This window comes from Pleurodeles waltl, chromosome 1_1 (genome assembly GCF_031143425.1).
Source record: "Pleurodeles waltl isolate 20211129_DDA chromosome 1_1, aPleWal1.hap1.20221129, whole genome shotgun sequence".
In the NCBI taxonomy this organism is placed as follows: domain Eukaryota; kingdom Metazoa; phylum Chordata; class Amphibia; order Caudata; family Salamandridae; genus Pleurodeles; species Pleurodeles waltl.
Genome location: NC_090436.1, coordinates 440,873,236 through 441,434,043, shown reverse-complemented (window position 1 = coordinate 441,434,043; position 560,808 = coordinate 440,873,236). Strand labels below are relative to the sequence as shown.

At 45.6% G+C, this 560,808-nt stretch overlaps 1 protein-coding gene across 1 annotated transcript; it reads right to left on the bottom strand.

Moving 5' to 3' along the window:
- Positions 1-196,689: 196,689 nt before the first annotated feature.
- Positions 196,690-559,808, bottom strand: FAM151B (family with sequence similarity 151 member B). The gene is made up of 6 exons (XM_069224485.1): positions 559,613-559,808; positions 501,741-501,866; positions 462,148-462,313; positions 371,447-371,664; positions 228,679-228,814; positions 196,690-198,187 (listed from the first exon to the last, which is right to left on the bottom strand). The coding sequence occupies exons 1-6, from the start codon at positions 559,626-559,628 to the stop codon at positions 198,025-198,027; spliced, it is 825 nt and encodes a 274-aa protein (XP_069080586.1). The 5' UTR covers positions 559,629-559,808; the 3' UTR covers positions 196,690-198,024.
- Positions 559,809-560,808: the final 1,000 nt, after the last annotated feature.

Genomic DNA, 560,808 nt, shown 5'->3' with positions numbered 1-560,808 from the left:
TGACCACGTAAACATGTAAACACTGATTAAAAGAAAAGTGAGTGATAATGAGTTATTTTTATTTATTTACAAAGGGGTCAACAAACTATAACTTTGTTATACAAGGTAGCAGCAAGAAAGACTGGTCTAAGACTATTCTGCTTGAGTTTTGATGTTTAGGTATGTCATTAAAATATTGTATCTTCTTCCTCTTCTTCCAGCTAGATTTGTGTGCTTAGATGAAGAGTGCAAGGTTTAGAAGCATGTTTTAGGTCTGACACTAATAATTTTATACACTGTAGCTAATTGGGTAATATTAGAATCCCATTTGATCGTTCGGTAGTGTTTCATTCTTTCACTGGTGAAATGACTGGCTCATAAAGAATATTGGCCTCTTGGCAATATGTACTATCACATTTACCCATGGACATAGAATCAGTAAAACCTTATGATAAGTCAGCCCCCTTTTCTAACAAGTCAGTATTGATAACAGATCACTTACCAAACACCACAGGTTTTAAACATTCAGTGCAATGTGTAGTGAGAGGTATTGCATAAGATCACTCCGTTTCATCTGGTGTGCAAACACGTGTCCCCCTCCAGCGTACATACACTGTGGTAAGCCACCACCAAAGCGCACTTGTGCCTGGAGTTAGTAGGCTGTGGCTTCTCACTGCCAGCTGTTGACCTCTTGCCATTTTCGTTGTTCATAGCCAGAGTGCCAATTATCCAATGCACCCCACGCTCCTCCGCTCCTCTGCCTTATGCACCCCAGGGTGGTTCGGAGCCTGCGTTTTGCGATCTTCAGCAACCTTTGGACTTTCTGCTGAGGGGTGTGTTGCAGCGCTAGCAACACTAGCAGGAGGCTTGGGGGAGTGGCAGGGAAGTGGTTGGGTGCCACAGAATACATTGATATGCTGGTGCTCTGGATTGGCCGAATCGGGGGTGGGGAAACAAGAGTGTGGTGCAGTCTTGGTGTCAGTATTGCTGGTTCCCAGCCATTTCTCTTCCGTATGGCAGCCTCCAGTATGGTTTGCAGCCGCGGGTGTTCCATTGTCAAACTGAACTCTTGCTATCAGTACCAACATCAGTACAGCTCCCGGCTACTACGTACAAGCCAGTTTACCATCAACTATAGTTACTAAAGGAATTATCAAAATATTGAAGGAATTTCACTAGTTGTGGGGTAACGCCCAGTGGATAGGATCTCCAACTGTACCTGCAGCAATGAAAACGCATCAGCAAAAACAGCCAAACAATGATAAATGATAAATCTGTCTCTGTCAACAGCAACAGCACAAAACCGCTATCACGGCCTACAAATGATACAGGAGCTCAGAATCCTCACAAAAGGTTAGCTCAGTCCAACCACGAGGGCCCAGGATCATCAGCTCTCGCAGCGTTATCAGAGTGTAGGCTGGCATCTCTGCAGGTCTCTTGAAACCAAAGTGAACCCGTGGCCCAGAGACCAATTCTAACAAACAGCCTACCACATTTGCACCCTTTAAACAGTGTCATCCGTTGTGGTCTGAATTAAATGGAGGATCATGACAACAAAGGAACTCCATCCTTTCATGTCAGTCACAGTCTGACATACAAGGAAACCCTGTTTCGTTTTAAACAGAAAATGATCAGTACTTAGCTTACTATATCACCAAAGCTCCTTTGCATGAGGGGGGTACAAGATAGAGGGGGTCATTCCGACCCTGGCGGTCCATGACTGCCAGGGCCGGGGACCGCGGAAGCACCGCCAACAGGCTGGCGGTGCTTCCTGGGCCATTCTGACCGCGGCGGTAAAGCCGCGGTCAGAAAAGGGGAACCGGCGGTTTCCCGCCGGTTTTCCCCTGGCCCAGGGAATCCTCCATGGCGGCGCTGCTTGCAGCGCCGCCATGGGGATTCCGACCCCCTTCCCGCCATCCCGTTCCTGGCGGTTTTTACCGCCAGGAACAGGATGGCGGGAACGGGTGTCGTGGGGCCCTTTAACGGGGCCCCATAATGATTTTCAGTGTCTGCATTGCAGACACTGAAAATCGCGACGGATGCCACTGCACCCGTCGCACCCCAGCAACTCCGCCAGCTCCATTCGGAGCCGGCTTCATCGTTGCTGGGTCTTTCCCGCTGGGCCGGCGGGCGGCCTTTTGGCGGTCGCCCGCCGGCCCAGCGGGAAAGCCAGAATGGCCGCCGCGGTCTTTTGACCGCAGTGCGTTCATTTGGCGGTTCCCGCCAGGTGGGCGGCTACCGCCGCCCGCCGCGGTTGGAATGACCGCCAGAGTCTTCATTCCCTTGCTCGAGCCAACTGAAGAAACCCATCAGCTCCAACTCTCAAGACCACATTCAAGTCTTAAATCTCCTCCAAAAAGCCTCTCAGTGCCTCAACCATTGTTTGTAACCCAACTGTAGTTCATAGAGTGCAACATATACTAGATTTAAACATCTCAGCTTTTGGAAGTGATTCAAACTATAGGAAGATGAGTTTGAGGGATTCACATCTGATGCCTCATTTGCCCCCTCAATAGATCCAAAACAAGGTTACTGCTAAGTTAAACCGGTCAATACAGCAATACGTAACCCAGATTTAAGTGAACAAAATGAGCTGGCAAGCTCCTTGGACAAGTCCAACTTACTATTTGAAATAAATGGAATGTCTCAAATGCAGCAAATAAATCATCCTCCCCTCTGAGAGAAGGAAGAGGCTGATCTTCAGCCTTGGTTAACCAAAAACAACTACTAAAAGAGGATAAAGACGCTCCTACAGTACATCCTGTGCTTTCTCCTAGGGGCACAATTAGCTCCACTCTTACAAAAATGATGAAGGCTCTGGAATTTCAATCAGCTATCAGTGAACAGGTTACTCTGCTCAGATCAATGCAAGAACATTTGACTGGTTAGAACTCTCTAATTAAAACCCTAATTGTGGTGGAGGCAAAACTGACAACACTAATAGAAAGTACCTTTAATTTGGCAACTATGGATGACATGATAAGTCTATTTCAACTTCTTCCCACAAAAATATGTTCAAACTTAAAATCAGAACTTGTACTAAATGCTATCCTGAACATGAAAAAATCGGCCAAACGGGGCAGAATCTTTTTTCACTACAAAACTTCCATGATCAAGTTTGCAACAGTATACAATAATATCAGCGTCTCCACAAAGGGTTTACGACCAAATAATACTCCTGAAATTGGCTGAGCTGCACAGGAAGTAAAGAAACAAGGCACAATTACGAGATCAAATGTAGTTCATATTGAAAAAAATGGAAAAAGTTAAATAAAAATGTAGAAGGGAAGAATATTGGGGCATGTAGCACTGTCAAAAGCAATACATCTGGAAAGCAAAAAACGTTTCCAATTTTCACGACTATATCAAAAGCCTACTGTGAGGTTTCTCAGTTGTCATCCAAACCTGCCAATGTTCTACCTATGAACGAAGATGCTCTTCCTAAAACAGTAACATATAGTTCTGATCTTTACAAAGACCAATTTACAGTCAGGTGTTAGCAGAAAAGATATTAACTCCTGACTCACAACCCCCTTCAACAGTATTATCAGAAAAGCATAACACAAGAGAATCATTTCTACAGGATAGATCCCCCCTGAAGGAGCCTTAAACACTTTGGGTCAGTATTGCAAGCTCCACAATCCATCTAAATATGGACATGGCGAAACAATCACAGGGGAATATGGCAGTACAACAGGCCCTGGAAGAACTTCACGGATGGGATTACAAAGTTCAAATTACAGCAAGGATGCAACCCAACTCAGAAAACAGAGCATCTATTTAACTAAGACCCTACACCGCCTGCGATGGATTTATTGTATAGGGTGGCAGATGATTTCTTACTTTTAGTTAATAAGATCTGCACACCTAATTCAGTAGAGAAACACTTACCAGCTAAAAATAATAAATTTTCTTCATGTAAATCTTGAACGAAGGACCAGTCAACATTCCAAATCGTTGCATAGTCTCTGACAAATGATACAGTTCCTAAAACCATCACAGGTAATATGCCTCACTGCATTTTAAACCAAGGCAGTCAAAATCAATGCGCTCATGTTCGAAGAGATAAGTGCAAACCAGAATCAGGCAATCATGCCCTGGTTCTCACTCCTCTATATCAACCAAGGCAGCTCCAGGATGTTCTAATGGGCAGAATCTTTTAAAAATAAGAAGGTTTTTTTCTGAACCTGAGATTAGTGACTAGAGCTCAACCAACATGATCTACAGAGGAGATCATGCACAAAATCTGGGCCAGGAAAGTACAGTTGGAGGAAGTGGGTATCTCACTAACTCAAGTGGACAAAGCAGAAAATTCTCCTATGTTTTCTCAGCCAGAGAAAATGTACTTGTCCAGGAGTAGCCCCATTCTCAAAAGAGCAGATGTAGGAAGCTGGTGTGGTGCATGGTGAGCACCTATGGTGTTATCACTTTATACCAGGTCCAGGTATCCCCTATTGGTGAAGTGTAGGCAGTGTATAGGAAGCCAGGGCTCTCTAGAGGTAGCTGTGGATGAGCAGCCAAGACTTATCTTGGAGACCTGCAAAGCTTATGCAATACCACAATAGTCACGCAGCATTTACACACATAAAAGAACCACACAGTGTTACAAAAATAAAGGTACTATATTATAGTAACACAAATACTAGAATACCGAATAGGCAATCCCAAACTGAAGCTAAGTAAACACACTATTATATACACATTAGCAATCAGTAAAAAGCATAGGCAATAGGCATTGGTAAAAGCAATAGCAAATAGTGAGGGCCCTGGGGGAGGGCCAAACCATATACTAAAAAAGTGGAATGTGAAAGGCAGTCCCCCATCCAAGGAAGTGTAATCAGTAGAAGGGAGCTAGAGAAACTAGGAACCCCAAGAAGTGAGTACCAGAGTGACCCCCTCGACTAGGAGAGCAGAGGTAAGTACCTAGTTTTCCCTAAAACCCACAGGAGGACTTTGGAAATGGATAATGTAAGACCCAACCAAGATTGGAAGGACCCAAGGGTGTATCCTCATAGAAGACAACCTGCAAAGGAAGCGGACCAAGTCCAGTTTGAGTTGGAGTGTTCGGTTATGACAGGAGTCACTACCCACCCTTCTGTGGATGCAGGCCCAGGTCGATGACAGCCAAAGAAGGTCAGCAGTGCAGCACATGAGCAGAAGGGGAGTTTCGGAAGTGATGCATGTGATGTCCCAAATTGGCAGTCGAGATGCAGTTGATTAGTGATGCTAAAAAACCACCAACAAGCCTTGGCAAATGCAAGAGATGGGGAAGAATGTTTGCAAGGCTGAAGAGGACCAGCAAAGTCCAGGGGACTCGACCCAAAGAGGGGAGTTTGTGGTGACACTCAGCAGCTGGGAGGGTCACAAGAAGAGGGGCAACCCACCTGGCAGTAGGCATAGGAGTCGCAGTGAGGCCCACTCAGGACACTTGAAGAAGAATCCCACGTCACTGAAGCAGCAGGCAGGAGTGGACCACTCCAGACCATGACCTGTGATGCAGGATCTACACAGCTCCGGAGCAAAGAAGATCCACGCAGATGGTCGTCATTGCAGTTGGTGCCTGTGGATGCAGGGGAGTGACTCCTTCACTCCAAGGGAAATTCCTTCTTACTTCTTCTGCAGGCTGAAGACTTACTGCCCTCAGAGGATGCACAGGTGCTGGAAGGAGCCAGAGAAACAATGTTGCAGAGTGGAGTTGTCAATGTGTTTGCAGACTGTAAGTTCCAGGAGGGTCCAGTGGCAGTCCAAGTGGCCAGAAGATGAGTAAACAATGCACAGGAGTCCTGCTGGAATCTTGCATGTTGAATCTGAGGACCCACCCAAGAGGGAGACCCTAAATAGCACAGAAAGGGGATTGGTCACCAGCAGGGTGGCCACCTATCAAGAGGGTGCTGTGATGTCACCTACCTGACCTGGCCACTCAAATGCTCCAAGGGGCCTCTGCCCACCTTGGATTCAAGATGGCAGAATCTAGTGGCCACTTGGAAGTGCTCTGGGCATCACCCCCAGGGTGGTGATGGACAGGGGAGTGGTCACTCCCTTTTCCTTCATCCAGTTTTGTACTAGAGTTGGGACTGGGGGTCCCTGGACTGGTGCAAACTGGTTTATGCAAGGAGGGCACTAAATGTGCCCGTCAAAGCATACCAGTGGCTTGGAGAGGATACCCATCCCAATCCATTTAAAACCTATTTCCAAGGGAAAGGGTGTTTCCTCCCTCTCCCACAGGAAATCCTTTGTTCTGCCTTCCTCTGCCTGAGCTGGTCAAGCAGCAGGAGGGCAGAAACCTGTCCGAGGGGTTGCAGCAGCGCAGACTGCCCGGAAACCACAGAAGACTGGTAGGAGTAATGCTGGGGGACCTCAAGGTGCCCCCAGAGTGCATGGAATCATACAACCAATACCGGCAATTGTACTTGAGTTTGATTCTGACATGTTTGATACCAACCATGCCCAGGTTTGGAGTTACCATTATGTAGCTGCACACCTGGGCCCAGTACACGGGTAAAATGGCTTCCACGCACTTTCGAAATCCACTGTAATGGAGCTGGAGTTCGTAGGGGCACCTCTGCTCATGCAGGGGTGCCCTCACACACAGGTACCTGCACAGTGCCCTCTGGGCTAGGATGGCCTACCATAGGGGTGACTTACAGTGACCTGGTGTAGTGACCTGTAGTGAAAGGGTGCATGCACTTTTTCATGCAGGCTGCAATGACAGGCCTGCAGACACATTTTGCAGGGGGTCCCATGAGTGGCACAATGCATGCTGCAGCCCATGGGGAACCCCGGTTGCCCCAATGTCATATGTACTTAAGGGCCATATACTAGGAACTTATATGGGGACACCAGTATGCCAATTGTGGGGTGTGCAAAGTCCTAAGCAACCAAATTTAGCGGGAGAGAGCACAATCACTGGGGTCCTGGTTAGCAGGATCCTAGTGAAAACAGTAAAAAAAAAACAATGACAGCAGGCAAAAAGTGGGGGTGACCATGCCAAAAAGAAGGTACTTTCCTACAGCAGACACAAACACTCAGTGCTCCTAATGTTAGCACTCCTCATACCAACGACCAACAACAACTCTTACACATTTGCTCTTGGAACATTTCTGGTACTGTTTGTCACCTGAAAAATCCGAAATACGGCCTCAATTCTTTTTTAAACAGGTTTGAAGTGATCTGTCTGCAAGAGTCCTGGGAAAACGATCTCTTCATTCTTCCCAATTTATTAACTTTTGAGATAAAGGCCATGAAGGTCAGATTTGGCCGTCCATTAGGTAGTCTACAAACTCTGATTAACAAACAATCCCAGCTTAACTGCATTGAAATCGAGACTAACTCCAATAAAATTTTGGCAATACAGGTGACCAATGTCAAGAAGGAAACATTATACATTATAAATATCTATTTGCCTTTTACGAAGACAGATCTAAAAAAGTCACAATAATTTTGGATTAATTAAAACATCTAAATGAATATGGCAAATATTCGCCGTACGTCTTTACTGGTGACTTTAATGAAGACCTTCTTGAAGCATTTCCGGATTCAAACATTTCCAAAGAAGGGCCGGATAAAGCTTTCTTAATTCCCCTGTTGAAGTGTCAGAGAAAAATACGAGAGTTATTCTTGGAAATTCAAACTGCTGAAAACCTTCATTGTGGAATCCATGCTCCATTGTCTCAATAGACGTTTTCAGAAAGACCAATCCACAAGAAAAACATTTGTCCCATCTAATTCAATTTCTACAATCAATTTAACGATGACTCATCTCTCACAGTTTCACTTGTGTAAAAACTACAAAATTATCACAGCGGGGGAAAGTGACCATAATCCATAGGGAATAACTGTAAAGTATTTGTTTTCTTATTTCCAGTCACTATCATCTATGCCAGCTTCTCCAACGGCCTTAAATAACAAAAAGGTAGTTTGGAATGTAAAACGGTCAAAAAAGGGGGGGGAGAGGGGGTGTCCAATGCATCAAGATGGCAGTCGTATTTTAGAAATGTTAGCCTTTGCTTTCGCCCTTTCTACCCTGCATCCTGGATATAGCAAATCCAGGGTACTCCATGCATGCCAGAGTAGCAATCGGCTGAAAAAACTGAGCAACCGACGGTGCGTGAGGTGCTGATTCCCAGAGGAGTAGGCCGTCCCATGGAATGTCGGCCGCTGCCGAGCGCGACTAAGGAATCGCTCGGCCGGCGAGGGTGTGCAAGATCTGATGAGAACTACCTGAGGTGGGGCAGCGAGGGCCTTTCCGCCCACCGCATGGAGCACCCGGGGGAGCGATATCGGCGCACCACCTGACAGAGAAGCCCTGCCTTCTTAACAGTCTACACTGGAGATGGTGCCCAGCTGGCAAAGGGGGAGGCACCTGAAGTCAGCGACACTTGCGGCACAACATTGCCCAAATAAACAATGTCACAGTCCAGGTCTGAGCCATAAAGGCGAGTGGATGATTCAAGTAAGGGAGAGACGCTACCTACGGACATTAGGTTCAGCATATTATGTGTCAATCACAACCGGCAGAGGGACGAAGAAATCCAAGAGGCTCAAATGAAACATGGGAGGGCTCTCCTTTAAAGACAGTGCAGTCGCCCCGCTCCCCAGGCGGGAGTGACCACAGCTCTTGCGGACTCGACTGCAGCATCCAGCAGGTGAGCCCACACAGACTTAGCTCGAATCCTTCTTCCTGCTGTCACGAACCTCCGAACATTAGGAAGTGTCACAATGGGCAAGGATAAACCAGCCCAGTCTACCTCAGCGCAAAGACGCATGGAACAATTCACCATTGGCTCAGGTTCGAGTTCTACAGAGGACCTGGGGCCAGGTGGAATATCCCTACCTGCAGGAGACTTGGCTACAATTCTCCAGGCTATTCATGCCGCCCAAACAGCGATAGAGACAAAATTTGGGGAGGTCAGAGTTGATGTGGTGCTGGTGTGCCAAGACCTCCGCAACGCAACGGCAAGGATCACGGAGGCTGAATCCAGAAAATCCAGGATGGAAGATGAAGTGAATGCCCTTAAATCTCAAGTATCTCAGCTGCTGGTTCGGAAGTCTGAGTTGCACCGCAGAGCTGAAGACGCTGAAAATCACTCAAGAGGCAATACCATCCAAATAATATGCATACCTGAAAATACAGCAGGCTCATCCATGGCATCCTTTTTGGAAGACTGGTATAAAACCTGGGTGCCACTAAACTGCCTCACACCTTGGTTTGCCATAGGGAGAGCTCACAGGTTAGGCCTCCACCTGGATCACCGCCAAGACCGGCGATACTCCAGTTCTTCAATTACAAAGACAGAGACGCTGTGCTGCAGGAGGCTCATTCTAGGGGACGAGCTGAGCTGTAACGGAGCAAAAGTCCTCGTGTTCCCAGATTACACCAAAGTAGTCCAGCAACAGCACAGGTCCTATGCAGAGGTTAAGCAGAAGTTGAGGATAAAGGAGGTACCTTATCATCTTCTCTTCCCGGCTAGACTTATAGTGGTTCACGACAATAAATCCCTTTTTTTTTAGACTCCCACGGCAGCCTGGACATGGTTAATGGAGGAGATCCTACTGGCCTCCTCTGGCCGCAGCTCCCCACTGGGCCGTAGGGTACCAAACTTGGACAACCAGATAATACGGTCTAAAAATCAACTGTAACGTACGCGTTCTGGGAGGTGCAGAATGCAGCACAGGTCTGTGTCTAGTTCTTCCTCGGCCCTTCCATGGGGTCCACTCTGCCGGTGGTCCACCGGATGTGGCGGATGAATGCATTGCGCAAACCCTATATTCAACAATTGCAGAAAGTTATTTGGGAATACTTTGTTCTTAACAAAGGCTCAGTTTAATCAATGGGTACCCTCTGGGAGGCGAGCAAGGCGGTGGTGCAGGGTATGGCCAAGGGACTCATCTTATTTCAAGAAAATGCTACACATCACCCAATTAGAAACCCGAGCCATCCAGCTGAAAACCAAACAATCTACGCAGCCAAGTAATGAGGTAAACCAGCAGCGTTTGCTTATATGGGAAGAAACACAAGATCACTCTTTGGAAGCTGCTAAACACCTTTTCCGTGCATCTAATGCCTGGGTACATGGGGGATAAAAACAGGTACTGGTTGGTTTTGCACCACCAATCCTCTAGAATCATCCCTGAAATCATTGATGCACAGGGGAGAACGGTTACCAAGCTGCAAGATGTGGCAGATACATTTGCTTCCTATTACAAGGTGTTACATAGGGCCTCACTGACGATTAATTCAGATCATGCTCATCAATTCTTGACGGATGTTCCCCTCCTTGAACTGCCCCAGGAAGAAGCAGACATCCTATATGAACCCATAACAAGGGAGGAAGTAAGCAAGGCAATTTCTTCACTGGGAACCGTATAAACTCCCGGACCAGATGGGTTTCCATCGGAGCACTACAAAGTATTTTGGGATGACCTGGCGCCTCACCTTAATGCCTTATATGATGACGTTGACCAACTAGGCTCCTTTCCAGAGGGAATAGACATGGCCACTATTGTTGTGCTTCCCAAAACTCAGTCACCGTCGCAGTCATGTGTTGATTACAGGCCAATCTCTTTTATTAATAGTGAAATACAAATCTATGCCATGATTCTCACGTCCCACCTTAAGAGAGTCCTGCAACTATTAATCCATCCTGATCAATGTGGATTTATGACTAATCGAAGCACACAGCACTGTGTGTGTCGTCTTCATGTTGCCCTGGCACAGCATCACCAATTGCCCTCTGATTTGGCACTTTTCTTTGTTGATTTTGAGAAGGCCTTCAATACAGTGGACTGGGGTATCTGCACCTGGTTCTGCTGCGTGCTGACATGGGACCCTGATTTCGTTGATTGGTTCACACCTTGTACACTAACCCAATGGCTCAAGTTCAGATTAATGGTATCCTACCTCCTGCTTTTCCTATTTGCCGGGAGATGCATCAGGACTGCCCCTTATCCCCGCTTCTTTTAGCCCTGTCCATTGAGCCTCAAGCACAATTGATCAGAATAGATCCACTGTACAGAGGGTGGAAGTGTGATCCCGCATAATAAGATCGAGTGGCTCTCTACGCCGATTACGTCCTCCTATGTATGACGGAACCCGGAGGTTCTGGCCCACAGAATTTTCATCTTCTGCGTTGCTTTGAGGAGGCGTGGGGGCTACGAATGAACCCAGCCAAGTCAGTACTGGTGCCACTGGTGCCATCAGGGGAGTGCTATGCCTGGCAGGAGGTGGTGCCTATACGTCGGTTGAGTTTCAAATATTTAGGTATCTGGGAGGCCCTCCTCCCAGAGCTGGCATGGTCTCTGAATCCTATTCCCCTGGTATCTCGGGTCAATGCGGACCTAATGCGATGGCAAACATTACCACTAAATGCTTTGGGCCATGTGGCACTGTACAAAGTGATGATACTGCCGCGTTTTTAATATGTGCTTCAGAACTTCCCATTTCCAATCCCACGCTCCTGGTTCCGAGCACTAGATAGAGCAGCAACCTCATTTCTTTGGCGTGGAACTAGACACCAAATTTGCATCACAACACTGTCAGAGTGGGGTGCACAACGTGGGCATGGCCAACCCTTACTTATACTATTTGGCGACACAGCTGTTGGTCATTCATGACTGGTTTAATGGGGGTTGGACTGATCCAGAATTTCAACTTGAATTAACCTTGCTTAGCTTCCCACAAATTTTAGATCTCCTCTATGGCACACCGCTCCCCCACAAATTAGATTCGGTTACTAGAGTGGTTTCCTTGCCTGGCACATGGCCCTACATCATACATGTTGGAAAAACGTCATCACCCAGCAGACCTCCTTGTGGCAGGGCATGTGGCTGAAGGAATCGGCTACCTTTTGCGGGTTCAGGAAATGGGACTGGCTGGGCATTCCACACTTGGGAGATATGTGGGGGTGGGATCGATGCGGTCCTTTCAGGACCTACAGACCACGCATCAACTCTCCGTACACAATTCTATAAATACCTCCAGCTTCGTCATGCCCATAATGTACACCTGTCTCACACTGACACATGACCTGAATATAGTCCATTGGAGGCCAAATTGCTCATGGGGGCTTTCAGGAAAAAAAGTGTGTCCCAAATTTATAAAATGTGAATTAATCATGCTCCGGGCGACCTAGACCATCTCAGAGCTAAATGGGAGGGATGGCTGAGCCCCCTTGAAGAAGCAGACTGGCAGGATGTATTGATGGCGCCATGACTAATAGCCATATCATCTAGACTGCAACTAATACAAATGTATTTTCTGTATGGGCCATACCTCTTTCTTGTCCGGCTGTATCGAGGGGGACTCCGTTCCACTTCCCGCCGTTCTAGGTGCTCAGAGGACTCTGTGGACTTCTTTCACATGGTTTGGAAATACCCCTGTATTGTAAAATACTGGAGAAAGATATTGCATGAGCTTAATGCGGTGATGGGGTGGGGGCAACAGATGTCCCCAGCGATGGTCCTATTAGGTACAATGGAGGGAGCAGAGGAGTCGAGAGCTGACCAAACATTCATGGGAACTGCCCTGAAGGTAGTGAAATGAAACATTGCAGCCAACTGGAATTCCTCCGCTGCAAGGTCCCTCCCAAAGTGGAGGCGTGGGGTCGACCGGTGTGCAAGACAGGAAAAAACGGTTTATGAGGCAAGGGGATGCCCTCACAAATATACAAAGGTATGGGGGAAATGTTTGGGTCTCCTCCCATGAACAATTAGAGATACAGAATATTTGTTGTATAACAATAGCAGGTGATAAGTGAGTTTGGCCCATATTTACACTTTTTGACGCAAAACTGAGCAAACGCAGTTTTGGGTAAAAAAAGTACAGCGCCAGCTTTCGTCATTCCGGAGTGTCAGCCAGGCGCCATATTTATGGAATGCCGCAAGCCGGCGGAAAGGGTGGGCAAGCGTAAAAAAATAATGAAGCTAGTCGGGTGGGGGTGGCGGTATGGGAGAAGAGGGTTTTGCACCAAAAAATGACGTTAGGCTGGTTAGAGGCAACAAAAATGCCTCTAACCAGCCTAGCATCATTTTCTGACGCAAAACCTTAATGGCCAGCACAGGGGACCGGTGTCCACTGGGCATGGCCATTGCACCCTGTGTCATGCAGGGGGCCCCAAGTTGGGCCCACAATGACACTTTCATTTAAAAAATAAAACACTTACGTATACTTACCATACTTACCTGGGATAGGGTCCCCCATCCTCCGGATTCCATCTGGTGTGGGTGGGGATGTCCCTGGGCCTTGAGGAGGGCACATGTGGACCCATTCCATAGTGTTCAACCATGAAAATGGTCCACAGGTCCCCTAACGCCTGGTTTGACCCAGGTGTTAAATAATGTTGCAATTATTGCACCATTATTTAGGCCCTTCTCCCACCTGTGTGTCATTTTAGCACAGGGGGATAAATATGGGGCTATGGGATTAGCACAATTTTTTAGATGGGAACGCCTACCTTGCATCTGATAGCTGCAAGGTAGGTTCACACATCTAAAAAATGGTGCAAACTACAATAAGTTGACGTTAGATGTGTCTAGCATAAAAATATAAATATGGAGTTAAGTTTGAGCTGAATTAGCATAAAAGAAAATGACCCTAATTCAGCAGAAAGCAAGTATAAATATGGGCCCTTGTGTGTTGTACTGAGAATTTCCCAGCTGCCTATACGTTGTTAATTTTATGCTGACGGAAGGTGTGTCTTCCCTGTGTTTTCTTTCCCTTATAAAAGCCAATAAAAATGTGTTTTTAAAAAAAACCTGTCATAAAAGATAGCCTCTCCATTAACAAATCCAATGCTTGGAGAAGCGCTGAATGAACTCAGCAATTCTAATGGAACGAATGGCTTGTGGAAAGAAACTTGTGTTAAAATTACAAAAATCTATTTTCTTTTACATTTTATTTATCCATGGGTAGAAAAAATCCATGCATATAATAAAAAGCTGAAGAAATGTACACATTTATTGATAATTCATTTAACCTTATCCTTTATGATTTTCCAAAATAATGCAAATATAATTCCCAAAGAACCTATCACTGCATTTGCATAGAGATATTAATAGACCAATAACTCACAGGCGTCTCCAGTTTCTTATTGATATAGAAAACTGTACTTAGGGAAAGCTGTAACTCTTCCCCCCTCCCCCAATACCCTGACCTACTAGATCGAATCCCACCAGTTGTGCCAAATCTCCCCAAATTCCTTTAAGGGCTCCCACCCTCTGAGCATACAACTGCTCCGATCGTCTTACCGGAACCATCCTTGCCTGCCACAGGCTAAGTGTTAGAACTTTGGAGGATCTCCATCTATGAAGTATCAATGATTTGGCAATTAATATGGTGATGAAAAATAAATTGCTGCTGGCACAAAGTTAGCTAATTCATTGGTGAGGCCAGACCAAAGAGAATGCCACGCAATTCCGAATCAATCTTGATTTGCAGCTTATCTCTAATGAAGCCAAATATCTCCTGCCAGAACTTCACCCAAGCAGGGCAAATTGCAGAAACATGGGGCCAATGCCCCTTTGTGCCCGCATCTAAAACACGCTGGGGAGATGGAGGGGAACATTCTTTGTAGTTTCGAGGGGTGAAATAGAGCATCCACCTGAAGAAAAAGACAATTCTTTTGAAATTTGCGCCTCAAATTGCTTTCCAAGCCATTTGATTATGACATTGCCAAGTCTACCTATTGAGTCTGGGATCTTTTAAGGCCTGTAAATTAGTCAGATGTACTAGGTCTTACGAGAGGAGACAATACCAGTTCCTTTTACCGGTGAGAGAAGACACAAAATATGCCTGACTGATATCTTCCCTAAAAGAGTTCTGAGGCAGATTGTATCTCCTTAAAAATGACTAATTTGTAAGAAAGAGAATAGCAAATTAGGGGAGACCGCTGTACTTTTGTCGAAAAGTTGCTTTCATGATATCACAGTGTCTGACACCATAAAGCTGCGAAGCCTCATACATCCCTCACTTCATGATAGATGAATTGTCCAGTTGTAGCCCCACTCAAAGACGATCCCAAAGGCGCATTAAAGGATAAGACAAAGGGAGTTGGTATTCCTCCTTAAATTGAGTGAACCTAAAAGTGACAATCCATGGGAGTTTATACCCAGTATGCTTGGGCGGTCTTGGAATTTTTGTGAATGAGGAAAGCTGAGAATCAACCTCACATGGCATCTGATGAAGGTAAAAATAGTCTGATGAATTTGAAGAATCCACTGCACATAACAGCCAATCCAAAATGGCCACCTGGTAATACTTTTTCAGGTTCGGTAAGGCAAGTCCTCCATTTTCGTGTTTCAGTTGGAGTGTCATTAGTTTGGTGCATGCTGCCTTCCCTTGCCTTAAGAAATAATGTAGGGCCACATTGAACTCATTAAAAAAGGTGCAGGGAATTTTAATTATCACATTTGTAAAAATGAAAAAAGGGGAGAATTGTCATTTAACCATGCCCTATTATAGGGAGGGGCAATTGCTGCCACTGTTGCAGCAAAGCGTTACCTTTTCTGAAGGTAGTAATGTCTTTCAGTCTATACAGGTCTGTGAAGTTTTCAGTGATATATATACCTAGATATCTAATTGAACATGTAGCTGAATATTGAGGTTGCATAGTGGCAGGTAGGAACCATGGCAAGCTAATAAAAAGAAGAGCTTCATATTTACTCTGGTTTATTTTGTAACCACATAAGTTGAAAAAATTCTGAATCCTAGACAGCGCATTAGCGATATTTTGCTCTTCTGCCGCTAGATAGAGGATCAGATCACCCAAAAATAATTTCACCTTGGGTGCTCCTTCCATCCGGGACCTTATCTGAACAGCCTGAGTGCGCCCACCAAAGGTTCTATGAATAGCGCAAACAGAACTGGTGACATCAAGCACCCTTGCATTGTGCCACATTGAATAGAAACACGTTCTACCATCTGTGTGTTGATTATGATTTAAACTTGGGCCTTTTGTTAAAGCTTCTCTATTAAGGTGACAAATTTCTGTGGAAAATCAAAATTCAATAAAATTGAAAACAAAACTTGCCATTGTACTAAATCAAAGGCTTTTTCGGCGTCGACCATTATGATCACTGCCTTTATGGGATTTTTTGAATAATAATCGATTGCCTGCACTAGCAAATTACTATTAGATTATATTTGTCTACCCGGCAAAAATCCACATTGATCAGAACAGACCAGTGTGGAAGCTGATGTTGTGAGCCTAGAGGAGATTATTTCCGCAAATATTTTATAATCACTGTTTAGTAAACTTATGGGACAGTAAGAGCTGGGTTTATCTGGGGGTTTATCTTTTTTTTTATCTCACTATTATGGCTTGCGTGAAGGAACTAGGAATCTCGCCTCCTACTAGAATTTCATTGACTAGTGAAGCTAAAAACGTCAGTATTTGGGCTTCAAAAACTTTGCAAACTTTTATGGGCAGACCTTCACAGCCGCCAGCCTTGGCATTAGCTGAGGATCTAATAGCATTCTGAACTTCCATAGATGTAATGGGAGAAAGGATGCTAGTCTGAACCTTGCTAGTTAACGTCGACAAGTGTACGGAACTAAATATTCCTTGATATTGACCAATGAAGGCTTTTTGAGCGAGGTATATGTTCTTGTATAGTGGTCAAGACGTCTGTGCCCACCTGCTGTGATTGAGTGACCATCCCACCATCTGACTCATCATAAATAGTCTTAATAATCTCATTATTTCTTTTTTCCTAATTGACCCCACTAAGAATCACCCTAAATACTTCTTCCTAAAGTTTTGGGAAACAAGTTTCTTGATTTACAATTTCTTTGGATGTAAAAAAATTCCTGAAGTTCCAGCAGGCTCGTAGGACCCCCGAAAACACATATGTTGATTGACCGGAAAGGTGATTGGCTAAAGCCTGATCTAATTCCACCTATAAAGCAGATACTTGATTTCTACTGAACGTATTGGTTCAGACTTGAAAGGTTATTGCTTCCCTTCTAGAAGCCCCCCGCACTGCGAAGCTCAAGGCAGTGCCTATATTCCTTTTGAAAAATGCGTCAATAAGTCAAAAATTACAAAAATCATTAACGATCATTTGACTGCACAAAATTTTAATACAAATTTACAATCTCGAGGAAGACAGTTTTTCAGGCTATTCAACAGTATATCAATTATAAAACAGAAATATAGAAGATTCTTGCAACATCTGCTTACTTTTCCACAAAGTATAGAGAGATCCAGTGTAATTAAGGAGTTAAGGTGATTTACAGGAAGTCTGTAAATGAGAAAAAATGAGGAAGCTACTATAAAGTGGGCTAAATTACATAAAGCAATTGCAACAAATCATTCCAAAAAATGTTGGTATTTAGTGGGAACGGGATCTTCCTCTTACAGACCAGTAATGGATCTTATTTTTCATCAGGTACCAGGGAAACGTTTCTAAAATCCCATTTTGCGAGTCATGACTCTCCACCATGCATTCTAAGTCAATATGTCAATAATGGGGATGGAACTATCAGAAACTCAGCTTGCTCCACTAATAACAAAAAGCAAGACCTCCCCTGCCCCTGGACCCAATGGGATTCCTATTGATGTAATGAACCAACATCCAATGATGAGGAGCAGGATACAGAAGCCCATGTTTGAGCATGTCTTGCAGTCTGGCAAGGTACCACTGTCATGGCAAGGGTCAATAATCCAACCACTTCACAAAAAGGGAAGCCAGAAAAATACTGCAAATTTCTGCCTGATAGCTCTCTTAGATGCCGGCAGCATGATGAGCAGGATGTGCAACTTTAGACAACATAGTTGCATTGGCTCCCCTTATTGAGAAAGTACTAAAGAAAATCACTTTTTGTTTGCTTTGTGGATTACTTCTCGGCATTCGTAAACCGAAATCATCTTTGGTAAAAGCTCCTATCATTGGACATGGATTCCAGTTTGTTGCATCTGATAATAGATCTACACACCAAAACTTGGATTCAAATCAAGTTGTCAACCAAACAGCATGACTCCCTCAAAATCACCATCGACAATGCGCTAAAACAGAGGTGCATACTTGCCCTATCTCTCTTTTCATTATAAATCTCTGACTTGGGCAATTATATTTAAAAAATCTGAATTATTGCTGCCAAAAGAGTGGAATTGTCTAGTCAGTTATCTGGCATATGCAGACGACCTTGCAATCTGCTCACAGACCCCTACTGGATTACAACATCAGTTTACTGCACTTACTGAATATAATCCAAGTCATGTTTTCTCAGCTAACATAAAGAAAACAAAGATAATCTTGTTTGGGAAGGGTCCACAAAAAATTCAAATGGAAGTTAGATAATAATACAGTGGAGCCACTAACTCTAACGGCTACTTGGGCTTTCAGTTTAACAAACATCTGACAGCAGTACATCATTTAAATACACTAAAAATAAAGGCCATTGCCATAATAGAAGCCTTGAGAAGGCTCTCACAAGTTTATGGAGGGCACACTATCAGACCAACCATCTTAGCCTTTAGAGCCAAATTAATTCCTCTTATGAGTTATGCTTCAACAGGTCTAAATGAAAAGAAGATTAATAAGATAGGTCCAACACTCATTGAAAATGTCTGCTCTCTATTAAATTTACAAAGTTCTACTCCACATGCCATGATCAGACTTGAATTAAGTCTTTCATCCTTTGAAGTGGTTCTCTGGATACACACAATCAACAACGTAAGCAATTGTGTCTCTGCAAGTTCAAATTCCCTGCAAGGGTTGATATACCAAGAGCTGACACAGATTTCTGTGACCAACGTGTGTGTCTCTTCAATCAATATTTTTCTCTAGGATCATACTCTACCAGATATACAGGATCTGCTGCAAATGTCATAATCAGCCCATAAGAGAGTTGTTAGAGAAAGTCTTCAGGAGTCCTTTTATCTCACCGATTTATTAAAAGCTTCTCAATACAAAGACTCAAAGCTTATCATGGAATCTTACTTCCAGTCAAAGTAGTACATTAATTCTAATTTAGAGGCACCAACAAAACAGAAATATTTAAGATTTTGTCTACTAAATATTCCTCTGAAAGAGTTTGAAAGCCTCTGGAATTCCACATATAGTACCCCAAATTGTAGACTTTGTAATACTGCAAGGAATCTTTGAACTATAATATCTGTCTTTGTCCCAAGTTGAGTGACCTTCTCAGCAAGTATTTATTCCCTTCCTTCAGGAAGCTATCTTTGCGTACTGCAAAGGAGGCAACTTTAGCTTTTTTCATGATTCAATCACACGCTTTTATAGGGAAGCTAATCAAATGTATGGCTATAATCTATTTGAGACTCAAATTAAAAGATAACAAATAATGGGCTTATAAAGGAAGTTGAACATATTTTATGTACTTTATTGAATGCACTTTAGTAGTTGGAGAAAGCTAGGCTTATTTTATGAATTTTAACTGTTTCTTCTAGCTTCTCTTTTGACAATCTCAAACAGTTTTAGAGGGAAACTATTAAACTTTTATGACATAATGTATGAGAGACTCAAACTAAAAGATATTAAATAATGGGCCTGTAAGGGAAGTTGAATATATTTTATGTACTTTATTGATTGCATTTTAGTAGCTGGGGAGAGGCACTCCTATTTTATGAATATTAATGTAAATCTCAAATTAAAACATTTTAAATAATGGGCCCGTGAGGGAAGATCAATATATTTTATGTACTTTACTGAATGCATTTAAATAGCTGGAGAAAGACAGACTTATTTTAAGAATATGAACTGTTTCTGCTAGAGTGTCTTCTGCTTGTGCTGTCGAAAGTATTGATTTTAACAATATAGATTATGTATTGTATTAGTCCGAATTATGTTCGTGTATTTTGTACCAAACTGTATATTCTACACAACAAAAGAACTTACTTACTTAACTGATAAAACCCTACCAAAAGGGAAACACCCCCTATCAGTGTTAATATGTAAACACTGATAAGCTCCTGCACAACCACAAACCAAAATGGCATTAAAAGAAAGAAAGTGAAAGAGAATGGGTCATTTTTATTTCTTCTGAACAGGCAAACACAATATAACTTTGTTAGACGAGGTAGCAGCAAGAAAGACTGGTCTAAATTATTCTGCTTGAGCTTTGTTGTTCAGGTATGTCACTTTCTTCTTCCTTTTGTTCGGCCCAGATTTGTGTGCTTAGATTAAAAGTCCAAGGTTTAGAAGCATATTTTATAGACTGTAGTGAACTGGGGAATACAAGAAACATATTTGGTCTTCTGGTAGTGCTGATTCTTTCACTGACAGGTGAAATGACTGGCTCATTAGATTCTTGGCCTTGTACTATGTACTATAAAGTTTACCCACAGACACAGAATGGGTATAACCCTATGATAAATCAGCCCCCTTTTCTAACAAGTAATTATTGATAGTAAATCACCTACCAAAACCACAGGTTTTAAACATTCAGTGCAAGGTGTAGTGAGAGCTACCTGTGAAAAAGTGTTGTCACCACGCACAATGGATCGTTGTGAAAATATGACACAAGACTTTCCATATACCAACAAAATTCATAGCTGCAAGGTGTCCCATTGTTATGTGAGAGACCTTCAGTTAATCCTGGCTTTTAATCAACTGCACTTTACTGCTGGGGTTTTTGAGCCCATAGTTACAAATGTTAACAGAACAATTTTAAGTCCTGGAACACAATGTGTTGTCTGTTAAAATGTCAAGTCTGACTTAAAGTGAGACATTTGCCAAAGGACACTTGGAAGCTATGAATGTCCACACAACAGCAGCATCACCTTAATGTAGTCAGACAAAGGCGCATATTTATAGTCTACTTGCGCCGGATTTGCATTATTTTTTACCATTATTTTTTTAACACAAATTCGGTGCAAACCTAACACCGTATATATACTTTGACGCCCGACCCCGCCAAAGCCCGGTTTGCGTAAAAAAATAACAACTGGGTCAGGGTAGGTGTTAAAATGGGGCAAACACACCAGTACTTAAGGAAAACACACGCAAGCAACATCAGAGCTCCAAAAGGAAGACATGGAGGTGCTATTCATCCAGTATGCACGAAGAAGCAGAGCACTGGAGCAACAGCAGCAGCTTCCATCACACCAACAGGGACCCCAAAGGCATCACAGAAGGCAGGAGACGATATTCCGGACCAGGACAACCCTTCAGGGCCTCAGGTAACATGACATCACCCAGAGATACAGACTAAACTGGCAAGCCATACAGCAGCTGCTGCGCCACATTGAGCCACAGTTGGCACCCAGCTTGCAGCCACCCCACATCATTCCACTAGAGACCAAGCTGCTAGCTGTCCTCCACAAGTTGGCAAGTGGCTCTTTTCAAACCACTGGTGCCCTGGTTGCCGGGATCTCACAGCCCTCATTCTCTGCCTTCCTACCAAGGTACTGGATGCCATCATCTCCCTCACACCCCGCCACATCAGCTTCCCCAACACACAGCAGAAGCAGCAGGAGACCAAACAGAGCTTCTACCAAATCAACGGCTTCCCACACGTTCTTGGTGCCATTGCCTGCACACATGTACGGATTGTACCACCTGCTGCAACCGAGCATCTATACCGCAACAGGAAGTAAACACACTCCATCAATGTGCAGGCCATTGTGGATCACCAGCGATTGATCACCAACATCGTGGCAAAGTATCCTGAGAGTGTACATGATTCATTCATCTTCTACCACTGCACCATCAATCAACGCTTCCGGGTTGGAAGATATGTAGATGGCCTACTTGTTGGTAAGTACAGAAACCTTGTCATTTACACACAGCACAGCAACCCTGTAAGACACACAACACATACGCCACTACATTGTATTTATTTGTATTTATTTAGATCGTTTTCTATAGCGCTGGCAAGACCCCAAGGGTATCAGAGCGTTTTACAACAGTATAGATAATAAACACATAATTCAAAGAGAACAGTTATACAGTGGGTTGCACATGGTCAAGAAGATAAAAATCCGGCAGTGGTGGGGTGGTGGGTGAAAGATTCTTTTTGGAGTGGAGGTTGGTTGAGGAGGAATTCACATTGACACGTGGTCAGGAAGACCCTGAGGTTGTGACACTGCTAGTCATGTTTGATATCCTGACCCAATGGGAAACACACCTATGGACAAATGGCAGATGCAAATAACAACAGATGCCACTACAGAGACACAATGGACCAATTTAAAACCACACAGTGACAATGACATGGCCTTAACTGGCAGTACAACTTGGAAGATGAACCTTCCAACATCACATCAATAACACTCAATCACACACCCTTCCAAGCAATACGTACTGTGTAAGGGGTGTGTAATGTGTTTCGCTGCAGGTCAAACACCAGGAGATACATAGCATGATGATAATGACTCTAATGAAAGGGACATGGAATCATTGAGGCTGTACCAACATCTCACATCACTCCTGGGCTGACATTGGCCGCTACCAATAAGGAAGTGGACTGTTCTAAGAACACATGTTGATGTGACAATATTGCAAAGTGCACATTGCTACACATACGGATTGAGACAATTACACATATACACAACAGATGTACAGGCATATGGACCTTCTGACAATTAAACCTTCACCCCAATAACCAAGTTAGCCACCTTACCTGGACCAGGTTCAGTAGTGTAGGTACACGTTTGAACATGAGCCAACTCGGTGAGGGCACAAAAATAGGTTTGCATAGCACTTGTCACACATGGGATATTTGTGCATTGTCAATTGTCAACACTTCAGTGCTGCAAACATATGGAGATGTGTTTTACATTGTCACCTAGCCAAATCAAAGGGCCTCACTGTTGTTTTTCACATGCTATTGCATATGTTGAATTGGATGGGATGTTCAAGTCATATGGTGCAACCGTGTTACCACCACTGTGCAATTGATTCTGTGTGTGGAAGTATCATGTCTCCCCCAATGAAGACACATGGACACCTCATTCACATGTCATAATGCATAGGAGTACACAATGTATTGCAAGTGTACAAAAATACTGCTGATATCCGGTCAATCAGCCAAACACCAGCTTAGATAATGAAACAACCCAATGCTGATGGTACATCCTAGAAGCCTAGGATTCCACACAATAAAACAAACACAGATGAGTCACAGACAACACAAGATAACAACTGCCATGCAAAGTGATAATCATGGTTTCTCTTTCAGCTGATCTGGGGTATGGAATCCAGCCATGGATCATGACCCCATTTAGCAACCCAAGCACAGCATCAGAGCGTGCTTATAATGAGGCACATCGGAGGGCACGCACCATAGTAGAGAGGACTTTTGGCATCCCGAAGTCAAGACTCAGGTGCATTGACATCACCGGAGGCAGCCTCTTATATTCACCGGAAATGGTCTGCAAGATAATTTTGAACAGTGCCATTCTGCACAACATATGTGTAAGGAGGAACATTCCCACAAATTCCTGAAGAGGAGGAAGAGGAGGATGTTGTCCATCAACATGAGGGGGACCATCCAAACACTGCAGCAGGATTGCGTCGGAGACAACATATTGTACCAAACGTCTTTTAACTCTAGTCACCATCAACACTGTTTTACCATATGTTATTAAACACCTCATTTAATCACTAAATCATGGTCTGGGTAATTATTTATGCATCACATGATCCCTAGGAATCACAATCAGAGTTTAGCCTCATGGAGCATTGCAGTAATACAGATAAGGATACTGAACAAGCCACATCACATTTGATGGGTATGAATGTACACCCAACTTCACACACAGTGTACATGACATATATCGTGTCCATTTCACATTTGAAGGGCAATATCAGAGTACCACAGCTATGGCACACATCCATATTGGCAACATTAATTGCAGCATATGGCACACAACTAAGACACCATCAATCATAAGTTAAAAAACTGCTTCATATATGAGGCAGTGGATGTGCTATTGCATTGGTAATAGGTATGTATGACCAGACCCTTTGACAGCAGTAAGTGTGACATCAGCTATCTCTGCAAGGAGCATGTGTGACAAGAAGTCCATGCAAGCTGCAAATGGATAGTGCCCTAGGTATGACAAGCATTGCTCACAAGACATGCCCTGTGCATGCCATCCCAGGTTACAAGTCCTGCCACAGGCATGTATTCAGTCCCTCCCCACCCTTCTCTAGGGGGCCCTATTACTGGACTATTTCTACCCTGATAATCCTTCATCCACACACACCCAGACTCACATTCTGACTCCAGTGTGCTTCCCTCTTTGGTATGGCATGTCATAGTCCTAGTTCATCTGTCTGCATGGACTTCAGGTCCGAAAATGCACTGCCTTGTAGTCTGTAAGACCTGTAATCACCTGTCCATTGCTTCCCATGTGAAAGGTACTGTTGGCCCTTTGAACTTGATTCTCACCTACAGGACTTGTGAGAGACTGAAGCTGCACACGGCTGTGAGCACTTCCATGCAGACCAGCCATTTGAACCTGCAGTGCCATTGCTGCTGCCTGGAACTGCTTAGAAGCTCCCATTTTATGTATATCCTTGTTATGCATTGCCGTATATACCACTTGTGTAACACAGCCCTTGGGTTATTGTGTAACATTGCAGCACACATTCCGTTTTTATTTTCCACAGTGTTGTTCCAGCTTTTCCCAGTCAGAGTCTGTTCACTGTGCATTTGCCTTGTTCATGTTAGTTCCTGACAGAGCGTGCATCCTGTTAGCCTGATTGGTTCCTGTCTTTGTGTTACCATAGAGCAGTGGTTCCCAACCTGTGGGCCGGGGACCCCTGGGGGTCCGCGAAGCCTCCTCAGGGGGTCCGCGGCTGCCTAAAACATTTAATAATATTAGGTCCCAGCTATCAGTAACGACTCCTCAGGGGTCCCCGTGTTCCAATAATGATTCAGTGGGGGTCCCCGGGCTCCGGTATTGATAAAATGGGGGTCCACAGAAGTCAAAAGGTTGGGAACCACTGCCATGGAGGTTCCCTGTGGCTACATTTGTCTCATAGTTGCTTTCCATGCCCTCACTTTCCTCCTGGGTTATTGTGTCTGGTAGGTCTACGATGAATCCACAAATATATTGTATAGTGTAATCAGTTTACTTATTGTATCATGGTCTGGGACATGTATTCAAATAGCCTAATACCGGCCATATCCCTTGTCTGGGTTTCATGTATGCATGAGTGACAACCAGTGACAGTGTACTATGGCTGTGTGCATGGATTGGGTATGGTGCCTCCAGCACAACAAACAACGTATGCTAATGTGCATGAAGGGACCAAACATATTTGTGACCTGATGGTCCACACACAGATTCACATTGGCTGCAACCCAATGATGGTGCTTGTGTGGTGACTAGCTGTGAGATTAATCAGCACAGAGGCACTGATGTTCCCTGTTGCAGTGGGAACAAATGTTGGGATGAAACCTGCCGGGTTCTATTCACTGATCCATTACGTTTGTGAGAACACCAAGGTTGCCCTGTTGGCAGCCTCATAAAACTTCTGCAGTTCCATAGCTGGACTATCCCCATGTGTGTTGTTGATTCCTCTTTGGCTTTCGGTCAATTCTGCTTTGAAGGATACTATGTTAATGCAGGGAATGGCTCCACAGACTCATGACTAGACCTGCATGTAACTGTGACAACATGGAGGCCAATAATGACACAGGGTACACTTGGCCACACACTTGAACTGGACACCTTTGTGCAACTAACCACTGAAAATATGTGAACACATGCAGCTTGGTCTGCTGGTCCTCCACTGCCACACGGGAAACATAGGTCATATATATATATGACTCAAATTGTGGAGTGACATAACATTTTTGGATTGGTTTTGGGACTCTGTGTCACAAACACTGTACCTACATAGCATTTTCAAATGCCTGACTCATGGGTAGTATACAAACAAGTGACCAGGATGTGGTATCCAACATTGCTGTACATGTGATGGCTTACTCATTGCCATTATCAACCGTCCTGTATCTATCCTGTGCATAGCTTGTCATGGGAGATGTTTTGTCCCAAAAGTCAGGGAAGTTCACACAGCATTAGATGCTACGTGTATGACAAACACATATCCTGACTAATTTCGACACTGAATAGCATCTGATGGTTATCCACATTTACACCACATGCATACAAACACATTATTGAAAGCACGTCTTGTGACGTTCACACAGAGGCCCAACAACAATTGAAATTGCCAATTCACGGACATTAACACAGAGGCCATGAATGAATGTATTAAGTTGCGTAGCCTTGCTATCCTCTATGGACGCACAACCTTCTCAAACTGGGTAATACCAATTTTTATTCAAAATGTTTGGGTAGCTGTTGCGTCAGTGAAGAGTGCTCATCCGGTACAACAACATGAGTATTATGATCCACAGTAGTGTGGTCTGCCACATGTGCCCAAACACTGGAACACACAATGCAGGTGCAAACAGCCTATCTCTGTATAGTTACAGCTTTCATGTACTTTAAAATTGAGAGAAATGACACAAACACAATAAAAGACACATACTTTGACGCAAACGCATAAAAAAAGAAGCATATGCGTCACAAATCGCAGCAAATGCGTTGAAAAATGAAGCTCACAGCCATTATACATCCATTGGGCCCGAGCGGTAATTCCTACAGTGTACCCCATGAAATTGGTTACCATTGAAAAATATTTGGAACTATGAATGCGGGGGAATTTTGAAGCATTTGCGTCCAAAAGTTTTTACGCACAGCCTGTAAGCGTCATAAAATTTTCACGCATCATAAGAAAAACACACCGCATTTGAGACAGGAAGTGATGTAATAGGATATCCTGTTTACAGAAATGGTACAGTGGATGTACTTTCACTTTCACTTTGCAGTCTGTGATTTTTCTAGACTGTGTGGCTGTGCTGAGAGTTTTGTCTGTCCAAACTGCTTTTGTCTCCAGTGTGCCATCGTATTTGTCATCTGTTGTTTTAGTAATTGTCTCAGTTGTTGATTGTAAGTGTGTTTTTGTCATATTTGGTGACTCATTTTGTCTTTGTACTGTTGGAAGTGTGTAGTGGGTATTGTTAGTTTGGGAACTGTTGGGCTGTTTGTGGGTTACTTAACTTTCATGTTCCTCCCTCCTTTCCCTGTATTTTCCTCTGTACCCTTTCCTATAAATATTATTTTGGTCATGTTGGGTAGGCCACGTCTGGGGAGAATGGGTGAGGTGGAGCTGGGGGCATTCATTTGGCTGGTGTGCCACTTCCTCCCCCTGATGATTGAAGCTGGTGGAAGGGTGATACAGGGGTATCACATGGAGGCGAGGAGGCACAGGTGGCCCAAGGTGCTGTACCATCTGAGGAGAATTTTCCACACACCCCGCATTGACCACCAACTCAAGCACCGCTGGGCTGACCTTGTTGGCAGAGAGCAAGACCTGCTGGACCACCTGGGTGTGGTGATTGGTGGCCATGTTGGTGAGTACAATTCAGACTAATGTGCACATATAAATGCTCTGTAGTGACAGTATCAGAGTTGTTGATATGCTGCATGCAATGTTTTTGGACATGTGGAATGCAAGTTAAATATACAGTGGCCCTGATTTATACAATATTTGCTACACATTCCCGTCATTTGTTGATGCAACAGTTGCATAAACGTACAAAACACAACTTGATCTTGTAAATTAGTGCTGCTTTGACGTAAATAGATGATGGGAATGCGGCTCAAACATATGTTTCATTCATGGTCTGTGTGTGTACCAAGAAAGAGATGTATTTCACAAGCTAAAGCAAGGAATTAATGTGGTCCTCAATTATTTGGAAAACATGTCTGAATTGTATTCCTCGCCATACGTACAAAGTTCTTCCTAACCTCTGGTAATATCTTAGGCTGATACTTTGACTTGCTTTGTGCCGCAATTAAATTAGAAATGGATGCCAAAGTAATGCACACGGGTTCATATCTACATGCTTGGTGCTACTTTCCATTGCGGTAGCTTAAAACATTAATCTAATGCTACAAATTGAGGAATAAAAAATATCCCTGGCCCTCTGTTCATTGTCCCTGTATGTTTAGCTGGAACCGAGCTGATGCATTTGCCATCTGTGTCACTTTATAGCCATGCAATTCTCATAAGTTATTGGGTCATCATGGGATACCTGAAGTTGGTGATTGCATGGTCACAATTTATTACTTGCATGATGTTGTGCAAGGGATCCCTGATCCATCATACATATAAAGTGCCCAAATACTTTGCTACTTTACGTTTGGTACACCCCTGCTGATCTAGTGCAGCATATGTACAATAGCTAACTTCCCAGTATGAAGGCTATCACAGACCTTGGTGTATGCTAAGACCAGAAGACCAGCATTCCTGTGACTGCTGCCATTCCCAAGGCGCATACAAATTGAAACCTACATCATCAAGATTGCCACAGTAGGACATTTACTAAACCATGTTTCAATAATGGAACAGTGTCAGTTTGTTGTATACCCGCAGATCACCCAACTTGGCTAATGTAAGATGATGAATGTGGCTAACTGTGAATTCCTATACCCGATTTCAGGTGCAATGACTACATCTGTGCCCATGCATTCTGTCACGGATGACCGAAATAGACACTGTCAGCATATATTTCTTTGTTGTATTAATTTAGATAAATTGCCAATACATGTTTAACGTTAGATTATCATCAAGTAACACACAGGATCTCTGCCATTATGGTGTCATAGGGGGCATATCTGGTTCAGGGTACACTGTCAATGTAGCATATGTAACCTACAGACAACACAGGCCCACATGTAATGGACCATAGAAAGCATAATAATTCATGAGCTAAACTCAACTCACATGAGCATCACACAGTAACTGATTGTCCCTCAATGCACAAGGCACAATACCTGAGTGACTGGTATTGCAGTGACCAGGAACGTGGCTTTGCATGTCATAGCAACAGATGAATACATGGAGTACACTCTATAAATAAATCTGCAACCAATTGAGGGATCATGTTTGTCACCACATGATTGTTAGGGCCACTGCATATGTCAATATGTGTGTGTATCACTCACTGGAGTGACAGCTTCAATACATGTTTGCAGTGGTATGTCTGTTGGAGGGTCATCATGTCTGAGGGGCTGGACTATCAGATATAATGTCATACACAGTAATTGTTTCTTCACAGTGTTGTACAGTGCACAGACATTGAGCACATTTCACCCTTCCATGTGTTACAGGTGGACCTGCCCCCTACAAAAGTGGCTCGATTTGCGGACCCAGACATATCCAGTAAGTGTTGATATTTCAGTTCTGTGTTGTGTTTGAAGCTGTTGTGTGATTGACTCCTGTGTGTTGGAGACATAGCAAGGTATGATGTGCTGGAACATGATCTGATGTGTGAGTTGACGGGAGTTTGACTTTTTTTTGCCATATTTGAGTTGCCCAATCAGTGGCTTAGAGTCATCCTTTGGGATTGTAGTGCAGCGCTGTAGGAATTGCCATGTGAAGAGAGTGACATTTGTTGTTACTTTTCTTGTAATGAGGTATTTGGAGGTAGCCATTTTCATGGTTTAGTCAGCAAGTCATAACCTGAATCACACAGAGCAGGGATGCTGAAGTATTACCCACAGACTTGAGCCTGCCTGTTAACTAATGAACATATAGGACTGTATGTTTGACTTCCTAGCAGCATCTAGCTCCACATGTTGTGCTACGTTTATGTGGCACTTGAGTTAAATGTCATAGGTGTGCATGCAGCTCAAGACCAGATGGGTGCTTGCATCTATGTGCTTGTTGAAGGACAGGTATTGATGATATCAAATTATGTTGACAACTATCCCCAATTAGGAACATAAATGTGGATGTGATTGTACAATGTTTGTGTCTATCCTAGTTGGACACCCTCCTTACCTGTGGTGGACTGACTAAACCCATGGACAGCTGTCCAAAGCTTCCTGGCTGTCCTTGATGTTTGAAAGTATGTGTTGCATGTCCATCCCCCCTGAGGCAGAGGCTTAGGGTTATGAAATATGTGTACCTATGTGTGAGAATCCAAGTGTATTACACAGATATGTTATTTAGCAATTCATTTGTTCCAACCTAGGATACACCCTCATGATTAGCAACTGCATACCATCCTAGCAATTCCATTTACAAATCACAGATCTTGTGGCCCTTGATTGTCATCCAGAAGATAGTCATTAGTTGGCCTGTCACATGTGTAGGTCTTGCACCATTTGGTATGTGACTAATGGCAGAACAATGATGCTTAGATCATTTAAGTAGGTACACATCTTTTTGAGCATTTCTGTGCTGTTAGATAGGACATGTGTAGGCTGCGTTGGCATGTACTTCCTGAGGGACACTCTGTGATCCGTACTGTGATTTGGCTTGTTTAAGCTAATTTTGAGTAATTTTTTTAATATCATCAATAGCTGTATTACACAATGATGGAACTAATGTTTGGATTCATCTTTTTTAACAGCAGCCAATATGGATGAAAATCAGATCCGCGAATTCCAGAGGAGGGCGATGCGTTACTGCCACATTCTGAATCATGAGTCTTGGTTCCGCCACATGACACGGTGTTATCGCCATGAGAGAGCCACAGGGGTCTGGAGGGCATTTGCCCAAGGGGGCCATCCCTGTCCACAACAGCCACCACCACCAGCACAACCACTCCATCCCAAGTGGCACCAAGGATGACAGCCACCACTGCAGGTCCCTCTACATCCTCCGCTCCTGGACCACTGACAGCAGCCCCTGCACCTCCCCCTCCAAGCATGGCACCGACAACAGCACAACCCTCCACAACTGGCACACAGACCACCCCTGCTGCAGTCATTGACAATGTTGCTTTTAGGAACATGCAACGTGACATGCAACGGATGTTGCACAAAATGGACAGGCTGCAGCAGGAGGTGTCCCAGATTCACAGGACAGTGTGTGGGATAAATAAGATCGTGCGGAGGGCAAACTTGTGACTTTGAGACCCTCAGCCATGATTCCCTCCCCTCCCTCCTCTTTCCTGGTTCTTATATTTAGTGGGTTTAGGGGGCTTAGTGTTAGGTTAGAATAGGCTGTTAGTTTAGTTAGTATAGGTGGGTTGGGGGATGGAGGGTATGATATTTTTACATGTTTTTTTTTGTGGGTGGGTGGGGGATGATGGGGTTTTTGTGTATTAAAAAATAAAAAAAGACAAAAAAATATATAAAAATATATATATATATATATATATATATATATATAATTGTTTAGGATAAGATAGTATGTGTTTAGGTTAGTATATGTTTTCCTCCATGTGTCCCGTCATATAAGGGGGGGTGGGAGCGTTAAAGTTTAGAGTACTTAGGTAAATGTATAAGTAAGGTTAGCTTAGGGTAGTTAGGGCCAGTTGTGGGTAATGTGTAGTTAGGATAGGTTAGGTTAGTTAAGGTGTTTCCCCTAGTTTTAGTATTCTTTTTTTGCAGTTCAATACATATTTAGGTACTCCTTTACAGTATGTGTCATATGCTTGGGGATCAGGGCCTTGGCGTGGATGAACAGTGTCAATTTAGTATTTGCATTTGTGTTCCATCCTGTCACATTGGCAGCTACACCAAAGCTACTTCTCTATGCATCTGTCATCCATTGCACCCACCACTTAAGGTTACTATGGTTACCAATGTGTTGTTAAGTTTGGATGTATGTTTTCAATCTGTCATACTTTGAGACCAGATTTTGTCTCTGGGACACTGTGGTAAGTCTGCCTGCAGCCTGATGTTCATGTGAACCCTGATAAGGTGAGTGATTGTAAAATCTTATGTAGTACAGAATACATAACTCACACCTATCATTTCTTACATTGCACTGCCAGGTTACTTATTTGTCCGTACACTCGTACACATCCATTCCTACTATATGGTGTGTGTGTGAGATGAAATTTTACAGTAGAATGTCACACACCTAAATATTGTCTAGAAGACAAATTTGAAGACATTGATTTTCTGCTTAGACATCCCTTGAAGCAGACTTATTCTGTCCAACACACCATTATACTGTAAATTGTCTATGTACTTCAGAAATAATCCTCAGGAAGGGCAGATAATGGTACAATCCAGACCCTAGTGCATAGATATCAGCCCACAATCTTTCAAGGCATTTGCATTGACATTCTATGGCCATTGACAAGAGGCAAACATCACTAATCTTCTACACGGTTGATGTGTCACATTACACAGAGACAAAGTGGTTGTGTAAGTGCTATTTATTTTAAAGTGCTGTAGTGCTATATTTACATTGTCCAGGATTGTGAGTCCATTAGTGTGACGCCTTCTATTATGATACTACATAAGTGCAAAAGGTCATGTCATTGGACATGCTGGGTTGTAGTGTCATACAGTGCAGAGGAACATGAATTGCCAATGAGGTAGTGAGAGACAATCACAGACCATAGTATTAAGGTAAACAGTGGGCTGGAGAACAGCGCATGTGAGCTACTGTTGCAAGACTGGCATGTTACGAAGCACAGGACCTAGGATATCAGTGCCCATGTGGCAAGACTTGCGCTACCGGGTAGTCTTACGGGATAAGGTGATCTGTTCCACGTCTTCATCTTCTGATGTGTGTGTCGTCTCCTCTGCCCTTGGTGGTGGCGGGTTTGAAGGGGCAACACACACTTCAGTGTTTGAAGACGTGGAGTCAGAAATCCCAGTAGCTGTCAACTGTGGGGCTATTAAGGGCATTACTGCAGCAAGGAGGAGCTGCTGGTTCTTCAGTATAGCAGCTACATCACTGTGGTAGGCAGCCAGATCGGCCCTGAGTGGGTCAATATTGCATTTATGCACCCAGTGAAAGGTTTGGTGTGTGAGGTGTTGTGGCAACTCCCTTACTGCTGTGCTGATTTCCTTCACACTTTGTTGAAATTCTTGGAAGATAGATATTCGCCCTTGCATGGCTGCTGCCTGTTCTGCAGATGCAAATTAAATACAAATATACAGTGGGGATAGATACAAAACAAAATACCACAGTGAAAACATGAATTAATCACTGGAAAATTATTTCTTTCATCATAACTAAGTCTATTAAATTACGCTTACTGTCTCCAAGTCCCACTCTCAGGACTGTGTACCAAACTAACAAAAAACAATATCACCAAGTGTATTATACAAACATACAACAAGAAAGCTCTTAGCAAATGATAAAATACAAGACAAGAACAATATTGAAAAAACATATATATCATAAAGTTCCTTTTTTCACTGTTGTACTTTAATCTATAAGCTGCTTAGCCGTTCATCGGCGAGCAGTATTGCATTGAGGTAATGTAAGTAGTGTATCGTCCATCAGCAAACCCTGTATAGCTGATGTAAACATCCAATACAGTCCAATTTTTTATCATCCAATTTGTCAAAAATTCAGATATACGTTCCTCTGCAGATGTAGTCGACACGTTTCGGCCTTTATAAATCTGGCCTCGTCAGGACATCGGGAACAGTACCAATATATATACAATATATACAAATTATTGATACACTAATATTAATTATCTTATAATCACAGACCGCCAGGAGTGGACAACACCCCTGTTCACCCTTGAGACCCCAGTGCATATAAATATAAATAAATAGTGATGACTGATCTTAAAAGAGACTACACTAGATGTTCATATCAAGTCTAAAAATTCACTGTTAGACAGTGTTGTAAAGCTCAAATGAGAAAGCAGGAGGAAAACACCCGGAAAAGTGGTTTATTTCAACTCTGGAAACCGGTGTTTCAATTAAATTAGTGCCCATGCATGCTGCCAGAAAAACTAACCTTCTCAAGATCTATTTTATATTTCGTAAATCCCAGCTCAGATTTTAGGAAAAAGACCTCTTGCGAACCACTGGCGGAAATGATCTATAATCAGAAGACATATTAAAGATTTTTCATTATCCAACTAAAAAAAGACTCAAAAACAAGCCAGATCCTACTTCTGGACACTTACCCGATTCAAAAGCCTTTCAGCATAACTAAAAAGCGTGCGCGATGGTACATCAAATTTAAATACGGAAACACTGTCTACAATGCAGCGTCTAACCAATCTGGCAGCAGACAAGAGCCACAAAGGTAAAAGAAGGACTACCGGCCCTTAATAGAGACAAAAGCCACAAGAAATTAACGTGACGGCGATCTTGAAATGTACAATCCACGTTCTATCGACGGCTGAACTCACATGTTGGAATCGAGGAAGGTTGAAATATAATAACCAATTTAATACATGAAAAATGGGCAATCAGCAAAATAAATCAAACATTAAATTCGCATGAAAAAAGATCAACAAATATAAAAGAAAATAAGAAAAGTAAGTGTATTAAACCTCGATTAAAGGCCACATTTCTGTCAGGTCATTTAACCCCTTCCTGGCAGTTCCAAAGTTTTTAATCAAACCTGCTTCCATTCTGTCCAGAACAGAAGCTATCTCTCTTCCTGTTTTTGTTTTATCGGCCACATAAAGTATAGACTAACTGATGTCTTCAGGTCTATGATCTTTTTCAATGTAATGGTCAACCAATGGAACACCATGCACTACACACCTAATTCTAGACATATGTTGTAGGATACGTGTTTTAACTGGCTGTATAGTCTGACCTATATATGTAAAGGAACATGGACATGTAATGCAATAAATAACATTTAGGGGGTGATTCTGACCCCGGCGGTCTTAGACCGCCGGGGCCAGGGTCGGCGGGAGCACCGCCGACAGGCCGGCGGTGCCCCGCAGGGCATTCTGACCGCGGCGGTAAAGCCGCGGTCAGACCGGCAACACTGGCGGGCTCCCGCCAGTGTACCGCTGCCCTGTTGAATCCTCCAAGGCGGCGCAGCTAGCTGCGCCGCCGAGGGGATTCCGACCCCCCCTACCGCCATCCAGTTCCCGGCGGTCCGCCCGCCGGGAACCGGATGGCGGTAGGGGGGGTCGCGGGGCCCCTGGGGGCCCCTGCAGTGCCCATGCCACTCGCATGGGCACTGCACGGGCCCCCGTAAGAGGGCCCCTACAAGTATTTCACTGTCTGCTTGGCAGACAGTGAAATACGCGACGGGTGCAAATGCACCCGTCGCACCTTCCCACTCCGCCGGCTCGATTACGAGCCGGCATCCTCGTGGGAAGGTCGTTTTCCCCTGGGCTGGCGGGCGGCCTTTTGGCGGCCGCCCGCCAGCCCAGGGGAAAACTTGAAATACCCGCCGCGGTCTTTTGACCGCGGCGCGGTATTTTGGGGGCGGAATTCTAGCGGGCGGCCTCTGCCGCCCGCCAGAATCAGAATCACCCCCTTAGTGTATTGCAGTTTGAAAATCGGAGTTGGGGATGAATTTTTCCATTCACTTCTATATACTTGCTCTTCTTCAAATATTTACATGCCAAACAATTATTACATTGGAAGTGGCCAATATTTGGTAGTAATTCTAACAGACCTCGCAAATCCAGTGTTTTCTTTGCATTCGTGGCAAAAGGAGCGTGTACCAAAGCGTCATGGATATTACAGCCTCTTTTAAATGCAAAAAGTTTTTTTTTTATCCTTAGTGGATAGAGGAGTTTCCAATTTTGTTAAATAATCGCTCTAATTCGATTAGCCTTTGGATTATAAGTAAGTACACAGGTCAAAGGACACTCCTTGTTTTTTTGCTTTGGAGTTAACAGATGTTCTCTAGGAGTATACCATGCCCGCTTGCAGGCTCCTTTAACAATTTTCTTCTGATAACCTCTACCTATCAACCTTGATGTCAGAGCCTCAGAATTTTCAAAAAAATCTTCTTTTTTAGAACAGTTCCTGCGAATACATAGGAATGGACCATAGGGCAAGTTCTCTTTAAGGGTACGTGGGTGATTGCTCGAAAAATGCAATAAAGTATTTCTGTTTGTAGATTGTTTATACAAGCTAACAGAAATACACCCATCATTTGACTGAATCCATAAACCCAAAAAATGAATGCGTCTGCAGTCAGAAGGCAACGTGAATTTTAAATCAGGTGTCAAATAATTAATCCAACTATGGAAGGTGGAAAGTAGTTCCAAATTACCTTCCCAGACCATAAGGATATCATTAATATATTGTAACCACACTTTAATATGTTTTTGGAAGGGATTATTTATATCATAAATCAATTTATCTTCAAAGTAGGCCATCACTAGGTTCGCAATTTTGGGAGCAAAATTACACCCCATTGCTACTCCTTTAACTTGTAAGAACATGTCATTGTCAAAGGTGAAAACATTGTTTTTTTAGACACAGCTTGGCCAAATTTAATATAAAGGATGTCGGAACCTTGTGGGGACCAGTTCTCTCATCTAAATAGATCTTCATTATTTCTAATGCCTCATTTTGTGGTATGTTTGTATATAACGCTTCTATATCTAAAGTGACTGGTAGTTGTGTTCCTTCATCAAAGGGACTGCCCTCAAGCTTGTTAATCATATGCATGGAGTCCCGTACATATGCTTTGGTGTTATATACTAGTGGTTTTAGAAAAAAGTCTACATATTGTGCCAGAGGCTCTAGAATGGAACCGCATGATGCAATAATTGGTCTCCCTGGTGGGTTACTTATATCTTTATGGATCTTGGGAAGGATATATAGAAGAGGAGTCTATAGCTGAGTCTGATTAAAAAAATCATACTCTCCTTTACATATCCATCCTACTCTTAATGCTTCATCTGTAATTGCTGTGATGGTAATTTGCAGTCTGGTTATGGGGTCCTCAATGATCAGACGATAATGATCTATATTGCCTAGATGACAGCATGCACTAATGCATCCCCTCAAGGCTGGCTGCCATATTTTGCATCCCCACACGCACCTCCTTGGCCAGCTCCCGCTGTACTCCAACTACAGTCCTCTCAAAGCTGGTGCCAGTGTCGTCAGAGTCCTCAGCTGGGCTGGAGCTGGCAGGTTGTACAATTGGGATGGTGGGTGGGTCTCTATGATGGCTGCTACTTCTGTGCTCCTCCTTGCGACTGAAGGTGGGGTCTGGAGCGTTCCAAGAACATCTTGGAGGGTCTGCTGGCTGATGTTTGTCAACTCGTCATCCATGTCATCAGGGAAGTCCAGGATAGGCATATCCCCGGGGGAGCCTTCGTCCTCTGCAATGACATATTGTACAATTAGTGTGTCTGTGTTGTGGCATATGTATATCTTGGTTCCTGTTCATTGTTACTGTCATCAATATTGGCATTCTCCCAGGCCTATGCCCCACCTGCATGTCACATGTAGTGTGGGCAGTTTGGGGAAATGTCTGCGTCACATCCTCTATGTGTAGGTTCTTCCCAAATTGTATGTTGCCACCTTCTTGTCCTACTCAACCCTCCGTCCACTTCCATTCTCATGGTGTGGCCTTGCAATGGCTGTGGGTGTTCTGATGGCACTTGCACCACACTTAACAATCTGGAACTGACCCAGTCTCAGATAGTTCACATCCAGCTATCTGTTGCTGATACCTAGCATATACTATGTATAGCATTGGCATGGCACAATACGGGTGTCAGCTTTGGTAGTGTGTACTGCTGATGTTGGGCAATGTGTGCTACATTGGATTGTACTGATGGTGCTAGCAGTGTTCCATTTCCTCTTATGACTATGCGGGTGTGTTTCACTAGCTGGAAACATATGTCCTCCCCCTCAATGCTGTTGTCTTAGCAGTATGACAATTGGGATGTTGCATGGTGGCATTGCAGCCATTGAGACCCAGGCACAGGGTAGACCCTGACATGTGCAGCATGTGTATGACATTACATCTGTGTACCTCATAATGTTTATGACAGTGCCTGATGTTGGTAGCGACTATGGACATTAACATTTGACAGGATTAGTACATTATTATTAATTACAGGGGATTGATAACGTTGTCATCCTGAACCCTCTAATTTGGGTGTGTTTGATCCATGGGCACGTAACTGCCATTAGCTACTTGACCTGAACACACAGCAGAGGTGGTAGCGGCAACTGTTGTCAATGTTAAGTTCCACTTACGGATATGGCCTGAGACTGGAAATTGAGGCATAGTTCAAAAAAGCGACAATACCAGCTGTTGTGTGACTGCATGCCAGTTTTACGTTGTACCCTGCCCTCCTAGACTGGCTTTGTTTTTCCAACATCCTCGGCATGGCATCATACCCCCATGCAAAGGTTGTTGGTGTAGTGTTGTGCCCCAGGTTTGCCCAGCACAGTCCGTGCCCCCCTGCCATGCCCCTTTGCCCTTTCCACTACCTGGTTATCATGGCTTACATGCATTGTGTAGTAGGTATGTCCCCCCCCGGTTGCAGTTTACAATTAGGCATTTTAGTTCCCCAGGCCACTTATCCTACATCTGTGTTGTTTCCTGGTAGTCTGCGTTGTCCTGTCATTGAATCCCTGTGATGATCTCCTCAGGGATGAAGGTTGCCACTATTTCCTCCATGTGGTCCAGGGCCTCCTGCGGTGCTGGACTCCCACCTCCAATCTGCAGTGCTGCCTTCCTGTTCCTTGCCATCTTTTCCTTGGTCCTGCGCTTACAGTCATGCCAGCGATTCTTGCACTCTGTGACTGTTGTCTGTACTTCTGCTACACTGTTGATCTTATCGACAATTCGTTGCCAAATTGCCTCTCTCCTCCTAATTGGCAATTTGGAGGTGACAAATAGTTGGTGCTGGTGTTCCGTCACCTCTTTCACCAGTATTTCATGCTCCTCTGCACTTCTTTTCCCTCTCCTGGGTCTTGTGTAGGTCCTCCTGGTTGGTTCCTGGTCGGTCTCTCATAGCTTCTGGAATCCATTTTGGGGCTCCTTTGCACATTTTGCAGTGTCAGCTATTGCGTCAAAAAATGGCGCTTATCCAGTTTGCGATGTCGTAAACCAGATAAAAGTCGTTTGCGCCACGTTAACGTCATTTTTCTTCACAACGTGGCGCATTGGTTTGAGTAAAAAAAATACTCTCACCAGTGGTTTGCACCGCCGTGCGTCAAAGTATAAATTTGATGCCCGGGTGGCACAATGAAATGGCATTAGCTGGCGTTTTTTACGCAAAACTGCGTCGGCGGAGTTTTGCATCAAAAAATATAAATGTGGGCCAAAGAGTGCAGAAAAGTAGTGGCAAGCATGCTTAAAGCATCGTATTTCAGGTGCCAAAGAATTCAGGGCTACAAATTAGTCTGGCGTAGTACAAAAATGGAAAGGTGTCACAAGGTACTATGCTGTTGCAGGACTGACCAGCCCTACACCGTCATAAGATTCAGTAAGGAGTAAGTGAACAACTCCCAACTGTGTTCTGGAATTTGTTCAATAAACACCTGAATATAATAGTTTTACTTTTTAAATCCATTAATAGTCCTGTAAACCAGACAGAGAGCCTGATTTAAAGTTTTGCAGAGGGGTTACTCCATTACAAACTCACAAACGTGATGAATATCCAGTCTGCCGTATTACTATCTCCGTAGGCTATTTTGGGATCATAATACAGCGGACGGGGTATGCATCAGGTCTGTGACAGTTTAGCTCCTCAGCCAAACTCTAAATCAGGCCCAGAGTCCTGATAGATTGAGTGTTAGAGGCTATGGGATGTGTGCGAGGGTAATGAGATGTGAGTGTGAGAGAGAGAGTGCAATACACAGACTTTCTAGGCTCAGTGCTTAATTTGTAAATAAAAACGTGCCAGCGCGCAAAGCCCTTCTCTTAAACATGGGGCTGCTGCAATTAAATGTGTGAGCACAGGATGCTGAGGCGGCGTAATCCAAAAGACATCTCGGGCCTCTTTAATCCATTTACAGCCACTCTCTGCCCCTTCAACTCACTCTTGCAGCTTTCTGCTTTCTCCCTTTGTGACGCATTTTTGTTTTTCTTTTCCTCCGTCTTTCCCGTATGTGCCTTTTGTTCGCAGTAAATGTTTAAGGGAGAAAAATAAGTGCTGGCCCTCAAAAATAAGTGCTGGTGCTCCGCACAATACACAACAAGCACAAATAAAGCACTGTCTGGGCTCAAAATAGTCTAACAAGTCCACTGGACACCCTGCCAATTTGAAGACACTGGATAATCTGCATTACATCTCATTTGAATTTCATACGTACTTTATAACAATCACTGCAAAAAATAACATGTTTTATAAAGATTGAAAAAACACAATTTTTGTCTATTTTGGGGATTAGGTAGCTGAATGAGCACTGATAAGCACTTATTTCAAACGATTTTAAACACTGGAAAAACACAACTAAAATCCCAAAAACAAACACTGAAAACAGGACAGCATACATATTTCTAGCTTCTTGGGTATAGAAAAGAACAGAAAGAGTTTTCAAGATTTAGGAAGCAAGAGATGAACAATGTTAATTTAGCTCTGATATGCCATGATGTAGTGAGAGATTTGGGCGAGGGCATGATCGTGTCCATTCGTTTATCACTCTTTCTGAGGCAGTAGAGTCCAGAGCAAAAGAATAACTTGGGGCGGTCGATTTAGGCCGGCTATGCTAGGGAATTACAGACTTAAATCCTTAAACCATATCCCAAATGCAATAGATTACCGCCCACTGGGAGCATGTAGAAATTATCAAAATGTTTGCAATACTTTTAAATTTTTCATACCTTCAATGGATAGCATTTTCTGCAATTAGCACTGGAAGTCAGGAAGGACATTTCTTCAAAGGTCCTCAACTAAAGCACTGAGGCTTTTCAGTAACACTCCAAATTTTAGCTTTTATTCAGTTTCCATGAACTTTCATTGGCCTTGGTCCAACCACACTGATGTTAATGCTATGAGCTTATTAGCTACCACATTCTGTGCCCAGCATCTACTCCTTGCTTAGTCTCCAGGGCCTAAAACAAAAACAGAACACATTTGCGTTCATGCAGTGACACGCACAATGCCTTTCTTCCCACTTCAGAAGCAAGAATGTGTTTTCCTTCTGAAGCGACTAAAAAATCAACACATTAATGTATTACTGACCCTGCATCTGTTGGCTTGACACTGAGCTTGACACTCAGTGATAGGATATGCAAGGATGTAAGTGCTACACACCTTAAATTATAAGCATTAGGTGGGAAAATATTTTGTACAGTGTTTCTGCCATGGTTAGTTCTTCCTCAAGCCTCTCTAGTGCTAATCAATCGCCTGAATCTCCAAGTCCTGCCCATGATTATAGGATTTATTTTACCTCTCTATTAAGGCTACTATCTCTGGACAAATGTTTACTAGTAAAAGTTGATGAACACCAACAAACTTGTGAGACATTATACATGGAAATGTTTGCAGATATTTTCCCTCTGTCAGAAATGTAATCGTATAGAGAGCAAAGGTAAACAGGGATTGGGGTGAAGAAACCCCCAATATGGAGTGCGATATATGGGCAAAGGTATCCTCACACACGGAGAATTTTGCTTGTGAATAAACAAAAAAGTATCTAACTTTAAAATAATTTTCTATCACATTTAGAAATGTACACAAGTACATTCTTCTTTGCGAAAGTGTATACTAATGTGAGTACTCACGGAAATTGCTGAGGATCTTACAATGTCGAAGCTTCCCAGGAAGAGTCCTGGAATTATATGTAAATTCCTAAAAAGTCGGAAATTTACAGAAAACGTTAATAAAGCTGCATCTTTTCATTGGGCTCCTGTGTGAATCTGACCCTCTGACACCTGATATGAACAATAATTGTGTAATGGAAAAGAGCTCACAGAAAAGTACTACATTAAAGTAGAAATTCCATTCAATATAAAAGGCCCTGCCCTTCAGCTTTATTGACGTTTCTATGGCCCCACTCAAGAGGTAATTACCAGGGAGCTACATGTCAAGCAGGGCTTTCCTTTAGATATTTCACCAGTGAGCACTCCCTTACGCCAATCTGGCTAAAGGACACAATAGTATCTAGGCGAAGCAGAGCTGAGCTTCTCAGAGCATTCCCTCTCTGTTCACGCTGCCACCCCTTTGCCTGAAAATACCTATCAGGTAGACTGCTCCGTTGCCTGCCTAGGTTAGTACGTTTTCAGAAGAGTTCACTTCCCTAGCCCACTTCTGGACACTGCACTGTGCTACAGCAATAATGCTTCTCAACTTCGAGAAGGCCTTTGATTCGATAGACTAGGCTTTCTTGCAGAATGCCCTGTTTAAGCTGGGCATTGGTGCTCAATTCCAATCCTATATCTGCATTTTATATGCCAGACTACAGGCACAAGTACAGGTAAATGGGGTGGTTTCCCCAGATTTCAGATCTGATGAGGCACAAGACAGGGTTGCCCCCCTCTCTCCTTCTCTTTGCCCTGGCGATGGAACCCTTGGCAACTTGCAAACATTGAGACGCCCAAGGCTGGGGAGATGGCTCTCTACACAGACTATGTCCTTCTATTTATGGCCCGTCTGGCAGAGGCTGGACTCTGCCTAACTTCTATTTTGGACACCATTGAGTCCACATTAAAAGTAAACTGGTCTAGATCATTTCTGGCCCCTCCACGAGGAGACAGAGAAGAAGAAACCTGGTACCCTGGCCTCCCCATCAAACGCTTGAGCTTCTGATACCTGGGGATCCAAATGACCTGGTAACCAGACCTGGCCTGGAACCTTAATCTTAGACCCCTAACCTGGGCAGTTCAGGAGGATCTGAATGAAAAGACTACTCAACCAGTTGTGTAAAGTAGACTTATGTAAAAGATGATCTTCCCACGCCTCTTGTACATCCTCCAAAAGGCCCCCTTCTCCATCCCGAATCACTGGTTTAATGCCATCACTGCTAAAGCCCATAAATTTAAATGGGCCAGTAAGCAAAACAGAATCTCCTTTGACAAATGTGTAAGATCCACACTCGATGGAAGACTGGCCACGCTGGAGATCTGTCTCTAATAATGGGCTGCACCTACCTTGGTGGTGAACAACTGGGTGCACGGAGAGGGCTGTCCCGAGGTGGAGTGGAGGACTCACTGATTGGCCTGGACAACCTCAAAGGCATGCTGCATGGGACACTGATACCTTGGGCCATTCTAGAAATGATCAGGGTGGTGTTCCAGCCCTGGAGGGCGGCACTGCACTGGATGGGTTGGGACCGCAGGTTGACACTGGAGACCCCCTCTGGACTGGTAGATGGCTGAACTGGGTGTCACAGATGGAAAGCTTGAAGAGCTGGGGCAGAATAGGAGTGTTGTAACTCTACAATGTGTGAGAAGGCGACCACATGAAATCCTTTCTTACCCTTCAAACTGAATTCTCTCTTCACAAATCCTAATTCTACCGCTACCAACAGCTCAGGCACACCCTAGTGGGCCTCAGCAAGGCCCTTACTGCACCATTGGATTACAAACCCTTAGCAGCAAGAATTCTCTTGGGCCCACTGGTTAGGGGAAGTATTTAGCGGGTTTACAGAACCCTGGTCAACCACTCACCTTGTAGCCTATCAAATCTGAAAGCGCAATGGGATGGCTTGTTGGACCCTCTTGAAGACGCAAATTAGACAGAAGCATGTATGGTACCACGCAGCCTGGCAATAACAGCTTGACCATGCCTCATCCAATTATATTATTTACATTGTACATACTTTGAATCTAGACCTCTGTGGAAAGGTAAAAGACTCTCCTGCACAAAATGCCGGGTTGCCATGGGAGATTTTTTCCATATGATGTGGGGATGTCCCCTTATCCAGCAATCCTTGCCCACCATATTACAAATACTTTCTGAGTTACTGTGTCATCCGGCTAAGGCCTCCCCTAAAGTTGCCTTACTAGGGATACTAAATGATCTGAGAGGCCCCAGGGCAAACTAAGCCTGGTGGGATTGGGAATGCTATTAACAAAAGGAGACATAGGGCCAGATGTACGGCCCAGCAATGTGCGACTCACAATTTGCGACTCATTTGTGAGTTGCAAATTGTGAGTTGCAAAACCATATGTACAACAGTGTACCTCACACTGTTTGCGATTCCCAATGATGTTGCAAATGATCTACCTCATTAATATTCATGAGGCAGGTCACAATCTGTGACCCCATTGGGAATGGCTGAACTCTCCAGGGATGGTGGCCTGCTGGGGAAAGCAGACCACTGACTGCTTTTAAATAAAGCACTTTTTTTTAAATGCAGCCTGTTTTCCTGAAAGGTTGCATTTCAAACCAAAAAAATGTTTTGGTTTTTTTCATTTTTTCAGAGCAGGCAGTGGTCCAAAAATATTTTCTCATCCATTCACAAAGGGAAAGGGGTCCCATGGCAACTCCTTCCTATTTGCGAATGGGTTACTACCAATTCGAAATTGGTGGTAACTGCGATTGTTTTGCGACCGCAATTGCAGTCACAAAACAATCATACATCCCCTTGCGAGTCGCAATTAGGAAGGGACGGTAATTGTGACCAACTTACAAAATAGGGATGGTACATCGTACCTGCCCATTTGGCAGTTCCAAATGGCGATTTTTGCCGTTTGCACCTGCAAAATGCCGTCGTACATCAGGCCCATAGTGAAACATTGGAAGAAATTAGCCCCCCCCACCCAATACTCACCGAGAGAATGCAGTGTGGGCATGGACCAATGTTCAAAGCTGGACGAACCTATTTATATACCAAGTGGATGCTCCAAAAATCATGCCAAGGTATAAAAAAAATAGTGGTTTTGATATTGGCTGGTCAGGGAATGATTAATACGGGGTGGAAGGGAATAACAGTGCAAAGGGATTCACGAGGTCAAATGCAGAGGGATCCCTGTGAGGGCCTTTAATCTGTGCGCGTTACTTGCGTTTTCATTAAAAAAATATATATATTCTTGTAAAAAAATGGTTCCTGACGAGTGGAGAAACATTGGGAAAACATGTTTTTTTCTCTCTGGAGAGAAACAGTGTTCTCAAGGGAGAGAGTCCCTTTACATAAATATATACTATGTACATTAAAAGATGCTGACATGGCTCCATATATGAGTAGTCATTTGGTATTGACACGCCCCTTCCTAATACTGATTTGGTATGTAGTTGCAAATCTAATTTGCGATTCGGTAACAAACGCAAATTGGACTTGTTACATACCAAAATCCATTTTTGCGATCACAAACGGCCTGTTGCGCTATATATATTTGATACATCTGGCCCGTAGTGACTGGAAGAATTCTGGAGTGTTCATATTAGGGGAATATAAGTTGACAAGTAACACACACTGCCCAGCTAGACTTCCAGCTGCCAGTATGTATCTACACCCATCACCAGTAACGCTGGTGTAGGGATGGAAGGGAAGGCTTTTATGAATCAGTGTGCGGACTCTGCATGAGTATGCGCTGTAACTTGAGAAGTATTGGTGTGGGCCCCAGGCGTTAGCGAATGTGTGCATGAGGTCTGGGGGACAAGTGCGTTTCTGCAAAGAAGGCTATCTGGGTACCATGTCTGGTCAGGTATTGTAGTACCTGTTTTACCCTCACAGAGGTTATTAAGGCCACTTATATTCCAAGACAAGAAGGTAATGTCCGCAATAGACTTCCCACTGCCGCGTGTCTCAGTCATCTATTAACGTGTTCAAGTTGCAGTACTGTAGTCTATGGAAATTGCATATTTCCCCTGAAGAATACAAAATACCAAAAACAAAGAACCCAACAGTGACTGTCCCCACTCCTCCCTCCCACCCCTGGCGAGAATATGCCCAGTGAATTCCAAATGTAACAGTTAACCAACAAAAAGACCCCTCAATAATTCCAGTGTGGTGAACACCTTAGGGGGGAGCAACACGTCGGCGGAAATGTCCAGCACAGATAATGGTGAAGAAGGGCCGTATGTTGTAATCAATGGCATAGAACTTAGGGGTGTGGCAACCAAACACAGCCAGGCAGCACCGTATAACAAAGTCATATAAGAGGAGCAGATAAGCCTTGGGTAGGTGACTTTTATCTGTCAAGAACATTAATCTGATGAAAACAGATCCAAGCTGGCAGTAGCCTGAGAGTCTGGAGGAGAGCAGACGGGTGCACTGTGCCTGGGTGAGGATCGGTCCCTAGCAAGTAACTTACAGAATTCTAGAAATGGAACTGCCATGGTAAATTCCAGAAAGTTGGAGATTGTTGTTCCTTGGTACTGGAGTGGGCCCAACTCCCTTGTCAGTTGCAGCGCTGTGTCACGGGCTCTGAAGTTGAAGAGCTGGGTAACTATCAATCGCCGTGTATCAACTGGAGCAGGCTGGGCGGCCAAGAGTTCTATGTACATGTTTCACCACAAAGGTGGGTGTGTAGTTTTGACAACCCAGTAATTCCTAGAGGAGGCATTGTATGAATAGATTGAGGCAGCCTGTGTCTGTGGATTCTGTTATACCCAGAATGAGATGTTGTTTCACCAGCTGCGGGCTTCTAGGTCTTAATTTTTATAGCTATTTTTCGAAGTTGCGATTCCAGCTTCTCTAGTTGCTTTGCTGTGGTTGAGGCTCCGTCTTCTAATCCAGATATGCGTTCCTCGCTGCCATTAAGCCCCATGCCCTGCCAGACCAGTTGTTTCCCTATTCGGACAAGACAGCCAGTCAATGTATCTAACCGTGCATCTATAGCACAGAAGCCCTCTCTGAGTTTGGCCGTGATGGTGTCTATGCCAGTCAACAGTCCAGTGTCAGGACCTCCTGTGCCCTATTCTCCATATTCGTTGCTGTTTCGGGTGCGCCCATCACTTTAGGCTTTTTGAAGGTTAGTCTGCATTGCTTCAGGAGTGCAGTGGATTAGCCCAGCGCCACGATTCTTGAAGCAGGGGTGGGTGTGGCCTGTCGTTACAAATTTTTGTTGCATAAGGCACAGTATATCCAAGGGGCCTGTTGGCGGTGTGTGGCCCGGGACAAATCATCGCAGTAGGAGAGGACATCGGGTGGGATTATCTATATTTCCTGTCGCTGGCTGATGGGAAGCAAGGAGAAGGAGGGCCCTGTGAGGTTTGTCTGCCGGGGTAGTGTAGGTGGCGCACTGCTGCTGGGTTCGCTCTGAGAAGTCTGAGAAGCAAAAAAGGAAGTACCACAAAGTAGAAAGCAAGGGGCGGTATTGCCTCTGAGGTTCCAGCAGGAGGGATTACGGGACGCCAGAGGAAACAGGCCAAGGTGGTGAGCGCCGTAATGGGCCTGCAGAGCCTCAGTGGCTGGTCAAGTGCCCAGGCTGCAGCTGAGGAATAAAAAGACGTTTCCTACCAGTCCATCATTGCAGCAGTGCACAGCGTCCAAAGTGTTATCTCGGAATCGGGGCAATGCAAGGTCGCCTGCATCCCAGTCAGCTGCCCCCACTGCAGATGTGGGCCCAATTTAAAAGTCACTGCTTCTGTGTGGCGTAATAGCATCCCCCATGCCTTGTTCTGCTGCAGGAGCCAGGTCGCCACAGGGGAACGGTCAGCCATTCTGTGAGGGTTGTCCCAATGATCACACCTGTTGCTAAGGGGCCTCCAAGGCTTGTGTTGGCTGTTGAGTGACTCCCTGCTGTCTAGTGCTGTGGTGGCGGTCAGTGCCTAGGAATTTGCCTCATTTTCTGCCTCAGATGTTCAGTGGCTATGAAGGAGCATTGCGGATGCCCAAGGAAGTGTTTTCGATCCACTCACAGAGCTCAGTTTCCCGGAGCTTCAGGACCGTGTGGCTATCTTGGTCACCGGCGTGGCCTCACCCCCCAACAAAATGCAATTATAATAAAATAAAACACATGAAAAATTAGCAGCTGATTTAAAATGTAAGAGTCATAAACACATCATTAAAAGACAACAAGTAAGAAGCAAGCCACCAACCCAAATCTCTGTCATTAAAGTGCAAGCACTTATTGTCATCAAATTTTGCCCATGTTAGCAACTATAAGAAAAACAGAAGCAGCATTTAAATCATGAATAACTAAAGATTTTCAAATGGCTAATAACGTACAAGACACTTTTTATGTGTATACAAAAACCATACTACTAACACCCTTGAAAATGTAATTACTTATCAAATGGTTACATCAAGATCACATTAGATACCAACATCTTGCCTTACCAGCAGTTAAAGTGCAAATACTATTCACTTTTTGGAGACTGCAACTATAGGCCAGTGGATCAAATGCTGGAATTAAGAAAGTCCTACTAATATATGTGCAAAAGGTGCTGTGCAAATTAGCAACACAAGAGTTCCCACTCTTGCACGGACAGTAAATATTGCATCAAGAGCATAATAAGTACAGTAATTTCTCTTCAGAGTAATTAAAGTGCATGTGCTACTCACATTAAAGGCATTGTATGCGCAAAGTAACTTACAATGGCAACAGCAAGTAAGGCAGGTAACATGGCTAAGGGTGGAGACAAAACTGTCAGATCCAGTGTGATACACTAGAGAACTGCCTAAACAATGATTTGATCTGGCCCAATAACTCTGTGGAGCCATGGCGTTCAATATCGTTGAAGAAGTCTTCATGACTTTTAAAAATCTTGCGGCTAATTGACATGATTCCCCTTGCAGGCATTCTTTGACTGATGATCTCTGGTTCAGTTATCTAAAAATAGGTACAAGCCAGTATCGTCTAGAGCAGGAAAGGAAGGAGCATAGAAAGAGGACATGGGAGAGACACTCCATTGTAGCTCGACATCCCCTGCATAAAATATCCTGCCCACCTGTTAGTCGTCCGTATTTAAATGCTTTCAGCAGGATCACACCAAGCTGCAGCCGAAGCAGTTGTATCTTGACGTGACCTCAAGTGGACACGATAAGTATGATAGGAGTGTTAACGGCTGATATAAGTCCACCGTGAGATGAGCGTGCACTGTTGAGCGGATAGCTTGTAGGTCATCTTGAGATGATAATTGCCTGGCTTGTGTCAGTAGTATTTTTGATAGCTTTTCCATTGATAAAGCAACATAGATGAGCTCTTTGGCTGCACGCCGATTCATCACAGCCTGGTAGAAACTGTGCATTTCTGAGGTTCTAACTTGACTAATGCCCCACAGAAGCTGCTTGATGGATCCTGGTTCCATTACTGCTACTTTGGCATGAAGAGAGAGAAAACGTGCATAAAGCACATAATGCCACCTGGTCTATGTTCATTGCTTTATTTTAACATAAGCTGGTTGTATGTTATCTGTTTTAAACATTTTATTAACATCTGCCTAAAAACAACAGTATTGAATAGTCGTTTGGCATATGACAAGGAATACAATAATGGTTGTTTGTAAATTGGCAATACAATCATAAAGAAACAAGCATTGGCAAAAATGTTTTGCAAAACTTTATTGTCGAGGTAAACATGCTAGATCATCATTAATTTAAAAAATAAAAAACTGTAGACAACCAGTCACACAGTATCCACTTGCTAATTGGCTCACTGACGAGGGTGGGGATGTTATGTTTGTGGTAGAGGCACATGATGCTTACAGAACAGAAATGCTTTACTCATGTGTCACCTTTCCTGCACTCAACGCAGATACACATACATTCCATACATATACAATTGCAAAGGTACCTGCTTGGTACAGAGCTTACTAATATTTAGAGTTACTTCTGACTTATCAAGAACATCAGAACTGGTTCGAAGGCGCCCTCCCACATATAATACAACACGTTATATTATGTCCCTTAAGTAATGATGGATCTACATGGCTGCCATTGGCTACATATACATCACATCCCAATGGACAAAATATGCCAGTAGCAGAATTACGTACTTTATACAACAATCTTGTTGATATCTATAGACGTGTAATACAATTTATAATGCAGACATTAAATACCGCCCCAGCAGGAGGTGCTCCAGTTGCACCACAATTGGCTGTTATAGGGACAAATCTGCAAACAGTCCATTCAATATTGGGTAAACTACCCATGAAACTGGAGGAAATTCCGTTTTGGATTGCACAAAGAAAAAATCAGCAGGAAGCAGTCTTTCCCTATATGCTCCCAAGATAAACATAGAATCCTCACAATGTGCCTACCATTTGGAATGGTTCCTTCCACAGATGACTGTGTTATTTGGGGCTCAGTCTTTGCTGCAGTCTATACCACTATGTATGGTACACAGACACTTGTGAATCTTCTGGAAGTGTTGAAACAAATTCAAAACTAACACGGGGCAGCCCCAGCCCTGGACTTGGGGATAAAACTAATGCACAACTTTGAAAGAGTGTCCTCAATTATTTTAAGTAATATTAAAGGGGCAGCAGCAGCTTTGGCAATACACCAGAGGCTCTGGGATGTTCCTCAACAAGATCAGGAACGCAAGCTGCCGAAGATTATTTCCGAAATGTATACCAGTATAGGCCAGGATAGTCTGAGGGCCAGACCAAATTAACCACTATTACAAAGTAATTCCGGAAAGAATAAATTCCAAGCAAAAACAGGGGAGCTCTACAAAATGCTGGGATAAACAAAAATCCAATAAAAATAAAAGAAACCAAAGAGGAGAATCTTCGCATTCTGAGACCTCAGAAAATAGAAGGAATCCTAGAAAACATGAAACTTCTAAAAACTCCTGACAGATATCAGTATACTGATTCATGCCCTCTCGTTCCTTACAGGACTCACCAGTGAAGTGAGACAGGAGGGCAGCCAGACCACCGAAACGAGTATGTGAAACCGAAAAAGGAGTCACAATGCTCTTCGGAGATTTTCATGAAAATGAAGATAAACTTCCACACCAAAAACCCTAATTCAAAAAGAAAAAGGTTGCTGCAATTTTGGCTAAACATGACACACATATTGAGAACATTACTGAAGAACAGGACATGGGCAGTGGCTCTGCTAGACAGCGCGGCAGAGGTCACAATAGTTCGCCAGAATCGTGGAGAACTTCTGGATGTGACAGCAACTAACGACCTTCTTGAACTTGAAACAGCAGACAGGTGTGTCTCCCTACCGACAGGGTTTACAAACTGAGAATTCAAATTGAGGGAGACATTGAGTGCACCATTGAAGTGATCTTCTGGGGGAAAATGAACACTAAGTCATGATTTTTTATTGACAGAAAAAGATTGGCCACCTGAATTTGTCCATACGCTCCCACAAGGGGAAGATGTCATTTTGCCTTCTTTCTCAGTCCTTGTTCCTGACACCGTAAAAGAAGTCTATGCTGCAGATTGGGATTTGGCGCAGGCTCCAGCGCTGTTCCTCAACCATGTGAGGTGGAATAGGGATTTCCTCTACCACGTTATTCCAATACGATCTACTCTACAGAGCCAACGTCAATATCCCATTAAACATGAGGCTAAAGTACCAGTGAAGGAAATCCTCTCATAGCTTGAGTACCGGGGAGTAATTGAACCCTGCATCTCTTCTATGAATAATCCTTTGTTTCCTGTAGCTAAGACAGACTATTCATATACAATAGTCTTAGATGGAGAAGTGTGGCACAATGGTTAGAGCGGCAGACCCTGATGCAGAGATCTGGCCCAGGACCAGGGTTCAATTCCTGCCTCTGTGGGTCTTGGGCTCAATTCCCCTGGACCACATAACTCTTGCCTTGGTGCCTAATCTAATTAATGGGTCCCACTCTGTAACTCTGGGCAATAGCTTGCTTAATCTCCACAACGGCCCTGACAGTGCTTGGATGCCTGGCTTCACCCTGGGGGTTGCCCAGGAGTGGGCGCCTCACAGGGAAAAGCCAGGAGGGGTTCCACAGTGGTATGCGTACAGCGCCTTGAGACCCTAACAGGTGAGTAGTGCTCTATACAAGTGCGAAGTTTACAGAAACGTACATGCACATTTGCCATACAAAACTCACATACACAGCACTAATGAACAACATGGTGCGCAAAAAAATATAAAAGAAAGTTGGGTATATACAATGTTTTTTTATGCCAAAATCTAGCACCTGAAAGCTGGGATCTAAGCGGATTTTCTGTTTTGGGTTACCAACAAATACTTAGCCTTTTACCTCAAGGGTATAAGAACAGTCTAGGATTGTTCTCAGCCCGTCTAACATCAATATTGCATGATTTTGCTCCTGAGGCATTGTCCTATGTAGATGACATCTGTCCGACAGATGATGACCTCAACACACACCTAGCCAGGGTGGGTCACATTGGTTTGGGATTCACCGCACAGGGCTAAAAATTCAATTTCAAGAAAACAATGATTGCTTTTCTTAGTATCCTATTCTTATGGTACGAATTATTTAATAAGGGAAACAGCCTGGCTCCTCAATTTCTAGAGAAATGTGAGCAATCACAACCACCAAATACCATCAAGAAACTGCAGTCACTGCTAGGTTTCTTTAACTTTGGCAGAACATATATTCCGGAATATGTACATCACATAAAGCCACTTTATAATTTAATTCATCCAGACTTCTCAAGCAAACACTGCACACCACACAATACACCAGTTCTTAGAGCATTACAGATTGACATGCGTGAAGCACAATATTTGCACACATGTGACAACAAAACAAATTTGGTTATCAGGGTAATTTCTGGTGCCATCTGGTTCACATATGTCACATTCAATGAAGGTGACAGTGTACCCATAGCATACAAATCACTCCTCTACTCTAATGCGTAATTAACAACGTTTTTGATCAACAGAAAAAATGCTGTCTGCTGTACAAAATGCAATCAAAAAGGGGAGACCAGTAGCCCAAGGGAAGCGCATCAATGCTGTTACCCTGATACTGGCCTTCAAAGCTGTCACAAAAGCAAACATTCCAGACGCAAAAGCATTACACCCACATTGGATACAATGGGCTATCTCTTTGACTGCCACTGATATTGATTATGTTTTTGATCCAAAACATCAGACCCACGAATGTCTTCAGTATGAACTGGAATACCCCATGTCTACCAACCTTTTGCCTCTTGATCAATACAGAATCATCATTTACACTGATGGTTCAACCTAACCAGCTGTAGGTACCAAAAACTCTGCGGCTTGCGCAGCTGTTTATGGAGTGATAAGGGATAGTAAATTCTACCCTCAACAGACCTACATGCAGACCCTAGGGGACTGCACAGCACAACTTGCAGAGCTCAAGGGCTCTAATTTTAGCACTGGAACCCAAGGGTCTTGAACTTTCTACCTTGGTTGTGTGTGATTTCTATTACCTTGTCCAGTCCTTTAAAGACTACCTACACTACAGATGCCTTAATGGATTCACAGACTCCAAGGGAAACACCATAAAACACAATTGTTTGTGGTGGAAGGCACCAGGTCTCAAAGACAAGCTGCTACGGGCCCATGTAATACATACATTGGGTCACCATCGTTTTGGAATACACATTGTAGGAAACTCTTTGGCAGATGAAGTGGCCAAATCTGCAGTAGCTACGGCTTCTGTTGCTGCGATTACTCTTCCCCATACAAGGTTGGATGGTGAAACATTGGCTGCTGTGAAAGCCTCGGCTGACGGCAAGCCCTTACCAGAAGCATATCCTTCAAAATATTCCTACCACTTAAGTGCCCAAAATATTGTCCTTGCAACAATACCAGGGGTGGATGATGGCGTGATCCCCATCCAAGACCACAGATTAGATCTAATCAAAGCAGCGCATGAAGGGATTGCTTCTGCCCATGCTGGTGTAGCAGCTACCATCTCACTTCTTCAGAAACTCTACTGGTGGCCTGGTATATACAAGCAGGCCAAGTAGTATGTCCTTAGTTGTAACATTGCCAACACATGAAGGAGTCCACCATTTAACACCCACCGCGGACACCCCTATTAATTTCCAACAAACCATTGCAGTGTGTGTACCTGGACCATTGCAGTTCCCTACAAACAGATGGTGCAAACAAATACATTCTTGTTGCTGTTGATTCATGCTCCAGATTTGTATGTGTGTGGCCACAATGATCGGCTGATGCTCTAACTGTTATTAAAGATTTGCAAGTCATTATTGGGATATATGCAGTCACAGCATTTTATTCAGACCAAGGCCCTGCCTTTGCCTCCAAGGGATTCAGTGACATCATGGAAACGATGGGTGTTAGGGTTCATTATTCCTCACCTTATCATCCCGAGGGAAATTTGACTGTGGAGCCGAAGAACCAAGACTTAAAGCAATCCCTAACAGCAAGGGTATTAGGTTAAGGTTGTATTTGGCTCAATCACCTTTTTGGAGTCCAGAGAGCACTCAATAATCTGCCCAGAAGCTTTTTGGGAGGACACACTCCCTATGAAGTCCTGTTTGGGATATCTATGTACATCCCTGATCTTGATGGCCCTGGCGATGTGGCAGCAGAAACACCCTTTGACATAAATTAAAGTGTTGCTGTCTTGCAGGAAACACAACCATTCATCAGCATATGCCGCCATCTTGGGAATGAGGTATTTGTCAACCTCCAAAGGGTGGATTTCTAAAGTTGGGGATCTAGTTTGTGAAAAGATACCTGTGAAGAAGGAGTTTGGCCCATCTCACCAAGCACCGGTTCAAGTCCTGGGAATACACAGTACCAGAACAGGTATTCTGCCACAATTGTCTGGTTCTAAAGAAAACAGATTAGTTTCAATTGACAATCCTGCACAGTAGACCACGACAATTCCTGAATAATTCCCATAGCGCTTTCACTACTACTCAGGATATAACTCTTCAAGCACTAAGGCCCGTATTTATACTTTTTTAGCGCCGCATTTGCGCCGCTTTTTGACGCAAAACGGCGCAAACCTACAAAATACAATGGTATTTAGCAAGTTTGCGTCGTTTCTGCGTCAAAAAACGATGCAAATGCGGCGCTAAAAAAGTATAAATACGGGCCTAAGCATCGCTGAAATTACTTCCTTGAGCTTGGGGAGGGCAGAGAATGAACTTTTGTTGATTCCTGTCACCACTTCATCAGCAAGCAATGCCCACAGTCTAAATGTGCAGTTTTCCAATGCCCCACAAATGGATGGAATCGTTTATGATGAACCCCCAAAGGAAACTTCTACCAGGTCTCTTTCACCTGCACCGGGTCTAGGTTTTTACCAGACTGCTTCTGGTTACTTTGCGGACATTGATGACTTTTCTTCAAACTCTTCAGCATCAGCTTCCACACCTGTATAAAAAATACATAAGCTTTTCAACTGGCTTAAACATAATTACTTGGTTCATCCATGGTACTATCTGTGGATACTATTGACATTGCTTTCCTTCCTGCTTTGGATTGATTTTGTAATCGTTTTCTTTCTGCTGATGCATGGACATTATCTTCCTGAACGCTCTGCTGTTGAACTGATGGGTGAGGTTTTAATGCCCTATCTGTCCTCACAAAAAGCCTGAAGAAACTTGTCCCTTGTGAACATTTCAGCCGTTCCAGTTCCTGACGGGATTGTTTCAGATGAAGTACAGTTTGATATCTACGACCCTACAGAAATGATTCAAATTCCATACGTTTTTAAAGTATCACAAAATTATATTATTACAATAAAGGTTGTTTCTGCTGACTGGGATGTAAAAACTGTTGTTTCTATGCTTTCTGAGCTTGAATATTTGTAGGGCGCTGGGTTCTCTTTGAAGTACCCCCCCACACACACCTTTTGCCTGGTTTTTAGGTGCAACTTTGACTGAAATGCACTGGGTTCAGCTAACCAGGTCCCCAGTGCCAGTGCTCCTTTCCTAAAATAAGACACCTAGTCACTTGATCCCCAAGGGACCTGGCCCTTCAACCCCCAATAAGTTCCTAGTAAATGGTACCCCTAGTACCTAGAGCATGGGCACTGAACAGGGTCCCTCAGAGCTGCAGCACAACTTGTGCCACTCTGAGGGATCCGGCATCAACCTTATGCAGACTACCATTGCAGGCTGAGTGACAAGGTGCTCCCAAAATTGAAAATACAACATGGCACACAGCCTGTGTGCCATGCCCCCTAACACTGCATGCAATATATGTAAGTCACCCCTCCAGCAGGCCTTACAGCCATAAGGCAGAGAGCATTATATTACATGTGACTGATCCCTGACCAGTTTAGCTACCACAGACACATTTATGCCCCCACGTGAGAGTCAACACTCTTCAGGGCCTGAGACAAAAGCCCACACTGGGTGGAGGTGTTTTCACCTCACCCAGGCAGGATGGACATTCTAGGGCGGGAAGCTTCATAGGCCTTGCCGCCTTTGCAATGCAATCCAGGAGACTCCAAATGGCAGAGATGACCAACCCCTCCTGCCCTGACCCCACTTTTGGCGGCAGCACTGGTGGGAAAATTAGGCAGATTAGGAGGTGTGCCCACTACATGCCAATCCCACCCCTAAGGTGGACGAGCTGAAGTGGGTCACTTTTTAAATTTCTCCATCTTGCTTGGAAGGAATTAGGCCACTAGGGCTAGGGTTATGCTCACTTCAAAACGGAAATGGTCATAAAAGGTGTGTAGTCACCCTAAAGGTGGGCAGCCCACTGGTTACCACCTGGCACTCCCGGTAACACCCCTAAATTGAAGATTTAGGTGGGACCCCTGAACCCTAGAACGCAGACATCAACAACCTAAGAAGAACCGAACAAAGAAGAGTTGCACCTGCAGACAAGGAAAAGAAGAATCAGTTGACCACGCCGGACTACCTGCTGACCTCAAAGGATCCTGTACAAGAAGGAAACTTGCCAAGCCTTCAATAAAGACAAATCTCCTGTGGGCAATGGGCTTACCATGCAATAAGAAAATCCAAAGAAAAGACTCCAGCTGCTGGACCCCAGGTGGAACCCAGAAACCCAACACAAGAATTGACCACTTTACCCAATGTCCACGGCCCGAGGTGAAGCCAGCCGACTGTGTCAACGCTGGTCCCAGCTGCCCAGAGACCGAGTCCAGTGTGGTCTTACCCTTCTTGAACTCTCCTGAGATGCCTGCAGCCTCCGCATGCAGGCCCCCTCTCCCACAGGCTTGTGGGTGAGAAAATCTGACATCTCTAGCAACCACTGCAGTGCGAGTACTCCCGGATAAGAAAACCCGACGCCTAAAGACACCCCTGCATCCGTTGCCCCTGGGCACAGGAGAAGAGGACCAAAAGTGCACCAACATCTCCTAGTGCCCCAAGCCTTCTACTTACCTGCTTGTTGTCCTTGACTGGCTTCCTAGCCAGAGCCTGCAGCCTGTTTGTCTCGAGGTCCAACTCCCATAGAGAACCATTGGGTACCTGACACCTTACTATACCCGGCCTCCTGAGTGCCACCCGTTGTGACCCGTTGGTGTGGTTCTGATCAGTGCCCAGTACTTACCTTTGCTTCCTGAGATTTGCTTTGGAAGTCATTGTTAACCCTGTGTTTGCTGAACATTGTTTTCCTCCATACGATAACATTGAGAAGAACTCTGAAAACTGCACTGTGTTGTTTTCTGAAACTGTAAAGTATTAATGCTTAAAAGTCTACTCACCTGATTATGAAGTTCTTGGGTTTGAAACATATATAAAGAGAACTGTTCTTTTTCTAACTTGGTCTCAGATTTATTCTTTGAGTGTGTGTCCCATTTATTGCCTCTGTGAGTACAACAAATGCTTAGCACTATCCTCAGATGAGCCTAACTGCTCACCCACATGACCACAAAATAGTGCATTAGTCCTATCTACCTTTGCCTCTGCAATTCCAATTGGGGATCCACTGGACTCTCTGCACAGTGTACTTCATTTTAGTGCACTATATAGAGATTCAGCTTCCTACACTGGTGGAATAATGGTGGGGTCTGCAACTTTGCATTTTCTGATACTACTTGGTTAATAAGTGACGAGTAAATCTAAGAATTGCCTTTAGTTAAATTGCATTTTTTGAATTGGGTATTTTTCCAAATTTTTAAATTTTAGGTCCCTATAGTTTAACAGTACAAGTTTTAAAAACTTAATTTAGTTACGATTGCAACAAACTGTGTTAGGATTTTCTCTCTAGCTCAAAAGGTCCCATCTTTTGTAAAATATGTAGTACCTCAGAGGATAGGGTTGTGGAGCTTGACCGCACCCCTTACGTTAAGCTTTCTCACAAGCAGTTAAGGGCCCTCTGTAAAGGGGTCAAAATAAAAACAGGCTCAAACCCTACCAGTGTAAAGCTCAAGGAGCTACTGGCAGAGTATGAGCAGGCCCATCCTACTGATGGAGCCACTGACCCTATGGATCAGGGCAACTCAGGCAAAGAGAAGGAACTGGACCCTCCACCACTTGAAAGAGTGGAACTTGTACTCCAAGTCTCTAGGACAATCCCCTCTAGCAAGGATGGACCAGGTTCCTCAAGGCCCAGAGAAAGGCTGTCTGAAGAGAAGATTCTTTTAGAGAGACTAGCTAGGAGAATTGCCTTGGAAGACAGGATCCTGGCAATAGAGAAGGAAAAAAAAGAGATGGGTTTAGCACATATGAATGTTGGCAGCAATTTTATAACAAGGGACAGAGTAAAGCACCTTGATTCTAAAATCCCCAAAGGGATTGTCCCCAAATATGAGGAAAGTGCCGATATCACCAAATGGTTTACAGCCGATGAGAGGGCCTGTGTTGCCCAACAACTTGACAAAAAACACTGGGGCACTCTCCTTTGGGAAATGTTCTCAGGAAAATCCAGGGATAGAGTCCTGACACTGAATGATGCAGATGTGTTTTCCTATGAATCCATGAAGGACACCCTGATTGAGGGCTTTGGACTTACCACTGAAGAATACAGAATCAGGTTCAGGGAGACTCACAAAACCCGAAGTCAGTCCTGGGCTAATTTTGTGGACTTTTCAGTGAAAACACTAGGTGGTTGGTTAAAGGGAAGTCAGGTGCAAGATTATGATGGGCATTATATTTTGATTATGAAGGAACAACTATTAAGTAACTATAATTCAGAGAAGTTGCATCAATGCCTAGTGGACCTGGGGCCAGTCTCTCCCCAAGAGCTGGGGAGGAAGGCTGATCACTGAGTTAGAACAAGGGTGTCCAAGACAAGACATGGAGGTGGTGACCACAAGGAAGAGGGCGCTTGGGGTAGAGTGTTTTGTTCACCAAGGTCACGGACAGACTCACAAGTGTACAGTAGGGCCGGTATAGCCAGACACCACAATAGGGACTCTAAGGACCAATGGAGGATAAGACAAAAGAGGCCCTAGGCCGGGGCTTGAACCTGAAAATTCTCTCATGGAATGTTAATGGCCTGGGGGACAAACTCAAGAGAAGGGCGGTGAGAAAATATCTCCATTGACACGATTCAGATGTAATCCTGCTACAAGAAACCCACTGCTTGGTGACAGCTGTGGTTTCATGGGTAGAGGCAGATACAAAGTACTGGCACATGCGGGATTCACAAAAAGCTCCAGGGGGGTAGGAATCCTGATTCGACACTCGTTACAACTGGAGGTCGTTCATACTTGAGAGGATGAATACGGCTGCCAGGCTGCAATCCATGCAATATGTGGTCATTGGGTCATGGTATTTTCCCCCAGATTTACAATCCATGGGTCTGGAACACCCAGGCCTGGCTGACTAACACCGTGGATGCATTGACCATTATTGGTGGGGGCCTTTAATTTGACATTGCAAGGGGATATGGACAGGGTGACATGATTGTGGGACCGAGCGAGATCTGACACAAGACTGGCCAATTTTGTGGAAGCCTGGTTGTCCTGTGGTAGGCAACAAACTTGGATACACGCCAATACTCTCATGCAGCCAAGTCACTGAATGCTATGTCCCGAATTGACCATTTCATAGTGCCCACCTATCAGATGACAGGATACTCTGGTACCACCTTCCTCACCCGGGGCATATCAGACCATTCACCACTGCTCACCAGGGTAAACATGGGTGTCCGAACCGAATGATTGCATGGAAACTTGATGCATGAGAGCTAAAAGATAGGGAGATAAAAACAATGGTGACTAAGGTGACTGCCAGCTATTTCACAGAAAACAGGGAATCTGTCAAATCGGCAACTGACCTCTGGGAGGCATATAAGGCAGTCTTGCGGGTTCAGTTGATTGCATGAAGGGTGGGCCTGAGAAGGGATACAGATGTGGAATGTTGGAAGCTTGAGGAGAAACTACTGCAACTCGAGGCCCATTATGTGGCCGTCCCAAACAGAGACTGAGCTCACAATACTAAAGCGGTCAGGTGGGAATACGAAGACCTAGTGCGAGAGGAGGTGAGAACCCAGCTTCGGGCTACACAGGGTCAGATCTATGAAGCCAGCAAGAAGGCCGGTAAACTCCTAGCATGGTTGGCAAAAAAAAGAAGAGGGGCAGCACTGGGTTAGAGTGATTAAGACAGAAGAGATGGAACTGAGGGAGACACCCCGGGCTATTGCAAGGGAATTTGTGAAATATTTGGCACTGCTTTATCAGAGCAGAGCCACCCATCAACAGGGAGACCTAGAGGCATTTGTAGGTGATCTTCTGGCCCCCTGCCAGAGTGGAGTATAGTATAGTAGCATAGAGTGGGAAAAGTGTAGTAGAGTGGAATATAGTGGAGTGGAGTACACTATAGTGGGGTAGTGTAGAGTGGAGAAAAGTGTCATACAGTGGAGTGGCGTGTCGTAGACTACAGTGGTGTGGAGTGCAGTAGAGTGGAATGGTGTAACATACAGTCGAGTAAAGTGTCATAAACTGGGGTAAGTTTTTGTATAGTAGAGTGCAGTGAGGTGTCATACGGTATCGGAAAGTGATGTAGAATACAGTAGAGTGTCATACAGTCTAGTTGATTTTGTAGAGTAGAGTGGTGTTCAGTACAGTGCTGTAGAGCCTGGTACAGTGGATTGGCATACAGTGTTATAGAGTACAATCGCACTAAGTGGCATGAAGTATAATGCCATACAGTGGAGTAGAGTGGAGTACTGTGTCAGAGTTGAGTGGAGTAAAGTGGGTTGCAGTGACATGCAAAGGGAACAGTAGTGTGTAAAACAGTGGAGCTGCGTGGAGTGAACTGTTGTGTAATAGCATAGAGTGAGGTAAAGGCTTGTACAGTGGAGTAGAGTTGAGTGGACTGGTATAACATAGAGTGAAGTGAAGCACAATAGAGTGCATTGGTGAGTCCTAGAGTAGAGTGGCATGGAGTGGTGTGTACTGGTGTAGTGTAAGTAATAAACTGTTAGAAACTGGAGTGGGGTCTCGTACAGTAGAGTGGAGTGCTATGTTGGATAAAAAAGTGTTGTATAGTGGAATAGAGTGTTATGCTTTGGAGTGTACAGGCATAGAGTGGAGTATAAAGTTGGAAAGTGGAGTGTACAGGGATAGAGTGGAGCAGAATGTCATACAGTGCCATGAAGTGTGTTAGTCTTTTATATATAGACTTTTATAGAGTGGAGTTATATAGAATGGAGCAGAATGACATACAATGGAGCAGCGCAGAGTGGAGTGGCGTACAGTGTAGTGGCGTAGAGTGGATTAACATAAAGTGGAGTAGCAGACAGTGGAATAGCGTAGAGTGGAATTCAGTTTAGTGTAGAAGAGTAGAGTGGCACAGAGTGGAATAGCCTAGAGCGGAGTGGTGTACAGTGGAGTGGAATAGAGTGGAGTAGGGTGCAGTGGATTAGCATAGGGTGGGGTGGCATACTTTGAAGGGGTGTGGCATAGAGTCAAGGAAACTGTTCTAACTGGAGTGGTGTCTCATAAAGTAGAGTGGAGTGCTGTGCCGTACAGTGTTAGAAACTGTTGTACAGTGGAGTAAAGTTTTGTACAATAGAGTGTACGGGCATAGAGTTGAGTGCAAATTTGGACAGTGGAGTTACAGGTATAGAGTGGATTATAGTCTAGTAGAATGGTACAGAGTGAAGTAGAGTTTTTTATAGTGGAGTTATATAGAGTGGAGGGGAGTACACTGGAGTGGCATAGATTACAGTAGCATACAGTGGAGTGGCATACATAAAGTGGAATAGCAGAGAATGGGGCAGCATAGACTAGAGTGGCATACAGTGGAGTGCCATAGCGTGCAATAGCCTACAGTGTAGTAGCGTAGAGTGGAGTGGTGTAAAATGAAGTAGTTCAGACTGCAGTGGTGTATTGTGGTGTTGGGAAGAGTGTCATAGCATACAATGCAGTGGCGTACAGTGGAGTGGGGTAGAGTAGAATACCATACAGTAGAGGGGCAAAGGATGAAGTTGCATACAGTGAATTAGAATAGAATGGAGTGGCATACAGTGAAAGAGCATAGAGTGGAGTATTGTGGAGTAGAGTGGTGTAGACTGGAATAGTGTATGGTGAAGTAGCGTACAGTGCAGTGGTATTCAGTTAAGTGGTGTAGACTGGAGTGGCGTACACTGGAAAGGGGTAGAGTGTAATATCATACAGTGGAGTGGCATTCAATTGAATAGTGTAGAATGGACTGGGGTAGAGTGGAGTAGTGCAGAGTGGAGTAGCATACAGTGGAGTGGCATACAGTAGAATAGAATAGTGGAGTACCATACAGTGGAATGGCGTACAGTGGAATAGCATTTACTGGAGTAGAGAAGAGTAGAGTGGCATACAGAGAGGAAGCATACACCGAAGAGGCATAGAGTGGAGTTGCATACAGCGTAATAGCGTTAAGTGTACTGCCCTAGAGTTGAAGCGTGTACAGTGTAACAGCATAGAGTGAAGTGGTGTAGAGCAGAGTGTTGTAAAATGGAGTCGCGTAGAGTGTAATAGTATTTAGTAGAGTAGTGTACAGTGGAGTGGCGTATAATGGCATGCTGTGGACTGGAGTAGTGTACAGTGGTGTGGGGTAGAGCGTAACACCATACAGTGGAGTGCCACACATCAGTTGGGGTCCAATCAAAAAGTGTACAATGAGGTGGCATAGAGTGGAGTAGCATACAGTGGAGTGGCATACAGTGTAATACCATACAGTGAGTGTTGTAGAGTGGAGTGATAAACAGGGGAGTGACGTAGACTGGAATGGCATACAGTAGTGTTGCATACAATGTAATTGCATAGTGTTGTGGTGTGCAGTGGAGTCTTGTACAGTGAAGAGGCTTAGAGTGGAGTGGCCTTACATTCCTTTGTAAATCTGAATCAAGTATTGCATTGCTAATGCGACACAATGAGTGACGCAAGGGTACCACAATCCAATAATATAGCTAGGCCTTAGTTATATTTTAGGCCATGGTATACCATAATAACTCTGCAGTATATTGTGGTACATGGTGAAGAGAAACCAGCATATAATTGGATAATGGCTATTTTTTTTAGAATGCAAAGGCAGCCATATTGTTTTTAACTATACTTTGGTTGTTTTCACTGTTAGAGCCTTGCTATAGGTATGTAGTAGGTCCGTACATATTATTACTTTATTAAAGTGGAAATAAGTAAGTTAATGTATTTATATTTTTTATATACTTTTAAATAATTTTTCAGCCATGTACCTCAGTAGTTTCACTAAATGTTGTGACATTCTGTGAAAGTACAGTGTTGACAGATGTCACTAAGTTTAAAAAGCCTTATAACTTTAAAAAAAATACTTACCCTATTAAACTGCAGTACCCAAAAAAGCATCATCTCTGCACCATAATGTAGAATTCTGTCAAATTTCATGTAAATGCAGTCAGCTGTTTTCCCGCTACAACAAATACAATAATCTACGGAAAATGCATTGGTGGAAAAACACGTTTTGGGACGCCCTTTAATCTTTGCACCCCCTTAAAATATAACCACAATAATTTACATCATCTCAAATGTAGAAAATGCTATCGGTCTGAAAAGTTTTGTGGTGATTTGTCAATTGGGTGGAAAGGTATTAGGGAGGTAATACCCAAGGAATTCCTATCTTTGGGAATACTAACTATAACTACAGAGTGACAATCAGATTTAAAATGATTTCATTCTTTTTATCTATTGTGTTTGTTATGTTTATTGGTTTACATAATCATGTGACCATAAATGTGTCTTTTAGTTGTTCATGTAACAATTCTGAAACTTTACATATGCAGCTCTAGTTTATATTTTGGGCTTCCTTGCTTCTTTTAGTAAGATTGTGCTACATATGAAGCCCAAAGTGAACAAAAGCCAAACATTGTTGTAATAAAAATTAAGATTAGTAGTTGTTTTCCCTAATGCCCAGCTATCACATCCTCCATATAGTAGTGTGTGTGGCACACTGCTAGATCACCTTTCCATTTCCTTGCACAGGAGTACAGAAGGAAGATGCTTTTTGTTTGGCTTGCTGGGTACAGTTTTATTTTGTTAGCCAAACAGCATGAAAAAACATTTAAGTAGATTAAGCTATAGTCTGTGTGTTATGTATTTGTTTATAGGTTTTCATTAGCATGTGACCATAAATGTGTCTTTCAGTTGTTCGTGCAGTAAATATTAAACGTTATATGCAGTCTAGATATTTTTTGGGTTTCCTTGCTAAGCATTGTTAGTTTTTTTTAAAATTAGATTGTTATTTTTTTCCTAGTGGCCAATTATGATGCCCTCCAAATAATAGTTTGCGTGGCTCACTGCTAGGTCTGTTTTTCATTTTGTTGTACAGGAGTGCATAAGAAAGATGGTGGTTGGTTGGCATGTTGGGCCAGTTTTATTTTGGTCGCCAGAAAGCATGCAAAGACAACTTATGTACAATAAGATATATTCTATTTGCTATGTATTTGTTTATATGCTCCCATTAGCATGTGACCATAAATGGGTCTTACAGTTGTTCATGTAGTAAATCTGAAACTTTACATATGCAGTCTAGTTTATTTTTTGGACTCCCTTGCTACTTTTAGTAGTATTGAGCTACAAGATATCACCAAGTTGAAAAACCTTATAACGTACTCTACTTACCTGCAGTACCCCACATATTCATCTGGCCCCTAGTATATAATACTGCCAAATTTCATTAAAAAACAGCTGATGGTTTTTGTACTATGCAAAATACAAAACACTATGGAAAATGCATTGGATTTGAAACCAGTTTTGTGTCCCCCCATTTTTCTCTGCATCCCCTTGACCAAACGCCACTAAACTTTCAGTCCTTCCAAAATGAAACGGGGGCAGCAGGTCTGTAAATGTATACGCACATTTGTCAAACAGGGGCAAATGTATAAAGGGCCAAAAATGAGAAAAAATCCCTACCTCTGGTCACCCTAACTATAACTACAGCCTACCACCACTCAGTATTGTAAATATACACACACACACATATATATATATATATACATACATATGTATATTTATATATATATTTAAATAAGTAGCTATGGCGGGGTTATCTTCTCATGAAAAAACATTTATGAACAAAAAAATATGTAACTAGTAAAAATGTGGTTTGTAGGCTTATCCACCCATAAAAACATACTATAAAAACTTTCAAATGGAGTTTGATGTTTAACCTTCACATACATAATATATTTAACAACAAAAACCACTGGTTTGGGGTTTAAACTCCTATTAATAAAATAAAAACTGTAACAAAAAAATCTAATTAAAAATACAAATCTATATTCATTAAAAATATTTACTAATATCTACACATAACTATGTGTGGGATTAAATTCAGTATTATTAGTGACAAAAATAAGAAAAACAATGTAAAATGCTAAAAAGTCATAATAAATGTGTGGTAAAATAATTACACAGATACTTACTATGTTGATATAATGATAATCCAAAATGAATGATCAGACATAACTGTAATTGGAAATTAAGATCAAAATAGTAACATACAACCATGACTAGGGGATGTACAGTATGAATAGGTGCTATGAGTCTACCGCTAGTGGGGAAATTGGAATGGTTTGATTAAACAACCTGTTATACTACATATTTAGGTCTTTGGCCCACCTAATGATCAAGTGACTGAGGTTGAATTGTGGGCTCTGATAGGTATGTGCCCTCTCTCCATGTACTGTGCAGTGTCCAAGCCCAAGACGGATACCATCAGGTTGCACAGTCTGTCTTCCTTTCCTGGCATGAAATATTAAAGACAACTAGATGGTCACACCAGCTGATGAGAGAAACAGCCCTCTTGGTGGGCTTGATCAGGTTACAGCCTTGGAAGTTCCAGTCCAATAGGATACAACAGATACCTCCTAATTGATAGAGATAGTGCTTCAAGACTTCCATGTTTGGTATGCAGATCTGCAAAAGGAATAGCTTAGCAAACAATTCTATAGGTAAAACAGCGGCACCCCTTTTCCCTATACATTAAAATGGCTGCCTTGTCTGACTTAACGCCCTTAAGACCAAGCTCACTACTGACAGGCTTTGCTGAGCAATGATCTCTTAGGCCCATATTTATAGTTTTTTAGCGCCGCATTTGCGCCGCTTTTTGATGCAAAAACGGCCAAACTTGCAAAATACAATTAAGTTTGCGCCATTTTTGCGTCAAAAAGCGGCGCAAATGCGGCGCTAAAAAAGTATAAATATAGCCCTTAGTTTTATATTATACCTGTGATCAATGCCCACAATGTTTTTGAGAAACTCAGATGTGCTTGGGGGACAGATGTTAGTCAATTTCAGGGCTATGACTTGAGAGATGTTGTAATTGTACCAAGAGCAATGGTAATTGTAGCTTTCTACAGGCTCATCTAATTCAGCTTAATACACAAGGTGTGTTATGGTTCTGGAAAATGAAGAATCAGAGTTCATCCATATTTCCTGTGCTGCCAAACCGAACAGGGTAACTTTCTGCAGAAAGTTGGAGGGTGTGCTGTAATCCAGTGTATCTTGGAGGAGGTGAAGAAACTAACCTCTAAAGGGATTGAATTGTGGGTTGTCCTCACCTTGACATGCCTTAGAGGGCCTGATTCAAGATGCAGAAGCTGCAAATACATGAAGACATTATTATATTTTCTTAATGTGATGAACATACCTATTTTCTTCCTTGTTTGTGGGAGACTGCAACAGATTGTGCTTGCATTATCTCTACAAAGCTTGATGCAATGGTCTAGAATGGTTGCAGTGTATTTGTTATTGTTCTCTTTGCCTGTTTTTTGAACGATATGTCAAATATATCAACATTTTTTATGTAAAGAGAAGTACATGACACTTACTTGAATTAAACGATAAGGATCTTCCAGACCTGAGGGAATCATTCTCCTGAGGCAAGGACTGCAGATATGCCTAGAAGGAGTGAGCTCATTTATTCCTAGAGGATCTGAAAAAGGTTGACCTAGGGAGGAGACAGGAGGGGAGAGATAGGGAATTGTAGACCAAGCTGGGTCTTTCAGTTTTGTAAAATTAATCCAGAGGGTCGGGCCTACCAACATGGCTGATCGGAGGTGAATCGCGGCGGCTCCATCGACGACCCCCTCCAGCCATGGATTCTGGCGCGCAGTGGAGGAGCTCTATGCCACTCCCACCCCGGTAAAGCTGTTGGGTGCCGCGGGGGGTGGGGCTGAGACGCGCCAGGAGCGGTCCCCCGGGCAGAGCAGACCGTGAACGACGTGGCCTTAGGAGACGCGCAGCCCTCCACGCTGTGGGAGGAGTGGCACTGACACAGCTGGGGGCTGGAGCCCGAGAAGTTGCTGGGGGCCTTCGGCTTTGTTGAGTGGGGGGGAGGGACCTCCCCCTCACCTGTGTTGTGTGAAAATGCGGCAGGCCCCCTTGGGACGGGGGGTCCATGTGGTGAAGACGAGGAGCAGTTTGCTCTGTGCTGCGGAGGCCCGGAGGCCCTGGTGGGATGGCCCGCCTGTGCTGGTGGCTTGGCGCTGTTGTGCGGCACACGGATGGAGCCTTTGGAGGGGGTTGCGGCCCCTGGGCGTGCAGCGTAGCTGGCGCGGGCTCCCCTGTGGTACTGGAGGCCCGCGTGGTGATGTCATGACGGATCTGAGCCCGTCAGCTTGAAGCGCCCTAAGGAGACTGGTGGCCCCTAATAAGACAGAAGGAGAAGACGGCATTGAGAGCAGGGTGCCCAGCGGATGTTGAGAGTGCGGTGCTGGAGTGAGTAGCTGCGTCCCCTGGCTCCCACCGAGGGGGGCCCCGGGAGTGAGGAGTAGGCCCCCCCGGGGGGAGTTGGGGTGTTGGTCCAGCAAGGAGGCTGCCACGCCCTTGGGGTGGGGAGAGTGGTGCCGGTATCCCCCCTCCCTTCGTGACCAGGCCAGGTGATGGGCAGGGCCCTCCGTGAGCAGCTAAAGCACCCCAGAGGCGGAGAGGGAGCTGGGGTCCTGGTGTGGCCCCGTGGAAGTGCGCCTCTCTGGGTGGAAGGCACTTGAGGGAGCTTATGCCTCAGCGAAAAGGGCAGGCCAACAGGGTCTCCAACTACTTTACCCCCATGGGAGCGGGGAGCATTGGCCTGTCGCCGGAAGGTGAGATGGCGATTACAAAGGAAGATCTCCTGGCCTCTCTTCGTACTTTTAAGGTGGAACTTCGGGAGGAACTTTCTGCCGATTTTAAAGTGACGCTGGACTTGTTTCAGGCTGATGTCACTGGGAAACTCTCCTCGCTCCAAGCTGATGTAGATTCAGTGGGAGCCCGCACTCTTAATCTGGAGGCGCAGATGCAGGACCAGCAACAGAAGGTAGCTCCGATGGATAGCAATATTGCGAGTATCAAGGTGCAGCTTCCCCTCGCCACGCTCAAGTGTGAAGATTTGGAAAATCGTGTGCGTCGGGACAATATCTGAGTGCGGGGTTTGGAAGAAGGTTCTGAGGGGCCCGACCTGGAGGCCTTTGTGGTTGGCCTTTTCTCCACCCTCCTGGGCGAGGAGCAATCTGAAGTCCGAGTTGAGAGGGTGCATCGAGTGAGCAGCAAGGCCGCGGGCGAGTGAAGAAGGCCAAGAAACATACTGGTCAAACTAAGCTCGTTTAAGATCAAGGAACGCATTCTCTTACTGGCGAGAAGACAGGACACTGTCTCATTTCAGAGGGCCCATTGCTCCCTTTATCAAGATATCGCTCCGGCGATGTTGGCACGGAGGCAGCAGTTCCACCCTGTGACAGAGGCCCTACGAGCAAAAACATACGGTATCGCTGGACATTCCCCTTTGGCCTGGCTTTTGAACTCCAGAACAAGGCTTGCCACTACACAACAGTTGACGAGGCAGCGGCTGCGCTGGGCGTGCAGTCGGAAAGCAGAGGTGGAGGCCTTGCTGCAGCTGAGGACCGGCAGGGGAGGATGGCCCCTCCACCTCGGCGTAGCAGTGGAGACAGCAGAGGAGGGGGCGGAGGACCCCCAAGAGGTGACATTTTCCATCTGTCTGGTTTGTCGTGTTGTTTTTGGAAAGGTCTGGAGGGACCTGTGTGGTGACTCAAGGTGATGCTCCGCTTTGAGGCAAGGTGACTGCGTTGAGCCATCTTCAGGAGAGGAATGGCTGTACTCTGTGGAGTTTGGCGAGGATTTGCCTGCCAGTGACTTGCTGTGATGGGACTTCGCTATTGCCGCCTCTGGGAGATTCGGAGGCGTACCTCCACATCTGTTGACTCGGACAACTGAATGAGTTTGGTGAGGAGGAGGCGATGTATTACCCCGTTCTTATAATGCCACAAGTAAGTAAGTTTGCTATTCTGAGTTTTCCTGTTTGTTGGTTTGGTTTGTGTTTGTATTGTTTCTTCTTTTGGATCTGTATCCATGATCCCATTGTAGCCGGTAGGAGCTTTGTGACGGAATTGGGGAGTAGCAGAGATGTCGGTGGGAGAAGTTGGCAGAAGGGGGCTAGGGGCCCGCAACACAGTAGAATGCACTTTTCGATTCATGTGTTGTGATGTTGAATGTGTTATCTTGGAATGTTAAAGGGTTGAACTCCCCCAACAAGAGGTCCCAGTTGAGGAAATACCTTGCCAAATGCCATTGCGATGTTGTCGCCCTGCAGGAAATGCATTTGACAAGGGGGGAGGGACACCACTTGTGGCACAAACAGTACTCCCAGATGTTTGTGGCTTCTACCCCAACGAAACACTGTGGGGTGGCCCTCATGTTCCATAAGGCGATTCACTTTAGGGAGACAGGATCCAAACAAGATAAGGAGGGCAGATATTGAATGATAAAAGGTAACCTGGGGGGCAAGCAGGCGACATCATCTTGTTGGGCGATTTTAACTTAGTGTGGGATCTAGCATTGGACACAACACACCCACAGTGATCGCAGATCAGCGCTTTTTCAAGATCTGTGAAATCTGCCATACATCGCATGGGGCTCTTTGATGCCTGGCGTGCCCTCAACAGTTCAGAGAAGGACCATACCTTTTTTTCCTCACTCTCATCGATCCTATTCTGGGATAGATAATGTTTTTTTGAGCAAACCACTGCAACAAACTTTGAGATCGGTGACCATTCACCCAATTGTTATTTTGGACCACGCCCCTGTGGAGATAGCTCTGGAGTGGTCTGTATCCTGGCCATCTGCCCGGCGTTGGTACTTTCCAAATGTTATGGTTCAAGACTCTGCGTCGCGGAGTGAGCTGCGATAGGCTATCAGGGAGTACTTCCAGCTTAATGACGGGGGGCAATACAACCCCCTCTACAGTTTGGCATGCATTTAAAGCAGTCATCAGAGGCATGTGCATCTCCTTGGCATCTGTGCTCATTAGTTTAAAGTCTGAAGATGATCGTCTTTTGGAAACTGAACTTCAAATAGCTGAACGTGCCCACAAGCTTTCCCCATCCTGGCAGGCCCAGAGGAGGGAGGTCGCTGTTAGGGGGAAATTACAGTCTATCCATGCAAATAGGGCGGAGTTGGCATTGTTGAGGCTGCAGAGAACCCACTATGACAAGGGCAACAAGATAGGCACACCCCTGGCGAGACAACTGCGAGTTAAGCAAGCTACGGTTTATATAGGACAAATTACTGATGAGCGTGGGGAACATTGTTTGGAGGGAGGGAAGGCAGTGGCGTTTAGAAGGTTCTACACCCATCTCTACCAATCAGACCAGCTGACGGCGCATAGTCAGAAGATATTTTGACGGGTCCTAGCTCCCGCAGGTCTCCAGGGAGAAGAATGAAATGCTTGAGGGACCGTTTACAGTGGAGGAGGTACAGGAGACCATAGATGCACTTCCCCTGCACAAGGCCCCTGGCCCTGGTGGCTTTACGGCTCACTTTTATAAGTGTTTCAGTGCAGAGCTGGCAGGCCATCTTGCGTCACTGTTTAATCATGTGAGGGGGGAGGGGGCGGTGTCCCCCTCTATGGGGGAGGCTCTGATCTCACTGATTCCCAAGGCGAGAACGGGCCCACAATTCTGTGCCTCTTATAGACCAATTACCTTACTAAACCTCAATGTCAAATTATATTCTAAAATTCTGGTAAGGAGACTAGAGGATGTTATGCCAGAGCTGATCTACCCAGATCAGTCGGGCTTCATCAAAGGCCGCCAAACGCATGACAATCTGAATAGGGTCGTTCATTTGATGGAAAAAGTGGCTAAAAACAGGTCCTGGGGCTTTTGTTGGCGGTCGATGCTGAAAAAGCATTCAATAGAGTGGAGTGGTCATTTCTGGTGGCCGCCATGCGGCGACTGGCCTTTGGGGAACGGTTCATTACAATGGTAATGAGCAACTATTCATGTCGCAGTTCCTGTATCTTGATGAATGGAGTGTTCTCTGATTTTTTCGATCTGTCGCGGGGTACGCTGCTCTTTGCGCTCAGTGTGGAGCCTCTTGCAGCGCGAATCCGAGCGTGCCCAGCCTTTCCAGGCATTAAAGTTGGTGCTGATTATCATAAAATCTCACTGTTTGCAGACAACATTTTGCTGTTCGTCACTGATCCCAGCTCGTCACTTCTGGTGATTCAAGAGGAATTGACGTCCTTCGAACAGGCGGCAGGCTTTAGAGTAAATATGGGGAAATCTTTTCTTCTTAATCTGATAATGCCTGTTCCGGCAATGGCTCAGATAGCCTCCATGTTTCCGTTTACTTGGGCTAAAAAAGAGATTACTTGTCTGGGAGTTAAGTGGGTTCCGAGAGTGTCCGATTTGTTCCGAGCCAATTATCCTCCCTTGCTTAAGTCAGTGCGCTGCGACTTTAAGAGATGGTCATCCCTTTGGCTTTCCTGGCTGGGGCGTCTTAATAGCATCAAGATGACGGTGCTGCCTCACTTTCTTTATCTCTTTCAGAGCCTTCCCATTGATATCCCGGTGGAGTTCTTCACGGAGGCCTAGGCATTGTTCACGAGGTTTATTTGGTAGGGGTTGAGAGCTAGACTATCTTACAAAGTGCTTATATCTCCCCGAAAGGTGGGTGGTTTGGCACTGCCTGATCTCCTCAGGTATTATTGTGCGCCTCAACTGCATGACTTGGCTGAGTGGTCTCTCAGAGAGTCCGATAGGCTGTGGCTGCATATGGATAGGGCGGTGGCAGGAAGGACTCTGTGGGATATTCTCTGGCGGCCCAAAGAAACACGCCCACAGAATGTTTACCTAAGCACCCCCACTGCCACCACCCTCAAGGTGTGGGATAGGGTGACGAGGTTATATGCGGTTGCCTCTTTTCCCTCACCACACTCCCCCATTCACTTCAACAAGGCTTTTCCTCCCGGGGAATCTGCAGGGCCCTTCGATCGATGGAGGGAGGATGGGTGCTTGTGGATTGCAGGCTTATTCCATGGCAATTAGATTCTTTCGTTTGCTAACTGCTGCAGGGATTTCAATCTTCCACCGTCCGAACATTTTCATTATACACAACTGGTGCATTGGGTCTCACGGCCACCCGTGAGGCAGGCGGCTACCAGGGAGCTTCTTCAGATGGAGCATTTTGTGCAGCGGGGAGGAGAGGAGAGGGGCATTATCTCTCAACTGTACCACATATTGTCATCAGCGCACAGGGTGCCCATCCCTAGGCACACCCCTTTTGGGAGCAGGTGCTGGGTGATTTGGTGAGTAAGGAGCGTTGGCAACGCCTGTTCCATGATATAATCAAACACAATCGCTCGATGAGCACTAGGGAAGCACACTATAAATTGCTTTACAACTGGTACCTTTACAACGGGCGTCTGACAGGTGTTGGCGGGGGTGTGGCATGTTGGGAGATTTTAGACACATTTGGTGGGACTGCCCAACTATACGCCCTTTCTGGACTGAAATTCTATCCCATCTGAAAGAGTTATTGGGCTATCCTGTGACGACAACACCCGAGCACGTCCTGTTGGGCCTCTGAGCCCCAGAGCTGGAGCATCAATCACGGGGTGACTGAGCCATAATGGTGCTGGCACTGAGAGCAGCAAAGACCACATAAGCGTCCTTCTGGAAGAAGGCAGCCCCACCTCCAGTGACCCTGTGGTTTTCAAGATTGTGGCAGGGTCCTGCGGTGGAGCTGTGGAAAAATGGTTTCTCACCCTTCGTGCAACCACTGTTCATTTGACATCAGGACAACCATATTGAATATGGCATCCATTTTGTGAGTGTTTTAAACACCCCATCGCAGAGGAAATAGGCAGAAAAAGATGCAGCTTGAAAGCAGCTACATCGTGTAATATGCCTAAGGCCGAATACCAGACCGGCCACATACCTGCGGTTAAGCCAATTTTGAGAAAAACTAATTTCCACGGAATAACCTGCAATTGGAACAAGGTCATACCTGCCATTTACTACACACTATTATACGCTTCAGCTGTTTGCACATTTTTGTTTGTAAGCAATCTCCCACTCCTCTCCCCTGAGGCATACCACTCCTCTCCCCTGAGGCATACAAATGTTTTTATACCTAACTAGTGGAAAATGATTGAACCTCTGCCATTTGTTTGCATGTAGTAGAAAAATGTATAAAAGCTCTATGCTGCGCGAAGTAAGACAGACTACTCCCTAACCCGCTTGGTGAAGGAGCTCTCCCTTAACTCGAGTTATTGAATAAATCCCGATTATTCTCTACATCTCGGACCCCGTCTCTTTCCTTTTTTTAGTTATTTATTTAACTTACAAGGCAAATTCAGAGGTATTTTAAATTATTTACCACATTTTGGCGCCCGAACAGGGACTTTCCCTTCTCTACACGCGCCGGTTTTGCCGGTCGCGGGTTTTTCCCCTACTCTCTCTCGCGACGGACTTTAGGTGCACCGGGTGGGGATTTCCCGCCGAACTCCCTCGGAGACCCAGGGGCGGACCAGCGCCCGGCATACACATGTGGCGGTGAGAGATGCGGAAAGTCCATACCCGAGTGCGACAACGAGGAGAAGAGGAATCCGAGACGTCCGAGATCCCTCAAAACCCGCAGCGTCTGGATTCGATCGAAGAATAAAGAGTTTGCTTTTCGGTGAGTACTGCTGAAAAGTATTAAGACGTTTTCTGTTTAAACAGAAACGGTACAGATATACATTAAGAATTTCATTATTTACTAAATTCAAGTATCGGGTAAAAGAGAAAAAATTGTTAGAGAGGGCGATTGCACTCCCACCCAAGGACACTCCAGCTAGGTTCATGTATAACAAACATGGTATGCCCGCCATTGTATTCTTGGACCTATGGGTAGAATATACTAGTCAATTAGTGGAACGATTCAAATGGCCAAGTACGGGGACTTTTGATATAGAAAATGTCCTCAAAGTAGAGGAACAGTTGTTCAGGAGAAAAGCAAGACAGGGACAGTTAGAGGCCATAGAATGGTGGAGGAAAGAAGCCCAACGGAGGCAAGAGAAAGCTCAAGGAAAAGTTGAGAAAGCCCAGAGAATGTCAGGAAAAAATAGACAGGAGGAACTACAAGAGAAAGGAAAGGAGGTAGTTCTCGAGCGGATGATAAGAGAAAGTCAAGGAAATGTTACAGGTTTATACCCCGTACTGCCAAGTTGTGAAAATTCCTGCCCCGATAAATCAAAAAAGAATCCTCTCCTTCCCAGTGCACCTATGCCCCCTGATGATTCGGCGCTTATAGACTTATTAGATGTGCCACCCCCATATTCTACCAATACACGACCACTCTTACCCGTACATAATCTACCACCAGTGGTTTCTCCTGAAACTGTTGAGGATCTCTCCGAAGCCGCGAGATTCCTCTCTATAGCAGAAAAGGATAAGAAGGACGAAGCGGGAGGGGGAGAACCAGAAGGACAGTGCCCACACGATCCCTTATCCACGATATACCCCGCCTTAGGGGACGAGGGAAAAAGACTAGTTGCCATTTGGAAAAAAATTAGAAAAGATCCCCGCTGTACAAAATAATATCAATAGTATGCTAGAATTCATGTTAAGAGGGGGCGACTCTACTCCCTTCCAAGATGTCTTGAAAGGAAGAAACAGAAAACAACAAATGTATATATATACCTTCATGTTATATCTATTTGCTCGATACTTCCAATTTAAGAGATTAAGAACTCCGGCGAAATTAGAAGATTTAATGGAAGAGGTGGCGGAGGAAGAGGAAGGGGGGATAAGGGAGAAGGAGTGGATTCCAAATTTAACAAATTATTAGATCTCATGAGGGAACATAGACATAAATTTAAAGAAGGAACAGTAACTCCAGAGAGGAAAATCAGTAAACAGCACCCTGTACGATGCGTACCACCCCTAGGGGATAGGTTTGCTCCCCTACTCGCGTTCCCAGAACCTCCCAGTAGCGAAGAATTATATGAGGAAACTGAGGAAGCTCTCGACTGGTTCTTTGAACAAGAACCGCCATTGACAGCCGAGGAACAAGAACTGGTCCATACTGCTACCCTATGGACTTCACAACCGAAGATTTATAATTCGGACATTATAGCCCAGTTATACTCTAGTTTACCCCTCATCCAGCGTAGGGTAGCAAGTCTGTACATGACACAACACTTGATGACACTGAATAGAGTTTTCAGACCCCATCAATCAGCCCTTGAAGACTTGTTATCCAAATGTACCTCCTTGGCCTTCTTGCAAGATCCTGCACACTTCCTTAACATATTTTTAGATATACGACAGGAATATCATGATGAAGTGGCTAGGACACTCCTTCGGGCCCGCCATACTGATTATGGGGAGAAAGAAATGTATCGACAATACCCTCTCAGAGAGGTCCATCCTAGAGTAAACGCCGCAAATGAATTGCAGAAAGTTTTTGTGTATACACCTCTTACTAAATTAGAAATAATGAAAATGAAAGAAATAGTACCACTGCATTCTAAGGATCCTGTTGGGTTTTTTAAGGAACTCACAGACGTCCTTACTATGGGAATATATACCTTAACAGATCTAACAATTATACTAAAAAATTTGCTGCCCCCAGGTATTTATGAGAAATTAAGGGGACAAGACTGGTTAGTGGATAACGCTAATTTGAATTTGGCCGCCTTAGAGACAAATGACAACGCCAGGGCAGCTGGAGCCGACATACCAGATGATGTGAAATTAGCACCGACCCTTATTCTTAAAGTGTTGCCCCAACTTCTTACCACTAGGAAAGAGGATTGGGATGCTATCTCCGCCTGTAAACAAAAGCCAGGTGAAGATATAGGGGATTATTATACGACATTAGAGAAATGTTTCACTGCCAATAGTGGTCTTAAATTAGAAAGTGATTCATATGCACATCTTTTTGTATCCAAATTGGTGGAAAACAGCCTCCCGAAGTTAAGGGAAAGAGTTCAAAAGGTAGAGAGCTCCTGGCAAGCACAAAGTCCCTCCCAAGTCCTACGAATATTACAATACCACCAAAATAGGATAAGGGGGGAAGAAGAAAGCGAAAAGGTTAGGGTAAAGGAGACTAAGTTAAGAGCACTAGTGGCACAAACAGTGATGCCCAAATCAGGGCCACAACCTCAGGTACAAAGAAAGGGTAATAATTCTAAAGGTGTTTGTATAAAACCAGGACATTATGTTAAAGATTTACAAGGGAACGTTACGTGCCCAGTTCTAAAACATAATGTGGCCACTGGGAAAACTGCATCCAGAATACATGTTCCTCGAGATCAGTACAGACCTCAAGAAGGAACGCCCCAAGAACAGAATCAGGGAATACCAAACACAACGCAAATGTAGATATCTGATGAAAATACTGGATATGCCGATTTTTCCAGTTTTTTATGAGGCTGCCCAGGGGGGGTTGAGGATAAATTGCCCCTTATTCCTATACCTGTGGACCAAACTGGTCCATATGTAGACATTCACCTCCTGGGACAAGACAAGAAATTCCTATTGGATACAGGGGCAAGTAAGACAACGATAGATCATAACGAGCTTCCGCAAGCTCCACTCTCTGGGAATAAGAATATTTCACTGGGTTTCTCTGGTCAACCCATAACAAGTAATACATCAGAGCCACTACCCTTACAAATTTGCCCCCTTACCACTACGACAGATCTTCTCTTGACTGATGCTTGCCCCGAGAATCTATTAGGAATAAAACAATTGAAAGAATTAGGAGCCATAATAGTGTGCTCCCCCCAGGATGTGCGTCTGTTCCTTCGAGACTTCAAGGGCCATTATACAGTCAGAGATTTAGATCCTCGATTGGCCCACCTCCCAGCCGAGTTGTGGGCCACCAGTCTCACATCGGTAGGGCGGATGGTCATTACGCCCCACAAGATCATTTTAAAGGAGGGAGCCATACTACCACGACTCCGTCAATATAAAATGCCTCCACAAGCTGAGAAAGACCTTACTTCCATTATAGAGGACCTCATCACTAGTGGGGTGGTGATCGAAGTACCATCAAATACCGTGAATTCACCCGTATTACCTGTGGCAAAGAAAGTACAACAAGGAGAAAATACCAGCTATAGACTTGTGGTAGACTTACGGGAATTAAATAAATGTGTTGTGGCACAACATCCTGTCGTGCCAGACATAGCTACCCTTTTAACAACAATTGATTGTGAAGCCACACATTTTACCGTTATCGATCTCAAAAACGCGTTTTTCAGTGTACCAATACATGAAGACAGTCAATATTTGTTTGGGTTCTCATTGTCCGGAAGGAGTTTCCGGTTTACCCGAGCTCCTCAAGGATTTACTGACAGCCCGAGCATCTATAGCCAAGCACTAAAAAGACAGCTAGACACCATACAAATGCCTGATCAAACAGCTCTTCTGCAGTATGTCGATGATATACTCATTACGGCCAGATCTGAACAGTCATGTGTCGAAGCTTCATTATTGGTATTAACATTCTTGGCTGAAAATGGCCACAAAGTGTCGCCAAAGAAATTGCAATTCTGTCAACAACAGGTGACCTACTTAGGGCACTTACTGTCAAAGGAGGGAAGGCAGCTAACAAAGGAGAGAATACAATTGATACAAAATATACCACAGCCAAAAACACAGAGACAGGTACGCGAATTCATAGGACTAACATCCTACTGCAGACAATGGATACCACAATTTGCACTAATATCAAAACCACTTGTAAAATTGACGACATCAGAAGCCAGCACGTTTCCCCAGCTTCCCTGGACAGAGGAACACACGCTCGCTTTCAAAACATTGAAAGAGGCGATGTGTCAGGCCCCGGTGTTGGCCACCCCTGATTATCATAAAGATTTTACACTATTCGTCACTGAAAAGAATGGGACCGTTCTATCGGTTCTGACACAAGAGCAAGCTGGAAAACAAAGACCATGTGGATATTTTTCATCCACCTTAGATCCTGTAGCACAAGCTCTTCCCGCATGCCTGAAGGCTGTAGCAGCAACAGCTCAAGCTATTAGACAAAGTGATGCTATAGTATTGGGACACCCTTTGATAGTACGAGTTCCCCATGCAGTAGAACTATTACTTAACAGAACACAGACTCAACATCTAACAATAGCAAGACTGTCAGGGTATGAACTGACACTTTTTCAACCTCACATACAGATCTTAAGATGCAATACCCTGAACCCTGCCACACTCTTACCCATTCACGAGAACATAGATGAGGTACATGATTGTATGGAAGTGATTGAACAAGTGACAAAACCACGAACAGATTTAAAAGACACTCCATTACCAGATGCAGAAGAAAATATTTACGTGGATGGTTCTTGTAAAAGAACAGAAAAGGGGGTGATAATGGCCGCCTATGCTGTTACCACAAATACTCAAATTTTAGAAAGCAAACAGATACTCATTCTCTCAGCACAAGCGGCCGAGTTGATAGCATTGAGCAGGGCCTGTCGATTGGGTAAAGGAAAAAAATAAATATTTATACTGATTCACAGTACGCTTTCGGAGTAGTACATAATTTTGGAACATTATGGAGAGAAAGAGGATTCATGACATCGCATGGATCAAAAATACAACATGCAGACTTGATAACACAATTGTTAGATGATATACATCTACCAGAACAAATAGCTATAATAAAATGCAAAGCACACACAAAGGGGACAGATCATGTTATATTAGGAAATGCATTAGCAGATCAAACAGCTCAAGACATGACACAGAAAGACGTAGAGAGTACGCTGCATCACGGTCCCGATTTTATGCAGATCACACGAGATATAACTATGGATATCCAAGACATACAGAGTCACGCCACAAATGAGGAAAAAGAAAAATGGAAAGAGGAAGGAGGGATACTAACTGATCAAGGATGGATGACACCACATAAAGCAGTATGGTATCTTCCCGATGCCATGGTGCAGATTATTATAGATACAATACATGGACCAGCCCACCTTGGGGAAAAAGCTATGCTAGACGCAATACAACATATATGGGACAATAAACATCTTAGGGCAGCAGCCAAACAAAGAGTCCAAACATGTATGATATGTTGTCAGTATAATATTGGAAAAGGCACAACAGTAGGGGCAGGAGGATTTCATCCTCCTGAACACCCTTTTGAAGTTATACAGATGGACTATATACAAATGGAAAGGTGCAGAGGACAGAAGTATGTACTCGTAGTAGTATGTACATTAACACGATGGACCGAAGCTTATCCTGTACCTGACTATACTGCCAGCACTACAGCTAAACAATTGATTAAGGAGTATTTCCCTAGGTTCGGTCTGCCCCCAGTTATATATTCTGATAATGGTCAACCATTCTCGTCTGAATTAATGAAAAAGATATCGCTCCTGTTGGGATACCAGTGGAAATTTCACTGTGTGCGTCATCCACAGGCAGCAGGCCTGGTTGAGCGACATAACCAGATTTTTTTTAAAAAATTGTCAAAAATATGTGCAGATAAGAAAATTTATTGGATAACTGCTTTACCTGTAGCACTGTTCTATATGAGAATGGTCCCCCATTCCAGGATAGGATTAGCACCCTACGAGATAGTTTTTGGAAGACCACCTAACATATGGGGGAATACCTCGAGCTAAGTCTATAACAGATATTGAAATATCTGTACTGACTGATTACCTGGCTTCCTTGATGTCTGCACTTCAATCTTGTCGTTCACAGGTTGCAGCCGCATTTCCTGATAATACTGAGCCCAAAGAGCACCAGATCAAACCAGGCGATTGGGTTTATATTCGTAATTTTGATCGAACAACACCTTTCGAGCCTCGATGGAAGGAACCGAAGCTCGTTCTACTGGTTACCAGGACAGCTGTAAAAGTCGAAGGTCGTAAGGGATGGCTCCATGCCAGTCATTGTAAGAAACATTTTCCCAAGGAAAAAAGTGGACAGACATCGCCACTTCAGACACAACAGAACGCAGAACAATTGACATTACCCACAGAAGAAAGTCTCCAGCAGACTTATAGATCTAAACTCAGGTCATCTACTCGAGCCCAGGTCAATTAAGTCCAAACAAGCTCTACTTGTTGGTGAAACGGCAGGGGCTCTGAGAAGTATACCTGACAAAAATGACGACGGAGACAGTGAAGCAGAAGATGTTGAGAGACAAATACAGAAAGAAAATGTGTGCGAAAAGAAATTTTTGTATAATGGTGTTAACGTTGTTTCTGGCAGCAGCAATGTGTTTAGGTTGGGTTTTATATTTAATTTTTCCATCTAGTCAACTCCCTATATTCTCACCCAACAGTACACAAGAACATACCTATTATGATCTTACGCCTCATGAACGGGCCCACAGATTAGCTATGCAAAATAACTCCTTTGTACGGATGTTGCACTATACTCACCAGGTTGCCAATACTACCGATTGCTGGATATGCGGACAGATTCCCCCTCATCAGAATGACGGAGGGATGCCACTGGTACCTTTTCCATTTTCATATAATGGTACTTGTGAGGCTTGGTTTGCCTTAATAACAGCGTACAATACCTCCAATTCCGCATGCCCTGAAGGAGATGCTCGGATATGTAAGAATGGGTGGCCATGGGGAGATATGAATACCGTCCTTAATCAAGTCTGTTATCCCGACGATAATGGAATACCACAGGCTAAGGGGACTATATTCGAAAGTGAAGAGTATAAACAGGAGTATTGGTCTTCCAAATTAGTAAATACCAAGCCTTAAAAAAAAGGCGGACCAACCTCCATATCTGTTTCCAAAATGAAAGGACAGCTGTGTGTCCAGAAGACTGGTATAATCCAGATAGGACACAGTGAATGTAATATTACTGTGAGTTTCGAGGATAAAGGCCAATCAACGTTTCCAGCGTCTAGACATACATATTTTGTCTGTGGAGAGATAGCCTATATACGTCTTCCCCTCGGATGGGGAGGAAGATGCTATATATCTTTCCTATTGCCTCCCGTTTTCACTTGCCCCGCCGATGTATCATAAGGATCGCCTACTCCCTAATGAGAGGCATAAGAGATCTATAGATACTTCGGGATAGACCAAACAGAGACTACCCTGGAACAGTATACAGACTTCAATAGAGGTTTCTTCTTCTTTATTGGACCGATTCAGAATAGTAAGCTTATCCGTAGGCTTACTCGAACAGTAGAAGCAGTTGTAAATCAGACTATAGCCGCTCTGGGAAATTTGACACAGGAACAATCCGCTATCAGAATGGTAGCGCTTCAAAATCGTCTTGTTCTTGATGTCATACTAGCAGAGAAGGGCGGAGCGTGTAAAATTATCGGGTCGAGCTGCTGTGTTTTCATACCTGATAATGCCCCCTCTGTCTATGAGGCTATTTCTAGATTGCACAAAATTGCGTCCAGCTTATACCAGGATCCTGGCAACTGGACCTGGTCAGGATGGTTTTGGGGACTAGTCTCAACATGGGGCTGGAAATTGATTTCTGCTATTGGCATAGCATTGTTTACATTAATGGGATGCTGCCTGTGCATCCAGTGTGGCCCGCCACTCTGTGGATTGTGTGCTACCATGTGCATTCCTAAACCACACATCCAGAAAAAAGAAAATGTTAAGATTATGCTCCAAGATCATATTGATGATCTTATGGCCATCAAGATAGAGGACAATGGTTGCACTCTGGTGCAAGGAGGGAATGTGGAAAAATAGTTTCTCACCCTTCGTGCAACCACTGTTCATTTGACATCAGGACAACCATATTGAATATGGCATCCATTTTGTGAGTGTTTTAAACACCCCGTCGCAGAGGAAATAGGCAGAAAAAGATGCAGCTTGAAAGCAGCTACATCGTGTAATATGCCTAAGGCCGAATACCAGACCAGCCACATACCTGCGGTTAAGCCAATTTTGAGAAAAACTAATTTCCACGGAATAACCTGCAATTGGAACAAGGTCATACCTGCCATTTACTACACACTATTATACGCTTCAGCTGTTTGCACATTTTTGTTTGTAAGCAATCTCCCACTCCTCTCCCCTGAGGCATACAAATGTTTTTATACCTAACTAGTGGAAAATGATTGAACCTCTGCCATTTGTTTGCATGCAGTAGAAAAATGTATAAAAGCTCTATGCTGCGCGAAGTAAGACAGAATACTCCCTAACCCGCTTGGTGAAGGAGCTCTCCCTTAACTCGAGTTATTGAATAAATCCCGATTATTCTCTACATCTCGGACCCCGTCTCTTTCCTTTTTTTTATTATTTATTTAACTTACAAGGCAAATTCAGAGGTATTTTAAATTGTTTACAATATTAAACAAAGCAAAACGTGGCTGTGTATACGAGGTGCGCACTTCCAAAGGCTTTTGTTCAATGGAAAACAAAAGTCATGACAGCAAAAGTCTCTTAATGTAGACGAAAAGAGTGCTCAAGTGGTTGAACACCCAGCCACAGGGTGTGGAGAGCTGTCGCCCATATGGGTCCAGTCCAGTCCAAGTAATTAATAAGAAAACCACGGCACATCACATGAGCATGGTGTAGAACATTATTTTGTTTAATGGTGTTGCAGGAAAAACACAGTAACCCGATGCAATGACGAGAATTCATGAGGTTGCTCGTAGATAGATTCCAACATAGTAGGAAAACAGCCGACACGTGTTTCGTCATTCTTGACTTTATCAAGGCTCATCTATGTTTAAAAGGGTCAATATTGCATGAAAGGAATTCCATATTTCAAGCTGGTTCCACAAGTGTGATGAGTGGCTCCAATAGATGCGAGGAAGTTAGGGGACCATGATAAGTCTGAAGCCGGTCCGTAAGTGATTCAGTTCGCGTGCCGTATCTTATTTTAAATTGTTTACCACAGAGCGTCTAGCTGATAAAATGGACGGCTCACGCAGTGGATCTGACTTTATTTGGGTCCCTCTGGTCAGGATTCTCTCATGGGGCCTTCCGCTGACAACTTGTAGCCCCCGTCTTCGAGCGCTGCAGCTCTTTCATATCTAGGAGCTACGGGCGGAGGGTGGCTATGCGGAATGGGGGATGTGCCTTGGGGTTCGGAGAGGGGGCTCTCTGTTCCTGGGCTTTTAGCTTTGACCTGACTATTGAAGGGACTGGACACTTGTTTTTGTTGTAAGGTTGTATTTTGCCTTGTGGGAGAGGGTTGGGTCCACCAGAGGGAGGGTGAATGGTTTGGCTGTTCGTAGATGTTCCTCTCTGATGTTTATTACTCATGCTTTAGACGGGGGGAACAGAGGAATGAGCACACAGTATGGTGGAACGCCGGAATTCTCATGTTCATGGGCATGTTTATCTTGTACTGAAAACTTAATAAAAACAATTAAAAAAAAAAAAAATTCGTCCAGAAAGCACTGTGGGTTTAAATTTGCCATAAAGTGGCAGGAAATCGATAATGGTGCTGTAGACGAAAGGAGAAGGTGACTAAAATTCTAACTTGATCCACTTAGAAGAACATCACCAATCACAGTTGCACTCACCTTACACAAACTGCAATAACCACTCCGAAGGCAGACACCCCCATTCTTCCCTACGCCTGCGTTGCCCGGTTACAGTAATTTTTTTTTTACTCTAACCAGGCCACAGCACCGGCTAACGTCAATCCATAAATAAGGCACCCGCCTGGTGTGTTGGAATGGCGTTAGCCGGCGGTAAATGTTTTGACACATTGCGTCAAAAAGTATAAATATGGGCCTTAGCGTTTTACTTCCTAGATTTGCTGCAGTAAGCATTCACTCCTAGATTTCGGTCCTGCCTTTCTAGATCTTCCTGCTAGTTTCCGAAATGACGAACGTATTTGCACAGCATACTGACAAGACCTATGTTTTAAGGGGCTATATGCAGTTGGTTACTCCGAAGGATCCAAGATTTAATAACTAAGCTAGAGTTCACACAAATGATTTTCTTTACAGAAGAACTTTGTGATAAGATAAACAGGGAATTTGTATGTGAGAATCATCCTGATACCATGGTTGGCCTAAATAACCTATCTTGCAAATTGCATTATAGGAAAGGACAGAAAAGATGAGAATAACAATTCAGGAGATTTCGACTCCCCCATTGCTGGTCCTAAAGCATGCGGTACACCAACAGCTTTTGGTGCAGCAAGCTTTGCAGCAGATAGATGCACTAACTTGGTCTGCATGCTCTTCCTCTTCCAAGGCGCTCCATAATCTTCAGTGGCTCATAGTGGCCAAGCACATAGTCCTTGAAGGCTTTATGTCTGGTCTCCACATCTTTATACGGTAGGGTTTCTGCATTTCTACAAAGTAAATTCCAACTCTATCAGCATACCAGAAGGGGGTGTGGCCGATATGGCGGAGAGGATAGACGCGCAGTCAACAGCTCTGCGTGGCCTGCTAATATTTTGCCAATTATTCTGTGCATCCTGGCCTCGAGATGCCCAATTGCCTGCCCCGAAACCCCCTCCCAACAGAGCTCGACCAATTCTATGCAGCAGACACTCCACGCGGATGAAGAATCACCCTGGTCATGAGGCATGTCTTCCTAGGGGGACCACACATCGTAATTTTCACTGACTGCCTGTAATTTAGCCCTACTATCCGTTGTCCGTGATGAAAGGCTTAATGGGCAGAGTTTGTCCATAATGTTAGCCTTTCAGCTAAAGGACAAATATAATTAGGACAATTCAGTTTCCCCAGCTGGATTGAAAGGCAGGGAGTCTCCTGTGCTCTGATCCCATGGGAGGGGCAGACAGATAAGAAACAGGCCTTCTTGCCAGGGCGCCTCCTTCCCAAAAGAAATTCAAATGTGCTCATCTGGTAAATCTGCAAATGTAAAGGGGCTTGGAAACCTGTATTGAATTTAGTCAAAGGAGTCAACTTGAAGCTTTCTGATGGCAAAGATATTTATTTTCTTTTAGAGAGGTACTGTAAGGATATTCCAAGCCAAGCTGTGGAGTGCGTGGTTTAATGGACAGTTATAAAAAAATGTTTGCACTAGGTATAATCTATATATTATTGAAATCTGTATTTCAGAATTACTTTTTTTTATTTAACCTGAATATATTTGCGTATTTTGTAGCAGCCTACATTATGATGTGTCTAATGCATGTTTAAAATAAGGACTTACACATTCACAGTGCTTTCAGGGACATTGGCACCTCGTAGTAATAACAAACATTGGCGATGCAACTAGGTCTCGTCTAAGTAAGAGTTATTGGCATTGCTGATGTGTTTTAGCCATGCTATTCACCAGAGTGGCTGCTGTTCAGCTTGGCTAAAAGGTAGAGGCATAGAGGAGAGTGGTGTGGAGTGTTGCAGAAAGGAATGGCAAAGAGTAGAGTGTTGTAGAGTGGAGTGACAGAGTGTGTCGTGATTAGGAGTGGCATACTGTGGAGTAGCATAGAGTGGCATATAGTGAGTGGTATGCAATGGAGTTGACTAGCGGAGAGTGCATTGGTGTAGAGTGTTGCATAATATAGTGGTGTAGAGTGAAGTGACATTAAATGCAGCGGCACAGAATTTAGCAGCGTACAATGTAGTGTCATATAATGCAGAGGCATAGTTTAGAGTGGTGCATAGAGTGCAGTGGTGCAGAGTGGAGTGGTGCGAGTAGAATGGCATAGAGTGCAGCAGCATAGAGTAGAGTGGCATACAATAGATTGGCAGAGTGTGCAGTAGTGTAGTGTGGTGTATAGTGCAGCGGCATAGAGTGCAGTTGATTCAAGTGGCATAGGGAGGGGTAGAGTAGCATACAGTGGTGCAGTGCAGAGTAGAATATAGTGATATAGAGTGCAGCGGCATACAGTGGAGTGATGCAGAGTAGAGTGTCATAGAGCGCAGCGGCATAGAGTACAGTGGTGTCGAGTGTATTGGGTATAATGCAGTAGTACAGAGTAGAGTGGTGTAGAGTACCGTGGCAGAGAGTGCAATGTTGCAGAGTAGAGTGTCAGTGCAGTGGTGTAGAGTGGAGTAGAGTGGCACAGAGAGCAGTGGCGTAGAGTACAGTGGTGCAGAGTAGAGTGCAGTGGCGTACAGTGTAGTTCTTTACAGTGCATTGGCATAGAGTGCAGTGGTTTAGAGTGCAGTGGCATAGAGTGGCATGGGGCAGAGTAGAGTGGCATTAGTGTAGAGTGGTGTAGTGGCATAGGGTGCAGAGTAGACTCAAGTGGTATAGAGTTCAGTAGCATAGAGTGGTGCAGAGTGGAGTAGTGTAGAGTGGTGCAGTGCAGAGTAGTGTATGGTGGAGTTTTGTAGAGCAGAGTGGCATAGAGTATATTGGTAGAGAATGTATTAGTACAGAGTAGAGTGCTGTAGAGTATAGTGGCAGAGAGTACAGTGTTGCAGAGTAGAGTGTCATAGAGTGCAGTGGTGTATAGTCGAGTAGGGTGGCATAGAAAACAGTGGTACAGAGTAGAGTGTAGTGGCATTGAGTGCATTGGCATAGAGTGCATTGAAGTAGAGTGCGGTGGTTTAGAGTGCAGTGGGCAGAGTGGTATAGAGTGCAGTAGTGTAGGGTGCAGTGGCACAGAGTAGATTGTTTCAGAGTAGAGTGCAGTGGCATAGAGTGAAGAGGTAAAGGGCAGAGTGCAGTGGCACAGGGTGCAGTGGCGCAGAGTGCAGTGACGTGAAGTAGATTATTTCACAGTAGAGTGAACTGGCATAGAGTGGAGAGGTGCAGGGTAGAGTGCAGTGGCGTTGAGTGGAATAGTGTGATGGCATGGAGTAAAGTGGCTTAGAGTGCCGTGGCATAGAGTGCAGTGGTGCAGAGTAGATTAGAGTGAGGTACAGTGTATTGATGTAGAGTGCAGGGGCATAGAGGTGAGTGTTACAGAGTAAGGTGCACTTGCATAGAATGTATTGGCATAGAGTGCAGTGGTGTACTGGGCAGTGTTGCAGAGTGGCATAGAGTGGAGTTGTGCGGAGTAGATTGGTGTGGCCTAGACTGGAGTGGTATAGCGTGCACAGTGGTGTAGAGAGGCGTAAAGTGCAGTAGCATAGAATGGAGTGGTTCAGAGTGGAGAAGTATGCAGTGTCCCAAAGTGCAGTGGCATGGGGTGGTGCAGAGTAGGGTGCAGTGTTGTGGAGTAGAGTAGAGTGGAGTATGTATGGTGTGGTAGCACACTGCCATTAGAGACAACACATTTTTTAATTAAATGACCATTACATTTGCACAGGCATACAGTTTTTCAAATAAAGCTATACGACGATGATGTGTGGAAATTGCATCACCTAGTGTAATGATTTGTTTTAATCATATTAAGATATTTGTTTCCAGCACAGTTAGTGGAATGGAGTATGAATGGGTTTGTAGTACACTACCGTTACAGACAACAGATTTTTGATTGAAATGACCATCACATTTGCACAGCTATACAGTTTTTTAAATAAAGCTATACACTGCACAGACGATTATGTGTGGAAATTTCATCACCTACTGTAATAATTTGTTTTTAATCATATTAAGTTATTTGTTTCCAGCACAGTTCAGAATTAACAAAAATGTGCTTCATTCGTATTACTAATTCTGATATATTCTGAAATACTTGCACAGTTCATTTAAATGTTGTCAGGTGATAGAAGAAACACTTTCCTACCCCCAGTATCCAGCAGGATTGTTGCATAAATCGTCTCACTTTGAAGTCAAAGAAAGAAAAGTAAAAACCCAAAGTAGACAGAGCCTGTCATGTGACCTTGTTCTTTGAATGCACAGCTAATATGATGAGATAAGAACAATATTTACAGGCCTGTTTACAGAAAGGGAGCACTCAGAAGGATACTGTAAATAAGGTTTGGGCAAGGGAAGGGACAAACTCAAGCTGGAAAGCCTAAAACAAATAAAGCCAGCAAATTGAAAGCAACGAAATATGAGTGACAGACCACAAAGCCAATGGCAAGCAACAGGCGGAATGCATTCCCAAGAAAGCTCTATGAATGTATTTAAAGTGGCAGCAGTGGGATACTTTGTGGGTAAAGTCCAATATTTTAGTCCAGTCCCTATCTTGCAGAGGTTTGGCCACAGCAATCACCCAGGTAGTATGTCAAGGAGTCCTGGAGTGGTCTCCATGTTGCAGGAAAGGTCTGTACACCCATCTTATCAGTTTGCCGCCAGTCCCTATAGTGCAGAGCTTCAAACGCACGTCATGTAGGATTAGTGCTAGGTGGCAGACATGAAATAGGGCATTTAATGATTGTTTAAGGTGTTTGTAAATAAGGAGTTGACGGGGGAGAAGATGGTAGTCTGCCACAAGGGTTTGGAAATTTAGTAGCTCGCTGTCCAGAAATAAATCCCCCAATTTTAAGACACCTTCAGCATGCCACTGACAGAGTTGCTCTGAGCACAGCCGTCCTGTGTGAGTTGGAAGGCCAAGCAAATGTAGTCCAGGAGCTCAGGGTTTCTTTGTGTCAGTGAATTTGCAGGTTCTACTAAGGCAAGAGAAAACTGTGCATGATAACCCCAGATGGTGTTCCGTAGAATGGTTAGTAGGAAACAATGAGTAGTGCAGTAAGCCCTCCTTAAAGTCTAAAGACAGCCAGCGAGCCACCTGTTGGACCTGTGCAGCTAAATAATAGTGCTCTAAGCCCGGAACGCCTAATCCACCCGTAGTCACGGGTAGCTTTAGAGTGGAAAGAGCTACCTGATGGCACCCCAGTGATCAAATCTGATGTGTAGCATGTCTGAAGAAGGAATGAAGGATGAGCAGTGGAAGGTTTGCAAAATAATACAATAATCAGAGTAGCACACCATCTTCGTCAGTACCACTTGGAAGAGAACACCAAAAAGTAAACGGGCTCAAAGGGACCGTGATGCTCTGCCAAGATTTCCATCCTGAAAATCAGTGGGGAAATCATAGATATGAATGCCTAGGTATCCAAAGGTAACTGGTTCCCAGTTCAATCTGAGGTCTAATTGTATATAAAGAGGAAAACAATACCAAACGTTAAAGAAACACTAATGACATTTTAAAATGTTTCTCATGTACTTACATTTTGTTTGTGCAATTTACAACCCAAATATTTTGAAGATTCTATGTGTACATGACACTTAGGGATAACCCAAATCACTAGTTTGGCTTTTGCTCAATTGCAAAACCATTTTAAGTCATGGACATAGTGGGCAATTGCCTTGCACAACCTAGGAAGGGGTCTGGCCCTTTCTCACCCTTCACAAACATTGCACCAGAATTTTTTGCCAGGGTGGCTTGGTGCTGATTGTTCAACTACTTGACAGTGCTACTTCTGTTTCTCTCCTGTCTGCAGAGACAACTACCCAGGTACGGAATACCTTTCAATAGTCTTGGTAAACCCATCTTGTCAGATTTTAGGAATTGTCCCACCTTGTTCTTCTCTTTCTTATTTATCCAGTTCTAGGCAACAACCCTTTGAATCAGTTCCTGTGGCTCTCCCATTTGATCTCGATTTCATACTCTTTTATTATCTTTGATTGGTAGTCTGGGATCCCAGTTCTGAGATAAATGTAGAGCACCAGAGGTACACTCTAGTGCTGTGAGACTAGAGACAAGTTATCGGTTCCTCACATCCTGACATTAGGTGTGAGACTGTTGCCCACACCATCTGCCCCGCCTCATTAATTTTTCTTAGGTTGAATGTCCATTGGAGGCTGAGGTGAGCCAGAGTTTTTGTTCAATTTGTTCAAACTAGCATAAGGTTACTCACCTTAATGTTTTTGAACTGTTTTCCATGGGTTTTAAAATGTTTAGAAACATAATCAAAATGTTGCTGTTGGTTTCTCTCCAAAAAAGATTGGGTAGAATTGGGTAGGGGTGATGGCCTTGACACAGTGCTGAAGGGCATTAATTAACTACTGAACAAAGACGGAATGTGAGACCTGAATGTAGCATACCAGAAGGCAATCGCAAAAAGACCACAGTGAATAAATACTGCTATGGAAAAAAAGAGTAAATAAATGCACTGATAATGTAATGGGGTATGGTCTCTCTCGGATGTGTCTGTAAAACCGACGTTTGTTCATGAATTTTTGTCCTGAATTTTGACCCTTTGTCCTGAATTTTTGTCCTGAATTTTGACTCTTTATCCTGAATTTTTTACAGTCCTGTCCAAAATTCGCCTCCATGCCAGGTGGTCACCCTAAGTCTGCCACATAGGCCCAGCAGCACAGAGCACACCCGAGGTGAAGCGATGAGCTTGGCTGGCGCTTCGCAAGTGAGCATTGCAGATGGAGCAGTAAAACGAGGTGACTGACCTGCATCGCTGCGGTGGGCCTGCTCCCGGGGCTCGGCGACAGCTGACCCACAAGGCAGCAGAGGAGAAGATCCCTGGGGCCGGTGGGGGCCGCGCCCCATGAATCCTGATGACTCTGCGAGGTTCGCAGAGTCTGTTGGCAGTGGCATGTTCCCGACCTGAAACCATTCCTTTACGGATAATGGGCGAGAGGCCACGGATATTGGGGTTGGCAGAGGAGGCAGATCACCACTGTGACCTCATGAGTTTGCAGCACCGGAACCGGAGCCCACCTTACACAGCAGCCACATGAGGTGAGAAGCAGACTTGCCCAACTGCACTACAAATGGAACTGCCCGGCACACTACCCTAATAGCTACAGAGGGGCCACATGGTCTATCCCCTGATTAGTGCCACTGATTGAGGGTCTTAAAGCCTTCGCTTTGCCATGCAGCGGCGCCAGACCTCACAAATACATTGCTCTGAGCTCTGTTGAGAGGTACTGTGCACCGTGGGTGGTAGCTTGGAGACATGAAGCCCCACCCTGCCTCCCTCCTGTGATCATATCTCCCACTTGGCTGGGTCTTGCTTGCTGAGGGCTAAAAAGGCAACGACCTTGCCTGTTTAACAGATATCACTAATAAAGAGCTGTACAGATGTGCCAGGTGAGCTTTGCCTCTGTGGCTTACTGCATGAGAAGCAAGGTTCAAAAGCAGCACAAACGTTCCACTACATTATCCCAGGATGCACTAGATCACAGCTGCTGGGCGCAAAACTGGGATCTGATGGGCAAGCCTTGCATCCATTGTGAGGAGCCATACCCAGACTGAGGGCCCATGGCGGGCCTTTATGAGAGCTATCACTGGTACTTGACCCGCACCTGTGGCGAGAATAGCAAATTACAGAGCAGGCCAGCTGTTCCATCAGAAAGCGCTGGATCCACATGGTCCAATCACACTGACCCTGTACTACTAGACTGAAGTGCACCATTGAGTAAATACACTAAGAAGCAGAACCTGATGGCTGAACTACAACAATAGCATGCCTGCCAAGTCAAAAAACAACAACCCAGACATGTACCTACCCATGGTCCCTCCGTCTGTCAATTCAGATATGGATTGTACAAGATATCACATTCACAATACACATATATTGCTTATTCAGTGCCCCATGCCAATTTTACTGCCTCCAGGCCATTTATATCCCCATTCTCAGCAGTTTCCATCTGAATGCACTACCAGGTATGTTATTAAGCGGCCTGTATTTCTTTTAGTCTCCACGCTCTAAGCAATTTCTCTGCATATAATTCTAGTTGAGTCTTGCAAAAAGTCATTTCAGTCAACCAGTTCTCCTTGGTAGGCTTAGTTCTGCTGCCCCACTGAAGAGCCACCCTGCGCTTCGCCAGCAACAGGGCAATGAATACAAATCACTGATGAGCTGGTTGAAGATTCTGAATTAGCCCCAGCAAGCATACTACCGGATCACACATTATTTGTTTCATCATCATCTCAGTGACAGCATCTGTGATGTGCTTCCAATACTCTTGAATGGCGGTACAGTTCCAGACCAGGTGTAAGAAGTCAGCCTCCTCAGCCCCACAGTGTACACAATTTGCGTCTTCACGCGACCCACACCTATGAAGTTTCACAGGGGTATAATACATTTGATGAATAAATGCAAAGTGTATTATTCGTAAATTACAGTTGAAATTAAGAGTGTGTGTAATTGCACACAGCAAAAATACCATCCTGCCTCCTCTATTTCTCTATTTCTCTTCCTGGTGTGCCACTCTAAGCCCCCCAAGCCCTGTCTTGGGCTGCTGTGTATAGTTTAGATATCAAATGTCTGTGTGTGTCACTGGTAAGCAATACCTGCAGAGCAGTGGGTTTAGTTATTAAATGTCTGCGTGGGTCACTGGTAAGCAATATCTGTAGGGCGGTAGGTGTAGGAGGGACCTCAGGGAACTTGGGGTATAGCTTACACATGGCAGTTCTGAAAATATAGTGAAAGAACCTGTAAAGTGAGGTGCACTTCCGGGTGAGGACAAGGTCCTTGAAATTAACAAATGTGTCATTTGAGTATCCATCTCCCATATCGTGTAAACCAGCCTGGTGGAGCAATTTAAGTGCCTTTTCTTCCTGTGTAGTCAAAATCGCCGGATGATATCGCAGGAGGAGTGTTGGGGCATACAGCAGATGTTTCCCTGCCAAGTGTCCCAGCATCTGCCAGGCATGTGTGGTACATTGTACGGTGGTAATCTCCGTGCATGGGATTCCTTCCTGACTATGTGGCAGTAAAGCCTGAAGCAGACTTTACAATTCAGGAAGGACCTTAAAACCTGGCTCTTCAACTGAAGCTCAGAGGACAAACCCCCTTAGTGCCTTGAGATCCTTATGTGTAAGCAGTTGTACTTTAGAAACCCTGATTTGATTGATTTGATTGTAGTGGAACGGAATTAATGGCTTCTTGTTCCACCGCTATGTGATGTACGTATTCATATGCTATATAGGGACATTGGTAAATAGAGAAATTTCGGTAACATCACCATCTTTAATATTGCTATTCTATCCGCCAGGGACAGAGGTAAGCGTGACCAGTGTGATACCTGATCTACCAGTTTCAAGAATGCTGTGCCATAATTGTGGAGAATCACCGGTTCAGGATCCCTGTGAATCCAACCCCTAGATACTTAATCAGGTAATTGTCCCACATCAGCGGGAATTCAATGGCGCACTGCAGGGTGTCAGGTGTGAGTGGGAGTATAACAGACGTAGACCTGTTTTTGCACAGCCTAGAGTAATGTTTGAATCTAATGTATTCCCTGATTACCGGGAAAAGGTGCACTGAAGGGTCCCGTACATAAATCACCATATCGTCCACATTGAGTGAAATACCTATGGGTCGCAGGTTAAACCGCAGTGCTGCAGAAGCATGCCTTTGGCAAATAACACATGCTAATGGTTTTATCATAATGGCAAACAACAGGGGTGACAATGGGCATCCCTGTTGCGTACCTCTGCTTATAGGGAACTGAAGTATGTCTGTTTACATGTACTTGCGTCATTGGTGCAGTATAGTAAGTGGACCCAACAAAGAAATTCTTCCAGCATACCCACACAGGCCATAATGGTGAACATATGTGATGGAGTCAAACACTTTAGCAGCATCCAATAACATGGCGGCTGCCAGCATGGTGGGGTCTAATTGATAAAGGAATGCAAATATCGTACATAAGTTATGTATGGTGGAGCGAGATGGAATGAAGCCGGACTGGTCCGATAGAGCTTTCAAGGGAAGCAGCGGTTATAAGTGGGTTGCTAAGATTTTTGCTAGTATTTTTGCATCTATATTTATTAAAGAGAATGGTCTGTAGGACTCACAAAGTTCTGGGGATTTTTCTGGTTTCAGTAGTTTCACTATTAATGCTTCTCGGAGGGATGGGAACAGGGTCTGTTTATGGTACGCGTCCTCATACATAGCGTGTAAGTGTAGGGCTAACAGATCTGCATGTTCTTTATAGAATTTCCCAGTCAATCCATCTATTCCTTACCATTGGGAAGGAACCATATTGTCTCTTTAATATCCTCCACAGTAACTGGCTGTCGCAGATATTCAAGGTGACCCTAAGATAGCCAGGCCAAGGCAGTATCTTCTAGGTCCCCCGCTATATCAGGCAATGGAGCTGTAGCCAAATTGTATACAGTTCAGTATAAAATTTCTGAAATGCCATGAGGATAGATGGAATATCATAGCAGTCGTGGGTTTATGCTTCTTTTATCTTTACTATGTGTTCCTGTCCGGCAGGTGTCTGCAGTTTAACTGCTAGACTATGTCCAGGGTGCCCCTTCTCACCATATGCTCTGGCCACATGCCGTTTTAGTAGGAACTTTGATTCCTGCTCTGATAAGTCTCAGAATTCTGTGAGATGCTCGCTAATTTTGGCAAGTGTAGCCTGCAGTGGTCTGGTCTCATAATCGGGCTCCGGGGATTGTGGCATAGCTTCTATGGTGCAAATTTGATTCTGAGTTCCCTTAAGTATCCCAGGCTTGTGTGCTTATACGGACCCCCTCGGATTGTGACATTGAAAGCCTCCCATAAGGTGTTCCTTCCACTCATGGACCCTTCATTTGTAGCAAAGTAGTCAATAATTGCCGACCGTAATCTTTCCCGGAATGACGCATCAAGTGGCGCCAGTGCTCTGAAGGGTGCAGAGACCCCGCTCAGCTGTGTGAGGCAGAGTCACATGGGAGAGTGATCTGACAAAGTTTTAGGCAGGTGCGTAGCCTCTGTTACCCACGGGCAGGCCTCTTTTGATAGCAACCAGTAATCTAATCAGGACCATGTTCTGTGTACCGAAGATACATATGTACCCTCCTTTAACCTTGGATGGTGGAGTCACCATGCATCCACTAGCCCACATTCCTCCATACTCTCTCATATAACAATGGCCGATGTTTTGCTGTGCCAGTCAGTGAAGGTGGACCTATCCATCTTGGCATCTACATAGGTGTTCATGCCGCCACCCCACAGTATGGTGGTCGCTGTCAGGTTGTGCAATCTTCTCCACACTGACATAAAGAAGTCAGGATGATCTACATTAGGTGCGTAAGTATTGACTAAAGTAAGGTGGATGTTATATATACTCCATTGCACCATGGCCCGGCGGCCCAATCGTCTATTAGTGATTGTGTTACAATAAAGGGGACACCCCACTTAATTAATAGTAAAATGCTGTGGGCATATGAGGAATACGACAAGGCCAATCTGTATACCAAAATTGGCACCTTGGGAGCCGAATTTACGATACTGAGGGCCAACCATTGTCAGCAAGCAGAACACCTCACTACCATGGAGCACATACTCTTAGAACTCTCCCCTGAGCTTCGAGATGTCAAGGAGAGAGTGTCAACAATGGAAAACAAAGTTTATATCCTCGAACAACGAGTGGAGGATGCAGAATATCGATTGAGATGGAATAACATACACATCATCGAGCTTTCTGAAAAGGTGGAGGGACATGATATGGTAACCTTTGTGGAAAATTGGATCACATACGAACTGGCCCGACAGACCTATTGCCCTTTTATGCTTTGGAAAGGGCACTCAGAGTACCCACTCGGCTTCCTCATCCTGGAGGACCACTAGGCCCTGTGGTGGCAAAATTGCTTTACTACCAGGACAGGGAAACCATACTAGTTCAATCTTGCAAAAAAGGAAATATTGTTGTGGACAACAGTAAGGTCATGATCTTTCCCAATTACACCAGGGGAGTACAAAAAAAAATGCGCCACCTTCATGGCTCTGAAATGCAAACTCCGACAAATGGGACTGGTCTATGCTATCCTCTGGTAACATAGGTGCAACCCAGTTCTTTAACTCCCCACAAGATGCATGGATTTGAATGAGCGTCAACTGCAGGCCGAGCAGCACCGGGCAGCAGCGGACCAACCGCTGGAACCGAAAAGGCAACGCAGAGGACCTTAAGGGGCAAGGAAAGGACCCCCATCTGCAGCAGAAGCACAAGCCCAACAACAAGAGCTTGAAGCTGTTGCTTCCCTAAACACGAATAGACAATGCAGCCCACCTATCTCAGATGGAAATTCTGCAATAGGGGAAGACAACAATAGCTCTGAACTGGACAACAGTCTTGCCTCAAATGAGCACTTAGAGCCAGATTTAAAGGAAAGCCGCGCTGCGTCACTTTAGGAACCCAGGGATGCGCTGTATTTAAGGGAATATGGCACACCCCTGCGTTCCCCCTGCGCTGGCGCTAAATTTAGCTGCCAGCGCCAACGCAGGCATCCTTGCACCATTGTGCAAGGATGTCTGTGTTGGGGGTGTGATTGTTTGTGTGTGGGAAGGTGTCCCTTACTGCACATAAACAATCACTAATGGCGCTTTGGCACTTCATTTTCAAATGATTGTTTATGTGCAGGAAGGTGCACCTTCCTGCACATAAACAATCATTTCTGGCATTTTGCTTTTTCTATGCATGTGGCAAAATGCAGCACGCATAGAAAAAGCAAAAAACAAGGAGGAATAAAAGTATTCCTCCTCGTTGCGTCCTGCCAACGCCACCCTTGGGGGTGGCGTTAGATTTTGGCGCTGCCTGAGGTTTACGTGAGTTCATAAATCTGAGGCAGCGTCAAAATGCAATGGGTGTTGCTGTGGCACATCCACAGCAACACCCATTGCACGCCCATTCCACAGACAGTACTGCGTGGGAAGGGGCCATATTTACAGGGTGGCATTAAGCCACAAAAAGTGGCTTAACGCCACCCTGTAAATACGGCGCTGTGCTTAGTGCTACAGGAGCGTCACAAAAAGTGACGCTCCTGTGGCGCTAGGGCATATAAATACAGCCCTTAGACTCTGATTCCTAACTGCCAGCGGTAACCCCTACATTGGTAGATAATTTGATCCAGGAGTCAAGAGCTCACCTAACTGTTTAAATCGCACTCAAACACATCCCTCAGGACACACAGTTCTGCTATGCTTACTGGAGCCACGAAGGACCCTCACATGGGTGGCACCTTCCAATATGGGGCCTGAAGAATCCTACTCATATCCTTTGCATGTTGAAAGTACGCTGGAGGGGTCAAGGTCCCCAAGTAGCAGGCAGATCGGATTGCATATCCTGCCCGTTTTAGTTTTATGGTGGGCTCACCCTCTATGACTTTGCATTTCATGGCACTTTGGACGAGGAGGGTGTTCTTACCTGTCCTGGTAGTAAAGGGACGGTAGAGGATGGGGAGGATGTTCTTACCAGTCCTGGGGTCAGGTAGTTGGGAAGTTCACTTGCTACATGTTGGGGTACTCATTGCTAATTGTGCACGGGGAAACATTTCTCACTTTCGTTATAATGGGCAGTGGGTAGTCTCACTGACCTCCGATCATGGGAGGCAACTAGGATTCTCCAACACACAGTTAAGATGATCGCTGTCATGCAATGCAAAATAATATATTGGACTGTAAGGGTAATACACACCATGTCCAAACGATATGAGGTATTTTCATGCCTAGTCAGACGTGAAGCACAAATAGCACTCCTTCAGGAGACTCATTTCATCAACATAGAGGGAGCTGCACTACACCGCCATTGGTGGGCCAAGTGTATTATATGAGTTATTCAGTGTTTGCTAGTGTGGTGCTGATTTGGATTCGACCAGCAGTGCCATTTCAACACACTAGACATATAGACCTGATGGTTGACATTTTGCAGTAGCAGGCCGGCTGGACGGGAGAGAACTACAATAATAAATATCTATGCTCCAAACTCAGACCAAGTAGGATTTCTGACAGACCTATCCAGACACCTTGCGCCCTACATAGTGGGAAGGTAATCATTTGGGTATTTTAATTGTGTAGCCGCCCCTGCAGATGACCGTTCATACCCACCATTGGGCAAATCACCAGTCTTTAGGAAGGCCTATTTTTACTCCAAATGGCAAAAGGACTGGGCCCTGATAGATTAATGGCAGACGCTCCATCCACAGGACCGGGATTATTCCTTCTTTTCATCACTACATGACCTTCACTTCTGACTAGATACCTTCCCTTGCACGTCAGAGGTACATAACCAGATACACAATGTAGAATACCTCTCTAGGACGTTATCAGACCACAACCCGGTTCTGCTTCACCGGGTTTGAGGGGGACGCTCCTCCCTTTGCCCCTACCTGGAAATTAAAACCCGAGGCCCTAGATGGCCCCCTTTTTAGGGACCAGATAGATCAATACATAAGACAATATTTTGAAGACACCACGGGCTGTGACTACAATGGGAAATGAGTGTGATGCATTCAAAACTGTAGTGCGAGGGCGTGGATCCTGGAGGCAGTAGGCATTAGACGTTCCCTACTTAATAATGTCTCGACAGCTGAAAAGGCACTGTGGCTCCTACAGTAGAGCAGACCGGGGGCTGTGGATCTGTAACCGGCCCTTTTTGAAGCGAGAGAGAAAGTGGCTGAGAAAATCGAACTACTCTGCTGCTTTGATTATAAATCCTACATGATTTAAGCCCATGCAGCGCAGGACAAAACAGGTCAGCTCCTGGCTTGGCTGGTAAATCCAACTAAAAGAAACACTTCGATAGTTGAATTGGAAACGGAACTTGGTGCAGATAGTAATCAACTGGGAATTTTACACTTACTATTGGACCCTTTATAAAATCAGGACTCGGGTCACTGAGGAGGCGATAAGGGCCTATCTGTCATAACTGGACTTTCCTTCCTCATCACCAGATGAGGCTGAGCACCTGGGGAGTGATATAACGTTGCAGAAGTACGGGCAGCTATCAAGCACGTAGTGAGGGGGAAAATGCTAGGAACCAATGGTTTTCCGGTGGATTTCTATGCCACTTACACAGAAATATGAGCTCTGAAACTTGTGGATCTGTACAAAGAGATAAAGGCCTTGGAAATACTGCCAGATACTACGCAGGAAGCTCTGTCCATACTAAACATGGACTATAAAATCCTAAGTAGGATACTAGCCTCCAGACTCCTCACATATATGCCCTAACTGATCAACCAGGATTAAGTGGGATTTATCCCTGGCCGAAACACGGCCTTAAATGTCCATCGGCTAATGTTGAACCTGGAAAGGATTCCTGACATGGATGTCTGTTGAGCAACTTCCCACACACGCTAAGATGAAAACAACAAGCAAGATCTAGGTCGCCTCTTGGCCAGGAGAGAAATAACTCAAAATTTTAAATTGGTGGGTGGACCTAAACTGGCCACTTGAAGGTGAGAGCTGAAAAGGTGGGTTGCATATGAGGCGAAGTGTTACTTTGCGAAGCCTGCCGAGGTTGGTGCCCCCTCAACATGGCCAGGGACTGGTGGAGGACCTGAAACATCCTGGTATCCCATTGTCTAGATCCCCGCCCATCACCCTTGGGTGACCAAAACACAAGATAATTGTCCACTAAAATTGCACTAAGGGACAGTGCCCCTCGCTCACACTTTGATATATTTTCACACAGAAAATGAACAAGCCATGGTTCATTAGACGATACCCAAACAGACCCACTCACTTCATCCTGGGACTGCAATGTGGGAGAGAAGAGGGACTTAGTTAAATTACATTGTTGAGCTAATGGGCAATATATTTTACTATCTATTTGGATTCTGCAGTTGGACTCTGGATAGTAATACTGGTTGAAATATGCAGAAACCAACCAATAAAATCTGTTAAAAAATCAGCACACCAGACAGCTCAGATCTGTCTCTGCCAGATTTCTGACAGTCCCCAGTTCCTGGTGGCCAGTTCCGGGCAACTGGGCCTCTTCCAGGACTACAACTAACCTCTCCATCATCCTACCCCTCTAAGGAGAGGACAGAACCTACTCTTCTTCAGAGATAAAACTTGAAAACCTGATTGATTCCCAGCCCTTAATGTCCAGCCTGTTGATCAGCTCACTTGAGTTTCAGCGCCAGGACACCTTTTAGGTAGTCGTGCACTCTAGAAAAACTAAATATGAATGCAAAATACACATGAGACAAAGATCAAAGGGCTAGGGACCCTCTTTTGGATGAAGAAAAGGTTCTGGGACTTCATAGGGTGTGTGACTTTATTGTTATGTTTTATGTTATGTTATGTTATGTTATCTTGATATAGTGCTAGCGACTCTTTCCCGAAGGGACATCTCGGCTCTGTGGCCGGAGTCAGATGAAAGGTGGCAAATCAGAATAACTAAGTTTTGAGATCTTTTTTAAAAGCAGAGAACTCAGTGAATGAGCGAATGTAGAAGGGAAGCCCATTCCGATGATAGGGCGCCAGATAACAAAAAGCCCGGTTGTGAATGGGAATCACAATTCCATCATGTTCCTTTAAGGAAAGCAGCTGAAGCTGGGGGCAAGAGAGATGATATGCGCCTGCAGCCACGCTCATGCTCGTGTTACAAGTTCAGGTCTGACAGGCCCTAGGGCGCTCGCTGCATGTTTACGCATTATTGGGGCGAAGGCCAGCGACCACTAGGAGCTCGATGTGGCCGAGCAGAAACCCCACCGCGGCCTCGAGCAGGATTTTGCGCCAGAGTTGGGTGCGCAAAAATCGTAAGGTCCAGGAGGGGACGGAAGCGCCCCTAGCAACAACCCCCCCCTCCTTCTGGCCCCGGCGTAGGGGCAATGTTTGGCGGAAACGGAAGGAGGAAGGGGGCAAACAACAAGCAAGCGGCCAATAGGGGGGGACCGCATTTTTTTAAACCAAATGGGGGGTGCACCCCCAAAGGTAGCAGCAGGGACGCTTAAAAGGGGGCTGCCCGGCACATGGGGCAACACAGGCAACCGGGCAGCCAAGAGGAGAAGACAGGAGGACCGACGACGCGCCGCACAGCAGAAGACCACCTGAGGGGACCGCTCACCGGAGCGACCCGACCCTCCAACTTTGGCCCTCCAAACAGCCTCAGACCAATAACCTGCAGCGAGGGGACCGCTCATCGGAGCGACGCGACCCTCCAGCTTTGGCCCTCCAGCAACCTCGTCGAGGAATAGCAGCGAGGGGACCGCTCTTCGGAGCGACGCGACCCTCGCCCCGTGCCGCAGAAGCAGCAAAACCAGCAAGAGCCCCCCAAAGGCATCCATCCCTCCCTTGGCCGACAGAAGGCGAGGGGCACCGGTTTCGGGCCGCGTCTCTTCTCCCGACAGGCCCCGAACGCACGCATCGGCCGCTCCCGTTCACCGAGTGCCAGGGAGCAGGAGAGAGCGGCAACACGCGGCCGACACATCGGTCGCCGCGTCCCCCGGGAGCCGAAAGAGAGCCCGTCGGGAGCACGTAGGAAACAGCCGCTCCGCCTCACAAAACAGCACCTTACCTGTTGCGGACCGCAGGGAGCGGCAGACGTGGCACGGTTGGCAGTGTAGCAGGCGCCAATGCCTGCAGCAGACACTCCGGGAGCAGGCGGCCGCACGCGGTCGCGCGCAAATTAGGAGGCACACGCGGCATCGCAAAGGACAGAACGCGCCCGAACCAGGGGGAAAAGAAAAATCTCACCTTCTCCGGGCCGCGAGGAGGCAAAACGCGGCCCGGTCTGCAAATCGTCCCCAGCCTCACACGGCAAAAGCCGAACGAGCGCCCCGCCCACTAAAGGCGGGGCCACATGGAACTTTGAGCCTTGCACAAACTGTAACACGTCCCCAAGGACTGGGAAAACAGAAACAGGCACGCAACTTCGCCGGCCCCCTCTATAAAAAAAATAATAAATAGAGACAAACTGGTGAGTGGACACAACCAGCATCCCAGCTGGTTACGAAAGCAGAGCAAACCAGCCAAGTTCACGCCAGGAGAAAGGACAGCCAGGGACAGCCGGAAAGGCGACGCGACCTGGCTGTATACTCGCTTACGGTCAGAACCGGGGACAGCCCGCTGGGCGACGCGACCCGTGTGTAGACCAAGTGAGATCGGGGGTACACCCAGTCGGGGCAACGCAACCCAGAGCACTGGCCTTGGGTCAAGGCAGCATGGAGATCGCCGAGGCCAACGGGGAGCTCGACATAGAGGAGATCATCAAAGCAGCAAGGGAGGCGGCAACCACGCGCAGCAAAGCCTGGATCCTGAAACAAATAAAAGGAGCAGGGTCGGACGAGAAGAAAACTCAAGAGGAGCACGGAGACAGCAGTACAACCGGCACAACAGGAAGTGAAGTAACACCCCCTGAAGCAAAGAAGCGACAGAGAAATACAAGCAGAGGCGCGAAAAAGGGGGAAAGGAGAGAGGCGGGCGAGCCCACTAAAGCTGCAACCCCGGGGCCAAACAAGAAAGCGAAGACATCAAACGGTGAGCAAATCAGCATAATTGTACAAGAATGTCTGAAATCCATGGCACCATTATTATTTGTAAAATCGGGGGGGGGGGGCAAGAAGAAAAAGGGCCTAGGGACCCAGAATTAAGGGAAGGCTCACCCCCCAGAAGGGCAAAAGGGGAAAAACCCACTGACAACTAGGGCAGAAACAACACCTGAGCGAAGCCTATCACCAGACAGTGGGGGAGAGGAGTCGGCCCCCCCAGGACCCGCAGCCCGGCCTACACAGGCGTGGGACTCAGGGCCAAGTAAAACTGCGCGCAGGCGGCGCCACCCAACAGCAGACGGACAGGCTCCTGAGTCTTACAAAAGAGGGACCCTGGGGAGACCCTATATGGTGGCAAGGGCACCCGGGCTAGCAAGCCTTATCCCACTAGCAGTAAAGGAGAGGATATGGCGCAGAGAATTCATAGATATTTTCACACTACTAGAGATCCAGGTAGAAGGCTTAGATTTAACCACGGTAGACAAGAAGGAAGAAGAAAGGAGAGAGCGCAACCGAGTGAGGAAGGAAAGGAATTTTGACAACTGGCTAGATGCCTTTAGGATCATGGCCTGTATAATAGTGGAGAAATTTCCTCATTGCGCAAAAGATCTGTGGCTCTACGAATCAAAAATTCACGAAGCACAGAGACATTTCGCCGGGGAAGCCTGGCTAGATTATGACAAAGGCTTCAGGTTAAAAATGCAAGCCCACCCAGACATGGAATGGGACGAGGAAGATGTAGCAGGGTACATGCATAAAATGATGGTAGCAAGGGAAGCCAGGAACTGGGCTCACAAAGGCAAACAGCCCTTTCGAGGGAGCTTCCAAAAAAGCAGGCATGAAAAGGGAAAGCCCTACCAGAAAAGACAGCCCTATACACAATGGAAGGGACCCCAGACAGGTAGGACAGCGGCCGCAATATGCTACAAATTCGAAAAAGACGAGTGCACGTGGGGGGCAGCATGCAAATTTAGGCATGTATGCTCGGCATGTGGGGGGGGCACCCCGCATCAGAATGCAAACGAGGGGGAGGTGGCAGTCTCAAGCGGGAAAAAGATAAGAAGAAATAAACACACCAAACACATACCCTGGCTAGGGGAGGAGGTGGAATTGGCAACATCCCCCATCAACACTGCCCAGTTAAGGAAGCTAGCAAATGAATACAATAACCAACAGGACGCCAAGCTAATATGTGAAGGGTTCGAGCGAGGCTTTAGAATACCATCCATAATAGAATCACACAACAAAAGACCAAAGAACCTACGCTCGGCAAGCGAGTACCCAGAAATTATAAAACATAAAATTGAAAAAGAGATAGAGCTGGGGAGAGTAGAAGGCCCGCTCCCCAACCCAATCCCCCGCGAACTGATAATATCCCCGCTAGGGGTGGTCCCCAAAAAAGAGGCCGGCAAATTCAGACTCATCCACCACCTATCCTACCCAGAAGGTGAGTCAGTGAACGATGGCATAGACACGGCACATTGCGCGGTCGCTTATGCATCCGTAGACGACGCAGTGGATTTATTGCAATGCAAAAGGGCGGGGCGCGCTAATGGCGAAAGCAGATATCGAGGCAGCCTTTAGGCTGCTCCCGGTTCACCCCGAGAGCTACCACCTGCTAGGGTTCAATTTTGAGGGCAAAACCTACTTTGACAAAGCTCTACCAATGGGTTGCTCCATTTCCTGTGCATACTTTGAGAAATTCAGCACCTTTCTGGAATGGGCACTGCACAAGCAACAACCAATGGGCGGCAAGCTGCACTACCTGGACGATTTCCTATTCATAGGTCAGCCTAGCGGACCTGAATGTCAGGAGCTATTAAATGCATTTCAATCCCTAGCTGCTGCATTGGGCGTGCCTCTAGCAGAGGACAAAACCACAGGCCCTACCACAAAACTTGTATTCCTGGGAATAGAACTCGATTCAAAGGCAGGCACATCCAGCATGCCACTGGACAAAGTCAAAGACCTGCAAAATAACATCAAGGGGTTGCTAGGGAAACAGAAGGCGACACTTGGAGAGCTGCAGGAGATTATAGGCAAACTAAATTTTGCTGCAAGAGTGATCCCCGCAGGCAGAGTATTTTCCAGGCGCCTCTCACATCTAACCAAGGGGTTAAAGAAAAAGCACCATCATGTAAGGCTGACAGCAGGGGTAAAACAGGACCTGCTGACATGGCGGACATTTTTGGCAGAATTCAATGGGACGCTAATATGGAGAGAAGGCTGGGTGTCTGCCAGGCAAATTGAGCTGTTCACTGATGCAGCGGGCAGCATTGGTTTTGGGGCAATACTGAAAAACAAGTGGTGCACCGGGAAGTGGCCTGAGTCATGGTTAACGCAGGGCCTGAACAGGAACATCACACTATTAGAGCTTTTCCCAATAGCAGTGTCCCTAGCAATCTGGAAGGATCAGCTAAAGAACATGAAGCTCACACTATGGTCCGACAACCAGGCAGTGGTGCACGCCATTAACAGAGGGACATCACAATGCCCAACAATTTTAAGACTATTGAGATACATTGGCGGTCATTCTGACCGCGGCGGGCGGCGGTTGCCGCCCGCCATGCGGTCACCGCCGAATGACCGCCCCGCGGTCAAAAGACCGCGGCGGCCATTCCAACTTTCCCGTTGGGCCGGCGGGCGCCCTCCAAAAGAGCACCCGCTGGCCCAGAGGGAAAGCCCCTGAAACAATGAAGCCGGCTCCGAATGGAGCCGGCGGAGTTGCAGGGGTGCGACGGGTGCAGTGGCACCCGTCGCGATTTTCACTGTCTGCTAAGCAGACAGTGAAAATCTTTGTGGGGCCCTGTTAGGTGGCATGGGCAGTGCAGGGGCCCCCAGGGGCCCCACGACACCCGTTCCCGCCATCCTGGTTCTGGCGGTGAAAACCGCAAGCAGCGCCGCCATGGAGGATTCCCTGGGCCAGGGGAAAACCGGCGGGAAACCGCCGGTTCCCCTTTTCTGACCGCGGCTTTACCGCCACGGTCAGAATAGCCCAGGAAGCACCGCCAGCCTGTTGGCGGTGGTTCCGCTGCCCTCCGCCTTGGCGGTCAGAGACCGCCAGGGTTGGAATGAGGGCCATAGTGTTTAGGCAGCTAGAAAGCAACTTAGAGCTAAGAGCTAGACATGTGCAGGGTACAGTGAACTCTAAAGCAGATGCCCTCTCTCGTTTCCAGATGGGGAAATTCAGAAGCCTGGCCCCGGAAGCAGAGAAGGAGATGACACCGTTCCCCCACAGCCTGTGGGGTCTGGTAGAGGGGACTTAGCAGCTCTCATAGCACACGCCCTGGTGCCAAAAACAGCTAGGCGCTACGCGTCGTACACAAACAGAGTACTGGCAGTGACAGGGGTAAAATCATGGCTCGACCATGACGAATCACAAAAAGCAGTAGAACGTTTCCTCCAATGGGCATTTTCGCAAAAGAAAACCAAATCATGGGCGCAAGCCCACCTAACAGCGATAGCGCACTTCAGCAAACTGGCAACAGGCAGTGACCCCACGAACTCCCACTACATAAAAACAGCAATGAAAGGGTGGCGCAGGTTGGAGGGCCCAACAGTAGATCATAGACATCCTATAGATTTCAGTACACTGAAGCAGCTGGTGGGGGCACTCGGGGTCATATGCAGCAACAAGTTTGAACACACCCTATTCAAGACAGCTTTTTCGCTGGCATTCTTCGGGGCCTTCAGGATAAGCGAGCTGGTGGCCCCGGCAAAAAATGGGCACAAGAACGCAGGAATTCAGAGAAATTACGTGCAGATAGGCCAGAGACACATGCAAATCATACTAAGAAAGTCCAAGACGGACCAATTAGGAAAAGGGGCAAAAATAGAGCTGAAATGCATTGACGACCACGAAGTATGTCCGGTCTGCAACACGCAGGAGCTCCTACAGCTCAGTCCCAAAATGCAGGGAGCACTACTACAGCACGAGAATGGGGAGTGCCTACGTTTATTCCAATTCAAAGCAATACTCAGGAGGGCACTGGCCAGTGTGGGGCTGCACGCAGTTAACTTTGGCACCCACTCCTTCAGGATAGGGGCTGCAACTACAGCAGCTCGCCACGGCATGTCAGAACCAAGCATCAAGGCAATCGGGAGATGGAGCTCCAATGCTTACAAAGGTTACATTAGGGAGCAGCATGGAAGGGACCGCCCCTAAAAACTCAAACAGTCACCCCACAATGTCCTCTTCCACCCCCAGGCATACATAGAACGGCATGGTGGTCGGTCACTCCTTCATCCACAGAACCCAGGCTTCGTGGGACTCGTCAGCCTCCACAAGCAGCCAACGCCCCCGCCGGACAAACATAAAATGGTTCGGTTTCCCAGGCATGAGGTGGGAGCATTTCAGGGACAGACTAGACGAGCTCTTGGCCTCCCAGCACCATCCCCCGACGTCCTAGTAATCCACCTGGATGGGAACGAGCTGGCACAACTGGGGAGGAAAGTCCTGATGGAAACCATGAGGGTAAACCTCACAGCGACAGCTAGACGAATGGGCAGGGCCACATTGATCTGGTCAGAAATCATCCCCCGGCAACGGTGGAGGGGGGCCATATCGACAGTCGCACTGGACAGATCACGTAAGAAGCTAAACGTCGCAGCCAAAAAATTCTGCATACAGAACGGCTGGGAGAGCATCCGACATGGTTTAATCAACCTGCAAAGACCGGAATACTTTGCATCGGACGGGGTGCACCTATCCAGGCAAGGGACAGAAGTTTTTTGGAATAACCTGTGGGCCGCACTACGGCTCGCCGGTTGCAGTTAACTCAGACAAGTAGGTGAGCCGCCCTTGAGCGGTAACCCAAAGGGCGGCGTGGCGGAAAGAAAGGATAAAAGAACTACAAAGGCCACACCCAGCGGGGTGGCAAGGCTACTTACCTTGGGATGCCTCACGGCAGGGTAAGGCAGTCAGGGGAGGTACTCGGAAACACGGCACTCGCAGCCCGGGTCCACGGGAGAGCAGGACACAAGGACCAAAGCACGGTAACGAGCTAAGCCTAAAGGGAAAATGAGTATCCTCCTATTTGAAAAAGGAAGAACGGCAGAAGAACAACAAGGGAGATTGATTGAAAGCAAAAAGCAAACAGCATGTAATAAGATAATTATCGTCAATGAGAAAGTTGTTAAAGAAAAGAATTATGACACAAATGTACGAAAGATAAACAATTGTATTGCCCTTAACAACAAACACGTATGAATGATTTATGGCCCTCATAAAAGAAGGGCGGACATGCTGTAAACAATCCCTCAATAAACTGCGGCCAAAAAATATTTCCAACAAATTACAGACTGTTGTCTATCATTGCGGGAATAGGCAGTCTGGAGGGGTTTGGGGCGAAGGCCCGCAAACACCGGGAGCTCGATGTGGCCGGAGCGGAAACCCCACCGCGGCCTCAAGCAGGATTTCGCACCAGAGTTGGGCGCGCAAAAATCGTAAGGTCCAGGAGGGGACGGAAGCGCCCCTAGCAACAACACCCCCCCTCCTTCCGGCCCCGGCGTAGGGGCAACGTTTGGCGGAAACGGAAGGAGGAAGGGGGCAAACAACAAGCAAGCGGCCAATAGGGGGGGGGTGCATTTTTTTAAACCAAATGGGGGGTGCACCCCCAAAGGTAGCAGCAGGGACGCTTAAAAGGGGGCTGCCCGGCACATAGGGCAACACAGGCCACCGGGCAGCCAAGAGGAGAAGACACCCACCCACCCACACCAACTGGAACGTCAGGCACCCAGAGCGTCGCAGACTGGGTAAAGGATGAGAAAAAAAAAAAAAAAGGAAAGGCGGAAAGAAAGGATAAAAGAACTACAAAGGCCACACCCAGCGCAGCAGGGTGGCAAGGCTACTTACCTTGGAATGCCTCACAGCAGGGTAAGGCAGTCAGGGGAGGTACTCGGAAACACGGCACTCGCAGCCCGGGTCCACAGGAGAGCAGGACACAAGGACCAAAGCACGGTAGCGAGCTAAGCCTAAAGGGAAAACGAGTACCATCCTATTTGAAAAAGGAAGAACGGCAGAAGAACAACAAGGGAGATTGATTGAAAGCAAAAAGCAAACAGCATGTAATAAGATAATTATTGTCAATGAGAAAGTTGTTAAAGAAAAGAATTATGACACAAATGTATGAAAGATAAACAATTGTATTGCCCTTAACAACAAACACGTATGAATGATTTATGGCCCTCATAAAAGAGGGGCGGACATGCTGTAAACAATCCCTCAATAAACTGCGGCCAAAAAATATTTCCAAAAAATTACAGACTGTTGTCTATCATTGCGGGAATAGGCCGTCTGGAGGGGTTTACACCCCGAGGCTTACTGAATGAACTCTCATGGGCTTCGGTGCAGCTTGGATAAAGAGAGATGTAGGAGAGACTGCAAATAATACAACTATGGCTATGATACGGGCTGCTGACAAAACAACATATATTTCTATTTATGGTACGATTCACACCTCACTTCAAAGCTAACCTAAATTATGTTTTGGTGTTTGGCATCCCTTGGCTGATATTCATAAGGATACTGGATGACCTACCCGATTATTGAGTTCAGTCTTTTGTCATGAATCCTCTTCGTCACCTTCTGGTTCCTGGGGTTTATTGAAGTATAAAACATAGAGGCTGGCTGAAGATCGAGATTTTTAAGATAGGGAGACAGACCTCAATATATGTTACATCTGTCTCCAGTTACACAGAATGCCATGTGCTGATAGATTTATGCACCAGAAACAGCACAGGTGGATCATGAACAAAATATAGTTTTTTCAGTTGACACATAAAAGTATGTTTCATGAGGAGCAAAAATTGAAGTTTGACTCCCTGGGCACAGAGAAAGAGAACAGTACACATATATATATATAATAATAATGACTTTTCTAGTTTTACCCATTTCGGAGTGTGTTCGTTTGGAAATAATGTCTTGTATGTAAAAATGGCAGCGCATGAGAGTTTTCTTTACCATTTGGGATGCTAAGCTCTCCATTCCAAAACAACATGCAGCACGTACAATTAGCACCTTTGTTGGAAGGCTGAATGCAGGTAACAACCATAGCTGAATTGTAAATAATAGAGGTGAAAATCAGAGAATCTATGGGGCTGCAGAAGCACAGATGGACATCTTACGGTGAGGATGACGGGCAGTGATTGCAGACATTACTAGACTGAGGTATTTTCTAGATTTCATATCTCATGCTGATCTGCATTGTGTGATGGGAGTTAAACTGAAATGGAGTCAGCTCTTAGGGCTTCGCACCAGTGAGATGTACCAAAGAAGAGACCTGAGGTGGGAGGAGGACAACGAAATGCAGACTTTGGAGAAAATGTTATAGTGACAGTGATGTAATGACACCGGAAGTATGGAGAGGGTCACGTCAAATGAATGAAGAGACTGCAGCAGAGAAATTGTGGCTGACAGACAGATGTAATGGGGGGTTCATTATAAAAAGTGGGAGTAAAGATTGATAGGGGAACAATGTCAAAATAAAGTGTAACTGTTGATAGGACGTAGCGCCATAAAGAAGAACACAGTGTCAAGAACACAGTAAACAAGCATTGGCAAAGCCAATAGGTCTCGCCTACGCAAGAGCTATTGACTTTGGTAATGTGTTTTAGCCATCTTGGACATCAGTGTGGCTGCGGTTCAGCATGGCTAAAAGTTAGTGGCATAGAGGACAGTGGCGTGGAGTACTGTAGAGTGGAATGACGAAGAGAGGAATAGAGTATCATAGGGTTGAGCGGCATAGCGTGTGTGTATTGGAGTGGCATACAGTGGAGTCTCGTACAGTGGTGTACAGTGGAGTGGTGTAGAGTATAGTGGCGTGGAGTACAGTGGTTTAGAGTGCAGCAGCATAGAGTGCAGCAGCATAGAGTTCAGTGGCGTACAATGCAGCGTAGTAGAATGCAGTGACATAGATTAGAATGCTGCATAGTAGAGTGCTGTAGTGTAAATTGCAGTGTTGTAGAGTGGAGTGGTGCAGAATAGACAGGCAAAGAGCGCACTGGAGTAGAGTGGCGTAGTGGTACAGAGTAGGCATAGAATGGTGCAAAGTAGAGTATAGTGCCACAGAATGCAGTGGCACAGAATGGAGTGCTGCAGAGTGCAGTGACGTAGAGTGGAGTGCTGCAGCACTGAGTGGCATAGCGTGCATTCACAAATAATGCATTAATGCAAAGAAGAGTGGCATAGAGTTCAGTGGCACAGAGTACAGTGTTGCAGAGTAGAGTGCTGTATTGTGCAGTGGTTTAGAGTTGTGTGGAGAGCACTGGTGTAGAGTAGTGTGGAATAGAGTGCAGTGGCGTAGAGTGCAGTGGCGCTGAGTACAGTGGTGCAGAGTAAAGTAGAGAGCAATAGCCTAGAGTGGTATACAGTGGAGTGGAGTGGCATAGAGTACAGTGAATTGCTGTAGACTGCCAGAGTAGAGTGGCATAGAGTGCAGTGCAGAGAATACAGTGGCACAGAGTGCAGTGGTGCAGAGTAGAGTGGCATAGAGTGCAGTGGTGTAGATTGGTGCAGAATAGAGTGGTGTGGAGTGGAGTGGCGTAGAGTGGTGCAGAGTAGAGTATATTGGTGTAGAGTGGAGTGCTCCACAGTGCAGTGGTATAGAGTGCAGCAGTGCAGAGTACAGTGGTGTAAAGTTCAGTGGTGGAGAGGGCAGTATTGCAATGTAGAGTGTTGAAGAGTGGCATAGAGCACATTGGTGTAAAGTGCAGTGGGATAGAGGGACATGGAGAGCTGTGGCATAGGCTACAGTGGGGCAGAGTAGAGTGCAGTGACAGAGTGCAGTTACGTAAATTGCATTGGCATAGAGTGCAGTGGCATACAGTGCAGTAGGGTAGAGAGGAATAGAGTGGTGTAGAGTGCAGTGGCGTAGAGTAACGTGGTGTAGAGTGAAGTGTCAGAGTGCAGTGGCATAGAGTAAATTGTTTCAGAGTAGAGTGAAGTAGTGTGGAGTGGAGCAGTGTAGAGTGAAATGTTGCAGAGTGGAGTGGTGCATGGTAGAGTGCAGTGGCATAGAGTTGAATGGCATAGAGTAATGGCATAAAGTGGTGCAGGGTAGAGTGAAGTGTCGTAGAGTGGAGTGGTGAAGGGTAGAGTGCAGTGGCATGGAATGTAGAGGTGCAGAGCACATTAGAGTGGCATACAGTGGGCTGGCATAGAGTGCAGGGTTGTAGAGTGGAGTGGTACAGTGTGTGTTGGCATAAAGTGTATTGGCATAGAGTGCAATTTTGCAGAGTGGTGTCGAGTGGAGTTGTACAGAGTAGAGTGGAGTGGCCTAGTCTGGGGTGGTGTAGAGTGCAGTCACAAAAAGTGCAGTGGTGTAGAGTACAGTGGCGTAGAGTGCATTGGCATAGAGTAGAGTGGTGCAGAGTAGAGAGGCATAGAGTGAAGTGGCATTGCGTGCAGTGGTGTAGAGTGGAGTGTTGTGGAGTAGAGTGCAGTAGCGCAGCGTGCAATGGCATGGTGCAGAGTGCAGGGCCGTGGGGTGATGCAGAGTGAGGTGGAGTGGCATAGAATGGAGTATGCATGGTGTGGTAGCACACTGCCATTACAGACAACGCATTTGCAATTGAAATGACCATTACATTTGCACAGACATACAGTTTTATTTGTAAAACTATACAACGCACAAACAATAATGTGTGGAAAGGGCATCACTTAGTGTATTGATCTGTTTTGATCATATTAAAGTATTTGTTTCAAACACACTTTAGAATTACCAAAAAAAATTGTTTTTCTAATTCTGATATTTTCTGAAATACTTGCACAGCTCATTTAAATATTGTTGTGTGCTAGACAAACCCCTTGTCTCTACCCCAGTATCCAGCAAGATTGTCACATAAATCCTCGTAGTTTGAAATCAGAAAAAGGAAATTAAAAACCAAGCTCCCTCAGAAGAAAGCCTCAAATTTGACCTCTGTCTTTGAATGCACAGCACATGTGACAAGATAAGAACAAGATTTAAAGGCCTGTTTACAGAAAGTAGTACTTGTGGAAGAATACAAGGAGAGGTAGTGTGAAAAGGCTTTGCTCCTTGGGAGGATCTGAACCTAGACAGCCTAAAACAAACAAAGCCAGCAAATAGAAAGCCAGAAATGTGAGTCGCAAAGCCAATGGTAAGCAATGTGTGGAGTGCATTCTCTGGGAAGCTTTCTGCATGTCCTCAGGATGTTTTTAGCAAACCAGACAGCTGTGCTGTCTGGTAGGCTTCGACCTAAAAAGGGGAAGTAAAAGTGGGAGAAAGACAGGAAAACGTGGCAAGAGACCGAAAAGGTTACAGGATACAAATGTTGAAGAGGTTCAAGGAGCTAATGGCAAATGAAGAGAATTCAAGATAGATAGTGATGAGAAAGACAGAGCAGCTTCCTGCATTGTGGAGCTGATTTAAACTTATTTTTTATTAACCAGGAATGACTTTGGTTTCCATTTCCACCATATTCTCCTCTCTCATCGTTGGCTCTCCCTGAGTGAGTGGGTGTCTTGCGTGTTTTTGTGGGGAACATCTATTTCAGACAGGACACATATGGTGTGAAGCGTGTTCCAATGAATGACCGGCCACAGCCATTGACACATTTCGTTAGCATTTTTTTTTTTTTGTTGAATGTACACTGAAGATCAGTGGGAAATCCTACTAAACCTATAACGCTATTATTGTGTCTGACGATATTTTGAACTATTTCCCCCTAGCAATAGCTTGTAAAAAGAAACCAAAAAGGTATTCAGAGAAAAGCGTGAAATTTTCCTTTAATCTTGTGGATGCGGCCTTGAGAACATTACAGAGCTTCAGTGCGAAGTGCCGTCAATTACTGAATTTGGGCGCTTTCAAGTAATCCATTTCGTAGCCGTGTTCTCGCTGTGCGGCTCTTTTCATCTGGTTGGAAAAGGTACGGCCCATGCCAAGTTGATTCGTGGAGCCTCCACCATATTTTTCCACAATAACGAAATGTGCAGGTTCCGGTAGATTCCGATCAGTTTTTCGACAACACCGGCGCCATTGAGCTTCTAGTTTCAAAGATGCGACTCAGACTGACAATGAAAAGTTTCCTGCGGAGCTCTGCCCTTCAACAAACCACGGCTGAAAGCCTACACAAGAAAGGAGGCCTGGCTCGGCTGTCCCTATAGACAGACTCACTGTTGGGCTATCACAACTACACTGTTTGCTTGGATAATCGTCCCTGTTGGCCGCCTCTGTCTATTTGCGCGCCCTGCTAGCTGCGTCCAAGCAAAATGCGTACATCTGTGAATTGTGCACCTGGGTGCGAGCAGATCAAACATGACCTATTCACTGCAGATAAGGTACAACAGGTGATGACATCACATTCCACAGCCTACCAGCAGAGCAGCTAAAGCCCGGTCAAACGCTTCCAGGCGCAGGTTCGCGTCCAGATAACGTATCAGCCACGTTAAATGGAAAGTGAAGCGAAGAGACAAATATATTCTCCACTCAACAAAGAATCTGGGACTCAGACAGCTGGGCGCTGAGGACTCATTAAAAATAGTTTTTGAGTCAGCCGGAGGATAATTGCTTTTTTAAGCTTTGTTCCTTGTCCCACGGTGTGGCATACATTATGACTCAGGTGTTGCATGTTAATGAAGGCCGCATGGCAATCATTCTTTTTTCTTGCAAATCACAGCCAAGGAAAGAGCTTTGTTTCATTTTCAATTGACAGTTCATTTGTAAAATCCTTCTGCTATTCTGTGGGTGATATTTTTTCAGAAGCTCTGCTGTGCCTAAGAAAACAAAAAAAATTCAAGCAGTATGTCTGGCTCCTTCAATTCTATTCCTTTCATCGTGGATCTGTTTATCAGATGCTTTGGGTGCGTGCTCCTTATTTATGATAGTACTAGTGATTGTATGGATGACTGGAGTGTGGTCAGTATTTCTACAGTCCGTGACCAGATTTCCAAGTGATGGTTGTGGGAGAGGTTTGCATTTGGGATTGCCAAAATTGACATTTAAATCATGCCTTAATATTTTATTCTTCATTGGTATTAGGCAGTGTGTGAGGTAATCGTAAGGTAGACAAGTTGCTTAACTTTGGCAACCCTCTTTCTTGCTGGATAATCTATCTAACCACACATTCATCACATATAGAATACTCCTAGGCTCCAGACTGGATTCAGAGCCCCTTAAAACAATAGGACTCACATGTACCCAGGTGGCACCATCTGACTCCGTAACAGCCCTGCACCCAGGAGTGTGGGCGACACAAAATTTCTGAGGGGGACAAGGGCAACCTTGGAGAGTTTTCATTGACTCTATAGAAACTACCCGTCGTCTAAGAGCTGCAGGCTTTGATAAATGTATGCAGTTGCATAGTTCTGAAGTGAAATAGCAAGAATGGAGGGCTTACCATCACGCTCTGTAATTATGCATTGTTAATTACGTTCTGGAAAGTAATTAGAACATTTGTGAAAAAACGTGAACCCTGCATCTTCATGCACCAACTGTCACAACTAGAGTGCTTCTTACCGCTATAATCAGCTAGTCTCTGGGCACCACTTGGTTTCTTGCTTGTTCTGGATTGACCAAGGTAGGGCCGACCCTTTCCAGTAGCCACGGTTCTGCTGATAATAGAACACCAAGCAGGCTGTAACAACCAGAAGGAGTCCCAGAGGAAAAAAAACAACGTGGGAAAAACCTCAGAATCAAGGACTTCTGGAAAAAGAAGAACAAAAGCACAAAAAATAACTGGAACAAACTGCAGGTGAAAAAGAACAGGATAAATCCAAAATCACAGGATACGGGAGTGAGGAGCACAACCACGAAGGAAGTGTTTGCAACGCAAGGAACAGAAAACCAACTTGTGCTTATATACTGAAAAACAGGAAGTGACATACAGGAAATATTGAAGACACCGTCTTGGATTGGTAAAGACCACATTCAGGTGAATGGAAAAATAGCCATAGTATACAAAGGTAGTGAGCAAAGCATGAAGGGAAAGGAACACAGACTCTTGGGAAGAAGAAACATGGCTAAGGCAAGGAAAAGAAAAAAGGAAGAAAAAAGAAGAAAAGAGGAAAACAGCAAGAATAGGTAAGCAACTAAAGAGAGCAAGAGTGAGGGCAGCGTAAACAGTACCCAAAGGGAAAGTTTAGCCAAAAAGCTGATCGTGGCAGAAACGGACGTCCGAAATGCGGACCACCGATCTGACCGCAGCCCGTAAGTAAGGCGCCGCCGGTCTTCACGGCTTCATACCAACCAAACACGGGTAGGAGAGAAAAAAGGAACAAAAACCAATATTAGAGACATTCAAAAACCTCAAAATGCGACTGGATTAATCAGAAACCATTCTTTTTGCTGCAGGCAGTTACAATAAAATCCTGAACCTTTGTTTGAAAAACTAAATATTTTCTTGTGCCGTTCAGTGTGAAGGACAAATTGCTATTGTCTGTATGTCAAATGATTCCATTATCTCTATATGTGATGCACATGGCATAATTCAGCTTTCTTCTGGGACATAATTGACCTTAACCACATTTTCAGTATGTGGAGATCAATAACGTTTCTCTCAGTCTCAAAGATACTGGAATAACTATGATAACCTGTGGTAGCTTCTCAACCTATGTGAAAAGCTCTATCTGTTGGAAGCATTTTTTTCAGGATATTTCCACAAGTTCTGGCCCTGAAGCGCACCTAAAAATACTTGATAATACAGTTAACTGAGATGAGGGTAGCAAAGGGTCAATATTTTGGTATTGAGCAATGGTGACTTGAGTGTGTTTCTGTGTCCAGTTTTGAGGTTTCAGCTTTGAAAGATAAAGCTGTAATCACTCATTGAAGTTTAATGGGTGTGTTAATGTATTATGCTGTAAGAAGTCACTATCCCTCTATTAACTCAAATAAACCTTGACTGCCCACTGTTGCCCCTCTTGGAGAATTAGCTGTATCAAGGTTCATCGGATTGTAATTTAAGAGTATCTTAGGCAATGGGACACCAATAATAACAGTATCTATTGGACTTGGCCCTCTATGCAGTGTCTCCCCCAAGACTTTTGCCTTCTCCCCATCTGTTTTCCAAAGTCATTTCTGTTGCCTTTTAAGACTATGTGCACTTTACCACTGCTAATCAGTAGGAACGTGCTTGTGTTCTCCCCTTTAAACATGGTAAAATTGTCTTACATCCAATCGGCACATCTCATTTACAAGCCTATAGTAAAGTAGTACTACATGTCCTTGAGGCCTGTAGATTATATTCTACTGGTGGGCCTGCAGCACTTATTGTGCCACCCACTAAAGTAGCCCTTCAAAACATGTCGAATGCCTGCCACTGTAGCCTTTAGTGCACTTTAAACTGTAATTTTGACTTGGCAAAATAAACCTTTTGCCAGGAATAAACCTTCCTTTTTAATTCATGTAGGTCACACGTAGGCTAGGCCCTAAATAGCCCATAGAGCAGGGTGAAGTGTATGTAAAAAGTTGGCCATATGCTTTTAAGTTTTACATCTCCTGGTTGTGAAAAACTCTTGAATTCATTTTCACTACTGCAAGGCCTGCCTCTACCATAGAATAACATTAGGTGACCTTATTACACTTAATAAGTGATAAAGTTTTACATCACACGTGCACCACACCAACACTCCTACATAGAATTGGCCCTGCTAGACAGAGCAAATGTCCCTGGTGCACTGAGCAAACAGCCACGTTCTTACACTTAGCATGGTATTGTCATGCCTCTCTGCGGATCCCCGAAGTCAATTTAAAGCATGGTTCATGAAATGCACTATTGGCATGGAATTGACTGTGGGCACGAATCTTATGATATTACAATAACCACATGCATCATGTTTAGTTAAAAGTACACACAACTTACATTTTGAGTTAATGCTGTTAAAAGCAAAAGCGATTCCAAACAGCAGCTTAAACAAGTTTAGAAATCTTATTTTGTTTGTATTGAACATTATTTGACGTCCTATTTTTATTTCTTAGCATCGTCAAGTACACGTGAAATCAACGTTGTACTAGAATCGCATTGACGTCACAGTTGCTATGAGCAACCACTGGCATCTATAAAAGGCAACCACACTTTCATCAGGCGCTTGCTGTCGAGAAGCTCCTGCTGCAACAGCACCAGAGAACTTTCCTGAAAAACAAGCACACGTCGGAGAGCGTTTCAGTATGGCGATCAAAGTAAGGCGTATCGCTACTGATGCCCTCTTGTTGCACTATAAATCTTGGGCTCTAATCTTACCTAACAAACTGTATCTGGGTGTAAAAACTGTGTTCCGAGCATAAATGGAAAACACATTTAATCAGCGTTTAGTTTTCACAAGTATGTTCTTTGTGAAGGTAGTTTTCAGCAAGATATGTTTTGTGCTTAAAAAACTCCATGAGGAAGTTAATGAAACAAAGGTAGTGATTTCTGAACATTAGTGATTTACAGAAAAACTCTTATTGTCAGGCGAAGACAGTTCATTGCTAAGAACATTGAGAATAAGATTTTGTGGAGCCTTCCGTTTGAGTTAGTAGATCGTAATGAATAAAATCTTGACCTGTTTGTGAACTGTTTAATTTGGAAATCATGGGAAGTTATTCTCATGAAAGTAGTGGAAGAAACTATGGTAGGATCCTACCTGGAAATGCTTGTGTATTGAGAACTTTGAAATGCTCGAGTCTTGAGAACTTCTGCGATCTTGAAACAAACCCTGGGTAATACTATATTCTAAACGAGGAATAATCAGTCATGTTAACTAACCAGTTGTGCAGGTGAGCTTGCTAAAGACTATTGGTAGAAAGTTAATGGTTTGTTGAAAATCATAGTCTTCTTACTAATCTATATGACCATCTGTTCCAGGTCTCCATCCCAGCAGTGCCCTCCCTAATTCCCTCCACCCCCGTCTAGCCCTTCCGAACCTCTGGCAATTAATATAAGCAGAGTTGGTGGTGCTGGAAGGTGGGCTTTTGAGGGTACTGCTCCTGAGGAACCGTGAGCCTGTCAGTACAGCAAGCCGAACAGTATTTTCGTTTCTCCTGAGTAGTATCTACAAAATGCCCACTCTAAATGATCTTTGAGAAATGATGAGAAATCTCAAAAAGGAAGTTGTGGCCGCACGTGCCGAAACTGCCACGTTGGCTACCGAAGTGACTCAGTTGCGAGATTAAATTACACCAACTTGTCAAGCCTTTCCTGCACCCTCTGCTACACAGAATCAGTTGTCTGTAGTCCTTGTTCCCTTAACCTCCCCAGACCATTACTCAGGAGATCCTGTGCAAGTTCAGGCATTCTTGACTCTGGTGCAACAACACTTTATGGTACGAACCACTGCCTTCCCAGATGCACAATCGCGGATCACCTTTATAATCTCCTATTTAAGTAGTGGCGCAGCCATGTGTGCTGTTGCATTGGTAAATAATTGGTAGATTGGAGAAACTTCTAAGCAGAATTTGAAAAGATCTTTGATAGGAGAACAACAACTGGTTCAGCCGACAGAGTTGATTGAATTGTGACCAGGCAACAAAGATCTTGTTACTTATTTAAAAGATGACCTCAAAGATCTCTTAGCTCAAATTGATTCCCAACCAAACTCATGTGAAGAATTAATAGCATTGACATTACGCTTAGCTCATTGGATGGATGAGCGTAAAGGTGATAGAAGAAGACCTGAAATTCATCCACACATCCGTGTTAAGGAAAAAACAAACCAAAGTCTCAATGATCAAGGTGAAACAATGGAAATTGGTGGTATCAGGAAACCCCTTACAGTGGAAGAGAAGGACCAACGTGAAAGTAATGGGCAATGCCTATATTGTGGGAAGAAGGGGTATTTTGTCAAAGAATGTCCCACAAAGCCAAAGACAGTGAGTCCTAAATCCAACAATTCTCTGACTATCCCCAAAGGGATGGAAAACTAAGAGGCTTGGGGGACATTCAGGAGAGTTTGCTGAGCACATCCATTCAGGCTCCTGAACAGGCCGTTGCCAATACTCTACAAACTTTTGCCCCATATTTGATGCTGAATGCACAGCTGTTGATAAAGAATGAAATAAAAAACATTGTTCTCATGGTTGATTCTGGAGCAACCGGAAATTTCATTGACGAGTCATTTTGCTCTAAACTGCAAATACGGGTTGTCCGCAAGACACGGTCTGAGTGCTGTAGATGGTTCACTACAAACTTTAGGCTCATAACTCACCAAACAATTGATGTTGACCTATGGAGTAAGCAGGGTATCAAAGTACGTAAGGAACGCATTCAGTTTAACGTCATTGCGGCGCCCCAATTTGGTATCATAGTTGGAATGCCCTGGTTGATGGAACACAACCTGCTGATTAACTGGGCTAAAATAAGTATTACCTTCAATTCTGATTGGTGTCAAACAATTGTCTACAGGATGTGCAAACAAAAGATATCCAAAAGCAGGTTTCTCATAACCTATGTCATTTAATAGCCACTGCAGCAGAACAAGATGTGGAAATTCCAAAAGATTACAGCGTGTTCCAGGACATGTTCATTATCTCTAATGCTGAGACCTTACTACCACACCGAACATATGATTGTCAAATAGATCTGGTTCCTGGCGCAAAGGATCCCTGCAGCAGAATTTATGCTCTCACTGAATAAGAGAACCAGCATCTATGGGACTACCTTGATAAATATCTGGAGAATGGTTTTATAAGTCACTCCAAATCTCCTGCAGTGTCTCCTCTTTTCTTCGTTCCTACCACAAATGGAGAATTGAGGGTTTGCATTGACTATAGAGTCTTAAATAACATCACTGGCAAAAATAGATATCCTCTTCCACCTATTCCTGTACTATTAGACTAAGAACACTCTGCTACTGTTTACACCAAACTGGATCTACATGGTGTATATCATCCGGTGTGCATATGGGAGAGAGATGAGTGGAAAATTGTTTTCAGGACCATATATGGGATTTTCGAGTACTGTGTCATGCCATTTGGATTATGCAATGCCCCAGCCGCATTTCAATTTTTTGTGAACAATGTCCTGCATAAATATCTAGACAGTTTCAATATTGTATACATTGATGATGTTTTGATTTATTCTGAATCTATGGACGTTCATTTCAATCATGTAAAAACAGTGTTAAATTCCCTACGTAATCATGGGCTCTACTGCGAGCTATCAAAATGTGAATTTCATATTACAAAAGTAGAGTTCCTAGGATTCATTTTAACTCCCCCGGGTATCACTATGGTGGTGAGAAAGCCATCATAAATTGGCCTACTCCTACCTCGATCAAAGATATAGAAAGATTCCTTGGCTTCGCCAATTTTTACAGATGTTTCATCAGTAACTTCTCCACTAAAGCAATGAAACTAACTAAATTATTGCGAAAAGGAGTTAAGATCCTTTGGAATACAGAAACCGAACAAGCCTTTCAGACACTTAAGACAGCCTTTAAATCCGCTCCCGTTCTAAGACATCATCATACAACTCTACCATTCATCGTAGAAGCGGATGCTTCAAAAACAGCAGTGGGTGCTCTCCTTTCGCAACATGATGTGAAGAGAGAACAACTTCACCCCGTAGCATACCTTTTAAAGAAAATATTACCAGCCGCACATCATTATACAATTGCGGAAAAAGAACTACTTGCTATTCGTACTGCTTTCAAGGAATGGCAGCACTATTTTGTTGGTGCAAAACACCCAGTCATGGTCTCTACAGCTCATAGAAACCTTCAGTTTTTATGATGTGCAAGATTGCTATCTCCTTGTCAATTGAGGTGGACTTTATTTTTTGCAGAGTTTGATTTTATTATCTCGTTCCGTCCTGGCAGCGAGAAGAATAAGGCTGATGCTTTATCACAACAAGAATCACCATCCAGGAAGAATTCAGATAACATCCTACAAATAGTTCCACAAATGCAACAATGTAGTATAATTCAGTCTGACAATTTCTTAGATCAGATTCGCCAAGCTTTATCCCCAGCGCAACTAAATCAGTGGAAAGATGAGGCTAAGAACTGAAGTATTAAAGACCATATACCCTTCCAGGAAACTAAGCTGTACATACCCACATCCACACTTCAAAAGAGAGCTATACAATGCTGTCATGACAACGCTTGGCAGGTCATCCAGGTCAAACCCGAACCTTAGAGTTGATTAATAGACACTTCTGGTGGCCATCTTGGAAAAAAAGATGTAATACAATATGTACAATTCTGCGATATCTGTAGTAGAGCAAAAAGCAATCACACTCCCAAAAAGGGTTTGTTACAATCTCTACCTACACCTAACCACCTTTGGGTAGATATTTCTCTAGATTGCATTACAGCCCTGCCCAGAGATCTAAAGATGGATACTATACTGGTAGTGGTAGACTGACTTTCAAAGATGGCACAATTTATATCTTGTCTTGGTTTACCCACAGCTGCAGAAACTCTCCAAATGCTAATACAAAACATAATTCAACTTCATGGATTACTGAGATCCAATGTCTCAGATCGTGGACCACAGTTCACCTCCAAATTATGGAAGGCAAGGTGCGGAGCACTAGATACACAAGTACAATTGTCAACCAGTTTTGACCTAGAATCTGACGGTTAAACTGAGAGTGAATCAAAATCTCAAACAATATTTGCGTTGTTACCGCTCTACAATTCCGGATTCCTAGGTAAGTCTCCTTTGGGCAACAGAGTTTGCTTATAACAATCTATGGAATGCATCCATTCGCATGTCTCCATTCTTTGCAAATTATGGGAAACAGCTGCACTATTTGCTCATGATTAACCCCCCCTAGGAATGAACAAATCCCACATTTGGAGGAACAATTCGCAAGACTCACACAAATTGTCAAAGAACTAAGAAACAAATTGTTAAAAGCAAAAACTCAATATAAAAGATTTGCTGACAGCAAAAGGCAACCCTGATTATCCACTAAGAATATTCAATTAAAAAAACAAAATCAATTCCATCCAAGGTTCATTGGTACTTCTGAAATTCTAACGCAGATTAATCCAGTCTCATATAAAACAAAACTACCAAAATCAGTTAAGATACACCCAGTTTTTCACACCTCATTATTAAAACCCACGCCACTAAAGCAGTCAAGAGACCATTACCAATTCTGGTTCAAGGTCATCCAGAATCCAAAATAAGTTCTATAAAAGATGTCCAACGTCGTCCAGGAAAATTACGGTATCTTGTGCCCCGGAAAGGCTATGGTTCTCAAAAAGATTCATAGGAACCCTTAGATGCTATTTATGCACCTAGACTGATACATACATTTCATAAAAAGAATCCCAGCATGCCCTACGTAAAGCTACTTTTGAAGTGGGTGTGATCCAAAGTCATTTAAAGCATGGCTTGTGGAATGCACTGTTGGCATGGAATTGACTGTGGGCACGAATCTTGTAATATTAAAATAACCAGACGTTTCATGTTTAGTTCTAAGTACACACAACTTACATTTTAAGTTAATGCTGTTAAAAGCAAAAGCAATTCCAAACAGGAGCTTAAAGGAGTTTAGAAATGTTATTTTGTTTGTATTAAACATTATTTGACTTGTCCTATTTTTATTTCTTAGCGTTGTCAAGTACACATGAAATCAACGTTGTACTAGAATGGCGTTAACGTCACGGTTGCTATGAGCAACCACCGGCATCTATAAAAGGCAACCACACCTTCATCGGTGTTTGCTGTCAAGCAGTGTTGCCAGATTGGGCGATTTCCCGCACAAATGGGCGATATTTTTCCCATTTGTGCGGGGAAAAAAAACCAATTGCGGAAGGCTAATTATTAGGCTATTATTAGCCCACTGTGTGAAAAAATGTTTGCGGGGCGGCGCCGCCGCCACAGCAGCAGCGGACATGCACTGCCCCAGGCCCACCCGGCGCCCTCCCCACCACAGTGACATCATCACTGAGGCTGAGCCTGCCTGCCTGTGCGGCAGCGCGGGCTTCTGCCTCTAGTCTGCGACTGCGCGGCGCGCCGCGCACACAGAGCCTCTGAGCCACACTGAGTGGCACAAACTGAGTGCCATCATTATGATGGTGGGATTGGGCCGTCAATCTAGTAGCGCACGAAAGCCCTACCAATTGACGGCCCAGCCAAAAATGATTGGCCTGCCCCCGCGGCATTATTTAAAATGCCTGCGTGCATGCGAGCATCACAGTTAGTCAGCCGTCAGCGAGTGCACAGCGCACTGTGCACTGTCTGTTACTCACTGGCTGCTGCGCACGTGGTGGTGTCTGTGTGGTTCTTCTCTTGGGCCCCGCTGCGAGCCTCAGCCTGCGCAAAGTCTCTCCTGTTGTGCTCTTGGAGTGGACCCTGAATTAAAGCCAGCTCCAGAGTGCGAGATTGGGGCCCGGTAGAGAGGAGACACCCCCCCAGCCCTTTCCTGTTGTGTAGGTGCTACCTACTACACTGACGTGCAGCCGGTTGGTGCACAGCTGCGGAAGACAAGGTAAGTGTCCTTCAATTTCTGCCTTTGTGACTTGTTGTGAGTAGATGTACTCCTTATTTTTAATATTCAGGGGCTAATTTTGGATTGAGAGTGCATAGGATCTAAAGCATGGCAGGATTGAATAATAATGAATGGCATAGCCAGTTCTTAATTTGTAAATAAAACGTGCCGGTGTCCAAAGCTCTCCTCTTAAACACGCGGCTGCTGCAATTAAATGTGCAAACACGGAATACTAGGGCAGCGTAATCCTGAAGCCATGTTGGGCCTTTTTAGTCCATTTTAAGCCATTTCACCTCACTACTGCAGCTTTCTGCTCTCTCCCTTTCTGACGCTCTTTTTCATTTTTGCATTCCTCCGTCTTTCCCATGTGTCTCTTTTGCTCGCAGTAAATGCTTGAGGCAGGAAAAAAGAGTGCCGTCCTTCAAAAATAAGTGCCAGTGCTCTGCACTGCAAACAACAAGCACAAATTAAGCACTGGATGGAATCACATGAAGGTTGGTGATGACAAAGAGTTACTGTTTTCAACTCGTAATGCAAGGGGGTTACCAGCTGCGCAGTGCATGCTTTGCAGGGCAGTTAAATAAAAATAAATCATTCAGTTTGGATATTACTTAAACCATTTTATCTGAAACCTTTTTGCACGTTTGGTAGCAGTCTATCTTATACTGCCAGTAATGCAAGTTTAACCTAATGACTATCATTTGCACAACACAAAATTCTCCATTGCAGCAGTGAAGATTTCATTCTGTGGCTTTTTGGTTATACACAGACCTTTCAGTGCATTAACTAATAGAGGTTTCATAATATACAGTGATTAACTTAACTTTATTTTTTATTTTAAGGCATGAGTTATGTATGTGGCTACCTGAAAGAGAATATTTTGTTTTTTTTATAGCCACACGTTTAACCCCGCCCCATTGCATGCAGGATCCCTGTTCCCATACTTTTTGAAATGCATTTTGAGCTGTGTGCTCAGCTGATTTATTCATTTATTTCACTCCAGTTGCAGGCAGCGCAAGCACAAATGTGGTCTCATTGGCTGAGCTAAGCGAAATGAGGGTACATGGTTAGTGCTCAGCCTCACTGCATGGTTCTGTTCGTGATCTTAGTGCCTAAATTATTGACATCACTTGTAGTCATGCTCTGCTCAGCGTAGCCGTTGCTTGCATTTGACACAAAACACTAGCCTTTACCAATAATTTAAGTTCAGGTTCACAGAGTTTGGGTCACTGTTCTGGCCTCTGGTAGCAATTTGCAGAAGGGTGTCTATCGCCTCACACAAACAGCCATTTTCACCTCACACAAGGATGTATTTTTCTGCAGGGCCCTGTTGACCTCCGCTGTCCAGGGAAGAGGTAGCCTGCTAAAACAAGTGTAGGGGTATTGCCTGAGTACGTCTGAAGGAGGCAGGAAATGAGTGAAATGTTGGTCTTCTGCCCATTTAATGAAAAGTTCAGAAAGTAGAACAGTAGTAGAGCAGACTGCAGATACACACTGGGAATGGTAGATGGCTACTTGCATTTCACCTTTATCTACTGTGTGCATCTGAAAGGCAGTGAAAAGAACAAAGGTTGTGCTTTGAATTCATTTGGGGGGGTGTTGATTATCATAGGTTAATGATGGAGCTAATGTCTGCAACCAAAGGAAAATGATCTGCCTGCTACAAAGGGCTCCAGTGCCAAAACTGGTGTCAAAAGGACTGCTGTGAAGTTGATGAAAGCGATGTTCAGCCAAAAGCTGTGAATCCTAGAAAGGATCAAACCGTATGTAAGTAATGAACCATTCGCAGTTTCACTTTACCAGCCATGTTTACTTACTGGTGCATGCCTCGCACTCTGAAACAAGCATCTTGCAGCCTAGGAAGTGGCTACTGCCCTTGCTTTCTCTCTGCAACCAAAGGAAAATGATCTGCCTGCTACAAAGGGCTCCAATGCCAAAACTGGTGTCAAAAGGACTGCTGTGAATTTGATCAAAGCGATGTTCATCTTTCTGTCTCCAAATAAAAGAAAATAAAGTAGCTGCTACAGGCTTCAATGTCAAAAGGTTTGTCAAAGAAGGACTGCTGTGCACATAATCAAAGATTTACGACTCTCACCAAGTCCAGATTTACTACTTGTTCCAATTTGCTGCTCATCATAAGAAGTGAGTGACCATTTTTCCATGTTTATTTCCATTTTTAGTGTGTAATGCAATGAATAATCTAGGCACTGTGAGTTTCACATATTTGCTTACAATAGAAATTTGATTTATGCTTTAAAATGTTTGCTCCAGCCTACGATTGCATTAGTTCAGTGTTAAAAGTTTGGGCTACTTTTTGGGCTGGGACCGGTTCATTTGGGCTTACTTTGGGCTGGTCGTTCAACAGCTTTGGGCTATAGAAGGCTTTTAAAATCTGGCAACACTGCTGTCAAGAAGCTTTTGGGGCAGCAGCACTGGAGAACGTTCCTGATCAAGAAGCACACGTTGGAGAGCGTTTCAGTATGGTAATCACGGTAAGGCGTATTGCTTGTGATATGCTTTTGTTGCACTATAAACCTTGGGATCTAATCTTACCTGACAAACTGTATTTGGGTATAAAGGGAAAACACATTTAAGCAGCATTTAATTTTCATGAGAGTGTGTTCTTCATTAAATTGATTTTCAGCAAGAAAAAACAAAGGTAATAATTTACGAACATTGGTGATTTACACAAGAAAAACTCTTATTGTCAGACGAAGACAGTTCATTGCTAAGAACATTGAGAATAAGATTTCGTGGAGCCTTCCGTTTGAGTTAGTAGATCGTAATGGATTAAATATTGACCTGTTTGTGAACTCTTTACTTTGTAAATCATAGAAAGTTATTCTCAAGAAAGTAGTGGCACAAACTATGGTAGGAGCCTACCTGGAAACGCTTGAGTATTGAGAACTTTGAAATGCTTGAGTCTTGAAAACTTCTGCCCATCTTGAAACAAACCCTGAGTAATACTATATTCTGAACGAGGAATAATCAGTCAAGTTACCTAACCAGTTTTTGCAGGTTAGCTTGCTAAAGACTATTGGTAGAATATTAATGGTTTGTTGAAACTCATAGTCTTCTAACTAATCTATACATCCATCTGTTCCAGGTGTCTCTCCCCTCAGTACCCTCCCTAATTCCCTTCCCCCGTCTAGCCCCTCCAAAACTCTAGCAATTATTATACACAGAGTCGGTGCTGCTGGAAGGTGGGCTTTTGAGGGTTCTGCTCCTGAGGAACAGGGAGCCTGTCAGTATTGCCCACTGGTATTAGCATTTTGGAACACAGTAATAGATCATTTATCTGACCACTGTGACATACCTATCCCACAAGATCCATTGGTGTGTTGACTCTGAGATATTAAGCCACGTAATGGCAGGAAAATGACATACAAGTTCAATCAACTGACATTATTATTGGCCAGACGAAGAGTAGCTATCACCAAATATGGATGGATGGAAAAGATATGTTGCTGAATAGATGGTAGCAGAAGAAATCCACTTGCGAAAATGTAGATAGGATAATAAGGCAGCTGAGGGCCTTCAGAAATAGGAGGCATTATTACAGAAGCTTAGGGGCAGGGAAAGGAGGGTGCTGAAGGGAGAGATAGATGAGGAAGGGTAGCATTAGGGAGGTACAGATTGATGATGGTTCTTCAGGCTAAGTACTTAAAGGAATATTGCTACTGCAAAACATAAAATGTAATTCACTTCTGCATTGAAGATGATATTACCGCTAATATGAGCATGAATATGATTCCCCACAAGGCGTTTGTATCAGAATGGCAGTGATTGTTTTATTTTGCCTTTTTCTTTACCATGTTTACGGTTCCCAACATTAATGTAATGTTGTGTGATGATTTTAACTTTCAAGAAATGAATCCTATTTTGAAAAAAGTGATAACTTTCACTTGACAACAGGTAAGAAGGTTGAGTTTGCTGGGTAAATAATTGTAATTTAAAATCCTCTTTAATAGTAAAGTGGGATTTTCAGTCACAATTCTGAAAATATCACTTTTAGAAAGTTGGCATTGTCTTGTCCTAACCATTTGGTGCCTGCAGCCTGTGTCCTGGGTAACATGACTGGGTGTAGTTGGCAGTTGGCCTTTATGTATTCCTCTCAGACAGTGAGACAAAGGGGATTAGGTGTTGGCAGGATGGAGGGTGCGAAGCTATTCCTTGGCCTAATTACATTTCAAATGGGCTGCCTTAGCACACTGACATAGAACTTGACACTAGTCTATTGTCATCCCAGGCTCCCTGGAGCCTGGGCAGGGTAAGGGAGGAAATTCCAGAACTTGATGTAAGTCTAGTCTAGAAGTTTCTCCCACTTTAAAGGCTAGCAACAGGTATAAACATTGGACACTCAAACCAGCTCTTCAGTACGCCCCTGGGCTTTTGGAAGTTTGGAAGATTACAGAAGGACTGCCTTGTAATCCAGCGGTCTGCCCTGCTGTTTGTGGCCTGCCTTCTCAGAGGACTACCCTGCTGCTCCCAGACGACTGCCCTGCTGCGTTAGGCCTGCCTCATTCTCCAGAGGACTCCCATGTTGTTTGCGGTCTGCTTTGTTCTTCAGAGGACTGCACTATATCTTGAGGCCCGCCTTGTTGCTTGAAAGAGGGAACACCATCCCCTTGAACCTATGACTACCAAAGTTACTCTAAGGGTCAGGTGGCTGACCTCCTGTTCTGAACAACAGGAACACAACAAGCTTCAGGGGCTTCCCTTGCCCTGCCTGGCCCTGCCTGCACCTGCAACTGGACCTGCCAGGGCACTGCTGGCCTCTGCTGGAGTAGTTACTGATCCCTGAGAGGTGCCTCCCCAGGTCCTCGACCCTTGCCTCGCCTTAGTTGAGCTCCTCCTGTAAAATACTGACGTTTTGAACTCTGCCCACAGTAACATGAGAAAGTAATCTTTTTCAGCAGGGCTAACCTGGTCCCTGTATCGAGCCCACACTCCATTGTGATTGGCCTGACCTTATGACTTTGTCCCGGTCTAGCAACCAGACACCCACACTTAGAGCCTTCTGCTTCTTCATGCTATTTTTACTTAAACCTTTAACATTGCACATCCCGGATTCTACTAATTGGATTTTTGTCATTTGGTCTCATTTTATATATTAAATTTCACTCAATTTTCTAAAGTAGTGTGGGGTTTTTCTTGTGTTGTGTTTTCACTTTATTACTGTTTGTTTGCTGCACACATACTTAACACAGTGCCTCAACGTTAAGCCTGACTGCTGTTATGCCATGCTAGCAGAGGGTTATGCATAGGTTTGTGGTTCACCCTGACCAGGATTGTGCTGTTGTTGCTTGAGAAGGGATTTCACCTCACTCAATCAAAAACCCAATTTCTTATAGTATCCATCATTCAGTAACCACCTACTACCCCTGGCCTCTAGAAGAGGCCAAACAATTTATTTATCAAAGAATGAAAGTGCTTAGAAACAATGCTAGTAAAAACCCGTGACCAGACATCTGGTTGGCAATTCATTGGAATTAGCAGACAGCACCATGCCACTAAATATGGTCCTGTGTGCAAGTTTTAGTCAAAGAACTATAAGATTTCTAATCCCAGCTTCTTCTTCTTAATAAAAGTATGATGTAATAAGCACTGCTTTAAAATCTTCACAGGGTTCCCAACAGTGGCATTTGTCCATGAGGACAATCTCTGGGCATTTTCACCCATACCCCAACATAAGTGCAGTGCTGTGGGCAATGTAAGATCAGGAACAATTATTATTCCCAGCCTCGCCATTGAAAAAACGTGCGCTCATGAGCAATCATATTTTCAACATTTAACTCTGCTGCCATTCGTTTTAGCACTGCATAGGAGTGGGGAGATGTAGTGAGAATACTACCACAGACATTTGAAGTGTGTTGCCTGCTCTCGTTTTGCTGGAAGGTGGAGATTGAGGTAATGTATGCACTCAACAAAGCACAAAATATGAAACACATTAAAAAACTTTAAACGTTTGCTGACTAATCTGAGGGAAGAATTTGTGCAAATGGATGCCATGACTGTAGAGAGCTCACAAACTAAATAGCTGAAGATGCAGACAAACATGCCTTCTGCATGAGATGCTTGTAAAATGAGATGCACATTGTGTGTGTATTGGAGATAGATGCTTTACAAATGTGGAAAACCTGATGTGAAAGAAACAGATAAATAAGGCCTAGTATATGGAATGCCTTCAAAAACAAAATGTAGAGTCTGTGTGTGTGTAAGATGTTCACCAAAATGAGATACACTGTGTGTGATACAGGTCATACAAAAGCAGACAGCTTACTATGTGAGACAGAGAGTACCCTGGGAAATGTGTCACTGGCTTGTGAGATGATCACAGAAATTCAGTATTGTGAAATATGCAAAACGAGATGCGTGTGGGTGATGCTTGGTTAATAAACAAATATAAGGTCGTCTTGGGAACCAGTACAGGATTTAATTCATAGACTCATTTGAAGCGTCCTGGTGTCAGAGAGTTATTCCTTTTTGAAAGACATTCTAAGGATGTTACCAGTCCTGGAAAGGTCTACACTAGGTAAAGTCAGAATGTCTCACACTAAAAAAATATTTTTGAAAGCAATGTAAGCATTTAAACACTGAGGGGCACATTTCTGATGTTTGATAGAATGCAGCACAGTAACCAAAGTTGCTTTCCTGCATCATCAGGTGAGAGTAAACCAGCAGCATATATACTAGGGTTTGACACCAGACTTGTCTCTCCTTGAGTTGGCGCACATTCAGCTGTCTTGCGCCAATGTATACAGCCAAGCACGGTAAGTGTGTGTGTGATGTCAAGCATAGATTTTTGTAGTGGAAGGGCACTCTTGTGTACAAGAACTATGCTTTACCATGGTTTAATATTGTACCACTGCACGTATACTGTAGAGTGCTGTACATGCATAATGTTTCAAAAGTTTAGAGAAAAGAAAACTTTACTCATTCTTAATGCCTGCCTCGAGGAGGAGTACATTTTTAGCACAAAGCCCTATCTATCTTTTTTTTTTTTAGAAAATAAGGCTTTCAAGGTAACTTTCCAACACAAATGAGAATGTGTGTTGGAAGGTACGTTCCAGCAGAACACTTTCTCCCGGGTTTGTGTCACTTTAAAAAAAAAATGCAAACCTGGTGAAAAAAGTTAGTACATTTCCCCTTGAGTATTTCTGCACATTTTCTCACAGGCTATCTTATACAGTGTGCAGCATGTAATACATTTTTGAATTGTCCTACATATCCACAGTCCTTTCACTCCCAGGTTGGGACCGCATAGGTTGATAAACACACGTCACTAGTCCCCACTGCACCAACCGGTTATACATACAGATATCTTAAGTAATCATATTAACCTAGAGGTGTATAAGCCACTCAAAGGTCCAGCAGGCTCGAACCTGACCCTGGCTCAGATCGAGATCTCACTGGAACCTCAAGCCCATAACAAGCTATGCTTTCATGTGACTTCTGCCTACCGTCCTCACTCTACCCTCATGCACAGAAAGGTAAAAACAAATCATTAACATTTGAGGTAAATAGAGAGAGACAAATAAATATCAATATAGTGGCTGATTTGTATAAAGTGAAACCAGAAAACGTGGGTTAATTATGGCTTCCCCTCTGGTGTGATCTTAGGCAAATATTTTATTTCACCCATCTTCCTTTTTCTTCACTATTGCATATGGAAGCACCTTCACATATACGTTCAGAGTACCAGATGTACAAACCCTATTGTGTTTCATTCAATAGACTATAATGTTGATCTATTTATAAGAAGGTAGGATGCAAAAAAGGATTCACATGATAACTGTCAGGGCAGGTATAGCTCTAAGTTAATGTTGAAAAACTATCACCTTTAATAAATACTTCTCAGGGCAGTGCTATAATGTGACGTATTAATGTCAAAACTTCCACATGTTAAAGATTTTTTTTTAAGTTTTGAAGAGACTTTATCATATTTTAAGTGTAGCTTAGTGTATAATTTTCATGGCAAACATTTTCAGGGCTCAGCTCATGCACAGGCTCTATGAGCTGAGCCAGACAGTTGGCTCGCCCACCTCCGATGGATTGTTCTCGGATCAAGGAGAACCAAATTATGTGATAGCATTGACTAAATTATGCAGCAGCAGTAAAAAGCAAATTATGCCGCATTATGTGAAACTTTTTGTGATTGTATTACTTCATTATATTGCCATTTTTACAATTCTACTATAGTATAGGCAAAGGCTTTACCTCATTAGTTCCAGTTTGATGACCAAACGTTGCATATATGTTGTATACAGTGATCAGAGTTGTGCTCCTACCATGTGGTTTTGCTGCTCTGAGGTGAAAAGGAGTGAGAAATAGGTTGTTTTTGGTTTATTCTAATGTATGTACGGAGAATGTGAGTGCCTTGTGGCCCGTGTATGGCTACTTTGTTATGAGATGAACGGTACTTAACCCAATCATTCTGAAAGCAGCTTCTGTAGAAGGAAAATGTGACATGCACGATGCAGTGCAACAAGGCCTACAGCACTCACAATACACTTTGCTAAACACAACAATTAACTGGAATGAGAAGAGTGGATGGACGTGGAGGGCTGGGCCATTAAATAAAATCATTTATAGAACCAGATGACAATATTATAATTTTCTTTAATTTAAGATTCTGTTTGAATAGTGTGTTACGTTATGAATGGTTTCAAGGCGCTAAGAAAATAAAACAAAAGTGGGACTCACAAGGGTTAGGAAAGCGCTATAGAAATGCCAGTATAATAAAACAATGTAACTGTCTTGCTCATTTATATTTTAATGGAAACTTGCATAACCTCTCCTTTGCAGCAGTTAAGAGTGTGACAAGGTACTATTGCAGTGTATTTGTCAATAGGGAGAGATATGCTAATCAAGCCATTCATCCCTGTTTATCTGCCTCCCCCCAATTCTTTAACTGACACCTTGGAAGTGGGCTGAATAGAGGGGGAGACCGCAAGAGGCACAAAAAGCTATTAAAACACATCCTCTACTTTTAAAAGGCATTAGAATGATCTGTGAAGTGCTAGAGTCCAGCACACACATCAGATAAGAATCCTCTGTGTCATGGAAGGTGCCTCTGCCCAGCCACAGCACAGGAGGCGGGTGGGGCAGGGGACCTGAAGCCCCATCAGTGCAATGGACATTGCTGCTTGGATTCAAGTAAAGAGACATGCTGAATTTAAGTTGGCAGCCCATTTAAACTTCATTCACTTTTCAGTCCCCTTGTTCTAATGCACTGAAAAACAAATGAAGTTTAAGCAGGGACTCCACCGTAGTCTTCAGGGTCTTTTGTCGCCCTCATCCCTCCACCCTTGTCCCCTGAGTCACCCCACCCCAAAATTTGGGAGGATAAATCCCCCGCTTCTCCCACAGTCCCTACACCCATGCTTGCACTGCCCACACCGTCAGTTTCTGGATCCTGTTTGTTTCACACACTGAGAAGGGGATCAACTAAGGCAAATGGCAGGCGGCGGTGTGCCAAAAACTAACTTCGGACATTTACAGAATGCATAGAACGAAGAGATGGGGAGGAATCTGTGGTTTGATAGAGTTTTCAACAGAAAAAGTTTTACCAAAAATAAGTAACTTGTTCTTTCAAGGATACTTACCGCTGCAAGTAGAATAGATACCTAAGCAGTATGCCCCAAAAGTATCAGGGCTCAGGGCAGTGAGAGACGTAGTTTGGGGCCCTTGCAGGAGGACAGTTAGTCTGGCAGATGCCCTGCAGGTGCCAGGAATTTATCATATAGTTGTTTCAGATTGAGGAGAGCAGTATTCTCATGTTTCAAAACTGGGAAGTGTTCGGATTGTTCACAGGCGAAGGTGGCAGCGACTTGAGTTGCTTTCTAGGACTAGGTGAATTGTGCTTCTTCAAATATTGACCATTTCTATTGGATGAAAGTTTACCCATACGTATCAATTTTAATAGTTTGAGTTTTCTTTCTTTCTTTCAATCTTTATTCGATTATTACAAATTACAGCCTTGGCAGTTACCTCAGGAGAGTACAAACCATTCTGTACACTCCCCCTCGGCTCCGTACCTGAGAGAGGCACTAACTCCTATGTTCAATCAAGTAAAAATCCACCAGTGGGGCAGGCAGGTTAAGAAGAATTAGGTTTGTCCCATAACTTGGACTGGTTAACCCTATCAAAGGGGCTGCCTAAATACATAAAGGCCATGTACGGTGTCCCTTTCTTAGCTGTCACATACTTCCCGATAATAAGGTCCAAACTGCCAAACTGAAACGCACACTTAGGTTTCTACAACCCAGTGTGGTTGGAGAAACTGCACAGACTCCCATGCAGTGTCTGTGCGGCAAAACAAGCAGCTTAGACCAATCTTGGTGCTGCTGTTAGGCTAGGCATAGCATGAGAGCAGCGCCAGGACTGCTGGGACACCAGAAGAGAAGAGGAGCAACGTGGCAAGTGGAATCAGTGTCTGAAAAGTATTTTTTTTTAAAGTTTTTTTTTTTCAATTTCCCCCGCTCCCGCACCCCTCCTCTTGAGATTTGCGGCAGCCGCCACTGCGTGATCCCAGGGTCTAGCATTCAGCAATTCTCGAAAACTATGGTTGGTGGTATGACATTCTTTATTAAACCATCCCTGCTTCATTTGCCCACTCTTCCGGGAGCAACTTAGCAAAATAGTTTTAACTGAAGAGCCTAAACCTGAAAAGGCCTCTAGTACTTCAGGGTCAGGGGAGTCACTGGATAACAGGCAGTCGACTACAACTGGCAAGTAACCCACTATCAACAAATGGCTCAATGTAGGGATATCAGTGACCCTCAACTTAGGGCTTAAGCCCTGATCCTGCAGAGAAAGGCTGGTGGCCCTGGGAGCAACATGAGAGCAGGGGCTGATGGGGAGGTTCAGCGAGAATCCTACTACATGATCTATAACCCCCACCCACCCAAATAAAAACAATGTTCCAAGTTCCTCGAGATGAAAGCATAATCAATAGTGGAACCTCGACCCCAGCCCACAAAGGTAGAGAGGTTTGAACGCTAATCATACAACACTCGAAAGGCCTGAGTTATACACAGCCTTGTACAACCTCCCTCCCCTTTGATCAGAAGATACACGAGTGGGCAAATCCTGCAACCAGAAAGGATCAGCTGTGCCCATTTTGGCATTAAAGTTAACTCCTAAAATGCCATTAAAATCATTGTCCAAGTAGGTAGCTTCAGTATTTGCAATAGATACCACCTGAAAAAAGAATCCCTGTCTGGCATTCGTATTCAGACACGGAATTATAAAAATTTATTAAAATAAATTAAACTTGTTTGAGAACATAACCCAAACTATGTGAATCCCTCTGTGATCTAAAACTACTGGAATAACTTTTAAGGTCAACGTGGTCTGGACTAAAAGTGCAAGACTGCCCCACGTGCTCTGTGTCCCAAATAGGCCACAGCAGGTCTGGTGAAGCACTCATATCCATCTAAAAATAGCTCCTCAGTAGCTCAGGTTTCCTGTAATAAAATTACATCGAATTGTGTGATAAAATCCAACCACTTAGGGTCCTGCTGCTTATCCCTAACCCATGTGATGTTCCAACCAAACATCTCAACAAAGGTGCCCTGAGCCCGGACCTGCATCTTTGTTGGAAAGTGAGATTCCTGCACGTGGGCTGACTCTAAGGGAGCTACTGTGGGCTCTGGGCATCACTCCATGCCAGTCAGTTCTGATAGTGGAAGGAATCAATTGGAGATAAGAACAGTAAATCTGGTCAACTCGTCAGCCCTAGACAACAAAGGTTCAGGCTTAAAATCCACCCAGGGTTAGAGGTTTTTATAAAAATTACCTAGAAGGACAATGTTGATACCGGCACCCTGCTGGTGCCTCCTAAAACCACATTCAATTAGCCGATGAGCCATGCAAGGACTTTTACAATTAATGACAATGCAATCCCCACTCAATTGTTTAATAAGGGCCCACCCACCCGGGCCCACCGGGCCCACCCACCGCCCACCCCCACCCACCACCCTACCCCTCTTCCTAACTGAATGTCATTAAATTCGTTAATATTAAAGTCCAAATTACGAGTCAACCAATGGCAAACACTATTTTTAAGCTGGAGGGTGGGTTACTCCCCTGGAAATTTAGAGTAGGGTATGCCGGTCATAATGGCCACATAATTGCAACATTCGGGGGAGGTTTAGACAGGATTGGTTTGGGAAAAACTGCGCCTGGGTGTCAGTTCCACAGCCTGGCGGGCCCTTCAGGGCTCTGAAGCTCCTCGGCAGACCATCCCCTGCTGCTTCCTGCTCCTGAATGCCCTGGATTTGCAAAGAGCAGGGGGGCGGCACATTCAAAACTGGCAAGGCACAATGAGAAGATGGATGATCAGTGGAGGAGGCATAACTCAGAGGCAAAGGTCTTATTAAGTTCGATGTAGGTTGCTGTGATGGAGCCTGATGAGCCAACAATTATTGTGAGCCTTTGAGAACTGAGTGATGGTGCCTTCTAGACAGACTATCCTACCCAAAAGTGGGGATATGCATGCAGTCACCATGGATCTACATTTTTGAAAGATGCAACCCCAGCTAATGTTAAGGACTTCATTACTGCACCAGAAGCAGGGGGCAAATCAATACTGGGCTGGGGGGGTTTGGCGAACTAGCCCTGTCAATAGAAGTCTGCGCTGTGGGAGCTCTGGATATCCTAGGTATACCAACTGGCTTGGGTTTACGCTTCCTTTTAGCTGAGGGACCGTTGCAGCGGGTGTACATAGGGTCAGGGATGTTATATGCACTAGTAGTTGGTGGAAGTACTTTCAAATTATGAGCAACTAGCTGGGGGTTACTGGTTAGGGAAAGCTCCTCCACGTTCCCCTCGCCCAGTTGGTGCCCCTGATGTCCCAAATGGCCCTCGCTTATGTCTAGGGAAAAGGCCTATCTGCAAGGCCTATTTCTTTAGCTATAACACCGACCACAAGGGCCAAAAAAGAATTGAGTGGTGCTTCCTACTGTTTTAAAGGAGCCGGTGTCCCTGTCCACAGGTAGTTTATGTTGACCTATAGGTTTATAAGGTGAATGTAGAACAAGGCTTCCAAATAGGAGAAACCAAAAACCAAGGGTAGTGGTCCAGCCTCTTACGGGTGCCAGACAGATGCAGGACGAGCCCCCCCTTGGCCCGGGCCTCGAACGGATGTGGCCCATGTGCATCCCTCATGGTGGGACTGAGAGCGATGCTTTATATCACCCCCAGGTCTCAAGCACTCCTCTTCCTGCCAGATGGCACCTCCTGGCACATGGTGCTTCTGGGACCTGGAGTCCCCCACAAAGGCAGAAACAACATGCATAGTGTCGAGCGCCACAGGAATGAGTGCAGCGCTTTGTAGCGCCCCCGGGTGTCAAGCGCTTCTCCCCCTGGCAGCTGGCACCTTCTGGGACCTGGAGTCCCCCTCAAAGGCAGCAACAACAAGCACGGACGGTTTCCCAAAATTTAAATGTTATAGTTCTTATAACTAAATAGAATTTTAAGGTGCTAGCTATTAAAAAAAGACTTATAAGAAGCTCAGTAGAGCAGGAAAAAGGACATTTGGTCAGAATAAAAGAATAACTTCACAAATGACAACATAAACAATGACTCCAATAATGTTGCTGCTCTGACTGTTTCTGTAAATATTACAATTAATGTCAATAGATGGAACTCCCAGCTACTATAACAGTTTCTTCTATAAGAGAGTTTGTGGGGAAGCATTTTAAGTGAAAAACAGACAAATTATATTATTATATTTTATTAACAGTTTTTAAAAACTGGACAAAGCCTGGAGAAACATTTATGGATCTCCTCAATTATGCCTAAACTTTGCAAAGGAGTTTCTACAACCCTGTTTATCCTCGGTTACTACATGTGAGTTTGATGTTGTTGGGAGACAAAAGCTTTAGTGGGGGGTCTGAGCAGATATCACCAACGAGCAGCTAACTCCAAGCTGAAAAGAGTTCTCAAATTTAGATGGAGAGAGTAAGGTGTCTGAAATTGGAAGACACAGGCATGGAAGCCAGCTGTTAGTCTCAAAATTGGAAAATCGACTTCAGCGTCATCCTTAGTGATGTATCCTTGAGCAGATATCCTTACACAGCATTTTTGAAACAGTTGTTCTGTATAATGATGTGATGAAGATTGAAACAGGATTACTTAAGAAAATATTAGAGTAATTAAAACAAATAAATACATGTATGCCATCAGTGGTCAGGCCAGTAGAGGTTCAATCACCAAGCGAGGAGGAAGATGTTTCATCCGTTGAAGGTGAAAGAATGGGTGAAAACACAACTGTCCATATATCACGAATATTCATGTTAATTAAAGGTAGGAGAAATTATATTTTTATAGGAGGTGTCAAGTTCCCTTAAGGAGGTATTGGAGACTAGTAAAGAAGGGGAAAACTTCTGAAAAACCTCTAAAAATAAAGGTAGATCTGAACTGAGAAGCTCTGTAAAGACAGGTGTGGGTAAAAAGGCTCCTAACGGTGTACTCACTGTCCAGCACAAAGTAGTCACTTAAAAAATACACCAGCATCACGATCTTAAAAATCCAAATGGGGAGGATCCATTAAGAAGCAAGGCTATACCGGGGTGAGAAGTCCAGCTCTCCTCAAACGAACAAGTGCTCAAAACGGTGAACGTTCCAAAGGAAAACATAAACTGCATTAAGAGTTTCAGTATGTACCTCATAGGGAACGGAAGACAACATGGGAAATAGGGAGTTACTAAATTTAGGTGATAATGTAATAATTGCCTGTTCTTATACGACAACCTTTTAAGATGTAGAAAGAAATATAAAAAGGTGGAAGCCATTAAATCAGTCTAATTTTTTGCAGATATTTCAAAACTGTCCATCCCTAAAAGCTATATGCTCAGATGCTATAAAACGGGTTGGTGTTGTACAGGATAAAGACTTCAACAACTTTAAGGCTTTTTAAGGTTTAAATAGTGAGATCATGCGGTAGGGCTTGGCGCACACCCGTTCTTTACCATTTGTTGGCTATGTTTGATTGCATGGCATTCTTCATTAAAGCCTTGTAATTTTAGGGTCAAGCCTGTGAGAGCAAGTGCTAGCGCACTTGTCTCACTAGTGAGACTCTGTTGTTATCTAAAAAGGACCTGGAACCTGCCCATTCTTTACCATTTGTTAGCTTGCATGGCTCTCTTCTTTAAAGCCTCGTAATTCGTCACTGCAGGCCAAGCATCATTTCCATTCCTGTCTGTGAAGCAGGGACCAAGTACTGATTGATTCAACTTAATCAGTGCCCGTCCACTGCTCCCGACGTGATTGAGGTACTCCTTATTAACTTCTAGGGCTCTGCAAACAGAAGGCGGGTGGCTGGCAAAAACGTACCCAGCAGGACAAACAACATTTTATTTTTATTTTTTATAATTAACTATTTTATTTTGCCAAGTCTTCTTTTCACACTTTGCACTCATGCTTTGTTTTGTTTTTTGCTTGTGGGCATTGTTCTCTAAAGATGATGATCATCTTGATTCAAATATCGGAAAGCAACATTATTTCTCTCTTATGTGTAATTTCTAAAATTATGCTTTAACACATAATCATGCAGAACACCCTAATCCACCACGCTCCATTCCAATATGCACCACTCCAATCCAAACCAATCCACCAGGCGCGGCCCGTCCTTTAGGGCGGAGGGGCCACACCCTCCCATCTTTTGCCCCTCATAAAGAGTGTCTGTCAGGCTGAACAAAGGTCAGTCTGACAGACACTCTTCATTTTCAGCTCAGACAGCCAGGAGTGAGACATGTGCGATTTGCGCAGACTCCTGGCTGCCTGAGAGGAACTTTGCTGGGCTGAGGAGGTCACAGCTCCTATGGGCGTGACCTCCTTGGCTCAGCAAAGGTGCATCGAGGTCCTCCCCTGAGTGACGAGGAAAGCATCACCCACTGACACTTGCCCTGGGCGCTTCAGATTTAAGCCCTGAAGCACCCAGGGTTAGTGTCAATCAGTGACACTTCGTCACAGAGTGGGGTGGGGTCAGCAGTCTCACTGACCCCATCCCACTCTGTGACGAAGCTGGGACTGCTGCCTTCCCTCATTGGCTGACCTAAGGTAAGCCAATGAGGGAAGGCAGCAGTCCCAACCCTCCTGGGATCTCGAGGCAAGTGTGTGTGTGTGATGTTATGAAATGAATGTTTGGTGCGTGCGTGCATGTTTGAATGTTATGAGTGTTAATGGATGTGCGTGCATGCATGTGTGAAAGAATGAGTGTGTGATGTTTTAAAATGAATGTTTGGTGCGTGTGTGCATGTTTGAATGGTATGAGTGTTGTTAATGGATGTGCGTGCGTGTGAAAGAATGAGTGTGTTTGAACTTTTAAAATAAATGTTTGGTGCGTGCGTGCATGTTTGAATGTTATGAGTGTTGTTAATGGATGTGCATGCGTGCGTGTCTGTGTGTGAAAGAATGAGTGTGTGCGTGTGTGTGTGTTTCCCACCTGCCCCCCTCCCTCCTAAAGCTGCCGGCTACCACTGCAAACCACCCCATCTCACCCCACAACAATCCACCCCACTCAATCCAGTTGACCCCAGACCAATCCAATCCACCCCAAACCAAACCACTCACCCAAATCAACTCCAATCCTCCCAACCCAGCCCACTCCAATCTGCCCCACTTCATTCCAAATCTTTCTGCCCAACTTCACTAAAAAATAATATGCCCCACTTTAATCCAAAACAATCTGCCCCACTCCAGTCCAAAACAATCTGCCACACTCCAATCCCAAACAGTCTGTCATACTCCAATCTGCCAGACGCCAATCCAAAATAATCTGCCTCACTCCAAACTAAAACATTCTAGCCTACTCCAATCTGCCCCACTCGAATCCAAACAATCTGTCCCACTCCAATCTGCCCCACTCCAATCCAAAACAATATGCCCCACTCCAATCCAATCAACCCCACTCTATCAAAATTCACCCCACTTCCATCTAATCCACCCACACCAACCCACCCCATTCCAATCACCTAATACATTCTGCCCCACTCCAATCTGCCCCACTGCAATCCAAAGCAACCCACATCACTCCAATCCTCCCCACCCCAATCCAAAAAACAATCTGCCCCACTCCAACCCAACACAATCTGCCCCACTCCAATCCAAAACAAGCTGCCACATTCCAATCTGTCCCACTCCAATCCAAATAAATCTGCTGCACTCCCATCTGCCCCACACCAATACAAAACAATTTGCCCCATTCCAATCTGCCCCACTCCAATCCAAAACAATATTTCCTACTCTAGTCTGCCAGTCACCAATCCAAAACAATCTGCCTGATTCCAATCCAAAACAACCTGCCTGGCACCAATCCAAAACAATCTGTCCCACTCCAATCAGCTCCACTCCGATCAAAACCAATCCGCCCCACTCCAGTCTGTCCCATTCCAATCTGCCCCACTCCAATCCAAAACAATCAGTCTCACTCCAATCTTCCAGACTCCAGTCTCCCCTACTCCAATCCAAAACAATCTGTTTCACCCGAATCTAAATCAATGTGCCCCATTCCAATCTAAAACAGTCTGCTCCACTCCAATCCAAAACAATCTGCCCCACTCTAATACAAACATTTCTGCCACACTCCAATCCAAAATAGTCTGCCCACTCCAATCCAAAACAATCAGACCCACTTCAATTCAAAACAATTTTCCCAGCTCCAATCTGTGTGATTCCAATCTTCCCCACTCCAATCCAAAACAGTCTGCCCTACTCCAATCCAAAACAATCTGCCCACTCCAATCCAAACAATCTGCCACACTCCAATCCAAAACAATCTGCTGCACTCCAATCTGCAACACTCCAATCCAAAACAATCTACCCCATTCCAATCTGCCCCACTGCAAAGCAAAACAATCTACTGCACTCGAATTCAAACCAATCTGCCCCACTCCAATCCAATCCAATACACCCCACTCCATTCCATTTCACCCCACTCCAGTCCACCACAATCTACCCCACTCCAATCCACATCATACCAATTGAATACAGCCCAATCTAATCCACCTCATACCAATCTAATCAACCCCACCCCAATCTACCCCATTCCAATACACCCAACTACAGTCTAATCCACCCCACTGCAGTCCGATCCACCCCACATCAATCCAGCTGACTCCAATCAGGTCCAACCCAATCCACCCTACTCCAATCCAATCCACAACCCAATCCACATCACTCCAACCCATCCCACTCCAATCCAATTCACTTTACTCCAGTCCAATTCAGTCCACTTCAATCTACCCCACTCCAACCCAATCCACCACACTCCAAACAACCTTATTCCACCCCACTCCAGTCCAATTCACACCTTTCAAATCCAGTCCACTCCATCCTAATTGAATCTACACTACTGCAGTCCACTCCACTTCAATCTACCCCTCTCCAATCCACCCCAATCCAATCTAATCCAATCCACCCCACTGCAATTCAACCCACTCCCCAGAATCCAATCCACCCTACCCCACACCACCCCAATCTAGTCAATTACACTCCATTCCACCCCACTCCACCATACTCCAGTTCACCCCAATCCAGTCCAATCCATCTCAATCTAATGCCCTACTGAAGTCTACCATGCTCCAATTCAGCCCAATCCAATCCACTGCAGTCCACCCCACCCCACCCCATTTCAGTTCACCCCTCTAATCCAATCCGCCCAATCCAGCCCACCCCACTCCAATGTACCCTCCTCCACTCCACTCCAATCCACCCTAGTCCACCTCACTCTACCACAGTCCAATCCACCTCACTACAATCCACAACACTCTAGTCCATTCCACTGCACTCCACTCCAATCCAATGAATCCAATCCACCCACCCCAATCCACCCAGTCCAGTCCAATCTACCCAAATCTAGTCCAATCCAATCATCCCACTCCAGTTCAACCTAATCCACCCCACTCTAGTCCAATCTAATCCATCCCGCTCCACTCCTCTTCAAACCAATCAACTCCAGTCCATACCACTCTAATGGTCATGCTGGTTTAAGAAGTAATCTAGTTTGTTTACCTTGAATGAAGAAATACAAGAGCTGCAAACAACACCTGTTGAGTTCAAAACTCAATCAATCAACAAATCAATCAATTAATCAGTCAGGTGTTATTTGTATAGCACAGCTTGTCACCTGAGTGGGTATCCAAGCACTTGCTGCATGTGTTTCTTTGAAAAGCCAGGTTTTCAGTCCCTTTCTAAAGTGGGTCAGCAAGGGTGTGGTGTGGAAGTGGAGTGCATTCCAGGCTTTGTCAGAGAGGTGGGAGAAGGAGCATCCTCCAGCACAGCAGCGGTGTATGCTTGGTATCTTTGCTAGGGTGATGAATACCAAGTGGAGGTTCCTGGTCGGTTGGTGGAGTGGAAGGCAGTGGTTCAGATAGGCGGGTCCTTGGTTATGGAGGACTTTGTTGGCGTGAGTCAGGTGCTTGAAGTGGAATCTTTTCTGGATTGGGAGCCAATGGAGGTCCTTCAGGTGCAGGGTGATGTGGGTTCTCTTGGGCAGGTCGAGGATGAGCTTGGCAGCTGTGTTCTGGATTGTCTGGAGTCTCTGCATGACTTCGGTGGTGGTGTCTGCTTAGAGTGCGTTGCTGTAGTCCAGTCGGCTAATGAAAAGGGCCTTCATCACTGTCTTCCTCGTGCCAATAGGGAGCCACTTACAGATCTTGCAGAGCATGTGGAAGCAGGCTGAGGAAATAGCGTTGACCTGGCATTTTATGGAGAGTTCGGTGTTGAGAATTATGCCAAGGTTGCGGACGTGATCTTTCGGTGTGAGGGTGGGTCGGAGCTTTGCTGGCCACCAGGTGTCGTTCCAGAGAGTTCAGTATCCACCGAACATCAGAATCTCTATTTAATCCTTGTTGAGCTTCAGGCAGTTGTTCTTCACCCAGGTGGATACGTTCTTCATACAGTTGTGGAAGTTGATCTTCATCTTGGTGGGGTCTGATGAGTACGAGAGGACGAGCTGCGTGTTGTCAGCGTAGGAGATGATTTTAATGTAAAAAGGGAACTTAAAAGTAACCATGCCAGAAAAAAGGGGAAACGGTCACCCTCAATGAGTGTATTTGAACACGTGGGGAACTTTGGAAGGAGTGGAAGGAAGGAAACTGCTGGTGGATCAACCATCTATGACTACTGCAATTAACGGTTTGGTGGCACTCAAAAGTTAGTTAAGATCCCACCTAGAAAGGATTCATCAGAACGGAGTCTCAGACTCAATTTAGTCCTGAGCAACATGATATAAAGGGAGGCTAAAGGACCAGGAAGGGGTTCATCAGAGGACTTAACAGTCTTGAGTGCAGATCGCAGATAACATTGGGGATATAAGGGATGCTGAGTGCAACCGCCATTAACCTCATAGCTAGTTTTAGTTGAAATTAGATACGTTTTGAGGGTAGAGTGACAGATGCTTTCTGGAAAGAATTATGAGGTGGGGGCGTTTGTGGGGACACAAAGGAATTTGTGGGTGTTTGTATGGTAGGGTGAGACACCAATGCTTCTTACAGCTGGGACCCGGGCAGTTTTAGGCCCATGCAATAGAAGGGAGGGTGGAAGGAGAGAAAAGAGGAAAGGAGAGCAGCAATATTTTAGTTTAAAGATTTACAGCACAAGGCCACACAGACAGTGTACAGTGTTATTACTGAATTAATACTTGAGCAGCTGGCACACCTGGGTCAGATTGAATTTCCATAGCGCTGAGATGTGTTACCTAGCCCCGACATTCAGGAACTTAAAATCCTAAGCTGGAATGTGAATGGGCTAGCCAACAAATTAAAAAGGGGGGTGGTATTCCAATATTTACACAGACATGGCCCAGGCTTGGCCTTTTGAAAGGAGACTCGTTTTGTGAAAAATCAATGAAAATGTCTAAATAGGGGACAATATGTAATTCTGGCACACACTAGTTCTGCAAGAGGGTCCAGAATAGTGGCTATACTAGTGCAGAACAATCTGTTGTACCAAACTGAACAGACATGGCTTGACCCTTGGACCAAAAACGCGGGGGTACTGGGACTATTTTAAACGTATATGCACCCACCACAGTGCTCAAAATGGTACTCACTACAGAGGACTGATCCTACTGGCAGCAGATGCTTCACTACATATAACAGAGGAGCGACATTAATGACGTATTGAATAAGGCCCTGAATAGGACAATGCTCACGTAACGTTCTCCTTGTGGTCCCATCAGATTAGCACAATTTACTCATGCTATTGGCCTTCAGACAGATGGAGAGCAAAACACTCCAAACAACACAACTAAACACTCCTTTTCTCATGAGCCCATAAAACCTAGCTGAGTGAAAACTCGCACCTCCTGAGGGTGGAATATCTTGCATGGTGGATCTCTGATCACTTCCTCCTTTGGGTTACACTGGGAACAAAAGATAAATCCTGAAAGGGTACTTGGAAACTGGAGAGCGGGCGCTCCAGGACAATGAGACAGTGAATGCACTGTGTGTGAGTTATAGTTACCTTAGGGCACGAGTTTTAGTTACTTTAGATAACTCTGTGAGGCTGCGAGTGGGTGCACGAGGGACTGAGTGGGTCTGTGAGTGGGCGTGTGAGTGTCTGAGTAGGTCTGTGAGTAGGTGCTTAAGAGTCTGAGTGGGTGTGTAAGTGGGAGAAAGATTCAAAGAGAGAGAGAGAGAGTGAGATAAGATAGTTTTTTAGGCTTTGATGGATAATATATTTAGAATTAGGTATTTCTGCACAAATTAAAACTATGTATTTATAAATTATTAACAGTAAGATCATATTTTCGTATGACCCTTTAACATTTGTAGTTGAAAAATAAATGAAGGAAACGAGTCTGGCTGGACTTGAACCTTCAACGTTCAGTGTGAACGTCTGTGACCTTCACACTGAGCTATTCGTTTCTTTTTATGATTTTTTTTATTGAGCCCTTTATGGGCTATCTGGGACTGCAGGGCAGCCCTCAAGGGCTCCCTTGCAGTCCCTACATGTTTTTTTTTTTTTTAACTATATTTTTTTATGTTATAACAAGCCCTTTACAGGCTATCTGGGACTGCGGGTGAAGCCTCAAGGCCTCCCCTGCAGTCCCATTGCTTCACCCACCAAGGTACAGAGATGAAAGGTCCGCTTTCTGACAGTGGGACCTGTTTGACAGGTCCATGTGTCAGAAATCGGAATGTTTGCTGTGGCTTGGCTGCAGCTTCAAAGCTTCAGCCAAGCCACAGCAAACCGCTATACCTGGGGGATATGCACCCTGGGACATAGCAGGAGCCGGCCCTGGGGGGTGGTGGTCCCCAGGGCCATCAGTGGCTCCTCAAGGGGGGCTGTGTGGCCCCCCTCCAATGTGGAAGAAGCCCTGGGGAGGTGGTGGTCCCAGGGCTTAGGGGTCCTAAAAGGACCCCCTTTCTAATTTTAACTACTTGCCTGGGGTAGTTGGTGATCCCCGGGACTGGAGGGGTGGGTCACGGTGCCCCTGCACACTATTGCTTAACTGCCCTGGCGAGGTGGTGCTCCCTGTGGTTGTGGGGGGTTCCCTGCGCAACCCCCGGCCTGAATTTCTGTAATGCCTTGAGGGGGGATGGTTCCCGGGGCCGTGGGGAAGGCCATTAGGCCTCCTCCACATATTAAAAGCATTTTTGCCCTTGGGGGTGGTGGTCCCCTTGGCGTGGCTGCGCCATCCTCCGCACATATTTCAGGAATAGCCCCAGGGAGGTGGTGGTCCCCAGGGCTGTGGGGGGGCCAGGAGGGCCCCCCCTATTAAAAAGAAAAGAGTGCCCCCAAAACCTGGCCCACCCCTGCTTTTTTTTTTTTTTTTTTTTTAAATAACACGTTGGGAGGCCACGCTTTAAAACCCTGTCGCAATTCCACAGTAAAAATATAAGAAATGCTTTTTAGCCTTGGGCATGCCTTTAGCATCAAAGTTAAGGGGTCAGAGTGTTCATACCCAGGCCCCTTTTGCATTTTTCATTCTTTTTTTCTGAGAATCAGCAAAATTGCTGCCAACACTTCCTGGTTTGAAGTGTTGGCAGCCAATCATATCTCAGCATGAGATTGGGAGGGATCATGAATCTTTTGCATCCCTAGATATACAAATTTAAATTTCCTTAAGTTTCTCAAAAACTACTGAATGGATTCACACCAAATAACAAAAGTGCTTTTTCTGGACAGAGAGCTACCTTTATGCCATTTGGTGTAATTCTGTCCAGTGGTTTTTGCACTATTGCTGTTCAATTTTTCCTATGGGAATTAACATTGAAAACACTCTACATTTCACACCCCTCCTTTATCTCAACCCTGCATGACAGATCACTCTGAAACTTTTCAGACAGCAGCTCATGTGACGGTCGAATTTGTATGGAACATTTCATGAAGATTCGTCAAGCAGTGCCAAAGATACAGGTAAGCAAAAAACAGCTTTTTGTATAGAAACCAGGTCCTAACTGTACCTAGTGGCAATCGCCACTAGATAAGAAGGCCTACACATCTGCTTCGATGTCCATTTTCTGTGCAGAGAGAGTTCAATGCTTTCAGGCGGTCAGTCAAAAGTAAGGAAGATACTGCAGTCCTGGTTTTGTGATGCACATGGGAGTGGCATTTAGTGATGCATCATTATTAGAAGCATTATACTTACATTCCACCTATGCAATCAATCTTTCTATGTCACAGTCCACAGACTGGTGACCATATGATCAACAAGACTCCAGGATGAAGGCAAGCTCCTCACATCATGGGATAAGCCTTGCAGTCACTGGAGAGCTTCAGATGATCCCCTGAGTCAATTTGAGAGAAAGTTATTAGTCCTGAGGTGGGAGAAATTATGTAAGGAGAACACCTAAGTACTCACAGCCCAGAGTCTGTGCATTCTCTTACATACTAAGATATCACACTTTCATTATGTATCTTAATAAGTGTAGTTGACACAATATTAAATCATTCCTGCCTCGGAATATTTTATGGTCTACAGTGCCGGTCACTGGACTGTCCTACACTGATGGAAGCAATGATGAACTATAATGCAGCATGATTAATAGTGGGTGCAAATAAAATTGGTCACGTATCCTCTATTTTTGCCTAAATATGTACGCTTGAACTTCAACAGGATATTTGAAGTTTGCAACATTGCACAAAACACAGCTCATTGTCAGCCAAATTACGTATCTCTAGAGGCCTTGATAAATTTACTTTTCACTGGTGGTATGACCAGTGGAAAAGGTTCAAAACCAGGTAAATTGAATATAGCAACTATTCTCTATATGGAATTGAGAATTTATGTGCTTCTATTGATGATTGCTCTTTGTCTGTGGGGGATTAAAATATTATCAGGTGCAGGCAAATATAGGTAAGAATGACATTCTCTCTTTTCAAATTTTTGCTTCAATCAATTTAATTTAATGAATCACAACAATTTATGCTATGTTTGATGCAATGTCGGTTTCACTTACAGTATTGTTTCCTTTCTTTTCATTTTTTATCCTTTCGTGCATTGATTATGCAAGCAGTAAATAAAAAAAATCATGATGCCACGTTGCTCACTTGGGCCCATATGTACAAAAGGAATTTGCATTTCTTAACGGGCCAAATAGCAATTTTGGTCCGTTAAGAAATGCAAAACACCCTTTTCAAATGCACAAAGGGTTCTGTGGCGTCACAAACTGCGATTTCTACCCAGTAAAAATCGCAATTTACAAGTACCAAGAAAGGAAATCGCAAATAGGGATTTCCTATTTGATATTTCCTAAGCACATGTACATAGCATTTCCTAAATGCGAAATGGGCATTTAGGAAATGCTACTACCAACAAAACCAATTCGATGGTAATCCTGTATAAAATGGAAAAAGCACCCAAAATGCACTTTTTGCAGTGCTTTGAAGTGTGCTTGAGGGCATAGGGGCGCCTTTCAAGAATATTACTTTTTCTTCCCTTATTTTTAAGGGGTACCATAGGGCCAAGGTTGGGAAGATTTTGCATTTCCAAAGTTGTAATTTCCTATAAGGTGAGCCCAAATTTGGAAATACAAAACCCTTCCTACGGCCCATAGAAGGAATGGTTTGCATTTCCTACATACTGATTTCCTAACAGCGATTGTGACTATGAAGGAATTGCTATTAGTAAATAGTAATTTTCTTACATTCCAGTTTGCATTTCCTAAATAGCTTTTTCTTAGGATTCGCTATGTAGGAAATGCAAAATCGATTTTTCGTTAATATGGGTTTTCATCTTTGTTTCTTTCTGTAACTTTGCCAAATTGATGTTTTGAGCATGGAGGACGAAGCAAGGTATTGCATGTGTTGTGTGCGTTGCTAACCATAACTGGCAAACTTCAGTGATTTTATTTGGGGCCAGAACCATAACTCACTTTAATAGTTTTTTTTTCAGTAATTGCAATGTTTTTTATTATTTAGTTAACTTCAACCCCAGCCTTGCGTCCAAAGCACTGTGGTCAGCCAGTCCACGCTGCTGATAGCCTTTGTTAATCTGCTGCGTGGATTGGCTGTACGGCCAGGCGCTAGTGCCCAACCCACTGAAGCTGCCCAGTCTCCACTGTGTACAGCCTGCCATGTACCCATTCTGCACTGCATTCAGCCAGGCCATGTGCTCAACCACCTTTGGCTGTGTGGTTGCAGGGCTTGCCTAGCTTTAGACCAGGCTTAATTTTCTAGATGCCAAATTTCATGCAGATTAAACAGCGCAAAAGTTTTTTTCCAAATATTTCTTTATTACCTTTTCTGAAAGTCAAAATGTTTTTGCCAATGCATACCGTTATGAGCAATATATTACTAAATGTTAGCAGAAAAACAATAAGCTAACTTATCAGGTGCTCAAAGTAACACTGTGAAAGCAGAGAGCCTAAACAAATAAAAAGAACCAGTAAATAAACCAATCTTCCAAAATCCCCACCCTCTGCCAGCAAAGCCAGTCTTCTAGACTATATCAGTGGTTCTTAACCTTTTCACATCAATGGACCCCTACGTAACCATTACTGGAACCCAGGGACCCCCACTGAATCCCTGTTGCAATCCAGAGACCCCCACTGAGTCATTAGTGTAAGCCAGGGACCTCAGCCATAGCATTTTCAATGATTTGAACCACAAAAGAATACACTCAAAAATACAGGAACATGCATTCATCAAACAAATCCACAAATTATGAAATATTTTATCTAACTCACAAAAAATATTTAAAAAGTCAAAATGTTAATTTTAATAGGTTGGAGCTTTTCTAAATTCAATTGAGGCCACTCATCATCCATACTATATTCTGTTTGATGAACTTGCACGAATCCCATGAATCAATCGGAGGACGCTAATTTAGTTTTTTGTCCAATTTCAAATTACTTCATGTTTAAAACATATTTTAAAAATGTTCAACTGTACATTTTTATTCTTTAGTTACATACACTTTATTAATTGGTTAATATTATATAATTTTCAAAGCACTTGCTGACCCCCTGAGAAGGCTTCGCGGACCCACTGGGGTCCCCAGACCACTGGTTAAGAACCACTGGTCTATATTATACCTTGTAAATACTTTGATATAATAACCAAAGGAATTATGTTCTATTCAGGCACGCGTTACGGACATCCTTACTGTCATATCAGCGGTTAACTTAACAATTTGTTTGAAATAGTGCATGTAGAACCTCTTGGCCAACATTACATTAGCTTGTTGAAGGGCTAGCACATCTACACAGTAATGTTCAGTAAATATATGCAATGTAGACCATGTAGCTGCTTTATATATGTCAGCTATAGGTATGTTTCCCAGAAAGGCCACTGAACCCTGGGAGGGATAGGTAAATTGCTTTTAACTTTAGCATAACATGTTTGAATGTATTTGACAATCCTATGTGCAATGCCTGATTTATTAATGACCTTTCCTTTGTGTGATTTTGAAAAGGCAACAAAGAGTTATTGTATTTTCCTAAATGACTTGATTCTATCAATATAATACATGAGGGGACGATTCACATCTCGGGTATGTAGAGCCCTTTTTGCAAATGATTCATGATGGGGAAAAATATCGGCAATTCAATAAACCGATTAAAGTGGAATTGAGATACCACCTTTGGAAAAAATGTAGGAGTGGTGCATAGTACCAACTTATCTCTATGTAGTTGGAAGAAGGGTTCTCTAAGACTAATGCCTGAAGATCACTGACTCACCTGAGTGAAGTGATGGCAACTAGAAAGTATACTTTCCAGGATAAAAACTGGAGGGGCTCAATGGAGGGCTCATTAATCTTACTAGTACAATATTAAGGTTCTAAGTCAGGGCAGGTGGTACCCGAAGGGGAAAAACTCTTTTAAGACCTTCTAAGGAAGGCTTAAATGACAGCAATCTTGAACAGAGAAGTGTGTTGTCTGTTATGTAAATAAGCAGCTGCTGCCGCAAGATGTAGGCTTATGGATGTAAAAGCTAGACCAGTAGTATGTAAATTGAATAGATAACAGAAAATGTCCTGAATATCAGACTTTAAAGGATCCATTTGTTTGGAATGATAGTAGTGGAATAATCTTTTCCACTTTGCAACATAGCAAGCACGAGTAGTTGGTCTGCATGCTTGTTTAAGAATGTCCACACAGGATTGTGGTTGGTTTAAATTACTAAACTCTAGGACTTAAGTAGCCAGATCACAAGGTTGAAGGGTCTGGGGTCTGATTTGTCCATGATTCTAGGTGATAAGATCCTGCCTCTATGGCAGTACTTTGTGGGGAACTACTGAGAGTTCTAGAAATGTGGTGGACCATGGCCACCGTACCCATGTGCGAGCCACCAGGATGAGGGTTAGAAATGTCACCTGAAGGTTACGAATCACAAACGGAAGCAGTGGGAGAGGTGGAAAAGCGTAAGCAAATATTCCGGACCAACACATCTATATTGTGTTGCCCTTGGATTGTGGGTGTGGGAACTTGGGGACGAAGTTTGGGCATTTAGCATTTTCTGCTGTGGCAAAAAGATTTATTTGTGGGTGACACCAACGCTGGAAGTATGGGAGGAGGACTTGCGGGTGTAGCTCCCATTCTCGGACTTGTTGATGCCTCCTGCTAAGGAGATCTGCAAAGATGTCATCTGCTCCTGGAAGATACTCTGCTAACAGGTGAATAATGTATCAAAGACAGCCACGATTGGCATTAATGGGCGCAATGGCATTTGCCTGTCATCCTGAGTAGAGATGGAAAAAGAGTAGATGAAACATACAGCAGCCTGAAACAAATAGATGGCTGCTCCTCCGTGATGAAGTTGGACGAAGAGTTAGTATTTAGGTTCCCCCTCCATCCATTTTAGGAGCTTGGTGAGTGGCTTCACATCGACATTACAGATTGGCCACAGATGACATGACAGGTTGACAGGTGACACAGACAGACCTGCCATGCTGAGGACACAGTCTACACTAGCTGCTATATGTAACCTACCACTCACTAGCATTGAAACCTATGTGAAGCAGTGACTCGCTTGCAACGTATTTGGGTTGGGTGATTTGTAAAGAAGTTCCCCAGCTTTCCTCCACTGCACTCTGATGGTGCTCTTTGATGTCCCCAGCATCTGGACATTCATGACTGCACTAGAATTACCCATTGGTATAAGAGGAGTGGAAACCCTTTCCTTATCCTCCTGTGGTAGCTGAGGTTGGCTTTTCCAGAGTACAGCAGGTCAGGTGTTGAGAAATGAGGGGTAGTTGTACATTTGGGGAGAATGCCTCCTTGAGAAAACAGCCAGCATGTATTGTGGGGGGAAATAGAGGTTAGCTCCCTGTGCTCTGACTGCAGTCTTGGTTAGTGATGAGACCACATAACTTGTGAGAAAGCGGTCAATTCCAATTTCAGAGACATGAGGTAGCACTGAGTATAGTCAGGTAGTCTGTCTTTGTCCGGAAAAGCTATCCTTGCTGTGCTTGGCCTCTTGACCTGACTTGGGACTGGCCTCTGGGAGACATCTTGTGATGAAGTTATGGTTTAGGAAGCAGTGGAAATACATTTGTGAGTGGAACAGGCTAGCTGTGGGCAGAGCAATGAGTTAATTCTAGAGAAGAGCCTTCAGAAGCTGCAAGTATTGCCACATGTTCAATCTGCACTTCAGTTGCCTTTCAATCACTCCTTTGTGCTACACCGCTTTCCAGTCTTGTGACTTGAGTGGCCTGAGGTCCCTTACCTGCCCTCATGGCGTCAGCTCTTTCTTATGTATGGCAGGCAGTAGCTATTTTCATTTTTCTACCTCAGTGTTTCATCACTTTCTACATGCTAACTTGTGCTCACTTTGCCTTCTCTGTGCCTTCCTTGCAACTTCTTTATTACCACCTGTTCACCCTGGGGCACTACTAGCACTCTAAAACTTCCTTCCCACTCTCTGCTACCCATTGCATTTCCTGAAGCATCGCAAATCTCCCATATCACCCTTTCCTCTGATGTCCTGTGTGCTCTTGCTTTCCAGGTGTCTTCTTGCTTTACATGTGCCATATCCTGTCTTTTACCTGCTCCATCCTTCTCATATGCTAACCTTGCCTTGTTTGCTAGGCTAGTTCCCTTGCCTTCCCTTTGGACGATACCTTACCTTAACAGCCCTCAGACATTTGACATGGCTGTAACTCAAATCTCTTTTCACTGCCATTCCTCTTCAACCTCTGAGCACCTCTAGGAGCTTCACTGGAACTGGACTTGGGGACGTAAGTAGTCTGACGGTAGGCCAGTTTTTTAGTTTTTTGAGGAAGTGGGGACGTTGGGATGGTGTGCTAGTGACTCTGAAGCAGCAGGGACAATCACTGATTGGAATGAGTTATCACTGAGCATTGTCATGTTAGATGCTTGTCAGGTGGGGACACACTTGGATATCATTCCGAGATGGCGCTAGTGACACTGACATTGTTATTTGTCACATATGTGACCCTTCAGTTCCAGTTATGCTGTTGAGCTACAAGCTTTCCTGACCTCTCAGTTTTTCAAAAATAACCTGAAGCAACTAGTGAAGGGGGCTGTGATGTCTCCAGAATCACCTCACAGTTTATCTCCCAATGCTGCCACTGTCCACTGCTTTTGTGAGCTAGCAGGCTCAATAGTGCATGAAACTCAAACACACTGTGCCTTAGGCAGGACTTCTGAACTCTGAAGGTTCAAAATGAGGCTTGACTCCAGACTTGCCTCCCAGGAAACCAGCTGGTCAGACTAACTACATCAACCATTGCTAGCCCCTGCATTATACCCACCAGTTCGTCACCGTACCCTCTCCACTGGACCAGCATGCTAGACTTACCAGCCAGAGAGGGACGCTAGTGCTTGGTCAGATCACACCACACATCATGAGCCAGTGGAATCGGTCCAGTTTTGGCAGATTGTGACAGTGTCATCATTTACTAGCACTAAATACATCATTCATTTAGGTATGGACTGTTTTGAGAGGGGAGAGTTTGGTGCTACAATTGTGCAGTACACAGCTTGTCGCCAATATGTGCTTGGCTGTTGAGCAGTCTTTTGCTCATTATACAGTACAATGGTTTATGAACAAAATATTGTTTGCAAACATAATTTGAGGTGCCAATCATGTATTCATTTATTTGCTTTTGTATAGAGCTAACCCTTTCTCTTGTGGGACCTAAAGTACTTTGTGGGTGGTACAGTGACGCAAATCCCTGGTAGAACAATGTTATCTCTATTCTACAATGTGGCCATTTTGGAAAGTCATGTGTCCATGTTAGGTGTTCCAATGCTCTGAGATCGTCTAATGCCATTCTTCGTAGTCCTTTGGAATGGAAGGCTCTCATGTTCATTAATTTTTTTTTGCTGTTACATGATGCCATGCATTAAGTAGTAAGAAAGTGATGGCTGCTGCGTAGGGGGCTGTTTGTGTGTACGGTTTTAGGTCTATGAAATACGCAGCTGCTAATGGCTTCAAAGGCAGACTTCTCAGCTGGTGTCTTGCTTTCTTTGAGAGAAGACCAGCTTTTTACTACCTAATGTGAAGCGATCTGTGGTGGTACATTGTTTTGGTGTGATGGTTTTCCTTTAGCATGTTACTTGTCATCACAATTAACAATGAAAAGTACTCTAAGCAGGTGCAATAGCTCTGTAGTGAAAAAGTCAAATTTTCCAATGCTCCACGAGGGACAGAGGGTAACTAAAGAAATGAGATGCTATTTTTTAATATGCGACTGGGCCCTCCCTCTCATGGAACAAAGGGTTGTTTGGCTTTTCTACAGGTGTAATGCGCTAATGAGTCAGGAATCCCACTCCTGCTTACCGTACCCTTTTTTCATAAAGCATTGTCCAGGGATGATGTAATTTAGGTGTTTTTTTCTCTGTCTCCATATTTGGTATTTATATCATAATTATCCAATTTGATCAACCTCACTGAATGCACTTCAGAATGATGATAGGCTGAGCCACCCCAAATGGAGCTGGAATGCCTGACCTCACACACTTCTCTGCTGTATGCACATTTACCCAATGAGCTACTTTCTCACCTTTTTAGTGGCTTCTGATGTGCAGACATACTATCCCTTAAATGAGGCAAGGTTTTTTTTCAGGCAGTGCTTTTGGGGAGTAGCAATTGGCTCACAGCACTCATTTTATTTGGGCTCTCTGTACTGAGTCTCTCTTTTGTGCATTAAGAGAAATGCATTTATCAAAATAATCAAGTCAATTAGGTATTATGCTTGGGTTTTTTTTGTCTGCTTTTGATATTTTCTTAACATTTGTGCTGTATACCCAATTTGGATACCCTTTTTCCAAAATGTGTAATAATATTTATGCTTAAAATTGACCATTTCAATTATGCTTTTTTCAAAATGTTCTTGCAAGGGTAGAACAATGGTGCACCTCTTTCGGTTCAGGCTTGATCTCTGTGCTCACCCACGAATTATACTGGAGTCTATAATCCTCCCGCCCCACCACTTTTAAAATCCACCATCCGCCACTGATAGGAGAACCCATTTCCAAATAGTATTAGTTAGGTGAGAGTGCTGGGGTGATCTGGTGCCCTCTGCTTTTGGAGATAGTACATGACAGTCATGTTGTCTGTTTTGCTCATCATTACCTTGCCAATGAGGTGAGGAAGGAAGGCTCTTAAAGTTAGATGAACAGCTAGGAACTCCAAGTGATCAATATGGAGATGTTTCTAGCTGCCAAGAGTCCGTGGACAGTGAGATCTTGTGAATGCGCTCCCCAGCCCGTGAGAGAGACATGTGTTGTTACGGTTCCCTGTGAAACTGGGTCCAGAAAAGCCCATCCTATTAGGATACTGTTTGTGTTCCACCATTGCAGAGAGTGGCAAGCTTGATAGCCTATCAGCACGAGAGCCTCAAGTTGACCCTTCGCTTGAGACCATTGGCATGTTAAGCACTCTTCCAACGGACACATGTTCCGTCTCACATGAGGTACTATGACTATGCATTGAGACATCGTACTGAGGAAACACATGACTGTCCTCATTGTCACTTGCTGATGAGGGTCAAACTGGGGAGTAAGCGCCTGGAAGGATTGATTCCTGGTGACGTTAGAGTAAGCTGTTCCTCATTGTGAAATGAGGATGGCTCGTAGGTAGAGTTGTATTTGGAAAGGCTGAAGATGGGACTTGATTGCATTGATGGTGAAGCCTGGATGATGAGGTACATTTATGGTGGCCCAGTGTGCTGGAAGCTCTGTTGACAAGTAGCACTTTTGATAAGCCAATCGATTAAGTATGGAAAGCCCTGGGGGTGGTTGTGACACCAAATTGTAGCATCTTGAATTGGAAATGTTGGTTGTTTTTCACAAACCTGAGGTATCAGCAATGCACCGGGTGAATGGGAATGTAGAAGTAGGCGTCTTTCAGGTTGAGTGCTTCCATGAAGTTGCCATGTTGTAGTAATGGGTTGACATCTTGAACAGTGACCATGTGAATGTGCTCTGAGAAGATATATTGGTTTGGGGGTCCTAAGTCCAAATTGTGTCTTAAAGACCCATCCTTTTCTTACAAGGAAGCAGACAACAGATTAAGCAAACACGACTATAGACACTACATGACCAGACAACATGCTGAGGGAGACAGGTCGGGCAGGTTATTAGCTTGGCTGACACGACAGCCATCACAATCAACTCCCATTGGCGCTATATGCTTAAACCCTGATGTCATTGTTAACACCCAAGTAGGCATAAATGATGCCTTCTCTGCGTTTTCCCGACCCTTTACACGCCCCCCCCATCCCTCGGAGCAGCACCTCACTGACTCACTACACCTGGTCTCTCAAAACCAACTTATCCTTGACAATATCGACATACTAGACGGCCCTATTACTATAGATGAGCTACGATTAGCTCTATCACAAATGGCACGTAGCAAAACCCCTGGGTCCGACGGTCTACCGGTAGAATATTTTAACTCCCATGCTACCCACTTACTGCACCCACTCATAGAAGTATTTAACGAAGCACACCATAACCTACAATTGCCGGATTCTATGCGCGAGGCATTGATAGTCGTCCTCCCAAAAACAGGACGCGACCCTCTCGATGTCAAATCATACAGGCCGCTCTCCTTACTCAACACAGACTGCAAACTATTAGGGAAAGTACTTGCAAACAGGCTCCTCCCCTACTTACCAGGTTTAATACACCATGATCAATCCGGCTTTATTCCTGGCAGGAGCACTTTTTTAAATATCAGAAGACTCCTGCATATAATGCACAGCAACACAAACTCGGAAGCGGTGGCCCTTTCCCTAGATATTGAAAAAGCGTTTGACACACTCAGTTGGAATTATCTCCTAAGCACACTTAGGGCATTCGGTTTTGGCCCCGGTTTTATTAATTGGATCAAAACGCTATACTCTAAGCCCATAGCCCGTGTTAAAAATGGCCGAGTTATCTCCGAAGCATTCCCTATAGGCAGAGGTACCAGACAGGGCTGCCCACTATCCCCATTACTATTCGCTATTGCCATGGAACCATTAGCAATTAAACTACGCAGCTATGCACACATATGGGGCATCCCGGAATCCAATACTTATCACATTATATCCTTGTATGCAGACGATGCCCTAATATACCTGCGCAATCACTTATCCCATATGGCAGAGGTACTGCAGTTGCTGGACTCCTTCGCCCTTGCCTCTGGTTTGCATGTTAACTGGTCCAAATCAAGCATTTTCCCCCTCGCTCCTATCCCGGCTGACCATTATGAGGCGTTGCCACAATATAAATTACCCTGGTCACATACAACCTTTAAATATCTCGGAGTGCAGATTTATCACTCAATCACAGACTTAAAAGAAGGCAACATTGATAGGGTGCTCGGCTCCACTCGTGGCTCAATACCTTTCTGGAGCTCACTCCCCTTGTCCCCCATGGGTCGCGTAGCGATAGCTAAGATGCTTATCCTTCCAAGGTTTCTCTTATTACTTTACTGCCCTACCCCTGTGCCTGCCACGCTCGTTCTTTAACAAATTGCAATCAATGCTAACTGACTTACTCTGGGGCAAAGACAGACGGAGAGTGGCGCTGGCCATAACACAACATCCGCAAGAGTTGGGAGGGCTGGGTATGCCTAACTTTGAAAGATACTATGCAGCTGCCCAACTATCATGGGTATCCAAGTGGTTCCAAGAAACTCCCTCTGTTGAAGGCATAATGCTGCAAACACATATAGCACCGCAGGGACTGCTGCTCAAAATGTTAACCACCCCTCCCACCACACTTCCTAGACTGAAATTATTAGAAGCAGCTCGCTTTTGCTGGCGCAGATACGTCCAGAATAAAGCCTCTTCTCCCCCCTACTCACCCTTGCTACCACTGTTCCAACTACCAAGCACTCAAGTCCTCTCAATATACCATAACACACGTGGAATAAACACATTACAACTGAGAGATTTATATTCTGGGTCTGTGATGCATACCTTTGCGGAAATGGTATCCGCTGGAATAATGCATAATGGGGCCTTTTTAACATATAGCGCCATAAAACGACTACTCAACAATCTCTGGGGCACCAATGACGCGGAGCCCCTGGAATCTCCATTACTCACTATTATCCTCACCATAGGTAGCTCAAAGGGCACTATAACTAAACTATATAAAGCATTGCTTGAGCCGATATGCACCACCCTGCCACACGCGAAGGCACGCTGGGACTCCGTCCTCCCCTCACCATTAACCCAAAAATCGTGGGCCGCCGCTCTCGCAATGGTTAAAACAGTATCCCGTAACCCTCGTCTGCGTTATACCCAATTCAATTATCTTCACCACTCATATTTATCACCAGCCCGCATCCAAAGAATATATCCGAGCACATCACCGACATGTCCAAGATGTGCCTCACCGGCGGCTGACTTCTTTCATATGGTTTGGAGCTGCCACTCAATAAATTCGGCCTGGCAGCGTGTGACAGAGACCACTGCAGATATCTCAACCCATACCCTGGTCCCTACGCCCGACTCTCGTTTACTTGGCATATGCCACCGAACCAGAACGGATAAACAAACACATAAATTTATAGACCTGGCATTCGTGGTTCACAAACGATTAATAGCAACGCACTGGAAAGCCCCACATGTCCCCTCCCATTTGTCCTGGCTACGTGAGCTACATAACCGTGCGCAGGCAGAAGCCCAGACACTCCACTTACTGCGACAAAGGGGTCTCATCCAAGACGGCCCGAGGTCTGGGACACTTTTGTGGTGGCCATTGAAGCCAGAGACGATATATACCCCCCGTAAGCAGGATACTATACATACCTACTATAACACCGCCTAAACATCGTCAACACTTCAACTATATTGTCCCAAACTCAACCACTCTCAACTGTACCCATTACTAACAACCCTATCCCCCCCGTAAGGTATTTCTGCACCACGTTTAGACACGCTCTAGGGGATAACACACGTATGTAGCTTGTGCCCAGATCACGTGCGGTCATACCTGCCTTGCACCCTGTCATTCCCATGGACATATACTACACCTCTGCGGTGGCCATCTTCTTCTTACTCACACATACTAGCCGCGTTCCCTCTTTTCTCTTTCTCCTCGCAACGGGAGGGATCACATAAACTAGTAGTGACATTGTTAGGGATCACCTGTGTCCTAGATCTGCAACTAGTCCACTCATAGCCTCCATGTCGAATGCTGCTCCCCTTTCCTTCTTAGCTCTTCTTGGATTTGCACTTGTTATGTTGCTTTATATTTGTCTCCCTCGTCCCTTATTATAATTTTTTTTTTTTTTTTTGACACCTTATTGTGTAATAATGCTGTGTAAATTTATATAAGCATGCTAATGGATCGCAAATTATTAACAGCTATTGTATTGTTGTGTGCAGCTTGCGTTTAATAAACAGATTTAAAAACAAAAAAAAAAGACCCATCCTTTTTGGGAATAAGGCAGTAGAGTGAATAAACTCCTGTGCCTTGGTGGTGTAGTGGCACTCGTTCTATGCCCCCCCTTTTTTAATTTTTTTTTAAAGTGCCTGAACTTTCACCTTGAGCAAATGCTGATGTTCTAATGAGAGTTTGTGTTTGTGAGGTACAGTTTGGAGACATGGAAGTGAACTCCAGACAATAACCATGTTAGATATTATTCAACACCCACTGGTCGGAGGTGATGTTCTGCCAGGCAGGGAGAAACCCTTGTTATCATCTCCCAGCAGGTGTTTGTGATCGGTGGGGAATGGTAGGCAAGCAAAGGTTTTGTTTTGGTGGTAGAGGGCTTTGTGATGCTTGTCCTTCCTCTGCCCTTAGAATTATTGCCCCTATATTATCCCCTGGGTGAGGTGGTTTGTGCCTGAGGACACTGGTAGGACGTGGCTGTATCTATGGAGGTGGGTTTAACTGCCCCATGGTAAGGGGAGCCGCGTAAGGAGCCCATTTGGGATGATGTTTGCAACACTCCCTTGGCTTTGGCTGTTTCATTCTCTTTTTTTATTTTTCTCAAGTAGTGTATACACTTGAGGGCCAAACAAGTGTTGCCGAACAAAGGGTAGTGACAGTATATTCTGTTGCACTTCGGGATACAAAACTTGATACCCTGAGCCAGGCATGACATCTGAGGAGCACGCTGGAGTTAATGCCTCTTGCTGCTGTGTCCACTGCATCTAATGCGCAGCTGATAAATGTGTTGGCAATTAATTTGCCCTCTGAGACAATCTTGTACGCCACTTTTTGAACTCATCTGGGAGATGTTGGACTCCCAGTGAGCTCTATCGTAGAGGGAGAGAAGGCCAAAGGAGTTGGCAATTTTCCAGTGATTGGCAGACTTGGCAGCCACCCTCTTCCCTGCTGCATCTATCTTCCTACTCTGTATGGTAATGTCGCCTCACCAGATGTTTGTGAGTTCACCCTTTTTCTTGCTCTTACGACCACCAGTGAATCAGGAGGTAATAGGCCTTTAATGTATGTGAAACTGGATGGAGATGACCTGTACTTTTTATTGACCCTTAGAGTTATGATATGGGCCTTGACTCGTTCTTTGAAGATGTCTGATTTGTATCTGAGCATAACCTTAAGCATCCATAGATGCTGTGCGGATTGTCGACTAGAGGAGAGGGGTTCAAATAAAAAATTTGCCTCAGTGGGGTCGGTGTGGAGCTCAACTTTATGGTATGCCACTGCTCTACCTATGACATCATGGTATATAGTGGTGTCATCTGGGGGAAAGGGCTTGGCTGAATATAAATTGGGGTCTGTATCTGTGGGTGGTTCAAATTTGTATGTGTCCCAAGGTTCATCATGAGGTGGGATGGAGTACTGGTCTCCCTCATCATCCCCCCCACCAAAGAATGTATGGACCCCTCTGGGGAATGTTGCTCTGTTGCAGGTGGTGAAAGAGGTGAAACAGCTGGTGGTGGTGGAGAGAGGTGCACAGGGCTAATAGCCCTGTCAGTCTTTTTCCAATGCTTTGTCGGTATAGGAATGTCCAAAGCCTCCTCAAAAGCTAATTGTCTTTTTGTTGGCTGTGCAGCAGTGGATGGAGGCCTTGTTAAAATACAGCCAGTATCCAGATGGATGACAAGGTGCTATTGTGTGGAGTCTATCTCTTGCTGAAGCTGTTGAAGGACTGACTTCATAGGTTCGGCTGTTTGTTTTGGAAAGGAGTCTGATGTTGGCTACAACGCAGCAGTTTGTGTTTGCAAGGTATGTTTGGAGGTGTGGAAGTGAGCTCCAGACAATAACCATGCTGGATAACATCCAGCACCAAAGTCTTTGATGCTGAGTGTCCTGGGTCCGAAGTTGTCGGCTTATGTGCTGAGCAGGACTAACGTTTTGGCGCCGGCGTTTTCAGCTTTAACAGCCGGCTAGACCATGATGGTGTAGGAGCCGGCTCATGAGCACAAGTTTTATGCTGCATTTTCGGCACCAAAGCAGGGCTTGGCATTTCTGACCCAGCTGTTCAGTACCGAAGATGGCCTGAAGTCAGTGGCGGCCCAACAGAAGAATTTATTTGGTCCTGAACAGTAATGTGGCCCTTGGAGATGGCCTGTTGGGGCCTGGATGGATGTGGTTCTGTACTTACAGCTTGTCCCAGTCTGAGGTCCTGCATCTCGAGGTTGGAACCCAAGCTGCCCTCATGGGAGAAGGTGCCCTCATCTGTTGCTGACCCCGGGGCGTAACCTTTCTCCTGAAGGTCCTCTGGTTAGAAGATGTCCAGTGTGTTTTCGGCTGTGAGTTGGGAAATCTTGAGTCGTCGAGCTCGTTGATCCCAGAGTCTTCTTGGATCACAAGGATTTGCTGTCCTCACAAGTGGCTTCTTGATGGTCCGGAGAGAGGCGCAAGTTACACACCTGATGTTGGGTGGTGCGTGGCAGTGAGGGCAGAACAGAAACAGTGTCCATTCCGAAGCCAAATGGACATGGTGCGGATGTTATCAAAGTGGAAGTGTCGCCCTGAAGGGCGGAAGCCCGAGGGGGCCACAGTCAAGCTGAGTCACTCCGATGAGACCGATGTTGGTGAATGACCAAAGAAGGATCAGATACTAATCGCGATCAAAAACAATACCGACATTAGTCATAAACTAGGAAACGATGATGCCGAGATGATGCGGAGGAGCATACGTCGAACCTGACACCGGAAAAAACAATCTTACAATGATGCCGATGCGCATTACCAGCAAGAGGAGGAGTCACTGTACCTCATGACTCGAAAGGCTTTCTTTGAAGAAAAGCAACTTGCACACTTGCGCAATTCTGAGCCCAACACTAGAAGGCAGGATTATGCTAAGCATGTGTATCTACAACCACACATGTTTTGAACATAATTTTCCCTGTGGCGAATCCACTTCAACTACACCCTCATTAAACAGGCATTCTTTGGTCCATCCAGCTTTGCACATACACTTTCGCCTTTCACTAGAGCAATTTCCCTATTACTAAGGCCAGTCACTACCTGCAAATTGTTTGTGAATATCAACAAACGTTCAACTTTATGTTAGAAACACTGCAATGTGCTAACTCCCCTACATCTCCCCTGACGAAGGAACACACACGCACCTCTGCGTTTACAAACATTATCCTTTAGAATTTACTCCCCAAATCGCTGTACCTGCGCATCCAGCTTGAATTCAGGCACGCAAAAACCATTTGTGAGACAAGACCTGGTTGTTTAGGGGTTTTAGATACGAGGTCTTTGTGAAGTGCAAAACTTTAAAAATGACTACTGCCTCATTCTCAGTAGCAGAACAAAGACCCCTTTTTCTCAGCTGTATGTTGAAGAACAAAAATGTGAAATCAAGTTTTTGTGCTATGGCTCTGTTACGAGGTTAGATACACTGTTAGAGGTAACCGTATGTTCAGGCCCAGTAACACTAGAACTTAAATCAACTGATATATTACTTGTATTAACTTATAGTGTACTCACACCCTCGCTTACAAGGTCAATAATATGGATTTCAGAACCAAGGATGGAACAGTTTGAAGTGGAAGTTACTTTTTGAAAAACAAGAAACCAATGGCCATAACTTTGCAAATACTTGTCACACACGCCTTGGGGGCCAAGGAGCAGATGTGGAAATTAAGCTTTAAAGTAATGATCTAAAATGCTTGTGTTTAAGGTAGCATACTTTGGATGGCAACTGTATTTGTCTTTAAAGTAAATTTTTACTTGGTTCATAATTAACATTGATAGGGTGCACATAATGTGCATAATATCAAAGGGACAGAGTCAAAGTATGGTTTTGTAGCAGCATATCAGAGGGTGTCCAATGGGGACTCAGGAGGCCAAATACATGCCACATTTGCAGCGTGACTACTAGCTATCTAAAACACAACATGTACATTTGTTGCTTCAAATGTATTTAATATAGATAGCCTGAAAATCTGGGATGGATCTAGCACTACTGGACCTATGTTGACAAGCCCTGCATTGTATTGTACCACATACCATCAAGGAGAAATGTACATGTAACATAAAAAAATCCTTGATTTGATGTGATTAGTTGCCATGCAGGCCATTTTACAGGCCCAGTCCTTTAAAGAACTGAAGATAAATGACCACAAAACATTGCTCCACCATTTCCTCTCCTCCCTTTGAATTAAGGGGCACAGGTCAGTGATTCATCGCTCACACCGCCCGACGCCTCTCCACTCTGAAGTTTGTTTAACTTGAGTGCATGGGCAGCTGAATGGTGCCACAGTGATGGTCTTGCTGCACCCCTTTGAAGAAAGGAGGGATACAAGGGTACCCAGATGGGTTCAGTCCCCATCTATGATGTCATTGTGCAAGTCTGGGTCTAAGACGGTGTCACATAAGTCTCTCCAGTTTAATAGGTCTTCGTTCACCCTATCATCACACCTGGAAAGTTTCATGTGTATTTCCTTGGACAGGGACCATTCTGAGACGTCTTGTTCCAGTGCACGGTGTCGGAGGCCCATTGCCCCATCCAGGTGATGGCTATTCTACGCCTTGCCAAAAACAAGGCTAGTTGCAGAAACTTATACCAGATCTTGCCGCCCTTCCTCGGTCACTTGATGTTGCCTAAGAGGCAGCTTTGGGGGTTAAAGGGTAGGAGTAAGCATGTGGATCTTGTTATGTGAGCAACCACTTGCCTCCAGAAGTTTTGGACCAGGCGAGGGTTCAATGCCATATGCAAAAAGTCTGCACCACTGATCCCACAACACAGGCAGTGGTCTGTGTGCGATAGAGCCAGACGTTTCATGGTCTTGGGTGTGAGGTAAGTTTGAGGAAATTATAATGGACCAATTTAAAGCGTGCATTACATGATACAGCGTGCATTAACTTTCTGACCTGTTCCCAGTCTGCCTTGTTTAGTGGAGTGTTGAGGTCCAGATTCCATGACACACAAGCTTGAGAAGGGGGCCCAGTTGTGCCAAGACACATAGGGGGTCATTCTGATCTCGGCGGTAAAAGGCGCTTACCGCCGGTCAGAAGGCCGGCACAACACCGCCGCGGTCGCGGTAAACCGCCACGGTCATTCTGACCCTCAAGAGGCAAACCGCCAAAAACCTGACATCCACAAAAGTCCGCCACACCAACGGGCAGCGTTAAACTGGCGAAGACCAAACCTCCACCGTCACGCCAACAGAAATACGCCCATGCCATTACGACCCACGAATCCACGCGGCGGTCTTTCAACCGCGGTATTCCATTGGCGGTACACACCGCCGCGCTCAAAATACACATACAGCTCCAAAACACAGCCACATTGGACAATTTGAAATACACACACCTGAGACACATACACACAACACTCCCACACACCCAATTAACTATAATACACACACCCACATCACCCACAAACCCCTACGACCACAAATCAGAGACGAAGCCCAGAGAGAGACAGCACAGAATAGAGAACACCATCACACAGAGGCACACTACACCATCACCCACACAACAACCACGCACAAAACACCACTACACTCACCACACTCATCACCGCAAACACCACCCCACACCTCATCCACACCACCCCATGGCACCCCCAAGACACCCCAGGTTCTCAGACGCAGAACTCAGGGTCATGGTGGAGGAAATAGGTAGAGCCCCAGCTCTTCGGGACAAAGGGTCCAGCACACCACCATTGCCAGGAAGATGGAGCTATGGCAAAGAATAGTGGACAGGGTCAACGCTGTGGGACAGCATCCACGAAATCGAGACGACATCAGGAAGCGGTGGAACGACCTACGGGGGAAGGTGCTTTCCATGGTATCCAGGCACAACATCGCGGTGCAGAAGACTGGCGGTGGACCCCCACCTCAACCCCCAGAATTTACAACATGGGAGGAACAGGTCTTGAACATCCTGCATCCTGAGGGCCTGGCCGGAGTATCTGGAGGAATGGACTCTGGTAAGTCTAATCTCAACTACTTCATCCCCCCCACCCACCAGCATGCCTACTCATACCCCCACCCTCCCCCCCACCCCCATCACACATCCTCCCTGCTAATGTCTCACCATCACAACCCACCCATCCCAACACCAAACCCTGCATGCCACCACAAACCATCAACACCCATCACCTAAGCATGCCCACTGCACATACCCATCTCCCCACAAACCGCCGTCACAACAGCCCCCACAAAGGAATGCCAGCACTGGGGTACACGGGCACCCACCCATTGCACGCTATGGCACACACAGAAGCAATAACCATACTCTTATACCCCTGCAGGACCCGAACGCCACCACACCGCCCAGGAGGGTCCAGAAATGTCCATCCCACCCCCAGAAGAGGCCCCCAGTGATGACAGCAGCTCAGTCTCCCTGGACCCAGATGACCAGCCCGGCCCATCGGGGACCTCGGGACAGTCGGTTCCCCTCAGACAGCCACAGGCCACAGCAGACCTACCCCCCTCTGGGAACACCAGCACAGCATCCACCCAGCGGGCCCATGCCTCTGTCTCCAGGACACGTCAATCAGCGGTGTGTCCATCACTACAGGGCACCCAGGTTAACCCACCACCCCAACAACAACAGGGACCTGGGGGCAGTGGTAGTGGGCACACGGTCCAGGGGACAGAGGCCCAGGGAAACAGGGGAACTGGGAGGGCTGCTGTGCGACAGGGGGGGGACAGGCCCAGGGAACCCACTCTCCACGAGGCCCTCACCTCCATCATGGGAGCATACCACCACTCCCAGGAGACGATGGCGACGGTCCTGGCCAGGTTCCAGGAGATCCAGGTACTGCAGGAGGAACAGTTTATGGGGTTCAGGGAAGAACTGAGAAACATTAGTTCCGCAATGGGCACCATCGTTGTGGCTCTCAACCAGATTGTCACCACATTGCGGGACCATGTGGCACCACAAAGGGCCCCTGTCACTAGCATGGACCAGGAACAGGCTACCACCTCCGCCGGCGCTAGTGGACAGGAGGCCCCGACACAAGAACAACCGGCCACCAGAACCCCACCTCCTGCAGAAGAAGAACCACCCCGCAAGCGGGGCCTGAGATCTAGGAAGAAGACAGAGTAGGATGCCAAGACCCCCGCCAGGAAAGGATACCCCCGATGTCATCCCACTGTCCCACATTGTCACCCTGTCCAACCTTAAACTGCCCCTGCTCCACCTTCCACAGGCATATGGACAATGCACCTGTGAGACTGAGAATCTGGACTCTGCCATGGACATTCCTCCACCATCACCCATCACCGATTTTCAACCATGTCCCAAAATTGAGCACTTTAATAAACACACTTATTGCACACAAATAATCTGGAGTCTGCCTGTATTTTTGAAAATATGTATTAGACATAAACGTGCCAAAATGACCAGTTACATTGTGATGACAACATCCCACTGTCACACAGCTGTAGTCCATGGGCAAACAAAGCAGAGGTCACGCAGTAGGGCCCACATCTCTGAAATTGGAAGGGAAAGTCACAACTCTGTTAGCATACAGTGGGTGAAAAGGACAGACAGTAGAGAGGCAGGAGACTGTAAGTAAATGTAAAATGCCGGTGTTGATTCTTACCTGTGTGTTATTGAAAATACTGCTGTATCACTGTGTCCCTGTTGTCTGTGTCGTCCTCTTCGTCTTCCTCCTCTTCACTCTCCGCAGGCTCCACAGCTGCTACACCACCACCATCTGGACCATCCTCCTGCAGAAAAGGCACCTGGCGTCGCAAAGCCAGGTTGTGAAGCATACAGCAGGCCACGATGATCTGGCACACCTTCTTTGGTGAGTACATTAGGGATCCACCTGTCATATGCAGGCACCTAAACCTGGCCTTCAGGAGGCCGAAGGTCCGCTCGATCACCCTCCTAGTACGCCCATGTGCCTCATTGTACCGTTCCTCTGCCCTTGTCCTGGGATTCCTCACTGGGGTCAGTAACCACGACAGGTTGGGGTAACCTGAGTCACCAATTAGCCACACACGGTGTCTCTGTAGTTGTTCCATCACATAAGGAATGCTGCTATTTCGCCTGATGTACGCGTCATGCACTGACCCAGGGAACTTGGCATTTACATGGGAGATGTACTGGTCAGCCAAACAGACCACCTGGACATTCATGGAATGATAACTTTTTCTGTTCCTGTACACCTGTTCACTTTCTCTGGGGGGTACCAAAGCCACATGTGTCCCATCAATGGCACCAATGATGTTGGGAATATGTCCAAGGGCATAGAAATCACCCTTCACTGTAGGCAAATCCCCCACCTCAGGGAAAACAATGTATCTCCGCATGTGTTTGAGCAGGGCAGACAACACTCTGGACAACACCTTTGAAAACATAGGCTGAGACATCCCTGATGAAATGGCCACTGTTGTTTGAAATGACCCACTTGCCAAAAAATGGAGTACTGACAGCACCTGCACTAGAGGGGGGATCCCTGTGGGTTGGCGGATGGGTGACATCAGGTCTGGCTCCAGCTGGGCACACAGTTCCTGTATAGTGGCTCGGTCAAGCCTGTATGTCAGAATGACATGTCATTCCTCCATTGTCGACAGGTCCACCAGCGGTCTGTACACGGGAACATTCCTCCATCTCCTCGCAAGTCCCAGCGGACGGTGCCTAGGAAGGACAACAGCGAGCACAGAGTCAATCAACCCACAGGTACGTTCCCACAGCTTACACAGTACACGATTCTCTATGCATTGAATGGCTTGTATGAGTGTCGATGCAAGGCCTAGGCATGTGTGACGCAGTAGAAATTAAGCCATGTGGGCCCTTGAAATGGCGGCTGCCTGATCTGTGAAGTGCGACAATGGGATGTGAGGTCAATGCGCTGGCGTGGCACACCGTGGCGGTAGGCGGTTGAAGACCGCGGCGCAAAGCCGCATTGGTTAACATTGAACCCTATGGGTTTCAGGAGCCAATGACGAAGTGCGCCGGCGGTCGCGGTACGCACCGCCGCGGTACGCACCGCCGCGGACGTGACCGCCATTTTCTATCTGCTTAATCACTCGAGACCTGATCATCCACAGGAGAGGACCTATACTGCAAGTGCTGCTGTGACCTCGGTCTGGAAGATACAATGGCTGCTGCGACTGGGGAAAGGGCCCCTGCCTTCACTTCTGAAGAATTGGAGAAACTCGTGGATGGGGTCCTCCCCCAGTATGCGCTACTCTATGATCCTCCAGACCAACAGGTAAGTACACTCGGAGCATGCTTTGGGGGCAATGCCTGTGTTGAGTCGGGTGGATGAAAGATGGTGGGGAGGGGAGCGATTGAGGCATGCATCAAACGACGGATGAGAGCATGTGCCACATGGCAAGGGTGGGGATGGGGGGCCACTCACATCGAGCATGCAGAAAATTATGACAATGTTATTTCTCCCCCTGTACATGTGACATAGGTCAGCGCCCATCACAAAATCGACATTTGGCGTGCCATCGCCAAGGACGTCCGGACCCTGGGGGTCCACAACAGACGGGGCACCCACTGCCGCAAGAGGTGGGAGGACATCCGCCGCGGGAGCAGGAAGACCGCGGAGGCTCTGCTGGGGATGGCCTCCCAACGTAGGAGGAGTGCCACTCGTCAATTGACCCCCCTGATGTCTCGGATCCTGGCGGTGGCCTACCCAGATTTGGATAGGCGCGTGAGGACATCACAGCAGACACAAGGGGGTGAGTACCAGCATATTCTGCTATCTTAGCGCGCAGTGGAGGTGTCTGGGTGGGGGAGGAGGGCTGTGGGTATCCCTAGGCAAGGGCGATTTCTGTAGGCTAGGCCCCTCCGTAAGGTATGGCCCTGTGCCCCCGCCCCCCACCTCTGTAGGGTGCCAAGTACAGCTATCCATGGCCCTGTGTCACCTATGTGTGCAGTTGTCGTCCATAGGCTTGTAGGCCAAGTCCCAATGATAGAGTAGTGTACCCCAAGTGCGCTGCGTAGTGCAGGGGGCTTCTGTGTCTGTCCTCTCCGCCAACTGTGTTGCCAATGCATGCACTCAACATGTCTTTATTTCCCCCCAACCCCCTTTTTTGCTGCTCTTCCTGTTCATGTGTGCATTAGCATCATCAGGCGGAGGAGAAGTGGCATCGGAGCACGAGGGAGCTGCATCTCACATGGCCCTGGAGGGCCATGCAACCGACTCAGAGTTCACCAGTGAGACGGAGGGCGAGGGGAGCTCCACAACGGGGACACGTGGAGACATCAGCGACACAGACACGTCCTCGGAAGGGAGCTCCCTTGTGGTGGCGGCAACATCCGTGCCCACCGCAACAGGTACAGCCGCCACCCAGCGCACCAGCTCCGCCCTCCAAGCAGCCCCTCAGCATTCGCCCCGTGCCCGCTCGCACACAAAGGCGGGCATCTCCTTCGCCCCAGGCACCTCAGGCCCTGCCCAAGTTACCCCTGCTGCCCTCAGTGAGGAGGTCATTGACCTCCTCATGACGCTCATTGTTGGGCAGTCTACCCTTTTGAATGCCATCCAGGGTGTAGAAAGGGAGGTGCACCGGAGCAATGCATACCTGGAGGGCATTCATTCGGGTCAGGCTGCCCATCAGCGATCGTTCAACGCTCTGGCCTCAGCACTGACGGCAGCCATTGTCCCTGTCTCCTGCCTCCCTCCTCCAACTTCCTCCACCCAGTCCCACTCCCCTGTTCCTCTGCCTATCCCAGACACACCTACAGACCAGCCTGCACACACCTCAACACCCAAGGCAAGCTCATCCAGACATAAGCACCACACATCACACAAGCAGTCACGCAAGCAACATCCACATGCAGACATGCCAACAGCCACTGCCTCCTCTGTGTCCCCCTCCTCCTCGTCTCCCTCCTCCCTCCCTGTGTCGTCTCCACTCACACTTGCATGCACAACATCATCAGCCACGTCCATCACCAGCACACCCACCAGAACACTCTGCACACGTGCAGTCACCACCCCCACTGCCATTTACACGTCCCCTGTGTCCTCTCCCAGTGTGTCTGTCACCCCCTCTTCCAAACCACACAAACGCAGACAGCCACCCACCCAACAGCCATCCACCCCACGACAGCCTCCGTCACAAGCACCTGCACCCAAAGACACCACACTTGACTCTCCTACAACCACATCCTCTTCCTCCACTCCCATACCCACTGCACCTACCCTTCCCACTGCTCCTAAAAAGTTTTTCCTGTCCAAAATTAACCTCTTTCCATCACCTGACCCACCCCCTCCATCTCGTAAGAGTCCAATCAGCACCTCAGCCACCACAACCCCTGGACCTACAAGGACCATAGTACAAGGATATTGGAGTCCACCACCTTCAAGGGCAGCTACATCGGCCAGCAGTAAAGGGACAGCCAGCCCACCCCCTGGGAAAAAATCCAAGAAAGGCAAGGCCCGGCGCGAGAGGCCAGAGACGGCAGCCTCCAAAGGCACTACCCTGGCACCGTCAGGAAGTGGGGTGCCACCTGGCACATCTACAAAGGGAGGCAAGGGCCACAGAGAATCATGGAAGGATGGCAAGGGCAGCACGGCCGACAAGTCCGGCAGCAGGCAAGCTGCCCGAGAGGGCCCCACCAGCCCCATTCCGGGTGTGAAGGAGGACACCCACGGGCCCGGGACTCCAGCACAGGAGGGCCCCGCAAGCGAGAAGTCGGATGGCGAGTGAACTCCATATATTGGCCGGATATGGTGCCCTGGAGACACATGTCAAGAACCGCTGAACAGGGCCCTTCAAGACAATCACCGCTGAACAGGGCCCTTCAAGACAAGCACCGCTGAACAGGGCCTTTCAAGACAAGCACCGCTGAACAGGGCCCTTCAAGACAAGCACCGCTGAACAGGGCACCGCCGTGTCAAGAAACGCTGAACAGGGCCCTTCAAGACAAGCACCGCTGAACAGGGCCCTTCAAGACAAACACCGCTCCGCTGGGCCCTTCATCTCAAGCACCGCTCCGCTGGGCACCGCCGTCTCAAGCACCGCTCCACTGGGCCCTTCATCTCAAGCACCGCTCTGCTGGGCACCGCCGTCTCAAGCACCGCTCCGCTGGGCCCTTCATCTCAAGCACCGCTCCGCTGGGCCCTTCATCTCTGCACCGCATCGCTGGGCACCGCCGTCTCAAGCACCGCTCCGCTGGGCCCTTCATCTCAAGCACCGCTCCGCTGGGCCCTTCATCTCAAGCACCGCTCCGCTGGGCCCTTCATCTCAAGCACCGCTCCGCTGGGCCCTTCATCTCAAGCACCGCTCCGCTGGGCCCTTCATCTCTGCACCGCTCCGCTGGGCACCGCCGTCTCAAGCACCGCTCCGCTGGGCCCTTCATCTCTGCACCGCTCCGCTGGGCCCTTCATCTCAAGCACCGCTCCGCTGGGCCCTTCATCTCAAGCACCGCTCCGCTGGGCCCTTCATCTCAAGCACCGCTCCGCTGGGCCCTTCAAGTCAAGCACCGCTGGCCCATTGGCAGAAGGGGCAGGTCCGGATCTGTGTCGGGCAGGGCTGCACGATGCACTCTGGGCACCATGCCTCCTCCAGTACCAGTGGAGTCTGTAATCCACTTGAGAGGCTGTGGCTTTGCACTCCCCAGGATGTAACAGTGGGCAAGCCACCCACTGTAGAGACTTGTGAGACTGTGGCTTTGCACTCCCCAGGATGTAACAGTGGGCAAGCCACCCACTGTAGAGACTTGTGAGACTGTGGCTTTGCACTTCCCAGGATGGGAAAGTGGCCATGGAGGCCCCTCGTGGATCTGGCGTCGTGGACTCATGTGGCTGAGGTGCCTCCCCTTCCCTTCCCCCTGAGGTGCCTGTAGTTTTTCTATCTGATGCCCCTGCAGTGTTGTCTCCAATGGATTCGGGTCTCCGGTGTGGGCTTTGCCCATGTCTTGAGGCCCATTGGCCCACGTACAATGACTGAAACCCAATTTGGACAGGACAATTTACATATGTGTATATAGTTATAGATGTTGGAAATAATTTTTTACTTAGCCTTACAATATATTTGAATTTCATGATCATTTTATTTTGTCTTGGCATTCTTCCGGGGGGTTTGGGGGGTGTCACTCTGAGTTGTTGCCCTGCATTGATGTGTAGGTAGTTGTGGGTGAGGGTGGGTGTGTCGCGTATGTGTGTGCCCGTAATCTTTTCTCCTCCCCCCTCCCCTGTGTCGTAGGTGCAGTACTCACCGTTGTCTTCTGCGCCGGCGTTCGTGCTCCTGGTAGAGGAGCAGGTAGACAATAGCTGGTAGGATGTGTAGTTCTGGTTCCATGCTGTCCAGATTCCTCGTGGAGTGTGTAGAGGTGAGCGTTTTCCCGTTCGTAGTGTTTCCGCCGTGTTTTTATCGGCGGGGCTCCCGCCCCGGAAAAGGTGGCGGGGTTGGTGAGTTGTGATAGGGTGGGCGGTACATTGTCTCCCGCCTGTCTGTTGGCGGTCACCACCGCGCTGTTTGTTTGTCCCGCCGTGGCGGTCGGAGTGTTAAAGTGGCGGTCTGTGTTGGCGGTTTCCGCCAGGGTCAGAATTTCATTTTTTTGACCGCCTGCCTGTTGGCGGGTTGGCCGCCGCTTTAACACCGACCGCCAGGGTTGGAATGACCCCCATAGCCTTATAAAGGAGTGTAATTAGATGATGACCAGAGCCACAAGTTAACAGTATCCCAAGTATATGTGTAAGAGGGGGAGCCGCCGGATATGTGGACCAGGCGGCCTTGGCTACTTCAGTCAGGCCAGCATATTGTAAAAAAAATAAAAAAAAAACCCGGGTCGAGTCCAAATGTGTGGCGAGCCTCCTCAAATAGAATAAACTGTTCCCTGGGATATAAGTCACCTAGTTGAGAGGAGCCACCCTCCTTCCACGCCTGAAAAGACGTGTTCCATCATCTGTGTAATAGGTGACATGCCGAGACTCCCCAACTTGTGTGCCCCAGGTCTGTAATTTTTCACGTGCCCATATAGCTATCAGCTCTACTGCAATTGCAAACAAGAGAGGGCATAATGGGCACCCTTGTCGTGTACCCCTGCCTAACATCCACGCCTCCGAGCAGTGACGCCCCACTCGCACTGTTGCACTTGGCTCTATGTAGGGGTGTTGGACCCATCTGCAGGACTTAGGGCTGAAATCCATAATTCACAATACCTGGAGCAAATGACCCCAGTGTCAAATGCCTTTTCCGGGTTGATCAACATGAGCACAAGTTCTTTGTTCCGGTGTTTGGTTTCATGTAGGATATGGATCAGGTGTCTGAGGTTCATGCCAGTGCTACAACCAGATATGAAACCGCATTGGTCCTCGTGGATCAAATGCAACATATGGAGTGACAGTAGATTGGCCAGGGTCTTGCTTAGTGCCTTGACATCAGTGTTCATCATTGTTATAGGTGTATGTTAGGCCCCTGGCTCCCAGCACACGCCGCTTTGCCACATTGGCGTTGTTACTGACCAAGCGGCGGATTGCCCTGCACTGGGGCAGCAGTACTCATCCCACTGCGGCTTCCTGGTTGCGGACCTCATATATTGTGACACCACTAGTGAGCTTTCCGCATCCCTACAACTCCCATCCTCCAGACCCAAAGACTGGAGGATGGCAGCCACTCCGCACCTATCTCCTCTCTCAATCCCCTGCATCCCCGTCTGCCACACAATAGCTCCTCTCCTCATGTAAGTGCAGGAGGTCCTACCACATGACATAGTTGCAGGTTTCTTCAAGCCCCACTTAATCCGTATGTGGCCTTCCTCTTTCCTGCCTGTGAAAATTATTTTTTGTTACTTAATGCTTCTCTTTTCCGGTACAACATGCACACCTTTATTCCTACCCTCTCATTTATATTGATGGTTGTATAATATACCTCTAGTGAGGGCAAATCCATGAAGTCAGCCACTGTAAATTTTGTTTTGGTTGTTGTTTCTGTCAGTGTATTTCTGCAAAACTCTTAATAAATACATTTACAAAAAAAAACTTTTTGTGAGAGGTCTGTAGGTAGCTGGGTTATCTGCTTCACCCCCGGTTTAGGGTACATAAATATTTCACCTTACCGCCAAGTTGGGGGCAGTATTGCCATCTCTGCACTTCTAGGAAGACTTCCAGAAGTTTTTGCACCAGTGTGGCCGAGAATACTTGATAGAGTTCAGGTGGAAATCCATCACTACCTGAAGTTTTTGCCAGCTGGAGCATATTTAAGGCGGCTCTGAGTTCCTCTAGTCCAAGTTGTTCATGGAGGACCTCAGCTACCGCCGCTCAAAAGTTTGGGAAGGACCAAGGATTCTAAGAAGGGGGTGAAGGTATGTCTGCCAATGTTGGAGTCTGCGGTATAAACATGCTGTAAATGGGTGTGAAATGTTTCTACTATGTCTGCCCTTGAGGTAGCTCTGGTACCATCTGGAGTAACAAGTGATGTCAGGACAGGTGAGGCCTGCTCTCTGCGCAGAATATAAATGAGCAAGCGTCCCGACTTATCACCTTCATGATGTAGGGGCTATCGGTACTACTTCAGTGTGTATTTGTCTAACCTGTCCCATATGTCTGAGATACGCTTACGTACAATATGTTCGTTCCTGAGTAAACCTGGGGTTTGAAGATTTGCTAGTAATGTTTCCTCCTTGCTGAGGTCCTCCTGTAGTTGTTGTTGGACCCCATAAGTTAGCCCCATGCAAGTGCCTCTCAAGACTGCTTTGAGTGCCTCCCATTCAGTGGATCTGTTGTTGGTGGAGCCCCAATTCATTGTATGTCGGATCAACGCATGCTGGAACCACGCATGCCTGAACAACGTGGTCGGAACAAAGAGCGCGTTGTTACCACTAATGCCTTTACCACGAATGCCTTAACAACGATTTTCCGTTGTAAAGGCATTCCTGGTAAAGGCATGCGTGGAATGGCACGCATGGCTCCAGCATGCGACCCCCTGGCCCTTCACCCCCGCCCTTAAAATTACCGCAACCCCCGCCCCTAAAACCACCCCCACCCCCCCCACCGCTGCCCCCAAAACTACAGCGACCCCCCCACCCCGCCTCAAAACCTAAAACTAAACCAACCCCCACCCCTAAAACCTAAACTACGCCAACCCCCACCCGCCTCTAAAACTACTGTGACTCCCCACCCCTAAAAACTAAAATTACTCCGACCCCCACACCTAAAATTACAGTGACCCCTGCCCCTAAAACCACCCCAACCCCCACCCCATCCCTAAAGCTACCGCAACCCCCCACCCTGCCCCTAAAACCAAAAATTACCCCAACCCTACCCCTAAAATTACTGCGATACCCCACCCGCCCCTACAACCCAAAATTACCCCAAGCCCTACCCCTAAAATTACTGCGACCCCCTCACCCCTGCCCCTAAAACCACCCCCACCCCGCCCCTAAATCTACAGCAACCCCACCCCTAAAACTGAAAATTACCCCAACCCCTACCCCATCCCTAAAATTACTGAGCCCCCCACCCCACCCCTAAAACCTAAAATTACCCCAATCTGCCCCTAAAACCACTCCAACCCCCACTCTGCCCCTAAAAATACCCCAACTCCCCACCCCGCCCCTAAAACCACCCCAACCCCCACCCCGCCCCTAAAATTACTGCAACCCCACCCCTAAAACCACCCCAACCCAACCCCTAAAACCACCCCACCCCAACCCCTAAAACCTTAACTACCCTAACCCCAACCCCGCCCCCAAAACTACTGCGACCCCCCCGCCCATAAAACCTAAAATTACCCCAACCCCCCCACCCCCACAACCTAAAAGTACCCCGACATCCCATCCCACCCCAAAAACCTGAAACCACCCCAACCCCCACCCATAAAATCTAAACTACCCAAACCCTCCACCCCACCCCGAAAAACTACCACGACCCCCCCACCCTGCCCCTAAAACCTAAAATTACCCCAACTGCCCACCCCGCCCCTAAAATTCCTGTGACCCCCCCACCCTGCCACTAAAACCTAAAATTACCCCAACCCCCACCCCGTCCCTAAAATTACCGCAACTTCCCACCCCCACCCCTAAAACCACCCCAACTTGCCCCTAAACAACAAACTACCCTGACCCCATACACCACCCTTAAAAACTAAAACTACCCCTACCCCTCCCCCTAAAACTACCCCCCAACACTACCCCAGCCTCAATTACCTGACAGCTTCCTCTCCGATCCAGAGTCTGTTTTCACTAATCTAAAACCACCCCAATCCCCTATGCCCGCCCATAAAACCTAAACTACCCCAACACCCCACCCCTAAAACTACCTCAACCCCCACCCCGCTCCTAAAACCTAAAATGACCCCGAACCCCCACCCCTGCCCCTAAAATTACCGCGAACTCCCACCTCACCCCTAAAACCTAAAATTACCTCAACCCCCCACTCCCTCCCCTAAAATTACCACGACCCCCCACCCCACCACAAAACCACCCCAACCCGCCCCTAAAAAACAAACTACCCTGACCCCTGCCATTAAAAACTAAAACTACCCATACCCTGGCCCTAAAACTACCCCTCAACACTACCCCAGCCCCACTTGCCTGACAGCAACATCTCCGATCCGGAGTCTGTTTTCCTCTGCCTTAACCACGCATGTTCATTGTTCCGGACATGCGTGGTTAAGGCAGAGGAAAACAGAGTTGTTGTTCGCGAAAGCGTTGTACCCTGGTTGTTAAGGAGTCGTGGTTTAGGCTGCTTCCCGACCCAGTTCAGCTCAATGTAGCCTGTTAGTGAGTTTAAGAGAGATTCTCGTCCTCTGGAGTCATCTAGTATTCCCTCAGGGAGACGCCATGTCCACAACTCAAAGATGGGGCCCCTAGTATAAGACCACAACAGACTGGTGAGTGGTCAGAAAGGAGTCATGTTAAATGTGTGATCTGAATGTCTTCCAGTCTGGGAAATTCTTCCGCTAGGATTCTATCCAATCTGCTGAACGTGTTGAGCATGGCTGAGTGGCATGTATATATACTCTATTCCAGATGTTTTAGTCGCCATCTCTCCACTAACCCTATGTTGGTCATGACCTCCCGAAGGGCGGCTGTCATGTGGGGTTTTGTGCCCTTTCTAGTAGGGGTCCTATCCAAGTGTGGGTCCAGGAATCAGTTGAAATCACCAAACCATAATAGCAATATGTTGATCTCTTGTGCAATCAGGTCCTGTGCTAAGTGAAAAAATGTGGGATCATAAGTACTGGGGGTGTATGTGTCGAGTATAGTTATGTTTTGGCCATCCAGGACCCCCAGTATGAGGACAGCCTCCATATAAGAAAGGGAGAAGGGGACTCCCAGGGACACCCAGATCAGAGTGCCCCTGGCGTAAGTAGAGAAGGAGGAATGGTAAGCTTGCCCCCTCCATTTCCTGGACATTTTTGCAGCACCTGTGTCATCTAGATGTGTCTCCTGGAGAAATACAATATCTATTTTGTGACATTTTAAGTAGGACAGAACTCAGTATCTTTTGATGTATGTACCCGGTCCCTGAACATTCCAAGTCAGGATTTTGTAGGCCCCCTTCCCAAATTCTTGTGTTAGTTGCATATCATATGGTACTACCCTTCCCCATATGCTGTCCATTTACTGTTGAGGAACTGAGACAAAGGAACTCAAAATCGACAAAGTTCTCCCCCACACAAAAATGGTATAACTGTCTACTCTAGAAAACAGCATCCCGTCAATTGCTGTAGTTTGTGGATGTCTTGTGTTTTAGGTTTACATATTCTCACTGCTGCGGTAGGCTAAGGGTCTGATATGTAGGACGGCAAACACTGGTGGCAGAAGAGCATGCTTGCTGAAAAAACATTTTAAAAATACCCATCATAGCCAATTATATACCTAGTCACTCCATCAAGTAGTCTCCTTTAGTCCCCTATCTTAGCCCTCCCACCAAATAAAGCTTATGTGCAGCACATAGGCCCTCATTATGACAATGGGGGTAAATCCCGCTTACCGCCACGGTGACGGCCGCCAACATACAGCCACGGTGGCGAATATCCGTTCACCATATTATGACACACAGACACCCCAATCCGACAGAATAAAGCCACATACACAAATCCACCAGCCCAAAGGTCAGTGGAAAGTGGCAGTCCCAACACCCATACCGTTACGCCAACAAAACAACGCCCATCACATTATGACCCACGATTCACCACTGTGGACATTCAACAGCGGTAAACCATTGGCGGAACATACCGCCACGCTCAGAATGGACACCCACATACAAAACACCACCACACTGGCCAATACTAAAAACACACACCTGGCACTCATACACGCACACCACACCCTCAGCACTATAAAACACACCCCCACATTACCCACAACCCTTTACGAATACAAATTATTGCCACCAGACTGACACCAAGACCACTGCGACAACTAGACACACACACCACTTACACCCATACATCCCTCACACACCCCACCACATTACTCAACACACTTTCACCAATACACAACACACAACACCCATGTCCTCACAAAGGCACGCACCCCCGTTTCACTGATGAGGAGTTAAGGGTCATGGTGGAGGAAATTGTCAGGGTAGAGCTACAGATCTTTGGAGCACAGGTCCAGCAGATATCCATTGCAAGGAAGATGGAGCTATGGCGGAGAATTGTGGGCAGGATGAACGCCGTGGGACAACTTCCAAGAACAAGGGACGACATCAGGAAGAGGTGGAACGACCTGCGGGGGAAGGTACGTTCCACAGCAGCAAGGCACCAGCTCGCCATACAGAAGACTGGCGGTGGACACCCACTTCCTCCCCCATAGCTCACAGCATGGGAGGAGCAAGTCTTGGCAATACTGCATCCTGAGGGACTCGCTGGAGTAGCAAGAGGACTGGACACTGGTAAGTCAATATTTACTACTAATCACCCCCCATACCTGCATGCCATCTCACCCTCACTCCCATCACTCCACTACATCTCACATACTGCACCTACACGTGACTAACCCCAGTGCCAAGCCCTGCATGCTATACAAATGCATGGACATCCCTCCCAGCCCTGCATGGACATCCATCACAAAAGCATGCACAGCACAGGGAAACTAACAATCACACAATACATCACCATACCTAAGCAAAAGGTGGCAGAGCAACACCAACGATAGAGGGGAAGATAGGGATGTACAATATGTCACAGACATGAAGCATAATACATCACTTACATCCCCACAGTTGCCCCGCCAATCTCTGCGGAGAGGAGGTGCCACAACTAGCCAGTCCCCCAACAGAAGATGCCCCCAGTGATGACAGTAACTCTGGACTTCAGGATCTGGACCAACAACCTGGCCTATCAGGGACCACTGGACAGCCGGTCGCCCCAGCCCACTCACAGTCCACCACAGAGCCTCCCCCATCAGTATCCAATACCACAGCACCCACCAAGCGGACCCACACCTCTTTCCCCAGGACACGTCAATCTCAGTGTCCACCTCTGCAGGGACCCGAGTCCCCACCTCATACCCAAGACAATCAGGGACCCAGGGTCAGTGGCAGTGGGCACACCGTTCAGGGGACAGAGACACAGGCCATAACGGACACTGAGAGGACTGCTGTGCGCCAGGTTGAGGACAGGGCCAGGGAACAGACTCTCCAGGAGGCACTCTCCGAGATCCTGGGAGACTACCAATATTCCCAGGACACGATGGGCCAGATCCTTAACAACGTACAGGAGAACAGGCGGCTGCAGGAGGGACAGTATCAGGGTAGACTTGCAGGCCATTAACACTACCCTGATCTCCATAGCAGGAGTGCTGGCAGACATGGCCATCATCATGAGGGAGGTAACAGCACAGCAGCGGACCCCTACCACTAGCCAGTCAATTGACCAGCCCTCCACTTCTGCTGCAGCTAGTGGGCAGGAGGCCCCGCCACAGGACCCACAGGCCACCAGTACCCTTCCCCCTGCAGAAGGTGAACCACCCCGCAAACGTTTCCTGCGAACCAGACAGAGGCCAGAGACACTTGCCAAGACCACCGCCAGGAAATGAGACTCTCCTGATTGTTCCCCTTGTGTCCCACCTTGTCCACTTTGAACTGCCTTTGCTCCCCTTCCTATGGCCACTTGGACACTGGACCTGTGCTACAAACAGACTGGAACAATACCCTGGACTTTCCTCCATCATCACCCCATTCCATTGCACTTCCTCATCAATTTCTTAGCACTACAATAAAAACCCTTGAACACAATTTGACAACTAGTGTGTTATGTTTTGAAAATGTGCATTAATGCAGTCACATCTAGTGCAAATGATCTGAACACTGTGAGAGCATAGAAATAATGACCTGTAGCTGTCTGTAGTCAGCACATCAGTACACAGTTGTTATATCACCAACATCTGTAAAATGACAAGCTGTAGGTGACAGTAAGTTGAGATGCAAAGGAAGTTAATGCCATCATGCTACAGCCACCAGAATACACCAATAGTCATAGGAATGGTCAGTTGCTCTGTCTCACCTGTGTGCCATTGGAAGTATTGACGGATAACTGATGTGCTGTTGTCCTCATCCTTATCCTCAGCCTCTTCATCCTCACTATCCTCAGGGTCCACTGCTGCCACAAGGGCATCTCCAGTCTCCACCTCCTGCAGAAAAGGCACATGTCGTCTAAAGGCCAGGATGTGCAACATGTAGCATGCCACTACTATCTGGCACACCTTCTCGGGTGAGTAGCACAGGGATCCACCTGTCAGATGGAGGCACCTGAACCTGGCCTTCAGTAGCCCGAAGGTCCTCTCAATGATCCGTCTGGTTTGCCATTGTGCCTCATTATAACTTTCCTCAGCTCCTGTCCTGGCATTCCTCACAGGGGTCAGCAGCCACAATAGGTTTGGGAAGCCAGAGTCACCTGCAAGTATTGAGGGACCGCATTTAGCCTTACACAATCCTATGGGGGGAACACCTGAAGGCATACACTAACATACAGTGGGTGGGGACCAAGGCTCAACTATTAGCCACACCCTGTGCCTCTGTAGTTGGGCCATCACATTTGGGATGCTGCTATTCCTCAGAACAAAGGTATCATGCACCGAACCAGGATACTTAGCATTGACATGGGAGATGAACTGGTCCACCAGGCACACCATCTGCACATTCAGTGAGTGGAAACTCTTACAATTCCTGAACACCTGTTCATTCTGGCGGGGGGACAAACGCAATATGCGTCCTGTCAATCGCCCCAATAATATTGGGGATATGTCCCATTGCACAGAATCCTGCCTTCGCAGTGGCCAAATCTTCTACATTGGGGAAAGAAATGTAGCTGCACATGTGTTTTACCAGGGCAGACAAGACTCTTGCCAGCACGATTGAGAACATTGGCTGTGACATTCCTGCTGCCAAGCCCACTGTCACTTGGAAAGAACCAGTTGCAAAGAAATGGAGCACTGATAGCACTTGCACAAGAGGGGGGACCCCAGTCGGATAATGGATAGATGAGATCAGGTCTGGCTTCAATTGGGCACACAGCTCTGTGATTGTGGCCCTGTCCAGTCTGTAGGTGAGTGTAATGTGCCTGTCCTCCAGTGTAGCCAAATACAAAAGGGGTCTGAATACGGGGGTATGTCTCCACCTCCTATTCATCAGCATCGGTAGGTATCTAAGGGACACAAGAGTGAGCAGGCTGTCACAATTGGAACAATGGAACCACAACTTCAGTGTACATGGTACATTTATGTATTGGGACAGTGTTAATGGCGAGGTATGTGCCAATCTAATCTGCGATGCAGTTAATGTCGATATGATCGTTGTCCTCTCCCCTTGAAATGCCGACCGCCTGTCCTGTATGTAGGGACAGTTGGAAGTGAGGTAATTCCGCCAACATTGGGCATCGTGGCAGAAGGCAGTATTGCACCGCCTTTCAATTCCTCATTGGATAATATGGGGCTCTACGGAGTACAGTGGCCAATAGGGATCAGCGCCAGCGGTGACGGTGTACACTGCCGCGGATGTGACCGCCATTTTCTATCTGATTCCTCACTTATTTCCTGACCGTCAGTAGGAGAACACCTACACTGTGTGTGCTGCTGTCACCTGTGTCTTGAACCCACCATGGCCTGTGTGACGGGGAAAGGGCCCCTGCCTTCACTTCGGAGGAGTTGGAGCAACTGGTGGATGGGGTCCTACCCCAGTACGGACTGCTGTATGGGCTTCCAGACCAACAGGTGAGTACACATTGGGCACGATGCATGTGAGAAGGATGCATGGAGATGTGTGTGCAAGCACTGTATCATCGGGGGGAATGTCTTGTGATGGTGTAGATGGTGTGCACCGGACGATGTGTGTGCCAATGGTGATGGAAACGGGAACGGTGGGCCATATGTGTGACAGGCTGGACTGTTTGTTTAATGGTGTTCGTCTGTCTGTATTGCCTCTACAGGTCAGCGCCCATCAAAAGAAGGGATTATGTTGTGCCACCGCCAAGGACGTGTGGACCCTGGGGGTCTATGGCAGGCGGAGCACCCACTGTCGGAAACGGAGGGAGGATCTGAGACACTGGGCACGGAAGACCGCTGGGGATGGCCTCCCAACGAGGAAGGGGTGCCCGTTGGAACCTGATCCCCCTGATGGCCGGCATACTGGTGCTGGCCTACCCAGAGCTGGATGGGCGCTTGAGGGAATCACAGCAGCCACAAGGGGGGTGAGTACAGCAGGTATTATTCTAAAATTTGGCAGGTGGGGTGGTATCCGGGTGGTGGATGTGAGTTAGTGGGTGACACTAAGGCCAGGCCAGACACTGCAGCGTGGGTCAACTCTAGGGTAATGGGTGTATAGCAAATGCAGGTAACGTAGCTTGTTAGCATTCCATTTCAGGCAGGGCTTTGTGGGTACCAGGAGGGGTGCAGTTGGTGGTGTGTGGCTCTTACCTTGCCTTAGCATCTAGCCATATCACTGGCAGTGCAATGCATAGTGCTTAAGCCTGATCCCTGTATGTGACGGTGCTGTGTACACCAACTGTGGTGTTGGTGCAGTCATTGATCCAGTGTTTCCTTTTTCTCTCCCTCCCCTTTTTTGTTCTGTCATTGTGTGCATTAGCATCATCTGGCAGAGGAGCAGGGGCACCTGCGACAGAGGGAGCTGCATCCCACAGGACTCACGAGGCAGAGTCCACCGACGCTGAGGGAACCAGTGGGACGGAGGGCGAGGGAAGCACCACGGCGGAGACAGGAGGTGACAACACCGACTCAGATACCTCCTCCGATTGGGAGCTCCCTGGTGGTGGCGGACACCTCTGTGACCGCCCCAGCTGCAGGTACAGCCGCCAACCCCGTACCAGCACCGCCCTCCCAGTAGCCCCTCAGCGAGTTGCACGTGCCCGCTCAACCAGGAGGGCGGTCATCTCCTTCGCCCCAAGCACCTCAGGCCCTGCCCCAGTGAGCCCTGCTGCCCTGAGTGAGGAGGCTATTGACCTCCTGAGATCCATCTCTGTAGGGCAATCAACCATTGTGAATGCTATCCAGGGGCTGGCATCCTAGATGCAGTAATGCAATGCATTCCTGGAGGGCATCCACTGTGGATTGGCGGCCCAACAGAGATCGATTCACGCTCTGGCCTCCTCTCTGATGGCAGCCATTGTCTCTGTTTCTACCGTCCCCCCCTCCAACTACCACTTCCCAAGCCCAGTCTCCTCAACCCCAACCCATCCCATGCACACATACTGACGAGCATGCACACCAAACAACAGCCAAGAGTGGCACAGGCAAACACAGGCACCACACTTCATCCCACAAAAACTCACGCAAACACCAGACAGTTGCAAACACAACAACATCCAAGGCCTCCACTGTCCCCCCTCCTCCACCTCCCCCCCAGTCACATCCACACTCACACCTGCATGCACTGCACCAACATCCACCACCAGCATCACCACACCAAGCAGCACACACACCTCATTAGCAGACACCTCCACAACATCCATGCACACGGACCCTGTCTCTCACCGTCAGTCCCCCCCCAAAGGACACAAACGCAAGCACTCACACACACAACAGCCATCCACCTCACATCAGCATACTGCCCATGCACCTGCACCCAAATCCAGCAGACATACACCTCCTACAACCACCCCCATCCCTCTTCCCTCTTCCCACCCCACCATCCCTAAGAAGCTTTTCCTTGCCCAACTTGACCTCTTCCCTCCCCCTCATCCCCCCGGTCCTTCCCATAAGAGCAGGGTCCCAACGACCCAGCCCAGCACCTCAGCCAATCTATGCGGACAGTGGTGGCACCACCTAGTTGTGGTGGCAAGTCAGTGAAGGATCCCACTCCACCAGCCAAGAAGGGGAAGGATGCCACACCTCCAGACAAGAAGGGGAAGGAGCCTGCATCTCCAGCCAAGAAGGGGAAGGAACCTGCACCTCCTCGTTTGAAGGGGAAGAAGCCCTCGACTCCTGCCGGGAAGGCTAAGGAACACGTGCAACCTGCCATGAAGGGGAAGAAGCCATCAACCCCAGCCAGGAAGGGTTAGGATTCCACGCCCCATGGCATGGAGATGACGAAGCCCTCTACTCCAGCGGAGGCTGTCAGGGTGACACCGCCACCACCACCAGTGGCCAGCTGAGGAAGTGCAGCCATCACCACTTGCAGAGGCTGCCCCGGAGGCACCTCCATTTGCCACCACAGTGCAGCCATCACCACCTGCACAGGCTGCCCAGGAGGCACCTTCATCTGCCACCACAATGCAGCCATCACCACCTGCAGAGGCTGCCCAGGAGGCACCTCCATCTACCACCACAGTGCAGCCATCACCACCTGCAGAGGCTGCCCAGGAGGCACCTCCATCTGCAACCACAGTGCAGCCATCACCACCAGCGGAAGCCATGTAGGACACCCTCCAGGGGCTGCTGTACGAGGGGCCCCCTCTGAAACCAGTGGAAAAGTCACCCACCTGAGAGACTGTGGCCTTGTACTCACCAGGACAGAGTAATGGGCATGGAGCCCCCTCCAGAACCAGTGGGAAAGTCACCCACCTGAGAGACTGTGGCCTTGCACTCCCCAGGACAGAGAATTGGGCATGGAGCCCCCTTCAGAACCAGTGGGAATGTCACCCACTCCAGAGACTCTGGCCTTGCACTTCCCAGGACAGAGAACTGGACATGGAGCCCCCTCCAGAACCAGTGGGCTTGTTCCCGACTTCGGCTGAGGTGCCCCCCACCCCTCATCCTCCTGCAGTGCCTGCCCACTTGCAAACTGATGCCCCTGCAGAGTTCCATCTGGATGAAGTCAGGATTCGAGTTGGGCCTTGGACTGTGCCCTGTGGGCCCATTGAATATTGGACTGGGCAGTGTACCTTTGTGTACATTTGTACATATCTGTTTCACTGACAATTGGATTATTTATTAGCTGTTGATATCAATACATTCACCTTGGTGCATTCCTGTTGGTCTTGCATTATTCTGCTGTGTATCGGGTGCAAATAGTTTTTCGTGTGCAGCTGGTTGTGTGTATGTCAGGTGTGTGTCGTGCGTGTGTGTGTCACTCTTGTTTTCCTCCCTCCCTCCCTTGTGTGCTAGGGGCTGTTCTCACCGCCGTCGTCTTCGTCAGCATTGGTGATCCAGGTGGAGCATAACGTAGAAGCTCATCGGAAAAACTTGCAATTCGGGTTCCATGGCGGCGTTTTTCTTCCCTGCGTCTCCGATGGTGAGTCTTTTCTCTTCTGTGATGTGTTTCCGCCAGGCTTTTGATGCCGTTGGTACCGCCCTGGAAAACGTGGCAGATTGTAGTGTCTTAATATGGTGGGCGGTACTTTGTCTTCCGCCGGGCTGTTGACGGCTACCGCTGTGGTGAGTGTTGTGTCTGCCCTGGCCGTTGGTGTGGTACATTGGCTGTCTATGGAAGTTATCACCGCCATGCTCATAATTTGGCGGTAGTTACCACCAGCCTGTTGGCGGTATTACTGCCACCTTTTACTCACCGCCAGGGTCCTAATGAGGGCCTAAGTTACTCCCTATACTCCCATGTGGTGCATCCATGATGTCAGGGACAAAGGGGGTTATTCTAACTTTGGAGGAGTGTTAATCCGTCCCAAAAGTGACGGTAAAGTGACGGATATACCACCAGCCGTATTACGAGTTCCATAGGATATAATGGACTCGTAATACGGCTGGTGGTAAATCCGTCACTTTTCCGTCACTTTTGGGACGGATTAACACCTCCTCCAAAGTTAGAATAACCCCCAAAGTCCAGAACCAGTGCGGCAGGATCCCGGGTATTGCCTGACGCTTTTATCTGTGTGTTTAAGTTCTAAGTTCTATTCATCAGTAGGATATTCAGTGGGAAATAATCGCACAGTGCCCGTCTTTGCTAATTGTCATTTTCCGGGGTCCCAAGGGCTGAGTGTTAGGGTTGGTTGCTTTAGCGTGATTCCGTTCTGATGAGCCACAAGGGCGTGTTCTCCGTGTGCGAGAGCGGTTGACGCCAGGAGTGGCATTTGTAGGTTCTACCCTGATTTCGAGCCAGACATCTTCCGGCCATTCAAAGAAAAGTGCTTTTTCCCAATATAATACTTTAAGTTTTGCTGGGTATAAAAGCATATATATTAGGTTGAGGGCTCTGAGTTTTTGTTTCATGCTAAAGAAGGATTTTCTTTTCTCCTGGACTTGTTTTGTGTAGTCTGGGAATATGGTGATATTTGAATTTCCGTATTGTGGGTCCAATCGTTTCCCTCACTGTCTGGAACAGGCAATCCCTGTTGCCGTAATTTAAGATCTTGGCAATGATGGTTCAGGGAGAGGCAGCTTGGCGTGAAGGAGGAACGAGGGCTCTGTGCACACCACGAATAGATCAGAGAGGCCCTTTGGTTTGAGAACAGTCCGCTCCCAGTTTTCTGGGAACTGTTCCGTTGATGCTACCTCAGCTTTTTCAGGAAATCCTAGGAGGAAAACGTTGCTTTGCTGGGAGCGACCTTCTGCATCTTCAGCCTGTCTTTACAGATCTGTCAAGGCTGTAGTCATCTGAGCCACCTGGCATTTAAGGCTTGTGACTTCCCCTTGTAGTTCCGGCTATATTATCCTCTGCTGGTTTAATTTTGTCGGCCACCTTCCGTAAGTCTTCCCTTAGAAGGTTGACATTGATTGAGACTCTTTCAATTTTATGTTCAAGTGCAGTGCGGGCTTCCTGTGTGGCTGCAATGAGTTCCGATCTAATGGTCTCCATTTAGTTTTCTGTGGCTTCTTCAGTCTCATTGTCACCGGTTTGCCACGTTGTTCTATTCGTGGGCTGACACGGCGTGGTATATTGTGTGATTGTATTCGTCGTGTGGGCTTTCGCATGTCTGTCTTTGCCCATGTTGGGGAGCGGTTTCTGGAAGGGTGTGTTCTGATGTCAGGGTTTATACCCAAAGGGCACAGTGAGTTATATGAAGGTGAGGGCCCTAGACAAGTTGCTTGCAAGAATCAGGGACAGTGGATAATGCACTGCTCCATGTTAGTTTATAGGATTGGAGAACGGTTGGGGGGCCCCCCAGGTAGCAAAGCCTCAAGTCACAGTACGTAGGAGGATGGTTACAGTTGTCAGGGTGCCCAAGTCAGGTAGCGTCTGTTTGTATCCTTGGCTTGTAATCACAGTATCAGACCCCACAGTGGATAGGTGGCACAGAGTTCCAACTTATATATGTACCAGAAGGGCACTCTCTTATCAGGAGCTTCTGCAGTCGAGGTGCATGGCTCAATTACCTTGCAAAGTTAGTCTGCTTCTGTCTTTCATTTCTGTGGTGTAGTACCATGGTGCCAGTTGATAGAGTTTGTGCACTGTGGGGTTGGTACCAGGCGTGCCAAGAGCCCCTTAAAGTGTTCAAAGGGCCCAGCCAGCCGCACGGCAGGCATGGCTATGGCGTACTGGCCGCTGTGAGGGGGGGATGTAAGCCTGCACACAGCTGAGGCACTGAGTTGTGTTGGAGGTGTAGTCGTTATGGGAGATGGCAGCTTCTCCCCAACCTTCTTGTTATCCCAGGGTCCCTCCCCCCCCCCCCCCCCCCCAGCAGTTGTTAGGGCAGGTAGTAGTTCCTGTAGAGGAGGCCACTAGGGGGAAGAAGATCCTCCCTGTTTATCCTGGGGGCTGTGCCCACTTGTTATTCTCCAGGTCTGTGGCAAGTGCTTCAGGCTGAAAGGAGCAGCGACCAGGATGCACGCAGTCCCGAGTCACTGCCGGCCATCTCTTACTATTAATACAAGTGAAGACAGGCCTACCTTCCACATCAAGGTTGGAGCAGTATTGTACTACTGGCCTTAATGTGAGTGGTATCTGCATTATGATGTGAGCACACCAAGCAACTTGCGTCACTGCCAGTAGGCATAGCTGGGATGCACTCAGGGAATCGCTATTCCATAGTGCCTTCCTAATACCTGCTGCGGAGGCCACTGTCCGATAGGGCCTCCACGATGTCTTCTTGTTGCTGGCAGCAGTCAGTGGAGCAGTCCGATCATCCCACCCCCACCATATCCTTTAGAGGTCGGCCAAGTGGTCACCACACTGCCCGCAAACAGCTGGGGCCTAAGCACGAGGCAACGCATGGCCCGCTCCCCGGCTGAGCTCGGTAATGGCTGGCCGCCCTGTTGTTGCAGCCAGCCACTTCCAAGGGCTCTGCTCAGGGTGTGTCTGGAACCAGACAGCTGCTGCAGCTGGTAGGCGACCGCATGCTTTAGGGTCGCACATCCTCAAAGTGCAGCAGATTGGGCGATGAGGCAGGGGCCAGGCCTCGCGGCCGGGCTAGGGGCAGGAGGGAGCCAGTCGGGGTCTTCACCAGCAGTTGTTGCACACACCGATGATACATTTAGCAAGTTTCGGAGTGCCGGCAGGGCACAGGTGAGAATTACAGCCTCCGCTTTTACAGTGAACCTTATGGGACAGTGATGATGTAGGATTAGGCAGGATTAGTATACATTTGCTGGCCGAGAGCTCACGTTCTATTTGTCATGTTTCCAGGCCACACCCCTGTGATGTATTGGAGCCGCGCCGCGCGCAGGTCTCCACGGAGATGCCGAGGGAGAATCCTCGTGCGGTCTCTGAGGTGATGCGGAGCTCGCGACGGGGAGAAGACGGTTGGAGGATCGGAGGACGGTGAAGTGGAATCGATGGCTGGGGCATTATTGTTAAAATAAACGTACCTTATTTTCTATGATTCCGTTTGGGTTCATGAACATTTTTAAGATTTTACACTGGCGACGAGGATGGGATTAAATTTTGCCCCAACATCAAGGAAGAATGTGTTTTGGGAAACCGAAGTACCATTTTCTTGGAAGCAGACGAAGGAAGTGCATTTGGAATTGAAGCAAGGAAGTGAAATGAGACGGATTTCATGAGTTCACGGAGGTGTGGTTTCCACTTAAAGGCACTTTTGAAGAACAGTGTTAAAGGGGAAGTGTCTCTTTTCAGCAGTGTTGGCAATGTTTTCAAGACTTACAGGAGGTGTGGTTTCCTCTTAAAGGGATAGTCGTGAATCACCGTTAAAGGGGATGTGTTGCTCTTTTGTTCAACTGCATTTTTCAATGATGGACCCAATTTTGTGGAATGATCTGTAGCATCTGTATGCGGTGATAGGCACACCTTTGACTTGAAAGCGAATTTGCCTGTCACATACATTGCACGGTGATAGGCACACCTTTGTGGGAAGGGTTTTGGTATTAATTTAAGTATTCATAAAATGTAAAATGTGTGTGATGAATATTATATAGGAATTTGGAGAAGTTAGGATTCTGTTTTCAGCTTACACTAACGTAGTTTATGTATTTGTGTTAGTTGTTTAAATTATCTGATATTTAACAATGCAGAACGTTACACCCCCTCCCTTTTTCTTAAGCAGTCCTGGTGATCCTACTTATTCTTGGGCTAAATGGAAGAAAATGTTTGTTCATTATGCTAGAGTGTGTGGGCCAACACTCAGCGCAGAGAGAAAACATGCACTTTTGATGCACTGTTTAGGAGGTGAAGGTCAAGAGGTACTTGAAAACCTACCAGAGTTAAGTCTTGAAGAATCTAGAAATTTGAATGAATATGAGTTGTGCGTTAAAAAACTGGACAAACATTATATACCAAGAGTCAGTACGATAATGGAGAGGTATTATTTTGGTAGAAGAGAACAAGGGAAAGATGAATCGGTGGAAGAATACATTACTAGTTTGCGAAAACTGGCAGCCTCTTGTAAATTTGGATCTTCAGTGGACGAAAGAATCAGGGATCAATTTGTACTTAGGTGTAGTAGTGACAAAATTAGGGAAGAATTGTGGTTAAAGGATGAACCACCTTTAGAAGAAGTGATTTTGGTAGCAAAAGGAGTTGAACATATGCTTAAATGTGTTAAAGAGCTAGGCAGTAACAAGGTTATGACTTATGAATCTTCAAAGGTGGCTGAGGTGATATGTGAAGTAAAAAGCAAAGAACTTAATACTGTGAGGAAAAAAGATGAGGAGTCTAAGTTTAAAGGAGAATGTTTTTGATGTGGGAAAATTGGCCACAAAGCTAATGCTAGTATGTGCCCTGCCTTAAATGTAGTGTGCAATGGCTGTGGTAGAAAAGGCCATTACTATAGATGTTGTCGTAACAAGAAGAAGAGGTATGGTAATGGCAACACTATGAAGGAGATTAAAGAAGTGTTTCAGGAAGTGGTTTTCCAAGTTGAAACATGGGGAAAAAATGGAGAACATCCAAGTGAAGTGATGAAAGTAGAGGGAGTTGATCTTTTGATGAGGTTTGATTCATGTTCGCAATTAACAATAATTTCCAAGAAAAGCTTCGACTTATTAGAAAAGAAAGTTAAGGTTTTAAATAAAATGGACGTACGTCCGGGTGGTTATGGTGGTCAACCAATAAAAATGTTAGGGTTCTTTGAGGGTCATCTTGAATTGAAAGGGAGACATTTAGTTGGTAAAGTTTATGTGTCCAATAAGGGGGACAATCTTTTAAGTTGGGCACATCAAAGATTGTTGGGGGTAGTATTGAATCCCAATGCACAGCCACAAGTGCAAATACAGTGTGTTAAGGGTGTGGAAGGTGAAGTAATCTCTGAATTTCCTGAAGTGTTTGTGGAGAAGTTAGGTTGTTTAAAAGGATACAGACATAGAATTAGACTGAAGAAGGGTGCCACTCCGGTAGTAGCCAAAGTGAGGAAAATACCGTTGGCACTACAAGAGCTGGTGAGGTTAGAACTAAAGAGATTGCAGGATTTGGGTATAATAGAAGAAGTGGAAGCAACTGAATGGTTGGCACCCATAGTCGTAGCAAGGAAGGGAGATGGTGACATCAGATTATGTGTAGATCTTAGGGCCCTAAACAGAGAAGTTGTAGTTGACAGATTTCCTCTTCCAAATATTGAAGAAATTGTGTCCACAATTGGAGGAGCGAAATTTTTCTCCACATTAGACTTAATGTCGGCATACCATCAGGTTGAACTGGAGGAGATTTCTCAGGAATTGACAGCATTCATCACTCCTTTTGGTGCCTTTAAATTTAAGAGGATGCCTTTTGGATTAGTATCGGCAGCCTCTGTATTCCAACGTATCATGCACAAGGTTTTGGGGAATGTAAAGGGTGTGAAATGTTATCAGGATGATGTCCTAATTTTTGCAGACACGGTCAGAGAACATTGGGAGCGTGTGAGGTTTGTTCTGAGGAGATTAAGTCAAGCTGGTTTTACTCTTAAAAGGAAAAAATGTCGGTTTGGCCTAACGGAAGTCGAGTACCTTGGACATTTAATCACAAGGGAAGGGGTTAAACCCAAACCTGAGTTAGTCTCAACAATAAGAAATTTAGTAGCACCCCAAACCAAGGAAGACGTGAGTTCATTTTTGGGGATGGTAGAGTACTATGGTAGGTACATTAAGAATTTGTCTGAGAAGACAGTGAACATGAGACTTCTTTTAAAGAAAGGGAAGGAGTTTATTTGGGACACTAATTGTGATAAAGAATTTATTAAAGTTAAGGAGGAATTGGAGAATGCTCCGTGTCTTCAGGCTTTTAAACCAAACAAGCCTACCTTTATTGTCACTGATGCTAGTGCGAAGGGTTTGGGTGCAATTTTGATGCAACATGACAATGGGAAGAAATGTTTAATTGCTTGTGCATCTAAAGCTTTGAGTGGAGCTGAGGAAAATTACTCGGTAACTGAAAAAGAGTCGTTGGCCATTCACTGGGCACTGAGAAAATTCAAGCATTTTGTCTGGGGTACAGAGTTTGTTGTACTGTCCGATCATAAACCTTTAGTTGAGATATTTCGCAGCAAAGGTTTGAATTCTATTTCTGCAAGAATTAGGAGGTGGATAGTTTCTTTGCAAGAGTTCAGATTTAAAGTAGAGTATCTGCCGGGAGCGTTAAATTTTAGCACAGATTGTCTATCCAGATTGGTTGCAGAGGATGTCAAGGAGAAGGAGTTAGGATTCCATGGACAGGGAGATAATGATTGTGAATTATTCTATGATGTGTGTGAAATTACATGTGGAGCGATATCTGAGTATGAGTGGAAAGATGCGGTGAAGGAGGATGTAGAACTGCGACAAGTGTGCGAAGCATTGGAGAGTGGGAGTTTTGGATCACTAAACAAGGTGTTGTTTTTGGTAAAAAATTAATTAGCTGTGGATGATGGTATGTTGCTGAGAGGCACAAGATTGATTCCACCTGGGGTATTAAGGGCTAAAATAATAAACCAAGCTCATGAAGGCCATCTGGGAATTGTGAAGACAAAAGGGAATTTGAGAGAGTGTTTTTGGTGGCCAGGGATGGATTCGGAGGTGGAACGTGTGGTCAGAAACTGTATACAATGTTCACAAAGTGATAAGATTTTGAGGACTCGAAACGTACCAATGTTTTTTAGGCAATTGCCATGTAAACCATGGAATGAAATTGCTATAGACATTGTTGGTCCATTAGCGGGAGAACATTCCACCCCATATCTGATCGTTCTGATTAATCTGTTTTCCAGATGGGTGGAGGTCAAAAGTGTACGTGATGTTTCCTCTTCCAGTGTGATATGTTTCTTAGAGGACATTTTTAGGAAAGAAGGTTTTCCTAAATCATTGTTATCGGACAATGGTCCACAATTTTGTTCCTCAAATTTTGAGAAATATATGAGTGAATGTGGGATCAAACACAAAAGATCAGCGGTATATCATCCTGAGACTAATGGTGCAGTAGAGAGATTTAATAAATTTATTAAAGAAAGTATTCAGTTGGCAAAGGTGAACACTTTAAATTGGAAGACGGAGCTGTTGAAGAGGATCACAAATTATCGATTTTCACCGCATGCTACCACTGGAAAATCTCCTTTTATTTTGTTCAAGAAGAGGTTACCCAACACCAAGCTCTGTCCTGGATGGATGGAGTGGAGGAAAAATTGTTTTAATTTAGACAATTCTGATTGGCGGGACAGAGAATTAAGACTTTTAGAAAAGAGGAAACAAGAATTTGATGCAAGAAAGAAAGTTTCGGAAATGAAGCTTGTTGTAGGTGATGTGGTGAAGATTAAGGCACCTACTGGGTGTGTAAAAGATTCAAATTTCACAAGACCCTTGGTGGTGATCAAATTATTTAAAAACGCTATAAAAACTTCTGATGGCAGAATTTGGAACATGAACCGCGTTGTTAGGATTAATGAGTTTGTACAATCAGATTTATGTAATAGAAATAACAGTAGTAATGGTCATGAGTCAAGAACACAAAGTGACAGATCTTATGGTGGTGGTACTAGGGGTGAAGGGATAAGGAGAAGCTGTCGGAGGAAGAATTCTCCTGAACACCTGAAAGACTATGTTCTATCCTGAACAGCTGAATGACTATGGTCTAAATCGAATGTTATTTATCTAAAAGGTTTTTGGAGTATCCGTTTGGAATGCAGTTATTTTATTTGTGTTTTTAAATTACATACGGTTGTGTTTGGTCCATGTTCATGATGTATATGTAGTTAAGATATGTTTCGTTGTTTAAATATTTGTTCATTATAAGTGGGGGAGATGTGTGATGTATTGGAGCCGTGCCGCGCGCAGGTCTCCACGGAGATGCCGAGGGAGAATCCTCGTGCGGTCTCTGAGGTGATGCGGAGCTTGCGACGGGGAGAAGACGGTTGGAGGATCGGAGGACGGTGAAGTGGAATCGATGGCTGGGGCATTATTGTTAAAATAAACGTACCTTATTTTCTATGATTCCGTTTGGGTTCATGAACATTTTTAAGATTTTACAACCCCGTCTTTCTACATCTTTAATTGGTTTTAACTGGTTTTAACATTGGTACTGAAACGGAAATAACTAACAAATTGAGACACAAATATTTTCAGAATTGTTTTTCGATAGAAGTAGGAACTGTTTACATTGAAGAGTGCTGTTGACAGATTACTTATATCCCAAACTAATACGATATGCATTCTATTATTTAACTGCAGGACATTTACCAATATAGTTTACCAAGTGATAACTGAATTTATAGTAGGTGTGACTTAGCAGTTTTGTATTGTAAATATAACTTCTAGGTATAACCTTCACACTAACATTGCACATAATGCAATATTTATTGCAATAGTTTAAAAATAAAGTATCTTTCCTACATTAACAGAGGGTTTGTTAAGAAGAGAAAGTGTTTGTTTGTAACTGCATGAAAGGCTTTCTTTCGCAAAAACAGAGCTAAGACAGAGACTGTGCCCATCTCAACAAAGATAATTAAATGTCTAAAAACACTTAACAAACAATGTGTTTTTAGAGGAAAATATGTTTATTTTCTTGTTCTATCTTTTGACAAAGTTGGCACCAAACAAAAAAAAAATAAGTATTTTCAAATGCATACAATCATAGGTAAAGAGGAAACTGTATTGTCACTTTATGGTTGCCAAATGCTACCACAATCTGAGCATGCATCACAGTGACAACTGCTCCCTGAGTTGTTTCTTTCCACTGAGGGGTGGAGATCCCTGAAAACTTGCTCCTATCCCGTTCAATTATATTTGTGTCTAAAGTAGAGAAAATATTCTGAGGAGCAAAGTTGTGCTTCACCCCACTCATAAATAATGTCTGTCTTCATTATGAAGACTTTTCGGGAACGTGATATTTAGTTTTTAGTTCTTGCCTAGGCACACATGCACTGTCTCTTCAAGACATACTCTTTCTACTTTGTGGGGTTTGAGCACACCCATGGGTTTTCATTGGTTTGTTTCTGTCTCTTTCGAAAGTACTTGATTTTGAGTGGGCAATTGGTGTTATTTGCCCTTCCTTTTGCTGTTTTGCTCCCTCCCATACAGAATGGCCGTATTACATGCACTCTTTCTTTTTGTGTCCATTTATGCTCCTTTTGGGTGCACTACTTTTTTCTTTTGCGCTGTTTGGCTTTTGGAGAAAAAAGTGCACAGATGATTGCATTTTTGTTTTGTTTTACTTCTTTGTTTCTTTGGCCTGTTTGGCTTTCGGAACAAAAAGCGCTCAGTTACCTTGTTGTTTCTTATGCCCCGTTTAGCTTTTGGAACAAAATGCTCTCAGTTACCTTGTTGCTTCTTTTGGCACATTTGGCTTTCGGAACAAAATGCGCTCTGATTATTGCATTTTTTCTTTTGCCTCCTTGTTTATCTTGTAGATACAGTGCTGCACCGGCTTCACAGCAGCTCACTTCACCACAAAGCATGGTGGCCTCTTCGGGAGGTCGCGCCTTTCTTATTTTTCTGCACGGTGCCCGCAGCCTTCTCTACTTCTGAACTGAAGGACTCTCCCCAGGTGCCTGGGATTTAGTGTCATTGCCACAAAACTGCCAGCAGGCAGGACGCGAACCGAGCAGGCTGACTAAAATGGCTTTCACCTGCTGCCGGTAACAGAACAAGCACTTTCACTTTAAATTTACAGAGCCTCAGAGCGGCAGAGCTGAGCGTCGAGCACAAGAAGCGGGAGCTCGCTTTCCCTTCTACTTCTGCTTCTAATTTCAGCCACTACAAACCTATCAGATCTATGCTCTGGCATAGTAATAAAAGCACTACTAAAGATGTTCAAGTCTGCGCTAATAACAATACTGCTAATGCCGAGGGTGCTGAGAACAGTGTTTACGTTTCTTGCAACTTCAAAGTTATAGTTCATCCTGTTTCATTTTGTAGTATTAGCAGGTTTATAACATCGAGGTGTACTTCAAATAACTAATGAAAACAAATAATAATACTTTATTAGATGCCACAGTATAATTTCTTTTTTTTTTTTTTTACTTTCAGTCCAGCTGCACAGCAGCAGCTATCTTACCGTACAGCATGGCTAAAATAAAATAAAAAATGACAAAGACAATAATTCTCACATAGGCGAGGCCTATTGGCTATGCCAATGCTTGTTTGCTTCCTCCTCGTGCCTTAATCCCCCTCCGTGTTTTTCAATCTTGATAGACTACTTCCTGTTGGTCATGCTTTTAGCATTAGACCCTACTATAATCATACTGCTGTTTATTTCCTGTGGAGATGCTACTTTCTTAAGAAAAACCCGTTCTGAGAAGGGGCAGAAACTGCAAAAATAACAAGCAAAAATATAGAATGGGTAGGTATCTAAAAACAATAATTTATTTACTTATGCAGTTAATCACTGTGGCTGGAACGGCCTCTGACTGATCCATAGAGCACTAGGAGAATGGCATAAACCTCTAAACTGGAATACAATGAGACCGAGAAGAGAGTGACTGATGGGTTATCAGTCATTATTACTATGTAATGCTGTAGTAAGCCATGTACTGCACTTATCTCAAATTAGAAAATGTTTAACGTATTTGGAGGATGTGAATTTTGAATTACTTGACATCTCGTTTTGATTGCCCTATCTGGAAAATTTGTTTGACTCATCGGGGGGGATATGAGCTCTAAACCACTTGATGTTTTATATGGATTGTTTTATATGTTTTTTGATAATTGCTTTTAATCATGTGTTTATTGTAGTTTTTATGGTGTCTTATATATAAACCAAATAAAGACGAATTAAATTGAAGGGTCATCAGAGCCTGGTACCCAGATGGAAGCAGTGCCAAACTCCCAAAACTAGGAAACTGCTGCAGGAACTCAGGGTCTCAGGCTCCAAAATCCACCCCATAAAAAAATAGCAAATCTTCCGACCAAAAGTGACAAGCCGAAGGCAGGGGGGACCGAGTATAAGGCTAGGAAGATAACGCGTTGATTGCCTAGGTAAGAGGTGATTTCCCCCAAAGCACTTGCAGACTATAAAAAACGCATAAATACTCATATTAACCTTGATACAGCAGGGTGCGCTTCCTCAACTAATGCTTGGTGACGGAAGCCGGGTCACGGCAAATGAAAAAGAACCTTCAACCTGTTTACTTTTCAGGGACAACATGCTCTTCCTCAGAATGAAAAAGAATACAACTGCAATCACCGCTCTTCTATGCCTGGACCGGGTTTGCCTTTATTTCTTCACTGCGTGTGAGCGGTAAGCTCTCCTCTCCCGCGAACGCTCCTCACGCGGCGAGCACGGTGTGCGCGGCAGTCTATTTTGACGTTTGGCCTTGGGCTATTATCTGTTTGAATTCACTATTCTGAGGCTCCAGAACATCATAATAAACTCTGTCGGCATTGAGGTTTTCTCTGATGAATAACAGATCCTCGGTAGGGTACTTGTCATCTCTTCCTGTCCATATGGTTAAACTGTACCTGCATTAACACAAAGAGAAAGAACGACACGTCATGCGAGGAATTCAGCATCCGCCAGGAACACACACAATAGCTGTTATGGGAAAAACTCGACCTGACCCTTAATGAATATTAGTTTCAGAACAAATCGTCAGTTCGTTTTGATATGCAGACAAGCGAAAACAAGATTGGGCTAAAAAGCAACATCAACGTGATATGTACCTTCCACATTTAAGCTGTAAAACTCCAAGTCACATGTTTACTCCTGTGGTATACACATATGTCGAACCTTTCAGGGATTTCAAAACATTCTTAGGGAGACACCTGGAAATCTATACGAATCAAACATTTCAATTTACTCTCCTACCGAGCTGAACTTCCCCCCAAATACTGCCAGCAGGTGGACAACCTTCAGGAGTAAAGTTGGAGGAAATGTGTGTTAGCCATTACGGGCATTTCGGGCCGAACTGCACCGGGGGAAATGCCATTGCACTTTTTCCGTTCTTGCATTAGGTAAACAAGCATTTGCAATGCAATGGGTCTCGCATTTGCTCGAGCTGCAGCTATTGGCATTGTAAATTCCTAGCTGGACTTTTCTTGCCATGTAGGAGGAGGTAGAAGGGGCATGAAAGAAAAGGTGACGGGGTGAGACGCTGGAAAGGAGAACACGTTTTGCACAGCGGGCAATCTCGCTGTATAAAAGTTACTTGTCAGTGTTTTGTTTTTTCAGTGGCTCTCGTGGCGCTTTCAAGTTTTATATAGCGGGGCTGCCCTGATAAATAAGCGACATAAACCACACCCTGTTACCATATAAAGGATCTAGGGTCTGTGTCATAGGTCATAATAGATCTGTGACAAAAAGTTCAAGAGACACTTCTATCCAGAACCTTCCAACCCTCTACTCCCAGTGATGGCATGACGATCCACAGCAGATGCGTTCACTCTTGGGCATCTTTGTTTAAATCTCTATCGTCTGGTGGTGGTTTCATCTCAGTTGTTTAGTTATATCAAGGTAAGAATAGCTAAGGAAGCAAAAATAGCAAGTCTCAAGTATACCAGGCACACGCCAATAAATTCAGAAACTCTCTACTGAAGCACATTAGTTAGCATTTAGCTCTCCTTGGTTGGGCCTGGACTGTATAAGAGAATACCTATTTGATCCCAACTAGAATAGCAGACAATTTCTCAATTAATTGATCATGCTGTGAAGATCAGAAAATTGCGGCAGGATAGCATAACAGGACACTCACAGTCAGCACTCAGCTCTCAGCTATAAGGCTACTGGAGGAAATGACGTATTCAAAGCTGTGAGTATTCTTTACTAGTTGGTGTCCAGGTCTCAGTTACCGGCTTACGAGAGAAAGTGGCCTAAGTATGGCTGGGCGGATGCTTGTCTCTCTAACGGCGGAAACTGGAATCAATGACAGTTGCAGAGCATCTATTTGAATGTTACTTGAATAGTGGTTCAACTATAAATACAGCAATGGCTCTTTGTAGAAGCCTGAAGTCATCATTTTTGTAACAACTTTATGGAAAGTTTTAACAGAAAAGGTTACATACATTGGCATTGCTTACTGTTACAGGATACAGTATAAAAATACACTTGTTCAAGGTATTGGCAGGCCTCCCCGTGGAGCCATTTTGTCATTGTCCAAAGGGAGAGACTGGCCAACTGGACGCAGCAAAGACAAGCCTCATTGTGTTTATACTGTTATAATGGTGGTATCTTAGTCCGGTTGTGCTGTTTGGAAAGGCTGGCTTTCAACACTGGAGTTGGTTACTTCACAAATGCAGGAGGCTCGCAGAGTCTTGGATATTGTCATGTGTATGCCTCCTATTTGTTGCATTTGTTTTATGTGAGTAGTGAATGGGAGCCAAGTTCTGGTGAATTTGGAGGCCCTGGGGCGTACCAGGGCTGTGAGTTTCTCCATTGTGTATACTGATCATACTTTCTCCGACTGTTTATTGAGTGTGGGTGCCTGCGGTTGTTTCCACATCCTGGCTAAGCTCCAACATGCAGCTGAGAGTAAGTGGGAGAGCAGTTTCCCCATCGGTGTAGATATGGGGTATATTTATTTGTTCCCCAGTGTTTCTCAGCAAGGTAAGTAGTGGGCCATTGGTCAGAGTAACACCTGTAATGGTCCATATATTGAGAAGGACTTCATCTTACAAAGTCTGAATGTATGGGTATGTGGGTGAAACAGGCCGTAGTTTTCACCTTTGCTTAAATGAACATAGAACATGATAAGAACTAAAAAACTGGAAGCTCCCTTAGTTAAGCATTTTTGGGAAAAAAACATCCTCCAGAATGTATCGAATGAGTCATCTTGGAAAAAATATCAGTCCAAGTAGCGGTGGATCGGGCAAAATATAGGAAAAAAGAGGAAGGTTCATTAGATTTTTACTTTACAAACACATATTTATGGACTGAATAGTGAAATTCCCTGGGAGAGTGCTATTGGATAATCTATATGATTGTTTTAATAGACTTGAGAGGAGAATGTATCCCCCCATATGCTCCTATGAGATTTGGGTTGAACAGGAATAGGCCATGATCTCATTTAGGATGAATCGAGAGTAGATCACTGTAATATATATAGAGTAGATAGGTGAAAGGCTGATATACAGTGCATACAGGTGATAGGTTGTTCATAAGACACGCTCTGAGTGCCACGCTCTGCATAGTTCTTCACACATACATTTTGGATGATAAGTAGATGTGCAGAATTCATTACATATTCTAGAGCTTTCAGGTATTAGAGCCACCCCCTGAGATAGTTTATAATTTACTATGGAAATTGATGAGGCATCGGAACAGTGGGAGCTTAGGCGACATCAACTGGAACGATAGTGGCCAAGGTTTAGAGGGCCGTGATATTAATATAGTGTAATCTTCCTCCTTTAGAAGCGTGATGACGTCTTCGGTTTGCATGTCCTTATGTCTTTAATGGAGAAGTCATGGTGGGTGGACGCTTTAGTGACACAGCGATGCCAGGATGGTTATACAGAGAAGGTAAGAGGGGATGTAGAACTAGATCGATAGTGGTCTGTGAGCTGGCGGACCGCATGGAAAGGAAGGCTTGAGGTTGGAGCTCCTTAACCTAATTTGCATGTCCTCGTTTAGACACAGGTCTTTTTAGCAATTTAGGACCGGCAAGGATCCTGGGTATGACATATATCCCCTTGGAATGTAGTGGAAGGGAGTTACGTGCCACAATAGATCGTACATCAAGGTTTTCAAACCTTATTATAGGAGGGGTTTTTACCAGCATGCAATCTGGGTTACCAGTAGGCGTTCCCTTGTTTATGAATTTTTACATCAAGGGAGAAAGTGAGTCAAGCTTCAGTGAACGAGATTCGCAAGTGGTGCTTGAGTTTTGCCTTAAATTGATTAATATGTCTACATCCCGGTGCGGATGTTTAAGCTGTACGGACAAGAAAAGTGGAGAGGCGAGGTAGGAAGGATTGTGCCCAATATTACAATAAATCTCACTAGTTTCCAGGAGCTTTCCATGGTGAGAGAGGTGTGAGTCAGGGGTTCTTACTGAGAGATAGGGATTTGGTTCCTGCATGTCATCTTTATAAAAATAAGATTAAGCAGTGTAGAGGAATAGAAGAAAGTCAGTGCACGAGCAACCCTATAGAGGATATTTAGATAAAAGTTGGTTAAAGATTCAAGAGGCTCAGTGGGTGAAACTGTTTTTGTGTTATATTATTGCAGGTTTTGTTCCATTATGGAAAAGTGTATGGTGTGGCGATCCTGAAGGTGTTTTGCCGAAGCACGCGTAGATACAGAATGAATCAGCCACGACCAGTTAATGAAAGCACTGGAAGACAACAAGCACAAATTAATGAATATTAATGAGATCTATGGACATAAATGAATTAGCTATAGCTGGCAATATTCTATTGCTGGAGAATAGAACTCCATATCAAAAGGAATTCATGTGAACCTGTTGCTGGAATTGAATTTAACATCAACTTGAGAATCATTTATTGATATGATGTATGAAAGGATAAGATATTTAGGTGGTCATTCTGACCCCGGCGGTAAAATGCACTTACCGCCGGTCAGAAGACCGCCATAACACCGCCGCGGCCGCGGAAACCCGCCACGGTCATTCTGACCCGCAGAAGGCAAACCTCCGAAAATCCGACAGCCACAACCGACCGCCAGACCAGCGGTCGGCGGAAAGGTGGAGGTGACAAAACCTCCACCGCCACGCCAACAGAAATACGCCCATGCCATTACGACCCACGAATCCACGCGGCGGTCATTCAAACGCGGTATTCCATTGGCGGGACACACCGCCGCGGTCAGAATACACACAAACGAACAAAACTCAGCCACATTGGACGATTTGAATCCCACACACCTGATACACATACACACACCACTCCCACACACACAATACAATATAAAACACACACCCACATCACCCACAAACCCCTACGCCACAAAATTCTGAAAGAAGGCCAGAGCGAGACACCAGCATCCACAAACTAGCAGCCACAGCCACTCAACACCATCACCCACACACTATCCACACACAAAACAACACACACCACCACACTCAACACACTTAACTACACATACTCCACCCCACACATCATACACACCACCCCATGGCACCCCAAAGACAACCCCGCTTCACAGACGAAGAACTCAGGGTCATGGTGGAGGAAATCGTTCGGGTAGAGCCCCAGCTGTTCGGCACACAGATACAATACACCAGCATTGCCCGGAGGACGGAGCTATGGCAGAAGATTGTCGACAGGGTCAACGCTGTGGGACAGCACCCCAGAAATCGGGAAGACATCAGGAAGCGATGGAACGACCTACGGGGGAAGGTGCGTTCCATGGTATCCAGGCACAAAATCGCCGTGCAGAAGACTGGCGGAGGACCCCCACCTCAACCCCCACAATTCACATCATGGGAGGAGGAAGTCTTGAACATCCTGCATCCTGACGGCCTCGCAGGAGTCGGCGGAGGAATGGATACTGGTAAGTTGAAGCTTCACTACTGCTTCCCCCCCACCTGCATGCCAAATCATACCCCAACCCTCACCCCCATCCTCGAACCCCACCCTCACCCCCACCCCCATCCTCACCCCCACCCTCACCCCCACCACCATCCTCACCCCCACCCCCAGCACACCTATTCCCCGCCAATGTCTCACCATCACAACCCACACATCCCAAAACCTAGGCCTGCATGCGTCCACTAAGCATGGACACCCATCACCAAAGCATGCCCAATGCATATACACATCCCCCCCACAAGCCACCCTCACCAAAGCCCCCACACACGAATGCCAGCACTTGGGGACACGAGAACCCATAGATACACCCATATGCCACACATTGAAACTATAACCATACCTCTATACCCCTGCAGGACCCGACCGTCACACACCGCGGCGGAGGGGCCAGAATTCTCCACACCCCCCACCCAAGAGGCCGTCAGCGATGACAGCAGCTCTGTCGACCTGGACACCGATGACCAGCCCGGACCATCGGGGACCTCTGGACAGTCGGTTCCCCTCACACAGGCCCAGGCCACTACAGACCCAAACCCCTCTGGGAACACCAGCACAGCTCCCACCCAGCGGGCCCATGCCTCTGTCTCCAGGGCGCGTCAATCTGCGGTGTGTCTACCACTACAGGGCACCCAGGATAACCCACCACCCCAACAACAACAGGGACCTGGGGGCAGTGGCAGTGGGCACACCGGCCAGGGGGCAGAGGCCCAGGGAAACAGGGCAACTCAGAGGGCAGCTGTGCGACAGGGGGGGGACGGGCCCAGGGAACCCACTCTCCACGAGGTCCTCACCACCATCATGGAAGCATACAACCGCTCCCATGAGACGATGGCGACGGTACTGGCCCGGTTCCAGGAGATCCAGGTACTGCAGGAGGAACACTATCGGGGGTACAGGGAGGACATCAGAGCCATCAACACCACCCTGGTTACCATGGTAGGGCTGCTGCAGGACCTCGTCAACACCAGGGCGGACACTCAACAACACCCAAGGGCCCCTGCCACTAGCCTGGACCAAGAACAGCCAACCACCTCCGCCGGCGCTAGTGGACAGGAGGCCCCCGCACAGCAGCAGCCCACCAGACCCCCACCTCCTGCAGGAGAAGAACCACCCCGCAAGAGGGCCCTGAGATCTCGCAAGAAGACAGAGTAGGATGTCAAGACCCCCGCCAGCAATGGATACCACCTGATGTCATCCCACTGTCCCACATTGTCACCCTGTCCATCCTTGAACTGCCCATGCTCCATCTCTCCACAGGCCTCTGGACAATGCACCTGTGTGACTGTTACTCTGGACTCTGCCATGGACATTCCTTCACCATAGCCCCCACCCACTTGAAACCACCCATCCCATTTTGAGCACTTAAATAAACACCTATTTTGCACAAAACTATCTGGAGTCTGGCTGTGATTTCAATATATTGTAATTGACATGACAGTGCAAATATGTCCTTGTACATGGTGAAGTCAACAAACAGCTGCCACAAAGCTGTAGTCCATGGGGAAACGAAGCACAGGACTCGTAGTGGGGACCCCAGATCTGAAATAGGGAGGGAAAAGCCACAACTCAGTCATCATACACTGGGGCAAATAGACAGGCAGCAGAGATGCAGGAGAGTAGTTCACATTTACTAAATTATCTTTGAAATGTTACCTGTGTCCTATTGGAAGTACTGTTCAATGATTCTGTCCCTGTTGTCTGTTTCAGCCCCGTCGTCTTCCTCCTCGTCACTCTCCTCAGGTTCCACAGCTGCCACAACACCACCGTCTCGACCATCCTCCTGCAGGAAAGGCACCTGGCGGCGCAAAGCCAGGTTGTGAAGCATGCAGCAGGCCACGATGATGTGACACACCTTCTTAGGTGAGTACATTAGGGATCAACCTGTCATATGCAGGCACCGAAACCTGGCCTTTAGGAGGCCAAAGGTGCGTTCGATCACCCTCCTAGTACGCCCATGGGCCTCATTGTACCGTTCCTCTGCCCTGGTCCGGGGATTCCTTACTGGGGTCAGTAGCCACGACAGGTTGGGGTACCCAGAGTCCCCCACTAGCCATACACGGTGTCTCTGTAGCTGGTCCATCACGTAAGGGATGCTGCTATTCCTTAGGATGTAGGCGTCATGCACTGACCCTGGGAATTTGGCATTTACATGCGAGATGTACTGGTCAGCCAAACACACCACCTGGATGTTCATTGAATGGTAACTTTTTCTGTTCCTGTACACCTGCTCCCTGTCTCTTGGGGGAACCAAAGCCACATGGGTCCCATCAATGGCACCAATGACGTTGGGAATATGTCCAAGGGCGTAGAAATCACCCTTCACTGTAGCCAATTCGCCCACCTCAGAGAAAATGATGTAGCTCCTCACGGATTTCATCAGGGCAGACAACACTCTGGATAACACCTTCGAAAACATGGGCTGAGACATCCCAGAAGCAATTCCCACTGTTGTCTGAAATGACCCACTTGCCAAGAAATGGAGTACTGACATGACCTGCACCAGAGGGGGAATCCCTGTGGGTTGGCGGATGGGGGACATCAGGTCGGGCTCCAGCTGGGCACACAGTTCATGGATAGTGGCACGGTTAAGACGGTAGGTCAGGATAATGTGGCGTTCTTCCATTGTCGACAGGTCCACCAGCGGTCGGTACACAGGAGGATTCATCCGTCTCCTCGCCCAACCCAGCGGACGGTGCCTAGGAAGGACAACATGGAGCACACAGTCAAGCAACCCACAGGTACGTACTCACAGCTAGCACAGTAAACGATTCTCTATGCAGTGAATGGCGTGTCTGAGTGGCTATGCAAGGCCTAGGCCTGTGTGACGCAGTTGAAATTGAGCCATGTGGGCCCTGGAAATGGCGGCTGCCTGACCTGTGAAGTGTGACAATGGGATGTGAGGTCAATGCGCTGGCGTGGCACACCGCGGCGGGCGAAGACCGCGGCGCGAAGCCGCATTGGTTAACATTGAAGCCTATGGGTTTCAGGAGCCAATGGCGAAGGGCGCCGGCGGTGGCGGGACGCACCGCCGCGGTACGCACCGCCGCGGACGTGACCGCCATTTTCTATCTACTTATCCACTTGCGACTTGAACTTTCACAGGAGAGGACCTATACTGCAAGTGTTGCTGTGACCTCGGTCTGGAAGGGACAATGGCTGCTGCGCCTGGGGAAAGGGCCCCTGCCTTCACTGGAGAGGAGTTGGAGAAACTTGTGGATGGGGTCCTCCCCCAGTATGCGCTACTCTACGGTCCTCCAGACCAACAAGTGAGTTTAATTCAATCTGGATTTGGGGCCACTGGCTGGCTTGGGGGCCTGGCGGGGGGCCTGGCGGGGATGGGGGGCATGTTGGGCCTGGCGGGGGGCATGGCGGGGGGCATGGCGGGGATGGGGGGCATGTTGGGCCTGGCGGGGGGCATGGCGGGGGGCCTGGCGGGGATAGGGGGCATGTTGGGGCTGGCGGGGGGCATGGTGGGGGCCTGGCGGGGATGGGGGGCATGTTGGGCCTGGCGGGGGGCATGGCGGGGGGCCTGGCGGGGATGGGGGGCATGTTGGGGCTGGCGGGGGGCATGGCGGGGGGCCTGGCGGGGATGGGGGGCATGTTGGGCCTGGCGGGGGGCATGGCGGGGGGCCTGGCGGGGATGGGGGGCATGTTGGGCCTGGCGGGGGGCATGGCGGGGGGCCTGGCGGGGATGGGGGGCATGTTGGGGCTTGCGGGGGGCATGGCGGGGGGCCTGGCGGGGATGGGGGGCATGTTGGGCCTGGCGGGGGGCATGGCGGGGGGCCTGGCGGGGATGGGGGGCATGTTGGGCCTGGCGGGGGGCATGGCGGGGGGCCTGGCGGGGATGGGGGGCATGTTAGGCCTGGCGGGGGGCATGGCGGGGGGCATGGCGGGGGGCCTGGCGGGGATGGGGGGCGTTGGGCCACTGGCAAGGAAAATGCTGACAAACTTGAACGTGGTATTTCTCCCTCCCTGTACGTGTCACATAGGTCCGCGCCCATGAGAAGATCGGGATTTGGCGTGCCATCGCCAAGGAAGTCCGGACCCTGGGGGTCCACCATCGACGGGGCACCCACTGCCGCAAGAGGTGGGAGGACATCCGCCGCGGGACCAAGAAGACCGCCGAGTCTCTGCTGGGGATGGCCTCCCAACGTAGGCGGGGTGCCTGCCGTCAACTGAGCCCCCTGATGTTCCGGATCCTGGCGGTGGCCTACCCTGATTTGGATGGGCGTGTGAGGGCAGCACAGCAGACACAAGGGGGTGAGTACAAGCATTATCTACTCTGTTGTCGCGCAGTGGAGGTGTCTGGGTGGGGGAGGAGGGCTGGGGGTCCCCCTAGGCCAGGGCGATATCTGTAGGCTGGGCACCCCTGTAAGCCCCTGTGTCCCCAGCCACCACCCTCAGTAGTTTGTCAGTACAGCCATCCCTGGGCCGTGTCATCCATGGGTGCAGTTGTCAAATCTAGGCGTGTAGGGCATGTTCTACGGAATGCGTAGCGGACCACAAGTGCGCAACTTAGTGCAGGGGGCATCTGTGTCTGTCATGTCCGCTAACTGTACCGGAGATCCATCTACTCAATATCCCTTTATTTCTCTCTCCCCCCCCCTTTTTGTTTGTCTTTCTGTGCTTGTGTGCATCAGCATCATCAGGCGGAGGAGAAGTGGCATCGGGGCAGGAGGGAGCTGCATCTCACATGGCCCAGGAGGGCCATGCCACAGAGTCAGACTGGACCAGTGAGACGGAGGGCGAGGGGAGCTCCACGACGGGGACAACTGGACCCTGCAGCGACACGGACACGTCCTCGGAAGGGGGCTCCCTTGCGGGGGTGGCACCATCCGTGCCCCCCGCCATTACAGGTACAGCCGCCACCCAGCGCACCATCTCCGCCCTCCCAGCAGCCCCTCAGCGTTCGCCCCGTGCCCGCTCTGCCAGGAAGCCGGGCATCTCCTTCGCCCCAGGCACCTCAGGCCCTGCCCCTGTTACCCCCGCTGCCCTCAGTGAGGAGGTCATTGACCTCCTCCGAACGCTCATTGTTGGGCATACTACCCTTTTGAATGCCATCCAGGGGGTGGAGAGGGAGGTTCATCGCAGCAATGCGTACCTGGAGGGCATTCATTCGGGTCAGGCTGCCCATCAGCGATCGTTCCAGGCTCTGGCCTCAGCACTGACAGCAGCCATTGTCCCTGTCTCCTGCCTCCCTCTACTAACTCCCTCCTCCCAGTCTCCTGTTCCTCTGCCTGTCCCACCCACACCATCAGACCAGCCTGCACACACCTCAACACCCAAGAGAAGCTCATCCAAACATAAGCACCACAGATCACGCAGACATTCACACACGCAACATTCCGATGCAGACATGCCAACAGTCACTACCACCTCTGTGACCCCCACCTCCTCGTCTCCCTCCTCCCTCCCTGTGACGTCTACACTCACACCTCCATTCACCTCACCATCAGCCAGTGTTTCCATCACCAGCACACCCTCCACTCCAGTCCGCACACGTGCAGTCACCACCCCCACTGCCATTTACACGTCCCCTGTGTCCTCTCCCACTGTGTCTGTCACCCCCTCTTCCACACCACACAAACGCAGCCACCCACCCACCCAACAGCCATCCACCTCACGACAGCCTATCCCTCCTGCACCTGCACCCAAAGACAGCAAACGTGACTCACCTACAACCACATCCTCTCCCTCCACTCCCATTCCCACTGTACCTACCACTCTCCATTGTCCCAAGAAACTCTTCCTCGCCACTACTAACTTCTTTCCTGACCCTGAGCCCCCCCCTCCTTCTCGTCGGGGTAAGAAGAGCACCTCAGCCACCACCAGCCCTGCAGCCCCCTTGACAAGGGTGCAGGGGTATTGGAGCCCGCCAGCCCGCATGTCTGGATCTTCGCCCAGCAGCAAGGGGACAGCCAGCCCACCCCCTGGGAAGAGGAGCAGAAGGCGGAAGGGGCGCCGCAGGAGCCCGCCTTCTACATCCCCCCCGGACACCACCCAGAGACAGTCACCAGCCACAGCTCCAAAGGGAGGAAAGGGCCACAGGCCCACGACTAAGGAGGGCAAGGGCAGCAAGTCGGAGAGGTCAGGCAGCAGGCCTGCTGCCCAGGAGGAGCCCACAACCCCCATAGCCGCTGCCCCGGGAGGAACCGGCACAGCTGCCCCGGGAAAGCCCACCACCCCCATAGCCGCTGCCCAGGGAGGACCCAGCCCAGCTGGCCAGGAGGGCCCCACCACCCACAGCCCAGGTGGGCATTGAAGGAGCACCATCCCCGCTGCCCAGGAGGGCACCACCAGGCAATGAGCAGTTGGCCATAGACCGGCCGCCGTCTCAAGAACCGCTGAACTGGGCCCTTCAAGGCAAGCACCGCTCCGCTGGGCCCCGCCGTCTCAAGAACCGCTGAACTGGGCCCCGCCGTCTCAAGAACCGCTGAACTGGGCCCCGCCGTCTCAAGCACCGCTGAACTGGGCCCCGCCGTCTCAAGAACTGCTGAACTGGGCCCCGCCGTCTCAAGAACCGCTGAACTGGGCCCCGCCGTCTCAAGAACCGCTGAACTGGGCCCCGCCGTCTCAAGCACCGCTGAACTGGGCCCCGCCGTCTCAAGAACCGCTGAACTGGGCCCCGCCGTCTCAAGAACCGCTGAACTGGGCCCCGCCGTCTCAAGCACCGCTGAACTGGGCCCCGCCGTCTCAAGTACCGCTGAACTGGGCCCCGCCGTCTCAAGAACCGCTGAACTGGGCCCTTCAAGGCAAGGACCGCTGAACTGGGCCCCGCCGTCTCAAGCACCGCTCCGCTGGGCCCCGCCGTCTCAAGAACCGCTGAACTGGGCCCCGCCGTCTCAAGCACCGCTGAACTGGGCCCTTCAAGGCAAGAACCGCTGGCCCTTTGGCAGACGTGGCAGGGCAGGATCTATCTCGGGCAGGGCTGCAGGATGTCCTCTGGCCAACTTGCCTCCTCCAGTGGCAGTGGGGTCTGTTATGGACTGTATGGACTGTGGCTTTGCACTCCCCAGGATGGCCCAGTGGGCAGGCCACCCACTGTATGGACTGTATGGACAGTGGCTTTGCACTCCCCAGGATGGCCCAGTGGGCAGGCCACCCACTGTATGGACTGTATGGACTGTGGCTTTGCACTCCCCAGGATGGCCCAGTGGGCAGGCCACCCACTGTATGGACTGTATGGACAGTGGCTTTGCACTCCCCAGGATGGCCCAGTGGGCAGGCCACCCACTGTATGGACTGTATGGACAGTGGCTTTGCACTCCCCAGGATGGCCCAGTGGGCAGGCCACCCACTGTATGGACTGTGGCTTTGCACTCCCCAGAATGGCCCAGTGGGCAGGCCACCCACTGTATGGACTGTATGGACTGTGGCTTGGCACTCCCCAGAATGGCCCAGTGGGCAGGCCACCCACTGTATGGACTGTGGCTTTGCACTCCCCAGGATGGCCCAGTGGGCAGGCCACCCACTGTATGGACTGTTTGGACTGTGGCTTAGCACTCCCCAGGATGGCCCAGTGGTCATGGAGTCCCCTCGTGGATCTGGCGTCGTGTACTCAAGTGGCTGAGGTGCCCCCCCTTCCCTTCCCCCTGAGGTGCCTGTCCTATTTTCTTTCTGATGCCCCTGCAGTGTTCTCTCCGTGGAGTTCTTGTCGTGGGACTGGGCCTTGCCCCTTTGCACAGGACCCCTGTGATCCACGGACAGTGGTTGGACTACATTTAGTAGCTGTGTATATTTTGTACATAGTTTATTTATTTATTGGGATTACTGGTGTACATATTTCAATATATCTGCCCGTTTATGATCTCTTCTTTTGGTCTTTGCATTATTTCGGAGGGGGGGGGTTTGTGGGTTGTGACAGTGATCTGTGGGAATGCATTGATGTGTGTGTTGTAGTGGGTGTGGGTGGGTGGGTGTGTGCCGGTAATCTTTTCCCTCCCCTGTGTCGTAGGTGCAGTACTCACCGATGTCTTCCGCGCCGCCGGGCGTGCTCCTGGTATATGAGCAGGTATAGGAGTGCGGGGATGACCTGCAACTCTGGTTCCATACTGCCGGAATCTCGCGTGGAGTGCGTAGAGGTGAGCGTTTTCCCGTTCGTAGTCTGTTTCCGCCGTGTTCTTATCGGCGGTGCTCCCGCCCCGGAAAAGGTGGCGGATTGGTGGGTCGTGATAGGGTGGGCGGTACATTGTCTGCCGCCTGGCTGTTGGCGGGGACCGCCGCGCTGTTTGTTTGTACCGCCGTGGCGGGCGGAGTGTTAATACGGCGGGCTGTGTTGGCGGTTCCCGCCAGGGTCAGAATTGCATATTTTAGACCGCCGGCCTGTTGGCGGCTTGGCCGCCGCTTTATCACCGACCGCCAGGGTCAGAATGAGGGCCTTAGTCTTGACTTATTAGTTTGATGTTAGTCCTTTCATGAATCCTGGAAGTATTTTAGACATTTGGGAGTTAGCTTGGAAGGTGTTGGGTGAGTGACTTCGAAAGAGAGTAGTACTAAGTGAGTAATGATGTGATGTGAGTCTGTAAGGCGTGAGTGTAAGGATTGTTTGGAAGTAGTGAATGTCTGGTTGTAATATGTCTGTATAGTAATTAAACATTTAGTTTAAGGAACAATGGTTTTGCAAATTATGATATGAATAAAATACGATTGAAATACGCCCATGCCATTACGACCCACGAATCCACGCGGCGGTCATTCAAACGCGGTATTCCATTGGCGGGACACACCGCCGCGGTCAGAATACACACAAACTAACAAAACTCAGCCACATTGGACGATTTGAATCCCACATACCTGATACACATACACACACCACTCCCACACACACAATACAATATAAAACACACACCCACATCACCCACAAACCCCTACGCCACAAAATTCTGAAAGAAGGCCAGAGCGAGACACCAGCATCCACAAACTAGCAGCCACAGCCACTCAACACCATCACCCACACACTATCCACACACAAAACAACACACACCACCACACTCAACACACTTAACTACACATACTCCACCCCACACATCATACACACCACCCCATGGCACCCCAAAGACAACCCCGCTTCACAGACGAAGAACTCAGGGTCATGGTGGAGGAAATCGTTCGGGTAGAGCCCCAGCTGTTCGGCACACAGATACAATACACCAGCATTGCCCGGAGGACGGAGCTATGGCAGAAGATTGTCGACAGGGTCAACGCTGTGGGACAGCACCCCAGAAATCGGGAAGACATCAGGAAGCGATGGAACGACCTACGGGGGAAGGTGCGTTCCATGGTATCCAGGCACAACATCGCCGTGCAGAAGACTGGCGGAGGACCCCCACCTCAACCCCCACAATTCACATCATGGGAGGAGGAAGTCTTGAACATCCTGCATCCTGACGGCCTCGCAGGAGTCGGCGGAGGAATGGATACTGGTAAGTTGAAGCTTCACTACTGCTTCCCCCCCACCTGCATGCCAAATCATACCCCAACCCTCACCCCCATCCTCGAACCCCACCCTCACCCCCACCCCCATCCTCACCCCCACCCTCACCCCCACCACCATCCTCACCCCCACCACCATCCTCACCCCCACCCCCAGCACACCTATTCCCCGCCAATGTCTCACCATCACAACCCACACATCCCAAAACCTAGGCCTGCATGCGTCCACTAAGCATGGACACCCATCACCAAAGCATGCCCAATGCATATACACATCCCCCCCACAAGCCACCCTCACCAAAGCCCCCACACACGAATGCCAGCACTTGGGGACACGAGAACCCATAGATACACCCATATGCCACACATTGAAACTATAACCATACCTCTATACCCCTGCAGGACCCGACCGTCAACACACCGCGGCGGAGGGGCCAGAATTCTCCACCCCCCCCACCCAAGAGGCCGTCAGCGATGACAGCAGCTCTGTCGACCTGGACACCGATGACCAGCCCGGACCATCGGGGACCTCTGGACAGTCGGTTCCCCTCACACAGGCCCAGGCCACTACAGACCCAAACCCCTCTGGGAACACCAGCACAGCTCCCACCCAGCGGGCCCATGCCTCTGTCTCCAGGGCGCGTCAATCTGCGGTGTGTCTACCACTACAGGGCACCCAGGATAACCCACCACCCCAACAACAACAGGGACCTGGAGGCAGTGGCAGTGGGCACACCGGCCAGGGGGCAGAGGCCCAGGGAAACAGGGCAACTCAGAGGGCAGCTGTGCGACAGGGGGGGGACGGGCCCAGGGAACCCACTCTCCACGAGGTCCTCACCACCATCATGGGAGCATACAACCGCTCCCAGGAGACGATGGCGACGGTACTGGCCCGGTTCCAGGAGATCCAGGTACTGCAGGAGGAACACTATCGGGGGTACAGGGAGGACATCAGAGCCATCAACACCACCCTGGTTACCATGGTAGGGCTGCTGCAGGACCTCGTCAACACCAGGGCGGACACTCAACAACACCCAAGGGCCCCTGCCACTAGCCTGGACCAAGAACAGCCAACCACCTCCGCCGGCGCTAGTGGACAGGAGGCCCCCGCACAGCAGCAGCCCACCAGACCCCCACCTCCTGCAGGAGAAGAACCACCCCGCAAGAGGGCCCTGAGATCTCGCAAGAAGACAGAGTAGGATGTCAAGACCCCCGCCAGCAATGGATACCACCTGATGTCATCCCACTGTCCCACATTGTCACCCTGTCCATCCTTGAACTGCCCATGCTCCATCTCTCCACAGGCCTCTGGACAATGCACCTGTGTGACTGTTACTCTGGACTCTGCCATGGACATTCCTTCACCATAGCCCCCACCCACTTGAAACCACCCATCCCATTTTGAGCACTTAAATAAACACCTATTTTGCACAAAACTATCTGGAGTCTGGCTGTGATTTCAATATATTGTAATTGACATGACAGTGCAAATATGTCCTTGTACATGGTGAAGTCAACAAACAGCTGCCACAAAGCTGTAGTCCATGGGGAAACGAAGCACAGGACTCGTAGTGGGGACCCCAGATCTGAAATAGGGAGGGAAAAGCCACAACTCAGTCATCATACACTGGGGCAAATAGACAGGCAGCAGAGATGCAGGAGAGTAGTTCACATTTACTAAATTATCTTTGAAATGTTACCTGTGTCCTATTGGAAGTACTGTTCAATGATTCTGTCCCTGTTGTCTGTTTCAGCCCCGTCGTCTTCCTCCTCGTCACTCTCCTCAGGTTCCACAGCTGCCACAACACCACCGTCTCGACCATCCTCCTGCAGGAAAGGCACCTGGCGGCGCAAAGCCAGGTTGTGAAGCATGCAGCAGGCCACGATGATGTGACACACCTTCTTAGGTGAGTACATTAGGGATCCACCTGTCATATGCAGGCACCGAAACCTGGCCTTTAGGAGGCCAAAGGTGCGTTCGATCACCCTCCTAGTACGCCCATGGGCCTCATTGTACCGTTCCACTGCCCTGGTCCGGGGATTCCTTACTGGGGTCAGTAGCCACGACAGGTTGGGGTACCCAGAGTCCCCCACTAGCCATACACGGTGTCTCTGTAGCTGGTCCATCACGTAAGGGATGCTGCTATTCCTTAGGATGTAGGCGTCATGCACTGACCCTGGGAATTTGGCATTTACATGCGAGATGTACTGGTCAGCCAAACACACCACCTGGATGTTCATTGAATGGTAACTTTTTCTGTTCCTGTACACCTGCTCCCTGTCTCTTGGGGGAACCAAAGCCACATGGGTCCCATCAATGGCACCAATGACGTTGGGAATATGTCCAAGGGCGTAGAAATCACCCTTCACTGTAGCCAATTCGCCCACCTCAGGGAAAATGATGTAGCTCCTCACGGATTTCATCAGGGCAGACAACACTCTGGATAACACCTTCGAAAACATGGGCTGAGACATCCCAGAAGCAATTCCCACTGTTGTCTGAAATGACCCACTTGCCAAGAAATGGAGTACTGACATGACCTGCACCAGAGGGGGAATCCCTGTGGGTTGGCGGATGGGGGACATCAGGTCGGGCTCCAGCTGGGCACACAGTTCATGGATAGTGGCACGGTTAAGACGGTAGGTCAGGATAATGTGGCGTTCTTCCATTGTCGACAGGTCCACCAGCGGTCGGTACACAGGAGGATTCATCCGTCTCCTCGCCCAACCCAGCGGACGGTGCCTAGGAAGGACAACATGGAGCACACAGTGAAGCAACCCACAGGTACGTACTCACAGCTAGCACAGTAAACGATTCTCTATGCAGTGAATGGCGTGTCTGAGTGGCTATGCAAGGCCTAGGCCTGTGTGACGCAGTTGAAATTGAGCCATGTGGGCCCTGGAAATGGCGGCTGCCTGACCTGTGAAGTGTGACAATGGGATGTGAGGTCAATGCGCTGGCGTGGCACACCGCGGCGGGCGGCGGGCGAAGACCGCGGCGCGAAGCCGCATTGGTTAACATTGAAGCCTATGGGTTTCAGGAGCCAATGGCGAAGGGCGCCGGCGGTGGCGGGACGCACCGCCGCGGTACGCACCGCCACGGACGTGACCGCCATTTTCTATCTACTTATCCACTTGCGACTTGAACTTTCACAGGAGAGGACCTATACTGCAAGTGTTGCTGTGACCTCGGTCTGGAAGGGACAATGGCTGCTGCGCCTGGGGAAAGGGCCCCTGCCTTCACTGGAGAGGAGTTGGAGAAACTTGTGGATGGGGTCCTCCCCCAGTATGCGCTAATCTACGGTCCTCCAGACCAACAAGTGAGTTTAATTCAATCTGGATTTGGGGCCACTGGCTGGCTTGGGGGCCTGGCGGGGGGCCTGGCGGGGATGGGGGGCATGTTGGGCCTGGCGGGGGGCATGGCGGGGGGCATGGCGGGGATGGGGGGCATGTTGGGCCTGGCGGGGGGCATGGCGGGGGGCCTGGCGGGGATGGGGGGCATGTTGGGGCTGGCGGGGGGCATGGTGGGGGCCTGGCGGGGATGGGGGGCATGTTGGGCCTGGCGGGGGGCATGGCGGGGGGCCTGGCGGGGATGGGGGGCATGTTGGGGCTGGCGGGGGGCATGGCGGGGGGCCTGGCGGGGATGGGGGGCATGTTGGGCCTGGCGGGGGGCATGGCGGGGGGCCTGGCGGGGATGGGGGGCATGTTGGGCCTGGCGGGGGGCATGGCGGGGGGCCTGGCGGGGATGGGGGGCATGTTGGGGCTGGCGGGGGGCATGGCGGGGGGCCTGGCGGGGATGGGGGGCATGTTGGGCCTGGCGGGGGGCATGGCGGGGGGCCTGGCGGGGATGGGGGGCATGTTGGGCCTGGCGGGGGGCCTGGCGGGGATGGGGGGCATGTTGGGCCTGGCGGGGGGCATGGCGGGGGCATGGCGGGGGGCCTGGCGGGGATGGGGGGCGTTGGGCCACTGGCAAGGAAAATGCTGACAAACTTGAACGTGGTATTTCTCCCTCCCTGTACGTGTCACATAGGTCCGCGCCCATGAGAAGATCGGGATTTGGCGTGCCATCGCCAAGGAAGTCCGGACCCTGGGGGTCCACCATCGACGGGGCACCCACTGCCGCAAGAGGTGGGAGGACATCCGCCGCGGGACCAAGAAGACCGCCGAGTCTCTGCTGGGGATGGCCTCCCAACGTAGGCGGGGTGCCTGCTGTCAACTGAGCCCCCTGATGTTCCGGATCCTGGCGGTGGCCTACCCTGATTTGGATGGGCGCGTGAGGGCAGCACAGCAGACACAAGGGGGTGAGTACAAGCATTATCTACTCTGTTGTCGCGCAGTGGAGGTGTCTGGGTGGGGGAGGAGGGCTGGGGGTCCCCCTAGGCCAGGGCGATATCTGTAGGCTGGGCACCCCCGTAAGCCCCTGTGTCCCCAGCCACCACCCTCAGTAGTTTGTCAGTACAGCCATCCCTGGGCCGTGTCATCCATGGGTGCAGTTGTCAAATCTAGGCGTGTAGGGCATGTTCCACGGAATGCGTAGCGGACCACAAGTGCGCAACTTAGTGCAGGGGGCATCTGTGTCTGTCATGTCCGCTAACTGTACCGGAGATCCATCTACTCAATATCCCTTTATTTCTCTCTCCCCCCCCCTTTTTGTTTGTCTTTCTGTGCTTGTGTGCATCAGCATCATCAGGCGGAGGAGAAGTGGCATCGGGGCAGGAGGGAGCTGCATCTCACATGGCCCAGGAGGGCCATGCCACAGAGTCAGACTGGACCAGTGAGACGGAGGGCGAGGGGAGCTCCACGACGGGGACAACTGGACCCTGCAGCGACACGGACACGTCCTCGGAAGGGGGCTCCCTTGCGGGGGTGGCACCATCCGTGCCCCCCGCCATTACAGGTACAGCCGCCACCCAGCGCACCATCTCCGCCCTCCCAGCAGCCCCTCAGCGTTCGCCCCGTGCCCGCTCTGCCAGGAAGCCGGGCATCTCCTTCGACCCAGGCACCTCAGGCCCTGCCCCTGTTACCCCCGCTGCCCTCAGTGAGGAGGTCATTGACCTCCTCCGAACGCTCATTGTTGGGCAGACTACCCTTTTGAATGCCATCCAGGGGGTGGAGAGGGAGGTTCATCGCAGCAATGCGTACCTGGAGGGCATTCATTCGGGTCAGGCTGCCCATCAGCGATCGTTCCAGGCTCTGGCCTCAGCACTGACGGCAGCCATTGTCCCTGTCTCCTGCCTCCCTCTACTAACTCCCTCCTCCCAGTCTCCTGTTCCTCTGCCTGTCCCACCCACACCATCAGACCAGCCTGCACACACCTCAACACCCAAGAGAAGCTCATCCAAACATAAGCACCACAGATCACGCAGACATTCACACACGCAACATTCCGATGCAGACATGCCAACAGTCACTACCACCTCTGTGACCCCCACCTCCTCGTCTCCCTCCTCCCTCCCTGTGACGTCTACACTCACACCTCCATTCACCTCACCATCAGCCATTGTTTCCATCACCAGCACACCCTCCACTCCAGTCCGCACACGTGCAGTCACCACCCCCACTGCCATTTACACGTCCCCTGTGTCCTCTCCCACTGTGTCTGTCACCCCCTCTTCCACACCACACAAACGCAGCCACCCACCCACCCAACAGCCATCCACCTCACGACAGCCTATCCCTCCTGCACCTGCACCCAAAGACAGCAAACGTGACTCACCTACAACCACATCCTCTCCCTCCACTCCCATTCCCACTGTACCTACCACTCTCCATTGTCCCAAGAAACTCTTCCTCGCCACTACTAACTTCTTTCCTGACCCTGAGCCCCCCCCTCCTTCTCGTCGGGGTAAGAAGAGCACCTCAGCCACCACCAGCCCTGCAGCCCCCTTGACAAGGGTGCAGGGGTATTGGAGCCCGCCAGCCCGCATGTCTGGATCTTCGCCCAGCAGCAAGGGGACAGCCAGCCCACCCCCTGGGAAGAGGAGCAGAAGGCGGAAGGGGCGCCGCAGGAGCCCGCCTTCTACATCCCCCCCGGACACCACCCAGAGACAGTCACCAGCCACAGCTCCAAAGGGAGGAAAGGGCCACAGGCCCACGACTAAGGAGGGCAAGGGCAGCAAGTCGGAGAGGTCAGGCAGCAGGCCTGCTGCCCAGGAGGAGCCCACAACCCCCATAGCCGCTGCCCCGGGAAAGCCCACCACCCCCATAGCCGCTGCCCAGGGAGGACCCAGCCCAGCTGGCCAGGAGGGCCCCACCACCCACAGCCCAGGTGGGCATTGAAGGAGCACCATCCCCGCTGCCCAGGAGGGCACCACCAGGCAATGAGCAGTTGGCCATAGACCGGCCGCCGTCTCAAGAACCGCTGAACTGGGCCCTTCAAGGCAAGCACCGCTCCGCTGGGCCCCGCCGTCTCAAGAACCGCTGAACTGGGCCCCGCCGTCTCAAGAACCGCTGAACTGGGCCCCGCCGTCTCAAGCACCGCTGAACTGGGCCCCGCCGTCTCAAGAACTGCTGAACTGGGCCCCGCCGTCTCAAGAACCGCTGAACTGGGCCCCGCCGTCTCAAGAACCGCTGAACTGGGCCCCGCCGTCTCAAGCACCGCTGAACTGGGCCCCGCCGTCTCAAGAACCGCTGAACTGGGCCCCGCCGTCTCAAGAACCGCTGAACTGGGCCCCGCCGTCTCAAGCACCGCTGAACTGGGCCCCGCCGTCTCAAGTACCGCTGAACTGGGCCCCGCCGTCTCAAGAACCGCTGAACTGGGCCCTTCAAGGCAAGGACCGCTGAACTGGGCCCCGCCGTCTCAAGCACCGCTCCGCTGGGCCCCGCCGTCTCAAGAACCGCTGAACTGGGCCCCGCCGTCTCAAGCACCGCTGAACTGGGCCCTTCAAGGCAAGAACCGCTGGCCCTTTGGCAGACGTGGCAGGGCAGGATCTATCTCGGGCAGGGCTGCAGGATGTCCTCTGGCCAACTTGCCTCCTCCAGTGGCAGTGGGGTCTGTTATGGACTGTATGGACCGTGGCTTTGCACTCCCCAGGATGGCCCAGTGGGCAGGCCACCCACTGTATGGACTGTATGGACAGTGGCTTTGCACTCCCCAGGATGGCCCAGTGGGCAGACCACCCACTGTATGGACTGTATGGACTGTGGCTTTGCACTCCCCAGGATGGCCCAGTGGGCAGGCCACCCACTGTATGGACTGTATGGACAGTGGCTTTGCACTCCCCAGGATGGCCCAGTGGGCAGGCCACCCACTGTATGGACTGTATGGACAGTGGCTTTGCACTCCCCAGGATGGCCCAGTGGGCAGGCCACCCACTGTATGGACTGTATGGACTGTGGCTTTGCACTCCCCAGAATGGCCCAGTGGGCAGGCCACCCACTGTATGGACTGTATGGACTGTGGCTTGGCACTCCCCAGAATGGCCCAGTGGGCAGGCCACCCACTGTATGGACTGTGGCTTTGCACTCCCCAGGATGGCCCAGTGGGCAGGCCACCCACTGTATGGACTGTTTGGACTGTGGCTTAGCACTCCCCAGGATGGCCCAGTGGTCATGGAGTCCCCTCGTGGATCTGGCGTCGTGTACTCAAGTGGCTGAGGTGCCCCCCCTTCCCTTCCCCCTGAGGTGCCTGTCCTATTTTCTTTCTGATGCCCCTGCAGTGTTCTCTCCGTGGAGTTCTTGTCGTGGGACTGGGCCTTGCCCCTTTGCACAGGACCCCTGTGATCCACGGACAGTGGTTGGACTACATTTAGTAGCTGTGTATATTTTGTACATAGTTTATTTATTTATTGGGATTACTGGTGTACATATTTCAATATATCTGCCCGTTTATGATCTCTTCTTTTGGTCTTTGCATTATTTCGGAGGGGGGGGGTTTGTGGGTTGTGACAGTGATCTGTGGGAATGCATTGATGTGTGTGTTGTAGTGGGTGTGGGTGGGTGGGTGTGTGCCGGTAATCTTTTCCCTCCCCTGTGTCGTAGGTGCAGTACTCACCGATGTCTTCCGCGCCGCCGGGCGTGCTCCTGGTATATGAGCAGGTATAGGAGTGCGGGGATGACCTGCAACTCTGGTTCCATACTGCCGGAATCTCGCGTGGAGTGCGTAGAGGTGAGCGTTTTCCCGTTCGTAGTCTGTTTCCGCCGTGTTCTTATCGGCGGTGCTCCCGCCCCGGAAAAGGTGGCGGATTGGTGGGTCGTGATAGGGTGGGCGGTACATTGTCTGCCGCCTGGCTGTTGGCGGGGACCGCCGCGCTGTTTGTTTGTACCGCCGTGGCGGGCGGAGTGTTAATACGGCGGGCTGTGTTGGCGGTTCCCGCCAGGGTCAGAATTGCATATTTTAGACCGCCGGCCTGTTGGCGGCTTGGCCGCCGCTTTATCACCGACCGCCAGGGTCAGAATGAGGGCCTTAGTCTTGACTTATTAGTTTGATGTTAGTCCTTTCATGAATCCTGGAAGTATTTTAGACATTTGGGAGTTAGCTTGGAAGGTGTTGGGTGAGTGACTTCGAAAGAGAGTAGTACTAAGTGAGTAATGATGTGATGTGAGTCTGTAAGGCGTGAGTGTAAGGATTGTTTGGAAGTAGTGAATGTCTGGTTGTAATATGTCTGTATAGTAATTAAACATTTAGTTTAAGGAACAATGGTTTTGCAAATTATGATATGAATAAAATACGATTGAATAATTTTTGCATACCACTGAGCCTCGTATGGTTATATGATTAAGTCTTTTTAAATTAAGCAGGCTGGACAGGGTCTTTTTTCTTCTTCATTTGTTTTTTCCCTGCCCCGGGGCCATTAGAAATTTAGGGAGTTCCTCTTTATGTGGTTTGTGTGGGCATGCCCACCACATGTGTAAAAATGTGTCCCTGTCATCACTAGCTTTTCAGCATAAGTCAGGGCTGCCGAGCATCTTGTGCAGACACACGCGGGTGAAATACCATCATGTCAATATTTTATCAGCATTTTCTTTATATTGTAGACAGATGGAGGATTTTGAGGCCCTCAGCTATATTGCCTTGCAGGTCTCCTCTGAGATCTCCACCCCCAGCTCCTCTTCCCATTGTGTCCCAGAGGCATGTTTTTGAGGGAAGTGCGATCTAGTATATAACGTTAAATCCAGGAGATGCCACTGGGTCTGATATTACTGGTGTATAAGGATCCGATTTGTGCTTCCACCCTCTGGAACACTATCCAAACAAGGTCTCTCCCTGTCCAATGTAGGGCTTGTATAAGTGTGTATATATATATATATATATATATATATCTTGCCCAGTCAAAGTGAAGCTCTCGACTAGCTCCTCTCGCTTTTGCAGGTCTTTTCCATTGTAAAAATCTTTCAAGCATGGTGGTTGGCATTGGTTCTACTTGAGGAAGCCTGTATCCAACACCCCCGGGAAAAGTCTGGATTATTAGTTAAAGGGGTGAAGAGAATGGGTAGAAAGGGAACGCCTGCTTACTACGTACCATGTTCCAATAGGTCCAATAGCTAGGACGTTAGTGGTAGAAGAGGAGAGGGGCAAATCCAGGCTCTCCTTGGTAACCAAAGAAGATTCTTAAGCGGTGTGGGTGAGAATGTTTGTTCTAACTGTACCCACAGTTGGGTCATGATTCCAATCGAGGGAGGGGCATAACTGAGCTGCTAGCAGATGTGTCAGGAAAGCCAAGGCCCCTTTTGTGTGGGTTTTGGAAGTGATGCCTATGCTACCCATGGATGCTTGCCTTCCCATACAAAGCTAAGACATTTTCTGCAGATCAGTAATTGTGTTGCTTCTGGGATAGTAACGGGGAGAGTTTGTTGTATGTATAAGTGGAGAGGCATGAAGTTCATTTTAAGGCTATCCAACCATCCCAAGAAGAACAGATGATGGGCAGAATGCTGAACAATGTCACAGTCAGAGATCTGGGCCTAAATCCATCGTTTTTTGCTTGCCACGCCACTACAGTTGGGACTCAGCCAAATGCAAATCATGTCTTGGCCCTGCACTCCAAGGAAACAGTCCAACCTGAAAGGACAGGCCAAGTTCTCCTTGGAACAGAAAACAAGCATCCCTGGGGCCGCTCATTAGCCAGGCTAGTTTGAATCCGAGCATAGCGAGCAGGGGACCCACGTCTGGGCATACCCTTTCCACTTAGGGCGCAAATGCAAAAAGAACAGATGATGGATGGAATGCTGAACAATTTCAAACATTCACCCCTCGTCACTAAATCCATCATTTTTTTTTGCGTGCGACGCCATTCCAGTTTGGACCCAGCCATATGCAAATCGGTCTTGACCCTGCTCCCCATGGAAACAATCCAGCCCGAACTGCCAGGCCAGGACCTCTCTATAATGGAAGACAAGCATCCTGGGACCGGTTTTGGGGTATCACCCCTCATCAGCCAGGCTAGCTTGAATCCGGTGACATAGCAAGCACTGAGCCCACGCCTGGGCATTCCCTTCCCACTCATGGTGACTAATGCAACACAAGAAGAAGATGAATGGAATGCTGAATACTGACACATATTTACCCCCAGTCACAGATCTGGAGTAAATCCATTGTGTTTTTTGCTCACCATGCCTCCCCAGTTTGGACACAGTCATATGCAAATCAGTCTTGACCGTGCTGCCCAAGAGAACAGTCCAGCCCAAACTGGCAGTTCCTCCCTGGACCGGAAACAAGTACCTGGGACCAGTTTCGGGGCATCACCCCTCATCAGCCAGGCTAGCTTGAAACCAGTGGCACAGTGAGCAGTGAAGATGATGGCTGGCTCATGGGTCATACATGCAGTGCGTTAAACAGGCGGGTACTATTTGGTACTGAGTACCTGCACTTCTACAATTTGGAAGGCAGAGTACCTGCACTTCCCAGCACTGCGGCAATATATTAAATAGGAGAGAACTGGCACTTTTGAAGAGCAAACAAGTACCTAAGCGAATAAGTACCTCCACTTCAACATTTCCATTTAAAGCACCTCGTACACAAGAGTCCCCATCCCCCAGTGAGTAAGCTTTGAGAATGAGAAATAAACCCCAGTGAGCAGATTGTGTGGGAATTTCTATATAGCGGATGTCCTGGCATTTCTAGAGTCTGTTGGTCTGGGGATTTATCTTACAGGAGGGGGTCCTCCTCCAATGTGGATGGCCTGCATTCTTTGTTTCCTTAGTGTTGTTGCTTGCAGGCCTTTTTTCAGGGCGAGTGCGCTGACTGGAAGCGCCATCCACCTCCCCGGTCCACAATATCAATACGGTCTGCATCTTGTAGGTGGTCTGCGTCTGGATGAGTAGACAGGCCTAAAGCCTTATACGAGCTTCGTGGAGTGTGAACCATGATTCTCTTGTTTTTGTATGTGAAGACCAGATCGAAAGGAAATCCCCAGTGACTGGAAGTTTTTTGCTTTGTATATGGTGGGTTATGTTGCGGAATTCTCTGCGTTTCGCCAGTGTTTGAGTTGAGACATCCTGGAAAAGGGATAGAGAGTCACCCTGAAAGACTATAGGTTCTTGCTGGCATGCAGCTTGCAATAGTTTTTCTTTGAGGTGGAAGTAATGTACTCTGGTGCGTCCATCAGGGGAAGATTCTTCTGCTGTTGATATGTGCAGTAGACTCTATGGGTGCAATCAACAACAGTCGGAGCATTGTTAGTCAATTAGAGAATATAGGCAAAGAGGGCCTGAACGTAGGCTTCCAGGTCCTCTGAGGAGATGGCTGTTGTGATGTGCCTGGTCCTGATGTGGGTCCTTCTAGAGCTGTTTTCGAGGTCATTGATTATGTCCAACATTGTAGCAAGGTCTCTGTTAGAAATCGGGTCTCTAGTTGGCAGTCGGTTTGCACCCTGTTGAAGTAGGGACCCTCACTCTAGTCAGAATAAGAGAGATACCCGCTCAGATAACCCCTGCTCACCCCCTTGGTAGCTTGGCACAAGAAGTCAGGCTTATCTCAGAAGCATTGTGTAAAGCATTTGCACATAACACACAGTAGTAAGTGAAAGCACTACAAAAGGACACCACACCAGTTTTAGAAAAATAGACAATATTTATCTATATAAAACAAGATCAAATACGATAAAAATCCAACATACAGTAATAAAAATATGAATTCTGCAAGATTTACTCGAAAATACAGTTCCTTGAAGTCGATAGCTCCACCTGAGTTATCACGGCGTCGTGATCAACAAAACCAACAGTTCAGGCCGACCGCGGCGTCGCGGGCCAGCTACGCTGTCGGGAAGACCCACAAACAGTACCTTTGGAATTGCAGGATGCCGTGATCCTTGCAGTAAGCTTCAGAGAGCAGCATCACTGGCGTTGCAGTGTTGGCTCCGGAGATCGGTCTGGGTGTCGTTGGGCCCTTGAAGTCACATATGTTGCGGATCGAACTCTGGGCTGATGAAGTCAGGGGCGCTGGCGTGGATAGTGTCGGGGCTGAGGCGCGAAGCGGGAGGATACAACGTGGTGCCCACAGGCCACGGTGCAGGCAGCGTCTCAGTGATGGCGTCCAGCAGCATCTGTGAGACCAGGGGTGCGGTGTGAAGCGGAGCAGTGCGACGTGCAGTGTCACCAGGTCACGGTGCAGGCAGCGTCGTTGTGTTGCTGAAGCGCTGGCGTCGGTAGGCCCAAGCAGGCAGTGCGGGACGGTGCTTCGTGACCCTCACGAGCGGTGTCCACAGGCCACGGTGCAGGCAGGGATGCCTGGTGACAACACTGGAGTCAATGGTGCTGGCGTCAGTGGACCGGGGCTGCGGTGCGGTGCTTTGTGTACCTAACGAGCGGTGTCCACAGGCCACGGTGCAGGCGCTGGTGTCAGCAGGAGCGGTGTTGCCAGGGATGCCCAGGCTGCGGTGTGAGCAGGCGATGCCGGAGTGCGGGGCCCAAAGGTCAGGGTGCAAGCAGCGTCTCGGTGAAGTCGTTTGATGATGGCATTGGTGAGACCAGGGTCGCTGTGCGAAGTGGGGCAGTGAGGCTCTGTGCCGCGTCGGCAGGTCACGGTGTAGGCCAGCGGCGTCGTTGACGGCGTTGCAGATGTTTTTCCTCTTGAACAGCACAAAACACACAGTTCCCAGTGCTGCAGTTTGAGGAAACTGAAGTCTTTGGTGTCCCTGAGACTTCCAATAGGAGGCAAGCTCTACTACAAGTCCTTGGAGAACTTTCTCAAGCAGGATACACAGCAAAGTTCACCCTTAGCACTCTTTTAAGGCAGAAGCAGCAACTGCAGGCCAGTCCAGCAAAGCAACACAGCAAAAGGATAGTACTCCTCATCCAGCTCTTCTCCTTGGCAGAGGTTCTTCTTGATCCCAGAAGGATTCTAAAAGTCTGGGGTTTTGGATCCAATACTTATACCCTTTTCTGCCTTTGAAGTTGGCAAACTTCAAAGCAAAGTTTCAAGTGTTTGAAAGATCCTTCCTTGTCCAGGCCAGGCCCCAGACACACACCAGGGGGTTGGAGACTGCATTGTGTGAGGGCGGGCACAGTCCTTTCAGGTGTAACAAAATTTGCCAGTATTTCAGTACAACACACCAGCACCAGCTACCTTTTAAATACACTGCACCTTGCCCATGGGGCTACCTAGGGCCTACCTTAGGGGTGCCCTACATGTAGTGAAAGGGAAGGTTTAGATCTGGCAAGTGGGTACACTTGCCAGGTCGAACTGGCAGTTTAAAACTGCACACACAGACACTGCAGTGGCAGGTCTGAGACATGTTCACAGGGCTACTCATGTGGGTGGCACAACCAGTGATGTAGGCCCACGAGTAGCATTTGATTTCCAGGCCCTAGGCACCTCTAGTGCACTTTGCTATGGACTTACTAGTAATTCCAACATGCCAATTATGGATAAACCAATCAACAGTACAATTTACATAGGGAGCACTTGCAGTTTAGCACTGATTAGCAGTGGCAAAGTGCACAGAGATAATAAACCAGCAAAAACAGACCTGAAAAAATAGGGGGAAGAAGGCAAAAAGGTGGGGATAACCCTGCAAAAAGGGCCCTTTCCAACAGTCTTGTTCTAATTTTCTATACGTGCTGTGTGATTTGCTTTTTGTCTTGGACCTGGTCAGCCACTGTTGTTTTGACCTGCTCCATCTGGGAGTCAGTTTGGCACAATGACTGATCAAGATCTCTTAGAGTACTACTGAAATCTTGCCCAGGGGAAGACATATCCTTGTGAAATTCCAGGAGTAGGGGCTGATGTCTTTTTTGGTCATCGGGCTTCGAGGTCTGCTGCGCTGCCCGAGATAGATGCTGAGAGGTCAGACCTCTTCCCTTGAGAGTTTACGATATTAGGCCTCTGTAGCAAATCCTTGCTAGAGGAGGTGTGGCAGATTTTCAACCTGCCTGATGCCATTGTCACTAGAAATGCTCTGGGACCAAGACCAAGCAGGTGGCCCCAAAACATAGCGGTAGTGCAGGTTCTTTAATTCACCTTCAGGCAATCGTGGGTGCTGTGGTATCCTATGTCTATCCGTTGCCAACCTAGGGACAAGTACCCAACTTAGTGTGATGAAAGCATTCATTGAGCACTGGGGTCACCTGCAAACCCTTAGGATCAGGTATGTGTTGGTGTGGGAAGGCGCCCGTCAGGTCGCGGTGGAGGACAGAGAGAGGGAACATCCACTCACCTACAGTAGACTCCTGCGGTGCTGTGACACTTGCTGGGGAAAGGTCACATCAGCTAGACTGGGCTGGCCAGCCCCCTGATCTCCCATCCTCTTGGGATGCAGTGCAGGCCTCCTGGTTGTCAAAGGTTGCTCTGCTTTGTCCACCTACTCACTTCCCAGAGTCGAAGTTGCGCCAAGGACTACATACTCCATCACTGCAGATCACAGCCCCAGGAACTTCCCCGAGCTTGTACATCTGATGCCACAGGGCGCAGTCCAATGTCCCTCATGGCACTGACGTACCTCCGGGTGCCCTCTCCATGCTTTAGCCCTCCACATTCGCCACTGTGCCCCAATCAGTGGCACCCTTGCTGATCTATGTGTTCAGCCGGCCGGAGAGGAAAAGTCCATGGAGCTAGAGGTGCTGCCACGCAAATGCGGCCACCCTGTTGCAGGGATGGGCGGGTCACAATATGCTTCCAGAGAGCTTAATCGTAAGATATCACCCACTCGCCTCGGTTGCGGGGCTCTCTGGGGTGTCGAATTTAAGTCATAATTAAGGGGGAACAAGCGCTCGGTATTTGAGCCGAGGGGAGGCACATCCCGGCTGGTCATGCCTCTAGAAGTCATAAATTTTAATACAGGCCTAAACAACAGCAACAAATATATTCTGAGATCTTTGAATGAAACAACAGTTGTAACTTTTGTGGATATTACTTAATTTATCTCTCCTGGCAGTCAATTCCTTCTGGGTAGAGACTGTTTTGTTATTTAGTACAGTGGTCATCAAGACTTTAGTCCAAAATCGACTGGTTACACTCCTTGGGTGCACTAGACTCATCCTAAAAATATATAGGCAATTCACTGGCCTCACTGGCTACCCACCAAGAACAGAATAGCCATGCCATAAATGGAAGGCTCCTCAAAAGGTCCTGTAGATGACTGGTCAAAGGATATTGCTTATTGTAATGTTACTTAAGGAAGATATTAGGAATAACAGCCACACCAGACCAGGAGACATTTGGTCTGACTATAAATAGTACAAGATGCCCAATGCTGACATAAGAACTGGATCAAGCCTTTCTGTTGACAGTATACAAGTAGATGGCATGCCATAGTGGTCCAAGAGAGGAAGAATGTATATGTTTAGAAACCTTATGTAAAACTTGTTAAAGAAAGCTATTCTATAAATTTGCAATTAATTATTTATGTTTGCACTGGTGTATTTTTATGATATACTGTTTTACACTACTGTGATTTAAAATTATGTTCACCAACTTGAATATAAGAATTATGAATTATAAACTGTATTTAGATGTCTGAGGTTTGAAATATGCTTATTTTCTCACACACTACAAAGTGATTGTACACTGTGTACATGGCTTTGACAATAAAAAAGTAATTTGAAAAAAAATAAAACTATATTACTACGTAGCATGATAGCTGTTTCTACAAGCCTCCTACCTGTTTGACTGCTGTAGCAACCAAAGGAGCTCATCCCAAGACTGACGAACCAGAGCAGCTCTGACAGGGAATGTCACAGGCTGGCTAAGAGTGCTGCATATGCATTCCATTTTTCTTACCATCTCCCAACTGTAGCCTATAACACAGAAAGGAACATTGGGCATATTTTAAGATTTGGACATTTTTTAAATTGTTATGTGTTAACAGTTAAATAGCAAACCTCTTGCTCTAATCAACAATTTTTGGGACACAAATACATGAACTTAAATACAATATAGGAAAAACAAATCACCAAGTAAATGCAGCATTTTTGTCCTACGGTCACCTAGTGATAGGACACTCACATAGCTCACCTCAGAGTCATAGTTACCTTAGGCTGCGAGTTATAGTTACTTGAAATAACTCTAACTATAACTGCTGAATTTGGTTTTGTGCGAGTAAATTCAGAACTTAACTATAATGTCCCTTTAAACTTCGGATATTTCAGTGAATTTCTATGGCTTTTTTTTTTTAACATAAAGTAATTTTAATCACTATACGTTAATCCAACCACCGACGCACACTGCCTTTGGCCGTGCACAGTGGAGGTTGACTGCAGTGCCTGGCCTGAGGCCAGGCCCTGCAGCCAAGCCCCTATAACCACACAACCCTGCGTCGCACACGGCCTACGGCCTATAACTACCCAACACCCCCACCATGCACAGCCTTTGGCAGTGTGCAGCGGAGTTGGCTGCAGGCCCTGGCCTGGCGCCCAACACCTATAACCATCCTTAAAGAAATTGAGAGAGAGCTTTTTCTGGCTCTGAAGAATGATATATTTAGAATGAGATATTTTCAGACAAACTGTAAAATAAAAATGCATTTGTGAAGTAAGTAGAGTGAGATCACTTTTCGGTACGTATCTTAAATATTTGAAGTTGAAAAGAAATTGAAGTATGGAAATGACCACAGTCACACCTAGACTAGAACCCACAGCTTTAGTGTGACAGTCTGAGACCTTAACCACTATGTCACAGATGACGTATTACTTTAGAGTGTCCAGACATAACTATGACTTCAACCCACAGCTTTTGTTGCCCAAAAATAAATAAATGACTTACCTGTAACTGTAGTTCTCCAGTATTGGAAACTTTCATAGATCCACATGCTTGAATCCTTCCCTGTCGTCGAGGTGGTGGTCCCCGGTGTAATACAGAAGCTATGCCCAATTGCATATAAACATTATATGCATTAGGGGGGTGGAGCTTGACTGCCTAAGAAGGCGGCCGCTTAGAGCTGGAGCTCCAAGCCGGCCCGCCTAAAATCCTGACAATATCAGGCTGTTGGGGGGCCCCCAGTGATACGTTGAGCAGGTGGTGCCCGCTAGTCAGGGGAGACCCGGGAGACGGAGTCTCTGGAAGAGCCAGGTTCTGTTGTGAGCTGCGTGAGTTGGGCAGGCGCCCGGCCAGCCTACTGCGCGGGCTGCGGGAACAGGGAGGGGCTGCCGGCGCGGAGACACAGGCGGTGCGTACGCACGCCACCGTACCTGGCGAGTACCTGGGAGATGAAGCAGGGCAGTGGGGAGCGGTGCGCCGCCCCTGGCTGTGATCGGAGAGGCGCTGGTGGTGGGGCCCGGCCGGCCCTGGGAGATGCCAGCACGGAAATGGCTGTGATGGCGCAGGCCTGACCCTCATGTGAAGCATTGAGTGGAGGAACTATTTCGCTGTGTATGGGGGTCTGCTAACGGAAAATCACTGGTGCTTTACGCTGCAAAGCTCATCCACATTACTGGATATTGGACGGAGGTGAATCCCGGCTGCTCCCAGAGCCTAACTAACTATGGGAAAACTCAGGCACAAAATACAGGGAATGCCCCAGGCGGAGCAGGGGCATGTCCCCCAGTTGGCTAGTGGTGACCCTTAGGAGAGTGCAGCGCCCACCATGATGCAGGATACCCTGAATAAGATCCTTGGGGCGATTGAGGACACTAAGTTAACTCTGAGTCAGGAAATTGGAAAGGTCTCCTCTGAACTAAGTCACTTACAAACAGATCATCATGAGCTAGTAGACAGGGTGGAAGCTACTGAAACATCTCTGGAGGAGCTGCAGCCCGCACACTGGGCCCTCTGGGCTCAGGTCACCTGCCTATCTGAGCGGGTTGAGGTATTGGAACGTCGTGCTGAAGACGTGGAGGGCCGCAGTCGGCGCAATAATTTACGAATTGTCTGAATGCCAGAAGGCATTGAGGGCGCAGATGCAGTGGCCTACCTGGAAAACTGGCTGCGCACCATTATGAATGAACGCCCCCTCAGGCCCTTCTTTGCCCTGGAGAGAGCGCACCGAGTCCCGATTCGTAGGCCAGAACCGGGAAGACCATCCCGACCGTTAGTAGCAAAGCTTCTACATTACCGAGACCACGACCTGCTGTTGCAGATGGCCCGAGAGACGTGCCACCTTCCTGGAGGTGAAACCAGCCCTGTGGGAGGAGGGGCTATGTTATTCTTTGCTCTTCCCATCTAAATTGAAGATTATACTAGATGGTACCCCACACTTCTTCCAGGAACCTTATGAAGTATGGACATGGCTGGAGTCCTACCGAGCGGGCACTGCAGGCCCCCAGCAAGTGGAGCGCAAACAACCTCAACGTCGTGACAAGAGAAGACACTCCAAAGATTCCCTAGGTGACCGCCAGGTGACAAAACCCACAAGACAACAGGCGCACCAGGGGAAGAGAGCTGCGCTGCAGGCGGCGGCCTCCCTGACGGAGGCGAGAAGCTCCGAGGATGGCCTGAGATCGGAGCCTGAGTCTCTGAACGGAGAGGACTCCACGGATGTAGAATCAGTGCCTAGTGTGGCGGAGGGTCTCCCCCACGTGACGCCTCGGACGTCAGATGACATCGTTTGAGTCCGGGGGACCTACATACTGTCATCCCTGTTCCTCCTATATAGCTCAGAGGCGGGCCGGCGGGGCACAGTGGACCATTCTTGTCCACCCCCAGATCACCCGCTGGACGATCCAGTCGGATGATGACATCACTTGTTCATATACTGGTTATTATGGTCTGGGCGGGCAGCAGGTGCTTGTCTGCTCTTGGGATGGGGAGTTGGGGATTGTTAGTATTGCCTGTTTTAGCCTGTGGTCCCTTAGACATATGTGATGTGCTACTGCAATGGTCATTAGGGAGCTGCGTGAGACGGACCTCTTGGAGGATATGGCTGCGACAGGTCCTTTCTCTAAAATACTGTCCTGGAATGTCAGGGGTATGGGTTAGATTGCGAAACGACACAAGATACTTTTCTATATGAAGCGCAGGGGGGTACAGATTGCCATGTTACAGGAGGAAGCGGATCGCCTTCGTCGGCGTTGGCGGGGGCAGTTGTTTGCAACCACATACTTGGCCTATGCAAGAGGGGTGGCGGTGTGGGTGAGAGCAGGGGTCCCCTTTGAACCCATTAATATTGACACAGATAAGGAGGGTCGATATATATTAGTGGATGGGCGACTATATGGCAGGCCGCTGGTCCTAGGCAGTATATATGCCCCGAATCAGAACCAACTTCAGTTCCTACACACATTATCTGCCCGGTTGGCATGTTTTGCTAATGTTCCATTCCTACTTGGGGGAGACTTCAATGGGGTACTGCACCCTGATCTGGACCGCTCTACCGCCCTGCTGCGGGGGGCAGCCGCTGTCAAAGTGGCCAAGGGCATGTCAACCTGGATCTCACATTGGGACCTGGTAGATATCTGGCACCTTCAGAACCCTCTTGGTATAGACTACTCATACTATTCCCACCTCTACCATGTGCACACTAGAATAGATAGAATGCTCTGCTCAACCTCTCTTAGCGCATCAGCTACGCATTCTGAATACTTGGGCCGGACTGTATCTGATCATAGTCCGCTATTGATCCATCTAACCACGCTGGAGGCTCGCCAACCTGTCCCGACGTGGCGCTTACATTCAGCAGCGTTGGAAGATGATGTATTCCGCACAGCACTACTAAATAGGTTGTAGGAATATTTGACACTGAACCTGGGCTCGGCGTCCAGTAGGGGCATTGAATGGGAGGCCTTAAAGGTAGTGGTGCGGGGCCATTGCCTTGGGCAGACAGTGGGCATCGGTCGGGACCTTGAATGGGACATTTCGCACTGAGAGGATGACTTACATAGAAGTGACAATGACCTAGATGGTTCACCAGAAGCGCAGGCGAAACTGCTGGAGCTCAGGGAGAAATACTCATCGGCGCTAGAACGCCTCAGATGCCATAACTACAGGACCTATCTGGCCAAAGTGCATGACGAGGAAGGGAAAGCTGGGAGGCTACTGGCGTGGCTGATTCGCCCGGAGATTGGGGGGACACCGATCACCCTCCTCTTGACTAGGGAGGGAAATATTATTTACACACCTACTCAGATCAATGCCGAGTTCACGGCTTACTATAAATCCTTTTATAACTTCATTCATGTGGACTCAGCTACCGTAAGGGAGAGCTTTCTGTCTGCACTGCCTCGGACTGTTCTGACTGACGAGGATAGGGAGGGGCTGGGTGTACAGGTCTCCATAGGGGAGTTTAAGGCAGCCATTAAAACGTTAGTGGCAAGTAAGACTCCAGGTGCTGACGGTTTGCCCTCGGAGTTCTATAAACTGGGCTGCGATGTCCTGGCCCCTAGATTGGCAGAGATCTAAGCTGAAGCCTATGAGACCAAACTATTGCCGGCCACGACCAAAGAAGCCATAGTGATCCCATTACCCAAGACTACGCAGGTTGACAGAAGGGTTACTGACTCCAGGCCTCTGTCCAAGCTCAACACTGACTTCAAGATCCTTAGTAAAGCCCTTGCCGCAAGACTGCTGCCCCACATGAACGCCCTAATACATGGGGACCAGAGTGGGTACCTCCAATAACCTCCGTAGGTTATATTCCTTGCTCTATGATGATGCTCATCCCCCTCATCCGGCAGAAATGATTGTGTCAGTGGATTTTGAGCTGGGAATTTTTGGTTGCAACCGGCTGGGCTTGGGCGGGGCCTGGGGTGACTGGGTTAAGCTGGTTTACATACAACCTACGGCCCAAGTCAAGACGGGACCAACGATCCCCTGTAGCTATGACATATATATAGAGGAACCCGGCAGGGATGCCCTCTATCCCCCTTGCTATTTGCCATTGCCATAGAACCCTTGGTGGCAAGACTTTGAGATAAGGCCCAAGAATGTGGCATATGTCGACGTGGAAGTTTCCATATAGTCTCCCTGTATGCAGATGATCTACTGCCACAATGGGCTAGAAACTTTACCTCAGGTGTTTCAACTGTTAGATGAGTTCAGGGTCTGTTCTGGTCTCTGGCTAAATAAACAAAAGACTTATGTCTTCCCGGCGGTCTGTGGAACAAACCGACTGTCTTCTTGTCCGGAGAAAGTATCTTGGGTGCCACATACCTTCCGTTATTTGGGCATTCGGATCTACCACGAGATGCAGGACCTCAGGGAGGGTAACTTAGACCCAGCGATTAGGGCATTGCGGACCAGTGTCACTTTTTGGCGCTCCTTGCACTTGCCAACTATGGCCCGCGTATCTCTTATTAAGGTGGTTGTGCTGCCCAAACTGCTATATTACTTTGTTAATTTGCTTATCACCCTTCCGCCCTCTTGGTTTCGCCCACTGGACAAGGAACTGATTTGGGATGGTGGACGACAACGAGTGGCACTGACCACTCTGAGACTGCCCCGGGATGCCGGGGGGCTCGAAGTCCCCGACTTTAAGTTTTATTTCCTGGCAGCCCAGTTACAATGGCTTGCGTGGTGGCTCAGCGGGGTGGGGCTATCGGAGCTGGCAGCAGACGGGGGAGATCCCAGCAGCACTGGACTGGTGGTTGGGCTGCTTTTGCCTACCGCAAGTGGCATTCAGAGGGCAGTGTTGCTGACGACGGCTCTTGCCAACTGGCGGAGAGTCCTTAGACGAACACACACAGAAGTACCTTACACGCCAGCTATGCCCCTAGTGGGAATGCCACATAGCAACCCCCTCTATTTGTTTACAAAATGACAACTACACTGCTGGACGGCCACGGACCTGCACACGCTAGGCGCACCGTACAGTCAAGGTTCGCTCATCCTGTTTGATGATCTTAAGGAGCAGACTGGTCTGGCTCACGGGCAGTTCCTGACGTATGAGGCGATAAGATCTATCCGGCCCTCTGGAAAGGTATACAGGGTGAACCTCCCACACACAAGGTCTTACAGACTATGCTGTCCATTGGGGGGGGGTCACATTTGGTCTCCTGGCTTTACAGGTCACTATTGGCAATGGTACATAACCCGCTGGATGCCCTATGGGCTAGGTGGGAGAAGGATCTAGATAGACAACTCACTGATGGAGAATGGGACAGGATTCTTGAGTACGCCCCCTTGGTCTCTCGAAACACCTGACTAAAATATATACAATATAACTACACACATAGGACTTACTTAACCCCGCTGCGACTGATGCTCATATACGGGGGTTCTGGGTTGGGTTGCCATGGGCCACAGCTGCAAGAATTTTGGAGGGGGTAATCCATAAAATCAACCATACACTGCATAGACGACTAGAGCCTACAGTGGAAACCTGCCTCCTGGGGTTATTCACTCGGCCACACCTCAAAAAAGTGGGCAACTGATTTGTTGAATTGGCTCTGGTGTTGGCTAAGTGTCGAGTATCAATGTCATAGAAACAAGCTGAGGGTCCCAGCCTACAGACTTGGAAACAAGATGTCACGAGGTGGGGTAGAGTGGAGGAGAGATCTTTGAAGAGGGAAGAAGGCAAAGGGATGAGGCGTAGGACACTGGCCCCACTGTGGTCAGAGGTGATGGATAGCTGGGAAAACAGTGAGGCGGGACTAGACTCTGATCATGATAGTGATACTGGGAGCACTACAATGAGTTTATAGGAGAGGGATGTAGGGAGTGTACCCTTGTATTATCTCCAGGACCCCCAGGGGAACGACACATGGGTGGGTGGCTTCCCCCCGCACACTCTACCCATGTAAAGACCCCTGGACAGTGCTCGTACGAGAATTTGCATGTATATTGTCAGCACGCAGCTTGCTTGTACAAATATGAGGACCACGGGCAGATTATTTGTTTTGTTTCTCTTAGCTTTGTTATATTATTGGCTTCATTTCTGATTGACTCTCTTAATAAGCATTGCAGATATCGAATTGGATTGGTAATCCCTAGAGAGCATGAATACGCACTGCTGAAGGCATTAGACAGTGGCCTTAAGGGTCGTGAACACTGCCACTCCCACTCCTCCATTACCCTAGATTACTGTTAAAAACCACTGAACAACTGAGTACTACTGGCATACTAACGAAGGGGTGAGAACTTAAGCGACAAAACGGAACTACTATGCTATGCTGTAAGTTCACTTTGGCTGTGAAGCCTAAATGTGTCAATTGTACAACTGTCAAGAAGTATGTCATACAACGTATTAGGTATTATGTTATACCTGCTTGAACTTTATTTGAAGTGCCAATAAAATAAAAAAATAAACATTGCATGCATTAGGCCTTTATCTTAGAAACATATCACAGCCATTTTGTAGAAAAAGGGCCAAACCCTAGAAACAACCAATCAGGCTACACCACCCTCTAGATCCCTCCTGTGAGGAGCTGCCTTCCCTCAGATTTTCCAAGCACTAGTGCTGTAATTTAGTTACTACTGAGAGAAGGAAGGTGAGCTCCCCAGGGGAGGTGGGTGAGTCACATGTGAGTCTATGAAAGTTTCCAATACTGGAGAACTTCCATTACAGGTAAGTAGCTTATTTCTTACTCCAGTATTGAAACTTTCATAGATTCACATGCTTGAATCAGAATAGTAAGCAGTGAGTAGCACATTTTCTGCATGTACAATATCCACATACTGTAATTTAAGAGACAGAGTGAACAATTCTTACAGCTTTTGTTTGTAGTTTGTAGTCTGGAGAATGTAAAGTTATTATGCTATAGAAAATGTGACATGAAACAGTACAAGCAGATGGAGGGAACAACAAATGGCTCACCTTTATTGGAACAGATGTCAAAGGACTGCTTGTCCAACCGCTGCATCTTGGTGTGTCTCTGTGTTCAGGAAATACTGCCTTGTGAAAGTATGTACTGTCTTCCACGTTGCAGCTCGACAGATGTCCGGTATCGATACACCTGAGCACAATGCACAGGACCTGAATATGGCCCTGGTGGAATGTGCACACACCTTAGTATCCAATGGTCGACCAGTTTTCTGTTGGGCAAAAGACGATTGCATTTTTAATCCATCGAGAAATAGTCTCTTTAGTTACACGGTATCCTTCTCTAGGGGCACTAAAGGCTATGAACAGCTGGTTTGTTCTTCCAAAGGATTTCGTCCTGTCCAAATAAAACTTGGTGCATCTCTTCAGATCAAGTGAATGGAGGGATCTCTCTGCAGCAGTCTGGGGGTTAGGGAAAAATGACTTCAGTACTACAGGTTCATTAATATGAAAGTCCGAAAGCACCTTCAGGATGAATTTAGGATTGGTGCTTAGAATAACTCTGTCGTTTTTTTAAATTGTAAGAAGGTTCCTGTATTGCAAAAGCCTGCATTTTGTTGACCCTAGGTGCGGAAGTAAGGGCAAGGAGGAGCGCCACCCTCCAGGTGAGGTGCTTGATGTCCGCCCTATGTATGGGCTCGAAGGGTTCCTTCATGAGCTGGCTTAGGACTGTGGTAAGTTTCCATGCTGGAGGAGGGGCTTTCATCAGAGAAAAGGATCTGAAAAGATTTTTCAAGAATTGTTTTATCAGCCTTTGCGAACACAGAGATGGTTTCCCAGACATTCTCCTATATCGAGAAATAGCTGCCAGATTAACTTTGATGGACGCATGGGCAAGCTTAGAGCGTGATAGTGTAACAACTATGGTAAGATGTTTTCCAGGGAGGAGGAGAGAGGGTATATATTCATGGACTCGCACGACAAGCAAAATCTCTTCTACTTTAGGTGGTATGTTTTATTTGTGCTATCCACCCGTGCTTTAGCAAGGATGTCCTTGCAATCCTCTACTATGTATAAGCGTCCAAATTCGTTGAATTCAGGAGCCATGCATGTAAGCTCAGAGATTTGGAATCCGGGTGTCTTACTTGTCCCTGGTTGATGGTGAGCAACTCTGGAATTGGCTTTATCTTGATGGGCAGACATGAAGATAGTAGCAGTAACTCCATGTACCAATGTTGACGAGGCCACTCTGGAGCTACTAGAATTATCTGGCAGAATTGATCTTCCTGATTACTCTTGGGAAGGAGGGGAATTGGAGGAAAGGCGTATGTATAAATCCCTGACCATGTGATCGAAAATGCATCCCCCCACGACCCTTGTTGGTGATGCCAACTTGCGTAACATAAGCATATGGTGTTCTGGGAGGTCGCAAAAAGATCCAGGTTTGGTTTGCCCCACTAGGAGAATATTCCGTCCAGTGTGCTCTGGTCCAACTCCCACTTGTGAGGAGATGTCTTTAACCTACTTAGCAAATCTGCAATGGTATATTGAAGGCCTGGACCATGCTCCGCTGTTTGCGCTTCTCGGGACAATAGGTGTGAGCGCGTTCCTCCTTGTTTGTTGAGATAGTGCATTGTCATGGTATTGTCCGTCCTGACAAGCACTGCTGATCCGCAAATTCTTGGGAGGAAGGCTTGCAATGCAAAAAAAACTGCTCTCAGTTCAAGAATGTTGATATCAAAAGTGTGGTGAGAGGGAGGCTACTTGCCGCTTACTTGAAGGTCCTGCAGGCATGTGCCCATCCGTTCATTGACGCGTCTTTTGTTGCAGTTAGCGGAGGAATCTGTGGTAAGAAGTGTAGCCCTCTTGAAATGTTTTTGGGAACTGTCCACCAATCGAGAGAAGCTATCATAAGTGGAGTTATCTGGATTATGTCCTCGAAGAATCTCGGCGCTTGTTTCCATTGCTTGTCCAGCTCCTCTTGAATTGGACGCACATGAAGGCGACAGTGGGGAATGAGGCTTATATGAAATCATCCCTATTAATGATTTGTAGCGTCAAACTGAAATTGACTTTCTTCTTTGAACTTGTTTCGCTAGGAAGATTAGCTTCTTCTGTCTGTCCAGTGTTGGGTAGGCTCTGGTTTGCTCTGTGTCTAATATAGCACCCAGGAAGGCTATCCTTTTCCTGGTTGAGAGTGAGGCCCAAGTCCTTGAAAAGGTGTAATGTCGCTCTGACGGACCTGCGTGCTGACTGGAAGTCAGGGTTTTTTACTAGCCAGTCGTATAGATAGGGAAAAATTCTCTTGCGTCTTAGATAGGCTGTGACCGGAGGCAGACATTTAGTAAAGATCCGCAGTGCAGACTTGAGTCCAAAGGGAAGGACCTTGAATTGAAAGTGCCTGCAGGCTACCATTATTCTCAGGAACCTTCTGTGTCTTGGGTGAATGGGAATATGGAAGTAGGCATATTGGAGATCCAGGGAAGCCATGTAGTCTGCTCTGTTTAGATGCTGCAGGATGCTTTGCAATGTGACCATACGGAATGTTTGCTTTTTCAGGTACTTATTTAGCTCCCTTAAGTCTAGGATTGGCCTCCACAAAAGAGACCTTTTCCGAATCAGGAAGAAGCGGGAGTAGAAGCCTCTCCCCCTCTTGGAATAGGGTACAACTTCTATTGCTTCTTTGCTCAAGATGGTCTCCGCTTCTAAATTGAGCAGACGCAGATGTCTTTGTTGAACCTAGTATGGTGGCATTGTTGGGGGTATCCGAATGAACTCTAGGAGGTGGCCAAATTGTATTACATCCAGTACCCATTTGTCCTTGGTTATTTGACGCCAACGATGAATATGACGTTTCAACGTTCTCTGAAAAGCTGAACGGGAAGAACAAGAATTAGCCGGTGCTTGAAGACAGTCATTGACAGTCATTGGCCGTTTCTTTAGTTTGCCTTTCAGGCTTTCCTCTGTGAGAAGGTCTGCTGTAAGTCGCTGAGGGTGGCTGTCTTTGCTGATACTGGGGCCTGACAGTGTGGAAGGTGGTGGAGTATGATAAAAATCTGTACTGTTGGTATCCCCCATGAAATGAAGGTTGCCCTCTGCCCTTGGCTCCACGAAAAGGCACTTTCCTATACTGCAGAGTGCCCAAAGATCTGGCAGTCTCGGTGTCCAGCTTTATGGTGTGAAGCGCGTCATCGACATGCTTCCCAAAGAGCGCCTCTCCATCATAAGGAAGATCTGAAATCTTTGTTTGGACCTCAGGTTGGAAATTAGTGGCTTTGAGCCACCCTTGATGCCCCAAAACTGCCAATCCAGCTAGCAGTCTAAAGCCCATGGCGGCGATGTCAAGTGCGCAGTCAATAATTTCCACAAAGGAACGCTGTCCCTCCAAGAGCACATTTTTGGTTTCAATCTTGGCACTCTCTGGAAGTTCTTCCAAACACTGAGTTATGTCCCACCACAGTTGCCTATCATATCTGCCAAGGAGAGCTAGAGAATTGGCAGCTCTCACCACAATGGCAGACATTGAGGAAAAACGCTTCCCGATGTTATCAAGGCGCCTCCCTTCCTTATCTGGTGGCGTAGTTAACGGTGTAGAAGGGTTCATGGAGCGCCGTTGAGCTGCCTGTGAGATGATGGAGTATGGTTTTGGATGGCCCGTTAGGCAGGCAGGAGCGTCATCTGTTGACTTGTACTTCTTATCCAACTTAGGTAACACTGCTGGTACTGTTGCAGGGTTACGCATTATCTTCAAACCCTGACACCAAACGTGGTCAATTATTGAAATAGCTCTGACAATTTTCCTGTGAGGTTCTTTGAAATCGTACAGGAAACAGTCCTGTTGAGTCGCAGGCATCAGTAAATCGAATCACGTGGCTGCCCTTTCCAGAAGGTTGTGAAAACCACTGATATCCTCAGGAGGAGATTCCACTATGGGTGTTCCAGGAGAGGCAGGTGCTGGAATTATATACTCATCCCATTCATCTTGTGGTGTATGGATTTCACCCTCCTCACCTTCTTCGTCTGAAAAAATTTACATCTGCGCAGGTACAGACTGGGGGAAGCCCGTTGGCGAGGAGGAGTTAATATATGCCGCTGCTGAGACTGCTGAGGGGTTGATGGTAATGTGGGAATCGCTGGTTGTTGCATCGATGTAGGCTTTGGCGGAAAACATTCCCTGTAATCCGCCAACATTGCTTGCAAATCCGACACTAAGCCGGAAGGTAGACATACGAGCCCTTGCTGTTGCTGCTGTTGTGGCTGCTCGTAATACTGCTGGTCATAGTAAGAATCATCATCCGAGTATTCCTGACATTTGACCCGTAATTGTGTAGGACCTCTGGCCACCCCCTATAGTCCATCATCCTCAGTCATCTTCATCCAAAAGGTGTGAAGGTAACAGTCTCAACACCTTACTAGGAGATGCAAGGGATGGGGGTCAAACAATGCTTTGTAATCTTTTGTAGTCCGATCTGCTCCGTTGATGAGAAAAGAGACAATGTAGGCGGTCTCTGTCTTGTTGAAGAGAGGTGAGTCGCCGTCATCAATGGTTGCGGCAGCGACAAGGTGTACATCGACAGAGGTGGCATCGACAGAAGTGTCATTGACAGAGGTGTCGTCGACAGTGGAAGCGTCATCGGTGGAGCCTTCAATGAGTGTTCCGTCGACGGAAGCATCAACGGGAGGATGATCGACAAGATAAGCAGCAGCGACGGAGACTGTAGTCGCGGTGACGAAATGGGGTACACCATTGATGAGGATGATAAGACCATCGACAAAGACTCTGTTGAAGCTGCCGTCGACATAGATAGTCGTTGATGCATGTGCCGTCGACGAAGATACGGTCGATGATGGTGCCATCGACGGTGCAGAGGCTGGCTTCTTGAAAGTATGCTTTATTCGCACACGTGGCATTGGTGACTCAAACAGGGTTTTCTTTTTTGCTTTTAATAGGGAACCTGACCCCTCAGATTTCTCCGACTGCGACAAATGCTTCTTTGATGGGCTGCGAAGTTTTGAGGAACCTTCAGATTACTTTTTAGGTGCCTTTCTAGGGGGCTCGTCACTGGCAGTCGATTCCTCAGCATGTCTCTTCACAGGTGTCTTGGTGACAGACATAAAAGATGAGGCACTGTTATCATCAGAGACTGGATTGTCTCTAGATTTCAACTTTTGCAGCCAAAGAAAAAGACAAAACTCTCTATCTTTTAGAGTTTTAGTTGAAAATTTCCTACATACCTTACAGTCTCTTGTTTTATGGTTAGGATAGAGACAGTATACGCAGTCCTTATGCTGGTCATCCACATGTAGCCTCTAAAAAGCCCTTTTATAGGTGTCTCTGACATGGTTATCAGTTTGATGCACCAAACAAATGAGAATTTTTGAAGAAAATCAATGCAAACACCTCAGAAAAGGTATATCTGAGAGAAAACTGAGCAGAGCTCAGAGGAGACTCCTAAGCACGATGTGCAGTGGAAAATCTGAGGGAAGGCAGCTCCTCATAGGAGGGTTCTAGAGGGTGGTGTAGCCTAATTGGTTGTTTCTAGGGTTTGGGCCTTTTTTACAAAATGACTGTGATATGCTTCTAAGATAAAGGCCTAATGCATGTAATGTTTATATGCATTTGGGCATAGCTTCTGTATTACACCGGGGTCTTCCATCTCGACGACAGGGAAGGATTCAAGCATGTGAATCTATGAAAGTTCCAATACTGGAGTAACACATAAATGTTCCATCACTAAAAATGTTTAACATTCAAAACACATGTAAATAAACAGCATGATATACCAGGACTTGAACCTTCAACCTACTGAGTGACATTTCAATAGCTGTTCCAGTAGGCCATTTTTAATTTTTTTTATATGTGAAGGTCCACGGTGGGAAGACCGAAGGCCCTGCGGACCTAGTCGGCTCCCGACTCCTGCGGGAGCCAGCATTGCTCCCGCAAGAAGGGAGCTGCTTTAAGTAGCAGCTCCCTGCTTGCGGGAGAAATGTTTTCATCTGTTTCCCTGCAAGCATATTTGCATGCAGGGAAACAGATGACAACTCGGCTTTCTGCAAGCAGGAGCTGTTTGACAGCTCCCACTTGCAGAAATCAGAGTTTGTTTGCTTTTGCTTGGTGGGCGCTGTCAGCTCCCAACAAGCAAAAGCAAACAGCTATGTCTAGGGGTTGGTACCCCAGGACATAACAGGAACCTGTCCTGGGGGTGGCGGTCCCCTGGGCCATCACTGGCTCCTCAAGGAGGGGCACACAGCCCCCCTCAAACGTGAACTAGCTCCAGTGAGGTGGAAGTGCCAGTGGTTCATGACAGACCCCTTTCTTCTTTAAATTAAGCCCAGGGGAGGTGGCCTGGACCCCCCTTAATTCTGATTAAATCCCCGGGGAGATGGCGGTTCCTGGGGATGGAGATGCGGTCCCTTGCTTTCATTTTATTCAAAGCCCTGGGAGAGTGGTGGCCCACTCCCCGCATTCAGTGTTGGTAGCCAATCAGATCTTAGCACGAGATCGGGAGGGTTTACAGAGCCTTTGCGTCCCTGTATACACAAATTAGGTTTTTCTTTCATATTTCAAAACTACTAAACAGATTTACACCAAATAACAAAAAGGGCGCTTTCTGGAGCAAGAGCTGCCTTCCTGCTAAATTTGGTGTAATTCCGTCCAGTGGTTCGGGTGCTATTCCTGTTCAAAATCCCTATGGAAATATGTATGGGGAACAAGCGTTTTGCCCCCCCCACCTTTTTCTTGGCCCCCCACTTGACGGATCACCCCAAAACTTTCCTGCAGCCCTGGAGACTGCCACTTCCCTAGAGCACAACTTAAAAGCAAATTTGCCCCCTCGTGCAGGGACCAGCACCTCCCCGGGGCACATTAAATCATCAAATGCGGGGGTGGATGGGGTCTCGCCGTCCCCCATGCAGCCCTGGAGACCACCACCTACCAAGGGCACAAACTGAAATCAAATGAGGGGGGGTCTGCCAGGCCCCGAACCCGCAGCCCTGGGGACCGCCACCTCCCCGTGGCACAATGCTTCATCAAATGCAGGGGAGGCATGTGGTTTCCCCTGCAGGCATTGGGACCACCACCTCCGCAGGGCTAAATTTTAAATAGATAGGGGGTCCGTTTTGAGGGGGGGGGGTCTGTTTACATTGGGGGACGGTGCAGCACCCCTCGAGGAACCAGCTACATATGACCCTGGGGACTGCCATGAACCATGGCTGGCTCTTGCTATGTCCTGGGGTGCCCACCCCCGGGACAGAGCTGTTTTGCTGTGATCTGGCAGGAGCTTTGACAGCTCCCACCAAGTCAGAGCAAACACTCCACTTGCAGTGAGGGAGAGCTCCCTTGCTGCAACCGGAGGTCTCCTCCTTTTCCCTGCCTGCAGACTAGCAGGCAGGGAAACAGAGGTAACATCGCTCTCACAAAGAGGGAACTGCTTTAGCAACTCGCTCTCTGTGACAGCACTGCCGGCTCCCACAGGAGGTAGGGATCCGGCTGGGACCGCGGAGGCCTTCAGGCTCCCCACCCGGGGTCCCAAACATTGTGACTAGGTGCCCTGAGGGGCACCAAGGTCACATGGCATGGGCCCCTGGGGATGGGGTCCCCGGGGCTGAGATCGGCCCTGAGAAGGGGGGCCGCACACACTCCGCCCCCCCCAAAAAATGAAATGTTTAGGCCGGGCCCTGGGGAATAGAGTCTGGGCGGGGGGGGCGCGGCCTGGCCCTGTAGCCAACTGCTGCCACGCATGGCCAAAGGTCCTGCGCTGTAGTGGTTGGATTGGTATATAGTAATGAAAATTACATTTTGTTTAAAAAAACGGAGAAATTCACTGAAAAAAAAAAAAGTTACAGGGGCATTATAGTTAGAAAACAGAATTAAAAAAACAGAGAAATTCACTGAAAAAAATAAACATTAAAGGGACAATATAGTTAGGCTTACCAAACCATAGAAATTCACCTGTTATAGTTAGAATTATTTCAAGTAACTATAACTTGCGGCCGCCATACACTACTAATTAACCCACAAATTACAGCACTCATAACATCTTTCATAACATCACTGAAAAAGTCACTAACATCTACAGTAAAATTATTGATCAGATAACTGTGCATGGCTTGGACACGAGTAACAGTTACTTGAGATACCACTAACTATAACAGGTGAATTTCTATGTTTTTTTATGTTTAAAATGAGAGCCTTTGGCTTTTTCAGTGAAAATGTACTATATATATATATATATATATATATATATATATATATATATATATATATAGCAGAGCAGTGAGTAAGAATGTTTGTTTTAATCCCCGATTTGGTAGTAGGTCTTGGTCTGGAAAAAAACCTGATATGTTGCCCAAATACAGCATGTTAAAGGTTATTACGAGTTTCGAAAGTACAATTCCACTGATTTTTCACCAAATGTATACTAATTTCATAAAGCTCGCAACCCCCCCTGATGCTTTGTCTTGCTCTTTTTCATTTGTATGGTTCTCCCTCTGTCTGCTGCTTTTCCCTCCCTGACCCACTCCACTTTGCTTCTCACCCCCAATCACTCCTCCATTGAGCCAGACTCCACAGTCCTATTTTTTTTTTTTTTAAATGTACTACACATAAAAAGCACCTTTGGGCTACTTTTTTATTTTATCTATTTCAGATTAGTAAATGAAACAAAAGGCACTTGCGTCATTTTCCACGCACACATGCTTTTATAATGATCATCATCATCACGCAGGCATGCACAAACAAAATGGCACGGTATCCGTTCTTTTTTTGGGCCTTTTGCTCATGCAGGTTACAGCATGAATAAAGGGCACATGCAGAACAAAAAGGTCTCAAAGGCCAGCACTACTGGCTTTGTCAATGGTTGTATGGAATAGCTGGCAATGGCAAAATAGTGAAATCTGCAGTTTACGAGGGAAATATACTGAATATTGCAACTTTTCGAAACTGAAGGCGATGGGTGTGGCTTCATCTTGTAAAGTCTGTGGTACAGCAGACGATTTGCTTGTAAATGACATCCAACTATACTTAAACATCTCTTCTCTCAATCACATCTTGCACCTTGTCAATGCTTTAACTACTGTTTAAGACAGGATGGCTTCGATCACCTAAAACTGAACACTTCCAAAACTTAATTTCTCCTCATTTGTTCATCGAAACCAATACCTCCTGTACAATCCTGGAAGGACACACTCAACATTCTAAAAAGAAAAACCACCATTGTAAACAACTCAAAATCTCTAGGAATCATCATAGATAAAAGGCTAAATCTACAATCGCAAATTAAAAACCATGGGCAAAAGTGTGCGATATCAACAACATCTTCTATGGGGAATCCAATCCCCGCTACGTTCCAGAGCAGGATCTAAAAACTCTTGTTCAATCATAATTGTTTTCAAGACTTGACTACTGTAACTCTCTCCTGACTGGTCTCTCAAAGACTTGTCTCACTCTTCTTAAACCAGTCCTACATTCAGAAGCACACTTGGGCTAGAGGGCCAAAATAAATAATCACTTCTCACTGCTGGCTACCCATTGCAGGAGGTGCAATATAGAAGACAGCTTGTTTGACACACAAGGCCCTACACACTTCCACCCTACGCTACCTGGCGATAAACTCAAGCTTTCTGAGAGCACCAGACGATCGCCAAATGCCGAATCACTGTTGCATGAACCTTTGAACTTTAAAAAGGAATAACTCATGGCACAATCCTTCTCAGGAAGCACAACCAGAATATGGAACTCCTTACCTCTGAATTTATGCACCACCACTTCACAGTTATCTTTAAATCGAAGCTCAAAACCCTCCTCTTTCAAAGACATTTTAGCTAATCTCTCTTCCTCACTCTTAACCCTGAGAGAGCAGTCTCAACGATGACCTTTATCCTCAGACGACTACACTTATTCCTCATCTTGATTTTGGCATCAATAAAAAAAAACTGTGAATTCGTTGGTATACATATCTCTCTAGATAATTAGATTCTTTGCCCTATGTTATAATTTGTAATTTAATACCTTAGTCAACTACCTGCTACTTCTCGAATGTACATACTGCTTTGGATGACGTAGTTCTATGACTTATGTTTTGTCATTTTTTATCTTATGAAACAAACTTTTTTTACTGTAAAGCGCTCTTGCACCTTTGGGTAATATCTGTGCTCTATAAAATGAATACATACATAAATAAATAAATAAATAAATGCTGAGACTGCCGCCATTATCTGCCTCATCCTTGTACTGATAGTGCTAGCGCAGGTGTTTTAATTAAAATTATGAATGAGTGTTTATGTATTCTGAATAATAAGTTTATGTAGAAAATAAAATAACGTAGAAAAATAATGCACGCATTTGAAAATGTGATTACGAAGAATGGCCACCAATGTTAACGAAATGTACTAATCAATGATTTAATAATATGAAATATTGAACATTTGACAGATTATTGTAGTAGTGCATCATATTTAGGGTTATGCAGTATGCTTTAGCTTTATTAATTGTAAGCCTTAACTTAGCAAGTGTCTTGGTCTACTTGCCAGGCCTCATGTAAAAGCTGTATTTCTTAGCGTTTAATAAAATGGCTGTCGTAGAGAGTTAAACTGTGATTTCTATTGTATTGTTTAAATGTGCTCATAACTGAAGCTTTCTCATGAGAACCGACTGCTAGAAGATGATGTTCCTGCTAATGCAACATTTTATATGTAGTGTGTGTGAGACTGACTTTCCCAGGACAAGAACAATGAAGATACTGACTAACCGGATAATGAACACATTGCAAGACAAACCAATCAACAACATGTGAATTAGAGTTCATAGATTTGGGATTTTAGTTTTATTGGACAAAGTGCAAACATACGATTAACTGACCAATAAGGATTTGGGGGGTGGTTTTAGCAATTTTGACTTAACAGGTTTACACTGGAAAGAGACGACACATTTTTCGCCAGACATTCTGCCCTTACATTTTGCCCATATTGCGTCTTGACAAGAAACGTGCTTAACTTTAATGCTTTGAGACTTTGCGTTTTCTGAACTTTGATCCTGAATCCTGATGCATTGCTGATCGACTGATGTCCTGAGGACGAAGACTGACTCTGCTTGCTGATCTACATTAAGGATAGGTATAATATAACAGACTGTTGATTGATATGCATATTTGGTTTTTCTTTCTAGGTACCAACTGCGCTGTTTTGTTAGAGCCATAGTTCTTTGATGTTTTGCCGAATTTGTGTTACTAAATTGTTTTGCATGAAGCCCAACATGCTGGTGCTAATCTGATATTAGTTAAGGATCCTCACTAAAAGAAATTATGATAACAGGGACTAATGCTTGATGAATTTCTCTACTAAACGTCATGTATATAATTACATTGACGCAGTTGACTTTGTTACTGATTTTCACCATAACCTTAGAATGTGTTGTAGTTCAAGCTTTGATTAGATTACGTTTCTTCCGCCGCTTTGGACAGCCAGTGTTGTTTCTGTATGTGTTTCATTTGATTTTGAGATTAGTTTACATGACCTTATCATTGTTAATACAGGGAAATAAATATTCTAACTTTTACTAAAAGGTGTGGTTATTCATGACTGAAAGGTCATGGTGCGTGACAATTACTGACACCATTGATTATTGATGATATTGATTACTGATGATTATTGTGTACTGATTATTGATTATGTACTGGCGCTATGGTAAGAACATCTTAATTGCGAGTCAAAAGGTTCATCGACATATTCGTGTCCCCTTGTAAGTTTACTTATTTAGGTCAGACGCGTTAACAGAGATGGTAGCAGACTGATGGTTTGTCTCCTTAAGAGCTTGCCATAGACGTCCAGTACAGAGGTACTGGTGTTAACAGAGGTGGTAAGAGAGACTGATGGTTAGTCTCCTTACAAGCGTATCATAGACGTGCGGTACACGGTAACAGGTGTTGCCAGAGATGGTAGTAGCATGATGAGTTGGTCCTTTGAGAGTTAATTATTACTGGGATTTGGATTTTGTTTTTCAATGATGCTGATTGGAGAGAAAATGTTCCCTTAAGTCCAGAAATTACTTTCCTAGATCCAGGACCCCGCTAATGGTTGTTTGAGGGTGTTCTCAGCGTTCTAGTGACAGTGTGACTGAAGTAGGTTGTGCTTGCACAGCTTATGCAAATCGTAGGTGAATTGTAAGGTTTGTGATGGTTTTAGGGAGCTTGCGTACTCCAAATGAAGTTGTAGAAGGAGTGTGCGTACTCCGCAGTGTGAGAGTAGGGAAGTCGTCGAACTTCACATTTGTGTGGTGCTTTGTGCTCAAAAATTATCCACGTAGTTGTTGATGTACGGACCCTGCGTGGTCTAAGACTCCGTAGTATATTGAGAAAGTGTATGAGACACTTGGTTTTATGTTGTATTCTGTTTGGTTTAGTAGGTTGATAGGGTGTGGTCGACAAGTCGGAGTGTGAGTAAAGTGAGTGAAAGAAAATTTCGACTGAGATTTGGCGAGTCCTATGTGCACCAGGACAAACCCATTCATCAGTTGAGAGTAAAATTTGCGGGTCGAATTTTGATTGCGAATCTGGGAGACCTAGAAACCATGAGTAGCTGTAAGTGCGGGAAGAGCCGTCAGTGAAAAATCCGTAAGGTTTCTAAAGTGACTGTGTTACCTTTACCTGTAGCAAACCAGCAGATTTGTTTTTAGTTTTTTGATTAGTGCTCGCAATTTTTGCATTCGTTTTGTGTGAATCGACGTTTGGAAGGGCAAGCCGAAAGACTTTGTCAGCCGCAGTACGTGTGTGTGTGTGGCATCATTGGAACCGCGCTGGGATAGGTCGGTTAGTGAGAAGGGTCGCGCACGGATTGGCAGCTGTCCTTGAGAGGCAATTGGTTGAGAATGTAGGTGAAAGGAATCTTGGTTTTAAAAGTCACTTCCTGATTTGATTTTGAATAACAAGAAGGTCGAAAAGATGACATTTTTCAAAGTTTGAAGAATACCCTAAGGTGAGATATGTATATTACAACGAGTGTAGGCAAGGCTACACCGCCAGATGGTACACCAGCTTACATTTTAATGGAAGAGAAGGGTGTTGCGCCATGTCTTTGGCTAAAACAATGGTGCAAATTGACAGAGAAAGATGGGAACTTAGAGTTTCCTACAAATGGGACATTCAATTTGAGGGTTTTGGAGCAATTACGGACTTGAATCGAAGCCCCTTCCGAGACCAGCACAGTTTGAGGTATTAGCGATTTTGGAGTTAGTAGCCAGACAGCAACAGCTACTGAAATTTGAGAGGAGGATGAGAAAGTCAGAAAAGACTCTAGCATAGGCTAGATGGGACTGTGTTCAGAAAGCTTGGAGGATGGAGACTACTAGGAAAACTAACAGAAGTCCGTCCAAGAGTAAGGAGGCTAGAAAGTCTTCAACCGAAAAGGAGGAATCGGACTATGATGAGTTTATTACACAGTTATTGTGAGATCGATCACCATCATATACAGTGCACGAGAGTGGTCCAATTACCAGTGTTGATCTGACAGCCCCGACACAGGTTAATGAGACAGTGAGTCCAGTGCAGGTTAATGCTAATCTGACACAGAATGCATTGCAAAGTGGTCTTAATGTGCCTACCACTCCTGTAGTGCAGATCCAGGTGCAACCGCCACAGGTTCCGAGAATTTATCCTGATGTGCCCATTATGGAAAAGACTTCGAACTTAGTGTTGCCAACGGAACACGTCTTCCCTAGACCTATATTGGTTCAGACTGAGCCAACTCCGATTTTACTGCCCCAAGTGCAGCTGCAGGTAATGCCAAGATTTACTCCAGTAACAGATATGACTCCGATGATGAACCAGAATATGGGAGTTACTCTACCATAGAGCATAAATTCCAGAACAGCCCCAGATGCTATATCGCTACCTATTACTGTGGGTCCAGCGGTACCATTATTTGCACAGAAGAAGCTGACTGTAGGTGAACAGGGAGCAATGTCCCAGAACCTAATGAGGGGAAGACATAATGAAAATGCTCGAATAGTCTCTCCTGTGGGACAGACTTTTGACGTATCGAGATCATTGCTAGACCTTACTCCATTTGTAGCACTTCCAGATACTGTGACAGGGCCAAATGTTAGTCAGAATTTGAAATTATTGACACTGCAGACTCCGAATGCAATTGCACAGCAAGTGTCACAGGATCAAGCAAGTAACATTTCGTTACAAGGATTGACAGCTCAGCAGTTGACTGAATGGTTAGACAAGCTGAACACCCCACAGAGTGCCCCTAAAGGAGAGGATCATTTGAATTATGCCAGGGTAGGCATGGAAGCGGGTGAACTAATTGAGGAAATGATGGGAGTGAATAGGTTAGAATCCTACACAGAGGCAGAATTGAGATATTTGTGCCTGAAGATTACAAGAGAAGTGAGCAATGTGCATCAGAGACTAGCAGACTTGGCAGAAAAGTACGGCATATAAATAGAGAAAGCAAAGCATTTGAAAAGGAGTTGCAGATTAGATTTTGAGGCTAAAGATTTTGAACACATGAGATCTGCCGGAATGAAGGCACACCTTAAAGAATTGCTTCAAAGTGCTCAGACCTGGGGAGCATTAGACAAATGGGAAGGCAGATGGGTAAAGAAAAGAGACAAGAGAAAAAGGGATTCTTTGCAAGCTGACTGCAAATGTGTAGCAGGATAAAGATCCAGTAATAATTTTACCAATGAGAGAGATTCCAGGAGGGAATTCCGTTCATGTCCCATGTCCCATGGAGCAGAAGTGACATCCTGTCATTCACAAATGATTATCCAAAATTGAGAGAAAAGCCAGTAGAGTGGTATCAGCAGACAGACAGGTTTGTGAAACTTGCGAAGTGTTTGTGGGAAGACTTGAACACACTACTAGAGATAGTGGTTCCAGCTGATCTGTGGATCGAGTGTAAGAGGAGTGTAGATTGCCCAACAAGTGAACCGGAGAGAGACAAGAATACAGGTGCACCGTCTCTTGAGGTAAGGAAATATTATTATAAGGTGATTGAGTTTTTGAAAACGAGTATTTAGCCCAAGAATATTGATTGGCAGAGGTTTGACAGGACAGCCCAGGAAGCAAAGGAGTCAATATATGTGTACTATGAGAGATTGTTGCAGGCATTCAAGCATTAGTGGTACAGAGTCAATTGAGGCGAAAGACATGCTCCATTTTGTGTTCAGATTTGTCGAAGGATTGAGACCTGAGATTAGCCAGATGATTAAGAGTCATTTGATTTTTTGGGAAGCAAAGCCGATTGATGAGGTTTTGCAGTATGCGAAATACTGTTGTGATGAGATTGAATTGAAGCAGAAAAAATTGAAAGAGAAGGCGATGGTGATGCAGATTAAAGCAGCTCAAACAGGAATGCAAGGGAATTTTCCACAGCAGCAGCCACAGATGAGAGGTAGAGGCCGTGGAGGAAATATGAATTGTGGTCCATACTGTAGTGGTTCAGAATGATGTGCAGGGAATGAAGACGTTATTGCCATGTCACATTTGCAGAGCTGTTGGACATTGGAAATGGGAGTGTCCGATGATGGTGCAGGAGGGTGTCGTTCAGCAGAGTAATTACATCAATTCATTTTAGAATGTGAGAGGACCGAGAGTGAGAGGTCCTAATCCAAATTTTCAGAATAATGTGAATCAAGTGCAAAATGTTCAGCCCATGCAGCAGGTACAAATACCCCGTGCACAAATGTTACAGTTGCAGCCGATGCAACTGCAGGTTCCCATGGTACCTAGACAGCAAATTCAAATACCTCAAGCCCGATGGAGCAGCAACAGATGATGCTTTCTCAACAGGTCACAGGTCAGAGGCTTAACAAAAATAGTAACACAGTGCACTAATTCCCTTTACACAGTGAGAATGGAATAAATGATGAGTGGACAAGTGACAGGTCAGATGAGGAACCGTGTGTGCTTGCAACCTCCTTAGAAGTAGATCAAAGAGCTCCCTATGTGAAGGGAAAGGTTATGGGTCACGAGGTTTCATTCTTGGTTGACACAGGAGCTACACGCTCTACAGTGAGAAGTGCAGAAGTTCCTAGAACAGTTCAGGTTGTGGAAGTGGAAAACCAGTATTTGACAAACCCGATTACAGATCCAGTTCAAGTTGAGATTGGCGACTTCCAGGGATTGCATAAATTTGTAGTCTCCGATTCAAGTCCGATATCCCTACTGGGAAGAGACTTGCTGTATAAAACGAGGTGTTTGATTACTTGTTCAAATGATGGAATTGAGAATCAGACGAATAGTGATGACGAAGAGGACCAATCCCCAGAAATAGAGTATGAAACTACAAATGAGGAGTCCCCTTTGATTGATTTTTTCCCGATGTTCACAGTGAAAGAGCTTCATCCTGATTTGCAGGGAACGGTTAAAGAGAAGGTGTGGGATTTGACAGGAAGTAGGATTGATAAATGGAGTTGAGCCAGTTAAAGTTACTGTGAAGCCGAATGCAATTTTTCCTCAACTTCCACAGTACCACATGCCACAAGATGTCCTTATGAAAGTAACCCAGATAATCGCAGACTTTGTAAAGCAAGGGGTTCTGAAATAATTATTGAGCAGTCCATTTAATTCACCAACAATGGGTTTGAAGAAGTCCTGTGGGAAGGTTTGAATTGTTCAGGATTTGAGAAAAATAAATTAGATTGTGGTCAAATGTTGTCCTGTGGTGCCAAATCCAGCTGTGATAATGTTCCAGATTCCATGTGATGCCGAGTGGTTCACTGTTTCCGATTTGTCATAAGCTTTCTTTTCTGTGCCTCTTCATGAGTATAGTCAATATCCCTTTTGTTTCAAATTCCTGGATCGAGTTTATTGCTGGTGCAGAATTCAAGGGTTTTCAGAGTCACCTTCCATATTCAATCAGATCTTGAAAAAGAATTTGGAGTTGCTGGAATTGCCTTTCCAATTGTCCTTGGTGCAGTACATTGATGACTTGCTGATTGCATCCAAAACAAGGGGCGAGTGCAAGTGTGATACAATTGCCCTGTTGAACAATTTGGGAAAGAATGATCATAAAGTGCCTCTGCTTAAATTGCAGTACTATCCGAAAGTAGTGAAGTACTTGGGTTATCAGATTGCAAAGGGTTCAAGAAAGATATCCAGAGAAAGGATTACAACCATATTGCAAATAAATCCCCGGACTAGGGAGAGAGATGTAAGGATGTTTTTAGGGATGGTATGGTATTGCCGCCAATGGATTCCACATTTTTCAGTCATTTCAAAACCATTGCAGTAGCTGACTCATAAGGAAGTCACTGATCCCACAGTGTTAGACTGGAATGAAATGAAAGCGTTCAATAAATTGAGAGAGTGTCTGTGCAGGGCTCCAGCATTGGGTATGCCTGATTACACAAAACCTTTCACATTGTTTTGTCATGAGTGTGATGTATGTTCTTTGTCTGTCTTGACACAGGTCCATGGAGGTGTAAACTGCCCAATAGCATATTTTTCAGCTACTTTGGACCCAGTTGCAGCAGCCTTACCAGGTTGTTTGCGCGCAGTTGCAGCAGTTGGTCAGAGCCTTACACAGTGTTAAGGCATTGTGATGGGACATCCCCTAACTGTAATGGTCCCTCACTCTTTTGAGATTCTACTTACAAGAACGAAAACCCAATATTTGACTGGTGCGAGGTTGACCAGATATGAAACGGGTATTCTAGGGATACCAAATGTATCATTGAAAAGATGTACAGTGTTGAACCAGGCAACCTTACTTCCGAGTGAAAATGCTGAAATTGAAAAAGAGGAAGATGTTGAGCATTATTGTCTTGAAGTAACTGACTTGTGCACAAAACCGAGACCTGACATTAGAGATGCCCAATTGAAAGAAAATGACCAAATTATCTTTGTTGATGGTCCTTGTCTGAGAGACAATACATGGACACTAAGAGCAGGATATGCTGTGTGCACAATTACTAGTACCTTGGAAGTTTTTTGGCTTCGAGGGGTGTATTCTGCCCAAGTAGCGGAACTGGTAGCACTTACTAGAGCGTGCCATGTCTATGCTCAGCTGAAAGTTACAATCTATACGGATAGCCAGTATGGATTTGAAATAGTCCATGGTTTTAGCCACTTGTGGTCACAGAGAGGTTTCCTGACCTCTTCTGGTTCATCAGTGAGAAATAGCGAGAGAATCAAAGAACTGTTACATGCTATTCAAATGCCACAAAAGATTGCCGTGCTGAAATGCAGTGCACATCGTAAGTCGCAGGACTTTGTGTCATTGGGAAATGGATATGCGGATCAAGTCGCAAGGTTTTGCGCATTGAACTGTATATTGTTCAAAGATAAGTGGGAACTGTTACCTGAAGAAGATGAAACTTGTACAAGCTATGCACTGAAAATAATTGACACTTTGGAAGAATTGAAAATGTTGCAGAATAATGTTGACAAGGAGGAAAAACGTTCATGGAGCAAAATGAAATGTGTGCAAAGAGAAGATGAATTGTGGGTTTCCGAAGGGGGTCAATTGGTTTTGCCAAATAGCCTGTTGTCTCAAACGGCGAGGTACTATCATGGTATAGCACATATTGGGATGGATGCAATGAGTCGTTTGTTCAAACATGATTTGTTTAACCCAAAGTTTAGACAAGTTGCTGAAGCAGTTTGCCATTGATGTGTCATTTGCCAACAACTAAACGCAGGAAAAGGGACAGTGGTTAATTTGAGCCACATTGGAAGAGCGGGAGGTCCATTCAGCAGAATGCAGATGGATTTTGTTGAGATGCCTCTGTGTGGAGGTTTGAGATATGTGTTGGTGATTGTTTGCATCTTTAGTCACTGGATCGAAGCTTACCCTACACGAAGAAAATATAGTCTCACAGTAGCGAAACTACTGCTTAGAGAACTGATACTGTGTTTCGGATTTCCGATCTCTTTAGAATCAGATAGAAGTCACTTCAACAATAAAGTAATTAAATTACTGTGTACAGCATTGAACATCGAGCAGAGGTTGCATTGAAGTTACTGCCCTGAAGCATCAGGACTAGTGGAACAGATGAATGATACTTTGAAGTCAAGAATTGCAAAGATGTGTGCGTCCACGAATTTGAAATGGCCTGACGGATTGCCTTTAATGTTGAGGGCAATGAGAAACACACCTGACAGGAAGATAGGATTGTCGCCACATGAAATCCTCATGGGCAGAGCAATGAAGTTGCCAGTGGTGCCTGCAAATGCACTTGTCAACATTACAGATGATATGGTGTTGGATTACTGCAAAGGTCTGGCTGATGTAGTTCGCTCTTTTTCTCAGCAGGTGGAAGCCACCACACTACCAACGATCCATGACCCAGGGCAGAACCTGAGAGCGGGAGACTGGGTTGTGGTCCGAAAACACATGAGGAAAACGTGTTTGGAGCCTCGTTGGAAGGTACCGTATCAGGTAGTTTGACAACAACCTCAGCTGTGAAGTGTGCTAGAATTCAGAACTGGATTCACGCAAGTGATACGAAGAAAGCGGCATGTCCACTGGATCATGACGAAGCGTTGTTGAGAGTAGCAACAACAGTGAGACAAGTCTCAGGGCCGGAAGGAGGACAAAGGGGAACTGAGACTGGATCTGAGTCCATTAGGGACAGTTCCGTCTCTCCTGTGAGAGACGAGGGAGGAGACCTCCAGGAGGGTGACAGAGAGCCTATCTCAACTGAGGCGCAGGAGAGCCTACTCAGAGGAGGGCTTTCCCAGAAGCAGACAATCTTAAGAGACAAACAGAGCAATTGTCAGTCCCAGAAGGGGAAGGAGTTGAGGTGGATCAAAGCCAATGTGATCTGACTCCTCCTGAACCGGTTCCACGTCCGTCAAGAGGAAACACCACAGAACAATGAGAAGGTTCAAAGTTCGACTCTGAAGAGAACACTGACAAAGGGTCCACTGAAAGGAGATACGTGGTCGGAATCACAGGGGGAAAATGGAAAAGAAGTGGTTGTTGAACCGACAATCGAGGAAGAAGTAGATACCACAAGAAGAGAAGATCTAAGTGAAGGAGAGCTAAATGGTGATCGAAAATTGAAAAGAAAGAGAATAGCAAGTCAAAGATATGCAGGTCCTGAATAGGTGTATACAACTTCGAATGAATGGCAGCAAGAGTTTATGTCTTTTTGTTTTGATAGAGAGATTCTGGGTCAGTATTTTGGCATGCGAAAAAAGCTAATGAACTGAACTGCTGAAACAATCTGAGAGAAACTTTTGGGAAAAGAAACTATTGAAGATAACCAGAAGAGACACTGATAACCTGATTTGACTTTTGAAACCTGATTTTGACAAAGCTGCTAACCGATTTTGATGAGGGATCCTGGAAGTGAGACTTAGCTGCTGAAAGAGGAGTTGTCTATTTTTTGGGGGGGATTTTTTCTGCAAGTTTTTCTAAATTTCTTCTGCTTTCTGATTCTTTACAGATCATGAGTAACATTAGTCAACAGGGTAGAGATGCTAGGCGTTGTAAATGTATGAGCATTGGTTTGGCGATTATGTGTGGGATATTGTTTGTGGTGTTGATTGTGGGTATGTCTGTTCTTGATGAGAGAGAAGCCAACCATACTTCTGCTTTTGAGATGACTACTGCATAACAACATTAGAGTTTAGGTTAGATGAGAAATATTTGCATGAGGATACTAATGTGCAAGGAGAACTTTCTTCTATTGTTTTCTATCGCTTGTTGAGTGAGTATGTTGAGACAATGGATGCGAAGAATTGTTATGTGTGTACGCAGATTCCTTCAGCAGTCGAGGAAGGAGTCACATAGTCTGCCACTAACTTATGGAATAAGTTGTAGTCTGTTACTAACAAGGTTTTATAACCAGGAGTACAATCAGTAATTTTACTCAAATTCTGATGTGTTTTCGTTTGTTCCTATAATTAGGTATTGGAGTAGAGTAGCTAAAGATAATGACATAGTAATAGAGGTTTCTTTGAACCTACAATGACGTTTGGCACAGCTTATGCACATAGCAATAATTTGACATGCTTGCTTACACCTTTACAGAAAAGCTTGTTAGATCACATAGATGACAGGAGAAAGGCATTAAAGGAGAAATTAGAAAAAGGCTTAGAGAAAAGGACTTACAGTAATGATTATGCTTATAGTGCAATTAAAATGCAAGGGAAATTAGCTTTAGATGCACAACACGTAGGGAAACTTTGTAAAAATAGGCCTAAATCGCACATTGACACCTTATTTGTGGGAACGAGTAAATGTAGACATGTGTTTTTGTTTCAGAGTAAATGGATGTTTATGTTGAATGGACAGGGCCCTGCTATTCCAGGGATTTATTACATCTGTGGTCTTAATGCCTAGTACCATCTTCCAAGAGGATGGTATGGGACATGTTATTTAGGGATAGGTTTCCCAAAGATTTATCAAATGGAATATTTGAAGAAGTTTCCGAAAGTGACTGAATTACATCATAAGAGACAGAGGAGGGAGTCCTCTTCTGCTATAGTGGGAGATATATTTGGAGCAGTGATTTCTTCAGTGGGAGTCATTCTGAATTCGATAGATTTGAAAGTTGTCTACTATTGTGGATAACATGCTGACAAATCTTTCAGGAGCCATACTCCTAATAGATACTGAATTAGCTGCTAACAGAGCTATGACTCTTCAAAATCGTCTTGCTTTAGACATTCTTTTAGCGAAGGATGGTGGAGTCTGTAGAATGATTAATTCTAGGCATTGTTGTTCGTATATACCTGATAACAGTAAAGAGATAAGAGACTTACTTCCTAATCTGACTAATGAAAGTACTGATTTGAAAGAATTGAAAGAACTAGGTGTTTGGGAAAAGGTTGGCAAGGGGTTTGCTTCAGTGGGAAATTGGCTCAGCAACATTTGGAATGGGATTCTATTGAAAATCTTAAAAGGAATATTAATTGTTGTGGTTTGTCTATTGGGAATGTGGAGATTGTGCACATTATGCAAAAGAATTGAATTGAAAAGGTCAAAGAATAATCAGAGGAGGGAAGAAAAGAAAAGGGAAAAATTGTACAGAGAAAATTCAAAGGGGAACCAAAATTATGAAGTGATTGAATTGACAGAATTTTAGCTGATGCAAAAATTTGTGGGTAATAATTAGTGTGATAACATAGTCATCAGAGGAGGGATTGCTAGTGCAGGTGTTTTAATAAAAAATATTAATGAGTGTTTATGTATTCTGAATAATACGTTTATGTGGAAAATAAAATAACGTCGAAAAATAATGCACGCATTTGAAAATGTGATTACGAAGAATGGCCACCAATGTTAACGAAATGTACTAATCAATGATTTAATAATATGAAATATTGAGCATTTGATAAATTATTGTAGTAGTGCATCATATCTAGGGTTATGCAGTATGCTTTAGCTTTATTGATTATAGGCCTTAACTTAGCGAGTGTCTTGGCCTACTTGCCAGGCCTCATGTAAAAGCTGCAGAGTTTAATAAAATGGCTCTCCTAGAGAGTTAAACTGTGATTTCTATTGTATTGTTTAAATGTGTTTATAACGGAAGCTTTCTCATGAGAACCGACTGCTAGAAGATGATGTTCCTGCTAATGCAACATTTTATATGTAATGTGTGTGAAACTGACTTTCCCAGGACAAGAACAATGAAGATACTAACTAGAGTAGAAGCTGCAACAATATTGTTACCTGAGAAGCCGGACGATGAGGACATTCCAAGACAAACCAAGCAACGACATGTGAATGGAGTAATATTAGAATTCATAGATTTTGGATTTTATTTGTATTGGACAAAGTGTGAACACACGATTAACTGACCAATAAGGATTTGGGGGGTAGTTTTACCAATTTTGACTTCACGGGTTTACACTGGAAAGAGATGACACATTTTTCGCCAGACATTCTGCCCTTACATTTTGCCCATATTGCGTCTTGACAAGAGACGTGCTTAACTGTAATGCTTTGAGACTTTGCATTTTCTGAACTTTGATGCTGAATCCTGATGCACTGCTGATCGACTGATGTCCTGAGGACGAAGACTGACTCTGCTTGTTGATCCACATTGAGGATAGGTATAATATAACAGACTGTTGATTGATATGCATATTTGCTTTTTCTTTCTTGGTACCAACTGTGCTGCTTTGATAGAGCCATAGTTCTTTGATGTTTTTCTAAATTTTTGTTACTAAATTGTTTTGCATGAAGCCCAACATGCTGATGCCAATCTTATGTTAGTTAAGGATCCTCACTAAATGAAATTATGATAACAGGGACTAATGCTTGATGAATTTCTCTGGTAAACTTCATGTATATAATTACATTGACGCAGTTGACTTTGTTACTGATTTTCACCATAACCTTAGAATGTGTTGTAGTTCAAGCTTTGATTAGATTACGTTTCTTCCGCCGCTTTGGACAGCCAGTGTTGTTTCTGTATGTGTTTCATTTGATTTTGAGATTAGTTTACATGACGTTAGCATTGTTAATATAGGGAAATAAATATTCTAACTTTTACTAAAAGGTGTGGTTATTCATGACTGAAAGGTCATGGTGCGTGACAATTACTGACTCCACGGATTATTGATGTTATTGATTACTAATGATTATTGATGATTGTGTATTAATTATTGATTATGTACGGGAGCTACGGTAAGAACATCTTAATTGCGAGTCAAAAGGTTCATCGACCTTTTCGCATCCCATTGAGGTCAGAAGCGCTAACAATAGCAATGGCTGAAAGCAGAACTCGTTTCACATCATATGCAGTGAAAGTAAACACAACGTCACTGGGAGCTGTTGGGCTACCCCCTTTCTCACCTCTGTAAATAATGGTTCAAAGATGCTTCAATTGATAAAGGTATCATATTTTCGTGAGGATAGAATGTTAGTGCTCTTGCTTATGGAGAACAAAGATTATGCAATTCTTGAAGAAAAAAGTAGACACTTTGTTACACGTGCTTTAGTGTGCGTATGTTTATAACCTTGCAGAAGTAAAGATACGGAAATCTGATAAAGTAACACTGTGCTGCACGTGTTAAGGAATTAATTTTACTCATGCTCTGTGTTTTATAACACAGGTTGACTGTATCTTAAGTTTAAATTTTCAAAGCCCAAAATCAGGACACAGAAATAGGACTTTCATTTGGAAGCCACAGTAAACCTAGAACTACGACAGCAAACCCCACACAGAAAGGAGGCTCTAAAAGGAAGATGTCTACTTCACAAGGAACAGATATCAAACAGGCAGTCAGTGGTAATCACACATGGAAAATTAAGTGCATATTCTGTGGTCCCTTTTAAATTAGCTTACTTCGCCACCAACAGATGGCTTTTTTGGGCTGAGTGAATATAGGGTAAGTGGTGAACCTGCATCATTCTGTTGCAGAGCAATAATGCTATCAGTGTGAATAACCTATCTAGTTTTTTTTCTTGTTAACAAGAAACGTGAAAGAAGACACTTGTGGTTTGGATTGATGATTTTGCCTCTGCTTACCACAGACTGAACAAGCACTGACAATGCCAGTCAGTCTTGCTTACCTTTACATATATGCAATACAAGAGCTCAACATAGACAAACCCTGGCTCCTGGTGCTGAGTATTGAGAGTTGGGCTAAGCATTTATGGAAGCCTGTGGTAATCATGAATGTGTACATTAATCCCAAGAGGAAATCTGCAACTGCAGACAAGCCTGTCACCCATCTGCTCCAGCTGAAAAACATGTCCCATCCATCATACTAGCTAGCTTCAGGGGACTTTAATGTTAATTTGTTCCACCACCTGACTGAGGAGCACTCAGACATAATTGGGCCATTCCCAGTTCAGAGCATGCCGCACTATATCCGACAAGACAAGACTGGAGAAAAACTAGCCAAATTATGCAAGTTAGCTGGTCCTATTGCTCTGAATGGATGCAAGTAAGGTGACATTCCACCAACATGGACCAGGGCATCTGCCAAGTTGGTTTCATACCTGGATTACATGCTGGTGAACCTCCCACTATATGACCAAGTGAGGGAATTTAGAATAGCCCACCGCCAAGAGAGTGATCATCATCCACAGGTAATCCTAGCTGGGGCCACTTTGTGCAAACACGGGGCAGCAACAGCTCTGCCAGAAGACAATCGGACAGACAATTTACAATGTCTGAAGTGGAACTCTAGTTAAGTTAAGGACCAGGCAGAGGAAGCGGTGGGCACCCTTGAGTCTATGGTTCGAGTGGATTCCAACCAGACATCTGGGAAACCTTCACAGAAATCCAGACAAATAGATAGCCCGTCAGAGGTGCGAACAAGGATGCCCTGCTTGGACGCCCTAAGTCCATAGTCCTGCCAAGACCTATCTGCCTGGGAAGAGCCAAAGTAGGCAGAATGCTGAGCCAATTACGAAGATCCCAGGAGGATGGAGGTTTATTAGGGGTTCTGCGGAAGGAGAGGAGACTCCCAAAAATGGAGATGTGGGCTTTTAATAAAATCCAAGCACAAAATCCTGTGGGCCCAACCGTTACATACCTTAAAGTCAAATGACTCAAAGAAATTCGGGGATCCGAACAATAACAGTGAGAAAGGCCCAAGGGCAGCTTCCAACTCAAACATAAGCGAGGATACCTAGATTGGGCACCTGAAGGCTCACTTCAAGGGAAGCATCCATGACGCACCCCTGCTGGAGCGGCTACAGGGGGAAGACTGGACCACCAACTCTGCGGGCCAATTAGCATATATGGCAGGAGAGAACTAAGATGATGATTAAAAAAGCTTGGACTGACTGTGTCCCTGCACCAAATGGCATCCCGTAAGTGCTCTTTAAGCACTTCACCCCGTGGTGGGCCAGTTTCCTGGCCAGGATGTTTAACACCATCCTGAATGAAGGGGTGATCCCCAAAAGCTGGAAAGGTTTGATTATCTACCCCCTCTTCAAGGGCAGTGTTGCAGCATCTCCAAGTAATTATTGTTTAATTGCCCTGCTGGACGAAGACCTGAAGTATTTTTTCACTCTGCTGCTGCAAGGCAAGGGCGTAAACAAATCCATTAAGTTGCAAAGTCAAAGGAAAAGGTGGCCAAACGGTCACATAGATGGCTGGTGCTGAAATTGTATGATGACCAAAAAGAGATCCCCCTGTTGGAGGCAACCTACTCCCTTAAGATTAAACTAATATTACTGAAACTATGTGATCTTCAGGTTTTGCTCTCATCCCAAAGTGGAAGAAAGAAGGCCAAAGGGGGGAGGACCAGAAATGTTGTTTATGTCACCAGACAGACGAAACTCTACAGCATGATATTTGCATCTGTCCCGCACTAGCTTACCAGTGGAAAACCATGTTCAAGAGTGATTTTAATGAACTAGGGATTCGGTCCTGCAGGTCACCGGTAATTGAGTCTTTAGACCCAAGGAACGCAACAATTTTTAGATACTTTTAAATCCCTTGTCAAGTAAACGCCAGACTTAGAAAGAGGACAGAGATGACAGTCAGCAGTGACCTCAACAAGAAACCATGAAATCTGCCCATTTCAGGGAGCTGCTAGGGACAATCTGTGTTCTCTTGTTTCCTATCCCGCCATATGGGATATCAGTCCCAGCTCATCCAGTTATGTCCCCACGTCCAAACATTATCACTTTGCACGTTATTTTGCACAAAACACAGGGACTTATATTTGTGAAGCACCACTATGGGATGCAGGGCAGAATTAGGGTATATTGCCACTGCATCTCACATTGGCTCTTGTTCAATCAGGACAAAAGACCTGCACTGTTGCACTTTATCCGTAACTGTGCACGCAACTGTATTATGAACCAATTATTCACAAAACGCCTTTCTCTCACACAGAGTACATCATACCAGCTCTTGATCAATCATGACAGAAGTCTTGCACTATTGAAATTTACTTGCCTCTCTGCATGAGACTGTATTACAAACCGATTACTCGCATAAGGCATTTTTTCTATTAACCAATCTGGTGATATCAATTGCATATTTTAATACTGTTAATGGTGTTTATTGACTAATAATTTGCAAACCTGAACCTCATCTGTCCAATACCAGTTGGCATTACCAATGTTTTTTAGCTGAAGCAATCTGGGTACAAAAGGCATACTGTGGGCTTACCAAGAGCGTACAGCCGTCCCATTGCTTACCAATGGTTGACTTTATTGTCATTCTCATTTGTTTGCTTCTTATTTGATGGCTATCCTGGTCTCAGCTTGTGGTTTTTGCTCACCTGGAGCCTAGCCTCCTTACCATCTCTCTGTTTTTTATTTATCAATCCAGCTCAGATCAGTACATTAAAAAAATGGCACCCATGTAATTTCATAGATTTGCACATGTGTGGTGAAGCATGCATTTGAATATGTATTTGTGCACCAACAAAATCTCACACAGCATCAGCTAGAAATGCTTTTGCCGAGGCTGTACAGCGTTGCTCAGAAGCATTGGCGAATCTAATTGGTCCCCAAGGGCTAGTCATATTAGTTTTGTCAATGTTTGTTGTATATATGTAAACTTAAACAAGGTTCATTATTTTACTGCATTATTAGCCCAGACGTCTGCCTTTCACATGTCTCACTGTACTAGACTCTTTGATGGATTTGGGCTCGAGCCCTGTGACAGGAGAATTGATATGTTTGTTACGCTCAGTTACATTTGCAGGGTTTGTCTGGGGAACACGGTGTAACTGATAAGCACAATTCTGATATCCAAAGGATGAAATAAGGGCTGAATGATTGACAAAAGAAATATTATTAATACATTTAAAAAAGTGGGATGTACTATTTCAGTTACACAAGGGGTTAATATATATATTAACATAAACCAATTACTCCATTGAACCTCCTATTTATTAGGCAATTCCCTTCAAAACTGATAAATCTTTCAGGGAAGGAGACGTTTATGATGTACACATGTAAATGATAAACATAGTTTAATAAAAAATTACTTTCTTTCAACATATTTCTCTATTAATAATAATATCAAGAATTCACTGAAAACAACAAAGGTTATAGGGACCTTATGGTTAGGCTGACATTTTACTCGTACAAAACCATAGAAATTCAGCAGTTATAGTTATACTCATAACTATACTTATGTTAAGAAACTGTAACTCATGGCCTGAAGTTAGTTAACAGCACGAGCACTGGGTACTTTAAAAGTATGCGATGGAGTGGAGTAATTGGATTATGGAAATAAACATTTACTGTTGTCATATAATCTCCATGGCTCAGAAGTTGAAAGATGTCTTGAATCGTGGCCTTGCGAAAAGTCTGTTTTCTTTGATATTTGATTAAGTTTTGCAAGTCCAGAATAATCAAGAAGAAACATGAGTAAAACCCCTTCCTTTCTGGTTTCCAGAGGTTCGTTCTATGGTTCCTTTGCTGAGCATGGTTTGGACTTCTAACTTCAGAAGGTGCAGATGCCTTTACAATGACTTTAGGAGTGGAGTTAGCGGCAGTTTTTGAATGAATTCCAGTGTATGACCATATGCAATTAGGTTTAAAACCCACTGGTCTGTTGTTATTTCTCTCCATTCGGATAGGTGATTATAAATTTGACCTCTGAGGCATACAAGAGGAGATGAAGCTGTAGTCGGGGACTGTCTTCTGTCACGGTCGCCTTTTTGTGGACCTTGCTTTCTTCTCTGGGTTTGACTTGCACAGGCTGCTGAAGGAGGTTGTCGCTATTGGTATTTGGGTTGAAACAGCTGTAATGTAGGTTGGAATGTTTGATAACCTCCCAGATAAGAGAACTGTCCTCTTCCTTTTGCACTACGAAAAGATAGTCTTCTGTACTGCAGAGTACCCAAGGAGTTTGCTATATTAGTATCCGCCTTTATTGATTGTAAAGCTTCATCAACATGCTTTCTGAAAAAGAGCTACACAATCATATGATAAATTCAGAATTTTGCTTTGCACTTCAAGTCTGAAAGAAGTGGCCTTCAACCACCCTTGCCTCTGTAAAACTGCTGCTCCTGCTAGTTTGCTAGTTGGGGAATTCTCCAGAGCTTTACATTTTTTTGTCCAAATATGGCAAAACTGCAGCTACTGTTATCGGATTTTTCATTGTTTTAATGCCTTCCTCCCGTATATAATCCACAATTGGATTAGCTCTTATGGTTTTATGAGATGTCTCTTTGAAACCATAACAAGAAACAGTCTGTTTCGTAGTCATCAGAAGGTCAAATTTCTTTGCCACTCTTTCTAGAAAATTCTGAAATCTTCCTATATCTTCATATGGAGATTCAACAGGTTGTGGTACTGGAGATAATGGAACCTGAAGTAAATAATCATCCCACTCAGCATTTACTTCTCTCACTTCTCCTTCCTCTCTTTCTTTCCCTGACATACTATCATCCACTGGAATATCTTTTGATTGTGGTGTAGTCCTTTGAAAAGTGGCTGTTGGTGGAGTAAGTGGCATTTGTGGAGTCGAAGGCTGTATACGCAGAGATTGAGCAGGCACTGTAACCTGTCTAGTTGACGCCGATGTAGCTGGGAATCTTTTGTAGTAGTCTGTTAGTGTTAGTTGTAAGTGTGTTACTAGTGCTTTTGAGACATATACCATGTCCTCCTGAAACTGCGGTTGCGGATGTAGGATTAGAATGTATCTGCGTAATGTAGTCACTCTTGTTGGGAAGGATAATACTCCTGGCCATAGTAATTATCTCCTTCTTTATCCTGCTGGTATTTCACAAGCAGCTCTGATGGACTATGTGCCACACTAAATGGACCCTTGTTGTTAGACTCAACCTTATATAGAAGATGACTAGGTGGTAATGGAGATACTTTACTTGGAGATGTATGTTCTGGCATTGGAGAAATAAAACTTTCTTCACCTTCGTTTTTCCCCTGTTGACGGTGCCGTCAACGTCGTCATCAATGGTCTTGTAGGCTTTGTAGACAGTATTGTTCTCATTGTCGACAGTGTTATCGATGACAAAGTAGTAACTAACTTGATCATCAATGGTACAGTCACCATCGATTGTGTGGTTGTCAATATGGCTATTGTCGTCGGTGAACTAACAATGTTTACCGTCATCACTGGAGTCAAGGCTGATGCAGTTGCTTTCACTGGAGGTGCCATAGATGATTTGTTTATTCAATAGTGTGCTTTTTATTTTTAAACATATTTTTTTAATTTTCAAATACAAATATTACAACCCTTTTATGGGCTCCTCTTGTCAATTGTGCCCTATTGCAGTAGACACCTTCAATGTCTCATACAGGATGATATATATCTGGCATGTCATTACATTCAACAAGTAAAATAGACAGTGGTAGCTTCATACCTAGCTATTGTGTGGTGTCTCCTATTCTCCCGGTCTTTCTTGTCATGGCATGTGATCTGGCAGGCATTCCACTATGACAGAGGTCCCTTCTCCCTCCCTCCCTCATGAACCTAGATAATGCAATGTGTCAGTTTGTGGTAGGTATCTCTTGCTGCTATGTGGGACGGAACCCTCCATCTGCTTTCGGCCTACTCCCATGTCTCCATAAGTATCTGTGTGGTCTCTATTGGCGCCTGATTTGGGTATCAGGGCTCCATATTGGGGGTCAGCGCAGTGTTTTCAGGGGGTGTCACATCATCTTGTGGCCCCGCCCCCAGGTGTTCTAGCTCGCATACCAGTGTGCCCCATGCCCATGCCCTCTCCAGTGGTCCTTGGCCTCTCCGTGCTTCCCTGTGCCTAACTGCCTCCTCTGCCTTTGCCCATTTCAACACTTCTCTCTTCCATATACTTTCTCGGGGGCTCAGTGTTGCCTTCCAAGTCATTGCTATTTCTCTTTTAGCCAAAACCAAGGCCAAATCCTGGAACTGGTCGGTGACTTTGTGTCGGACTGGTCGGCAATAGCCTCCTAATAAGCAGTGTCTGGGGTCAACAGGTACTTCTCGATCGATCTTATATGTGATGTGGTGTGTAATAGATCTCCAGAACTCTCGTATGTTTGGGCAAGACCAAAACATGTGGAGAAATTCTGCGCCCTCCTCTCCGCATCTAGGACACCTGGCCTCTGCGAGACTGAAGTGACTCTTAATTCTGCCTGGTGTCAGGTAGGCTCTATGTAGCACGTATATATTGAAAAAAAATTATTGGGCATTCCTAGAGGCCCGTGGAGTCTGAGCCAGTATTCCCTCCCAATCGTCGCCTGTCTCCCATTTCTGTTTAAGGATTGTTAGCGGCTTGCATAATGCGGATCTGATTTTCCTATAAAGGCAGGTCACTGCCTTATGGGTACACGTGGCGCTTACTAGATACTGAGTCGTCTCCGATATGGGTGGTACTGTTCGCCCCACCTGCCAGTGTTGGACGATCGTCTTGGTGACTGCTCTATAAAGCAGAAAGTGCCCTATGGGAATCTGATACCAGGTGCGGAATTCTTCGAAGGGCAGGAGAGAATCTGCTTCATATATGGTCCCCAAAGTGGTTGCCCCCACCGCCTCCCATCTTAAGAGCCTCCTCCAGTCCTCTCTATGCGGTAATGCCAGCAAGCATTTCAGTGGTATTTCAGGCGCATAGGGCGTGACACTGTGATCTGCAAAGATGTCGGAGCCAGCATCTGTGCATCACTTTCAGCTCATTGGGGCCAGCGGCAGGCGGGGGGGCCTGGTCGAAGTATAACCCTAGTCAGGGAGTAAAGGTCTGGGGTAGAAGGGGGAATCTCCCTATCTGGCATTGTCCGGCCAGCTAGCCATCGAGTCAGCCATTGTAGTTGACCCGCTAAATAGTATGCTTTGACGTCGGGGACAGCTATTCCCCCCTCCTCAAGTGGTTGCTGCAGAACCGTGAGTGCCAAACGTCGCCTGCCTGTCCCCCATAAGAAGTCTATGATCATGGAGTTTAGTTTTTTGAAGAAGGTTCTCTGGATCTATAGCGGGAGAGTGGTGAAAAAGTACAACAGACGGAGTAATGCTATCATTTTTAAGAGTGCCACTTGTCACACCATGGATATTGGTAATGAGACCCAAAAAGTCATATTACCACAAAGTCCTCTCAGAGTCCGCTCCAAGTTTCCCTCCAGCATGTCTAGGTTATTATGATAAACCTGAACCCCTAAGTAGGGCAGGCATCACGCTTCCCACTGTAGGTTCCCAAGGTTCAAGGGTACAGTCCTGCCCTCGAGGACAGGAAATAAGCTGTTTTTTTGCCAATTTACTCTAAGGCCAGATGTATCCACAAATCGCTCAAACAGGCTGCGGGCCCCATGTAGGGCGTCTCTATCTTCCTACAGGAAGAGCAGTAGATCATCTGCATACATGGCAATGTGGTGCGTTTGTCCCGCTATCTTTATGCCCTCGTAAGCACTTCCCGCCCTGGCAATACAAGCCAGCGGTTCGATAGCCAAAGCAAAAAGCAATGGAGAGAGGGAACAGCCTTGTCTGGTCCCACTCTCCACCCGATAGCGCTCCGATATTGTAGCTCCTGTTCGGACTCTGGCCGTCAGGTTAGTGTAGAGCAGTCTCGTCCATGCGATGAACTGGTCTCCCAGCCCAAATTTACGTGGCACTTCATAAAGATATTGCCACTCGAGGCTATCAAAGGTTTGTTTGAAATCAATTGCTAAAATAATCACCTTTTGTTTATCATAGGCTTCACTATGAAGTAGGGAGAAGAGGCGCTTTATATTCATCGTTGTTTAGCGCCCTGGGATGAACCCAGCCTGGTCCATATGGACCAGGTGTGGCATATGCCACAATAGACGCGTCACCAGAATTTTGCTCAGTATCTTATAATCCACGGACGGCATCGACAGGGTGGCTGTATGAGGCAACATTTGTGGGCGGCTTCCTTGGTTTCAACAGAGGAATGATCAGGGCCTCCCGGGCTGACACCGGGAGAGTATGATATTCCCTAGCTTCTTCATATACCTCAACCAGTCTCGGGCCCAGTTTATCTATATTTGTTGAGTAAAATTCAACTGGGAGTCCATCCGGTCCCGGGGTTTTGTTTTGCGCCATACTGCTGATGGCCGCCTTCACTTCAGCTAGAGTGATCGCTGCTCCCAGCTCTATCGCAACAAGCTCAGAGACTGATGGGACTACAATATGTGATAAGAAATTGTGTATCTCTGCTTCCGTGGGTCGGACTTTGTTCGTGTAAAGGTCGGCATAGTATTTATAGAATTTGCAGTTGATCGCAATCTGGGTGTATATGCTATGCCCCAGGGGGTGGGTTAATTCAACTATAGTTGATCCCCAATGCGCAGGATTTGCTAACCATGCCAGTAATGAACTTGCACCATCCCCCTCCGAGTGTGCGAGTGCTATCTAGGCTTTATAGTCATAACTGCATAGTTGTTTGCCACTGCTGTCGTTTCTCGTGCTGTGAAGAGTGCTGTTTGTAGGTCTAGGGCGTTGCTGTTCAAGTGTGAGCACCGCCTGCTCTGCTTTCCTTATGTTATGTAGCAGCGTCCGACGTGCACCGGTAGCTGCTGAAATGCAGTTCCCTTTACTGATCACCTTGAATGCGTCCCATTCTGTCAATTTTGAGTTTGACGAGCCTCTATTGACCTCGAAATAAGCACCTATTGCTGTGCCAATGGTATGTGTAGAAGCTTGATCCTCCAACAGAGCAGACTGGAGTCGCCAGATGGGGATCGGTGCATGGGTCCGTGAACACCCCAGCTTAATTAGAAATGGGTTATGATCAGACAGTGTTCGGGTTAGATACTCAGTCAGGTGTGTCAGCGTGTGTATATTTGGAGAGCATAGGAATGTAGCCAATAATGTAAATCATTCATTGGTGAGTAAAAGGAGTAGTCCCTGTAGTCTGGGTGCTGAATGCACCAGGCCCCAATCCTTCTACCAAGTGGGGTAACTGTGAGCTGTTCTGTTAACCTGTGAAGAGGGTAGGGGGGGATGTGACCTATCTAATGTCAAATCTGCTAAACAATTAAATTCTCCCCTGAACAGTACCAAACCTGTTAAGTGCACTGCCAATTGTTCGGAGATGGAGGTGAGGAATCCACTTGGTCTGTATTGGGACCGTAAATGCTGCCCGCGTTATTTCCCTCCCATCTAACCTTCCAATAATTAGTGTAACGTCCCAATGGATCTATGACAGTCGAGTGTGCTGGTATGGTACCCCATGTTTGATCCATATTAAAGTCCCTCTGGCATAAGCCAAATTAGTGGTACATTAGACCTGGCCTCTCCATCGTCTTTGAAGGGCACAGCTCTCCACAGCATCTGAGTGATTCTCCTGAAGCACTGCAATTTGAATTCCCCTTCTACTGAGATAGGAAAATACCTTGTGTCTTTTAGTCATGGATCAAATTCCTCTAACATTCCATGCGAGGAGCTTGAAACTCAGTGTAGCATCAATAAGATGTATAGTGGAGAACACACTGGCGAACTTCGGGGTCCCCGTCCCACCCCAGAAGAGTCCCTTTCTTATCAGTATGCATATAAGACATATTCAGGCAACACGAATGTAGTGAGTTCTTCTTGGTTATTATTTAGGAAGATAAGAAAAATTTACTTAACCAAAACATAATAATATATGGAAGTTTGTTTATTAAGGTTGAGTATGCAAAGGTAAGTGATTTTAGTCCGTTTCGCTTCTTACTATCCTTCTTTCTTATCTTGTTTTCTGTTCGTCTCTTTATAGGTTGGTCTTGATATCTTCTGTGTCTCATTTCTTTAGGTATCGGTTTCCTTGGATTGCCTCCAACGTCGTCAGGGCCACAAGGACAAAACAGAACCCAGAAAAGAAAAGGTAAGTGGACTCTATTTCCTCTTTTTACTCATTATTTATTTAAGGGGTGGGGAAAAAGGGTTAAGAAGGAAGAACTAAAGAAAGACCCCGTGTGTAAGCAAGAAGAAAAAAAAATGCAAATAGTGTTTCAGTGAGGAGTTCTTTCAATTGAGATTAGTGACAAGGAGGAGCCCAGAAATACAAGTAAGCTATTTCTAATTTACTTCTTTTCATTCTCTTCCCTCAGTTCATCCTCCCCCCTTCCCCACCTCCACCAATATCCCTTAGGGTTTTGTGTGCAGGCACGTACCTGCATGAGCTGGTTCTTTCGCCTTATCCCGCGTCTGTTGTTCGTCTCATTGCTCTGCTCAGCCGGCCCCTCGCTGGCACGCTCATCTCCTCCTATGCCGGACACTCTCCTTGGCGTCTTCATTCTCCGTTCATCTTCCGTCCACTCGTCTTGTTCCTCTCTAGCCTTTTCCATCGCGTTTGTTTCCTGGATATCCGGGTTCACTCCTTTTCTTTCCATAGTGCCCCCGGGGTACAGCAATATCGGCCCCACTTCTATAGTGCGGTGAAGGGTTTTCGTTCTGTAACCAAATAACATTCTCCCCAACTCCCTGTCCCCAGGGCAAAAAACGAAATGTTCTCACCCAAACAGTGAAAGAACTGAGAGTCAAAAATAATCATGCCCTCTAACGTTCAGGCTACGTTGTGAGCGGGGTGGCAATTCCGCTGTTCTGTGGCAGTGTGTCCTGGGTGCCCCTGGCTCCCATCTCACCCCTCATCTTGTTGTCGGCCATGTGGAGATTAGTCATATTCATGTAGTAAGGTGTTTGAAGGTGCTAGTTGAGTGTAGCTGTAGCGCTCCGCTGACTATCTATATGAGTTCATCTGCAGTGTTTGGAGTGACCACTGGCAGATCTACAATCAAACAGGTCGGAACCATGGTCTCACTCTCAGAGTCTGTCTGTTCATCGCGCACCTGTCGACTCGGGAATATCGTGCACTGCAAAGCTCCACCCAGTGATGCAACCACCGCCATCACCCTCTGTTGTTCTTCCTGTACTTCTTCGGGTGTGGGTGGGTCAATCCTGGGCAGTGGCTGTCTCCTACAGGATCTAGGACGTTTCCTCTTTCTGTGTTGTACAAGGGCGTTTGAGTCGATGTTTTAGCCAGGTCCACGCTTCCTGCGGGGTGTTAAAGAATTCCACCCCTGTCTGGGTGACCACTCGAAGCTGAGCTGGAAACTGCATGGAGTATGGGAGCTCTAATTCTCTGAGTTTTTGTTTCACGGAAGTGAAAGCTGCTCTCTGACGTTGAACTTCTCGAGAGATGTCAGGGAATATTGATATTCTGCTGTTGTTAACCTTCAGATCTTCCCAAAGTCGTGCCTGGTGTAGTATTGTGTCCCGGTCTCTAAAAAGAAGTAGCCGCCCTATCACTTGCCTTGGTGGGGTCCACAGCGGAGGTGTCTTGGCAGGTACTCTATGGGCTCTCTCCAGTGCAAAAAAGGGTGAAAGTCCTTCCAGGGCCACTACAGTTTTGAGCCATTCTTACAGATAACCCACCTTGATGTTGTTGCGCCTTGCTCTGTTGTCGGCATCCTCTGCTCTACGCTCAAGTATTTTTAACCGGGCTTCGATGGCTGTCATGCATCCATCTGCTGAGGCCAAGGCAGGAGTTGCTGCTGATAGTTCCCTTTCCGTCGCAGTGACTCTCTCTGCCAAGCGCCGATGGTAGTCTCGAAAGGAGTCCCAAGTCTATGCTCAGAATGTCTATTTTGACCTCAAGCGCTGCCCGTGAGGCTGCTATGGCCTGAAGTACGTCCTGTAGTGTTGGCGTAGTGGTCAACTCCTTTGCGGTGGATTGTATTGGCTCCACCATTTCATTGGTTAGTTGCACCCGTGAGAGTCCTCCCAGATCTCCACCCCTCTTCTTGGTTGCTTTCCCCATTTGTCTATGCATGAAGGGTAGGCTCCCATTCTCAGGCGTCTACGACAACCAGATGCAAGATTCTCCTCTGTGCTGCGTGACTGCGTCCTGCCTGGAACCCCCACGGTGAGGTGAGTCTGACCGTTGCAGTCTGGTAAGCTAGAGTTCTGGCTCTTTTTGGGGCTCCGAAATTGATTGTATGGGGACTCCAGCTGTGTCACTGCTGTCAGTATGTTGATTATTTCATGGGTGGGGCCTGCTAAGCCAACAATTTCACTCGTCCTTCTTCCCTTAGTTGGTTTGGGATGTGCAGGGGAGTCCCATCTTCCACAGAGCAGGTGGGAACGCAGCCTCACGTCGCCTTGTTAAATCGCTTCCTTTCCCTCTACTGGGGACTGCTGGTGTTTCTAGCAGGTACGTCTCCCTTACCAGATATGATTCCCTGATCTTTGCTCTGATCTCAGGGGTTCGCGTCCTGTGTCCCCGTCAGGTGTCCCCGTTTGTCCAGACAGTCTAGGTCCCTCAGCAGGTCTCCCAGGGCTTCATCGTGTTAATCACTGCAGCTTTAGTTCGCCTTAATTTGCCGTGTGGCAACCAGGGCAGGTAGGGCCCATTGTAGTTGGCCCCCTCCTCCTCAGGTAGGTCACCCAGGTGTCTCCTCAAGGGGTCTCACCTCCGCCACCCGCACGGTCGGGCCTCCTCCATTCACAGGCCCTTAGTCAGCTGCAGCAGGCTGCTGTCATGGATATCATCCGCAGTGGCCTGCTCCAATGCTTGGTGGCTAGCATTCCGCTACCCCCACCTTTCAGTCCAAGAGTCACTGCCTCAGGAGTAGCTGTGTCCGCAGCCGGTCTGTCCCCATCCGGTCCAGGCCTTCCTCCGCCGTGCAGGCCGAGCGTGCCGCGCTCACCTCCAGCTCTCCAACCGCCAAGGTCGCCTCTATCGGGGCTCCGCCTCCAGGCGATCAGCAGCTCGCGTGGGTCTCCGCTGGTGCTGCCAGGCCGGGACGCTCAGCGGCCCACCAGAGACCCAGGTGCCTCGACCCAGCAGGGCCCAGCCTCCTCTTCTTCGTGTCGGTGGTCGGGCCCGTGCCCTCCGGCTCAACCTCTAGGATCGCGCCCGAGCCGACCGGTTGCCATCTTGGGAAGGCCATGCTGCGCTGCCTCAGGCCCCAGATTCAGCTAGTTGTGGGCCTTGGGGTGCCTGACTGTTAAGCCCCCGATCATCACTGTGGTCCACGACATGAGCCTCGTGCGGTGCCCCCCGTCAGGATGACCAGAGGGGTTCCGATGCGGCCGTGGGTCCCGGAGCTCCAGTGCCTCAATCGCTTACTCCATTCATTGCGTAGCCATGCCACCCCCCCTTATTCAATAGTGTGCTTGTCGATGATTTCTCAGTCAACAGGGCTGATAATGGCTTTTCAAATGTTTGGAAAAACTGAGGAGAAGGTGTGGTAAGTTCAGATTTTGAGGTCTCTGATTATTCTGAGTAGATGCAATGCTTTCTATGTTTTTGAGGGGTGTTTATCAGATGGACCTCACTTCTTAAAAGACCCATAATGAGTCTTTTTTAATCCTTTTTGGAAGTTTCCTGAGGTAGCGGAAATTCTGACCTCTCCCATTTTTGCACCCTTTTGGCAGATGAGGAAGAATCCTCACTATCCTCAGAAACTGGGTTGTCCTTAGCTTATAGTTTCTGAAGCATAGTAACAATCTCCCCTCTCTATCTTTCAAGATTTTTGTAGACAGAGTACAGCAGATTTTGCAATCATTTACCTTGTGAGATGGGTAGAGATAGTATATGCAGTACTTGCGCTGGTCTTCAGAATGTAGTCTCTTCTTCCCACAGGTTCCACATAACCTTTTTTAGGCAAATCTGACTTTGTAGGCAGTTGGATTTTCCTAGCAGAAGCTAGCTGTTGGATATACGAATGGCAGCAATGATAATCATTTTGAAATTCAGTAAGAAGTATAGTTGAACTGAGCAGAGCTCAGGGAAGACTCCCTTCACACAATGTGTGGCATAAAATCTGAGAGAGTGAAGCCTCTGAGGGGCGTATTCTAGAGCGTGCTGCAATATGACTGGGTGGAGTTTGGGTTCTTTCAAAAGATTGAAATATGTTACAAAAGTGAAAGCTCTAAAGCCTTTCCAAACTATGTTTATCATTAAACTGCTTTTCTAGTTTTACCATGGGACTCCCACTTTGACGACTGAGAATGATTCAACCATGTGACTATGAACAATCCAATACTGGAGAATGTATTGTTCATTAAGGTATCAAAGCAACATCCAATTAGTTACCCATATTAACAATTTCCTTTTTATACATTGACCTGAATACCCTAGATTTTGAAATCCCACAAGGAGGTATCCTTCAGCTTGTTACACATGTGGGCTGATGATCACAATATGTTAATTGGCAGCAAATATTCAGTGATATTGGTTACTTTCAAATGAAAACAATGGCTGGGCACAACCCATATTTCGGTTTGGCATATCCTAGTAATTTGCCTACTATTTATGGCAGAGTTCCGTACTGAAGTTTTGAATCAGCAAACTATATTAGCCGATTAGACATTTATTTCCGACATGTGAGTCTGTAACCGTGACCATGAAATGGGAACGCTTTTTATTCTTTTACTGATGAAAGAAATCACTATGAATATTTTTTGAGTAATTTGGGGTCAGTACGGTGGCTAATGCTATACTCCTTTGTGATACCCCCATTTGACTCCATCCATGCCTCTTTCTTCTACCAAGGTACACTTTCTTATTCTTTATCTTACTCTTGAAAGTCATTTTTTCATCCTTACTTCCTGACTTTGATACTTTTTTTCCTATTGTTCTCTTCCTCCTACTTTTCTTTTCTTCTGACTTTTCCCTCTCCTGTTCTCAGTCAAAGTTTGAAGATAAGAAATAAACATGGGTCTCCAAAATGAGTGATACTGTCCACCAATGACACAAATTAAGCATTCCTTATCAGCGTGCCTCAACAGTTCGGCTCAATGTTAGTTGTAACAGAAACTAGAATACATTATGAATTTAGCCTCATCTAAGATAAGTATGGAAACATCTTTGAAGCTTCTTTTATCTTCTTTAATAAATAGTTATTTTAATAATTTAATTCACACATCAAATCTACTTAGAATAATGTGTGCTGTTTTGATTCAGAATAACACCTGCATAAGTTTAATAGAGAGCTGAAACAAGTCTACGTTATTTAGCCCCCTTTCTTTTTTGCCATTATACGTCCACAAGGCATAAGTGCTTAACAGAGCAAAATGTTTCCCACTAAGCTTGGGGGCGGTTCACATGTAGTTGCTCCAAAAGACAGAGGGTAGAGTTCTCCAAGATAAAACTTACATGGGCTTTCAGAGATTTCTTAATGAACCTCTATGTTATTCTCGTAAATGTAACTTGAGATGAATGTCAAAATGAGCTTTGGTCAGAGGCACTGTTCTTCCTCAGGGAGTAGTGTGCTTGTTTGTTTACCATGGTATATATTTTGATAGCTCTGCATGTCCTAAATCACATTAGTATCTTCTGCTGCTCAAAGTCAGTGTCATAACATGTACAACAAGTAAATTGCATACTACAGTGTGATTGTAACCCATCAACAGCTTACAACAATAGTGTGTGTGTTCAGTCCACAGGACTGTTATTTGTAAGGAAAACTGCCCAAGATATTACTTCATCTTTATTTTGCATAATTTCCTTCTGGTTTTTGTTTCCTGGAGAGATGAGTCTTCCACACATTCACTAATCCCAATTTTAAGCAGTCTGCTCAAAATGTCTTGGCGCTTCACAGGAGGCTCCTGAAAGGCCCACTAAACATCTATGTCCTCCCTCCTGGCTGCTGCTAACCCTTTGTGATGTGCTGCCTTTATATACCTATTCTCCCTTAGAATTTCCTCTGACAGAACATTCCCTTGTACCTGAATGAACCAACCTTTCACATAAGGCTGAACTCTGAATCATGGTATAGGTGACAAAGGAAGATATACTCTTAAGTTGACAGAAATCTATACAAAACTAGATAGTCCTGTCTGGTTTTTGTACGATTACAATTGGAGATTACATTCAATCTGAGAAGGCTCAATCACTCCTAACTAGAGCATAGTTTATTTTTCTTGTGTTAGTGACTCCTGCTGAGTTTTGAGAATTTAATAGGGTTGTAATGTGACTGCTTGATTTAGGGGGATCAATAGTTTGTGTTCTGCCAGATTGGTAAAGCCTAGCAAAATTGACAAAAGATCTTGAAACAGAATCCATAATGAAAATTGCTGGTAGGGGTTGAGAGGAGAAAAATACAGATTCCCACGGATGATTACAGCAGCAGTGGATATTTATTCCCCAATACTCTGTGAGGGACAAGTTGGAACCCGGAAAGAGTGCACCGTTGAGGGTCTGACTATTCTGTAAGAGAGGCGTAATATGCTAAGGTCCTTGGAACATACCTAAATCTGGAGAGCCTGCGGCAGGACACCCTCGTTGCTGATTCCAGCAGGCAATGATTTAAAGAATTAACTAGAAGTGGCATGATTCCAAGTGGCTAGGAGCTTTAAGGACCTGAAGGAGACGGTGTGAGAGAAGGGCCTCTCTGGAAGGATTAGATGTACCAAGTGAGCGTTCATTGTGCAACGATGCAGATTTACTGCGGCAATACTGTAAAGGCAGAAATATCAGCTAAAATGTGTAGGATTGTTAAAAAGCATGTTTTTTTAGCCAACCTTGTTCAGAAAGAACAGCCAGGACTAGGACGATAGAACCCAAAATACTGACAATCTAATGGAGTGACAAAAGGGTACAATGGATGCTTTGAATTCTATTCTGTGCAAAAGTGGAGAAGCCAATAGTGGTGGTGGAGGCACACCTAGAGAAGGTGGAAGTCAAGGTGAGAGGCTTGGAACTGTCAACGAAGGAGGTAGGCTCCAGGTTACAGATGGAAACTTAGGTGGGCTCACTGAAGAAAGCCCAGGATGCCCAGGGAGACGTCCCAGGTGAAGTTACTGGGCCAGACATGATGTTGGACAACAGTGTTGAGGCTCTGGGACACATGAGACGCCTGGCACATATTAGGGTAAATGGGCGTTCCAGCTTTGCTACCTGATTGATCTATCTTGGGGGTGATGGAATCTTCTTTACATGACACCTCAAGCCTTCTCTGAACATCAGTGGCACATTACCTCAAAAGGCATGCAGGCTCCCTTCCTGGAGCTCTTCTCAACCAGAGAAGCATAACAGGGCACAATTTTTGTAGTTATAGATGACCCAGAGTTGAGGGAATCACATTCCAAGAGAGGTGCTCTTGGGACGGAAAAATCCCTTGCACAGTGATAGGTCTGCACCCCTGCCATGAGTGCTCCAGCTATCAAGTGATGATCTCTCCTCCCTCTATACACGCCTTTGTCGAACCACTGCAGTGCTCATGCCCTCTGGAACCTCGCCAAACACACCGAACCTTCAACCACTGGTTAAAGTTGACATGTGGACAAGCCGGAAGTCTAAAAGGCCTAAAGAATGAGGAGGGGATGTAGAGAGGACATCTCCAGGTTATTTCTTTTATTAACTCATCAAAGTGGTTAAACGGAGGAGCATTGTGGGGGCGGTAAAGCGCCCGGGCCGTCTGGGTGCGCACCCTTAGTTGTTGGGCTGTTCACCCTCTCACCCTTTCTCCAGGCCCCTTCCCCAAGACAATTCAATTGTTTTTACAGTGTGCATCTGGCTCCCATGGCAGCCGGCCACCACTGTTCTCATTCCGGGTGGGGAGCCGCAGAGTTGAGTGTCTGGCAGGGTGAGGGTGATTCCAGGGGGGCCTGCACAAAGCAATATCAAACAGTGAAGCAAGTGCCCTGGAGGCACACACAGATGGGCCTGATTATGATGCATGGTGGCACTGATACCTGGCTGCTGAAGGAGCAAACGAGGAGCGAACAACATAAACAACCACAACTGTGGAGTGGAGTGAAGTATGCTCAAGGGGTTTGTCTAAATACCTATTTAGGACATTTGGTACTTTGGAATCTGGTGGCTGGTAGAGGCGGGGCTGCGGGAAGGCTAGAGAGTGAGAAGGTAAGAGATAGCATCCATTGGTCCATCTGCTGGGGTGTCATAGTGGATACTAAACCTTGCCTTAGGGCATACTCCACAGGAGCCTTAGGAATACTACCTTAGGAATACTGTAGAGTTCGAAGTAAAATAGGATTAATACTTGGATATACACTTTTTATGTCCCAGAGACTTGTCACTCGATACAGTTTGTTAAAATAAGGACCCTCTCCCACTCTTTGACCCCTGTATATTTGGTTCTGGTTGCTGTATAATGCTGGACACTGGCTAGCCATTGGTCAGCCATTAACCTGTCCCCAAACCGGTGCCGGTGCCTGTACCTGGCTTCTACACTGTTTGTAGTTTAGCCTGCACCCCTCTGGAGCAGAAAGTGATGTTGTTCTGTATGGGGTACAGGGAACGGAGGTGTGAAGAGGCCTGGTGGGTGCTGTTGAGTGGTCCCCCTGCTCTCTGGTCACTGACTACTTGTGGCTTTTTAGGAGTTACTGATAATATATTGACAATTGACTGACTATCTATTGACAATGAACTTCTTACTTGCCTTAGTGCATATTCCACTTTTGTTTAGGACATCCGGAATAGTGATTACAGTTCATTTGTTGTCTTCCTGCAGCAAGAGTTGTACAGCCTGCAGGCAGCCTGCTGCTAGGAGCCTGTACAGGATGTTAAATAAATTGCCAGTGAGATCTCCAACAAGGTCTCTGACAAGGAGTTGGAATGGTTGCCGCTAAAAAAGTGGGTGCACCGATGGAAAATAAAGAAGAGGCTGGAATCTCAGAGTCCAGTACGAACACTGAGAGTGTTAAGGAAAAACTAAATGGGCACTTGAAGTCAACCTCTATAAGATTAACAAAGAATTCAATCAGAAAATACATAATAACAACAACAGTGAATAGTGGTGAGGTGGACAATAAAAAGGTGTCTTCGGAAAGATCAAGGCAATACGTCTCATAATAGTCCAATGGAGGGGCATGAAGGGGTATCAATATCTTGTGAAGTCATAGAAGCAATAGAAACCTTGGGTGAGGACAAGCTAGATAGAGATCAACTGGGAGCAGATGCTATAGACTAGGTCAACCAGTCTAAGGGCAAGAGTTTCACAAAGGTACCTAGGGCGGGCATGCAGGTAGAGGTGCAAGCAAAAGTATTCTGTGATACAAACAGTGGCTTGTCTTGGATTATATGTAACTCAACTGGGCATGTAGCAAAGGATACAGACCCATGGTCCGGTGTAAAGTCCCAGGATGCAAACAATGGGTCTACTATAAACTCTGGGGGTTGAATATAAGGACTATAATAAATATAATGTGGTAAGTGGTATGTCAATGCTACCAGGTACGAAGGAGGATAGCCATTGTGCTCTATGCTATCAGAGAATATGCAATAGTGGGAAAGATCCTCTAGTCCTATAAAAGTGAAAGTGGTATACCCGATACTGAGGAAGATAGATAAGCAAGGTAGCCCTCTTCCCTCCAAGATCAACTTGTCCTCCACACAAGATAAAGAGGTTTTTGAGCTGTTAACCAAAACAGGAGGAGAGGGAGATCAGGAGTTTCAAGAGGGAGAAGCTGTCTTGTCACAAGGTAAAGCCCTACAAAGGGGTGAAATGCCAATTAACACCAAATGGCTGCATTGTATGAGTAATACACTGGAATCTATAACCCTGTTGCTGGCGAGACTTCTTATGTAAGTAGTTTATTTTCTGATTACTAAAAATCATTACAAATAACACACAATAATACATAAATATACTGTATACATAAAACAAAGCAATTAAATAATTACCAATATACATGGCTAGGTACAGAATAACATTTATAAATTCCTACCAGAATAATAAAGGAAAACATTGGAATTGATACACAATGATAAAAGAGAATTCAATAGGAAACATGGCCTCAAATCGTGTAAAAGTGCTTCTTACCCCATCTTAAGAAAACACTTAAAATCAAGTTGAAACAAGAGCGGTTAGCAGAAGCAAACATGATTGTAAACATTCTTTCAGCTGCTGTCCAATAATAGCTATACATATCATACTGAAAAGCCGTGATTCCAAAATACGGTGACAGTAACAAATTTAACTGTAAACATTCATCTCGCTACCATCTAAACAGTATAATTGAGCCTTAAGAGTTTTGGCCATTGCAGGTTTCAAGGTGCAAATATCAAAGTCCAAAGTGGTCATGATAACAATGTAAACTTTCTTTCTGCTACCTCCAGAAACTTCACAACCAGGAAAATCAATGGTACTGACTTGTCCGATACAACATAACATAATGCATGTCGACATGTTCTTACACCTGCTTCTATGAAGAGTGGTTTTAGAAAAATGCGACAGGCCTCAAGCTAGTTGGAACACACACAAATCATAAGCATTAAGGTTTCCCCCAGGGGGGGGCAGAGCCAAGAGGGCGGCCGAGTAAGACGCCTAGAGAATAGTTGCGTTTACGGCCTGCATGTTTTCCTGCCTAATCCTGCCCACCCAGCACCCAGGTCGACTGCGGCGGTCGCCAGATCGCTGGCAGGGGCAGGAAAGTGCAGTGATCACGGCTGGTGACAGCAAGACAGACGAGTGGCGTAGGAGGAGGCGCGGACCTGGGGGCACAACTCACACCAGGCCGAGGTGAGCGAGCCGCCTTCACTACACAATAAATAAGCTTGGAGGTGTCCGCCGACCTTTGGCGTAATACTGATCAGTGGTGCCAGGGGCGCTAGTGGAGATGTGAGGTGAGATAAACCTGGCCGAAGAGAGTGAACCGGGGTCGTGCTCTCATGCCTGGGCTACAGACGTAACCGACATCCGAAGCGGAGTAAGGGGAGAGTTGTGCACAAGACTGGTGGAAGGGGGAGCCTGGCACCCGAGGCGGCACAGAGGGCTGCACTACGACCGAATGAGACACCGGGAAAGGGAAGGACCGGAGGCCCGGTGATGCAGCCGAGGGGGGCTGTGGCCGAGACGAGGTTAGTAGAGATCGACAGGCGGGAGCCCTGTTAGAGATAAAGGCCACGGGGGACAAGCAGTGGCCTGCAACAAATGATCTCATGAGACCCAAGCCCCAACTGAGGCGACCCCAGTGAGAAGCGGAGTAAGGGAAGAGCTGAGCACAAGACAGGTGGAGGAGGAAACCCAGCACATAAGATTGTGCCGCGACCAGCCCAGGTGCCGGCTTGACACGGGCTCAGAACCACGGCCTACATCGCCGTGGGGCGCTGCAGTCAAGACAAGGTTAGTGGAGACTGATAGGCGGGAGCACGTAAGTTCCGCTAGAGGCACAGCCACGGGGGACACACAGCGGACGAACAACCCCACGAGACCCAGGCCCCAGTTGAGGAGGCTCCTGTAAGATGGGATATTACTGAGGCACGGAGGCTGATGGTTGAACACCCGGCCACAGCACATGGTCGGCCAGACACAGTAGAAAACAAAAACTAAGAAAGCACAGGGAAGCACACGACTCCCCTTGCAGTGCTGACAAAGGGGGCGGTTGGCACCAGTGCAAACAGGGTGTCAAGAGGAAAGAACCCTGCAGGACTACACATGACAAACTGCTTTTTTCCCCACTGTAGAGCTACCCCTAGGGTCTCCCCGACACACAACACAATTTGTACCTGTAGATTGTACATAAAGTGACCGCACTGTGCTGAACCCAATGTAGAAAGTGCCTACACTAACGGTACCAACTGGGGCCCCGCCTAGCCCACTAATCGCCCGCTTTCTAAATTATCGCGACCGCGACTTGATCCTACAGCACTTTCGAGCACGTGGCCCATGGCACTTTGAGGGCTCCACTATTATGGTCTATCTGGACTTCACAACCGAGGTGCAACGGCGACGCAGCTCCTATGTGAAAATTAAGCAGCGCTTAAGGGAATTTAACATCAAATATGCACTACTGTTCCCCGCTAAGCTCATTGTGGTAGATGAGGAGAAGACTCTCATTTTTCTTACCTCTGAAGATGCATGGACATGGATGCATGCCAAAGGGATTGCATCACAATCAGTAGGAGAACGGGAGGCAGGTGACTAGTTACTGCCAACTCCACGTCGTCGCCATGGATCTAGACACAAACCCACCAAAACACAAGCAGTGAAGGAGAGGGCTAAATCACTAGAAGAGACTACGCAATATACGGCACATACCTTTGCTATCTTCCAAGAGAAGCAACACTCTGGTTCGGACTCAAGACACAGGGGGCTCCCACTCCACACTGTCGGGCCTTTCTAGGGGCCTAGTAGTAATACCTCACACCGCAGACGAACTGTAACTGACTTACTCAAGGCTACCCACATTATCTGACCGCAACATGAGAGCTCATTGTGGGAATGAACACCTATGCAACGTCTAAAGTGTGAGAACTGAAGGGCAGTCACTTGGGGACTACAAAGACCTCCTCATTGACACCGGAGCCGACCCATCGCTCCTCTGGACTACTACTGCAAAGTTGGATGGGATTATAATCACCTGGGTCGTGGCCGCAGGGTGTGACTCTAGCTAGAGCTTTATGTCCCAACCCAGATTCTCCAAATGGACAGGTTTAGCCTCCACATACTATTGTACCTACATGCACTGTAACATGAGGCATTATGGCGGCATGGAAATAGTCTTACTGCATGCAAGGTATCTGTTAACTGTTTATTGGTTAGTTCAAATTATTTCATTTCCGCAGAAGATGGAGGGAAGAAGGCAGATGAGGGCATTGGAGACTGAGGGCATGAAGGTCCCATCCTTACGCATACAGATCGAACACAGGACAGGGGATTCTACAGTAGAAGGGGAGGGCACAGGTGGGTCGTCTCCCTCCAAATGTTGTTATAATGGGAGATCACAACACTGCAGATAGGCGTAAGTATACCCTGGAATATTTGGGGCATGTCTGAACCTGCTTAAAGATACCGAGTATACTCTTATCTTAAATGACACTGTGTACAAATAGCTATCTTACAAGAGACTCATCTCACTGAGGGTGAACTTTGCAAGCTTAAATCCAAATGAGGAGGGCAAATATATGGATTGTCATAATCGGTGTTCGCCAGAGGAGTATTAATATGGGTGGCACCAGAGGTACCGTTCATGTCTCACATACATAAAACAGATGCAGCTTCTGGTATGGCATTGTGGAGGGGTTTCTAGATGGGGCACCAGTAGAGATTGTGGGGGCTTATGCACCAAACTGTGCACAAGGGGACTTCCTCAACACACTCACACCAGCGCTCTTTGGAGACCCTCTGACCCCATGCCTGTGGGGCGGGGATTGTAATTGTGTTCCTGATGTGGAGCTTGACAGATCGTTTCCTTCACTACATGGAGCAATGAGTAGAGGGGTGTTCCAACACCTGGGAACAAGGATTACAAACAGGGGCTCAAGCGGGGTTCATACCTGGCCGCAACACTTTTCTCAACATTAGACGTCTCTTGCATACCATGCAGGAGACCCCTTCTGAGGCGCACAATCAAGTGGCGGTGTCATTAGATATTGATAAAGCCTTTGATGCCCTTAGTTGGGAGTTTCTATTTATGGTCCTTAGACACATGGGCTTTGGATATAATTTTTGGAAATCGATCCACACGTTGTACACCAAGCCGATGGCTAGAGTGAAAACAGGACAACTCATATCTAGCAGCTTCCCGATCTCCAGGGGCACCAGGCAGGGTTGTCCACTTTCCCCTCTTTTATTTGCCCTGGCTATGGATCCACAGGCTTGCCACTTGCAAACACGAGCAGGGGATTGGGGGATTTTTGATAGGGACGTTCATCACGTCATCTGTGAGTAACACATCTTACGCTCCTCCATACTCACCCCAGATTCTTATATCCCAGATGACAGGGGGGCCCCAACTAGCTGCGTTACATAATCTGACGCCTTGGATTGCAGGTGGAGTTATAACCCTAGGAGATCTCTTTAAAGACTGTACTTTAATGCCCTATACGGACATCATGGAAGCTGCAGCCTTGAGCCCGTGCCACTTCCTGACTTACCATCCATCTGCCGACAAGAAACATGGGGTGCGAGCGATGCGGACCCACCCCAATCGCCTGTCTTGCAAATATTGCTTTCAGATGTTGGCAAGAAAAGAATCATATCAACACTATACACAGCACTACATATCGCTACTAGCGGGCTTATGGAGGGAACTCCCAACAGGTGGAATGCTGCCCTCCCCACATCAACTTACTTTATCACAATGGCTGGGTGCACGGCGTGACATGCAAGAGCTATCTCGGAATCCTCGATTCAGATTCACACAATTTAATTACATTCACCAAGCCTATTTATCCCCTTACCCCATTGGCCACATGTTACCCAACTCAACAACTCAATGTCCGGGATGTGGACTACCAGAGGCAGGATTTTTTCATATGGTATGGGAATGCCCCCCTGTACTAAATGCATGGCGCTTAATTACCGCCCAGATAGAGGAGGTGATAGAGCACCCACTACCACTTACTCCTGACTCATGCCTACTAGGAATACAACCCAGAACTAAAACGGACAAATACATACACAGATTCATGACGTAGAGCTTGTTTTGTTTAAAAGGTAAATAGCAATGCAGTGGAAAGCTCACGCAGCACCGGATACCACTAAATGGTTCCACACAGTCATGAGTTGGGTGGAGACAGAGGCAAGAGTCTTACACTCATTGAGGGACCAGGGGCAATTACACTCGGGTTGTGAAAGCTGGGACATGTTGGTGGCAAAATGGGAAGCTAAAGACGATACTTACCCACTGTGAAAAGTGTCACATGGTATTAAAATATTTTCTAGACCATATATTCCCATCCATTGGCGGGACAATGCCCTGCACATCACAAATGCAGTACTCAAATACACCATATACTATACCACAACACCCTACATGCTGCGCACCTTTAAGCACTTCCTTTTGTCCCCGCACACATTTCACGTGCACTGACCTACTTCTTCACCACCGTTAGACCCCTGAAAACCCGGGCAACAGGGCGTACTGATGGCATGCGATAGTAATCTGAAATGTATAACATTTAAATGTTTTGTTCTACTCAGTGGAATGTTATGCAATGGTAATCACCCTCTCCCAGGACATTGTTCCGAAATCTGCAACTGTTTATGTTTGTTGTTTAATAAATCAATAAAAAAGATTTTTTTCAAAGGTTTCCCCAGTGTACCCGCACAGTCTACAACAATTTCATACCCATTTGACAATTTTGGTATGCCATCTTTTGTTGGATACCTGTCAAAGCATAGTTTCAGAAATACATCCCTCATACATGATGGAAAGTAAGTAGCCAAATAGGACTTGATTTCTAGCTTATCATAAGAAAGTATCACACTCCAAGCATGCTTCTTAGCTGTTATTGAATTCTTATCCACTAAAAACGAATGCACCGTGGCCTTTTGATTTAAAAACTGTTCAAAACAGATTCTGTTCATTTCAGGGAAACTCAGCTGCAGCGCATAACTCTGACAGCACTTTGTAAAATAAGATCTCCAGGCGCCAGCATACATAGATTTATTAATTTCCTGCCAGCACATATACGCTAGAGAACCTGGATGAGATAAGGATAAGGAATCCACATCCTAAAGAAGGGTTGCCTGTCTTCCTGAAGCCTGATTTTGAAGCCCAAATTCCAATCGTATTTGTGCTTGACCAATGTCTTTTGAGATCCTTTAATCAGACTTGCATGTCTTAATTAACAACAGATCAAGTAACTTAGCAGCTTTTCCTTTGAAAATAACTGAGCCATAAGCACAAGCAGGGGTCAGCTTGGCTACCATAATTTTAAGCAAATGATCATATGATTGGCACCACAATTTATCACAACATAAAAATATTAAATAAACAAGGAGCAAGCACACATCCTTGCTTTAGACCATTACTGGTTTTGTTGCAATGAGTCATACGGAAACCATCCCCTACTTGCACCTGGACCCAAGTATATGTATATGGGAAGATAATTGGATCTAGTAATTTGTGGGGAATACCCCAATCCACAAGTTTTTTTCCTACAACATGGATCAGGGGACTGAGTCAAATGTTGCTTTTAAATCCACAAAGCAGATGTATAAATGTTGCCTTTTCAGGATAGCCTGGTCTGCCAACAAGATAAGTGTAAGTAGACTGGTAATTGTAGGCTGGCCTTTCTGAACTCCTGATTGATTAATTGGTATTAGATGCTGAGCAACTGACCGACCAGTCTTCTAGGTCCACCAACAGTTGGGAAGCAAAGATGTTCACATCAACATCAGTTAAAGCTATTAGCCAATAGTTCACTGGATTATCTGGTGGGCCACTTATATTGATAGGCTGGAGAATACTTCCTTGCCGTGATTCAGGAACTGCATGCTCCAGTAAAACCTCATCATATAAAGGAGTCAATACCCTTGCCCATAATTCAGGACTGGCTCTGAAAATATCGTTCGGTTGACCATTTGGGCAGGGGACTCCATTTGTTCTAATTCGACAAATGAAGGAGGCTACTTCTTCCTCATCTACTTGCTTCAGTCTTGTAAATGTTGGCAAAGTCATTTGGCTAAATAGATTATTTCTAGGCGGTACCCATATCTCAACTTCATTAACCTAAGAAGTCTCAGGAAAAGAGGACCCATTCTCCTTAGAAGCAACTGCACGAGGACCATACAAATTGGTTATTAAATCAGCCCAATCATTTCCTATGATATTAGCACTTCAAGCCCTATTACCACCATTATCCAGTTTGTTAATTATCCTCCAAAAAGCATTGGTGTTATTTGACTTGGATACACTTAGTAGTCTATTCCATAAATCCTGTTGGTAGGTCACCTTTGCCTTCCATAACTTTTGTTTGTATGTTTTCCTTAGTACCCTCAATTTATCCTTAGAAGAGGAAAATAGCAAACGACTCAATTAATATTTCTGACTATAGAGAGCCCGTGTTGCTCTATTAAGAGCCTTCTTTTGTTGAGCAGTTGAGGCGTAAACCATTTGTTACCACAACTGGTCTCAAAGGATTATCTTTTAGTGTATTTTTCCAGCAAATCTATAGATTATAGTATTAATAATGACTTTCTACTTTGCCCCAATGGATCCTTTAAATACCTCATCAGAAATACTAGATTTGATTACAAGCTCTGCAAATTACACTATTTCATCCTGATTGTCAGAGTGCCATATCAATCTTTTCAGATTTTAGGAAGAATATGCTGTAGCATATTCAATTTGTCTTTGTAATGGAAAGATTGATCTAAGACTAGTGCTTGTGATCAATTTCAACTTCTGGTATAATTGTATAGCCACTGACATTGTTTGCCATGTCATCCGAAATGAAAGTATAATCAATTACCATACAGTTTTTAGAAGATAGGTACAGTAGATGGGATCATTAAAGAGTTTTCTTAGGCAAATTCGAGCCAGATTGACACAGATGATCATGAAAATATTTAATACCACCACTGTTTGGCTTATCAGATGAACATACAGTTGTACAATGAGTTAAAAATCACCAGAGATTAGTAGGCTGGCGGTCAGGTATTGTTATGCAGGTGATTTAACAATAACCTACAGTATACATAACTTTGCAATTTCTCTTTGTACTCAAATAAATATTTAATGTAATCAGTGGGGAATGAAACAACACACATTGTAACCAGGACAGCTGCAAGTCTATTGCCTGGGCTTCAACTTCCAAGTTAGTAGCAATACACATTGAAAGCCCTCCTTTGACACGGCCTTGTTGTGAGGTATGGATGGCTGGGACAATATACTCTTTGAAGCCAATTATTGGAGAACTTTGTCTTTCCATATTTCCTGAAACATCAAGATTTCAAAGGTTTGCAAAAAGGATATAGTATTTAAATCATCCAACAGCCTTGTAAAAGGGCGTGGCTTGGTGCTCATGGAGTGAGCAGCCACGAGGAGGAGCTCCGGCCCGGGATCTCCGTTACAGACCCATCCTGACGGTGCTGCCGGAAGCACCAAGAGCAAATCCTGTCGGAAGAGGTCTGGAGGATGGGGCTTAAAAACCAGGAGGTTTCCAGCCCCGGGGAGGACAAAAACAAGCTCTGAAGGGCAGCGAATGAGGCGACAGCGCGCCGCCTGACTTAAAGATGGCGGCTGCGCTAGTCTAAACTACCCCTGCCCCCCGAATACACTTGAACTGCACCGATGCCCAGTGGGGGGAGAGGCTGTTGCTGAGGCGACCGAAGTAGAGGCGACCCCCTGAGTAAAGAGGAGCACTGCAGGGGAGCGGTGGCGGCGGCGATCGGGAGCTGCCTGTCCCCAAAATGGCGGCCGCGCCAGGCCTCAGCAAATAGAAGAGGAGCCTGGTTTGATCGGCGAGCCAGGGGCTGACTTTGATTTCAACGTGCATAATGGAACTATTTTAAAGGCACTGTTGACCTAATACGACCCTGGAGGGTCTTGGAACTCACTTTAACAGCAGAAGAGCAAGGAGGGTGCAGCTTGCAGCCTGAAGGATTGGGGGGCCCTCGGGGGACATATTCTCTCCCCATAATTGCAGAGAGACGGGGCCAGCAGGCTGAGGGACTCTGGATGTTGACCTGCGGCCCTGCATGGGACTAGGGCCTGAACGGACGCCTGTCTGGACCGAGTGCCCAGTGCTGCATCATCCGAAAGTGGCGCAAAGAGGTAAGCAGCGCAGCTTCACCAGGCAGCTTTGGTTAGGGGCGAACAGTGACGCAGTCTCCTCAAAATAGAGGTCCCCCTCTCCCACACAGGATGGGAAAAACTGGGAAGAGGAAGGAGGCGGTGGGTGAGACAGATGCACAGCGGGCCTGCGCTCCGCCCTCCCCTAAGACGTTGCGGATTGGCTCAAATGAGGACCCATCTGGGAGGCCCACGCTGGCCGATAGTATGCAGGCCATTACCTTCACCAGGGAGAGCCTGGAGACAAAGATCGACTCACTGGCAGTTGATCTGGGCCTGCTCCGGGAGGACCAACGCCGCCTTGCGGAGAGAGTAACAGCGACAGAGCAGACGCTGGGCACCCTCAGTCCAGAGCTGACAGCAGCGGAGGCCCGAATCACTAAACTGGAGAAGCAAAAGAAGTTCTAATGGCTCGAGCAGAAGATGCGGAAAACAGGTCCAGAAGAAATAATATCCACATAATAAGCCTCCCTGAGCAGGTCGGTCAGCGCAACCTCCCTGAGTTCTTGGAGCATTGGATCTCTGAAGCTATTGCACCTGAAGGCCTTTTGCACTTTTTCGCCCTCGAGAGGGCGCACAGAGTCCCTTGCGAGGACACCTCCTCTGGGGGCTGCGCCGTGACCGGTGATAGCTCGCCTACTGCAATACAAGGATCAGGACCACATACTGACACAGGCCAGAAAGGCTGGGGAAATAAGGTTTGAAAACTCTTTGATCCGTATATTTCCTGACTTCTCCAGAGAGGTGCAGAGGCAAAGGGCAACATACTCGGAAATCAAAAAACGCCTCCAGCAAATGAACATCCCCTATGCAATGTTGTTCCCTGCTACGCTGAGAGTAGCGGATGGCAGGGGAGCGCGATTTTTCTGCACGCCACAAAAAGCGAGAGACTGGCTGGAGGAGCGGGGGGGCCCAACGAGGGAGGGGACCGCCCGAGAACCCAGACCCCGCAGCAGACGCCAAGACGCGAAAGGACATAGGCGGAGAACTGTGGCGCCCACACAGGAGGAAGCACAAGCGGAGAGAAGCCGAGCCGCTGCAGCGGTAGCCTCCTTCAGCCTGGGAGGCGGTAGCCCGCGCTCAACTGACACAACGAGAGGACCCGAAGGATCGGACTTGAGGCAGAGTCGGCAGGATCAGCTGCGACAAGCCTGGAACTACCTGCAGTGACACCTGGAACCTCGGAGTACATCATCTGATGGCTGGCCCCGGCGCTTGGCATCTGATACCCGAACTATCACTCGGCCTCCAGACCAGAGGCTTGCTTGACTCAAGAGGCATGTAGCAAAACATTTAAACTAGCCCTGGGCCACGGGCTTGATCCCTCGGATGGCTCGAGAGATCTTACCTGCCTACCCACCTAGAGACAACTTACGTTTGATACAGTTTGGATGGAGAACTGTTTCACCACCGGTCCTGGGGAAGGGGAATTGAGTGTGTTTTGGTTGTTTAGGGGGGGGATTGTTTTCAGCTTTACCTGTGATGAATCCATGCCCACAAGAAGCACTGGTCTAGATCGCCTGGTCGGATGGCGGTTGCGCGGGGAAGGCGGTTGGAGGGCTTCTGTTATGGGTGACCAGCAGGGATATAAAGGTAATCTCCTGGAATGTAAGAGGGATGCATAATATGACCAAGCGGTACAACGTATACTCCTATTTACGCAGACGAGGGGCGCATATAGCAATGTTACAAGAAACCCATCTGACGGTCGCTGAGGGCACAGCACTGCAAAGGAGGTGGAGGGGACAACTATTTCATACTACTTACTCGTCTTACGCAAGGGGCCCCTTAATATGGATCAGGGTGGGGGTCCCGTTCCAGGTCACTACCACATTAACAGATCCTGACGGAAGCTATGAATTCGTCACTGTCCGCCTGGGCGACGAGATATAACCTTGAACAATGTGTATGCTCCTAACATAGAACAGAGCGCGTTTCTCAACAAATTAACAGCCATACTGGCACCTCACATGCTTCACTCAGTGCTGATGGGGGGGGACTTTAATTGCATGGCTAACCCAGGCATAGATAGATCCCACCCACCGCTGCGGGAATCCTCAATTAATGCGCTTTTCTAGAAAGTTCATAGATTGGCAGGCAGAGTGGCATCTGGTAGACGTATGGAGAACTCTTGTCAGGAATAAGGCTGTGCGCGGTCCAGGACCCGCCCAAAACTCCGCTGCGCGGTTTTGCAGCACTTTTTTGCGCACCACTTGTCATCCCCTCTTGTTCCAAAAGTGGCCATCAGCGTCGTCTGCCCTGTGGGAAAGCTCATGTAGCTGCAGGGTCAGGACATTGGTGGACAAGATGCACTTATCAGTGCTATTCAATGAAGGGACTACAATTCCCATGTTTTTAGAGGCAGCAGCCATCTTGGGGTGTGGCAGGCCTATAAAGCCCAGCCACACCGAAGCATGTTGCTCACTAATTTGAAGACTTCTATGCAGTAAGACCTCGTGGGGGTTCCTCTGAAGGGGAGCAGATTTCCTGCATGGCAGATTGACGGCAAATCGGAGTATTCTTGTTTCCATGGTGAATTCAGATACGAGTAGGTCGTTCTCGTAGTGGTAAGGTCTTGATGAGCCCAATCTTGAAGGGAGTTTTTACTTCCAAAAGGTAAAGCGCCCCTTAGCACAACGAGCAAAGCGTTTTCAGAGTAAAGCAGCCTTGGCGCGGCAATCAAAGCGCTTCAGTCCACATAAGTAAAGCGCCCTTGGCACAGCAAAGCACTTCAGTCCACATGAGGAAAGCGCCCTTGGCACAGCAATCAAAGCACTTCAGTCCGCATGTGTAAAGCGCCCTTGACGCAGCAATCAAAGCGCTTCAGTCCGCATGAGTAAAGCGCCCTTGGCACGGCAATCAAAGCGCTTCAGTCTGCATGAGTAAAGCGCCCTCGACACAGCAATCAAAGCGCTTCAGTCCATATGAGCAAAGCGCCCTTGGCACGGCAATCAAAGCGCTTCAGTCCACATGAGTAAAGCGCCCTTGGCGCGGCAATCAAAGCGCTTCAGTCCACATGAGTAAAGTGCCCTTGGTACTGCAATCAAAGTGCTTCAGTCCACATGAGTAAAGCGCCCTTGACGCAGCAATCAAAGTGCTTCAGTCCACATGAGGAAAGCACCCTTGGCACAGCAATCAAAGCGCTTCAGTCCACACGCGTAAAACGCCCTTGGCACAACAATCAAAGTGATTTAGGCCACATGAGTAAAGCGCCCCTTAGCATAACGAGCGTAGAGCTTCAGATAAGACAAGTGAAATCGCTTTCTGGCATAAGGAACAAAGCGCTTCATTTATAATAATCAAAACACTTCATGAACAATCAACAAGGCGCTTCTGCCCAACAAATAAAGCGCTTTAAGTTCAATGAGTAAAACTTACAGGCCTATAGTTGTAAATGTGAAAGCATTTTTGGAGATAAGCAAATTATAGTTTCATTGTTTTTTGGAAAGCATAATATGTGAAAAGCATATTTAAGTCTTTGAGAATTTCTAGGCTGTGATCAGACGTTTATGTTATGAATACATAGTTGTTACAGGATTGATATTCAAAGTATGACCATAGTCCAAAGCTATCGCCATCTCTTGGTTCTGAGGTTGTAGTTTGTTCTTGTTCCATGATTCAAAGAAGGGGATTCGCCCTCAATTCAAAAGGGGTCTCAATCTGATATCACAGAGACGCCTTTAGTCAAGAGTCTATTGATGATTTATACTACTATGAATGAGTATATGCATATTTGTTCTAACCTTTTCTTTTCAGATCTCTCTCCCTGCAGTTCCCTACCCTAATTCCCTTCCCCCCGCCTGGCTTCATCATAACTCTGTGCTATAATAGCTTTCTGAGTTGGTGACGCCGGGAGGTGGGCCTTTTGTTCAGCAATGTGCAGATCCCGAGGAATGGACACTGTTAGACTAGTGAGCCCACGAGTTTTATACTTTTCTCTTGGTCTGTAAGTGAGCTGCGCAAAATGACCACCTTAGATTCCCTTATGCAAGTAGTCACTCAGATGAAAAGGGATTTGACAGACTCAAAAAATGTTACAGCTGATTTAGTTACTAAAGTAACTCAGTTACAGAGTAAGGTGGATGGTTCTGAATCTGAGTCTCGTCCTACGCTTTCTGCACCTGCTAACATAGCTGTGAATGTACCGACACAGATTCCTCTAGCTGCACCAGAGAGGTTTTCTGGGGACCCCAATAAGGTTCAAGTTTTTCTCATACAGGTGGAACTACATTTTACGTGTCGGCCCAGTGCCTTTCCGGACGCACAATCTAGAATTGCATTCCTTATATCATATCTGAATGGTGATGCAGCTAGTTGGGCAGTGCCATTAGTCCGATTAGACAGTCCCCTTTTATATAATTACAGCTGTATGAAAGAAAAGGATTAAGGAAAACATGGAAAAAACCCAGCTGGCGAATGGAAAGGTCCAGACAACTTCAATTGTCCTCAGATCCTATAATAGAACCGATGGATATAGGAACTGTTGGCCCATCATTGACCAAAGAGGAGAAAGACATGCGAAGGAGAAATGGTCAGTGTCTTTATTGTGGAAAAAAGGGTCATTTCATAAAAGAATGTCAAAAGAAACCCAAAAGTAAAATTGATCCAACATTTGTGACAAAGAAAAAGATAGCGGTTGCTTTGGAAAAATTCACAGGAAAACTAAAGTGCCCAAGAAAAAATGAAGAGGACCTCTTGGGCAAATTGACAATCCCTTCGGTGTGTTCTTGCACAAATCGGTATGTCAAACATTTTCGAATTTTAGTACAAATGATTGTGCAGGGAAAAAGACTTAGGCAGATGTGACCGCCGGCCGGCCGCCAATGCGGACGCACTCCTGCCGCAGTCATTATGAGATCCCCGCTGGGCCGGCGGGCGGAAACCTGGTTTCCACCCGCCGGCCCAGCGGGGATCTCGGCCGCAACACAGGAGCCGGCAGTGCTGCGGCCGTGCGACGGGTGCAGTTGCAGACAGTGCAGACAGTGAAAAGCTGCATGGGGCCCTGTCAGGGGGCCCCTGCACTGCCCATGCCAGTGGCATGGGCAGTGCAGGGGCCCCCAGGAGCCCCGCGACTCCCCGACCGCCAGGAAAATGCTGGCGGTCGGGGACTCTTAATCCCCTGGGCAGCGCTGCAAGCAGCGCTGCCCAGGTGGATTATCACTGCCGGGGCAAATGTGGCGGGAAACCGCCGGCCCCGTCGGGGCGAGCGCATTGCTTCCGCCGCATTCATAATTCCCTGGATTGCACCGACAGCCTGTTGGCGGTGCAATCGCCACAACAGCCCTGGCTGACTTTGACCGCCAGGGTTGTAATGACCCCCCAAATGTACAAGTTCTAATCGATTCAGGGGCAACAGGAAATTTTGTGGACCAACAAACTGCACTAGACTTGCATATACCCAGTGTCAAGAAAAAGATTCCAAAAGTTGTTTATGCAGTTGATGGTAGTGAATTGTCAGGAGGCCCCGTTAGTAAACAAACCTCACGAATACAAATGATTTGCAAAGATGATGAGAATCAGAACCACTGTGAGATAACTTGCTTCGATATAATCCAAGCACCCCAATATGGTTTTATCCTAGGAATGCCGTGGTTAATGTTACACAATCCATGCATAGACTGGCACAACCAGGTTTTGCGTTTTTCTTATTCCTCTTGTACAAAAAGATGTTTTCAACCAAGATGAGACAAAGAAGGAAATCTTCAACACTCTATTGCTACTGCAATTGAGAAGGAAATTTATCTGCCATCACAGTATTCAGAATATACTGACGTTTTCTGTGAAAAGAAAGCGAGCTCCTTACCACCTCACAGGCCGTACGATTGTCAGATCGACCTTGTACCCGGCGCCAATATACCAAATTGTAGAATCTATGCATTATCAGAGAAAGAAAATCAAGTCCTACGAGAATACCTTGATCAATGTTTAACCAACAAGCTAATTCGGCCATCACGATCTCCAGAGGCTTCTCCGCTGTTTTTCGTACCAAAAGCAAATGGCGATTTGAGGCCTTGTATTGACTTTAGAGCGATAAATAAGATCACTGTTAAAAATAAATATCCTCATACCAGTCTTGTTAGACTAGGTAAAATCCGCCGTTATTTACACCAAACTTGACTTGCGAGGTGCTTATCACCTAGTTCGAATTTGAGAGGGAGATGAGTGGAGAACAGCTTTTAAGACTCGTTATGGCCTCTTTGAGTATCTAGTGATGCTGTTTGTCTAAGTAATGCCCCAGCAGCCTTTCAATATTTCCTAAACGATGTTCTGAGAGAGTATCTAGACATCTTTGTCATCGTTTATATTGACGATCTATTGATTTATTCAAACTCTGAAGAAATACATGAAGAACATGTAAAAAAGGTATTACAAACTCTACAAAAACATAACTTGTTTTGCAAATTAAGTAAATGCAAATTCCATACCAAAGAAGTTAAATTTCTAGGAGTTATTTTAACACCTGACGTCATGCAAATGACTGAAAGAAAAATTCAAGCTGTATCCGAATGGCCCACACCAAAATCAGTACGTGATATTCAATGTTTTTTGGGTTTTGCAAATTTTTATCGACGCTTCATCCATCACTTCTCCCAAAAGGTGGCACCAAGCACTAAATTGCTAAGGAAAAAGGCCATCTTCTACTGGTCCCAAGAGACAGAGGAAGCATTTCAAGACTTAAAAAAGGCCTTTACTACAGCTCCCTTTCTAGCTCACCCCAATGCGGAGGAACCATTCATTGTGGAAGCCGATGCATCCGATGTTGCTGTTGGGGCCATCTTGTCCCAACGTCATCGAGAAACTGGACAATTACACCCCACAGCATATGCGTCAAGAAAAGTGAATGAAGCGGAACAGAATTACACCATAGCAGAAAAAGAATTACTAGCAATTCGCAATGCTTTCAAAGAATGGAGACATTATCTATTGGAAGCAAAATACACCATAACTGTATATTCTGACGATAGCAATTTAGAATTTATGAGTTCTGCAGACTACTAACTCCCAGACAACTGAGATGGATACTATTTTTTGCAGAATTTGATTTCATAGTGACTTTTAGACCAGGAGTAGATAAACGTAAGGCCAACACATTGTCTAGGCAAGATTCTTCGATCACACATACTGAACAAAAGCCCATGCCTATTATAACGCCTTCAAAAGTGTTGTGTTTAGTAGCAGCCGAGAAATTCTTTGATCTCATTCATAATCATATCACCAAGTGGCAAGAATGGTTACAACAAGACACCAAAAGGTCCATTCAACAAGGCTTACCTCTACACAAATCTCGAGTATTCCTGCCTACTGAGGAGTTAAGAGAGACAGCTTTTCATTGGTTACATACTCATCCTCTTGCAAGTCAAACAAGTCCTCAAAAAACAATAGAACTCATGAAAAGGTATTTTTGGTGGCCTACATTCGTTCACGACCTTAAGCAAATGTTACAATGATGTGAAGTATGTGCAAGATGCAAAAGCGAACATAGCAAGCCCAAAGGTCTACTGATACCTCTACCCATTCCCAATCATCCATGGGAACATATCTCTATGGATTTTATTATTGGTCTTCCTCAAATAAAGCAATTTATAACCATTTAAATGGTGGTGAATAGCCTTACCAAATATGCTCACTTCGTTGCCTGTAAAAGGCTCCCAACCTCCGACACCTTAGCAACTATCATCTTAGAAAACATAGTTCGCCTTCCTGGACTTCGAAGAGTCATCCTCTCTGATAGAGGAACACAATTTTCTGCACGTTTTTGGCAGCAATGGTGCAAGGCTTTACTAATTGATTCGACTTTATCCACTAGTTATCATCCACAAACGGATGGTCAAACAGAGAGACTAAACCAAACTCTAAAACAATACTTACGATGTTATGCAACAAAGTCTCCTAAAACCTGGCTGGATCTTTTGTGGCTTGCAGAACCGGCTCATAATAACTCTCACCACTCTTCAATAAACTCAACTCCTTTCTATGGTTTATATGGGCGTCATCCGCACATTTTGCCAGTTATGCTACCTGCTTCTACTCAAACCACTCCAGCAGTCATGACATGTTAACGCACATGAAAAATGTACATTCACAATTGCAAACACATCTTCCTCAAGCAAAGAAAAAATATAAAATGCAATATGACAAAAAACACCAGCCTGGTCCTCAGTATACAGATAAAGATAGATTTTAGTTATCCACGAAAAACTTTGTATTAAAAAAAAATATATATGTTTCATCCAAAATTCATAGGGCCCTATGAAGTTCTGCAACAAGTAAACCCAGTAACATATAGACTAAAATTACCATTATCTTTGAAAACTCATCCGGTGTTTCACACTTCACTTCTGAAAACTGCTTCACCCTCAAGTGTCACACAACCTGCTCCTCTATTAGTCCAAGGTCATTGGGAGTATGAGGTGCGATCTATTTTAGACTCCAGATATCGGGGGTCTTCCCTTTGGTACTTGGTGTCCAGCAAAGGATAGGGGCTGGAAAATGACTCTTGGGAACCTGCAAGACATGACCATGCACCACGTTTGGTGCTACGATTTCACCTCCTCCATCCTGATAAGCCAGGCCCCTGGACCGCGCTTGGGAGAGGGTGTAATGTCAGGAATAAGGCTGTGCGCAGTCCAGGTCCCGCCCGAAACTCTGCTGCGCGGTTTTGCGGTGCTTTATGTGCACCACTTGTCATCCCCTCTTGTTCCAAAAGTGGTCATCTGTGTCGTCTGCCCTGTGGGAAAGCTCATGTAGCTGCAGGGTCAGGACATTGGTGGACAAGATGCACTAATCAGTGCCAATTCAATGAAGGGACTACAATTCCCATGTTTTTAGAGGCAGCAGCCATCTTGGGGTGTGGCAGGCCTATAAAGCCCAGCCACACCCAAGCACGTTGCTCACTATTTTGAAGACTTCGATGCAGTCAGACCTCGTTGGGGTTCCTCTGAAGAAGAGCAGATTTCTTGCATGGAAGATTGAAGGCAAATCGGAGTATCCTTGTTTCCATGGTGAATTCAGATACGAGTAGGTCGTACTCGTACCGGTAAGGTCTTGATGAGCCCAATCTTGAAGGGAGTTGTTACTTCCACAAGGTAAAGCGCCCCTTAGCACAAAGACCAAAGCGTTTTCAGAGTAAAGCAGCCTTGGCGCAGCAATCAAAGCGCTTCAGTCCACATAAGTAAAGCGCCCTTGGCACAGCAATCAAAGCGCTTCAGTCCACAAGAGGAAAGTGCCCTTGGCACGGCAATCAAAGCGCTTCAGTCTGCATGAGTAAAGCGCCCTTGACGCAGCAATCAAAGCTCTTCAGTCCGCATGAGTAAAGCGCCCTTGGCACAGCAATCAAAGTGATTCAGTCTGCATGAGTAAAGCGCCCTCGGCACAGCGATCAAAGCGCTTCAGTCCATATGAGCAAAGCGCCCTTGGCACGGCAATCAAATCGCTTCAGTCCACCTGAGTAAAGCGCCCTTGGCGCGGCAATCAAAGCGCTTCAGTCCACATGAGTATAGTGCCCTTGGTACGGCAATCAAAGCGCTTCAGTCCACATGAGCAAAGCGCCCTTGACGCAGCAATCAAATCGCTTCAGTCCACATGAGGAAAGCGCCCTTGGCACAGCAATCAAAGCGCTTCCGTCCACATGCTTAAAACACCCTTGGCACAACAATCAAAGAGATTTAGGCCACATGAGTAAAGCGCCCCTTAGCATAACGAGCGTAGCGCTTCAGATAAGACAAGTGAAAGCGCTTTCTGGCATAAAGAACAAAGCGCTTCATGTATAATAATCAAAGCGCTTCATGAACAATCAACAAGGCGCTTCTGCCCAACGAATAAAGCGCTTTAAGTTCAATGAGTAAAACTTACAGGCCTATAGTTGTAAATGTGAAAGCATTTTTGGAGATAAGCAAATTATAGTTTCATTGTTTTTTGGAAACATAATATGTGAAAAGCATATTTAAGCCTTTGAGAATTTCTAGGCTGTGATCAAACGTTTATGTTATGAATACATAGTTGTTACAGGATTGATATTCAAAGTATGACCATAGTCCAAAGCTCTTGCCATCTCTTGGTTCTGAGGTTGTAGTTTGTTCTTGTTCCATGATTCAAAGAAGGGGCTTTGCCCTCAATTCAAAAAGGGTCTCAATCTGATATCACGGAGACGCCTTTAGTCAAGAGTCTGTTGATGATTTATACTGCTATGAATGAGTATATGCATATTTGTTCTGACCTTTTCTTTTCAGATCTCTCTCCCTGCAGTTCCCTACCCTAATTCCCTTCCCCCCGCCTGGCTTCATCATAACTCTGTGCTATAATAGCTTTCTGAGTTGGTGACGCAGGGAGGTGGGCCTTTTGTTCAGCAACGTGCAGATCCCTGGAAAGCACACTGTGACAACTCTTAACCCTGTATCCAGGTATATTCTCATTACTCCGCTGCTCATGATCTCCATATACGCCTCAACACTTTCCTGAGCACTCCAGAGGTGCATGCACAGACGCAGGGAGTAGAATATCTGGGGAAAACCATTTCCAATCATAACCCGTTACTACTGCACTTGTCCTGGACAAGTGCTGTCACATGCATACCCACCTGGAGACTTAAGCCAGACTCGCTGACAGACCCTGCTTTCAGGGAACAGATCAGGGACCATATAACCCACTACTTTGAGGACAACGAGCCCAACGCTCCTTCACCACAGACACTCTGGGAGGCATACAAAGTAGTGGTGCGTGGTCGTTGTATGGGGGCTTCCATTGGGATTAGAGGGTCCTTGCTGCGGGATATAATGATTGCAGAGAGACCTCAGGTCACTGGAGAACCTTGCACTGGATCATCCCGAGAGGCGAGGGGAAGAGCGCGAGGCCAGGGAAAAAGTGGCAGAGCATACCGAGACGCTAAGATACTTCGACTACAAGCAGTACACTGCAAGGGCCCACACTGAAAGGGATAAAACAGGGGCACTGCTGGCATGGTTGGCTAACCCCGCCAAGAGAGGGACCCCTATAATGGAGATTACCACCCCACTGGGTGCAAAGCTTTATCATCAAGCCGACATAAACTCGTATTTCCATGACTATTACTCCGCCCTCTACACCAGCTCATCCCATGCGACGGGAGCGGAGCTGCAAGATTTCCTGCCGGCACTGTCGCCCAGAGCACTGACCGAGGCGGAACGCAAAGCCCTGGGTGGGGATATCGATATATCGGAGATCGGAGCAGCTATAGCGGGCCTAGCTCGCGGAAAGACCCCAGGCACGGATGGACTTCCCATTGAGTTCTATGCAACTTATGCACAGACACTCACCCCCCAGCTGGCATCGCTGTATAACGAGGCACGAGCGACTGGCCGTCTTCCGGCTTCGACGGGTGAAGCCTTAATTGTTCCATTGCTCAAGCCCGGCAAACCTCCTGATGAAGGAGGGGCATACAGGCCCCTCTCCATGCTTAACACGTACTACAAAATATTGAGTAGGGTACTAGCAACAAGATCACTGCCACACATTACACAGCTGGTCCATTCGGACCAAGCGGGATTGATCCCCACTAGGGGTATACCGCCCAGAATGTACATTGGCTGGTATCCCTCGTGGAATTGGCGACCCCTGCTGACACAGGTTCTGCGGTCCTTGCCATAGATATAAAGAAGGCATCCAACAGCCTGGAGTGGGATTACCTATATAGAGTTCTCGCTCACATGGGCCTTAGGGGAGGCTTGATTAGATGGACAAAGTTGCTCTACGCAGACCCAAAGGCAAGGGTAAGAACGGGCATATCCAACTCAGCGCAGTACACAGTTGGCAGGGGCACCAGACAGGGATGCTCTGGCAATGGAGCTGCTAGCCGCTCAGGCCAGGACAGCCGCCTGGTACCAACGTCTGGTCAGGTGCGGTCGGCATAATGTGATTGCGCTGTATGTGGACGACCTCCTCTTATTCTTACGAAATACCGGACCGGAAAGGGAGGGGGCTCAGACTCTACTGGCACGCTTCGGACAGTTATCAGGATTGCGGATCAATTGGCAAAAATAATTTTTATTCCCAATGGTAGCGGGCGCCGGGCCGCCAACGGAGCTGGGCGGAGTGACATGGGAGCCGCGTTGTATCACGTACTTAGGGGTGAGAATATTCCACTCCCGCCGCAGTCATTATGAGATCCCCGCTGGGCAGGCGGGCGGAAACCTGGTTTCTGCCCGCCGGCCCAGCGGGGATCTCGGCCGCAACACAGGAGCCGGCTCCAAATGGAGCCAGCAGTGTTGCGGCCATGCGACGGGTGCAGTTGCACCCGTCACGCTTTTTACTGTCTGCTATGCAGACAATGAAAAGCTGCATGGGGCCCTGTCAGGGGGCCCCTGCACTGCCCATGCCAGTGGCATGGGCAGTGCAGGGGCCCCGCGTCTCCCCGTACCGCCAGCCTTTTCCTGGCGGTTCAAACCGCCAGGAAAAGGCTGGCGGTCGGGGACTCTTAATCCCCTGGGCAGAGCTGCAAGCAAATTATCCGCCGCGGTCATAATTCCCTAGATTGCACCGCCAGCCTGTTGGTGCAATCGCCACAACAGTCTTTGACCGCCAGGGTTTTAATGACCCCCCAAATGTACAAGTTCTAATCGATTCAGGGGCAACAGGAAATTTTGTGGATCAACAAACTGCACTAGACTTGCATATACCCAGTGTCAAGAAAAAGGTTCCAAAAGTTGTTTATGCAGTTGATGGTAGTGAATTGGCAGGAGGCCCCGTTAGTAAACAAATCTCACGAATACAAATGATTTGCAAAGATGATGAGAATAAGAACCACTGTGAGATAACTTGCTTCGATATAATTCAAGCACCCCAATATGGTTTTATCCTAGGAATGCCGTGGTTAATGTTACACAATCCATGCATAGACTGGCGCAACCAGGTTTTGCGTTTTTCTTCTTCCTCTTGTACAAAAAGATGTTTTCAACCAAGATGAGACAAAGAAGGAAATCTTCAACACTCTATTGCTACTGCAGTTGAGAAGGAAATTGATCTGCCATCACAGTATTCAGAATATACTGACATTTTCTGTGAAAAGAAAGCGAGCTCCTTACCACCTCACAGGCCGTACGATTGTCAGATCGACCTTGTACCCGGCGCCAATATACCAAATTGTAGAATCTATGCATTATCAGAGAAAGAAAATCAAGTCCTACGAGAATACCTTGATCAATGTTTAGCCAACGAGCTAATTCGGCCATCAAGATCTCCAGAGGCTTCTCCGCTGTTTTTCGTACCCAAAGCTAATGGCGATTTGAGGCCTTGTATTGACTTTAAAGCGATAAATAAGATCACTGTTAAAAATACATATCCACTACCTCTCATACCAGTCTTGTTAGACTAGGTAAAATCCGCCGTTATTTACACCAAACTTGACTTACGTGGTGCTTATCACCTAGTTCGAATTTGAGAGGGAGAGGAGTGGAGAACAGCTTTTAAGACTCGTTATTGTCTCTTTGAGTATCTAGTGATGCCGTTTGGTCTAAGTAATGCCCCAGCAGCCTTTCAATATTTCCTAAACGATGTTCTGAGAGAGTATCTAGACATCTTTGTCATCGTTTATATTGACGATATATTGATTTATTCAAACTCTGAAGAAATACAAGAAGAACATGTAAAAAAGGTATTACAAACTCTACAAAAACATAACTTGTTTTGCAAATTAAGGAAATGCGAATTCCATACCAAAGAAGTTGAATTTCTAGGAGCCATTTTAACACCTGACGGCATGCAAATGACTGAAAGAAAAATTCAAGCTGTATCCGAATGGCCCACACCAAAATCAGTACGTGATATTCAATGTTTTTTGGGTTTGCGAATTTTTATCGAGGCTTCATCCATCACTTCTCCCAAAAGGTGGCACCAAGCACTAAATTGCTAAGGAAAAAGGCCATCTTCTACTGGTCCCAAGAGACAGAGGAAGCATTTCAAGACTTAAAAAAGGGCTTTACTACAGCTCCCATTCTAGCTCACCCCAATGCGGAGGAACCATTCATTGTGGAAGCCGATGCATCCGATGTTGCTGTTGGGGCCATCTTGTCCCAACGTCATTGAGAACTGGACAATTACACCCCACAGCATATGCGTCAAGAAAAGTGAACGAAGCGGAACAGAATTACACCATAGCAGAAAAAGAATTACTAGCAATTTGCAATGCTTTCAAAGAATGGAGACATTATCTATTGGGAGCAAAATACACCATAACTGTATATTCCGACCATAGAAATTTACAATTTATGAGTTCTGCCAGACTACTAACTCCCAGACAACTGAGATGGATGCTATTTTTTGCAGAATTTGATTTCATAGTGACTTTTAGACCAGGAGTAGATAAACGTAAGGCCAACACATTGTCTAGGCAAGATTCTTCGATCACACATACTGAACAAAAGCCCATGCCTATTATAACGCCTTCAAAAGTGTTGTGTTTAGTAGCAGCCAAGAAATTCTTTGATCTCATTCATAATCATTTTCATATCACCAAGTGGCAAGAATGGTTACAACAAGACACCAAAAGGTCCATTCAACAAGGCTTACCTCTACACGAATCTCGAGTATTCCTGCCTACTGAGGAGTTAAGAGAGACAGCTTTTCATTGGTTACATACTCATCCTCTGGCAAGTCATCCAGGTCCTCAAAAAACAATAGAACTCATGAAAAGGTATTTTTGGTGGCCTACATTCGTTCACGACCTTACACAAATGTTACAATCATGTGAAGTATGTGCAAGATGCAAAAGCGAACATAGCAAGCCCAAAGGTCTACTGATACCTCTACCCATTCCCAATCATCCATGGGAACATATCTCTATGGATTTTATTATTGGTCTTCAAAGCAATTTATAACCATTTCAGTGGTGGTGGATAGCCTTACCAAATATGCTCACTTCGTTGCCTGTAAAAGGCTCCCAACCTCCGACACCTTAGCAACTATCATCTTAGAAAACATAGTTCGCCTTCCTGGACTTTGAAGAGTCATCCTCTCTGATAGAGGAACACAATTTTCTGCACGTTTCTGGCAGCAATGGTGCAAGGCTTTACTAATTGATTCGACTTTATCCACTAGTTATCATCCACAAACGGATGGTCAAACAGAGAGACTAAACCAAACTCTAAAACAATACTTCTATGTTATGCAACAAAGTTTCCTAAAACCTGGCTGGATCTTTTGTGGCTTGCAGAACTGGCTCATAATAACTCTCACCACTCTTCAATAAACTCAACTCCTTTCTATGGTTTATATGGGCGTCATCCACACATTTTGCCAGTTACGCTACCTGCTTCTACTCAAACCACTCCAGCAGTCATGGACATGTTAACGCACATGAAAAATGTACATTCACAATTGCAAACAAATCTTCCTCAAGCAAAGAAAAAATATAGAATGCAATATGACAAAAAACACCAGCCTGGTCCTCAGTATACAGATAAAGATAGATTTTAGTTGTTTACGAAAAACTTTGTATTAAAAAAAAAAAAAAATTGTCACCAAAAATTCATAGGGCCCTATAAAGTTCTGCAGCAAGTAAACCCAGTAACATATAAACTAAAATTACCATTATCTTTGAAAACTCATCCGGTGTTTCACACTTCACTTCTGAAACCTGCTTCGCCCTCAAGTGTCACACAACCTGCTCCTCTATTAGTCCAAGGTCTTTGGGAGTATGAGGTGCGATCTATTTTAGACTCCAGATATCGGGGGTCTTCCCTTTGGTACTTGGTGTCCAGCAAAGGATAGGGACTGGAAAATGACTCTTGGGAAACTGCAAGACATGACCATGTACCACGTTTGGTGCTACGACTTCACCTCCTCCATCCTGATAAGCCGGGCCCCTGGACCGCGCTTGGGAGAGGGGTGTAATGTCAGGAATAAGGCTGTGCGCAGTCCAGGTCCCTCCCGAAACTCCGCTGCGCGGTTTTGCGGTGCTTTATGTGCACCACTTGTCATCCCCTCTTGTTCCAAAAGTGGCCATCTGTGTCGTCTGCCCTGTGGGAAAGCTCATGTAGCTGCAGGGTCAGGACATTGGTGGACAAGATGCACTAATCAGTGCTATTCAATGAAGGGACTACAATTCCCATGTTTTTAGAAGCAGCAGCCATCTTGGGGTGTGGCAGGCCTATAAAGCCCAGCCACACCCAAGCACGTTGCTCACTATTTTGAAGACTTCGATGCAGTCAGACCTCGTGGGGGTTCCTCTGAAGAAGAGCAGATTTCCAGCATGGCAGATTGAAGGCAAATCGGAGTATCCTTGTTTCCATGGTGAATTCAGATACGAGTAGGTCGTACTCGTAGCGGTAAGGTCTTGATGAGCCCAATCTTGAAGGGAGTTGTTACTTCCACAAGGTAAAGCGCCCCTTAGCATAAAGACCAAAGCGTTTTCAGTTTTCAGAGTAAAGCAGTCTTGGCGCAGCAATCAAAGCGCTTCAGTCTGCATGAGTAAAGCGCCCTTGACGCAGCAATCAAAGCTCTTCAGTCTGCATGAGTAAAGCGCCCTCGGCACAGCGATCAAAGCGCTTCAGTCCATATGAGCAAAGCGCCCTTGGCACGGCAATCAAATCGCTTTAGTCCACATGAGTAAAGCGCCCTTGACGCAGCAATCAAAGCGCTTCAGTCCACATGAAGAAAGCGCCCTTGGCACAACAATCAAAGTGATTTAGGCCACATGAGTAAAGCGCCCCTTAGTATAACGAGCGTAGTGCTTCAGATAAGACAAGTGAAAGCGCTTTCTGGCATAAGGAACAAAGCGATTCATGTATAATAATCAAAGCGCTTCATGAACAATCAACAAGGCGCTTCTGCCCAACGAATAAAGCGCTTTAAGTTCAATGAGTAAAACTTACAGGCCTATAGTTGTAAATGTGAAAGCATTTTTGGAGATAAGCAAATTATAGTTTCATTGTTTTTTGGAAACATAATATGTGAAAAGCATATTTAAGCCTTTGAGAATTTCTAGGCTGGGATCAAACGTTTATGTTATGAATACATAGTTGTTACAGGATTGATATTCAAAGTATGACCATAGTCCAAAGCTCTTGCCATCTCTTGGTTCTGAGGTTGTAGTTTGTTCTTGTTCCATGATTCAAAGAAGGGGCTTTGCCCTCAATTAAAAAAGGGTCTCAATCTGATATCACGGAGACGCCTTTAGTCAAGAGTCTATTGATGATTTATACTGCTATGAATGAGTATATGCATATTTGTTCTAACCTTTTCTTTTCAGATCTCTCTCCCTGCAGTTCCCTACCCTAATTCACTTCCCCCGCCTGGCTTCATCATAACTCTGTGCTATAATAGCTTTCTGAGTTGGTGACGCCGGGAGGTGGGCCTTTTGTTCAGCAACGTGCAGATGCCGAGGAAAGGACACTGTGACAACTCTTAACCCTGTATCCGGGGAATATTCTCATTACTCCGCTGCCCATGATCTCCATATACGCCTCAACACTTTCCTGAGCACTCCAGAGGTGCATGCACAGGCGCAGGGAGTAGAATATCTGTGGAAAACCATTTCCGATCATAACCCTTTACTACTGCACTTGTCCTGGACAAGTGCTGTCACATGCATACCCACCTGGAGACTTAAGCCAGACTCGCTGACAGACCCCGCTTTCAGGGAACAGATCAGGGACCATATAACCCACTACTTTGAGGACAGCGAACCCAACGCTCCTTCACCACAGACACTCTGGGAGGCATTCAAAGTAGTGGTGCGTGGTCGTTGTATGGGGACTTCCATTGGGATTAGAGAGTCCTTGCTGCGGGATATAATGATTGCAGAGAGAGACCTCAGGTCACTGGAGAACCTTGCACTGGATCATCCGGAGGGGCGAGGGGAAGAGCGCGAGGCCAGGGAAAAAGTGGCAGAGCATACCGAGACGCTAAGATACTTCGACTACAAGCAGTACACTGCAAGGGCCCACACTGAAAGAGATAAAACAGGGGCAGTGCTGGCATGGTTGGCTAACCCCACCAAGAGAGGGACCCCTATAATGGAGATTACCACCCCACTGGGTGCCAAGCTTTATCATCATGTAGCCAACATAAACTCGTATTTCCATGACTATTAGTCCGCCCTCTACACCAGCTCATCCCATGGGACGGGAGCGGAGCTGCAAGATTTCCTGCCGGCACTGTCGCCCAGAGCACTGACCGAGGCGGAACGCGAAGCCCTGGGTGGGGATATTGATATATCGGAGATCGGGGCAGCTATAGCGGGCCTGGCTCGCGGAAAGACCCCAGGCACGGATGGACTTCCCATTGAGTTCCATGCAACTTATGCACGGACACTCACCCCCAAGCTGGCATCGCTGTATAACGAGGCATGAGCGTCTGGCCGTCTTCCGGCTTCGACGGGTGAAGCCTTAATTGTTCCATTGCTCAAGCCCGGGAAACCTCCTGATGAAGGAGGGGCATACAGGCCCCTCTCCATGCTTAACACGTACTACAAAATATTGAGTAGGGTACTAGCAACAAGATCACTGCCACACATTACACAGCTGGTCCATTCGGACCAAGCGGGATTGATCCCCACTAGGGGTACCGCCCAGAATGTACATCAGCTGTTATCCCTCATGGAATTGGCGACCCCTGCTGACACAGGTTCTGCGGTCCTTGCCATAGATATAAAGAAGGCATCCAACAGCCTGGAGTGGGATTACCCATATAGAATTCTCGCTCACATGGGCCTTAGGGAAGGCTTGATTAGATGGACAAAGTTGCTCTATGCAGACCCAAAGGTACACAGTTGGCAGGGGCACCAGACAGGGATGCTCTGGCAATGGAGCCGCTAGCCGCTCAGGCCAGGACAGCCGCCTGGTACCAAGGTCTGGTCAGGTGCGGTCGGCATCATGTGATTGCGCTGTATGTGGACGACCTCCTCTTATTCTTACGAAATACCGGACCAGAAAGGGAGGGGGCTCAGACTCTACTGGCACGCTTCGGACAGTTATCAGGATTGCGGATCAATTGGCAAAAATCATTTTTATTCCCAATGGTAGCGGGCGCCGGGCCGCCAACGGAGCTGGGCGGAGTGACATGGGAGCCGCATTGTATCACGTACTTAGGGGTGAGAATATTCCACTCCCAGCCAGATATTCTAGACGGCAACATCGGAAGGGCGGTGGGGGCTCTGAGGTTGTGCTTTGGTTTTTGGGGATCGCTCCCGTTATCGGTGGCCGGACGGGTCACCCTCCTCAAGATGGTGACGCTGCCCCGGCTGCTGTACTATTTTGCAGCATTGCCGCTCTCGGTGGCTCGCGCCTTGTTTAGAGAACTGGACATGGCGATCACCGTGTTTATCGGGGAGTGGCTTGGCAGTGCCCGATTTTGAAGCATACTATTTTGCTGCGCAGCTGCAATGGTTAGCGAGATGGATGGGAGACGGCGGTATTGGAGAAAAAGTAGAGGCCCTTATGGTTCCCTCAACTGCTGAACTGGCCGGAATCTTTTTTAATGCCACAGGGAGAGGACGGACGAAGTCTATCAAATCCACCGTTATCCGCAGATGCTGGAGGCGACGCCTCCACAGGGCGGGACTGAATATGCCGTATTCCTTTGATGTACCATTACCTTGGCTTTGCTGGCTTCCTGGGATGGGAGAGAGGAGGGGGCCTACTCACCTGGGTTGAGGCGTGGATCACACGGCTGGGGGAGCTGTACAGAGGGGGCAACCTCCTACCCTTTGAGGATTTTCAGCAGGAACACTGCCTCCCGCAGGGCCATTTCCTATTACACTGCGCACTCACCCGATCCGTTGGGCGACATTGGGGGACGGGGGCTGCCGAACCTCCTCAACATGGTCTCAGTAATTATTTGCTGACTACAGGGTGCACACATAAAGCGGTCACTAGGCTATACAGGGTGACTGAGGAAGCAGAAGGGATTCCCATGTTGGGACTGAAGCAGAAATGGGAGCATGATTTGGGGATGCAGATGCCGGATACAGAATGGGTACGCATTCTGGAAAGAATGCCCAAGGTGTCCAGAAACGCTAGGTTCCAGCTTATACAGTTTTACATACTCCACAGAGCTTACCTCACCCCACTCAGATTACGAGATCACTTTGGAATAAGAGAGGTGAAATGCCCCCACTGTGAAATGGGGGCAGCGGATTTCCTCCACATGCTTTGGTCCTGCCCCCGGCTGGAATCCTACTGGGACACAGTGGTCCCAAAAGTGGCTAACATCACAGAGATCGAAATTACCCGCACACCAGCTAGATGCATACTTCATTGGTTCCCACATACACCCAGGAATAATGCCACTAGTAGATTCCAAGACCTTGCATTTATCTTAGCCAAAAGGAAGCTGACGAGGAACTGAAAGTCCCCGGGGGGCCCGCGGCTCCGGGACTGGCGAAGGAAGCTTAGGAAGTGGGCAGAAAGTGAGGGAACAGTGCTATACACGGAACTAAGAAGGGGTCTGGGGTCCCCTGAGATGAAGGAGGCTTGGGATCAGATTGTTATAGCATTGCAGAGGGAGCATTCGGACCCAGGCAGAGATGCACCCACACAGGCTGATACACATGCAGATTTATGCCCTCTCAGGGGTCCAGCCACACGGCACACAATATGAATAGAAGGGGCCCCCATGCGAGCTATTCGGGACACTCCGCGCAACTAGCATGGCCAGGGAGGATTAGGCATGACCAGGCAGGATATATAGTCACCACAGGATATAAGCTGAGGGGGGAGGGGACTAGTTTCATTTTGTTTGAGCACCACACACTCTCAATGGACACGCGTAGCTGCAATTATCAGGTGCATATCGGTTTTGCTGTTATTTGTACATCAGGTGAGCAAGCTAGGCTAGCCTGACCCTCACGCTAGTTAAAGAGATACTAATGATAATGAAACCCTCAGAGGCAGATGGAAAATTTTATATTTGTACAAAGATGCTAACACCAGTTATCCCATTGGCTCTGTAACAGAGCGAACAACAGCTAACAATATTGCTATGCACAATGTAAATTCTTGATCTATTCGGCTCGTTAATGTCTGTATGTATCATCACCACTTTGCATCAATAAAATTTGTTTACAAAAAAATCCAACAGCTTTGTAAGGCCACGGATATTACAAGATCAGAGTCTTATTGGCGTTTGCATGTAGTCTAAAGCATTCAGGCATCAGGCCACATAACTGTGTTTTGATTCAGATAGAGTAGCAGGAGCTGTGCCCAGTCTTCCATTTGCACATTGTTTTTGGAAATTAGTTCACAAGTGCGTACTCCTGAGAGTTTGTAACTGAAACACCAGAAATATTACCTTTATTGTTGAGAGGGACAATCAGTCCTCATAGTAGCATGCTTCAACCTAGCAGGTCTTTTGTGAGACAAAGCATCTTTCTTTGATGGAACTACTGGCATCCGTACTGATGGATATTTTGGTAGAGCAGGTTTCATGACCTCTATGCCCAAATCAGCAAAGAGAGCTCTACTTTCAAAGATTTTGTTTGCAATAGCAGTGTTAAACCAAGCAGTAAGGGTAGGTTCACATGTGGTATAAGAAGGTTCTTGCGTAAATTGAACAGATACAAGATCGCCTGATTTAATAAACAATAAAGTTGGAATAGAAGCAGTTAATTTTAGTAAAGTCCCTCGGTTGAGTATATCGCCCGACGCCCGGGACATCTTGTTTGGGGTCAAGGGCAACAAGTTTTTATGTTTACTTTGTCCTTGGGACAAGTAGGCCCAACCCCCTGCAGCACAAACCTTTTGGCTGCCTGTTTACAGAGAGTGGAACTCTCTGCAGTTGAGGTAATGTGTTTCCAAAAGATAAAGCTGTTCGGACTTGTATTTATGGTTCATTATTTGAAAGCCTTCATTATTAGGGTGAGTGCTGTAAATAAATGTTTTAAGGTCACACTTCACTACTGACGTTGGTTCCAGTACAAAAAAAAAAAACGTGTATACACATGTTTGAAAAGTTTAGGCTATGAGGCTAAGTATAATGCTCCCAGAATGCTCTCTGATTATATGCAAATTAAGTGTCATTTAGTAAAATGTGTTGATGCATGCTAGTATTTCCCAAAAATATTTCTAATGGAAAATCAGTGTAACCATTTTCAACACGATTATGGGAAGCATGAAAATAAACAAACACTGACAAAGCCAACTGATCTGACATATTTTTATAAGTCTTTTAGTTTCATCAATGCGTGTCTTGTTTTGACATGGCTTTTGTAACACTTTATTGTTGTGGGAGATACCAGGCCCTCAACATTGTAACAAAAACTGGCAAACCCCCTCCAAAAAAAGTTTTTGAACTCTAAAAGCACACGTTGCCACCAGCGGCATAGCAAAGGCCCCGCAGCCCCCCTTCAGGGGGCCCCTTCAGCACAGCACCTGCCCTGAGTGAGTCTGGAGAAGGGGCTCCTCCATGTTCTTTACAAAGGGGCACCCTCCAGTTTCGTTACGTGACTGATTGCCACTGTAGTTCCTGACACTGAACAAAACTACTTTGTGTGGTAATATGCTCCTTGTGGAAGAGCAGAATGCGATCACTCACAGTAAAGCCGGCCGAAAGAGAGAGGAATAGAAGTTTAATAAAAACAAAATGTCTTTAACACCAGATCTAATTAGGGACCAAGACCCACATGTAGGTAGCTTTTTGCATGTCGCAAACAGCGACTTTCGCTGTTTGCGACATGCAAAAAGCACATTGCGATGCACAAACCCAGTTTTGCGATTCAGTAACCTGGTTACCGAATCGCAAAACGGGTTTGCGACTCGCAATTAGTAAGGGGTGTTCCCTTCCTAATTGCAACTCGCAGTGCAATGTTGGATTGTTTTGTGACCGCGAACGCAGGCGCAAACCAATCGCAGTTTGCACCCATTTCAAATGGGTGCTAACACTTTCGCAAAAGGGAAGGGATCCCCATGGGACCCCTTCCCCATTGTGAATGTCACTGTAAACATTTTTTCAGAGCAGGCAGTGGTCCTGCGGACCACTGCCTGCTCTGAAACGAAAACGTTTAATTTTTCGTTTTTGTTATGCATCTCGTTTTCCTTTAAGGAAAACGGGCTGCATTACAAAAAAAAAAAAACTGCTTTATTGAAAAGCAGTCTCAGACATGGTGGTCTGCTGTCTCCAGCAGGCCACCATCCCTTTGAGGGCCGCCATTCGCGAGGGGGGTGCAAATTGCGACCCACCTCATGATTATTCATGAGGTGGGCATTTGCGAAGCCCTTGCGAATCACAGATGGTGTCAGGGACACCATCCTACATTTGGATATGCGACTAGCAATTTGCAGGTCGCAAATCTGAACCTACCTACATGTGGCCCCAAATTCTTAAAGAAAGTCACAAAAGTGCACCCATGGTATATGTCGTACCCCTATAAAATATTTGTGAACTGTATTTTAGCATGGGTAAATACGATGTGTAGATTTGCTCATGTAAAAATCTATTGAGCATTTGCAAGTTCATTTTCCCTCCAGCCACTTTCTTCCCAACCCTGGAAGAAGTTCTAATTCTGCCATTGTCCGGAGTAAATGTCCAACCTTTCTTATTATGGGAAAATATTAGAGAGAAGCTGGTAAAAATCTTTAAAACATGCAGGTTAGTAGGTTTGCAGACTCAAAGGCGTTCCAGCCCTGGAACTATTGCTTACTGCTTCCTCCAGCCCCAGTATGCAGATCTGCAGAAAGGTGGCAAAATAAGGAAATTGCTACAGTAGGGATTGAAACTGCAAGTATTCAAGCCCTACTATGGTAGTAGCCCTGGCATAATCAGAGAGGCTATTATCAGAGCACTTACATAATGAGATTGCTGCCATAATTTGTCGCCACACTACATGGCACCAAAGGGACAAGTAGATCTTTTTACAGGACAAGTAGATTTGAGAAGCAACCTGTCCACTGGACAAGTAGATATTTTAATAAATTCCACACCCCTGTATCATGCATTCCTCTTGCCTCATATAAAGGATGGAAAATAATTTTTACTCCATCCATTAATCCCAAATTACATTCATTATCTGGGTGCAACCCTCCAGCCTCTAATGATTGTCGTCTTACCAGGCAAAGTTGTCAAGGGTTCAACATGAATCTCACCACTGTCCCTCCTAAGCCTAAACAATTGCCCAGAATTATTCAAATTGGTAGCAGTTCGATTACCACTGTTTGAAATACCTGATGCACTAGGCTCATTTGATATTACTAAAGTTCTTGATTGATGGGTTTTCTTATCAAGTGAGAAATTATGTCTTATCCCTTTTCCTTTACTCTTTGTCATTTCTTCTAATTGCTGACCACATGCAGTAGTAATTTGATGTACTTGACAGGATTTAGAAGGGACAACCCCTGACTCTACTTTTTTTGGGGGGTATCTGCTGGCCAAATTGCCCATTAAGTGCGGGAGTGATAACGTGGCAGGAATTAGAAGTGATAGCTTGGCTGGAATTAGGAAGGACCACTTCAGAGTCCACCATTTTTGGCTGTAGCTGCCCATCAAGCTGAACTTTAAATTTAAAGATAGGAAAACAAGCCATCGGCTTTACTTCAGAACTCACTGCTACTGCTTTCTTAGATTTATTAACATTTCTTAACCACTTTCTGGCCCTTTTCATTAGACAAGTTTGTGAGCTTAGGCAATTGGACGAATTAGAGGCATTTGAATTTTTGCATAATGCCCCTAGCTATCATCTCTACTGGGGGAACCGTCTCAACCCTTTCCCCCACCAAAACAGACTCAACATTTGACATTTTGTCTGTATCCTCGGCTAGTATTTTTTCATAACAGATGGCTTTTATAACTACATCAGCTTTCTGGGATACTGTAGACCCATTAAGTTGATTCTTTTGGGCAATTAAACCATCAAAACTAGGACCAGCACTTAAACCCGTGCTGGGTTTAGGAAGGGTTGAAATTACTATCTTACATTTTGGGTTGCAGGACAATTTGTTTACTTCCTCCACAAGGGATCCCACTTTCATAGGGAGGTCTGAAACTTTACCTAAAATACGAGCACAAGTACAAGTTGTTAATTGATTATTTAAGTCGGATTGTGCTCTTACAACCAAGTTGGTTAAATTATGTAATTTGGAATCTATACCTGCAACGTAAAGTGTAAGAGTATTAAGCAACTCCACCTGAATATTTGGTTATCAGAGTAGAAGTTTAGGGCACCTGTAACAGCATCCATTGTGTTTAGCATGTTCTCCCATAACCTGGAATCAGCAGAGAGCAGGTTTTTGGGGGATTTAGCCTTCTCAGAGCCTATTGCGTAAAAAAATTCCAAAAATGAGAGGTCAGCAGATTTCAAGGAATTGCCAAATTTGTGGGCCTCTAGGGGACCTTGCTCTTGTACAATAGAGTTATCAACATCAACTTTCAATGGCATTAAGGTTGGTTTTAAGTCAAGGTATTTGTTACATGTATTAGGAACCGGGCTAAAAGAATCTGTCTCAGAACTGTCATTAAGATGTTCATTAGCGGGAGCGCCAAAAGCATCAGAAAAGCTCTCCAATAGTAGTGAGACTAGTATGAGAACTATGTTTGACTTCCTTAGTTCAGTAAGAAAGAGACATCCCCATATTCACAGGGACGTGTTCTGGCTGATTGGTATTTCCTAGAAGTATCATAGAATCCGTCTCCAATAAATTCAGCTTTCATCGATTGGATAGGTCTTGACATTATCTAGCATCCTCACTTGACCTGATTCCAGCAATTGTTTGAGATGATATTGAGATATAGCCTTCTGGTTCATGTGGATTTGCACTTCAATAACCACTGAACAAAATCCGGCACCAGACAGTGGACGCTTAGTTGTAAAATTGTCACAGACAACTTAGTTTGATATAAGCTCGCATGAAACCATTCCCTGGAGTGTCATAGGATTGCAGGCAGGTTCAAAAGGACTCATAGTTGGCAAGTCAGGTAGAGATGATTCCTCCCCACATTGAGTTTTTGCTGGTAACCTAAAATAGTCCACTATGTGGGACTGAGAGGACTGAGTAACCACACTGTTTCTGGATTTATAGAGGCCTCCCATGCACAGGCCTGGAGGAGATGTTGGCAGCATATTAGCTGAAGAGTCATTTAACTCTTTTAACTCCTTTAAGGCTGAATCTGAAGCAACAATGGGAGCAACTTGGACCTTCTTCGGTATGATCCGCTTTTTGTGGGGTTGCAAGGACCCACATGGACGCCCAGACCTTATTATTCCTTGAGGCATAACTGATGATGGGAAAACTTTTGGGGCACTGTAGTCCAAAATCACAGTAGCCAACTCGCTTTGAGATAGATGATACAAGAAGGAGGGTGAACTCACGAGGGGCCTGCATCCGCACCTGGACCTAGCCAGACTATCTCTGCTACCCCCTGGCTCAACCCTCCGGTAGCGGCGACTAACGCTGCTACCACGGCAACATGTGCCAGCCCAACCAGGCCTTTGGTCACTTATTATTCTTAAGTTTTGTTTTTATGCCTTATTGTCTCTCTGCCTTATTGTTGCACTGTAAACTCTGGACAACTCTCTGATGCAAAGATGGTTGAAATGAAGATTACTTTCTGGTAGTGGCTGACAAAAGAATAGCAATGATAGCAACTATAGCAATGATAGCAATGGAAGAAGGCGTGCAGAAAAGTTGTCAAGATGTCCAATACAAATCTTGCATTACCAAGGCTGAGCCTACACAACACATCCAGCACCCATATATTTAGGGAGATTTAGGGAGCAAGCATGCAGGCATAAGCAGACTTAAACTTAAGCTTAGGCAAATAGTAAAGTGGCAAATATCCGTTCATTCCCGATAGGAATCCTTTTAAAAGCATGTATGCAGCATGCCTGGACTTCTTACCTAATATCCTCCATGTGGCGCAGTGTGGCTTGGTATTTGGTACTACTCAATTTTAAAAGTTGGTACTCTCTCCATTCTCTCCTCCCAATGGTAGTGGCAATTGTGGCTACGTGATGGGGGATGAGCTCAGGGGTCTTGAAAAACCAGCAAGACAGCAGCAAAGCAAAGCAGGAAAACGCAAATCAAAGCAGGTCAAAGCAAGCAAGCAAGGCAGGCCAAGGCAAAACCACTCCCAATACTGCCAATACAACCCAAGCCAAGCCTAGCCTAGCCCAGCCCAGCCATAGTGTACAGTGATGGGTGTGCACCCCTGCCATGAGTGCTCTAGCTATCAAATGGCGAGACTTGTTGATAACATAGCTAACAAAAATAGTTTATCATCACAATACCTCATAAATCAGAAGCCTAGAATCAACTGCTGAATAAGTCTAGCCTAGTACCCAAGTTCAGCAACAAGTGCCTAAAACCCATGTACGAGAGTCCTGAAAGATATATTTGCAAATCACCGAATTGGAAGTAGCAGGTTATGCCCCCAAATACCCTCAAAATTGAAATTGTGATTATCCCAATGATTAAGTGGGAGGGTCAGGAGAAGGTGTTGCCCCTCAATGGAGATCTTAGTACAGGAGGAAGCGAGGGAGAGTGATGAGCCCTGCACAGAATTAAGTAATAAGGATATTCTGTACATCAACATTGAGGGGGCCAGTAAAGATTGTTAAGTATGGGATACAGGAGGGACAAGAACATAAGGGTCAGAAGAATGTTTTTTCAATCTTCCAAAAGAACAGTGGTAGGAAAGGAGACCAAAAAAGATCTACCATAAATGTCTAAGAAAAGGAAGAATCAAAGAATAACGAAAAAACTCAGAAGAATTATTAGGATTCCACCCAGCTAGGCAAGGAGGTTAATTGTCCCCTAGGGGAAGCTAAATTGAAGGAAGTAAAGTCGGACTCTTGTAAGGGGGTTATTCTCAAGCTAATGTTATTGGAAAGACAGGAGGAAAATAAATACTTTTGCACTAGTGTAAAAAATCAGACAAATATAACAACATTTGAAGAAATGTCGGGGGGATATATTAGCGGATGTGTCACCTAAGCTATTGAAAAACAATACTCCTAGCCCTTGGGTTACCGTTAAACTCCCACTTAATCCCGTTATTCTGAATATATATCAGAAGAGGAGTCCCCAGGCAGAAAGTCTAGATGCCATGATAATGGTGTAGTGGAATATTTAGGAAAAACGTTGAATTATGAAAAGCAGGAAATCAACAATAGGATAATATTGTTATGGTGGACATTTTTGCTGATGGAGGTCAGGAATAGTTCTTAAACCGATCAAGAATTCTGACAATTTTGAGCTCTCTCCAAAACTATCAAAGATAACATCCAAATATGTATTCTTGGTTACATTACCTAAATACGATAATCATAGGCAAAAAGGCCAAACTGCAGTGATACACTTCCAGTCAAGTCTAGTAGCATAAATGGTCCTAAGCTGTATTAATGATCTACAACGTTCTGGTTATGATGTCTATGAACGTAACAAAAATTTTGTCTTGAATTTAAAGGAAGGAAGACCAACGTCATCTTTATCAAGTAAAAAATGCCCCAATTATGGACAATGACCGACAGGTGTGTAACAAGTTATTGGGGACTGTGAGGAATTTTGATAACAAAAAGCAATCAGGGGAGACTCATATATAGGAATTGCAATAATAGTTCCTTGCAGAAAATTGACCATTGGAATTAGACTGCGATGGCAATAAACTCAGAAAAACAGATTCCTAAATGCCCACCTCAGAAAAGGTGATGATGATCTGATATGTTGTATGTCATCGACTAATGCTGGACTAGGAAGAAATTAGTAGACTCTTGCTCAGAAACTGAAGGACATGGACACTACTGTTGTTATGTTACAGGAAACCCGAAAGTCAAGTGGAGTGGTGATGAATGGGTTTAATACTTATAAGGTAAATGCAATGAAAGGGGAATTTGGTAGGGCATCAGGGGGTCTTCTAACATTAATATCCACAAGGACAGACATAAGGTTGAGGAGGACCTGTAAGGAATTTAGATTTTCTTTACAGTTTAAATAACAGTGTTGAATCAGTACGCCCCTTTTAAAACTATTGAAGACAAAGATTTTATTGTTATAAATACATATTTTCCTCTAAATAACCATCAGGATAAACAAGTGCAACAATTGACACTCCTCTTGGATAAGATAAATGTAACATATACCTAGTGCACAATATTGGTATTTAGGGATTTTAATGCCAAAATCCTTAATCCCAGGCTGTTTGATGAATTACAAGCGAAAAAGGAGGCAGGCTTAAATATTCCATCCCAGTTATTAAGAAATAAAACTAGTGATGCCCAAGGGAGGAAAGCATTTTGTCTGATAGTTATTAATGGAAGATGTAAAGGAGATCAACCGGGTATACCTACTTTTGATAATAGCAAAATGTATTTACTGATCAACTGTGCAATAATATCTATTGACAAATTCTGTCTAGTTGAGTATTTGGTTATAGGAGAATTAGCAGGCAGTGATCACTGGCCCCTGCTGTTGTGAACACTGGCCCCTGCTGTTGACACTTGGCTGGGTGACCAGAGAAAGAGAGATGTGGCAGAACTCGGCTCACATCCAGAACATGAATGGCTGTAGAATTTTATGGTCAGTGAAAATGAAGAATAAAGAAAAACAATTGATGCAGAACCTTTTAATTCTATATTGTGGAAGCCCAGATAATAAAATATGGTAGGAATATGAAATATTGATAAATTATATTCACCCAATTATCTAGTAAGGTTAGAAATACCAATGAAAAGAGAAATTTCAAATCAGGGTCTGAGGGTGAAAAATTTAAAATAAAGATTGTTTTAAATAAGAAAATAAGGGAGGCATATAGATTCGACAGCGAGACCAGAAAATAGGCAGACTAGGGAGTATAGGAGACTTCAGAAAGGAAATAAGAAAGGTTGTTTGGGAGAGAAGGAGTCTTTATAGATGGAAGTCATTTTAGTCCTCTGCAGTGGTAGAGTTATTACCTTTTGGAAAGTACTGGGTAAAGCGTTGGGGGCTATTAAAAAAAAAAATAACTGAGGCCTGTTCAGTAGATGAAGAACAGTGGGTCAATTATATCACAGACCTTTATGGCATTAAGAGTGAAAGCAACAACTTAAAGGAATTGCAGAAATATTTGGGTAGCTCTTTGGGTGCCACATATACAAGTAGGGAGGAGAAGAATGTAATGCCCTCAATAAAGGAGGTGACAGCTATAATAAAGAACTTAAAGAGTTAAAGTGCCCAGGAACCAGGTGGGTTGTCAGCAGACATATTAATATTGAATCCCGACCTGTGGGCACAATTCCTTACAACCATGTTTGCTAACAATGTTCGCTCAAATAGAATAGTGGATTCTTGGCAGGGAGAGTATTCAAGTTCCAATTTAAAAAAAAAAAAAAAGGGTTTTGAGAAAAGCCCAATACCTATAGGATGGTAACCATAGTGGATACTCCAAGTAAAATAAATCTACGCAAAACACCTGCTGCAGGCCTTAGATGCTTGGGTGGAAAAAGTAGACATCCTTCTGAAAGTCCAACTGGGTTTCAGAAGGAACCACTCAACTACTGACGGGTGTTTTGCATTAAAAATTGTAGTCGATGATTGTGTTATAAAAAGAAATGAAGCAATTTACATAGCATATATTGATTTAGCTACCGCTTTTGATATGCTCAATAGAGGTACGCTTTGGGAAAAACGTATGAACTGGAAAATTCTCCCCCGTTTACTGAAGTTGATACATGATGGTTTTTGGACCCAAGTTGAATTGTGAAGCAAAGGAACCTTAACAAGGAAAACGGGTTGCGCCAAGGTTTATATGTTCATTTTATTTATATATATATATATATATATATATATATATATATATATATATATATATATATATATATAAAAAACAGTGAAATTATGGTCATCATCAATGGGTTAATTTATGAATTTATGTATCTGTTAAAATGCCAATTTCAACTGAGGGATGCAACCCGTTGGTCTATGAACTTATGTAACGTCTTGCAGGCCCTGAATCTGTATTCAGCTTTTACTCATAATTAAATGCAGCAAAGTGTTAGTAAAAAGAAGATAAACAATATGCTAAAAAAATCAGTCTGGGAGCGTGGTCTGACTCACAATAGAGTAGGGTTTCTCTCTCTCCGGCTCATGCTCATGCTCCATCCACGGCACCGGAGCCAGCCTAAGGACTCCAAATGACAGGGGAAGTTAAGTTCTCTGACCACCTGGCAATGCAGAAACTCGGCGGAGTGTATCAGGCAGGCCCCGGCCAAGAGCTGCAGACCCAGTGACACAGCCTAGCTGTTCAGCGGCCACCACATTGGATGCTGCAGACCACGTAGCAGCTTTTGGCCTCTCAAGCCATGTGGGAACCAGAGGGTGACTTCATCGACCACCCAGCCGGCTGCCGCACCAGGAGACACTTGGAAAGAGTCGGGACCCTTCCCACCTGGATCGCTGGGCTATGGTGATCGTCGTGCAGTGAGGCAGCCTACATCGGAGGGGTGATGTGATCACAGCCGTGGGGAGACAGCACTACCCATTCTTTGGAGGGACCTTGGAATTCACCTCTAAGAGTTGAGCCGCCAGAGGTGACGGTGGGTTGCACGCTGTCACTGCCCTAACAACAACCCCCACGTAGCAGACCCATCCCTGGGGGCAGCACAGTCATCTCCTGGTCATAGAATGAGGAGAAGCACACTTTCTAAGGACACACACTGAGTCTGGTTCCCCCAAAAGAGGCCAGACAAAACAAGATATACCAGACCCATACCTTCAGCTCCTTTTCAATCTGGTATTTTGACTGGCCTGATAACCCTTGCTACCCTTACTTACACTCCATGCGCTTCACAGAGAGCGAAATTGAGATCCTGGTTCTGGAATGGAGACCCCGACCTAACAGCAATGCAATGACCCTAATTGACTTTACCTTTGCTGCAGCAGCTTCAAGGGGCCCTCTACCCCTGGCGGAGAAATATGAGGGGCACCATAGACATTCACCAAATCGTCCTTCCCCCACAATAACTTTGTCTCACAGCTGAGGCTATAACACCCAGAGGCGATGCAGTGACACACTTGCATAGGGTCTTACCCTGCGCTGACTAGCAGGCAGGCAACACAGAAGCACCTTCTACATCATCGAGAACTTTCAGAGATTCCTGGCCCCATGTTCCTTTTCACCACAGGGAAGTGGGGGAATCGCCCTCAGCAGATGAAGGGGCCATCACAAGTTATTCAACTACCTGATAGCCACGATAGGTCTCACTGGACAGCCCTGACTCCAGAATACTGTCCTCCCAGTCCCATGGCTGCCCTCAGCACAGACACAGGTACTGCAGACACTGCTGCTCCATTTCTGCCTTAGCAGAAGACACTTCACAGATATGTCCTGCAATAAATCTACCAAGGACACCCCTGTGACTGCATGGAGCAAGACTCCACCAGCGGAACTGAGCCGCATGATACATCCAAGGAGGCTCCCCACCTAGCCCCTCTAATGCAAGAATACATAAACCATTTCCTTCAGGAGATCCGCTCAGTAATCGAATCGCTCAGATCAGATTTTTAATCCTGCATCAGAGACATCAAGAAAGATGTCTCTGAAATAGGGGAGAGAGAAGACAATCTAGAACGCACAATGGCTACCCGGTTGGAGGCCCAAGAAATGCTGTGGAGATGTGTCCGGACCCTGGAGGAGCAACACCTTGAACTACAGGCCAAGCAGGAAGACCTAGAGAACCGCAGTCATCTGAAGAACATCTGCATCTGGGGTGTATCGAAGGGCCAGGAGAGAGATGATATCATTGCATTTATGGCAGCCCTTCTCCACGTAGTTCGGGAAGACGCCGATGCATGCCTCCCCTCCCCTTATGCTCGATAAGGCCCATCAGGTGGCTTCTGCCTGGACTCCTCAGGCGTATCTCCTGACATCCTGACGCAAGTACACTACTTCTCAGAGAGGGAGATCATCCTACATGCGGCCAGGACAAAGGCAGACCTGATATTTCGGGGACACGCAATACAGCTGTACCAGGATCTCTCATCTACCACCCTATGGCGCAGATGTGATTTGAAGCCAGTTACAGACAAACTATGCAAAATGAACACTGGATATCAGTGGAGCCTCCCTTTTACCATACACTTCACCTGGGAGGTCAAAGGACGATCCTTGCACTCTCTAACAGAAGCAAAACAACTGATGGATATGCCTTCCCCGACCGTGATGGCTCCATCTCGCCGACCTGGGTTGCTTGCAAAACTGCTTTAAAACCCTGTTGGACCATGGTGGGCCTCCACAACTCAAACAAACCTTTAGCGGAGCGGATCACACAAGAAACAAAGCAGGACATAATTCAACATCTATGAAACATGGACAGAGACACATTACCCTGACATTCTAACTGATGGAGCCTGCTTAACGAGTGCAATCATCATGATGCTCCAACCCACCTCTCACACAAGGTCCTATGCAACTGCACGACCGTCACTGGACCACAGAGGTGGTGACAGACTGGAAGCCTTGAAGGGTATGTGCGATTTGCCACCGGTGTCAACCCTCCTTTCTAATGGACAAGGCACCCACCCCCATGCATTTCACGCCCAAGAGGGTGACTCCTCCATTGAAATACTAGCACACGAGTCCTGATCTCCGAGGGAAGTGGATGTGCAAGTTGGACCCGGTTGGTCTATAATTGTTATATATTTTTCTTAAACATTTTTCTCTCTCAGGTCTTGGCACAAAAATAGACGATGTGAAACTAGAAAGCAGGTTGACAAGAGCTCAATGGAGGGAGAGTGAGTGGCTCTGTGTGGCGCCATCAACTCCTTGGAGTAAGTGTGACAATAGAGGGATGCCCCAACTCCATCCCCGGTTTTAGAGAATGATTAAATTAAACTCTGTTTTCTTGAGGGGTTACAGTGGGAACTGATCTGATAGTCTCAATACTTCTGACTCAGCAATGTGGCGGTAACGAGCAGGAGGATGATTGTGTTAAGGGATCTGATACCCTGATTGTTGGACCTGGCCCTTTTTGAGGGTTCATCCCCAGACTTTTTGCCTCCTTCCTCCTATTTTATTCTGACCTCTTATTGTTGGCTCTAGGACTCTAAGCAATTTATCACTGCTGATCAGTGCTAAAGTGGAGGTGCTCTCCCTTCTCAAGTTGGTATGATTGGCTTATACCTAATTGGCACCTTTAGTTTACCTGTACATCCCTTGTACAGTGTTATCCCTATACCCAGGGCCTGTAAATTAAATGCTACTAGTGGGACTGCAGCGCTGCTTGCGCCACCAACGGAAGTAGCCTTTCAAACCTGTCTCAGGCCTGCTAGCGCAGGGCCTGTGTCCGCAGTTTTCTGCACAGGGACCTGGCGTCTAAATTTACTTGCCAGGCCCAGAACTCCCCTTTTACTACATATAAGTCATCCCTAAGATTGGCCCTAGCTAGCCCTATGGGCAGGGTGCCATGTATGTAGAAGGCAGGACATGTGCCTGGTTGCGTGGCCGGTCCTGGTAGTGACAAACAGCCTATTTGGTTTCTCACTGTTGTGAGAGCTGCCTTGCCCATAGGATTGCACTGGAAATGTCCTGCCTTATGACTGGGGGGGTATTGTCTGATTTATGAGGGGTAGTGTAGGCATGTGTGGTATGGTTGTAATGGTAGTGAGAAATGCTGCTTACTGGTGTAGGTGGCTTTTTTATTATCATTACAGAAATGCCACTTCCAGAAAGTGAACATTTCTCTGTGCTTATGATTCAGGTGTTTTGCAGCTTGACTCCAATCCACGTCTGGGCAGAGTGACACCTGGACTCTGTGCATACTTTTCAGACAGCCTGTACACAGGGAGGGTGGAGGTGTCACAGAGGTGCATCTACATATTGAATAGTCTTCCTGAGCTGAGAGAAGGGGAGATGAGGCACACCTGCATTTGTAAAAGATGTGCCCTGACCTCACACAAAGGGCTCGTTTACCCCCAACTGGTGTCTGGAGCCTGTGCTGGAGGAGAGAGGGGACACTCCTAAAACCAGTCGTAACTGGTTGGAACCTCCTTACCGCCTCTTTGTTAATACTGTGCAAAACTGAGTATAAATACAGGGGATTTTCCCCATGAAAATGAGACACTGAAGAGACACTTGTAACATACTTGGAACTGGAGCAGCACAGAATGCTGCTGGAGGGACTCACCAGGATCCGCCTTGGACTGCTGCTGCTGGGCTGTCCTGTGGGGTCACCAGGCAGAACTGCCACTGACTGCATCCCCCTTGTGCTGGCGTGTTGCTGGGCACTACTGCCCTGTGTTCCACTTGTGTTCTCCTGGGGCTGGGTGCTGTGGCCCCTGCCCCTACGTCTACTTGCTTGCAGCGCAAAGGAGAGCTTTGCCTGGGGTGCAGAGTGCCTGAGGAGCACTCTTCTTTATTCCTCTGAGCGCCTTGGGTTATCTTCCAAAAGCGCCTGGAGAGCACTCATCCTTTTATTTATCCAGTGCCTTGAGAGTGCTGGTAATGCTGCTGGTTTAAAGTGCTTTGTGAGCGCTTTCTGTGTGGTAGCCGAAAAAGGAAATCAACACCGTGACCCAGGCGTTTGAAAATCCGAGCATGTTGAAAGCGTACTATGTCCTGTGCCACCGGGGCATTGCAAAGTGAAGGATGGGCAAGGGCGCTCCTCGCCGTGCCCCCGAGGCAACGCGTGCTGCAGAAAGTGCCCTTGGGGCACCAGTGGACCCTTCCTTTGGTCCAAGAGTGTCCGCTGAGGCCCGGGAGAGCAGTAGGAAGACTTGTGCACCAGATCGGATGAGGGCGAGCCAGTGAGTGCTTTTGGCAGTACGGGTGGGGTGGAAGCCTCATCGGAGGTCTCCCTCGCTCCAAGGGGCCCCCAGTAGAAGGGAACACGGACCGGGAGGGAGCCTTGATGGAGGTCCTCCTCCACACCGGGCCCCCATCAGAGTTTAGGAGTCACGGGTGGGGAGGAAATCTCATCAGGGGCCTCTCGCACTGCTGGGCCCCTTTCTGTTGTTGCTCAGCTCCCCATGGGGGGGTGGGCGCAGGGACTGTGGGCGCCCTTGTCCAGGCATGGGTCCCTACAGAAGAACGGAGGGGGTGTGTGCTGCCCACCTCCCCCAATCATCAAGCGGCCCCCGTTTTGGCACCGAGGAGCGCTGGGGGCCCATTTATCCTTTGTCGGACTTGAGGTGCCTTCATTATAAAGACAGGTATATTTGGTGGCAACGTGTTCATTAGGGGCATTTAGACTGGTGTGTTTAGACTGGTATGTTTTCTGCTCATGACTTGCCATATATTTTTCTGATGTTCCTTTTATGGGCATTCTGGGAATTTTACGCTAACCTGTTTTTATGACTTGCCATGTGTTTTCCCAATGTTCCTGGCATGGGCATTTATGAAGATCTTATGAGGTGCATTATTGTAGTAATGTTTTCCTGACTACTGCTTATGTTGCAGAATAATGAGTAACCTGTGTATTATATGTGACTACTGCTGATTTTCGCAGAGTAACAGTACTGTGTAATGTTCTGACAACTGCTTCGGTAGCAGGGTATTACTGTTTTGTTTGGTCTAATGATGTTGTGTACAATACAATTTATTTTTATATAACTTCGTGTTGTGTTTCCTTTGTGGTGGGGATAGTGTGTCACATGTTTTCTGTGTGTTTTGCAAACACTTTACACATTGCCTTTGGGATAGGCCTGACTTCTCGTACCGAGCTACCATGGGGATGAGCAGGGGTTATCTTGGATGTGTAACTCCCTCGCCCTGACTAGAGTGAGTGGGTTCTGCCTGGCTTAGGTGCATACCCTAGCCAACCAGAAACCCAATTTCTAACACTGATGAAGGCCCATAGACCATAATTGGCTGAGACAAGGGTGGCCAAAACATGTTGGTTTGAATGAGAGAAGGAGTCCAGGACACTAATATCTGCAGTTCACCCCACGGTTGGTTTAGAACCCGGTCAGGGGGCCTGCTTAATAAAGAGTCCACAGGGTACCCTCCTAGACAGTTTAGTTTATTAGGATTTACATAACAGATCCCTAAGGAATAAAAGTGGTATCCACTTTGATATAAGATCTGGTGGATAAAACTGATCCATCCAGGATGTTGGTTTGCCCCTGGATGTAGTTGTGCAACAGGCATGAAGCATGCCACTAACTAGTGTGTGAGGGCAGTTTTTTCAAACCATATGAGTTCCCACGCTTGAATAAAAACTATAAATTCTAGATTGGTAAATTTAACCCTGTTCCTCTGTTTGGTGTGTGAGCTGTCTAAGAGCGCTTGGCAGTTTTATCCACAATAGGCGGGCGGGACCATATACTCTTAGTGCACAGTCATAGAGTGCTACGGTTCGGCTTGTTATACTCACCCTTCTCCCAATGGATCAGGGTCTCAAATTAATCTCCTTGATCATCTGGGGACTTAACTCCCCAAATAAGGAAAATACAGGTCTAAAATTACCTCCAGCTCCACGACTCTGACATTATATTTTTTACAGGAGACATATCTTCGAGGGGTAGACTGACACATAATGATCTATCCACGCTCTCCCATCCGCCACTCGGCTTCAACGGACTCTAAAACTGTGGGGTTGGGGGATCCTCCTTAAATCCAAATTTGGCTTCCATGTCACTGGAGGGGGGTGGAGGTGAAGGACAGTAATCTTAGATACTTGACTTTACATATGGCATGTGGGCAACAGTGCCTTACCCTCCTCAAGATATATGCCCCTAAAACCTCAGAAGACTCATCTCCAACTCATCTTACGGGAACAATTCCAGGAGGTGGTGGGGGACATAATTGTGGGAGGAGATTTTAACATGGTGTGGGACCCCACGATAAATCGCAATTCCATATCAAGGTACTGGGGCCATGTCTGCACATCTGAAAACAGCAATAACAGATCTGGGTCTTAACGACGCTTGGCGTTATACCCACCATGACTCAAGAGATTATCCCTTCTTCTCCCATGTCCATTCCTCATACTTGCGGATAGACTATCTATTACTGACACACTCCCTTTTGTGAACTCTTACCACTGTCGAGATTGCAGCCATCTCAATCTCGGACCACACATACACAGAACTGGCATGGATGTCCTCACGGCTTCACACAAAGAGTGCCCCTCATGGCGTCTACCTCTGCAACTTCTCGGCAATCCAGTAGACGTGGAGGAGATTTGTAAGGGCATAATCAATTACATTATGCATAATGCTTACCAGGATACCGCTCTACACATTTTATGGGATGGATTCTAAGCTACCATTCGAGGGGTAATGTCCTCAATAGCTATAGCTAGAAATAGGGAGGCCCAACTGGTGGAAAACAAATTTACAGTAGAGATAAAGGCTCTGGAGATTAAGGACAAAATAGCACCTACTCACCACCTTAAAAGACAGTTAGCCAACTTATGAGGACAACTGTGCGTACATCAGACAAATATAGCTGAGTGGTCCCTCCTGGCGCTTAGACAGAGATTTTATGAAGGGGTGAGAAAGTGGGTACACTACTCGCCTGCAAGTTTCTCCAAGTCTAGGCGAAGACCCATATAGCTACAATTAGAACATCAGAGGGGAGCTGGGTGGTTAAAAAGCGTGACAAACAGAAAGAATTCACTAACTTTTATCAAGGCCTTTACACAACCGAGGTGGTCACACCCACAGATAACAGCTTACCTGACTAATGTCACCTGGTATCCTATACAACCCCACAACGCAGAGCTTTTAGAGGCACCTCTCACACTAGAAGAACTCAGCCGCGCACTCCAAACACTACTATAGCCTTAGAACCCGCCGTAGCGGGCTCTACCGGCTATTAAAGGCCCGCTCCCGCGTTAAAGGGAAAGGGCCTTTAATAGCCGGTAGAGCCCGCTACGGTGGGTTCTAAGGCTATTAGAACATTCTGCCACTCAGGGCAGAATGTTCTATTAGATAAAACAAATTCCTCACGAAGCCCGAGGGGATTAAACTCCCCTCGGCTCCGTGAGGCTTTGTTCACAGCTCTTGCTGTGAACAAAGAGAACATTGGAATGTTGCCGCTGCGGGCTTTTACCGGTCAGTAAAAGCCCGCAGCACTCCATTGTTTTCAATGGAGCTGCCAACATTCTAATGTTCTAATATTGGATAAAACCCCGGGGCAAGACGGCTTACCAGTCAGTTTCTACAAATTGTTTCTACCGGAATTCTACCGTAATTAGGCAATCTGTGGCTGCAGCAGAGATATCACTCATCCCTAAATCGAGCAAGGACGCGTCACTATGCTCCTCATATCGTCCTCTTGCCCTGGGGGACTAGCCTGTCCTAACCTCCTGGAGTATTACTGGGCGGCCCACCTTAGATATATCTTGGCACGGGCAGCACGAAAGAGTGAGTCTCATTGGCTGCATATTGGCAGGACAGTGGTTTTTAGACCACTGTGGGACCTGGCCTGGCTACCCATCCATGCTTGCCCTCGTAGCACTTATCTGGCCACTCCTACTAAGACCGTCCTCGAAATGTGGGACAGACTGACACTGAAAAAGGGACTGACCACATTCCTCTCCCCCAGTAACCCAACTGCTCACAACCTGGAGTTTGTTCCTGCCCCTAGCTGCTTTTAGTAACTGGACATATGAGGAATGTCGAACTCTCCGAGACCTGTTCGTAAGGACTGAAATGAAAACCTTTGTGCCACATAACAGACAATGCCAGGATGCAATATCTCCAGCTACGGCTTTGAGCATTACAGCCTCTGTCTACCCTGCCATTGTCAGACCCTACATACTGTTTAAGAAGCTAGTACATTCATACAATGGCTCACAGGGGCTCATATCCAATACCTACCCTACGATACAACACTCTACCCTTCCTGTCACTCACGCCTAGACAACACAGATGAGCTAACGCCCAAACAGCGGGACACCTTATGGCAGGACATACTCAGAACATACCGGTCAGTCGTTTTTAGGGAGATGGCTTATAAACTAATGTTTCAATGGTACCTTACACCGTCTTGCCTCTACCATTTATGAAGGGTCCTTTGACATATGCTGGAGATGTCAGACCGCCGGTGGAGATTTCTGTCACATTTAGTGGACGTGTGCCCCGATCGCCACTTTTTGGAAAGAAGTTCTTAGCCATATTAAAGCCACGTTGGGTTACCCCTGTCCCGCTACATACCACACGGTGATCTTAAGGATAACACCCATATCTCTCAAAGCAGTGACACAGTCCGAATGGCTGCTTATTAGTTACATGCTTCATGCAGCCAGAGAACTGATAGCTTAGGCAGGAAACACACAGCCGCCCCAGCATAGCACAATGATTTACACAACTGTAGCACGTCTTATCTGTGTAACAGCTCTCCCACAACTTAAATGGGACTGACAAAAAGTTTCAGGCAATATGGTCCCCCCTTATTCACTATCTCACATACTAGTTCTCTCTTTCCCCTCTTGCCCCCTTTTCTCCCCACCAATGCTTTTCACTGTCCCAGGCATATCTTAAAGAACTCAACCTAGCCTTCTCCTCTACCCTTCTTACTTCGCACTGCCACCGTATGTAGGGGATAGAGCCTATTGTATTGTTTTGCTGTCAAGTCAGGAACATATTGTCATGAAAACCATTTTCTCACTAATGCAATATACATTTTCTTTCTTATTACAAACTTTAATAAAGAGACTTAAACAACAAAAAAGAGTTTGCAAGTGGATATTACGGATGTCAGGAAGAGACCACAGGTTGTACACTTACTACACACAGGTTATAAAGGCAAGTTGCAAAACATATAAAAGCACAAAATGCTCGACATTGGATGCTAAAGTTTAGAATAGGTCAACTGCAGTCATTTATAAAGTGGAAATACAGCCCTGCGAACTTTAACACAGACCACCAAATAGAGGACACCTGTCCATGTTGCGCACTTTAACCTTAAGCCATATTTTAATTTTTCGCAGTGTTTTTAATATTAAAAGAAAGAAAATGTTTTTTAGAGAGCTTCAGATATGGCACACTCAAGATTTATTATTTCTAATATTGGAATGTAGTAATACCAATCTAAGCTACAGGGCGGGAACATTTTTAGAGATAGTAAATAATAGTTTGTGCAAAGAAGCTGAATTAAAATATCATTAATGGCTAGTGCCAGTGGTGATAAATATTAAAATGTGTGACAGAAATCCAGCTGCATTCAAATGTTTTAAATGTTATCCTGGCTTTTCAACGTTATCATGATTCCAAAGAAGTTAAACTATATTTTGATTATTTATATATACACACATTGTCACTTAATACTAAGGGAAGTAATGGGTAGTTAACTGGAGCAGAGGGATGGGGATGTTAGATTAATTATGTGGGTTTGATCTTATTTGATTGCATGTGAAAGTATTTGTAATGTCTGTGTGTTTTGTTTGGCTTGAACCAAACAAATAAATAAAAATAAATAAAGAGAGCCCCAGCAGCAATGGTATCTTGATCCCGGCGTTATTGTTTCATCATAGGCGCACAAGTATCAGGCATGTGCACCATGGCATAGGCCTGTCTAACTGACTGCAGGTCTTGTTGGACTGAGATGGGCAACCAAAGCACAACTCTCATTCTGGTGGAAGGCTACTGCCTTTCCATAGAGGTAAGTACCATGAGCACACTGGTGGCAGCATACTGTGCAGTTATCAGTGGGAGTGAACAAGCCTTTTAATCTGTGTCATTAGAGTGAAGTCTACAGGCTCTCTCATGTAAAGTTCCGCCGCTGTGTGCTTAACACACACTTGACCTACATAAAGTTCATATGTGGTGCTCTACTGTTAACGTGTGGTTAGATTTGTGTGCTGTATGTATGTGTGCCTGTGAATTTTACAATACAAGGAAGAATCTGGGATCCATTTTAGGAGACCCAGAGCTGATTGGAGGAGCATGTGGCAGTAGAAAAATCAAAGGCATCACTCGGTGAAATCCAAAATCCAAGCTAACCTGCCCCTGGAGCCTGGAGCACTAGTGCTGACCTGCTTGTCAAGACCATGTGAGGGAGAGGAGAGCGCTGGAGGGAGGGAAGTCCAGTGGGGGATCCTGGTAAATGAATCCCTGTTGCGAGGAGACAGCTACTGCACCAATAGGTGGCCGCCTGCATGCACGTTCAAGTTGGCAACTCCTTATGCCAGAGGGGGGCACCGTGAAGAAAAAGATACTGTTGTGACCATCAGGCTGTCACCTTTCTATGGAGTAAGGCAGGTGACCCTGTATGCCAGACAGGGCCACCAGAAGGAACAAGAACTGCTGCCTGGTTTAAGATGTCATTGAGAGGAGAGGCAGCCACAGTAACCTGTGTGAGCCTGAGCCCCCGACTGTTGATCTGAACTGGAGCAATAAACCCCCCCACCTAAGGAAGAATCAGAAGAACCTACTCTCACTGAAGGAAACACTGTGGATGCTCAGCCGCTGCCCCTGCAAAGCTGCAAGAGCTACTCACTAACAGCAGCCACTGCAGCTCCCTGTGGTGTCTGCAAGTTAAACGTTCCCAGAAACTGCAGTCGTACAAACCCTGGTCGTAGGGCAACAGGCCTCAATAAAACTTGTTCTGCCACATAGCACTTTGGGCACTGGAACTCTTTTGACTTATAAAATAGTTGGAGTACGACTCCTGAGGCTCTAACTTAGTGGGGCCTAAACTGAATGTCGCCTATTGGGAATGGGGAAATATATCCCCTACCGCTAGAGAGAGGTTAGCTGGGATACAGTAACCTCTGTCTATCAAACATTAAAACCCTAATCTCAGGGGACTGTACTTACTGCTTGTGTATGCTGTATTTGTATTTGTACATGGATCGCTCTTTTTTCTTTTGACTGGACACTCATTTACTGCTGCTGCTGAATTTACTTTAAGTTGTGAGACTGTGCTCACTGCCATGCATCCACCTTTTCCCCGTGCCCCCAAAGTTGGCTTGGACTGCTCAACCCATGTCACTACTGTGAGTCAAGTACTGAAAGGGTAATGGCGCTGCTAAGACCCCATAGCGAATCAGGCCCAGAACATCAAGAGTAAAAGTCCTCAACCCCCACAGTTGGGCCCAGCCTATCCTGCTTACCCCGTGGCCTTTGAAAGGGGCTCTGACAGGTGGCATCTTGGAAGCACACACTAAAAGAAGAGGAAAGGTGTGCTTTCTTGTTCCTGGCTCTTAATTTGGCAACTCAAGCGAGAATGGCAGGGGATGCATGCTGAGTGGAAGGAACTGTTGGCAGGTGGTGTGAATCCTCCATGTCGTACCCTGCAAAACTAAAGGTGACAAGTGACAGAAAATCCTTTGTTTTCACTAACACAGAGGCGGATTAGTAATTTCTAGATTACATCAACAAAGCGAGGTCCAAGATACCTGCAAATTCACTTTGGAGGAAGCTGCTTGATTCTTTGAAATATTGTTTAGTACCATGTGGTTTTCTACTTTTTTGTTTTATTCTAAAGCATGGAGCTGACCCCCACCTACACCCCTTCATGCATTCCTCTCCACAGCTCTGAATGGAACATTAGATCACCATAACCTCACATGCAAAATTAGGTTTATGCTTTCATGCTGTCATTCATGTAGTGGGGCAACAACAACGAATAGTTATGTCTGAATACTGTTCTTTTGCAGTCATCAAGATGTTATACAATATGGTATTAAAATATTTTAAACCAATTAGCAATCGATGCATGACAGCTGAACATTCTAATGGCAACTAAGGCCCTTTGTTAGCTCTGCTTTGCTGTCTGTAGTTTCCAAATTTGTAGTTTCCAAATCAGAGGTTTTTAATGGAGCAAAGCCCGTTTTATCTGAAATCCTTTATTACTAACTAAATAACTACATATTATCTTTTCTCTTTACAACAGACAAACAGCGTTGTTTTCAATAAGCCTTTGTCGGTTTAAAAAATACTAAATACTAAAACTTGTGGTTAAGAGATTGGGGTCAGTTCTTGCCTATTATCAAATCTTCGGAAAACATAACAAAATTCCATCCACTAGGTTTATATGGGTCTAGTAACACTTACGAAGGGTAATGAAGACCTTGTGAATTATATTACAACTAAGCACAGAATCTAGGTGGAAGGACACAACTGCTGCCACAGCCTTTTATCAAGGTCTGAGGGAGAATTTACAGTGCTCTATATATGGATCCAATCGACCTACCAAATCCACTGCATTTATTGACCTAACTTTAAAAGCAGATGCTCAATTAAAATTCTGATGGGCAGAGAAGAAAGAATAGTACAGAAGAAGCTAGGTCTCAAAGGCAGTGTACAACACTGTGACCACTAGTACTCAAGATGAGCATTTGGAAATTAGAGAATCTCAAAAGACGTGAACTACAGATGAAAAAGAATCCAGAAACAAAGAGAGGCTTTGCGTATACTGTGGTCAGTTAGGACACTGTCAGAAATTGTCCTTTGTTACCCAGAAACTGTGTAGCTAAACCCTGAATAACAAAACAGGGCAGAGCATGATTGTAACAAAAGTGTCTCTTATGAACCAAGCCCATTACTTCCTGGAGGCACTGCTTACTACATTACAAAGGCCCATTGCTGTATATGTTATGATGGATTCAGTTGTTTTTTTAATGTTTCATGGATAATAGTTTTCAACCTCAAGCTGAGATTCCCATTCAGAAGGAGTGAGAGCACGAAGACATACATGGAACAGATGTAACAGCAAGTCAAGAAACCCTTTCTCTATTAATGGCCATCCAAACAGCGCATATCGACAGAATAAAATTTGATGTTATAGATGTCCCTTCCTTCTCCATTATCCATGAAACAACTGGGCTGAAATGGTGCAACTCTCAAATTAACTGGGAAGATCATAAGATCTTCTTTGCTTCAACATGCTGTGAAGAATATTCCTTCCAACAAGAAGCTCAATCAAGAGAAGACACCATCCTTATTCTTCAATGGAGAAGAATACTCTTACACCCAAAGAAAGATCTCTGGGAGACGAAAGTGTCATATCACCTCCTTACCAGAAATTCAGAAATGTATTTATTAAAAATGGAGCGGATTTGTTACTGCCTCTTCTGGAGTAAAATTGCACAATATACTTAATTCCTGTTGAATTAACTGAGCATGTTAGACTCTATCCCCTCACCATCAAAAAAGTGAGAATCTGCGACAATATCTTAATGGAAATTTAGAGAAGGGATTTGTTAGCCACTCAACATCCCCAGTGGTGGCACCCAAATTCTTCATGGCAAAAGAGAATGGTTAACTCTGCCCAACCATTGATTACCTAAAATTGAAATCTTACATTTAGAATTCAATATACCCTTCCTTTTGTATCCGTTCTGTGGGATCAAGTAAAGACTGCAAAGTTCTTCATGAAGCTACATAGTAACATAAAAATTATTCAGAATACATGAAGGTGATAAAAGGAAGATGACATTTAATACCCACGACAACCACTATGAGTAATAAGTAATAGTACCACCACCTCCCAACATTTTGTCAACTACATCTTCTGAGACCTACAAGACATATTCACTGTGGTGTACTTGGAAGACATCTAAATTTTTTCCACTCCAATCCAAGAACATCAGAAACAAGTACATGAAGTCCTATCACGGCTATGAAAGCATTCTCTATATTAGAAAAATGGCTTTGTGAAGTCTTTTTTAATCTTCTTATTGGAAACACTAAACACAAATAAATTCAGCAGGCATAGCACTGGTACAGTTTGTAGTATCATCACATTTTTCCCCTCCACCCCAGCCTCCCAAATGCATATGTGCCAGAGCCACATGTCTTTAATTGGATTCTTGTGCATTTCCATGTGAACTATAATCACAAATATTGTCCCTGAGGGAACTCCAGCCTACCCAGATTTTCTCCCATTTCAGGGGGCAGCCCTAGCTTTCATATGCCACCCTTTCCACCAACGTACAATCAATGAATAGATCATGGTTCAGGCCTCAATGTCTGGTGGAACCCCAGGATTTAGCAATGTTTCTTTTGGCCACCACCAGTTCTGCTGAAATCCATAGTCTAGTGACCCCCGTGGCATCAGTCTCGCCCCAAACGATAAGCGCACACTGCTTAGCTGATAACTCAATGCCCATAACAATTCAACTTGGCTTTTCAAAGTCTTTGTTTCACCCTGCAAAGTAACAATTACCTCTTCTTACTTTGTCTCCCATGTTGGGCAGGTCAGTCCAAATCAACACAATTTTGGTGGTAACCAAGTCAAATTTCAGTTTTATGTCCGTCAATGTTGGGGGCACTCCTTCTTGCTGTGGCTCTCCGGGCCCCCCTTTGCCCACAGGAAGGTCTTTCAGACGGGCATATTTATCAAGTTTAATCTTCCCTCCTGTCATTGTGTCCAGGGGTCTATGTGGTCAAATGTGTGCGGTTGGAGGGATATTCACCGCCCCCTGTCTGAGTCGCCCAAGGAATTGGGGGGCAACTGTCAGCCTCTCGCCCCCCACCCCGCCCCCACCACCACCAAGTGAGCTACGGGAGACAGCCAGGGCCCCTGTGAGGGCACTCATATGCACTTGTCTCCCAATCTCAAGCGCAATGTCAGTTAGCTCTCCAAGGGCCACACTAGGGGCCCTGATTTCAATGGCCCAGTGGTTCGCCACCAGCATCCCAGGAAAGCTTAGGTTCACCCCTTACGATCGCCAGGACGTCATATGGTGAAGTTATCCCCTGCAGAATTTCACTGCCCTGTTGAGGCCCAAAAATCCAGACTTACTACTTTAGGGGAGTCCCTCAGGTAACTGAATCTTGTTCCGGTCGTCTACTCCTGTCGGGCCGCAGCTTACGAGCCACCAAGGGCCCTGTGTGTTTTCTCATTTCTGAATTACATGTACGGGAAGCCTGGTGTCGTCAACTAGGGCCTCTGGTCTACTGCGATTTTGGTCACCTCAATAAGGGTTTGGAGGCAGATGGCTCAGTTCCCCCAAAATACCAGTGTTGTCTCCCCATAACTGGTGCTGCTATCTTTTCCCCTGCTCGATGCCCATTAATTCTGCCAGCACTCGCCACGTGATTATGGGAGGCTCCAGGACATTGTCTCGCTACACCATGCACCAGGTGGTGGGGGTGGTGGTGAGGGGGCTAAGGGAAGATTCACACCAGCTCAGCCCTTGCAAAGAGGTCCCCTGGAGTCACTGTGGCCTTACCGCATCATCTGTGCTTGATGCGCTATGAACATCAGACGGCCTCATGACCTGTGTAATCGTGGGCTTCACTGACAAAGCAGGCTGCAATCTCTGCTGGGTCATCAAACAGCAATCTCAGGACCCCATTGACGATCTCAGCCAAAAGCAGTCATCTGGCCCCCAGGTGCAGTGTACCATTTGGCAAGCAATCTGGATAGTAAGCCAGCTTTATTAGGTTAACAGCTTTGGGGTTGTGGAGCCACTTCAGAAAGTGGCCATCACAATCAGCGGTTGGCCATGTCCCCTACATGGATTTTAATTTATAAGGTGAAAGGCTTGGAATGAATCCATCAAAGGTGGCAACAGTTTTGTGATGGCCCACATTCCAGGCAGTGAAGGAAGTCCAATAACTCCTTGGTTCTGAAATCTTTCCCAGCAAGCTCAATCAGAATTTCCCCTCAGCCATTCAACACACAGTAAAACTCATCAGGAAGGGAGTGAAATTCTATTGTGGACAGAAACAAGAACACACCATCCAAGCTCACAAAACTCTCAAAATCCAGGTCACTTCGGCACCCATCCTCTACTATCCAAAACACTTCCTTTCTTTCTGGAAAGAAATGGTTCCTCATTTGCTACCGGTGAGATACTTTCTCAGCAAGAAGTCGAGATTTAGAAGCTACATCCAGTAGCTAATTATTGCAGAACCTTGACTATGGCAGCGTATAACACCGCAATTTATTACGGGGAATTAGGTGCCATGAAAGATGCATTTGGCCTTTGGGAAGCAATATGGATGATTGTACCATGATAATGCTTTATTCTTTCCCAGTAGGTCCATATAAAAAAGGTATTAAGATATATCATGATTTTCTAAATGCAGGCAATCCACAACAACACAAAATGATTTAAATCATTGGCCTGAAATTTGGTAGTCTAATATTAGGACTTTAGTCACAGACTACATAAAAAATAGTACAGTTTGTGCACAAGTCTCCTAAAAACCCTCTAGTTGGAACCCTGCAACCTTCCTACTCCTGTGTGTGACCTCCTTTCATTTCATTGTTGAACTGCCTCCATCAAATGACTATACAATGATTGTAGTAGTCATCAACATTGGGTCCCACTGTCCTTTGAAGAAACTGCCTAGTGCTGTAGAATTGGCAGGAATATGTTTGACTGTTTTTCGATTAGAGAGCCTTCTGAAAATAATCCCCATCAAGCAAGGAACTCAGTTTAAAGCTCATTTCTGTCAAGAAACTATGAAGAAAGAGGGTACCATTTTTTTTAAGTGCGCAAATTACCATGCACAAGCAGGTGGTCAAACTGAAAGAATGAACCAACCATTGGATCAGTATCTAAGAGGCTTATGAACCATGAAACTGCTTGACACTGCAGAATTCCCCAGACAATATTAGCTTAGAATAACTCTTTGCGGTCATCTATGGGACACGTTCCTTTTTTGGTTTATATGAGTACCATCAACATTTATTACCCTCAGCTGCTAGTGAACCCCTTATTCCTTCAGTGACTGCTCTGTAACAGCAACTTATCCCTACTAAGAATGCAGCCTACCAACATCTCCTGCAAGGAAAGGTAGCGTACAGGTTCTATGCAGAGAAACATTGCAAACCAGCTCCTGAGTATCAGGAGGAGGATAGGGTCTGGCTTCCTACTAAGTATTTGCCCATTCTTGGATTGCATTCAAATTTCAAACCTAAAGTTGCAGGGCCTTTTTTCATCACAACAAACGTGGGACACTCAAGAAGTACAATTGTCCTTGCAGCCCACTAGCAGATCTATCTGATTTTCCCCCTTTCCAGGGTATAACCTGCAGGGTATACCCTGCAGTCATAAACACCACTAGACAGCCTCCACCCATCATAGGCAATAGAACACTTGAATATGAAGTGGAAGAAAGTTTTGACCCATGGTCCCACACTTGTCATTTACAGCAGCATTTTGTGTCTTGGAAAAGGTAAGACATATCAGCAGGTTCTTGGGAACCATCAGAGTATGTTTAAGTCTTGACTCTGATTCAGACTATTCACAGAAGACATCCACTAAACCAAGTCCTAAAAACAGCTTTTAGGGATTCAGTGGGGAGACAGGGGCACATTTCTAGAATGGAAGTATACTGTCAGGCTAAAAGCTTGAGACACAAACACCACTCAAAAAGCTCAAGATGGGGTGGCTGGACAAGATGGAACACAGGTCAGTGGAAACTCAGAAAATGTGAAAACTAGACCGCTAACTGCAAACACACTTGCACTTCTACACTACAGGGTATGTGATCAGTTCTGGATCAATGGGGGCACAGCCCTATATAAGACCTATGAGGATTCATGCAACTTGCCTAGGAACAGTAGTTAGTTGCATTGGATCTTAGTTAACGCTTAGTTTCCCCCCATGCTTTGTTCCCTGACCTTTGTTGCTTTCTTTCTGTTCTATTTCTAATATGTTCCCAGTCCCTTACCTCTTAATAGTGTAGTGCCAGCAGAGACCTGGAGCAGTCAGATAGCTTTTCAGGTCGGCTCATGCTTACTAGAACCAAATCTGCTTGTGAGAAGTTACGCCTACTGTTTGTATATTTTTTTATATGGCATTACTATATGTTGTATTTATAAGCACTGATCCCTTTCGGTCATACAGCTGTGTCAACTCTGTAAACTTCATCAACAACTGTCTAAGAGGTACTGCAACCTGACAGAATTGCAGAGGTTCTGAAAGAGTCCAGTCCGGTGTTTACATCACTCTTTTCCCTTCACTATTTTCCCGATATTACTATTACAGACAGCAAATTATGTTTTGTTGTAGGTGTAGAGACTTTAGGGCAGCAGGGATTTTCGGCATGTCCATGAACTTGAAACCTGACACTAACTTGTGTAATACATTCTTATGTTACCATAGGGGGGCTCTGGTGACATTACCAAACTGCTCAGCCCTGTGATATATTATATTACTATAATCACTTGATGGCTGTATAGGCTGCTATGTATCCTCTTTTTTGCTACGCTTATACAAAGAGAGAGAGAGAGGGGAAGAGAGGGAGAGAGAAGGGTCAGGTTCTGTGTACTTTCTTAGCCAAACAAATATATATTATATCACTATGCTCCATTGTTCTTTATTGAAGATAGACAATGTGTTAGACCCGTGAGCCTTAGGGTGGTCTTCCCCCAAATATTGTGCCTGCTTGCCTCCATCTTGTCTGGATTTTTGCTCTGTTGGCCTTAGGTCCCTGTGTAATTTACCACTGTTAACCAGTGCTAACGTGTTTGTGCTCACTCCCCTAAACAGGGTTTGATTGACATGCAAGACCCTTGTAGAGGGGTATACCATATACTCAGGGCCTGTAAATGAAATGCTACCAGTGGGCCTTCAGCACTTATTATGCCACACACTCCAGTATCACTTTAGAACATGACACAGGCCTGCCATTGCAGCCTGAAGGCAGTGTCCCATTGCCATGTCAATGTGGCATTTGAATCCCTTTATCAAGCCTAATATTACCCTTTTATTACAAATATGTCAGCCCTAAAGTACGCCCTAGGTAGCCCGTAGGGCAGGGTGCTGTGTAATTAAAAGGGAGGACATGTACTTTTCAGTTTTACATGTCCTAGTAGTGAAAAACTCCCAAATTATTTTTTTCACTACTGTGAGGCCTATCCCTCCCATAGGAAAACATTGGGGAATCTTAATCAGCTTTAATAAGTTGTAATGCCTGAATTAGAGGTGGCAGATATATCATGTTTGGTATCTATGAACTTGTAATGATAATCCCTCTTTAATGGTAAAGTCAGATCTACACTTCAAGTTTGAAAATGCCACTTTTACAAAGCTGGCATTTTCCTGCCCTTAGCCCTCTGTGCCTGCAGCCTTCCTTAAATCACGTGACTGGGTGTAACTGGCAGTTGATACTTTGTGAATTCACCCCAGTCACACAATAGTGGGATTAAAAGGGCCTGACTGACCTTTCTAATGGACGGATGGAGAAGGGGGTGGGGGTTTGGGGGGGGAGGCGCGGAGCTGAGCACAGCCTCACATGCAGCTGAATAGTCTGAGCTCTGCCACCACACAATAGGCTTAACAACCCTGTATAGTCAGTGTCTTATCCAGGTGACTGGTTGACACCTCTTCGGTATAAGTCAATAAGGACGCTCAATGAAGGACCACACGCCAATTATAAATACAATTTAGCTTTACTAGAATTTCAGGTAAATGTATGCATTTAGAACATTAACAATAGTAGAATAAGAATAGCAATGAAAAGCATCTATTTATATATAAGTACACTACAAAGAGCATCTACGCATATATATAAGCAAAGAGTTCATTAACAGATATAAGCTTTGATTAACTGTATACCAAAATGCATCACACTACGATGTTCAGGAAGCAAAATATAAATGAGTTGAACACTTCAGTTAAGCTTTGATTTACTGCACACCAAAATGCATGTTTCAATTACTGCAGCAGGCTCACACTATGATGTTCAGGAAGCAAAATATAAACGAGCTGAATACTTCAGATAAGCTTTGATTTACTGCACACCAAAATGCATGTTTCAGTTACTGCAGCAGGCTCACACTACGATGAAAACAAAATATAAACGACCTGAATACTTCAGGTTATAAACACAGTGCAAGCATAAATAATCAATCATAATAATAGAGCAGAGAAACAAAGGCCTTCCATCCCTGTGTGGAACTTAACTTAGTCCACGAAATGCTGGGAAGCCCTCTACCGCCTGCTTGGACCTCTCTCCCCCACAAGCATCACGGTCAGCAAAACAGGGAGGCAGCGCTGGGCCATGGCAGCTTTCACAACTCCATCTGCGAGCTTCAAGTCCCTCACCCACACTTCAGTGCTTAAATAACTCGAAGCTTGGATTCTATCTCTTTCTGGCATTTTCTAGCTATGTTATCAGCACTTGGCTGCTCTGCCCTTCCCCAGCCTTTGTTTTCATTCCATCTTCTCCCTGTACTCTCGTTCTCAAGGTTGAGACGGAGTCTTCTACACAAACAAGCTTGAAAATAATATCATGAACTTTTCCAAGTTGTTCGGGGGGTTTCAGCAGGCATCACGCTCATCTACACTGCTCAAGCTAATTAACCCTTCGAGTCACAATGTCTTCCGCACCTTTCCCTGTACTGATCAGTCAGTGAAGCCAGAAAGGAGCCAGGAGAGAGGAGGCAGGAAACTATTACTTTAAAGAATCCTTCTGGAAACTTCACTCAACTTCTAGGAGCAGGGCACCAGGGTATAATGATAGGGCTTTCGGACCCACTCTTCAGTTCACTACTGGATCTGTGCAAGGACTCTCAGAGGCCTGCCTGCTGATGTGATCTGCACTGCACTCTATGGGACTGCTGTACCTGGAAGGACTGTTTTGCTGTATGGAGCCTACCTTGAACCTTCAGAGGCCAGCCTGCTGTGGAGCCCCAATTCTTCACCTGACCCAGGACTTCAGAAGTTACTCTAAGGGTTAGTTTAGCTGGCCTCCTGTTCATAGCAACAAGGCCACAACATGCTCCCATCATTTTGAATGGTCACCTGGACCCAGCCTGAGTGAGTTCTGAACCCCAAAGAGATCTACATCCACTCATGGACCCTTGGTCATGGTGCTAAAGCTGCTCAGATGGCCAAATTTCAAAAGTGAGGACTTGGACAAATTAATTTTGGCCAAAAAGTTGCTTTGAAAACCTGGAGGAGACCAGGACTAACCTCCTCGCCTATGTGTCAGAGGTGCAATGCCGGTCAGATTGATTTTGCGGTTTCTCCCGCTACGTTCTTCTCTGCAGCAGCAAATCCTTTTCAGCTGTCATTTGCAAAAGGGATATCCAACCTCGTGGGACTGTCTTTGGCTACAGCGCTCTGCTTCGCCCCGCTGAAGATTTTTGACTTCCATCTTGACGACTAAGTCCGTAGGTAAAAAATCTTCACCCACGGCTTTGCTCTATGACTATCCAACGCCGATGCTCCATCCCTGCAGCCTTGCCCTGCTGAACTTCTATCTTTTCAAAAAACTTTTCTGAAAAAAAATTACGTCTAAAGGAAAGCACTGATGAGGACTAATCCACTGTGTGTATCTGAACCGCCTTAGCCTTTGACTTTGCCCTAGCATAACGCTACCATATGTTTGCGATTGGCACTTTTTGTATTTAAGTGCTTTTAAACTTAAAAAATTGATAACTTTAGTTCTACTAATTGGATTTGGATGGTTCTGCAGTCAAATAATTTATGTAAATGTTCTCTATATTTATAAATTGGTTTGGGATTTTTATTTTCACTGTGTTGCTGTTTGTGCACTGCACAAATGCTTAATACACTGTGTTAGACCTGGTAGCTCTTGGCGTGGTTCCCCTGTACTTTTTGATTCTGTCCTCCTGTTTTTGGACCTTGTGATGTAATTTATTTTTTTGCTGGTTTTGATACTCTGGGCACTTTACCCCTGATAACCAGTGCTAAAGTGCAATTGCTCTTTGTCTAAAAGATATTGGTAACTGGTTTTCCATGATTGGCACATTTAATTCATTGGTAAGTCCATAGTAAAGTGCACTATGGGCGCCCAGAGCCTGTTAATCAAATGCTACTAGTGGGCCTGCAGCACTGATTGTGCCACCCACATGCGTAGCCCTGTAAACATGGCTCAGACCTGCCACTGCAGTGTCTGTGTGTGCAGTTTTGCACTGTCAATTCGCCCAAACCTTCCCTTTTACTACATGTAAGTCACCCCCTAAGGTAGGCTCAAGGCAGCCCCATGGGCAAGGTGCAGTGTATTTAAAAGGTAGGACATGCATTTTTGTGTCTTACATGTCCTGATAGTGAAATACTGTCAAATGTGTTTTTCACTATTCCAAGGCCTATCTCTCCCATAGTTTAACATGAGGATTGCTTTTAAATATCTTTTAAGTGCAGTTTCCCATTGGGAGATATAGACTTTGTGGTCTCTGAACTCACAATTTAAAAATACACCTTTTGGTGAAGTTGGTTTTTAGATTGTCTGTTTGAAAAGTGGGCATTTTCTTGCTTAACCATTCTGTGCCTCTTCAAGGCTGCTGAATACACGTCTGGGTCAGATTGACAGTTGTTCTGTTTGTGAATTCACTCTAGACAGTGACACAAAGGGAGCTGAGGTGTGTCCTGCATATCCTGATGAGTCTTCCTGAGCTAGAGTGGGAGGGAGGAGCTGACACCTGCACTTGAAATGGCTGTGCCTGCCCTCACACAATACAGTCTCCAACCCCCTAGTGTGTGTCTGGGGCAGGGCTAGGAAGATTCAGGGTCTTGTACACTACAAAGACTTTCCTTTGAGATTTGCCTAATTCAAAGGCAGAAATGATTATAAGTAGTGGACCCAAAACCCCAGACTTTCAGATTTTTTCTGGATCAAGAGGAACCGTCAAGAAGAAGGGCTTGAAGAGGACCTGCCACTCTCCCTGTTGCTGTGCTGGCCTGCTGCTGCTGCTTCTGCCTTAAAAGGGAAAGGACTGGACTTTGCTTTCTGAAGACCTGTTTGTGAAGTTTCTCCAAGGGCTTGGACTGGGCGTTCCCCTGTTCTAAAGTATCAGGGCCATTAAAGACTTCTGGCAGCACCTGGGCTCTCTTGCTGAGACCCCTATCCTACCAAGTGCTGCAACATCCCTTGAAAGGAGAAGCTGGTGAACTCAAGGTGAAAATCCACTCACCAGAGCCGAGCGGCAGAAACATCGACGCAGTGCCTGCACTGCAGCTGAAAAATCGGCACAGTACCAGTGAAATTGACGCATCACCAGCTCAGCGACAGTATAATAGCTGCCATGCACCCCGATTTTCCACGCATCGTCCCTGGGCATCAAAATCTTCAACATCACTGCACGGACAAGAATCGATGCACAACCTCACTTGAGAGTAAGGAATCAATGCATCACTTGCTTTTCTGACGCACGCTCACCCGTGCGGCTTCCTTTTTGACACATACCAGGTACTTTGTGTTAAAACAATGCATCCTCTGATTTCTATGGATTAAGACTCTTTTTACTTTAAAAGATCATATCTTTGCTTGTGTATGTTGGATTTTTGTCATTTTGGTCTTGTTTGATTTAGATAAATATTGGCTATTCTTCTAAATTAGTGTGGAGTCCTTTTGTGGTGTTTTCATTGTGTTACTGTGTGCGCTTGTGAAAATACTTTACACATTGCCTCTGAGATAAGCCGGACTGCTTGTGCCACGCTACCAAGGGAGTGAACAGGGGTTATCTGAGCTGTGCATCTTCCTTACCCTCACTAGAGTGAGGGTCCTTACTTGGACAGGGTGTAAACTGACTGCCTTCTAGGGACCTCATTTGTAACACATTGCCTCTAAGTTTAGCTTGACTGATTTTTGTGCCAAGCTACCCACGGTTAAGCAGAGGCTGAATTAGTGACTTTTTGTGGTTACCTTGCAAGCGATTGTGGCTGTTGCTTAACCAGGGCTTGCACCCCAGTCAACCAACAACCCAATTTCTCATAAATCCATTAATGTTAAATACTTATCATCATATTACAGCACCACAAAGGAAATCAATGCATTTGGAAATGGTACCAACTATTAATTTGCATATGGGCTCCCCTATGTCATGATATGGATTTCAATTTGGATTTTGATGACATTTAGACAATGTTTAATCTGGGTCTCTCTCCACTCTTACCTTTTTGGATTTCTTTTGTATTTTTTACATTCTGAACCATATAGTGTTTCTCTGCAGAGCCTGGAGGGGATGGCTATCATTCCACAACAGGTACTTTGATAGTGCTACTCTTTTTTTATTGACATTAAAAGAAGATGAGGTTTTCTTGACCATTTTACATCAGCAGTTGAAGTTCCAAGCAGGGTTCCGTGAGGCTTGCCATATTACTTTTACTATTTACATTACACCTTCCATGGACAGCTCTTTGAACAGACTAGTTTTATATCCATTTGTAACCTGAAGCTAACAAGTTATCTGCATGCATTGGAGCAACAGGACCAAATAACCAATTTGCTTGAGGTGTTAAGAGCATTAATGGCAAGCATTTGCAATTTGTTATGTGAACCCTAAAGATGGGCTGAAGGAAGTGTTTCTAGTAGGATCAAGATATCTGTGATAAAAGCTGGAGAGTTTATTCAACAGGCCACATTTATTGTTTATCCACATGCATTTATTTTTACTTTATTGACATGATTTTTAGTCACCAACAAACAAGTACCTTTTGTTACTCCCTTTCTGGTGTATACCACAGATTCCTCCTCTTAAAATATTCTCCAGGTATTAAATTGGATCCAGAGATTTTACATAGCAGTGTTCCCTCGTGCCACTAGGTGGTGCCATGCAGCTCCGTGTTGGCTCATTACCACACAGGAAGTGGTGGAGCACAGCCACATATAACCGCCACCCTTGCGCCATGATGTCAGCTTCTTATCTTTCCCAGTCCACACTCTGAGGCGCAGAGCAGGAACAATTATTTGTTACAGTGTGCAAAGTAATATTTTGAGATCTTTTTAGATGTTACAAAGAGACCACTCCACAGAATGGGGATGTGGGAGGAATCGGAGTATCCACCAGAAAGTGCACTACATAAGGTAAGCAATATTTTCTTCTGATAGACACTTCAAACCACAGATTCTTCAGCTTAGAATAGATACAAAAGCAGTACCTCCTCAGGTTGAAAGGACTGTGGAATGGACTCAGACCAAACAATCTAGAAGAACCGAGCAGGCAAAGTGTCCTTCCTGCTGGCAGTAGTGCTTTGCGAATGTATGCACGAACAACAAAGTCACAGCCTGACCAATAGCAAGGACTGGTTACTTAATGCAGAAGACTATCCACCTAGACAGGGCCTTCTTCTAAACAGCCTTGCTATTCTTTGCTCTGGAGAGCCCCACATAAAGCTGATTGTTCACTCAATGATGTTTGGTATGACCTATGTAAAGGCTATGGGGGTGATTCTAACCCTGGCGGTCGGTGTTAAAGCGGCGGCCAACCCGCCAACAGGCTGGCGGTAAAAAATATGGGATTCTGACCCTGGCGGGAACCGCCAACACAGACAGCCACCTTAACACTCCGACCGCCACGGCGGTACAAACAAACAGCGCGGCGGTCACCGCCAACAGACAGGCGGCAGACAATGTACCGCCCACACTATTCCAACTCACCAATCCGCCACCTTTTCCGGGGCGGGAGCACCGCCGATAAAAACACGGCGGAAACAGACTACGGACGGGAAAACGCTCACCACTACGCACTCCAGGAGGAAGGAGGACAGCATGGAACCCGAATTAAACATCCTACCTGCTCTCGTCTACCTTCTCATCTACCACGAGTACGAAGTCCGGCGCAGACGACAACGGTGAGTACTGCACCTACGACACACGGGAGGGGGAGGACGAAAGGTTACGGCCACACACATATGCGACCCCCCCCCCCCCCCAACTATGTACTCACCAATGCAGCGCACCAAGTCACAGTGACACCACCCAAACACCCCTGAAAAATGCTAGGACATAATCATATTTGGAATAAATATTTATGTACCAAAAAGCTCCAGAAAATTAGCGTACAACCATGAAAGATATCCACAACAAAACTAATGACACACACATCAGTGTATAACTGAAGTACCAAGTCCTGCACAAACTACGATTCCACCATGTCCGTGGGCCAAAGTCTTGAGAAACAAGGGCAAAGCCCACACAGGAGACCTGAGTCCTTTGGAGAGAACACTGCAGGGGCATCAGATGTAAAAACTACAGGCACCTCAGGGGGAAGGGAAGGAGGGGGCACCACAGCCACATGAGTCCACGACGCCAGATCCACGAGGAGCCACCATGCCCACTGGACCATCCTGGGGAGTGCAAAGCCACAGTCTCTCAAGTCTCTGCAGTGGGTGGATTGCCCACTGGACCATCCTGGGGAGTGCAAAGCCACAGTCTCTCAATGTCTCTACAGTGGGTGGGCTGCCCACTGGGCCATCCTGGGGAGTGCAAAGCCACAGTCTCTCAATGTCTCTACAGTGGGTGGGCTGCCCACTGGGCCATCCTGGGGAGTGCAAAGCCACAGTCTCTCAATGTCTCTACAGTGGGTGGGCTGCCCACTGGGCCATCCTGGGGAGTGCAAAGCCACAGTCTCTCAATGTCTCTACAGTGGGTGGGCTGCCCACTGGGCCATCCTGGGGAGTGCAAAGCCACAGTCTCTCAATGTCTCTACAGTGGGTGGGCTGCCCACTGGGCCATCCTGGGGAGTGCAAAGCCACAGTCCATCAGGTGGATGACAGTCTCCACTGGTCAAGGAGGAGGCATGGTGGGCACAGTGAACCATAAACGGTGCTTGCGATGGCGGTGCCCAGCGGAGCGGTGCTTGAGAAGAAGGGCCCAGCGGAGCGGTGCTTGAGAAGAAGGGCCCAGCGGAGCGGTGCTTGAGAGGAAGGGCCCAGCGGAGCGGTGCTTGAGACGGCGGGGCCCAGCGGAGCGGTGCTTGAGAAGAAGGGCCCAGCGGAGCGGTGCTTGAGAGGAAGGGCCCAGCGGAGCGGTGCTTGAGAAGGCGGGGCCCAGCGGAGCGGTGCTTGAGAAGAAGGGCCCAGCGGAGCGGTGCTTGAGAAGAAGGGCCCAGCGGAGCGGTGCTTGAGAAGAAGGGCCCAGCGGAGCGGTGCTTGAGAGGAAGGGCCCAGCGGAGCGGTGCTTGAGATGGCGGGGCCCAGCAGAGCGGTGCTTGAGAAGAAGGGCCCAGCGGAGCGGTGCTTGAGAGGAAGGGCCCAGCGGAGCGGTGCTTGAGACGGCGGGGCCCAGCGGAGCGGTGCTTGAGAAGAAGGGCCCAGCGGAGCGGTGCTTGAGAGGAAGGGCCCAGCGGAGCGGTGCTTGAGACGGCGGGGCCCAGCGGAGCGGTGCTTGAGAAGAAGGGCCCAGCGGAGCGGTGCTTGAGAGGAAGGGCCCAGCGGAGCGGTGCTTGAGACGGCGGGGCCCAGCGGAGCGGTGCTTGAGAAGAAGGGCCCAGCGGAGCGGTGCTTGAGAGGAAGGGCCCAGCGGAGCGGTGCTTGAGACGGCGGGGCCCTGTTCAGCGGTGCTCTTCTCCACGGCGGGCCCTGTTCAGCGGTGCTCTTCTCCACGGCGGGCCCTGTTCAGCGGTGCTCTTCTCCACGGCGGGCCCTGTTCAGCGGTGCTCTTCTCCACGGCGGGCCCTGTTCAGCAGTGCTCTTCTGCACCGCGGGCCCTGTTCAGCGGTGCCTATCTCCACAGCGGGGCCCTGTTCAGCGGTGCTCTTCTGCACCGCGGGCCCTGTTCAGCGGTGCTCTTCTCCACGGCGGGCCCTGTTCAGCGGTGCTCTTCTCCACGGCGGGGCCCTGTTCAGCGGTGCTCTTCTGCACCCCGGGCCCTGTTCAGCGGGGCTCTTCTCCACCGCGGGCCCTGTTCAGCGGTGCCTATCTCCACGGCGGGGCCCTGTTCAGCGGTGCTCTTCTGCACCGCGGGCCCTGTTCAGCGGTGCTCTTCTCCACGGCGGGCCCTGTTCAGCGGTGCTCTTCTCCACGGCGGGGCCCTGCTCAGCGGTGCTCTTCTGCACCGCGGGCCCTGTTTAGCGGTGCTCTTCTCCACCGCGGCCCCTGTTCAGCGGTGCTCTTCTGCACCGCGGGCCCTGTTCAACGGTGCTCTTCTCCACCGCGGGCCCTGTTCAGCGGTGCTCTTCTCCACGGCGGGCCCTGTTCAGCGGTGCTCTCCTGCCCCGCGGGCCCTGTTCAGCGGTGCTCATCCAGCAGGTCAAGGGAGCCAGACCTGGCCTCGACTCCCTGCTCAGTCGCCCTCGGACCGTGACGTTTCTGGACCCTTCGGGGACGGACTCCTGGCCTCCTTAGTGTCCTCCTTCCCAGCTGGGATGTGGCATGTGGGGTCCACCTTCTCCGCGCTCCTGCTGCCCTTCCGCTCCTTTGATGGGGCTCTCGGGCCCTTGCCTCCCCCAGATGGTGTGGGTGGTGAAGTGGCCGCACATTGCTCCTTGGGGGCAGCCCTGTCGGTCCTCGCACGGCGGTCCTTGGTTTTGCGGGTCCTCTTGCCGGGGGGGGGCTGGACGTGTCCTTGCTGCAGCTCGATGTGTCACTGCTGGCAAAGGGTGGGCTCCAGAACCCAGGCACAACAGTGACACCCGAAGCTGGGCTGATGGTGGCTGCGGTGCTCTTGGGACTCTTTGAAGATGGATGGGTGAGGTCATCGGGGGGAAAGAGGTTAAGGTTAGCCAGGAAAAGTTTTTTAGGGCCAAGGTAAAGGGTAGGAGAAGTGGAGATGGAAGTGGAGGTAGAGGAGGTGGTTGTAGGAGAGTCAGGTTTGCTGTCATTGGGTGAAGGTGCTGGTGCTGTAGGCTGTCGTGAGGTGGATGGCTGTTGGGTGGGTGGCTGCCTTCGTTTGTGTGTCTTGGAAGAGGGGGTGACAGACACAGTGGGAGAGGACACAGGGGTGTGTACATGGCAGTGGGGGTGGTGACTGCACGAGTGTGGACTGTACTGGAGGGTGAGGTGGTGATGGAAGCACTGGCTGATGTTGGGGTGCATGCAGGTGTGAGTGTAGACGTCACAGGGAGGGAGGAGGGAGACGAGGAGGAGGGGGACACAGGGGTGGCAGTGGCTGTTGGCATGTCTGCATCTGGGTGTTGCTCGGGTGAGTGTTTGCGGGATCTGTGGTGCTTGTGTTTGGCTGAGCTGCTCTTGGGTGTTGAGGTGTGTGCAGGCTGGTCTGATGGTGTGGATGGGATAGGCTGAGGAACAGGAGACAGAGACAGGCTGGAGGCAGTCAGAAGAGGGAGGCTGGAAACAGGGACAATGGCTGCCGTCAGTGCTGAGGCCAGAGCAGTGAACGCTCGTTGATGGGCAGCCTGACCCGAATGAATGCCCTCCAGGTACGCATTGCTCTGTTGCACCTCCCTTTGCACACCCTGGATGGCATTCAAAAGGGTCGTCTGCCCAAAAATGAGCGTCCTTACCAGGTCAATGAGCTCCGCACTGAGGGCAGCAGGGGCAACAGGGGCAGGGGCTGAGGTGCCTGGGGCGAAGGAGACGCGCGCCTTCCTGGGCGAACCGGCACGGAGCGAAGACTGAGGGGCTGCTGGGAGGGCGGGGCTGGTGCGCTGGGTGGCGGCTGTACCTGTAGAGGCGGGGGCACGGATGTTGCCGCCACCCCTAGGGAGCTCCCATCCGAGGACGTGTCGCTTTCGCTGCTCTCACCAGCGGTCCCCGTCGTGGTGCTCCCCTCGCCCTCCGGATCACTGGTGCCCTCGGTGTCTGTTCCTGGGCCCACCGGGGCCTTGTGTCCTGCAGCTCCCTCGTGCTCCGATGCCATATCTCCTCCGCCTAATGATGCTAATGCACACATGCACAAGAAGATGAAGAGAAGGGTGGGGGGAGAAAAAAGAAGACCAGGTTGAGTGCATGCAATGTCAACACCGTTGGCGGAGAGGACAGACACAGGTGCCTAATGCACTAAGCCGCGCATTCGGGGTACACTACTCAGTACTACTGACTAAGACAACAGGCCAAGAGACGTCAAACGCGCACATGGGAGATGCTGGACCTTCAATGGCTGTACTTGTCACCCTACCGAGGTGGGGGCCGGGGGCACAGGGCCATGTCTAAGGGAGAGGACTACACTACAGAAAGCGCCCTGGCCTAATGTCACCCACAGCCCTCCTCCCCCACCCAGACGCCTCCACTGCGCAGAAAGATAGGAGAATGTGCTGATACTCACCCCCTTGTGTCTGCTGTGATGTCTTAAAGCGCCCATCCAATTCAGGGTAGGCCACCGCCAGGATCCGGGACATCAGGGGGGTCATGGTGCGACTGGCACCCCTCCTAGGTTGGGAGGCCATCCCCAGCAGTGTTTCTGCGGTCTTCCTTGTTCCGCGGCGGATGTCCTCCCACCTCTTGCGGCAGTGGGTGCCCCGTCTGTTGTGGACCCCCAAGGTCCGGACTTCCTTGGCGATGGCACGCCAAATGTCGATCTTCTGATGGGCGCTGACCTATTAGACATGTACAGGGTGGAAAGGAGGAACTCATCAATGACCTGCATGTTAGATGTAATTGGCCCCCCCCACCCACTTTGCCATATGGCACATGCTCTCATCTGTCGGGCGTTGCACTCCTCATTCGCCCCCCACCCCACCAACTTACATCCACCCCAATCCACACAGGCATAGCCCATTCCATTAGCACCCGGTGTACTCACTTGTTGGTCTGGAGGACCGTAGAGTAGCGCATACTGGGGGAGGACCCCATCCACGAGCTTGTCCAACTCTTCAGACGTGAAGGCAGGGGCCCTTTCCCCAGGCGCAGCAGCCATTGTATCTTCCAGACCGAGGTCACAGCAGCACTTGCAGTATAGGTCCTCTCCTGTGGATGATCAGGTCTCGAGTGATTAAGCAGATAGAAAATGGCGGTCACGTCCGCGGCGGTGCGTACCGCGGCGGTGCGTACCGCGACCGCCGGCGCACTTCGTTATTGGCTGCTGAAACCCATAGGCTTCAATGTTAACCAATGCGGCTTTGCGCCGCGGTCTGCGACCGCCTACCGCCACGGTGTGCCCCGCCAGCGCATTGACCTCACATCCCATTGTCCCACTTCACAGGTCAGGCAGCCGCCATTTCAAGGGCCCACATGGCTTAATTTTGACTGCGACACACAGGCCTAGGCCTTGCATTGCCACACATACACGCCTTTCAACCCATTGGCATTCTTTAACTGTGCAAGCTGTCTGTACGTACCTGTGTTTTGGCTGACTCTGTGCTCCAGGTTGTCCTTCCTAGGCACCGTCCGCTGGGACTTGCGATGAGAAGGAGGAATCCTCGCGTGTACCGACCGCTGGTGGACCTGTCGACAATGGAAGAACGCCATATAATACTTCGATACAGACTTGACCGTGCCACTATCCATGAACTGTGTGCCCAGCTGGAGCCAGCCCTGATGTCCCCCATCCGCCAACCCACAGGGATTCCCCCTCTGGTGCAGGTTTTGTCAGTCCTCCATTTTTTGGCCAGTGGGTCATTCCAGACCACAGTGGCCATGTCATCTGGAATGTCTCAGCCTATGTTTTCTAAGATTTTGAGCAGAGTGTTGTCTGCCCTGATGAAACTCATGCGGAGCTACATCATTTTCCCCGAGGAGGGTGACTTGCCTACAGTGAAGGGTGATTTCTATGCCCTTGGACACATCCCCAACATCATTGGTGCCATTGATGGGACCCATGTGGCTTTGGTACCCCCAAAAGACGATGAGCAGGTGTTCTGAAACAGAAAGAATTATCATTCGATGAATGTCCAGGTGGTCTGTTTGGCTGACCAGTACATCTCCCATGTAAATGCCAAGTTCCCTGGGTCAGTGCATGACGCGTATGTGATGCGAAATAGCAGCATCCCCTATGTGATGGAGCAGCTACATAGACAACGTGTGTGGCTAATAGGTGACTCTGGTTACCCCAACCTGCCGTGGCTACTGACCCCAGTAAGGAATCCCCGGACAAGGGTAGAGGAACGCTACAATGAGGCCCATGGGTGTACTAGGAGGGTGATTGAGCGAACCTTTGGACTCCTGAAGGCCAGGTTTAGGTGCCTGCATATGACTGGTGGATCCCTAATGTACTCACCAAAGAAGGTGTGCCATATCATCGTGGCCTGCTGTATGCTTCACAACCTGGCTTTGCGACGCCAGGTGCCTTTCCTGCAGGAGGATGGTCCAGATGGTGGTGTTGTAGAAGCCGTGGAGCCTGTGGAGAGTGAAGAGGAGGAAGACTCAGAGGACGACACAGACAATAGGGATAGAGTGATACAACAGTATTTCCAGTGACACCCAGGTAAGAATCACCCACGCCATTTCCCAATTGCTTCTAGCCTCCTGCATCTGTACTTTCTGTAGTTCCCCACAGATGTTTTTCAGTAATTTTTGCCTTTCCCTTCCCTTCTCAGTGCTGTCTGACTCAGTACCTGACTTCTGCTTGGTTCGCCCATGAAATACAGCGTATTGACATTGGTATGTTGTCATGACTAATTGACAGAACAGAAATTGAACAGTGATATGTAATACATTTGTTAATAAGACAGCATGACTCAAAACAGATTATTGTGCAAAATTGTGATTTATTTACAGTGCTAGATATCGGTCCAGAATATGTGATTCTAAGGGTGATGGGTGGGGGTGGAGGAATATCCATGGCAGAGTCCAGTTCACAGTCTCACAGGTGCATTGTTCTTTTGCCTGGGGAAGGATGGAGCATAGGCAGTTCATGGTTGGACAGGCTGGCAATGTGGGACAGTGGGAAGAGTTCAGGGGGTATGTCCTGCTGGCGGGGGTCTTGACATCCTACTCTGTCTTTTTCTTTGGTCTCAGGCTCCTCTTACGGGGTGATTGTTCTTCAGCAGGAGGTGGGGTTCTGGGGGGCTGTCGAGGTGTTGGGACCTCCTGTCCACTAGCGCCGGCGGAGGTGGTAGGCTGTTCCTGGTCCGGCCTAGTGACAGGGGCCCTGTGTGGTGCACCATGGTCCCGCAACGCGTCCTCTATCCTGTGGAGGGCCAGGACGATGGTCCCCATTGCGGTCCCGATGATTCTCAGCTCCTCCCTGAACCCCATGTAGCGTTCTTCCTGCTGTGCCTGGACCTCAGTGAACCTGGCCAGTACCGTCGCCATCGTTTCTTGGGAGTGGTGGTAGGCTGCCATGATGGTGGTGAGGGCCTCTTGGAGAGTGGGTTCCCTGGGCCTCTCCTCCCCCCCCTGTCGCACAGCAGCCCTCCGAGCTGCCCGGTTTCCCCCGGCCTCTGTCCCCTGGCCGGTGTGCCCGCTCCCACTGCCCCCAGGTCCCTGTTGTTGTTGGGGTGTTGGGTTAGCCTGGGTGCCCTGTAGTGGCGGACACACCGCTGATTGAGCTGTCCTAGAGACAGAGGCATGGGCCCGCTGGGTGGGAGCTGTGCTGGTGTCGGCAGAGGGGGTCGGGTCTGGTGTGGCCTGTAGCTGCCTGAGGGGAACCGACTGCCCAGAGGTCCCCGATGGTCCGGGCTGGTCATCAGGTTCACTGTCGACAGAGCTGCTATCCTCAGTGTGGGCCTGTTCCGGTGGTGGGATGGACAGTTCTGGACCCTCCTGGCTGGTGTGTTGTCGTTCGGGTCCTGCATGGGGTAAGAGAGTTTGGTTATTGTTTCTGTGTGTGCAATAGCGTGCGTGTTATGGGTGCCCTTGTTCCCCAGTGCAGGCATTCCCTTGAGGGAGGTGTTGTGAGGGTATTTAGTGGGGGGGAGGGGTTAGTGCAGTGGTCATGCATAGGTGATGGGTGCCCATGAATTGTGTTGTCATGCAGGAGTTGGTGTTGGGATGGGTGGGTTGTGCTGGTGAGACATTGTCAGGGAGGATATGTGCTGGGGGGTTGGGGGTGAGGGTGGGGGTGTGGGTTGGCATGCTGGTGGGGGGGATATAGTAGTTGAGATTGGACTTACCAGAGTCCATTCCTCCGGCTACTCCAGCGAGGCCCTGAGGATGCAGGATGTTCAAGACCTCTTGCTCCCACGATGTAAATTCGGGAGGGGTGGGTGGGGGTCCGCCGCCAGTCTTCTGGACCGCGATGTTGTGCCTGGAGACCATCGATCGGACCTTCCCCCGTAGGTCGTTCCATCTTTTGCGGATGTCCTCCCTATTCCTGGGATGCTGTCCCACCGCGTTGACCCTGTCCACGATCCGCTGCCATAGCTCCGCCTTCCTGGCTATACTGGTGTGCTGCACCTGCGAGCCGAAGAGCTGGGGTTCCACTCTTAGGATTTCCTCCACCATGACCCGGAGTTCTTGGTCCGAAAAGCGTGGGTGCCTTTGGGGTGCCATGGGGTGGTGTGGGTGAGGTGTGGGGTGGTGTATGTGATGATGAGTATGTTGGTGTGTGGTCCTTTGTGCTACTATGTGGTGTGTGTGATGGTGTAGTGTGCCTCAGTGTGTCTTGCTAGGGATTGTCTGCTGTGTCTCTCTCTCCTTCTCTCAGTAATTCTGGTCGCAGGGGTTTGTGGGTGATGTGGGTGTGTGTTTTATAGTTGGTTGATTGTGTGGGAGTGGTGTGTGTATGTGTATCAGGTGTGTGTATTTCAAATTGTCCAATGTGGCTGTGTTTTGGTGATGTGTGTGTATTCTGACCGCGGCGGTGTGTAGCGCCAATGGAATACTGCGTTTGAATGACCGCCGTGTGGATTCGTGGGTCGTAATGGCATGGGCGTATTTCTGTTGGCGTGACGGTGGAGGTTTGGTCATCTCCAGTATATCGCTGCCCTCCGATGTGGCGGGCTGCAGTGGAGGACGGATTTTTGGAGGTTTGGCCGTTGTGGGTCAGAATGACCGTGGCGGTTGACCGCGGCCGCGGCGGTGTTATGGCGGTTTTATGACCGGCGGTAAGGGCATTTTACCGCCGAGGTCAGAATCACCCCCTTAGTGTCCTTTTGGAGTACAAGCAGTGGAGTGTCTACACCACTATGGAAGGGTGAGGGGGAGCACCAAACGATGGCATAGCGATGGACTGCCCAATTAGGAAGGGAGTCAGGACTTTAGGTAAGAGGGCCACCCAGTCATCTGCAAAAGCTTGACCAAGGAAAATATGACATTGGGGGCATGGGGCCTCCACTGACATAGCTAGTAGTTCACTCATGTGATGAAATGACGTAAATGTGGTGAAGAAGCTAGTCTTCAAGCTTAGGAGACACAGGAAGCAGCTATGCATCAACTCAAAGTGTTGAGGTCCTGACATGAGGAATGTCAGGACCAAGTTTAGGTCCCACTGTGGCATCACAAAAGGCATGGGAGGTAACATGAAAATCAAACCTTAATAAACGTCATCAACAGGCAATCTGAATAAGGACGGCTTGTCTGGCAAATGTTAAGAAAGCTGAAAGGGTAAAAAAATAACCATTTACAGTGCCCACGTTAAGGCATTTCTGAGTTGACGACAAAACAAATAAAATCATAGCCTGGCCTGCAATGGGTCTGTACTGCATGGCACCAGGTCAAAAAAATTTCACTAGTGACAGCATAAATGGCTTTCGTGGAGGGGCATCTGGCGGCGAAGATGACATTTATCACTTCAGGAGGCAAATCAAAAAGACGTCAACTGCTGCCAAGCACAGCTATGCAGATTGAGCAGATTCAGCTAAAGGACGCTGTCCTGTTATTGAGTCAGGAGGTCCTGCCAGAGAGGCAGCCTGATTTGAGAATAGATGCTAATGTTCAGCAGCTCCGGGTCCAAACATACTGGCCCAATCCAGAGCCAATAGGATGGCTCTGGCCCAGTCACTCCTGAACTTATACAGAAATCTACAGGACAGGAAGTGACAGGAAAGCGTAAAGGACTCCTTAGTTCCATTCCAGCTGCAACATGTCCTCTAATGAGTGTACTTGTGGAACCCCCGAAGCACAAAATTCTCAACACTGCACTTTTTTGTCAGTGGTAAAGAGATCTCACCTGGGTTCTCCCCACTGTTGGAAGACATCCTACCCCCCACGGACATGGCCCCTACTTCTGATCTGTCAGAAAAGGTCTGTTTAGTTCATCATTCAGCGACCAAGCCAGATGATCTGCCATCAGGAAAACACCTGATACGAATTCTGGGTTATCCCAGATCTGCAAGTGTTTGATGTCTAACCCAGGAGTGCAAAAACTTAGTTTGGTGCACTCTGATGAGGAAGAAATACTATTTGAACCGCAGTCCTGTCATTAACCCACCAAGCAGTTCTGCATAAGCAGTGATGACAGGTTATTCATCAGTCCCGTTCAAGTTTCAAAGACAAAATTATAATCCAAGTAATCTTTTGCTCTTAAACAACACAACCAAGAATACTTAATAGTACTAGGAGCAACAGGGATTTGTTTAAAAACTTTTATTTTAAAAGTCTTAATCAAGTACTTAAAATGTGCACAGTAACCACGAAGCATGAAAATATGAAAGCAATTATGCATGTCATTAGCAGTGAGAATAAAAAGAACATTGCAAACATATTTCTAAGCACTAAACCATATTTTAGTCATAACAATTAATAGGAAGCTTGCATCTTGAGATTCTTGAGGATGATTGCATGTCATACCCATTGAGAGCTAAAGCAGTTCTGCCAGGGAGAAAATGTGCTCTAAGCGAAAGAGCACCCTCTGCTAGGCTTCTCATCTAAGCTCTCCAAATGAGAGTGGCTGATCGACAATTGCCATACCTTCTGGAGACAATCTGAGCACAAGGACCTCTTCTAATCAAGGGTTTGACCACTGATTTTATCTCATATTTATAAAATAAAATAGGGCTTGGAGATTTGAGGTTGCTAACAGACTACGTTGTCAGGACATAAAATGTGTTGGCTGAGTCCACGTTAGTTTTAAGCGGCTATTGCTAAAACTTTGAGACCTGCACTGCAAGGGGCCATGTTAGAATTGTGCCACCTGTCACTGAAAACAATAGAAAAAGAAGTGAGCAGTCATGAACATGATCTTCACATGTTCAGCTAAAGGTATGCAGGCCAGAAAAATGGAGAAACAGGCTGACTTAGACTAACTAAAATGGAATCTGTCACAGTGTTGAGGACAAACTCTGAAGCTCCAGTCACCACCAGAGACGCAAGACTTTCTAGTACAAGACTTGGGACCTCAGCCCACCCTGGTTGTTGCCATACTAAATGGCAGTGGTGTCCGTGAGAATCTGCACCAGCTTCCCCTTGATTGATGGCAGAAAGACCTTTAGAGCCAGACAAATGGCCCACAGCTCCAGACGATAGATGTAAAGCATGTCCTCCACTGGAGATCACTGTCCTCTGCACCCCCAGGTTTACCCCAACCCAGCAGTGAAGGTAAGGAGTTAGCGCCAGATTTCTTCCAAAATTGCGCTACAGTGCAGCATCCAAATACTTTGAGAAAATTACAAGCCCTGCTAGTATTTCTTGATTTTGGAAGAACTATTTTTTACTGCATTATGCCAAGCAAGTGTAGCCCTTTTATGATTTAATTTCTCCTACGTTTTCTTCAAAACATCAGATGGGAAAATGCACAGCACACCAAACAGACTTGCTAGAGACAAATATTTACATACAGCGGAAAACAAAAACAACCTAGTTATTAGAACTGCCTCCAGCCCTTTGGGTCACATTTATATAACCTACAATGAGGGGCAGACTGTTCCTATTGCTTATAAATGACACTTGTAATCTAAAGCAGGAACACATTTTGTTTCCAAAGAGAACATTCTTACTGCGGTTGAGATGGCTATTCTGAAAGAGTGCCCTGTGGTGCCAGGAAACTTATAATTATAGTTTCTCCTATTCCTGTATTAGAAGCATCTAACAAGCTCCCGTAGGACCAGCAGTATAAGGACAGGTTGCTATACAAGTAATTAGACCACAGACTATAAATGCTATCATGGGTAAAATACCCATAAAATGTGACAAAATAGCTTTTTGGAGTGCTCGTAAGATGACCCAGCTGGAAGAGGTCTATCCTCATACTTCACCCCAAGACAAGCACAGAATCCTGACCGTGTCTTCCCCTTCAGATGGTGCCACCTGTAGAGGAATACAAGAACCGGGGAAGTATAATTTTGTGCTCTTATACTATTATGCAAGGTACACTTTCATAGGTGTATTCACACCTCACAGGGCTATTAAGTCATGTACAAAATGAGCACAGAGTTGCCCCAGCTCTGGATATGGTGATGAAATTATTTGGAAAATTTGAAACCGTTTCTTCAATGATTATGAGTCCCATTTGTGGAGAAGAAGCAGCTCTGGACCTCCGCCACAGACTTGCAATAGTTTCTGTTCAGGATAGTGAATGGGAACTACCAAAAATAGTATGAGAAAGATAGACATCTTTGGGCCATAATACCCTGGGTCCCAGGCCGTTAAACCGCATCTCAAAGCCGAAGGTGAGGCTGAAGGTTCTGGATAGCAAAAATCTACTGAAGGTAAAAAGAAACAGAATGAAAGGATTTCTGTCAACTCAGGAGTCCAGTGGGGTTGGATACAATTTGAGGGACAATGAGAAATTCAAAAGCTGGATTGGTATCAGCCATTTTTACTGTTTTTTTTCAGGACTCTGATGGTAAACGGACAGGGAGAAGTGGATAGACCGAGTATTGTAGAAAAGGCGAATATAGCTGGAAGAAAGCTGAAACCAGATATGAAACAGAGGTTAGGGCAATAAAACGGAAGAGAATGGTCTTGACTCAAAGACACACTTTAAAAAATGAGAAAGTAGCTGGATTAGTGAAAAGGCATGCCGTACAAACTAAGGCTACCTCTGTGAAACGAGATGTGGGTGACTTTGCTTTTAGACAGCGTAGCAGAATCAAAGAGCAGCATGCAAACTGCAAGGCTTAGGTTAGAAAGTATGTCCCCTCCGCCTCCCGTATCTCCTTCCCCACTGCTTTCATTATTCTAAAGTTGCTAAAGGGGGTTTGTTTGGTTAGAAATACATTATTAGTAAAGCCAACCCCTACCACTGTGTAATGTTTTAAATCCAAGGTATGTGCTTCTCTAGACTAAGCACTTTTAAAACATACTGCCTCCCAGTGTGGATGACATGCGACTCCTACACCTTGTAGTCCTCTCTGTCTAATGTAACATTTCCTAAAACTGATTTACACACATATGATTCTTTGTTTTTGTATGATGTCTGTGTAATGTAAAGTGCATATCCCATAAAAAGTGCAATGACAGAAAAAATACCAGTCCTTCTTAAAGGGCTCAATTAGCATCCTACAGGGGTCTCATTAAGAGAATAAAGAGTGACTGTCTCTTCAGTTATCTGGAACCCTAGATACTTTTCTAAGTCTCCCTCATCAGCCATGAGGGAGTGGGTATTTCATACTTACATCAAGGGTAGAGTGCCTCCTTGTAACTTAAAGTATCTCTCCTCTGCTACACTGGACCTAAAGTAAAGTGATCTGGCACGCAAAACTGGTAGGAGTAGTGCTATAAAACAAAATAAATACATGTGAGAGAGGGGCTTTGGAGAGATGACAATTGTTAGTGAGAGAATCCGTAAAGAAGGATGGCACCAACAAAGATTGTACAACTGGGCACCACCAGAGCTAAAGCCGGCCCGACAAGGAGCCTCAGAATCAGCCACATCCAGATCCAGGAGCCAGCCTGAAACATCCGGATAATATTATGAATGTCCTGGACTCACTACTGTGGATGGAAAGCCTTAAACTCCACCATATACATTTTGCCTCAGTGAATCTAATTCTATGAGAGGGAGAAGACTTTGGCTTGTTTATGGTAAAAACCCATTGATGTTTTGAGTTTCACAGTCATCCGGAGGTGGGCCTCGATCGACTATAGCAAGCCTCCCTTCAGCACCCAGTTGTCAAAGTATGAGAATTTAGTGATTTGTGACCTCTGAAGATGAGCAGTAACCACTGCTACCACTTCTGTGAACACCCGAGTAGTACCGGTGAGGCCAAAGGGGAGTGCGATAAACTGAAAATACTCCTCACCCATGTTGAACCCTAGGTAACACATGTGGGACTGCAGAAGAGGTATGGAAAATGTCACTTACCCAGTGTACATCTGTTCGTGGCATTAGTCGCTGCAGATTCACATGCTGTGCACATCCCGCCATCTGGTGTTGGGCTCGGAGTGTTACAAGTTGTTTTTCTTCGAAGAAGTCTTTTCGAGTCACGAGACCGAGGGACTCCTCCCATTTCGACTCCATTGCGCATGGGCGTCGACTCCATCTTAGATTGTTTTGCCCGCAGAGGGTGGGGTAGGAGTTGTGTATGCTAGTAATAGTGCCCATGCAATGGAGTGAATGCGTATGTACATAATAAAGTTGTAAGTAATATATTTACAAATGTACAAATGTTTAAGATCTACTTCTAAACGGCTACAGGCTCCCGGGGAGGCGGGTGGGCGCATGTGAATCTGCAGCGACTAATGCCACGAACAGATGTACACTGGGTAAGTGACATTTTCCGTTCGATGGCATGTGTAGCTGCAGATACACATGCTGTGCATAGACTAGTAAGCAGTTATCTCCCCAAAAGCGGTGGTTCAGCCTGTAGGAGTTGAAGTAGTTTGAAATAAGGTTCTTAATACAGCTTGACCTACTGTTGCTTGTTGTGCAGTTAGCACATCTACACAGTAGTGCTTGGTAAATGTATGAGGCGTAGACCATGTTGCTGCCTTACATATTTCGTTCATTGGAATATTTCCTAGAAAGGCCATGGTAGCACCTTTTTTTCTGGTTGAGTGTGCCTTTGGTGTAATAGGCAGTTCTCTTTTAGCTTTAAGATAGCAGGTTTGAATGCACTTAACTATCCATCTAGCAATGCCTTGTTTTGAAATAGGATTTCCTGTATGAGGTTTTTGAAAGGCGATAAATAGTTGTTTTGTCTTTCGAATTAGTTTTGTTCTGTCGATGTTGTACATTAGTGCTCTTTTGATGTCTAATGTATGTAGTGCTCTTTCGGCTACAGAATCTGGCTGTGGGAAGAACACTGGTAATTCTACCGTTTGATTTAAGTGGAACGTTGAGATTACTTTTGGTAAAAATTTAGGATTGGTCCGTAGAACAACTTTATTTTTGTGTATTTGAATAAATGGTTCTTGAATGGTAAATGCTTGAATTTCACTCACTCTTCTTAGAGATGTGATGGCAATTAAAAATGCAACTTTCCACGTTAAGTATTGCATTTCACAAGAGTGCATGGGCTCAAAAGGTGGACCCATGAGTCGTGTTAGGACAATGTTGAGGTTCCATGAAGGAACTGGTGGTGTTCTTGGTGGTATAATTCTCTTTAGGCCTTCCATAAACGCCTTTATGACTGGTATCCTAAACAATGAAATTGAGTGCGTAATTTGTAGGTAAGCAGAAATTGCCGTAAGATGTATTTTAATGGAAGAGAAAGCTAGGTTCGATTTTTGCAAATGTAGTAAGTATCCTACTATTTCTTTTGCAGATGCGTGTAAAGGTTGAATTTGATTATTATGGCAGTAATAAACAAATCTTTTCCACTTATTTGCATAACAGTGTCTAGTGGTAGGTTTTCTAGCCTGTTTTATGACCTCCATACATTCCTGTGTGAGGTCTAAGTGCCCGAATTCTAGGATTTCAGGAGCCAAATTTCTAGATTAAGCGATGCTGGATTTGGATGTCTGATCTGTTGTTTGTGTTGTGTTAACAGATCTGGTCTGTTTGGCAGTTTGATATGAGGTACTACTGAAAGGTCTAGTAGTGTTGTGTACCAAGGTTGCCTTGCCCATGTTGGTGCTATTAGTATGAGTTTGAGTTTGTTTTGACTCAACTTGTTTACTAGATATGGAAGAAGTGGTAGAGGGGGAAAAGCGTACGCAAATATCCCTGACCAGTTCATCCATAGTGCATTGCCCTGAGACTGATGTTGTGGGTACCTGGATGCAAAGTTTTGGCATTTTGAGTTTTCTTTTGTTGCAAATAGATCTATTTGTGGCGTTCCCCACATTCTGAAGTAAGTGTTCAGTATTTGGGGGTGAATTTCCCATTCGTGGATCTGTTGGTGATCCCGAGAGAGATTGTCTGCTAACTGATTCTGAATCCCTGGAATAAATTGTGCTATTAGGCGAATGTGGTTGTGAATCTCCCAATGCCATATTTTTTGTGTTAGGAGACACAACTGTGTCGAGTGTGTTCCTCCCTGTTTGTTTAGGTAATACATTGTTGTCATGTTGTCTGTTTTGACAAGAGTGTATTTGTGGGTTATTATGGGTTGAAATGCTTTCAGAGCTAGAAATACCGCTAACAGTTCTAAGTGGTTTATATGAAACTGTTTTTGGTGAATGTCCCATTGTCCTTGGATGCTGTGCTGATTGAGGTGTGCTCCCCACCCTGTCATGGATGCATCTGTCGTTATTACGCATTGTGGCACTGGGTCTTGAAAAGGCCGCCCTTGGTTTAAATTTATACTGTTCCACCATTGAAGCGAGGTGTATGTTTGGCGGTCTATCAATACCAGATCTAGAAATTGACCCTGTGCCTGTGACCACTGTGATGCTAGGCACTGTTGTAGGGGCCGCATGTGCAACCTTGCGTTTGGGACAATGGCTATGCATGAGAACATCATGCCTAGGAGTTTCAGTACTAATTTGACCTGTATCTTTTGGTTTGGATACATGGCTTGTATGACATTTTGGAATGTTTGGACTCTTTGTGGACTTGGAGTGGCAATTCCTTTTAGTGTGTTGATTGTTGCTCCTAGGTATTGCTGTGTTTGACACGGCAGAAGGTGTGACTTTGAGTAATTGATTGAGAAACCTAGTTTGTGTAGGGTTTGTATGACGTAATTTGTGTGTTGTGAACACTGTTTTTGCGTGTTGGTTTTGATTAACCAATCGTCTAGGTACGGGAACACATGTATTTTCTGCCTTCTGATATGTGCAGCTACTACTGCTAGACATTTTGTAAAAACTCTTGGCGCAGTTGTTATTCCGAATGGCAACACTTTGAATTGGTAATGTATCCCTTGGAATACAAACCTTAGGTACTTCTTGTGTGAAGGATGTATTGGTATATGGAAATATGCATCCTTTAGATCCAGTGTTGTCATGTAGTCTTGTTGTGTAACCATGTGAAAATGGTCTGATTTGATGTATGTATTCACTATTCTGAGATCTAGTATGGGTCTTAGAGTTTTGTCTTTTTTGGGTATCATAAAGTACAGTGAGTAAACTCCTGTGTTTAGTTCTTGTTTTGGTACTAACTCTATTGCTTCTTTTTGGAGCAATGCTTGAACTTCTAGTCCTAGAAGATTTATATGTTGTTTTGACATATTGTGTGTTTTCGGTGGAATGTTTGGAGGGAATTTGATAAATTCTATGCAATAACCATGCTGGATAATTGCTAAGACCCAAGTGTCTGTTGTTATTTCCTCCCAATGTTTGTAAAACTTGGTTAGTCTCCCCCCACAGGTGTTATGTGTTGGGGATTTGTGACCTTGAAGTCACTGTTTGTTTGGAGGAGTTTTGGGACTTTGGAACTTTCCTCTGTTCCTTTGAAATTGTCCCCCTCTATATTGTCCCCGAAAACCTCCCCGCTGATACTGGCTCTGGTAAGTGGGCTTTGTTTGTGAGGCTGTGGCTTCTGTGGTTTGCCCTCGAAACCCCCCTCGAAATTGTGTCTCTCGAAATGTGCCTCTGCTCTGTGGGGAGTAGAGTGCGCCCATGGCTTTGGCCGTGTCAGTGTCTTTTTTAAGTTTTTCGATCGCAGTGTCCACCTCCGGCCCAAACAACTGCTGTCCGTTGAATGGCATATTCAGCACAGCTTGTTGTATCTCTGGTTTAAATCCTGATGTACGCAGCCATGCATGTCTCCTTATTGTTACAGCTGTGTTGACAGTTCTAGCAGCTGTGTCTGCAGCATCCATTGCTGACCGTATCTGATTATTTGAGATACCCTGTCCTTCTTCTACTACTTGCTGCGCTCTCTTTTGGAACTCCTTGGGTAAATGTTCAATAAGGTGTTGCATCTCATCCCAATGGGCCCTATCATATCTGGCTAGCAAAGCTTGCGAATTTGCAATACGCCACTGGTTTGCTGCCTGTGCCGCCACCCTTTTGCCTGCAGCATCGAATTTTCGACTTTCTTTATCTGGAGGTGGTGCATCTCCTGAAGTATGAGAGTTGGCTCTTTTGCGCGCTGCTCCCACTACAACAGAGTCTGGTGTTAGCTGTTGTGTAATGTACACTGGGTCTGTTGGTGGCGGTTTATATTTTTTATCTACTCTTGGAGTAATGGCTCTCCCTTTAACAGGCTCCTCAAACACTTGTTTGGAGTGTTTTAGCATTCCGGGTAGCATAGGAAGACTCTGATATTGGCTGTGTGTGGACGACAGTGTATTAAAAAGAAAGTCGTCTTCAATGGGCTCTGAATGAAGGCTGACATTATGAAATGCAGCTGCTCTTGACACCACTTGTGCGTAGCCTGTACTATCCTCTGGTGGCGAGGGTCTCGCTGGATAGAATTCTGGACTATTGTCTGACACTGGTGCGTCATAAAGGTCCCATGCGTCAGGGTCATCCTGACTCATTCCTGTATGAGTTGGGGATTGCATCATTGGTGGAGTGGCTACCGGTGATGGTTGCGGAGAGTGATGTGGGGATGGTGGTGGTGTTACTTGTTTAGCCACCTTTGCGTGTGGCTGTTTGTCTTTGTCTTGGAAGGCAAGCTTGCGTTTCATTTTGACTGGAGGAAGAGTGCTGATCTTCCCTGTATCTTTTTGAATAAAGAGCCGTCTTTGAGTGTGATCTGGCTCTATTGCCTGTAATTCCTGTCCAAATCTATGTGTCTTCATTTGTGTGGACAGTCCTTGTTCCTCAGTGTAGGAACTTGTTTTCGGTTCCGAGGCCGGATATTTCGGTACCGAAACCTTTTCGCCTGCTTTTTTCGGCTCCGACAAAACCTTTTTTACTTTCGGCGTCATGCTCTCTCGGTGCTGACCCGTTTCGGTACCGGTGTCTCGGTGCCGAATCTTCTCTGAGCCACTATCTCGGGCCCGAGATTGCTGTGTGCCGGTATCTCGACCGGAGTCGGATGACTTCGACACCAGCTCGCCCTTTTTCGGTGCCGATGAACGATCACCTACTTTTCGGGTTAAGCCATGGCCTGTTGGCGGTGGCGTCCCCTGGGCTTTAGCGCTTTTCTCGTGAGTTTTTGTTTTCGATGTCTTACTCACGGTTTTTGGCGTTTCCTCGGGATCGATCTCCTCAGAGTCCGACTCCTGGGTGGAGAATGTTTCTTCCTCCTCCTCGAAACGCTGTTGTCCTGTCGACGCCGACGCCATTTGCAGTCTTCTTGCTCTTCGGTCCCTGAGTGTCTTCCTGGACCGAAACGCTCGACAGGCCTCACAAGTATCCTCCTTGTGTTCTGGTGACAAACACAAGTTACAGACCAGATGTTGATCTGTATATGGATACTTGTTATGGCATTCTGGACAGAATCGGAATGGGGTCCGTTCCATCAGCCTTGAAGAGACACGTGGCCGGGCCAACCAGGCCCCGACGGGGATGGAAGAAAACCCTGTAGGGCCACCGGAGCTCTTCTTAATTCGGTGTCGATCTGTTGTAACTAATCCGATACCGAACGCAAACAATACCGATGATTTTTCCGAGATTCTAACTAACTTTCCGACCCGAAACACGGAGCGAAAAGGAACACGTCCGAACCCGATGGCGGAAAAAAAACAATCTAAGATGGAGTCGATGCCCATGCGCAATGGAGTCGAAATGGGAGGAGTCCCTCGGTCTCGTGACTCGAAAAGACTTCTTCGAAGAAAAACAACTTGTAACACTCCGAGCCCAACACCAGATGGCGGGATGTGCACAGCATGTGTATCTGCAGCTACACATGCCATCGAACATGAAAATATGTGTCCTGCAAATCCAGGTATATCACCTGGATCTCTGCAGGAATTATCCGGGGCAACGTGAGTGTCCTTTTTCTGTCCTTCCACAGGTAGGTACTGGAATGACGTAGGTTCCAGATAGGTCAAAGACGCCCATCCTTTTTCGAAATAAGCTAATAGTGAGAGTAACAACTGCACCTATCTTTACTCATGGTATCGTCTATATTTCACCTTTGAAAAGCATAAGGTGCACCTCTTCTAAGAGGATGGACAGGTGCTCCTCTGAATTTTGTTCTAGTTGGGAGGGCAAGTGGGTGAGGGAGGAAATAAAACACAGGGCATAGCCATTTTAAAAACTTGCAAAACCCTTCTATTAGACGTGATGTATCGCCATCCTAAGAGCAAACATCACAACCTACCTCCTAATGGGTGGGCATGAGCCAGTGATGGCAAACTAAAGTGGTTTCCTGGCCAGTGTAGCAGGGTAGAAAGAGTTGGAAGACTTGTACCACTGCTGGCCCACACATTATTAGCTGGTTTTGCATCCATAGCCCCAAAAGGACATTGTGAAAGCTGTTTTAGTTTATATGTAGCACCCTGGAGTAGCCTCTAAATTTCCAAAAGTGGGCAAAAACTGTCTTTCAGGAGCCAACAAAACCAAGATATACATTGTAGATCTACTATCTTAAAAGTGTTTCAAAGAGAAGTCCACCTTTTCACTGAAGAGGTGGGAACCATTATAGGCCATCAGCGAACCCTGCACATCGCCCCTAGTACACCTCATCCAGGCATGGAGTAACAACCCAACAGGCAAGCTACATGGCCAGACTGCAGCGCCAGCGTGGCTAAGAAATCATGTGCTTGCCAAAGGTGTTCATTCTCTTAAGATTGAATGGTGGGGAATAAGTTGGGATTCATTTTACTGGTCAAAACCAGCTCTTTGTAATGGGATGCTTGTTGAGAAAATCCAGGTCAATACGTACTAGTCTATGACTTCTGGCCACCTGCCAGTTCACAGGCAGGCGAGAACATGCGGTCACATGTACAAAGATTTGTTTTTGCAAAACCGAATGTACAATAGTGTACTTTACACTGTTTGCGATTCCCAATGGGGTCGCAAATGACCTACCTCATGAATATTCATGAGGTAGGTCGCAATTTGTGACCCCCATTGGGAATGGCCACCCTCACAGGGATGGTGGCCTGCTGGAGACTTTCGCTGCCATTCACAAAGGGGAAGGGGTCCCATGGAGACCCATTCCTGTTTGCGAATGGGTTAGCAGCAGTTTGAAACTGGTGCTAACTGCGATTGTTTTGTGACCGCATTCATGGTCACAAAACAATCGTACATCGGACTGCGACTCGCAATTAGGAAGGAACACCCCTTCCTAATTGCGACTCGCAAACCCTTTTTGCGATTCGGTAAATAGATTACCAAATCGCAAAAATGGGTCTGTACATACCAAAAAGCATTTTTCTCGACGCAAACGGCCCGAAACGAGAAAAAAGGTACGCACATGTGGCCCATGGTTTGAACCAAGTAATCATCAGAGTATCTGTAAGACCATCATTAAAAAGAGGCAAGGTTTTAGATGTTGCTGGCCAGGATGTAGGATTACCATCTAAACATTTATTTTAGTCTCAATGGAGGGTAGCTGTAGTGCAAGCTCTCAGATGGTCTTTGAACCACCACCGCAAATAGGGCACTCTCCTCTGTTTTGGCCCATTTGGTGTATCAAGCTTTGTCCCAGAGGAGGTGTCAAGCCCACTGGCGTTTTGTAAATTAAGGAATAGGCAGGGTCACGGAATTATGCGATTTTGCACATGTGCAATTTTCCACGTCATTAAGGATTTGCAGCATTTGCCACATATTCAGTATCGTCTGATGTATAATCTGCAGATTTTTATTTTTTCATTCTTTCTAGCTCAAACGGATCAAAAGTTACTAAAAACACTAAGGCACGTGTGCTATGCAGCAGAAGGCCTTTTGCAAAGTTTGCCTAGTTACCTTTCTGTTGCTTATTGCTATACTAAGGGATTGAACTGGTACTAATGACGTGAAACCTATCACAATACAGCTTTAACAAGTGTAAAAAAAAATGACAAAAAAGTGAAGTGATACAATGCCGCCTCACGCCACATAATTTGCCCTTTTTTGGCATTTTATTTAGTAAACACTGCTGCATAATTTAATACCCATCTGCTGCATAATCACAGTTGCTCTGGGAATAAGGCACCATCAGTGTAATAAGGGGGGAGCAAGCAATACCCCTGACCATCATGAACATCCTGGAAAGCAAACTACTCTGACACAGGATCAGAGTCAGAACTATGAAGATCATGGTGCTTCTGGTGATAGCCGCGTTGCGGTAGTGGCACAGTACTAAAGTTAGATGATGACCAGTTGCACTTCAGTAATTTTGTATTGTAATAATATTAATAATAATAATAATGCAGTTTAATAGTGCTTAAATATCCAAAGGTGTCTCAGCGCTGCCATAAAAATGGACCTAACCCCGCTATCAACAACCCGTTCCTACTCTGCATTTAAACAACCATGTTTTCAGTCTTTTCCTAAAAGACAGATGGTTGTCAAGCCCCTGTATATCTTGGGGTAAAGAAATGCAAAGCTTCACAGTTACATGACTAATAGATCATTCACTCCATCGACATCTCCTAACTCAGTGAACTATCTAATTTTTCCTGGCTGTCGATCTTAATGCCCTTTTTGGGACACATCTTTGGAATTTCTTCTCCAGGTATTTATTGTCTGTCCCATGTACATCTTTATGTGATATTCATAAAGATTTGAATATTGCTCTTTTCCTTGCCGGCAACAAGTGTAGATTATCCAGTTCAGTGGCTACCGATGATGTTTTGGTATCCAAAATCAAGCGGGCTGCTGAATTTTGGATTATTTGTAATTTCCTCACTTCTGTAGAGATACTACCCAATTACATGGCACTGCAGTACTCCAGCCTGGATAAAATTAAAGCAGGCACCACAGACTTGCAAGACTACAATGGAGCACAAGGGAAGATTTTCCTAAGCATTTTAAAATGAGGGTGCAAATCAATATGACGGAACTCATTTGCTTAGTAAAAGTCAAGCTAAGGTTGGCTTGGGATCTGACATAGGCACCGGGTCAATTTCCAGGACCATTGGGGTAGAGGGAACTGCAGTGGATTATAGAGCTGGTGATGAAGTATGTACCACAGACGGGTTGGGCCCAGTAGCAGGACCCAAGGGGGAAGATGGTGCCCAGGTGGACCCACCAACGGTAACCTGATTGGAGACCCCTGCGGTTTCTTGGGGCCTGTGGGTGCACCAGGGGCTAGAAGGTACGCCACAATCACACTGAAGCATAGCCACTTTTAAGGCCTCAATCTGTGGAGGGTCGACAACGCCCCATAAACTCGGGGCATGTCAGAATCGGCTGAAGAATTGGCTCAGGGGCCTGAAATACTTCTTGCATCTTTGATGCCTTAGCACCTTGAGTCGGAGTGGCAGAATGGGTTGAGTCTCACTTCACTATTTTATGCTTGCATTTAGACTTGAACTTACGGGAAGACTTCGACTGAAAAGTGTAACGGCCACAGGAACGGCCCGAGATCCGGACCAAATCTGGGTCCAGAACTTGGAGCAGGTCCTAAGCGAAGGCTGTGACATGCAGCTTCACTTCCCAGTCTAGAATCGCCTTTGGTTGCATAGGGGAGCATATATCACATGACTTAAGAGTTGAGTCCCAGGCCCGGACACCAAAGACACCCCTTATGACAGACATCTGCTTCATGTTAAACTTTTTGAATCCTCTAGTTTTCAGAGGAATATGAATCCCTAGCACACTGTGTGAAGTCTAGAAGTCTGAAAAAAACAACAGATTTGGGACAGTGCCTCGAATCCTTGTTGAAAGGTACAGGAAGAAAGGAACTGACATCAGTATGCATGGCTGTCACTTATAAGTAGCTCCGCTCTGTCAGTGAGGCAGTAAGGAGCCTACGTGGAGCCATATGGCATCACCTAGTAGCTCACGGGGATTATGGAAAGTCTCTGGAGCCAATCTGCTGCCTGATGAATATTCAAAGGTAAGGAATCTGTGGTTAGAACTATCCACCATAAACTTCACTTCAGTATGTCAGCAACTATTTTATCTCATATGCAAGCTACAAAATGAAAAAAAGCTAAATTACACATTTGGTTGGTGTTAAATTAAGAATGATAGTTTCCTTTTAAAACATTGATCCTTACCTTCATTATTTTTATCAGGGTGCCATCCTGTTGTCCATCCCAAAGACAATGTCACATCTGGGAAGAACGATATTACTGTATTGAGAAAACATTCAGCATCCACCGCTTGGGGAGATCCACAGGGGCCAGGAAGAATGTCAGCATTAATCCAAAGGGGTCTCTTCAAGGACATCTTCCTTTGTTGCAAAAGTATCATAGATGGTTTCACTGCTTCCAAACTGTAAGATAAAACATACTTACATTCACACACACTGAACTGTAGGGCAAATGAAGTGATTCAAAAGTATGTTTCCCCTAAAGAAGAGCCGAAAGCTTCTCATTTGTTATACAAGTTTCTAGTTGTGTACTTGCAATCCATTTGATTGTCCTCTACATATAGTTTTTTTTATTTGTGCTACTGCTTTGTGGAAACCTTCCATAGGGCTAATAAAAAAATATATATGTTAGACTCTCACTGCAAGTTGTCTACAATTACCTCATTATTTCCCCACCTCGAAATTACCATTAGTGGGGTCATGGAAATTCCTGGGGCAGAGAAATAATGAAGATTAATAATGAAGATTAAAAGATTATGGGGAATGACATGCAGGATCTGTGCTTCCAAACTGATTCACACGTTTTCTCCAGTCTTTCATACATGGATGGTGGCTCCCCACATACAGCAACACAATTGTATGACCACTTGTAATCAAGACCTTACTAGAACGAATGAAGGTTCTAACATTCAAACATTCAAAAATAGGTTAGGCTATTCAGATTTAAAGTCTTCTTTTATTACCCAGGCCTGCAAATGCATATTGCCTTGAAACCAAATCTATTTCACTAACTCATAGAAACCTAGTTTGTCACAAACACTTAAAGCAACTAGTGCCAACCCATAATCAGAATAATAAAACTGAAAATACAGCTGCTAATACTGAAATTTGCAAATATTCAGAAACTATATGTCAAAATCAGTGGGAAACATTTATCTGGAAAACATTTGGAAGTCTTGTCATTATGCCAGCTGAGGCTGTCTGTGGACCTTCTTTTACAGTTTCAGGAACATGACTATTAGTTTGAAACCTGTGCTAAACCTCACTAGTGGATCACAAAGTATGTTTAACTGGAAATAACACATGTCCTTGGTGTTAAATAAGGCAGAGCTGGTGCAACCACCTTCTAACCCTTATTATGAAAGCAGGTTTGTGGATGTGAAAATATGTGACCAGAATGGTTGTGCATGTTTTGGTTTTGCAGTTTGTTGTAGTGGTGATGTTTTGCGTTGTTTTGCATGCTGTTGTGTTTTGTAATGAATTCATGCATTGTGTAGTTGCTGTGTTGTACCGTGGTTGCTGTGGAACATTGGTTTTAAGGTATTGCTCCTTGTTCTGTGCTTTTTTGAGCTGTTAGATGTAGTTTGGTAGGTTTTATGTCACTGTATTGTGTTTTGTTGATTACTTTAGAGAGGCCAACAGATGCTGCTATATTCACAGTCAAATGAAACACATACCTTTAAAGTTCCATTTCTAAACATGTACCATTGTTCAAGGATGTAAAATACTTCTGCTTAAAATCTTTAACTGTTTAAGACACAAATCAGCCCAGTACTTTTCAGTGTTCACTTTATGAAAAAAAACACTAGTCTTTCCTGATACTATATAAAACTGTATCTATTCCAGTACCGTTATGGTGATTTCTTATGATCAGACCATTGCATATTCATACCTTTATGCCCTCCATGAAACTGAAAAAAGGAAGAGAGAATCTGCTGGTACTTTCAGGATCTGTACCATACCTTTTTGAGGTCGAAGCTTGGTTAGATGTGGACATGCTGACAGCTTCTCTAGGAATGCATTCCACCTTTGTTTTAGGCTGTCCAGCATGTCTTCGTACGTCATGTGGAGCAAAGCAAGTTAGCCACCTCTCTGACTGTCTCCTTGTATTCTTCCATGAGTGCTCACTTTCTGGGAACTTTTTTTTTCTTTTTCATGAAGCGCTGCATGAGAGTATGTGTTTTCAGTTATCTACCTTGTATGATAGTTCACAACAGTAAGCGTGCTGTATTTCTTTGAAAAGGTTTCCTGCTGCCTCTTTGGGCTTGGCGGATTCTATTTATCTCTGCCACTACCAGATCATCAATCTTGCATGCCAGTGAGGAACAATGTTCTGACTACGGGACCATTTATTTTGGTCAGTGCTCTATACGAATAGCATAAGTTAAACAATTGTCTTCCTCATTTTCATGCCCATGCCATAGCAGAACAAGTTACTTACCTTTGGTAATGTCTTATCTGGTAGAGACATATTCTAGTTGCAGATTCCCTACCTTTAAATTTCCCCCAGGAGGCACACTGGATCCAGAGAACTTTTTCAGCAGTACCCCTGTGTGCCTTTAAGTGGTGTCGATTGGCTCCATGTCTGGCGTCGTCAGTGTCCGCGCCAGATAAGATGTTGTGGATTCTACATAGGTGCCACCCAGCACGCTGACAACAGTTTCTTTATGCGGCGCCAGAAGAGAAGAGCCATGATGAACACGGACCACTGGTGCATCAAAACAAAGGCCCTTAAGGGGAGTCCTTGTCCATAGAAATCAGTTCGTAGAGCGGGAAGGAAAGGTAGGTCAGAAAAGAATCTGCAACTAGAATATGTCTCTACCAGATAAGGCAATACCAAAGGTAAGTAACTTGTTTATCTGATAGAGACTTCTAGTTGTGGATTCCTTACCTTTAAATAGATAACCAAGCAATACTATCCAAGGAGGTGGGTCTGCAAACCAAAATCATACTAGAAAGTCCTGCAGGACCGAACAGGCAAAGTACCCATCCTTACGGACCCGACTGTCCAGGCAGTAGTGTTTGGTAAACGTGTGCAGAGAAGCCCACGTTGCCACCGGACAGATGTTAAAGACTGGAAATCCACGCGCTAAAGCAGTGGTCGCAGCTGTAGCTCCTGTAGAATAAGCATGCAAACCTTCAGGTGGTTGCTTTCTGGCCAGTGCACAGCAGGTCTTAATGCAGAGTAGGACCTATCAGGTTCTTTTCTGCACTGCCCAATCTTTCTTCACACCCAAATAACCAACCAAGAGTTGATCATCCACCTGGAACTCTTTGGTACCAATAAGGCAGAACACCAACACTCTTTTTGAGTCCAGGGGGTGGAGTCTGAGCTCTTCCTTAGAGGGATATGGAGGTGCATAAAAAGTAGGCAAGGTGATGGACTGGCCTACATGAAAGGGTGTAACCACTTTTGGTAGAAAAGAAGCCCTAGTGTGAAGCACCACTTTGTCAGGATAGATGGAAAGGTAGAGCAGCTTAAATGACAATGCCTGCAGCTCACTCACCATGCAGGCAGATGTAATGGCTGCAATGAACCAGTGTTTAAAATGAGAAGCCTGAGAGGACAATTGGGGAGAGGCTCAAAAGGAGCACACGTCAAGAATGTCAAACCCAAATTCAAAACCCATTAGGGCATAAAAAATGGGGATGGAGGAAACATATGTGTTAGATCTTTAAGGAGCCTATGTAGAATAGGAGACTTAAACAAAGAAGGTTGATCAGTCAACCTAAAAAAAGCAGAAAGAGCAGACAAATAACTTTTAAGAGTGCACATAGCAGAGCCCTGCTGGACCATAGAAAGGACAAACAACAGGACCTCAGAGAGAGGGGCGAAAAGAAGTCAACAGACTTGTCTGTGCACCATGTCACAAATTTCTTCCAAGGACAGGTCTATACCATTTTGGTGGAGGGGCACCTGGCTGGCAAGACTACATTACAGTCTTCCAAGGGAAAGTCAAATGCTGTCAACTGTCGCCACTCGATCTCTATGCAAGAAGGCAGAGAGTTGACAGGTTCGGGTGCAGAACCATTCCCTGCAGCTGCAACAGAAGATTTTCCCGAAGGGGCAGTATGATCGGAAGATCGATGGACATGCTAATCAGTCCGGGATACTAGACTCTTCATGCCAAGTCCAGAGCCACAAGGATTACTTGGGCCTGGTCGTTCTTGATTTTCTTGAGAACTCTGGGCAGAAGTGGTATGGACGGAAAGGCATACAGGAGGTCTGAGTTCCACTCAAGACGAAAAGCTTCTCCGAGCGATTGCCACCTTGAAAACGCCAACTTACAAAACTGCTGACATTGTGCATTCTTCGCAGAGGCGAACAGATCTAACCAAAGCTCTCCCCAATGCTGATAGGGACCTTGTGCCACCTCTGGATAGAGATGCCATTAGTGATCGGGTAGACATTTTTGGCCGTTGACAGAGGGAAGAAATGCCTTCAATGCTAGTCAGATTGCATTGAGCTCCAACAGGTTGCTGTGGAGTCTGGATTCCGCCGGAAACCAGATGCCTCTGATCTCCACCTCTCCTAGATGGCCGCTCCCATCCGAGGAGTGATGCATCTGTCACTACTATCAGATTAGGTTGGGGCAGGGAGAGGGATCTGGCTCTGACCCAATTGTGGTTCATTAACCACCACTGCAGATCTTGCACAGTTCCAAGATCTGGACCATGTCGGAGAGATTGCCCTGATGTTGCGCCCACTGGAACTTCAGGTCCCACTGCAGGTCCCGCATATGGCATCTGGTATGTGTCACCAGCCGGATGCAATGAGGCCCAGCAGCCTCAGAGTCATTTTCACTGAAATCCAGGATAGAGGCTGAAACATGTGTATCATAGCCTGAATATCCTGGACTCGCTGCTTGGGAGGATAAGCCCAAAACTGCACCGTGTCCAGAATAGCTCTGATAAAAGGGAGCATCTGAGAGGGAGTGAGGTGCGACTTTGGCATGTTTATAGTGAACCTTGGTGAACACCTGAGGGGTGCTGGTAAGGCCAAAGGGGAGCATGTGAACTGAAAGTGCTTGTGTCCTACAGTGAACCACAAGTAATGTCTCTGGGGAGGCAGGACAGGAACATGAAAATAAGCATCTTGCAAGTCCAACCCTACCATCCACCTAGGTCCAGGGTAGATAAAACCTGAGCCAGAGTGAGCATTTTGATCTTCTCCTTCTTGAGGAAGCGACTGAGGATCGTTGGTCTAGGATAGGCTACCAGAAAGTAGAAGGAATAGTATCCAGGACCTACTTCTGGCACAGGCACCCTCTCTATAGCTCCCTTGGTCAAAGGAGATGTAACTTCTTTTCTGAGAAAGGACAAGTGATCTTCAGTCATCTGATCGTATGATGATGGCATGGATGGAGGGGTAGTCTCAAAGGGGAGGGAGTAGTCCCTTTGGGCTATCTGCAAAACCCACCCGTCTGGTATGATGGATTGCCAGCGGAGCAGGTGATGGCGAATCCTGCCTCCAACTAGCCCTTGATGGTGAGTCAGACTAGGAAGGCTTAGAGACTGCTGCGGGGGTGCAGTGGACTGGCCAGACCACTAGCTCCCTCATCCATGAGGTCTGTGGATCCCATGCCCTTGGCCACCCAGAAGCTGGGGTAGCATGAAGTCCATGTGGCTGGCTGGGAATGGATGTGGTTGGAGACGCCTTCCGTAGCCACGAAAGGGGGAATGGGTGAACTGAGGGAGATAAGGGGCTACCCGAGGACCTGGTCATAGCATGAGAATCCTTGAAGCACTCGAACGCTGTGTCTGCCTAGTCACCAAAGAGACGGGTGCTATCAAAGGGCATGTCCATCAAAGTCGCCTGGACATCCCCAGAAAAGCCAGAAGTTCTCAGCCAGGCATGGCGCCTCAGGGTCACTGTTGACAAAACCGCTCTGCCTAGCGAGTCAGTCATGTCCAGTCCACAAAGGATGGTGAACTTTGCTGCGTCTCTTCCATTGGCAACTGGCAATTGTCCTGTTCACAGCAGCCTCTATGCTGGGTTTGGACTAGGTACCCTCTAGGACATCTGTAAGGGCTTTATTAAAGAGGAGCATGGGTTCTGAGGAGGAAACCCCAGGCTGAAGCACCTCTGTCAAGAGGTTAATCCTGATTACCATTCATAGCAACCTCAGCTGCTCTTCTCACCACCATTGAATAAGAAGCTCCTTCCTCCGTAACCACTGTAGGAGGAGAAAGCATGTCAGTATCTGGAGAAGTATAAAGTCCACTGGCCTCACCCAAGTCTGTACGGCAGTCCATAGGGTCTTGGAGCTGGCATTATAAAGGGTCCAGCGACCCCTTTCATTCCTCACCGTAACATTAGCCCATACGCAAGTGGCTCAGGATCTGACATAGGAGGCAAGGCTCCTGTAGGTGTCAGAGTTGGCATCGTAAGCTGTCCATCTGGCTCCATGACGGCAATAAGAATGGGAACGGTGCCACCCATGGGCATGGGCGGCCACAGAAGTGTTGGTGTCGGCGAGGGTCGAGGTGGTAAGACCGATCCCGGTCCAGATTGAGGACTGGATCCATGAGTGCCCTTGCCAATGAGGCCGAAGCTGCCGGTACAGGACCCGAAGGGGCCGCTTATGGCTCCATGGGGCCCAAAGGCGCTCCAGCGGAGTCAGGCTGCCCAAAAATGAGACGCATGGCCTTGTAAAACTCACAGAGCTGGGCAAGGTTTGCTCCGGCTCGTGGAAACTCGGGGAGGCGTGGAGTCTGCCCAGGAGCAGGTTACTCAGAACAAGGTCTAGAGAACGTTGACGCTCCTTCGTCTCGTCAAGCAACATACGACGAGAAGTTGAAGAATATTTCAACGTTTTGCTCTTCTTCTTGTGCCTCAACTCTCCGATCGCCCCGAGGACTTGGAGTGGGACTTTGCAACCGCTCCTGGGACCTTCCTCTCGACCGGGACTTTGACTTGCACAGAGTGGAGCATCGTGCCGCTTTCACCTTCAGGGACCGCTCCCTCAAGGTCTTTGGATGCATAGCCTTACTCTTGAAGCATGATTTTAGCTTGTGGTCGTGCTCCAGGCCGTCAATGACATTCTCCAAGCACCAGAAGTTGAAACCTCAAAAAATCTTTGACAAAAAGTTGAATAAACGCCAGTCAAAATATGACTAAGGAGTAGCTCTCTTTGGATCGGCACGAGCTGGCACGGAAGGAAAATATCTAACGTCAGCATACCAGCGCACCAGGGTGTAACCTATGTAGGACCCGTGACGTCATATCCGGCGCAGGTTACCATGGACACTGAGCTGATCAATGCCATCTAACAGCACGCAGGTGTACTGCTCAGAAAATTCTCCTGATCCAGTCTGACGCCTAGGGAAATTCGAAGGTAAGGAATATGCAACTACAAGTCTCTATCAGATGCTGAAAGTAGGGGAGGGGGTGCTGAAGCACCCAAAAAAACAAAATTGCTGGAGGATAGAAGCTGAATGAGCAATAAAGAGGCTGCTTTATCTTGTCATATTTGCTGTGCATTCAACAATTACTATTTATTCTTTTAAAAGGGAGCTTGGTGTTTACTTTTTTTTCTCTGACTGCAAAGTGAAAGGATTTATGTGTGAAAAAGTTGTAGGATTTTTCTGCTTCACTAGCATACAACAAAATTGAAATGCATGTAAATTAACTGTACAAATATTTTTAAATATATCTGAAAGCATAAATGAAACACATTTTTTGTCAAAACAAATCAATACACTATGTGATTCTGATTTCCACACATCATTTGTGCACTGTATAGTTATATCAATAAAACTGTATGTCTGTGCAAATGTAATATAATTTCACTGGAAAATGTGCTGCCTGTAATGATAGAGTGCTACCTACTGCGCTTTAGTAAAATATTTGTGGCACTGTGTTCCAAATTGTACCACCAGCTACATACTACATCCTTACCACTCTACTGCTAAATACATTGGCTACACTTGTTTTTTGTGTGGTAAATGGATTTTGTACAATCCCTGTGACTTCATCCCACTCTGAAAATGATTCCAGCACCACCTGCGCATGCTAACTTCAAAATGTCAATTCATGCCTGAGACCTTGCTGGTTTCTACGCAGATCTTGAAGGAAGCAGCATACTGTAATTGAAATACAATTTGCTCAAATATCTGACAGTCACTTCACAGCTTTTACTTCAGGACTGAGTGTCAAGTCAGAAGTTCTGCAAAAGACTAGTCTTCATTAAAGAAGCACAAATGCTGTGTTATATGTAATTCACATCTTAACAAGACATTATAACAATTTCAATAGGTTTAGCTAAAAAAAAGGTGCAGGGACACAATCAAAGGACTTTTCATAAGTATCTAAACTACACAGTGATATAATCAAGAGCAATAAAGCAAGCATGCGCATGGACATTACAAACGACTATTAGAAGAACAACCCAATATGTTCCTTAAATCATCAACATTTATAGTGCACTTTCGACAAAAAGGGGAACTGGGGGTGTGGTCTTTGTCAGAGAATTTTTATATCACTTGCTACTTTTGGGGGCCTGTTTCCAAGCATTCCTAATTTTCTAATGTTTATTGATGAGTGACCAAAGTAAAAAGTAGATTATGAAGCCTAAGATTCTATTTAATTCAAATTCAATACCCAAGTTACTTCCTTTGCACACTTAACTCACAAAAGGTAGCCACAGCAAGCAGCGAAGATTTATCTCAGGCTGTGGTAGAGTGACTCAGATACAGCATATCACAGTATACTTTCAAATCTGTATCTCTAGGGGCATAATTTATACGGCAGCAAGGAATGAAACTATCAAAATTACTCACAGTCCACATAATTTTGAGGGCAGTATGGAATGAAACCCTCAAAATAACCCTAAGTCTACATCATGTACATCCTTCACTCCAACAACACCCACCTTACATGTGCCCTGAACCCCCCACCTACTGGCATCAAAGCAGCCCCGACCACAGACAATACTTTTTGACTCCTCTAGAAATGTGTGAGTACCGATAGAGTACAGCATAAAAGAAACTAAGGGCAAAGCCAATAAGTCCGAAAGACAAGACCTACTGGCTTTGCCAATGTTTGTGTTTTACTGCATACTTTGTTACGAAAACGTAAAACCAGTGTGGTTCTGATTCCTTCATTTAGTTCAACCCAGTTGTTGGTTCTTGAAATCTTTCTAGGCCTTTCTAGGAAGAGTGATGAAGAGGGTCTCGCCTGCTCGAACTGCATCTAGTTCACTCATGTCCTGGTCTACAGTCAGACTCAACCTGTGCAGACATAAGCTGCAAGGGGATACCAAATAATGTTATCAGCTTTCAACTACCAGTGCTGGGAATATTTGCCTTATGAACCACTCCCTGAAAGCCTGAAGTATCCCAATTCAATCACAGCTAAGCAGTTTCCTGGTGTATATGGTGTGACTACCTTGTGTAGCATCCTGCTTCATCGGCAAGCTCCTTTGCTCCAGAGTCTTGCTTAGTTTCTCTATGCGTCTCCTTACTTACTGACTGCCCATCAATCATGTTTTGTCACTGATGGGTTTCATGATTGTGGTACCTGCTAAAACGGCAGCAGCTTTCTATCGTTGAAGTCTTTTCACAGTTTAGTTCTTCTGTCTGCGAGATTTCTAATGGTTCCACACTACCCTTCAGTTGACACAAAGTTTCGAGTTTTCTTCAACTTTACAGAACCTAATGTTCACAGAACATGACTGCAAAGCCTGCAAGGGATTACCGCAAAATTCTATCTAGCAGTAAGAAAGTTAACCGGCAAGAGACCAATTGGATGCAACCCCTTAGCACTTTCAGCTGGGCTCATATTAAACAAAGCGTCCAAAATATGCAAAGATGGTATATACAAGGAATTTAACTATCATACAGACTACACAGTGGGTTGGAAAGAAGTCTACAAAAGTAAGGAAACAATGAATGGTAAAGCCGCTGAGCAAGCTGTAGGATTAGATCAAACCTGAAGCTCTTATTAATACAACTGACGTTTTGCTAAATAATCTAATAAACTCTACAAAAAATGTATGAACTCTGAATTAATGATAACCCTGGCTGTGGATGGGCTGTGTAGTATTTAGCTGTTGTTTCTGTGTACTTATGATGCATGCTTTAATAAGCAAATTAACAAGTTACTTACCTTTGGTAACATTCTTTCTGGTGGATACATATTCAACTGTAGATCCTTCTCCTTGTGAATGTTCCCCCAGGTGAATCCAGAAACTTAAAAGCAGTACTCCTGCGGGCTGGTAGGTAGCATCATGGAGCTTTGAATTTGCAAGTGACTAGCAGGGCCACACATAAACACTATCCAAGTGCACTGACATCAGTTGTTTTTGAAGACTTGTCCACGCCCACAGATTTTCAGCCCATCTGCAAATGGGCTTCACCAAGGTGCAGATGTCTAGTTTGGAACTGTTTTAGATGGAAACGGAGTCCATTCCACAGAACAGGATGCGTGTGTAAGGATCAGTGAGGAACCTGTGGTTAGTCAGAGTAGCCACCAAAAAGACTGTTACCGAAGATAAGTTGTTCTTCTGATGGATAGTTCTAACTGCAGATTCCTCACCTTTGAATAGATACCAAAGCAGTACCTCGAAAGGTGGCTGGTCTTTAAAATGGGTCAGATCAAAAAGTTGTGGAGGACCGCATGGGCAAAATGCCCATTCTGATGGACCTGACTGTGAAGGCAATAATGGTTTGTGAACCTGCACATCGACATCCACTTAGCAGTCTGGCATATCCAGGACAGGCACTTGGTGTGCTAGCACAGTAGCAGCAGCCTTGGCTCGAGTGGAGTGAGCCTTAATCCTCCAATTGGCTGCTTCTTAGCTAGCACATAGCAGTTCCTTATATAAAATAAAAACCTTCCTACAGATGGTTCCTTTATGCACTGCCTTGCCCTTCTTTGTTCTGTAGAAACCCACAAAGAGTCGATGGTCCATCCGAAGGCCTTTAGTAAATCAATGCAGAAACTGAGTGCTCTATGTGTCCAAACAATGGAGTCTCTCCTCCTCTTTCGAGGGATGAGGTGGGGCATGGAAAGTTGAAGGGTGATAGCCCGTCCAAAGTGGAAAGGTATTACTACCTTGGGCAGAAAGAAAGCTCAAGTTTGCAACACCACCTTGTCTGAAAAGAATGCGCTGTAAGGCGGCTGAACTGAAAGTGCCTACAGAGACCTCACAAGACGAGCTGACATTACTGCAACCGGAAAGTTATTTCTCAGGGTCAAGACACACAGTGGACAAATGTGCATCCGTTCAAATCGGATGCATTTGGAGAAAATGTTTGCTATTGCATCCAGGGTGGGTATGTGCTGAAAAGTACATGCTACAATGATTTTGTTGTCATGGTTGATGGAGGAGGAGGGGGGGTTAAGCTGCACACTGTTTCTGATGCCCTGCACTTTGTCTTTAGGAGTCAATGCCTCATCCACAAAAAGGCTGAGAAGGTTGTGTTGGAGGCAGAATTTGGCTTTGGCGGTATAGAGAACCCTTGTTCTAACCATAACCACAAAAGGTGCGAAACTGTTGAGGAAATTGCCTGATAGGGGCAGACAGCACCAGGGAACATGCTGTGGCACCAATTTCCTAAAATCATTCTAGGGCAAGTCTGTTATCTCACCAAACAGGCAAGACCTTTTCAAATGACAAATCTACTACAAATGTCTGGACATACCCGAAGAAGACTGTAGATGTTATCCAGGTACCAAGCACCACACCCGTGCCCATTGCCTGGCCTAAGCAGTCTGTTGTGTCTAGGCCACACCTAATAACGTAATTTGCTGCATCCCGGTTGTCCTGTATAATATAAGTCCTCTGGTTTCGCAGGCAGGATTTGACCAACAGCTTCAGTGGCAAATTGAAACGGCTGATCACAAAGGAAGACTAGCAGAAGACAAGGTAAAATTGCAGGTACCACAAATAGTCCAAGGAGAAATTCTAAAATAATCAAGAAGTTTCTACACCGAAGGCCTTAAACCAGTCAATTTCTGCCTCTACTGACGTCTGCAACAACTTATCAGAATTCTTTACTGAGAAAATCTCAAAGATTGAAGCTCACCGGCGAATACCCATAGACTGTGTTATGATGGAGCTCATGTTGATGGCACCTCTTCAGTTTGCTGAGTGGAGTTTCTTTATTTTATTTTTTTTAAATTACTTTAGTGGAATCTGAGAAGTCCATCATTGGTTGCAAATCAGGTTTTCCTTCTAATCCTTAACCACCTTGGAATCTAGCCTCACTAAGTAAAGTGGACAATCCCATTTTCCACACCTCCTAGCATACAGCACAGCTTCCAACTAGATGGAAAGAAGCCAAAGTGATTACACTTCTAAAAAATTCCACAGCATATCAGTCCCAGCCAGCCACTTTTCGTCCTATCTCTTTTCTACCAGCCTTTTTTGGATGCGGGTCAGCAATTCACAACGTAATTCTGATAAGACCGACATTCTGCTATTTGGAACACTGACTGATTCAGGTGGAAGAAGTGTTAGCCAGTTTCCTTGCCCCGTCCTCTGACCATGGCAGCTAGAAATTTGGGAATCAGATTAGATTGACATTTATCATTTCAACCTCAGATCAATGCAGTGGTGGACTTTTGCGTTGCTATACTCAGGAACTTAAAGACATTTCTGTTCCGTCTCCTGCTGCAATCCAGGAAATCAGTGGTCCATGTCATGATTATGTCGAAATTGGACTATTCAAATGCTTTACATAGGTTTACCTGCATTTCTTATTACCTGGCTGTAGATGGTACAAAATGTTGTAGAGCATTTTGTGTTAAAAATTCTTTGAGATGATCGTATTTCCCAGCATCTCACTGTTCTGCATTGGTTGACAATTAATAAAAGGATTCAGATCAAGACCATGGTATTTGCACACCGGGCCTATTATGGCTCCAGTCCGCAATACCTTACCGAGAGATTTTTACACTACCATCCAATGAGGGGCTTGCGCTCTTCACACATAAATTTCTTGTAATCCTCAAGATAATAAGGACAAGTAAATGAGGAGCAACTATGAAACTGTCTCTCGGGTAAGGTGCATAGTTTAGAAGATGAACTGGCCTCCCAAAACCTCTTAGGACTTGGCTCTTTAGGTTGTGATGTGGTTGCTCTTAGTCTGCAGTCATTTTGATTCTTGCGCCGGGAAACATCTGGAAGCAGCAGTGCATGTTACAAAACCTGTCATTTATTCATTCAAGAGAACATGCACTTGCCAAAGGTTCCGTGTACTTATACTCATGGTTGGGAGGAGTCTTAGGAAAGACTTTAGGGGTGATTCTGCTGGTGGACCTGGACCACCAGACTCTCTGCAACGGAGTGATGGGTCAAGTAGTCCGGTTCACTCGGTGCTAGTCTATGGATGCTACCTACTTAAATAACGAATGGGGCACAGAGGATGGCTTTGTCCTGGTGCCCCAGAGGGTATCTATAAATGCTTAGTTAAATGGTTAGAGAAATTCAGTAGGTGCTCAGCCAGACAGAAGAACCTCCTTCAGAATATTTGTTTGGACCTCCATTGTAGGGAGTTGCAGGTCAAGCACCTCTGCATTCCTTCGCATAACCACTGCAAAAAAAGAGGCATCCTATAATTTTGGCATTCCAATTGCCCTTGTCGTGTTATGGGTGGAATTCGTCCACCACATCATAGTCGTAATTGTCAGTATCTGAGTCAACAAGCAGATGCAAAGAAAGAGCTCTCCTTTGTAGTTAAGGAAAGGTATTGGAGTCAGAAGGGTGCACTACGGTCGGAAACCATTACTGGTAGCAGCTTCTTCCAACACCTTTAGCACCACCATCGATATGACCGGAATTGGCACGGGGAGTGGTGCTAAACCTAACATAAGTGAGGAACACAGAGAATTTTGGAGAAAAAAACTTGTTAGCGACAAGAGAAGTAGCGCACTAGATCCGTGTCCAGAGGTGAGGAAAGAAAGGAACAGATGGGATGTATGATGGAACAATGCATGTGCCAACCATGGATGCCTAAACAATGCGCTCGAAACAACGACCGCGTTGTTTCCATAAATGCCTTTACCACGCATGCCTTTACAAAGATTTTTTGTTGTAAAGGCATGCCTAGTAAAGGCATGTGTGGCAAGGCATGCATGGTTTTCGCATGCCATTCCCCCCACTCGCCCTAAAAATACAACTACTCTGACCCCCCCCACCCTAAAAATACAACTACTCGACCCCCACCGCCTCTAAAAACTACCCCCATAACACCCACCCAGAGCCCTAAAACCTTCCCCGACTCGCCCACCTGCCCTAAAAGAAACCGACCCCACCCCAAAAATAAAACTAACACGCCCCGAAAAACAAAATTACCCCAAACCCCCACAGCACCTCACCCACAAAATAAAACTAACCCGAACCCCCCACCAGCCCCTAAAAACTACACCGATACACCCACCAACCCTGAGCCCTAAAACCTTCCCTGACTCCCACACCTGCCCTAAAAGAAACTGACCCCCACCCCAAAAATAAAACTACCCCGCCCCTAAAAACAAATTTACCCGACCCCTCACCCCGCCTCTAAAATCCCAACCCGCCCTAAATACAAAATTATCCCGACCCCCCCACCCCGCCCCTAAAAACCCAACCCCACCCACCCTAAATACAAAATTACCCCCACTCCCAAAAACAAAATTATCTCGACCTCCTATCCCGCCCTAAAAATCATGGTACCCTGACCCCCGTCCTAAAAACAAACCTGACCCCTGCTCTAAAAACAAAACTACCCCGAGCCCCCACTTCCGCCCCTTGAAAAAAGCGAAGAAAAAAAAACACCCCTCTAAAAAATACTCCCAACCCTCTCCCAGCCCCACTTACCTGAACGCATCCTACCCCGACCCCCCGCCCCTAAAAACAAAAATTACTCCGACCCCCATTCTAAAAACCCGACCCCCACCCGCCCTAAATACAAAATCCTGATCCCCCCACCCCTGCCCCTAAAAACCCACCCGCCCTAAATACAAAATTACCCTGACCCCCCCACCCTGCCCTTAAAAACCCACCTGCCCTAAATACAAAATTACCCCTAAGCCCCTAAAAACTAAATTACCCAGATCCCCCCACCCCGGCCCTAAAAACAAAATTACCCACCATCCCTACTTACCTGACTGCGTGCTCTCCCGATGCTGATTCACTTTTTTCTGCCTTAAACATGCATGTGCGTTGTTCAGCACATGCGTAGTTAAGGCAGAGAAAAAGGGAGTTGTTAACGCAAGCATGGTCCGCTTGCGTTAACAACGTTGTCCTGGTTCCGGCATCGATGTTCCGGACGTTTCCCGAACAGATGCAACGTTATCCTGTTTAATGTCTTTATAGACTGTATTGGATGCAGCCATGTTAGAAAGTGTGGACAGAGAAGAGAGGAGAGAGGTACAGGAGAGTGGGCATGAAAAATGGTTAGGTACATTTTCGGACAATTGGCTGTTTATATTATTAAAGACTGCAATATGAAAAGTCTTGGAACATGTGTTACAGGTTATGGCAACGAGTGATTCCAACAGCTGTGGACCTATGCTGTCATCACTCCATGCAACCCTGCTGGCCATGCATTTCTTCTGAAACGAGGTAAGCAGGAAAAAATACTGGAAGTTATTCAGAGCGGTGGGATTGTCACGAAGCAAGAAATGCAAGGCGTATAGTATTGACCAGGGAGAAAGCTTTTGTCTTCACAAGTGAATACATTTGTTGCGACGGCGTGTCATTTTGAAATACAAGACGCACACCTTTTACTGTTTAATGGTCCAATCTGCTTGTGCACAACTTTTCCGTGTGCATTCCTATACTTAGGCAGCATCACTTGATATTTCCTGAGCATCTGCGGACAACGTTACATTACAGTGCGCAACTACGTGACGTAACGTGACAGTGCCGTGGCGTCTTGTGGCCACCCATATTCTGTTGCTTAGCAACCTTTAGAAAATAAAGAGGGCTGTATACAGGATGAGGCCGTGTTGCCAACCCGAATAATGCTTGTCAAGATTTTTCACAGCTGTTACAGACGGATTTGTTATGAAGGAAAAAAGGTACTTGAAAGTAACCCGTCATCTTCTGTCCACAGTACAAAACAAAAGAAATGCTTGTTGTTTGTGTTTTATATTTCTCTCTCTAATATTTGGTTAGCTAGCATGGAATAAATCGAATCAATAACGTTATTAGGAGGACAGATAGACTACTTTATCAATAATTTTGGCAATACAGAAGACGAAGGGGTGATACTGTAATCAAAATGGAAAAAAGGATTAGTTTTGTATAATTTGGGTCCTGAAGGCCTAAGAGTGTACAGTCAGTTACAGAAAACTGATGGCGATCTTAGCTGTAATATAGGTGACTGCGCACTTATTGTCTCCAGTGTGCATAGCACTGACAAGTGACAGAGATCACATTTTATTAATACATTAGTGGCACAGAAGTTAGCAAACAGCAACTTATAAATCTTCATTTAAAAGCCTAACAAAGAAATTAATGTGAAATGTAAAAATGTGCACATTTGAAATATGGCAGACATTGTGCCCTCCATTTATTTGGATATCATGTTTTGCTATGGCAGATGTAGTGCCTTTATATTTTAGTGAACTACTGACAAACTAATGTTAAAAGTACTGTTTTTAGAGATACAGTAAAGATGAGAAATATATCTTGAGTATTGGATGAAGATAAATTAATCGTACTTATATTGTTGAATATGGATTTTATGAATGTAGAGTTGTGTGCAGAGAAATAAATACACATTTAAATTATTTTTAGCGTTATGCATTAACAATGTCTGCAAATAAATTAATTTTGTTTGCACATTTTAATTAAATGGTAAGCATTAGCATACGTGTTTAGCAATTTGACAAATTGGATTCTTACAATGAAAACGGGTTGTGCTTTATGTGCAAGGATGTCACACATCATGCAGGACAGATCTTTGGGAAATTAGCTGATTTGGCAGAGAAATATGATATTTAGATGAATAAATCCAAACAGTTAAAAAGAAGTTACAGATTCGAATTTGATTCTAGAGACATTGCAAACATAAAATCACCTAGCATGCAAATTCACATTAAAGAATTTGATTCAGAGCATCCAAACACAAGGATCATTGGATGAATGGGAAGGCAGATTGCAAAGAAAAGAGGTCAGAAGAAAAAGCAGACTGCACCCGTAAGTGGTGTACAGCAGGGTGAAAGAGCTGATAAAATGGTGCCAATGAAAGACATTCAGGGAGGGAATTTTGTTCATGTTGCACGGAGCAGAAGTGACATATTGTCTTTTACCAATGATTACCTAAAGCTGAGAAAGAAGCCAGTGGAATGGTACCAACAAACTGAGAGGTTTGTTAAGTTTCCAAAGTGTTTGTGGGAAGATTTTAACACTTTATTTGAAACTGTGGTTCCAGCAGATTTGTGGGTTGAATGTAATCGTGTTGATTGGCCGACTTGTGAACAGCCAAGGGACACAGTGACAGGTGCGCTCTCTGCAGAGGTGATGAAAAGTTTTTATAGGATGATTGAATTTCTGAAAACTAGAGTTTCCCTCAAAGATGTTAATTGGCAGAGAAATGACAGGACAGCTCAGGAGACGAAGGAATCCGTTCATGCTTATTAAGAGAGATTATTGCAAGCATTTAAACAATATAGTGGTACAGAGATTATTGAACCGAGAGATAAGATTCATTTTGTGTTCAGATTTGTACAAGGATTGAAGCCTGAAATTAGCAATATGATTTTGAATCATTTGATTTACTGGCAGGTGAAACCAAATGATGAAGTACTGCAGTACACAAAATACTATAGAGAGGAAATTGAATTGAAGCAGAAGAGATTAAAGGAGAAGGAAACGGTGATGCAAATTAAGTTTGCCTAAGCGGCAGGAATGCAGGGATCACAAGGGAGGATGAGCACAGGAGGAATGCGGGGAATACAACAGCAGGGCAATATAATGTCTCAGTTTAGAGGTTGAAGTTGTGAAGCTTGAGAAGATCAGAATGTCAATGTGGCTGATGTTGAAAGGATGAAGAGAATGCTTCCTTGCCATGCGTACAGGAATGTCGGACACTGGAGATGTGAGTGTCCATACAGTAGCGTAAATAATTTGGTGCAAGGTGGTGGTGTTGTGCAGGTGGTTGATAACAGTCAGTTTAAAAATCAAAGAGTTCAAAGGCCCCGAAACCAAACCATAAATGTTTCCACTGGAGCAGTACAAGTACAATTTCCCCAACAACAAATTCAGGCCTCACAGCAAAGGCAGATTCCACAAGCTCTGATGGTACAGCAACAGGTAATGGTTCCTCAGCAGAACTCAAACCATAGAGCAAATGTAAATATAAATCAGTTAATCACACAATATCCACTAATGGAGTTCAGTGATGAAGTGAATGAAGAATGCCAGAGTGAGAATTCAGAAGAGGAATAATGTATATTGGCTGCCTCACTGAAGGGAGATCAGCTTGGCTCCTATGTGAACACAAATGTTATGGATCATGATGTTTTGTTTCTGGTTGACACTGAAGCAACCTGTTCCACTGTCAGATCTGCAGATGTCCCTAATATTACCCTTTCTCGAAGAACAGTTCAGGTAGCAGGAGTAGCAACCGGTAAACCCCATTAGGGAGTACATCCTGGCCAAGATAGGAACCTTTGAGGATTTACACCAATTTGTAGTTTGCGGTTCAAGTCCTGTGAGTCTATTAGGAAGAGACTTGCTATGCAAATTAAAATGCTCCATCACTCGTACTCATGAATGGATAGCAATTCAAACAAATAGTGATGATGAACCTTCCAGCCAAATTGATGAGATGTATCCTCTTATTTCATTGTTTCCTGTCACGACAGTCGGAGACTTGCCTGATGAATTACAAGACACAGTAATGTTGAGGGTTTGGGATCGCTCTGGAAAAGATAGTAGACTCATCTGAGGTGTTGAACCAGTCAAAGTGACTATAAAGCCAAATGCAGTTTTCCCCAGAATGCCACAGTATAACATGACCCCAGAAGCAATTAAGGAGATTATTCCAATAATTACGGACAATGTTGAGCAGGGAGTTCTAAAAGAAGTGATGAGTAGCTCTTGTAATTCTCCTATTATGGAACTGCGGAAGCCAAGTAGAAAATACCACATAGTCAAGGATTTAAGAAAGGTCAACAAAATAGTGGTATAATGCTGTCCCGTGGTGCCAAATCCAACAGTAATTTTATTCCACATTCTATGTGAAGCAGAATGCTTTTCTGTTATTGATCTGTCTAAAGCATTCTTTTCAGTAACTTTACATGAAGACAGACAGTTAAATTTGGCAGTTGTGTGTATTTGTGGTTTCATATACCACATGGATTCTCAGAATCACCATCTATTTTTAATCAGATCTTGAAAAATAACTTAGAGTCCTTAAATATGCCATATCAGTCCACCTTGGGACAATACATTGATGATTTGATGGTTGCATCCAATACATGTGAACCATGCAGACAAGATCCCACAGCATTGTTGAATCATTTAGGTGAAAACGGACCTAAGGTTTCCCCTACCAAATTACAGTATTGCCAAAAGGAAGTAAAGTATTTGGCTCACCATATTGAGAAAGGTGCAATTAAAGTGTCCAGAGAAAGAGTTGCAACCATTATGCAGATGAACCCCCCCAGTTACACAGAGAGATGTCAGAATGTTTTTGGGCATGGTGAGTTACTGCCGCCAATGGATCTCAAATCTTTCAGTAATTTCCAAACCTATGCAAAAATTAATGCACAAAGACATTACCAACTCAGTCCCATTTGATGAAGAATGCATGAAAGCTTTCACTGAGTTGAGAAAGAGTTTGTGCAGAGCTCCGGCTCTGGGAATGCTTGGATACACAACATGTTATTCACTGTTTGTCATGAATGTGATAGTTGTGCTTTTTCTGTTTTGACACAGTTGCATGGAGGAATAAACAGACCTGTGGCATATTTGTACACCACATTAGAACCTGTTGCTGCAGTTTTGCCCGGCTGCTTAATGAATTTGGCCGCCACTGGTGTAAGTCTTAATCAATGCAGAAGAATTGTGATGGGATATCCTTTAACTGCCTATGTCCCTCATTTGGTTGAGGTCCTTTTGACCCGAACCAAAACCCAATACCTGACTAATGCCAGTCTTGCCCATTATGAGTTATTAATTCTTGGTTCTCCTAATGTGTCTATCGAAAGGTGTTCAGCTTTAAATCCTGCCACATTGTTACCTGTTAATGTTGATGATCCAAATTATGTTTACAAAGTAGAACATGACTGCCTTGATGTCACTGAACTGTGCACCAAACCCAGACCTGTTTTTCAGGATACTCCTTTAGAAGACAATGATCAAGTTGTATTTGTTGATGGCTCATGTTTAAGAGACCAGGAAGGAACCCTGAGAGCTGGTTATGCAGTTTGCACCATCTCAGGAGTAGGTGAAGCCTCATGGCTTCAAGGAGTCATTTCTGCCCAAGTAGCCAAATTGGTGCCCTTACAAGAGCATGCTGTGTATCTGAGCAGCTCAAAGTGACAATATTCACAGATAGCTAATATGGGTTTTGTGTTATGCATGACTTTGGGCAGTTATGGCACCAAAGAGGTTTTATGACATCTTCAGGATAACCCATTAGAAATTATGAAAGAATACACAATTTATTAAATGCATTACAATTACCTGAGAAAACTGCAGTTGTGAAGTGTACCGCACACTAGTGATCCAATGATTATATCTCGTTGGGCAATGCCTATGCTGACCAAATTGCCAGACACTGTGCACTCCATTGCGTCACCTTCAATGAAGAGTGGGGTGGTGGATGGGACACCAGTGAAACAAATCAAAGTTTCCTAATGTCAGTGGTTGATACCTGGGATGAGACTAAGAAATTGCAGGAAGAGACGACAGAGGAAAAACACGGAAGGTGGGGTAGAGCAGGTTGTGTACAAAGAGAGGAAGATGAAGTCTGGATTTCAAATGAAGGGAAAGTAGTGTTGCCAAATTGTTTGTTGACCTCTATGACTACATATTACCATGATCAAGTTCATCTCGACAGAGACGCAATGATTTGCACATTTAAACAGACATGGTACAACCAGAGATTTAGGTTAATTGCAGAAGCAGTATGTCACAGATGTGTTACATGTCAACAAATGAATGTGGGAAAATGCACTATAGTTAATTTGAGTGCACAGGCAGATCGGGAGGTCCATTTAACAGGATGCAACTTGATTTTGTTGAAATGCCCATCTGTAATGGATTGAAGTTTGTGCTGGTGATTGTGTCTGTATTTTACCTTTGGATAGAGTCTATCCAACATGCAGGAATGACAGTCTTACTGTAGCCAAGCTGCTGCTCAGGGAACGGATACCTGGGTTCATCTTTCCGACTTCTTTGGAATCAGATAGACAATCTCATTTTAATAACGAGATCATAAAATTGTTGTGTGTAGTGCTGAACATTGAGCAGAAATTGCACTGCAGTTACAGACCAGAGGCATCAGGATTGGTGGAACAAATGAATGGAACAGTGAAAGCTCAATTGACAAAGGTTTATGCCTCTACAACATTGAAGTGGCCTGATGCATTACCACTTGTCCTGATGAGCATGCGTAGCACCCCTTACAGGAAGGCAGGACTGTATCCGCATGAAATCCTTATGGGGCGTGTGATGAGGTTGCCAGCAGTATCTGCCAATGCACTTGTGAGCATAAAAGATGACTATGTGCTGGATTATTGCAAAGGTCTGGCTGATGTGGTTCGCTCTTTATCTCATCAGGATGAAGCAGCAATGGTTCAAACGGGTCAAGAGCTGTGTCACAGCTTGAAGGCTGGTGGATGGGTGCTCATCAAGAAGCAGGTGAGGAGGACTTGCTTAGGAACAAAGTGGAAAGGACCTTATCAAATCATCTTAGTGACTATAACAGCTGTGGAGTGTGTTGGTCTTCGGAACTGGATTCATGCAAGTCACACATGCAAAGTTCCCTGTTCTCTTGAAGACACAGAGTCTGATCCCCTAGGAGTGAATGTTGAAGGTGAAGGGGTTCAGATCAACCAGGCTGTGAGGACTGAACAAGTGGCTGAAGCAGAACTTGTGCAAGACTGTGAAAATGTAAGCATTCTAAATGCAGATAAGGGTGCAGGAAAGCCAAGTCAAAGCCAACTGACTCCTGCCAACTCTGTAAACGTTAAGAATCCAGTTGCAACCAAAAAGAGAACTGTAAAAGGAGCTCACTGGCCTGCATTTACACTTGACCAGGTTGCTGATAGGCTCCTAACTATAACAGAAGAAGCTGAGCGATTGAATCAAAATGAAGGCAACATTTGTGCTTTGAGGAAATACTCTTCACCAGAATGGACCTATCTTGTTGCAAATGAATGGGAGAACAAATTTATGGCCTTTTGTTTTGTTCGTGAGAATTCAGTTAAACATTCTGGAACTTGACATCGTATTTGAACTGAATTTTGAAATAACCTTGCCGATTTATCAAGAGACACTATACACTGGAAGTAATCATCAGACTGTGATTGAATAAATATGACCTTTTTGAACTATTCTTGAGAAACCTTTATTTGAAACTTCCTGAACTCTCTAGAAGATCAAGAACTGTTGTAAATAAGTGCAAAAAGCCTTTTGAAAAGCAGTTTAGAATTTTTGATTTTTGCTTGCCTTTGCGTTTGAATTTTTCCTTTTTTTTCCCCTCTCTGATTCTACAGAAGGCATGAACCCAGAACAGGGTAAAGGTAGCACGTGTAAATATGTGTTCATTGGTTTAGTCATAGTATGTATGATTTTGAGCATTCTACTGATTGCAGGATTGAGTGTTTCAGTGAAAGGAAATGTGCAAAGCACAGCAACTCCAGTACAGGGAACAACAGCATCTAAGGTGGAGGAGTTTCATAAGGCGAGAGATTGCTTAATTTAAATGACGCAAAGGGAGATTTGTCTTCCACTTTTTATTACAGTCTGTTGCACAAGTATGTGGATACAATGAACGTGCATGACTGTTGTGTGCACATAGATCCCTTTGTCAGTACAAAAAGCAATTACATACCACAGCTTACCACTGACTTATGACATTAGTTGTAGCCTATTGTTAGCACGTTTGAACAATCAAGTTTTATTCTAACCGTGATCTTGTTTTCTATTTTGTTCCCATTAATCATCATCTGAGCAACGTTGCAAAGGCTAAGAACACAGATATAGTAGGAGGATTCTTTGAACCTATACTAACTTTTGGCACAACATACACATACAGAAACAACTTAACAAGTACCCTCACACAAGCAGATAAATAATTTAGTAATCAAATAGATGTCAGAAGAAAAGCAATGAAAGAAAAGATAGAAAAGGAGATACTTTCACATGGTTATAAAAAGAAATCCGTTCACAACATGCCTGATACACAAGAATGCTTAGCTTTAGATCGGCAACATGTAGGGAATCTTTGTATATATAGGCCACAATCAAAAACTGACAATAAGTTTGTAGAGACTATTGACTACAGACATGCGTTTTTGTTTAAGAGTGTGTGAGATTTTATGCTAAATGGACAAGACCCCACTGTCCCTTGTGTATACTATATTTGTGAGAAGAATGCTTATCACAGGTTACCAGAAGGTTGGTATGGCAGATGCTATTTAGGGGTGGTTTTTCCGAAAAATTATCGGGTAGAAAATTTTGACGATCTGGTGTGGAATGAGAGAACTAAGATGAGAATTAAAAGACAAGCAAGTAGTTCAGAGATTTCTGGAAATATATTTGGAGCTTTTATTCCATTAGTAGGCGTGTTGCTAAATGACATTAAGATAAGGAAGTTATCAACCATAGTAGATAAAATGTCAACCGATTTTGCTCCTAATGGATATGGAAATGGTTGCAGTAAGATCAATGGTTTTGCAGAATCTCTTTGCATTAGACATAATTATAGCAAAAGAAGGCAGAGTCTTTCTAGTTTTAAAGGCACAACATTGCTGCACCTATATATCTGACAACAGTAAGGAGATATTTTTCTAACCTGACAAGTCTGAAAAATAACTTGAGTCTGACAAATGCTTGGGAGACAATAGGTGAAGGATTCTCAAGAGTCGGATCTTGGTTTGGAGATTTAGGAAATGGATTTGGGAGAATGATCCTGAAACCTCTATTGATTGTGACGGTGTGCATAATTTGTGCACTTGAATTGTACAAGACCTACAATTTCAGGAAGATACAAAGAGCAAAAAATAAACAGAGGAGAGAAGAGAGTGAAATGGAGAATATGAGAAATAGATACTAAAAGAACCTGAAGAAAATTGAAAACTACAGTAGACCTAGACCTATGCATTATCATACAAGGCTTTGAGTTGTCTCATTGTAAATAAGTGTCCTTTTTATGACGGTATAAATTGCCGTCAGAGGAGGAATTGACAGAGATCAGATTTTAGTAATAGATTAGTGGCACAGAAGTTAGCATATGATGACTTATAAATCTTCATTTTAAAGCCTAACAGAAATTAACATAAATGTGAAAATGAAAAAACTTTTCAATTATAGCGGGCATTGTGCCTCCTGCGTTTATTAGGATATCGCGATTTGCCATGGCAGATGTTGTACATTTATATTTTAGTGAACTACTGACATTATTTAATTTTAAAACTATTATTTTTAGCGATATAGTAAAGATGAAAAATATATCATGAGTATTGAATGAACATTAATTAACCGTACTTATATTGATGTATATGGATTTTATGAATGATGAATTGTGTGCAGAGAAATAAATACATGTTTTAATTATTTTTTGTGTTATGCATTAATGATGTCAGCAAATAAATGAATTCTGTTTGTATATATTAAACAGTACCATTAGCATACTTCTTTAGAATTTGAACTATGTATTTAAGCTTACTTAACTATACTAGCCCTGAAGATTCATTTTTGCTGCATAAGTGAGATGTGCTAATTCATCATGTTCCCTTTGACATGAATTATTTCCTAAGTTTGCTTATGTGTTGAAGAATGTCTTGTATTAAGAGATAGCAATTGTGGTTCTGTTGACCTCGAAATGTAGCAATATTTGTGCTAGCTCTTGGATGGACAACAAGTACTGTTGAATAATTCACATGAGAACTGTGGGATCATCCTGTGGTCCATGGGAAGAAATGCTATTGTTTCAAATAGTATACAAATTGTCATTTTTCAATGGAACTGAATGAATGAATACACATCCCCCATGGCGCGGGTGAGGTTTGTGCGAGAAAAGGTTTCCTGCATCTTTTCTAACAGATAATGGAGTACAATTTACATCACATGGAATGGTTCAGTTTTTACAATTTCCTAGAATAAAGCATACAATTACCTCATTATATCATCCTTCAGGAAGAGGCTGAAACATGATATCAAAGGTATTATACAACTTTGAAGAAGTGCTGGTATAAACCATGCCTACATGGAGTGCAGAATTATTAGGCAAGTTGTATTTTTGAGGATTAATTTTATTATTGAACAACAACCATGTTCTCAATGAACCCAAAAAACTCATTAATATCAAAGCTGAAATTTTTGGAAGTAGTTTTTAGTTTGTTTTTAGTTTTAGCTATGTTAGGGGGATATCTGTGTGTGCAGGTGACTATTACTGTGCATAATTATTAGGCAACTTAACAAAAAAAAATATATACCCATTTCAATTATTTATTATTACCAGTGAAACCAATATAACATCTCAACATTCACAAATATACATTTCTGACATTCAAAAACAAAACAAAAACAAATCAGTGACCAATATAGCCACCTTTCTTTGCAAGGACACTCAAAAGCCTGCCATCCATGGATTCTGTCAGTGTTTTGATCTGTTCACCATCAACATTGCGTGCAGCAGCAACCACAGCCTCCCAGACACTGTTCAGAGAGGTGTACTGTTTTCCCTCCTTGTAAATCTCACATTTGATGATGGACCACAGGTTCTCAATGGGGTTCAGATCAGGTGAACAAGGAGGCCATGTCATTAGATTTCCTTCTTTTATACCTTTTCTTGCCAGCCATGCTGTGGAGTACTTGGACGCGTTTGATGGAGCATTGTCCTGCATGAAAATCATGTTTTTCTTGAAGGATGCAGACTTCTTCCTGTACCACTGCTTGAAGAAGGTGTCTTCCAGGAACTGGCAGTAGGACTGGGAGTTGAGCTTGACTCCATCCTCAACCCGAAAAGGCCCCACAAGCTCATCTTTGATGATACCAGGCCAAACCAGTACTCCACCTCCACCTTGCTGGCGTCTGAGTCGGACTGGAGCTCTCTGCCCTTTACCAATCCAGCCACGGGCCCATCCATCTGGCCCATCAAGACTCACTCTCATTTCATCAGTCCATAAAACCTTAGGAAAATCAGTCTTGAGATATTTCTTGGCCCAGTCTTGACGTTTCAGCTTGTGTGTCTTGTTCAGTGGTGGTCGTCTTTCAGCCTTTCTTACCTTGGCCATGTCTCTGAGTATTGCACACCTTGTGCTTTTGGGCACTCCAGTGATGTTGCAGCTCTGAAATATGGCCAAACTGGTGGCAAGTGGCATCGTGGCAGCTGCACGCTTGACTTTTCTCAGTTCATGGGCAGTTAATTTGCGCCTTGGTTTTTCCACACGCTTCCTGCGACCCTGTTGACTATTTTGAATGAAACGCTTGATTGTTCGATGATCACGCTTCAGAAGCTTTGCAATTTTAAGAGTGCTGCATCCCTCTGCAAGATATCTCACTATTTTTGACTTTTCTGAGCCTGTCAAGTCCTTCTTTTGACCCATTTTGCCAAAGGAAAGGAAGTTGCCTAATAATTATGCACACCTGATATAGGGTGTTGATGTCATTAGACCACACCCCTTCTCATTACAGAGATGCACATCACCTAATATGCTTAATTGGTAGTAGGCTTTCGAGCCTATACAGCTTGGAGTAAGACAACATGCATAAAGAGGATGATGTGGTCAAAATACTCATTTGCCTAATAATTCTGCACTCCCTGTATGGGTTCGGGAAAAAAAACTATACGCACATAGGATAACTTCAATTGAGTCTACTGGATAAAGTCCATTTGTGATGATGAGAGGGCATAGTCCTAATTCCAAGAACAATCAAGGATGGATGAAAAGAGTTAGACTTGTGCAGTGGAACTTAGATGATGTGAAGTAAACTACTTAGACTTCACAGAAATATAAAACTTATTAAGACACCCGTCATGATAGAAAGATTGTACATGATCATAAAAATACATTTTGGTGGCTTGTCGATGAAGAAGTCATTTTGGATGAAACTGAAACAGATAAAGAACATGCTAGAAACTGTTCACCAGAGGATGACTCTTGTGATGAGACATCTGATCCACTTGTCTGTCTGTTATATTTGGAAACAATATTTTGTATTTTTCAATCAGCAAAGTTATTATATATCTTTATATTTAAAAAAGCGGGGGTTAATTGTGCAAATAGTGTTTAAATGTTATTGCTGGATGCTTACGATGCCTACTTATTGCACAAATTGAAATGTTATAGCGCTAATGTATGGCATGTGTTCCATTCTAGAAGGCAGTGGCAGAGAAGAGAGCTGGAGAAGTGTGGACATGGAGAATGGCCAGGGATCTGTTCTATGACCGTTGGTTGTTCTCATTGCTAACAACTCTGTAGCATGGAAAGGTTTTGAGTATACGTTAGAAGAAGCAGATCTTTCAGTCGAATATATACACCAGAGGTGTAGTAAGATGTACAACAGGTGGAAATGATTACAAGAGCCTATCATTCAAAGAATCTTTCTCTAATCAGCTTGTTGCAATCCCAGATAAACAGCAACAGTCAGTGTATGCCTACCCATTCTGCAAAAAGGGATTTCTCTATTCATAAGCCATATTTTAAGTAACTTAGATAAGTGTTGCATTACACAAGACTGGAAAATCAAGAAAAAACAAACTACAAGACTGACTAAACATTTTAAAAGAAGCCACTTTATGTAAACAATCCTACAAAATTAGAAACTGTTAGCTAGATCTCTAAGAAGAATGGATCTGCTGTTTATAGCTCCCATAAAAAGTAATCAGTGTGAATAAGGGAAACAAATCCCCGTTATTAAATGCTATGGTGGGAGTACTGAGAAGCAGATGTTTCCGCTGTCTTCCCAGAGACCCAAGAGAAGTGGTAGAAGGACAGGCATTGATCAACTATCCACAAGCCCATCAAAAGTAGAAAGCACAATGTTGGTCTATTTTTCAACAACATTTCGCCTTATTCAGCATTTGTAGCCACTGAAAATATGTGAAAGGTACACAGTTTCATGAGGCATGCTCCAAAGTAATGAAGTCCTGATCGACTAATGGCAATGACAGACTGGAATTCCTACCAAAGCAGGAGATTTTTGCTGCTGAAAGTCTCTGCTGGGTGTATGCTTCATAGGCATTAAGTTTGTTTCCTTGGTAATGTACTCCAGTGTCATGGGGAATGCAGTGTCGATTTACCCTGTTTTTACTTGGCCATTATTGTTACATCCCAAGAATGGGCAGGCCAACCCTGGTGTCTTCCACACAATTATTAGAAAGGTTAAATTGAGGTAGAATGTTACCAGTTTTTGATAGAGCTTCTTAGGAGGGTTCATGAAATTCCTCCAAAACAAACTGTCACTTGATTTGGTTTTGGTGCCAGAAGATAATGACCTACCTCCTCACGTTTCACTCACCAACACAGCCTGGTTTACAGGAGACAATAGGACTCCTTCAATGCCCAACACTCGCCAGCTTTCCTTCATACGATCATTTGTTGCCTTTAAGCTTGAACCAAAGTGCACTGGGCCCTCTTTATGGGACATGCTGGTGCTTTCAGAATCACAATCAATAAATCATCGATGTGAACACTTGTGGTACTGGAGCTTCATAGCACTTGAAGCCAACTAGACAGCAGGTTTTAACCCAGAATCTGAGAAAGCATATAGGGCCATATGTAGGAACACTTTTTCCCATAGACACAGAATGGGTAAAAACCTTTGCTACATCTGGCCCATAATTTGCTGTAATTACATGATATTTTAAATTTAACAAAATGAAGGGCTATTGAGGAATGTAATTAGAACAATACAATGGCAAGTAAAAATGCAACTTTACTATTACTTGTGGAATATTTCACATGCATCAAACATTTCGGTGCACAATGGGTACAGTTATCACAGACGAACGACTGACATCCTAACCTAACCTTTGTGTTTTATGGTAATATTTTTTTTTGCCTAATGGGCTGGAGTTGGTCCCCAAGCAGGCTACTGGACTTCTACTCTGGGGTAGATACTGAGAGCACCCACTGAGGAGGGTGACTACCAGGTCCTTTGCCAGGCTATGGGAGAAAGAGAGCTGATGGCAGATGACTCAGAGCACAAAGTCGCCTATCTCAAAATGTGTGCTGCCCTTACTTTCTCAGGCCTCACATCACCAGGGAACTAGCAAGGAAGTACAACAATGAATGTGAAGGGCTTGCATGACTTGATACGGTACAGTTGGCTGTAAGAGCCTGAAGGTCACTTAAGTGGGGAAAAAGCAGAGGCTCTACTTAGATACATGATTCCCACTGGAAACAAGTCGATTTAGGAACGGGCTGACAAAGAGAAGTAGGAGATCATTTTCTTTGGCTGACACCTACCCAGTACCCTAAAATCTTTCGAATGCACAGAAAGGGCAAAATGCATTATATTCCTGGCTTATATATGGTTTGTGTGAATGTGGGATATGGTTTGTGTGAATGTGGGATGAGTGATATGAAGAATGACAAGTATTTTGAAGGGTTGCTTAAAATGTTCTTCACGGAGCAACATTGTAATGCTTGTCCAGCAGAACTGCAACAGCATTTTGCTGACTTGAAGAAAACTAAAACACTGAAAACTGAAGTGCCTGCCACAAGTTGTCTAACTAATAGGACAGGACAGAAGTTTCAGGGCTCTGAGCAGATGAAGTTTAATGGTAACAAAGTGTAGAAGCAAGAGGCTCACAATGCACTGAATGCCCACAGCAGCTGCTAACTTCCCAGCAGAGAAAGAAACCAAGGGAGACAGGGGCTTCCAATCAGGAATAGATATCTGACACATGCATTAGTTTCCAGAACAGGCCCAAGGAGTATTGCTCCACACTAACAAACAATGACAGACAAACCTCCAAAACCCATATTGCCAATACCCTGTTGATTTGAAAGACATGTTGAACAGGGCTCCTGTTAAATTAAGGTTAGTGACAACAGGAAGGAGGTGGACCCTGAAGCTGTCTCCCAAGTGCCACTGAAAAACTGTTGTTGAGCTGAGAGATACTGGTGCCAGCCAGACAATAGTTGTCTCTTATGCCGAGACCCCTGAATGAGTTATCTAATGTGCCACACACACTAAATGCTAAGTGACTGACCTTATTATTAAGGGACACCAGCCAGATAAACCTGGAAGGTCTGAAGAACCACAGAAGCATTCAAAGATTTTCACTCAAGGTATAAGAGCCGGCTCTGAGCACCAGGTGGCAGAAGCTGCCAGACCCAATGCTAATCGAAACTTTACCTTGTCCATTTGTCCTAGATAGAGGAGTGGCCCCTTCTCTTATTAGCAGAGAGGAAAAGCAGTTAATTACAGGCAGCTAAGTATAGGGAGGGCACGTAGTCGGGTAAAGCTGGCTGTCTTTTGAACACTGGACCTACTATAACATCAGTTGTTATGAGTTAAACTTAAAACCTTGTAAAGGAATGGGTTTTAGGATGAAGAGAAGAATTTTAGCACCTTATTACTATGAAGCATAAACATATACTGGCATTCTGTGTGATGCCAATTTAGAGGTGTCAAGGAGTAAGATGGTACCCATCTCCCTCCTGTTTTAGTTAACTCTTCAAACTGGATTGAACATCTAGCAAGTAGACTACTATGGGTCACAATCTGATTACTGCCCAAAACTGAGTACAAAGACTTTGCTTACAGCACTACACAATGCGTCCATTACGAAATGTGCGCAGGTAAATTTCACTCTCAAGTTTTGCATGTGAAACTTTATTCAAGTACTGAGGAAATTGAGCATGGAAAACCGTTAGTAGGACTAATACTGTAGGCCAGTGCTTTCCAAACTTTTTTGAACCACAACTCAATTTTTAGAATGAGAAACTTTAACACCCACCTAGCTTTAATGGGAAAGAGGCTGGTGATTTTTTTATGTAACTAAAACATCATGTGGTAGCTTATTGTTGTTTATAGACATCAGAGTTTCCATTGAAATTGCCAGTACATTTGCACAGACATACAGTTTTACTGATAAAACTAAATTGCACACAAATAATAATGTGTCGAAATCAGGGTTCAATGAATATTTATCATTTGTGCATCACTAAGTAAAGTGTCTTGATTTACTTTGATCCTATTACAATCTTTGATTTTTTTTAAATTGCTTCATTTTTGCTTTCTGAACTGCTGAATGTGTACAGCTCATCTACAGGTATTTGCATTTTTTGTGTGTTACAAAATATATGACATCCTACACCGCCTTTCGTATCACACTCCCTGTTCCCCAGCAAAACTGTCATGAATTGACTTTACTTTTCTTTGTCTGAGTGCAAAGTGAGAGGAGTTTGTAAACACCAATTCCCATGTTAAAAAAGTAAGCTGAAATTTGTCAGAAGACATAGCCTGGCATCTGACCTAAGCACATAATTTAAAATCATATCTATTTACTGCTTGGACTTTCGTGACTCATCAAAAATTGCCTGGTGACTTAGTTTAGGAAACACTGTGTAGCCAAAAAAAGAAACACAACCGGACCTCCTCTGCACATTTATCTCACCCTTCATAACTGTAGAAGTTGTAATTGAGTCTTAAAAGAGCAATTGATTTTTCTCTACCTCTGGAACAAGTCAAATGTGATACAATTAAATGTGGAGGCACTTGGACATCACACAGATCAAAGATATCTCAAGAATTTTAGATGATGAGTAAGGAAAATGTCACTTACCCAGGGTACATCTGTTTGTGGCATGTAGTGCTGCAGATTCACATGCTATGCATTATTCTGCCATCTAGTGTTGGGCTCGGAGTGTTACAAGTTGTTTTTCTTCAAAGAAGTCTTTTCGGAGCCATGGGATCGAATGACTCCTCCTCTCGGTTATACTGCGCATGGGCATCAACTCTGCTGTTAGATTGTTTTCCCGCAAAAGGGAGTAGGAAGGAGTGACAGAGTGTAATAATATAAATGTTGTATAGAAATAGTAAGTAAAAATAGATGTCCATGGAAATGGAAATGTATATACATATGTACAAATTAGAAAAAAACTGCAACAACTACAGGCTTCCGGGGAGGAGGGAGGGTGTATGTGAATCTGCAGCACTTCATGCCACAAACAGATGTACACTGGGTAAGTGACATTTTCGGTTCGATGGCATGTGTAGCTGCAGAAACACATGCTATGCATAGACTGCAAAGCAGTTACTCTTCCCAAGAAATGTGGTGGTTAGCCTGTAGGAGTTGGAGTTGTTTGAAATAGTGTTCTTAAGGCAGCTTGACCAACATTGGCCAGTTGCTTTGAGAATACATCTACACAGTAATGCTTTGTAAATGTATGTGGTGTAGACCATGTGACAGCTTTACATATGTCTTCCATTGGTACGTTTTCTAAAAATGCCATAGATGCACCTTTTTTATTAATGGAATGTGCTTTAGGTGTGATTAAAAGTTGTCTTTTTGCCTTAATGTAACATGTTTGTATACATTTAACAATCCATTTTGCTAATCCTTGTTTAGAGATAGATTTCCCTTTATGTGGTTGTTCAAAAGCAAGGAAAAGCTGTTTTGTTTTTCTGAATTCTTTTGTTCTATCCACATAGTACATTAGAGCTCTTTTAAGGTCAAGAGTGTGAAGGGCTCTTTTTGCAATTGAATCTAGCTGTGGGAAGAAGACTGGCAATTCCACGGTTTGGTTTATGTGAAAAGGTGATACAACTTTTGGCAGAAATTTTTGATTAGTTCTAAGTACAACTTTATGTTGTGTACTTGGAAAAAAGGTTCTTCAAGAGGGAATGCTTGTATTTCACTAACTCTTCATAATGAAGTAATGGCCACTAGGAAAGCAACTTTCCAGGTTAAGAATTGAATCTCACAGGAATGCATGGGTTCAAAAGGTGGGCCCATTAGTCTTGTGAGTACAATATTGAGATTCCAAGCAGGAACAGGTGGTATTCTAGGTGGAATAATACGTTTTAGTCCTTCCACAAAGGCTTTTATAACAGGGACTCTAAGGAGTGAGGTATGTTGTATAGTCTGCAAATATGCTGATTTCGCAGTAAGATTAATTTTAATAGAAGAGTGCAGGAGGCTGGCCTGGCTTATAGTGGGTACCTTGTGGTACTTACACCTTGTGCCAGGTCCAGATATCCCTTATTAGTAGATTAGTAGTGTTCTAGCAGCTTAGGCTGATAGAGGTAGCTATAGCAGAGCAGCTTAGGCTGAACTAGGAGACATGCAAAGCTCCTACTATACCACTTATATCACTTAGCACTATATCATAAGAAACACAATACTCAGAGTTACTAAAAATTAAAGGTACTTTATTTTAGTGACAATATGCCAAAAGTATCTCAGAGGATATACTCCCTTAGGAGGTAAGAAATATACACAAAATATACACACAAACCAAAATCAGGTAAGTAAACAGTTAGAAAAGCACTGCAAACACTGTAGAACACAATAGAATGCAATAGGAGACAAAAGGCCTAGGGGCAACATGCAAACACTGTAGAACACAATAGAATGCAATAGGAGACAATAGGCCTAGGGGCAACACAAACCATATACTCCAAAAGTGAATGCGAACCACAAATGGACCCCAGGCCCAGTGTACTGTGTAGAGGGTCGCTGGGAGTGTAAGAAAACACTAAGGGTGTCCAAGATACCCCACCCCAAGACCCTGAAAAGTAGGAGTAAAGTTACCCTACTACCCCAGAAAGACAGTAAAGTCGAGATAGGGGATTCTGCAAAGACAACAACTGACTGCACAGCACTGAAGACAGATTCCTGGACCTAAGGACCTGTAAAGGAAGGGGACCAAGTGCAAGAGTCACGCAAGTGTCCAGGGGGGCAGGAGTCCACTAAACCCTGGATGAAGGTGCAAAAGGGCTGCCTCCGGGTGGAAGAAGCTGAAGATTCTGCAACAACGGAAGGTGCCAGGAATATCTCCTTCGGTCAGAAGATGTCCCACGGCGTGCTGGAGATTGCAGAGTTGTTTCCATGCAGAAAGACAGCAAACAAGCCTTGCTAGCCGCAAGAGTCACGGTTGAAGGTTTTGGGTGCTGCCAGGGCCCAGGAAGGACCAGGAGGTCGCCGCTTGGAGGAGGAGGCAGAGGGGGTGCTCAGCAACACAGAGAGCCCAGACAGAAACAGGCAGCACCCGCAGAAGCACCTGAACAGGCGTTCAGAAGATCTGAGCACGGCAGTCATCTCAGCACAACAAAAGAGGGTCCCACGAAGTCGGAGTCCAACTCAGCGAGTTGGGAAATGCAGGACGGCGTGCTGGGGACCTGGGCTAGGCTGTGCACAAAGGAAGTCTTGCAAAAATGCACAGAAGCCCTAGCAGCTGCAGTTCACGCAATACACAGGATTACTGTCCGGTATGGGGAGGCAAGGACTTACCTCCACCAAATTTGGACAGAAGGGCCACTGGACTGTCGGGGACACTTGGATCCAGCTCCTGTGTGCCAGGGACCATGCTCGTCAAGATGAGATTGACGGTGATGCAGAAGTTTGGTGCCTGTGTTAGCAGGGGGAAGATTCCGTCGACCCACTGGAGATTTCTTCTTGGCTTCCAGTGCAGGGTGAAGGCAGACAGCCCTCAGAGCATGCACCACCAGGAAACAGTCGAGAAAGCCAGCAGGATGAGGTGCTACAATGTTGCTGGTAGTCTTCTTGCTACCTTGTTGCGGTTTTGCCGGCATCCTGGAGCAGTCAGCGTTCGATCCTTGGCAGAAGTCGAAGAGAGAAGTGCAGAGGAACTCTGGTGAGCTCTTGCATTCGTTATCTGGTGAGAAACCCACAGGAGAGACCCTAAATAGCCCTCAGAGGAGGATTGGCTACAGAGAGAGGTAAGCACCAATCAGGAGGGGTCTCTAACGTCACCTGCTGGCACTGGCCACTCAGAGGTCTCCATTGTGCCCTCACACCTTTGCATTCAAGATGGCAGAGGTCTGGGAAACACTGGAGGAGCTCTGGGCATCTCCCCTGAGGAGGTGCTGGTCAGGGGAGTGGTCACTCCCCTTTCCTTTGTCCAGTTTCACGCCATAGCAGGGCTGGGGGAATCCCTGAACCGGTGTAGCCTGGCTTATGCAAGGAGGGCACCATCTGTGCCCTTCAAAGCATTTCCAGAGGCCAGGAGAGGCTACTCCTCTCAGGCCCTTAACACCTATTTCCAAAGGGAGAGGGTGTAACACTCTCTCTCAGAGGAAATCCTTTGTTCTGCCTTCCTGGGACTGGGCTGCCAGGCCCCAGGGGGGCAGAAACCTGTCTGAGGGTTGGCAGCAGCAGTAGCTGCAGAAAAAACCCCGGAGAGCTAGTTTGGCAGTACCCGGGCTCTATGCTGGAGCCCCGGGGATGCATGGAATTGTCACCCCAATACCAGAATGGTATTGGGGTGACAATTCCATGATCCTAGACATGTTACATGGCCATGTTCGGAGTTACCATTGTGACGCTACATATAGGTAGTGACCTATATGTAGTTCACATGTGTAATGGTGTCCCCGCACTCAAGTCCAGGGAATTTGCCATGAACAATGTGGGGGCACCTTGGCTAGTGCCAGGGTGCCCTCACACTAAATAACTTTGCACCTAACCTTCACTTAGTGAGGGTTAGAAATACAGGTGACTTATAACTTACTTAAGTGCAGTGTAAAATGGCTGTGAAATAACGTGGACGTTATTTTAATCAGGCTGCAGTGGCAGTCCTGTGTAAGAATTGTCTGAGCTCCCTATGAGTGGCAAAAGAAATGCTGCAGCCCATAGGGATCTCCTGGAACCCCAATACCCTGGGTACCTAGGTACCATATACTAGGGAATTATAAGGGTGTTCCAGTGATCCAATCAGAATTGGTAAAATTAGTCACTAGCCTGCAGTGACAATTTTAAAAGCAGAGAGAGCATAAACATTGAGGTTCTGGTTAGCAGAGCCTCAGTGATACAGTTAGGCACCACACAGGGAACACATACAGGGCGCACTTTATGAGCACTGGGGTCCTGGCTAGCAGGATACCAGTGACACAGGCAAAAACAACATACATACAGGTAAAAAAATTGGGGTAACATGCCAGGCAAGATGGTACTTTCCTACACAACCCACCCCCACCCCCCAAACGAGGGACAATAAGGCTAACCTTGCCCAGATGAGTCTTCATTGTCTAAGTGGAAATATCTGGAGAGTCCATCTGCATTGGAGTGGGTACTCCCAGGTCTATGTTCCACCGTATAGTCCATTCCCTGTAGGGATATGGACCACCTCAACAATTTAGGGTTTTCACCTTTCATTTGTTTTAGCCAAAGTAGAGATTTGTGGTCTGTCTGAACAATAAAGTGAGTACCAAACAGGTATGGTCTCAACTTTTTCAGTGCCCAGACCACAGCAAAGGCATCCCTCTCTATGGCAGACCAACGCTTTTCTCTAGGGGTCAACCTCCTGCTGATAAAAGCAACAGGTTGATCCTGGCCCTCAGTATTAATTTGTGATAGCACTGCCCCAACCCCTAATTCAGAAGCATCAGTCTGGACTATGAACTTTTTGGAGTAGCAAGGGCTTTTTAGGACAGGTGCAGAGCACATGGCCTGTTTGAGCTCATCAAAAGCTTTTTGACAGCTGGCTGTCCACAATACCTTTTTAGGCATCTTTTTACTAGTGAGGTCATTAAGAGGAGCTGCAATGGAGCCATAATTTTTAATAAACCTCCTATAATACCCTGTGAGGCCTAAAAAGGCTCTCGCCTGGGTTTGAGATGTAGGGGGAGCCCATTCCATAATGGTCTGGATCTTCCCCTGCAGTGGTGCAATCTGTTCCCCACCTACCAGGTGACCCAGATAAATCACTTTCCCCTGCCCTATCTGGCACTTTGAGGCCTTGATAGTGTGATCATCCCAGGTGGAGCTAAAGACAGCTACATCATCCAGATATGCTGCACTGAAAGCTTCCAACCCTTGCAGGACTGTGTTCACCAACCTTTGAAAAGTGGCAGGTGCATTCTTCAGACCAAAGGGCATCACAGTGAATTGATAGTGCTCTCCAATGGTTGAGAATGCAGTTTTAGGTTTTGCATCTTCTGATAATTTAATCTGCCAATACACTGCAGTTAAATCAAAAGTGCTTAGATACTTGGCAGAAGCCAGTGTATCTATCAGCTCATCTGCCCTGGGTATAGGGTAAGCATCTGTCTTGGTTACTTGGTTGAGCCCTCTATAGTCAACACAAAACCTCATCTCTCTTTATCCATCTTTACTGTGAGGTTTTGGAACCAGCACCACTGGGCTAGCCCATGGGCTTTCTGAAGGCTCAATCACTCCTAAGTCCAACATTTTCTGAACTTCTTGTTTAATGCAGTCCCTGACATGGTAGGCTGCCTATAAATCTTACTTTTGACAGGTAAGCTGTCTCCAGTATTGATTGTATGCTCACACCAAGTAGTGGTACCTGGTATCTGTGAGAAGAGTTCAGAAAACTGACTTAAAAGGTTTACACAGTTATCTTTCTGCTCAGCAGTAAGACAATCAGCAAGTACTACTCACTTCACTAAGCCATCAGCTTCAGTGGTGGAGATGAGATCAGGGAGAGGGTCACTCTCTTCTTCCTGTCCCTCATCAGTTGCCATGAGCAGGGTGAGATCAGCCCTGTCATAGTAGGGTTTCAAGCGGTTGACATGGAGCACCCTAAGGGGACTCCTGGCAGTGCCTAGGTCTACCAAGTAGGTAACCTCACCCTTTTTCTCAACAATTAGATGGGGTCCACTCCGTTTGTCCTGGAGTGCTCTTGGGGCCACAGGCTCCAATACCCACATCTTCTGTCCTGGGTGGTACTGGGTCAGGACAGCCTTCTGGTCATGCCATTGCTTTTGTAGCTCCTGGCTGGCCTGAAGGTTTGTAATGGCCTTTTTCATGTACTCAGCCATTCTTGATCTTAGGCCAAGTACATAATCCACAATGTCTTGTTTAGGAGCTTTTAAAGGTTGTTCCCAACCCTCCTTAAAAAGTGCAAGGGGACCTCTCACAGGGTGCCCAAAGAGGAGTTCAAAGGGGCTAAAGCCCACTCCTTTTTGGGGTACCTCTCTGTAAGCAAAAAGGAGGCAAGGTAACAGGGCATCCCATCTCCTTCTGAGTTTTTCAGGGAGTCCCATTATCATACCTTTGAGAATTTTATTAAACCTCTCAACCAGACCATTTGTTTGTGGATGATAAGGAGTAGTGAACTTGTATGTTACACCACACTCCTTCCACATTGCTTTGAGGTATGCAGACATGGAGTTACTACCTCTGTCTGACACCACTTCCTTAGGGAAGCCCACTCTGGAAAAGATTCCCAGGAGGGCCTTTGCCACTGCAGGAGCTGTAGTGGTCCTTAAGGGGATTGCTTCAGGGTACCTAGTGGCATGGTCCACTACCACAAGGATAAACCTATTGCCTGAAGCCGTTGGAGGATCAAGAGGGCCAACTATGTCAACCCCGATCCTTTCAAAGGGCACCCCAACCACAGGAAGTGGAATTAAGGGGGCCTTTGGAGTGCCACCAGTCTTGCCACTAGCTTGGCAGGTCACACAAGAGCGACAAAATTATTTGGTGTCCTCTGACATATGAGGCCAGTGAAACAGAGGAACAAGCCTGTCCCAAGTTTTACTTTGGCCCAAATGCCCAGCCAAGGGAATGTCATGTGCCAAGGTAAGAAGAACCTCTCTCTGTACTGCAAAGGGATGACCAATCTCCTGGCAGCTCCAGGTTTAGGATCCCTTGATTCAGTATACAGGAGGTTGTCTTCACCATACACCTTACGGCTGTCACTGACATCCCCATTCTGCTGCATGACAGCTTGCTGTCTCAAACCCTCAAGTGTGGGACAGGTCTGCTGTGCCACACTCAGCTCTTCCCTAGCAGGCCCCCCTGCACCCAAAAGCTCAGCAGTGTCTGCTGCCAGCTCATCTGGTGTAGGTTCTGCACAGGGAGAGGATTCCTCTTCCTCAAAAGGGGAATCTTCCGGTGAGGGAGGGATAGTAGGCAAGGATTTACCCTTCCTGCCCCTAACTTTTAGGAGCACTTGGTCCATTGTTCCAGGATCCAAGTTTCCCTGTCCTTTATGCTCCTTGGCCTAAGCCCTTGTTAAAGCAAAAATATGCCCAGGAATGCCCAGCATTGCTGCATGAGCCTCCAACTCCACTTCAGCCCAAGCTGATGTCTCCAAATCATTGCCTAGTAAGCAATCTACAGGTACTTCAGTGGCTACCAAAACTTTCTTTGGACCAGTAACCCCCCCCCCCCAGTTGAGATTCACAACAGCCATGGGGTGGCGAAGTGTGTTATTGTGAGCATCAGTCACTTGGTACTGCTGACCAAGTAGGTGTTGATCAGGGTGAATCAGTTTCTTTATAACCATAGTTACACTGGCTCCAGTGTCCCTGTAGGCCTCAACACCATTAATTAGGGGTAGTTGCTTGTACTTACCCATATTAAGGGGACAAGCAATCAAGGTGGCAAAGTCAATGCCACCATCAGAGACTAAAACAGCCTCTGTGGTCTCCCTAACAAGACCAACCCCAACTACACTACCAATAGTGAGCCCAGCTACATCCTTGAATTAGCTATTTGTAGTAGACTTCCCACCACCACTGCTATTACTAGGGGGACTAGAGGTTCCAGTTGGGGTTGTGGTAGTGGGAGCCTTGATGTTTTTCTTTGGGCAAGTGGCATCCCTTGCCCAATGGCCTTTTACTTTACATAAATAACACCATGGCTTTTTCTGATTGTGGGAAGAGGATTTGGACCCACCACCCCCAGATGATTTTTATGGGCCTGATGAAGACTCAGAATGTTTTTTTATCTTTGTCCCCACCCTTGTCAGAAGACTTACCATCCTTCTTCTTGCCATCCTTGTCACCACCTGTATGAACTTTTCTGTTCACTCTTGTTCTGACCCATTTGTCTACCTTCCTTCCCAATTCTTGGGGAGAGGTCAGAACTGAGTATACCAAGTACTTGTGCAACAAATCAGACACACAATTGTTCAAAATATGCTCTCTCAGGATTAGATTATACAGGCTTTCATAGTCAGTCACCTTACTGCCATGTAACCAACCCTCCAAGGCCTTCACTGAACAGTCTACAAAGTCTGTCCAGTCTTGAGAGGACTCTTTTCTGATGTCTCTGAACTTAATCCTGTATTGTTCAGTGGTTAAGCCAAATCCATCCAAGAGTGCATCCTTTAAAACTTTGTAGTTATTAGCATCACTTTCTCTGACAGTAAGGAGCCTATCCCTACCCTTACCAGTGAAAGATAGCCACAAGATAGCAGCCCACTGCCTTTGAGGGACCAACTGTACCATACAGGCCCCTCTCAAGTGCAGCAAACCACTTGTTAATGTCACCCCCTCCTTGTAAGGGGGGACTATCTTATGCAGGTTTCTGGAATCTTGATCTCTAACAGGATTGCTATCAGAAATACTGCTGCTGCCACCATGGGGCACTAACCCCAACCTCTGCCTTTCCCTTTCCACAACCAGAGATTCCCTGTCTAAGGCCAGCTGCTGCTGTTTAAGCTTCAGGCTGGCCTCTTCCAACCTCAGCTTTCTGAGTTCCCTTTCCATTAAGTTGTCCTCAGGGTGGGAGGGTTGGGAATTGTGAGACACAGAAGAAATGTGGGAATTGGCAGAGTTAGACCTGTCCCTAACTGACTGGACTCTAGTAACCTGGCCTTTAGGAGTGAAAGGTGCCCTACTAGTGTGTGACCCCCTCCCACTACCAGTGTCACTAGATGGCCTGTTAGCTGACAGGTCCTTGGAAGAACCCTCCCCAGCATCCTCAGGGGACTCCTCTGAGTCTGGCTGGGTATCCCCTTCCTCTACCTCCAGACTGGTTCTGGTCACTTTCTAGGAGAAGGCTAAGGAGAAGATCTTTGGTAGGATTCTTACCAATTGCTAAACCTCTTTCAATGCAGAGACCTCTCAAACTTTAAAAGTTTAGATTCCTATATGTCGCCTGGACAACTGTGGGAGTAAGCTCTACTGCAGACAAGACAGAAAAGGTTTAGGACAGAGAGAGAAAAAAGTTTTTGGAACTTTTAAACTGAACAGAGAAAAACTTTTCCAAACTTTTGAAAGTTTTCAGAAACTTTTCAGAAACTTTTTAGAAAGTTTTAGAGAAGGAAAGTTAAACTGTTTAGGTTACTGTGTATATTCTGAAGTATTTGGTATATGTTTCCCTTATGAAAAGCACCAATGACAAAGTGGTAAAGCAGTTACAAGTACTTATCCCATCGCTGCACCACCAATGTAGGAGGCTGGCCTGGCTTATAGTGGGTACCTTATGGTACTTACACCTTGTGCCAGGTCCAGTTATCCCTTATTAGTAGATTGGTAGTGTTCTAGCAGCTTAGGCTGATAGAGGTAGATATAGCAGAGCAGCTTAGGCTGAACTAGGAGACATGCAAAGCTCCTACTATACCACTTATATCACTTAGCACTATATCATAAGAAACACAATACTCAGAGTTACTAAAAATAAAGGTACTTTATTTTAGTGACAATATGCCAAAACTATCTCAGAGGATATACTCCCTTGGGAGGTAAGTAATATACACAAAATATACACACAAACCAAAATCAGGTAAGTACACAGTTAGAAAAGGAGTGCAAACACTGTAGAACACAACAGAATGCAATAGGAGACAATAGGCCTGGGGGCAACACAAACCATATACTCCAAAAGTGGAATGCGAACCACAAATGGACCCCAGGCCTAGTGTAGTGTGTAGAGGGTCGCTGGGAGTGTAAGAAAACACTAAGGGTTCCCAAGATACACCACCCCAAGACACTGAAAAGTAGGAGTAAAGTTCTCCTACTACCCCAGAAAGACAGTAAAGTTGAGATAGGGGAATCTGCAAAGACAACAACTGACTGCAAATCACTGAAGACGGATTCCTGGACCTGAGGACCTGTAAAGGAAGGGGACCAAGTCCAAGAGTCACGCAAGTGTCCAGAGTGGCAGGAGTCCACTAAACCCCGGATGAAGGTGCAAAAGGGCTGCCTCCGGGTGGAAGAAGCCGAAGATTCTGCAACAACAGAAGATGCCAGGAACTTCTCCTTTTGTCAGAAGATGTCCCACGGCGATCTGGAGAATGCAGAGTTGTTTCCACGCAGAAAGACCGCAAACAAGCCTTGCTAGCCGCAAGAACCGCGGTTAAAGGTTTTGGGTGCTGCCAGGGCCCAGGAAGGACCAGGAGGTCGCCCCTTGGAGGAGGAGACAGAGGGGGGCGCTCAGCAACACATAGAGCCCACGCAGAAGCAGGCAGCACCCCCAGAAGCACCTGAACAGGCGTTCAGAAGATCTGAGCACGGCGGTCGTCTCAGCACAACAAAAGAGGGTCCCACGAAGTCGGAGTCCAACTCAGCGAGTTGGGCAATGCAGGACCGAGTGCTGGGGACCAGGGCTAGGCTGTGCAAAAGGAAGTCTTGCAAAAAAGCACAGAAGCCCTAGCAGCTGCAGTTCACGCAATACACCGGATTACTGTCTGGCGTGGGGAGGCATGGACTTACCTCCACCAAATTTGGAAAGAAGGGCCACTGGACTGTCGGGAACACTTGGATTCCGCTCCTGTATTCCAGGGACCACGCTCGTCAAGATGAGAGGGGACCCAGAGGACCGGTGATGCAGAAGTTTGGTGCCTGCGTTAGCAGGGGGAAGATTCAGTCGACCCACTGGAGATTTCTTCTTGGCTTCCAGTGCAGTGTGAAGGCAGACAGCCCTCAGAGCATGCACCACCAGGAAACAGTCGAGAAAGCCAGCACGATGAGGCGCTACAATGTTGCTGGTAGTCTTCTTGCTACTTTGTTGCGGTTTTGCAGGTGTCCTGGAGCAGTCAGCGGTCGATCCTTGGCAGAAGTCGGAGTGAGAAGTGCACAGGAACTCTGGTGAGCTCTTGCATTCGTTATCTGGTGAGAAACCCACAGGAGAGACCCTAAATAGCCCTCAGAGGAGGATTGGCTACAGAGAGAGGTAAGCACCAATCAGAAGGGGTCTCTGACGTCACCTGCTGGCACTGGCCACTCAGAGGTCTCCATTGTGCCCTCACACCTCTGCATTCAAGATGGCAGAGGTCTGGGACACACTGGAGGAGCTCTGGGCACCTCCCCTGGGGAGGTGCTGGTCAGGGGAGTGGTCACTCCCCTTTCCTTTGTCCAGTTTCGCGCCAGAGCAGGGCTGGGGGGATCCCTGAGCCGGTGTAGACTGGCTTATGCAAGGAGGGCACCATTGGGCCCTTCAAAGCATTTCCAGAGGCCAGAAGAGGGTACTCCTCTCAGGCCCTTAACACCTATTTCCAAAGGGAGAGGGTGTAACACCCTCTCTCAGAGGAAATTCTTTGTTCTGCCTTCCTGGGACTGGGCTGCCCAGGCCCCAGGGGAGCAGAAACCTGTCCGAGGGTTGGCAGCAGCGGTAGCTGCAGAGAAAACCCCGGAGAGCTAGTTTGGCAGTACCCGGGCTCTATGCTGGAGCCCCGGGGATGCATGGAATTGTCCCCCCCAATACCAGAATGGTATTGGGGGGGACAATTCCATGATCCTAGACATGTTACATGGCCATGTTCGGAGTTACCATTGTGACGCTACATATAGGTATTGACCTATATGTAGTTCACGTGTGTAATGGTGTCCCTGCACTCACAAAGTCCAGGGAATTTGCCCTGAACAATGTGGGGGCACCTTGGCTAGTGCCAGGGTGTCCTCAGACTTAGTAACTTTGCACCTAACCTTCACTAAGTGAGGGTTAGAAATATAGGTGACTTATAAGTTACTTAAGTGCAGTGTAAAATGGCTGTGAAATAACGTGGACGTTATTTCACTCAGGCTGCAGTGGCAGTCCTATGTAAGAACTGTCTGATCTCCCTATGGGTGGCAAAAGAAATGCTGCAGCCCATAGTGATCTCCTGGAACCCCAATACCCTGGGTACCTAGGTACCATATACTAGGGAATTATAAGTGTGTTCCAGTGTGCCAATCAGAATTTGTAAAATTAGTCACTAGCCTGCAGTGACAATTTTAAAAGCAGAGAGAGCATAAACACTGAGGTTCTGGTTAGCCGAGCCTCAGTGCTACAGTTAGGCACCACACAGGGAGCACATACAGGGCACACCTTATGAAGACTGGGGTCCTGGCTAGCAGGATCCCAGTGACACAGGCAAAAACAACATACATACAGGTAAAAAATGGGGGTAATATGCCAGGCAAGATGGTACTTTCCTACAATGAGAAAGCTAAATTTGACTTCTGTAAATGAAGTAGGCAGCATACAATATCTTGTACTGATGCTGTAAGTGGGTCAGTATTTTTAGTTGACAGTAATAAACAAATTGTTTCCATTTGTTAGCATAGCATTGCCTACTTGTAGGCTTGCATGCTTGTTTGAGAACTTCTATGGATTCTAATGGAAGAATTAAGTATCCAAATTCTATGACTTCAGGAGCCAAATCACTAAGTTGAGAGCAATGGGATTTGGATGTCTGATTTGTCCTTTGTTTTTGTGTTAACAAATCCGGTCTGTTTTGAAGTTTGTAGTGAGGTACTACTGAGAGGTCTAGAAGTGTTGTGTACCAATGTTGACGTGCCTATGTTGGGGCTACAAGTATCATGGTGAGAGAGGTCTGACGCAGTTTGTTGACCAGAAATGGAAGTAGTGGGAGAGGGGGAAAAGCGTATGCAAATATCCCTGACCAATTGATCCATAGAGCATTGCCCTTGGACAGAGGGTGTGAGTGTCTGGATGCAAACTTTTGGCATTTTGCGTTTTCGCTTGTTGTGAATAGGTCTATTTCTGGTGTCCCCCACTTTTGAATATACTGATGAAGTACTTGAGAGTGAATTTCCTATTCGTGTATCTGTTGGTGTGTTCTGCTTAGAAGATCCGCTAGCTGGTTGTGTATTCCTGGGATGTATTCTGCTAGTAGATGAATGTGATTGTAAATTGCCAATTTCTATATTGTTTGGGCTAGAAGGGACAGTTGAGATGAATGTGTCCTGCCTTGTTTCTTTAGGTAATATATGGTCATCATATTGTCTGTTTTATCAAGACAGTCTTGTGTTTGAGAAGTGGCTGAAACGCTTTTAGGGCAAGGAACACAGCTAATAATTCTAAATGGTTTATGTGATAATTTAGCTGTTTTGAATCCCATTCCCCTTGAATGGTAAGGTTGTTGAGATGAGCTCCCCAACCTATAAGTGATGCATCGGTTGTTATTGTGGTCTGAGGTAAAGGGTCTTGAAATGACCGCTCCTTCATTAAATTGCTGAGAGTCCACCATTGAAGGGACCTGTGCGTTTGGCGGTCTAACAACACTAGATCTTGCAACTGACCCTGTGCTTGAGACCATTGGTGTGAGAGGCACTGTTGTAGTGTTCTCATGTTTAGTCTTGCATGCAGTACTATTGCTATGCATGATGCCACCATTCCCAATAGTTTCATGATAAATCTTACAGTGTATTGTTGATTTGGCTGCATTTGTGGTATGAGATTTTGGAAAGCTTGTATCCGTTGTGGATTTGGATAGGCTAAGGCTTTTTGTGTATTGAAAATACCACCTAGGTAAGGTTGCACCTGTGCTGGCTGAAGATGGGATTTTTGGTAGTTGTATGTAGGGTCTCTATTGTGTATTGAGTGTGTTGCTGACATTGTATAAGATTGCTTGATTTTATTAGCCAATCGTCTAGATAAAGAAAGACATGTATGTGTTGTCTTCTTAGGTAAGCTGCTACTACCACTAGACATTTTGTAAATACTCTTGGAGCTGTTGTTATGCCGAATGGCAGAACTTTGAATTGGTAATGTTTTCCTGCTATTACAAATCGGAGATATTTTCTGTGAGCTGGATGGATGGGTATATGGAAATACGCATCCTTGAGATCTAATGCAGTCATGTAATCTTGTGTTTGTAGTAGTGGAATGACGTACTGCAGAGTTACCATGTGAAAATGTTCTGACAGTATATACAGATTTAGAGATCTGAGGTCTAGGATGGGTCTGAAAGTGCCATCCTTTTTGGGAACAAGGAAGTATAGTGAGTACACTCCTGTTCCTTGTTGAGAATGTGGGACCAATTCTATTGCCTGTTTTAGTAGTAGCGATTGTACCTCTTGTTTTAATAGAACATTGTGTTCTGGGGACAATTTGTGATAACGTGGAGGAATGTTTAGAAGGGTAGAAATCAATTCTAGGCAATAGCCATTGCGGATAATTGACAATACCCATTGGTCTGTGGTGATATTTTGCCATTGGAAGTGGAATTGCTGCAGTCTGCCCCCCTCAGGAGATGTGTGGGGTTGAGGGATGGTTAATAAGTCACTGTTTAGATGGGGAAGTGGCTTGTTTTGAGACCTGGAATTTGCCTCTGGTTTTAAAGTGCCGGCCTCTACAAGAACCTCTAAATCCCCCTCTCTGGTACTGCTGTTGTTGCCCTTGTTTTGCCTGGGAGGTAGAAGCCTCTGTGGATTGTGGCTTGAATCCTCCTATAAATTGTTGCCTACGGAAGGAGCCTCTGTAAGGTGTTGTACACAAGGCTCCCATTGCTTTGGCAGTGTTTGAGTCCTTCCTGAGTTTTTCTATGGCAGTGTCAACCTCAGGACCAAACAGTTGTTTTTTACTGAAAGGCATATTCAGCACTGCCTGCTGTATTTCTGGTTTGAAACCAGAGGAACGTAGCAATGCGTGTTTGCGTATGGTGACAGCGGTATTCATGCTTCTAGCTGCTGTATCTGCAGCATCAAGGGCAGACCGTATTTGGTTGTTACTTATGGCCTGACCCTCCTCAACAATCGTTTGTGCTCTTTTTTGGTGTTCTTTTGGCAGGTATTGTAGGAGTTTGTGCATCTCGTCCAAGTGGGCTCTAACATACCTTGCCAGCAAGGCTTGCGAGTTTGCAATTCACCATTGGTTAGCAGCTTGTGTCGCTACCCTCTTGCCAGCAGCATTGAATTTCCTACTCTCTTTTTCAGGGGGAGGAGCATCCCCTGACGACTGGCTATTAGCCCTCTTTCTGGCGGCACTCACAACCACTGAGTCTGGAGGTACTTGGTGGGTAATGTAAGCAGGGTCTGTAGGTGCAGGCTTATATTTTTTATCAATGTGTGGTGTTAAACCCCTAGCTTTGACCGGCTCACTGGATATCTCATGCTTAATCATGCCAGGTAGCACTGGGAGGCACTGATATCGTGAGTGCATGGAGGATAAGGTGTTAAAAAGAAAATCCTCTTCTAAAGGTTGACTGTACATAAGCACCCCATGGTACGCTGCTGCTCTAGAAATAACCTGCGTGTAGGGAGTAGTGTCTTCTGGTGGAGAAGGTTTGGAAGGGTATAAGTCTGGGTCATTGGCAGGAATAGGATCCGGATCATAGAGATCCCAAGGATAAACCGTGTCACCATGAGAATATTGTGAATGAGTTGGTGAAGGTAAAGGTGGTGGGCTAGTGGGTGGTGGCAAAAAAGAAAGTTGTGGTGAATGAGGGGGAGAAGTATGCATAGGTAATGGCTTCTACTTCCGTTTAAAAATCTTTGCTGGTGGTGGAGCAGTATCTAAATGTTATTGGAAAGCCAACGTTCTCTTGGTCTGTAGGGGAGGTGCAGTAATTATTCTGCTAGTCTCTTTATGGATATGAATCCTTGATTGTCTCTTATCCATGATTTCAAGGATGGGTTGAATCTCTGCGTCCTAAGAAACATGAACAGATGGTCTATATGACTGTTCGTCAAGTGATTTTGAGCTCTGCTTACGATGGCTCGAAAGTCCTTTTTCTTCCACATAAGACCTTTTCGGCTCCGAAGATGATAGTTTTTTCGGCCCCGAAAATACAGCCGGTTGTTTCGGCTCCAAAGCAGGACGTCGAGGCTTCGACTACGAAGACTGGGGATGCTGACTCGGTTCGGAAGTTGAGCTTTTGATGGACTTGCTCGACTCCGGTATCGACGGAGGTGTGACCTTTTTTGGTGCCGAACCCGAAGGTCGGTCGACGAGAATCTTCTTTTGGGTCGAACCATTGCTCTCTGGCAGTGGTGAACCCATGGCCTTTGAGGATTTTTATGAGTGGGCGTAGTGGCAGTCGTACTCACGTGCTGACCAGCAGTGATGAGTCTATCTTCCTCTGAGTCTTCTTCCGAGTCGGTGTCTCTGATAGAAACTGCTGCCTGATCCTGTTCTTCCTCCCTGGTGTTGATATGTTCGGTAATCTTTGATGCCGTTTTCAGTCTCCTGGCTCTCCGATCATGCAGGGTCTTTTTGGATCGAAACGATCGACAGGCCTCGCAATCCTATTCTCTGTGATCGAGGGAAAGGCACAGATTACATACAAGGTGTTGGTCTGTGTATGGAAATTTTGCGTGGCATCGGGGACAAAATCTAAATGGAGTCCAATCCATCAAGCTTTGACATGGTAGGCCCGAACAGGTCCTAGTCGGGCGCACGCGCCCAGAAGGGCGAAATTTAGTTTTCGATGGTACTATCGGTTCGAGTCTAGGTGGAAACGTGATCAAAACAATACCCAGGGTCAAAGAAGTTATCTAAAGTTTCCGATTCGAAATCTCGAAGCGAGAGGAAACACAAACGAACCCAACAGCGGAAAGAAAACAATCTAACAACAGAGTCTATGCCCATGCACAGTATGACCGAGAGGAGGAGTCACTTGGTCCTGTGACTCCGAAAATACTTCTTCGAAGGATAACAACTCGTAACACTCCGAGCCCAACACTAGATGGCAGAATAAAGCATAGCATGTGTATCTGCAGCTACACATGCCATCGAACACATATAAACACAAATTCTGACAGTTATCATGGTTAACCAGCGCAATCAGTCCTCATCATCATTTGTATTTGTTATTTATGTTAGGCTTTAAAAACACTGGTTAAAACATGGATGTAATATGCTAGTTTATAGCTTATATACCTTATGTCTGAAGTTTTTCAATCTAGAGCACATATGTGAATGAGCTCTCCCCCTCAAAATATCCGTATAAAGCAACTGTGACATCTTTGCTGCTACAATGAGCATCATTTTCAAGAGTGGAAGCAAATGAAGCTCTTTATATTACATGAAAAGATACAAGAGGAAGAGAGACTAGTCTGTTGCCAGGGTATTAATTCTGTTTTCAAGTGAAAAGGTTATCATTTCCATTGCAACATGTTCCCATATACGAGCCAACCAATCCCTCCCAAAAGGTTACATTGATTGTCCTCAAGGGGACAATATGGATAGACCTGCTGCTAGAAGTGCTACAGTTAGCTGTTTGTTTTTTTGTGTTCTACAGGACAATGTTTCTCAATGTGGGAGAAATACTCCAGGGGTGTTTTATCACTATGTTACTACCTATATATAAAGCTTAACTTCCTTTCACACTCTGCAGTGATGTACACATTTTGTGAAAAACACACTCCCACTCTTAATCCTTCAGGCCTGCTCCAGGTCAGCCTCCCATTGTTGCTGGCACAGTGTCTTAGTCATAGGATTTGAAAGCAATATAATTTTACAGATAACGGAAATTTAATGTTATGTACTTGATTTTTAACACTTTTTCAAAGGATGTAAGGTCACAGGTAGGCCCCTACATTTTTGATGGATGTAACACACAGGATCTAACTTGGAGTCCCCTAACATGCTTTGTTTTTGAGATGTTCAAAAGGCATAATATTACCCCTGTCAAAAATGTGCCTATCATTAAGCATTTGTTATCCCTTAGTGTCTTAAAGCTATTTTGAATAAGATCCAGCCTGAAATTAGGGTTATCACAGATGGATGTGAAGGGTGAGGGATAAAATACAAGGCCCAGAGATTTTCCCATTTATCCCAAATGTTTAATGTCACCCTCATCACCAGAGAGGAAGAGGGACCAGAGCGCCTATGTTCTCTATCCATGGTATGTTCCAGCAGGAGGTTCCTGCAACAGTGTGAACTACGAAGCAATAAATACTACTCTGCATTCTCAATTGTGCCTTATGAAAGTGGTCCAACAGATGCAGTATTATCAAATCCCCATGTGAAGCTGGAAAGGAAAGTTATTTGGCTATTATTGTTAGTTTTCATCTCCCACATATATAGTTTTTAAGCTCTGACTAACACTTCCATCCTGAGGAGAACATCATCTTCAGCAACTGAATTCTGCCCAACTACGAGAAGCATTGCATATGCAGATCTCTGCATATATCAACTAACAGCAGGGAGTAGTTCAATTTGATGACCTACACATTGCATGAGGTCAATTTATTTCATTTTAGATGCCCATCGTATTTAGTAGAGAGCGCAGTGTGTTGATATCAGATCCAGTGGCACATATAAATCAACACTTCTGGGTTAGTAATATTCATTTTAAAACAAATATTTTATCAAACCTTTCCAGTTCACTCAGCAAGGCAGGTAAGGACTGAATCGGATCTGTGGTTGATAACTTTATGTAATCTGCAAACATAGTTAATTTGAGGATATCTGTGCCAATCTATACTGCCTTAATAATGCCATACACTTCCTAACAGGGTCTGCATAGGGCTCCAACATCAGGGCTAATGGGTGTGGTGATGTGGGCCCCACGAGATGGAAATGTGGGCCAAACCCCAGATATCTAACCAAGCAGCTTAAATATGTGCAAATGATCCTATCAAATGCCTTTTCAGCATTTGACCCCAAGAGCAAGGCACTCTTAAGGCTGCAAATGGGCATTTTCTTTTATGTGATTTTCTGTATGTTACTGCCACATTAGTACCCCGTGATGAAGCAAGATTGACCCGGAGCAACAAAATCCTTCATCAGTAGTCCGAGTGGTCTCAGATTTTTTTAAATAATTTGACGTCCAAATTCAGAAGGGATATTTCCTATATGAGAGCCCTTTTAAAAATCTTATATCACTTGAACAGAGAAGGTTCGTCTGGCAAACAAATTAACCCTGATAAGGATGCTAGTCCAATGAAAGTACAAAGCACAACACGTCCAAAAGATCTGCCCTCAGGGAATTTATGTTTTCCCCCCACACACCAATTAACAAATGGTTCTACTGTCTGGCGCAAACTGACTTTGTGGAAGGGAGAAGCACCAAAAGGAGGATTTTGACATCTTCAACATCAGATTAAATGAGATGAGATGCCTCTGCTCAATCTCAAAGCATGAAGGTTGAGACTCTGGAGGCTGGGATGCAAGACCCGCCCTCCGACTGCGCGTGAGAGCTAAAGGGGGGACACAAAGACAGTCGCAGAAGATCTGCACCACACAACCTTCTTGGCCAATCTGTGGCCGCCAGATTGAGTTGTGCTGGGTTGTGATGCAGCTTCCTCAGCACTTGAGTAATCAAAGGTATGAAGGTAATGTGTAGTTCAGTAGAAAATTATTTATCTGGCAAAATGCATTCTCCAAGGCACCCTTGAGAGCACAGTACAGTGACCAATATGCATTTTCATGTGAAGGGGTTTGGGGGTGCCTGAGAGGGCAAAGATGGCCTGTACCATCTCCAGGTGGAGAAGTCACCAGTGGGGAGCAAGTTGATGCTGACTCAGGCTGTCTGCTCCTATGTTCAAGGAGCTGCCAGAAGGTTGACCACCAGCCAGATGCACCAGAGACCAGGTCCACAGACTTACTGCTTCCCAGCAGAGAAGACGAGAGCCTACAGCGCTCTGCTTCCTCACCTTTCACAGTGCCATCTTGTTGTCCGTTAGAACAGATCCACTATGAAAGGACGGCAGGAAGATCTTCAGAACTGAGCAAATTACCCACAGTTCGAGCAGCTTGATATGTAATCCTTGCTTCTGTGGAGGCAAGAGGCCTCTGATCTCCAATTGCTCCAGGTAGATGCCTCATCCTAAGTTGGAGTCGTCCATCACCACTATGGCCACTGCTGGTGATGGGCAAAAAGAGTTTCCAACAGGATAGGCTCTCCTCTAAATGACCACTACTGACGATACTTCAGAGTCTCTGAGGGAGCTCCTGGTGATGCCCTTCAGAGCAGCCCCATGCTGGAACCACTGCAGACTAAAACACAACTGGTTAGCCATTATGTGGAAATTTCTGTGAGTGACCAACAGATAGATAGCAAACTTAGCAGGCGGCAAACTTTCAGGACTAATCTGAGCTTCTTCCCAAAACATTGGAATCATATCCTGAATGTCACAAATCTTCTAGGCAGGAGAGAAGGCTCTAAGAAATGTGACAGTCATTACTGCTTCTAAGAACAGGAGGCGCAATCAGGACTACAGGTGTGACTTGGGAAGATTGATGGCGAAACCCACCATGAACAGCAACACCAGATGCAGTAAGTCTGCCTCGAGTAGCCAATCACCCAGGTATGACAATATGGAGAACACAACCTGTGCACATGTGCAGCAACCACTGCCATTCCTGAGTGCGGATGTCAAACCTACCATGAACCGCATATACCTCCTCTGCAGTGGCAGGATAAGTAAGTAAAGAAGGGGTCTTGAAAGTCAAGGGACACCATCCCGTCTCCCATTTCCAGCACCAGAAGCACCTAAGCTATATACAGCATCTCAAATGTTTCTTTGTTTAGGCTGGGATTTAATACCTTGAGGTCCAAGATAGGATGTAGAATGCTGTCCTTTTTGGGCATGAGGAAGTATCAGAAGGAAGATCCGTGGCAAACTCCTGCTCTGGGACCAACTCAATCACCTCTTTCTGCAAAAAAGATCGAGCCTCCTGCTGGAGGACTCAAATGTGCTTGTTTGACTGGAAGGAGGTAACTGGGGCAGAGGGTATGTTGTTGGAAAGGAAGGGTATAGCCTACTTTTATTATTTATAGGATTCACTGGTCAGTCATGATTGTCTGCCAAGCCTACAAGAGTTGTGCTACCTGTCCTTCCGCAGCCTAACAGTGATCTATAAAGAGAAAACTAAAGTGACTTTCCGAGTGGTGCCGGAGATGAAAAGGAGGAGAAGGAAAGAACAGCTTTCCTGCCTTTGGACTCACCACGGACTCTATACTGATGGAGGAACTGGTTTGGCTGCTGGACCAGTTGAGATGGCTAATGCTGACGAAAAGCAAACCCCATTTGAATAGCTACAAAACTTGCAGTACTGTCTATGAAATTGCCTGCCAGGAGATCCTAAACCCAAAGACAGAGCTGTAGCCTGATCTTGCTCAAAATTTTCAAGCGACAACTATACTTTCGTCAAAGAGGGGAGACCCATCAAAGAGCATGTCCATTAAATTGTCCTGGAAATCCAATTTAGGGAAGCTAGGTGTTATCAAATGGCCCTGGTGACCAAATCCATGGTCCAGGCCCATCCTGCAGATCTGCTTTGCCATGTCTTCCCCATCTTTGACTACCTCCGCAAGGTCATTTTTGAGATGGTATGGTAGGCTAGATACCACCATCTGTGCCATCTCTCACAGTGCCTGGGTGTACCTGGCCAAGAGGCAGGTTATGTTCATGGACTTCAGTGTCAGACTCCCCAAGGGGAACACTTTCTTCACCATGGCCTGAAGTTATTGAGACTCCTGGTCTAGAGGAACAGTGGATAAAGAGCTAGGATTCTGCTTAGTGTAGGAGGATGCTTGCAATACAAGGCAGTCTGATGAAGGATGGCATATTAATAAGGACGGGTCCCCAAGTGTTGGCCGATAGTGGCAGTCAGCCTGTCGGCTCACTGCCAATGCTGAGGTAGTCTTGCCTCAGACACCTTGATGGGGTCCCATTAGGCCTTATTGATTTGGAGAAATAGTTCAGAGGCAACGGAAACAGACCAGAGGATTTTTGTCCAGAAGGTAGCCTTATCTTCCTCGATTGCCAGATGTACTTCAAGCAACTCAAGCGACCTTTTGATCACTGCTGTGAAGGACGCTTCCTCCTCAGAGGGAGGACCTGAACAGCACTGTGCATCACCTCTGGAGAGGAATTCTGGGCAACCAGCTTTGTCCATGCTGGTGTGGGGCAGTAAACTGGCTTTTTCACTGCTAGCGACATGATCCATCTATCACTTGAGGCATTTGCATCTGATCTGAATCCATGAAAAAGGTCATCCATTCTTTGCCATTGCTCATCTCTGGGCAAAGGTCCGGCATGAGATTCCTCTCTATAGTAAGCCTCTTACACCAATCTCTGCGCCTGCTTTCTTGAGCACATTAATATGGCCTTTATCTTAGGTATAAAATCAGGTGTCAGGGTGGGCGCCAGTGCTGGCCATTGGGGTGCCAGTTTGGCTCTAAATGCAACTGGCAGAGAGCCTGATAGCGATATTCCAGTCAGGGCTCGTCAGCTCCATGGGACCAGAGGACGCACCACAGAGAAGTGCCAGTATAGCCTGTGTGAATGAAATGACAATCTGTATGACGATGCAAATTGGCTTGTGATCTGAACCTGGATGCGATCAGCATGGTGATTCCATTTTGGGCTATTTGCATATAAGAACTCACAACCTTAGTATATGCTACATATTACATGAGTTTATTTTTCTCCTGCAGCAATAACGGATCTGAATTTTGCCTGTATGGGAATTTCTGTGCAACCCCTAACCTAAACTTGTGTTCCAGCCCACTGACAATCCATGTTAGTATATTAAGGGCCGCCGTACTAGGTGTCAATGCCGGTGTGGTCAATGTAAATAAAACCATAGAGTCTCTCCACCACATTCCCTAACTCCCATGCCATATATACTCCAGGAAGCCTACACAGACCCCTATTCCACCCAGTGCCCCCCTACCCTACTGCCTCATACACAAATTACCCACCTCCCAAGGCCTAAATCATTGGTTGCCCTCCCTTTAACATAAACATATTAAAAGTTTAGCAATAGCAATACAAAATGTGTCCACGCTTTAAAGATGGGGATGTAGGTGTAGTGCTCTGCTGATTTAAGCTTCCTTGTAGCATCCAGCTCCAGCATTCAGAATAAATTCACCTGCTGGGTCAACAAACAGGGGTTTTGTGCATCACACTCATCCATTACATGTTGTTTGTGGTTTTCTTGGTCCGATTGCATATTGTCTAGGGTGCCAGAGTCATCCTGACCCTGGTCAGTCTCCTGTATTGGCTTTCTTGATCCCCTCTGTTGTTTGTGATCCATGGGGAACCACCCCTCCAGCCACTACCCAACTTCTTCTGGGGATGTGAAAAACCATGACCTTCCATTGAGTAAGATTTTGAGCTTTGTAGGGATTAACACCATATATTGAAAGTTCCATTTGTGCAATTTGATCTTGACTTTGTCGAATGAGTGTTGCTGGTTCTGGACTTCCTGTGTTTAGTGTGTGCAAACTGATGATTCTCCAACGTAATAGGGCCATTTAGCTGTGCAGATCTCAGGCAGCATGCCAGTTTCTAAGGTTTAGGATCAATCCTATGAGCGGTTGTAGTCTTGCCCAGGTTTTGGTGTTGCAGCGGGAATCTTGTGAGTTCTCTTCAGAGGGTAAAGACTGGGCAGGTTTTCTGTCTACATCACTGATCTGATTAAACATTCCACAAGCTTCTCAGACCCTCTCCTTTCTGCCTTCATACGAAGACACACCAGGTGGATGTTGTGTTTTCTAGACCTCCCCTCACCATCTTCTTCTTGAGCATGCAGGCACTGTGGACTGTCCATCAATTGGCAGAGCCTCCATTTTTAGTTGTTTAATACCTGTTGTGTGTTCTTCCAATATGTGTTCCGCCAGTCCCACCCTCTAGCATATTTTTTTTTAAGTAGTCTCACATGCGGTGAATGTCCTAAAACAACACTTTTACGTTCTAGTCCAGATCTAATGTCTCCCAACTTTTCCACTATTTCTAAGAGGGAAGGGTCCCAGTCTCTGTGGTCTTTTTTTTTGGTGGGCCTAGATTTTGGCCTGGGTTTTCTCCCTGTGCTCCATTATGAAATGCATATTTCAGTTTGTTAGCTGGGCCTGACTTAGGGATCTTGTTGAGGACCCTTGTGCAGTGCTAATGGATTGATTTGTGTCCCCCACCCCACTGTTAGGGCTCCCTGGCCTTTCTGTGGTAAACAACCTTAATCCAACAGTTCTCCCTTTTCGCAACCTCAGTCCAGGTCGTATAATGGGCTTTGTCCGGGGGTACTCGTTTCTAACTCTCTGCTGAGTGGTATTCAGTGATCAGCTCTCTCTCTCCCTCTTTTGGCCACTTCACAGGTCCATGGCATCAGCGTTCCAGCACCCGGGACCAGCTTTCTAGCACTCATGCTACCCCGGGTACACATTGCCTCCTTTCTGCTCTTTCCTGTCATTGCCTCAGTGGGGAAGTCGGACACCCAGCGGGCCCATAAAGTTACAAATAGTAGAGAGGGGGGTGTTTAATCTCCTCCCTCCCCTCTTATTGCCTATGAGATGTTTGTAGGCCCTGCACAGAAGGCAGGGCCCATTCATCGAGGTGCAACCGACAGCTCCCCTCTGCTACTCTTTTCAGAGCTGCATGTTCCCTTGAGCCCAACAGGTCACAGTCAGTGGAAGAGAGGGGGTGTTGCCCCCATAGCACCTTACAGCTGGCACTTCCCAGGAACGTGACCACTGCCCCCATCCTAGCCTCATTCCCCGATGCCGCACATGGGCAACTGACAGATGCCACACAACGCTCGCCTGTATTCTCAACGGAGCTCTGCAGCCAGGGCACGAAGCAGTGCACAACACACCCCAGGGCTGCTGCTCTAAACTCCACCTGACCATACTTATCCCTTTTAAGTTAGGCGCTCGGCCCGCTCTTCTCAGTCACAGCTCCCAGCAGTGTGCTGTCAGCCTGGGATCAGTGGTAGCCAGCGGCACTCAAAACAAGGGGCTGCCGGAGAATATGTAACACACTGACGGGCACAAAAAAATAGCAGTGCCCTAAGGCTCAAAGTCAAAACTCTCAAACATGATCTGTTTTCAAAAGTGTTATAACTGGCCAATTGTACTTGCTTTCCACCCAGCTGTCTAAGATGTAATAAAAAGAGTCCATGCAAATATGAAGTGTAAGTATTGAATTTATGGTAAAGTTTGAATATTGAAATTCCATGGTTATATTTTGATACAGCACCTGGATAAAGTCTGTCATGTGGATGAGTGCAGTAGCGTGTGTTGGAAGGTGGGTCATTATTTGTGTGGCCCGCACAAGTAATTGGTCCGCGCTCGACCACCACTGGAAACCAAACACCCCACTGTAGCACTTAACTCTTATAGGGTAGCCTTGGAGAGCAGTCGAAGGCTTACTCAAGGGAGGTGGTATGGGCTAGCAATCGCCATTCACGAGCACACAAGCATAGCACTCAATAAATGATTGACCAGTCTGTGATTTTGCTCAGATAAAGTAAAGTTTGTTTATTACACACACACTACTCAATATTATGCAAAAATGTACAAATATACACAAGTTGATGGAATTACTTTTGGATGACATGGGGTGATCATTCTGGTCTCCCGAGGGGAAATATAATCCAACAACCCACGTGGCAAAACATTTACTTGTATCCCAATGCAATATCTGACAGTAACTTGGAGTGAGAGCACCTAAATCTTGCAATAAAGTACATCGACTTTGATAAGAGGTGGGTGTCAGTCTTATTTCTCAAATAAGCATGAACAAGAACATGTAGAGGCATGTTTGAGTACTTTGTGCTGCTAGGATTACTTTCAGATTACTCTTAATAACATTGTGCAACACCATCCTGCACCTCTAGAGGGTGCCTTGTCATATGACCCTCTCTACTGGGACAACACATTCCCAGAATACATTTAGCACAGCATGCTATAATTTCAATGAGTGCTGTTAAACTACTTGCAATTACAGCCTTTCGCCCCTGGGGGGCGCAGTTCTACAAGTGAAGAACAAAAGTTCCAACGAACTGGTGCTTCACGATGCTCTGTAACATTTGGGGGGTTATAATTCTCTTGCCCCACCAACCTAGGGTGGGTCAAAAACTGTGCATTGGGGGGAGGCTGCGCTGCTCCTGCAGCTCCCCCTATCCATGGGCATTCTGTTGGTGGTGGCCCCATCTTCCTGGGGCCACCACAAGTTGGCAAGGAGCCAAAACAAATTATGGTGCCCCGCCAGGCATTGTGGGGCGGAGTGCACAGGTAATAAGAAGCTCTCCCGCTGTGCAGGAGAGAGCCGCGATGCTGCTAGAGTTGCTCTTCACCATCTGTGGGTGCCCGGTCCCACCTGGACACCCCCCAACATGAGGTAAGTGGTTCCATGTAGTTGAGCAGCGCAGAGAGCCCACCCCTGGCCACTCCCGCCGGTTCTCCGCCCAGGCAGCACCTCCAGGTGCTGTCGCGGGACTGCCATATGGAGTCTGCCCGCTCCTGCGGTCAGATGCATGCAGTTGATGTGGCCGGGTTGGCTGCCTGGGAGAGTGCGGTGGCACTCCCTCTCCTCTTCTGCACCATAGGGACCCCTTCTCACCTTGACAGGGAGGGTGACGGCGCTCTCCAACTTCCTCATCTTCACGGGGCCCAGGATAGGGTCCAGGGAATCTTCATGGGGGGGGGGGGGAGGATGCAACAGCACCCCCGGCTTAATATTCGGTGCGGAGCTCCAGAATGGGATCCAGGGCCCCTCGGGCATTCTCATGGGGAGAGCGACGGCTCTCCTTGGCTTTGTCTTAGCCCGCCTGCCCCTCCCTCAGTCAGCGGCCATCTTCATGGGGCCGCGGCGGTGTCCCCTGGCTTCATTTCACTGTGGGGCCTGGGGGTTGGGGTCTGAGGCCCCATCCAGCACTTCACAAGGGGCACAACGGCAAACGTAACCCCCCCCAGGTTTTACTTTGGGCCTACGGCCCTGCCCACAACTTTGTGCAGAGTGCAGTGGCACTTCCCGGGTTTACTTCTTCGTAGGGCCCCAGGATGGAGTCCGGGGCCCTCTGCTAATCTTCAGGGGCAGTGCAACAGCACCCCCAGCTTCTTTGGGTACTGCACCTGGGTCCTGGCCCAGTCTGGAGCCGCAGGGGAGCCCCACGAGCTTCACCATTTGCTCAGGGAAGGTCAAAGGTCACAGACCTCCTGTGGTATCCTGGGCGCCCCAGGGGCCAATGTCGACAATCTTACTGTAATTTCGCTCCTAGCGGCGAGCCCTTGCCAACATGAGGACATTCATTAGGCCTCTTGGCCTAGAAGGTTTCCGAACTGTAGGAAGCCAATCCCAATCCTATCTCATGAGGCCTACTCCATGCACCCACTCTGCATAGTTCCTTCTGCACCAGGCTACTTAAGCGCAGTTCTTGGGCTGCGCACGCCAGGAATCCTCCCCTCTCAAACCTCACGCAGGTGCACACGTGTGTGCACACGTGTAACCAGCCCTGGGCCTCCTTCTCTTGCTGCACCACGGCAACTGTTCCTTAGCAAGGCGGCACTGGCAGTAAACACGTGAAGTCCACTTTACCATGAGTTTACCATGGGTGAGGAAAAGGTAAAAAAACAGGTGATCAAAAAGCGAAAAATCGGGCCGGACCAGATAGTCAGAACCGCCTCTCACACACGCCACGCCCAGCTGACTCCTAAAGGGAAGAAGTAGCCACTACCTAGTCTTCACCTGGTCAGTGATAACAAGTGACGAGGGGTTATGACTAGACACCTCTCTCACCAATTGTCCGTGACCCCCATACTTTATACTGGTCGTCAGCCACTAGGACTACCTCCTTTGCCTAACCATGAGATCACATTCCCTACCAGGACCCCAGACTGCCCTAGGAACCTTCCACATTCTAGGTTGGCTGCATCTTTACTCCCTTCCATGGTCAGAGCAACCTTAGGCCTACCCTTGCCCTGGGTCATGCAACATTACGCCCCCCCATTCCTTTGGACAAGAGTACTGTGCCTCTACCTTGGGTAGGTCTAGAGCCTAACTCCCTGGGCCACTGGCTGGTCTCCTTTCTGGAGATAATTCCATCCAGTATCCTCTTTCCTCTGGATCCCTACATCCTGAACATGCACAACCCTTGGACCCTCACCCTCAGCATGCAGCTGGGGACTTTGCTGCCACCACCCTTTCGGGATGACTGCCTTCCCACATGGAAGAATAGTCCACTTGGAACTCTTGGTACCTCTCACTCATGGATAAGCACCACTAGCCCGGGCCTAGCTTCCAGAAAGGATTCCTGTACTGCCTCACTACCGCACCAGCAGTGGTGGATAAAGACCACTGAGAGTGCCTCGCCAGACAGGCCGAGGCTCCTTCCCGCCATCCTCGGTAACTCCACACGGAACCCACCTGGGAATCTAGACCCTATCTTTGTTCTGCACTGTGGGAACAGGAAATATGCCCCGTCTTTTCTGCTTGCTATAAAGGTCACCGGCTGCAGAGAAGGAAACTCTGCTCCTCTGCTTTTGATCTTCACAGTCTGTTCTGTCCAGCATCTTGAAGGCCGCTTCTGAAAGAAGAAGAGACCAAGGGAATTAACCCTTAAAAAGGTGGTAACACGCTGCGCATGATTTAAGAACATTTATTACTAAAACTTGAAACTTGATAAGTGAATGTTCCAGGATGTGATGCGCCTAAAAGGGCACACCTTTGGTTTTTAAGGTCATTGGGATGTTCGTCGCTCGTCATGCTTTAACGCTTATTGTAGTTGCTTGCATTCTACCACAGAAAGGAGTTTCTAGTGAACAATTATTATCAAAACAATATACTGTGAATATGATTATTATCGCTGAGTTTAATGTGGCTTTACTATTGTTGTTAGCGATACGATGTACTGCGAATACGGTTATTATTGCTGAATTCAAAGTGGCATTTGCATTATTTCAAATTGTTGCTTGTGTTGCGGAACACTCTGAATCTGATGCGTAAACGAAGTTGAAACTTATCTTTGCCTTGCTCAAAATTATGCTGTGATACAACAGTAATAAGCTTATTGTTCATGAAGTAGAACGCTATTGATTAACCCTATGTTTTCATAGTAATAAAACGTGAACCGTAATCCTTGATATTAACCCTATGTTTTCAGTGTGATTTAAACACTGAATTGCATTCCTCGCAATACTAGCACAGTACAATGATTAACCCATGAATATCTGGAGAATCTAATTCCCTGAGAGTTTGTTGCTATTATTGTTGCCTATGTAAATGTCTACGAGTCGTAGGAGTCAGCAACTTGGGAAATCTCATCAAGGTGAAACAAGCAAGATATCCATTGAGCATCAAGGAACATCTAGGTAGGATTAATTGAGGTGATGAGGGACTAATCTGGGATCACAGTGGGAGCAGTTATAGACCATATAGGTGGTTAAAGGCTCCTATTTAATTACAGGTAATCCACTTTGTTACCAAAAATTCCTAGAGAGAGGGAGAGCCATCAAAAGCAGGAAAGGGGACCCCAACAGGTATATCTTGCTTGCACATCATAGTTTAACAGTAGAGTATACATGGGTTGTGAGATATTAATTATTTGACTGATGTGTAATTTATTATAGGAAAGACCGGCTCTTCAAGAACCATTACCAGGTGTTCATATCCAGCCCTGTGACTCCAGTGTCTCTCGCCTTCTCTCATCCAGGCCCTTTCCCCCTGGACGTTGCAGTGCCAATCGTGTGTATTTAAGTGGAAGGCATGCAACTTTTAGGTGGAATTGGGAACAAGTAGCTTGGTCAACACTGTGTCTCTGTAAGACGAACAGGTTAGTGCTTGACACCTGCATGGGAACACACGGTTCCCTTCCCTTGCAGCAGTGACTTGTTGAAGTCTGGATTACAGCATCTGAGCCATCTTCTCTGGACCCAGGGCTGTGGAGAAACTCATCCCGCTAGCTAGACGTATTGTGGAATCCCAGGTACACTGGAATCCCAGGTACACTGGCCTGGACTTCGCCATAGCAATCTATGCCCCCAACTCATCCTGTTTTTATTTCACTATCTGCGAATGAACAGTTCCGCTGCTCCCGCCTGAGTCACACAAAGCGGTAGTTCAAGCTTTAATGCTCTTGAGAATGGACTATTCCAATTCCCTCTACTTGGGCCTTTCTAAATCCGTCACACAACTTATACAGCTAAATCATCATCTTGAAAATAGGCTCCTAAGAATTCCTCTGCACTGCTCTGTTTGTAATCCTCCCAGGACCGTCCGACGGCTTTCGGTGAAAAAATATCTTTAAGCTCGAAAACTGTGTGCATTTGTCATCGAGCTTTTGCATGACTAGAGTCAACCTTTTACACCATCCCCACACGAACACCGCGCACAGTTGAAGCATCTCTGGTCACTGTTCCCCCGAGGAGAAGGGTTCGGTTAGGAGGCCCGGCTTCTTCCTTTCTTGCGCCCTAACACTGGAATGGATTGAGTCAGGATTCCCACTCACCTGACTAGGCGACTCTGTTGACTGCTACTCTTATTCTCATCCGCTCCCACCAGCTCAAGTGCAAGGCGCCCTATCCTGTGCCACGCGCGCATTTGCACACAAAGAATTCACAACAATTATCTGTGGGGACGCAAATTCACGCGATCTCGCAAACTGCTTTATTGCTTCTGAAAATATCCTGCACTCGATGGCATGCCATGGGGGTTTCAAATGTAGACCCGAGTGAATCCCTGGCTCACATATGGAAGCGCTGGAATGCGTGCATGCGCACTAACGGGAGCCCGTGCATGGCAGAGCACCTGATGCGCGCCTGCAGCGTGCTATGTCTCGAGGGCAAGCCCAGCATCTGACTGCCTGCCTGTGTCATGATGTTAACTGCGGTCGAAGAAAAGGGACTGCACATGCACAAGAGGCATTTTGGCACTCGTAAGAGTGCGGTCTATCTTCTGCGAATCTCGGCTAGAGTATCTATTCAATATTCTGCTTCTCTGGCGGGTCCTTAGGGTCATCTGACAAAAGGAAGCTGAGCAGAGAGAAACTGGTGTTCGCTCTCATTATAAACACTGGGACCATTTCACTGCAGACCCGATGGACCATCCCACCAGTTTCCTAAGCGCTTGAACATCTTTTGGGTTCACACCCTAAGCTCGCCTGGTGATGGATCTTCTAATTATCTTTGGAGTACTCTGTCTTCCTACAGAAAATACACACCTCTTCATTTTTAAAATGTAATCCTTGACCTGCACATAGATTTTAGAGTCGTTACTGTATGATAATGTATCCGAGGATCAAACCTATAACCACCTCCTAAGCCAGGCCTTGAAAGGTCATCTTCACTAGCCTGAGATAGTCCAATGACAAAGCGAGTCCTGTTAATCTCGCTTCAGTAAAAGGGCGCCCTATACCTTGTCTTACAGCTGGTAAAAGGAGGGCAATCACCACTGATAATTCCCGACTGTCCCAAGACCCAGACACACGTACACACATAACGATAAAGAATTAAAAAAAGTAATTCATTCATTTATCAAAAATATAGTGTAAAATATAGATCCATGCTTTCTTCATGCTCAGGGAGATACGGAAAAGCAAGAGGATCGTTTACAGACAATGCTGGGGAGGAATCCTGGGAAGTAGTGATACCGCTGTTGACAGGTGGACGGGGTCATCTCACAGCCTCGCACAGATGGAAACACTTTCTCTTAAAGGAGAAGCATTAAAACAAACATGTTTGATCATCTATGAATGTCTTCTTTGGAGAAAGCTCACGCGGAGCTGTGACTGCCTCTGTGCCACCACCGCCAGCTGCTGAACCTGTGTTCTCTTCTCAAGCGTCACTTGCATGAAATTGCTTGCCAAATTACCTGACGCTTTAGCTGCTGTTATGACAAACGTCATGCAAACAAAACATCCCGCTTTCTGCAGAACGATTCCTCCCACTCAATCCTGCGCTGCAAGAGCATCTCCAGGCCTCCTCTTTCTAATCACTGCCAGGGCAGGCGTCGTCTTCTTTTTTGTAAACTGGCAAGAACCTTGGGTTTTCTATCTAAAGCCTGCAAATCCTCTCTCACCGAAACCGAGTGATGTATGTGGCAACACGTCAGGCAAGTGAGATAAATTAGCGTCAATATGCTTTGTCATTTAGTGCAGCCGACTCCTCGGAGATTCCAGGCCCTGACCGCACAGCTCTTATTTACAATTAATGTTTGAAAGAAATGCACATTTTATTGCCATATGACTTTACATATGGCGTGACATACAAAAGATAAATGTCGTTTCTCCGTTGTCATTTGAACCAGTGGCGGCATGTTGCAGTTCCACAGAGCAGGTCAGCACTGCGGCGCCCGATGAGAAACGAAGAACGGGTCCTTAACGGTTACATTTAATTAAGACACACTTATCGCTCTCTGTCATTCCTGTCTGCTTTAGGCAGCGCCCCTCTAATATCTAGCAGTCTCTCAATGTTACATTTACTTGTACCCCTTTTGTCAGCCCATCCCAATTTTTATTGCACCGAAATTTCTCCCCTTCCTATTACTTAATTTTACCTACTTTGGCACTTTCTCTGTTCGCTGTGTTTACTCCCTCTGTTGCCCATAATGGGTTTTTCATACGTTATCGCTCTGAATTCTCTGTGGCTTCTTTTGTGATCACTCGTTAATTCTTTTCAGTTCTCGTTAAGGTGGTCCTAAGGTTCTGTCACTCCATTTCATGTTTTAAGGGTTCTCCCTATCTTCGCTTCATATTTTCGGTTACCAGGCGACGTCTCCTTTCAGTTCCTCCCTTTTGCCTTCTCTCTAGTTCTTTCTGTAGCGGTTTAGACATTTGTGAAGACGGACTTGGGTTTATTTAACAGAAGCCACCTTCTTGTCTAACGGCCAGGCTGTTATAATTCGGTAAACAAAAGTCTGTCTTTCTATTCTACGTTCTTGAAAATAGAAACCCAGAGTTCTTATGAATTAGAATAGGTTAAGAATTTGTCTCCACAATTGTAAGTAAATCCATCTTTTGTTGTGTTGCCAGGAATCTTTTTGCTCTGGGTAACAGGTCTTTTGACATCTGCAATGGCTCTAACTTAAGGAACAGGCCTAGCCACATGTATCCTTTTTAAAAGAACAACCGTTTTTCTTTGTGAATTCCCGTAACTATCACTGTGGTAAAACAGATGAACTCTTAAGCAGATGCAAGGTAATCTGGGAGCGAGGGTAAATATACATTTTCCAAACTTCACCTAACACATAGCATATGGTTTAAGATTACAGTTTTTACTGTTTTCCTAGCAGTTTTCATAAAACATATTTAAACCTTAAATCTTGAATGCTCAGCAGGGAAGAGCAAGCAAAATAAAAATTGGAGAATATTGGTAACCTGTGCTGAAAAGAACAGTGGCAAAATTAAATTCTTATTAGCAGTCACTCTTACATCAGTTTTGGAATAAGATATTCTGCTTGAGCTCAACAGGTCATCCAAAAAAGCATGAAACCTAGTTCAATCTCGTACAACCTCCACATGCCAATGGCTTCTTCACAGAATCAGCCACACAATGCCTGCGGTGGGAGAAAGGATGCCCCTGCGGGCTGCCTAGTGGAACATCTGTGTTTGAATAGGCCTCTGTTGCATCCTTCCTATTCAGAGAAGGGGCCCCTCCAGCCCAAATTAATCTAAGCACTACTGGAAGCTCGGGAATATTTTAGCAAGGGGATATTTACTTTGTTCTGCAGTGGAATGAACTGTAAGGGCCAATGGTGAAGGTGAAAGTCAGAGGAGAGTGTCACACAGCTGAAGCAAGGAAATAGACATTTATTTTGGGTACATGGACCCCTGGGATCGTTTTGTTTCAAACGAGCATGTACCCAGGGCAGGATCAAATCACGTTGCTTCAAAAAGCGGAGTGGAAAATCTGGAATTTTTACTAGGATTAGGGAGGGCCATATTACCAATTAATGAGTTGTTTAAAATTTTAAATATTCTGCATGGACCACTTCATATAGAAAACCAGGCCAATTTGAGGAAGAGAAGACAGCCGTGAATGCACTGAAGATTTACTGCCTACCTTTAAAGGAGTGGACAGAGTTGTATCCAGTCCAGTCTTAAATTTATGTTTCCAGCCATGTCAAGACTCGATACACTGACTTCAGGGTTGGTGGGCAAGAAGGCGATCGTCAGTTACAAGAGCCCTTGACCAACAGTTTTAATGTTGGCCCTCCTGCAGCTTGCTGGACCAGGGGGGTGCTCTTATTTGACCAGGGAGGGGATCTGACACTGTTTTGCACCCCTCTAATTTCCTCCTGAGGAGAAGGCGATGGCACAGTGAAAAGTGCCCTGCTCAACGCCCAGTTGGCGAGAAATGTCAGAGCCCTGCAGTCAGTAACTGAGGACCGGAAGGGCATGTGCTGAGACTCTGCAGCAGTTCAGCAGGACATGGAGCCTGGGTCACGTGCACACAATCTCCAGCAGAGACTGGGCTCACCAAATTAACTAAGAGTGAGGGACCACAAAGTGAGGGCTGATTATGGGCTTGATGCAAGGTTGAGCGGGGCAGCCTCTGCAGAGGGGAAGACAGAGCTGAGGGGGTGCCCTGCTCCCTGGCCAGGCTGAGGATGAGTGGTTGAGCTTAGCAGCCAGTGGCAGATAATCTGGTGATGACACCTGTGGCCCTATGAGCGGGTGACCGCACTTGCAGGTTTGTCTCTCCACCTGGGGTATCACAGCCGACAAGGGGGCACAATGGGAGCAAGATCCTTCTTGAGCCTAGGACTGTTTGAATACTGGGGGAACACTGAGGTAGCAGTGCAGGTTCCCGCTTGGAAGAGAGATGATTTGGTAAAACAGTCCTGTGGTGTTTGCAGAGTGACTGTCTTTTTTCCTTCCACGTTCAGCGCACTGATTGAGGACATTTACAGAGTGAGGTGCTACTGGTACTGCAGGCAACTGCCCAGAAGTGTGGAGGGAGCACTAAGCCAGGGCAACCGGGCCTAGCTTTCAGCCCTCATCTTATTTCTTCTTTTGCCCCTCCATCCTCTGTCGAGAACCTCCAACAATCCTGTTTGTGCGCCTTGGTGAACTCCCCCAAGCGGTGGAGATGATCTGAGTGGCTGCCAGGGCAAGAGATGTGGCGTTGGGATGTCTGGTTGATGAGGCAGAGTGAAGATCTGAAACATGTGGGTCCTGCCCTGGTTCCAATACAATGTCATGATGCTTGACACAGCTTGATTCACAACACAGAACTGTTGAAACTGTGAATTGGTGGAACATAGCGCAACCTCCCGCTGGAGCCAAGTGACTAATATGGTGGGCCAGTGTTGATCCCCTGACTATACTACAACTAGTGCCTTGGCAGCTGCAGTGGGGGAAACCAAGACACTAAGTTCCGACCTGCAAGGCCGAATCAACCAATATATTGAACCCTCCCACACAGAAGCGGATGACCAGACTGAATCCCCACTGGTGATGCAGGACAATGCTTCTGAGGCAGTGTCCTGAGAAATAATCCTAAAAACTATAAATACTACTCAAAAGACATTTGAAGACATGGTCGGTGAGTTGGGGTGGAGGTCATGCTGTTCTGCCAGGATATGCAAAATCTGGTGGATGGGCCAAAGAGGTGGACCACCAGATTTCAGAACAAAGGACATGCTCCATACGCTCACTGATGAGTTTGGAGCCCTTAAAGACAGAATCATGTAGTTAGATCATAGAGCAGAGTATGCGGAGGCCAGATCCTGCATTAATAACCTGCGCCTTGTGGGGATCCATGAAGGCCAGAGGGAGCTAAATCCACAGAATTCCTTCTGAGCTGGGTTGGGTCCTGGAGCAGTCTCTTTCTCTCTGATTCATCATAGAAGGCATGCACCAGATGCTGACGCCAAAGCAGACACCAGTCGCTCCTCCTCAAGCAATGAATGTCAGGATTAAGAACTTTTAAGATTTAATAATAAGGCTCACGAAGGAGAAAAAAGAGGTTTACTGTGGCTCAGCTAAGGTCTTCATTTTCCTGGACTACACAAATAGGGCACATCAGCACCATAAATTCTCTCTAGAGGTGAAACAAAAGTTGAAAGTAATGCAGCTGTAGCATATGCTACTCTAGCCAGTAAAGCTGAAAGTATTATATTTCTTTAAATCTCCCAAAAGTACTCGGGAATACATGGAGGAACGGCTAATCCTTTGAAGGGGGAATGAAGGACTCTGAAGAAAAACATATGCTGACCCGTCTGAAACACCATCACACAAGCAGAGTGAGAGGTCTACGATCAGGGATCACATTGTAAGATGGACAAGACTGGCGAGGGCTCATTCTTTAGATCTAGCACAAGAGGCGGCAGGGCATGTTGGGTGGGTGAGAGAGACAAATCCCACCAACAGTGGGGAGTAAAGATGGAAAGCAACTCTACCTAGAGGTGTATGCATTGGTTTGGAGGGGAGGGTCAGGGTGTAGTGGTGGGTGGGGCAGAGCATACTGAAAACAGACTTAATGTGACCTCAGCCGCAAGGAGGGAAATCTATCCAAGTGAAAGTTATTGTGTTGGGACATATTTGGGCAACAGATGCTTCATGTTAGGAAGTATGGGGTGAGGTGGAGTTGGTCAGGGGCTTAGGTTAACAGTGGTTAGTTGGCAACACAGACAGAGCTAATTGGCTAAATACGGATGCTACACACAACAAATTATAGCCAACAAATATGAAATGCACACACAATCTTAATGCCATATCTTGAAACGTCAACGGTCTAAAGGACAAAATATAAAAGTGGGGGCTGTTTTACAATATTTAAAAAGGGTGCACCACAGTTGAACCATCTACAAGAAACCCATCTCTTAAGTACACAGTACAGCTTTCTGGACCAATCTGGATATTCAAGAGTGTTTCATTCGGGACTCACAAGAGGCTCCAGGGGGGTCACTATACGTTTACATAGAATGATTTCATTTTCTGTAACATTGGTGATATATTACACATAAGGCTGCTATGTGTTGATTTCCGCCTGACTGAAAGCTCCATGGACATTCATAAGTACATATATACCCTCAACTGTAGTAGAGACAATGTTAAAGCTCTCAATTAAAACATTCTCCAGTGGGTGGACTGTTCCTAGGCAGAGACCATCTCTATTATGGAACCTGGGATAGATACTAGAGACCGTGGTGCATTGAGGAGTGGGAAATGCCTGTCAGAGTGGACCTCCGCACTGGGTCTAAGTGGTGTATGGCAAACAGGACACCCTGATGAACACTATTTTACCTTTTATTATGGGGCACACCACTGACACTCAAGGCTAGACTCTTTTTTTCATCCTAGCAGTGGTCATGAGGGTGATGAACTCCGTAGTCATTCCAAGATGCCTATTAGACCACTCCCCCATAGAGGTACAGCTTGTTGTGTTTCCAAGGTTTGGAGGAGTCAGTGGTGCCTGAACTTGTGGAGACTACTGGAAGAGCAGGTCCAGACGAGACAGGGACTGGTAAATACAATGAATTAAATAAAACCTCAGTAACGTCAACTATTATTCTGCAGGAGGCCCTGAAGGTTACATTGAGGGGAGACATAACGCTGATAAAGTTGAGCGAGCAGGCCTGGAAACTTCAGTCTCCATGTTGGCAAGTCAGTATCTTGAAACTCAAGACACATAAGTCTTCCAACAATTAAAAGTGGCACAAAAGTCACTTAAGGAAAAACTTCTGATCACGGCCAAGTGGGTATGGGTAACATCTCAAACTAGATTGTACAATTTAGGGGATAAGAGAGGCATATTTCTCTACTGGTTGGCAAATTGGGACATGGACCTTCACATAGTTCCAGGAGTCCAAGAGCCAGTAAAAGGTCTAGTGACCCCGTTGAGGAGTCAGTGGATACGTTTGCCAATTACTGCATGCAATTATACCAAAAGCCTCTCACGCTACAAGCTGAATTAGAGAATTCAAGTATACGAGTAAATCTGGTGCCCACCTTACACACACACCTGAATGAAAGGTGTAGACCATCGCTGTGCGATATTGGAGACGCCAGGGATATTTGAGGAGATACGCATTGCAAACCTGATAGGAAAATGCTGGATATACACATATTGAGAGAAGAGATAACAAAGGCAATCAAATTAATGCCTTTGGGTAAAACCCCTAGGGCCTAACGTCTTCTCATCAGACTTTTTAAAGTGATTTTCTAATATACTGGAAGACCCACTGGAGTCCATGTTCCTGAGGTCTTGCACACACAATGGCTGTATGACTTCTAAGGGGCCACAATAGTGGTCGTTCCTAAATCCAGCAAGATGGCCCCTAAATGCACCTCATGCAGGCCAATATAGCTAATTAATACATAGGCCAAAATTTTGACTAAAGTGTTGGTAGCAGAGTATGACAATTCTAAAGACAGAAAAATGTCAGGATCAGAATGGATTTATGCCTTATCGTGGGTCCAGAAACTGTCTGAAACCCTACCATAGACTAAACTCCCAGCCAGTGCTGGTCTCTGTGGACTTCGAGAAAGTATTTGATTTAAATTCCTGTTCCACTCTACAACTCCGAGAAAACATTGGATTTGGGCCACAGTTCCTCTGGGCCACAGTTACTCTCTGATATAAGTCTCCTCTACTCCTCTCCATGGGCTCGGATTTGGCCCAGCTGATATGTAGGCTAGATAGTAGCCTGAGTCTGTCCACTTTATGAAGTATGGGATCTATATTTTCATAGGGGTGCCATATGGAGAGTAAAATATCATCTGCATAAAGCGAAAGAAACAGTGGGCCCGGCTTAAATTGCAGGCCCATATGGAGGTGGTTCTTCGGCAGTTGGCGCACCAGTGGATCCATCACCATTATAAACAGCAGTGTTGAGAGAAGGATTCCCTGCTGCGTTCCTCGGGTATTTGCAAATAGGGATGACAGCACCCCATTTATCCAAATCCAAGCTGTTGGCTGAGAGTATAGTAATGTAATCAAGGATGAAAAGTATCGCAGAAAGAAAATTTTGTGGAATATAGCCTGCAAAAACTGCCATTCTGGGGAATCGAAGGCTTTCTCGGCATCTAATAGTGCAACTGTGGCCGGGACTGCAAGGGAAATTGAAGCAGTGGGGCACAAACCTTGACTGAGCTGGGGAGATAATCTGGTCCATAAGGAGCACAAAACGGGTGGCCGATACTTTGGGCAGGATTTTGTTACTGAAGTTAAGGAGGGTTAAGAGTCGATAGGATCCGCAGAGCTGGGGATCCCTGCCAGGTTTTAGAAGCAGTGTGAGAACTGCCTCTCATAGCGGGTGGGAGTTCCGTGGCCTCTAGAGCTTCAAAATACATAGAAAGGAGATGTGGCAGGAGCACATGTTTATAGACTTTGTAGAAAAAGCCTGTGAAGCCATCCAGGCCAGGTGCCTTCGAGCCATCCATGGAGTCCATGGCCACAATGACCTCTTCGGCAAAGACAGGTTCACTAAGGAACTGTTGCTGCGCTGTTGTGACCCATACTAAAGCCACTTAGTCGAGGTAGGTTGCCCTTACGGAAGGGTCTGCAGTCGTTTGTGTGAAGTAAAGCCAGGAGTAATATGTGAGAAGTTCGGTCTGTACACCCACGGTGTCCGTAATGCGGGTGACATCTGAACATGTTAGCTCTGAGATATATGACACCCCCCTGGGTGGCTGTAATAGTCTAGCTAGTGACCGTCCTGGTCGTTGTCCTTCGCTGTAATGGCACGCTCTGGTGTATTTCCACAAATAGTGGGCCTTTTGGCTTGTGTGATAACAAAACTCCATCAGTAGCGCAGCCCAGCTATGGGAAAAGGTCCCAGTGGACTAGTGAACCTCCGGGGGATCAAGGACCGCCAATGCCTCTTCAACACGGGACAAACTTTTCTGTAGTGCTTAGCCAAACACATACCCCTGATGTAAGCCTTAAGGGCTTCCCACAGTGTCACCTGGGAGTGCATATAGTCCTTGTTAAGGTCAAAGTATTCGAGAATAGCTGTATGAAGCTCTGTAAGAAAGAATTTGTCATGTAACACATGGTGGGGAACCGCCATTGACGTTCAAGCCCCCTACAATGGGTATGGGCAAAGGCAGTCCCACAGGAGCATGATCGGAAAGAGGGAGATGTGTAACATCTCGTAGCCATGCCAGTAGTCGATACATGACCACGTATTGTGTGGTGCTGAATGAAAGGCGTAGACCAGCCCTGTGCCACATTGGAGACGCAGGGATCTTTGTGGAGATACGCATTGCAAAGATCACAAAGCACACAGTGAGAACAGTGGGCTGTGGTGTCTAGCAAGAGGTCGAGTAGCATGTTGAAGTCTCCTCCCAGTATGATGTGGTCTGCGTCCATGCAGTTGAACTAACTCTGCAAAGTCTGAAAGAATTCTGGGTGATCGATGTTGGCCAGTAACATACGGTGACCTGCCAGATGGCCCACCACTAGAACACAGCGGCTCACGTCATCAGCCTGGATAGCACAGGACTTGAAAGGTACAGCTTTATGAACCAGTCTGCACACCCTCTGTGAGTAAGCGCTGTAGCCGGCGATGAAACGGTGTGTTCCCCGGGAGGGGGTCGCAAAGCTATGGGATGGTCTGGGCACCTAGTGCGTCTCCTGTAAGAAAGTAATATTCATGTTGTGCCATTGTAGATATTGTACTACTTGCTTCCCCTTTGGGGGTTATTGAGGCCCCAGACATTCCAGGAAAGGAGGTTGACATCTGCGAATGGGTGTATCGCACTACTTAGTCACATGTGTAGGTGTCGAAAACATACTGAAACATTGTGTGTATGGTATATACGCGGTGTGATGGTGCAATACTGAGTAACAGTGACAACAGCAAAAACATCCTAATAAAGAACAACCCCCCCACCCGGCTAAGCTATGCCAAGTGAATCCCAAGAAAAAATACAAACACGAACACAAAATTCCCAGATTAACCATGGTATAAAGCCTGAGAGTGGTGGCAACACCACAGAGGTGAGGACCCGACACCAAAGAATGGGCCATTGTCTAATGATTTTAATAATAATGAGCCTATACCATCCACCCCGTATGAGTGGCATTTGTGTACTTATAGCAACTATATGTGGCACAGGAGGTCATGGGTTCTGGATATACATATATTCTTGTAGTTAATGCACTTAGCAGCTATGAGGCTCAGTAGTGTGGGAAAAGTTCCATGCTGGAAGGGAGCTGAGACGTGGAAGGAGAGCCGTCCTTTGGAGTGTGTGCAGGCGACGCGAGGGCAGATATTTGCTGTGTACAAAAGACCATGGCTTCCGACGGGCTGTCAAAAACTCTGACCTTTCCATCAACGTACACGCGGAGTTGGGCCAGGTTTAACCTAAGTTCCAGTTTGTGTAGCATTGCCTTAGCGGTCATTGAATTAATGCCGGGCGTCTTGGAGGTCAAGGTGAAGCCGGGGAACTGGGAGATCACATTTCTCTGATATTGGAGCTGCCCTATCTCACATGCCGTTGGAGCGTCACATCGCGATTCCTGAAGCTGTGGAGTCTAGCGATAATCGGGAGTGGCAGTGCCCCAGGCATTGGGCGCGGGCCTAGGGACTGTTGTGCACGCTCCACAACAAATGTGGGAGTGAAGTTCAGGCAACCCAGGAGGTCTGCAAGCAATTTCTCAAAAAAACAGGTCGAGGCGATCTGTGTTCGTCGATTTGGCGATGCCCAAAATGTGAATATTATTGTGGTACCCACTTGCCTCTAGGTCCTCATTCTTAATCCCACTGTCTTGAGGCAGGACTCCAGTTTTCCCAAATGTTGTAGGTGTGGTGGCTGTGGTGTCTTTTAGGTTTGAAATGCACTCCTCTGCACCCACGATGCAAGTGTCTTGCCTATTCAATAGCACTCCCATGCGCTCCAGGCGGGTTGTAATGGTGTCAAAACGGGCATCAATAGTTCGAAAGCCCGCTCTGAATTTGGTCATGACGGTATCCATGTTGGCCAATTGCATAGCTTCAGACTCTCTAGTCGCACCCTCTCCCATATATATCTGAAGCAGCCCTCAGACTGTGCATGTATTTGGGTTTATCAAATGCCAGCTTGCGTTGTTTTGGGTCTCTGCACCCCATCACTACAGAAAGCACAAACCCTATGGTTCTCACTTATGTAGGGAGGAAGTCATACTCAAAAGCGAAGGGAGGGGGCAGTGCTGGTCATCCCTGACTCGCAGCACCTCCCAACCAGCCACGCCAAGGTGAGGTCTCCATGATCAAAGGCTGTGCCAGTATATCAGTCAGAGATACACTGGTTATTAGGTACAGAGCAGCGCATACATGTAAAAACTAGGTCAGCCACCATGGCTGCCTACCGTGGCTCCGCAGCACCTCCCAGCGACATGGCCAGGTCTCTCGCCAATGTTGCTCAGGCCTGGAGCGCAGCGTGCCAGTCACTAACAGGGCACGCCAGAGGGAACGCCGCACACAGGCTGCGCAGATCTCAGAACCAGCAGTCGTCCAGGTACTTTTTCCTGTGCTGCTAGGCTCCTCCACTGAACTCACTCAGTGTTTTAAGTTACGGCACGGGCCGCACCGCGCGGCCGGCCTGTGCCTCAGGCTCACCCACGGCCCCTGTCGCCCACTGTGTCCTCTGAGGTGCACTGCTGCTTCATAACTATGTCTTTGCCATGGTCGCCTGCGGGCCACGCTACTCAGATTGTTGGCCCCCATGTAATAATTAAGGGGTGCCGCAGGGTCCCATCGAGGCAGGGTGTTGGGACTGCCACTGGCACAGCTTCAATGCTGCAAGGCCATCTTGGTCACCGGGGAGACCACGACCCCCACCAAACAGGTTTTTAATCCCTTGGCCGCTAAGGAATCCCATCCAACCAGTGCTTTGTGAAGAATAGCCATTTATCCTGATGAGTAGGAAAGAAAGGAGGGGCATGGAGCAACCAGTCGTCAAATATAACAAATAACCTCTCTCATCTCACACAAATCCTGTACCAGTGAAACAAGCAGCTTTGTGAACTTCTGTTTTTTTCGACTTCAACACAAACAGAAGGACTGTCACTGAAATCACTGATGAATTGGCTGTGAAGCTGGCGTCATAAACCTGTGTGCAGGACCACATATAAAGTAATATGAGGGCTAGTGGTAGAAGTGGGGAAAGGAGAATGGGAAAATTGGAAAACAGAGACACGCCAAGGAGTGGGTAATTTGCGAAAACTAAAACATGCAAAAACAGGCATCTTAAATATACATGTGAGCTAGTATTTCTCTCTCTGCTTTGAGTAACTATCTCAAGTTCGCCATTACACACACTCTTGTGCACGATGAGTTATAGTTTCACCTTGACTTTTGAAAAACTGTAAAATAACCAACACTCTTAATACTCTCCTGTTCCTTAACTTTAGCAACTGTATTTGCGTACTAAAATTTCAATATCTTACATGAAACATTGAGAAAAAGTTCAGCAATAATCCACTTAAAACACCTCCCTTTTTCTTCATAGCGTTATCTCAGTGGAATATAACCCCAGTCTTAAGAGTTGGGCTAAATGTTTAGGAGAGTAGTTCAAAGTTCATATTGATCAACAGCACGACTTAAGGACATTTCTCACTAATCTAACTGCTTATTTAAAAAAATCTTTTAGAAAGCAATGGGTCTTTGCTACACGGATTTCGAATTTACTCGCAATGTCCTGGTTTCAGTAAAACTGCAGTGTTAATGCCTCGCAAGAACGCTGAGAACCACAAGAAGAGTTATACCCACTAATCCAAGATGCCTACTGTCATTTTGGGACATGCAAGATTTTGTGATCTGCTGGGAATTGAAATTCATCACCTGTACGCAGTAGTGTGTCATCCGCACATGCACATCTTCAGTCCAAAGAGCATTATCACTCTGTGATGACATGCAGCCTTTCCTTCCCTGAAAAGACCAGTGCACAAAAAGGTTTGGAGTATGGTCTACACATGCAATGGTCATACTAAGTGGCAAGCAATAGCTTCGGTCCTGCTTCCTGAGAGAGCCCTCCCCAAAGTCTGTTATCTTCCTGGTGGGACTCCTACTTTGTAGGGATGTCTGGCATAAAAGCCTTCCAACAAATATGGAGCATGACAATTGAAAGCAGGTTCTCATGATTGTTCTTCTGAATCAAACCACTTCCAATTCAACAAGTATTTCAATTTTCTTCTACAATTCTTACATCCAAGATCTTCTGCACCTCAAATTCATTTTCCAAGTTCAACTGAACTAGCAAGGGATGTGAAGCAAAACTTTTTTTTTTTTTAACAGAAAAAGGTTTTAACCAAAGATACACGAAAACCTGATGGATTTTTATAGACTAGGGTAATTTCACTTTTACACTAACTGGATTCACAATTTCTTAAATCACAAACGAGCACACAAACTTAGGTTATAATTTAGAAGATTTCTTTAAATGCACTCCACTGTCTCATCTACAATAAACTGAGGTGCCAGACGTCTCTTACTATAAGCATATAACTCATAAGCACCTTAAGCTTTTTCCAAAGTTTTATGTGCAGACTTCTGAATGTCAATTAACTCACAGAAGGAACTGAGGTAATCATATACTGATCCAGAGGAAATATACAATCATGTTGGTCATAAATATAAAAGGATGATATTCCAAAAGATAAGTGCTATGTGTTAGTGTAAGTTAAACCCATCTACTACAACTTCTTTCTCCAATGCTACTCTTGTATCAAAGCTTGATATTTCCAATACTATTTAGCACAATGATTCAATCTTTCAGTTCCTCCATTTGAGGATGATAACTAGTAGATACTATCCTTGTACTGTAGACTTCTCACTGTCCCAATTTAAGAATTTCGATTTTTTCCCAACCACTTCTCCATGATTCGCTTTGTGCACCTCTATTTACATGTTCTCTCTATTTCTCCCAAATACATTTCTCTCTGTGCCCCTCAATTTCTGTCCACTTTCAGTCCCCATTTTAGTGTTCTAATTTAGCATTTGTAATCCTTATTGCACTTAGCCATATAGTTCCTCCTCATGTCGCTATATGAAACAAGCAAGTCCACCCATGATACAGGCACCTCCCTAGCCTCTATCTGAAAACTGCTTTTAAGTTCTTGAGGGTGTACAAGAGGACTTCACTTCCATGCTAACCCCCCTTTGTCGACCACCAACGCACAAATCAACATGGTCCAAGTCAACAACAGTCAAAGGCCCCTCTTTATTAGTTGGGCAAAGTATAATTCCCCAATGGATTTCTGCTCTGCCTAATCATGAATGGCTCAATGTTTTCACACCTGGTTTTACCGGGTGCAGGAACACAGGACCTGAATTTACTGCATGGAAAAAAACAGCCTGTAAAATTGCTTTAGGCTATGGCTGCAATTGCAGGCAGGCCTCGTTCCTTGGCTCCATCCAAGATTATCCAGCAAGGAAGGAGCATGCAATGCTCCCCCTGAGAGGACCCTTCTTCCTGCTTCCTCCCCAGCTACCTCCCTACAGCCCGCGCTGCACAGAAGAGCCTACTCCCATCTACCACTTGCTCGGTTCAGGGGTCAAGTTGGAGTGCTAAGCCCCATAGAATTGGTGATTAGGTGCAGATACATGGCTGGTAAATCAGATCAGCACAGTTATTCTCCAACGCATCAGGTTTAATTTGGATTTGCACAGTACAGGCAGGGTATTACTGCACATACCAACAATTGTAGGTCTAAGAGGGAGTGACCAAGGAATGTGACTAGAAAAAGTAACGCTTAGACGAAAGAAGATATTTGGTTCATATTCGCTACCTGAGTCTCACATCGGAGGATTTCTTTTAAGTGTACTGGTAGGCCATCCCTATGCCGTGGGCCCGATTCACAAACAGCCTCTGCAGTTGTGGCGGTCTCCGCACTCGTGGCGGAATCTCCGCACTGAGAAACTGCAGTGTGTGGACTCTGCTACGATTGCACAGGCCCTTTGTGAATCAGGCCCTTTATACTCAGAGGGTCAGTATGTTACTTCCCTTGCATTCCAGACCTAAACAAAGAGTCACAGAGGGGCAGGCCTGTCTACAAAAATCCCCACTGACATAACATCTAATAGGTGGGAAAGCTTCTCGTCTTTGACCGCAGAGGTAGAGTGCATAGAAGGATGAACCAACTCATGAAACAAATGAAAATCCAAACAAAGTTTTGACCAAAAGGGAAGGGGAAAGCTTTAGAAGAAAAGCACGTAAACAAGGCCCGAAACACAGTGTCCCATAATCCCAAAGTCTACCAGCCAAAGGACACACACTTCTAAATCAACATCTCCAGTGCTTGCAAAGGTTCAAACAGAGATGCTTAAAGAAGCCACAGTATTGTGGCGCATCCATATCTGAATTGAGAAGCATGAACACAGAAGTGGGAAACAATCATCTCTATAAAAGCCAAAAAGTTTCAGCCATATGGGGCGAAAACTAGAATAAGGGGAAAAGGCATGTGGCTGCCAAATGAACTTTCAGTGCAGAAAGTGCAAAACGCAGATTTAAGCAATACCTGAGGAAATCCAGAATATTTTTGGAAACCCTCAAAAGTATATTGAGTTCACTTGAGGCACACCAGTTACCAAAAGACAGGCAATAGTTAGCTTAGTATCTCAGCGTTGAAGGATGGAGAGTGCTGAATAGTTGAGAACATTTCTGGCAAAATACCAGTCCTCAGAAAGATGTGCTGCAGGGCTGCCAGACTGGCAGGCACAGATGCCATAAAATCTGGAATATGATCAGTAGCCACATGAACAGAGAGGGCGGGATTAGGAAGGAAACCCATTCCAGGGATACCACTGATCCAGAATAAAAGAAGAAACCCAAACATAGTCAAGAATGGACCCACTACAGTAACTCTTACACCCTCTCTTCACATCTTAAATACCACCTCAGAAACCAAAGGGAAAGCAAACAGAAGTCCCTGCCTCGAGGGGAAATGGAGGGTAACTATTCCTCATGCAAGGGAATTCACGAAACACAAAAATACTTTAGAAGGAAAGTATTCTGTTGAGGGGCATAAAGCTGAGCCTCTGCCAGATCAGCATGAACAATGCCCCACTGAAGAAAACCACTTAGAGCACTAGTAAACCATTGCCCCATCTGTCAATTTAAACATTCTCCAAACTGGGGATATAAACTCTATCTAGGGAGATAATATGGAAAATGGACTGCCACCGAAAGAACAAGACACTCAACAAAATTGATCAGGCTCTGAGCATGTGCTCCTTGACAAGTTTTACAGTCCTCCAAATCTTAATTAGCCCATACTAGACACAGCTGTCTCTCTAAGTTTACAGACAATCGTTGAAGAGAATGGAAGGTTTCTAGCTTTTTAAAATTGTGTTTTACATTGCAACTGGGCTGATTCAGTCCTGGATTAATGATTACAGAGGACTCAGACTTCAAGAATGTGTTTCAAATCTTGCTGCTGCCATCTGTTCTTTGGAACACTAGTTGCATCATGTCACGGATGACTACCTTGGATAACTTTCTAGATGCCAGCTACCATATTATGAATAAACCCAAGCCCTAATCTACTGGAGCCACATTTTAAATCCCAAAAGTACAGGGCCATCTGAGTAATGACATACAAGACTAGAAGCTTCAGATACAGACAGGTACCAAGAGGTATGAAGATAAAGATTGCTTTTTCCGACTAGATTTGAACCCACCGATGAGCAGGAGTGAAGGACCTGCCAAAAATTAACCAAGATGATTCAGAAGCTTCTGGGAGTGAAGCAGAGAAAGACTCTTTACACAACAGGTCTTGAACTTAAAATGTGGAACATGATCTTTGAGAAAAGAGAAGAATAGTCATTTATCCTGATGAGTAAGAAAGAAAGGAGGGGCATGGAGCAACCAGTCGTCAAATATAACAAATAACTTCTCTCATCTCACTGTACCAGTGAATCAAACAGCTTTGTGAACTTGTTTTTTCCAACTTCAACACAAACAGAGGGACTGCCACTGAAATCACTGATGAAATGGCTGTGAAGCTGGCGTCTTGCAGACTGATCCAAGTAAAAAACCATCCACAATACAGATTAGGAATAACAGATCGAATAATCTTCATCTAGACTGGAATACAAATTCACATATTTGGTAGCACTCCTCGGGCCTACAACAGGGTCTTATCTCCCAAAGAAACCTTCAAGACTGAGACTAGGAAGAGATGGAGAAAACATTTTGCAATTCACCTGACAGAAAACTCTATGATGAGCTATTTCTGCAGGAGATCATGAAACACTAATAGAAAGCCCCCACACTTTTTGAAGAGTCATCAGCATTTTTGGATTCAAGTGCAGTGTAATTTCCAAATTTCTAGAGTGAGGGGGCATTGACTGAATAAACATGCTGGCTTGACCCTATTGATCTGAAATAAATTCTACCCAGATGCCAAAAACTGTTGCTCAAGCTTAAAACTTCACAACAACCCCAGTGTAATCAGGATTGCACTGTAGACACCATAGTGATGGATGCCCTCTTTTTCAAGAAGAATCCAATGTTCATCTTGTAGCATCATTTATTGGCGCTCTGGAGATCCTGTTTATCACTGAGGTAGCAATACGTTTGCGAAAACTTTAGAGGTTCCCCTTGAATGGACAGACTCTGCTAACTTGTGACTCTTAGCTGACTTTTCCATCTTTCTTCAAATCGGATACTAAGCTTGCTGTCATAATAAGGTCAGGCACAGAACTAACTTCCCAGTGGACTTCAACGGAGGCCACTTAGTTGCTTTGTAGTGTGGACTCAGACAGAGGGAGGTACTAATCTGGTGGAATTATAGATCCCAAACATCCCATCCAAATAAATACTAATGTTCTATTAAAGGGGAGGAGGTGTCCAAGAATATTGAGTCTGTGAAAGAGATAAGCACAGCAACTCTTATGTGCGGATCAGTATGTTTCCAGCCTAGGAGTGTGATCATGAAAGCCATGGAATCTGTGTGCCGCAAAAGGGAAATATGAGCAATGACTGCTGCACCCATTCCCCAAAAAGTGAAGGGCAAACAAGGAAAAAACAGTTTATTTAAAGGAGACGGATCTATTCAAATCAACAGGTAGTGAGGAAGGCTGACATTCAAGATCCCAACCTCACAAAAGGTGTACATACAAACACTGTCCAAGAGCACGCTGAATCGCCTACAGTTATGAAGACAAATATTTCAGCCATGCAGGGTTAAGCAGGATCTATTTAAAAAGGTTTTAAGGCACAGGGGCTTTTCTCCAGGCCTTATACAACAATAGAAGGAGCAGTGGAAAACAACACTGAGATGACCGCAGCAATTCTGAAGAAGTTCACCACTTTTTAGCTTTGTGCAGCTAAGAGTGTTTATTACTTAGGGGTTAAAATGAAGAAGCTGGAGAATACTACGTAGAATCTCAACATCAGAGCCTCGAAGCTCCCATCAGAGGAAGATGCTGAAAATGTCTTGATTTTTGTGGAGGGCTTTATATATTTACAGAAGCTGGGCAACCAGGACACGAAAAGTCAACTATGACTGCACTGCTGATGAAACCAATCTTCTGGTCCTGACAGCACCAGATTGCAGATCTATCCTAATTAATGGCTTGGGGCCATAAAACACAAGTTGTGAAAGCCACAAGATTTGTCTGTTCCAACACATAATCCAGCTCACAAAGGATAAGGGAACTATATGGGAAATAAAGAAAGGTACATTTTTCTTCTCAAATGGATGAGGTCCAGCAGTGTGAAAACTCTCCAAGGCAGAAGCAATCACAAGAGGTTACCAAGTGTAAATGTTACGGCCACCAACCCAACAATGCTGATACTCAAAAGAACAAAGCATCACAAAATCTGAGGATCCCTTAAACCCTGTCTGGGATAGTGCAGAGGTGGCAGTAGACAAGTTTAATTTGCCGACTTTCCAGGTCAGCCCTGACCCCATGCTCCTTCTACTTCTCCTAACTCCTTCCTTTACCTAGGACAGCAGTTATAGAGTATGGAAAAAGTACGTTTTACCAGTGGGTACGGTGTCAGTATAGAAGAGATTTGTGTCAGAGTATTTAAAATAAAAGATGTTGCATGGGTAATTATGCTACCTTGGCTGTGGCTTGTTTGGATGTAATATTCTTCTACACAACTGTTGAACAAAAAGATTACATGCAAAAATAGCAAGCAGCTACGGTTAAGCATTGCATAGCCTTTCTCTATGAATATTTTCCTGTTTTTTTATGGTTTCTCTTTTTGTGTGTGTTCTCCCTTGTCCTGTTCATGGTGTTATAGTTACTCATAAAGTGCATGTCTACCATTGGCATGACCTTTTGGAAATGCCTGGTCCTCTTCTCAGACAGACCACAGTTTCTTACCCAGTGCTATCTCACTAAAAGACCATCTGGCCTAGAAATTCACAGTACTGGAAAAGGCACAGCATTAGGCATAGACAGGGCCACTGGAATTATGCCGCAGGTACGGACAAATTATGCGTCTGGTTTGAGTAAATAATGGGGCATAAAAAGGCACATTTTGCGGTGTAATGTATTACATTTTATGATAGTATTACTTCATTATTTTGTCATTTTTAAACTTAACACTGCCTAGGCATTGGTTGCACCTTATTACTACCAGTTTAACACCCAAGTTTAGCAAAAAAAAAAAAAAAAAGAATGGTGACCAGTTAACCTTTGCATAGGGCCTTCCACTGCGCAGCAACACATGTTGCTGCGTTTTTTTGTAATTTTCAAACCATTTGAGCTAGAAACTATTTTTGTTTTGTGAAAATCAGCATATTATGTGGCAGATGATGGATTAGGTGGCAAATGCGGCAAATGTATAATTAGGCGAAATTGAGCTGCAACACAATTGCATAATTCCAGTGGCCCTGGGTATAAACAGCAAATTCACAAGTGGTCGCAAGTCCATTAATGTAAATACTGAAATGGTTTTACAAACACAATAGTGTGACCTGGCAGGAGAAATATTGCCTGTGGTAAGTCCACCACTGGCTGGATTACTGCATCCGTTGTTAAATGACACATTTTACATTAGCACCCATACCTCACTCAAGCGCCAGGTCTGGTCTCTGCAAGACAGAGCTACACATGCACTAGAAAATGCTAGTGCAGAATACAAAGAGCAAGAGAACCTATACTGGGCCTCTGTGCCCTGCACCGTACACTCAAAAGAACATACCACACCATCAGCAGAGTATCTGCTCAGTGTGGCGATACCTCTAAGTCCTTAAAACACACATTCAAATACAGTGACTGCTGGCAGACGTGGTGCTGCTGGCTAGTATCTCGATTTATTATAACTAAACAAATACAAGAGCAACCCAGAATGTCCACGTGAACCTGGGTATAATTATCACAAAATACATATCCCCATGAAACTCATTTACAATCAATTTAAATATTATAGCAGAAAAATATTGCTACTGGTTAACTCATGCAAACAATTCTTAGATGAAGGTGAAAATCATCTGTCTAGAATCTTAAAAAAAAAAAAAAAACACAGAATACAGTACCAACACATGAAAAACGTGTTTTTAATGTTTTGAAAGCTGCATCCGCGTATAATGGTGAATCATTTTTATAAACAAACTTAACAATAAACAAAGAGTGATAGTTGAAACAAGTGACCCCCCAAGTGAGAAAAGAGACACCACACCATAAAGCAACAAAAAAAATAATCACTTATCGTTCTGTGATCTTTGGGGTATCTCACAAAGATAGCCTCTTATTAAGTTATGAAGTATGCCTGTCAATACATTGATTGACAATTCAAAACATAATCAAAGAGGTATTGTCCGATTAACATGTCGGCGGCGTTTCAACCCTCAGGCTGGATTCTAGGGTCTCATCATGACAAAAAATGACCTGGGGAACTGTCAAGGAAAAGACCATCAGTAAGGAGTGTGCTATAATGTTTAGAAACAAAAAGGGGTATATTTAAAATAATATATGTACTGGTGAAAGGTTGGACTTATAAAGAAAGCTTCAGCTGGATGTCAGATTGGTATCTGGAAAAAGGGGGCTAAATTCATTGAAAAGCTAACATTAAAATTAGTATTTGTGGGAGCAAGTTATAGTAAGGCATAACTCACCACTGTCTGACCCAGAATGGTGATTTTGTCACCTAAAAAAAAAATGAAAAACATTCATGAGCCTGTGGAAACTAAATGAATGACAACTTGTGGAGAAAAAATAATATTTTTTACCCTAATAAAAAAGCTGGATAGACAGGCAGCATCTTCCTACAGTGGGGATTGCTGTATTTTCTTAATTCTGAAGTTTAGATACAAGGGAAAGTCAGACCTGACTCTCCTTCTATAAATAGCCTCTGGAGACAAGCCTCACTTTGTCGCTAGCCCCAGGGCAAAAACGCAATTAGAAAAAGCTGTGGACAAGTTCAAGAGAAATATATTATACTTTGGGCTAGTTTGGATTAGGTAATATAAACAATAATTGAATGTGAATTGGAACAGATGTATATGTGAGGTGAATGTAATCTATTAGAAATAAATACTGAGAGGAAATAAAAAAGGGGGGAAAAAAAGGTCGAATAGAGAATCGAACCTAGTACCTCAGCCTTAATAGGTAATGGAAATGCCATAGAGCCACATATGTCATGGAACTGGATTCAGTGGAGTTTTTTTTTTAAGGATTCTAGACAGATAACTTTCGTCTTCATTTACACATTTTTTGCATGAGTTAACCAGTAGCAAGAGTTTTCTGCTATAATATTTGAATTAATTGTAAATGAGTTTCACGTGGATACGGATTTTGTGCTACTCGATTTACTATAAACCATCATCTGTACAGACCAATGTCAGTATGCGAAAAACCCAAAGCCTTAATGCACATAGCTGCTCAAGCAACAGGTTTTATTTCTCCTGGACCATCATGGTCCAAATAGCAAATTGTCCAGACATTCCTTTTCAATTATGATACATTATCAAGTTATATTGTTCTACAAAAAGCATATGCTTTTAGAAAAAAATATCAAGTTCAGTCTACAAAATATTTTTTAAGGGCACCATTCACAAAGAAGCACTAAATCTCTGGTAGAGCTGGTTAGCCCAACACTGCAGAGAAAAATACTCTTTGACCGATTCCTAGAATCTCCAGCTGCACATGTAAATTCCTACACTTTTCAGAACTTGCACACAGGTAAACGCTACAAACATGAATTTCTGGTGAGGCACTGTTATTTTCATCCCTCTTCATACCTGAAACGTTGCACGGCTGGATTAGGAAAGCAGAGAGATTCAAAAAAGATATTACTTTTTTTATGAAAAACTATTTCTTCATGGAAGGCCTTTCATTCCCTCACACCCACTGTAAAGGTGGGGAACACTGGTGCACTTTCCCACCTTTCACTTACACTGCTCATTCGGGTCAGAGTTTGGAAATGCAGACAAGTGTTGGATAGGCACTGAAAACGTGTGAATGCAAACAGTTACAACTTTGTGAGTCTGCAACTCACTTAAACTGCATTTTCCTAAGCATCCTCTGAACATTCCCTTGGGACCACCGTACACAATTTCTCTTTTAGAAGCCATTTATAAATGCAGAAAATCAAAAGGCATAGCAGAATGACTGCATTTATACCTTACGCCTTCGCAATTGAAATTGGCTGAGTGAATCACACGTCAATTTTGTATGCAGCGTCTCAGACGTTTCCATGAGTAAGCGTGACTGACTCACAGGAAAAAGCTTTGTGAATCGAACAATGCCTTAAACAAGTTATCTATTAAAACTCGTGCTCGATTTCAGAGAATTCATATTCTGTTTATGTTTGGAACAGATTTAAGATACTTAGGGGGTTATTTCAACTTTGGAAGAGGTGTTAATCCGTCCCAAAAGTGACGGTAAAGTGACGGATCTACCACCAGCCGTATTACGAGTCCATTATATCCTATGGAACTCGTAATACGGCTGGTGGTATATCCGTCACTTTACCGTCACTTTTGGGACGGATTAACACCTCCTCCAAAGTTGTAATAACCCCCTTAAAGTTCCTAATTGTATTTGCAGGATATTACCTAGATGTTATTGTTAAGTAGGACTTTCCACTGAAAATGCATTTCAATTAAGCCAGTAACTTTGGTGGCGTTCGACGAATCTGCATGAAACTTTCCAAAATATATATTAATTTTATTTGGATACAGGATACCACGTTTCTTCTAAATCTGTCTAGCAGAAGACAAAAAACAGAGAGACAGAAAACAAACTTTTCCTCTTTTAGGGCCATATGTACGAACACATTTTCCCATAGACACAGAATGGGTAAAACCCTTTGATACATCTGGCCCTTAGTTCCCATACACAACTGTTAATGAAGCAACAGGAAAAGCAGCAGAGTAAAATGACATCAAACCTGGTAACAAAATAGTATTTTATTCGCTGAAGTGTTTTTGCCTGGTTCGCTGTAGTTTAGTAGTTCAAGAAATGTATGTTACACAAGTGCTTTTTATGGATATCAAATTGAGCGGATTCCCATTTTTGTCATTGGGTTTGCAGCCCCCATGGCTACGTCCGTAGTGCCCAGCGCAGCCACTGAGATCCAAAAACACATCATTGAGGGCCACAAAATGGAGTCAAAGGGGTCCTGAACACTTAGTGGTTCATTGACCTAGTGAAAGGTAAAAGGTTCCCTCCCAGAATGCTCCCAAAAAAAGGTTTAGTGCAGTGGGGGTTGGGTGTCCACGCTAGGTTGTGGGCTGGGCCTAGCCAAAGAGGCCCTATGGTCACCCCCGTTGCGCACGGCAGAACTAAAGGTCAAAATGAAGTTATATTTAGCTTTGGTTATAACACCTTAATGAATGCTTAAAAACCCTTAGAAATTCACTTAAAAGCACACACAGGCGACAGATAGCAGTGTATGAGTCATTTAGGCTCTCTGCAATCGCTGCAGTTTATAAGTTAAGAACCCTCCCTATCTCCAAGGCCGGAGGAAGAGGGGACCCACTTCCTGGTGGGACTTGCAGTTGAGGGTCTGGCCACTGACACCATGAGATGTGAGCTGGGTGTGAATAGAGGCAGGAAGGCAGGGAGAATGACCTGTGGGTGCACCCATCAAGACCGCCTGTACGCTAGTGATGGGCACACAGACAGGAGAGACTGCTGAGACCCAATAAGCGCAGGGCAAAGGGGATGTCTAACAGTAACTGGATTAAGCTGGGCAGCCTTGGAGCACAAAGGGACAACTGAGCTAGGATCCTGCACATTTGTAAGGCCATGCATGAGGGCATCCTTGGACCTCCATTACCTCGGAGAGGATGCAAAGCTGGCTGAGGGAGACACAGCAACCCATCCCTTCGATCAGAGTGTGAGGCACCCTCCCCACCAAGCCCTGCTATAACACACAAGACTATAGGTCCAGATCTTGCCTCTTGGAACACAGCTTGAGATCAATACCGCAGACATCATAGGAGGCCGCTGGCAGTAGATATCAATACATCACCATTCACAAATGACTACCTAACTCCATTGATCCAAACACTCTGAAAGCTACTGCCACCACTTGCATTGAGCAGTCTTGGCTGTATGGATTATATATCAGGATTGATGCTTCTGCTAGTTCTCAAAGCCACGGAAGTGTCCACCCTCTAGACATTAATTAGACTCAGAGATATGATTGGATACTAGCGCTCCTTATGGTAAGACTTAGTAGGGGTACTTCATTATACAATGACCCTGCAATGTCTTCACTTAAACCAAACTATATTCTGATTTTAAAAGCCTCCATTGGCAGTATACTTTCGACATACCAGAAGTAACACAGCAGACTGACAATAATTGAGCTTTCTAAATACCAGAGGTAACATAGCAGACTGACAATAATTTCGCTTTGATGGATGCCCTAGCACATAAACACAGGCACCATGCAGTATAATAACCCTTCGGCCACAGATTGGGCAGGAAACAGGGTCAAACGAGAAGTGAGCATCAAAGACATGCTGGAACACAGCATTGCTAAGTAAAATGAGGGAAACAGATCCGCTGACCAAATAGAAGTTAAGCATGAAATGGTTGGCATCATGGCATCAAATGACTCTGAAGTGATCAGCATATGCTATATGCAACAATTCTTCCTTGACATCAAAGCAGAGACTGGCTTCACTCAAGACTAATTGAGTCAAAGTTGAAAGAGAGAAACAGGGGTGTGAGTGACTTAGGAAACTGGGTCCACTCGTTAGAACATACAACGGACAAGGGGACAATACAGCAGTCTAGACTTTTTGGAAGGAAGTAGACATAAATGGAGGCAGAAGTGCATCCATGCACGTAAGCTGAGCCAAAGGCACGCCCGACTGTGCTGTTTTGTGCCTGGACTTCTCAGAGTGCCCGTATCCCTGGATCTCTGCCAACCTTTCCAGAGGTAAGGCTGAGCTTCTCCACTCCCATCCTCCTTAAACTTAACACTGGCCTGCCCTCGCTCCTTGTACACAAATGCACTTTCTCTTGCCCTCACTGGCACTTCATATGTTCTCTTTCCACCTCTTAGCCCTGCGCCTCAGACTCCAAGGATTACTGGTCTTGCAAATTTGCTTTCCCCCGTCTTAGTTACACACACTTTTCCTACAAATATTATATCAGTGTCTCTTTAAAATGGCTCGTTATTAATGCCTGCTCTCTAGACAAACATGCTGTGGACCGCTGGAAAATAAATGTTTCAAATACCAAAGCACTGCATTTCCTAACAAAAACCTGGCTTAACCCTATCTCTGTCCGGGACATAGCCACTGCAATGCCTTCTGACTACAACATAATCAAACAGGATAGAATTCATAAACTTGGAGGTGGAGAGTCTTTTATTTACACCTCCACCCTCAATTAGTCCGTTATTTCAGGAGAGGTCAATTAATGGGCTGATTTCCTTACTTTCAAAATTAGCTCACCCAATTGCTTGGCCTGGGGAAAGATGTCGTCCACCTGGACCCAGAAATAACTTCACTTACAACTTTAAGGAACTCATTTTACCTCTTGCTCTGACTTTCAATCATTCAAGGTCCTTAAGTATTTCAGTTTTGATCTGGAAGATGGTTCTGATCCAGACTCCATCAACCTCAAAGACGGTCTAAAATTGCTAGGCCTCTCTCAGCATGTTGAAGGAGCCTCTCATCTTTTGGGCTACTTACCTGACCCTATTTTCACCAACTTAACTCACTTTAGGGTACAGCAGCCTCTACCCCTTACATGGACAGATCATTTTTTATAAATCACCTTCAATATCCCCTTCTTTGAACCTAATAATGGGCTGGTACACATTTTTCAAGCATCGTGGTGGAACAGAATCTCATGGGTAGCTGGAACTCACAGCTTAACAAATTCCTTCTGCTTCTTTCCATCAAACTGTCTACCATCACCTCTACGCTGAACACTTGGCTTATAAATACAGCTAATATCCTTACATCATTAACGACATACTTCACATCACAGTGTAGCTCCCATGCTTGTTTGTACAGAGAGGACCTCAGGCAGCCTAAACACCACTGCTGCTGTAGCTCACATAACATTTATGATAAATGCACCTTTAAGACTGCTCCATAATTATCATTATCACATAAGACAGACCAGCTCCTCTCCGTGACTTCCCAGATCCAAGAAAGTGCCAATTACACTAAAGTAATGTTCACCAATGTAAAGAAATGTAACACTTCCTTTCCCTCTTCCCACCTCATCACCCCATCACAACACCTCCACTCTGACTTCTAAGATAAGATCGAGGGGAGTATCTTAATTTCTCCTAATAACCTGCTTTAGACCTCCTTAGTATGTCCTTTTCTATATCTTCAAGGGAGGCCATGCCCGGCCTAACTCTTCTTGCAATGGAGGAGGTCACGAGGACAATGCATTTTGGTCACAAGGACCATGCAATTTGGCTCCCTTGTTGACCCCTGCATGCACTTCATCTTTTCTCTTGGTCATGAACTTTTTGGCCTCATACTCAGCACCCTTTTTTAACCTTGTGCCGTCGACTATCGTTTAAGCCATTGAATGGAAACATGCACTGTTCTTGCCATTAAAAAGCCTTTTGCTAATCCTATGACCTTATCCAGCTACAGACCTATCTGCCTTCTTTTTTATACAACTAAAATTATGGAAAAACTAGTCTTCCAGCAACTTACCAGGTACCTCGAGTCTCACCTTCTGCTCAATCTCACACGATCTGTCTGTCATACCACGGTCTGCCTGTTCTGTATGTTACCTGTTGTCATCACTATTTTCCAATTAGCAGGTGCCAGGTACTCTGCGTACTTTATTTTAGCATGCTCTACAGAGTGTTTCATGTAAAAGGCGTGCTATGCACTTTAGTCTGTGTGCACTGTAAACAAGTCCTGCACACCTTTGCCTCAAAGCTGGGGACTTGAATCCTCTCGGGAATCCTGTCCCTCCGAGATGACTTTCTACAACCTTGAACCTGGTCGTTTAGCCCTCTCTATCCTTGGTGACGAATGATGATGTCTCTTTGGGGATCAGCACCAGGTGTTTGCAGCTTACACTGATGGTACAACATAGAGTGCAGGCCCAGACCACTGTTTTCAAAACTCATTATGTAGAGGTTATGCAGGTTAGTTGATACATTTAAGATTGTGATGTGAATGCCTTAGAGCCACGACTTTATGGTCCCAGCTGAACAATATGAAGAATGAGTTGGACGATTAAAAACAACAAAAAATGAATAATAAAATAAACACACACAAAACAAAACAGGCCCCAATAAAGAGAGAATCAGGTAAAAATTCACCTCAGTGGGCACTATACCCACATGCAAAAGCTATGCATTAAGCAGCTGCAGAAGGAGTTTCTGGTCCCGCCACCAACGGCTGGCCCACAAGCTGGCGTGAGAAGATATCAGGACGTAAAGGTAGATGTGTTAACTGCTATTGAAGCAGTTTTAAGTTTTGCCACTAGTCATAAGTTACCCACAAGGCTGATAGCGAGGAGGCGGCAACATAGGTGCAACACTATTAATATAGTCTGAAAGTGTACCGTAAGTGAAAATGCACGATTTTCTTCTAATTAATTTAACAAGGTGGGATTATGGCCATGAAAGTGAGAACATTTCGATGCTATTCAAATTTACCTCTTGAAGTCAAGCTTGATACCTTTACTGGTTTGCAGAACTTCATTTAGCCACTCAAGCAATGTGATGTCACTGTCAGTCTGAGGAGGATGCGCCATGATTGGTTCCTCACTCCCGGATCCCTGCCCTCGAAGAAGGACATCTGCTTCTATCATGTGTGCAGCACCTGTTGGATTAAAGAGCACAACAGAAACCTTCACAACCCAAGCATAGACATTCGAATTTCGTACTGCAAGTGAGAGGCCGGGAAGTAATCTATTGCACCCTTTGAGTCTTTCATTTACTCAAGATAGCAGGTACACATGGCAGAGTCTTAAAGAAATACCTGTATTGTTAGGTATGTGCTTAGAAATATATCCAGTATTGCTATTGCATCTTTTTATTTCAAACAGGAGTACCCACACTGTCACAATCCAAACATGTGGGTACCTCCATTTTCTTACACCTGTGCTTACGAGGTGAGAAAATCGCCCACATACTAGAGGATGGCTCTCCGGAGATGCACTTAAAAAAAAGTAGAAGCTTGCAAGTGAGAAATTGCATGTTCAGAAATGAACCACCAGGGAGCGCACCTACCACACTCGCTATGAGCATACAAGCACTGCTGACATACTTCTAACCGACTAGACTGGCCATTGAAAGCGTGTGATCATACGAGAACTCAGCAGGGCTGCTGCAGCTTTTAACAGGTCACATGGTGCGTGTCCGGAGCAGGGCAGTGCAGATACAGAGATGTTTACGGCACGGACAAAGTGGGCAATTGCCCAAGATCCCTACCTTTGAAGGCCCCCCCTGGTACAGTATTGGAACAGTCGAAATTCCTGCTATAATAATGTTGCTCATAAAAATTTAAAAAAATTACAAAGTTTATTTTTCTAAATTGACAGCCACGGATGCTTAATAGAAACGTATGGCCACATTTATTAAGGGTTTGTGTCAAAGCAACACAAACTCTTGCAAGAGTATTTGGCAGGGGCAACAGCTGATTTCAATAAAACCTCGAGTTCTATGATTTCAGGAGACCTGTCGACTTTGCAAAATAGTGGCTATTAGAGAGGCGTCTTAGAACTAAGGAGTGGGGTGTAAGGTGCTTGGGCGTATACATACTATTACTAGAAATACCCAATTTCGGTACACACAGCTTAGTATGATCATCAGACTTACCTTCCACATAGACTGAACATCATGATGCATATTGATAATCTTCGATGTCCAAGGTGCAATCTTGTAGATGCAGATTTTGCCCAGATGGTTTGGAGCTACTCGATAATAGCTAGCTTCTGTCTGGAGATCCCAGGATGCCCAGATGTGGTTCCTCTGCTTGCTGCGCCATTGGATACAAGCTAGTCTGGCTGATGAAGGGTGATACCCTGAAACTGGACCCAGGATGCTTGAATCCTATATGGAGCAGGGTCAAGACTAATTTGCATATGGCTGGATCCGAACTGGGGTGACGTGGCAAGCAAAGTAATGATGGATTAAACCCAGATCTGTGACTGGAAGTGTGTTTCAAAAGTTTCAACACTCCGCCCATCATTTTATTTTGTGATGCTGCCATGTGCGTGCTAAGTGGCTAGGGTATGCTAGGCATCGGTCCCTTGCTTGCTGTGCCGCTGGATTCAAGTTAGCCTGGCTGATTAAGGGCGATACCCTGAAACTGGTCCCAGGATACTTGAATCCTGTTCCGGGGGGACCTGGCTTGGCAGTTTGGGCTGGACTGCTCTCATAAGGAGCAGGGTCAAGACTGATATGCATATAGCTAGGTCCGAACTGAGGTGACGTGGCAAGCAAACTATTGATGGATTAAACCCAGATCTATGACTGGGGTGAGTGTTTAAAAAGTTTCAACACTCCATCCATCATTTTATTTTGTGATGTTGCTATGTGTGCCCTAAGTGGCTAGGATATGCCCAGATGTGAGTTCCCTGCTTGCTGCGCCACTGGGTTCAAGCTAGCGTGGCTGATGAAGGGTGATACCCTGAAACCGGTCCGAGGATGCTTGAATCCTATTCAGGGACGACCTGGCTTGGCAGTTCGGGCTGGAGTGCTCCCAGAGGGAATAGGGTCAAGACTGATTTGCATATGGCTGGGTCCAAACAGAGGTGACACGGCAAGCAAAATAACGATGGCTTAAACCGAGATCTGTGACTGGCGGTGAGTGTTTGAAAAGTTTCAACACTCTGTCCATCATTTTATGTTGTGATGTTTTATATTATAAGCCCAATAGTTTCAGCGGAGGAGCAGACTCTACATTATCTGGGTGCTTCAGAAATACAGAGCTGCTACTAAGACATGGTGATACAACTGATTACTAACTTAACAATTTACTAAAAAAAAAAACACAAAAGATTTAGACGCAAAATGTGCATGAAGTTTGAATGCACGGTTTTTGATGTAAGTTTAGGTATTTGTTTGAATCTAATCATTCATTACACTTGAAAAAAGGACAGAAATTAAGAGCAGACGAGATAAAAAAGAAGTTGCTGAATGTGTATGCAGCATATTGGATCACAGAAAGATCTTGAAATGTACTGTCTTGAACATTTTAACCCCTTAACAGCCAAGGATGCAACCGTTACATCCTTGGCTGCAGCGCTGAGATGCCAAAGACATAACCATTACTTCCTGGGACCGGCCCTCGGGGAAAGCTTTAGCGCTCCCCCAAGGGCCTCCCTCCACTCCCCCAGGGCAGGGATGTAAGGGGAATTGCTCTGACATTCTCAGAGGGTGCCAGATGCACTGGAAGCCATTTGCTACAGGAATGCCTGCTAGACACCAGGGATTTTTTGTTTTGGTGTGATTTATGGGATTTTATGTACCTGGGAGCAGCGCCTTAGGCAAGGGTCGTTCCCCTTGGGAGGCATACTGATTATTTTGGGGCCGATCTGCCCCCAAGAGGGTCAGAAGCCACTGGAAGCCAGGGATAGTTGAAGTGTGTGTGTTTTTTTTTTTTTGGGGGGGGGGGGGGGGCCCTTGGGCAGTCGGACTATTTTTTTTAGGCCCATCTGCCCCAAAGGGGGGCAGAAGCCACTTAGTTCCAGGGATATTGTTTGTGTTGGGGGGGAGGGGAGGTGGCCTCTTGGGCAAGGGTTGCCCCCCCCAAAGGGGGCAATATATTTTATGTCATTTCTGCCCCGCTTGGGGGAGAAGAACTAGAAGCCAGGGATTGTTTTTTGTGTGGGGGTTGGCCCCTTGGGCAAGGGTCACCCCACCTAAAGGGAGCAAAGCACTGTTGGGCAGTCAGACTATTTTGTTTAGGCCCATCTGCCCCCAAGGGGGGTAGAAACCACTTTGTGCCAGGGATCTTGTGTGTGTGTGTTTTGTGTGGGGGTGGCCCCATGGGCAAGGGTCGCTCCCCAAGGGGGGCCATTATTATTATTTACACCATTTCTGCCCCGCTGGGGGCAGATCAGCCTATTATTTTTAGGCCGATATGCCCCCAAGGGGGGGTAGAAACCACAATGACACCAGGGATTTGTTTAGTTTTTTTTTTTGTGTGTGTGGGGGGAGTGGGGGCGGCCCCTTGGCTTAGGGTCACCCTTCAAAGGGGGCACAGCACTGTAGGTCATATCTGCCCCCCTTGGGTGCAGATCAGTCTATTCTTTTTTCGGTCCATCTGCCCCCTGGTGCCACTAAGACACCAGGGATTTTTTGGTTTTAGTCAATTTCAGTACGGGGGAGCGGCCCCTTGGGCAAAGGCCGCTCCCTATTGGGGGGCAATATGCTTTACGCCATTTCTGCCCCCCTTAGGGGCAGATCGGCCTATTATTTTTAGGTCAATTTGCCCCCAAAGGGGGCCGAAACCACTGTGACACCAGGGATTTGCTTACATTTGTGTTTTTTTTTGTGGGGGCAGCCCCTTGGGTTAGGGTCGCCCCCCCCCCCAAAGGGGACACAGCACTGTAGAGCATTTCTGCCCCCCTCGGGGGCAGATCGGCCTATATTTTTCAGGCCCATCAGCCCCCCAGAGGGGCAGAAGCCACTAAGGCACCAGCGGAAATTTCTAAATGTTTGGTGGCAGGGTGTTTGCTGACTAACAAAGTATTTGCATTTGTGATTATAATGTTTTACTTCTCCTTTTTGTTCTAGTTCAAAGCATTTGTTTCCTTTGCCGTGACTCCTTGCGGTTTTGTCAGTGGCTGACCAGCAGTTTGCCTAGTTGCATATTTTAGGTAAGAAAAAACAACTTACTCCAAATGACTATTGTTGCTGCCATGCATGAATTACATTTTTGAAGTGGTGTACTAAATGCAGGATTGTGTGTGAAATTGTCCTTAGATTAGTACACGATGAAATTTGTGTTGTCTTTTGTGTAATTTTCTTTCCTTTTTTCTTTTTTGTGGGATATCAATGGTGATTGCTGTGGGTGTGCAGAGTAGTTGCTGGTAGTCTAGCTTTTTCAAGCAAGCGAGTGGTATAGTTTTTGAGTTTATAACTCTTACTGATAAAGCCACACTTTGCTTATTACTTATCTTACACAATGCAGGTTGTTGGTGGTGCATTCATCCAGTTACTTTTCGTAGGAAGGATCATGGCTAGCCGTAGGATGACCGCTCAGCAGGTTATCAGTGTGCTTTTTGAGTCGTCTTCTGAACATGATTATAAGACTGAGACTGACTCTGCATCTGAGGCAGAGGAGGAAGTGCAAGACTCTGGAAGTGAATTTCCTGTCAGAAAGGAATCGTCTGATGATGAAGCCACTCCCAGTGCTGATGAAGTGCCTGTTTTAAAGGAGGACACTGATGTGGCAATAGCGCAGCAGCCAGCTGGTGAAAGGCTTCCCATTGGAAGACCTCTACTCTGGGTTGCCCCAAACATGGAGCAGCCACAGTTGCCTGCCTTTGCTGGTCTCCCAGTGTGTAGACTGAATACCGAAAACTTTTTGCCTCTCAATTTCTTTTAGTTGTTTATGGATAATGTATTTTTGGAAGAGATTGTTCAGCAGACTAATTTGCATGTGGAACAGTATTTGAGGGACAACGCTGCCAGACTTAGGCCACACTCTAGAGCTAGTTGGTGGATTCCCACAAATCTGGAAGAGTTGAAAAAGTTCTTGGGTTTACCATTTTTGATGGGGCTGATAAGGAAGCCATCACTGTCTTCATATTTGTCTACTAGTTCCTTGATGGGAACTGCTATATTCCCTGCAACCAGGAGTCGTAACCGGTATGAGCTTCTTCTTCGGATGCTGCATTTTGTTGACAAGCTTTAGCCTTGCCAAGAGATCACCTTGATTCAGACAGTCTTTTTAAAATTAGACCTGTCCTTGATCATTTTGTTGATCGGTTTTCAGAGGTCTATGTTCCAGGCAAAGAAATAAATGTGGATGAGTCTTTGGTCCTGTTCAAGGGTCGCTTGGTTTTTAGGCAGTACATTCCTAGCAAAAAGGCACAGTATGCAATTAAATTGTATATGCTGTCAGAAAGTAGTACAGGATATGTTTATAATTTCCGGGTCTACACGGTAGGGATTCCAGTATTGCCACCCTTGTTGTCCGCCCACTTTCGGAGTTAGCAGTGATGGGCCCTTGAATGGCGCTGTCTGTTGATACAAGTTTTGTAATGCGCATTTCTTTTTTTGTGAAATCTCTTGTTAATAAAATTTGATCTACTGAACCATCACTCACCCTTGTGTCAAATCCAACCAGAATATGTGTTAAAAATAGAAAAAACCTGCTCTGCTGTAATCAGGCATTGCAGCACACCAGTGACATGCTAGGTTTCCCGATGATGAAGCATGCCACCAACTTGGTTGGTGAGGGGTCTTTTTAACATAATCTAAGTGCGTTTCTTTTCACAATTTTAGTGTTTGGAACATCACAGAAGGACGTGGACACATCAAAATGATCTATTACTAAACTACGGTCCCAGGAGCGGCCTTCATCTAGGGAAACCTACCAAACCCAGACATTTTTTAAAACTAGATGCGCAGAGGAATCCAGGGAGGTGTGGCTTGCGTGGATCCCCCCCAAATTTTCTTACACAGACTCATCAGCAAACCTCAAAATTTGCTTAAAAAAAGCATATTTTCTTCATTTTTCTTTGTAGGATCACCACGCCGGCCCTACCACCCAGCGTTCCCCTCAGTATCCCAAGTAAAATGATATCTCACTTGGGTGGGTCCCCAAGGCAGAGTCAGCCTAAAAATGTATAAAAGAAAAAAATGTGTTTATCAACTCTCTGTGCTATCCCCTCAATCTCTACCCATGTTTGGCCTTTTCCTGTTGCAGGCACCTGGGCCACCCACAAAAGTGAGGTATCATTTTTATCGGCAGACCAAGGGGAACATTGGGTGGTAGGAAATTTGTACCAGTACAGTGATCCTACAAAGAAAAGTAGTATGGAAAATGTGTTTTTTAGCTATATTTGAGGTTTGCAGAGGAGTTTGGGTAAATAAATGTTGGGGGAGGGGAGAACAACGCAAGCCACACCTCTCTGGAATCCTTCGGGTGTCTAGTTTTAAAAAATGCCTGGGTTTGGTAGGTTTCCTTAGATGACCGCCGCACCTGGGACCAAAAACTCAAGTGCCCCCGCGCAAAAATATATAGGGGGTCATTCCGACCCTGGCGGTCAAGGACCGCCGGGGCCGGGGTCGGCGGTAGCACCGCCAACAGGCTGGCGGTGCTCCGCCGGGCATTCTGACCGCGGCGGTACAGCCGCGGCCAGAAACGGAAAGTCGGCGGTGTACCGCCGACTTTCCGCTGCCCGCTGCGCCGCCATGGGGATTCCGACCCCCTCACCGCCATCCTGTTCCTGGCGGTTTCGACCGCCAGGAACAGGATGGCGGTGAGGGGTCTCGTGGGGCCCCTGGGTGCCCCTGCAGTGCCCATGCCAATGGCATGGGCACTGCAGGGGCCCCCGTAAGAGGGCCCCACAAAGAATTTCAGTGTCTGCTCAGCAGACACTGAAATTCGCGACGGGTGCAACTGCACCCGTCGCACCTTCCCACTCCGCCGGCTCCATTCGGAGCCGGCTTCCTCATGGGAAGGGGTTTCCCGCTGGGCTGGCGGGCGGCCTTCTGGCGGTCGCCCGCCAGCCCAGCGGGAAACACAGAATCACCGCTGCGGTCTTCAGACCGCGGAGCGGTGTTCTGTCGGGGGAACTCTGGCGGGCGGCCTCCGCCGCCCGCCAGAGTTAGAATGACCCCCCTAGTTTTGTAATTAATCATTTTGATGTGTCCACGTTGTATTTTGGGGCATTTCCTAATGCAGGCACTAGGCCTACCCATACAAGTGAGGTACCATTTTTATCAGGAGACTTGTGGAAATGCTGGCTGGAAGGAAATTTGTGGCTCCTCTTGGATTCAAGAACTTTCCATCACCGAAATGTGAGGAGAAAGTGTTTTTTTGCCAAATTTTGTGGTTTGCAAAGGATTCTGGGTAAAAGAACCTGGTGAGCGCCCCACAAGTCACCTCATTCTGAATTCCCTTAGATGTTTAGTTTTAAAAAATGCACAGGTTTGGTAGGTTTCCCTAGGTGCCGGCTGAGCTAGAGGCCAAAATTCACAGCTAGGCACTTTGCAAAAAACAGGTCTGTTTTCTTTGGGAAAATGTGATGTGTCCATGTTGCGCTTTTGGGGCCTTTCCTGTCGCGGGCACTAGGCCTACCCATACAAGTGAGGTACCATTTTTATCGGGGGATCTGGGGGAACACAGAATAGAAGAACAAGTGTTATTGCCCCGTGTCTTTCTCTACATTTTTTACCTTCCAAATGTAACATAGGCCCTGATTCCAATATTGGCGGGCGGCGGTTGCCGCCCGCCAAGCGGGAACCCCCAATTGGCCGCTCCGCGGTCAAAAGACCGCGGGGGCCATTTTGACTTTCCCGCTGGGCCGGCGGGCGCCCGCCAAGGGAGCGCCCGCTGGCCCAGCGGGAAAGGGCCTGCAACACAGAAGCCGGCTCCGAATGGAGCCCGCGGTGTTGCAGGTATGCGACGGGTGCAGTTGCACCCGTCGCGCTTTTCACTGTCTGCTAAGCAGACAGTGAAAAGCATACTGGGGCCCTGTTAGGGGGCCCCAGGACACCCGTTCCCGCCATCCTGTTTCTGGCAGTGAAAACCGCCAGAAACAGGCTGGCGGGAAGGGGGTCGGAATCCCCATGGTGGCGCTGCTTGCAGCGCTGCCATGGAGGATTAGCCCAGCCGGGGCTAATCCGGCGGGAAACCGCTGGACCCGGTTTTCCGACCGCGGCTGTAAGGGAAGCACCGCCAGCCTGTTGGCGGTGCTTCCGTCATTTTAGCCCTGGCGGTCGCGGACCGCCAGGGTTAGAATGACCCCCATAGTGTATGAAAAAAGTCATCTGTTTGAGAAATGCCCTGAATTCACAGCACACATACACCTCTGTCTCATAGTTCTAAGGTTGTGTGTAGTGCTAGGCTGACCTTTTGTGCACTAGAGCCAGGATAGTGAGCAGCAGGCCATTTTTAAACAATATTGCTCTGCAGTGCTTTCTGCCTGAGCAACACAGCATGTTCCAGCCATGTCCAGAGATGAAGGGCCTCTTGACAAAGGGTCCATGACACCGCCCTGCTTGTTGCAGTACCACATGGCAGTGCTGCTGTCCGTGAAGATGGGCACTAGCGTTCTCTTGATTGAGAGTTGAAAGGCTTTCAGTGCCAGCCAGATCTCCCAGCGCTCCATAAGGTCCAGATTCCGCCAGAGACCAGTGGGCTCTGATGTCTGCCTCTCCCGGATGGCTGTCCCATCACAGGAGTGAAACATCTGCCACTACTGTTAGATCTGGTTAGGAAAGAGATAGAGGTCTGCTGCTGACCCAATCATGGTTCATCAGCCAGCACTGCAGGTCTTATGAAGTTCTGTCCGAGATCTCGATGATGTCAGAGAGATTCCCTTGATGCTGGAGCTTTAGGTCCTATTGCAGAGTCTACATAAACCAGCAGGCATGTGTCACAAGCAGGATGCAGAAGGCCATGAGGCCCAGCAGCCTGAGTCAGCCTTGCTGAACTCCAGGATAAAAGCTGAAACATCGGTATCATAGCCTGAATATCCTGGACTCGCCGTTCAGGAGGATAAGTTCGAAGCTGCATTGTATCCAGAACAGCTCAGATGAAAAGGAGCGCCTGAGAAGGTGTCAGGTGTGAATTCGGCATCCATGGTGCGAGTCCATCACTGACATCGAGTGGTGGCAGGCACTACAGGGATTGAAGCCGGCCTTCCGAGAAGACATCGCTGCCACACCAGGAGAAGACTCTCACAAAAACTTTGACAATTGTTGAAAAAAGGTCAGTCAAAAGGTGACTAAGGGTTAGCTCTCTCTGGATCTGTGCTGACTGGCAGGGAAAGAAAAGAACTGACGTCTGCAAGCTCGAGTGGCGCCTATATAGGCACCACCCACATAACTTCCAGCACAGATGGCGTCACACCGAGCCGATCAATGCCACCTAACAGCGCGCAGCAATACTGCTCATTAAAAAATTTCAGATCCATTCTGACACTTGAGGATAATTCCAAGGTAAGGAATGTGCAGCTAGAAGACATTATCAGATAAGTATGCATAGCAAGTGGATCTGATCATCAACTCAAGTAAACTGTAAGTCATGAAACTCAACATTCCAAACACTTCATCAATCAAGGTGGATGGAGAGGACCTAGCCATGACTGAAGAGTTCCCCTACTTAGGAAGTACTATCAGATATGAGGGAGGGGCAGACAGTGACATCAAGAGCAGAATGAACATGGACAGGAATACCTTCAGGATTCTGAAAAATGTGTGGAGGTCCCCTAAGAACAGCACCAACACCAAGCTGAGGTTTTACCAGAGCTGCGTTCTGTTCACACTCTTGTACGGATCAGTGTGCTGACGGATGACAAAAAGTAACATCATCAAACTGTCACCCTTCCATAGCAGTAACCTGAGAGAAATCTTGCACATCTTCTGGTAGCGAGCTATCTCTAACCAGGAACAGCTCATCAGATGCAAGTAAGAGAGCATGTACACCAACATCAGGAGAAAACATGGAGAAGGATAGGGGATACCATCAGAAGAAAACAAAACTCCATCACAATAACAGTTCTCTACTGGATCCCACATAACAAAGGGAAGAGAAGCAGACCAAATAACACCTGCAGGCGAACTGCGGAAGCCGAAATAAAAACCCTGAACCACAGCTGGGGCACCATTGAGAAACTTACCCAAGATAAACAGAAGCAGAGTTGAGTTCCTTCACTGCTGCCCAACATGGAAGTCAGCATAACAGGGTGTAAGTAGTGAAGCTACAATTTCAAACGCTATGTGCATATGTCTTACTTTAATAATACGTAATATTGTACAAAACATCTAACAAGTCACCCTTAGCATATTCTACTTGCTTTGGGAATAGGAAGCTGGCTAGGTATTGAGTTCCAACTAAACTGCATTTGCAAGTAAAACAAAATTAGCAACCAAAGATAAAAAAGAAATGGCTTTATCAATGCTTGTTGAAGCCTTCTTTTTGTACCATCGGACTGTTGGACACCAAGCAGCTTGAGCATTTGGCTGTTTTTGCATGATCCTATTTCTGAAGGTTTAACATATAATTCAATAGTGTGTGACATTACAAGGGCTTCAATGAGACAAAAAAGGGTAATAAATTAAATGTTGCTCCAAACAGAGAGGCCCAAAATAAATTTTGTCATGGGCCATACAAATTCTTAAGATGTCACTGGACAACTGTACTTTCTTATAATAAGACAACATGGATAAGATAGAGACAAAGAAGTGAAAGAGCGTGGAGTCAGTGCTCCCGTGTTACGCTGTGTGATGCACACAAGTTGGGTGTCCCTCGTTCTTCTTTTTATTTGTAACATCCAGCCCACTTCCTTATCACCATTTCTTTGTATTCACCACTGTGCTTTGCTAACTTACACAGTGGTGCAAATCATGTTCTATAGAAGTACAGCATAGGCACTTAAGTGCAAGTTTCTTCTCGTACACAGAACAATACAGCAGGACTATAGTACAGTAAAGTTTTACTAGCAAACAAAGAAGACTGACTGGGCAAGCATAATTCCTGCAAAATAATAAACTGATCATTGTTTAGACACCATCTCTTCCTCCTATAAGTTGTTTTTTACTTCTGACTCCAATGCCTTTGTAAGGACCGTCCTCCTACGGGTGTTTTTACAAACTAAACCCCTTGTTGCCAAATCAGTGAGAATAACTGGAGAAAAACAATCAACAATGCCCTTAAGTCCCTAGTAAAAGAGTTGGGTAAACCACATGGTCTGCACTTGCTTCAAAGAAACACAAAATGTATTCCGGATATTCTGAACTATATATTAACAGTAGTACTGCTAGTACTGTCGCATAGGCTCTCATTATTCTAATGAGACTACTCGATTTTGAGTGGCAGAATCGTTCGCCGTGTGGGAGACTATGGCCCTCATTCTGACCTTGGCGGGCGGCGGAGGCCGCCCGCCAAAGTCCCGCCGTCAGGTTACCGTTCCGCGGTCGAAAGACCGCGGCGGTAATTCTGACTTTCCCGCTGGGCTGGCGGGCGGTCGCCTTCAGACCGCCAGCCAGCCCAGCGGGAAAGAGGCTTCCACGATGAAGCCGGCTCGGAATCGAGCCGGCGGAGTGGAAGCTGTGCGACGGGTGCAGTTGCACCCGTCGCGTATTTCACTGTCTGCGCAGCAGACAGTGAAATACATGTAGGGGCCCTCTTACGGGGGCCCCTGCAATGCCCATGCCAGTGGCATGGGCACTGCAGGGGCCCCCAGGGGCCCCGCGCCCCCCCCTTCCGCCATCCGGATCTCGGCGGTCCGACCGCCGGGATCTGGATGGCGGTAGGGGGGGTCGGAATCCCCGCGGCGGTGCAGCAAGCTGCGCCACCGCGGAGGATTCAATGGGGCCGCGGTACACTGGCGGGACCCCGCCAGTGGTGCCGGTCCGACCGCGGCTTTACCGCCGCGGTCGGAATCCCCATTGGAGCACCGCCGGCCTGTCGGCGGTGCTCCCGCGGTCCTCCGCCCTGGCGGTCAAAGACCGCCAGGGTCAGAATGACCACCTAAGTCTGACCCACTGCGGGTGACACCTGTTGCTCCAATCTTGTTTTGCTCCGGCTAACTAGCAGTGCCTCATCTCTACCCAAGGATAGGGATGACTGGGCAGCCCAGCGCATGACATACTAGGTTTCTCAGGGAAGACGTGGTCACTCAGGTCTCATCCGTTTCTCTCAGTTACATTTCATCTCATATATAAATGACAAACAGAGGCAGTATATGTTTCAATAATGAGTTTAATAAAATGACTGCATCTTAGATAGCAAAGCGTGAGCTGCAATAACCAGGACGACACAGCATGACAATATTAAAATTGTGACGAGAAGAGTAAAGCATAGAATTAACGCTATCATGGTGTCACTATGGTTAGAAGACTAACTCCTACCTAGGCTATGATAGAGCACAGCATGTTAAGTTCTAATTCTGCCCTTCAGATTCCCCTGGGAAGACATCATCCTCATACCTGAGCAAAGGCCTGCAGTCTGCGTTAGCATCCATAGCGAAGCATTCAGCAATCAGCATACAGTCGTGGTTCTCTGGCTGGAATCTCCCTCTAACGTGCAAAGGAAAGGAAGGGCTTTTATAACAACACAGCTGATGTTCTGAGAAAATGTCCCTACGTAAGGATGTGTTTTTTCTAAGAATGCTGGAGACTAAACCTCTACAACGTTCACCAGCAATGTACGGTGCTGCAGCCTTGGAAGAAGCGCAGAGTGATCAAGAATGTCTTGTTTGAGAACAGAGTGCTGGCCTAGGCAAAAACAGTTAGATAAACAGAAAATAAAACAAGACCGCAAAAGTGGCTATTGTAACAATAATAAAATGAAGCCGAATAAAATATATCTAGGTTAAGGTGCACAGCGGCCTAGTGTGTTAAAATAATGTGCATGGAGCTATGGCTAAAATGGCTACACAACAGTACTATACCGAATAAAAACAATATTAACTTGATCAAAATGAAACCTTCGGTTTACAAACTTGCAATGGTTAAGATGAAGGTTTGTCAAGATGAGAAGAAATGGAGAAAGACTATGCCACCAAGTAAAACCAAATACACTACTCAAGGCTACACGCCGCTTATAAACTATGGATTAGAGTCTAAACTCTGCCACTTCTCTGAGCAAATCTAAAAAACACAAGTTGGGAAAGGAGTAGTGCCATGTAGTTGCAAGTTTGCAAACCCTGAAAGTCTGGCAAGATGTCCCAAAAGCCTCCATTCAGCTCTGCAAGGATATCTCAGTAGACAGAGCAAAAGGCTAGAAAAAATGTTCTAGAGATGGCGCAAGAAATTATACTTTCCTGTTTTCAGTTTCTATTTGTTGTGAATTCTGATTTGTTTGCTCTGCACATAATCCTGAGGATGGTGTTTTTTCCTGTGCTTATAAAAATATTTGCTTTAATTTCCTTCCCTCCCTCATTCATTCCCATTGTCAGTTATTCCTACATTCATTCACGCTCATGCCTCCTTTCTTTGTACCCTTTCATTGAATGTGCTATTACAAGTAACTTTTCAATATTTCTCTCAACCCCCTGACTGTCTAATTTGGCAGTGACCAAACCTTCTTTCCAGATGTACTGTTCCACCCAATATCAAGGAGGTGTATGAATGGAGACATATTTGCACAAGATGTAGATTTGATTTAGCAGATAAAAAGGTAATAGTGAGAATTACTGAATAAATATTTTCTACTTAGGACATGATATGTACATAGCGGGTGCTCAGTGCTCCATTAGTGCAAGCCAGTATAACACTGCCATGTTCTTAACTTTGCAATACAAAGAAAGAACCAGGCTAATAAATGTATTTTTACTGTCTGATCTGGGCCTGTTTCTGCTCTACCTGGTCATAGAGGAGAAGCTTGCTAAGATATTATTATAAGCATATTGCTAGTTGTTGGGGCTTTGGTGACAGCAAACTAAGGGGGTTATTACAACTTTGGAGGAGGCGTTAATCTGTCCCAAAAGTGACGGGAAAGTGACGGGTATACCCACCAGCCGTATTACGAGTCCATTATATCCTATGGAACTCGTAATACGGCTGGTGGTATATCCATCACTTTACCGTCACTTTTGGGACGAATTAACACCTCCTCCAAAGTTGTAATAACCCCCTATGTCTGAAGAAGGAGCTAAGGTGGTAAATAAGCTTCATCACCTGCAGGATGCTTTGTGCTATTTGCATGCTCAGTTCACAACAGGCATGATACTTGTTCCACTTTGTTGGTGCGTGTCTGTGGGATTTGTGCTCATTAGAGGACCTCTATGCATTGATTTTCACAAAGCATGTGGGTATTTATTTTTGTTTTTGTTTTGGAAGAAGTGCATGAACTGTGTTCCTGCCAACCATTTGGGACAGCTGCGCAAACCACTTTACCTTTGTATTCTGTGGAGTGTGCACTGTTATAGTGCATCTCCATCTTGGAAGAAAGAACAAGGGAAACTCCATATGTTTCCATTAAATGCAATACAGTCTTTTGTAAGGGTGATGTTGCTAAGTGTCAAGCCTTGTTTCACCTCCATAAGTTCCCATTTTCTTTTCAAATGGAAGAAGTAGGAATGAAAGTTGAACTTGGTGATCCTGGGGTTGTATCTACCTTAGTGTGCAGGCTCAAAATGGGCCCATTACCCTGTTTTAGTTGAAACTGCACCATATGTAGCACATACTAGGATACGACTAGCTGCATTATCCACAGCTTGTACACTAACTAATAACTTCTCTAGGTGAATGTAGGCACTAAAAGCAACAGAGTTTCATCAGAACCTGCTTATTCACCCCTTTGCCTGGTGAATGGGCACTGAACATGTTTATGATATGGCTCCTGATCCTTCTGTATGAATGGAGGCAACTCCTATATGTATGCTCTTTAGACCATCACAATGTAAAACTTAAGAACAGGAGTGTTGGATGTAGTGTTTTATTGGTGGACATTGATTCTGGAGGCATCTGTATGCACAGTGTCAACACCTGAACTGTCAAAAAGCAAAGCTCTGTCCCATTCTCACTGGAGGAGGAGGGAATCATAGAGGTGCTCCTTGCCCTGGTCTGCACGACTGCTCAGAGTTCAGATGTAAAACTGCTGCCCATAACACAGCAGCGTGCAGTAAACAGTGAGAAGAACCATATGATGTGAGCCATATTACCAAAATGAGAATGGAAGCAGGTTCTAGTGGTTCCAGGACCTTGCAGATATCCACAATGGCATATTAAGTGGCTTAGCATGGGCTGAGTGGGTCATACCAGAGGACATCTGTCACAGAAAAGTGCTTATACGTAAGGGCAGCATTAATATTGTTTCACAGCCGAGGGTATCAAAGCCATAAACACACACCAACATCTGGTGTTTTTTGTTTTTACAGAGAAATAAATAATCCATTCAGTTGTGTTTTATCAGTTATAATCAGATTTAACTAAAAATAAAAACGGAATACCAAAAGCCTTTCAAAATAACACAAAGCTTAGTAGAAGAATTCTCCAACAATACCCTGGAGATTTGTCAAATGGAGAGCAACACTCGATTATCAACGGCCATTACACTAGATTAGGCTTCAGCCTATCCTACTGACTTGTGCCTGGCCCAGGTTATAAAACTAATCAGATCTTTCTTTGAACAACTACTTCTATAACTTTTGAACAGCTCTCTAGAGTTTACCTCACTTCGCAAACCTTGCAAGCCAGCTATAGTAAAACCACTGGTACAAAACAAAACACAAAAATCCCATTGCCCTATATCCTTGCTGTTTGTTTTATGTAAATTACTGGAAAGAATTGTGCTAGAACTGCAATATTCTAACATAAAGAATTACTTTGCATACGCTGGTCAAGAGAGTTTTGTGCATAGGTCATAATAGTGAATTAGTTCACTTTTTATTGACATGTCCTCATTATTCAGATTCATAACAAGAGTGTGTGGTTCAAATTCACATTTTATGTATGTAAAATGTTGACCTCTACAATGAGTTGAGTGTGACTACAGTAGTTATTACTGCATATGGTTGGCTTTTTACATTCTGGTATAAAGCATTTTGTATTAAGATCCCAAAAGGGACCAGCAACTGCACACAAATCTTAGCATATTTTCAAGGGCACCCCTAGCCTAGTAAATAGGGGAATGAGTGAGGATCACCAATGCATCCCAAGGAGCCAATTCTGTAGGGAGCGAAGTGGAGTTCCAATACTAGCGCTCTCTTTCTTGGCCAAGAGAAATCCCAGTCATATTTGTTTAAACAAGCTATACATGGGAATCCCGCCTCCTCCATAATTCCCAACAATGCCATTGCGGGGACAAGTGACAATGGGAAACTGCAGTACGTCTGATAAAATATGGGCTATTGTCGATCATTGTGCCTGGGTACTCCCACACCTCCAATTCACATGAAAGTAGTCTCCCTTATGATTATGATACATAAAACACTCTGGGAAAGAGATTCTGCCCACTTTCAAGAGGTGCTAAAGTGCAAAATGTAGGGGTGCATGTATGTAAACTGGACCAGCGGTGGCCTGGCTGAAATTGCCAGTTCCTTAGCTGCCATTTCTGTCTCATGCTACTCATGCTCATCCACTGGGCCCAAATCCCAAGCCAGCCTCACTTCTAGAAATCTAACTGGGAGTTACATCCCTGGGTGTGGCATATCTGTGAGGTTTTCTATCCCCCATGATACCAACTCTCAATTTGGCTTCCAATGGTCTGCATTCTGGGAAGTCAATGACCTCTGTTTTGTGTCCTTCCATTTGTGCGTATCAAATGGTTAGGTCAGCTTTTCATGCGAGTACACGTTCACACATGGATATTCTGGAAGCACCCCATTGCTAAAAGCTGACCAATCTCTTTACCTGTGCCAACCAGGTTCCACATCACGAGTTTCCCTCATTACTTAGCTGCCTCAGCCCTTCAACTGAAGAGACCTGTAACAGTGATCAACAACAACCTTGGTGGCTTGTAGAAGGGCTCAGCACACAAGACCTCCAAAGAGGAAATAATGTTATTCAGTTTCCATTAGGGCTGCTACTTCCATCCTGATGGTTGGGTCTTTCTGCCACCAAAACAGCCAGTCATCAGTCACAGGCAGTTGAGCTGCACAATACCACAACAGCACAGACATCGCCAGTCCTCTACTACCATGAATAGACATATTTATCATATGTCACTCTGGTTGCCTTATGCAGCCTAAAGAAGGTTCTAAAGCATTCACGCAGCTTCCAAAAAGTCCCCAGGCAGATTTCAAAGGGTAATTCGGCAGAACTCTCAGAAGTCATGAAAAAGTTATGATTTTGAATACAGATACTGTTCTCACAATTGTTTGAGGGGGCAGAATTCCAGCACAGGAGACAGTCACAAGTAGACATCAAGAGAGAAGTCATATTCAATTCCTATGCCCGCTATGGGTCTCAGATGACGTGCATCCTCGGTATTTATAGCTGTCATTTGATATCTTGAATTAGCATTGCAAATTCACCAATGGTTCCCTTCCGAAGTGGATCATTTCTGATTTTCTTTTCCATTGACCATCAAGACTGAGGTCCTCCAAACTTATTGAGAATATTCACAAGCCTATGGCCTGTTCAGTTCAGATAGCTTGCATTCAGGAGCAAGTTATTTGCATAAAAGAAATCACAGTCTTCCCTGTTGTTCCCCCAGTTACGATCCTGCTCTAAACCATCTATCCTGATCCAAGCAGAGGTATTGATGGCTAATAGTAATGGGGAAAGATTGCAACCCTTGTCACCTAACTCATTGTACGGCGAATGGGGGTGAAAGCACTTCACTGACCAAGACATGCATGTGAGTCAGTGTAGTGTGCCATATGACAGGAACCTCGGGCCTAGGTTCATTAGCTCAAGGACTCAAAAAAGGTAAGCCCAGCTCAGGCAGTAAAATGCCTTTTAATATTCTACCAGTAAAATCACAGAAGGCCCAGACGATTCGGATGCATGTATAGCTGCTAAGTGCACTTGTTGCAGGCTCTGTCTGTTTGCTCTTGATGGTATGAAGCCGTTATGGTTGGGCTGACCCAGGCTGATGATTTAACTTGTCAAGCGATATGCCAAAGCTTTAGCTAAAATATGGGACAGTAGAATCTATAATTATCTAACGGCGGCCAGGTTTAGGGATTACTGCTATGGTAGCCATGGAGAGGTCATCTGGGAGAATCCCATCACATGTCTTCAACTACCACATTTTCACCGGACACGTTTGATCAAGACGCAGTTTGGAGTGGGAGTCCTCCTTTTTTTAGGTCTTGCCTACAGACAACTTTTAGCTATGTTGCTGACATGATCTATTGTGGACAATACCAATACCTACAGTTGGCTTTTGGACCAGGCTATTGCTTACACTGGTTGGCTTTCTTGTCATTCTTATTTGTTTGTTTCTTATTCAGTGACTTCTCTTCCGCTTCTTGTGGCTGACTCCTCCATAGTATACTTTCTTTACCATAATTTTGACTTTATGACTTCTACTGCTTACATTTATGGAACTACTTTTTACTTTCACTTTCAGCACTCAATGAAACTGCATATGTTTTCTTGTTCTCCGTTATATGATGCCTCCTCTCCAAATACCTGCCTCCCCCTTCGCTCACTGTGTTGCTTCTTCTCATCTCAACTGTTGCTTTCCTTGCCCCACCTACCTTTTTCCCCTCCTTTTTTCACATTTGTAAACCCCTCCCCTCCAACCTTCGTTGCTGCTCACCCACTTTCAGCTCCCTATTGCTCTCCTTCCTCTTCTGTTGCTTTCTTTTTATTTTTGTGAGGGCGTGGCAGTTGACATTTCCTGCTTGGCAAATCTTTTTTAAGAACACACTTTCACATACATAAAGAAATAAAACTGAAAAAAACGAGACAGTGTCATGCCACATAACAGGCATACAGAATTGTGCCTTTTTTCAGATGCTGCACAGCAATGTCAAAAATCATTGACAAAGCCGATATCTCTTCGGAAAGTGAGACCTAGTGACTTTGCCAATTCTTGTTAATGGATGTTAATGCTCTGACACATTTTCAACCAGTATGGGAAGGTCTAACTCTGCTTCATCATTAAGGTGGGGGACTGAAAATCTGCCACCAGATATGCCCCAGCCACTGCGGCCGTTGGGGGGCACTTGGAACAGCTGGCCATATTAGTACGTAAAAGCCAGGCCAATGAGCATCAAGTCCAAAATTCTTTCCCCCATTTTGACACAGCTCAGGCACACACTTGCTAAGTTTCTCTCTATAGACTAGTCAGTACACCAATTTCTATGTCTTGCCCCCAAACCCATGGACACAATGTGAGGCAAAGTGGCACCCAATCTACAGTCTAACACCCCAGGGCAAAAGAGTGCAAGATATATATATATATATATATATATATATATATAAAAATATATATCAACATTAACAATAAAGGGAATGTGGAGTAAAGCACTTGGGAGCGCCACTCAGTAGGACTGAAGCTCAGTGAGTTCCCCACCCACAATTTCTATTACAGATTCTGACTGCTAATACTCATATACTGAATATATATATATACATACAAAGGCAGGATCTGTGGGCCTGACCCCTAAGTTGATGTTATGAAAGTAACTTAAATATTCACAGTGGACAAGAAACACCACCTAGGTTGTCAGCTGAGCCCACGGATCCTGTCGATCAAACAGTAACAAGCAAGGCACATCCAAGGGAAAACAAGGGCACACTTGGCAGAAAGCAAGCAACAAACATACAAGGAAACTAGAAACAAGACAGCAGGGTAACAGCAAATTAGGAACTAAACAAAGAAATGGAAAGAAAGGCAAGGACTGGGAAAAGGAAATACAGAAGTAGACACTTCAAGGGAGAACTAGAAGTGCTAGCTCACGTATCGGGGAAACAATCAATCAATCAAATGTCTTAAGCGCGCCGCGCTACTCACACGGTAGGGTCTCAAGGCGCTGGGGGGTGGTGGGGGTGGGAGGGTGTTACTGCTCAAAGAGCCATGTTTTGAGGCACTTTCTGAAAGTTAGGATGTCCTGGGTCTTGCATAGGTTGGTGGGGAGGGAGTTTCAGGTATTGGCGGCGAGGTGGGAGAAGGATCTGCTGCCGGAGGTGGTGCGTTGGATGCGGGGGGACTGTTGCGAGGTCGGCGGAGCGGAGCTGGCGGGTAGGGATGTGGAAGTGGATTCATTCGTTGAGGTAGGCCGGTCCGGTGTCGTGGAGGGCTTTGCAAGCGTGGATTAGGATTCTGAAGACGATCCTTTTGTTGATGAGCAGCTTGGCTGTGGTCCATGCGTAAAGGGTGTTGCCGTAGTCCAGTCTGCTGCTGATGAGGGGAGGGTGACCGTTCTTCTGGTTTCTATTGGAATCCACTTGAAGGTCTTGCATAGCATGTGGAGGGTGTTGAAGCAGAGGATGATATGGCGTTGATTTGCTGAGTCATGGAGCGAGACGAGTCTAGTATGATGCAGAGATAGCGTGCATGGGTGGTGGGTGTCGGGGGTGGTCCAAAGGTGGTAGGCCACCAAGAGTCGTTCCATGCTGTCTTGTTGGGTCCGAAGATGATGATCTCAGTTTTTCCTGAGTTCAGTTTGAGGTGGCTTGCTGTCATCCAGCTAGCGATGGCGAGGAGTCCGGCGTGTAGGTTGTTCTTGGCGGTATATGAGTTCCTCGTGAGGGAGAGGATGAGCTGGGTGTCGTCGGTGTATGAAATGATGTTGAGGCGGACGATGCTGGTGAGCGGAGCCATGTAGATATCAAAGAGGGTGGGGCTGAGTGAGGATCCTCGGGGGACTCTACAAATGGTCTTGGTAGCTTTAGACCAGAATGGAGGGAGGCAAACTCTTTGGGTTCTTTCGGAGGGGAAGGAGGTGAGCCAGTCCAGGGCTTTGTGTCGAATTACGGCCAAGAGGCGCTTGCAAAGAGTTTGGTGGCATACGGTGTTGAATGCTGCAGAGAGGTCTAGAAGGATGAGGGCAATGGTTTCACCCTTGTCCAGTCTGGTCCTGATGTTGTCTGTGCAGGCGCTGAGGGCGGTCTTGTGCTGAGGTTTTTGTGGAATCCAGACTGGGAGACGTGAGTATGTTGTTGTCCTCCAGGAAGCGGGACAGTTGTTTGCTTACTATCTTCTCCATGACCTTCGCGGGGAAGGGGAGTAGAGAGATAGGTCGGTAGTTTGTGAGGTCTTCGGGGTCTGCTTTGTTTTTTTTTGAGCAATGCATTGACATCCCCGTGTTTCCAAATATCTGGGAAGATTGCGGTCTCGAAGGAGCTGTTGATGATGGCCCGGAGCTGGGGAGCGATGATTTGGCTGGCCTTGTTGAAGACGTGGTGGGAGCAGGGGTCTGTTGGGGAGCCTGAGTGGATGGAGCTCATGGTTTTGCTGGTTTCTTTATCGTTGGTGGGGGTCCAGGTGTTCAGAATGTTGGTGCGATAGGGTGCTGTGGGGTTGGCTGCATCGGTGGCGGTGATGGTGGGTGGCGGCAATATGAAGCTTTTGTGTATGTCTGCGATCTTGCGGTGGAAGTAGCTGGAGAGTGAGTTGCAGAGGTCTTGAGAGTGCAGAGGGTCGATGGCGGAGGGTTTGGGTTTGGTGAGTTCTTTAATGATGGTGAAAAGTTCCTTGCTGTTGTGTGCATTGTTGTCTATGCATTCTTTGTAGAAGGATTGTTTGGTGGTACGGATGAGCTGGTAGTGTTTGCGCATGGCTCATTTGAGGGTGGAGAACTTGCTCACTGATGGTTCTTGGCGCTAGGATTTCTCAATTTTCCAGCATTCTCGTTTGGAGGTCTGAAGTTCTGCGGTGAACCAGGGAGCTGTCTTGTTGATGCAGGAGTTGTTGTTTTTTTTGAGGGGGGCGTTGGAGTTAGCGCATACATCGAGCCATCGTGTGAGGTTGAGGGCCAAGTTGTTCCTTGGAGATCTTGTTCCATTTGCGGTAAGGGATAGGATGTTGTTGGTGGTGGGTGGTGGGCTTCAGGAAGGAGAAGTGGACGCAGTGGTGGTCAGTCCAATGGAGTTCGGTGGTGTGAGTGAAGGTGATGTGGCTGCTGGAGGAGAAAATGGCATCAAGCGTGTGACCAGCTGAGTGAGTGGGTGAGGTGACCAGTTGCTTGAGGCTGAGGTTTGCGAGGTTGTCCATCAGGGCAATGGAGTCGCAGTCGCTAGTGCTCTCCAGGCGGAAGTTTAGGTTGCTGAGGAGTAGGTAGTCGGTGGAGGCGAGGGCGTGGGAGCTGATAGCGTCAGCGATGGTGTCAAAGAATGGGGGACGGGGTCCTGGTGGTCTGTAGACAAGGGTTCCTCTCAAGGTGGTGTTGGCGTTGATGTGTATCTGAAAGTGTAGGTTATCTGCGGCGTCCAGGGTGTCGTTGGTATTGGTGGAAATCCTGATGGAATTTCTGTGTATTATGGCGAGTCCTCCTCCTGGTTTGTTGATACGGTCTCTTCGGGTGATTTTGTATCCCTCCGGGATGGCTATGGTGATGTCGGGTTCCGATGAAGGGTTCATCCATGTTTAAGTGAGGAAGGCGATGTCGGGAGAGGTTGTCGTGAGTGAGTCCCAAAGCTTGATGGCGTGCTTGTGGATGGAGCGGGTGTTCAGGAGGATGCAGCTGAGGTGATTGGTGTTGTTGTGGTGCTTGTTGGTGTAAGTGCAGGAGAAGTGGCATGGGTGGCATGTGAAAGGCCCGTGGGTGTGTCTGGGGTCGGCCTGGGCGCAGGCGGTGTGCCAGCAGGGGTTGAGAGCAAGGAACTCTGTGGAGGAGTAGAGGCGCTTGGGGACGCCGGAGTTGTGTGGACCAGGGGGACAGGTGCTGGTCGCGGTCCAGGTGCGGGTGGGCGCAGACGGGCTTGCCTCTGGCATGCCTGCAGTGCGTCTGCTGCACGGCCACGCTGCAGCCGCCATTAAGAACGGGAGGTGGGGGGAAGGAGCAGCTGGGAGGGAGTGGCAAATGGGGGCAAGAGGGGGGCGGGCCGCAGGGGACGCAGTGGTGGGACCGGGTAGGACCACAAACGGGCAGGGAAGCCCGAGAAAGGCACAATAGAAGGCACAACACGAAGGCACAATTAGGCAAAAAAGGCACAAGTTTAAAAAAATGGCAAAACAGTAGGAACAACGATACTCACGCCTACCACTAGGCACCAGGGATGAGGCGCAGGCGGGTGCCTGCTGGTGGTGGAGAGCCTTGAACTTCTACAGCAGCAAGGGTGGGGTCTTGGGTCACGGAGGCAGGCTGGTGGAGCTGTTTGCCATGTCGAGTGTACTCCTGGCCTTAAGGCATGTCAGGGGATCACACTCGGCACCGCGCAGTGGCCGCCATTAAGAAGGGGAGGTGGGAGGTGGGAGGGAGGAGCAGCTGGGAGGGAGTGGCAAATGGGGGCGTGAGGGGGGCGGGGCCGCAGAGGGCACAGCGGTGGGACCCGGCAGGACCAGAAACGGGCGGGGAAGCCCGAGAAAGGCACAATGAACACAACAGGCAGAAATAGTTCCAGGAACAAGGAACAGCTGAGGCTCAGGAGTCAAGTAGCAATGTAGGGGGTGCTAGTTCAGGAACAAGAATTTGCTACAGCTCAGGAACAAGAATAGCTTCAGCTCAGAAACAGGAATAAGTGATATCTACAGCTCAGAAACAGGAATAAGGAATAACTATGGCTCAGGACATCAGGAAACAAGGGTCTGTCTCCCTTCAAAACAGTTACAGTGACCAACACTGGGCTGAAGGGAGCTGAGGCTTAAAAGGGCTCACAGTAATCACATTCATCAGATGTGAGCAGGCTATCAGCAGCAAGCACAAGTATGCTGATTTGTTGCACCCATCCTTTGCCTGCAGGGGTGAAAAAGAAGCAGTGAGCAGGGGATTTATAGGTATTGGAGTTCCAAGCACGGCTCCCACACAACCCGGCATGGATTGGAAATGGATGGTAATTTCCAAAGATGGTCCAAATGGCTGGAAGTCAGAATATGCATGTAGGGGAAGTACCGGAAGCTTATTAGAGCATTGGAAAGTCACAAAATCCGGCCCCCTGGTGGTGGGCTTGAGAGCGAACTGTGACATCACTCTTCCCCTTATTAAGGATTTAAATTACTCCCAAAGCGTACCTGTCACCAAGACCACGTTGAGAATGAGAGGAAAATAGGACTTTGTCTCCCCTGTAAGGTAATTGGAAAAGTTACTGTGTACCAAACACCAGGTGTTTAGTTTCCAACTGCCCTGGGGTACTGCACAATCCACTTCAAATGAAGCTCTACAGGAGCATCATGGGGCAGCCCCCTCAGCAGGATCTGAACAGCTAAGATCCAGGTCACATTCTGGGTCTGAGGCAGTAGTAGTACTAATAATAAAAGTTTATTAAGACCATAGTCTGTTAAACATCAAAATATATAGCATCAATAACAAACACCTCAAAATGTATGTAAAATATAGGCAGGATTTTCTACCACAATAACTGCCTTTAAAAATCTTTCCAATGCACACTTTAAATTAAACAAAATGCATATTATAAATCTGCCAAATCACATAATTTCTTGATCTTCTACAATATTTCAAAAAGATAGGTTTCAAGATTAAACCTCTCACTGACAAAATATATACAATCAAACCAAATATGCACATTAAAATTCTGTCTTCTTAAACCACAGGTACACTGACAATTCTCATCCACTAGCTCTTGTAACCTTATGGGAGCATGCATATAAAAAGTTTAAACCCACTCAAAATTTCAATAAATTGCATTTGAGTGTTTGGTAAATTTGATAAATAAGGATAAACTAAGCTATCCTGCGAAGGCTCATACAACTGTAGAGAAGAGCTCTTTGTTAACAAGTAACCAAAATCACTATTCCTACGCTCATTATAACAGATTTAATTGAATTCATTTTTTGATAAAATAGGGGCTTCTCGACTTTAAAATCCATAAAATTTATGTTATTGGCAATTTTAGGTAATTTGCCCTCACTTTTTTTACCAATATAGTTTGCTGTAGCAGATTTCCTTGGCACAATAAATTTATATATTATGTCTTGGGGCAGATAACTGATTATACCAAAAGCAGAAGCTCAGCTTCATAGTTGTATAATTACAAAACTTCATACTGGTTTCTACTCTAACTGCCAGCGCCATTACACCATTAGTAAGCCCTAGTACGTTTTTAGACACTTTCCTTCAATCTTTTCCCAGTCTTGTCCGGATTTTAAGCATAGTGTTTCAACATCATGTAAAAATTGCTGTATAAGCTGTACACACAGGTACCATGGAGGGACCTCTAAAATCCCTTTTAAATTTCTTTAGGCCTCCAACTATTGTAATGGCTTTTGTTTTTAGGGCTTTCAAATGGAATTTCTAGTTTAGATTGTTATGGATGATCATACCTAAATGCTTATAAAAACAGTGTTGTTCCACAACCATTTACCCAATTACCAATAGAACAGCTTACTCTTTTTCCCAAATGCCAGAATGTTGGTTTTCTCCATATTTATAATCAATGAATTTGCCATACAACATTTATTGAAGGCTTCTAGCTTCCTTAATAGCCCCACCTAAAATTACAAATGGATAGATTATCTGCATTCAAAAGGCATGGCACATGCCTTCCCACACCACTCTAAGGGAATAGGCATGCATTTCCTGTAACACTGCCGGAAGATCAGCAGTATGAAGTGTAAAAAGGGTTGGGGATAAAACATATCTGTGCCAAAGGCCATTCCCCATTGAGATCCCACTCAGTAGGGAACTATTCAAACCCATCTCCACCACTGTCCACTTATTTCTGTGTAGCTCTTCCACTATGGCCAGAAGACCATTGGGTATATTAATGTTCTGTAATTTATTCCACAAAATAGTGCAATTTTCTAAGTCAAAAGCAGAATGAAAATCAACAAAGCAAAAACATAAATCCCCTTTAATTTCCATTGCCTTCTGTCCCATCGACCAAAGACTAAAACAGTGATCAGTTGTGCAGTGCCCCTTAAAACCACCCTGATCCATAGGGACTAGGTCATTGCTCTTTATCTAGTCCTTCAAATATAATAATATAGATTTGGAGTACAACTTGGCCCCATACCTGTCAAACTAATCAACGATTAATTTTTTGGGTCTGTGTCATCGTTGGGCTTATAGACCGGCTCAATGATTGCCCCTTTCCAACTATCTAGAAAGTAAACAGTTTCAGTCAATATAAAAATACTAACCAAAAAACCTCGCCACTCAGTTTTTTCATAATGGCAGCTGGTTTATTACCAGGCCTGCCCTCCCAGTTAGATTCCAGGAAGATATTATATTGTTAAGCAAGATTCCTGTCACATATTACAGCAGATCATCTGTTCTTGCCTATTCCCTTCTACTATCGTTTTTGTAAATTTCACTCAAATATGACACCCAAACATTCCCAGGAACCATACATCAGCTAGAACATGTATCCTGCTTAGCCCCAATCTGCACAAGATTCCAAAATCTTTTGGTACCTTTTGAAAAAAATAGCTTGGAGCATTTCATCCAAATCAGACTTATAATACCTTGTTTTCTTTTCTTTAATTAGAGCTACATATCCCTCCTTGACAGGTTTAACTTGTTCCTTCCACACACTATGCTGAAGCGCTCCACTATTTTGTCTAGCTTTTGTTAACTTCTTTTTTACAGCCTGGCACTATAGGTCATACCAGTGTTTTTTTGTTTTTGTTAGGCACAGGGAATTAGCATTGTACTTTTTTAACTGATATTACTAAGCAGCTTACCACATTTGAAATCATTAGCTTATACTAATTCAGTGTATCAGCATAATCTTTTCCGACAATTTCTAAAGACTGCATGGTTTGCAGTTGTGTCAGTAGTTTATGATGCTGTTCATCAACACATGTCATAATATGCTTTGGAAAGGTAACTTTTAGAGGTGTAACACATTCTCGCTGCCAAACAAAGCATACAGTGACAATTCCTCCCATTTTTGTGACCAAAAAGTATTTATGGTTTGGTTGGTTTATACCGGATTACCAAATTTAGTTTACCTATAAGTCCCTTGTAGAGTGGTATACCATATACCCAGGGCATGTAAGGAAATGCTACTAGTGGGCCTGCAGCATGTTTTGTGCCACCCACTTAAATAGCACTTCAAAACATGTCCCAGGTCTGCCATTGTAGTCTGGATGCAGTATCTCACTGCCATGTCAACTGGCCAAGCCTAAACTTCCCCTTTTATTAGATATAGGTCAACCCTAATGTAGGCCTGGTAGCTGTGTTATTAAAAGATAGGACATGTACGTTTAGGGTTTACATGTCCTAGTAGTAAAAAACTCCCAAATTGATTTTTAACCACTGAGAGGCCTACCCCTCCCATAGGATAACATTGGGTATTCCTTATTACATTTAATAAGTTGTAATTTCTAAATGAGAGGAGGTAGATATATCATGTTTGGCACATATGAAATTGTAACGATAAACCCTCTTTAATAGTAAAGTCAGATTTATCACTACAATTTTGAAAATGCCACTTTTAGAAAATTTGAACTTTCCTGTCCTTAGCCCTTTGTGCCTGCAGCCTGTCTTGGGTCACATGACTGGGTGTAGCTGACAGGCTTTGCAAATTCCCCTTTACAATCACACTTATCTAAGCTTCAATGGGCCATCAACTCGCAGGATGGTGGAGTAAGAGTTGGCATAGTCCCACCTGCATCTGAATAGGCTGTGTCCTGTCTCCTCACAATAGGCTTAACAACCCAGTATTCTTACTGCAGTCAGCTTGGAGTCAGGGCAGGCAGGAAATGCTTAGAACTTTAAAGCTTTGAAGACCCTTTCCAGAAACTTCTAGCACCTTGTAGGAGAAGGATACCAGGGTATACAAATATGGTTCTCAGACCAACTATTCAGTTCTCTACTGGACCCGTGGAAGGCCTCTCAGAGGACTGCCTTCAGCTGTGATCTGCTGTACACTCTGCCAGACTGCTGTTGTACCTGGAAGGACTCATCTGCTGTCTGCAGTTTGCCTGGAACCCTCAGAGGTCAGCCCTGTTGTTGAGCCCTGCATCTTCACCTGCACCCAGGACTTCCAGAAGTGACTCCAACGGCTAGTTTTCTGGCCTCTGCTTCACAGCCACAGGGTCATAACAGGATCCCACCAACTTAAACCTGCACCTGGACCAAGCCTGAGTGAGCCCTTAACCCCCAAGAGGTCTCCATCCACTCCTGGTCCCTTGGTTGTAGTGCTAAAGTTGCCCAGAAGGCCATTTACCAAAACTGAGAACTTGGCCAAAAAGTGCTCTGAGAAACAGGAGGAGACTGGGACCAACCTGCTCCCTTATCTACCCGAGGTGCATCGCAGGACGGACTGACTTTGCGGCTTCTACTGCTACCTTCTTCTCCGCAGCAGCAAATCCCTTTCAGCGGTCCTACACCAAAGCAATATCTGACCTCGTGAAACTGTCTTTGGCTACAGCTTTCTGCTTCACCCTGCTGGAGATTTTCAACTTCCATTTCGGTGACAAAGTCGAAGGTAAAAATCTTCACCGTGGCTCGCTTCACGGCTATCTGATAATGCTCCCTCCTTGGACACTCTACCTTCTCAGACATTTTCTCTTCAAAATGTTTATAAGTCCAAAGGTAAGTGCTGATCAGGCCCAATCCACTTCTTGTATCTGAACTGTGCTCCATCGTGGTCAGCATTACTTTTGACTTTGCCCCGGTCTACCGCAACCAGATGTCTATGGTTGCCGCGTTTCTCTTTCGTGTGACGATTTTGAACCTTGACCTTTAAAAATTCATGACTCCACTACTGTTACTGCTTGGATTTGTGTAGGTTGGTTTGGGATTTTTCTTGTGTTGTGTTTTCACTTTATTACTGTTCGTGTGATGCATAAATACTTTACACATTGCCTGTAAGTTAAGCCCGGCTGATTTCTGTGCCAAGCTACCCAGGGTGAAGCACAGGTTAATTTAGGGACTTTTTGTGGTTCACCCTGCAAGGGATTGTGGCTGTTGCTTGACCAGGGCTCACACCCCAGTCAACTAACAACACAATTTCTCAAACCATGCATGCCCCCCCAGAATTCCAGAGACTGAAAGGAATGTATCCTGACTATCCGTTGTGGACCCAAAGACAGCGAAATGGAATGACTTCTGAAGGACAACGTCAATGCCCCCCAAACACCCTGCAATGCCCAGCATGATAAATCCCTGTGTATTTAAATGTCCACTCTCCACAGAAACTTACACTTGTTACACAGCTGAGTTCTTGGAGCATCAGTACTGCTGAAATTTCACAAGTCACAGGAACGCTTCTCTTTTAATCTTATTTATCCAATGTAATTCCAAGACATATCCCAGAATCAACTTATTTCCAAGAGATTGTCAGCTTACAGCATCTGTTTTCCTCTTTTCCTTTACAATGTATTGGTGTATGTGTTAATACTTGTTCCAAATATTCTAGACTCAAAAACAACTAGAAATGCTCCCAAATCTACACTTTTATCCTACAGCATTTGTTGCCACTACACTGTATCATAATGGCAAGATGTGACAAACAGCCACTCTAAACTAAAACTAAAGTAACATCCTATATTGGTCAGTGAAAATCTCCATTCCTGATGGTAGCGTAAGAAGAGGTCAGTGCTCCCCGGATGCCAATTTAAGCTTTGCCAGGGAGTTAGGCCACATTTCAACTCAAAGCGATGAGTGCCTCTCAGACTTCTGTGTAAAACTCCCCTCCCTATCCATTTACGTGCCCTCTAACATACGTTTGACCTGCACCATATTTTCAATGAGAACGCATCTGTGCGGCACACCCTCTCTGACTGGTTCTGTCAGCTAGCCTTTTAACGAGTTCAAGGTTGACCCTTTCTGACCTCTGCACACTTAAGTTGACCCTTTCCATGCACCACGGCTATTGGCATATCTTATCAGGCCACTCAAGTCTAATAAGTTCTGCTGGGAAGCTTCAGGGAACCACCAGTGGTACAAACCTTTCCCATTAAGTGGCAGTGAAAGGAACTGTCCACCCAGTCAGCCTAGATAGCATTTTTCACTCCAATGTCTCTCCCTAGCCCGTCCGTACCAATGGCCAGGTATACCTATCATTTCCCACACATGTCCTAACATGGTAACAATCACAATCTTGGAGCAGATTGGCAGAGTGAATATAGATCATGCATGCAAGTCAGCATAGCATAGCAGAGACAGTGACTGAGAAATTACCAGGGCAAGCACACATGCTCAGAGTGTCACAATCATCTTTAAGTGACAGTTGTGCACAGAGCTAACCTCAAAGTCAAGGGTCATAATTGCAAGCCCATTCAGTGTGGTGCCTATCTCAGTGGCTGTGCCTGATACACGTCTTCTTTACCGGATCTAGCTCCACCCTTTATCGCATCCCGGTAGCGTCAGGTGAACTGTATAGTTTAGCTTTGTGTTACCAAACATAATTACACCTAGTTATCGCACGAGGGTGCAAAGAAGAAAGAGGAAAAACAGAAAAGACAATATGACTATATTCCCTTTATGCTGCGGTTCGGCAGGGGCATATCTTGGTCGTTATAATTAAAGGGGGAGTGCGAGTTTCAGGTTTTCCAACAACCATGCTGGTAAATCATGTTCGAATACAATATAAGAAACACTGCAGAAACCGAGTTTAAGTGGCAGTAGAAAGGTACCGGAGATCAGATTGTAAGAGGTACTTAAAACTGAATAGTTTGTGAAATAATCAAACATTTTTTAGACCTTCATAACAGAGCTGACAGTGTGTGGGTGATGTGCTTTTGACTGTGTGTGTGTGTGTGTGTGTATGTAAAAATCCCAGGTGAAATCTGACAGAACTCCTCACCAAACCTGCCTAAAAACACCTGTACTCAACTGTTTACTGCAGAATAGATTTATTGGGGGAGGGAAGTCTAACACTCCAAACACCTCCCCGGAACTATGCCCTGGTGGGGTTAAGCCTCATGGCAGTAGCTGCAAGAAACACAGCCACATGCCTAGTGGATGAGTCTAATAGTGGATTTGTCAGAGTAGTCTGGGTTCACAGTGCCAGTGGCCAATACTTTCGCTGTAGTATCCCGGAGTCTGCCATCATACCTTGCATATATCTCATTCTTGGTGCCACATCGCGCTGTCCTCTTCTCCTCTCACTTCTGGATCTTTTTAAGTCACGTAAGCTCAAAGGTTTTATTAAGAGTCTTATTCTATGAAGGCTCTACATCTACTGCCGTTGTCACTAACAAAACTCTCAAGGATTCCTAACTTCTTCCACTCTTTCAGTTGTGCTTGCTGAATAAGGGGACATGTATTTTCAGCCCAAGACCTCTTACGTGCTGCCACCTTTATGGCGCCTTTGTCCTACAAGACAAATATTTTGCCTCCAAAATCAAGGCGAGTGCTGGTGAGCATGTCCTGACATAGGGAGACCAGTACACTGTAGAGAAACTCGAGAGCTCAGCATTTGCTGATAAGCTGGAGCATCCTGAGATCTGTCAGAACCATCTCATAATTGGTGGTAAAGTGGGAAACCTGCTTTCCTACTGGAAGCGGTTGGAGGAGTTGGGAGGGAGTGGAAGTGACTTTGAGATGGCAGACTTGTTTGCCAAAAAAACTAAAAAAACACACTTCCTGTGAAAGTTTTATTATCATCCATAATTTCACGTACGTACACAAAAAATCCTGTCCTTGACAGAATTGTGTAACACTCCATTCTCTTCAAGATAAAATCACTGCAATTTTTACAAACACCCTCCAACCACCCTTGTAACCCTCCCTTTTAATAGACAAAACACCCATTGTCAACACACTTTACTATGAAAAAGTTTGATAAAATAATCATACTGAGGTTATTGCAGCACTTTCAAAGATACAATCTGGCTTTCCGAATGACCCTTGACCCCAGTTAATTTTTTCCAACAATACAGGCCTTTACACCTCTCTTCTGGCAGACCTATTTGCCTTTTGGAAACATGCCAGTGTCCTTTCTCTCCTTAAGAAAAGAACCCTCAGCTGCTGGCAGCAGAAGGAAGGGGAAGTGTCTAACTACTGACACATTTCCTTCCTTCCGCTGCCAGCAAAAATCATGGAGAATATCATCAGTACCCAAATCTCCATCCATCTGGAGCAACACAACCTCTTGGATCCCTTTAAGTTCAGAGCCACCCACACCAGAGAAACAGTTCTTCTAGAAGCCACTAATAATATCGGGCATTACATGGCTGGAGGCAACTCCTCGATCCTTGTACAGAAGGACCTCTGGGCAGCATTCAGCGCAATATGCCATCCTATACTAATCAAACAACTCCAAAAGACTGGCATATATCACATATCATGTGCTGGTTCCTATCTTTTCTAACCAACTGGACACAATGTGTTCTCCTCCCTCCCTTCAAATCTAAGAGAACATCTGTTAAACAAGGTGTCCCCCAGGGGATCGCTATAAGCCCCAATTTCTTCAATATTTACATGACTCTTATGGCGCAGACTGTTAAAGTTTGCAGACTTAATATTGTCTCTTACACTAAGGATACTTAAGTGATTATCTCCATCACCAATAATTCCTAAGAGGCTAAACATCGGGCCCTAATATTTATGCAATCCATTGCTAAATGCATGAGCGACAATTGTCTCAAAGTGAATAGTGACAAGGCTCAGATCCTGCTATCATTGAGCTGGGAGCCAAGGGACTTAGCCTCTCCTCTAATTCCCACTAAGCCTGCAATCTTGGTGTACAACATGATCAAAGAAAGGCCAAAATATGGCAGTCTGCGAATCCTGTTACAGTATCCTCCATATGTTACAGAGAGTGTTAAAACTGATCCCATTTGACTGTAGAAAAACTGCTTTCCAAGCCCTCCTTACCAGCCAACTGGACGAAGGTAATGCCCTATATTTTAGCATTGAAGATCTCTTCTGAAAAGATTTGAAACCAAACACAACTGCACGTCTTATAATAAACTTTCCAGCTCGCATCTAGTCTTCACCATTTCTCATATCCTCCACTGCCTCCAACTGCACAAAAGAGCTATATTCAAACTGTTGTACCATTCCTAAAGAGCCTTTTATGTTACTGCCCCGGATAATTCAAGGAAAAAAACTCTCTGTATAACCCATTAAGAGTCTTACACTGGTAGTGGGAAAGCAACACATGCTATATAAAGTAGAAGTCTGAAATTTGCAAGACCATTGACAATCAGGCCCCAGATGCATGGCACCGGATAAGAGATGCAGGCCGAGTCTCTGTGGGGCTTTCTGAACCAATAGGTCCTCCCCCTACTACCAACTTTGTTGCAGAGTTATAATACATCGTGGAATGTGGGCCACAATGGTGTACAGGTAAGTGGTGATTGAGGCAATGGTGATTCTAAGTTCTCTCATAAAGGCTGTGTTATAGTGGTGGATGGAACAAAGCATATAGGTTTGGTACCATTTCAGTATCCAACTGGGCCTAAGCACATAACGGCTAACTAAAGGAGGAATAGAGAAGTTTTTTTATCCAAGGATACGGTGAAGACTTAAGTCAGCAGAAGTGAGAATGAGATGTCGCAGAAAAACACTGTTCTTTTGTTGGGTGAGTAGACCCTTCTGATGATATTCCTTCATGAGAAATTCAGGCAGAAACGTAATAAAATGGAAACTGCCATTCAGGCTGGAAAGGGGGACTTTGAGGGACTGTCTGGTTGTGGGATCCAGCTGGAGCAGGTTTCAGTTCTATTGTCAGCTACCATTAAAAAATTGGGGATGCAGGATCGATTGAAATAGACCGCTGTAGTAGAAATGGTTTAAGGAGTGTGCCATTGCAAGATTAGTATGCTTGGAATAGAACTAAAACATGATGCACAAAATGCTGCAGAGGTCTCACCTTAGTGGAGAAGAGCTTGGTGGTCCTGGTTTTCAAGAGGATTTTACAAATGCTCATCGGGGTACACAAGAGGAACCTAGAACATGCAGGACTTCAAGTGCCACTAAGGAGAAGTGTGACGAAAGCAGAAACAGCGTGTACGCAGCAACTGAGCTTTTACCTTGAAACAAATGTTCTACTTGATCCCTTTCAGGGGGCTTAGTTCTGGTCAGGGCAAAGAATCAGCTCTCCTTGCTTTGCCCAATGAGCTTTGTTAGATCTCAGATACAAATGGTGTTGGCTAAGTTTAACACTATAGAATGTCACAGGCTACTTGAGGAGGCTAATAAAAGTAAGTTGTGGAGGGACTGTCGTCAGCTAGATTGCTACCTTTCTGTGGGAGTGCACCAGGCAAAGACAAATCCTGACTTCTACTCAACTACATAAGTAGTTTCTTTGCTAGCTGCCACCTCCACCCCTCCCAGCAGGGCTCCTCCTTGAACCTCATTCTCTTAAACTCTCACCTCAAGTCTCTGACTTTTCTGATTGCCAGTTCTGGACCTTGATTTGAGTTATGCAGATGATTAGCTCTTTAACCTGTTAAAAGGAAGAGGACACACAGCTGAAGGTTCTCCACAACATTTTATTCTTCTTTATGAGGTCAGTATATAGGTTATTCAGCAACTAAAAGACCACCCTCTATCAGGTTCTGGTACATTACAACTGCTCTTAGCCCTTAACACCTTGAAACCCATACTTTACTTACATTCCACATTCAACATTCCATACCAGGTGAGAAAAGGCTATTGTCAATATTTTACCCACAGAATAGAAAATCACATCCACATTGACCAGGTTGATTCCGTGGCTGCAAACCAGCTTATAAACTAGTCTGTCAACAATAACTAAGTGGTATCCAACAATTTTCTGAAATTATATTGTAGCAAGACTGAGGTCCCACAGCACCTTAGGATTCCAACTAGTAACAGACACTGTAGGACCTTAACCACAACTGCCCTTTGAATGTTAAGTACCCCTGCATCCTGACTAATCACTGACGTTGTTTTCCCCTTCTCCGTCAGTCAGGCTTATGGCAAAAGAACAAGGTTGTGATAGGAGCCCTTGTACACTCACGTTCAAACTTTATTGATTTAGTCCTCAATCTGGAGACAACAGTATGCAATACAATATACAGAAAATTAGGAAAAACAAGCTCTGAGGGCAACTGATTAAAGTGCAGCTTAACAGAACAATAATCACTAAATGAATCTTTGAAAATCATTATAAAAATAGATATGTCTCTTTCATTGAGCGCATTAAGTTGACAAAAACAAGATTCAAATCGTTTAGCCCAATAAAACTCTAGGTGAAAGTATGTAAAAGAGATAAGCTTCAGATCCTGTATCCCAACATTGCAGAGAGGACATATGCGCTGTTTAAAAGGGGTTCCACTCCAAGTCCCAACAACTGCTGCTAAAGGTAGTCTCTGAGCTCTCAATAAAAACCTAGTTCTTCTTATAGAGAGTGTTCAGAAGCCATCATTAGATATGGCTGTATCTTCTCCAATGTTGCCATAGTTAAAAGAAAGCAAGAATGCAGTAACTTTGCAATGTAGTGCAGTGCAATTTATTCAATTTAAAGCTAGTGGTAGGAATTAATCTTTTTAGTGCAAGCTTCAGGTAGCTGTAGGTCCAAGTCATTAGGTCTTCAAAAGCAATTTCCACTGTGACTAAAGCTTAAACACATTATCTTTAAAAACACTTAGAAAGTTCTAGACAACATAGACAAATTCCTTGATACACAGATCTCATGACATCCAGTGTATGTATTCCTGGACCTACCCATCTAATTAACATACCCCCTGAAATTCCTAAGAGGTCGGCAAATAGCTTTGGCTCTGGAGGCGGCTCAGCAGGCAGTTCTAACACTTTCAGGCTTGGAGACAGTCCTGGATGACAGAGCATGGCTCCATAGAATATGGTATTTACTGAACACGGAAAAGCTAACACTAGCTATAGAGCATAATGTAGAAAGATATCAGGAGATCTGGGCCCCCTTTATTGCTCTCCTAATAACCCGAGCTCAATGAGCTTACCTAACAAAATCTCTCTAACTGTTGCAGTTGATTCCACCGCCGTGAAATGCTTTGGTTGTAGCCAACTGGTAGAGGACTGCCAGTTGGTCAATCAAGGTGTGTCATTACACTCTGCTTCACTGTAGAGGGGTTTAGGTTATGTTCTTGTGATAAGGCTCTCACTGTTATCCAAATGCTGCCGGCCTCCAGGTTGTAGGCGACAGAGCTCCGTGTCCTCCTGTTTATGTTGCTACTTCATTTTGGACATAAATGATAACAACAGAATTGATCCTAAAAACACTTGAGACTTTATTTTTATCCAGTAACAATTTTTCATTTAAAATCCATCTCAAAGAGCACGCTCTAGAATGCAAAAGATTAAATCCCCACCATACCACAGAAGCACTTTGAATCCTGAATTCTAAACATAAAGCTTAAACTGCTTTGTTGGGAGCAACATTAAGAAAAGAGTGCAGCACTTTTCCCTCCATTTCTCAATTTGTTGTGCTGATTGCTGATGTGTGTAAGAAGAACATTCTATTCCGTAGCACAATGTTAACATTTTGTCCATGAAAATCTTTACTAAATGTTTAAAATGTGTTTGCCACAGATTTATAAAATATATTTATCGCTCAACTTTGAATTAGGGCTTTCAAACAATTATGTATGATGTGTGGGTTTGTGTCTAGATTCTGGGAGAAACATTCTGCCAAAATAACATTTCTCATGGATCAGATAATTTCCCCTCACTTTTCACAGGAATGTCAATGATTTTTTTTTGGTTTTGTTTTTTAACTTTGCTTTAATGCACATTAATTTTTAAAAATTGTTTCTGAATAAATTCATGCAGGACATTTACATTTCTTTGCAGATCAATGGGATTCAAATCTGATAGCTTTAGTTCATCAGCATGAATACGTGAATGGAAAATAAAATTTCCCAACTCTGGTAGAAAGTTATAGATGGTGCAAAAATAATTAGGTAAATCATTTAAATACATAGAAAAAAAGTAAAGGAGCTAAAATACATTCCTGCTGTTAACTATTTTTTACTTCTTATCAGCTCAGGGAGCCCGTTCGCTCCCCTCAACAAGAATTTGCACCAGGTTGATTTATGCAGAACACTACTACTCCCAGAAGAGTCACGTGTAAATCCAATGGTGTTAGTTTTTCCAAAAGAAGAGGATGATGAACCCAGTCAAAAGCTATATAAAACTCAATAATACCAGCTAAAATAGGTTGATTTTTCAGCTTTGTGTACTTGTCCAGAATTGGCTGAAGGACTGTTGTATTATTTACTGTAGATCAATTCTTTCTAAAGCCAGATTGTTCACACTGTATGATATTTTACCTAGCTGCCCAATAAAAGAGGTGCTTATGGATACTTGTAGCAAAAACTTACCTACAGAGTTCAATAGAGCAAACTGTCTGCAATTGTGGGCTTATTTGAAGGACCCTTTCTCTTAACTGAAGAATTATACTGCCAGTCCAGGATGCTGGTATACTACAAGAGGAATAACTGAATGCAATAGGGGTTTTGGGATGTTTTCCCCAACCCTTTGTATTCGATTTCAGTACAGATCCAGGCATTGTACCGGGTCTCCCTGCCCCAGAATACCTTGTAGCAGTATATAGTTTCCAATCTGTAGAGTCAAGGGAGCAAAAGAATGTGAGAGACAGTTCCTCTATTGATCCTAATATACTTAGCAATTTGAAATGGGACCAAATTCCTCTAAATGCTACCCTCCAAGAAATCAAGAGATCTTGTTACCTCCATATCATTATTCATTTTTACTAGGCATGGAGCCACAGAGGCCATCATTTGTGCCCAGCATTCGGAAATTTCAATAATATTATTGCCCATTCACTGAACAACCTTGCTAAAGAACATGGGCAACCAGTCCTCTACCCGGTTGATGTCATTGACACTACAGACTACCCTTCCATTTTATGCCATTTCAACTGTACTGCCATTGTGGTTCTATACTTTATTCTTCAGTAAAGTCCAATGTTGTTTCATTATAGGTATAGCATGGTCAACTTAATGTGTCAGGATTACCTTGCCATCGGAATGAATGTTGAACAGAACATAAATACAGGCCATATATTATATTATGGGAGAGCTAGTAGAACAATATATCTTGTTTTTAACAAAGACTCTTCATAAAAACGACCATAAATATTTATGCCTCCTAATTCCATTAGTTTAAACTGAAAATTAGAAACCCTCTTATTCGTTTTTCCTTGGGTTGCCCAAATGGTCGGTGGGACTGCCCTGGAGTCCTCAATTTCCTTTTCTCTAAATATTTCAATAAGCAATTTTGAAAATTTTAGAATTGATTACCGATCACATAATAATTTTCCACTTTGAACATTTCATCAACAGTCCAAGTTTTTTGGAGGCAGATTATATCTGTGTTAGAGTCACACAATATTTGCACTTTACCAGGATTAAAATATAAGCCTGCCACATTGCAAGACCCAAATAGCTCAAGAATGGCTAAAATTGCTGTTGGGCACTGGTTATAGCTTTATTGCCCTTGCCACTAATGGCCAGCCATTTTCAACCTTCCCAAATACATCTGGTGAAGGGGCTACGTTCGGTGTAAAAACCCTACGCTTATTCTGCACAGAAGCCATTGAGAGAGGAATCATCTTTGCTCTAGATGGTAATAAAGGTCTGCTTAAAAATATACACTCTCGACAGGTCTGCTGCAACATCATGTATCTGCGCCTACCTGATTTCTTTTACAACAAACCATTCCAGCAAAATGCAGCAGGTCGTCTAGAAATGATCATTAGTATTAGGTGTACAGCGCAACACTGCAATTGGCTAGGTTTGTGCTAAAGAGATCATACATATCCATTGATAGTCATTTACTTCATATACATTAGAGGTAGGCTCCTGGACTAGCAGGTGGTCAATGCATGAGTTGTAGGGCACTGTACCTAGCGTGAATGGCATGAAAAGTACGGGATTAAGATTCACACTGCAGGCAGAGTCTTTGATATTCAGATTGCCTAGATGCTGAATATACGCTCAGTGGAGCTACGCCCTCAAAAAAACAACAACTCCAATTCAGGAAAAGGTTGAAAACTTGGTTGGTCATCAGTAGTAATAAATTATACCCGCTAACATGCCAGATGACAGTACCGGTGGACCTATATTCACCCCTTCAACATTTTAACTCCACGAACCCCCTGGTAAATGTGTGCTTAAGAAATTTAAACAATAAACACAAAACTCCCTGTCAGTTAAATGTATTCTCAAAATCAAATTAGAGCAACAAGTCATTATTTTTAGCATCACAATCAAGTAAATACACCTGATTTTATTCAGTTGTATAGTTACTTTAAGTGTAAACCAAGCATAGACAAATAACGCTTTAGTTTAAAACAAAATAGTATAAAACTATTTAGAAGTGTTTTGAAATATGTAGAGTGTAGACAGAACCAGGCGTGTTAAATGTTTTTAAACAGTTTTACACAAACACTAGGCAGGCAGCAGACAATGTTTGCTTCTTTGAAAAGTTACATTTGCGCATTTATAAAATGGAGACGAAAACGCTCACTCTTCAAAATAGTTTGTGGATAGCTTCATGCATCCTACAGTCTATGTGGTTCCTTCTTTGTTGCTAACTATGAAATCACCTAATATAAAACGGTTTCCCATTCATACTCTGATTACAAATTTCAAACACAGTCTATTTTATAGTCCTAATAGTAATTTATCACATAATTACAGGTGTGGTTTAGAACGCATTTGGGAACATTACCTGTTAACGCATCTTTCAACTGTGACTTGCTGTTTGCTGCGTGATACCAGATAATTTCTGCCCCGTCCTTCCTTTTAATCTGGTTATTGTTTAGAAAATAATCCAAAATCCCTTCTTTCCATGATCCTGTGAAAAAGAACAGTTTGCAGGTGACTGTCTAATATCTAAGGGAAGAATAACATGGCTATGCAATAAGTATCACCCCTAGTCTAGGAATGCTGTCCTCTTGATGTAATGATATTCTGTGTACTAATTTACTTATCTGACTAAGTGCCTGATTTAGATCTTGGTGGAGGGTAAAACTCTGTCGCAAACGTAACAGATATCCCATCCGCCGTATCATGATCCCATTATATCCTATGGAGATCGTAAAATGGCGGACAGGATATCCGTCATGTTTGTGATGGAGTATTCCACCCGACTAGATCTAAATCAAGCCCTAAGTTAAATGAACAAGAATTAAAGGGAGGAAATGTGCAAAGTAGTTAACTTCCCAGATATAAGGCAGTGGTCCAGGTGAAACGACAAATAAAGACCAGAACAGAAAGTATTTCTGTGGAACACGTAACTTGGTAGATACAGGAGAATGTAAGGAGAGAGGCTAAAACTACTTCTGTACACAGGCTATTTTGAAAGAGTGATTTCAACAAAAATGGAGACATTTTACAATACATAAGAAACCAGGGCCCCTTTCCGAGGTGCAATCTTTGGATTCTTTGGTATACATTCTAGAGTCAGGCTTACTGGTGAGCAGAGTAAAGCTCACCACCAGTCTGATCATGTTTCAAAAAGGAAGACGTAGTGTATTTGATCTTTTTGAGAGTGCAAAAGCTGCATCAAGTGCAGCATGCAGTTTTTTTGCAGTCTTTAGTGAAATTCTGGAGGGCAATTAGACCTCTGCACTAAATACAGAGGCAAAATCCAGGTGTGCAACTTGCTAAACACATGCCTGTGCACATTTTTCACCAGCACAATTACCATCAGCTTGTGGGCATAGGTTTACCATTCAAGGAAAGAAGTAAAACTACACAATAATTCACCACAAAAGGCTAAATAAATCCTTGCAATCAAATAAGGAAAATTTGTGATTACGCTATTAACAAGCCAAGATTTACAAGACTAAAATATTTAAAACATAAAATATATATATATATATATATACATATATATATATACATATATATATATATGATATATTTGAAAATATGTATTCCTATGCAATAGATAATTAAATGCATCTGGCACACATACATATTACTTGTTCCCTTTCACTTGCCCCAAATTAATAGGTATGCTTACATGAAAGCTTTCTGTATCTAAAGTTCTGTAAAACGGCTTATTGTGTTCATCAAACAGAGAACATAAAAGGAAATCAATCTGGTTAAGTAGTCTGCTAATTTAAAGTTGTAATAAGATGATTTAACCACAACTCCCATAATTCTAATGTTCGATGACACTCTGTAAGCAAATGTTTTAACTTTAGACATCATCTGTTAGGCTGTCCATTGTAATTCTCAAACACAGTTTTTAACTGAATTAGATTCTTTGGCATTACATATTTAACTGTACGTTTTGCATTGACGCTTCATTACCATTATTTCTCAAACATGTTGCTATCCAATTTACCCAACCAATCTGTATGACACTTATGAAATGTCAACATCAGACTAGGAACATTTGCTCTATTAATCCAGTAAATGTAACTAAAAAGAAGTATTCAGATGGGATTCTTATTAGTAAATACTTTTCTGTGATGGCCAAAGTGGAAGCTTCCAAAAGACTTCTTTATTTCTAAACATCCTAGAAACCTAAGACAATGTACTTAGTAGATCGCACAGAAGACCATGATTTAGGCCTTACTGAGGCCAAACTGTTACTACCCTACGTAGGATTACATTTCAAGCAGACAGGTCCAAGCCCCAAGACTCAGTCTTGCTACCTATACTGTGACAACAAGCACTTTAGAACCAGACTCTGGAGAAAGAGGGAAGAAGGGAACAGAAAGGGAAAAATACTGGAATGAGATCTGTATGAAATACCTTATGACCAACCACCTGTTAAGTATACGCATGACTCAATCAGCATCAAAATATATACAAGTAGGAACAATGTAGGGAAAACAGAAAAACACACATGTAAATCCCTTCACCACTTGGAGGCTAAAGTGTGAATGAAGCAGTGTTAGGGAGGGGACACTTTACTTTGAGGTCTAATCAGTGGTTGGGCAGCACACATCCCTTCCTCCTCCTTTCCACTATTATACTCAGGTACTACTAACTTCGCCAAAATCCAAACTATCTGTTTCTTTCCCAGTTTAGTTTATACTGCTAACCAGTGCTAAAGTGCATGTTTTCTATTCTTTAAATATCCACAGTTAATTTACTTGTAAGTCCCTAGTAAAGTAGTAGTACATGTACCCAGGGCCTATAAATTACATTTTGCTAGGCGACCTCAGCACTGATTGCACCACCCACGTAAGTAGCCTTTAAACATATCTCATTGCTTGCCATGCAGCATGTATGTGCAGTTTAAACTACCATTTCGAGCTGGCAAAATAAAACATTTGAAAGGTCCTCACTCTCACTTTTTGTTGGGATCGTTGCCTCCTTTAGCACTGCCTGTTGGATTGGAATTGAATGACTTCCCATTTATACTGGTTCTTCTTATTAACAAACTTGCTCTTAGATCATTAATTGGTCATTAATCACGCTTGCTCTTTCTTGTTTTGAAATTCTTCATCCTTTTATTCAAGTGCAAATATTATCCACTATTAATTCTGTGCAAAAAGTGCATTTAGCCCTTAGTCAGAGGGTAGTGATTCTTATAGGACAAAAGACTATTAGGTCACCTGGACTTTTCAGACAGCACAATCTGTATCTGTAAACCAATAAGAAAATTATCACAAAATGTATACATGAAATATAACCAAGAAATTGTATATTCTTCAAACGTTTTCATCAAAAAGCTACCATAATCAGGTGTGCTTCTGAAATATGTGTGCCTGTATGCATGGTGTTTGAAACTAGAAGCTCTTCTGTCAAAATATTTCCCACTGAAAAAGATGGTATCACTTAGTATTCTGGTTCCAAAAGGCGCATCTGCATACAAACTTAGTATTGTGAGTCATGCCAGTTGCTCGGCTTAGCTAATGTCATCTCATCAAATAAGGGAAATACTGATGTGAATCTCGCGCCGAATATTCCTTATACACTGTTATTCTGGGATTGTGAGCATCCCACCACCAAGTGTGCTTCGGCTACATACATGTGTTGAAACCTATGGGGTAAAACGACCCACATGGTTAATAAGTGAAAGAGGACTCTCACTACAGTTGGTAAGTAAAGGGCCCTGGTGTAATTGAAGGTCATGGCCGTCTTTAAATATGGAGTTCAGTTATGTTCGAGTATGGCACAATATAAACTGTTATTCATGTTCACTGCAATAACGAACATGACTGCATTCTAGCCAAATCCAATGAATTCTCAACAAAAAAAGAATTAAAAAAACAAGCATGTCTGGTGTTTAGAACTACAAACCCTTTCAGTGAAATCTTATCACATAAAATGGTACAAAGAAGTGTGTACTGTGTATCATGGAAGTTAGTGAGGTGAGCCTAATCAGATTGTTCAGCTCAACTCACCTCCTCTGTTCAAATAAAAGAAGACAATTCTTTTACCACATATTCCTTATAGCTCCATTTACTGCGGTTGTGAGGATCCTGCCACCCTTCGGTTTCATCTATGTGTAGAAACCCATGTTGTTGAAAGACAATGTGATCAGTGAGTGAAAGAGGACTCTCCCTACGGATAGTGGGTGACAGAAGACTGGTGAGGTTAAAGTCACTGCCATCAGGAAGAGTGCAGTTGCGTTCAGGTATCACATAATACAATATCACCTATACCAATTACTTGCTGAATAGTGCTACAAAGCGATAATAAACAATATTGGACTAATGAAATCATTCAAAACACAATTCTGCTTGGTCACTCCAAAACATTAAAGCCATCATGTTGAAATATAGTAAAATGAAAAATAATATATCAATAATGATTTTGTATAACTGTTGATCAAAACCCAATGCGTTTACATCATCAGTACTGCTTGAAAATGATACTGTTGTAAACAGAGACAATCGGAGTTCATTAAAAAAAAAACAGGTAAACTCCAGATGGTCATCTGGACCTTTAGGGTATCTAGTCCTTTTATCCACATAAGTTCTTTTCGCACAAGAATTTTGTTGTTATCTATGCCAACCCTTTGTTTGATCGTTTCCAGTACCAGAAATCTTACTTGGTTGATGCTATGTCTATATTCGTTGAAGTTTGTTGCCACTAATAATGTATTCGATTTCATACAAATGTTACTCTTATGTTCTGTAAGTCTAACTTTGACTTTCTGTTCTGTTTTACCAATGTGTATCATGCCATATGAGCACTTCACCATGTACATCAAGTTCTGAGAATCACAAGATGCTTAAGCTTTTAATTTTTTATTAGATGTTGGTTCCTTTCCAAGGGTGAGTTATTTCTAATCTCAGTATGATAATATTGCATTTAGCGCAATTGTGACAAAGTCTAGCTCCGGTCAGTTTTACTGGTCACAATTTCACACTTTTGATCCAATAATTATATTAAATTGCATGATCGTTTTTAAGTAAATATAGGTAGGTGGTTAAATATGCCTTTAAAATCTGTGACACTGCTTTTTTTTATCTAGAAACTTTCTGTAGAAAAGTTTGATTAAAAAATACCATCCTTTTCTTTGTGTTTGTGACAGTGTTAGAGTTTAATAAATTATCTCTGCTTTTCTGTTCTACTCTTCTTATTGAACTTTGTAAGATATTTTAGTAACTGAACTCCATATCTCAAGACAATGATAATTTTAATTTACACTACTGTCCTTTCACCTACCAACTGCAGTGAGAGTCCTCTTTCACTTATTAACAGCGTGGTTTGCTTTACACTGTAGGCTCAAACACTCGAATGTAACCGAAGCACACATGGTGGTGGGATGCTCACGATCTCAGAAGAGATATAAAGATTATGAAGTAGTAGATTCACGTCAGTTTCTCCTTTGTTTGAAGAGATGAGATTAGCTGAACTGAGAATCCGGCACAACTCACTATACTACGTTCATGTGTAGATACGCCTTTTGGAACGACAGTACTAACTTATACCATCATTTTCATTGGGAAAAATTTTACCTGAAGGGCTCATAGTTTTGAACTCTGCTCATCCAGTCACGCTTATTTCAACAGTACACCTGATTTTGTTAGCCTTTTAATGACTAGATATGAAGAATATACTATTTCTTGGTTATATTGCACTTATAAATGTTATGACAACTTTTTTAATGGTTTACAGATAAAGATGGTGCTGTATGAAATGTCCAGGTGACCAAATAAAATTATTTTGTCCTACAGGAATCACTACCTCCTGCAAGGAGCTAATTGGGAATAAAATGCACTGTTCGCACAGAATTAATAGTGAATAATGTTTGCAATCAAACCATTTTCAAAAACAAGAAAAGTAAGCATGAATCATGATAAATGATCTAAAAGCAAGCTTGTTAATAAGAAGAACCAGTATAAGTGGGAAGTCATTCAATTACAATCCAACAGGCAGTGCTATAGGAGACAACATTCCCCAGAAAAAGGGACTGTGCGGACATTTCATTCAATTCCAATACACAGGATCAAGGGGTATACCTCCCCAGCAAGCCTATAAAACAGATTCATTGAAAGAGACACCATAAAGCAAAAAGGCTGAGTGATATGGTAACTCAGATTTTTTAGTAGTCCTTCAGTTCTTTAACTTGATCCAATTTCCGTTAGCATCACTTTTAAATACATTTGAAGAATTGCTAACATGACTGAAAATAAAGTGCTGACACTGGGTTTCTCAACAGTAAAAGCACAGCAGATATACACACGGATTCAAGAGTCTAGTGACTCTGGGACATTAGAAAATAACAAAACAACATAACTGATGAAGAAAGAGGTCAATCACCACATGCATGCTACTCTGCTGATAACGTATCACAAAGCAAAACAATCTCTGGAGGTCAAGCAATTCATTGAAACCTACACTTTGCAAAAAGTTTAACAATTAGTGGTTTGTAATTCTTAATAAATGATCCTCAGACTTAAATACTTACCATAGAAGAAGTGTCAAAGATTTTGGATGACTTAGCACAAGAGATCTCACAACTTAAACACGAAATTGAGAAAAGGACAGGTGAAAACAATTGGACTTTAATATTAAATTACATAAATTGACAAAATGGCCATAGAAATTAGTGAATGGAAAATAAGGAAAGTCAAGCAAGGTACCATTAATTAAGTGGGCTAACAGAAAAAGAAGACAAAACAAAATAATCAACAATGAATTTGGAGGAGAACCTTCCACTTCTGATGAAGAAAACATAAAAGAACTATCTACAAAGAAAAGAACATCCATAGAAACAATCAGAGAAAAAAATACAAACCCCAGAAGAAGAAGAGGCATGGACTGCAAGAAATTATAGATCTTTTTTGTTAACCAGTCCAGAGCCAAGCCAAAAACCAGAAGGGGGAGAGAGTGACAAGAAGCAGAGCTGGACCTTGATTGTTAATATTTCAAAACAATAATTGACAAAAGAGCAGGGGTATGGAATTTGACAAAATATGTACTTGTCCATTGTACAGGTTGCTTCTTAAATCTACATGTCTTGTAAAAAATATCTACTTGTCCCTTTGGTGCCATGTAGTGCAGCAACAAATTATGGCAGCAATCTTGTTATGTAAAAGCTATGATAATAGCCACTCCGGTTATGCAAAGGCTAATACTATAGTAGGGCTTGAATACTAGCAATTTCAAGCCCTACTACAGCAGTTTCCTTATTTTGCCTCCTTTAAGCAGAGCTACATACTGAGGCTTGCGGAAGCGGTAAGCATTAGTTCCACGGTTGGAATGCCTTTCAGTCTGAGCAAACCTACTAACTTGCATGTTATAAGGATTTTCACCAGCTCTTTTCTAATCTTTTCCCATAATAAAAAAGGTTGAAAATGTACTCTTGACAAGGGCAGAAATAGAAGTTCTTCCAGGGTTGGGATAAAAGTGGTTGGAGGGAAAGTGAACTTGTAAACGCTCAACAGATTTTCACATTACCAAATCTACAGATGCATATTTGCTTGTGCTAAAATACAGTTGACAAATATGCTCGAGGAGGATTATTTCCTGGTCCACTTCTGTAAATTCTTGTCAGTTCACAAAAGCCACATAGACATACACCATGGGTGCACTTTTGTGACTTTCTTTAAAAAGTGGGCCCCTAATAAGGTCAACTGTTAGCCAAGACATTTTGTTTTATCAAAGACATACACCATTGGTGTAATTTTGTGTCTTTCTTTAAGAATTGGGCTCCTAATTACGTCAACCGTTAACCAAGACATTTCGTTTTTACCAAAATTCTATTTCTCTCTCTATCCATCTTTCGGCTTGCTTTACTATGAATGATGGCATTCTGCTCCCCCACAAGGAGCATACTGGCACACCAAGTAGTTTTGTTCAGTGTCAAGACTACTGTGGCAATGTGTGTTTTTTAAGATCAACTTTTTTTTTGGTTTTTGCCAACGTTTTTTACAGTGACAATGGCCTGGCAGCTCCCACAACAATAACGTGTGACAAAACCAATGTCAAAACAAGACACACATTGACAAAACCAAAAGACTGACTACCTGTGTTAGATCGGTTGGCTTTGCAGTGCTTATTTATTTTCATATGTGTCATCAGCTTGTTGAAAATGGTTACACTGATTTTCCATTATGAACATTCTTTTAAAAAAATAGCATGTATCAACACATTTTAGCAAATGATGCTTCAAAGAAATAGTACCTAAAATTTCACAGTAATTTAGCAAAATGTGAACATTTTATTTTGATAGCAAAGACTCATCAATCTTGCTTACAAGCTTCTGCAAACATTTTCATCTAATCTAAATGTACACATTTTGTACTAGAACCACTGTCAGTAGTGCAGTGTGACCTTACAGCGTTTATTTAGAGCACTCAAACTAATAATAAAGGCTTTCCTTCTCTTTAACCTGGCAGCCAAAGGGGTTGTGCTGCAGGGGGTTAGGCCCACTTGTACCAAGGACAACATAAACATGAAAACGTTTTGTCCTTGACCCCAAACAATATGTACTGAGTGCCAGGCTATAGGAATTCTACAACCATGCAAAAGAGGAATGTCAGGTTCTTCAAAAAGGGACTTCATTTGTACCCACCTCTTATACAAACAAACAAGAAACAGATATTGAGTTCTTTAAGTTCACACAAAAATTAAAACTACACCACTTCATTAAAAACACTGTAGAAAAGAAAGAATTAGAGGAGAAATGCGAAGAGAAATTCAAACGCCAAAGCACATTTATACATCGGATACCTTTGAAACTATTGTAAAACACAATTTGAAGAAATCCATGAAACATGGAAAACATAAAAACTGTAATAGGAAAGGAAATGAACATAAGGTTTTGAGGAGATTGACCGATGAGCCAATGGTTCTTTTCAAAAAGCAGATAAGGGTGGCGCCCTTGTTATCACAGACAAAGAATTTTACAAACAGAAGGATGACTTGTGAATGACCTACACACATATGGAAACAGATCCAACTAGACCGATTATGAAAACTTTAAGGGTGATCCTAGACAGTGCTTTCTTGAATGGCACCAATGCACCATTATGGAGATGGAGAAAAGATATCTGATCAATGAATTTCCCAAAAAGTTTACCATATATATGTTACCAAAAATACACAAGAACAAAGAAAACCTCCATTTGGAGAAATAGTATCAATAAGATGTTCTATATAGGAACCCACAGGAAATTTCTTGGATCATTACTTCCAACCATATGTACAAGCTGGATAGTTCTATACACGGGACACTACACACTTCCTGGACAAACTACAAACATTGATGAAGGCAGACTTGATGAACCGCCTAATATGGACAATTGATGTGAAGTCCTTATATATTCCCATCCACTATAAAGAGGGTTTAGAAGCAGTGGAACAAGTATTGATTTTGGCCTCTATATCAAAACATCTAAATGTCCTCATCATAGAACTGGTTCATTTTACACTATATCACAATAACTTTAAGTGGGATGACAAGTTTTATATCCAATTGACTGGAACATCTATGGGAAATTGTGCTGCTTCTTGCTATGCCAATTTATACATGCAAATGTTCGAAGATGAAAACATCCTACAAAATTTGAATTGGAAAATAAATTTAGATATTTATCTTGGATATATAGAAGACGTTTTTGTTATAAGGCAGTTATATCACTTACTGAAGTCATAACAGAACTTAACAACATAGATCAAAGTATAAGCTTCACACATGAAATCAGCTGAAATTCAAATACAACCCTGGATGCAAGAATCAGCTAGGAAAATTGCAAGATTGACACCAATATTTTCATAAAAAACACAAGCAAAAATAATCGCTTACATTATCAGAATTTTCACCAACCTAAATTAAAACAATACTTACACAAAATATGAGGATCAAAAGCGTTATCTCCAAACCTAGGGATTTCATCATAGCAAGGAAGTCAATGTGTGAGAAATTCAAAGAAAGGGACATATCCTGAAAATATCTTACAGAGTGCACAAAGAAAAGCAGAACAGAAACACAGAGATTAATAAACCCTAACGCTGTCACAAATTCAAATAAAAGAATGATATTGTATCACAAGTTTCTACAGAAATTGTCAAGATAAATAAAGCAGTGTTACAGAATTGAACGATGTTACAAATGTAACCAGATTTTAAAGGCCATATTTAACAACCCAGCTTTATTTGCTTATTAACGATCACGCAATTTAAAAGAATTATTGGATCAAAAGCATGAAACGGAGACCAGAAAACATACCGGAGCTAGACTATGTCACAACTGCACTAACTGAAATAATGTCATACCAGGGTTAGAAATAAAAAAAAATTAAGAGCAGGCAGTAGCTCTTAAAATATAAAAAGGAAAACTTTTCATTTTCTTTTTTGAAACGCATCTCGTTTTGCATTAAAAAAAGATTGCTTTATTTAAAAGCAAACACATGATATGCTGATCCCAGCAGGCCACCATGATGTTTTGCGATTCCCAATGGGTCGCAAAGCAAGACCTACCTCATGAATATTAATGAGGTAGGTCTAATTACAACCCACTGGGAATCGCAAATGTAACTCAGTAGAGTTTTGAACATTTGGAATTGCGATTTCCTAATTGCAATTCGCACTGAATCGTAATTAGGAAGTTGCAATTCCAAACGTACAATCATCTGGCCCTAGAAACTCTAACCCCCTAAAGATATGAATGACCGTCTGGAGTTTACCTATTTTTTATAAACTCTGATTACCTCTGCTTACGACAGAATATTTTTCAAGCAAGAACTGTTTAGCACCAGATTTTGGAAGCCTTTTAATTTTAATGACAATGTATGAAGAATGTACCATTTCTTGCTTATATTTCAATAATCAATTTTATGATAATTTTCTTATTGTTTCACAGATAACGAGGGTGCTGTTTGAAACATTCAGGCGACCAAATACATTTTCTTTGTCCTATAGGAATCGCTACTCTGTGACTAAGGGCAAAATGCCCTGGAGATAAAATGCACTGTTTGCACAGAAGTAATAGTGGATAATAGCTGCACTTGAATAAAAAGATGAATAATTTCAAAAACAAGAAAGAGTAAGTGTGATTCATGACAAATTAATAATCTAAAAGCAAGTTTGTTAATAAGAAGAACCAGTATAACTAGGAAGTCATTCAATTTCAATAACAGGCAGTGCTACAGAAGGCAACAATCCCAAGAGGAGTGAGGTCATTTCGTTCAATTCCAGGACCAAATAGTATCCCTCCCGAGCACACCTATAAAACAGAGTAATTGGCTAAGAGACAGAACAAAGCAAAAACATTGAGGGCACCAAAAATTTTAATGTTTAAAATTAACCTTTTGCAGGCCTAACTCTTCCTTTTTAATACATATAACTCATCCCTGAATTAGGCCCTAAACAGCCCAGAGGGCAGGGTGCAGTATATTTAAAAGGTTGGACATGTACGTTTAACTTTTACATGCCCTGGTATTCATTACTGCAAGGCCTACCTTTCACATAGGATAACATAGAGTTAACTTATTACATATAATAAGTGATAACATTTAATTGGAAGAATGGAATATCAAGTTTGGTGTTTACAGAACTATAATTTAAAGTCTTGTTTAATGGTAAAGTTGGATTTTAAGTCACAATTTTGAAAATGCTACTTTTAGAAAGCTGGTATTCTCTTATTCCAACCATTTGGTATTTACTGCCTGCATCTTGCGTTATATGACTAGGGGAATGTGGAAGTTGGTCTTTGTGTGTTGTTCCCAGACGGTGAGACAAAGGGAAGATAGGTGTTGGCAGGATGACCCATCTCTTACTTGATGAGGGGGAGGAGCCATCACCTACCACAGTTGCATATCACAAAGACTCTACCCGAGTACACTCACAACAGATTTGACACTAGTCTATTGTGAGCCCAGAGACGACCGGTCCGGGGCAGGGAGGCAGGAAATTCCAAAAACCAATGGGGGTGAAAACATCCAGAACCTTCTCTTACTCCAAAGCTAGGACCAGATATAAATATTGGATCCTCGGAACCAACTCTTTAATACATCACTGGTTCTGTAGAAGACTCAGAAGGACGGCTGTGCTGCTCTGCAGCAAGAAGGACTGTTTCTCTGCTGCCTGAGGGGGTAGGACTGGACCTGCATCTTGAAACCAAGACCACCCACCAGATTACCTCTAAGGACCAGTTGGCTGGCCTCTAGATCAGAGCCTCTGGGACAGAAAAGGCTCCAACCACCCTGCACCTGGACTCTGCCTGCTGTAAGTCCTGCCCCCCCTCCCCCCAAGTGGTGGCACTCCAAATCTGGAACCTTGAAAATGGGCCTGAAGGTGCTTTGCCAGCCTAGTTGTGGTCTCCATCAGAACTAAAGCGAAGCACTGCAAAGCCTCACCAACGTAGATTCCACTCTCATCGCAATTGATGGAGAGCGAGGCAAAGCCTTGCTGCACAGCTGCCAGCTCCATAAGAACCAGCAAAAGGCTATGCCAAGCTTCACCATACAGCTCACTGGACTCAACACAAAGCCTTTACATACAGTTTAATAGAAGCCTATGCTGTATTATGTGAAGCCTCGTAGGGCAATTTCGCTCAGACCGCACACCAGGATTTAGGGTACTTTGGCCTAACTTGGGGCCAGATGTACCAAAGGATTTTACCCATTCTGTGTCTATGGGAAAAAGCTTTCGTACATATGGCCCTTGGTCCCTATATCCAGCCCATGCCCCTTTGCGGTCAGTCTGAACCTGTGACTTTGTCCCGGTCTGGACAGACCAGATAACCAAAGTCGGAGCTTTGTGATATTTTGCAGTATTTTCGCTTAGAGATTTTAAATTGCATCTTTGCACTTCTACTGATTGTTTTTTGTCTTTTTGCTGTCAAACAATTTATTACATTTTACTCTATCTAATTTGGTGTGAGATTTTTTCTTATGCTGTGTTTTCACTGCATTACTTTTTGAAATGCTGATAAAGGGTTTACACATTGTCTTTAAGTTAAGGACGACTGCTATTGTACCAAGGTACCAGAGGGTTAAGTACAGGTTAGTTTACGGTTGATGTGGCTTTCACTCTGACAGGGATTGTGATTTCTACTTGAGTAGGATTTCACTCACCATAACCAGTAAGCCAATTTCCAACAGCAATCAATTCTGCAACTTATGCCGAGATTAAATTACACAAGTATGATGCTTCAAAATGTATACAATCATGAAAACGTATACATTGACAAGACCCATCTACACATAAAATCAAATCAGTCGATTAAGTGGCACATCTTGACTATGAGGTCTTGGTTTGGTGCACAACTCTATCACTAATGCAATCATGATCACATTCACGTTCTCCTTCATCAAAATCCATACTAGTAATTGGAATGGATGTGGAGGGGTTCAGGGTACTGCAGTGTCAGACAGAGATGTTCTCACCTGCTAGGATCACTTGCTCATGCTTGGTCAAAACGTTGTTAGTCAAATGCCGAGTTTGAATATGAGTCAGCAAAATCTCAAATTAATGAGGGCCTTACACAATCAGTGTATAAGCCATCACAATCCCTTCGCTTTGTATTATGGCAAGACAAGCAGCAGTTATGCTCTCCATGCAACCCAGAAGTGTGGAGGCTGCAGGAAATAATGTAGCTGAACAACGTGCCACAGACCGTTTTGCTCCTCCACATTGCTGAGTAAGTACTGAAAGTGAGCAACCTTCTCTTTCATGGCAAAATAAATAAAAAGTCTGTGTCATAATCATGCATCTCAACAGTGGGTGTAGTACGACATTATGGGCCTCATTACAAGTTTGACGGAGGGGATTACTCTGTCCCAAAAGTGACGGATATCCCGCCCGCCGTATTACAAGTTCAATTATATCCTATGGAACTTGTAAAACGGCGGACAGGATATCTGTCACTTTTGGGAGGGAGTAAAATACCCTCCACCAAACTTGTAATGAGGCCCTATGTCTGAGCTCCATGAAGGTATTTGTATTTTCATCTTCCCAGGACACCAGATCACTCACATCACTGTGAGTAAGCCTCAGTAATGGTTTTGCAGTTAGGAAAAATTATAATCTCCCACCATTCCCAAGAAGATCCTCCTTGTTGATGGATTCACTTTTGGAACTGCAGAGATTTTTTCCACAGCCAACATTCCATTCTTTTTTCGATTGTATTACCCAAATAAACAATATTGTTCTGACAGTTTTGCAACTTTGTTAGGCGCACTTTATGTCCATGACCTGCAAGATGGTTTCACTTTACTCTGCACTGGCTCTGCACTGGCTCTGCGCTTTTTATTACACCGTTTTTCTCCTGGAAAATCCCAAATTTCCTTGTTCACTGTGGGTCTTAAATCAGGAGGCAAATCCTCTTTTGTGAAAACTGGGAACAGTATAATTCTTGACTCGCGTGATTTTAGTTAGAAGACTAAGGGACTTATTTGGATGTTGGCAGCAACGGTCCCGCCATCAACATTTTGACTAAGAACCTGTCTGCTGCTGTGACAGCGGCTTGCCGTATTTAGATGTTGGAGGTCCCATAGACGAAAGTCTGCATTCGAACCGTCATTTCCACCAAGAAAGACCGCCCAAGTCGACAGTGCAATAAGGAAAAGCGGCTGATGGTGGAACCCCCAGATGCCTTTCCCGGCGTGCATATTTGGATGTGCATTACCGCCAAGAAAAAAAGGTGCAGTCAGACCTCTATGTTTGAGATGGCAGATTGGCGAGAAAGGGGGTGAAAACTCACCTTTTTCCCCCATTTCACCCCTGCCTTCGACTGGACAACACCTTTCATCACTGCAGCCACCAACCCAAGTAGAATATCCAACTCAACCCCCCCTCCCCCAGCCCTTCTCCCCCGCCAGTGCCGGACTCGAAGGTAGGGATGCCACATTGTCAGGGTACGATGGGTGGGCACTGCACGGGAGGTCGAAGCCACTGTAGGCATAAACATGTCAGTAATTTTTTTTTATTACTATGACATGCATATGTCAGGTACACACTGGTACACGTATTGCACACATACTCAATTGTCATTATGGTGCCACTATTCATGGGCAAATGAATGCTTGCTCCACAATGACAGTACATTCACACCTGTCAACTGTGCCCATGTGTGCACATTGCCAGGGGACCTGTACCAGTCATGTTGTGCTGCAAGCTGTGTGAGTCAGTACATGTATGTGTGTGTGCGATGCGCCTGGCTGACTGAGGCGAAGGGAGCTGGAGTGGGTCATGCGGTTGTGTGTGTGTATATGTGTCTCTTGCGTAAGAGACAGATGTTGCTGTGTATGTTGTGTTGCCATGTGACACATTAAGGTAGTGTTGTTTTGTGGCAGTCGTTGTGATGTGTGTAGTTGAGCTTGTGTGTCAGTGTTTGTGTAGCTGAGTGTGTAGTTGTGTTGTCTGTTGTAGTTGTGTCATGTGGGGGTGCAGTGTAAATGGTGTGTGTGTATTGTGTCACGGATGTATGTCAATGTTTGTTTTCGGCATGTACGGGTTCTGTTGTGTTTGAATGGCAATGGGTTATTGTGTGCATGTGGTGTGTTCTGTAGTGCGGGGTACAGTTAAGGCTAAAGAACAGTGTGTGTGTCACTTACATCTCATCCATAGCCTCTGCCATTGTACAAAGTCCACTGGGATCCGCTGCTGTTTCCCTCTGTCATCAAACCGTCACCATTCAATCCGGTTGCAGAACTGTAATATCTAAATAAGCGGGCAGAATACGGTTGGCTTGACGGTCTGTTTGAGCCCGCTGTGGACGCGGGTTGGTGGTAACACCGCCAAGATCTAAATCAGTCCCTATATCTTCTCCTTGTGTCTGAATGGCTAAACCATAAATTATGTAATTCATTTTCTACAAAAGTTCACAATCCAACAAGTTAACTGAACTTATGTGACAAATTATATACTTGTGATCATGACTTTATACAGAGACATTTGCTGGCACCTTATTAATGATCTGTTAGTTGCTAATGCCAGCAACTTGGACTTCGTTTTCCAAGAGGGGTAGGCTGGGTACCTCCCATCAGTCAAACAATGGAGCAAGTAGAACGTGCTTCAATCAAAAATGTTACTGGATGGCTAGTCAGGATAAGTTACTTACCTGTAAATCCTAGTTCTCTTCCAGGGGTATCCTCATCAAAGTCATAAACATTGAATATTCCCGCCCTTGTGCGGGGACCCCGGAGCATATATAAAATACACACATATTATACATGTGTAAAACAGCAATGCAGGCTATAATGTTAAAACAGGCTAAAATGCTTTATTTCTATGAAGTTTTTTTTGTTGTTGTTTTTTTTATATTATAAAATTACAACAGAGAATAAATATCTACCCAAGCCCCCAAAACTGGGCTTAGGGAAGTAAGCAGCAGTAAACTCTAGAGAAAAAGAGAAAAAACTGCATTGAAAAACAATGGAGCATTCTTAGCCAATAGGCTGCATGCAGGTTAATACAGGAGAACCATAAAAACTTTGGCACCGTGCCTTTAAGACCCTGAGCACCTCCAGTATCCCACCATGCCTCAGGGGTGAAGGAAAGGTGACAGTTGGTTCACAGTTAGGTCAGTTCTCTTTTACGGTGACAATCTGTGTAACTGATTCAAAATACAGTCTGTCCTGCACTTCTAGGAGACGTGCGTCCGGGGAGGAGGGTGGGTTGTTTATGACTTTGATGAGGATACCCCTGGAAGAGAACTAGGATTTACAGGTAAGTAACTTATCCTTCTCTTCCAGGGGATCCTCATCAATAGTCATAAACATTGAATAGATTAGCAAGCCCATCCCTAAACTCTGCGGACTGTCCGATAGAAGTGCAGGAATAGATACGTATTATGCAAATAAATTTCTCAGAGAGGCCTGCCCCACTTGGGCATCCGCTCTTGCATCTGAGTCTAAACAGTAATGTCTAGTAAACGTATGCACAGACTTCCATGTAGCAGCCTTACAAATCTCAGATATTGGAACATTGTTAAGGAGGGCAGCAGTAGCCGCTTTTCCCCTTGTGGAATGCGCTTTAGGCCTCGCTATTAATTGTTTATTAGCCAGCTGGTAAGTATTAACAATACAAGAAACTATCCATCTTGAAATTGTTCGTTTAGATGCTGCCTCTCCTGTCCTCAAATGACCATAGTTTACAAACAAGCGGTTAGAATGTCTAATCGATTTTGTCTTATCCAGATAAAATTTTAGCACTCTTTTCAAGTCTAAGGAGTGCAATGCTTTCTCTGCCGGAGTCTCCGGATTGGGAAAGAAAGTCGGTAAAGATATGGTCTGATTGATATGGAATTCTGACACCACCTTCGGAAGGAAAGATGGGTGAGTTCGTAGAACCACTCTATTGTCATGAAAAACCATGTACGGTTCTTTGGAAGACAAGGCCTGGATTTCACTGACCCTCCTCGCTGAAGTAATGGCCACTAGAAAAGCCGTCTTCCACGTAAGGTGTTGTAAAGAGGCCTTATGTATAGGCTCAAAAGGAGGGCCCATAAGTTTTGCCAAGACTATGTTCAGTTCCCATGGAGGAGAAGGTCTCCGAATGGGCGGAAAAACTTTCTTCAAACCTTCTAAGAAATCCTTGACTACAGGTTTCGTAAAGAAGGATTCCTGAGAAGGTGACTTGCGATAGGCTGTAATAGCAGACAAATGTACCTTAATAGACGATACCTGCAGACCGGACTTCGCTAGATGAAGCAAATAGGACAGTATGACATCCTCCTGCGCCGGTATGGGATTATGACCTTGCTGACAGCACCATATGTAGAATCTCTTCCACTTAAAAGCGTAAGAACGCCGCGTGGAAGACCGTTTGGACTCTTTCAAGATGTTCATGCACTCCTGTGAGAGTCCTAGGTGCCCATACTGCAGGAATTCAGGAGCCATGCTGTTAAGCTCAGAGAGGGTAGGTTGGGATGTAGAATTCTGCCCTCCATTCTGCTCAGAAGATCCGGTCTGCACGGCAGCCTCCTGTGAGGTTTTTCCGACAGGTTGAGGAGATCTGTGTACCAGAATTGACGGGGCCATTGTGGCACTATAAGAATCATTCTGGTCCTGGATCTGTAAAGTTTGCTGATCACTGCCGGAATGAGGGGAATCGGCGGAAAAGCGTAGAGAAATATCCCTGACCAGCCGATCAACAGGGCATTCCCTCGAGATCCCGGACGGTAGAACCTGGATGCGAAGTCTGGGCATTTCTTGTTTACTTCGTCTGCGAAGAGATCCAGTTGAGGCCGACCCCATTGCGCGAAGATGTATTCTGCGACTTTGGCGTGTAGGACCCAATCGTGAGCGTCCTCTAGGTGTCTGCTCAGAAAATCTGCTTCCAAGTTCTGCTGACCTGCCAGGTGAACCGCTGTAATTGACATTCCTCTGGCCAGGAGCCAATGCCATATCGCTTGGGACTCTCGCGATAGGGGTAGGGATCTCGTTCCCCCTTGTTTGTTCAAGTAATACATTGTGGTTGTATTGTCCGTCTGTATTAAGAGCGTTTTCCCCTGAATTAGTGGTATGAAAGACTTGAGAGCCAGATGGACCGCTCTGAGTTCTAGCAGATTGATGTGGTACTGCTTTTCCTTGTCTGACCACAGACCTTGCGCTTGAAAGGGACCCAGATGAGCCCCCCATCCCTGAAGAGACCCATCCGTTACTAGGGTGTCGGATGGAAGCACCTGGTGAAATGGAGCACCCACTGACAGGTGAGGTCTGTGCATCCACCATCTCAATGACTGAAGTGCTACCGCCGGTAGCTGCACCGTGTCCTCCCAGCGACCTGTTCTTTGGCTCCAGTTGGTCTCCAATGCCTCTTGGAGGGGTCTCATGTGGAGCCTGGCATTTGGGACAATAAAAATGCATGATGCCATGGAGCCCAGCAGCGATGTCACCTGACGTGCCGTCGGTGCGTTGGCTCTCAACAGGTCCTGACACTTCCTGCCTATTGAGGATAGTCGTTCCTCCGAAGGATACACTTTTTGGAGTTCTGTGTTTATGATAGCTCCCAGGTAGTGAAGATTCTGTGTTGGAATCAAGGTTGACTTTTGGTAATTGACCTGAAGACCTAGAGCTTCGCAAACTCTGAGTACAATGTCCCGATGGCTTCTCGCCTGCTCCGGAGAAGAAGCCTTTAGTAGCCAGTCGTCTAGGTATGGATATATGTATATCCTTTGTTTTCGAAGATGCGCCGCCACCACTGCCATACATTTCGAGAAAACTCTTGGGGCAGATTTCAGGCCAAAGGGTAGAACTCTGAACTGGTAATGCTGTAACGCTACTCTGAAGCGCAGGAATTTTCGATGTTTGGGAGCTATTGGGATGTGAAAGTACGCATCCTGCAGGTAGATGGAGCACATCCAGTCTCCCTGATGTAGTTGAGGGAAAATCTGGTGAAGCGCTAGCATCCTGAACTTCTGCTTCCTTATGTATTTGTTCAGCAGCCGTAGGTCCAGAATTGGCCTGAAAACGCCCTCTCGACCCTTCTTCGCCACCAGAAAGTAACGGGAGTAGACCCCCTGTCCTCTGTGTGCAGGTGGAACCTTTTCTATGGCATTCTTTTTTAGGAGGGCAAGAGCCTCCTTGCGTAGCAAGCTGAGATGAGATGGATTGTCTTTGGTTGGTGGCAAGCGTGGTGGAGGCTGTTTGAAAAGAAGAGAATAGCCATGTTCGACAATATTGAGCACCCATTTGTCTCTTGTGATAGAGTGCCACTCGCGAAGATAAGCTGTAATACTTCCCCCCACCGGAGTGGTGTACAGTGTCGAGGGAAGCGAGATTTCATTGCTTGGTGGGTGCTTTCGGAGTGGACTGTTGAGGTCTACTTGACCCTCGCTCCCTTGTGTTTCTCGTTGAAAAAGAGGGCGTCCCTGTCGTTGCTGCCACCTTTGCGACCAATGAGGGGTTTGAACCCTCTGCTGGAAAGGGCGCCTGTCATACGGCCTGTACCTCCGCCTGAAATCTTTCTTTCTTTCCAGGCCCACTGCCCTCATGGTATCCACCTCGGTCTTCATGCGGGCCATTTCTTCGTCTGCATGGGCACCGAATAGAGAGTTCCCGGCGAATGGGAGATTCAGGATGCGTTGTTGTGCTTCCTGTTTCAAACCAGTGAGTCTCAGCCAGGAAGATCTCCTTGCACAGATTCCATGTGCGTACCCATGAGCAGCTAAATCCGCCCCATCTGCTGCCGCGCTGATAACCTGGTTGGATACCAGGCATCCTTCTTGCAGTATCTCCTGGAAATCTTGTCTGTCCTCTCTGGGCAATTTTTCTGTGAATCTACTGAGCGAGTCCCACAGAGAACGATCATACCTGCCCAGGAGCGCAGACGCACTGGAGACTTTCATTGCCGAAGCCGCCGTCCCGCATATCTTTCTCCCCAGAGAGTCTAGATGCCTGCTCTCTTTATCCGGGGGTACCGTGGATGAAGATGCCACCGAGTGGGTTTTTCGGGCGGCAGCTATTATAACCGAGTCCGGTGGCGGATCCTTCCTGAGGAACAAAGGGTCCTGTTCGGGAGCCTTGTATTTTTTGAGAATCCTAGCCGGGGCAGATTTAAGCGAGGCTGGGGCCAGAAAAGTGTCCATGGTTGGCTGCAACAAACCAGGCACTAGAGGCAGCAGCTTTTTTGATGCTGATCTCTGTTGTAGAGTCTCAAAGATGACTGATGAGGAGGTAGATGGCTCTGGAACCTCTATGTTGAGTTTCTGCGCTCCTCTTAGCAGCACCTCGTTAAACGTGGTAATGTCATCCACCGGTGAGACTCTAGCAGGTGGTGAATCTGTTAGGGTGGGTGAGTAACGCCCCACAGATGAACCTGATGAAGACCAAGAGGGTGATCTTCTTCTTGAACGAGACCTGGATCTTCGTTGAGAACGAGACCTGCTGCGAGACGCTGTAGCAGAGCGCCTAGGCCTCGCGGCCGGTTGGCGAGGAGCAGAACGAGCCCGTTCTGCCCTGGCTGTCGGTGATGGCGTTCTTGGCAGGGAGGCAGTAGGCGAATACATTCGCGAATATTGCGAATCTGGGGAGGCCGCTGGTCTGTTAAGGCTCTCCAGCCATCTCGGAGATAGATTGATGGGCGAGACATGCCCAGATGATGCCGCTCTTGACCGTGAAGAGTCGCTCGGTATGGAGACCACTGGAGATGGCGCGGCCTTGTCTGGCGTGGGGCGATGTTCTGCTCCCTGTGGGACAGGTAAAACCTGCGTCGACGTCGACGTCGATGGCTGTGTCGACGTCGAAGGGCGCCCAGCCGGTTGCTCTTGCCTCGACGTTGAGTGCCTCGACGTAGAGTGCCTTGACGTCGAACGGCGATCCTTGGACCTCGACCTGCTCGCCGTCGTGTGCCTCGGCGTGGAGCGGTGGGAGGTCGACGGCAGATGTCTCTCATGCCGTCGTGGTGATTTCGACGTCGTGTGTCCTGACGTCGGGGGGCGCACAGCCTTTGGCGGCGACCGGGCACGCCGGCGATGGCTCGACGTCGATCGGCGGGCTGCCGTCGACGGAGACCTGCCCCTGCGATGATGTTCCCTCGACGCCGTTTCCTTCGACGTCGGGTGTGTCGCCGTCGACGGCGATCTATGCCGGTGAGACGGTGGTAGCGACGACGTCGACGGTGAACAAACAGGTACTTTCCTACCTGCTGACGTCGACCGAGCCATTCTCTCCTGAGAATGGCCTTCTGGTTGTCTGGGAAGTGAGGAGGACGATGTTCTTTGCCTCTCCTGAAGCCCATGTAGCCGGATCTTCTCTCTGTCTTTCTGAGTCCTCTTAGACATGTTCTTGCAGTACTTACAAGTGTCAGGGCAGTGACTCTGAGGCAGGCACACTATACACAGAGAGTGGGGATCTGACTGGGCCTTCTTCTTCCCACAAGCAGGGCATTTGACAAAAAGTGAAGGCATTTTTCTGTCAGGAAAAAACTGCCTAGCTCAGACAAAGATGTTATTTGTCGAATGAAAAGTGAAAAAACGCTTTTTTAAAGAATTTTTCTGAGGAAAACTCAGAAAAACTGAGAGCTCAATGCTCCAGGATCCTCTCAGAAGAAGCCGGAAAAAAGAACTGACCTAACTGTGAACCAACTGTCACCTTTCCTTCACCCCTGAGGCATGGTGGGATACTGGAGGTGCTCAGGGTCTTAAAGGCACAGTGCCAAAGTTTTTATGGTTCTCCTGTGTTAACCTGCATGCAGCCTATTGGCTAAGAATGCTCCATTGTTTTTCAATGCAGTTTTTTCTCTTTTTCTCTAGAGTTTACTGGTGCTTACTTCCCTAAGCCCAGTTTTGGGGGCTTGGGTAGATATTTATTCTCTATTGTAATTTTATAATATTAAAAAAAAAAAAAAAAATAACTTCATAGAAATAAAGCATTTTAGCCTGTTTTAACATTATAGCCTGCATTGCTGTTTTACACATGTATAATATGTGTGTATTTTATATATGCTCCGGGATCCCCGCACAAGGGCGGGAATATTCAATGTTTATGACTATTGATGAGGATCCCCTGGAAGAGAACCTCACTATCTACATGTGGGCCACTCTGGTCTACCTCTAGGGCTGCACCAAGCATGCAATCCTCCTCTCAACTCCGTCACCATCACTGTGCCTACATTTGCCTCTGTCCAGTAAGAATAACTAATGTTGATGCAATCTGAGGGTAATTACTGCTCATCACAGAGAGGTTTTGCTGAAACCCAGAATTATGTTAGAATTCTGCATCTTATTATACATATTAGAGTTCATCACTGAGGTTAAAGGCAAGTTTCCATTAAAAAGCCTTTGATTTTGCAGGTTGTGCACAGGGGCCAGTTCAGCTGGTGCCGCTGACTGAAGCATCCCATATTGTGCTATCCGATTCATGTTCCGCTACATTTGGGAAAACCATGAGCAATTAATTCTGCACGGTATCTGGATTAGATTTACATTTGTTTCCAATGACCACATTTTCCGCAGAAATTGCATGGTATTGTCTTTATCAGCATATTAATATTTAGATTAGGCACATTGGAATCACTGATGCAACCTTTAACTCTGCCCGGAGGAATACCTTGTGGATTTATTAGTTCATGCTGCACAACCTATATTTCATTACCCTGCACACCTATTCCCTTCAAACCAAAATTCACACTTAAAACAGGTCCTGAATCAAAACGAGAATCTGACATTTGGGAAGGATTTCCTATTCTGTCACCTGTTTTTTATGAGCAACCATACGCTTCTCCTTAATCTTTCTCTGCTTTACATTAAAACAATCAGCACAATACTTAACACACTTCAAAATCTAATTGAGAGATTTTGCTTGCCAACACATCACTCTACTGAATATGGGTACTGACCTCTAAGCGCATACCCAACAAAAAAGCGGAAAGAGATCCACTAACACCTTCTTTTCGGAGTCATAGACTCCACTGTATCATCAATAGACCTGCATTCTTCTCCTGTAATGTGCACGCACCGATTCTTGAGGCTCTTGCGTTGCCCTCATAATTTTCAACACAATTTACTTCTGTTTGCAGTACTTCTGTCTTCAGATGGTCAAGAAACAGTTTATGGCTTTCCCTTCACAACACCATATGGCCCATTATGGAGCTGAAACCTCTGTAAATCTTTAGGAACAAATACCTCAACTCAACCTAAAGAATCTCTGAAATTGGCACTAATATGTCGTGAATAAACAGAATACACCAGTTCTCCTCTCAGGTAATTTAGTTTATTCGTAACGACCCTGCCCGGCTGTCCACCGCAACTCCTTCATCTAACTGCCGTCTCTCCCTTCTCGAATGCCTCCCCCGTTGCCGGGTGACAGCCGAGTTCTATTCCTTCTGATTACAAGATACAATGCAACACATCCCCTATCCTACAATAACATATAAACACTTACTACTACTAATAACCATAAATTTACTTCAACTACAATACTGCTTTCACACGAAATCCTTCAACAACCTGGAGGGTTGCCTCACCCTTACACTGACTCTTTTTATTATGCCCTCGCTCTTACATTGTTCTTTATTATATATTTTTTTCCAGTCACTCTTCTCCGTTTCGTTCCTTTTCAACCATTCATTTATCTCTATATCCGAACATTTCACCGTTTTTCTCACATTCCACCAGTTACCATCCGATAGCTTAACACAATTTCCCTTCACCTTCAACACGCACCTTGGTTCCGATAGTTTAGATTCTCCCTTTCTTGCCATATTCCCTATCTTAACTCTAACCCAAACCCCTATTTCGTATCCTTTCTGCTCTCTCACAATTTTATCATTGTGTCTAGATTCATATCGATGTTGGTACGACTTCACCCTTTCCCTGACCCGCTCTGTATCAACCATTTTACTTTTACTTTTACCCATCCATGCAGGCACAGCCATGGTACAAGGTATCCTATCTTTCATCATCACAAACGGGGTTTCACCTGTCACACTATGAGGAGTAGTTCTATAACTCCACAGCATATCCTTGATTTGGGACTTCCATGATAAATTATTATATAAGGCTAATTGAATAGTTTCTCCTAGTACTCGGTTAAACCGTTCCACCATACCATTTCCCCTGGGATGGTACACAAGTGTCCTACAATGCTTGATTCCCCACCTTCTAAGAAAATTCAAAAATTCACTCGAAGAAAATTGCGGTCCGTTATCACTTAACATTTCTCCGGGACAACCTTCCCTTCTGAATATTTCCTCACAAAATGCAATGACATTACTTGACTTCACTTCCCTCACAAACGCTACCTCTGGCCATTTTGAATAATAATCCATCATAATTTTCGCATATCTATCAGAACATCCCAAACATTCAAATGGACCACAAATATCTATAGCTACTCTATACCAAGCTTTTTCCGGCAACCCTTGTGATTTAATTGTAGTCTCTAACAACACATGTGACTTGTCGCTTGACATACATGCCGCACAATTTCTCACATACCTTTCTATTTGCTTATCCATCCCTGGCCACCAAAAATCCACCTGCACCTTCCTTTTCATAGCCGACATGCCTCCATGCCCTTCATGCATCAACCTTAATACTCTTTCTTTCAGACCATCAGGCACCACCAATCTGTTTCCTCTTCTCAACACACCCTCCATGACCGACAATTCCTCCCACACCTGCTTAAACTCACCCATATCAACATCCAAATGTTTTTTATTAACCCATGGTAATTCCTTCATTATCCTGTTCATTAACCTATCTTCCCGCACTGCATTCTCCCACTCTTCTCTACTTATGGCACACCCTGCTTCAGAAATGTCCGCTACCACCCATTCATCTTCTTCATACACCTCATCATCACACACCGGCAACCTAGACATACAGTCTGCACTTATGTTCTTTATCCCAGGTACATATTTCATTCTAAATGTGTATTCTTGCAGTCTGTACATCCATTTTGCAATCCTCGGTGTAGCTCTACTAGCTCCCTTGGTGGTAAAAATGTCAATCAATGGTTTGTGATCTGTTCGCAGCTCAAACTTCGTGCCCCATACATATACTCGGAAATGCTGCACACTCCACCAGCATGCCAAGGCCTCTTTCTCAATGGTAGAGTACGTCGGTTCTGCTCCCTTCAACGTGCGTGACGCAAACGCCACCACTCTCTCTCTTCCATCATGTCTTTGCAATAATGCTGCCCCTAACCCGTAATTACTGGCATCAGCCACTATTATTGTCTCATCAACTGGGTCATAAGGCTTCAACGTGATAGCTTTCACAATTGCTTCTTTTATCAATTCGAATGCTTCTTGACATTCACTAGACCATTGAAAATGGCAGCCTTTTTTCATTAACTCCCTTAGCACATGTACTTTCCCAGCAAAATGATCCACAAACTTCGTGTAGTATTCAGCCAAACCCAAAAATGACCTCAGTTGATCTTTATTTTGCGGTGCAGGGGCATTTGCAATGGCGTCCAACAACTTCCTTTTTGGTTTAACCCCATGTTGATTTAGTGTGTGTCCCAAATACTCCACTTCTTCTACTCCAAACTTGCACTTTTCCCTACTTATGGTAAGGCCTGCTTTCTCCAACTTCTTCAACACCTTCTCCAGTACCACATCATGCGCTTGTTCACTATTGCCCCAAATTAGTACATCGTCCTGGAACACTAGTGCATTGTTAACATTATTCAAGGTTTTTTGCATTATCCTCTGAAATACGGCAGACGCAGATGCCAAACAAAACGGCATCCTAACAAATTGGAACGCCCCTTCTGGCGTTATGAAAGACGTTAAATGTCGGGATTCCCTTGATAGACACACTTGGTGGTATGCATTCGATAAATCCAGCGTGGTAAAATATTTCCCACCTCGAACATTAGCCAACATTTCATGTATTCTTGGTAATGGATACCGGTCAATCAATATGCTGTTATTCAGATCCCTCAAGTCCACACACATGCAAATTCGGCCATCAGGTTTCCTGGCTATTACAATAGGACTTAACCACTCAGACACTTCTATCGGTTCAATCACACCCTCCTTACACAGTCTTTGAAGTTCCTCCTTTAATTTTCCTTTCAGCGCTAACGGTACTGCCCGTGCCTTGTGCACCTTCGGCACCGCATTTTTTCTTAAAATTATCCGGTGTTGAAAACCTTTGAGGCAAACCAACTTTTCCTTAAACAGCTCCGGATAAGCAGCTATCCACTTCCCATCTCTGCTTTCCTTTGTTAACAACACTTGTTCGGGATGATTGGGGTCCAAAACTATGCCCAATGCACGCTGCTCCTTCCATCCTAGTAATGATCGTCCTTGTTGCACAACATACACCTTTCCTTGTGTTTCTCTATCTTTAAATCTTAGCTCTGCTTCAAAGTAACCTACTACAGGCAGTTTGCCCCCACTGTACCCTTCCGGTACTACATCCGTGGGTTTAAGTTCGTTGTTTTTCAAATCGCCCCATACCTGTTCGTCTATTAAAGTAAATGGTGAACATGAGTCCGCCCACATGTGTGTCAGTTTCCCATTTATCTCTACAACACATTTAGGTGGCTTATATTCCATGGTTTTCCTTCCAAATTGAGTGCACACTGTTGTAGCTCCTTCTTCCACAACTAAGACTTCCAACTCATTTTCACTAGTGCTACTGTCTTCTTGTCCATCTCTTCTTACTGCATTTACAGATTTCCTGAATTTGGTTTCGTTAGACATTCTGCATACCCTAGCAAAATGTCCTACCTTCTTACATTTGAAACACCTCGTGTTTATGGCTGGACAATTTTTTGCTTCTGCTAGGTGTTTACCACTTCCACACCTGAAGCACTCCTTTCTCTTCCCCATGTTATCTTCAAATTTCCTTGTATACTTGTTAGAATATCGTACTTCTCCTACTATATCTTGTTCCCTAGTACTACTTGTATTATTAAGCTCCTTAACATATCGAGACGTGCTTTCCACATGTCTTGCAACTTCCACCGTCTTATCCAATGTCGGATTCTTTAAACTCAACAACTTCTCCTGTATCTTCACCTCCTTCACCCTATTAATAAACTGGTCCCGAATGATTTCATCATGCATATCTCTAAATTTGCAAGAAATAGCTAGTCTTCGTAGACTATTGACAAACTGATCAATTGTTTCATCCGGTTTTTGGGTGCATGAAAAAAACTTATGACGTTCTACCACAATGTTGATTTTCCTTCCGTAATTTTCCTCCAACGCTTTCATGGCATTTTCATATACATCTTCCTCATGATCTGAATCTCCTGCTTGTGTGTCATGTACTGGTAAAGTTTTCAAAACTTTCCTTCCTTCCACCCCCAGACAATGCTTCAATATCGCCAATTTCCTTTTTTCAACATACATTTCCCCTCCAATGGCCTCTAAATAAGTCATGAAAGTGTCCTTCCAATCTTCCCAGGCCATGCAGGGTTCACCAGGGAGTTGTAAAAATGAAGGTGGTGGAATAATGGAGTGTGTTGCCATGTTCACTTACAGTTCTTATCTTTCCTACTTATTCACACTGTAAATTGTACAGTCAACTGTTGTATACGCTGTCTTTGTACAGTTTTCCTTATATTTACATTGTATCATACAATTTGTCCTAAATATATTAAAAACGATCTCTTCTCTATTTACACGTTCCTTTTGTTTGTTTGATTTAAGAAAATGCCGCTTCGCATTTCGCTTTAAAACTACTCCGTTTGTTGCAAGCGCGTCGCCTGGTGTTGCTTAGCAACCGCTACGTGTTAATCGTAGCGCGCTTTAGTCCCTTGCACGCGCGTTGCCTAACATTGCTTAGCAACCACTTCGTTGACTGTGCTGCGCTGGTTACTTTCTTCTTTTTCTTTATATATATATTATTATTATTTTTTTTTTTTAATAACAAATCTCGCTGCTTTGCGCTCACTAAACCTCACTCGCCGATCCTCATCCTGCTGACACCTTTCTCTTTCTCGCAAATCCTCGGCACTTCCAGCACAGCTGACGTCTCACGTCTTTCACCGGGTCAGGGTCGTGCACGGGTTCCCTCGTCGCCAATAATATGTCGTGAATAAACAGAATACACCAGTTCTCCTCTCAGGTAATTTAGTTTATTCGTAACGACCCTGCCCGGCTGTCCATCGCAACTCCTTCATCTAACTGCCGTCTCTCCCTTCTCGAATGCCTCCCCAGTTGCCGGGTGACAGCCGAGTTCTATTCCTTCTGATTACAAGATACAATGCAACAGGCACAACTCTCTCTACTTCTGTATACCACTCGTCTGGCTCTTCTCTAAGCTTTGGAATGCTTATTTGTAAATGCCAGGAGATCAGACCTTGTCCATGCCACATGAACACATGCACTTCCATGTACTTCTCGTTAAAAGAAATTCAGCAACTACTTCACACTCATATTTCATGCTGGTTCTTTATTATCTTCCTTTTGCTTCTGCTTTATCCTTCTCTTCAACCATTTGTGTGGGCACCCTTCAAATTATCCCATTCATTTATGAGATTTATTAATTCTCTCACATTTGTCCTCAAACGGACATGTTCCATTTCTTGAGTTGTATTGTCACTTTATTCCCTTCTGAAATTCCTGGACACACTTTTTATACAAATTCACAACAAGTTCATTTACTAATTCTTCAAACTTGTGGCACGCATTACATTGCCGCGTCTTTACTGACGCATTCATTGTTAGACAGAACTCTGTCTTAGTTAATAGTAGTATTGATCATTTATTCCAATTCAAATTTAAGTCTGACAATATCAATTTCTTCTGGCTCTCTGCGTGCTGATACCACCATTGCACTAGTGCTTGGGCCAGGCAAAGCAGCACTTGGTTCTCCAGCTCCTCTCTCCTATATTTGCAAACTGTGATCATCATTATCAAGAGGTGGTCTCGAATTCAGCAAATCATTTAAAAGCCATTTTCCTCAGAAGAATCATTGGAAAGTGACTCTACTTTCTCGTTGTGCTTGTTGCGAAAGATTTCCATTACATTTCAGAATGCAGGTAACAATTATGTTCAATAACACATGTCTAAAGACAATAAGGCAAAATCGTACATATAGTTTCAGTGAGTACCGGCACTCTGAGTTTCAGAGCACAATAACAACAGTGAGTGCCACTTGTCCAAGAGTTTTGAGTGTCCCTGGTGTACGCCGGGCTGAAATGGCTACGGGGTGCCTCATCAATACAATAGGGGGAGACAACGGGTATCAGAGATAGACGGTGGGCGGGCCGGGTATGAGCAAGTGCGAGTTTGTGGAAATTATGGTGCTACGGCTAGTTCGGGCAAGTAGGCATTTAAGGTGGCAGTGCGAGCGCAGGGACAAGCAAAAAGAGGCTTGCTGGGGTGCTAATGTGGGAACACCTGAGAGTGGTGCCAGGTGTTGAGGATGTGTGGGGGGTGTAATGTCACGAGGGAAAGGTCACTATTGCTCACCTCCTGTTGAAAATGTGTCTGCATGGTGGCCCACTGAAAGGAAATCTGACGTTTCCGAAGGTGTCGCACCTCCTCATAGCGAGGGCGTCCTCCTTCTCCGCATCGCCCTGTGCCAAGCAGCTACTGGGAGGGAAGCAGAGGACCGCCAGTGAAGTGTGAAGGTGCATTTGGCCAGAAGAAGTGCTAAGGACGTGAAGCGGGATCACACATTTTGTCCTTTCTTGCACTTAAAGATGCCCAGGGAGCATGCTTCCCATGTGCAAATGTCCGAGTTATGTAACGACTTGTAAGGTGGCATGCACTGAGTGCCAGTAACTCTGGAGAGCTGAACAGAACCACAGCATGTGTTCAAGGTCAGCATCGGGAGCCTGGCAGAGCCGGCAGTTAGTATGTGTATTAGGAAAGAAGGTTTAATTCCCCCGGGGTTAAATGTGCCCTGTGAAGTATGAGGAAGAGTATAGTTTTGAAGCAGGGGTTTTCGGCTACTGTTTTGGGAAACTGAAGCGCTCTGTACCATTCCTTGCCGTGAACAACCCTCTCAAAGTTGTCCTCCCATTTTTGGCACAATGTTGTTAGGGAGACGAGTGTAAGCTCGTGTATGGCTTTATAAAGGCATGAGATTAGGTGATGGCCAGTGCCTATAATTAGGACAGATTGGAGGACTAGGTTTTGTGGGGGGGGGGGGGGGGAGGGGCACAGGGGGGGGAGTTCTCCTTATGTGTCGTTCCAGAGTGTGTGGCAAGTGTGGCCAAGTTGTCTATGTAAAAGGAATTGCCCTAGCGGAAGGTTGTATTCCTCAGCCAGTTGTTCAAAGGGGAGGAAATGCCCATCGAGAAGAGGTCACCTGTTGTAAGCAGAGGTCACCTGTTGTAAGCACAGAGTGTTCTGCCCAGACCCTCAAGCCCCTAGCTGTGTAGAACCCTGGGTGGCAGGGTACACCGACCAGGAGGAGTGTCTGGGCATATAGCGGGGTAGTGCAGGAGAGGTGGTGCATACAGGTCATGCATGTCCGTGCCACTGCCACTTGTAAAAGCCAAGGGGAGGGAGGCTGCAGTTTTGAGAGGAGAAGGGCTCTGATTGTCGGTATTGGTATAGGTACTTGTTCATTGGTAGCTTCTCCCAGGTAACGACCTGCGGTCCAAAGGGACAACCACTTGAGCTGGGCTGCCAAAAAACGTGCCTCGAAGGATGGAGCAGCTAGGTCTCCTCGGTCCATCGGCAACTGTAATTTAGCAAGGGCAACGCAGAGGCGTTTAGTGCCTCAGATGAGTGTAGACAGGAGAGTGTTCAGGTCTCTAATGAAGGGATGTGGCGGAATGACTGGGAGATTTGTAAAGTAATAGAGGGGGGGTTAGAATAACCATCTTCGCTAGAGCTATTTGCCTGTGGGAGCTAAGAGGGGATTTGCCAGAAGTCTACCTGGGGTCTGATTCCCACTAAGGCCTTACGATGAGTCCCATCAGAGGTCTGTGGGGGTATGATACAGGTAGACTCCCAGGTATCGGATTGCTTGTGTGTGCCAGCTTACGAGAATATCACCTAGGTGTACCTTAAGTGGTTGTTGATTCGGACATGACGGTATTTTGCCGATTTTGTCCAGTTGACTTGTAGTCCAGCAGTGGAGGCAAATTCAGCTATGGTGCCTCGGAGTGGCGTGAGATCTATGGTTATATCTCAAAGATGGAAGAGCAGGTTCTTCGCACAGCATGGGTCCTGTCTGGAAGCGGGATACACCACACTTGGCCCTCCTCGCTCAGGCTTATGGCAAAAGGCTCCATCACAAGCGCAAATAATAGTGTGAAGGGTGGGCATCCCTGTCTCGTGCCGTGGCTGATTGAGAAGGAGGCCGAAATGAGGTGACCCAGGCGAATCCAGGAGGTAGGGTTGGAGTATAATGATCGAGCGGGCAACAACTGTAAAAAGATACTGACATGTCAGAGCAACAAATGCCTTCTCAAGAATGAGACAGACCGCCCACGGAAAAACATCCCACACTTGGTCCAGTATATATATGGAAGAGACGACGGATATTCTGGGAGGTGCTACATCCCAGCACAATACAGTTTTGGTCTGCGTGGACGAGGCCCAGGACCATCTGTGCATAGCTGTCAGGAAGGATTTTACCTAGTATTTTGTAGTCCGCACCGAGTATTGCTACTGGTCTGTAAAAGGCCAGGTGTGTTGGATCAGTGTCTAGATAGAGATCAGGAGGAATTTGCGCAGTGTGTGGAGGAGTTCGGTGGCTTGTAGCACTGCCTCATACATTTCTGCAAGGCAGGAGGTAGCAGGGATGAGAAAGTACTATAATACTCCAGTGGTAGGCCATCAAAGCCTGGCGTTTTGTTTCGGACAAGCACACAAATTGCCTGTGTCACGTCGGTAGACATGATTGTCAAATCCAGGGAGAACCTATTAGACGCTGAGATAGATGGGAGAGGAATGCTCACAAGTACAGTGTCAGGCAGGCTCACCAAGGTGGCTGGCAGGGCCTTGTATATGGATGAATAGTAATACTCAATCTTTCTCACATTGAAAGTAGAGTTAAAAAGAAATTGTATATGTCTATCATCTGAAGTAATCTTGTACCATTCGTGTAACTGTAGAAAAGTGTGATGACCCAAATTTATCAACATATAAAGAGCAGGTGAACTTTTAGGAAGCACTTCATCTCCCTCTCAAAGAAGAACTGCAGACTTTTTCAAAGCTGTACCCATTTTTGATCAAGCTGCCTTGAGAAACACAAGAAGCTAACCAACAAAAATTCAATTTCAAAACAAGACTTGAAACACAAAGCTCCATATTCAGTATGAAGACACTTTGTCTGCTTACCAGAGATCAGGATTTGAAAATCAAAATCCTAAAAAACATTGGAAAAACACTAAAGCAATTTCAATCACACTAAGATAAATCCTCAAACAATGCAAATTTATCTTGGAGTCTGACCGTCTATTTCACATGTACAAACAAATTAGCAATACAACCCTAATTAGGTCAAAATGCAACTAGGCATTAAACACCTACAGGATTGAAACTGTGACGTGCTGATGCATGCTTTCAATAGCCTATCAACAATAACTTGATATCTTGGATTATTATGAATCCGATGACCAAACCAAACAACATTAAACACAAATTTAATAGGCACAATTCAAAACAAATTTCATTAGCTCATACAGGGGTGTAAATGTATCCACTTGTCGATGGAACAGGTTGCTTCATAAATCTACTTGTCCTGTAAAAAAATATTTTTGTCCCTTTGTCCCAAGTAGTGCAGTGACAAATTATGGCAGCAATCTCATTTTATAAGAGCTCTGATTATGTCAGGGCTAATACTATAGTAGAGCTTGAATACTATCAATTTCCTTTCAGCAGATCTACATACTGGGGCTAGAGGTAGCTGTCAGCAATAGTTCCATGGTTGGAATCCCATTTGGAGTTTGTGCAAATCTATTAACTTGCATGTTTAGGGGCTTTCATCAGTGCTTCTCTAATCTTTACTCATACTGCTAAAAGTTGGAAATTTACTGCTGACAAGGGCAGAAGTAAAACTTCTTCCAGGGTTGGGGAAAAAGTGGTTAGACAGAAAGTGAACTTGGAAATGCTGAACAGGTTTTAGCATGACCAAATCTACACATGCATATTTGCTCATGCTAAAATACAGTTAACAAGTATTTCCTAGGAGTATGATTTCCTGGTCTACTTATGTAAAATCTTGTGAATTTATGAAATATGTAAATCTGCACTAATGCAAAGACATATACCATGGGTGCACATTTGTGACTTTCTTTAAGAATTGGGCCCCTAATTAGGTCTGGTGTTAACCGAGCCCTATTGTTTTTATTAACATTCTATCTCTTTATCTATCAGCTGGCTCTACTGTCAATCGCGATCTGCTCTTTCACAAGGAGCACAAAAAGTAGTTTAGTTCAGTGCCAGGAACTACTGTGACAATGTGTGCTTTTTGAGACCAAAAGATAGTTTTGCCTTTTGCTAATATCTGTTACAATGGTGAGGGCCCAGCAGTTCCCACAACAATAAAGTTTTACACAGGCCATGTCTAAACAAAACACAAACTGACAAAACTAAACGTCTGATCACCGATGTCAGACCTATTGACTGTGGCAGTGCTTGTTTTCCTGTTTCCCGTAATCTGGTTAAAACAGGTTACACTTAATTTTCATTATGGATATTTTTTTGAAATACTAGCCTGCATCAACACATTTTACTAAATGATACTTCGGAGAAATGGTACTTAAAATTTCACAGTAGTTTAGCAAAATGTTTCTTTCCTAATTGCATATTTTGTGAACATTTTATTTTGAAAGCAAATAATCATCAATCTTGTTTTCAAGATTTTGCAAATATCTGCATCTAATCTGAGAGCATTCTGGGTGCATTACACATAGTTTCATATTGATAAACTTTGCAAATGCGTGTACACAATGTTTTACTGGACCCACTGTCAGTAGTGCACTTCGAGCTTACAAAATTTTTTCAAGTATTCAAATCGCTCACCCTAACAAAAAAAGCTTTGCATTATAGAACCATAAATACAAGTTCAAAAAGCATTAACATATGGACACAATCATTACCTCAACTGCAGACAATTCTGTTCCCTGCTCTATAATGTAGTACTATAATTTGCAGTCAAAGCATTTGTGCTGCAGGGGGTTGGATCTACTACTAAACATGAAAACTTGTTTTCCTTGACCCCAAACAGTATGTACTGGGTGTTGGGCCATAGGAATTCCAATACCCCTGGGTCATACAAACATAACAATGACATCTTCAAATTCAATGGAATTACAACACAGAACAATCAACAAGACAAAGCCATCACGCCTCAAAACAATTTCTCACTAAAAATCACACAACTAGTGACACATGTAAGAAAAGTCCTTACATAATGGAACTTCAGAAACTGCTTTAGCAAAACCAGAACGTCCAAAGGACCTAATACTAAGGAACAAGGGGAAACCCCTTATCCCCTAATAATTTAAAGAAGTGTAATCTTTCAACTACGATTTGAACTATAATTTAAACCAATGTTCTTAACCATCCTCTGTCAGCTAATTCTGGTCAGCGCTTTTTACATCAAAAGAGCCTACTGATGGGTTGGTGCTATGTGTAAGTCCATTCCAGATGAGAGCCCTATTTATACCATATATTATACATAGAGACAAAAGATAAATCCACTCAGGAAAATCCATACAAGAAATGGTTTAAAGTACAAATCACGAAGGTGTATTTAAAATTAAGATTCAGTACAGACACAAAAAGCATCGGTTAGACAATTTAAAAATATGTAAAATGCAAATACATATTAAACTAAGCCATAATCTTATCAATAGTTAAGGCAAATGAGAAATCAATGAACATATGTCACAAAAACTGTTTGAGAAAGAAAAAAGAAAATATTTTAAGTTCAGGTCAATAAAAGACAACACAAGTCTCCCTCAAAAGGAATCAGGAAAGAGCTCTGGCTCCTCTCTAAAATAGTGAGAAACTGTGGTGTGACAAAGAAAGTTACATATCACAACCAATAGGTAAACAGAAACCACATCACATGGCATATTCACATTTGCTCTACATCTAATGAATTTACTGTACTATGCCTTAAACAGAAAACAATACTGCATTCAAAATATAAACAGCACCTCCATTAGGCTGAAGGCGGCCTTCAAATGTATAAAATTGTAAATCCATCCTTCCCAGGAACAACAGGAGAAGAAAAAATTACATTTTATAAATGTTACAAACCAAACAGGACCATAAAACTAACTGGATCTCATACTATTAAATGAACAATCAAGGTCACATCTGAGCTCTGCAGTGCACACAGAGGCAAGGACAAGAAGAGTTGGTATCATGAAGAGAACTCTGTACACACTGAAAATGTGCAGTCTGAAAACACAAGTAGGCATCAGTCTGCTAATGTCAAGCTAACAAAAGTCTTGTTGTGTAATATACAATAGTAAAAACATTGCATTTGCGACTCTCTATGTTAAATTAAGAAAATCGAAACTATTTATTGAGAATCCTCAAAGTCATTAGGAGATCGAGAGGCCTATGATTCTTTTTCATTACAATTCAATAATCAAGTTACTTTACTCACTAAAGTTATAAAAAAACAAGCATGGAAGGCTTGCTCAGGATGTGACAGAGGTATGGCTGAATGTGATTTCTCAGAAAAACGATTTAATGGAATATACTCACTAAGAAACTATTTCACCTAAACGTTTCAATTAAAAATTTCAGGATGAATGGCATTTACAGTTTCATAGAAACCAATTAATAGAATTTCTTTTTTTCAAAATTGGCTACTGCATACTTATTTTTAAGGTGTAAATAAAATGTCTGCTGGTTATACTTTCAGAACCTTTTTTGTTGAAGAAATATACTTAATCATTTAAGACTGGGGACATTATTTTCGATTTATATATTTTACATAGTCAAACAATTACTTTGTATGCTTTTAATAACCTGAACCCTCAACACCTATGAACACTATCTATCTCTGGTCCCTAAAAATGCCTCCACACGTTATTCCAATCACTTACCCCTAAAATCCATCAATCCCTGAACCCTAAAAACACCTCACCTACACCTAAACTCCACCAATCTATGACCCTTTAAACTATATGAAACCCAGAACCCTTAAAGCCTTTCTAATCCTAAACCCATCTCTTAACCTAAAACCCCCTCACTACACCTAAACTCTACCCATCACTGAAACATAAAAACTCCTTTTTAAGCCTAAACCTCATCCACTCCTGATCCCTTAAAGTCCCACACAATCCCTAAACTTCACTCATCTGATTCCTAAAAAAACAAAAATCACTACCCTGAAAACACCCGTTCATTGCCCTTGAAACCATTCACCACCCCTAAACGTCCCCATCCCTAAACCCTTAAAACCTCATACCACCCTAAGCCCCACCCATTCCTGAACACTAAAAACCCATAACCTCCCCAAAGCCAGTCACTAAACCTTACAAATACTCACCAACCTTAAACTCCACCCATAGGTAAAACACTTCACCACCCCAAAACCCATCACTAAACTTTAAAACACTCACTACCCCTTAACTCCACCCATCCCTGAACCTAAAAAACACTAAAAACTCAAATGCCCTAAACATCACCCATTCCTACACCCAAACATCCTCACTACGCCTAATCTTCATCAAACTGTGTGATTTTGGATTTTTTTTCCCTTTAATTTTCAATTTATTTGTACCTCCTTATAAGTGATTTTCCATGATTTGGTTACCTCTAATATGGTTTCTCACTTTCCATTTAGTCACAAAAGCAACTCAGATACAGATTACCAAAGTATTGTGAAATATTTGTCTCTCTAAGAGACTAAGGGCTTAATTTCAATAATTACTGAAGCGCTCAAAACAGTCCACACGATGTGCATGCCTCATTCCCCCTATGCATAACCCATACCTTCTGCCCCAGCTCCCACCCTGCTGGTATCAATAAGCCCCTCAGTCACACAACAGACAAAACTTTCTGGCCGCTTGGAAAATGATTGAAGGTACCTGTGGAATAGACAGACATATAAAACAACTGAAGCGGAAATATTGAGTAACATATTATAGTAAAACAATGAATGGGGAACTATGTTCAATCTATCTAAATAAACCTAGTAAAGAAACAAATTTATACAAGTAATTAATTTATGATTTATAATAATTCAGCATATGCGCAAATTAATAAATTAATGGGAATACTAGTATAGACCAGTAAAATTATCAAAATAAATTTATCTTAAAGATGATATCAGGGATATCGTATTTCTATTTTCTCTACCTTAACTCACAAAGTATAAAGGGCGATTGACTTAAAAAACAATCACATCCCAGGCCAGGTCAGCTGATGTGTATTTACATACTTAATAACCAGACTGGCTTCCCTGAACTTATCCCCTTTCCATGCATACTCTGTTTACTTACTTCTTCTTTGTTCATTAAACCCTGATCCAAGTAATCTAATTTCCTCCTATTGTGAACTGACATTGTGTTGGCACACTTGTCAGCCCTACAAATTAATTTCACCTTTTCCATCAACTGCCTCTAGCCCACTGCCCTCTTGATTACTGCATCATGCTATTAGCTTGTGCCAGTTGTTAGATTAAGTTGATATGCATACTTGGAAAAAGTAGTCTATAGCAATCATTTTATAACAAACCTATGGCATTACCCCCATCGTTTCTAGAATCAAATTACACCTAAGCATCTCTCTTCATTACATTTAATTGCTGTTTTTTCTTGCTGTCGACCTCACTTAAAATGCAGTTTGCTTCTTCAGAGAGTTGGCGTCCTTTAACCTTTTCTGGCAGTAAACATTTACCGTAGGAGAGATTAAAGTTGTTTGATTTTAAGATCTTGTGCCATGCATTAACAGGATAACCTTCCGTTCCTCCAACTCCGTTTTAGGGCAGTCTTGGTAAACTGAACTACATTAGTCTATCCTTGACAACTGTTTCTTTTATTCATTCCTGTACAATGAAGCCCTTTGCTAAATATCTGGCAAATATTATGAAGAACTGTCTGGGCTGTTGGATAGTGTAATCATTTTCAATTGTCTTATCAGGCTGTGTCCCACCAATCATTTCAATAAATACATATTCAGTAAATGTATAGATCCACAAACTCCTAAATTACTAAGTCTATGTTTACAACTAAACTGTGGAATATAGTGTTTACTTTCTTCCAATTTCACAGAGTTACTGTTTAAATAATTTCAAAATGTTTCCATTTATTTTTTAACTGAAGCATGGAATGGCTATTTGTGAATTCAATTCTATCTTTCAAGATTGCTTTTTCAGGGTGTCCGACATAATGCAACCCAATGACCTCTCATTAAATCAGGAAATCAATATATAGCTGTTAATCTTTTCTCATCAGGACCTTGGAACTCACCTATACTGCTGCCATCTCTTTCAGAGTCCAGAATCTCTTCTGGAAAACATACAAATCTAAAGCTGTAAGGCATCTCACATCTGAATCAGACTTATACATTTTATGAGATCCACATACATCCCTGGAAATACTGCAAGACGTCCCCAACAGTTGTCGATCTCAAGGACTACTCTTCTGCTACCTCAGTCAGTGTTGTGGATTTTCCACATGGTGGAAAATCAAAATGTGTATGTGTGGAAGAAATGCACATTGGCACATTAAACATAGTTATTTTTTCTTCCAGACGGAAAATAATCTTTCTTTAACACTACTCTGAATAATAGGGGCATTTCGTTAATGTTTCCACCCAATTCACACACTTACTCCAACCTTTTAAAAAGGGTTGAACGCTCCACTATAATTTTTTTGGGATACATGAACTTATGGCCTTTTGAATTTTGACAACATTTTAATCAATCCCAATGGAACACCACTTTGTAATCCCTAGTTGTTTGATCTTTCATAGTGGACAATTTATTTTTAGAAGTGCAATTCAAGATTGTGAAATTTCACAAGCCCTTATTCAGCGGAATTTGCTTTATTTCTCAAATACCTGCATTCAAATCAGGCATGCAAAAAAAGTGTGTAACTAAAGTGCTGTGTTTGAAAATCTTTGAATAGATTCACGGGGAGCTCGCGGAATTAGTGTCAGCAATGTCTCTACATATACACAGTTTGTATTAATTTCAAGTAGCTCAGACACAGAAGGTGAACCACACAGATACAATACCTGCTTGTTAGAAATAGGGTCTCTAGTTGGCAGAGGTATATATACACACCCTTGTCCAAACAGGTTCCACAATCCTGGTAAGTCACAACACAATCCAAATTATCCTGTGCCCACCTTCTGGTAGCTGGGCACTGAGCAGTCAGGCTTAACTTAAAAGGCAATGTGTCAAGTATTTGTGCAATAAATCATACAGTAACACAGTGAAAACTCCACAAAAATACACCACACAAGTTTAGAAAAATAGATATTTATCTGAATGAAATAAGGTTGAAACAATGAAAACCCAATGTACACAAGCAGAGTTATGAATTTTCTGAAGATGAAATCCAACGAAAGCGTTTAGAGTTCCAATTTGGGCTTTCACGGCACCGTTGTCGGAGTCATTCGAAAATAATCTGATGCCACAGGCGCCGATCATGGAGTCGCACGGACCCCCAGGTACATTATCTTTTGGAAACGAAGAAACAAAGACGTTGCACGGAGTCGGGGAGATGAGGCGTCGCTGTGCTGTCAGTCCCTTATGGCATCCGGGGAGATGAGGCACTGGTTCCGCCTGATTGCAGGGGGAGCAGGTGCAGTGTTAGTGGCAATGCGTTGGTGTCTTGTGACCCGACAGGGTTGATGGATCCAGTCCGTAAAGACGTGATGTGTCGACTTTGCAGTGCTGCGATGACCCTGTGCGACGTAAGCGGTGTTGTGGCAATACTGGACTTGTGTTGCATGCAGCGATGTCCATGGAGCTGGCGCAATGGTTGTGGCGTCAGTGCTGGTGTCACTGAAGTCGGAGAACTAGCTAAAAGTTAGTTGGTGAAGTCTTTGCTGTCCCTGAGACTTCAAAACAGTAGGCAAGCTTAATTCCAAGCCCCTGGAGAGCACATTTGGGGAAGGTAGAGTCCTTCCAGTGAAGTCAGTGGCCAGCAGGGCAACAATCAGGGCAGCAGTCATTCTCACTAAAAAAAGGGGAGTTTAAAGCTTGGGAAGTAGTTTTAAATGCCAAGTCCAAGTGGCAGTGAAACTGCACACACATGCCTTGCAATGGTAGGCCGGAGACATTGTTAAGGGACTACTTATGGGGGTGGCACAATCAGTGCCGCAGGCCCACTTGCAGCATTTCATTTACAGGCCCTGGGCCCAGGTAGTGCACTTTAATAGGGACTTACAGGTAAATAAAATATGCCTACTGGGTAGGAAACAATGTTACCATGTTTAGGGGAGAGGGCATTTTCACTTTAGCACTGGACAGCAGTGGTAAAGTGTGCAAAGTCCTAAAACCAGCAAAAACAGTGTCAGAAAAGTGAGACGAGGCAGGCAGAAAGTTGGGGGATGGCCACCCTAAGGCTGTCAGGTCTAACACTGCTCTTTGGCCACAACAGAGTTCTGATAGTGAGTCGACATCTAGGGTCAACGCAGTATTGTTGAACACTGCCTCGTTTCACTTCCATGCCTGAAGTTCAACTCAAGAAAGAAAGATAAACTATCTGTTGCTTCTCAAACTAGGCAACAGATAACTGAGATACTACATTATTTATTTTTTTCAAGCTCTCTATATAATGAAAATGTGTATATCTATACAAGTTCTGTACTTTTCGTCCTATGCACTCCATTATAAATTCAAGACAATGGGTATGAGAAAAAGAGGAATAAATTGAACTGGATGAGTAAATCAAGTATGTAATAAGAAACTTGAAAGATCAACGGTATGTAGGCCTGTTCATGTGTGTGATTACTCAAATAATGTCCATTTATGGGGTAGAAAATACAAACTTGATTGTTGCCACTTAGTAAAGGGACATACATACTACCTAACGCATTGGTACCCACATTTCTTGATCTTAGAAGGAAGAGGTATTTAACCAACAATAAACTAATACTTATGCCTTAGAAATTTTAAATTATAAAACATTGGGACATATCTCGCCCTGTCTGGAGTCCAATGTTATGAGGTGGATCCTGAGTAGGAACGCTGAAGAATAAAAGGTTTTATAATGTTTTTATGTACATGTGTGGTAGATATCATTTGGATTTCTGAAGAAGGTGGTCAGTATCTTAGTACTCCACTGAAATGAGTCAATGTATAGTTTGGACTAAATTAACTTTCGGATGCAATAGATGATTATTATCTAGGAACATCATGTATCTCGAATTATGATTCAAACAGATTATTAGTGGATAAACACATATGTGGGTTGTCTTATGTGTTTCGCCCTTTGTATTTTTTTACTATTTGTTTTTTTTTAATAATTTGGTTTGCGCTGCATTTTGCTAATGTTTTTAATTAATGCCAAAAATAGGTTGTAAAACTCATCAGCTGACAGCTAGATGATTAAGTCATTGTCACAGTTCATCTAGGAAAACAAAACAGGTGTTTTGGCGTTTGTGGTGTTCAAGCTCTACACAATCTGATAATTTTGTGGTACTAAATGTTGTTTGCATTGGGTGAAAAACAGTGTGCTGAATAATTGTGAAAGGGTTGAGTGAGTGGTTGTTTATGAGTGTTAAATACTGAACCCCCAAGGGGAAGTTTTGACTTGATCGAAATATGGGCAGCACCAAAAGAAAAACAATTTCAGTGTTTACAGGTGAGAGAGTCAGAAGTGTGAGTGGGTGTGGTGGTGAAGTAGAGGAAATAAAGGGAAGTACATGCAGAAGAAAAAGGGAATAAGTGACTTACAGTAAGAGGCTGCAGAGGAAAGTTGTGTGGGGGGAATCAAAGGGACTGAGATATTCTACAGACTGCTACCCCTTCCACTGATCTTTCAATATTTAATTTACAGTCTCACATTTTCTGAACTGAAACATTTTAAATTCTAATAATTCACAACAAAAACCACGTTGTTATTCATCCTTTTGACACTGCAAACAAGTATTGATAAAGTCAATAGACCTGTATTATGTATCTGTTTTATTAAATGTCTGGATGGATTAACAGAACAACCACAGAGTCCCTCCCCTCCCCCAAGTACTGCTCAGGTGGCACGCTTGTGAAGTAAAGGATTTTAGTTTATCTGGTTTTACACCATGCTCTTAGTTACCTAGGTCATGCTTCTTGGAAAGGATTGCTCACTAGGGGCCAGATGTACGAAATTGCGGATTTGCAATTTCCTAATAGCGAATCTTAATGATTTGCTACTAGGAAATCGCAAACAGTGATGTACAACAGTGTGTATGACACGGTTTGTGATTTCCAGTGGATCGCAAATTAACCTGCCTCATCAATATTCATGATGCAGGTCACAATTTGCGTTCCATTGGGAAAGGCCAAAGTCACAGGAATGGTGGCCTTTTGGGGTCCGTGACTGGTTTTTGAATAAAGCACTTTTATTTTAATTTTTTTAAATGCAGCCCATTTTCCTTAAAAGAAAATGGGATGCATTTGAAAAAGAAAATTGAAAAGTTTTTTTTATTTTTTAAGAGCAGGCAGTGGTCCTACGGAATACCAAATCACAAACCTATTTTGCGATTCGGTAATAGGTTACTGAATCGCAAAATAGGTATAGTATATCCTAAAATGGTATTTTGCAGTCGCAAATAGCCTGATTCTGTGAATCAGACAGTTTGAAACTGCAGAAAAACTTTGTACATCCGACCCTAGGCTTCTTTGGCCACAGCCCTTTTAGAGATATCAACACCTTTTCCCTCCCACATAAAGCATTCAGCCATGACTATTTTTTTTTAATTTCCAGCACTCATACATCCATGTGCAAATTGCTATAACATGGCACATATTTTAACACCACTTAGTGAAAACACCATCTTTTTCTTTTATATTTGTTTAAAGAGCCCTTGAAAATCATTGAGCACAATATGATTTATTAGAACTTCTGCTCTAGACCATCTTCCAGTGGCGGGCAGTACCAACAGAATGAGCAGAACCAATTCAAGGCAAGGCACACTGAAAGTAATATAGAAGGTGGTACATCCAAATCACTAGGCCCAGGTGGGCTCTGGAAGGAGCAAAAGAACTTTACTTTTTCTTTCTCTGTTTTCGGAGTGTTAAGCAACTGCTGCTCACATTGTTCTTTTAAGTAATGTCTTCGGTAGGCTGGTTTGTTTTAACAAGGTGTATTAATGTTAACCCATGATGACTGAGATGTTATCATCTGCATTTGAAAGGTACCTCCACCTTGTAAGCTACTTGGCTGTTTGCCCCTCCTCCATCCAATCACCAACAATAAACAAGCATTTGCAATGCACTAGGGTCTAGCATTTGTCGGAGTTACAACTGTTCACAGCTGTAAACTCCCAACCGGATTTTCCCTGCATTAAAAGAAAAAAACAGCGCGATTGCGCTATACAGTTCGCGCTCCGAAAACAGAGAAAAAGTAGTCCACAACCCCAGCGAGCCTCGCATGATTTCCGTACTTGGTCGCTGCGCTCGAGGAGGGCTAACCACGGAAAAGGCATGACGTATGCTTGCCTTCCACTAATAAAAATAAGCAGATCCTAACAGGCAAGACAACTTGCCAATGAAAGACACTGACGTGACGTCGACGGGGCTCCGAGCCCTTTTCTAATACCTTAAGCGTCTCGCTAGAGATACGCATGCGCTAGCGCATGTGACGCAGGCTCGACCCTAAAAAGGCAGTAAGTAAGGAACAACATTTTAATTTGCATTTCACAAGACTGCCATGTGGCACTATTACATATGATTATATCAGCCAAATGTTTTAAAAAAATAAAAATATTGAATTTAATGGGCAGGTTAGAGATTTCCTAAACTCAATTTAGGCCATCCATCACCCATAATACATTCTGTTTGATTTCCTTGCACTGCTCCTAGTAATCAATCGGAGGATACCAACTCTAATGTTCTCTTGCTTCATGCTTTTAAAATATTTAATTTGAGGGCGTGGACCGAAAAAGCCACACAGCTGTGAAGCTTCTGCAGCAACACCCAAATACCTGGTATGAGGGGGCTGCCAGAACACAGAGGCATGCTGGCAAAGTGGGGGGGGACACGGGTGGGTGGGCCACAGCTGACACATGTTATGGTGCGCAGGAGCTGCTGAAGTTGCGGCCTGCGCGCCTCAGAAGCCCCAAGGCAACAGGGGCCTCAGGTGAGCCTGAGGCGTGGGGTCGACTGGGTGGTCCTCCTCCCCCTTCCCACAACCAGAATGATATCGGGAGATCGTTGTCAGCTCTCCCTGGCCCACGGTTTGGTGGTCCGTGGGTGGTGCGGCCCTTTCTGCCGCCATGATGGTGCCTACATGAGACGGCCTGTAGCGCATCCCGCTGCAAGGGGACTGGGGCCTGGCTTGCCTCAGAGGAATAGAGATGGCGGGGGCGGCTGCTGTTGGCCGCTGAGCTACTGCTGTGCCATCGGGTGGGCCGCACTAAAATCGACTGGTGGGCAGGCCCATGGTCTTTGACCACTGCTACATTACAGCACCTGGCAGAGTGCCCACCATCCTTGGACTGGACAGCGATGCCACATACTAGGCCTGTTTTTGGTGGGGCACCCCAAATGCACTGCACTACCACATTGCCTCCTCCTTGACTGGAAGTCTGTGGGGCATCCGCCTGGTGGCCCGGTGAAGGTCTGATGCCCAGGTGATACCCGCTATACCTGGCTCCTGGACAGTGTGGCATGAGGCTCACTGCCACTTGGAGCACCTGTGGGCCATCTGTGGGAAATAGAGGCCTTTGCCCCCAGGCGGCAATGGGCCGCGGTGACCCTAAATAGCTAAAGCTGCCTTTTCAGAAACGACAACTGTTGGCATGGATGTTGCACCAGCCAGGGACGAAGATGACACTCGAGAGGGACCAGTGCGTGACCAGGCTGTCGGGCCGAGGATATACTGACAGAGTTGCGGGCCGGATTCCGTGCCATTGATACCAGATTTCACTTGTTAACCTCCAGGCTAGACAACATGGGAAGCAGGTTGGATAAACAGCAATCGCGTCTGGAGGGAGCAAAAAGCCGTATCTCTGCTACTGAGGATGATGCAGCAAAGTTGAGGAAGCGCCTTGAGAAAGTTGAGGGGAGGCTGAAAACAGTTACTATGAAAAACGAAGATTTAGAGGCCCAGGGGGACCAGAATAACCTGCGCATCGCCAGAATCTCTGAAACCACTAACACTGGCCGGCTTGACATACTTGTTGAGAGTCTGCTGGAGGAGCTTTTGGGACGCCAAGGCTTCACAGCAACATTTGTGGTGGAGAGGGCGCATCGCACCTTGGGCCCGTGACCTCCCCCAGGGGCGCCTGCCCGCTTTATTATTGCACGTCTATTGAATTATAGGTAGGGACCGTGACACTGCCCTCTGCCTGGCCTGGGAGAAGGGCACTTCTGAATATCAGGGAGCAGCTGTGTCCCTCTTTCCCGATTTCACACCTATATTTCAGAAAGCCAGGTGGAAATTTTCTGAACTCAAGAGTGCGCTTCGGAATCTTAGCGTTTGTTATGGCATGATTTATCCGGCTAGGTTTAGAGTGGAGGAGGATGGTAAATGGCATGATTTTAACAATCCTGGCAATGCCATGGCATTCTGCAAACAACACTCTCTGCGTGGTGGATCAACCCATAGTCCCTCTCGAGTGCACGATGATCTGGATGCTGGACCTGCTTCTAGCATGGAACTGTTCCCCTTGGATTAAATTGGGCCAATCGGCTTGTGGATCCCACCCTGTTTGACTCTACATTGTCTCACCCTTGATTACACATGATAACCACTGTTTTGCTGCTATGTTGTTTTTTTTTTTTTTTACAGGCTTCTTAAATAGACTGCCCTCTCCTATTCTATACTGACATTCCTACTTGCGGCCTGGGAGAACTCAGCGGTTCCGTTGTCATGCTTTCAAGGTCTATACCAAGATATTTGTTTTTCTGCTGGAAATGTCTATGTTTAGGGTTATGTGGGTTTCGCTTGGCAAATCTAGGCCGGGCGTGGAAGGAGGGAGCGTTGTTTTACCTCAGTGGGTTGTGCATTGAAATACTGTTACGTTATGAAATGCAGTTTATTTTCATACTTACCTCTCTTATAAATGACCACACATTCCCTTCCCGCTAGGGCTAACGCCTCTACGGCGAAAAAGTCCTTGGACCTCACACTTATGTCCTGGAACATACGTGGCCTTACCAACCCCGGCAAAGGCAAACTGGTGCTGCAATACCTTCGCAGTCATGAGGTGCACATTGCTTTTCAGCAAGAGACCAACCTTCCCGCTGGCGCTGCGCCCTCCTATACATCCACATAGGGCCCCCATCACTACTTCGCTAGCTACAGCACATATTCCCAGGGGGTGTGTATTCTGGTGCATAAAACAGAACTGTTTAGGCCACTGTTGTCCAGGTCGGATGGCAATGGTAGATATGTGATGGTTGCAGGGCTGCTGGATAACCGTAAGATTTTACTTGTAAAGGTTTATGCACCCAACACTGATGCACCTGACTTTTTTCATGATCTCCGCTCCCACATCGATCGCTTTGAAGTAGAACACATTTTGTTGGGAGGTGATTTTAAAATGGCGATGGATCCAGCATTAGACACCACTTCTCACCCCCCAACATCTAAACCCCATTCCCTCAGGGCTTTGAGGGACCTCTGCAGCTTCCTTGCTCTACATGATCCCTGGAGTTTATTTGGTACTGACACCTTGGCCTACACTCTTTGCTCAGCGCCCCATGGTACCTTGCCGCATATCGACTATTGGCTTTTCACTAGTACTGTTACGCACTGGGATACAGCTGTCAAACACCTACCACGCACATTGTCAGATCACTTACTGGTACTAGCCACACTTGCTATCCCCGTGGCCAGCGGCACTAGGAAACTCTGGTTGTTCCCTGACATGAAGACACTCAGTTCTGCGCAACCCTGAGGGAAGCAATAGTTGACTTTTTCAAGTTAAACGAGGGCTCGGTGAGTACCTGGGCGGTACTGTGGGATGCCTTTCAAGCATATATCAGAGGTATATGCATATCCACACATTCTGGGGTCCTGTGCGATATACTTCACTGTTTAGCACAAGTGGAGGCGCAGCGTACTGATTTTGACCGTCAGACAACGACTACCGAGATTCCCCCCCCCCCGCCCCCAACTACGTTGTTGTAAGGTTTTGCTTGATGAGTTTAACAAACTGGCAGACAGGGAGGTGCAATACATGGGCAAGTACACCAAAGCATGTAAATATGGTGAGGGGAACAGACTCGGGAGGATGCTGGCCAGACTGTTTTGCCCCTCATATCCCACATCCCACATACCTGAAATTAAAAGACCCAATGGTAGTAGTGCCATCGGTACTGCTGAGTTCCAGGCGGACTCTTCACATAATATTCCAATCTGAACACAGCACAGCCCACACCGCCGCCCCCCGCAATACAAGAATATCTAGATTACATTGGCTGCCCACCGCCCAACAGCAGTTCCTTAGTGAGCCTTCCTCTGGCGAGGAAGTTTCACCGGCAATAGATTCATTGGCTGGGATGCGCGCACCGGGGCTGGATGGGTTTACTGGGGCATTTTACAAGAAATACAAAGAAATTATGTGCCCTTGCCTTATATCAGTATATGCTGAGGCATTGGAGACTAGGGGTTCTCCCCGAGACAATGCGTGAAGCGGTTATTTCCCTTTTGCCAAAACCGGGTAAGGACCCTTTATATTGTAGGTCATACTGACCCCTTTTCTTATTAAATTTCAACAATAAGATTTTGGCCAAGATGGTTGCTATCCACCTTTCCCTCCTGCTGGATAATGTTATTTCCCCTGCTCAGTCTGGCTTTGTCCTGCACCGCTCCACCTCCCTTAACCTTTGCACCGTTTTGCAGTGCTAAACAGAGTGTCCCTTGAGGTTCCTGCGGCTATTGCCCTATCAGATGTCGAAAAGGCATTAAATTCCCTTGAGTGGCCCTTTTTACACGCTGTCCTGCGTAAGCTTGGGTTTTCCCAAGGTTACACCGATTTGGGACTAACTTCTTTTTTGTGATCTCCGAGGCTTGCTCATGCGACTGATATGGGCAAATAGACATCCACGTATCCGTTGGGAGGTCCTCACTCTCCCCTATGAATGGGGTGGTTTTGGGGTTCCCCATCTCCAGCTTTACTACCTCTTGGCACAATGTCAGTATTCGTACTACTGGTATCACCCAGATGCTTGCCTTCCAAATTCCAGCTCAGAGCGGGACCTGCCAGCTCCTGTCCCACTGAACACCCTCCTGCCTGGGGCAATCACACTGCATTCCAGAGATATTCAAACACTCTCTACAACTAGTTGGACATGGTGTAAACTTGCTCGCTTACTTCACTGCGACACACTGTTTTCCCCAGCACTGAAACGAACTAATAACACCTTTTTATCTATTACACAGGAGGCGCTGGTTCAGCCAACATTACATACTTTCCAACTCCATAACCTTAGGGATGTTTTTCCGGACAATATCACATTCTCACGCACTACTGATACACGTTTCACTGTTTCCACTCAATTACAGCACTTCGTACTCTATCGCCTACAAAGTGCTTTGCATCCATGATAACCTACTTACCTATTGGCTCCAGCCGAATTTGCACCACTTATCCTGATCGCTACGACAGACTTGGGGGCTCGATTGGTCTCTATTGTGTGTGTATTATGGCTCTTCCTGTTCCAAATGCTCAGAGAGTCCTGGGAGAGTGATCTGCAACGTATACTCTCCCAAAGAGTTTGGGAGGAATGCTGAGCACAGAGTCAGTTTGTCTCCCTTAACCAATGCCCAAAGTTAGTCCACTTTAATCTTCAAGAAGGGCTTATATCACCCCCAGGGATATGGCTCCTATCAACCCGGCCGTTCTCCTGCCTGCCCCAAGTCTCATGCACCAATTGCAGACTTTTCACACATGACTTGGACTTGTCCAAATATTAGATGCTTTTGGTGTGAGGTGTATGGTCGATTATTGATCATTGTGGGTTTGCCTCTCTGTCCTGATCCACTTATGGCCCTTCTCGCCTACACTGGAGATTTACCCAGGTCTATCAGGCGCCTCACAGCGATTTCGCTCTTATTCGCAAACCTGGAGATAGCGCTTCTATGGGGATCCAAATACATGCCAAATATCACTTCTTGGCTGATTAGCCTCACATATTGTGTCATTAACAGTGAACTCTACACCTCGCTGCAGCCTGTGACGTCTAGGTCTAAGGATATTTGACAGCCACTCAGAGACTATTTGAATACACTTGTCACTTCTCTACCCCCCTTTCAGTCCTCTAACGAATCAAGCTCATGATGAACCGATTCTTCCCATGACACTATTTCTGCCTGTTTTCTAATTGTCATTTTACTGGTAATTGGCCCGACCACCCTGAGTTTGTCGGTAGAAGCACTGCCTATAATCTGTATTGATGGTCTGCTTTTCACATGACGTACAGTTTTCTCTGCTTGAAATGCATTGCTTTGTGTTTGTTCTCTGTTATGTTTAAAAATGATTAGTACAACTTAAAAATATATAAATATTTAATTTTACATTTTGCTTCTTTAACTATACCTACTTAATTAAATGTAATATTATTTAACTTTCTAAGTAGTCTCTGACCCCCCTAATTGGTCGTCACAGACCCCCAGGGGACGGCAAACCCCAGGTTAAGAACCACTGGTCTAGATCATTTAAAAAACTGCTTTTTTCGTACATAAAACCAAAAGTAAACTCTGCTCACATATTTCATTCACATCAACAAACATTTTTTTTAAATGCTCGCATTTGCATCTGTTAACTTTTTTGTTAAGTGGAAAACATTTAGCGCTCATAGAACATGTCAAAACATGAGTAACTAGTATGTTATTGTTTTCCCAGCCACAGACTAAGGGCCAAATGAATTAAGTATTTTGGTATATATTAATCCCAAATTGCTACTCGGTAACATGTTACTGAATCGCAGTTTAGCGAATACATACAGATTCGGTTTTAGGAAGGGGCATGTTTAGGGCGTCTCTTCCTAATACCGAATCACAGTGGTATGTAAGAATGTTGTGCGACCGAAATGTGGTCGCAAAACATTCTCATTTTACCACCTACAACAAGTGAGTGGTAACCCATTCACAAAGGGGAAGGGATCCCAAATATTTGTCAAAGCATTTTTCAAGAAGAGTCGGTGGTCCTGCGGACCCGCTGCCTACACTTGAAAAATGAAAAGAAAACTTTTAAATTTTATTATTTAAACACATCCCATTTTTCTTTAAGGAAAACTGGCTGCATTAAAAAAAAAGACTGATATTATTTAAAAAGCAATCAGACATTGTAGTTTCCTGAGGCCAGCAGGCCACCATGCTTGTAAGGGCTACGATTCGTAATAGGTCGAAATTTAGACCTACCTCATTAATACTCAGAAAGTAGATCTTGCGACCCACTAGGAATCGCTAATAAAACTCAAAGGAGTGGGGGGCGTGGCTTCGGGCGTCAAGATGGCGGTCGCACTCTAAGAGTGCTCTGGACCCCTCCGTCATCCGCCCTACGAAGCTGCCGCTATTCACACTACTGGCGCTGCCCTGGGGGTGCCCATCGGCTCCTGGACCCCAGAGATCCCCCCTGGAACCACCTACGGCATATTTGAGCCGTAATAGCACCAGCCGCGGCTGACTCGAAAAATTCAAGATGGCGGCCGGGACCGCGGCGCTCGGCCGAACTTGAGGTGGGAGGCTCCCCTGCTGAGGCGGCCGCTCGGTGGAGGACGCCGCAGATGCCGGCCCTGCGATCCGGGGCCCGGGCCCCTTGTGGGCCGATGTGAGGCGAAACGTGTCTGCGGTGAGGAGAGAGGCTCCTGGCGGCCTGGACCCCGCTGCGCATCTGCGCGGGGGCCCGGGAGAAGTGGGGGATATCCCGAGACGCGAGGAGGTCTCCTCCGTCCGGATTGAACGAGGCCCGGGAGTCAAGGAGGGGCCGTGAACGCGACTCCGGCCGCGCTCCTGAGGGGAGCTGACTCGCCCGGCGGCCACCCCGAGTGGAGGGATTGGCGCCGGGGACACCGACGCTGTGCCCCGGGATCCGGGCCCCGGTGGATTGGACCGTGAGCACACAAGCGGCGGCTGAAGGACTCTTGGGGGGTCGGAACCTCTGTGCAGGTATGCGGGGCCCCGAAAGATAAAACTGATCTCAACAAAGAGGCTGCCAAGTGAGACATTCCTGCTCCCAGTCATTGACTTTGAGCGCCTGGGGCAGAGTAGGTGGCCCCCCAGAGATCGCTGGCGTTGGGCCCTGGAAGGCGAGGGAAATCCCCCCCCTCTCAGAAGAAAACAAAGGCACCCCAGCACGAGCTTGGCGGGGAGGGAACTCCCGATCAATACAATACAATACAACACATCACAATGGGCGCTTGAATCCAGGAAAGGACTAACCCCACCATCCTGACTGATACCGAGAGACCTCTCTGGCCCCCTGGGGGCGCAGTGCAGACAACACTTTTCGACTGGCCCCGGACGAGGGGGAGCCGCCGGAGACGCCCTGGACTGCAGGGAGGGCAAGGAGTCCTGCGAGCCCCCGATGACCTGGAGGCACGAGGCGAGACCCGACGCAATGCTGGGCAGTCGCCTGACGGTGTGAGTTAACGGAGTGGAGAGGATCGGTTCCCGTTGGACCCCGGGAGGGTGATTGGGCTGTGCCCACCAGCGTGTGCTCTGATACCCCACCGGTAGACCCCCTCTGAGGCGGTCCCCTGTCGAAACGGCCCAGACGCAGGAACCTGGACGAGGTGGATCTGGGTGACAACCGGACACCCCCAACTTCCTGAGACAGAATGGGAAAGGACAAACCAAACAAACAACCCCCGACCTCCCAGCAAAAGATCGACCAGTTCACGATGCCAGCGGGCCCCAGAAGAGAAGGGGAAACCGCCAGTGGAGGCCCAGCGCTTGACGGAGTGAGCGCCATCCTCCAAGTAATTCAATCGTCGCAATCGGCTGTGGAGACCAAAATTGGGGAAGTGCGTGAGGACATGGGCCTTATCAGACAGGACCTCAGAAATGCAGTGAGCAGAATTACTGAGGTGGAGGGCCGGGTCTCCCAGACCGAAGACGAGCTGGCCGATCTTAAAACGAAAGTGGCCCAGCTACAAACACGTACCAGCGAGCTACACCGCCGTGCCAAGGATGCAGAAAATCGATCGAGACGCAACAATCTGCGTTTTATCGGATTCCCGGAGGGCGCGGAGGAGGATAAAGTATCAGAATTTTTGGAGCGCTGGATCAAGACCTGGATACCAGACCAGGCCCTCTCACCCTGGTTTGCAATTGAACGCGCTCACAGAGCCCTTGCACCGCGCCCCCCTCCGGGCGGCCCGAAGCGCCCAATGATCGCACGTTTTTTTTAACTTTAAAGATCGAGACAACATCCTTAAAGAGGCGAGACGCTTGGAAGATCTTAAATGGGAGAACCACAAGATCCTGATATTCCCAGACTACACACGGGAGGTTCAGACCCGCCGCCGATCGTATGAGCAAGTCAAACAGAAACTCAGAGCAATGCAACTCTCATACATGCTCCTCTTCCCGGCACGGCTTAAGGTCATCATGGCTGGTAGGGCGCATTTCTTTGAATCTCCAGAGGAGGCATGGGACTGGCTGACCGAGGAGGGCGTTGGAGCCCGAAAGGGAGCCCTGAAACAAGGAGGAGAGCCCGCTCGGGATAGACCCCCCCTTTTGGGGGGACCTCGAAGGAGCCGGAGGCGCACCAGATCTCGGAAAGGGATGCGGGATGGTCTGGCCGCTCCTGGAGGTGGAGGGATGGCTGGAGACTCTGGCTCCCGGGTGGGGGAGATCTCCATCGAGTCCCCAGAAGGGCAGGAACAGATACAAGCAGAGGATGATAGACGTCTGAGCCAGTCCCCGGTGCTTGGCTGAACTGTTACACTGAGTTTTTGCTGTGACACATGGAGGGGATCGGGGAGAACGATCCGCCCTTGCGGGGCCCCTGGGGCGCGTCGTCGGATGACTCGGCGGCCCCCCGGGGTTCGCCAAACAAGATTTGAAGACTTTTCACTTATGATTGCAGAATGATCCGACTGAATGGAGGGGTCCACCACTCCACTCCCAAGACAGTCTTACTGGCTGTTATGTTCTGGTTGGGGTTAGGGGCGACAGATGCTTCCGGGGTGGGAGTATGGGGTGGGGGGCAGTTGGGGGGTGAGAAGTTTGAGTTGGGGTTAGATAGTAGCACTCGGTACAGGTTTAGTACCTCAATGTTATGTTTTAAGCGGTCATCCCTGTTTCCACTGACAGCCACCCAACAAGATATGATACCCGCGCAGCCCACGCCTGGTCCTCACTGACACAAATCATCTCCTGGAATGTAAACGGGCTCTTAGATAAGATCAAACGATCTGCAGTTTTCAACACCCTCCGCAGATACTCCCCCTCAGTGGTCCTACTGCAGGAAACTCATCTCCTGGGAACGAAATGCCCTATGCTCACACGGGGAGGATTTGATAGGGTTTACCACGCAGGTTTCTCCAGGGGAGTGGCCATTCTACTCAGCCGCTCTCTACCTATGGTGATAACATCTACGCTGTCTGACCCACAGGGCAGATTCGTAATTGCTTCAGGGATGCTTCACGGTACACCGCTGAACCTTGTATGCGCATACGCCCCCCCAGCGGGATTCGACGCCTTCCTACTCTCACTCCGCCAGGTGGTAGCGGGACTCCCCCAGGGAACCACATTGATAGGAGGGGATTTTAATGCTGTTCTGGACCCCAGACTGGATATATCCGGGGACATTACCACTGGTAGGGCCTCTCGGGCTGCGAGTCTTAACAGATGGGTGGAGAGCCTCGGCCTCTGCGAGGCATGGAGAACCTGGCACCCTAAAGAACGTCAATACACACACACATCAGCCGCCCACTGGACACATTCCAGAATTGATTTAATATTTATGCCTGCACTAGACGTCATCGGTGTCACGGGGGCTGATATACTGCCACGAGGGGTCTCAGACCACGCACCTGTACGAGTCCGACTGGGTGGGACGGACCCCACCAGGCGCCCATTATGGCGCCTGAATGCATGGTGCTTACAAGACAACGAATATACCCTTGAAATAAGAGACCGCCTTGCTCAATATTTTGAGTTGAATTTGGGAACGGTCCAGTCCCCAGGTATAATATGGGCTGCCGGCAAAGCCACACTAAGAGGGCATGCCAAGTGTCTTCTTCGTGCACGTGAACGCGCTCGGGACTCAAGAGTGTCTGAGTTGGAGGCTGAGGCGCTGAATCTGGAGCGCCAACAAACGACCTTATCCTCGGCCTCTATTCTGAGGCAACTTACTAGGACCCGAGAGGAAATCAGACATTTGGTCCTTGAGTCAGCAAAACACATTTGGAGAGCATCGGCCGCCCGAATATATGGCTGGGGGGACAAGAATGGAAAACTCTTGCATTGGCTAGCCACACGCCCCCTGGCCAATAGAATCATACCTGAGATTAGAGACGACTCAGGTGCTCTTTCCAAAGCGCCCATCGAGATAGCTCAGAGCTTTGCCTCTTACTATGCACGCCTATACGCAGAGCACCCTCGGCCCACCAATGAAAGGGAATCCCCCCTCCTGAACGACATAACTCTTTCCAGAGTCTCCCAGGCGGCCAGGAGCAGTATGGATGAGGCAATTAGCCTCACAGAAATAACCAGCGCGATTGCCAATTTGGCATCAGGCAAGACCCCAGGTCCTGATGGATTCCCACCAGAGTTATATAAGAAATGCAGCGATATTCTGGCTCCACATCTGCTCAACATGTACGAAGAAGCTGAGCGGAAGGGCCACTTCCCTCCTGGGATTGATCTAGCGACAATAGTAGTGATCCCCAAGACACAACCCCCGTCGCAACACTGCTCGGCATACCGACCCATTTCACTCCTGAACACTGAAGTCAAGGTCCTAGCCTCAATCCTCGCCTCAAGACTAAGAGACGCCATACCCACACTGGTGCATCCTGACCAATGTGGCTTTATGCCTGCCCGTAGCACTAGACACTGTATTAGGAGATTACACCTAGCGTTGGCGCATCAAAAGACCCTGTCTCGAGCCCCTCTGGCTTTGCTTCTACTCGACTTCGAGAAAGCCTTTGACACGGTAGACTGGTCTTACCTCGAAAACGTCCTACAAAGCAACGGCCTTGGGCCCAGATTCCGAGGATTGGTGAAGCTACTTTATTCTAATCCCACAGCACATGTCCAAGTAAACGGAGTAATCTCAGACCCATTCCCTATCGGCCGTGGCACCAGGCAGGGATGTCCATTATCCCCCTTGCTTTTTGCATTAACAATAGAGCCTCTGGCGAAAATGTTAAGGGAAGATCCGCTGATAGAGGGCTGGTCCTGGCCCGTCTGCCAAGAGGACCGCGTGGCACTGTACGCGGATGACGTCCTGCTGTACATCTCAAACCCAGCCAAAAGTGGCCCCCGCATTCTACAAATTCTAGATCTCTTCTCGGATGCCTCAGGGCTGACCCTGAACCCTAGTAAGTCCTTGCTGGTCCCTCTCCATCAATCTCGAGACTGCATAGACTGGCAGCAAAACATTCCAATACGAAGAAATAGTTTTAAATACCTGGGCGTGCATGTCTCCTTGCTCCCTGAACTAACATGGGAGCTTAACATCACACCATTAACCAAAAGAATAAAAAATGACCTCCAACGGTGGAGTGACCTCCCCCTTAACTTGTATGGGAGAATCGCTCTTTACAAGATGATGGTTCTCCCCAGACTTCTTTACCTCCTCCAGAACTTCCCTTACCCTATCCCCATGAGATGGTTCAGGGAAATGGACTCACAGACACGCCAATTTTTATGGAATGGCTCCCGTCCTCGATTGGCGCTTAAAACATGCCAGAGGGACGTTTCTGAGGGGGGATTGGGAATGTCCAACATCCATTACTACCACCTAGCAACGCAAATACTAGTGATAAATGATTGGGTAGGGGGTGGATGGACAGATCCGGCGTATCGATTAGAACTTCAGACCATGAGTTATCCAAAGATCTTTGATGCTCTGTATGGAGGCCCGATCTCGCGTGGGACCCCGGAGGTGACCGGAGTGGTACTGCGGGGTTGGCGGACGGCCCAAAAGGTGACAGGGTGGTGGGGACGCCTCACCCATCAGACTCCACTATGGCAGGGAATACACTTAAGAGAGATAGCGAGATTGGAGGGATTCCAGAAGTGGGACAACATTGGTATTTCTACACTAGGCGATGTATGGGATGGCTCACATATGCGCTCTTTTGAAGACCTCCAGAAAATGTTCTCACTAAATAAGACGCAATTCCATAAGTATCTCCAGATCCGCCACGCCTTGCTGACAGAAATCCGGACAGGGGATAACATACCTGAATATAGCCCTATGGAGGCGAAAGCCCTGATGGGGAGCCTAGGTAGAGGAGGTGTCTCCCAGATATATCGCTCGTTGATTGCCACCACTGGTGCTGCCATGGAGGGACTCCGTCAGAGATGGGAAGGGTGGGTGGGTCCTATGGAAGAGGTAGACTGGAACGAAGCATTGGCAGCTCCACACACTTTAACGATGACGACTCGTCTCCGTCTAATACAGACTTACTATCTCCATACTGCTTACCTAACACCCGTCAGGTTGTACAGGGCAGGTCTCCGTGACGCAGCTGACTGTCCACGATGTGGGGACCCAGACGCTGACTTTTTCCACATGGTATGGTCCTGCCCAATTATTAAAGCTTACTGGGGGGCTGTTATCATGGAGATCTCAACGGCCTTACAATCTGACATCGAGTTGACGCCAATGCTGCTCCTATTGGGGATCATGGGTGACACTGGACTGAGGAGAGCAGAACGGACCTTTCTGGGGGTGGCATGCTTAGTGGCCAAAAGAGACATAATGACGGACTGGAAAGCCCAAAACGCACCAGCTTTGACTAAATGGAAAAGAGGAGTGGATTGGTGTGCTCAACGTGAAAAACTTGTTTACGAGGCCAGAGGGTGTCCGAATAAATATGATAAGGTTTGGGGGAAATGGGATGCCACTACACTCAACCTCCCTGCATTGTCGACTGGCCCAGCACCAGAAAGAACCTAAACGGGCTTCCCCCTCCCCCCTTTAAAGGGTGGTAACAAGCATGGGATACTTTACAGAGAGATGCATAATCTTCACACACAGTGTACTGTCTGAGACTAGGGATTAACCATTGTTTGGTGCCCGTTGGCACCCAGTTACATGTATGTATTTCGCCTTTTTTTTTTTTTTTTTGCAAAACCAATAAAAATGTCTTTATAAAAAAAAAAAAAAACTCAAAGGAGTTTCATACACTAAGACTACCGATTTCTTAATTGCGATTAGGAGAGAATCTCAATTAGGAAAACGGTATTACCAATGTTAGTACATCTGGCCCTAAGCAACTGTGCTCTATACCGGCACACAGGTGGTAACCTCTTTTATTAAAGGGTTTGAATGAGCATGCCATGCCCTACGCGCTGTGCAATCCCAACCTCAGCGCCGCTACTGCCATCCTTTAGCACCGAGGATCGTCCTACTCTCAAGAGACACGTTGGGAGTGTTACCACACGTAGTGAGGCTCATTTAGGAAACTGGTCTTAATGGTTCATTTAAAAAACAAGACAGGAGATGGTCGATGAGATTTCCCAGCTCACTATTCCCGACGAAGTGTGTAGACAACCTATGTCCTTCCCTCTGACGGCCGAGATGGAGGAATTATCAGAGGCTTACCTTGATCGTTGTTCATTTTAACTTTCGATTCTACTTGGGTATTGCCTGGCTCGCATACACTCTGCGATACAAAAATAACTATCACTGTCTCTTAAACAGCGGTGATTTTTAACTGTCCGACTCGAAAAAGTATTTGTTTCTTCTATAGAAAGAGCAAAGAACAGTACAGGCAGTAAATAAGTGCCATCCAATCAGAAAAGGGGGCTTAGTGTGCAATCAGCAGCTTTCCACAACGACCAATCAGAAAACATGTAACACGGCTGCTCGTGACGAAATGTCCTCTTTGAGGAAGTTTGCCGGCAGTTTTTTACGAGTTTTGTATGAACTGGGACTCAAAAGTCGATTCGTGTCTCAGTAATGATAATTTCAAATTAAATCTCTGAAGGTATCAGTGTGATCCTGTGATATTTCTATTGCCCTGCAGTGTGTGATATTTACAGGGACGTAGCTTGGTCTGTAAGATATGTTTTTTTGGGGGGAGGAAGGGAGGGCCTTCATGTTTTCCAACAGCCATGCTGGCATATCCAGTTGAAATACTTTATAAGAAAAGTAGTCCAGAAGTGGAGTTTAAGGGGCAGTGGAAAGAGCACGGAGTGCTGAGTGTAAGGGGCACTTAAAACGCAATATGTTTGTTAAATAACCGACATCTTTTAAACAGAGACAGTGTCGGACTGTGTGTGAGCGCGTGTGTTTTTGTGTGTGTGTTCATGGAAAAACCCCAGGTGAAGGCGAAAGACTCCTCACCATACCCAACTGAAAATACCTGTACCTAACTATTTACTAGAGAACAGATAAATTAGGAGGGGTGTCTATCACCCCATAACCTTCTGGAAACTACACCCCTTGATATTTCCAAGCCCTGTCACGTTTTGAGCGACACCCAGTGCCGGAATTGGAAAAAAAAAAGATTCCAGGAGCCCATAAATTGGGAGGAGATGATTTGGCAGAGGAAATGGTGTGGAGTCACAAGGGGCAGAGCTTGGAAAGCAGAATGTGATAGTCAACGGATTCAATTATTTTTGAAAAATCTGCTGCAAAGAACTTGGCAACATGGATAAATATGTCAGTGTTCTAGATTGATCACTAAGAAGCTGCATTTGAAAATATCTTGCAGGGTCAAGACAGCGGCTGCAAAGATCATTGTATGCCCAGCAATGTTAAGGCGATTATAATATCAGTAAAACAATTCAAGTGAA

Bases quoted from the DNA above. Each gene is read 5' to 3' on its own strand.
- FAM151B (XM_069224485.1), bottom strand. The intron at 462,314-501,740 runs GTAATGTTCCCA...TTAATCCAACAG, and splicing joins GTTGAAAGATGCGTTAACAG to GTGCTGCACACATGATAGAA. The intron at 198,188-228,678 runs GTAGGAGGCTTG...GTGTTAATGCAG, and splicing joins TTGCTACAGCAGTCAAACAG to GTACAGTTTAACCATATGGA.